This window comes from Chelon labrosus, assembly GCF_963514085.1.
Source record: "Chelon labrosus genome assembly, chromosome: 14".
NCBI classification, from domain to species: domain Eukaryota; kingdom Metazoa; phylum Chordata; class Actinopteri; order Mugiliformes; family Mugilidae; genus Chelon; species Chelon labrosus.
The window spans coordinates 7,554,929-8,072,518 of record NC_140347.1 but is presented as its reverse complement, the minus strand read 5'-3'; the positions used below and the strand labels follow the sequence as shown (position 1 = coordinate 8,072,518).

The window sequence follows — 517,590 nt, the reverse complement described above, 5'->3', positions numbered from 1 at the left end:
AAGACTTTAAGGAGGCTGGCAAAGGTGATCTTCTCTGGATGGAAGACCACTCGCACCACCTCAGTGTGGCCCGTCCTGCCTGCAAATAAAAAACAGGGTAAATACAGGCTACTCCATTTGTTAGCTTATAATAATAATGTTTTTTATTATTTACATTTGAATTTTGGGATATTTTAATGAATGAATCCTTGCAGTAATATGAGGTTTAGGCTTCTGCGTCAATTTGACGCCATAGCTACGACCATACGCAGACCCTGACGCGTGTCCTGACGTGCTTGGCAGTAGCGTGTTTCTGCTTCAGTATTTCCGTTGTTTCGGATCAATAAAGATGGAACACATGGAGGAAAGGTTAACGGAGGATGTTCAGAGATACAAACATTTGTACGGCTCGTCTTCGGCGAAATTTCATTGAAAGTTTCAGACGCCATTGTTGAAGGTGAAGCAGGAAGTAGAAACAAAAATTAACCTGACTGGCAAAAAAGACACAGCGCCGAGTAGTGTTTGGGTGGCGTTGTTACAGAGCGAGCCAGACTGACGAGTGCACAAATATAAATGGCTCATACCGGCGTAGGCTACGTATGTAGGTTACGTCATGTCCCGTAGAGTTAATTTGCAGTTGACCAACCTCTGACCTATATTGTGGCTCTTATCATCAGAAAAAGCTTGTTGGGTTGTCATGGCAGTGCAGATTTCCAAACCTTTATGCGCTAATAGGACTTCTTGTTTATCCTAATGGCTGAAAACTCTATCAACCGGCAAGTAAATGGACCTTGACTTGCCAACTTCCATGGGTATCCAATCAGTTCTTAAGTCCTAATGAGCTTTTATTAGGACAATCAGACTGAGAGAGGTGGTGTAAACCTTTGATAATCTGTTTGGTGGGAAAATACTAGTTCCTCATAACCATCTGCTGTTTTTTCTCTGGTTGGAATAAAGCCATTCTTTCTGCTCATTCTGCTTTCCGAGTTTCAGCTGGAAACATGGAGGTAGCAAAACAACCAGGTGTTCAAACATGTCAGCAGCAACACTGGAAGCGTGGCTTCATCTTGATCATCTTCCTCTACTGAAACAATTCAACGTCGTCAACAAAGTTGGGGAAGAAACCTAAACTTCCTACTTCTGATGTGTCGCTCCACGGTGTACAGAACCACTGAAGTGGCTGATGCTTCCTATCAGAGAATTTTATTTAGCATCCATGTATAAACAGTTAAGATGGAAACTCTTGCTGTCTTTTGTCTTCTCCTGGTAAATTGACAAAATAAAGTTGTTGTCCTTGAAAAGCTCGCACTGGTCCAAAGCCGATTTCAGCGTTCAACCATTACAAATGAATCACTCCTGCAGACAGTCAAACAGCAGCTGGTGCTGATAATGAGCGTGACCCATTACGTGACACCTCATCTTCCTCCCATCTTTCATTCTACCTTCCCTCCTATGTCTCTCTCTCTTTCTCTCTCTCTCTCTCTCTGTATGTGTCTTATTACTTTTTTAATATCAGGAGTTATGGATTCCTACAGCTGATATTGGCGAACAGAGACAGAGCAGCGGTCGATATTAAATTAATGCCCCACCAGGCCGATCTCGCTGGAATAAATTCATCTTGGACGGGATGAGAAATGCAGCGGTGGTCGGAGCCACAAACGAAAGTGAAGCTGCAGCTGTGATTAGCTGCAAAGACGGTCTCATGATCTGACGTCGCTTCAGCAGCAAACAATCAAATGTGTGTCTTTGATGATTCGCCATACGAAACTATGGATCCCGCTAAACTCTGAGATCAATCCACTATGTTCAATTAGCCCAATTAGCACTGGTAACATGAATAACACTATTCTTGACAATGCAGCAGTGTTTCCATCTTTTTAGCACCACGCCCAAGTTCTTGCACAGACTGCAAGGTACTTATTTTGGTCTTTCAGGTTTGGTTTTCGTCACCGTGTTGACAATTCAATTGAATTTTATTAGTGTCAGTATCAATACAAATGTCTCAAGATGTGTTTTTACAAAGCCCGACCGGAACTGAACTGAACTGAATTTAATGTATATTGGAATAAAAGCTGTTAGTCAACTGCCTGTGGGCTAAAGATTTGTCAGGTCAGGTCTGATCAGCTGCATTTGTATAGTTACCCTCTGTGTGTTTGGGTCTTCATTTTAGCTGCCAATTTTTGTAGTTTCCTTTGTCATATTAGAATATCTACTTCATTAAGATTAAATTTATTTGATCGGTTGTCCTCAACCCTTTTCTGGCCCCAGCTGACTTGTAGTGCCCGGGTGATGGCCCGTTCAGATGGAGTGGCGGGATTGTCGCCAAAAAGATAAGAGACGGCGACAGGAGCAAGAAAAGCTAGTTCCGTTCATACACCGGGAACGTCTTTACACTCTGCTTGTTTCACTAAGAAACATTTAAGGTGGAAGGTCTAGCTTTACTCTAATACAACAAGGAAACACCATCCGTGACTTTGGTTCCTACCATCAAAGTCGCCAAGCTAATGGCGGACTTGGAGCGTCTGGTGAACCCAATGGAGGCGGCGGCATCGCTGGTGGTACTATGTGATGGTAAGATGAACCAGCTCCATCCCATTTACTGGCAAAAGTTTCACTAAGAAACATTTGAGGTGGAAGTCACGGTAACGTCAGAGTCTGGAACGTCCACTAGCGACCAACCGTCAGCTACAAGGAGATGAATGAAGAGCAACTTGCAATATGTGTGGACGGAACCGAGATGGCGGCGCACACGGATGCAGCGGCTCTTCAGTCTTGAATCTTGAATCTAACTTTACACTAACACAACAAGGAAACACCATCCATGAATTTGATTCCTACCATCAAAGTCACTATGCTAACGGCGGACTTGGATCGTCTGGTGAACCCAATGGAGGCGGCGGCATCGCTGGCGGTACTTTGTGATGGCAAGAAGCTCTAGCTCCATCCATTCACTAGCCACATTTTTATATTCTGCTAGATTTAGTCTGAAACATCTGAGGTGCAAGTCAGAGTCTGGAACGCCCACTAGCGACCAACCGTCAGCTACAAGCGGCTCTTGAATCTTGAATCTAGCTTTACACTAACACAACAAGGACACCTTCCACCATGACCTTGGTTCCTACCACCAAAGTCACCATGTGTCTGGTGAACCCAAAGGAGCGGCAGCATTGTTGGAGGTATTTTGTGATGGTAAGAAGAACCAGCTCCACCCCATTTACTGGCAAAAGTTTCACAAAGAAACATTTGAGGTGGAAGTCACGGTAACGTCAGAGTCTGGAACTGTCTGCAAATTGCTTTACTGTAAATGTGGACTGAGATTTACAAGCCTACAGGCCTTCTTACAGTATAAAGTACACATAGAAAAGTGTAAACGATAAATGTTCCTTCACATTCCTCCATGACTGTATTTAATGTATAAGCGGTACCAGGGTACTCTTAAGTTGTCTTCCTGCGAGACGAGATTTTCTTTCAACACCGACAAACTAACCGAAAAACAACAAACTAACCCGGTGTGAGCTGCTGCATGTGTTTTCTTAATTAGCTCGGTATCTTGGCAGGCTGTTGAGAAAGAGCACTTGGCTGAATGAAGTGCTCCTCACACCTCCATGTCTTCAGGACCGACACACACACACACAGAAAAACCAGAAATGATTGATGTGAATAGTCACTGTTGTTTAAATATTTACAGTCAGATCGGCGCAAGTTCAAACTGTGGTGATTACATTAGCATAGATTTTTTTACCTGTGTTACTAGATTTAAAAAACACTCCCACACTGTTAATTAAATTCCTCATGTGCAGTCTCTCTCACCCACTGTGTCTGACATTATTTGTTTTCAAATTTCAAAGGCATATTCGGCAGTCAAAGATTTTCAAAATGTAAAAACTACAAAGAACGCTTGAAAAACAACTGAACGATGCTTCGGACAGAAAGATCAAAAACACAAGGATGCAACAAAGTGGATAGTCCTTAAAAAAAAAGGAATAATAAATCAATCGTCAACAAATCCTTAGCCCTGTCCACATGTAAAGCCGTCCAGATGTCGACCATCTCTTTGTAGCTGACAGTCGGTCTCTAGTGGACGTTCCAGACTCTGGTTGCCTCGGTAACACTAACTGTTTTCAAAGGATATGTATTGGAGTGTATTGGACGGAGCTAGCTATTCTTGGTGTCACTGTCGTCAATTTGAAAATATGTCTGTGAAGGTTCTCAGTCATCCAGGTTATGGTATATCCAATAAAGGTTCCAAAAAAGGCAACTGGACTTGTAGTACAACTTGTACTACAACTTGTACGTTTTTGAACCTTTATTGGATATGTCAATTTGAAAAGAAAATATCGTCAACAACAACGTCGCTCCGTTGGGTTCACACGACACTCCAAGCCCGCTATAGCCACCGTGAATTTGTTGGTGGGAACCATAGACAGTACGAAGATGGACGCCGGAACTGTTTCTCAAAAGTGAAGCCAAAGCAAGTAGAGCTCCCCCTGGTGTCTGGCTGCAGTATAGGTCATAAGCTCCACCTCCTCCATGTTAGTGGGCGGGACTTGGACCAAACTAAAACATTAAAATACATGTCAAATAATTTTTTTCAAAGATGGTTTCTGTCGTTTTACGTAGTTAATATAATGTTGATGCATGTTCAAATGTCAATTTTCTGGATATGTTTCGTTTTAGTTGGTTATTTGACGCTTTAGAAACAGGATGTGACGTAATAGCGACCACCAGTTGCCATGCCAACCGCTCCGTAAAGCGTTTCCGCGGGACTGTGAGAGTTGGAAAAAAAATCTAATCCAACATTTCCTTATAGCTGGTGGAGGTAGAGCAGAAGTATTAATTAAATTAAAACGTGAGTGAGTCCGGGGGAAATGTGGGCGGGGCGTCGATATCGTGGCTTCGTGGGACTCCACTCTCGGTACTGTGCGGACTCTGGCCCCAAACTCGCAAGATGGTGCCGCCCGTATCCCTGGGAAAGTAGCGTCAGTTTGGCCAATGCAAGGAAGTGGGGACGCATTGTCCATATTTATATACAGTCTATGGTGGGAACCAAAGTCCTTGTAAAGAACGTTTGGGGAGGTAATTGGTCGTTGCTTCAATCGTGTTCCTCAAATTTGCTTAGGCCATATTTCACAAAGCTCTTCACGAACGTTGAGCTTTTTGATTATTAAGAAAAGCCTCAACAAACTCAAGAGTTGGAGAACCAAGTTGCACATCTGTTAATTTTAGTTGCCAATACCGTGTACCACGATGTGCAAACCACCTGGGATGATCATCAGTGCTAAGTTAACGTTTCCTTGCAACAAAGTGGTATTAGAAGCGTGACTAGCTCAGGGAGAGTGAAGGGTTATCAGTTAATCATGTTAAACTTTTCTGCACCGTACTGATGCGACTGAGAGAGTAAAACTAAGCTTGAGGGTGAAAGAGACAGGTGGCGGTGCAGGTCTAATGATTGGCTGACTGGAGGAATCACTGGGAGGTCTGGATATACATCACACACAAACACAGTGCTCAGAGTGGTCGGGCATCAATAGCGGACTTACCCGTGCCCCGGTATAATAGGACCTTGGGGAAATTACTCACTTCTGTTTATGTGTGTCTTGTTTTCCCCAATTTATTGACTCGCAGTAGAAAATAACAACCGATAAACTGTGTTTGTGTGCGAGTCGGTGCCTGGAATCTACCTGTGCAAACTTCCTGATAGGTGGGGTTAGTCGTGTACCCTCCAGAGTAGCCCACTTGGGTGGAATAAACTCCTTTTTGTGTCCAAAACTTCCTCTCGGCTCCCCAGAAGCAGCCCATGCCTTCAAGAAAAGAGACAAGCACTGTGTTAATCCAACAGAAACAACCTTTAGTATCCAGTCAGCTTTAACAAGACAACGTATAAAGCCTAAAAATCTATTTTACACCCATACACTGATCAGGCATAACATTATGATCACCTTCCTAACATTGTCTAGGTCTCCCTGGTGCCTCCAAAACAGTTTTGACTCATCAGAGAATGAGGGCCTCTGTGGATCATCCTACAGATACTTGATCAGTTTGGGATCTAGTGAATTTGGAGGCCAGGTCAACACCTTGTGCTGTTCTTCATGTTGTTGTTTTTTTAGTTGTTCCTAAAGTGTTTTTGTGGCTGCATCCTGCTGGGGGTGGGGGTGCCTGGTCTGGTCTAGGAGGGTGCTACATGTCTAAGTAACATCCACACCAATGAATGAATGTCAGGTCCAGAAGTTTCCCAGCAGAACACTGGATTGTCACAAGATGGTCAATGTTATTCGCTTCTCCTGTCAGTGGTCATAATGTTGTGGCTGATCAGTGTACATACATTTTTCTGTTGTATTTCATTTTCAAATTTTTGTACTCAAAGTTTTTATTACTTCTTTTAGTGTGCACTGTCTTTAAACTTTATTTATACCCACCTTGGGATAAATAACAGGCTATCTTATATAAGCTAGCTTAGCTTAGCTTAGCCTAGCTTAAATATATCAGTGTAATCGATAATGTTGGATGTTGGTTTCCAGTGCATTTACAATTTACAAGCAGCTTGTTTCTACACATAAAGGACTATAGACCTAAATGACATAGATTTCCATTAATGTTAAGCTCTAAGTGGGTAAAAGAAACCTTTAGCAGATCAATGACAGCTGGATTTCCAGTTATACTCAACACTATGTACGCTAATCAAAGACAGATTATAGTTAACAATTCCATTACTTAACCAGGCCTTTTATGGACGGATAAAGGACATGATCTGATTCAAGTTGCTCGACCAGCGAAGTCAAAAACGACTAATGAAAAGAGACACTGCAGTCTGAATCACTGATTAGTCACCGTATGACACGACACAAAACATGACACAGAGCATAAATGTGAAGCTTTAGACTTCTAATCCATCCAAGCAGATGAAAGAGACGGCTTCAAGACGTAAGATTGTAAGATAATGTAAAAACCACCAATAAGATCAACTCTTCTTAATGTATTCTTAGTGCGGGTACAAGTCGCAGTTTGTCTCTTGATTGTCATGGTGTTGGAGGATTGTAATCGCGTAGTCCATCGTGACGTTGGGTTTGGTAGCATTTCTTTATCTAGTTTCCTTCTATTTCCTGTTTTGCTTTGTATTCTGTTATCGCTTTGCATTGCAGTCGCTTCTACTTCCTGTCTTTTCCCGCAATTGTGATTAAGGATGTCTCGATTGGTATTAGTGTTTTTTGTCATTATTTATTCGAGGTCGGCCAGAAACCAAAACCACATCCCTGTAGTCCCAAAACTTCTTCTTCTTCTTGTTTTAATGGCGTTAGCTAGCGTCAAAGCTAAAGAATCAACAAAACATATCTGCTGTGTGGATGAATCTTACTCTGGAAAACTAATTCAATCAAACGCCAATTTGTAAATCGTGCAATGTTGACGTTTGGTGAGGTGGTAGTAGGTGATTGTCATTCAGTACTACCAACTTGATTCAACATGTCCCTCATCCTGTGTCCAAGGTGAGTCCTAGCTTAATGCTGCTACCCAACACTCAAAATGAACTGCAATGTAAAGTACATTTAAGGTCATACCAGCAGTTTGTCCTAATGTCCTGGTTTGTATGGTGGACACTTACCAAACATGACCATCTCTGTCCCCTCTGGAAAAGGTTGAACTGTCTTGTTTCCATTCACAACATGTTTGGCTGAATGGAGAGAGAGAGAGAGAGATGGGGGGGGGGGTTATGAACACTGAAACATACATGAAGGTAGGACTACGGCTGCAGACAGACTCTCTCTTATCTGCAGAGCAATGTCTCCCCAAACATATTTAACATTTTCAATACCCTAACTGGAACCTTTACACTAAACCGCCCCCCCCAGACGTTAGCGTTTCATGAAAAACCAAACCTCTCACACACACACACACAGTGACCCACTTAAACAGTGGTTCTGCATAATTTCATAGCAGCTGCATTCACTCCAATCAGCACAGAGCCAGGGGTGCACGAGGACCCATTCGAGGCCACCCAGCCACCTGGTTGAGCTAACACGCATTAGCGTTAGCATGCTGGAGGGTGTGTGTGTGTGTTCAGATGCTGTGGGGGAGGGGCGCGGATTAAAATAAATGTGAAGGTGGAGGAGAATGAGAATGAACCAAACATCTGGATCCCACCTCATCATATCCCCCCCCCCCTCCCCATCTTCACACCGTCTCCATAATTGCTATGAGGCCCAGCACAGGCAGCCAGATGGATACCGCCAACCAATCAGCAGCACACACACACACACACACACAACTACAATTATTTGTGATTATCAGTTTGAATAGTTTCAACTTATATAAACACACAGCCGGTGATCCGCTTCTGTTTGTCTGATTAGATGAGCAGGAACTACCACAGATATCTTCGTCTTCAGACCCTTCCTCCTCTTCCTCTGGATGCTGAGGATTCACCTCCTGTTTTTTTGATTGTCTGTTGGGCCTTTTAGCTCCTTGTTAAACTGCCAGATTGTACAAAAGATTTACTCTGGATCAAGTCCACTGCCTATAAAAACTACCAACATTACAACAATGTCATTGCAGAATTGTGCCTTTATAGCAACTATTTTTAGATATTCTTTATAATTTCTTTGATAATCGTGTGTAAAACTATTCGTTTTTTTGGCTTGAAATGGCCGTCGCCATTTTGGTAGTGTTTGACTCCACCTAAAGGCTCATTTAAGGTACTGCAAGACCTAGACGCCATAACCTACGTACGTAGCCTACGCTAGTGCGAGTCATTTATACTTGTGTGCTCGTCAGTCTGTCTCGCTCTGTAACAACTCCACCCAAACACTAGTCGGCGTCTTTTTCTTGCCAGTCGGGTTAATTTTTGTTTCTACTTCCTGCTTCACTTTCAACAATGGCGACTGAAACTTTGGCAGAAATTTCGGCAAAGACGAGTCCTACAAATGTTTGTATCTCTGAACCTCCTCAGTAGGGCTGGTCGATTTTGGAAAAAATGAGAATCACGATTTTTTTTGGTCAAGATTGAAATCACGATTCTTCAAACGATTCTTTTTGAGTTGGAAAATAAAATGCATTTATTCGGCATTTCGGCAAAAAAAAACAAAAACTAAAAAAAAACTCACTGTAACCCCCCAATTTGGGAGAGACCCAGAGGTGAACTGTCCCCCGCGCCCCCCTCCTCTTTCCCTTTCTCACGCACACCTTCTGTGCATGGCACCTTCTCAGAAAGCAGGGGCGCCTGCAGCTGCAGGGGGCGACAATTTGCCAGTTCCCCACACAGATATGACAGATAATAGAAAACCATGTAGTGGCGCAGATGTATTTGTTTATTTATTCATTTTCCAAGTGCTCGTGCCGCCCCCCTTGTGTCATGAAAAAATGCCGCACGGGCGAATGCCCGGTTCGCCCGTGCCTAAAACCGCTACTGGGTGCAGATGTGTTGCCATACAAGAGAACTTGTTTTACCCTTTTTATCGACCAAACGGGACCGCGCTGTTTTCTGAATAAGATGCGTGTTGCAGGTCACCACACATACACACACACACAGAGCTCGTGGGGCCGCGTTGAATGCTCTGGGGGAGCGACTGAATTGCGCATGCGCGTCTCTTTCAGGAAAAACCTCACAGACAACGGAAAATGGCAAAAGAATCGTTCCAACTCGATTTTATTAATTTGGAGATCGTTTGAACTAAGAATCAAAATCGTGATCAAAATTCAATTAATTGCCCAGCCCTACTCCTCAGTTAACCTTTCCTCCATGTGTTCCATCTTTATTTATCCAAAACAATCAATTAGATAATGGCGGAGATGGAGAAGCAGCCGGAAATAGTAAAGAGGAAACACGCTACTACCAAGCAGACCAATCACAGCTCTTGTGGCCTGCTTTGCCGTGACGCGTAGTTACATTTCTCGTGAGGTGCGTCGGCGTCAACTAAACGCAGAAGTCTAAACCGCCTATAAGTCCCAACTAATTCAAAAGATTTGCGTCTGACGTGAACAGCTAGCGACCTGAGACGACCTCCACCTGTCACTTAAAGTGGCCACGCCTTAATTATGCACACCTTTAAGCCTTGACATGACTTGAACAGGTAAATCTAAATCCTAAATCACCCAATAAGCTGTAGAAACCAAAACTGTTTTATTGTACCAGGCTGTAATGTTTTTTTCCGTAGAGGTCTATGGGGATTGACTCATTTTCAGATCCAGGCCTCTAGTGGCCATTCAAGGAACTGCACCTGGCTAATCCAGTGTGCACATACTTGGCTGCCTTTCTTAATTCTCACAGCAGTAAAAAAATAATAAAAAAAAGAAGAACATCTAAGGTTTAGAGAGTCGATTCAACTGAGTTAAATCAATGCTGAATGAACTTGAAGTTTTTTTTGGCTTCCAGTGCAAAAAGCATCAACCTTCAACAACGATGGAGATCTTACATCTTAACACTGGTACAGACTCTCAGCCCCTTCCTCCTCCTCTTCCTCCTCCTCCTCCTCTAATATAATGCTGTGCATGTATGTGTGTGTGTGTCAGTAATGGCTGCCCTCAGGGACCAGCAAAGGTATGTTCATTACTGACTACACACACACATGCACACACACACATAGACTGAGAGATAAACAATTTAAATGTAAATGTCAGAGGGAAAGACAATAAGTCCAGACAGAATACTAATGAGTGTAACAGCTCATTGTATGTGTGTGTGTGGGTAGGTGTGTGTGTGAGAGAGAGCGAGACATTGAGGATAAAGAAGAATAAACTGAGTTTTAGATCATCTGATCACCTGTCATGTAATATATTTCCTACGCTACAGAAAACGCACTGAAACTGTAAACACCTTTTTTCGATAAGGACTGACTGCAAACACACACACACACACACACACACACACACAGCTGAGCAGCTGTTTCTGGATAGACCGGACTACGCGCTGATATTAGTCCACGCCAATAAATTAGCCCTCGTCCTGAGTGGCAGCGCTCATTTAATTCCATTTAATCGAGGAGAAGCTTCAATTATTTGAGGTAGAAACAGGCTCTGCTGCTTTCATGCTCGCCTGCACAAAAGTACTTGTTTGTTTGGTTTTGGATTTGTTCTGTGCTCACAGATTTTCCCGCTTATGTTTGTTGTGTATTAATCTCACCTGGCTTTTATATCAGCGCAACACTACGTAGCCAAGACCAGCTTTAGTCTTAGTCTGTCACGTCCAAAATATGAGCGTAATGATGAATCATAAAGGCAGAAAATTTTACGTCACCACATGAAGCTTAAATGATTTGACTGGCCTGACAGATCTTTGCTGGAGCATGATCAGATTCCAACAGAGAGACTCCAGACCAACTTAACATAAGCTGGTCTATATAAACCCTACGTATAAATGTGCTTGAATTAGCTAGGAGTTAAGGCTCATTTAAGGTACTGCGGGACATAGATGCCGTAACCTACGTACGTAGCCTACGCCGGTGCCATCTATTTATACTTGTGCCCTCGTCAGTGTGTCTCATTCTGTAAAAACTCCAAACACTATTAGTTTTTCGACTTGAAATGGCCGTCACCATTTTAGTGGTGTCTGACTCCACCTAAAGGACACAGACGCCGTAACCTAGAAGCCTACGCTGGTGGGATCCATTTATACCTGTGTGCTCGTCAGTCTGGCTCGCTCTGTAACAACTCCACCCAAACACTAGTCGGCGCTGTGTCTTTTTTGCCAGTCAGGTTAATTTTTGTTTCCACTTCTTGCTTCACTTTCAAAAATGGCGACTGAAGCTTTCGCCCAAATTTCACCAAAGACGAGTCGTACGAATGTTTGTATCTCTGAACCTCCTCAGTTAACCTTTCCTCCATGTGTTCCATCTTTATTTATCCAAAACAATCAATTAGACAATTGTGGAGATGGAGAAGCATCCAGAAATACTAAAGAGGAAACACGCTACTACCAAGCGGACCAATCACAGGTCTTGTGGTTTGCCGTGACGCGTAGTTACTTTTCTGGTGAGGTGCTCGTCAGGCTACGGAGCTAGGGTCTGGGCTGTCGCCGTTGCTATGGCATCAAATTGACGTAGAAGCCTTAACAACCTATTTGGTGAAGTCAGTCACTGTCAAGATGGCGACGATCTGAGCTGCAACACTGAGCTTCAAAACTGTTCTTCAGGAAACCTACGCCACGAAGGGTTTTTCCATCTTTAGACACAGTCAGTGGTGCACAGCCAATCAACAAAAACAAAATAGAGAGGTTTGAATCACGCACGGTTCAAAACCCTGGTTAAAAAATATAAATTGGGTGAATATTTTGCCCAAACCATTTAATTTCTAATGTTCAGGCCCAGTCAGATTCACATTCCCTGCTTCCACATCCAAGCTCTTCTTCCTTACGCTGCTTCTGTAACGTCTCACGTTGGTAAAATTGCAGCAATAAGATAATTAATTAATGTGAACCAAAACATACTAAGCTGAGGATAGGGACAGGAGAAAGAGATGGAAACCATTTCAAAAGCATTCATTAATATTCTGCACTTATCTTTTCAGGGTATATACACGGCGTCATATTTTCTGGTGAGTAATTAGGTCGACTTTATCTCGCTAGAAAAGATAACCGTGCTTCTTGTTGATTAACCCAACTCATATTTTTGTGCGACGACCTTGCATTAGCGTAAGCAGACTCCTTTTTTTTCCCTCCACGTTTTGTTTCGGGGCTTATTTCAAATGTAAAAGACACGTTTTCACCGTTTGCGTCGGCGACTTCGTGTCTTTCATTTGGTGGTCGAGAGCAGCGAAAGAGGACACTTGACATCAAACGGCGAGCCTCTTCATTTTTAGGTGCGCTGTGTGTGTTTTTGTGACTAACCAGCTTGCCTCCTAGTCTCTTCCCCGGCTTCCTAAACCCTGTCACAATAATAAGGCTGATCACGGAGCAGGCCTTTATCCACGGTGACATCTGTGGCACACAAACACACACACACACACCCTCCATTAGTGCTGCTCTATTTCAGCTCGGGTCGACATGTGTGTGAAGGCAGGCAGAATCAGCCAATCAGCACTCGGCGCACTCTTGGTTTATCTCCGTGGCCTTTCATCACGTCCTCCGTGGCGTTTTAATTTTCTGTAGTGAGGCCACGGATGTCTGATAAAAGGTAAAATAAACAGGTCGGTGTTGAGTTTATTGTTGTCTGATGGTTTAAATCATAAATGTGCATCTTAAAGATTCATAGTTTTACACACGCTGCTGTAACATCCTCCTAAACCTCCATCACAAACCTTTTCCAGTGAATTCAGGAAAACGAAGTCAGTCAGACAGGAATTTGTAAATTATTCAGTGTGGATGTTTGGTGAGGTGGTAGTCACCATTCAAACTTCAAACCGACTTCAAGATCTACCGGCAACAAAGGGCGAAAGTGATGTCGCTTCACATCACCTTTGTCTGTACTAAAAATATGCACTTGAACACGCCAAAAAAACTGCAGCCAATAGGAAGCTGCGACACATGTTCTGCACACGCGTGAAAGACTGAGAAACAGGAAAAGCTACAGCTAGCTGGGAGGCTAGGAAGCTAGGAAGAGCTACTATTAACTGGGAGGCTAGGAAGCTAGGAAGAGCTACTCCTAGGTGGGAGGCTAGGAAGCTAGGAAGAGCTATGATTAGCTGGGAAGCTAGGAAGAGCTGCTCCTAGGTGGGAGGCTAGACAACTAGGAAGAGCTGGGAAGCTAGGAAGCTAGGGAGAGCTACTAGTAGCAGAGAGGCTAGACAGATAGAAGAGTTACGATTAGCTGTAGTAGCCAGGAAGCTACGAAGAGCTACTCCTAGGTGGGAGGTTAGACAACTAGGAAAAGTTACGATTAGCTAGGAAGCTAGGGAGAGCTACAACTACAAATGGAGGCTAGGAAGAGCTACTACTTGCTGGGAGGCTAGGAAGCTAGGGAGAGCCACTACTAGGTGGGAGGATAGACAACTAGGAAGAGCTACGATTAGCTGGGAAGCTAGGAAGCTAAGGAGAGCTACTACTAGGTAGGAGGCTGGGAAAGCTAGGGAGAGCTACTCCTAGGTGGCAGGCTAGACAACTAGGAAAAGTTACGATTAGCTGGGAAGCTAGGATGCTAGGGAGAGCTACTACTACAAATGGAGGTTAGGAAGCTAGGAGGAGTTACTATTAGCTGGGAGGCTAGGAAGCTAGGAAGAGGTACTATTAGCTGGGAGGCAAGGAAGAACTACAAACTGTCATACGACCAGTTGGTCTACAGTTTATTCATTCTATAAGATCATGTTGTGAAAATATTTGTGGGCTTGAATGTTAAGATTAGATAAAGATGTAAAACAATAAAAAGTCTTCTGTGTCTCACTGAAAAAAAAAATAAAAATCAGCGGCCGTTGGCTTGGTGGGCCTCACCCTTAAAAATCTAGATTTGATTCACATTACGGCGCCTCCATGAAATGCTGTTGTTGCCTTAAAGACACAATCACAAGACTATCATCTTGTTAATTTTCTACCTCGTCATACGAGCTGAATTATCGGAGTCCAGTGGACTAGACCTGGGCCTCACGGCGCTGTCCTGACCAGGGGAGGAGCTACAACCTGGGCTGAACATCCAGGAGTCCTCCCCTGCTTCTTCTTCTTCCTCCTGCTCCTCCTCTTCCTCCTGGAGCTCCAGACCTGACAGTGATAAATTAAGCACTGCAGCTAATGTCTGGCTGGAGGAGATTGGAGAGTCTACACACACAGAAAAGATTGCTTCAACTGCATTGCAATTAAATCTACAAAGTAACCTCCCACCACCCTCTTCTCCGTCAGTGTCTCTCTCTCTCTCTCTCTCTCTCTCTCTCTGATTGCCTGGTTTCTTCATCTTCCTCCTGCTCCCCCCTTTTCCTTATCATCCTCCCTTTACACCACCCTCTCCCCTCCCCTCCCCTCCACCGCTTCCATTATTTCTCCCTGCTTCAGTATTTCTCTCAATCAGCCGCTCTGATTGCCGTCGTCGTTTTTATTACTGTCCATCATTACAAGCATTATTGTTCTGCTGTTCACGCCTCGGTTCTTATTCTTTTTAAAGTGTAAAAAAAAACACAAGCCGCTTCGACGGCCTTCAGACGCGACACGCGACGTTTGTTAAAGAGATGCTTCCCCGTGTGTGGATAAACATTACATTTCCTCGGGAAGCTGTTTTAGCAGTGGCTTTTAATTGATGTTAACATACAAGTTGTGCTAGTAATTAACATTTATCTGCAACACGGTGCTTCATGTGAGCTCTAATAAGCTCTCCTGAGTCAACAGGGCACGCGTAATTATTATTTTTTCATTATCTACTAATCTGTCGGTAATAGTTTGAAATCAGTTAATTGTTTTTAGTCCATAAACTGTTAGAAAAAACTGACAAAAGTCAAAGTTCCAACCGTGACATCTTTAAAGTTGTAAGACTGTAGGGTCACTGGTACAAATCCCTTCCTCATCCACAGCTGAAGTGCCTGTGAGCAATGCCAGCCCTCACACAACTTGCTTCCTCGATGCTGCTTGCATGGCTCCGAGTGTGCTCACTACTCGTTTAGTGTTTTTATGTTTAGGTTAAATGTAAACAGAACTCCAAAACCAAAACCACGTCCCTGTAGTGTCAACACTTCTTCTTCTTCTTCTGTTTTAATGGCGGTTGGCTAGCATCAAAGCTGACAAAAATACCAGACGAAGAAGAAGAAGAAGTAGAAGAGATTTATTGGAATGAATCCAGTCGCTTGGTTTCGTTTGGTAGCATCCTTGCCTCACAGCTAATAGTAGCTTTTCCTAACCTTCAAGCTAATACTAGCTCTTCCTAGCCTCCAAGCTGATAGTAGCGATTTCTGACCTTCCATTTAATAGTTGTTCATCCTAGCCTCCAACCTAATTGTAGCTCATCCTAGCCTCCCAGTTAATCATAGCCCTTCCTAGCTTCCTAGCTAACGGTAGCGATTCCTAGCCTCCCAGCTAACTGTAGTGATTCCTAGCCTCCCAGCTAATTGTAGCTCTTCCTAGCCTCCAAGCTAATAGTTGTTCATCCTAGCCTCCAACCTAATTGTAGCTCATCCTAGCCTCCCAGTTAATCATAGCCTTTCCTAGCTTCCTAGCTAACGGTAGCGATCCCTAGCCTCCCAGCTAACTGTAGTGATTCCTAGCCTCCCAGCTAATTGTAGCTCTTCCTAGCCTCCAAGCTAATAGTAGTTCATCCTAGCCTCCAACCTAATTGTAGCTCATCCTAGCCTCCCAGTTAATAGCAGCTATTCCTAGATTCTTCGCCCCCCAGCTAATCATAGCTCTTCCTAGCTTCCTAGCTAACAGTAGCGATTCCTAGCCTCCAAGCTAATTGTAGCTCTTCCTAGCCTCCAAGCTAATAGTAGCTCTTCCTTGCCTGCAAGCTAATAGTAGCGATTCCTAGCCTTCCAGCTAATCATAGCTCTTCCGAGCCTCCTAGCTAATAGTAGCTCTTCCTAGCCTCCTAGCTAATAGTAGCTCTGCCTAGCTTCCTAGTTAATAGTAGCTCTTCCTGTTCTCCCAGCTAATCGTAGCTCTTCCTAGACTCCCAGCTAATACTAGCACTTCCTAGCCTATCGGCTAATATTAGCTCTTATTCTATTAGGTCTTCCTTTCAATGGTGAATTCAGATTACTGCCACATGCTGGTTATCTTCTTTCATGCAGGCGCAGAACTTACTACCATCTGGCCATTGGTTGTAGTCTTTGAGTTGTGCTCAAGCGCCACTTTTTTGGTCTAGACCGAGCCGACATGAAGTGACGTCACAGTTTAAGCCAGTTTTGTTGTGTCTGTACACCTATTTGTTACTCCCTTGCCTCGACTTTTAAACCTTCAAAACTCTCGACTGACAGCAGTGAGTGTATTTAGGTTTGAGTGTGCTTCCCTCAGGGCTTGATCCATCGATCGCTACGAGCCATTAGTTATTTGAGGTAGTTAGCTGAGACCGTGTGCGGTGCAGAGAACCGGACTAAATGCACTTTGCACTCAAAACGTGTCAGACTGATTATTAGATCCTCTCCGACATGTGGATCTTATCGTACTCGCTGTAAGTGTATGCTGTGGAAAATGTCGGGTAGAGCTGTAAGGTTTAACCATTTAGCCAGCTGTAAATTATACATGCATGCAAGCTTTCATCGACATCAACATCTGAAGATTCTTCATTGTAGCGTGTTTAATGCTCCATATCTGAACTTTACCATTGCTGAGTTCTGTTTTGCTGTAAAATGGAAAAAAAAGGGTTTGGGGGGGAAAATAATGCGGCACAAACAGAAATATAACATTTAAAAAGAATCACTCATAAACATTAGCTCCAGAGTTAAATCAGTCAATCATTTGGAGAAGAATATTGGTGAGGCGGTTTTTCTCTTATTGAAAGGCTGCAACAAAGCGTTTTGGATTCAAACTGTCGAGTAAATGTCATTTCGTTCAGATTTTAATGTACTGTACGAGGTTAACAAAGCCTTTTCTATGGAAACAGCTGCCTGCCACTGATGGAAACCAGATAATGAGAGCACTGAGACTGAGCGGTACAGTAAATGTGTTGTAAAACCGCAACAATGAGCTGAAAGAGGCTTAAGAGCTCCATTGAGTTGCCGAGTTGGTGGTGATTCTCTGTGGGCACGAGCAGAACCTGTGCACATTACACTTCACCGTCCTTATGAAAAATAAAAAATGAAATACTGAGAGGTGCGGGCTTGAGTTTACGATGATGTGTACGTATATGACCACGACTAAAACTCGGCAGGTAATGCTTGCAAACAGTTGTCAGTTTAAACAATAGCAGGCTACAGATGATGTTGGCGCCTTCTTGTGGTATTCACAACCTCGAAAGTTGATGTTAATGTTTTCAGATATGGTGGAACTGCATGGTAAGCCAATATATTGGTAACAATTAACTCAGCTGACTGCGTTCTTTTCAAATGGACCTTGTGGCTGCGACATGGGAAGTGATGTACACTAAATGCTTGCCGTTCAAGGGCTGTAAGTCATGAGAACGCCGCTGCTAGGCAACTGTCAAAAATTAGACAATCCCCATTGACCTTCATGTAAAAAAAAGTCTTGGTACAAGAAACTGCTTTGGTTTTTATAGCTAACTTCTCTATTCATAACAACTGTATGGGGAAGAATCTTTACATAACTCACTCTCAGGTACCGCCAAGATGGTGACGGCCAGAACCACCTACATTGAGCCTCAAAAGTGTTCTTCCGGAAAACAGGTGTCCTCACAGGCTGTCTCAACTTCATTCAGGCCCCACCTCTTTAATCATTTTCGAATTAGCCGAGAGTTAGGTGAAGTCAGGCACTGGATGGCGACTATCTGGAACACTATATTGAGCTTCAAAAACTTTTCTTCAGGACCAAGAGGGTGTCCTCCCAGGTTCATGACAGTCTACCTTAACTCCACTCATGTTCCAAGTCTTGAACCATTTTCAAGTTAGCTGGAAGTTCAGTGAAGTCGGGCACTGGATGGCGACTATCTGAGACACTATATTGAGCTTCAAAAACTTTCCTTCAGCACCAGTTGGGTGGGTTTCCAGGTTCCTGACAGTCTAGCTCAACTCCACTCATTCTCCACGTCTTAAACCATTTTCGAATTACCTGGAAGTTCGGTGAAGTCGGGCGCCGCCAAGATGGCGACTATCTGAGTCACTACACTGAGCTTCAAAACTTTACTTCGGCAAAAGGTGGGTGTCCTCCCAGGTTCCTAACAGTCTGCCTCCACCTCTTTGACCATTTTTTAAATTAGCTGTGAGTCAGGAGGCCTCAGGTACGGCCAAGATGGCGACGGGCCTAAAAACCACCCACACTGAGCTTCAAACCTGTTCTTCAGGAAACCTATGGGTGACGTCCATCTTTGTAAACAGTCAGTGTGTTTGACTAGTTTGAGATTAGCTAGCAGATACAGTAGAAGTGGCTTTTCTCTGCCATGTTTTGGTTATGTTTTATGAGTACTTTGTTCAAATAAGCTTCAAGTTCAACATTACCGTTCTCTCTCTCTCCCTGCACATGATGCTCAGCTCTCCTCTTTCTCTATAGACCTCCCTCATCTGTTATGCCTCTCACATTCACCCCTAAACATTTTTTCCCGTCAAGGTTATCCATCCACTGTGCACAGCAAAGAGCTCTGCGGCTGAAATCGAACACAAACGCGCTTTCCTTCATTCACTGGTATCCGACTGTGCTGTTGTGGTAATGGCTGTGACAAAGGTAGATGGACAGAGCGGTGCCAGCCGAGGTCTAATAAGGCTGAACTCACTCTATGTGTACTAGAGACGTGACAGAGACACAGATCCGGGTTTACAGCACCCGGCTTCACCTGGATTCACCAGAGCGGGGAGAACCAGAAAAACTGGCTCTTATCTTGGAACTCGATCACTTGGTAAAGTGAGACGACAAACTACGTGGCATCGAGACTGATCTCTTATTTAAAGAAAGCTGCTGTCATCTAATTCATGACTGATACAAAACAGTTTGTTGTAGCAATTAGCTAATTTAATGTGAAAAAAAGAGCACTGCTAACCATGCTATGCCGAGCCTTAACCTCAACTGAATCAGATGCAGTTTGAGCATACCTATCCCATTAGCTTACATTCAGCATAGATGTTAGCTGCTTTTTAATTAGTAATTAGTAACTCCTTTTTAATTAGTAAAGCCCTATTGTGGTAGAACACAATAGGGCTTTTATACAGGTGTTACAGAGCATTTTTCACCTAGTTAGAGGACACCACTCTGATGTGTTACAAAAAGCTAATAGGTGGTTATCTTAACATAAAAACAAAGCCCACAATAATTAAATGTATAAAGATATGAAATGCCTTGTGAAATGGGTTAGCCTGGAAGCCATACAAACTTCCACACACACAACTTTTTTGTGGTGGAAAGTTGGTCTAGAGTCCGACAAAGATCTGTTGGGCCAATCAGAACATTTGGGAGGGGCTTATGGTTTGATGGACAGAAGAGTTTCAAGGACAAAGTCATACAGGCCATCTCAGCGCCCTGGAGTTTAATTTATTCGATGTATAAGATGGCTCTAAATGGTTGGACCAGACTTTTATTCGGATAAGAATTTAGTTTTGCTACGCCCGGCTAAAAACAGCTAGATTGACCTCTGTGGTCTGACCTTCCCAAAAAAGCTACTTAGCTTTAGAGGTAGTGTTGAACATTTGCAATCCCTTTACACAAAACAAAAAGGTTGGCTAAAGGTTCTTGTTGTTTACAATTTTTGTTGTAAGCTAAAAGATTTAGCATACAAACATGAGAGTAGCTTTAATTCTAAAGGATTGAACCATAGACTGTATACAAATATGGACAATGCGTCTCCACTTCCTTACACTGGCCAAACTGACGCTATTTTCCTGGGGATGCGGGCGGTGCCATCTTGCGACTTTGGAGCCAGAGTCGCCACGACATCGATGCCCCACCCACACTTCGTCCAGACTCACTTGGATTTTCATTTAATTACAACTACGCTCTGCTCTACCTCCACCAGTTACAAGGAAATGTTGGATTATACTTATTTTTTTCTACAACTCTCACAGTACTGTCAAAGTACCGGCTGGACCGTCAAGTGAACCCAGATAGAAATGTGGCGCTGGTGACAGTATTTTCTTTTCAAATAAGAGAGAGCGATGGCAGCAAGAAGAACTAGCTCCAGCCATACACTAGCAATATTTATATGTTCTGCCCATTTCACCGATGGGTAAATAATACAAGATCATTACCTAAGCGACCAGGGCCACAAATGTCCACGAGGGACCAACTCAACTTTATATGTAAATATTTCCCAAAATATCAAACAAGTGCATGACATTTTTTTAAAATAATAGGTAGTCTCCTGTCATTGGTTTCATTAATAGAAGACAGTAGCCAAACACAAAATCTGAAATAAAAACTTAACTTTATTTTAAAAGGTCTGTCGTGTTGCAGTACTTTCACCAGCTCAGATTAGCTGCACTGCAGACACAGTTGCTAAAGGCTAAAACAAAACCAATGGCCAAAGTGTTCCAGCTCCAAGAAACAACTTTTTCTTTTTTTTATACAAAAATAACATCTTGAAATCACAGTCCAATTAGCATAATATCACATCAGATATTTATGATCGCCTCAAAACAAATCCTGGAAATGTTCCCTGTCAAAATTACACTTTCCATAACAGCAAGCTGCAATAATAATGATTTACACCCACAAGTACACCGGCTAATTAAAAGACTTTCACACGCCAGCTGCTAGAACACGTCTGCGTTAAGATGCGATGACGATGTCGTTAATTTCTTCATTAGACTTTTGTTTTCCAGCGGTGTGAGTGTGTGGGTGGGTGGTTTACAGGGTGGGGTAAGATATTTGAGATAAGTCAACTGTTAGCAGTAGGTGTTAAGTTTTAAACATCAACATCTTAATGTTACTTGGGGAACACAGCGTGTTTAAACAGTGGGCACGCATGTAAAGCTGAAGGCTAATTAATTGTAAACTAGATTATGGATTCTAATTTGGTTTTCAGATCAGATCTGACCCAACGTTACGCATTAATCATCCCCATAAAGTACCAACTTTAAATAAATCCACAAGTATACGATAAATTTACATTTATTACATTACAGGGGGCAATTAAAACTTGTAAATGGAAGTCTAGACTTTAACTGAATGACTTTACACACAATTCAAATTAGTTTCCTGCTTCGTTGCCTTTTAAAGAAAACACTTCTGTTGAATGTCACTGACGTCAAAGAGGGAAAATTAATTGGAAACTACAACATTTTGATAAAATAATAATGGTTTTAGTTAATTTTCATGCCCACGTGCCAGATATTATTAAGAGCCAGGTTCACAAATGTCAATATTTAATACTTTTCTTTCACTGCTGGTTGAATTACAACAAAACAAGTAAGTCTGTTGAGTCCACCTGAGAATCTAAGTACATGTTTGTACCATTTCCTGGTTGTGGAAAGCTTTTTCTTATAAAGATACTGACCATTGACTTTCATCATTACTTGAGAGTCCAATATATCAGTTTCATATGAGCAACCACTGAGTTCCAGGATCTATGCTTTGAAAACCATTGGTGTCAAAGACGGAAAACTAAAATTTTGATAACAGACCAATGGTTTCGGTCCATTTTCGAGCCAATACGCCAAATATTTATCTGGAACCAGCGTCACAAATGTCCACATTTAACACGTTTCTTTATCATTTATGATAATAAACGAATTACATACGAGTTTGGAACTAAAGTTTTGAGTTTTGGACGAATGTGTGGACCATTCCATTGACAAAAACAAAAGTTGTTAAAAACTTTTTGTGTCTTCTGACTTTTATCACCACTTGTGCGTCCAATATCTCCATTATTTACAATGATACGCGATAACTAAGATGTCTCATAAATGGACAGCACGTTGGAACCCATTAGTCATGATGCTACTACCTATTATTAACAGGTGTTTCTACTGTATATGGATTACCACTGTTTCCAAGGCCAAAAATGAACTTCCTGTCCCAGCCATCAACCCATAAGCATAGTTGTACATATACAAATCAAAGCCTACAATTCAAGACTACACAAGTCAGCTATTTAAACACCTAGCGGAGGTTGTATCGGAAGAAAAACAAAAGAAATGCGGTGTTTTATTGAGGCTTCTGGCCCTGCTCGGCCTGCTTTGCGTCCTCCAGCTCCAATCGGACTAACGCTGACCTGACTTCTCTCTGCGTTTCAACTCGCGAACTTACATTTTTCGCATTTAAGCATTTAACGACGGCTTCGAAACGCAAAGAATAATCCCAGTGACTGGTCAAAGACGCTTCAAAGCGAAACAGCCATGCATACACAAACCTCTTGCTTGGCGCAGAGACGGCCTTCCTTTGGCCAGTGGTGGACTCTCCGAAGTCAAATGTCCATCCTTGTCCAGCACAGAGACGTTATTTGACTACGCGAGAAAATACGATCAATTAAATTAAAGCTAGGCTTTAACTTATCGTACATTGCGCTCACGTTACGCTGCGTTGTTTCCGAAATTTGGTCGCGTCCAACGGCTCCAACGTGGAATTCAGTTATAAAAAGAGAAAAGCGCTTTGTTTTGTTTCCTGGTTTCCAAAGACCTTACAGAAGCTGAGTTTTCAGTCCGCCGTTGGAAATACTTTTTCTCTCTTGTCTTTTCTGAGCCGGGGCAGAGCCTGTCCCCATCCACCACCACCACCAGCTCCACCACCACCACCACCACCAGCACCACCACCACGTCTGGACGTTTCTTGATTTCCTCTGGCGCTGCAGCCCCGAGCCAGACAGACAAAGGAGGGGAAGCCCTGCCAAGTCCCTCCACTGCAGGCATGGCTTTTTCCCTTTCCCTCTCCGCTCCCTCGCTCTTTCTTCGCCTCCCTCTCGATTGTGGCAGCGTTCCCGGGAAGCTTTGGCGAAGCTCCAGGATGTCTGCCGCATCCGTCTGAACCTTTCCCATCCGTCCCTCCATCCCGACCGTCCTCATCGGCGTGGACACCCACCCTCCTAGCCCCCCCCTCCCTCCCCATCCGCTGCCACATCCTCCTTTCCACCGGTCCAACCCCTTCCAGTCCAGCCAAAATATTTAAAAACACACTTTGGGTAAATCGATCGGAACTTAATTTAAAATCCCTCAAACGTCTTATTCTGCACCAATATCTCTTTAACACCGAACCAGAAGACACACAGAGTCAATATTCACCAGACAACCTTTACAGTCCCTACTTATCACTAAAGGGCAGTATAAAGGGCAGCGAGTGTGTGCGTTTTTGAGTGTGTGTGTGTGTGTGCGAATGCATGTGTGTCTGGGGTCTTTTGTTCAGTGCCAGTGTGGATCCATTCATCATGTGCCAGGACCCGGCGCCCTCGCTTGTAGTGAAGAGGGGGCAGGTCGGTGCCAGCTGCCCCGACTGCCAACTTAGTGCTGCTGTCGGCCTGTTTATACACACACAAACCTCTTTATCGCACACACACACACTTCTGTTCGAGGCCGTTTAAATGATAGAGTGACACTTGTGTTTATACAGATATAATAAGTGCATCTGTTGGTGCGGTTATAGCATGGATTTGCTGATATTTATGAACCGAAGCTGCTAATATCTGATGTTTCATACACTGGTGTAGAATAACATATTTGGATTTTATTGTAGCGCGTTTAAAATGATTTATGCATGCATTTTATTATAAATAAGTCAACTCCATGGCGCTCAGATGACGGCTATGACTTGTCCCGGGACATAATCAGCTCCCAACGAAGTGAATCCAGACAAGGAAGGAAGTCAAACTAGCTTCCAGGTTACATATTTCATGCAAAGTTAGGCAAACTGTACATGAAAACACGACCCTGTTATTTGTTGTTTTTAATTCTGAATGTGCTACAGCAGGGGTGTCAAACTCATTGTAGTTCAGGGGCCACATACAGCCCAGTTTGATCTCAAGTGGGCCGGACTGGTAAGACAACAGCATAATAACCCATAAGTAATGACAACTACAGAGTCTAGACTCCAGATAGTGCAAAAAAGAACAAGTAAATTAAGTGAATGTTTACATTTAATAAACTATCCTTGAAAAAAAATTAAATTTCTTAACAAAAGTAAGCAAAATTTGGGTACATTGCTGTCTACTTTTTTAGTCCTGGGTCTCAGTGTTTGTGTTCTGTCCAGGTCTCTTACTAAAACAGTGGACTAATTAGGGATATCAGATATTTTCATTGAAAAATTGCAGTCTATGTGATTTTTGCACTTTGCAAATTCATGCTGCGGGCCAGATTAGACCCTCTGGCGGGTCGGTTTTGGCCCACGGGCCGTATATTTGACACCTGTGTGCCACAGGATCACATTTTACTCGCACATGCAAAAAAAAAAAAAAAAAAAGTACGCTAAAGTTCTCCGGAGGTGTCCCGTAGTACGTTTGGAGTATAAATTTAGATTTGCATGTGCATGAAATGTGTGCAATCATTTTCAGGAAAATTTTCTTATATTTAAGTTTTTGTTTGGAAGGTTTGATCACAACTGTGCAACTTATTATAGTATTTTGATGTTTTTTTTTTAATTAAAATAAATAAATAAAACTTTAAATACAAGCTTTTATGTATAAACTTCTCAGATAACTTAATTTATAATAATAGTAATAATAATAATCTTTATTTCTGTGGCACTTTTCAAAGCAACATTACAAAACGCCGCAAAAAAACTGTAAGACACAGGCGCAAATTTAAAAACAGGCGCATTTAAACAAATATATGGGACCAAAACTACATTTTTTAAACATTTAATTTCACAAATTTTATCCTTTGACCCTCAGGAGGGAGACCAACCCTTAAGACTGGAAACCACTCAACAGTAATAAAAATAGTAGTGGTTATTCGTTTACAATGCAGTTTACACATTGATCTGATCTGATCATGTATTTTCATCTTAATATAAGATCATCTGTCACATGGGGCAATTTATTGATTATTATAAAAACTTATTTAAGTTGGTATTTAATGAAATATTTTAATATTTATGTGTTTGCAATGAATATTTCCAGCTAAAACAGAGCATAAGTGGCTCAGATCTGTCCTGAATATTACCTCTTACATAGTCTAGACTGACATACGCATGCGCAGTTCCGTCTTACGTGAGGAGCAGGTGACAACGGCTAAATTTACAGTTGAATAACTTGATTAAGTCTTTAAAACTGAAGCTGGTTTCAGGGTAAATTAAAAACTAACACCTCAGACTAAGTCCACATACATCCACAACATAAAATAAACCTTCACTTTGTTTCGCTGCATAACGCGGATGTGTCTTAAAAGCTCCTTGACGGAGCTACAGCAGCTAGCATGCGCTAAGCAAGCCGGGTCCAGGTTCAGTCTTACCGGAGACTTTGATGCCGTCAGTCCGGCCGGGCAGCGCTGTCTCCGGGGTTGGCATCTGTGTCTTGGAGGCCATGTCTCCCATTCTACTATTGACAAAATGACGCCAGACCAGACGAAGCCTGGAGGAGGAGACCATTGAGTCCACAACAGCTCCGCCTCACTCACTGCTGTACTGGAGGCTAACGCTGTTAGCTTAGCCTCACGTAACAACAGCGACCTTACACAACAACATGTAGCGCGTGTTACACAATAACAATGAGCACGTGTCTCATAATAAAAATATATTTAAAATACGAGGAATTTTTCACATAAGAATAAATATATACTTCTGCAACTAGATCGACAAACAGCAGTAAATAATAAAAAAAAATCTTTAAATTTTCTTCATTTATTTGTATTTTCCACTAATTAACTGGCATTGCATATAAGCCGAATTCAGCCGAAGATCGTCTTATTTCTTATTTTAGTTGATGAATTCATTGAGAAGATGTGCACCTTCACTAATCTTAAAAATAACACAAAAACGTTAAAATTGTGAATGGAATTCGGCGCCACAGGCATATGACCTTTTAGATAAGGGCACTCCCAGGATGATATGGTTATTACATTGTCATTTTACATTTTATCCTCCTCACTGAGTTATTGGTACATTTCACAAACTTTGCAGTTCATACAAAAACACAATTAAGCTGCAACTGATATTATAACATTTAAGACAATTCTTTTATTTGTATTTTCTCCAAACAAACAAATTTTACTTATACGCCGAATTTAGCAGAAACCCATCTTTTTTCTTCTTTAAGTTGGTGAGCTCACTGAGAATATGTGTACATTCACCAATAAGAAAAATAACATAAAAACGTTCAATTGTGAATGGAGTTTGGTGACACAGACAGAAAGGTTCACCTCATTTGTTTGTATTTTCGCAAAATTACGCAACATGAAATGTATGCCGAATTTAGTAGCCAACCTTCTTATATTTCCACAAAGTCAATGAGTTCACTATGAATACATGTACCTTCACTAATAGGTGAAATAATATAAAACCGTTAAAATTGTGAATGGAGTTTTGCGTCATAGTCATATGACCTTTTCGGATAATGGTGCTACCAGGATTATTATGGTTATTATAAGTCAGTGAACTGAGAGTGTTTTTTTCAATTTTAAATTCTCAATGTTATGAGTTTAAAGCCACAATGTTATGTGTTATTAAAATAGATTTTATTTCACATTTGCAGAAAAGGCCAATCAGAGAGCATTTACAGGGCTTTAACCATAATGGTTTACACCAACCTACTCAGTTGGTTAAACTTATTTTAGGCTGCGAACATTTTAGTTTTGAAGACAAATCAAGAGGAAATTGATCCTTTTCCACATTAAAGTCAAAGGTTTCCTTGGAAAAACATCCAGCTGTGTTGTTTAAACTCTGCTTGAAGCTTGTCAGCGGCTGCTTGAAGAAAATCAGGCTCGCTAGGATGGAGGCTGATGATTATTTCATGCTTGGTGGCTATAATGGTGCAGTCAAATGAGCACCGAACAGCCCCCATCAGTCAACCGATTCCCAGTACACTAAGTGGGGGGTGGGGGTGGTGGGGGTGGAGGGGCACAGATGATGAGCCATATGGAAGAACCCAGGAGGAACGCTGCTCATGTTGGGGGAAATAAATGTTAATTTCAGTGTCTGATTATCCCTGCACGAAGGTGGCAATCATCAATAATTCAGTTTTGCATTCCTCCACACAGAAGGAGAGTGTTGTGGCAGCCATCACAAAAAAAAAAACAACACAAAAATAAATGCTTTTACACAACATCTGTTTCATTTAAAACCGGTTAAACTGCCTCCACCCTCTGTCCCATTTATCGCACACCAGCCAATCTGAAACGGTTAAACTAGGTTTTGATCTTTTTTGCTACACTCCCTTCAGACCTCAGCCACAAAATGGAGTCTCAAAACTTATTTATTTATGTTTCTTTATAAATTTTATAGAGGGCTGAGGAAAAGGGGGAACAAATATCTCAAAAATGTGCTCTAAATATCAGACATAATGCATCTGTTAAGGATTTCTACTACACATGGAGTAATAAATACCTAAAATTTAACAGCCCAGTTACCATAAAACACATGAAATATAAAATTAAAACATAATCCTAAAAACAGCTTTGTGGCATTTACAGTATCATTAGTTTATTATGCTAGCTAGCATGCTAGATATATCTGGCTAGCTAATGGAGAAAACAGAGGACCTTTATTTGTTTTATACGGCAAACATTTAGCTAAACCACATTTAGTAGCTATTTTGAACATGCTAATTACCTCTAATGTTAAAGTTAACAGTTGACTTCACAATAATGTTTGACAAATTTCTAAAAGATGTAACTAGCCTACTATAAAACAGACAAGAGTGATATTAAAATATTATCTTAAAATGCGTTTTGTGGCCTTAATGGGCTCATATGCTAGCTTGGTATATTATGTTAGCAGCATGCTAGCTATAGCCGGCTAGCCAAGGGAGAAAACCTTTATTTGTTTTAAGGCAAACAGTGTTTTGCTAGCAGGCACATTTAGCTAAACCACATTTAGCCACACTTTCTAACAAGCTAATTAGCTCCGATGCTAAAGTTAATGGTTCATTAAACAATAATGTTTGTTTCACAAGAGTGAAATTAAACTATTTTCTTTAAAAACATGTGTTTTGTGGCCTTGATGGGCTCATACGCTAGCTTGGTATATTATTAGCAGCATGCTAGCCATAGGCGGCTAGCTGATGGAGAAGACACAATGTTTTGAATATGTTAATTAGCACAAATGCTAAAGATAACAGTTCATTTGACAACAATGTTTCATACGTCTCTAAAAGACGTAGCCTAACTACTATTAAACAGACAAAATAAATAAATAAAATTAAAATATATTTATGTATTATGTATTTCGTGGCCTTAGTCATCGTACGCTAGCTTGGCGCATTATATTGGCAGTGCGCTAGCTTCAGCAGGCTAATGCAGCGCGATTTAAAACAAACAATCTTTCACTTTGTTTGTTTTAAACGTTAAAACTTAGCTAATTGTTAAGCTAGCCAGCTATTAAATCCAATTCTTGGCTAGACGACTTTTAGACACAATTTTGAACGTGCTAATAATTAGACCCAATGCTAAACTAGCTTAGCCTAGCCTAGAACTAAAATTCAAATAATCTCAGTTTGTGTTCTATATAAGCTTTACACGTCTGTTCTTTGTCATTTTGTTGGCCTATACACTGACCTGCCAGTTCATTAGGTAGGCTACACTAGTAAACAGGGTGGTGGTAAGGTGGAGAATGTAATTAAAAGGGTTTCTGTTATGTAGCTTAGCCCACTGACTAAAACAGGCCTGTCAAAATAATAGGGACACACATGTAGTCAAATGCAGCTTTGTGTGTCCACATACTTTTGCAGTGTTTGATTAAAACATGGTGGCCTATAAAAATAATTATTGTTTTTTTCCCTGTGTATGTTTGGTTGAGGCAGATGCTTCCACCTTTTCCCTTCCCTCCATCCTTAGAGGAGGATGTCAGAGCTGGAAGCTGAGGATGTAAAAAAAATAAATAAAAAAAACAATAATAATAAATAATGAAATAAAAACACCTCCCTCTCTTTCAGAGGACCACCCCCTCCTCCTCCTCCTCTCTCCTCTCTCCATCTGACTGCGCCCAACTTCTCTCCCTCCATCCTGCCATCCATCCGTGCAGCTAGACGCGGACTGCACCCACAGCTCGCACACACCAACCCGGACTTCCTCGGGATATTTGCTCGGCCCGTGCCTCCACCACCACCACCACCTCCACCACTACTGCTACCTTCTGTCTCTCTTTCTCTGGACTATTTGTGCTTTAAGAGCTTCTCCGGAGAAACAAACAGACAAAAAAAAGAAAAAAATCAATTCATCTGCAGAAAGAAGGACGTCGCGACCTCCGCATCCCACCGCAGCATCCTCCTCCTCCTCCTCCTCCTCCTCCTCCTGCTTCCTCCGCATCCTCAGCATCCTCCGCTGCACGGACCTCCACAGAGGGGAGAGGAAGGAGGCAGAAGAAGCCGGTTAACGCGCTCCTCCGGCGGCCACCTTTTCATCGTGTGTTGCATGGAGGTTTGATCCTGATCCCTTTTTTTTTTTTTTTTTTTTAATCATCAATCAAAACCTCAGAATATAACCTCAGATAATATCTAACAAATAAATATCTGCGCCACTAACCGCGCAGCCCCCGCAGCTGAAAGGTATTGTTGTTGGTTTTTACGCACATTTTCATTCTCACTTCTTCAAGCTTTGTGTTTCTTTCTTTCTTTCTTTCCTTCTTTATTTATTTTTAAAGTAAACCCTCCATCACCTCGTTTCATCTGCGCTAAACCCGCTCAGGCAAAAGCCGCAGTGTGCCTCTGCGGAACTTCTTATCTCCGGGTCTTTTATTCCCCTCCTCGGATGCGCGCAAAATCTGCACAGGAGGACAAAATATAAAATAAAAAGAAAAAAGAAAACGCCGCAGCGAAAATGTAATGTTTATTTATTTTTGTATTTTTTTTACATGTTGGCATTGGTGTGACGCATAAAACCTGACCGTTTTGCGCTATTTTTGCATCTAAAAAGACGCGTTTTCTGCTGTAATCTGAGTCATTTGTGTAGGTGTCCGCACTCGAAAATGTTAATATGGGCTCTAACACACACGCCCGTCCCCCACAAAGGCAGCCATCCTCCTCCCCCCCTCCCCCTCCTCCTCTTTTTTTTTTTTTTTAGCCTACATGGGCTATCTGGGTCATTAGCATTTCAGCGGTTAATGAGGCTGCAGATGGGTCCATGTCTTCTCCTCTGCTCTGCTCTGCTGCCGGAGAGCCGTTGAGCAGCACGGATGCAGCCTGAAAGAAAACCAAAAAAAAATTGTCCTGATGCTTTCTTTCTTTTTTTTTTTCCGTGTTGGGATGAGGACTAAAAACTGCAGCAGCAGCAGCAGCAGCAGCAGCTTCCTCCCCCTGCAGCTGTGTCACTAATGCAGTGGTGTATAAGAACGCACCATTATGGCTGCTGCTGCTGCTGCTGCTGGATAATGGAGGATAATGCTTTAATGGTCTACAGTGCAGCTCATAGGACCTTAAAGGACCACACGCTGCTGCGGCTGCTGCTGCTGCTTTCTTTTAGATTAAAAACTACATTACCTTTTTACTGCAGCGTTTCAGATTTTGATTTTTCCACTCGTCTTCCTGTAAAGACCGAGCTCGGTTTCCACTCATCCGTGGGCACCGGAGGAAAAAAAAAAAAAAAAGAAAAAATCAATCTGCGGAGAGATTTTTTTACACTTTGCCTCCGGTCAGACGAAATCAATCCCGGCGAGCGTCAACGTCTGAAGCTGCATTACCGTTGCGGTTCAGAGGCTGAACATCCGAGGTACGGACGGGTAGCTGTGCTTTGACCTTTCCCGGCTCGCAGGCCTTCTTGAAGTCCTTAAGACAAAAAAAACAAAAAAAACAAAAAATAGGCAGCCATCGTGGTTGAGGAGCTCACAAAGACGAGGAGGAAGGGAAGAGGGGGTCTGCGTTTGTAGGACTGGTGGAATATTCAGTCAACTCTGTAGCTTTGTCAGATCTCCTCGTGGAACATGTCCGAGCTTGTAGCCCGTTACGTGAAGGTCATCCTGGACGCTTCATCACAGGGCCGATAAAAACCACATTTATACCTTTATAAAACCTTTAACAGCATCCTCCCGTGCTGGTTTGTCCTCGGCAGGAGGAGACGGAGCGCTGCAGAGGGCCAGGACTGAGCTAAAATATAATGTACTAGTATAATATTTATGGTAGTCAAATGACCACAGCATCCAGAACAGTCAGTGCTACTGTCAGGTGCCTTATATTCATTTATTTTCATTCAGTGGATGTGAAAATACTTAAAAACAGGATTAAAACTATTGCGACGGTGATGCTGGACGGACCAGAGGTGGAAGAGAGTGACGATTTAGTAGAACAAGAAGAAATGAAGGATAAAGCAGCGCAGAGTGATATAACGAGTCAGGTCAGGACGGCGCCGAGGATTATGGGTCGTCTCTCCTCGTGTTCACAGCGGACCTTGATTTAAATGTCCATACAATTAAGGCACGCGGTGAATGCCAAGAGAGTGACCTGAATATCAGCATGTGCAGTACCACCACCGACCACTAGAGGGTGCATTTACGATTAAATAATAAACAATAAAAAAGGTAGTTTTTTAAAAAAAAAATTTACAATAATTGACAGTAAAATAATTGTATTTAATATTGAAAATTTTAGAATACAGTCTATCAGCGTCTCTGTTTTCTTTCAACGTCCTCTCATTTATCGTGACAGCGCCCTCCAGTGGCTGAAATAATGATGACGGGATTAAAGGAGACAGGGGACACTATTAGAGCCAGCGGTTGGAGGAGGTCGGGGTCGATGGATGGGCTGCTTTTTCAAACCAAAAAAAATATTTGCGCCGTATATTTTCCGCCGTAGACCGGAACGATGATTTAACCTACGTATATGTGGTCGTTCATCCCGACGACGGCGAGCTTTTTCCAACATCAGTGACCGTGAGCTCAAACGACATTATTTAGCGAGCGCACCTTAGCAAGACATTTGTTGATCAACGGAGATCGCAAAAGTCACTCCTATAAATGTCAAATTTAAAATACCTGTATCTCAACATCTGGCAGTGATTTGGGAATGGAATTTGTGGTCTGTGTTTGATTGAGGCCAAGTGTTGGAACACTAATGGTGAGATTTGGACCATAATGGAGTCAAACTGGTTACGTGTATAGATTCAGACATCCAAACACCAGGGAGCGCTGCAGGAGAAGGTGAATTAAAACGATCCATAAATAATCTGGCTTTCTTCTGGAGCAAACAACACACAATGAGGCAACTTTAGTCTTCCAATCTAGGTGGAACATTAAACATTAAATTTAAGAGGCTGCAGTTGAAAAAACACAAAAAAGAGGTAATATTATAAAAAAAGCAGAAAATATAAGAGGCTTATGTTTCTGCCGTTGCTCGTCCCGTACATCAGCCTCCGTGTGGTCTGTGTGGAACTGTGTGAGTTAATGTCCAAAGATCTGATGAACTGAGTTTTCAGATGAGCTAGCAGCGAAGACGAGATGAAGCGGCCCGAGGCTCATATCCGCCAGTAGGAGTCAGAACGACAAACACGGAGGCTTTATTAGGATTTATTAGAGCATGTTTCACTGCACATGTATGTACAGGACACGCATCATGAAGGACAAATGGTTCTAGTGTTTCCTGTTAATTTCCGGATAGGATCCACACTGACTGCTTAATAAACATGAGACTCATTCATTATGATTCAAACATGCAGAGAGAGCAAAGAAATACTCTAAATATTCTTATACGTGAAGGATAATGGCAAATAAAGAAGCATATTTTGGATTATAAAGCTCTAAATCGTTAAAAAAAAATGGTATTTTTGATTTTAAAGCGCTAAATCCTTCAAATACTTTAAGTAAAAGGTATAGTTTGGATATTAGATCTCTAAATCCTTCAGATAAAATGAATATTTTGGATTTAAAAGTGCTAAATCCTTCCAACCCTTGAAATACAAGGCTCTATTTTTTATTTTAAAGTTATAAATCGTTCAAAAAAGGGAGATTTTTTATTTTAAAGCACTAAATCCTTCAAATACTTCAAGTAAAAAGTATTTATTTTATTTTAAATCTCTAAATCCTTCAAATAAAATGAATATTTTGGATTTTAAAGCTCTAAATCGTTCAAATTAAAGAGAATGATTGTCTTTGTCACTAATTACCAATAAAATGAACAATTCTGTCTTCCAGTCTTCCAGTATTTCCAGAAGCTGAGCAGGAAACCCCCTGAGTTATCGCTTACTAATGCGTTTTCTCCAAACACAGGGGCCGCCGTATCGATCGTGAACGTATATAACCTCTGCTGGGAAAGGAGGCAACACGTATATACTGGTTTTATCTGTTCTCCGCTCAGATGGAAAGAAACAGATGACATAATGTGAGATGGCTTAACTTTAATTTGAACCTGTAAAATGTAAATGAAATACTTCCTGTTAATTGAGAAACTCTCATAATGGACTGTCACTGTTGTAAAGATGAAACTGATAAAACCAGATTGGTGTGTTGCAGCTTTTGTCCAGTGTGTATCATTCATTTATTACGGTGTGAATGTACAATAAGTGGTAAGTTTTATGTCCTTATATTTAGTATAAACACGTAATTATAACTAAGAAACTGAATTCTTTGATTTTAAAGTGCAGCGTGGAGAAAAAAGTTGTGAATGTCTGTCTGACGAATAAAATGCTGATGAATAAAATAAACTAATCAGACACTTATTTGATGCTTCTTGTCTTTTTTTCTTCTTTTATGTTTATGCAGCTAGCAGTCTGTTAGCTTAGCTTAGCTTAGCTTAGCTTAAGACTGGAAACACTAGGAAGGATTCTGTTAACTCTTCACTTTCACACTTCAGCTTTTGTGTGGATTCAATAAAGGAGAAATGAGTGATTTCTTCCTGATTTTCCTCTCTTTATGCTAAGCTATGCTAAGTCTGTTAGCAAGAAAGCATCTAATTGTATTCCTCAAACTGCCCCATGTCCAGAATAATAAACAATTGTTTTTTGTTTCATGATGTAGAGTGATGCACATTTATTTGATGCTTCTTGTCTTTCTTGTTCTTCTTCTTTTATGCGTTTATGCAGCTAGCAGTTTGTTAGCTTAGCTTAGCTTAGCTTAAGATATTTCTCGGCTTTCTCCAGGTTTTTTAACACAATGAACAACAAAATGAAAAGCAGCTCGCGTTGTTATACAGAGTTGAAAACTATTTTTATTTGAACTCTCTTAGACAAAGTACATCCCATATCAAAGACCCACAATAAAAGGCATCACCGTTACATTACAGAGAAAGACATAAACAGTCCCTCAGACTTAAAGTCGGACAGAAACCTTTGGCTTTTATTCAACGATGCCGTCCTGAGAGAAAGTCCTTCTGACGACTGATGAGAGAATAAAGAGATGGAGGATATGTGTTTCCATGGTGACGGCGGGATAAACTGTCCAGTGGAAGGATTAAAAAAAAATAAAGTGTTTTTATCTCAGATATTCAACACAGATTTTAGATTTATGGTTCTTTTACAGGAATATAAAGTCAAAATGTATGGGTTTTTTTTCATCCTTCTCTAGCATTGCTACGTGTTAGCATAGCTACGTGTTAGCATTGCAAGGTGTTAGCATTGCAGTGACAAATGTTTTGAGGCCTGAACTCTACAAAATATTTCTGATGATTTATTTTTTTTCCCCGTGACTCGACATTTAGACATTTTGTGAAATATTCTTTCTATGTTCTGGTTTGCACAGCTAGCAGTCTGTTAGCTTAGCTTAGCTTCAAAACCATGAGTAAGTACTCTGCTAGCTCTTCCATTTTACACGTCAGCTTTTATGTGGATTAAAAATAAAGGTTTCTTCTTAACAAATGCTAACAATGTGTTAGCAAGAAAGCATCTAATTGTGTATTCCTCAAATTGACACATGTCCGGAGTAATAAACAGTCACGTGGAGATTTTATTACTCTTTTCTGGATGTACAGTTATTGTACACATATTAGACATATTTAGATTTTTAAGGCCGTTTATGTATTTTAAATAGAAAATATATAATTTATTTAAAATGAAATACAAGAATTTAATATTCTCCACCGGGCAATGACAAGAAAAGAGATTTATATCATCATGTAAGGAGGTCAGAAATACAGACAATCTAAATGGAAAGTTGAATAAATAAATAACTTCAGGAAAAAGTAAAGTTGAGGATTAAGAAAAAAACAGGTATTTCAAAGATGGAGGTAATGATGTTAAAATGATGTGTAGCGGAGCCGGAGTGTGTTTCTATCAGTGGAAGGAGAATCCCGACGCCGGCAGACCGCCGCACCACTGACTGATGAACTTCAGGACGTCCTGACACTCTGGACTGTGAGTGGTCTGAAGAGAGAGTCACGACAGGACATTTATTTACCGTCAAACCACTGGACGTGACAGTCAAACACAGACATGATGGTTTATATTCAGATACTGTAGAACATACAAGCCCATCTCTCACCTTTGTGGCCATGAGGAATTTGTTCCAGTCTTCCTTGTTGGCTGCTTTCCCCCCGGACGAGAACTCAACCTTATTCCTCAGGACGGGGTAGCCTGAAGGCAGGAGGGAGCGGCACAGGTTTTATCTCTGTTCACATTCAAATGGCTTGTTCAGACCTCACAACAGCATCCGTCCTGGGTGGTCTGATCACAAAGGTTCAGCTTTAAGTCCAGGTGTGAACACACCCAGGACGGATATGACTGATCCGATCACCAGTCCACATGTGGACGTGGTCTGAGACACATTTGAGCTGAACGTCAAAGCAGAGATCAGTAAATAACTAATAACACGTGTGCTTCCAGTGAGAGAGAGTTTACAGCTTGTTCCAAAATATGAATCATCACCCCAAGTCATGACACACACACACAAAAAACTGCTGTTCATGGTTCTGAAACAGCAGTAGGTAGAGATCCATTAGAGACAGCAGCTGTTGTTATATTCTACTGTGTCCTAAATGATGTTTATTTACATACAGAGCATGAAACTGACGTCAGATGTCAAGTGCTGGCTGGAGACACATGTGGAGACACTTGTGTTCAGATCGCCCAGGTTGGATGTTAAAGGAAGGTCTGAACGGATGAATGATGAACGCCTACTCTGAACCAGTTTTAAGGAAGAATTTTGGTTTTAAAGAAGAAAATAAAGGCAAAAACATACTTCAGAGATGTGAAACAACACGAAAAAGGATAAAATAAACACAAATACACCTTAAACTTCTTCATGTTTTATACGACAACTCTAGAGTTACCTACATTTTATTTATTTATTACACAACCAAGCTCACGTAATGTTGCTTATATGATTAGAAATCACTGTTACTGATTTTAGTGTATTTACTTTTTTGATATATGTATTTATTTTGTTAATTATATTAATGTTTTACAGTGTTTTTATTTGTATAGCTTCTTCTCTGTTTATGGGTTTGCTGTTTTTTGAAGTACATGTGGTGTACTTATGTGTTTCTTTTCTAAATCTATGATGAAAGACTCTTTCTTTGTGTCTTTTGCTGTTGAATCAGATCAGTTCGTCTCCGTTTGCTGCGTTCTCTGATCTGATCTGTTCGGTTTATTATTAAATGAACCAGCTTTCGTGTCCTCGTAGAGTTTATCTCCTGCCTGGGTGTGTTTGTTCGTGTTACCAGTGAGGACACACGGCAGCGAGCGAAGGCCGGTGTTGGCGGCCACCAGCGAGGCCTCGTAGGAGTTCCTCTCGTCGCGGGGCAGGACCTGCTCCAACCGGTGGTCCATGGACACCATCAGCACCCAGTCACGGATCTGCTCCCGCTGGGCGTCCTGTGGACCAAACAGAAGACATTAAACTGAGTAACAATCATTTCTTAGAGGCTTACCTCGATCATAAACCTTATCCTAACCTTAAACCAAGTCTTAAGCTTAACTACTGGACTCCTCTAGACCTCTGAAGGTGGACGTTAGCAGCGGATACTTTAAGTCCTTGTACTTGTTTGTCCAGCACTTTCCACAGATGATGGATTGAGATCTGGGGAATTTGGAGTCAAAGTCGACGCCTTAAACTTGAACCATTGTTGCTTTGTAGCAGGGAGCATTAACCTGCTGAAAGAGGCCTCTGAAATCAAGGAATAACATTTCCGTGAAAGGGCGTACAGTACATGGTCTGCAACAACGCTTAGATAGGTGGTACGTATCAAAGCAGCGTCCACATGAACGCTAAGACCCAAGACCTCTAATCAAAACACTAACGAGAGCATCACACTGCCTCCCACAGCTTCAGATACTTTAAATAAAATGAATATTTTGTATTTTAAAGCTCCAAATAGTTCAAAAAGTTGTGGATTTAATACAGTTTAAAGTGTTAAATCCAATACATACTTTAAATAAAAGGTCCAGTTTTGATATTAGATCTCCAAATCCCTCAAATAAAAAGTATTTTTTATTTTAAATCTCTAAATCCTTCAAATAAAATGAAAATTTTGGATTTTAAAACTCTAAATTGTTCAAATTAAAGAGAATGATTATATTTGTCACTAATTACCAATAAAATGAACATCCAGTCTTATACAATTCTGTCTTCCAGTCTTCCAGTATTTCCAGAAGCTTAGCAGGAAACCCCCTGAGTTATCGCTTGCTAATGCGTTTTCCCCAAACACAGAGGCCGCCGTATCGATCGTGAACGTATACAACCTCTGCTGGGAAAGGAGGCAGCACGTATATACTGGTTTTATCTGTTCTCTGCTCAGATGGAAAGAAAGAAACAGATAAATTAATGTGAGACGGCTTAACTTTAATTTGAACCTGTAAAATGTAAATGAAATTTTAAAAATACTTCCTGTTAATTGAGAAACTCTCATAATTGGTGTGTTGCAGCTTTTGTCCAGTGTGTATCATTCGTTTATTACGGTGTAAATGTACAATAAGTGGTAAGTTTTATGTCCTTATATTAAATATAAGCACGTAGAAATAACATTTCCATGAAAGTCTAATCTGAACACTAACGAGAGCATCACACTGCCTCCCACAGCTTGTGTTCTTCTTCTTTTATGTGTTCCCCAAGATTATAAAGATCCTTTAAGTCCTCTGAGTCGATAGGTGGGGCATCAGTGGATTGAACTTGAATGGTAGGACCTCACACCACCCACGTCCATCAACGAGCCTTGGTCGTCCGTGATCCTGTTGCTGGTTCCTTGGACCACTTTTAACTTTTTGGTCCTGACCACTGCAGGATGGGAACACCCTAAAAGAGCTGCAGTTTTGTAGAAGCTCTGATCAAGCTGTCTTGCCACTGACCTTGTCAAAGTCTCTCAAATCCTTAAACTTTTGTCTAACGTCAACTTTGAGGACAAAATGTTTGATTGCTGCCTGAAACATCCCTCCAACTGACAGATGCTATTAGTAACCAGATAATCAGTGGTCATAATGTTATGGCTAATGGTGTATAATAACCAGACCATAAACAACTGTTAAATTTATGGCTCGCCAAAAGTCGATTTATGCAAATAACATAATTAACGTGAAATCTCCAGCTTCATCAGGACCCAGAAATTTTTGCTGGAGGGCCCCGATTCAAACCACGAGCCACCATTTGCCCCCCGCCTGCTTTATAACTTTGCGCCCGACGACTTCAGGAATGAATCTGCAGCCGAGGCCGGACGGCTAAACGCATCCATCCGTCATGTGACTTCCATTTGTTCTCATTTATAAACAATATTGCGGGGGAATGTGACTCTAACCCGGACCAGATCTGATTTGCCGCGCAACATCGATATTGTCTCCATCCATCAGTGGGATACCTGTGGGACGTCTGCGTGAGTCTGTCGGTCGGCGGGGGGGGGGGTGACTTACGGTGACGCAGAGTTTGGTGGGAACCGGAACCTCGAAGGGGATGTCGGTGTCCAGGAAGTCTGAGTGGTCCAGAGCGTCAAGCGTGCCCTCGTCGATGGCCTGGAGGCGGAAGTCAAGTCAACTGATTAATTAAATACATAAGACAGGTGGTAGTGTGCATTTATAAAGTTTTTTTTCTGTGGTACGTACATCACACAGATCCAGGAAGTGGTTGAGAAAGATGAAGGCCATGTTCTCCCAGCCAACGGCCTGTCAGGAAGAAAAAATATAACATTTATCATTAATATCACACAGATCTATAGTAGGAAGCTTCTCCCACAAACATTCAGTTTTATTTATACAGCATCAATAACAATCTGAGTCTGAAACTCCCAGAGAGCGCTCTAAGTCAACGGTGGCAGACAAGAGGGAACCTTAAGCAGAACCTTAAGCACATATGGGACGGCGACCTATCTGCTTGAGGCCGGTCATGTAGAGACATACAAACTAAAGAGGGAGATCAGGGCAGTTTGCAAGGGGTGTCCCACGCTATCATCTATTTTTAACTTAAATTACCGGGGAAATATTTTATTTTATAGTTCAGCATTAGAAATAATAAGCTCTAGCTACGTTGCGGCCTTTGTGTTAGGCTAATTCAGCCTGAGGCCCGACCACAAACAAAGGACCAGAGCCTCAACACAAACTATTCTTTATGTAACGTACAAGAGCGAACACTAAATCCACGGTGGCAAGGAAGGACTCCCTTTAATATGAAGAAGCCTTGAGCAGAACCTCAAGCTCATATGGGAGGGCCATCTATCTGCTTGAGGCCGGCCGGTAGGGACGCACAAGCAAAAGAGGTAGAATAGAAAAGTACAATATTTCACTAGCAATTTAAGGTAAAAATAGAAGTCATCTCTCGCTAAATTGTATGCTAGCTAACAATAGCACTGCGCTCTGATTACTAACCTAGCCATATTATAGCTCTATGTTAGCATGGCTAATTCAGCATGAGGCCCGACCACAAACAAAGGACCAGAGCCTCAACACAAACTATTCTTTATGTAACATATGAGGGCGAGCAATACGTCCACGGTGGCAAGGACGGACTCCCTTTAATATGAAGAAGCCTTGAGCAGAACCTCAAGCTCATATGGGAGGGCCACCTATCTGCTTGAGGCTGGCCGGGTTTGGACACACAAGCAAAAGAGGTAGAATAGAAAAGTAAAATATTTCACTAGTAATTTAACTCAGCATGGTACACCTCTTGCTAAATTGTATGCTAGCTAGCAATAGCACTGCGCTCTGATTACTAACCTAGGTACATTATAGCTCTATGTTAGCCTGAGGCCCGACCACAAACAAAGAACCAGAGCCTCAACACAAACTATTCTTTATTTAACAAACGAGAGTCTTCTCTGACTGGTGGACCCACCTTGCAGGCCAGGCCAGCCTCGTAGAAAGCCTTGTCTGCAGGAATGAGCTCAGTGTGACGCAGCAGAGACACCGACAGCTTGGCTGCTACGCTAATCTGAAAATACGCAGCAGAAGAAGAGATTATTTTAAAATTAGTAGTAAAACTTAGGACAGAACCAATTATTTATATCTTAGGTTTGTGCCAAAACAGTACAACATATTTCAAGTAAGAACAAATCTTTAATGTGAGCTGAAATGTAAGTAAGGTTTTGTGTTCGTGTACCAGCTGCTCGACTCCTTTAGCGGCGGAGCGCGTGGCGTAGTAGTGAGCGATCAGCAGCATCTGTTCAAAATCTTCGTGAGCCGGAGAGTTGGCCTCGGACGACTTGGACACGTTCTCACACTGAAACAGACAAAAAAGAAGGATTCACAAACTGGAGAAGTTTCTTTCACCACATACGTTCACGGGTCTTTATGTGTGATTTACCAGCTGCAGCAGGAAGTTGCGGAGGTCGGACCACAGGCGGTAGGACTCGGGTCCGTCGCTGTCGGGGATGTTGATCAGGTCCAGGAACAGACGCTTGTAAATGTTGAAGTTCTGATTGGAAACACGGCGTTGGGAGGCAGACGTACACCAAAGTTTAGAAGTGGTTGATCGTTTAAATTTGAAATTATCCAGGGAGCCCTCTAGTAGGAAATTTAATTTCCTCCAGTTTCAGAAAAGACATGATGTTGCCAGAGTTTAAAAGATGGAGGCAGATGAGACGTTCACAGCAGGAGAATCGTTATTATATGAGATGAAAAGATCTGAAACTCAACTGATGAGTAAAGTTTTCTATGATTTCAACTTGGAAAAGAAAATTTAGAAAAATGTTCGTACTGCTTTAAAGCAGTACAAATCAAGAACCTAATATATCAGGTTCTTGATTTGTATATATTTTCTGTCTTCTATCTATCTATCTATCAATCCATCCATCCATCCATCCATCTATCATCCATCCATCTATCATCCATCCATCTATCATCCATCCATCCATCTATCATCCATCTATCATCCATCTATCATCCATCCATCCATCTATCATCCATCTATCATCCATCCATCCATCCATCTATCATCCATCCATCCATCCATCTATCATCCATCCATCCATCCATCCATCCATCTATCATCCATTCATCCATCCATCCATCCATCTATCATCCATCCATCCATCCATCTATCATCCATCCATCCATCCATCCATCCATCTATCATCCATTCATCCATCCATCCATCCATCCATCTATCATCCATCCATCCATCCATCTATCATCCATCCATCCATCCACCCATCTATCATCCATCCATCCATCCATCTATCATCCATCCATCCATCCATCTATCATCCATCCATCCATCCACCCATCTATCATCCATCCATCGGTCCATCTATCATCCATCCATCCATCTATCATCCATCCATCTGTCCATCTATCATCCATCCATCTATCATCCATCCATCCATCCATCTATCATCCATCCATCTATCATCCATCCATCCATCCATCCATCCATCTATCATCCATCCATCTGTCCATCTATCATCCATCCATCCATCTATCATCCATCCATCCATCCATCCATCCATCCATCCATCCATCCATCTATCATCCATCTATCATCCATCCATCCATCCATCCATCCATCTATCATCCATTCATCCATCCATCCATCCATCCATCCATCCATCTATCATCCATCCATCCATCCATCCATCCATCCATCCATCCATCCATCCATCTATCATCCATCCATCCATCCATCTATCATCCATCCATCCATCCACCCATCTATCATCTATCCATCCATCCACCCATCTATCATCCATCCATCGGTCCATCTATCATCCATCCATCCGTCCACCTATCTATCATCCATCCATCCATCTATCATCCATCCATCTGTCCATCTATCATCCATCCATCTATCATCCATCCATCCATCCATCTATCATCCATCCATCCGTCCATCTATCATCCATCCATCCATCTATCATCCATCCATCCGTCCATCTATCATCCGTCCATCCATCTATCATCCATCCATCCGTCCATCTATCATCCGTCCATCCATCTATCATCCATCCATCCATCTATCTATCCATCCATCCATCCATCCATCTATCATCCATCCATCCATCCATCCATCTATCATCCATTCATCCATCCATCCATCCATCCACCCATCTATCATCCATCCATCCATCCACCCATCTATCATCCATCCATCGGTCCAGCTATCATCCATCCATCGGTCCATCTATCATCCATCCATCCGTCCACCTATCTATCATCCATCCATCCATCTATCATCCATCCATCTGTCCATCTATCATCCATCCATCTATCATCCATCCATCCATCCATCTATCATCCATCCATCTGTCCATCTATCATCCATCCATCTATCATCCATCCATCCGTCCATCTATCATCCGTCCATCCATCTATCATCCATCTATCATCCATCCATCTATCATCCATCCATCCATCCATCCATCATCCATCTATCTATCCTCCATTCATCCATCTATCATCCATCCATCCATCTATTCAGGACGTCCCTTTAACAAAGGACCAGTGTAGGGGTGTTACCTGGGGGTTTGGTGGCGCTCCATGTTGTAGGTAGAGCTGAAGAGCCTTGGGAGCTTCCTCCTCCTTGATGAGGTGTGTGGCGTACAGAGCCACGTACTTGTGGAGGATCTTAAAGTTCTGACAGAAGACACAACGAGGAGAAGATGAGACGGGGAACGCTGCCGCCTCAGCTTTCTGATAATCAATACTTAATTAATTAATTATCCCTAATTAATTAGCTCTGTGCTGAAATGCACAAGTGTGATTCATTTTTAATGTGAGCCAGATTCAACGAGTGAAATGAGAGGATTTTGTCCCCGATTTGGGAGACGTGCAACAACTTTAGTTTATTTTTTTTTTGAATGCACTCATTTTTGGTTTAGTCCTTCAAATAACTGCTCTTATTATTATTATTATTGTAGACTTTGCACCTGTTTAGACGCCGTCTCCACACATTTCTCCCACTGGCCTCTTTCTGCGTACATGTCCAGAGCTGCCATGACGTCCACGCCCACCAGCTGAACACACACATAAAAGGAAACTCAGACGATTTTCTTTGTTCACACCGGCTAAGTCATAAACACACGTTTGGACATTTATCAGATGATAAAGAAATACTTTGTTTGCTCACAGATTCAACTCTGCCTTGGTTCTTCAGGTGCTCTTTGTACTTCTGGTCCACGTAGTTCTCATACCTGCCAACAGTCAGATAACAGTTACTCTGTTTGTTTGTTTTTGTAATCCAGGTTATAAACACGTCTATTAAAGTTGCAGCATGTCTCTTTTCTTCCAGCGTCTTTTATGTTTGAGCTCGGTGCCAATTATTTCTCTGTAATACTTGAAACATTTAAAAACCTCGGCTCCATCTCCTTGGCGACTCTCTTGGCTTTGTTCCACTCCTCGGCCTCGATGAAGACGTCGATCGCCTCCTTGATGAGGTCCACGTTCAGGTAGAGCTCGGCAGCCTTGAAGACGCAAACGCAAACCGGGCGTTCAAATCAAAAACAATCACATCAGTGCTGAACATGCTTAGGACTTGTTTTTATTTCCACCCACGGCGTTGAACTTCCTCAGCTGCGCGAGTCTTGGTCCGACCGTCTGGATCACCTCCACCGCTCGGTCTCCGGTCAGGAACTTGATGGACAGCTCTGCGGCCTGGAGACAACCGCGAAAGATGAACACAAGATGAGTGAATGTGGGGAGAAGACAGGAAATGTAGGTGTTACAGCAGCACCACAATGGCACAAAGCAGATACCACCAAGGTTAATTTGAAAAAGTCTGACAAGTGAAGGTTGTCCGTCATCCAGGTCATGGTACATCCCAAAAGCATTTAAAAAAAAAAAGGCAACTGGAGTTTTGAGAAGACGTTTCATCTGAGTAGGTTCTTTAGTTCTAAGGGACTGAGAAGTTGAGGTTTTGATGAGCTACACCCACAGATGTTCATATTTAAAGGGGAACTATTGTTTTTTTACAACCTGGACCTTATTTCTGGCAGAAAATACGATTGTTTACTCACCCATATAACTTTGGTGTCATTTGGAGTCCTTCATTAGATATTTAGCTCCAGCGGAGCACTGCGTATATCCATATAGTGTGAGTGACTGGGGCACCGAAACGCAGCCTCTAAATAACACATTATCTCTAGATTGACCTACAAACCCTGTATGATGATAACAGGTAACTCCAGACTCAACGGGGAATAGCACTAGCGTACGATAACAAAATATTGGTGAAATGAACGAGTTTTGAGGCAGATAATGCGTTATTTAGAGGCTGCGTTTCGGTGCCCCAGTCACTCCCACTATATGGATAAAAGCGGATACAAATATCTCCAGAAGGACTACAAATTACACCAAAGTTATATGGGTGAGTAAACGACTGTATTTTATGCCAGAAATAAGGTCCAGGTTGTAAAAAGCAGTAGTTCCCCTTTAAACCTCAACTCCACCACCGGTCCCTTAGACCTGAAGAAGCTACTCGGATAAAATGTCTTCTCAAAACAATTCAACCAGTCCTTTTTTGCCGAGTTGCCTTTTTTTTTAAACGCTTTTTGTATTAATTTGAACAACATCTTTTAATTACAGGTGAATATCTTCTCGTTACAGACCCTCGTCATGTGAGTTTCAGGTGAACAACACCCACCAGATGTTCCTGATGGAAACCTAAACTGGATGAAACGTCTACAAGAAAACTCAAACGCGTCCAGTTGTCTTTGTTTTGACTTTGATTTTTAGATAAACCAACTCAGATCCTTCACAGACAACATAAAATGTATTATTATCTATCACCTTACAGAGCGAAGATGAGAGCTACTCTGTAGTTCAGTTCCCACCAATAAAAGCATTTGACTTTTTCTGTAGGCCGGTGGTACATATTTTGGAACAAGCTGCAAAGCTTCTTTCTCTCACTGAAAGCAACACTTGTTGAGTTATTATTTATTTATTTATTTATTTATGTCTATTAGTTATTATACAACCTGCAAAACTCAGACTGTAACTGAACCCTGAAGGCTTCTATACACACTAACTTCACGGCTGTGCTGAAAAATCTCCCAAAAATTGCAGCTTATTGTGTCTTCCAATTAAAGATCCTTCTTCTTCTTCTAATTAAAATGCTGGAATTGCGTAACGTAACTCAACGCTTCTCCTCTTAGACATCAACACGATCGCATCAGATAAATATTTTCATTTCTTCATTGTTATTTAAATTAATATTTCTAATAAGGGCTCCAGATAATATTTTCACCTGTCAGTAAAAACATCAAAGAAGCTCTAACTGTCAAAATAAAATCAGCTTTTATTAGTTAATTTGCCTCTTTGAAGACTAATGTGAACGTCTGAGATCGCTACAGGAAGGAAAGAAGCTGCATGGATTCCTGCGACCCTACGATCTTTCCTCAAACGCCACCAGGAGATGAGACGTTCGATGCTCGTACTCCTGAACCCGTCGCTCCCGCTGACGCACCATTTTCCGGGTTAATCAAACTCCGGCGGGGGGGAGGATATAAAGAAACTATCGATCTCTGCAAACCCTGCGGCCTTTCCCTTGGCAACGCTGCGATGCCGACCGTTCAGATTTAAAATGATCTCGTCTCCGTTGCACTCCAGTCAATAAGAGACACGGTGTTGTGCTGTGTATCTCCCAGCGGAGAGGAATCCATCGATGCTGGTGACACGTGACCTTTCCCCTCTTTCCTACGCCATCAGTGAAAGCGTAGGCGACCATTATACATCTCCTCCGTCATCTGCCTGCTACAGTGCTGAATGTGAAAGTAACGGCTAATAGGTGAACTGATGTTTCGGCCATGTTTTATAGTATCATAAAATGTAGCTTTCAAAATTCTAATTGGATCGCTACCGCTGATCGTTTAGCTGATTGTTGAGTGCGTGCGCCATGACGTGGGGAGATGACGCATATTTTGGAACAAGCTGCAGAGTCTCTCTCTTTCCTCACAGCTGTTGAGTGACGCTCACCTTCATCCAGCACTTCTCCATCAGCGCCGCGTTGGAGTCGTCCTTCACCTTCAGGTAACACTCCACGGCCCGGGAGTACTCGCCCGACTGCTCCCACTCCCTGGCCTGCTCCAGCCGTCCCTCCACCCCCCTGAAACAGAGAAAAGGGCCACGGACGAATTCACTCGACTTCAGGGACATCATTTAAGATCCACGTCACGTCAGGAACTAAAAGCAGCCGACAAACGGTCTTTGATTTAAAGTTGTCGGTCTGAATATTTTCGTTATATCGTCATTTTGCAAAGAGGATATATTTAATAAATTCATCTTCTCTGCAGCTATAATCCAAGACTCTAAATTCTACCTTTCACTCCGGTTAGGTTGCAGGAGGGTTTCTCTGTCTGGATTACACCTCACATTTTCAGATTATCGTAGCATACGACTAGCAGTACTCTACTTACATCTCTTACATCTCCGCCGCCTCCTTGTTCATGATCTCTGACATTAGCTTACATTATCAGTTCGATAAAACCGTGTGCATCTTCTGAGCTGAAGGTTTCATCGATCAACAAACTCCAGTTCCAGTGTGGAATCGTTTGCCTAAAGACACAGGAAGCTTCGCACTCATCTGAAACCTCAGCTGTAAACTACGCAGAAATAATTCAGTATTTTCTTTTTCTTCTTGGGGTGATGGGGTTTGCCGGCTAACGAACTGTTTCTCGAGCTTCAGTTTGGGATAACATGCGAGTCCTGTTTTAATAAACCGTTAGACGGAGATGCTGCAGCCTTCAGGTGATCCGTTAAAAATAATCTCCCAGAATTAATATTGGTTGTAAAGCTTTTGACTTCTGCTTTTATAACTCAAGGTCTAGTTTCCTTAAGGCAGGGTGAAGAACAAAAAGGCTGAAATAAAAGTAAAATGAACATCACAGGAAACAAGCTGCATTGATTCTTTTTTTCTTTTTTTTAATTTCATATTTTCGTCGCTGTTAATCTCACCGGGTTCCCTTCTTGGAGGTCTCCCTCTCAAACTCCTCCTGGAGCAAGGCGAGCTTGTTGGGGAGATACTCCTTACAAATACGCATGGCGTCGCTCCACATGTCTGCATCCTGATGACACACACAAACACAAACAACACATGCGGCCATCTCAAGACAAGACCAACAAATTAAGAATATATTTTTTGTTGTTGTATCTCGTCGATACCTTGTAGTATTTCACGGCCAGCTCGGGTCTCTGGGCTCGGAGCAGGAAAGCTTCGGCCTTCTGGAAGTCTTTCTGCTCAAAGCAGAACTTGGCTTGGCCCACCAGAACCTCGGACACGCTCTCTGGATCGTGGCCCTCGGCTACCCGCTGTGCGTTGGCCCAGTCCTGGTTGTGGACGTACCTGGAGCAGTTCACACACAGAAACACAAACTCACACATGGAGGCCCGGAAAACAAAACTTTAAAACGAGTTTTCTCTGGATTCGTTAAAAATTCAGAATTGTTTTGCCAAGAAAAGTCCAAAAACAAGGACGTAAACCTCCATCGGTTGTGTTGTGTAAATTAACTAGCTGTCAAATTAATTACATTTCATTTAAAATGCAGTCTAAATACAACTTGAGTAAACCTTCTAGCAGTGGTGAGCCGTCAGGGCCAGCAAAGCCTTCACTGCTGGACAAAACTTTATCAAAACCATTGACGTGCATTTAATATTTTCCCATTCATCTTATTAAATTATTCCCAATAGCCTATTCTTTTCATTTTATGTCTTGTCTGTCTCTTCTGTCTGTGTAACTGTGTAAGCATTAGAGCTTTTATCCAATCATATTTCAGTCGTCATGTGTTGCCGGAGTCAAACAAATCTGCCTGGACCTTCACTGAAGCTTGAAACACATTGTAATGATGCTGTTCCTTCAACCAATCACATTTCAAGTTGGTATTCTTAGTCCTTCTCTGTGGCCTACAGTAGCGTTGGTGTTTTCACGTCCTCTGATTGGACGGTCAGAGAGCCGCCCTGTTTAAGCCAAGCTAGAGGTTCATGTTCATCTGTTGTGAGCTGCACAAGCAAATCGTCCCTGTTAACGCTTTGATAGCTATAATTTGAACCCAGAGGCTGTCGATTTGGGTGCAGATCTTCTTAGAAAGACATTTTTTCACGGCGGACTTTGAAGGAAAAGCTGGATGTTGTGAGGAAAGGCCGCCCAACCCTGGAGCTAGCTAGCCTGACCCAGCCGGGGAAACTTTCAGGTCAGCAACTATGAGCGCTACCCTTGGCTGACATTCTCTGAGGAGAACTTTAAATAGTTTCTTAAGTTCTGGTGAGTCAATTTAATTATATTTACATCTTTTATGTATATTTTTTGCCATTTTATTGGGTCGACATGGATGTTTCTGATGGATTTGACGTATGTGGTATGAAGTTAGTTTCCTGCTTTAGTAATCTCATTCATGTCGCCATATGAAATACCCGTCTACAATGCAACGTCCTGTTTTATTGAGTGTCCGTATGTTGTTGACGGTTTCTATAGCAGTGGCGTCATCACGACCATATAAAGAGGTGTTTTGAATGAGGTTGGAGGTGATTGAAGGCCTAGATGGAAAATGCACGGTCCGCCACTGCCTTCTAGATATAAATATACTGCTAATTCATACAACTCACATGAGCACGGCTTCTTTGGGTTTTCCTGCTTTGATGAACTCGTGCTCGGCCTCGGGAAACTTTCCCTGGAAGAGAAAACAGTGACAGAGTTCGGGACTAGTCAATGCACTTTGGCATGTAGGTGAAACTTCTCAGGGACAGAAAGTACGAGCAGAAACAACATTAATGACTTTGGTACCACACTGAGAACCAGAGATTTGCGGATTTACCTCGTCTTCCAGGTACATGGCGTGTTTGAGGTGGATCTCAGGGATCTTCTCCTTGCACGCGAGGCGAGCCAAGTCGAAGGCAAAGTCAAATGAGCTGCAGAGGACAGGAAAAGTTCATTTTCAACATTAAACTGTATAACATGTGAGGAAGTGGGTGCGATGGGGCGCCACACTCACAAGTTCTTCGCGGCGGACTCGATGGCGTAATCCAGAAGGCCGAACTTGTTGAGCAGCTTGACGGCGGCCTCTCCTCCCAGACTCCTGGCCCACAGGTAGGCCACCTGCTTCTGGGCACCGGCACCTCCGTGGTTCTTGGCCACCTGACGTACACATGACATTCAGTATGTTTGTATGTTTATATACCACCGTCTGTTGAGTCGTGTGACCAAATACCCTGTATGCGTCCTCCCACATATCACTGGCTCTGTACATGTGGACGGCGGCCTTCCACTCCCCGGCCTCCATGAAGTGGTACTCTGCCTCCGAGAACCTGGATTCGGCCTCCAGCTCCTGAGGGAATTAGGTTTGATTATCAGACTGGTTCAATCGACGCCTCTCCAACGTGCTGTTGCGCGTCGTACCTTGGCCAGGTGGAGGTGGGTCTCAGTCAGCAGGTCGGGGTGGTGTTTGGCCACCAAGCGGATGACGTCATCGAACATGCGGTTCTTCTTGTACATGGTGATGGCGAGGTCGGGCTGCCTCACCGTAGCAAACAGCCTGTAGGAGCACACGCACCCAGACGACCATTAGTGGATAACCGGCAGCGGGACAATCGGATTTGGTGACGTTCCACCAAAGGGACAAAGGAAGGAATTGTTTTTTAAGACATTAAACCACAGTGTTTGGTCTAGCCATCAGTGAGTCTCTGCAAATCAGATCTTTCTCATAGACTCTCATTAAGGTTAAGGTTTTAACCGCAAACACTGCAATGCAATCTGAATGGGCTCCTTCTTTGAGGAATGGGGTTTAGAAAGTGTTGCGTGATTTAACTTATCTTTTAAAAAGCTGCAGTGGTTGAATAGTAAATGCTTTAATACACTGCATATTATCAACCCCAGTGCCCCTTTTCTCTTTATCCTGGATCTGCTGCACCTCAAATTGAATGTGATGAACGGAATCAGATGTTTGTGAGTGAGTAATACAAAAGTAATGGTGGTTGTTGGCATATTCAAATCAGTGTGATTTATTTATTTATTTTTGGATAGGTTTAGTTTTGCTTAGGTATTTGACACAATAGAAACAGGATGTGACATAATGGCGCCTGCCAGTTGCCATGCCAACAGTAAAGCAGTCCTGTGGGACTGTGAGATTTGTAAAAAGAAATAAAAAAAAAAAAAAAAAAAAAAGCAAGTGTACAGTCCAACATTTCTTTGTAACTGGTGGAGGTAGAGCAAAGCAGAGTATTTATTAAACAAAAACGCGAGTGAGTCTGGAGGAAGTGTGGGCGGGGCATCGATATCGTGGCTCCACCCACGGACCGTACTGATCAGACTCTGGCTCCAAAGTCGCAAGATGCCGCCGCCCGTATCCCCGGGAAAATAGCATGAGTTTGGCCAATGAGAGGAAGTGGAGACATGTTGTACATATTTATATACAGCCTATGGTCTAACCTAGCAACAGTAACATAGGAAGTGGGGACAAATGGTAGGAGCCTTCTAGGATCCAACAGGTCAATACAATGTGACGATGACTAGTTAACCTCCTGTTAATTTACCTATTCAATGGATTATTTCGGACGATTTTTTTATGCGAGTGTAAAGAGGAGAACGGTGTCGCTTTGCATTTGAAAAACTGAGTCTTGACACAGTTTGTGTCGTGTTGTGATTACCAGCCAACGATGATGTGACGAATGTCTATTTGCTTTTTACCTCTCAGCCTCCTTGAACTTCCCGTCTCTCTCCAGCTCCTGAGCTCTGCTGATGTACAGAGCCATAACCTCCTCCTCTGTCATACACTCCACCGCCAGCTGGACACAAAACACAGAAAAAAAAGTCTTGTTAATTTCTCTGTATTAGAGATTGACTTCATAATTATCATTTAATCTAATTTAGGATAGGAAAATACAGAAATGTGTGAGTTTATGTGATATAAGCACTAATCTAAGCATTTAATTTAGCTGATTCAGTCTGTCCATACTGACCTTGTGAGCCTCCTCCCAATGTCCTGCCGCCGTGTACATGTCTATGGCATCTTTGATGTGACCCCCTTTCACAAACAGCTGCTCTGCCACCTACAGGACACCAACGAACACAATGCATACGCTGAAACTATAAAAACTTCATGACACACAGTGCCGCTTAAAAATTCTGCATTTGTTTGCATTTGTTTATTCAGGAAAATTAGACAATATTACATATGATATGAGTGATAAGTGCAGAATTAAGTTCATTTCCGCTTGGAATCATTTTTAGAAAATCCTGAAGGGTGCAATCATCATGAATAATTTGTTCATATCGGTAAGTTGCAAAAGTAAAGTGAACCCTTGTTTCCAGTATCTGCTGTGACCTCCCTGTGCAGCAATAACGTCAACTAAATGTTTCCGGTAACTGCTGATCTGTCGTCTACAGCAGCTTGGAGGAAATTTAGCCCATTCTTCAAAACAGAACCGCTTCCGTTCTGAGATGTTGGTGGGTTTCCTCACATGAACATTTCTATTGGATTAAAGGGGAACTACTACTTTTTACAACCTGGACCTTATTTCTGGCATAAAATACGATCGTTTACTCACCCATATAACTTTGGTGTCATTTGGAGTCGTTCAGACGATAATTAGATCAGCGTATATCCATATAGTGGGAGTGAATGGGGCACCGAAACACAGCCTCTAAATAACGCATTATCTGCCGCGAAACTCGTTCATTTCACCAATATTCTGTTATCGTACACTAGTGCTATTCCCCGTTGAGTCCAGAGTTACCTGTTATCATCATCCGGGGTCTGTAGATTGACCTACTAATCTCTGACCTGGATGATGTCATCTCTGAGCGCCACGCGGACCTGTTATGGTCGGCTTGTTTACCTGTAATTTGCTACTGCTAGTTTTTTTGGCTGAATATTTTTCCGATTCTGAGGTTGTGGACGACGACTTTGTTTATGATGATGAAGTCCTTACTGTTTTGAGCCAGAGTATACGGATGAGGAGCTTGTTGAAAGGAGGATGCGGAGGCAGAGAGAGGAACAGCCGGCCAAAGAACAACAAACCGCTGCACGTCCGCGAATAGATAACAGGTAACTCCGGACTCAACGGGAAATAGCACTAGCGTATCATAACAAAATATTGGTGAAATGAACGAGTTTCGTGGCAGATACTGTGTTATTTAGAGGCTGCGTTTCGGTGCCCCATTCACTCCCACTATATGGATATACGCGGCGCTCCGCGAGATCTAAATATCTTCCGAACAACTCCAAATGACACCAAAGTTATATGGGTAAACGATCGTATTTTAAGCCAGAAATAAGGTCCAGGTTGTAAAAAACAGTAGTTCCCCTTTAAGGTCAGGACTTTGACTTGGCCGTTTCTAAACATTCATCTTATTCTTCTCCAACCGTTCTTTTGTAGAACCACTTGTGTTCTTGGGTTCGTTGTCTTGCTGCGTGACCCTCTTCAGATTCCGCTCAAGGACACATTTTCTTTTAGTATTCACTGGTATAAATCCGCTGATGTTTTGTGTTATTTTTATGCAGAAGTGTAGACAGTTCTGACGGGCACATTAATATGGATTTCTGCGACAAAAAAAGCAATTAGAAAACAACTTTGCTAACCGCTGTGAAAATGAGCATAAAGAGTAAAGATTAATGGAAGAATCTAGGAGAGATTTGAGAGAAAAACAAAGAGAGCGTCCGTCACTTTTGCTGTGAATAGATTTTTTTTTGCTGCATGAAGGCAAAAGAAATAACACTGGCCTCAATGGAACAAATGGACGAGCTTGTTGTTCGCCACGCTGATAAAAAAAACAAAAAAAAACGTTTAGTCATTGTTTTCTTTTCCCCCAGATACGTTTTCTATAGATATCACAGGTGCGTGCCTCCGTCATTGTTTATAGTTTGGACTGGATTTCACTTTCCTGCAACTTCCACAAGTTGGAGAGCAAAGAGCTTGTTATCTTAATTACTTTCTGTGAATGTGCCCATAGAGGAGTCTGACTGAAATGGGCTGCTATTTTCAGAGGCTGGCAGTCTGTGGAGGCTGGTTTGGCTCAGCTGAGCTCATCAGAACGAGCACAGCACACTGCGCTTCGCCGCCATCATCTCGCTTCCTTTTTCTTTGTGTTTGCACCAGATTTCTTCTCGTTATCTCTCTCGTTCTCAGCAGTCGTGGGTTTTTGTTTTTGGGCGTCGGGCGGCTATTAAAACTGTTGTCACAACCGCGGAACTTTTCGTTATTGCCAAAGCGTCAACCACAGAGACCGCGCTGAAAGTTCAAGCTTGGTTGTGACCTTGTTTGTGTCGTGAGTGACTGCACACGTCCCTCAGAGAGCCGCTGAAATTAATTGCTAGCGGCAAAATGTCAAAAGCCTACTCCGTCCCTCTGGCTGCCTCCACTTTGCCGTCCTGTGGAGAGTTCAGGGGCAAAAAGCAGCCTCAAGCGCTGACCTAAAAGGACAAAGGATTAAAACTAGTACATACAATGATCAGCAATAACATTATGACCTGTAGGTCTGTTTCTCTTCTTTAGGTCTCCCTTTTGCCGCCAAAACAGCCCTGACCGGTCAAGGCATGGACTCAACTAGACTAGACTAGTGCTTAAAGAGGCCACTGCCATCATCCTGACTACATAGCCCAATAAAAAAAAACTAAAAAACTTCCTCTCACTTTCTGTGCCTGCGTTACAGGAAGTAGTCATGGAGTTCCACAGGGTTCTGTGCTGGGACCAATATTTTTCCACATTAAACATGCTTCCACTGCATAAATTTACATTGCTTTGCAGGTGACACCCAACTATATTTATCTGTGTAGCCAGAAGAAACACATGTCAAACTCCAAACTGCTTTAAGGCACTGACGCATCGAACCTGCATCAAATAACCACCGGTAACGAAGGCCAACTGTGGCGCCATCTCACGTCACCTGCTTCTGGAACAAAAAGCTGCACTTGAACACACCGTAAACACTACAACCAGTGACCTGCTGGTGAAATAACTCAAGGAAATCAGAAGAGCTCCAGTTATCTGGGAAGCTAGGAAGCGAAGAAAGAACTACAAACCATCGACATGTTGCTGTATCAATATTTGTGTATTTGAATGTTCAATTTTGATAAAAATGTGAAATAAGAAGAGCCATTTGAGTGCCCTTTAAACCTGGTGGCGCTGTTTACTTCTGTTATTCCTCTTGTGCGCTGGTTCACTAAGCTAGACAGCCAACGAGAGTGATCTCTCTGACCGACTCGTTCCGCCACTGATTCAATATACAGAATTGACTAAGAAGCCGGCGACAGAGGTCCTCTGTCTCCCTGAAACTCTCCCTTGGTCTCTGCCGACCGTTGGCTTTTTTTTGTGTGTCATGGCCCATAAAGACATAAAGGCCTGGATGACTTCTACTTAGAAACTCAATGACTGAATGACTGAAGTCTTTGTGTTTGGCCTTAAGCACCTCAGAGATTCAATATAGAAGAGTGTTCTGGATGGTATTATCGTGGGCCTCCAGTCCTAGAGTGAGAATCCTTGGAGTTACTTTTGACCAGGATATGTCCTTGAACACATAAAACAAGGGACTACGACAATATATGAATAAAACTTTTAAAATTTAAAATGAAAAGCTCATTTTCAATGTTCCTCATAGCTTCCTTGGAATACGAATATGTTATTCCAGTAAACTGTCTTCCAATTAATTGACTTCCTCCTTCTTGTCTTCTTCTCTTTTTCATTTGTGTTTCGCCCTCCCCCCTTTTAACTCCCTCCTCCTTCCTCACCTCATAATCCTGCATGGAGGCGTAGTGCTGAGCTATCTTCACGTAGTACTTCCGAGCCGACGGGTCCTCCTGTAACTCCAGGATGTGGACCGCTTTCTTCCACTGACGAGCTGCGATGGCCGCCTCGATCGCTTTAACGGTGCAGCTGAGAGGACGACAATAGAGACATTTAATCACGCTTCTGTGATATGGGTTTGTGCATTTATGAGATTTCACTCAGTTAGGCTTTTTTTTCCATCAAGGCCTCTTCGGTTTAGATTAAAGTTGAACAAGATCTGATGTGTAACCTAAAACTTTCCTGGCAGTAGAAAAACTTTTTACCATTTTTCAACTTGGAGAGAATAAAAATCTGGGCACTGATTACCTGTCTCAGTTTATTATTGTTGGGCATCAACATAAAATATTTAAATATACCTCTTCTCATCTCTCTATCTGTCATTGTCCTAGTGATGATTTAAAGAAGTGTTGGCCATCGCTGTTGGACTGTTTTGTTTTTTTGTTTTTTTGAGTCATTTTTCCTCCATCTCTCCATCTGTCCATATCTCTCCCCTTGCTACACTACATACCCTGCTTCAATGAAGTGGTTGATGGCGGCGTCCATCTGTTTCTGCTGGACGAGGTAGTCTCCCCAGGCCTCCTCCAACTTCACCACCTCGGCAGGGAAGGCAACGCGAGCCAGCTCCACCGCTACGGGGAAACGGGATGGAGAAAACTTTAACCTCAGACAAGTTACTGAACACTCGGCGATGTGGTCCAACACACTGTCGCTTGGTTTAACCAAGATCTGTCAAGCCCACGTGTAGAACTGGTGTTTCCATGCTACATAACAGTTTTTACCTTTCCTGAAGGCGCCTCCTTTGCAGTAGCACTCCAGCGCTCTCTGGTTGTTCCTGATCTTATCATACAGATCTCCTGCCTGGTTGGAAAACAAAGACATACTTCCTTTTACCAACATTTTACACATTATGATAATCTAATAATTCAGAATAAGTCATTATATTTTTGTTTTTCAAGGTTTGGTCAAATACTCTCTGGCCCGATGAAGTTAAATCTTCTTCTTCATCTTCTTTACCCGCTTATTCCTGTTAAGGGTTGCGGGGGTATGAAGTTAAATGCTACAATAATATTCTTCTACAAAAGTCGGGTCCATATGATGACCACTGAAAGATGGAAAAAGACCCGAGTGACGTCGCCCATTGGATTTCTAAGGAGAAGGTCTGAAGCTCAAAGCGAGCAGGCAAAGCGGACGCCATCTTGGCTGACTCCAACCCCTCGCGGGTAATCCAAAAATGGGCATAGGTGTGGGGCGTGGGTTGAGTGAAACACGGCCAGCTAACTTGACGCTACCATGCTACTGGCTAAGGCTACCAAGCTAGGCTAACTGCTTTACTGTGCTGCTAGCGGCCAGCTAACCGCATCCAACACCTTCATGATGAAGTGGTTGGCAATATTAAAAGCGACTATAAGGCTTCACTAAAGCTCTTTTGGGTGAACTGGAAGAAAATCCAAGTTCAACTATGGTCACATATAAAAGAAACGTTTACGTGTCCACGTACTTTCGATTCTGTGGCGTGTTTTTAGTCTCTGGTTGTTGGGTTCAGCGTCCATATACTTTTGGGATTGTAGCGGGCCAATACTTCAAGTTGGACTCATAGCTCATAGCTGGCGATTACATAACGTTGGGTGAAACATCTTCGGGAAAACCAGACGTCTTTGTTTAACTTTTGTTTTAGATATACCATAACCTGACTGACTGAGAATCTTCACTGGCTAATTCAGTGCCTTTTCTAGCGAGCCGGCACCAAAAAGCAAGGAAGAACATGGGATCCCTCCAAAATACTGAAATCAGCCTGGAAGTAATTTTAGCTACTTCCAGTTAAATCCCAATTATCGACTTTCAAACACCTAAACTGATGACACCCTACACCACCGGGAGACGGTGACAAATTTCTGCTCTGAAGCTTCAGTCGCTCTTTCCAAACCTCTTTTTCACCTGTTACGCAAACACAGATGGCCAGAGGAAGGGAAAGTGAGTTTTCAGGCTACAAAAACATAAAAAAAATAGACACGGAATAAACCGACAGATGGAGGGAGACAAGAGTGTTAAACTGAAAATAACAAAGAGCACTGTCGCTCATACCTATCTCCTGGTATCTGTGAGGGCTAGAGAGAGAACCCCTCTATTAAAATCAGACAGAGAAGAGAAATCAACTCACTCTCTCATAAAATTCCCCCTTGATGAGGCTGGCGGCGATTCGACCGACGGTCTCGCTGTTGTTGCCGATCTCCGGCCGGCTGATGGCCAGGCGGGCGGCTTTGGCCGGCAGTCCCGCTTTCAGGTAGAGGTTGATGGCGCCCTGGTAGTCTCCCTCGCTCTCCTTCACCTCGCCGGCCTTCTCGTCCTGACCCGTCTCCGTCAACCACTGGTAGTAGTTCCCACGCAGGTTGTTCAGCTCCGGGTGGCCCTGTGGCGATTCGGGGTTGAGGGTTGAGATTGGGGTCGGTTATAATTTATCAGCAGCCGACCGATTAACATTTATTGAGCCGTCTTGTATACTATATCACTGTCAGCTAGACTCAAAAAGAATACTCAACAGATAACTCCATGTTCTACCCTTAGTCATATCAGCTGGGCACGCCTATGAATTAGACACCCAAAAACCTACTTGACAACAGATTCGCCCATGTCGTCACATTCAAGACAGTAATTTACAAAGTAATTTACTTATTCTTGATCAAAATTACACAGAGATCCTCTAAACTCATAGTCTTTTGTTTGTTTGTTTGGAATCAAGTCCATGGGTTTTGGTAGAGTGGTAGATTGAGTCTGTTAGTGACTCCCTTCTGGGCCTCAAAGAAGAATTGCAAGGATATCCATGAAACACTGGCTGAGATGATGCAAACTTGGACTCCAGCAAGTTTAATGTTACCTTGGCTTCAGCCACGGCAATGCAGTCGTCCCACATGTGGAGCTCCTGATACATCTCTATGGCTTCTTCGATGGCGTTCTGCAGCAAATCAGAAACGTGTTTGACTTAATCTTGCAAAAATATGAAGTGAAATATCAGTCTGTTGTGTTAAGACTCCTTGATATCACTTTACACAACATCTAGATTTCATTATGAGGCAGGTTTCAAACAGTACAGATAACTGGACAGTCCAACAACCAGTCAGAGCTATTTAGCAGTAAACAAGTTCAACTCCACAGGGCTCAAATGACGTAAATTTCTATGTTGGTGTTACTCTTCTGTTCATCATGTAACAAACCCCGCCCAAACGACTCGACTGGCCCAGCAGATCCTTGCTGGAGCATAATCAGTTCCCAATAAAGAGACTCCAGATTCCGCCACAAAGAAATGTGGGCAGGGAAAAGTTGGAGTGTCTTCCAGGGTTAGCATTGTTGCTTCACATTAAGAAGGTTCCGGGTCTGGACGTGGTGGACGACTAGTGCTTTTCTGTGCGGGATTTTAATGTTCTCCTTGTGTTTTCTCAGGATGCTCAGCCAAAAGACATGCGTGTTAGGTTAACTGGCGATTCTGTAGGTGCGAAAGGTCGTTCTTTGCTCACTCTGACCACCAGAATCATTCTGTCCCCAACTTTTGGGTCTACACAAGCTTTGTGTGAGGCACCAACCTGCTCCACGTAGTGCATCTCAGCCAGCTTAAAGTTCTTGTCCAGCATGGCCACGTGGGCTTGGACTTGGTAGAATGTCGCCCCGTTGTCTCCCTAAAAATTAAAACACACACAACACACACATCTGTGAAAGTTCTCAGTAATCCGGGTTGTTACGTGTGCAAAACAAAGCAGAGTGGACTTGTTTGAGTTGTCTTGAAGACAGTGGAGGTTTCGGATTTTCATTTGAAACATATCTGGGTGGTGTCCTAGTTCAGTTAACAACTAGATATTCACTCAGACTCAGATGATGCTGTTCAGATTAACCTGGGAGGTACCTTCTTTGTAAGATTAGTGGTTCTCTGACGACTCATTAACGGCCAGAAAGACTCTTTTTTTAGAAGACGGTGTTGTGAGTGGCTAACAAGTGGTGCCTCAGTCCAACTCCCTTGATCAGAAAGGCTTTATGCAGTTGTACTCCTTTTTCAAACCGTACGTTTTCTACGTAAAACGTCAATGTTGTTGTCTTCAAAGAAGACCTGTCCTTTAGGCCTACTGAGATTCTTTTAGGTCAGAACTCAAATTTGAGAACCCCTCTCTAATCGGGGGAGGTGGACTGAATCCGTTCAGACCTTACGTTGAAGCTTAAAGTGCAGGTGTGCATACTTTTCTTTCACTGCTTCAATCAGCTCAGCGGGGAACGTGTTGATTATCTGAGGTTTGTGCATGTAGTAAAATAACTAACGTCGGGGGCAGTGATAGATAAATAAATAATAACAAGAAAGACTTGCAGCTTGCTCGAAAATACATAGCATCTGCCTAAGTCATGCCTGATACAGGAGTAGAAACTGCCATTAGCGACATGTCGCCATTAGAGATTATGTCTGTCCTGGCTTAGGACATGAGACATCCATTTTAATGCCAGGTGGGAACACAGGTACCTAAAGTCGGCCACTTGCGTTTGGGATTGCACAGGTCACATGTTAATGCAAGGTCTGAACAAACACACCTTCAGTCTGGAAAGTTTCTGGCCAACAGTTGCCTTTGTTGCAGATTTGTTGCACCGTTGAGGCACTGTACTACACTATGGGATATTTTAAGCCACTTCAGTAATTGCAATGCTGCATTTTTTACATTGTGTGTAAAAGGAGGAAATCAGTAATATTCGGCTGTAATGAATTTCATTAATATGGACTCCAGCAAAGAGTTTGAGTCTTCTGTGTTTCCGTCGTGAGAAGCATTAATGATTAAAGCAAGCGCTGAATTATTCGGTTTTGCTGCGTGAAAATTGCCAAATGTGTAAAGCTGCTGCACATCAGTGTAGGTCAATGGGAAGAAAACAAACCATTTCTTGTGAGACTTTGTCGGCGATCTGGTTGGTTTGGTGGAGGAATCGAACGGTCGAGACGTCGCCGAGAGCGGCAAAGCACCTGCAAAGAGTGAGGGAAGGAAAACCACAAAGAGGAGGCACGCAATTAAGACAGCAGAGGAGGACGGAAAGAACAAATGAAACTAAAAAAAAAAAAAAGGAAACACATTCAGCTCAGTGAAGGTAAAAACAGAAAACCTGTTCACACAATGAGCTAAGATAAATTAGAGTTTTTGTCTAATTAGCCCGTGGATACTTTGAAGGGCTGAGATATGCAAAAGGCACATCTTAGCATCGGGCCACTTTATTGCCAACTCTCTCTGAACAGTTGCATCAGATTAATGAACAAGTCATGAAAGATAAAAAAAAGTTAAAAAACTCCTTCTGTCTGACTCTTACTCGCTCCCTCATTAACATCGCTCCCCTCCCTCATTAACATTATCCACTCCAGACAAAACCCGTTTCCTTCCCCGATTTCATGATTTATGCAAATCGAGCCGATGCCTAACGAACGCCGTATGCATTATTAATGACAGAGGATTCAAATTTGAAAGGTTTCTCAAAACAGAGAGAAATAAAGATGGAGGGAGAGAGACAGAGAGGGAGAAAATGATAGAAAATTAAAAACTGTCTTTGATGATAAATGAAGTTAGAGGAGGAGGTCAGGCTGGGACACAGCCATCTGCTCTGCGAGTGTACAAGTACACTTGTTTTACTTACGTTGTGGGGACATGAATCTGGTCTCTCAGTCATATTATGGGGACCTGATTCTCTTCTGCGGGACAAAAAATCCAGTCCCCACTACATAAATTATTAAATTCTACATTGAAAATTTAGTTTAAGGTCGGGATAAAGACAAGTAGTAGCTACAGGTAGGGTCTTTGGGGCCATTTTACACTCGTTGGGGACGCCTGAACGTCTGTCGAAGTATTTTTCCTGCCGTGTCCCTCACCGACGGCACTAATTGAACCCCTGTTTAACATGTTGAATCAGCAGCTGACTGAGTTGGTGAGACAGAAGACTTTTCCCGTTTTACATATTTATCTAATCTAAACTTTCAAAGACAGGAATATATTTAGAACAACATGAGCATCTACAATAAATGAACTGCATCGGTACGACAGTTTATAGCTCTTCCTACCTTCCTAGTCTCCAAGCTAATAGTAGCTCTTCCTAGCTTCATAGACTCAAAGCTAATAGTAGCTCTTCCTAGCTTCATAGACTCCAAGCTAATAGTAGCTCTTCCTAGCTTCCGAGCCTCCAAGCTAATAGTAGCGCTTCCTAGCTTCCTAGCCTCCAAGCTAATAGTAGCTCTTCCTAGCTTCGTAGACTCCAAGACAATAATGGCTCTTCTTAGCTTCCTAGCCTCCAAGCTAATAGTAACTCTTCCTAGCTTCGTAGACTCCAAGACAATAATGGCTCTTCTTAGCTTCCTAGCCTCCAAGCTAATAGTAACTCTTCCTAGCTTCGTAGACTCCGAGCTGATAATGGCTCTTTCCTAGCTTCCTAGCCTCCAAGCTAATTGTAGCTCCTCTCCTGTTCTCTATCAGCGTGTTCTTGTTGGTACTTCAGTGTGTTCTTGTGAAACACCATCAGTTGCTGCCTATGTACAGTTCCAATTCAAAGTATGCATCTGACCAAGCACGGCCATAATGCATTTTGAGGGCACCATCAAGTACGCCTGTGCTCCAACTACAGAATGACGGCCCTCCAATCAACCTCGTCAAGTCCAAACTACCAAATACGATTATCTGGAGTTTGCATACTTGGTATTGATAAATGCCCCTAGTTTCCTGGAGTTATTTCCTTTCACATACGCACCAGACATATGCGTAAGATGGTGACTGGCTATAGTCCTTGTGGTGTGTTCAGGTGACGTGATGTGGCGTCACAGTCTGCCTTCGTTGTTGGTAGTTATTTGATGTTTTGGTTTGATGTGTCGCTACCTTTAAGCATGCTTGAATGTTCAACTAACTCATGTGTTTCATCTGGGTGTCATCAGAATGGAAACGTACGCAATGTTTTCCAATAACGTTGCCCAAGGTAAGAATGCATACTGTGAAAAGTCTTGGTTCTAGCACCACAGGGGACAAGAGGTGACATTACGTCAACCTTCATTGCCGGTAGCGTCGCTACCTTGAAGCAAATGAATGTAAGTCAATGTAAAGTGATGGAAACACTGTGTGTGTATGTGTCCTAGAGCGCATTCCTTTATTCCAGGTAACGAAGGTGCCCTCTTCCTCCTCAGCGCCAAAGATCAGTTACAATAAGGACTGATAGTGAATGTAATTAGTTCGGAGACAAGAACATTAGTTTTAAAGGGCTTTGTGAGTGTGTGTGCATCTCGCTGACCTTTCTGCAATGTGCAGCTGGCGAGCCTCTACAGCCAGCTTGCTGAGTGTCTTCCACATGGCTTCAGTCTCTGGTGACATCTCCAGAGTCTCGAGGAATGCTGTGGCTCTGTCAACACACACACACATACAAGTAAAGCAAAGCCAGGTAACAAAGGAGTCTTCAGGGCAAGTATTTCTCTGTTGCAGATAAACTCCTGAAATGCTGAGTTACAATAGTCTGCTGCAGAGTCTGCTTGGTAAAGGGTCAGAGTTGTATTTCAGGGGTCGCAGTCAAGTGTTTTTGTGGCACTGATGTCCTGGATATATCAGGGAGGCTTCTGATTGCTGCAGCTTCATTCTGCAGCAGGACAACCAAATAATCGTCAGCCAGGGTCAAAAAAGTGCTATTACCAACCAGAAAACCTGATCTCCACATCAAGAAGTCAGTTGGGGATTAAATAAGGAGACAGACGACACAGAGACGTAGTTGTATGTTATTGTGTCAGACGCAGAGGCATAAATTTAGGTTTACTTTTTTGTTTGTTTACTGTGTTACGTCAAATGATAAACGAATCAAAGTAGGTACTGGTCGGCGTTTGATTCAGAGATTCATGTGACGATCGGGCAAATTCAGACAGTGACATTGGCTTTATCAAGTCAGTCTTTGTTTTCTAACAGGTTTTTTGCAGAATTTATTGCATCTAAAACATTTTAAAACCCCTTTTAATAACACGTCTCTCATCCATGACTGTTAGCTTAGCTTAGCTTAGCATTATATCTTACTTTAATTCTGTACAAATACAGACTTTTTTAATATGTTGACCAAGGACAAGAGGAAGCAACAGTAACTATGACACTAGTTACATACAATACAACGGTGCACAAAGTTATGGTATGATATGAAACTAGTAACGATACGATTCAATATGAAACGACAGAGCAAAAAGTACAAGTTTGATGTGATACGACGGCAAAAGGTACAAGTTATACGATACAATGCGATACGATACGATACGATACGATGGCAGGAAGTACCAGTTCCATACGATACGATACAATGTGATGCGATGCGATGCGATGCGATACGATATGATACGATACGATACGATGGCAGAAAGTACCAGTTCCATACGATACGATACAACGGCAAAAAGTTCGATGCGATACGACGGCATGAGGTACAAGTTAGATACGATACGATACGATACGATGCGACACGATACGATGGCAAAAAGTACCAGTTCCATACTATAGATATGATACGATACAATGGCAAAAAGTACAAGTTTGATACAACGCGAAACGATACGATGGCAAAAAGTACAAGTTCGATACGATATCATGCGATGCGATATGATACGATACAATATGATGGCAAAAAGAACCAGTTCCATACGATACGATACAGTTCGATGCGATACGACGGCATAAGGTACAAGTTAGATACGACACGATACGATGGCAGAAAGTACCAGTTCCATACGATATGATACACCGGCAAAAAGTTTGATACGATACGACGGCATAAGGTACAAGGTAGATACGATACGATACGATGCGATACGATACGATGCGATGCGATGGCAAAAAGTACCAGTTCCATACGATATGATACGATACAATGCGATGCGATGGCAAAAAGTACCAGTTCCATACGATATGATACGATACGTTGCAGGATTCATTACATCTAAAACATTTTAATACCACAGAAAATACAAATTCTGTACCTCTTTTCATCTATCACGGTTATAACAGCCAAAGTATGCAGACCAGTAGAGACAAAGCCAATAATTACTAGTTATAAACTTAACCTGGAATGGAATAAGTGGCAGGAAATGGATCGATAGATTTATCAGATCAAACAATGCATTTAACGTTGTTATATAGAAGGTTTTGACCTGTGAAAATTCATTGTAAATAGTAAAAGACTTCAGTTGCTGCTCCTCCAAAACAAAAGAGGTCAATTATAATCACACACTCCATCTGATGAGGAGGCTTCGCAATGATTTCTGAGGTGTTCAAGTTATGACACAGTGAAGGGGTGGATTATATGTCCCAGCTGGCCTGGGAGTGCTGAGGAAATACTCGTGAAGAGCTGGAGGAAGCTGCCGGATAAAAGGACATCTGGCCTGTTCTGCTCGCCCTGCTGTCGCCTCGCCTCCGACCCAGAAAGGCAACGAGCGCGAGGAGGGGACGGGACAGATGCTCGGACCAGCGCCGCATTCGTCATTTGGACGGGGGTCTGAGCGTACCTGTCGTAGTCTCCGTCGTCAACGGCGGTGCCGAACTCAATGAGGCCTTCGTCCAGCGTGTACGTCACCGCGTTGACGCCTTCTGTCACGACCACGTCCGTCTTTCCGTCGGCTCTTTCCAGGTCCACGATGTCTCCCTGTGTGGTGCATAAGAATTTTATCCATTTCAGAAATTATTCAACAGATTTTGCATTTAAAAGATAAGATCAGGTTGAGACAATCAGCAGTAAAGTGCTTATAATTAGGTTTACTTTGACCAACTCAAACAGCAAAATGCTACTTTTACATTAATATTTATGCATAAATAATGATAATCAAACACTCACAGGGGTCATTTATGAATATTTTTCCTTTGATATCTTTCCTACTAGAGCCACGATGTCTCCCTGTAGGGTGCATGCGTTTTGCTTTCATGCTCCTTTATACTTCTACTTCACATTTTGTACACTTAGTGAATCTTCTTGACAGATATGGCATTTAAAAGATAAGATTTATAGTTTGAATTACTGTTCTGCAACAGCAAAATGCTACTTGTATATTGGTATTTATGCATCAGTAATAAAACTGGAGCCATTTATGAGTATTCTTCCTTCGATACCTTACATTAATGCTACTTCTTGTCTCTCAAATCCTTCCACTCGTCCATTTTTCCTCCTTCTTACATCAGGTTTGAGGACGAAATGTTGACTTTCTGCCTAATAAATCCCTCCCACTGACAGGTGCCATGACAACCAGATAATCACTTCACCTGTCAGAGGTCATAATGTTATGGCTGATTGTTATACACACTGTTTGTTGCACTGGATGACATGACCTATCATTACCATAAAAATGCTTCCTCAGGTTGTCAGTCAATCATGCGCCACCCTGCTACCAGAAACACTCGCCTATTAATTATTAAATAGCGTTTAGCCCTGATGAGGAAACTTGCTGCAAATATCAAATCAGTTTTGATATTTGTCTGCAAGATCCCGCACTCTGCAAACGCAGAAATCCGTCCAACGGCGTGCACATGGGAGGCTGCTCTGCCTGGCTTTTATTATTAATGAAAATACCAGCAACTGTTACACAAGCAAGTTTCAAAACCTTGTGCATGCCAAGGGCAACTAACTGCTCCAGGACAGCAGCACAAAAAAATAAAAATTATTAAATAAAAAATGGTGCTTCGTTGGTATCACCAGGAGCAAAGAGACGCAGAGCTGGAGGAAAGTAAAAGTAAAAAAAACATGCGGTTTGGGTATAAAAACACGCCAACTATTTAAAAAAATATCACCGCCAAACTTTGACTGGTCTGGAATTTGGAACTTTTCCATCTGAAATGTTTTAAGATTAAATTTAACCAATTTCACTGATTTTGTGGTTATTCTAATGCAGTTGTGAAAGGGAATACCACTGCTTTTGCATTTGCATTTGCATTAAAGCATCAATGCGAAATCCTAAAAGCAGCCTATTGTTTTAGCCTTTCGTTAATATAGACATGTGACCACTCACACATACAAAAAGTCTCACCTTTATTGGGAACATGGTGATGCTCTCTGGGCTGTCGATGCTGTACCAAATGCAGAGGTTCCCCCTGTTTTGGGCCACCACCACATCGCTGCCGGGCACCCACTGGACGTAAGAGCAGAAACTCAGCAGTGTGGTCTTCACGGCGGACTCTATGTCGTACAGATGGAGCTGAGGAGGAGAGAGAAGGACGAGGAGATGGAGAAACGGTTAATTTCACCGCCAACAAACGGTCCGACAGAGTTAAAGAAAAAGCTTGGAGAGTTAGGTGACACGTCTCTCATCTCGCTGTCCATCTTAGCTTAGCTTCGCATTGTATCTTACTTTAATTCTGTACAAATACAGATTTTTTTAATATGTTGACCAAGATTCTATAATCATAGGACAAGAGGAAGTAACAGTAACTATGACACTAGTTACATAAAATACAACGGTGCAAAAAGTTATGGTACGATATGAAACGATAGGAGATGATATGAAAGTGCAAAAAGAACTGGTAATGATATGATATGATACGATTCAATATGAAATGACAGCTCAAAAAGTACATGTTCGATGAGATGCTACATGACTGCAAAAAGCACAGGTTTGATCCGATCCAATCAGATCCGATCCGATCCAATATGATACGATACCATGGCAAAAAGTACAAGTTCGATATGATATGATACGATACGATACGATGGCAAAAAGTACAAGTTCGATATGATACGATACGATACGATACAATGGCAAAAAGTACAAGTTTGATCCGATCCGATCCGATACAATATGATACAATACAACGGCAGAAAGTACAAGTTCGATCCGATCCGATCCGATACAATATGATACGACACAACAGCAAAAAGTACAAGTTCGATCCGATCCGATCCGATACAATATGATCCGATACAACGGCAAAAAGTACAAGTTCGATATGATATGACACGATACAATATGATACAATACGATACAATGGCAAAAAGTACAAGTTCGATATGATACGATACGATACGATACGATGCAACGGCAAAAAGTAGAAGTTTGATACGATACGATACGATACGATACGATACGAAGGCCGTTAAGTGAAAAACCCCACAAGGTAGATGTGGTGAAGGTTGAATTTACAACACAGATTTAATGAATATCATGAATACTGACAACTCCAGTAGAAGTACTGTACTGTTATTGAAAAGAATGAAGTGATAAATAAGTACATTTCTTGAGATACAGACAGATATATTGTCGGCTATAACAAATATTAAGACCATCTTCCACTATGTTTCTTCATGCAGCACTTTACTTTAGGGACCATCTCTTTTCGTTAAACTTATGTTCCTACTTTTGATGACTTTTCTCTTTATAGCCGAATATTTTGCTGCTGTAACATCTCTAAAGATGAATATTATGAATTAACACTCCTCCTTTGAGTATTTTGATGTTTGATATGTGAGCTCCAGTGAAGTTTAGCTTTACATTAGCATAATTAAACCCATTAGATCCGAACAAAGTTGATTAACTTTACGCTGAACACTCACATTGCAATCTATTGATGAGATGAGATTATGGACGGTATAGCCTATAAGCTGCAGAGGCTCCCCCAGAACTCCTTATGTATGTGTGAGTATGACGGGCCGCCTGCTGTTGTAATCAGCTACCTTAATATCTTCCCACCGCCAATTTTAATAACGCTCCGTCTATAGTTTCACCCTGGAGCTCAGCTGTAAAGGCCGAGAGGACGAGCAGACTGTTGATAAGTTCACTTGAAAGAGATTTTCAATTAATGAAACATTTGTTTTACAACTTTTTATTATTTCTCGCTGGAAGGGGAAGCGTTTGAAAGTTCTCCCAGATTGTAAAGTGCATGGAATTATATTAGGTCCAGTTAGGACATTACTGGGAGGCTGCAATTTGTTAAAAGATAGGAATAGAAGTTAAGTCGGTCACTGCTACAGATTGGCTGTGCATGATAAAATATAAGGTAGAGATCTCAGTGTTTACAGAGATCTTTTCTTGTTTTAACCCAATTTATTGATCACAATTAGTTTTTATTCTGGAAAAAAATTAAATAAAAATACTGCTCATTGTATTTGGAAAGTTTCAGAGATATCTGTTGGTTTGGTTGCATTGTTTTACCCAAACAAGATCGTTTTCATTTTATTTAATCTTTCGCTAATAAAACACAGTTTTAGTTCTCTGGACTGAAAAACAAATGTTTGTATACTCTCCATTTCTTCTCTAAATTGGTAAATATATATTATTGTATCTCATATGGGTAATTTAATTGTGTCAGCGTAAAGTGAGGACGACAAAAGACAATACTTACCGAATCACATATAAATATCTAAAAATTCCACTAAAATGGAATAAATTCATGCATACATTTTAAGATTACATTATAATCTTTTAAATAATAATTTAATTTAAATTAGAAAAATTGGCAAAGTAATTAAAAACTGGTAAATTACCACATATACCTGCTGTATCATATTTGATACACAACTTTTAAACGCGATTTTACTCAAACATAATGTATAAAGTATGGAGGAATTGTGGGTAGCTTCGATAAAGTAAATATTTATATCAAAATATCCGTAACCTTTTCAAAATGAATCTTTTCAACGATTTTCCTGCAGAAAACTGAAAAGTAAAAACTTGAAAGCAGCCATATTGGAAATGGCTGCCAAAAGCCTGCTACTGGCTGCAGTGCCTGGATACATCCACCAGGGGGCAGATGACAAGTACCAAGTCTTATACAATAGGTTTTTAGACAGGTCTCAGAAACCTATGCATCAAATATGATCTTTTTGGAGTTATAGGGTTCATTACCGTCACACTTTTCCATTTCTTCTTTCTAAAGTCATAAAATATTTCGCAGTCCGTCAAACCAGAGTTCATTTTACACACAAAAAAAATTGTAAAAATGTTGTTATATGTCTTGGGAAGGCTCACTACGGCAGAAAGTTAGAATCCGCCGAGGAAGGATTCCCAATTACCAGAGTTCTCCTCGTCTTTGCCCCAAGGCACAAACATCAAACTGTTTCATTACCCCGGGGCAACTACTGACAACAGCTTCCTGCCACTCTTATCCAGCACACGAGGCCTCTGCCAGCCCCAGTAGTGGACGGACTTTAAGACTTTTTCTACATGTTTTCTGTTTCTGCAGTAAAGTGTATGACAGTGAAATTGATTTATCCTGTTGTAGACCACAAAAGAAAAACACATTTGATGACAGGATTAGACAAGAAAGGGTCAGTTTCTATAAATATAAAACTAGTGTTCCTTCTAATTTTCTGTAATCAACCTGCAGGATGTTTTCACTTTTTAACCGAGAATCAAGCACAGAAATAATAACTAAAGATGAGAAATTATCTGTACCCGGTTCTCGTTTTAGACTTTTTTTCATGCATTTGAAAAACTAAAAACATAAATGATGGAAAATCGTCACAGAGCAAGGAGCTGCCAGAAGATGAACGCTATAGAAAAGCAGAAAAACATTTATACTTAAGATAATTTTATTTTCCAGGTGCTCATGTTTATTGGGATTTTTTCTATTCTGACGAAAATTATTGTAGAAAATATGGCAAAAAAACATTTATGCTACAAAATAATATGTTTTTCATCTTTTTTTCTAAATGGCATAAGTTTATTCTTCGAAAATGAGGTTTGTTTTAGGTGGTCAGAAGTCAAAAGCACCTGCAAACCACCACTATTAAACATACAAATATAATTTCCTTCCTTCGCTCTGTGCCAAAGGGCATCATCCACCACTGACCATGATGGTTCCACACAGAGCCACGAGGCATACACTCTGGGTGATGGACGTGGCTATAAGTGCAGACTCCGACCGAGGACAGATCTTTGTACTTTACTCCCCACTTTACAAATCATCCTCTTGTCTATCATTTGCCCCCTCTGCCTCAGCACCTCTGGGGTTTTTCCACCTCATTGTTTCCACTACCTCGATCCCTCGGGGTGCTGATGTTTCATTCTCACCCGCAGCTTCTTGTCCCTGAACAGCAGTTTGCGTCCGGTTTCGTTGAGCTCCAGCCAGTCGATCTTGGAGTCGTGGCTGATGGTTCCCAGATTGTAGCCTCCGGCCAAGTCCACTGAGGAGAGGAGAACCGACAGATTAACCGAGCAGCAGTCACACTGTCTGAAGCTGGCCTTTTATTCTACAGCAGCTATACTTATACACATTTCCATAATCCTATCAGCAGAGTGAGCAGTTTCTGCACTTTCAAAAGTTATCCACACTTGGGAAAGAGTTGATATTCTGCTGACACATGGGACCTATACAGTTTTTTTTAATTAAAACAGAGCATCGTCCAATAAATGTGGTCCAGCGGATGAAAATAATGGAGTACGCTGTAGCTGTAATGGCTAAGGAGGTTAATACCGTGCCAATTTATTAATCGGAAAAAGAGAATAAGGGGGGCAACATCAGAGGTTATAGAAAGTTCACACACTTTGTTAAAGCAGCAGGTTTTTGCTCGATTAAAAACACGAAACTAAGATAAATCCTGTGAGAACTTCTGCACGATTATTTTAAAAGATTACAATCTAAGTGAAGTCAATGAAAACCACATAATTTTATTACAGTCTGTCAGATTCAAGACGTTGATGAAGATATTGTCATATGCACAGGTGAGAACAGCAGTTTAGACCATAGACTGTATAAAGATGGACGGAGAAGCAGCTCCTTTAAAAGTGAAGCCAAAGCAAGTAGAGCTCCCCCTGGTGGCTGGCTGCAGTATAGGTGATAAGCTCCACCCCCTCCATGTTAGCGGGCGGGACTTGGGCCAAACTAAAACACTAAAATACACGTCAAATAATATGTTTCAAGGATGGTTTCTGTCATTTTAGGTAGTAAATATAATGTTGATGAATGTCCAAGTGTTTTAGTTAGTTAGCGTCAAGCTATAGAAACAGGATGTGACATAATGCCGACTACCAGTTGCCATGCCAACCACTCCATGAGAGTTGTAAAAAGACCATTAAGATAAGTATAGTGTATAATCCAACATTTCCTTGTAACTGGTGGAGGTAGAGCAGAGCGTAGTGTTAATTAAACGAAAACGCAAGTGAGTCTGGTGGAAGTGTGGGCGGGGCAACGATATCGTGGCGGCTCCACGTGGCTCCACTCTCGGATTGTAATGATCAGACTCTGGCTCCAAAGTCCCGAAATGGCGCCACCCGTGTCCCTGGGAAAATCGTGTCAGTTTGGCCAATGTAAGGAAGTGGCGACACATTGTCCATATTTATATACAGTCTATGCTTTAGACCAGACAATGAAACACTTGGTTTGCAAGTCCCCCTTCGTCGAAACTGACCTGGTCTGCTTTGACTATTTATAAAACTTAAAATATAATGCCTCACCTAAATCTGTGGTACACATTTCTTTTAAACAAACATTGTTTCCATTGAACCAATGGATGGCAAAGGAAGTTAGGAAGCACTATTGGTTTTCTTTGTTTAATGAGATGCGTCGACAACAACAAAGATCCGAGACATCGTGAGGATCGTCTGCGAGATTCTCAGTCCTCCAGGCCACAGTTTATCTTAAACATAAAAGCTAACAGACTGGATCAACTGAACTTGTTTTCAGGAGGTAAAACAAACTCTCCACCAGTCGTTTTGAAGCGAAGAAGCCTCTTGGAACGGCCTTGTTTTAAATACAGAAGTAAAAAAAAAACAGAATACTGACTTGGTGCAGGAGGGTGGGGCCCTGATACTGTACGTCTGGCACACTGGTGGCGAATTAATTGAATTATTCTTTATGTCTGTTTGTTGTCAGTCGCCATTAATTTATCCTTATGTCGTATTTCTGTGAAAACCACCCGACGCTTTGTTGTATTTGTTGCTGGGTTCTCGCTGTACGTTGTAAAAGGTTTTGATAATGTTCAATAAAAATAATTTGGAGTAAAAAATTAAACAACTACAAAACTTAAAAATGTGCTCTGTTCTTATGTTAATAGAAAAGTCAGTGCAAACTATTAGAAATGAGCAGTCTGAGTTTAAAACGTTTGAGTTTAAAAGGGTTGTTAAGGGCCTTCACCATCTGTCTGCATACCCACCAAACCTCACAGATGATAGATACCAAAATAAATAAATAAATAAAAATATTCTGGTGGTTGCTTTTTTTGGCCGAGGAAGAATCGCACTTGGTCAAAACACAAACTGAAGGGAGCAGCGTTTTTCCAGCGCCCACACGTCTCCTTCCTTACCAACAGCGATGGTCTTTATGTCAATCAGGTAGGCAAGCTTCTTGTTGTCGTCAACCCCTCTCTGCTTCCTCTCATTTAGTCGCACACTAGACACACAGACACACAGACACACGGGAGGATGTGATGAGTTCAACGACACTCGGCTGCTGTTGCTCATAATTAAAAATCCCAGGATGCACCGGGCCACGGCGTTGTCGTGCCACGGTGTTACAGTACAGCCAGAGGCGTGCAGCAGCCATTATTCAGTGACTGAGAGCACTGACAGGTCTGAATATATTAAAACCTGGTGGACGTGTTTCTGACTGGAGGTTCAGTCTCAGACCTGCGGATGTAGGCAAAACCCAACAGCGCCATCTACAGGACAGGACTGGAAACACAGGTTTTATCTGGACTGATTAAAAGGTAACGCTTCTAAATTTAATCAGAAATGTGTAAATATTTAAATTACTTATCATCTGGCTGGTATTTTATTTTATTTGACTTGTTTTTTTTTTTTATAAATTATTTAAATTACTCATCTGGTGGGTAGTTTATTTTATTTTATTTTATTTTATTTTATTTCATTTTATCATATTTATTTGTACTTTGTATTTATTTATTTATTACTTCTTCTTTTATTTTTTCAATTTTTTATAATTTATTTAAATTACTTCTAATCTGGTTGGTATTTTTATTTTATTTATTTATTCGAACTTTTTATTTACGTCATTTCTTCTGTTAATTCATCTTGTGTCATCATTTTATTTTTATAAATTTAATTAGAAATGTGTTTTTTAATATAAATTAGTTAAATTACTCATCTGGTGGGTAGTTTATTTTATTTTATTTCATTTTATTTTATTTATTTGTATTATTTCGTGCCGTCACCTACATAGCTGTACATAAAAATGTGTATAATTTTATTTATCAGTTTTATTTATTAGCAGTTTTGTTTTACCCGTCAAATAACAAAACAAGGAGATAAAATGTGTATTTATATTGTTCGTACTGCAGTTCCCCTTATAAAACGGTATTAAAAATATAAATAAAAGAAAAAAGGAATGGTCGAATTAATAGAAAAAACTGTCATTTCTATTTTATTAGAAACAAAGCAAGGGAGAAAAGTTTTATTTTAGAGATACTGTCTTCAGCTGCTCACAAAAACGTAGTTAAAAACTCAAAATTTTAAAACTGTCAGTGTTTACAATTCTGTTAAAACTGTGTTAGCAAATGTTTGAATTAATGTCAAACACCTCTATTTTTGCACTAAAATGTGAACATATCCTGTCCCTCATGTGCCTTTTTTTGTATTTGTATACACATGTCTTATATGGACAATACTTCCAGTGCATTATTTGTACATATTTGTAATTTTCACTAGTTTATTTCCATCGCTCTGAGAGAAGCCCAGTTTCAGTCCTCTCTTTTTACAGTTTTGACGTCCAACAGAACAATAATTAAGGGTGAGCCAGTAACGTCTGGTTGAGTGTGTTTGAGTGCGTCTACCTGATGAGGTGAGGGTTCATGAACTCTGTCCTGACCGATCCCAGAATCTCGTTGTTGCTGTACTCCACCAGGCTCAGCTCCCCGGCGTTAAAAATCATGCACACCTGAAAACATGAAGGGCATCAAAATTAAAAACAAAAACAAAAAAACGCACCACACAGCGGGAACTGTGAAGTCAAACGTAACCCAACTCAACATTTAGCTGTCAGTCTGTCAATCATACTTATGTTAACTTACGGTTTCATTTTCAAAGAAGAACTTTTCATTTCCCCCAGAACCGGGCCAGGGCACCTGAGAGAGGATGGAGGAGGTAGAAACAAATATTAGAAACAAAGGACTATGTTGGATTACAGGACACTCATTTTGGTCCTGTTCAGATCTGATCACAAGAGCAACTCAAGCGCGACCATTTGTGATGTGAGCTGACAGTTCTTCACTTTGCATGTTGCGTATTAAAACTGTGAAAACTCTTTTCTATTGCTGTGAGCACTGTTTATCTCAGGTAATAAAGGTAAATAACAAGTTTTGTTTGTGAATAAATACGTAACTAAACTTCACATATCAACAGTTAACCTTATCCAAGAGGACATGAGATGAGTCACTGGTTCTTAAAAGGACCCAGGAAGTAATTGGTCTAAGTGACTGGTTATCAAGTATATGACGTGTATTTTAGTGTTTTAGTTTGGCCCAAGCCCCGCCCACTAACATGGAGGGGGTGGGGCTTATGACATATACTGCAGCCAGTCACCAGGGGGAGCTCTACTTGATTTGGCTTCACTTTAGAGGAGCTGTTAAAACGTGCATATTTACACAGTTTATGGTCCAAACCAGGTCTGAGAACATCCTTTAGTATTTCCAGTACTACCTCGCTTAATTTGTTCGTGAGCAGGTCTCCCAGCAGCAGAGTGTCTGAGGTGTGAGCCACCAGGAATCGATCTTTGCCCATGATCTTGACTTCCTCTATCTCATAGCCGTAGTAGGACTTCAGCACCACCCGGGTTCCTGTGGAGAGGTTCCTCACGATCACCTGGAAGAACAGACAAAAGTATTTTAGCTTGTATTTAAAGAATACTAAACAAGGAAAACAAAAACATATAAAATTGAGGATTTAACGACCAAGAAAGAAACTTAATTCTTTACTGTAAACTCTATTTAAACCTCACTTGCCGTCTCTTTGGATGGTAGAAGCAGTTTCTGAATCATGTCATCTTGTTTTAATCTTTATCTTATAATGTCAAACCACTGGAAACATGAATCCAGGTTTTAATTAACCTCTGTATCATCAGACAATCCTAAAAATCATACATTATTCTATAGTATTCAGACCTATATCCATGTTTTTACAGAACTATCCTAAAAACAAAAGGGAAAAACAAATGTGATTTTCCTGCAGCTATTTATTCATTTATGTATTTATTTATTTTTTTGTTTTCCATTACTGTAAATGCCATTTTCTGGTCCATTTAACTCATCAATTAATTAGAAAATCAGAATGCAAAGTAGACAAACAAAAGGCCGGATGATTGTTTCCAACGCTTTAATTGCTTAATCATGGAACCGAGATCCTGGGCCGTTTGAATTAATTAAATCTGGTCTCACACAATCAGCCAGGCTATTTTCAGCTTCATCTGTTAATTGGCAAGAGGAGGAGGAGGAGGAGGAGGAGGAGGAGGAGGAAAGGAAAGCAACGACTGGATCTCTGTTCTATATGCGTTGTTGTTTTTCCAATTTATTCAATATTACAGTTACCGCGCCTGTAAAAAAAAAGCAATCATCCTTTTTTATTGCTTTTACAAATGCAATAAAACAAGGTCAATATAATCTGGTCATTTCACTGTCAAAGAGAAAATAGATTTGCACAAATATTTCAATTAATTAAAAACGTGTAACGGAAAATAACTGCAACTGATAAGAAGTCAGATCCGTTAAAGTGACTAATTCAACGGAGGTCCAGCAGATTCGTGTCAGAGTGAAGCAAATATGTCTAAAGACACGTGTTTCTAGAAGATCCAGTCAGTGGTTCATGAGTATTTTAGCTTTTTAGCCATCAGACTAGATGCTATGTTTGACGGACACCATGCCCTCTGTGAAGCACGGAGGTGGCAGCATCATGCTTCACAGCAGCAGCTGCCCTGGACGGCTCGTATGGGTAAAATAAACCCTGGAGGACGATCTGACTTAGTCTGTAGTCTGACAACTACCCGAAACATACAGCTAAACCTACACAGACATAGTTTAAAGACAACAGGATAAACCCTCTGAAGGGACCAGCCCAACGTCCAATGAAGGATTTCTAGCCGGGCTTAAAGAGCGCTCTTCACACCTGATCCCTCTGCAACACAACGGCATTACAAAGAAGTGTACGATATAAAATGCAGCGTCCAGATGTGCAAGCCTGGTTAAGACCTAGCCCCACGGACTCAGTGCAGTGATTACATCTGCTAAATACTGATTAGAAAAGGCGTCAACACTTACAGTATCACTTATTCTACCAGGCCAACGTACAGTAGGTCACCTCAAACTTCTTCGTCATTCAGTTTGCTAGAGAGCATAAAGACTGGACTCTGGAGCAACGGAAGAAGGTCATGTGGTCTGATGAGTCCAGATTAACCCTGTTCCAGAGTGATGGGGGCATCAGGGTAAGAAGAGAGGCAGATGAAGTGATGCACCCATCATGCCTAGTGTCTACTGTACAAGCCTGTGGGGGCAGTGCTATGATCTGGGGTTGCTGCAGTTGCTCAGGTCTAGGTTCAGCAACATTATGTGTCCAAAGAATGAGGTCAGCTGACTACCTGAATATACTGAATGACCAGGTTATTCCATCAATGGATTTTTTTCTTCCCTGATGTTCACGGGCATATTCCAAGATGACAATGTCAGGATTCATGGGGCTCAGATTGTGAAAGAGTGGTTCAGGGAGGATGAGACATCATTTTCACACATGGATTGTCCACCACAGAGTCCAGACCTTAACCCCACTGAGAATCTTTGGGATGTGCTGGAGAAGGCTTTGTGCAGTGGTCAGACTCTCCCATCGTCAATACAAGATCTTGGTGATTTCTCTACCTGGCTCAGGCCGACGTAGGTCATCTCAAACTTGTTCTTGTAGAGGGTTCTTCGCAGGCAGCAGTCAAACAGCTCCACTCCTCCGCACAGAGTTCCCTGTCGAGACACAAACGAGACGAACGAGTTGGCGGACAAGAGTTCCTCGTCCGAGCGCATTGAAGAAAGATTAAAATCGGGAAGCGAGGCCAGTGACGATTTAAGTGTGTCTAGTTCGGCTTTGTAGCTCGCAGCTCATCCATGGTCACAGTCTACTGGCGTCTAGACACCTTTATCTTTCTTTAAAAAACAAGCAGGAGGGTTTTTCAAGCTGCTTCGTGTCGTCTTAATCGCACTTCTTTTTAGCTCTTCCTCCAAACGGCTTCAACTTTACTTGTTCAAGTACTAACAACAGCACATGTAGGTTCATTTATGCGCAACAGTATAACGAGTAAGTCAGTGTAGAATAACGTGGCAGATAAAGTATTTACAGCACAGAGGCGAGATCCGTCTTTCTTCCAGGCCAAGCTGGTGATGGTGTAGAGGTTGACGATCTCTTTGGGTTTGGCCTCGTCCCACACTCCTCTCCTCGGGGCCCAGTTGAACACGCGCAACCTGGACGTGGGGCGAGAAGAATATCTTTTTAACCAACGACGCTGACAAACACCCACGCATCCGACGGGTCGCCGCCGCCGCCGCCGCACACTGACCGGTCGAAGCTGCCGAGCACCACGGACTGCCCGCTGGGGCTGGTGACGGCCACGGTGAACTCCTTCTCGGTCCGGTCGCGGCTGTAGTCGAAGGTCTGCAGGACGTGGCCGTCCCGGCTGTACGCCACCACCTTCTTGTCGCAGCCCCCCACCACCACGCTGTTGGCGGCCCAGGCCAGGGCGTAGGGCGGACACGGGTGCATCAGGAGCTTACCCTGGGGGGGGCAGATTTCAAGAGGTTTTCAGAAGTCAGTTGCTTTTTTTTGTGAGTTAAAACGAGCCGTTAAAAGTCGTTTATCGAGGAAAAATATACATTTTCTTTCCTAAATGTAAAGAAAATCTGCTTTTATTTGCTTAAAATGTTTATAAATTGAATGAAAAATAAAAAAATTTGAAAGGTAATAAGAAATTTGAGATGTTTTATCAGATTATTTTACAGTTTATATATTTTTTTGGGCAATTTCTTTACACTTTCTTTACAAGATGACATGAATAAATAAAGAAATCTAGATCATTTTTTATTTCACACTACTTTTGAAGCTTAAACGTCAAAAAGAGTTTCTTCCGGTCCGTGTACCTGAGACTCTCCGGAGCCCTCGTCGTCAAAGAAGTAACGCACGACCGTCCCGTCAGCGTGACCAGAGAGGATACCTTTACCAGAGACACTGACGCAGAGCAGAGACTTTAATAATTACACAGCACATGATAAACAGCCAGATGAACAGTTTACACTAATCTAGTCACATGTAAATATGTGTTATTTATTTATTTATTTATTTGTTTGTTTACTTGGAGGTCAGTGAGATGACGCAGGACTCTGTGGCGTAGATGGTTGAGGATTTATTGGTCTGAGTGTTGGCGAGGCGAACCTGGAGAACACGTCAGTTAAATACTTTGACTCTTCTACTAATAATGACATGATGTACATATAACAAAGACTTGGGACGAGTGGAGCTGACTTACTTTACCGTCCACTAGCCCGTAAACAATGGCGTGATCTGCCGGCCACAGCAGGCAGGTCACAGAGCTCTGAAACACAGTCAGTGATAAATAATTAATCATGAAGGTTAAACTGATGCCACCAGCTGACACATGATTCCTGCTGTAGTGAGTGATCTCCTCTTAGCTTAACTTGTCCTTTCTGTCCTGTCCTGTCCTATCTTGTCCCCTATTGACTTCTCTTGTCTAGTCTAGTCCTGTCCTGTGCTGTCCTCTCTTGTCCTCCCCTGTCCTGTCCGGTCTTGTCCTCTCTTGACTTGTCTTGCCCTGTCCTGTCTTGCTCTGTCTTGTCCTGACAGGACACAAGAGGTCAGACAGGTCTTGTCCTCTCTTGTCTTCTCATGTCCTCTCTTGTCCTCTCTTGCCCTGTCCTCTTTTGTCCTGTCCTGTCCTGTCTTGTCCTGTCCTGTCCCGTTTTGCTCTGTCCTGTCTTGTTCTCTCCTTCCCTGCCCTGTCCTCTCCTGTCTTGTCCTCTCTTGTCCTGTCCTCTCTTGTCCTGTCCTCTCCTGCCTTGTCCACTCTTGTTCTGTCCTCTCCTGTCCTGTCCTGTCTTGTCCTCTCCTTCCATGTCCTGTCCTCTCCTGTCCTCTCTTGTCCTCTCTTGCTCTGTCCAGTCCTGTCCTCTCCTCTCTTGTCCCCTCTTGTCCTGTCCTGTCATCTCCTGTCTTGTCCTCTCCTCTCTTGTCCCCTCTTGTCCTGTCCTGTCATGTCATCTCCTGTCCAGTCCTGTCCTGTCCTGTCCTCTCCTCTCCTGTCCAGTCCTGTCCAGTCCTGTCCTGTCCTCTCCTGTCCTCTCCTGTCCTCTCCTGTCCTGTATGTCCTTATACTTCATTTCCAAACCAAGCGTCCACTCCTTCTACTCACCGTCTGGACAAACTTGTTGCAGATGGCTTTCTTGTCGCCCCTGGAAGAGGAAAGATAAAACAGATTAGCACGGACGTAGACGAGAAGAATAAAAAGCCGACGAGGAAAACCAAGTTACCAGTCCTCCCCGATCCTGTAGACAAAGATGATGTTGTCCGACTGGCCGATGGCGACTTTGGTGGAGTCCGGCGAGAAGGCCATGTCGTTGACGACGTAGCTCTGTTTTCCATACTGACGAAAAAGAAGATTGATCACAACGTAAATAATAAAAGTTATGTCAGACCAGAGTCTAAAACATTATTTAGATTAGAAGTTAGTTTAGAAAGTCACAACTGAACAAGAATCTGCCTCTAAAGATGTAAGAATGTAATTATATTTAGTGTGAATATTTAAATGAAGTTTCACTGGTGGTGATCTATCCATCTATCTATCTATCTATCTATCGTCCATCCATCTGTCCGTCCAACCATCTAACATCCATCCATCCATCCATCCTCCGTCCATCATCCGTCCATCATCCGTCCATCATCCGTCCATCATTTATCATCTGTCCATCCATCTGTCCATCATCCGTCCATCATTTATCATCTGTCCATCCATCTGTCCATCCATCCATCCATCATCCATCCATCTATCCATCCATCCGTCCATCTGTCCATCATCCGTCCATCATTCCATCATCCATCCATCATCCGTCCATCCATCCATCCATCCATCATCCATCCGTCCATCCATCCGTCCATCATCCATCCATCTATCCATCCGTCCATCTGTCCATCCGTCCATCATTTATCATCCATCCATCTGTCCATCATCTGTCCATCCGTCCATCATCCATCCATCTATCCATCCATCCATCTGTCCATCCGTCCATCATTTATCATCCATCCATCTGTCCATCATCCGTCCATCATCCGTCCATCATTTATCATCCATCCGTCTATCCATCCATCCATCCATCATCCATCCATCCATCCATCCATCCATCCATCCATCCATCCATCATCCATCCATCCATCCATCCATCCATCATCCATCCATCCATCCATCATCCATCCATCCATCCATCCATCTATCATCCATCCATCCATCCATCCATCCATCCATCATCCATCCATCCATCCATCATCCATCCATCCATCCATCCATCATCCATCCATCCATCCATCCATCCATCCATCATCCATCCTTCCATCCATCCATCCATCCATCCATCCATCCATCCATCATCCATCCATCCATCCATCCATCCATCCATCCATCATCCATCCATCCATCCATCCATCCATCATCCATCCATCCATCCATCCATCCATCCATCCATCCATCTATCATCCATCCATCCATCCATCCATCCATCCATCATCCATCCATCCATCCATCCATCCATCCATCATCCATCCATCCATCCATCCATCCATCTATCATCCATCCATCCATCATCCATCCATCCATCATCCATCCATCTATCATCCATCATCCTTCCATCCATCCATCCATCATCCTTCCATCCATCATCCATCCATCCATCCATCATCCATCCATCCATCATCCATCCATCCATCTATCATCCATCCATCCATCATCCATCCATCCATCATCCTTCCATCCATCATCCATCCATCCATCCATCCATCCATCATCCATCCATCCATCATCCATCCATCCATCCATCATCCATCCATCATCCATCCATCCATCCATCCATCCATCCATCCATCATCCATCCATCCATCCATCCATCCATCTATCATCCATCCATCCATCATCCATCCATCCATCATCCATCCATCTATCATCCATCATCCTTCCATCCATCCATCCATCATCCTTCCATCCATCATCCATCCATCCATCCATCATCCATCCATCCATCATCCATCCATCCATCATCCTTCCATCCATCATCCATCCATCCATCCATCCATCCATCATCCATCCATCCATCATCCATCCATCCATCCATCATCCATCCATCCATCATCCATCCATCATCCATCCATCCATCCATCATCCATCCATCCATCATCCATCCATCTATCATCCATCATCCTTCCATCCATCCATCCATCATCCTTCCATCCATCATCCATCCATCCATCCATCCATCCATCCATCCATCCATCATCCGTCCATCCATCCATCTATCTACATCATCCATCCATCCATCCATCTATCTACATCTTCCATCCATCCATCATCCATCCATCCATCATCCATCCATCTATCATCCATCATCCTTCCATCCATCCATCCATCATCCTTCCATCCATCATCCATCCATCCATCCATCATCCATCCATCCATCATCCATCCATCCATCATCCTTCCATCCATCATCCATCCATCCATCCATCCATCCATCATCCATCCATCCATCATCCATCCATCCATCCATCATCCATCCATCCATCATCCATCCATCATCCATCCATCCATCCATCATCCATCCATCCATCATCCATCCATCTATCATCCATCATCCTTCCATCCATCCATCCATCATCCTTCCATCCATCATCCATCCATCCATCCATCCATCCATCCATCCATCCATCATCCGTCCATCCATCCATCTATCTACATCATCCATCCATCCATCCATCCATCTATCTACATCTTCCATCCATCCATCATCCATCCATCCATCCATCAACATCATTTAGATCAGGACAGTTACAGTTCAGTGTTTTCACTCGTGTACCTAATGAACTGGCAAGGTAGTAACCACAGCAACCACTCGTGCATCACACCTGTGTTGTTCTTTAAAGTTGCTTTGAATGTAAATTCTTTGGGCATTTTTCAAATGTGGACATTTCTGTCTTACACAATAATAACTCTGCATTTCTGCAGGAAAAGACAAACAAACAAACAAACTAATGTGTCCAGGCTTCACCTTGGAGTCCAGCGGTTTGGTGGAGAACTTGTCCCTCCTCTCTCCCTGCTCGTCGTAGAGCAGCACCACTCTGTCAACGGTGCAAACGGCGAACTTGGTGTTGTTCGGTGCCCAGGCCATGCATGTCACTTTGGCAGCACCCTCCTAGGAAGACACAAACCAGACACAAGCCATGACTAACCTGTGTCTTAATCCAGGAGACTACAAGAACATGGCTTTTACCAACGCGTAAGACATTAAACGTCGCATTTAGCTCATAATAATTAAGCATATTAGCAATATGTTTTCTTGTTTTACAAACAACTACCGCACCCATGTTGCTAGCAAGAAAACTATAGATATCTGCATTTAATATTACTTAAACGTACATCAGTAAATCAGACCAAATAATGAAAAATAAAACGCATTTACAAGATTATTAGCAGAGATGCTACTCATTTTAACGGGTCTTCAGCATCAGCTAGCATGAGCTAACTTGCCACAGAACTCACCTGGGGGGTTAAAAGTGTCTTAAGGTGCTTCAGTTGCATTTTTCCGACGTTTTTAGAGAGCTTGTACTTTGAATTGTGTTTTTAATGAAGCGGTAATCTTCACAGTTTGGTCATTTTCGCGACCATTTGCGAGCTAGCAGCTAGCGGAGCGGACATCTTTGTAGTAAACATAACTGTGATCTCCTTAGTTACCGTTGGGGGCGGGGTCTCGTGGTGCATTTACGACTGTGGGAAATTTAACAGTCTCGCAGCAGCTCGTCAGTTTGACGAAAATGTTAATTCGTCAAAAATGAAAACATGATTATAGAGTATGAATAAATACGTGTACGTTCAGATGAAGATAAAACCGGTGTGCGTTTCTAATCGGAAATTTAAGTTTATAAACCTAACATTTCCAAATGTATGACTTCCGTCGCAATTACATGCTGATCTGCTGAGCCGTATGACGAAAGAAGTAAAATCTCTCTTTGTGTGAAGTTATGACCCATCAACTGTTGTTAATAGAACAGTTCATTCATTTAGAAATTTATTCGGACATACATTTATTGTCGTGTCACAAATTGAAAATAAAAAGGTACTGGAGATGCCGGGGATTGAACCCGGGGCCTCATACATGCAAAGCATGCGCTCTACCACTGAGCTACATCCCCTTCCATGTTTGATGGCTGGGAAGTTACGGTTTTATTACATCACATTACTCATAATAATAATGATAATATTATTATATGAAATTCCTAATCTACAATTGGCTGATTGTCTTGGAGACTGAATTTTGTTTTATATTATTTCTTAGCAATTATTTTATTCATACACAGTACATATGTAAGATTTAATGTTGTTGTGTACGTGGAAACTTGAAGATTGGACAGTTTTTTTTTTTTTATTATTTTATTTTCATTTTAATGGCACACTTGGTACTTTTCATGGTTCTTTAACCCTCCGCCGGCTCCCGATAGTGTGGTAGATCAATAACACAGATTTAGGTCTTTAGGTCGCATTTATTGCTGCCCTTGAAATATGTAAACAAGTGATAATTCATACAGTCAGGCTGCACATTCACCACATAAGAAGAAGAAGAAAAAGAAGAAAACCTTTATTTGTCCCTTAATGGGGAAACTGCAGTTTGCAACAGCATGCAGACATGACGGAGATAGAACAGATAATAGACATATTGCACAGACTGGTGTTATTACATCATAAGTTGTAACAATATTGCACGTATTAGGAGTGCTCGCCATGGAGCCTGACAGCAGGGTGAAGCAGTCAGAAACATCGAGGGTGAAGCAGTCTGCCACTGAAGCTGCTCCTCAGTCCCGTCAGGTCACCATGGAGGGGGGGGGGGGGGGGGGCGGACTCATCGTCCAGCACGGAGGACAGCTCAGGCAGAACTCCCCCGTCACCCACCGAGTCCAAGGGGCAGCCCAGGACTTCTTCTTCCTCTCCCTCTCTGCTGTGTCACTGCTCCAGCAGACCACTCCACACACAGGATGGCCGACGCCACCGCAGAGCCTGCAGAGTGCGGCGCCAGTTCAAACTCAAAAGATAAACAGACCTAGAAGTGAGAGTTTTTATGTTGAAATGGACCTTTACAAGGCACCAAACAGAGGATAAATCCTGACAAATATCCATATTTACACATATAATGCACAAATCACGGTAATAAGTAAGATTTTGCTGCATTTACTTTTATAAAAGGGCAGATTTTTGTTTGTACGCTGCCTTGATGGTGGATTTAGAGGACGGGTTAGGTGTGACAACGGCACAACACAGTAGGTAACTAAGGACAAACGCTGAACTTTGATACCAAACACAGATATTATTGACATCCGAGCAGCAGTCGCGGTAGAAACGTGGACCACACGTTGACTGTAGTGCGGGACCACATCCTGGTCCATCCTGCTGCTGGCAGCTTACGCCCCACAACGTGGTGACGTGTGTGTGTGCGGGGGGGCGTTCAAAATGCAACAAGTGTAAGGACTATACCGGAAGTGAGCGAGTCCGTCTTCAAAATAAAGCAAGAATAAATAAACATGCGTCACACGCACAAAAATAAAAACTTATTCAAACATACGATGCACGTTCACTGTAATACACATCAAAAATCGCCGTATGCTTTATACATTAAGCGTGCCTCTAAGGAAGAAACACATAATAATAGCAGTAATAATAACACAATTCATTTTACGTCTGATTGTGCTGTATCTTAATGGCTTCGCTTCGTAATGGCGCGCCATTGCATTTTATTTTGAAAAACCCCTAAACGGAAGCCGTGAAAAGTAGCGCGTCAAGTTTACCGGCCCATGCTGAGGGCCGACTTCCACGCTGCTGGCGGCGCGTGTGGAACACATTGCACCCATCGTCCCGTCCGACAAACCGGCAAAGTCTCTAACTAACCTCACTTTTTTCATTTTTTCTGTTCCGGAATCAATCTCCGAGGGATCCAGACTCTGTTGGGCTTCATTTCAGCGGTGAAACATCCTCCTGTGTGTCTTTTTTTTGTTGTTGTCCTTCTTCTCAACTCGTGCATCCTGCTTCCTCGCGCCCAGCGTGCGGTTCACGTGGAGACTTGCCCGCTCTCTCTCTCTCTCTCCCTCTCTCTCTCATCCTCGCGCAGAGCTATCCGCTGTCACCACCTAGCTTTAGCTTTAGCATCCACATTTGACCATGGCAAAGATGGCATCCTTGGTCCTGGAGGACGGGACGGCGTTCAGGGGCCGCCTTTTTGGGGCGAACGTGTCGGTGTCGGGAGAAGTTGGTGAGTCCCTTAAAAGTGTCAGCTAAACTTACAGCTTGCCACAGCTGGTCGGCCAGAGCGCCTGAGCGTTAAACCTCTTACTAATGTGTGTTTTGAAGTTTCGTGTACCGTTGTGGATGCGCGTTATAAAACACCAACCCCCTGGTTATTAGCCTCTCTTCCTTTTTTCTTCCGCCTCCCCGGAAAAAGGCATCACCGGACCTAATTCAAAAACCTGTCAATTAAAGGCTGAGTTTGCGTGCGCGTACGCCGCATGTCATTTCCCGTCTTCCTATGACATCACCGAGATTATTATCAGCACCCTCCTGTGCCGAATTTAAGATTAGTTATTAAAGATACTTGGCAAGGCCAAACTTTTTCGGTTTGAGTCGTGTCCTTGTGTCGGTGAGCAGGGCGCCTTTAAAGTGACGAAATCTTTAAGGGAGCCTGGCGGGAAAAACTGCCTATAAACAAGGTGGGATTTATGTGACGTGCAGGGCGCGTGTAGCTCACTCCCTCACACCTGGTAGCCACAATTTCTGCAGTTTTATTACTGAATTACCTGTAGATTATAAAGATCAATGAACACAATCACAATGAATGTAAACGAATAAAGTTTAATTAACAGTTTATCTGAATTTAATTGCATGTGATGGATTGAATTAGTTGTAACACCAGTATGGACGCAGCGATTCTTTAATAAGCGTCGTCACTGATGAATATTTTGCGTCATCAGTGTTTCAGACAGGCATGGTGGGATACCCCGAGGCTCTCACTGACCCATCGTACCGCTGCCAGCTGCTCACCCTCACCTACCCCCTGGTTGGCAACTATGGCATACCCCCGGATGAAGATGGAGAGTTTGGGCTGAGCAAGGTGAGCAGTTGCCTAAAACTCCTCGTCTGTGTTGCTATCTTTTCTTTTACACGCTTAAAACCGCGACGTGTCGCCTCTCCCAGTGGTTCGAGTCGTCCAAGATCCACGCCGCGGCTCTGATTATCGGAGAGCTGTCGGAGAGTCCGAGTCACTGGAGCTCGGTCAAGTCGCTGGACCAGTGGCTCATAGAGCAAGGCATTCCTGGGCTGCAAGGTAATCTGGAAATCTGACTCGGTCATTTTTTATAGCAAAAATAAATGTTCCAGTTTAAACAATACGCGTTGCTTCCATGTACTTCCAGGTATTGACACCCGCCGTCTCACCAAGAAGATCAGAGAGAAGGGCACCATGTTGGGGAAGCTAGTGGTGGATGGGACTGCTGCGGACAGCGTTCCCTTTGACAACCCGAACCAGAGGAACCTGGTCCAGGAGGTCTCCATGAAGGTAACGCACCCAGACTTTTGTTGCCGTCTCCATGCTGGATTGGTTTAAAATGAACCAAAACAAAGGTTCACCACAGCTTAAGCAAGAAATTAAGCCATAACTGATTTGAAGTAAAGGTTTGATTAGATTGTACTCGTACCTGGCTGCTTATGACTCGAGTCACTTCTCTTCTCATTGTCTACCAGGAGCCCAGAGTCTTCAACCCTACCGGTGACCTGCGTATCACGGTGGTGGACTGTGGTATCAAGTACAACCAGATCCGCTGCTTTGCTGAGAGAGGAGCCAGAGTGACCGTCGTACCCTGGGATCACCCTCTAGACACCAACGGTCAGTAACACACAAACGCACACTTTGGGTTAAGTTTGTGTTTTAAGCTAAGCTAGTGGTCGGCCACCTTTAAGAGTCTCCAGGCTCTAGTTTTTCCGGTGTACCTTTGCCTCTAGTATCTTCACATCAACATACGTCTTTGTCGTCTTTTTTCCAGATTTCGACGGACTGTTCATCAGCAACGGTCCCGGCGATCCCCAGCTCTGCCAGGACACCATCAACAACGTGAGGAAGGTGGTGTGTGTGGATCAACCCAAGCCCGTGTTCGGCATCTGTCTCGGGCACCAGCTGCTGTCCTTGGTCATCGGAGCCAAGACCTACAAGATGAAGTCAGTACCTCGAACGGAAACCAAAGTCCAAATGATTTCCGTTTTAAGATTCCAGGAAACAATAATGCAAAGTCAAAGTTCAATGTGTGCCAAAACAATTTATAGATTAGCCAAGCGACTTATAAAAGGAGGAGAAACTCTAAAAGTAAGTGAATCTGGAGCCAACTGAGGGCATGTACTGGAGTCTGAAAGCTCGACTGGTCTTGTGCCAAGCTTCCACAGGGGCAGAAATGTGCCCCCAGTGACCCGAGCGTCAAGGAAAGCCCTTCAAAACTTTCTTTGGGAAGCGTTGTGATGTGAAATGCAGGTTCTTGCTGTTCTCAGCAGTCTGGCCTCTGCTGTATGAACAGGGAACGAGCGTCGTCAATGTTATGAAAACAGTTGAATAAACAACACTGGCCCAGGCGATCTGCTCCTCATTCCTGGGCTCCACGCCGTCATCTGCGAGATTAGGGAGAAACTCCAAAGATCCGTGTGAAGGTCGGGACAGGCGGCGAAATGTTCCCGTTTTATCTTGGTTTCTTGTAACAAACATTTGCCTCTAGAATATTGTTTTCTCAAGCTCCTTCTAGTGCTGTTGTTGTTGAAATCCTTTCTTTAAATTAAATGTTTTAGTTGCTTCCTGGTTGAAGTCATTGCACAGAAATCTTTTAGAGATGACTTTCCTTCCTTTACGCAGCTAAAATATGTTTTCCCAAGACCTTTCCTGGTTGAATTCAGGACACAAAATACATTTTAATAACATTTTTCATAAAAAATAGATGGAAAAGTTGAATTTTTATCCTGATGATGTGGAATATTATATATACACATCAGAAACATGCTGTTTCAGGCTGATTAAACAGGTACATTAATGCGTTCTAATATAAAAGCCTTGAGCTTTATGGCTGTCCTAATGTTCAGTTTACCGTTGAGCACAATTAGATGGACCTTCAACCAGTTGCAGCCATTCTGGAGCATAATCAGTTCCCAACGGAGAGACCCCACGTCAGAAGTTGGTCTGGAATCAAAGTTAACGGAATAAAATTCAGTAGTTCTACAAACCACATCCTCCAAAATGAAAACGTACTTGACTCAACACCTCTAGTCCTAATGAACTGGCAAGGGAGTGTCTTAGCAGTGTCTTAATTCAAGTGTACCATTATTCCAAAGACGAATATATCATGGTCTCCATTTAAAACCCAAAATGATGAAAGCTGCTCAGGTTAAGTTGAGATTGAAGGTCCCGATAACTCGGTTGGACCCTTTGCGCCAAGGTTGTAGAGCTAGGTTCAAGTATTTCTCTTGATTCTCAGGTACGGCAACCGTGGCCACAACCAGCCGTGCATCCACAACGGAACGGACCGCTGCTTCATCACCAGCCAGAACCACGGGTTCGCCGTCGACTCCGACACCCTGCCCAAAGACTGGGACGTTCTCTTTACCAACGCCAACGACCACACCAACGAGGGCATCGTACACAACACAAAGCCCGTCTTCAGGTAACGATCTCTGAGGCGCATGAGGTCGGTGAATTCCTCTTTAAAATAATAAAAAAATGATGTAATTAAATAATTTGCTGTCTCTTCGTCCAGCGTTCAGTTCCATCCCGAGCACATGGCCGGTCCCACAGATCTGGTCGGCCTGTTTGACGTTTTCCTGGACACGGTGAAAGATCACAAGGAGGGCAACGCCACCAAATCTGGTAACGACAATTTCATGTTTTCAGTCTTTGGTGAAGTTTATGATTTCAAACTTTGTGGACTTTTAAACAAGCTTCATCAAACCACAGCATGTTCTTTTCCTTTGGACGCCTCAAATCTCTCATAGCGTCCAGCTTTGAGCTTCAAAGAGATGGACGGATGGATTAATTATTTATCACTGGAGCTTCCTCATTTATCTTTCCTTTTATTGTTTTCCAGTGAAGCAGCGTCTAATGGACCATCTCACTTACGCTGATTCCCCGAAGCCCGAGGAGGTTTCCCGACCCAGGAAGGTCCTCATCCTGGGCTCTGGAGGACTGTCCATCGGCCAGGCTGGAGAGTTTGACTACTCCGGCTCCCAGGTCTGTCAAAATAGCGCCTATTATGATCTTATGGAGGAATTTTCAACGGGACTTTGAATTTTAATCCATTCTTTGGTGTTACTCTGTTTTGTTTTCAGGCCATCAAGGCTCTGAAGGAAGAGAATATCCAGACTGTGCTCATCAACCCCAACATCGCCACCGTTCAGACCTCCAAAGGCCTGGCGGACAAAGTCTACTTTCTACCGATTACTGCAGAGTACGTTGCTCAGGTATGGATCCTCTCTGTTGTAACTCGTTAACTGACACTACTACATGTTCACTGTGTGACTGGATTCGGTCCAATAAATATTTCTGTCAAAGTTAATATAGCGTAGAGAGGGTAGCTCGAACCTGGGCTCCAGAAATGTTCTGGTCATCCAACTTTTTCTGGCTTCTTCCTTCTTTCTTCTTCTTCTTTTGGCTTCTTCCTTCTTTCTTCTTCTTCTTCTGGCTTCTTTCTCCTTCTTCTTCCTTCTTCTTCTTCTTCTTCCTCTTCTTCTTCTTCTTCCATCTTCTTCTTCTTCTTCTTCCATCTTCTTCTTCTTCCTTCTTCTTCACTCTTCACTCTTCTTCTTCTTCTTCCATCTTCTACTTCATATTCTTCCATCTTCTTCTTCTTCCATCTTCTTCCCCCTTCTGGGTTCTTTCTCTCCTCCTTCTTTTGGCTTCTTTCTTCTTTCTTCTTCTTCCCTCTTCTGACTTCCTTCTTTCATCTTCTGGCTTCTTTCACTTCTCCTTCTTCTGTCTTCACTCACGCCCGGTCTTTTTAAAATTACCTGGAACAGCACACATACTGACATGGACATCTCACTTTATTTGGGCGTGTAAAGGTTCTCAGTCATCTTGGTTATGATATATCCAGAAAACAAAACTGATTCAAGGGCAGTGCTGGTGGACAAGTTGGGCAGCCTCTTCAGATCTGGATCAAACTCAGTATGCATCAGAAGCCACCAAACATTACACTGTGTTGAATTCTCAATGTTGTCCCATCTTGTTCTAACAGGTGATAAAGAATGAGCGTCCGGACGGTGTTCTGCTGACCTTCGGGGGTCAGACCGCTCTGAACTGTGGCGTGGAGCTCACCAAGCGGGGCATCCTGGAGAAATATAATGTTAAGGTTCTGGGAACGCCAGTCGCCTCCATCGAGATGACTGAAGACAGGAAGGTCTTTGTGGAGAAGATGGAGGAGATCAATGAGCATGTTGCTCCCAGTGAAGCAGCACTATCAGTGGAGCAGGTGAGGACTTGGCTACTTGATATTTTTTCCCTTCATGTTTTGATGTCCAGGTTTAAATATATATATTTGTTTTATTCGGTAGGCTGTGGCGGCGGCCGAGCGTCTGGGCTACCCCGTCTTGGTTCGCTCAGCGTTCGCTCTCGGCGGTCTAGGATCCGGCTTTGCGAACAACCGAGAGGAGCTGATCTCTCTGGTAACGTCTGCCTTTGCCCACACCTCTCAAGTGCTCGTGGACAAATCCCTGAAAGGCTGGAAGGAGATCGAGTACGAGGTGGTCCGAGACGCCTACGACAACTGTATCACCGTGAGTACGATGGGACGAATGCAACATTAAACTACTGCTGCTTCTGCTTCCTCTGCTTTAAAACTTTGCCTTCTTGTTTAGGTGTGCAATATGGAGAACATCGACCCCCTCGGCATCCATACCGGGGAATCGATCGTGGTGGCGCCCAGTCAGACACTGAACGACCACGAGTACAACATGCTGAGGAACACGGCCATCAAGGTCATCAGGCACCTTGGCATCGTGGGAGAGTGCAACATCCAGTACGCTCTGAACCCTGAATCTGAACAGGTCGGTTTAGAAAATAATTATTCGTGTTAATCCATTAGGTCGAATCGCAGTTTGTTTTAACGTCGCTGTTCTGTCGTGCTTTTTCAGTACTACATCATCGAGGTGAATGCCCGTCTGTCTCGGAGTTCTGCTCTGGCCAGTAAAGCGACTGGTTATCCTCTGGCATACGTAGCAGCTAAACTTGGTCTGGGGATCCCGCTGCCACATCTCAAGTACGTCTTTTAAAGATTAAGTAACTGTAATTAAATAATTAAATAAAAAAAATAAGGCTCATTTGAGGTACTATGGGAGTAGATGCCGTAACCTACGTACGTAGCCTACGCCAATGAGCCATTTATACTTGTGCACTCGTCAGTCTGGCTCGTTCTGTAACAACTCCACCCAAACACTAGTTGGCGCTGTGTCTTTTTGCCAGTTGGATTAATTTTTGTTTCTACTTTGTTTCTACGACTGAAACCTTCGCAGAAGTCGAGTTGTACGAATGCTTGTTCTCCGAACCTCCTCAATTAACCTTTCCTTGATGTCTTCCATCTTTATTGATCCAAAACAATCAATTCGATAATGAGAAAACAAGCTACTACCAAGCGGACCAATCACAGCTCTTGTGGTCTGCATCGCTGTGACACGTAGTTAAAGTTCTGGGGAGGTGAACGTAGGATCGTAGCTACGCCATCAAATTGACGCAGAAGCCTAAATCACCTATTGGTTTGTCCAAAGAGTTGGTCGGCCGTTTGTCGGAGCCGCTAACTTTTCAGACCATTGATCTTAGAGAATTAATGCACAATACATTAATTCAATGGAATATCCAAAGAACAAAGCTGAAAGTAGGGCAAATGAATGTCTTGAAAATGTTTAATCTTGGTAGCTTCTTCAGTTCTAAGAGCCTGGTTTGGAGTTGGGATTTAAATTGGGTGTAGTCCACCTGGAACTTGCCTGATTTGTGTCTGGTAACGACCAAATACTCACCTGTGATTGGAGGAAGTGCCCTCTCTCAACAGTGGAGGTGGACTGAGATATAATCTGCCATCAGTTTGCAACATTTTGAGTCACGCCTCAAAACTGAAGACTCTGGACGTTAAGGAAGGACAACTGGACCAAAAACAGATTCCGCCAATCATATGTGAGGATCTGGTCACGTGGGTTTGAAGTGGGGGAGAAAAAAAAAAAAAAAAAAAAAAAAAATCCTCACCAGTCTTTTAAATCTGAAGGCGGTTTAAATCCATTTCGCCTCGGCCCGTCTTGTCCCACGTATCTGGATCCGGGTCGCGGGGGCAGCAGCCTCAGCAGGCAAATCCAGACCGCCCTCCCAGCCACCAGCTCCTCCGTAGGAATCCCCAGGTAGTCCCAGTCCAGACGAGGGATATAATCCCTCCATTGTGTGGGACATGCCAGAAACACCTCTCCCGGGAGGCATCCTTACCAGATGCCCAAGCCACCTCGACCTGTGGCTTCATAAATAAATTGACATTGGGGAGGAAAGCTACTTGGATGCGACAACTTCAGGAAACGTAACAAGTTCAGTTGTCTTTGCTTCAGTTGACTGTGACCTGCATGACAGAGAACCATCACAGATACAACAACCAAGTTCTCGTTTTGCATTGGTATCTGAACATTCAAATGAGTCCTGCTCATGTGGGATAAAGGGTGGAGTTGGAGAGATTCCTCTGATTGGCTGAAGTCATGAAAGTAAACAAACGAGCACACAGAGGCCTCCTTTAATTTTTTATTTTTATCTGAATATTCAAACCGGCAAATATTTCCACAACAGCGCAATCATCTAGAATGAAATAACTGTAGACAAACACGATTCAGGAGAGCCCAGCTCTGTACGACAGATTGTTGCTCTTCCTGTTTTTCCCCTTTTTTAAAGTCAAATACAGGCGACTGCTGCCCGCTGTAGTCTTTGTGGTGTGTTCAAGTGCAACGTGAGACGAGCGCCACAGTCGGCCCTCGTTCCCAGTAGTTCTTCATGCTGGTTTTGGTTTTTCTTTAGTGTTGGGATAATATTCATCCCCGGGGATATTTGGTGATCGAATTATGAAAGATAATTTTACTTTTTCTTCTAGGAACTCTGTCACCAACTCAACAACAGCGAACTTCGAGCCTAGTTTGGACTACTGTGTGGTCAAGGTTCCTCGCTGGGATCTCAGCAAGTTCCTCAGGGTTTCCACCAAGATAGGAAGCTCCATGAAGAGTGTCGGTAGGTTTTTAAACGCTGCTCTCTGGCTCGATGAGATCTGGAGGGGTTTTAAGTTAGACCGGGTGCTGATCATGATCTCCTGTTATGTTCGTTTCTTTACAGGGGAGGTGATGGCTATCGGCCGCAGCTTTGAGGAGGCCTTTCAGAAAGCTCTGAGGATGGTGGACGAGAACTGCGTCGGCTTTGATCACACCATCAAGCCCGTCTCTGAGAAGGTTCGAATCCCCTCTCCAATCTCTCAGGGATTGTTATTTACTGTTGAAAATAAATTTTTAAGATGAGACTAGGGCCTATTACATACTCTGCAAGAAGAAAGAAATTTGTTCTTGCTCCTAGGGCTGCGAGAACAAGAACAAAGTTCTTTCTGACCAGGTCATTTATACTTAACGAGAAACTCAAGTGCCGAACTCTGGGGAAGTCCTCATAGGCCCCTCCCACTGCAGCATAATTGCTAAGCATTGTGGGAGATGTGGGAGACGGACAAGGAGTGGCACTTTCTTATTATTTTCGGATGTCGGCCTGTCGCTATGACGACCGTGTCCGTCGGATCACGCCGTTCATTCGGCATGCACCCACGATCTCTACCCAGGACAGATTAGCGATCACACTGCAAATATTAGCATCTGGGAGCTAACACGTTGGCTGCTAGCATTTCCGCTTTTCTGCACTGACCACGCCCACTTCCAATTTCTGACCAATCAGAGAGTAGTAACCAGACACCACACGAGAACAAAATTATGCCCAGTTGACGTATCCAGAACGAGCTGCGAGAACTCCCGAACGAGTCTTTACACATAAACCAATCAGCCATAACATTATGACTAGCTTGCTAATATTGTCTAGGTCTCCCTTGAGCCTCCAAAACAGTTCTGACCCGTCAGAGAACCGACAAGGGTCTTCTGAGTTTTTTTTATCTAAACTAAAATATGTGTCCAGGTGCTCACAGATGATGATAAAGATGCTCTTGCCCCCCTTTTTGTTCGCCAGGAGCTGCAGACTCCGACAGATAAGCGCATCTTCGTGTTGGCGGCGGCGTTCAAAGCCGGCTACACGGTGGACCAGCTGCACGAGCTGACCAAGATCGACCGCTGGTTCCTGCACAAGATGAAGAACATCTCCGACCACGAGCGGCTGATGGAGAACTACAAGCAGGTACGTCTGATATACGAGAGTTTAAATCTCACCTGTTGTTTTTCTTCTCGCTGACGTTTTTAATAAAATGTCCGTGCAGGATGAGAGCACCATGCCTCCGGAGGTGATGCTTAAAGCCAAGCAGCTGGGCTTCTCAGACAAGCAGATAGCGCAGGCTGTGCAGAGGTGGGTCATAACAGTTATAAGAACGCATTAACAGATTAGTTTTTTTTTTTTTTAGGCTGAAACACTAAATCTGATTATTTTCGTCCTCTGCAGCACGGAGTTGGCCGTCAGGAAGCTGCGTCACGATTGGTCCATCCTGCCGGTGGTGAAGCAGATCGACACGGTGGCGGCCGAGTGGCCCGCCCACACCAACTACCTGTACCTCACCTACCACGGCACGGAGAACGACCTGGGCTTCGACGACCAGCACGTCATGGTGATCGGCTCGGGCGTGTACCGCATCGGCAGCAGTGTGGAGTTTGACTGGTGCGCCGTCGGCTGCATCACGGAGCTCCGGAAGGTGAGGCCAGGATTCAGCTGAATATTTTATCATTTTAACTCACCTCTGGCCTAAGGAGTTAAGATCCTCTTGACTCTGCAAACGATGTCTGGACGTTGAAATCTCCTCTTGATGCTCTGTGACCTTAAAAATGAAACACTGCTGCGGCTAAACATCTGTTGTACAACTGAAACATGTTGAACTAAATGTTGTTAAATGCTCTACAGATGGGTTATAAGACCATCATGGTGAACTACAACCCAGAGACGGTCAGCACAGACTACGACATGTGTAACCGCCTCTACTTTGACGAAATCTCCTTCGAGGTAAGTCTTTAACAGTCTCACCAGAACCTACGTCACTGAGCGCATGAATTATACATTTAATTTTGACGTGTATTTACTCAGGTGGTGATGGACATCTACGAGAGGGAGAACCCCGAGGGCGTGATCCTGTCCATGGGCGGCCAGCTGCCCAACAACATCGCCATGTCGCTGCACCGCCAGCAGTGCCGCATCCTGGGGACGTCGCCCGAGTTCATCGACTCCGCCGAAAACAGGTTCAAGTTCTCGAGGATGCTCGACACCATCGGCATCAGCCAGCCGCAGTGGAAGGAGCTCACTGAAACGGAGGTACGATGGGCCGAAGGGAATCCGGCAGAAAATGGGAAGATGTCCCGGTTGGTATCGGACGGTGCGTGACCAAATATTTTGCATTTCCTTGTGTCTCCAGTCGGCTATGAAGTTCTGTGAGATGGTCGGTTATCCCTGCTTGGTCCGTCCCTCGTACGTCCTCAGCGGAGCGGCCATGAACGTCGCCTACAGCGACAGCGACCTCGAGAAATACCTGACTAACGCTGTAGCCGTGTCCAAGGAGCACCCTGTCGTCATTTCCAAATTCATTCAGGAAGCCAAGGTGAGTAAAAAGACAGATTAGACGACGGTTACAGCGGAAGTTCTCGGCGTTTAACCCGGCGTCGTCGACGTTTTTCCCGTCTTACAGGAGATAGACGTGGACGCGGTGGCGTGCGACGGCGCGGTGATAGCCATCGCGGTTTCGGAACATGTGGAGAACGCTGGCATTCACTCTGGGGACGCAACCTTGGTGACGCCGCCTCAGGACCTCAACCAGAAAACCATCGAGAGGATCAAGATGATCGTTCACGCCATCGGCCAGGAGCTGCAGGTCACCGGACCCTTCAACCTGCAGCTGATCGCCAAGGTGGGATTCACTCTAACAGGGCACCCAGCCGCTCACGTTGACACCAATATTGTTGTCCAGAATGTTTTAATACTTGTAGAACAATTAACGTCTTAGGTTTTTAGGTGGAGCATATATCACTCCAGACAGTATAATTAAATCTCTGTATTTTTATTTGTGCAGCTAGCTACAGATGAATTAATTAAAACAGATAACTTAATGTTTATTTAATGTTAGTTAAGATAAGAAAATATGTATTTTGTGCTGTACTATGTCCTCGAGTGAAAATATAGTTAGGTAGTTACAGCAGCAGGGCAAGACAGTGCAAATATACACGTTAGATAAAACATAGTAAATATATTAACTGTATATATAATTTAAAGTTGCTGTACTGAGCATAATTAACTAACCTACTATAGCTTGGTGAGGAACTAACCAAAGTTAAGTAAGATGACTTATGTGGGGAAAAAAGGATTTGAAGAGGTGGAAGCTGAATCCAAACTCTGGAAATAATGAATTTCCTGAGTTATGACACATGAATTATGGAATAAAAATAATAATAATTGTTGCTTTTAAAAAGAAATATTGCACAGAAAATACACGAGTACAAAAAAATATCTGCGATAAATATATTGCACTTGAGAAAAGATCAAAGTTATTGCACAGAATTAAATGATAAAAGGATAAATTAGTACATTACCTGAGATATAGATGGATATATATCTGGTACACGTCATTTTTCCAACAATTATTAACAGATTTACAGGTGATTTCTTTATAATTCACTATATCACAACTCTAGTTTACATGCAGTCTATTGATTGTACCTTTAAACAGTTTGCCGCGGCTTCTGAGTGCATAACTGACATCTTGAGGGGTATCTTTGAATGCATTTAAAGTCCTACAATCAACAACATCTCAAGACATGAGACAGGAAGTTGAAGCTTGGTTTGTCTAAATGGAGAATGATCCCAAGCATACTTCCAAGGTTAAGGGATTAAATGTCAGGAACTGTAAGAAACTTGAGTTTAAATGTATTTGGTTTAGGTTTATGTTAACTTCTGACGTTCACATGGTTTAAAATAGTGATAGAAATACACTGATACTATAACACTCGCTGATGCTTCTGTTTCCTACCAGGACGACCAGCTGAAGGTGATTGAGTGCAACGTCCGAGTTTCCCGCTCTTTCCCCTTCGTGTCCAAGACGCTGGGGGTAGACCTCGTCGCCCTGGCAACTCGAGCCATCATGGGGGAGGATGTGGAGCCCGTGGGCCTGATGAGAGGGAAAGGGATTGTGGGAGTCAAGGTGAGAGAGTCAAACCTCATGGGCAGCCCTGAATGTTGTCACGAGTCCGGCTTCACATTTACCCCGTGTCCCCCCACAGGTCCCTCAGTTCTCATTCTCCCGGCTGGCCGGCGCTGACGTGGTGCTCGGGGTGGAGATGGCCAGCACCGGTGAGGTGGCCTGTTTCGGGGAGAACAGGTACGAGGCGTACCTCAAAGCCATGCTGTCCACGGGCTTCAAGATCCCCAAGAAGAACATCTTGCTCTCCATCGGCACCTATAAGGTACCCGCTGACCTCAGCACGGAATGATCTTAAAACAGAAACACACTCATGAGTTGGTAATTTAGCAGATGTGAACTCTGTGATCAGCTGGCAACTGAAATGATGCATTTTAGTGGAACGTCGCAGCCGTGGCTTGTTAACGTACACGTGCAGATATTTTATGTGTTTCTCGTGGTTGGACAGGGAAATAATCTGCAGATTTTACCCAAACAAAAGAATGCTTTTAACCAGAAAATGCACATTTTCTGCTCAGATGAAGCTCAAAATCATACACAACGCAACCAAGGAACCGAAAGTATTTGACCTCGGCAACAAATAAAACTGCATCTAAATCATATATACGCCAGAGGAGTAGAATGATTAATGATGAAGCATAAAAATGTTGATACATATTCATGAATCTGTACATTTAGATTACAAAGAAAGTCCCTTAATGCCCGTTTTGTGTCATTCTTTGACTGACTCTTTTTATAATTGTCACAATAATATATATTTATACTGTATATAGTAGCTATACTGATCAGAAAGTTGATTTAATGTTCATTAATCTCTGATATTAAAGAAAGAAACCAGAGTAAAACTTTACAGAGAACAAGTTGCTGTCAGTTGGTGGTTGTTTTTAATTTAACAAAAATGTCCACTTCCAAAAAAAAATGCTATAAAAACTTAACTGATTAATATATCTTTGTGATTTTTTCTGCATAAATCTCTTAAACCACTTCAGCGCTTTACAAAACTACCAAATATTCAGTCATTTTGCTGATTTTAACCCTTTAAATGCCAGTTTGATTATTTAAAGTCACTCTTGTTTTTATGGGAAAATAAAATCCCACAAAAAATGTGTTATTTTCCAAAAAACTAATCTTGGGAGGCTGGTGCATTTTAAATTCAAAAATACTGACTTGGATGCATTATTAGTTTTTGTGTAGCATCAGATTTAAAATTTACTGTCCTCTTGTGACCTTAGCGAACAAAAATGTCCCATTGACTCCCATTAAAACGTCATTTTTCAATCTCAGTCATAACACAATATAAACATTAATTGTGCAATATTAGGCTTTAATTTTTCTGAAAAATAGTCAAATTTGTCAAAATCAGCCAACACCTAAAATGTTTACTTCAGAATTAATTTATTTATTTATTTTTTTGAATTTCAAACTTTGTGGAGAGACTTTGTTACAAACAATTGTGCCACATGCACTAACACAGCCAATAACGGCAAGATGAAGAGGAAAATTTTGGCTAAATGTCCGAAATGATGCCTGAGATCTTTTGATTATTTAGAGAGATTGTTTAATTTTGTGTGTTTTCATGTTTGTAGAACAAGAGCGAGCTGCTGCCCACCGTCCAGGCCCTAGAGTCTATGGGATACGACCTGTACGCCAGTATGGGTACCGCCGACTTCTACACAGAGCACGGAGTCAAGGTAATACCCTTAAAATGAGCTGCGCAACTTTATGGCGTCACGTTGAGACGTTACATTCAATAACACGTGATGCCAGCTGAACATCTGTTCATATTTTTAGCCATCTGTAGATGTGAAGAGATCTGCAATGAACAATTCATTACTACACAGGATTAGATGTTACAATCCCTTGTGCCAAGATCCCAGGCAAAACACATTTGGAGTTCTAACCAGCAGGCTAGCAGCCAGCAGGTCAGCTACCAACCAACAAGAAGGCACCAGATACCTGGCCTAGTCAACGGAAGTATGCAGCATGTCACTGGGGTTTTCAAGGGGGCACCTCCCTTCGCCAATGTTTCGTTAAGTTAATCCCAGCGTCATGGAGTTACCCCTCTCCAAACTGCCACTGCACAACCCTGTTTTTCTCACCATTCAGTGACTTTCATCAACCCAGAAATTAACCTAGCCCTTTTTATGCAACAATCAGAGCAAACAATCAAACTTAATTGAAACGTTACGATCTTACGATTCGCCCCGTTGATGCGGAATGAACCACGACCCAAACACAAAATGAATCTAACAAACGGTCTTGTGGTAGTAGTAGTAGATCACAAAGCTTCTAACTCCTCCTCTCCTCCTCTTATTTAGGTGAAGGCAGTAGATTGGCCGTTTGAGGAGGACGCCAGCGACTGCTCGACCAAAGAGAAGCAGCGCAGCATCATGAACTACCTGGAGGAGAACCACTTCGACCTGGTCATCAACCTCTCCATGAGGAACAGCGGCGGCAGGAAGCTCTCCTCCTTCGTCACCAAAGGCTACAGGACCAGGCGCATGGCCATCGACTACTCCGTCCCGCTCATCATCGACATCAAGTGCACCAAGCTCTTCGTGCAGGTGCGTCGCCGTCTACTTCTAATAAAAATTAAATACAAAGACGTTAAGCGACGTTAATAATCTGACTTTTTTGGGGTTTTTTTTCAGGCTCTTCATCAGATTGGTCGGACTCCGCCGGTGAAAACTCACATCGACAGCATGGCGTCCCAGACACTCGTCCGTCTTCCTGGTGAGTCACTGCAGCCGAGCCGGAGCAGCTCTAGGCTGATGGACGGGTTGTTATTTTTTTTGACCGATTCTTCTTCTTTTCAAGTTATCCCACTAACGTAGAGAACAGACTCAGCTTCTCATCTCTGCTCCATAGTAAAGAGAACTACTGTCCGAGTTTCTTGAGAAGACGTTTCATCTAGCTTCTTCAGTTCCAGGAGACTAGTGAAGAGAAGTTTGAGGTTTGAATAGGAAACTCTGTGGATATAACCCATCAGAAACTTGCTTGTTTGTGTAAACAAGTTAGATACTTGCCCGTCGTCGGGGGGGGGGGGGGGGGGTGTTGTTTGTCCCTGTCCTCTTTGCCCTATGAATGGTGCTCTAACAACCCATTATCAGTCAGAGTCTCCAGTCTCGAGGTGTGAATGGGGTTGAAACTTAATCTTTAACAAAAGGTAAAACTGTATTGTAAATTGGTGGCAGATTAAGAGACGTTAGAGCACCATTCATAGGGAAAGAGGATGACGGTTAATAGAAATTGGCCGCACCGCTGTCTGGTTGTTTACACAAACATCAAATTTATGATGGACTACACCCACAGAGTTTCCTATTTAACCCATTCAGACCGGATCACGCATCTGTGCGTGTTTACCTTTAAGACCGGATCGCGCATCTATGCGTAGTTACCATTAAGGCCGGCAAACGCGCCTGTGTCATTTTGAGCGTTGTCGTCTTTTTCGAGGCACATGGCCAATTATATGCACTGTGATTGGCTGAAATATTCTTGGGTGAGTGACAGAGATGCTTAGGGATTTTTTTTTAAACTCATGTGACTAATAAAATGCTTTGTGATTGGTCGAAATAAGCCTACACGTGGAGTATGTTTTGATCGAAAATTTTAAACACCGTGCTAGCGATCCGTCACGGCTGACTCAAGTGAAGGAAGTGATATTGACGAAGTAATTGAAAAAATAGATCTTTACTGATTTTCAAAATTTTCAAAATTTTTGGAGTTTATTGATTTTTTAAAAAAAAAATGCATTTAAAGATTATGCCCTAGCAAGTCAGTCAAGTTGAAAGCCAAAGAAGTAAGCTGTCAAATGCTTTTTATCTCATGTTTTTATCTGCTACAGAGCCTGAGAAATTAAGGTTTAAGTGTTGACATATTCTGAAAAACCTCAGGTTTTGAGAGGGGGTTTACAGAAGAGTATTTAGGCCTGAATGGGTTAAACCTGAAACTTCCCACCAGTTCCCTAGAACTGAAGAAGCTACTTGGATGGTGATGAATACACCTCCTACTTATCCAAACAAACATTTAAGAAAGGTGTCTGGGCTTGTAGAGTTTTATCGAGAAGATGTTTCATCCGAGTACCGTCTTCACTTCCAAGAGACTGGTGGGGGCTTGGGGTTTAAATGGTAAACTCTGAGTGTAGCTCAGTTTCTGGTAGTTAACACAAACAAGTCAAGCACGTTTCTGCTTGACTTGTTTGTGTTAACTACCAGAAACTGGTACAACTCGTGTCCTTTAATGGTTAGACACTTACCTGTCTTTGAGGGTCCTCTTTCCCTATGAATGGTGCTCCATTATTAGTCAGAGTCTCCAGTCTCAAGGTGTGAATGGGGTTGAAACTTCTTGGGGACAGAAGTTAGGACTCTCAGTCCACCTCCTCTGTTCAGAGAAGACATAGATGTCTCCCTTTACTCCTCTTTCAAGTCATCAGTCTTCTCTGGCTAAGATTTGGATGTTTTTTGTCTTCTGTCTAAACAGTAAACATTAAATTAACAGCATGCTTTCATACCCGCTTGAGCAACTCTCATGTTTCTGTTTATATGGATAATAATCGCCATGTCTTGTTTCCTTGTACCTCAGATTACATCGTTGATAACTGTTTATACTCCTGCAATATACTAGAAGTGACTAAAAATTAATCTTAAGACTCACAGATGTGTAAAGGTATATGTACTTTTGAACTGAATCGCAGGTCTCATCGACGTCCACGTTCACCTCCGGGAGCCCGGTGCCACCCACAAGGAGGACTTCTCCTCCGGCACAGCAGCTGCTCTGGCAGGAGGAGTGACCATGGTGTGTGCGATGCCCAACACTTCCCCCGCCGTTACCGACTCCGCTAACCTCACCCTGGTCCAGAAGGTACGACGACACGTTTATCTGACCTGTTAAAATGTATTTGCACGGCTCATGTGCTGAGTAATGTTGTTATCTTGTCTTTCTAAGTGTTTCGTACTATATAAAGTTAAGTGTGATGAAGTGTAAATTTTTTTTCCATCAGCTTGCCAAAGCTGGCTGCCGCTGTGACTACGCCCTGTATGTGGGCGCCGCTTCGGACAACGCCGCCGTCCTGCCGGCCATAGCCAGCCAGGCTGCCGGCCTGAAGATGTACCTGAACGATACGTACTCCACCCTCAAGATGGACAACGTCTCTTTGTGGATGGAGGTAACCAGTCCATTATTTAAAAAGAAAACCATGTTTACAGGAAGTAGATGACGTTTTCCTTCTCTTACGAATTTCTTGGTAGGTTTTTACGTCTTTTGTAGTTGCACATAAGCCCCACTTGTTATGCTGGGTCACTGCTTCCTTTAAAGGGGAACAACAGTTTTTTACAACCTGGACCTTATTTCGCTCATAAAATACGGTTGTTTACTCACCCATATAACTTTGGTATAACTTGTATTCCTTCGGGAGATATTTAGATCTGCGTATATCCATATAGTGGGAGTGAATGGGGCACCGAAACGCAGCCTCTAAATAACGCATTATCTGTCACGAAACTTGTTCATTTCACTAATATTTTGTTATGATACGCTAGTGCTATTCCCAGTTGAGTCTGGAGTTACCTGTTATCATCATCTGGGGTCTGTAGGTCAATCTACAGACCCCAGATGATGTCATCTCTGAGCGCCGCACGCACCTTCAACGGTCGGCCATGTTGCAAAAAAACTAGCAGTAAAATATTGGTGAGTTTCGCAGATGATAATGTGTTATTTAGAGCTGTGTTTCGGTGCCCCATTCACTCCCACTATATGGATATATGCAGATCTAAATATCTCCCGATGGAATGAATTACACAAACGTTATATGGGTGAGTAAACGATCGTATTTTATGCCAGAAATAAGGTCCAGGTTGTAAAAAAAACAATAGTTCCCCTTGAAAGATCAAACGGTGCTCTAAATCGGAACAGGTCGAGAAGCAGTCTGATGATTTGAAGTCTAGTCGTCATCATGGGCGCTACGGTTAAACTGTCTGATTCTGTTTTCAGCATTTTGAGAAGTGGCCCAAGCAGATGCCCATCGTGGCTCACGCCGAGAGGCAGACGGTGGCAGCCATCCTCATGGTGGCGCAGCTCTACCAGCGACCTGTCCACATCTGCCACGTGGCCAAGAAGGAGGAGGTAAAATTAATTAAAACAGTTTTACATCTCAAGCCACAAAGAAGAAGAGCTTTTAACGGTTGCTTCTCTAATATTTTCAGATCCTGATCATCCGAGCTGCGAAGCAGAAGGGCATCCAGGTCACGTGCGAGGTGGCTCCTCATCACCTCTTCCTGTGCGAGGACAACGTTCCCGACATCGGCGATGGGCGAGCTCAGGTCCGCCCCATGCTGGGGACCCGCGAGGACATGGAATCCCTCTGGGAAAACCTGGACATCATCGACTGCTTCGCTACGGACCACGGTCAGTGAGCTCGCGGGTTGAGACGACACTGAAGCCACGAGAAACGTCTTCACACCTTCACCTGTGACGCTGTTCGTTTTGTTTTGTTTTGTTTTATCAGCTCCTCACGCCGTAGAGGAGAAGAGCGGCGACCATCCTCCTCCCGGTTACCCCGGCCTGGAGACGATGCTGCCGCTGCTGCTCACCGCTGTCAGCGACGGACGCCTCACTCTGGACGACATAATCAGACGTCTCTATGACAACCCACGCAAGATCTTCAACCTTCCCGTGCAGGAGAACACCTACGTGGAGGTACGCACAACAAACATCTGTCAAACAATAACGCTCACAGTTCTGTTTTAATTAACTCCCCCTCGTTCTTTTCAGGTGGACCTGGAGCAGGAGTGGGTCATTCCTCAGGCCATGCAGTTCACAAAGTCCAAGTGGACGCCTTTCCAAGGCCTGAAGGTGAAGGGTAAAGTCCTCCGCGTGGTCCTGAGAGGAGAGGTGGCTTACATCGACGGCCAGGTCAGCATCCGTACGAACGTCAGCAGTTGTGGTCTCTTGATGGTTATGAGCCACAAAGCATGTGTTTTAAACGTACCTGTCTTTATTAGTCTGTTCAGTGTGGAAGTGGACGAGTGTGTTTGCTTTAAGGCAGGGGTGTCAAACATGCGGCCCGCGGGCCAAAACTGACCCGCCAGAGGGTCCAGTCTGGGCTGCGGGATGAATTTGTAAAGGAAGAGGAGAAGAAGGAAGGAGGAAGAGAGAGATGAGGAGGAGGAGGAGGAGGAGGGAGATGGAAGTAGGAGAAGGATGAAAAGGAGGTGAAGGAGGAAGATAAAAATGAGAAAGGAGTGGAGAACAAAGAAGATGAAGGAGATGGAGGAAGATTTTTCATCTTCCTCCAGGAGGAGGAAGAAGAAAGTGCACCTTAACTGAAAGTTTTCATACTTATTTGCACTAAAACAAAAGAAGAATCTGGAGTTGTTAATTTTATAGCTTATGTTGCTCTTCTGTTACACCCCCCCCCCCCCCCCCCGAACTAAAATGAGTTTGCCACCCCTACAGGTTGAGCCTGTGGGAGGCAGCAAATAACTACAACTGCACTTCAGGTTCGACTTGTTTCCAACAATCGCTTCCTGATTTCCTACACTGTGAACCAGAATCATGGGACTAAACGTGTTTGCCGCGTGGAAGAACTTTACTCTGGAAAATTAGGACATTTTTTTTAATTGATTGATCGATGAGGATGCTTGGTGAGGTGGTAGCAGGAGATCATCTTCCTTGATTCAACAGCTCCAATTTAAAAATCACAAAACGGAACGACATGGAGTCCAGTCAGGTTCAAAGGCTGCACTAAAACAACAACAAACACTTAACGCTGAGTTTAAAAGAAGATAAAAGTTTCCTGGAGACGGCGTCAAGGAGGAAAAGTCTTCCAGAGAGGGTCAGGGAGTTTATGGCAGCGATGGACAACCAGAACATTTCTGGAGCCAAGGTACAAGCTACCCTCTCCACATTACATTAACTCTGACAGAAATATTTATTGGACTGAATCCAGTCGACTCCAGGAGAAGACAAGGAAAGACTTTAAGAAGCTACAGGAGAAGGAAGTTTTAGTTTATTTAAGATCGGATCAGGACTCAGATTGTCTGATACTGAATATTAGAGGATTGATATTGGATTGTGGGGCAAACAAACTTGATCGGGACATTACTTGTTCAAATACACAGATATTTTATCAACATGATTATCTAGAGCACAGGTGTCAGACTGATCCAACCATGCAGCAGCACACCTGACTTGGCTCAATCAATCAACTGAACTGCCTTCGCGCAGTCATTTCAGGTGTCCTCTTGCTTGATTGGAACAAAAACTTGCCAGCCACACCCACTGCATGGGTGCTGCATGGTTGGAATGAAAACCTGCAACCACAGTGGCCCTTTCACGGATCAGTTTGAGACCCCTGATCTAGAGGGCGGCACAGTGGTGTGGTGGTTCGCACTGATGCCTCACAGCAAGAAGGTTCTGGGTTCTAATCCATCATGATGAGTATGATTCAGGAGGAGCCGTCTCTGTGCGACCCCATACCGCCCCAAACTGTCGCTATTTTCCCAGAGATGCCCGCCCACACTTCCTCCAGACTCTCTGGCGTTTTCGTTAAATTAATACTACGCTCTGCTCTAGGGCTGGTCGATTTTGGAAAAAATGAGAATCACGATTTTTTTTGGTCAAGATTGAAATCACGATTCTTCAAACGATTCTTTTTGAGTTGGAAAATAAAATGCATTTATTCGGCATTTCGGCAAAAAAAAAAAAAAAAAAACTCACTGTAACCCCCCAATTTGGGAGAGACCCAGAGGTGAACTGTCCCCCGCGCCCCCCTCCTCTTTCCCTTTCTCACGCACACCTTCTGTGCACGGCACCTTCTCAGAAAGCAGGGGCGCCTGCAGCTGCAGGGGGCGACAATTTGCCAGTTGCGCAGATGTATTTGTTTATTTATTTATTTTCCAAGTGCTCGTGCCGCCCCCCTTGTGTCATGAAAAAATGCCGCACGGGCGACTGCCCGGTTCGCCCGTGCCTAAAACCGCTACTGGGTGCAGATGTGTTGCCATACAAGAGAACTTGTTTTACCCTTTTTATCGACCAAACGGGACCGCGCTGTTTTCTGAATAAGATGCGTGTTGCAGGTCACCACACATACACACACACACACACACAGAGCTCGTGGGGCCGCGTTGAATGCTCTGGGGGAGCGACTGAATTGCGCATGCGCGTCTCTTTCAGGAAAAACCTCACAGACAACGGAAAATGGCAAAAGAATTGTTCCAACTCGATTTTATTAATTTGGAGATCGTTTGAACCAAGAATCGAAATCGTGATCAAAATTCAATTAATTGCCCAGCCCTACTCTGCTCTACCTCCACGACTTACAAGGAAGCGTTGGATAACTGGTGGTCGCCATGATGTCACATCCTGTTTCTATAGCGTCAAATAACTAAAACCGAGCATATCCAAACAATTGACACTCGAACATGCATCAACATTATATTAGCTACCTAAAATGACAGAAACCATCCTTGAAAAAAAAATAATTGACGTGTGTTTTATAGGGTTGCACCGATAAATTTAGACCGAAAGTGCATTTTCTGGTTTTCGGCCGAAAATTTCCGGTGCATCCCTATAAAATACACGTTAAATTATTGAAAATTGCTGCAGTTGTTGCTTGCATCATCACAACATCCTGTTTCGGTCGTGTTGTTTCGACACTAAATATGGCCCGAAAGTGCATTTTCGGATTTCGGATGAAACCTTTTGGGCTTTTATCGTCGAAACAACACGTGCAAGCAACAACCGCAGCAATTTTCGGCCGTGAAATGGCCCGAAAGTGCATTTTCGTTTTTTGGCCGTTTTTTTGGCATCCCTAGTATTTTAGCGTTTTAGTTTAGCCCCAGTCCCGCCCACTAACATGGAGGGGGTGGAGCTTATGAGCTATACTGCAGTCAGCCACCAGGGGGAGCTCTACTTGCTTTGGCTTCACTTTAAAGGAGCTGTCCATCTTTATACAGTCTGTGGTCTGAACCAGCTGATCGTTGGCTGTTGTCTTTGTGATGTGTTCAAGCTCAACTTTTTCTTCCGGCGCCCATCGTTCTTTGACGTCAGCTTGTTGTTGTTGTGTTCCTCCTCTTACCAATAATCTGTCTCCTCCAGGTGCTGGTTCCTCCCGGTTATGGTGAAGATGTGAAGACTTGGTCCGTTGGTCCCGTCTTTCCCTCTGAACCCGTTAAAGAAAGCCCAGTGGTATTGAAACTCATCAGAGTAACGTTGTCAGCCTCTACAGCTCTATAACCGGTCATACAGTGTTTACATTAACTCTGCTCTGTCAGACTCCAGACCAAACCCGTGCGACCCCTCCCCGTGAAGGACTGGTCCGAACCCGAGCGGCGAGCCCTCGTCGTTTAGGCGCAGAGGCCCGCTTCCTGCTGCCACCTCGCGTCCACCGCGCCTCCGATCCCGGTCTGCCGCCAGGTACTACAACACCCATAATGCTCTTATGTTGTACCTCTTTAACAAGTAGTAACTGTAACCGGTGCGTTGCGACTCCTGATCTTTGCAGAGATGGTGATGCTTCCACCCACCGCTGCTGGTGACGGGTACAGCCACCCCCCTCCTCTGTCCAGGCTGCTTTCCCCACAGTCCGGGCCGGGACAGATGACTCCGGGACAGGTGTCGCACTTCCAGACCTCTCCTCTGCTGCATCCCCTGGTGGGCCAACACATCCTGTCTGTCAGGCAGTTCAGCAAGGAGCAGGTAAATAACGCTCGGCTTCTCTGCAGCTCTCTAGTCCTCTTCTAGGGTCTTGTTTAATTTGACGTACCCGTTTTTGTTTCAGATCTCGCACCTTTTCAATGTGGCTCACACTTTGCGCATGATGGTTCAGAAGGAGCGAAGCCTTGACATCCTGAAGGTATCTTCGAAGAGGTTCTCCCAGTCGCTCTGTTGTTGTTACTTTTCGAAAGGCTGCAGATAACAGTTTTGGATCTCTGTCCCGTTCAGGGTAGAGTGATGGCGTCCATGTTCTACGAGGTCAGCACTCGCACCAGCAGCTCCTTCGCTGCGGCGATGCAGCGCCTGGGCGGCTCGGTCGTCCACTTCAGCGAGTCCACGTCGTCCACGCAGAAAGGGGAATCGCTGTCCGACTCTGTTCAGACCATGAGCTGCTACGCCGACGTCCTGGTGGTCCGTCACCCGATGCCTGGAGCTGTGGAGGTGGGTGTTTGGGTTTTGACATAGCCGGGGTCGTAACGGACGCAACTCTGTATTGAGGGTGAAATAAATAATATGACAGACTTGTCTTATTATTAAAGCTGGGGGTGAAAAAACTTTGGCAGCTGTGTTTTGAGAATTTACTGTAGAGTTTATCTTTAATATTTAATTCAAATTCAATTAATAAAAACAATATTTTGACGCTGTCCTAATCGATCAAAGCTAAAGTCCTGTTGTATGAGGACCTGTGGTAATGAGTAATAATGTTGGAGGTCGTTTGTAAACTTAATCCTGTTCGAATCGGCCATGTCCACAAATTAGCTACCGTATTTCTCTCCTGTGATAAAACTAATCCAGTTTACAACGTACTTTACTTTTTACTTTTCCAAGCCTTTTGTTTGATTAAATAAAGCATTAATGTGTTCATCTGTAAAGGTGGGGCTGATTTAAATACTGCCAGATCAGTGGTCTGATGATACCATGTTTTATTTCTAAAAATATATTTTTTATCATCAATTTAGAGTTTGCAAAGTAACTAAAGCTGTCAGCTGCAGCAGAGACACAACTATGGAGAGTAGATTAGAGTAAAACACGTAGGGGGGTCATTTATGAATCACAGGACGTCCCCTGGTAAATAATAATTCATTTCTGGTTGTCGTTAATATCCACCACTGTCTCAGATTCAGATGTTTTTGGCAACTTTTGTGAAAAACAAACATTTCCCTTTCCCTTGCCTTCCTGTGAGTCTTCCTAGCCTGGACCTGTATGTTTCTGACCTGAACTGCTGCATGTTTCTGATCTGTAGAGTTGCTTGTTTCTCGACTGTTAAGTTGCTTGTTTCTCGACTGTTAAGTTGCTTGTTTCTCGACTGTTAAGTCGCGTGTTTCTCGACTGTTAAGTTGCGTGTTTCTCGACTGTTGAGTTGCGTGTTTCTCAACTGTTTGTTGAGTTGCGTGTTTCTCAACTGTTTGTTGAGTTGCATGTTTCTGATCTGCAGAGCTGCATGTTTCTGATCTGCAGAGCTGGATGTTTCTGATCCGTAGAGTTGCACGTTTCTCAGCTGTTGAGTTGCACGTTTCTCAGCTGTTGAGTTGCACGTTTCTGATCCGTAGAGTTGCATGTTTCTGATCCGTAGAGTTGCGTGTTTCTGCTTTGCAGAGCTGCATGTTTCTGATCCGTAGAGTTGCATGTTTCTGATTTGTAGCGTTTTTCAACTGTAGAGTTGTACCTTTCTGATCTGCAGAGCTGCGCTTTCTTTATTTTTTTTTGTAAAACTTATCCATATAGGGCTAAAGCCAATGTTTTTAAAGCTGATAGCAGCATGAACAGTTTCCGTCTCTCTTTCTCTCCCTGTGGTTGCTCAGACTGCGTCACGTTGCTGCCGTAAGCCGGTGATCAACGCTGGAGACGGCGTCGGGGAGCATCCGACTCAGGCCCTGCTGGACGTCTTCACCATCAGAGAGGAGCTGGGGACGGTGAACGGGATGACGGTGAGGGCTTTTAAGAAGTTCAGATTTTAAGTCGTGATCCTTTTACCGGAACGAAGCCCTTACAGGTTGTGTTTGTTTTTTGTTATTTTCCGACAGATAACGATGGTCGGGGATCTGAAACACGGCCGCACCGTTCACTCCCTCGCCAAACTGCTGACCCAGTACCGCATCACGCTGCGCTACGTGGCCCCCAAAAACCTCCACATGCCGGCGGAGATCATCAGCTACGTGGCCTCAAAGGGAATCAAACAGGTGAGGATGAAAAAGTACCAAAAAAATAAAATAAACTGGAATGGATTCAAATCAGAGGAAGACTAAATACGATTCTTTTTCTTTTGCAGGAGGAGTTTGAGAGCATCGAGGAGGCTCTGCCCGAGACCGACGTCCTCTACATGACGAGGATCCAGAAGGAGAGGTTTGCATCTGAGGAAGAGTACAAGGCCGTGAGTTTTAATACTTTATCTCCTCAGATTAAGTAAAATTAAAAAGTCATAAAGCACTTTTTTTCTGTCCTGATAATAGAGATGGTGCCTCTGTTAGTGTGTCACATTAGATTCTTGAACTCTCTGTGTGTTTGTGTCTCTGTCAGTGTTTCGGTCAGTTCATCCTCACTCCCCACATCATGACCGTCGCCAAGAAGAAGATGGTGGTGATGCATCCGCTGCCCAGAGTCAATGAGATCAGGTAAATATTCATCAACTAATCACCCAGAAGGTCCCAGTGTCGTGTGAGTTTGTTTTATTTTTTAGATCGATTCAATGAATATCAATGGATTCTTGGTAAATCGGGAAAGACTTGATAAAGGTCTAGTTTGTACGACCAACGGTCTGAAATCCAAAAACATTTCATTTCCAGAGATACGTATCAAAGATAAATAGAAAATCCTCACATTTGAGAAACTAGAACTGGAATTTTTACTTTAAATATTACTTAAATCAGAGAGTTTCCCAAAAAATTTCATGAGACCTTAATTATGATGCTATCCCAACTATTTATACAGTATATGGCACATAGAATAAGATCATGAGTTTTGGATCAGTCTGTCTTTGAATTACTGTAATAATGCGGATGTTGGATTTTGTTCATCTACATGAATACTAATCATAATGCTGTTGAGACGATAATTAAATAAAGCAAATCTAATTTATAGTAGACAGTTGACTTCCAATCTAACGTTGCTAGCTAGTTCTTATAAAGTTAAGCTAGTTCACGTTATGTCTGGAGTCGTTTCCTCCGGGTTTTGATCAACTCGTTAAATAACTGTAAATCTCCATGGTCTAAAAAAATCAAGAGAACAAACATCGGGATTTAAAAAAGTGGCGATAACGTAACGCATATAGCTTCTCATGCTACGTGTGTTGACCGAGTCGTTTTCTCTGTCAGGTTAAATTCAAAACAGAGCAGGTCATCGACCGGGAAGGTACAGGGGGAGGGAGAGATGCTTTCAGGAGCAACAGGAAAAACAACGCAAGCACAACGTTGTTTGAGACGTGCAAAAACATTTCCTAACCGCTATAAGACCGTAGCGGAGTAAATTAGACGCTGGCGGGAAGCTGTAGTGTTCACATTGTTTTGGCCGTATGTATTCGAGGTGTTTTGATCCACAATCTGTTTCATTAGCAAAGTTTTACTTATTAATTATTATCCGTTCAAGCTCTCATTCCCTTCTCTCTCTTTTTTTTTTATTTTTTTTTTTATTTTTTTTTAATGTCTGTCTCTCAGTGCGGAGGTGGACACAGACCCCAGGGCGGCGTACTTCCGTCAGGCGGAGAACGGCATGTACATCCGGATGGCCCTGCTGGCCACTGTGCTCGGCAGATAAGTCCAGGTGCCGCTAATGGTGGTAACGTTTAGAGCAAGTGTAAGAGTTAGACGCAGTATCTGCTTGTTCTTTCCCTAAACCTGTGAGGACCAAACTCACAGTCGTAGATGAGGTATGTTTGGAGTTAAATAATGGATTCATCCGGAGTCGTTAACTGTATAAGATGCTACTGTAACATGTAGTAATAATAATAATAATAATAATGATAATAACTTTATGATAAGTGTTTTCCTTCAGTCGCACACACGTTCTTTGTCTTCAAACGCAATTGGCCCACAAAACCATTTCTTCGCCAGCTGTTTTAGAGACCAATGATCACATTTCATTTTTGTTTGAGATAACGGTCAGTAACGTCAGTATTTGTGCATCAACGCACCAACATAACAAGTATTTTATTGACCCGGTTAAAAGTTCAACTCCTACACTTAAAAGGAACCCGTTAGGATGTTTCAAAAGGGACAGAAATAGATTTCACTCCTTAAAATCACCATTCCCTCATACGTATACTTTCTATTCTGTGTTGTTAACAGGAGTTGTATGGAAAAAAAGTTGTTGTTTGCCCCCCCTGTGATGTTTCTTAAATGTGTTGCAGTAACTCGAAATGGATACGCACAAATATTCTCAGAGCATTTGTCTTTGATGGGACACGGATGATTTCTTCTGCTGCAGCTGTTTAGATGCCGACTTTCTTTTTTTTTTTTTTTTTTTTTCTTTTTTTTTTTTTGAACAGTTGATGAAAAACTGACATTAGTAAATTTCTTTGTGTTCCGCAGAAAAATAAATAATAATAAAAAATACGTCAATTTTCACCTTTTTTTCTGGTTGTCGTTAATATCCACCACTGTCACAAATTCAGATGTTTTTAGCAACTTATGTGGAAAAACAAACATTTCCCTTTCCCTTGCCTTTCTGTGAGTCTTTCTGATCTGTTGAGCTGCGTGTTTCTGATCCGTAGAGCTGCGTGTTTCTGATCCGTAGAGCTGCGTGTTTCTGATCCGTTGAGCTGCGTGTTTCTGATCCGTTGAGCTGCGTGTTTCTCAACTGTTGAGCTGCGTGTTTCTCAACTGTTGAGCTGCGTGTTTCTCAACTGTTGAATTGTACATTTCTGATCCATAGAGCTGCATGTTTCTGATCTGTAGAGTTGTTTATTTCTCAACTGTTGAATTGCAGTTTCTGCTCTGTAGAATTGCAAGTTTCTGATCTGTAGAGCTGAGTGTTTCTTCTTATTTTTTTTGTAAATATATTTATGAAATATCTTTTCCGAGTATGTTCCACAGCTGCAGATTTATCAAGAAAGGTAAGTTTAGTGGCAAACAGAAAAATAAAACAGACTTAATTCTCAATCTTGGAAATAGCAGTAAAACAAAGTAAGTGTGGTTTAGAGAGTTGTGAAGGTGAGGTTTCTGAGAGTTGAAACTGGTTAAATTAATTATGGCTTGATGGATCTGCAAGCAGAGAATAATAGAAGATCTTATGGACCCTCAGCGAGAAAAATAAACGCACCTAAAGAGATTAAAAATAAGACTTTAATTTAAGTAAGTGCAATGAAAATGTAGATGTGCGTGAACATACTGAGAAATAAAAATGGTATAAAACCCAGTTTAAATCCTAATTTGTAAAGAAGGTAACAAGGTCAGATAATGGTTAAAAGTTGGGGTAAAAATGCTGCGGAAAAAATAAAAATTGCATCTTATTATATTCTAAGTGTGGGCGAATGACACAGCAAATATTTTATATATTGATTTAATGTGGTTAAATCTAAAAATAAGAAAAAAAAGTGAAATAAATCTGGTCGACAAGATGCTCCTGAGACGTTTATTGGTAATTAATATAAAAATATCAATTAACACCTTCTGAATGCCGCTTTGTTAACTCCGTGTTAAGATGCAACACATCACATTTGTTTTCATTAATCTGTGAGTTAAATTAGGTTAATGATAAATTAATATGAGATGTTTTTTTTCTGGAAGTTGGATTTTTGCCGAAACCTTGAAAGCATCATCCCTCATTTCCAGGAAGGAGGAGCTACGCACACACACATACACACGAAGAAGAAGAAACAGAAGAAGACGAAGAAGAAGTAACCCGGCGGCTACAGCCAGGCTACCGCTTCCCTGCTACCGGGCTAACGCTACCGTGTTTCCGACCCGTTAACTGGGAGTTAAGTCATCAAACCGGATGCCTCTATGATCCAGCTAACCTTACAGCGAGATATACAGTGTTCAGTTTGCACAAGGTAAGAATATTCGGCGGTAATAAATTAGCTAACGAAAGATTAGCTAACCGTTGGTAGCTGTCACGGTCACTTACGCCAAAGCCCATTGAAAAATCTGTCAATTTAAGTTTGATGTGCGCCTCAGTCACTGTAGCGGAACCATATATAACCTTACAACGATTAAACATTTTAAATAATTTTTGGCCCACTTCAGAGTTGTCCAGGCTCATTTTATTTGGTAGCAATAATGCAAATTTGTTGGGCGGTGGCAGTCGGCAAATGCTAAGTTGATGGAGCATTGGTACTTCAGTTGAGGTAAATGCTGCTGAGGTAAAATGTGTGTTTAGTGTGCGCCGAATTGATGAGTTTGCTCACACCGATGTCCTGACATTGTTTTGAAACACGTTGCAAAGCGTAAATTATGTACAAATGCTGAGAATGTGTTAAATTGCTAAAAATATGAACGTACGCTGGTCTATCTTTGTCTTCACGCTGGAGCGGCTGCGTCCGGCTAGGTGGTTGCTTTAATATAACGGGCAGTGCGTAGTTCACGCTACTGTAGCATGTTTATTTTTGAAAGTTTAGACCTAAATAGAATAATTTTAGTGGTTAAAGATGTGTCTAAATGCGAGGTTAGCTACCAGCTAGCTACCCGACAAAGCTGCGGGTAGCTTTGATTATTAAGAGAGAAAGAGAGAATAATAAGAAACAGTTTAATTGCTAAAAAAAAAAATGTATCCTGCTAAAATGTATTTATGAATGGCGGGGTGTGAAACAGAAAGTACTCCTCCATGTGCAGGGAGATTAGCAACGGATTAGAGCTCCCACAAGGACGAACAGACGACAATCACGCGGTATGCCTTCCTCCTTCATGCCCGCATCGTTGTCCCAAAACACCGGCACCCTTTGTCCCGGAGCACCCTGGGGTTTCATCCTAAACTTAATCGGGTCCACCTGTGTGTGTGCTGCTTGTAACAGATGCTAAAATCTGCCATGCCAAAACCTCTTGTTGCACTCGATGTGTTTTAATTGATCTAATGACCCAATTATGGGAGTAGAGACGGGTTTGCCCCGAACTTAACCTCCCAGGAAGCTCCTTCACCCGGGCCCTATCGGTTAGATGGTATTCAGTTTGTTGTTTAAACTTCCATCTTCTCAAATGTGAGGATTTTCATATATTTGTTTTTTCTGCAAGTCTCTGCAAAGTGGCTTGAGCCTAGTAGTTTTACTTACAAATGACTGGTGTCCTTATTTACCTTTGTATATTGTAGATTCATCTGTCAGTGCTGCAAAAAGCACAGCAGTGGCATTACTGTGCATGTGGATGATTCAATAGTGAGCAAGAAAGGCTTCAGAGCTCATCTATGTTCCACAAGTCAGGGATCACAAACTGTTCATGGTTCTGAAACTGCAGTAAATGGCAGTCCATTCTTTTATGAAAACATAAAGTCACACATTGAACATTTCTATACCTGTGTGAGGAGTTACCCTTTGATGAGGACAGAATATGAACATGTCAGGGAGCACAAACTGTTCATGGTTCTGAAACGGCAGTAAATAGTGATCCATTATTTTGAGAGACAAAAAAGTCACACATTGAACATCTCTTAGCCTGTAAGGGGATTTACACTTTGAGGAGGAGAAAAGATGACTTGTATCATGTCCCCATGTGAGGGAGCACAAACTGTTCATGGTTCTGAAACTGCAGTAAATAGTGATCCATTATTTTATGAAACATGTAGTCATTCATAGGAGATTTATACACCTGTATGATGATTTACACTTTGATGAGGAGAGAATATGACTTGTATCATGTCCCTATATCAGGGAGCACAAACTGTTCATGGTTGTGAAACTACAGTAAATAGCAGTCCATTATTTTGAAAGACAAAAAAAGTCATACATTGAACATTTCTACACCTGTATGATGAGTTACACTTTAAGGAGGAGAAAAGAAGACTTGTATCATGTCCCTATGTCAGGGAGCACAAACTGTTCATGGTTCTGAAACTGCAGTAAATAGTGATCCATTATTTTGTGAAACATAGTCATACATTGAACATTTCTAAACCTGTACGAGCATTTACACTTTAATGAGGAGAAAAGATGACTTTATAATTTGAATTAAATAGTAAATATGATGGAAGTAGTCTGATATTTAATCTCGTACAGGTCAACCTAGTCTGTAACCTGTTAAATAATCAGTCCAAAGCTAATTTCTTTCTACTGTTCTCACATTTTAACAGAATTATTGCTAAAACAGTTCTCAGATTAATCAAAGAGAGCAAAAGCTGTAGTTTGCAGCGTTAAATGAATAGGCGTACCTAATTGTTTCATGTCAAGTTTCTGTGTCACAAGAACTTCATGTGGTAGAAGCTTGGGTTCATGTGCTTGACCACATATCAATGCAGCCTCGCATTAGGAGCCCTGGCTGACGTTCAAGGCTGGGTTACCGACTGGGCAAATACCCAGGGGCCCCTAAGGGCTGGGGAGTTGGCGCAGTCCGACATGTCATTACATCTTCTAGAATAAATAAAGTGTAGACCACCTGAAAGAACATGAGTCAGGAGAGGTCAGCTCTGTGCTACGGTTCTTCTTAGCTTCCTAGCCTCCCTGCTAACAATAGCTCTTCCTGTTTCCTAGTCTTTGTGATGTGTTCAAGTGCAACTTTTTGGCCTGCCTTCGTTGGCCGGTACTTCTTTGAGGTTAGTTTATTGTGAGAATTATTAGTTCAAGCACTGTGTTGTACTCAGCAGTGTTTCTATTATTTTTTCCATGCCAGTTATTTCAATGAGGATAAGCTAAACACTTAAATGAGATTATGACCTGCTGATTATAACCAACTGTGTGCATCTACACTACACTAATACATACGGCCATATAGTTGTCCGGTGTTAAATCAGATCATTCTGATGATACTGGACATTTTGAGTTGTATTTCTAATTCTCGACTGAGCTGCTGAGTGTCACAGATTTGATTTAGCTCGGCCTCGGCTCTTACAACGATAAAAAAAAAAAAAAAATGGATCCTGTCGTACACTTCCAAAGCCGGTTATTTTTAACAATAAAGATTTCTGTCTCAAGAGTTGCTGAATGAGATTTTCTTGCCCGCAGCAGTCCTCACATGATTTTCTTCTCATTTGTTGTTTTTCGACAAGTGCTTTTATCTCGAGCGATAGCAAAAGCTTTGTTGCTGTCAGCCGAGCAGTCAGATGCTCTTTAGGTCCTGTACTAATAATAGCTTTCTAAAAAGTATTGGTTTAAGTACCTCTAAATATTAATCTGAGATATTAAATCATAGTTTCTATATCTGTGCTCACTGATTGGTCTTTATGCTGGTAGATGCTGGCTTGGATATGTTCTGCACTGGCTTTAAGTGTCTCCATCTTTAAGCTGTTGTCAAAGAGATAAGTCCACATGTGAGGGAGTAGTAAAACATGACTGAAAGCTGATTGGATTTAAAAAGTGTAACAACAGAGAAGAGATGGGGAAAAGCTCAGACACATGGAAGATGAGACACTAGATTTAAAATATTACACCAGTAGTTTTGTGAAAATCTCTCTCGTAGTTAAATAAAACAGTTTCGAAGCTGAAATGTCTCACATAAATGATACAGTCTCTGTAATATCATGACCACTTGGGATGTCCCGATTGGTCCAGTCATATTTAAAATTGATAATCTGCCTTAAACCAGAGCCACGTCCCTGTAACGTCAAAACAGAGATAGCTAAGAAGACGACAACTACTTCTTCTTCTGTTTTAGTGGCAGTTGGCTAGCTTGACTGAACACACTCCTGCTCCACACTACATTACTTTTTAGAGCCCTGTTTATTGGACTTAATCCAGTCGCACGGTGCACACGTGATCTAGGATAATACAAGTAAGATAAGAAAAGCCTTTATGAATCTCTAGGGGTAGGATATTTTTGTTTATTTAAGATCAGATTGGGACTCGGATTGGTTGCCACTGTATATTAAAAGATTGGTATCAGATCGGGGGACATCCTTAATGGCCACTGACGGGTGAAGTAAATAACGCTGATTATCTGGTTATCGTTGGTGGGATGTGTCAGACAGGAAATGTACAGTTTGTCCCCGAAGTTGAGATTTAAAACCGGAAAAATGGGCACACCAGTAGAGACGGTGTTCTTCTTGGAGATCTTTGATCGGCCTTTGACACATGCCACCTACCTAAGCATTGTTTTTGCAGACCACCCTTTCATGGGGAGGCTATTCTCTGATGACCTTTGTCTTTATTAGCCACCCACAACGTTGGTATGAAGTCTCTCCAATTTTGCTCTGAAAAAGATCTACAAAGAAAAGCAACGGCAACGTAGTCAAAACTGTCATCCAAGCGCCATGGAGTTGAATTTGTTCACAACAAGATGGCTCCGACTGGTTGTAGGACTATCCAGTTTTGTGCAGAGGTACATTTGTTCTCTGTTTCGGTTAAAGCACGTCCCACAGCGAAATCCAAATGGTGAGTTAACAAACTCGTATTCTGACAAGAATCGAGCCTGACTACGTCTTTACAGTCACATTGACACATTTACCCAATCATACAAACCAATGCACACCCATTGAGCCGCTAACCCTCCAGTTTACGGACGGCAGTTTCTTCATTCAGCCGGATAATTCTCCATGCCACAAAGCAAATAAATTAAAAAAAAATGGTTCAGGAATGATTTTAGGATCACGACAACGCGTTCAAGGTGTTATCTTGGCCTCCAGATTCATCGGATCTCCATCCAATCGATCATCTGTAGGTTTGTCCTGGACCAACAAGCCTACGTCTCATCTTGCAACGCTTAGCCTAAACTGTGACTTAAGAAACCTTAACCTTTAATCTTAAGAAATTTGCAAAAACACTTATTCAGAATGTTTAAAACCAACGAGTTTATAAAATCACCGTTTCATCAGTTCAAACCCATCTGTGTTTTTGATATAAATCCCATGAATGTCTCACCTTCTCAGATTGGACCTGACAGCCTTTCAGACAAAAACGCAGATGGATCATGGCTAAAGTTACATAAATAATCCTAGAGTTAAAAAAGGCGGACAATGTAATGTTTGGAAATCTTCGTCTCCAGCTTTAGTACCGAGACTTTTGCGTACGGCCACAGTTTTCATACGTACTGGTCGGTTTTTCGAACGTCTGCTGCAGTCGGCTCATTAACCTAATAGTCTTGAGTCTGTGAGGTCTGATCGATCGCTTCAGTGCGAGCTGCAGGGAGGCAGTTTGATCAGTGGTCACAAAGGTTTATGTCGGGGGGGGAGGGGGGGGTGATGTATCAAAGGCCTGTTTTTATATCCTGGGGAAACGCTGGCTCTTGATTTGTGCACCCTGTTTGCAGGAGTATTTACATCAGCTTGCTTGGCTCCAGCAGGAACGCCATCTGGGCCCGCAGTGTTTCCATCCATCGTTGAGGAGGAGGAGGCGGGGTTGGAGGGGGTGGTGGGGGTGGTGGGGGGGTATGATGATGTCCTTTCTGAACTCCTCTTTGCAGGGTTTGTTCCCGTCAAGAGCCTGAATGGATTTTTTTTGTTGTTGTTTTGTTCCTTGTTTACTCTGCAGAGCTGAGCAAAAGAAGCTGCAGGTTATTTTATTTATTTTCTCTCTTTATCAGGCAACCGTTTGCTCTTTTAAACGTATCGGGCATTTGGATAAACCGAGCTGTGCCCGTGCGGCAAATTATCACATTTGAAAAGCTGGAAAAATTGACTCTGATTAGTTATTGAGACGTCTTTTCAGCTCCAGTTGGCGCATGATTTATGAATGGAAAATTAAGTCCGTGAAAAAGGAGAAAAACATAGTCTAGTGTGCAATCTGCAATGCTCTTTTATCTGCCAAGTCTGCCGCTATTCTTCATCTATTATTGCCGCCAATCAGCCGTAACATTATGACGATTATAAACAAATACAAAAGTAGAAAGAGAGAAGCCAATCAAGCGAACGAAACTGAAAAATTACACTTGTCTATTTGTTTAATCTGGGAAAAATGCACCAATATTACATATCAGTGAATTGCAGAATTAAGTGCACCTCTTGGATTCATCATTAGAGTCCATCTGTTCAGAAGGAGACGCTTTCAGGACTTCAGTGAAAAGACCACAGATGTTTTGAATCGTTTTTCTCCAGAAATGTAGGAGCAGGTTGGTGGTTCTAATGTTGTGGCTGACCATTGCACACTTTGTTTTTGCTTTTTTTTTGGTATTAATAATTTATTATTTTACCCTGAGAAGCCACAGCTTTCTTAATGGGAACTGATTGACGAGCTGTGAAGGCTCTTAGGTTGAACTTGAGTCAAAGAGTGTGTGGTGATATTGATTTTTTTATTTTTATTTTTTTTACCAGTCATCATTAACAATTAAACCCATTTAAGTGATTTTCTCTTTTATAAAAACTCCTTGTGATTGCGTTGGCGTACCATCTGTTACAGCTGCAAATGCGTGTAAGCAGTGTGAAGCTTATTTTTTTTGTTTGTTGTCATAACGGGCGGCTCTTAACTAATTGGATGAGAGACAGCAGAAGCAAAGCGGATTTCTCTTTTGCTGGTGCAACACTAGAGACAGAAATTTGATTTGGAGGATTTTCTCGTTAAATGCAGAAATTGCGTTCGAGGCACAAAGGCGAGGCGGCAATTATCTGACCGGAGTTTGACTCGTCTGACTGAAGAAAACACAAGATGATGTGAATATTTTAACCAAGTTTAAGACTGATAGATTTGAGGCTGCTTCATTTAATTGCTTCATTTAATCCCAGAATGACTTGACCCTTAATGGTCAGTTCTGACCCCTACCAGCTGTTGACTCGGTCTTCTTGGGTTGAAGGTCCTTCTTTTTGACTCTTTATTTTGGAAAAACACTCAACTTAAATAACAGTATTTATTCTGTGGGAAGAAATCTAAACACATTGACCATTACTTTCCTTCTGTGGCCTATTGGACTAAGATTAACCAAAGGACAAGACCATAAGAAGGGAAGTAAATGGCTCCTTGTAGTTCTAGTTCCTTAGAGTCACTCCGTTGAGAAATGATTATGCTCTTGACGTTATGCTGTGAGCGCCGTGAAGTTGATTTTGTTTACAGTAAAATGGCTCTGATTGGTTGTAGGACTATCCAATTACGTGTAGAGGTATTCTTTGTCTCTATATTGGCTGAAACACGCCCCATAATGAAGTTCACATGATGTGTTACCAGACTCGTATTCTACGCCGGGCTGAATCAGAAATTGCAGTAAGAACGGGTTTGCAGCTTGAAGAATCTCGGAGGAACTACGGCGTCCTGTAATCTTCACTACAGAACATCCGAAAAGTGTTTTAAAAAAAAAAAAAATAAAAAGTTTGAATTGTCTCGAAGAGAGCAGCACATTTTGTGAAACTTTATGGTTGCACCAAGCCAACAGTCCTGTTGATTGCCAGCGTTGGGACGTCTGTGACCTTAGGTTTTGGTGCGTCCCGGTTCACTTTGTTCTGACCCCTTTCGATAGCTTTTCGGCCAATTTCGTCATTTTGAATTGTGGCTCAGACATCTCTGATTGGCTGCTCAGCTTAGAGAAACTGACGGGAATATAACAACAAAGTTCAAATGACACACAGAATACCTTTCTCATTTTTCATTTTCATCTGAACATTCAAATCCATTAATATTTTCCCAACAAGATCATCTAGGATTAAGAAACTAGACCAACTGATCAGCATGATCATCCTAGCCTGCCAGCTAATGGTAGCTCTTCCTGTTTCTCCTTTTAATTGACGTATACAGACTACTGCCACCTGCTGGTACGGAGAGTTATTTCCTCTAAATGAAGACCAGACCAGATCTTATGTACCGGCTTGTAGTTGGCTGTAGTCCACTGTGTGATTTCTAATAACCGCAAAGGTTGTCTGGGTTTTAATCCTTTGGCAAATCTGCTTTATTTGTAATATGAAAACAAAATATGGACGGAAGTAGCGTGGAAGTGGGAATAATAATCCTCCGTGTCTCTGTATTCTGTGATTCCTTGGATTTTCTTTATTGAAGTGTTTTCTGAGGGAGTCTTGGTCTCAGTTAAGTGAAGTGTATTTGTCATAGTACACATATTGTTGTACAGGCAGCTGTATATGTGTATATATATAGATATCTGTTGTATGTGTGGAGCCGTTTGGTCAGACTCTGACCAGGACGTTGAACCCTTCTGACATGGACTTGGACTGGTAATCTGTTAGATCAGCAAAATGTAATCTTCTTTAGTCAATGACCCGGTGGCATTATTTGTTGGCTGAGTAAGAGTCTTTGTGTGCGAGTGAGTGTAGAGTAGCCGTAGTTTGACACACTTTCCTTTTGTGGAATTGCGAAACGCTAATTTTGTGGTAAAGAATGTGGCTGCAACGCGTTACGTCTGTGGCGCAGGCCGCTAAAGGGACGACGGATGTCCCGATTGGCTTCAGCCGAACCTGATCTGATTAGTTTTAGGTCTGCCGTGAACTAAAACCACATCCCTGTAGCGTCAAAACTACTTAAAGATGCTTGCACTCCCACTGCAAGGCCAGTGTAGATGAATATGATCGTACCGTGTTGCATCTGGACATTCAAATAGACAAATATTTCCACAACAAAATGATCATCTGAAGCAGTTTGTAGATTGATATTTTTGCAGCTTTTAGTTAAAGCAGGTGATATTACAGACGCCGACAAGTGGGTTTGGTTTGTCCATACCTTTAAGGTCTACAGAAACAAGTTTTTAACTCAATATTTACATATCAGCAACTTGATTTCTGAGACAGTTCCTTTCTTACACCTCCAGCCACGTTCAGGCGACGCTATTATCCATTTAGATTCCAGTGGACATACTGGATGTGGTCTGGTGCTCTCGTTTAGTTGCGTTTGGTGTCCACCGACACCTGAGGGAAACGCTTTGCTCTTAGCCGCTAAATTGTCCGCTCTGTTCACCAGATGGTTGCTAACTGTCGGCCGTTTGGGGCTGAGCAGGAGAGTGTTGTGAGAACGTTATCAGAGCAGAGAGAGTAAATCTACACGTCAGAAAGCTGAACCACAAACTGAAACCTGATATAAAACTCGATAAAAGGTGAAAAGAGCTGGACCGTGTGAGTATTGTAGGAACGTTTCCAACTCTTCTTTTTTGTTTTTGCTTGGCCTTTTTTTCCACAATTGAATGTTATGTGTCTAATAATCTGGTTTGCTTAGGGTTGTCAATATATTAAAATATAAGTGTGATTAATTACTTGATTTCCATAGTTAAACTTGACACAAACTAATCAGGCAAATAGTCTGAAGGGATCTTGTTCAAGTCTGAATTACTGTAATCAAAATCTCAGCCGCTCATGAAGCTGACTTAAACGATCCGAGTCCTAAACTGATCTCAAATAAACCAAATTTCCAAACGAATAAATCTCTCTGTCAGAGTTGATGTAGTGTGGAGAGGGTAGCTGGTACCTTGTGTTCTCTACTCCAGAAATGTTCTGGTCATCCAACGCTGCCATAAACTCCCTAACCCTCTCTGGAAGATGTTTTCTCCTCGTCGCTGTCTCCAGGAAAGTTTTTGCTTCTTTTAAACGTTTGTTGTTGTTGTTTGGCTGCAGCCTTCACCTGAGAGGACTTATGTACTATGACTGCACTTCAGACTCTGCTTGCTTTCCACAGTTTTATTTTACTGAAGTTTTAATCACTTACTGATTTCCCAAACTACGGTTTAAAACGAGGCCATAATAACATAATGTGCATGTGATAACCGGCTGTTAAAGCAGCTGTGGAAAGCAAGCAGAATCGAAGTGCGGTTGTTTTTCCCCCAAAGAACGCAGAAGAAGAAAGAAGCAAAAACAAATGAGATGAAACGGATGAAGACGTGGAAGTTCAGCTTCAAAACTCCACCTGATATTTCCGTTATCTGCATCTACTGTTGACTACGGTCAACTTTTATTTTATTTTTTGCTTTGTCACTGCAGATATTGCCTATTTATGCTGAGCTGCCTCTGGCGCTTCATGTTTTTGAGACATGACGACCAAATCTACATAAACTCGGCTGCTCCTTGGTCAAACAACAGAGGTGTATTTTGGGTTGTCTGCTGCTCGCGCTGCGTTTAGAAATATTTTGCCCTCTAAGCCGCCGCCGTCGTCATTTTGCAAGTAATAATTTCTTATTTCTATTCCTTTTAGAGGTGAGCCATGGCTGACCCGAACTCCTCCCGTCCCCAAAGGAAGATGTCCACCGCTGGGGAGAGCGTTTACAAAGTGCTAGGGCTGGAGAAAGGAGCGTCGGCAGAGGACATCAAGAAAGCGTACAGGTAAACCGTCTGAATGTTATTACTCTGCTTATTAAAACTGGATCAACTTCTTCAGAGGAGGAAGACTCAACACAGAGTATTATTTACTTTAGGCGTTTCCTTAATCTTCAGCTTAAGTTTGTGTAATTGTGCTTCTCGTCATGTTGGTGATGAAGCTGCCAGATGGAAACCCAGACTCAAAGCTGACATATGCTAACAAACAGCTATTTATAGATTTCATGTTAAAATATGTCATAATTATGTTTGTTAGAAGTTAACCAGACAATGTTATGCTTATGCTCTTTGTTTTATTTGCAGTGTATAATATACATATACACCAATCAGCCATAACATTATGACTAGTATCCTAGTATTGTGTAGGTCTCCTTTGTGCCTCCAAAACAGTTGTGACTCATCAGAGAATGGACATGGGCCCTCTGGGGGTGTCCTGTGGTGTCTGACAACACAGTGTTGTTGGGGGGGGGGGTCTTTGAGGGGAGGGGCCTCTGTGGATCATCCCACAGACAGTTTGGGATCTATATGTCTGTGAAGGTTCTCAGTCATCCAGGTCATGGTATATCCAACAAAGGTTCAAAAAAGGCAACTGGACTTGTAGAGTTTTTTGAGAAAACTCAAAGAGAAAACTCATCCGAGTAGCTTCTTCAGTTCTGAAGTTCTGAAGAAGCTACTCAGATAAGTGGTGAAACGTCTTCTCAAAAAACTCTACAAGTCCAGTTGCCTTTTTTGAACCTTTGTTGGAGTTTGGGATCTAGTGAATTTGGAGGCCAGGTCAACACCTTGTGCTGTTCTTCATGTTATTTTAATTTGTTCCTAAAGAGTGTCATTGCTATGGGGTGGGGGTGTCTGGTCTGGTCTAGGTGGGTGCTACATGTCTAAGTAACATCGACACCAATGAATGCCAGGTCCAAGATTTTCCCAGGAGAACTTGAATTGTCCCAAGATGGTCAGTGTTACTTCTCCTGTCAGTGGTCATAATGTTGTGGCTGACTGGAGTATACGTACACATTTACAATGATATTAAAAAAAACGTTTGCATTTTAGAAGCTGGACTCTGCAAATGTTTCCTTGATAAATGACTTCAGTTATTAAGTCATATATTGTTGGTTGTAACTAAAGGCTGTTAACGGTCATAAAATGATGAAACTGGTCACTAGAGTTCACAGTTTAGAAGCTGAAGCCATTATTTTCATAAATAGATTACGCTATCTGTTTATGAAAATGAAATGGACTCGTTGGCGTCTGTTCCACATGTCGACTCTTGATTTCGTTCGTCTCCTTTCCCTCCCGACAGAAAGCTAGCGTTGAAGTACCACCCGGACAAGAACCCAGACAATCCGGAGGCGGCGGAGAAGTTCAAGGAGATCAACAACGCCAACTCGATTTTAAACGATGAGACCAAGAGGAAGATCTACGACGAGTACGGCTCCATGGGCCTCTACGTGTCCGAACAGTTTGGAGAGGAAAGCGTCAAATATTACTTCCTCATGTCCAAATGGTGGTTTAAGGTTCGTGTTTTTAAACTATGTGGATTTTAAGTCACTTTATATGTGCCTTACTATATATGTAGACTGTATTGCATATTAGCAAATGCTGTAAAGTTTGGTTTAAATCTAAGACGATGTGTTTTCATGTGAATCCCTGCAGGGTCTGGTGCTGTGCTGTACAGTTTTCACCTGCTGCTGCTGTTGCTGCTGCTGCTGTTTCTGCTGCGGGAAGTGCAAACCGCCGGACGACGACGAAAACTACCAGTACGTCGACCCCGAGGACCTGGAGGCCCAAATCAAAGCAGAGCAGGACGGAGGTGAGGGTGCCAGCCTGAAGTGTTTCAAGAGCTCGTAGTGACGACTTAGAGGGAGTAGGCTAACGGTTTAGCAAGCTAACAAGCCGGGTAACTTATCGTAGGAAATATCAAGGCATGAAGAAAAGATGAGGCTGATTCCCTCTGACTTGTTTTAGGTTTGTAGGTCTGGAAGCAAGTCTGACAGTTGGTCTGCAGTCTCTGCGTTGGGAACTGATTATGTTAAAACAAAGATATAGTTCTGATATAAATTAAGTCCGGTGATCTTGTCTCTTACAGAAAAAGTCACTGAATAGCTTTCTCATAGATTGAAAGCATAGACTGTATATAAATATGGACTACACGTCTCCACTTCCTCTCATTGGCTAAACTGACGCTATTTTCTCGGGGATACGGACGGCGCCATCTTGCGACTTTGGAGCCAGAGTCTGATCAGTACGGTCCAAGAAGAGTGTAGCTACCGTGATATTGATGCCCCGCCCACATTTCCTCTAGACTCATTTGTGTTTTCGTTTAATTAACACTACGCTCTGCTCTACCTCCAGTAGTTATTATACACTGAACTTGTTTTTAAAAATTGCTTTTACAACTCTGGCATGGCAACTGGTGGTCGCCATTATGTCACATCCTGTTTCTATAGCGTCAAATAACTAAAACGAAACTTATCGAAAAACAAAATTGACACTTGAACATTCATCAACATTATATTAAATACCTAAAATGACTGAAATCATCGTTGAAAAAAATGTATCTGACTTGTATTTTAGTGTTTTAGTTTGGCCCAAGTCCCGCCCACTAACATGGAGGGGGTGGAGCTTATGACCTATACTGCAGCCAGCCACCAGGGGGAGCTCTACTTGATTTGACTTGACTTTAGAGGAGCTGTCCTACTGTCCATCTTTATATACAGTCTATGATTGAGTAAATATATGAGGTGCTCCAGCTGTTAATGACAATTATTTATGTTTTTTTTCTTCTAGTCTCGTATATTTTATTTGGACTAATCTGTTAAATTGTGGACGATGTGTTGCTTTACTCTCCAGGTTGACTGTGTTGGATAAGAGCTCTGATGGTTGATGTTCAGAAGCATAAATGAAACACAAATGAGACAAGAAGTGTTTAAGTATCAGGGCTGACGCTATCACTGCTGATTTCCTGGATCGATTTGATTTCAGTTTGCTAGGTCTGATTTGAAAATCAGTTCATTTAGAGATATTTCTGTTTCAAAAGAATTTTACTTAAAACTAAAACGGATGTCGTCACTGGTTCCAGAGTTTTGTGGTTATCTCCACAATCTTTTACCTCTAGTTTCTCATCTTTCATCCGTCGTCTCACTTTTTAAATTAGATCAGCTCTCAGAGTTGGAGCTTCTGTTTTGGATCCTCCATCCATCACGTGTGAACTGATCTCGTCCATTTGTCTTGTCGTGCCAAACCGGTCTGCAGGAAATGGTAGATATTGGAAAAAAAAAATTTATGAATTGATATTGGATCCGTCATATCAGGATCTGATGGAGTCGGAAAATGAAAAGTAATACTTTCTTTTGAAAATACATAAAAATATATTTCTTTTCTTTTTTTTATTTCTGCTGGACGTTGCTCAGGAGCACGAGTCCTGCCTCTATAATGTTCCTCTTTCATATCACAACTTCTTCCTTCCTTCCTTCAGGCTCCAACGAGTCCAGAGTTAAGTTATGAGTCGTTTATTTACTGGAGACCTTTGTGTTGGTACATAGTTTTTCCTCACATTAAAAAAAAAAAAAAAAAAGGTGCTCTGTTTTGAACTCTGAAAGTAGGACGGGGTTTAAAAAGAATTTCAAAAACCCCAGATGTTTTTAAATCCTCTCCATTTCCTGCATCCCCTGGTTGTAAAAGCGAGACTGGTTTTTGCACGACACAAGAAAGATTCAAAAACTACGACGACAGAGCAGAGCTGCAAAAAAACGTCTCGTCTCTTTCATAACTAAGTATAATTATATAAAAACCTTAATATCTCTAAATAAACTGTTATTATTACTCATCAGGAAGCTGGTAGTGATACTCAGCCCTACGTAGAATCACTGGAAGAAGAAGGAGAATGTGATTTAATCCTGCTTTTAATCCAGTATCTTTGTTTTCTGATCACGTGTGAGAAGGTTTGTATGAATCACGTCACCAGTGGATTTAACGTGCCTCGGGACTCGTGTGTTTTCATGCTCCACTCCAGGTAACACAGTAATCATAGGCCAGCCCACGTCTAGTCTGGGTCCAGAGAGCCCAGAGGGCCAGGGCAAGTCCATCCCCCTGCCCATGCCCATGCCTCCACCTGAGCCCCGGTCGCCCCAGACCTCGGCCGACCCTGCGGGGGAAGAAAACCCCGGGGAGACCTTGCCAGAGTCGAAATGACTCGTAAGAGCCGCCTCGTCCCGTTTCTGTTTCACTTCATGTGCCACGGTGTCCTCCGTCCGCTCTTGTCTTGTCCACGAGGAGCCTTGGTCGTCCTTTGTGTTGCATGTTGTCCCGCTTCGCTCGGCCGCAACAAACTGCTGCTGCTGCTGCTGCTGCTGTCACGCACATTAACCGCAACCGTCATCGTGTCTCGTACTTGCATGTCTCTTCATATTGTCCTCGTCGCTGGTGAAGCTGTGAACGCTGCCTGAGTATGAGCATGGCTACGTGGCATCGATGTCAGATCTGTGTTCACTTGTGTTTGACAGATGCAGGACAGAAGAAGTTATTGTTTGTCATTTATGTTGGTTTTGTTTTTGTTTGTTTTTGTTTAATTCACCTCCATGTCTTAGTTAACGTTTGACTTTTTCCTGACCTGGAAACAAAAGATCCAGCGGGTTAAACTCTTTGTCTGTGTCGTATAATAATAATAATAATAATAATAATAATAATAATCATCTAACGGGGGTCTTTGTCTCCTCCCACAGGAAAGTGACGCTGTGGATGAGCCTCATCTAGCAGAAGCAGGAAGGTAAGAAGCTGTGGAGACAAGTTACTAGAAAGTACTGTATATATATATATATGTACACCGATCAGCCACAACATTATGACCACTGACAGGAGAAGTGAATAACATTTAAACCATCTTGTGACAGTTCAGTGTTCTGCTGGGAAACTTCTGGTCCTGGCATTCATTCATGTGGATGTTACTTAGACATGTAGCACCCACCTAGACCAGACCAGACACCCCCACCCCATAGCAATGACACTCCTTGATGGCAGCAGCCATCCCCAGCAGGATGCAGCCACAAAAACACTTTAGGAACAACTAAAAAAAAACCATAAAGAACATCACAAGGTGTTGACCTGGCCTCCAAATTCACTAGATCCCAAACTGATCAAGTATCTGTGGGATGATCCACAGAGGCCCCTCCCCTCAAATGCCCCCCCACTAACAACATTCTGTTACCAGACACCACAGGACACCCTCAGAAGGCCCATGTCCGTTCTCTGATGAGTCACCACAAGGGAGACCTACACAATATTAGGATATATTGGCTGATCGGTGTATATATAGTATATTTTACACCCCTCTATGTTTTTATTAACACAACGTTTCTCTTCAGCCTTTCCAGTCCCTCTTATGATCCGGCCACTCAGCAAAGCAACCCAGAGAAAAACCAGCCCAGGCCGACGCCTCAACCCGGACCCCCCCACCCACCGCCCACCCCTCCCTCGACCCACCTGACGCTCCCAGCAACACCCGGTGAAAGGTGGGCACTTTAAACGCTCCCCCCATGGAACTATGGCGTTATGGAGGCGGATTAACCGACTTTATTCAGGCTCCTCGTGTCTCTTCTTCCAGCTCTCAACACTCGTCCAGCCCGGGACGGACGTGACCTCGATGAGGAGTCTAGTTATCAAGGCCTGAACTCGTTACTAGTCTGTTTGGGTCGTCTCCATGGCTAAATAAAAACAAAAAAAACAAGAAAAACAAGAAAAAAAGAAACGGCGGGATAAGAGGCGCAAAAAAAATAATAAATAAATAAAAAAGGTGATCTTTATTATTTATCTGCTGTCCAGACCAGGACTGGAATTTCCCAATAACCCTCTTTCTCCTTTCTGGACTCCACCGGTCACCAAGAGGAGCAAATATTATTAGAATTATTTTTATTTTATTATTATTATTTCTCCCACTTTTAACTTGAGTTGCCCGTCTAAAACTAAAACCAGAGATGGTGACAAATCATCAGAAGCCAGCAGCCAAACAGAAGCCAAACGTGGAGTACTTTTACCCCCCTTCTTCTTTTTCTTCTTCTTCTTCCTCGCAGTGACAGCGTTGACCCTTTTGAACTTAAGTGTAGTGGTTATATAAAACAAAAAGAAAACAAAAGAAGAAGAAGAAATCTACTTGGACATTTTCATTGTTTGGATGTTTAAATGTTAAATGTCTCTGAGCCAAATACCCGGAAGCTGAAGATAATTAGGAGGAGGAGGAGTCGAGACTTTCCTTTCCACAGCGTGCATGCGTTTTTGTCCGGCTGCATGTTCATCTACAGATCTACTGTACAGCACCTCTATTAAAAAACAAAAACAATCTTAGCCGAAACCTCTGGTCGAACCCATCCTGTAAGCTAACACACACTCGTACCTGCTGTTACGTCTTCTGCTAAAAAAAACAAACAAAAAAAAAAACAACACAACCCCCCGTCGAATAAAAAGGACAGTAACGGATGCCATACCCCGACCCACTCTAAAGCATAGACTGTATATAAATATGGACTACACGTCTCCACTTCCTCTCGTTGGCCAAACTGACTCCATTTTCTCGTGGATACGGGCGGCGCCATCTTGCGACTTTGGAGCCAGAGTCTGATCAGTACGGTCCGTGGGTGGAGCCACGTGGAGCGGCGACATCGATGCCCCGCCCACTTTTCCTCCAGACTCATTCACGTTTTTTAATTTAATCAACACTACGCTCTACTCTACCTCCACCAGTTACAAGGAAATGTTGGATTATACACTGCACTTATTTTTTTATTATTATTATTATTATTTTTACAACTCTTAACACTATACGGAGCGGTTGGCATGGCAACTGGTAGTCACCATTATGTTGCATCCTGTTTCTATAGCGTCAAATAACTAAAACGAAAAAACTGACACTTGAACATGCATCAACATTATGTTAACTACCTAAAATGACATAAGCAATCCTTGAAAAATAATTATCTGACTTATATTTTAGTGTTTTAGTTTGACCCAAGTCCCGCCCACTAACACAGAGGGGGTGGAGCTTATGACCCTATACTGCAGCCAGCCACCAGGGGGAGCTCTACTTGCTTTAGCTTCACTTTAGAGGAGCTGTTCAGCGTCCATCTTTACATACAGTCTATGGTTTGTAAACTAGACTGTTAATTAATTGTGTGTTTTTACATTGTTACTGTTGTTGTTATTATTGTCTTGTGTTACAGTCAGATCATCGTTGTCGTTCTTAGACCAAAGTCCTCAGCTTCACGTAGCCACGAACCGGCGCCGGTAGTTTTCTGGAGATGCCATTTGCTCTCAGTTTGTCAAATAGTTTGTTGTTACAGTTTATTTTTTTGTAAAATATGCACTCGGGTCTATGCACCTTGTCAAGACGGGTCTGTTGCCATTTCATATATATATATATACATACACATGTATATATATTCAGTTTTCAGGTTGTGAGTCTTTTATTGTACATTCAGAACCACAGGAGCTTGAGAGTTACTTGATAATAATCAGGTCCAGATTCACAACAGGCTTTACTAGAGGGTGTAGGTAACAGCAGATAAACTTAAATCACGTTTAATTCATCATAAATATCCTTTTAACATCTTGAAGAAGTGACTGAACAGAGGAAAACACTGTGCAGGAAAATGAAACGATGACGCTTGACTGATAAAACTTCATCATCCTTCTTCTTTGTCCGTTTATATTTTTTATTTTTTTTTGTTGGTTAGCGTCGCTCTCTGCAAACCTCTTGTGAATCTGGATCGGTGTCGAGTTGCACAACGAACACAGCCACCAGAGATCCACTTCATCAGCGTTTTTTATATATACCTTTGTCTCGTAGCTGTGTCTTTTATTTACTGCTTGGTCTAAAAATGTCCATCACAGGCTCCCAGGTATATGTCTTCAGTCCAAAACTAGCACGCTAACAAATTAATTTACCACTTGTTCCAGCTCTTATCGGTTCTTACACCGGGACGCTAGAGGTCCTGGTCTGAAGGAACCTTTTTAGTTCCTTTTGAAATAAGTTCCTGGAACCAATAATTCAGAGCACTTTGTTTGGAAATGCATCAATTTTGAGAAGCGGTGACGCCTTTCCACTTTGCTTTTTGTACGACTTTAAACAAACAAGATATAACATGAGTCTTTGACAGCTTCATATTTAGCATATTAACATATTTCCCAACTATTTCATTAGTTTTTTCATTATTTAAGGAACATTTCTTTATATTAGATCTCTTTAAATTTCATTTAAACGTTGTTTACATAAACCTCGTGGCAGTTGGGTAGACGTTGGGTGCAGGATGTCCCCTCTCTCTGGCCTTAGTTGTCCTCCAGTGAGGAGTTTGTATAAAAGCAGAGATGTTTAAACCACTAATAATCTTCAATATGTTCTGGTGTACAGCAATAAACTGACAGTCCAGGAACATTTATGCTCACAAACCTGACAAACTTCGTCTCATCTGTTAACAACTTTAAGGTCATTTGGTGTCTTGCTCAAGATATCGGAAGATATATTTATTTCTTTTTAATAAACTCATAAAACGACAAAGTAGTTTCCTTTTTATGATTTTTCTTTCCTTTTTTTTTTTAACTTTAGTTTTTATTCATGTCAAAATAATGGCGGTGTCAACGCGGACAATAAACCGACGATAAAACTCTAAAAACGATTGTTTACTTTTGAATCGCTGTCTTGGAGCGTCCCATGCTAACACGCTAGCATGCTCCGAGTCCAGTGATGCTAACTCCATCCTTAAAGAATAAATAAATAAAGTTAGCATGGAGCTAACGTTCTTCCAGACGACTTTAAGTGTCTGTGTTCAAGGATAAATCCACAATCTGCCACGACTGATGTGTTTCTGAGCCACAAGAGTAGGAGCTGATATCAGTGACGTGATATCGATGTAGATGACGATAACGTTTTTATTTTATAGTTTTGTGGACGACGTGTAAATGAGTTATTATTAAATTCAACCGAATGAAATAAAAAGGGGGATTTCATAACGTCTTGTCTCCTGCTATTTTTTTACATTTAACACAACTTTTTATTCTGTTTACTGCTGAAGATCAGCGTCCCAGGCCTTTCTGTCGCCGTGGTCGAGATAAAAAACAAAATGAATGGATGTAAACGGATGGATTAACACTTGTTGTGGACAAATATGTAATTTTTTGGGACAATAAGGGAATTAACTTTATTCTGAATGACTACAGCAGCCGTCCACTCCTGAGCCTATAAATAGTCCCATGATCTCATTAGTGGCTTAGTCTGGTTAGCTGTTGATTAGCTCGTGTGTTTTCTGTCGCCAGGATCCAACCTCGGTGTCGACTGAAGGCGGGAAAATGTCTATAATATATATATCTATATCTATATCTATATATATATATATAATGGTATCTTTAAGGGTTTAAGTTATTTTTTGAGTTTAATCAAACTTCCTCGTGTGATCATTACATCAGTAAACTAATCATTTCTTTCATTAGCTCTAGATTTTGTCCCGTCTGCAGGAATATAAAAATACATATTTGTTGGTACTTGAAAAACTAAATAATTAATCAGTAGTTCAGTTTTATTTTTATAGCATTGATAACTAATTTGTCACTTTACAGAAATCTATCATGTGTGTTTAAAGTGAGACTTTGCACAAGTTATGGTTTATTGTTTTTTTTATTTGACTTATTTGATTTTTTTATTTAATTTATATTTATTGGAACTAATTTAATTTCTTTTTATTCAAATTTTATTTTATTTATACCATTCATATAATTTAGAATTTTGATTATTATTTTATTTTATTATTATTCAGCCTAAAATACATTATTAATGCTGCAAATATATTTAGAATTTGATTCTATTTTATTCAGTCTAAAAAATACATTAAAGCTGTAAATATAATTTAGAATTTTATTTTATTTTGTTTTATTTTATTATTCAGCCTAAAAGACATTATTAAAGCTGTAAATATAATCCCTATAGATGCACATAAATACAATATTCGGCAAAAATCTGATAAACGGAAACAGGAACTCTTCTCAAATGAAGAACAATAGATTTAAAAGCAATCAAAGTGTAAATATTTTATAAATTTAACCTCTTTTCTCACTTTGAAGAGGTTTTTCTAATAAAAAAAATAATATATAGTACAGAGATTGAGAGATTATAGCATAGGATTTTAGAAATATTGAGCTGAGTGAATAAGGGAAAGTAAATAAGTCTGATGCTAATATATTAATATTTCTCACTCTTTAAATTATATTCTAATATAATCATATAGTTTTCCCCCTCTAATGATTTCAATAGATCATTTAAACCCGTCGGTATGATGCTCAGGTATTTAATGTTGCCGTAGAAACAAAGGAGACGTGTACAGAGGAGCAGCAGTAGGTGGCGCTGTTCAGTCTTTGTAATTAAAATGTTTGTCTGGAGATCAGCAGCAGCTCCGTCAGCGTTTCCATTCAGATCCAGTTTCTGACTTTCTGCTGCTGATGACTCAGTGACACACATTTTTATATTTAGCAGCTCGGATGGAGGAAAGAAAAAAAGGTTGTTAACTTTTATTTAAATTTATTTTAGCTGCAGCTTTAACTCACTCAGTTTCAAACACTAAGATGACGGCATGAAGAAACACTGGAGAACATGTACCATTTTTATATGAAATACTGTTAAAACCCTAATTAAAATATCAATTACATGTAAATTTGGCTGATTTGTTGAAGCTATGGCTCCTAAAACTTTATTAAATGTGACTTTTTGTAGAGTATTACCCAAAAATCCTCCTTGTTTACTTGGTTTTGATGAATCTTTTGACACAATCCAGACAAAACCAGATCAAGTTTATAGAGGATTATAGTAAAACTGCTGCCATTGGCTGATATATATTTATCTGAGATGAGTCAGGACGAAGGATAAATAGAGACCTCGGGAGTAAAAAAAACAAAAAAAACAGTTGAAATGCTTCTCTGTGTTTATGCCGAGGTGTTAACGGCCTCCAAGATGGCGGACGGAGGTTGCATTGAGTCACCAGGATCCCGTCCGAAGTATCAGGCTTCATAAAAACATTATCATTTGACCGTCGCTGTGATCCCATGCCACTCCCCGGACTGTCAACTGGTCCGGTTGTGGAACGCAGTTTAGACAGGCTGAACAAACCCAGGAGCTAAAAATACCACCCCGTCGACAGGCCGGCTGCCGAGGGGCTGAGTGAGGGAGGGTCTTCACAAAGGGCCGGACGGCTAGAGCGCAATAACAAAACAAAAACGAATAAAACCAGAAAATTTTTAGAGCTCGGACCGGCTTCTTTTCCTCAGAGGTCATGAACTTCACTCTCGGGTTCAAGCCTCCGGCGGCGGGCAGCTCTGGGCCCGGGGCCGGAGGCAGCAGCAGCGGCGGCGGAGGAGGAGCCTCCATGGAGAACCTGGAGAAGCAGCTGATCTGCCCCGTCTGCCTGGAGATGTTCTCCAAACCCGTGGTCATCCTGCCCTGCCAGCACAACCTCTGCCGCAAGTGTGCCAACGACGTCTTCCAGGTGAGACGGAGGGAAATAAAAGTGAGGCCTTGTTGTAGTCATGTTACATCCACAGCAGGACAAAAAGGTTCTTCTTTTGTTAATTAACCACAGTACAAGTTTTAGAAACGGACTTTTAGGAAATTATACACTGCTGATTAAAAGTTTTTGCGCATACAAGTCCTCAAGGTAGACCAAGAGAACCCAGTCGAACACCTGAAACAGAAATTTTATAGTTTTTTTTATTTGTTTATTCAAGAAAATCAATAATTTGTACACATCTGTGACTTGTGAAAGTAAGTGAACCCGTGTTTTCAGTAACTGCAGCAATAACGTCAACTAAGCGTTTACGGTAACTGCTGATCTGCCGTCTATAGCAGAACAGAACCACTTCAGACCTGAGATGTTGGTGGGTTTCCTCACATCAACTGCTTGCTTCAGGTCCTTCCACAACATTTCTCTTGGATTAAGGTCAGGACTTTGACTTGGACGTTCCTAAACATTCATCTTGTTCTTCTTTAACCGTTCTTTTGTAGAACCACTTGTGCTCTTGGTTCATGGCCCAGTTTCTCTTCACATTCAGCTCGTGGACAGATGTCCTGACATGTCCTTTTAGAGTTCACTGGTAGAATTCAGAACTCATTGGTCCATCAATGATGCTCAAGACGTCCTGGTCCCGATGCAGCAGAACAGGCCCAAACCAGGACATTAGCACCCCCATGTTTCAAGGACGGGATGAGGTTCTGATGTCTCTCATTTAAACTAAACTATTCTACTTTGGTCTCATCTGTCCACTAAACATTGTCCCAACAGTCTTCTGTCTTGTCCACATGATGTTTAGAAATGTTCTTTTTGTAGATCAGTGTCTTTGTCCATCACACCATGGTTGTTTGGTGGATTCATCAACATTACCATTGGCCTTTAGCTGCTTAGAAGTTCCTCTGGGTTCCTCTGGGACCTCTCAGACTGTCTGTGCCCAGTTTGAGTCTACTGTTATATTTTCATGCACAACATTCACAAAGAAATGTGTCTAGAGTGTCAGAAGTGATTAGAAGCTAGAGGCACAAGTTGAGAAATGTTGAGATGGTCAAAGAAACATCTGACCAGAACAAGTGTTGAGTCTAAAAAGTGAATATTTACCTTGAAACAAACCAACCTTTCTTTGTAACTTGAGTGACCTCCTCCCTCTCTCTTCATTTCTGCATCCAGTCATCAAACCCTCTGTGGCAGCCCCGGGGCTCCTCCAGCGTGGTGGCTGCCACCGGCGGCCGCTTCCGCTGTCCGTCCTGTCGCCACGAGGTGGTGCTGGACCGCCACGGGGTCTACGGCCTCCAGAGGAACCTGCTGGTGGAGAACATCATCGACATCTACCGGCAGCAGGAGTCCTCCAGGTGAGGCAGGTGTGGGGGGGTCAGAGCTGAGGCCCAAGCTTTATTACTTTATCAGTTTTATTTTTCTAAATCTTACACAGGACACAGGACATTTTATTTGATCTAAATGTTTTATCTTTAGTGTTTAATACCATTAATATGTCTAATATTCAGGGTATAATCAACTGCTATTTTAATTCTAATATTGAATATATTACAATTATTACAATTTTAAACTAGAATTGTCAGATAATTAATTTTAAAGTGTCCAGACTAAGACTGTGTTTGTCCTTGTAGTAATGACTGACTACCAGCAGAGGGCAGTGTTATATTCTATTACTGCTGCTTTACAGGCTCTTAGTAGTGGGGAGGTGATGCATCCATACTGAATGGTTTACCTACTTTTTATTCATTGTGGGGAGTTTTAATGAATAAGACTTTATAGTTAAATATATAAGTTTATTTTATTAAGTTTAGGTTTTTACTGTGGTCAAAGGGTTTGTCTTGAATGTAAGGATACCAGAATCTGTTACAAAGGGTTTCCATAAAAAACTTTACATTTTAGCATCTCAGATATTAAAGTATATAAGAAATATATATTTAAATGCCACTGAATATTTTGTGCAGAATATTTCCTGTAAAAAAAACTGGAAGCAAAGGAGGCCTGGAGGAAAAAAAAAAAAACAGTCTGATTCTGATTGGTCAGCTCCGATGGCCTCATCAGGCTCCGCCCACACAAGTTCAAGCTAAGACTGCAAGCTACTGGTGAATAAGATAACTCATAGACGGTAACATCATTTATATGACATAAAACATCTGTTTAATTGTGTATATAAAGTTATTTCATGTAAAAACACAAAGCTAAAGAGGCCACATCCCCTCATTGCCCCAAAAAACAAAAACAAAAAAAAAACTGTTCTCATTGGTCAGCTCTGATGGCCTGAGTAGGCTCCACCCACGCCAGTTCAAGCTGAGTAGAGCGCGCCCCCTAGTGCAGGATGAGTCATCAACATTTTAAATAATTTTCCAGAAAATGACTAAAGAAAAAATGATTACCTTTTAAGAATGACAAAACAAAAAAAAAAAACATTATTTGTCAGCATTGGGGCAGAGTCGGGTCTTAAATATGATATAAGACGTTTCATCTAACGACACTGAAACATAAAATTTTGGTTCATGGGAACTTTAAGAGGATCTTCTGAAGTAGGAAAATGTTTATCCCTTACCTTCTGTTGGCATTTAGTTATGTTGTGATTGCAGCTAGATACTAATATTCAGTCTAACATGTTCTTAGGAGTCTATTTCATAACTAATCACTTCAATTATTCAGCTCAAATTCTCTCTGCATTCGGTCGTATCTTCCTTCTTGAAAGCATTGTTAAGTTATAACAACCAAATCCACCTTTCATTGTCTGAACATTGCCAGAAGGTGAAACGTTCCAAGCGTCCTCCGGTTTTATGAGCGTACACGCTTGCTACGACTGACATTTAAGTCATCCTCAAGTGTACATTTGTCACTTTCACTCACCAAATAGAAGCTGAATGAGTCACTGGTTAAGGAAGAGAGACGTGGGCATTCATTGGAGACAGTAGGACAGGAGTCCCCTCTTTCTCTGTGTGGGCTAAAATAGATGGGAGCTGCACAATTTATTCATTTTTTTATTTATTAACTCAAAGGCGGAAAGAAATTCTTCATTAGTTAATCACAGTTTTGGTCAGAGACGCCTACGTCAGAATGCAGAGGACATCAAATTTGGCTTCTGCTCAACAAAGCTCTGTTGTGCCAGGCCGCGATAAATCTGAGCAGAAATTATGTTAAACCACTAAAAAAAAAAGAAACTTCAAACAGAAATGGATGTTATCCTTTAAATAAACATGTGGTTCTGAGCGAAGCTATAGCTGAGCGGTGACACACTCTGGATTCCCAGGTGGTGAACAAACAACGTTCCTCCGAGCCAAACTCTTGATGTAGTTCTGACGCCAAAATGCGTCAGTGGTAGAGAAAGTAAAATAAGCCTCTTCCACAATACGGCCGGCTTTGCCAAGTCTTAGTGGACGCCATGCCACTCCTGTGTGTGGAAATGAGATTAAAAGTTGGCCGAGTTTCCTTTGAGTCTTAATTTTAGGGCCCTTTAAAAAAATATGTCTGACAGCAAAGAAGACTAAAATAACTTTATTAAATGATCTTATAACTTCGGTTAAAGGTCGTCTAAAAGTTAAAGGTATCTGTACATGTATACACGTTGGTATTCCACTTGTTGCTCCTTAATTATTCCACTTCTCTACACTTGACCCCAGATCACTTCATCTTAATTCACTTAACTTCACATCCTAGCGCTTTATTCCACTTCATTTTACTTCACGCCACTCTTTTCCTCCAGACCACATCACTTCATGACACTTTGTTCCTACAGTTTACTTCATGTCACTTTACTCCACTTCACATCGCGCCGCTGTAATCCACTTCAGTCCACTTCACATCCTTCCAGTTTGTTCGCTCGACTCCTTTACATTTCAGTTTAGTTTGCTTTTCTTCAGCCGTCCACGCTTTTTGCCACTTCATTTCATACCACTTCACTCAAGAGGACTCTCCACTTCACCCACATTAACTCACTGTTCTTCGCTCCATTCATCTCACATCACTCACACCTCTCATCCTTTCACTTTAATTCATGGCACCCCTTTTCATTCCTCCTCGCTTTCCTACAGTTTACTTTATTCCACTTCACTCTTAGTTTTATATGACTACTCATTACTTCCCACCACTTCACTTTTGTCGCTCCACTTCCCCTTATATTGTGACTTCACTTTAGCATTCCGCTTCCACTTCTTACAACACACCTCATTTATTCCTCCTCACTTTTTTATACTTAACATTATTTCACCTTAATCAAGACACTTCACATCCTAGCCTTTTATTACACTTCAATTTACTTCACTCCAGTTCGCGCTGCAGTTATTTCACTAGTTTGAATTAAACCACTTCTTTCCAACTCACTTTATTCCACTTGACTTCACGTCACTTTATTCCCTTCACTTCAGTTTCTTTTAAACCACTTCACATCCTTGTTCACACAGCTCAATTGGAATTTCACTTAATTTTCACTTACTTTCGAAGACACAAATCAATCAGTTTTCGATGTTCACATTCGTATTCCACTTGTTGCTCCTTAATTACTCCACTTTTCTACACTTGATCCCAGATCACTTCCCCTTAATTCACTTAACTTCACATCCTAGCACTGCAATTTACTTCAGTCCACTTCACATCCTTCCAACTTGTTCGCTCGACTCCATTACATTTCAGTTTAATTCGCTATTCTTCAGCCGTCCACACCTTTTGCCACTTAATTTCATCCCACTTCAGTTAATCCACTTCACCTACATCAACTCACTTTTCTTCACTCCTTTCATGTCACATCACTCACGCTTCTCATCCTTTCACTTTAATTCACTCTAACTTCACTTCCCCTTTCATTACGGCACTTCATGGCACTCCTTTTTACTCCTCCTCACTTTCCTACTTTATTCCACTTCACTCTTAGTTTCATATGACTACTCATTACTTCCCACCACTTCACTTTTGTCACTTCCCCTTATTTTATGCTAGGCCACTGTTAGCATCTAGAGGCTAACAGTTTATCAAGCTAATGATGTAGGAAACGTAAAGGCCTAAAGAAAAGGTAGTTTCCTCAGATGTTATTACACCTCCACTGTTTCTGAAGATGTCGTCAAACACGGTTTTACGAACGCCACACGATGTTGACGCTTGGCGCAACTTTTCTCTAGACTCACGTGAGACTTTGTGTCTCTTGCAGACTAGTCAAGATGAAACCAGAGCAGCAGCAACAGCAGCAGCTGATGTGTGACGAACACGAGGAGGAGAAGATCAACATCTACTGTCTGTCCTGCCAGACGCCGACCTGCTCCATGTGCAAAGTGTTCGGGCAACACAAAGATTGTGACGTGGCGCCGCTCAGCAACGTCTACCTGAGGCAGAAGGTGAGGAAGTAATCAGCGGTAATTCATTATTTATTCCAGGTCCTCCTTTTGTCCACTTCACTTTACTTCACCTCACTTTTTTCTTCCACATCACATCATGACACTTCGTTCCTACAGTTCACATCATGTCACTTTACTCCACTTGGCTTCCCATCACTCTGCTGTAATCCACTTTACTTCAAAGTCACCATTCACTTCACTTCAGTTCACTTCAAGCCTCTTCACATCCTTCCATTTTGTTCATGCAACTTGCTTTTCTTTAGCCGTCCACGCTTTTTTGACACTTCATTGCATCCCACTTCACTTAATTGTACTGAACTCCTGAAGCTGAAGCTTCTCCAAAGGTCAAAGGCCGTTACTCACTGAATGATCTAAACTATAAAGTTTGTGGGCGGGGCCTTTCTGATAACGACATGGCGACCTTCATCATTTTTTCATTATGGCGATGGAGGCGACAGCATCATCGTCGTCATCATCATCAGCAACAACAGCAGCAGCGCCCGGCGGCGTTATCGAGCAGTTGGCTTTGTTGACATTTCGAGCGCCGGCCTCTCCATCTTCTCACTCGGCCTCTGAATCACTCCATCTGAAATTCAGATGAGGCTCGGCGAAGTTGTCGGGTTCTCCGCGGAAAAAAACATACAAACAAAAGTTTTGCTGATTTCATTTTCGCCTCCGTCGAGGTGACAACGTTTGTTGCCGCTGCAGCAGAGGACACACCGGTGACTCATTCAGCTCCAAACCCTCCTCTAAGTTTATCTTTTTAATAGGAACGGAGTTCAGAAAAGAGTGGGCTGTTGTTGTCACTGATTCACCTACTGATCACCTGTCTGCCATAACATTATGACCTAATGTCGTCTTGGTTCGCGTTTTGTTGCCAGGGTCTTAGACAATTTTTTTTTTCCTGACACTTCGTGACAGTCAATTCACTTAATTCTTCTCAAGTTTTTTTTTTTTTTTTAAAGGATTTTAAAAGTTTGGTCTTAATTTTTAGAAACTACAACAATCAGCCATAGCATTATGACCACCTGCCTAATATTGTGTTGGTGTCACTTTTGCTTCCAGAGTTTTAGTCAAGGGAGAGTTGTGCAAACTTCCTTCTTTTCAAGTTAAATGCTTTTTAAAGTATGAATTTAAAAACTGCACCAATCAACCATAACATTATGCCTAATATTGGGATTGGTTTTCCTCCAAAGCCTCCCTGACCCGTCAAGGCCTGGACTCCTCTAGACCTCTGAAGGTGTTCTGTGATATCTGGTAGCAAGGCGTTAGCACCTTGCAGAATTTGCAAGGTGGGGCCTCCATGGATTGGAGGCTTGTTTGTCTAGAACATCCCACGGATGCTGGATTAGATTTAGATGTGGGGAATTTGGAGGCCAAGTCAACATCTTGGACTCGTTGTTGTGTTCTTCAAATCATTCCTGAAGCATTTTAGATTTGTAGCAGGGAGTGTTATCCTGCTGAAAGAGGCCATCGGGGAACACTGTCTCCAGGAAAGGATTTACATGATCTGCATTCATGTCTTAGGTAGGTGGTACGTGTCAAAGTAACATCCACATGAATGGTTGGACCCAAGGGGAATTTACAGAACAAATAATGTCATGGCTGATTGGTGTCGTTGGAAGCAACAAATTTGAGAATCTGTAATTTAATTTATTTAAGTGTTTCATCTCTAGTTATAGGACGAATGGTGATTAATGGGTTTTTAAATCAATCATGGTACTGAGTAGAAATGATAATGTATTGAAATGTCATATGTAGGAAATTTGGTAAAGAAGTTGAAGTGTTTATTTTATTTTTAATTATTTTCATTTGTCAATGAATTTATTGAGTCCAAAATTATATTCTCAGAGAAAACAGAGACAGAATTTAGCAGAACTGGAACTGATCAGTTTTTATAATTATTTTAACAAGACAGATGTCTTTAAGGTCTGTTGTTATGTTTACAGACGGAGCTGAGCGACGGCATCGCCATCTTGGTCGCCAGTAACGACCACATCCAGGCTGTCATCTCTCAGATGGAAGAAATCTGCCGCACTGTCGAGGTTAGAAACAAACACACAAACAGACGGCTTTTCCTCGTCCCAGGCAGCGCTTGAATTCGTGCGGCTTTAAATCCCTACGTCAGGTTCAAAGTGGCGTTCACACCAGTCCAGCTGTTGCCAGCGCATCTATAAACTGCTTCTGTGTGAATGTTAGGCTTCATGTTCAAATAACCCTAACCCTAACCCTAGACTGTCAAGATAAAGAATCCCGTTAACTGGCTCTGAAAAGTCCAGAAATATGGCGCAAGTAGCAACCCCAATCTCCATAGACGACCGAGTTAAAATGTCTTTACAGCATAAATAATCATGTTCACAACCTGGTACAAGAAACAGTTTTTGTTCATTTCTCCATTCATGACAACTGTACGAGGAAGAATTTTAAATTATTATATCAAGGCTTAAAGTTATATATAATTAAGGGTGTGGCTAATTTGAGTGACATGCAGTTGCCGTGCCTTTTTTTTTAATTAGCTGGGTGGAGTCAGGCTCAGCTAAGATGGCGGCGGTCATAGACGCCACTGAGCTTCAAAACTACTCTTCAGGAAATCCTGTGGGTGATTACACAAAGGGGTTCATCCAACTTTATATACACTCACTGTGGATAGTTGGACAAACCTGCAGTAAAAACCTTTGGTGAAAATGTACCAAGTCTGGGAAGAAGCAGTTCACATTTAAGCCATTTCCACCACCAACACATATCCTTGAAAATCTCTTCTCACCTCAGGACAGAGGTCAGCGACAGAGGGAGCACCTGGCCGGCCGCTTTGACGGCCTGGTGGCCATCCTGGAGGAGCGCAAGCAGGAGCTGGTCGGCCTCATCACCAAACAACAGGACGAGAAGCTGAAGCACGTTCGATCCCTCGCCCGCCGGCTCAGCGATCACCTGGAGGCGGCGGCCGCGCTGGTCGAGACAGCCATACAGTCGTTGGAGGAGCGACACATGCCTCTGTTCATACAGGTGGGTAAAGCTAAAGGCTGTTTCAGCTACTAGAAGGACAGTTTACGTCATATCATATGTGTTTTGTTTTTTTTTCAACACAAAGTTTGAAATTAAAAAAAAGCCCCTATAATGGGGAAATGGCTGATTTTAGTGTTGAACATTAAAAATGACAAATTTGACCATTTTTCTCATAAATTAACCCCTAATATTGCAGAATTAATGATTATATTGTGTCATCGATTAGAGATTAAAAAATTTAGTTTTAATGGGAGTCAATGGAACATTTTTGTCCGCTAAGGTCACAAGAGGGAAGTAAATTTTGAATCTGATGCTACATAAAAACTAATAATGCAGTCAAGTCAATATTTTAGATAATCTTGGTTATATCCAAGATTGATTTGAAAAAAATAAAAAATAAAAAAATGCCCCAGCCTCCCTAATATTAGTTTTATGGAAAATAACTAATTTTTTTAGTTTTTTTCGTTCAAAAAAAAGTGACTTTAAGCTATCAAACTAGCATTTAAAGGGTTAAAATCCTCAAAATGATTGAATTTTTGGTAGTTTTGTAAAGCGCTGAAGTGGTTTAAGAGATTTATGCAGAAAAATCCAGAAAAAAAAAATATATATATTAATCAGTTCAATTTTTATAGCAGTTTTTTTGGACGTGGACATTTTTGTCCTTAACGACACAAGAGGGTAGTCAATGAAACTGATGCCTGAGGGTTAAGTGGAGGTTACACTAAAAGGTTTTACCTGCCATAGTTTGTACTTTAAAGGTCATTCAGACAAATGTAACTATTCAGTAAATTGTTATCGCTGGTAACGTGCAAAAATAAATTATCAGGATGATCCAGGCTCAGTAGCCACCACTCTACCAATGATGAAGAGTTTTATGTGCACAGGTGCAGGATGGTGAAGACGAGTAAGTCAGTAAGCCCAGAGGGGGACGCCTCCGTGTCGGGCTACCAGCTTCCACAAACCCCCCTGGGGACAGCTGGGTCTCTGGTCCTGCATACCTTAAGACACATAGACGACGGTATCATTGCTCACAGGCTCATGAGTAATTCATACGACGTGTGCACAGATAATGAAGAGCTGCTCGGTCCCTCTAGTGGCGTCCTGTATCGACCCGTCAAATGACGTAGGTTTAACAACTAAAATCCAGCTACGGATCAAATATATCGGTGCAAAGTTTCTCCTTGATTACTAATTATATGTTTGTAACGTTTATAACGTTTCTCTCTCTATTTCCTGATGAAATGTACATTAGCACCTCTTTGGCTCGGCTTAATAACTTAATAAATATACATATAAGAATATAACAAAGGCTCATTCTAAACTAATAAAAAACACAGTTTGTAACGTGATTTTAAATCCTACACACTGCTCCTTTAATGTAGACGTGCTTTAGTTAAGCTCTGAACATTTTATGAGAAGTTTCATGACGGTAAGAAGTTGGTAAAAGTCGTGAGCAGACGGCCTCGCCTCTTTTACTGCGACATGTCGACGTCACTGCGTCTTCTCTTCTGAGGACGACGGCCCGAGCCTCAGGTGTCTCTGTTTTTATGCTCAGCCAGAACAGGTGCTAAAGAAGATAGGGTCAGCGGAAGCAGGTAGTAAACACCATGAGGCCACTCTGGCAGCTGGCAGTATTTCTAAAGACACTGTGTTTTAATTTTACAGTGTCGCGTCTGACAGATACTTCAGACGCATGTTGTTGGCACAGGTGACTGAAGCACAAAGTGATTAACTCTCTTTTCTGTGTCTCTCTCACAGAGCGCCACCGACATCCTGGAAAAGTAAGTGACTTGGAAGCGTTTCTCTTTTTCTGCTGCACGACACGTCTAAATATTATAACGATGCTTAGTTATCAAATATAATTACCTTTCAAGATTTAAGTTTGAACCTGTGATAAATATATAAAACAAGATTCATCATCTACTGTCAATTAAACCAAACTTTATGTGTTTACACCGCTAAAACATTTCTGCACTTCTGCATAGAAATTACTTAAAAATAGACAAAAAACAACCAAATCAAACAATTGAAACTAAAATATTATATTTTTGCATTTATTTTATTCAAGAAAATGAATCATTTGTTCATATCTGTGAGAGTTTTAGAAGCATATTTTCAGTATCTGCAGCAATAAAATCAACTAAACGTTTCCGGTAACTGCTGATCCGTCGTCTGCAGCAGCTTGGAGGAAGCTCAGAACAGAACCACTTCAGTTCTGAGATGTTGGTGGGTTTCCTCACATCAACTGCTTGCTTCAGGTCCTTCCACAACATTTCTATTGGATTAAGGTCAGGACTTTGACTTGGCCATTCCTAAACATTCATCTTGTTCTTTTGTAGAACCACTTTTTTTGTTTTTGGGCTCGTTGTCTTGCTGCATGACCCAGTTTGTCTTCAGATTCAGCTCATGGACAGATGTCCTTGTGCTGTGGCCTTATTTATACAAGAAAATTAATAATTTGTACAAATTTGTGAGTTGCAAAAGTATATGAAACCCTTGTTTTCGGTATTTGTAGCGATAACGGCTACTAAATATTTCCGGTAACCGCTGATCTGCTGCATGGCCAAGCTCCTCTTAAGATTCATTTTCTTGGATAAATAGATAAATGCACAAGTATAATATTTCTGTTTCATTAGGTTCTCTTTGTCTACTTTCAGGACTTGTGTGAAAATGAGCTCATGTTTTTATTTTTTATTTTTTTTATTTTTTCAGAAATATTGAAAATTATGAGAGGTGCAAAAACTTTTAATCGACACTGTACGTTATATTCTTTTATAAACAGACTGAAAACTGATGTTTTTAATTTGGACATGCCGTAACTGCACTGAAAACATTTAACTTATACACAAAATAATTGATAATTGGCTCAAAACGTCTGATTAAAACCTAAATTGTCTTTAAAAACTCAGGAAAGTTATTCAAATATTAACAATTAACTCAATGAACCCCTCAATGCAATCTCCTAAAAGAAAATAATTGTGTGCTGTGATATAACAGGAATATGTAAACCAATCTAAAACGTGTGCAAAATAAAATGTCGATCAGAAAAGTCAGGATTAATAGTGGTGAATAATTAATTTAAAAAGTTAGTTACTCTCCGAGCTAACCTGTCCACACAGTCACCAGCGTCCTCGTCTGTCAGACATTTGGTCATTCTGTATAAATTATGCAGCAGACGATCCTGGAGATCGAAACAACCAAACAAATGTGTCGCGAGCGCTGCCGTCAGCGTCCGGCCACATGGGGATGAGCGGAGACCAGAGAGTGTGTTTGGTTTGCTGATGGATCGAGTCAATATTGGCCTTTCACCCGCAATCAGCAGCGCTGAGCTTTGAACGAGAAGTTTGCCCGATTAAATATTTATCGTGGAGTTTACCAACGCAACACTGGAGGCAATTAACCCAAAAATGAGTCAAGCGAGACAGAGTTTGTGTTTCGCCTTTTTAATTCTAGATGTTGAGGCAGAGGACGCTCGCCTGAAACCTGTCAACGTTCATTAGTGGAGACGGGTTCTGGTCCTCACATGAATTTAAGGTTTTAATTCAGGTTTCCAGAAGGAAAAAGGAACAACTCATAGATAGATGATTGATGGAGGGATGGGTGGATAGATGGGTGGATAGATAGATGTCTATTTTAACGACATCACTGTTTGCTCTCTAACACATTTTTTTTTTTCCAAGGTAAAATCTTGAGTCTTATTTAAAGCCAGTGTGTTTGTGTCATTATCTCCAGGATGGCCGCCACAGCGAGGGCCTCCAACGTTGAGCGTCCAGAGCTGGGATTCGAGAGCATGAGCCACTTTGACATCGACACCGACGACGTCGCTGACATGCTGAGAAACATCGACTTCAGCTCAGGTGAGTAAACAACACAAAACATGACCAGCATCGTATCAGAAGGAGTTTTAAATCTGACAATTAACTTTAAAATTAACAAAAATAATTATTTCAGACGATAACAAGATAAAACTGACCCGATCATTATGTCTTCAGGTGGGGCGGATGACGGAGAAGAGGATCTAGAAGACGAGTCAGAATTTGACCTCGGCTCCAGGATTTAAGACCAAAGCGGATTTTTAACTCTTGAAGGTTGAAGTTTCAGACGTCTCACATTAGTTATTCAGCTTTTGTTTCACAGTCTATTCTGTCACTGTTCGGGTCCAGGGACCAGAATTGGATATCTAGTGCTAGTTGGGGGGGGGGGGGGGGGGGGGGGGGGGGGCACATGTGGAGACGCATTTAAAAAAACATTAACATTTAGGAACGGCCAAGTCAAAGTCCTGACCTTAACCCAGTGGAAATGTTGTGGAAGGACCTGAAGTCAAGCAGTTCATGTGAGGAAACCCACCAACATCTCAGAACTGAGGAACGGGCTAAAACTCCTTCAAGCTGCTGTAGACGACAGATCAGCAGTTACTGGAAACACTTAGTTGACGTTATTGCTGCAATTACATAAAAAAAGCTTCTAAGTTAAACACATTAAGTTTGGTTTAATTGATGGTAAATTATGAATCTTGTTTATATTTATCACAGGTTCAAACCCGAATCTCCAAAGGTAACGATATTTGTTGACTAAGCATCCTTAAGATATAATGTGATATTTCAGACAGATCAGCAGTTACCGGAAACTTTTAGTTGATGTTATTGCTGCAGTTACAGAGAACATGCTTCTAAAACTCTCACAGATATGAACAAATGATTAATTTTCTTTAATAATTAAATGCACAAATGTAATATTTCAGTTTCATTTGTTTGGATTTGGTTATTTTTGTCTACTTTTAAGTAATTTTTTATGCAGAAATTTAGAAAATTTAGAGCGGTAAGTTAAACACAATTAAGTTTGGGTTAATTGACATTAAATTATGAATCTCATTTTATATATTTATCACAGGTTCAAACGTGAATCATGAACGATATTTGTTAACTAACATATAATATATAATATGATATTACAGACAGATCAGCAATTACCAGAAATGTTTAGCTGATGTTGCAGAAATTTAGAAAATGTGTAAACACATTAAGTTTGGTTTTCATGATGCTAAATTATGAATCTCATTTTATATATTTATCACAGGTTCAAAAATGAATCAGCAAAGGTAACGATATTTGTTAACTAACATATAATATAATGTGATATTTCAGACAGAACAGCAGTTACCGGAAACTTTTAGTTGATGTTATTGCTGCAGTTACAGTAAAACTCTCACAGATATGAACAAATGATTAGTTTTGTTTAATAATTTAATGCACAAATATAAAATTTCACTTTCATTAGTTTGGTTTGGTTATCTTTGTCTACTTTTAAGTTATTTTTAAGCATAAATTTTGAAATTTTTGAGCGTTAAGTTAAACACATTAATTTTTGGTTAATTGACAGTAAATTATGAATCTCATTTTGTATATTCATAACAAGTTCAAACATGAATCATGAACGATATTTGTTAACTAACATATAATATATAATATGATATTACAGACAGATCAGCAGTTACCAGAAATGTTTAGCTGATGTTGCAGAAATCTAGAAAATTTGCAAACACATTAAGTTTGGTTTAATTGATGGTAAATTATGAATCTTGTTTTATATATTTATCACAGGTTCAAAAATGAATCAGGTAACGATATTTGTTAACTAACATATAATATAATGTGATATTTCAGACAGATCAGCAGTTACCAGAAACATTTAGTTGATGTTGTTGCTGCAGTTATCGAAACATGCTTCTAAAACTCTCACAGATATGAATAAATGATTAGTTTTCTTTAATAAATAAATGCACAAATATAATATTTCACTTTCACTTGTTTGATTGGGTTGTCTTTGTCTACTTTTAAGTAATTTTTATGCAGAAATTTAGAAAGTTCAGTGTAAACACATTAATTTTGGGTTAATTGACAGTAAATTATGAATCTCATTTTATATATTTATCACAGGTTCAAACATGAATCATGAACGATGTTTGTTAACTAACATATAATATATAATGTGATATTTCAGACAGATCAGCAGTTACCAGAAACATTTAGTTGACGTTATTGCTGCAGTCACTGAAAACAAGGGTTCACTTACTTTGACAACTCTCAGATATGTTGATGATGAATAAATCTCTTGAATATATAACTACAAAAAGTATTTCAGTTTAATTTGTTGTGTTGGCTTCTCTTTGTCTGCACAAATGTCAAATATTCAAAAGGTAGCAAAACTTAAAAGCGACTCTGTAAGCTTGTGGTCCTGTTAAAACTTTATGTGTCGACCGTCCCATCAGGTTTGTGCTCGTTGTTTTTGTTGCCTAACTTCTCTGAGTTTAACACAGCTCCTGTTTAAGTCTTTGTTGAGATCCTAGCGTTCACGGTTCATATAAGGTTTATATGGACGGGATTTAGGTTACAGACGCTCTCTGGACATCCCGTAAAGGTGTGAAAAGAAAAAAGGACAGGACGGACAGCTTCAGTGAACTCAGTGACTGAAGTGGTGCGAGGTGGATGTTCTTGTCGCTCTGCTGATGAGTTAAATAAATCTGAACCTCTAAAGGGAGCACTTACGTAACCGCTGCAGCATGAAGGATTCCCCTCATCCACCCAGGAAGCATCGTCCCGTTTGTGCTGATTCAGTCAAAAGGCAACAACAACGGCAACAACATCCTCCTCCTCTTCCTCCTCCTCCTCCTCTGTGCTGTGTTTGCAGGGACATGAGGCCGAGCAGTTGGAGAGTCACTGGTGATTGTTCAGACGTGGGACGTTGACGCTGATCTCACGATATTCGTCTTTTGTTCTGTTACTGGAGGTTCCTGCAGAAGAAGAACTGACAGATTATTCACCATAATCCTCGGCGTCAGATTAAATCCGTGAACATCTGCATCTCCTCTCTGCTGCAGCCCAGATGCAGGAAGATTGATGAATGATTTCTTATTTTTTATTTTCGTCCTCCCACGTTGTTGTCTTTTGTTTGTTTGCCGTGTTTAAATATATCTGACGGTGGATTTAAGGCTCTGAGCTCTGAGCTGTGGGAGGGAAAGTAAAACCATTCTGTTTTTTGTTTTGTGTGTGTGTGCAGGATTAGAGCTTTCTGCATTTGGTCAGTTTGTTATGTAAAAGAAAAAGACTCTAACGAGGACAATTAGCGTCTTTAATCCTCTGTCCCTTAAACCCTGAGCACACAACAGTAAATAAATGTATTAATAAACGGAGCATGAACGTCTTATTGTTTGTTTTATTTTGAAAATAGAAGATTTGTTCCTTTATTGTTTTATATATAAATATAATTAAATGTACCAGAGAGCAGGATGCAGGCAGATAAACTGTGTCTCTGTGTCTCTTATTGTCAATGGATCTGAAAAGCAACTGATCAGATTGATCAGAGTGACGTTGACGTAAAGATTCACTGGAGAAATAAATTATCCTGGAGAGACGCTCTGAGACAAGACTTTACCGGACAGTCGTCCTGTCTCTTTGTGTTTGTCTTGTTCTCATGCAGCAATTTTGTCTCTTTCTAGTCGTCCTGTCTCTTTGCGTCTTGTCTCTTTCTAGTCGTCATGTCTCTTTCTAGTCCTCTTGTCTCTTTGCATCTTCTCTCTTCCTAGTCATATCTCTTCCTTGTCCTCTTGTCTCTTTGCATCTTCTCTCTTTCTAATCATCTTGTCTCCTTCTAGTCATCTTGTCTCTTTGCGTCTTGTCTCTTTCTAGTCGTCTTGTCTTTTTGCATCTTGTCTCCTTCTAGTTGTCTTGTCTCTTTGCATCTTGTCTCTTTCTAGTCGTCATGTCTCTTTCTAGTCCTCTTGTCTCTTTGTGTCTTGTCTCTTTCTAGTTGTCTTGTCTCTTTGCATCTTGTCTCTTTCTAGTCGTCATATCTCTGCGTCTTGTCTCTTTGCATCTCGTCTCTTTCTAGTTGTCTTGTCTCTTTGCATCTTGTCTCTTTCTAGTTGTCTTCTCTTTGCATCTTGTCTCTTTCTAGTTGTCTTGTCTCTTTGCATTTTGTCTCTTTCTAGTCGTCATGTCTCTTTTTAGTCCTCTTGTCTCTTTCTAGTTGTCTTGTCTCTTTGTATCTTGTCTCTTTGCATCTCGTCTCTTTCTAGTCCTCTCGTCTCTTTGTGTCTTGTCTCTTTCTAGTTGTCTTGTCTCTTTGTATCTTGTCTCTTTGCATCTCGTCTCTTTCTAGTCATCATATCTCTTCCTTGTCCTCTTGTCTCTTTGCGTCTTCTCTCTTTCTAATCGTCTTGTCTCCTTCTAGTCATCTTGTCTCTTTGCGTCTTGTCTCTTTCTAGTCATCTTGTCTCCTTCTAGTCATCTTGTCTCTTTGCGTCTTGTCTCTTTCTAGTCATCTTGTCTTTTTGCAGTCATCTTGTCTCTTTGTGTTTTGTCTCTTTATACTCGTCTTTTCTATTTTTGTCTCTTTGCATCTTGTCTCTTTTTGTCTCGCCTCTTTGCGTCTTACTCGTCTTATTCTATCTGTTCGTCCCCACTAGCGTACCTAATGAACTGGCCGGCCGTTTTTGTTTTTTTTTGGGGTTGAAGGACAATCTGAGACACGAGGGACGGATGAATGTTGACGGACAAAGGGACATTTATGTGTCTCTGTGTTTGACAGCAGCATCAGTCAGAATGAATCAGCAGCAGCAGATTAATGATCAGGTTTCTGTCTCCGTAGTCGATGCATTGATTTTTAGTTTTTCTTAAAAGTACATTTCCAACTTTTTAGACTTTGCACAAAAATCCGTTATTGATCTGTTTTCTCTTCATCGGGTCAAACGTGACTCTGGACATTCTGGCTTTTATGCTCAGGGCCAACAGACTTTACAAAAATCATTTATTTTAGGTTTATTTTAGATTTTTTGTTAACAATAATCATCAATTTTTTATAGCTTTATGTATCAGGTAGGTATAAAAACATTAAATTAAATAAATATGTGTTTTTATTGTGATCTTGACTCTAAGTTGCATGAAAAAAGCAACAGATAAAGCATTAATAAATCTGAAACATTACCCCAGCTGTGATTAAGTTCAGCAAATTTCATTTTTTTTTAATTATAAAACAATTTTTTTTTTAAATATATATGAACACAAATTTAAATATTTAAAATTTGTGATAAATTATAATTTTGCATGGAAGAGTTTTTTTTTATTAACCAGGGTATTTCTTAATAAATAAATAAATTCAACCCTAAACTGGTACATAATTTAGTGTCTCATCATATTGGAGGTAAATTGACTCTTGTTCTTGTTTAAGACTTGTCACAGATTAACTACACATCACAGCTTTAATCCACAAAGTGATGAACATTTGTGAAGTACGACAGAGATGAACACTCACAGACAGACGGCGATAAGGCAGAAGAATCACCAACACGCCCACGGTTTGGACTGAGTCACAGAAACAAAGGAGCCAGAGGCCATTCTAACTTCAGTTTGTTTCTTCTTCTTCTCTCTCTCTCTCTGTCTCTTATCAAGTTTTCTTCAACTTGGAGGAGAAATCTCTCGCTGTCACTCCCATCGAGCCTTCGGAGCTTCAAAAACGCTTCTGTTGCAACGATAAGATTCAGCAGACGATCTGAAAGTAGTGACTCACTGCATTATGTGGCTTGATTTTAATTTAAGTGGGTGAGTTTTGTGGCTTGAATCTAAAACAGTTATTGACTGGAAAGTAGCAGCTGAGAGTGAGAAATGAAGCCCGTGCAAAATTAGACAGAAAATGACCAAAACAACCACAAAGACATGAAGAAGAGATTGAGAATGACAACAACGAGACACAAGACGACCACAAAAAGGAGCTAAATGAGCAAAAATCTAAAGCAAAACAACAGCAAAAAGAAACAAAATCCCAAAACAGCCACAAGTGACACAAAACCAAGTGCAAATTGGCCACAAGTAGAAGCAGAGTGAACCTACCAGTGGTTCAAAGGGTGGTTCCTGCAAAATGACCTCAAAACAACCACAAAGAAATGAAAAGTTCAAACAAAGAGATTGAAAATGACAACAATGAGACACAAGAAAACCCCAAAAAGGAGATAAATGAGCAAAAATCAAATGGAAAAATAAAACAAAACCCCAAAACAAGAGACAAAACAATCACATGACACAAGACGGCCAAAATTAGACACAAAATGACCCCAAAATGCCAAAAAACACCGTAAAGAAATGAAAAAGAGATAACCACAAAACACAAGATAACCACAAAAAGGAGCTAAATTAGCAAAAATCAAATGCAAAAAGAAACAAAACCCCAAAACAACCACAAGTGACACAAAACCTTCGCACAAAGAGAAGAAAATGACCCAAAAGATATAAAACATGATGGCAAACGAGTGTTAATTGGCCATAAGTAGAAGCAGAATGGACCTACCGCTGGTCTCCTCCTGCAAAATATTCTAGAAAATGACCTGAAAATGACCTCAAAATACCAATGACCACAAAGAAATGAGAAGTTCAAACAAAGAGATCAAAAATGACGACAATGAGACACAAGACAACCACAAAAAGAAGCTAAATGAGAAAAATAAAATAACAAAACCCCAAAACAAGCGATAAAACCAGTACAAGTGACACAAGATGGCCAAAATTCGACAGAAAATGACCTAAAAATTCCCAAAACAACCCTAAAGAAATGGAAAATCCACACAAATAGATTCAAAATGTCAACAAAGAGACACAAGATGACCACAAAAAGGAGCTAAATGACTGAAAATGAAATGAAAGAAGAAACAAAACCTCAAAACGTGACACAAAACTACCAAAATTAGACAAAAACAACCCCAAAGAAATTAAAAATCCACCTGAGGAGATTCAACAAAGACGATCACAAAAAGGAGATAAATGAGCAAAAATCTAATGGAAAAAGAAACAAAACCTCAAAACAGCCGCATAAATCAAAAAATCCAACAAAGAGATCAAAAATTACAACAAAGAGAAGCAAAATGACCAAAAATCTAATGGAAAAATTAAACAAAACCCCAAAACAAGAGACAAAACAACCACAGGTGACGCAAAACCAATACACAAAGAGAAGAAAATGACCAAAAAGAGATAAAAAATTGATGGAAAAGGAGCGCAAAACGGCCACAAGTAGACACAAAATGCCAAAAACAACCCTAAAGAAAAGGAAAATCCACACAAATAGATTCAAAATGTCAACAAAGAGACACAAGATGACCACAAAAAGGAGCTAAATGACTGAAAATGAAAAGAAAAAAGAAACAAAACCCCAAAGAAATTAAAAAGCCAACCTAGGAGATTTAAAACGCCAACAAAGACGACCCCAAAAAGGAGATAAATGAGCAAAAATCTAATGGAAAAAGAAACAAAACCTCAAAACAGCCGCATAAATCAAAAAATCCAACAAAGAGATCAAAAATTACAACAAAGAGAAGGTAAATGAGCATAAATCTAATGAAAAAATAAAACAAAACCCCAAAACAAGAGACAAAACAACCACAGGTGATGCAAAACCAATACACAAAGAGAAGAAAATGACCAAAAAGAGAAAACTTTAGCCCAGAAGAGATTTAAATAAAGTGTTTTACCTCTTTCTCTTGTGTACTGGACTCGTGTGAGCCTCTTATTTCCTGTTTTCATCCATGGACCGATGTAACATGTCTGAGTAAATAAAGAAAACACCTCAAAATACTAAAGAACAGACGCAAAGAGAGAGATTGAAACATCCTGAGAAGAGACGACACAAATAAATACGTTTATGATTTTTGTTTTTTTATTAATCTGTTTGGTAAATTTCAGACAATCCAGGCGGTTAAATGTTAGTATTTGAAGAGTTTTCAAAGTTTTTCAGAGTAAAGGTCAGAGTCAGGAGGAGTCATCCTGAGGGAACATCTAAATTTAAACCTCTTTAGTCTCTTCAGATCAACATCTTCAGTATCCGCTGATAAAACAGAAACGAGTTTTTGAGACTCAAATAAAGACACAACGACAACTTCTTCTTTACTTTGAACTTTTTTTTTATTACAAAATATAAATGGCAAAAAAAGCTTATTATTCTTATTTTTTTTTCTTTTTGCTAAAACAAAGATAAACTGATCCGTGTCAGAGATGAGTGGTGACAGTAAAATAAAACTGTTTTTGTTCTTTTTTTTTCTTCTTTTTCTCGTACGTCAGCATGCTACAGGTGATACAGTACAGGTGAGAGTGTCTCCGGCTCAAAGACGTGAATGAAAGGTGGAAGGAGGAGGAGGGAAATGACCTTCTTATACCTTATAACTGTTCCTTCACTTCTAAACTTGAAACACACAAAGAAACCAGGTGAGACTATCAGTGTTGATTCACAGCATCAATCGGTCGTAAACTGACCAAAGAACGGAGCTTCTCTTCAGGGTTTCCACTTCTTTAATGATTATCTTTTCATCTCATAATATTTCTGCTGCTAAATCAGTGGAGAGAACCAGAAAATCTAAATATGAATCTGCCACATTAGAAACATTAGGTTCTGCTTTGAAAGAAGAAATCAAAATCTTGTCAGTAGGGCTGATAAACATTTAACCAACACACAAACAGACCTGTACTTATTTAAGACACAAGTAATAAAGAAGAGATGATGCGCAATAATGTCCGACAGTTTCCTATATGACCTGAGTCCACCAGAGTCCAGAGATGGGGGGGTGGGGGGTTGGTACGGGGTGAGAGGGTCTGAGAAGTGTTTCTCCATAACTTCCAACAAAGTCTTTAAATGACACTTTAAAATAAATAATAAATAAACAACGTTTAGTGGATGTTGCTGTGATGCGTAAAATGGCACCGTCTGTGCGTAAAGTGATGCGGAGAGGGAGGAAAGAAGGAAGGAATGGAGGAAGAAAGGAAGGCGCACGAACCGAAACTAATAAATGTCAGAGGTCTGGAGCATGGGTGCAGCAGGAGGAGACGTTTACTTCCCCACCTCGTCGAGCACTTTGCGGTTGAGCTGAGCCTGCTCCCTCTGGCTCTCCATCTTGGCCATCTGGATCATATTCCTCAGCAGGTGGAAGGTCAGGTCGATGGACAGCGGCGGCTCCTCGCTGCGCTTCAACAGCTGCACCGCCGTCCTCACCGCCTCCTCCTCCTCCTCCTCTTCCTCGCTGTCTCCTCGCGGCGGGAGCAGGCGGAGGTGCTCCGGGTTCCTCCTCTGGAGAAGCCTCAGGACGTTGCCGCCGAGCAGACCCGAGGCGGCGGCTGCAGCTGCGGAGGCTGCGGAGGCGCTGTCCCCGGCGGCGGCCGCTCTCAGGAGCACCTCGTCCAGCCGCTGCGTCTGGAGGCGGCCGCCGCTGCTGCCGTCCATCCAGCCGGGGAAGACGCGCGGTCTGCCGGCGGCGGGGCGGAGGTGCGATGAGAGGAGGACGGAGGAGAGGAGCAGGAGCAGGGGCACCGGCTTCATGTCCTGCAACCGGAACAATTCATTAACAGTCAGAGAAGTTGCTGCAAATTGCTCAATGTTGAACCAGATTCTGATCATCTTCACTTTAAAGTTGAATTTTATCAATTAATGACAACTTAAACCTGAGATTAAAGTTGTGCACAATCAAAAATAATAATAAAATCACATGTTAATCTAAAAAAAGAAAGAAAAGCTAACTTTTCCTACATTCTAACTGCAAAAAAAAGCAAATTCTAATAAATATTTGATTATATTTTCTAATCTAAATATCTCAGTGTGGTCCCTGACTGCGCTGCTTCCATCCACTATGTCCCTCATTCCCATTAAACCGGTCAAAACCAAAGAGGACAGCGGTCTATACTCACTTTATTCTCCCCGGATGCTGCAGCAGAACTTCGGCCGGTGGCACTATGCGGAGTCGGAACCGAGTCCCAGTGAAAAAAAGGTCCCAGTGAGCGGAGACCGGAGAGGACCGGAGGGTTTTATACATCCAGCCCGCCGCTTTGACGTCAACGCAGCCACAGATATCGGGTTTGGAAACGGGACAAGTATCGAGACAGCGCGGTCCCCGGGGGACAGCTGGAGGAGGGGAGGGGAGGGGAGGGGAGGGGAGGGAGGCAGTGATGGACACAGAAGAAAAGAGTGTGTTTTTGTTTTTAATTATTTATTTCCCAACCTCGGTGGGCCATGAAGAGGGGTGGGGTAAAGTCCCAGGGGTAGATGATGATGACGGAGAGGAAGAGGAGGAGGAAGAGGAGAAGGTTTCTGCGCAAACTCTTGAACTACAGTATGAAAACTATTCTTGGATCTATTCTGTGTTAGAGAGAATAAAGTGAACCGGATCTGATCTTATGGATGAATAGATAGACAGACAATGAAAGCTGTAGCTCTCCGTGGTGCTGAACCCGCCTGAAACCAGTCTACTGCACATTCCCTTGACAAATCATTAGGTACACTAGTGAATACAGTCTAATGTAACAGTCCTGCACTAAATCTCATCCTGATTAAGTTCCTGGTGTTCAGCATTAGTTTAAAACAACTCAGAGAGATGAATCACCGCCTTTCTACCTGATAAACGTTCATAAAAATATGAATTATATAAAGTTGGGTGTCAAATACTTCTACATCAGATGAGCTTCACTCCCAGTAAGTCATGTTACAAATGCCAGAAAACTCTTCTACTACGAGTCTGAGGAGGTTCTCGGTCACCCAGGTGATGGTACATATGAAATTACAGATAAAAACAAAGACAACTGGACTTTTTTTAGTTTTCATGGAGACGTTTCATCCAAGTCTGTAGCTCTAAACTAACTGGTGGAGAGTTTAGGTTTTTATCTGGGACATGTGTGGGTGGTGTCCTGGAAAACACCACCATCTGAACATCACCCTCTACCTACAGGTGAGTAACAGACTCTAGTCATGTGAGTTTCAGGTGGACACCACCCAAACATGTCCCAGATAAAAAACCTAAACTCTCCACCAGTTAGTTTAAAGTTCAAGACTTGGATGAAACGTTTTCGAGAAACTCTACAAGTACAGTAAGATGATGTTTCACCCGACTGGTGGGAAGTTGAGGTTTAATCAGGAACATCTGAGGGTGTAGAGCATAGACTGTATATAAATATGGACTACACGTCTCCACTTCCTCTCATCGGCCAAACTGATGCTATTTTTCCGGGGATACGGGCGGCGCCATCTTGTGACTTTGTAGCCAGAGTCTGATCAATACGGTGCAAAAGTGGAGCCACAATATCAAAGCCCCGCCCACATTTCCTCTAGACTCACTTGCGTTTTAGTTTAATTAATACTACGCTCTGCTGTACTTCCACCAGTTACAAGGAAATGTTGGATTATACACATGTACATTTTTTTTTAAAAAAATAATTGTTTTTACAAAATCGACCGCTTTACGGAGCAGTTGGCACGGCAACTGGTTGTCGCCATTATGTCACATCCTGTTTCTATAGCATCAAATAACTAACTGAAACAAGTGTTTTCCAAAACAAAACTTACACATGGAACATGCATCAACATTATATTAACTACTTAAAATGACAGAGACCATCCTTGAAACAAAAAATTATTTGACGTGTATTTCAGTGTTTTAGTTTTAGGCCCAAGTCCCACCCACTAACATGGAGGAGGTGGAGCTTAAGACCTATACTGCAGCCAGCCACCAGGGGGAGCTCTACTTGCTGTGGCCTCACTTTATACAGTCTATGGATATATACAGCCCATCAGAAAACTTGCTTGACTTGTTTCTGTTAACGACCAGAAACTTGGACGACTAGTATCCATAAATGGCTACATACTCAACTGTCTTTGTGGGGGGGGGAACTGTTGGTCCCCGTCCTCTCCCCCCCCCCCCCCCCCCCAAAAAAGAAATAAACAAACAGTACAAGTCCAGTTGCCGTCCTCAAACGCTTTTTGCATTTCTGAGCTTTAGTTTATTTCCTCTCAATGGTTTTAACTTTTAAAGGTTGTCTGCTTCCTCTCAATAACATCAGCTTGTTCCTTGTCAGGACATGTTTAATACGATCTACAGTCCATTAGCAATATGTTAAGTTTGTACTTTAAAGTCACTAAAAGCTGTTTTATTTATTTGAAATCCCATAAAGTTGTTTTAGAAAAATACAGGGTTTAATATTTAACGCAGTGTTTGATTGACAAAGATCAAATTCAGGGATAACCACTTAATAATGGAAGTTAACAACATTAAGTTAACCACAAACTGCACGGCGCACCCTGCCAAATTATATTCACCTGGAAACATCAGATAAATGATGTTAATTTAGATCCACCACAGCTGTGTAAAGTTTTGAATCCTGCATCTTCGTTTCTTGGCTTCACGTTTAAACTAAATCAAAATAAAATTCCTTCCAGCTTTCTTTCTTTCTGTGGAGAGACTCATCTCCCTCCGACGGGGGAGGAGGCTATTTGGCTGAGTTTCAGTGGATTCATCTGATGTTTGCTGCTTCCTTTCCTCCTTTCCCCCCTGATACGGCCTGAGTGTGTTTGTGCGATGCAAAATATAAAAAGATAAAAAAAAAAAATGTGTGCAGTTAGTTTCGTTGCCAGCGACTCAACATCCCTCCACAGCTCCCTCCAAACAAAGATCAGCGAGGTCAAACGAGCCGTTGACTTCGACTCATGTGGAACTTTATCGGCTTCTGCACGAGATATGAACTTTTGTTATTTAAAGAAACGTTGGTGTAAAGATTTAAACTATCCTGAGAAAGACATCCTGATGTTTATTACTGATCAGTGGAGAATCTGCAGCAGCTACAGATTGACTTTTCACTGTTAGAGGAAGAGTTTGAAGCTTGACGTCTCTCCCACAAGCATGAAGCTTAGAATAAAGACGGGAGGTAAACATCAGCTTGGCTCTGAGGAATGGTGACAGAAATCTGACGTGAAGCATCTGTGAAGGTCAACGGTTGCCTGATTACGTCTGCTTTATTACTTCCAGTCACCAACACAAGTCTAAACTCAACCAGGCTGCAGACAGTGGGATCTATTAGAAGATGACTGTTTGAACTGGTAGCTTTGGACAGAGCTAGGCTAACAGTCTCCATCTGTTTCCAGTCCTCATGCTAAGCTAAGCTAAGCCTCTACAGCTTCATATTTAAGGTACTGAGGAACATAGACACTGTAACCTACGTACGTAGCCTACACCCGTGTGAACCATTTATACTTGTGCCTCGTCAGTCTGTCTCGCTCTGTGACAACTCCCCCCAATCACTAGTCTGCGTCTTTTTTGCCAGTTGGGTTCATTTTTGTTTCTACTTCCTGCTTCACTTTCAACAACGGCGACTGAAACTTGCGCAGAAATTTCGCCAAAGACGAGTCGTACAAATGTTTGTATCTCTGAACCTCCTCAGTTAACCTTTCCTCCATGTGTTCCATCTTTATTGATCCAAAACAATCAATTAGAAAATTGCGGAGATGGAGAAGCAGCAGGAAATACTAAAGAGGAAACATGCTACTACCAAGTGGACCAATCACAGCTCTTGTGGTCGGCGTGACGGGCAGTTACATTTCTGGTGAGGTCAGGCTACGGCGTTATTATCTGCGTAGGGTCTGGGCTGTCGTGTGTTAAGGCCACTAGTTCAGATAAATGAAAATAACAAGTTGTTCTTTACAAAGTCATGATGTTATTATAATTTTTTTATGGTAAATTCATGGTACATACTCGTCCCACAGAAGACTCAACAAAGACATAAGACCTGATTGTCTGACAACATTCATGTTACGTGGAACAACTCTTTCCTGAAAACTAAAAAGTGAATAAATCAAACTGTTAAATTAAAATAAAAACAACATCTGAAATTAACTGACTGAAGAATCTTTCTTTCATCATAAAGACAAAAACACACAAACCTGTAAAACAAAACTAAATAATTTCTAAACAGTAGACGCGTTAGAGACGTGTCCTTTGAGACCAGTATGTGCTCAAACATGAGTGCGGCTCCAGCGCCAAGTCTCATCTCCATAAATAACCAACTTTCACAGACGGTTTTCAAACGCTGGTTTGACTTTCAAGTGTGAATGTGTCACTCGGAGTAGACGAGCTCTCTCTCAAGACCTTTACGTGTGACTGAGTCACAGCTTTACACATTGGAAATATCACAAGACTCAAGTAAGTTATGTTCAAGTGCACACTGTACACAAGAGTGTAAAAATCATCATCAGCAACAACAACAACAACAACAACAACAACAACAAGAGGCTGGTCCTGTGATCATCCTTCACATCTTATTGGCCTTCCAGGTCAGGTAGGAGTTCCAAGAGACGGCGACGACCTGGACGACCGCCAGCCTGAAGGAGGAGGGAATGAGTTGATCAGAGCGTCTGACACTTGAATCAAGAAAGCTTTTAAACATAAGTTAAACTAATCATAAAGTAAAAGGTGGAGGTTATATGAGTCTTTAAATTCTCACCTGTGATGCAGTGGAACAAAGTAGAAATTGGCGATCTGGACCGGAGGCCACAGCTGAAACAAACAAACATTTAACACATATGACACATGTTTCATCTCTACAGACAGATCAATAAATACAAGAAGAAACTTACATAGTAGTTTGAGATGAGGGCATCTGTGTAGTCCTGTGAACAAAGTGAGAAATATAATAATAATAATAATAATAATAATAATAATACATTTTTAACAAAGACTGTCCTCATAAAAGAAGCTAAGGCTAAAAATAGCTCTGAACTAGCTGAGTGAGAATAAACAGATAACTGACTATCAAACTACACTGATCAACCATAACATTATGACGAAGAAGAAGGAGGACTATATCAGACAGATAGTGAACGTTTTGTTCTGAGAGTTAGAAGCAGGGAAAAAAAGTTCAACTGGAAGAATTTCAGAGACTTTGACAAGGACCAACCTGTGCCTGCAGTGATCAGTACCTGTAACGCTGCCTGCCCTAAAGCCAAAATGGTTCAGGAATGATTTCAGGAACGCAACAACGAGTTCAAGGTGTTGACTTGGCCTCCAGCTTCCCTAAAATATTAATCAAGTCGAGCATCTGTGGGATGTGCAGGTGAAACAAGTCCGATCCACGGTGGGCCTACGTCTCAACTTGCAGGACAGCACACGGTGCTGAATTACCTGCTGCTAACGTCTCGGTGCCAGATACCACAGCACACATTCAGAAGTCTAGAGGAGTCCAGGCCTTGACGGGTCCAAACGGCTGTTTTGGCGAAACAAAACAGGAGCCCATGTAGTAGTCATAATGTTTTGGCAGATTGGTGTAGTTTCCAAATCTGAGACAAAATTTTTTAATTTTTTAAGTTGGTTAACTCAACTCAACCCGACTATGACTCTGGTGGCAAAAGGGGTAACTGCACAGTATTAGGCAGGTGGACGTAATGTTATGGCGGTAAATCTGAGACTAAACTCTCAAAAATCATATTTTTTTTTTTAACATGAGATTAAATTAAGTTAAATTACACTCAGAGAGAGTTGAGTGCAAATAAAATAAAATAAAATAAACATGTCTATGGCTCCTGTTTATGATTGAATCCTTCATCATTGGGACGTCCAGTGTCTCAGACCTGTGTCCACCAGTCACTGTTGACACACCCAGTAAATTGATCAATGAAACATGAGGTCTGCTCTCTCATCTCCTCTGGAAAAAGTTTTTCATGGCAGCTTTGTGTGGAAAAAAAATAAAATCTTAAAGAGGAAACTTTGAGGGCGAAAATAAAAAAAACTTGAACTAGACTCTCTGGCTCTGGTTTACGTCTTTATGAATGAACTGAATACCTGACCAGATGTGTCAGTAAGAGGTTCTCCCTACACATAAAGCTGCTGGTGGGGGATGAAGTGAGAAATGGTGATGTGTTCAAACCCCAGTTGGTGTCGAGTTTTATTCCAGCAACGTTCCAGGATGAGAGGAAGTTTGAAAGCTTAAAGTCTCAGCAGCTGGCCGAGTATTAGCTGTGTAATCTGTACGAACTAGCGGTTGAATGACTTCGGATTTTTTAAAGTCGATCAAAACGTGGTGAAAGTCGTGCCGACGTCAACTAGTCGATGACATCACACATAAAAACACAGTAGAAAGTAATGCTTTAAAATGTAATCTACATTCTTGACCTGAAAACATATTGTACCGTCTCACTCTAAAGAAGCTACGTAGGTTTTTCGAAGGTAACTGAAGCTTGAACACGAGCTACTGTCGGCCGTAGACCACATCAACACCATAAACATCATAAACACCATCAAACACCATAAACACCGTCAGTCTGACACTTTTAATATGCGGCTCTCGATCGGCAAACTCCCAGCTCTACCATAACTTCAGTCTCTCTTATGGTGCATTCACTGACATCAAGGAGAAAAAAAACACGCTCTACAACCACAGCAACACAACAGAACTGAACATAAACACATGAGCTTATCAATACTGTGCACTGCAGATATGTTTAGCCTATATTAATCAGCACAGTCAGTAGCATTTAGTAGTACTTCACAGTGTGATGTTAGATTAAAGGTCCAGGGGATTAAAGGTCTAATAACTTTATCAAATAGTTGATGTGTAGCCTCCTTTTCTCTGTTACCACAGGACGTTTGGTGAAGTTGTTAACTGACTGCTGTCCAGAGGATTTGGACCGTTCCTCTGCTAGCGTTAGCGTTAGCCTTTTCAGATGCATTGCAGTAGTACATTAGTTGTATTTCAGGACTGACATGTCACGGAAGTATGGGCTTCATCTTTAGTGAAGTATTTCCACACATTTGATGAACTGCTGCTAGTTTGCTGCAACGACCCACTGGGCTCCTCACCTGTCTTCTAGGAGGCGTCCATGTTGTTACTGTCACGTGATCAGAGACTAGTCGACTTCCTGCTTAAAGCGTCATGGTACAGCAGTGAAGACGACTAGTCGGTACAACTATACAGCACTCACCTGCCAGTTCATTAGGTACACTAGTGAAAACAAATCTCCTTCAAACTAAATCTTCTCTTCGTGATGTTTATGGTATTAAGCGTCCATTAAAAATAAGGAGGCTGTGGTTTGTAGAACTACTGAATTATATCGACACATATTTCTATTATTTTGACCATCCTACTGTAATCAGTGGGCTAGCCTAAATAACAGAAACACTTTTAATTCAGTCCAGTTGAACTACCACCAAAAATCTAAGAATGAATTGAATGAAAATGTGAGTAATCGGTTTTAGATTCAAACTTGAAAGGTGTACGTCATTTACACACAACTCGCTCTTCCACACACACACACACACATTACATTACCACAGGAAATATTCCCCGTCGTCTACCTAAAGGTCACCTCAACACATCTTGACGTATAAACCCAACAAGCCAATGTTCCAGCTACGATCTTTTCCGTTTTCTAATTAAGACTAAACAAGCTCCATTTAACACCTGAGGTGAAGTCACGTCAAAATATTTTTCCCTCCCCGCCCCTCAACAGATGAGACAGTTCTTACCTTTTCTAGACGTTTCTAAGCCGCTGTATTAACACATTTAGTCAAGACTGTGGTCTGACTGTAGACTACATTCACATTTAAAGTTTTAAACTGTTGTCTGACGTCGTCTCCGCTAGAAAACCTTCACGTTTATCTGTGTTTGTGCTTCATCTACATATTATTGTCATTTACATTCTCTACATTGTGATTCTACTGATCCTGCAGCTACATCTAATGCACTGGAACACATCACCTTCCTGGACGGTGATTGAGTGACCACAAGTCAAGAAGAACAATAAAGATGAAGAAGAAAGAGGAGGAAATATCTCCAGCTACAAGAGGAACAAGGAAGTCCTGCAGCAGATGTTCTGGTCTCAGCATCATGGTGTCAGTTTCAGATTGTGATTGGTCCACTGACTACCAACCAGAGGGCTCTTACCATTCGTCAAGCACCAACTTCCTATGTTACTGTTGCTAGGTCAGACAAACAACCGCAATAGGAAGTTGGGATGAAGGAATGGAGCCCTCGGAAGTCCAACGAAGGGTTGGACGAAAACACGAAAACGGTGCTTTTTTTCTTCATAGCTTTACTTTTAGTGCCTAAAACATTCACACAACCCTATAGCTCCTCAACATTTGCTATCAAAGAACAATTTGTGTGATGGAATGAGTGAAAATTCGTTGACAGCTGCTCATTTGACTTACGTACGTAGCCTACGCTGGTGCGAGCCATTTATACTTGTGCTCTCGTCAGTCTGGCTCACTCCACTAGTCGGCGCCGTGTCTTTTTTGCCAGTTGGGTTCATTTTTGTTTCTACTTCTTGCTTCACTTTCAACAATGGCGACTGAAACTTTCGCCGAAATTTGGCCGAAGACAAGTCGTACAAATGTTTGTATCTCTGAACCTCCTCAGTTAACCTTTCCTCCATGTGTTCCATCTTTATTGATGAAATGGAGAAGCAGCCGGGAATACTAAAGTGGAAACACGCCACTACCAAGCGGACCAATCACATCTACTGTGGTCTGCGTAGTTACATTTCTGGGGAGGTGCATGTCAGGCTACGGCGTTAGGGCCTTTTTAGGGTCGTAGCTACTTGGTACCATCATCAGATCAAACCTTTAATTTAACCTTTAACCTTTAAACACCTGCAAAATTCTCAGCCTCAGTTGTATATTGTTTGGTGTTTAACAGCAAATTAACAGTGAGATGGAGGATATGTTAAATTGAATTGGAGCAAATTAGCCCATAAACTCCATAATCAATTATATATGCATGTATATTTGAATTCTGCAGCGGTTTCTATGCACGCAGCAGTGAAAGGTAAAATCAAAAACAGGTAAACAAGAAAGTCTCAAACTGGGACAGAGCGTCTGTTCGGTCGCTGGCTGCATTAATTTCCATCTCACATTTCCTCAGTGCCAGGCCTCGTTGTAACGAGCACATTTGTCATTTATTTTCTGTCCTTTCTGACATTTACCAGCTTGGCCTTTCAGGTCCGCGCCTCTCCTTTTGTAAATAATTGATGGTGATCAGCGGCACGTTGGGTAAGCAAGGCGGTGACGGACGTTTGAGCAGCTGGCACCAGATGACGGTTAGCGCTGACCCGGCATACAAATACAGAGGTATGAATCACTCTGGCTGCTTCCACGGTCTCTCCTTCCCTCTCTCTTCCGTCACCACAGGAAATAGTTTCCAATAATAATAAGGAGAGGTGAGCGTTGGAGGTCAGATACTGGACCTTGGAGGCAAATCTAACTTCCTCTGTGTGTGTACTGTCATTTAGCTGAGACGCATGAGCAGAAAAAGTCTACTTTTAATGTTTAAATGCACAAATGCAGAAAAACAAATCTGCAATGTTTTAATTTCCTTTTCCAGCAGTAATCAAACACCTTCTGTATCTAACTCAGAGTCCAGTCCATTGAATAACTACCTCCTGGATGAGAAGACACCGTTGACACAAAGCCGACTCACCCTCTTGAGCTTATTGACGTTCTGCTCCACCGTCAGTCCGTTCAGAGCGCCGGAGAGGCCGAGGAAAGCTCCCAGGAAGCACGGAGCGAAACACAACTGTGGCAACACAAACAGGAAAAGAGGAGGAAAACTAAAACCACCGTAGAACTGACTTTTAATAGAAATAGAAATGGAACAGAGTAAAATTATTATTGACTGAGGTGTGACAGAAGATAAGACACTGCAGGATGGCCGAGATTTGAGACACTAGAAGAGGAGGATGAAGAAGAAGAGGGATGAAAGAAAAAGGAATAAGAAGAGGAGGAGGAGGAGGAGGAGGAGGAGAAAGAAGAAGGACAAAAGTAGAAGAAGAAGAAGAACAAACAGAAGTGGAAGAGGAGGAGGAAGAAGAAGGAGGACGAAAGAAAAATCAGAATCATCAGAATCAGAATACTTTATTAATCCTTCAAGGAAATTGTTTAAGGAAGAAGAGGAAGGATAGGAGGAGGAGGAGGCAGAAAGAGGAGGAGGACGATAGAAGAACGAAAGAAGAAGAAAGAAGGAGAAGAAGAGGTGGAAGAAGAGAAAGAAGGGGAAAAATAAGGACGAAAGAAGAGGAAGACAAAGGAAGAAGGGGGAAAGGGAAGATGAAGAAAAGGAGAAAGAGAAGGAAGAAGAAGAAGACGGAGGGAGAAGAAAGAAGAATATGAAGAAGGAGGAAGAGGAAGAAGAGGAAGAAGAAGAAGATGATGAAAAAGAAGCCAGAAGAAAAAGAAGGAAGAAGGAAGAAGAAGGAAGAGGAGAAGAAGAAAAAGACGAAGAAAAAGGAGGGAGAAGTAAGAGGAAGAAAAAGAAGGGAGAAGAAAGAAGATGAAGAAGAAGAAGAAAAAGAAGAAGGAAGAAGAAGTAAGAGGAAGAAGAAGAAGAAAGAGGAGGGAGAAGGAAGAGGAAGAAGGAAGAGGAAGAAGAAGAAGAAAGAGGAGGGAGAAGGAAGAGGAAGAAGAGGAAGAAGAAGGAAAAAGGAAGAAGAAGAGGATGAAGAAAAGGAGAAAGAAGAAAAAAAGGAGGGAGAAGTAAGAGGAAGAAGAAGAAGAAAGAGGAAGGAGAAGGAAGAGGAAGAAGAAGAGGAAGAAGAAGAGGATGAAGAAGAGGATGAAGAAGGAAGAAGAGGATGAAGAAGGAAAAAGGAAGAAGAGGATGAAGAAGAAGAAAGAAGAAAAAAAAGGAGGGAGAAGTAAGAGGAAGAAGAAGAAGAAAGAGGAAGGAGAAGGAAGAGGAAGAAGAAGAAGAGGATGAAGAAGAAGAAGACGAAGACGAAGAAGAAGAAGAGGAGGAGGCCTCAGGTGCTTCTCTTACCTGGTCAATCAGCATCTTCTTCATGGCAGCACTTTTAGTTCCTCCAACCACCAGTCTGTCCAACACTTTGTACCAGGTACCGATTACTGGACCCTTAGAGACATGAAGTCACAGATCAGATCATCAAACATTAAGCTGAGCTGAAATAAAATAGATGAAACAGAGACGTTATCTACCCGAGGAGGAACAACGACGCTACGTGACTTATGAAACGGAGGAGGTTAAATATAGCCGCCAGTCACCGTGGAGACGTTTAGAGCCCGTGGTCTGAAACAATGAGGAGGCTCACTGCTCTAAGACGATTACAGACACGTAAATAAACTTTGCCTCCGTCACAGCGATTCACGAGGAGAGGCGCCACTTGATGGATGAATTGTGCAGCTGTCACCGGACCGGTGAGAGAAACGGGCGAACATACAAAAGGGACACAAAACGCACACGACGCAACATGGAAGAGGATCGGAGGGAGAACATGAGAACGTTGGAGAAGATCATGAAAAGAAAACGGTCACTTATAGATGAGGACTGATTTAGAAGCTGGTGGAGCTGTCCATGAATGGATTCATTCTGATCTGAGCAAATAATCTGACAGGCACAAGAGGAAACACAATGGATTACACCGATCAGCCACAACATTATGACCACTGACAGGAGAAGTGAATCACATTTAAACCATCTTGTGACAGCTCAGTGTTCTGCTGGGAAACTTTTGGACCTGGCATTCATTGGTGTGGATGTTACTTAGACATGTAGCACCCACCTAGACCAGACCAGACACCCCCACCCCATAGCAATGACACTCCTTGATGGCAGCAGCCATCCCCAGCAGGATGCAGCCACAAAAAAAACATGAAGAACAGCACAAGGTGTTGACCTGGCCTCCAAATTCACTAGATCCCAAACTGATCAAGTATCTGTGGGATGATCCACAGAGGCCCCTCCCCTCAAAGGCCCCCCCACTAACAACATTCTGTTACCAGACACCACAGGACACCCTCAGAAGGCCCATGTCCATTCTCTGATGAGTCACCACAAGGGTAGACCTGCACAATATTTGGAAGGTGGTCATAATGTAATGGCTGAAATCTTATCGTTTATAAATATGTTGTTTTGCATTAATGTGTCAGTTAATCCCCATTAAAGGCTGTATATGCTTCTGACATCAGCTTTTAGGATCAAATGTCCACTTTCTCCGTGACATATCCCACGATAATCCCACAATGGTCATAATGTTATGGCTGATTGGTGCATATAAATATTACGATGAGAGTCGGGGGGGGGGGGGGGGGGGGGGGGGGGGCAGACTTACCACGAAGCAGAAGCCGATGCTCATCATCTTCGCCGTCCGCTGAACGTTGTGGTTAGCCAGCCCTCTCCTCTCGATCAGCTGCTGGGAGATGACATCACCGACACCCACCAGAGACCCTGGGTGACAAACGGGAGACGACACACAGAGAGAGTGTCCACTCAGTCCACTCAGACGTGACACGGTCCCTGTTGTTGTTGTTTCATTACGGTCGGATTATGACACAGCGTTTGAAAGATGGGACAGCTCACACTCGATAAAAGAACTGGTGCTAATTCAGTGATGTCTGCTGCAACAACTTGTGATTTGACTTCACTTCACACCTGTTAACTCTGAACAGAACTAAACGGTGTCGGCCCGTTTGATGGAGCATCAATAACGATCTTTAACTGTGACGCTGCAGAACAGACACCAGCTTCTAAAACCTCAGTTTATTAGTTGACATGTTTTAGTTGATTTAGTTAATCTAAACGATTAAAAACAGCTTTTATAAATGGAATACGTTTTACAAACTATGAGAGGAGGTAAATGGACAATATAAATAACCTATCAGCCACAACATTAAAACCACCAACCTGTGTTACTCTGAGACGTAGCACCACCCGAACATTACTGCAGATCAAGAAGCACAGAAGACTAAACATTCATCTGCTTAAAAGTATTTGCTCCATGTTTCTACTTTTCTAAATAAAAATCACACAAAACATGGACAGATTTTCACTCAAGTCCTGTTTTGAGTCATTAGCTCTGATGCCTCACAGCAAGAAGAAGGTTCTGGGTTCTAGTCCATCGTGGGCCGACTGGGTTCCTTTCTGTGTGGAGTTCGCATGTTCTCCCTGTGTCTGCGTGGGTTCTCTCCAGGTTCTCCAGCTTCCTCCCACCGTCCAAAGACATGCTGGTTAGGTTCTCTGGTGATTCTAAGCTGGTCGTAGGTGTGAGTGTCTCTCTGTGTTAGACCTGTGATAGACTGGAGACCTGTCCAGGGTGGACCCCTCCTCTCACCCCGTGGACAGCTGGGATAGGCTCCAGGACTTGTTGTTTTGAGTCATTTCTATACAGAAAAGTAGAAACCTGGAGCAAACACATTTAAGCAGCACTGAACCTAACGAGGTGAATATTTAGTCTTCTGTGCTTCTTGGTCTGCAGTAATGTTCAGGTGGTGCTACGTCTCAAAGTAACCTCCATATAAATACCAGAACCAAGTTGTTTTTTAACAGAAGCTCATTACATCAGTGGTATTCGCTTACAGGTTGGTGGTTTTAATGCTGTGGCCGATCAGTGTACACCTTATAGACTCAGTGTTGTCCATGCAGATGTACAGTCAGACACGTGTCTCCATCTAGTGGACATTTAACGGTACGACCTCCTGAGAAAACTAAGTTTAAGTGGCAGCACTTTTACATCCTTCAACATCCTTCAGCAAAAAAACAAACATTTATTAATCAGCTCCTCTGGTAATTTGACACAAACAGTTTGATTCTGCCATAAAGAGACAAATGTACAGATACACAACATCTCTACGTAGAAACCTGAGAAGCAAAACTATTTTTGTGCATTTACGATCAAATAAATGTCAAAGGAGATCCTCCCTGAATGTTATTTAGAGGACACAGTCTGCTTGAACTGTAGACTGAACAAATACTCAGCTGTTCCTCATGTACTAGTGAATTATTGTCACGATCGGAGCGTCTTTCCAGATACTTCTGAGAGCAGATACCTTGTTTGGAGAAGAAGAAGAAACCTAACAAGTCAGCAGATCCTAAATGTCCCAAAAGTGTTTACATTTTCACGTCACTTCATATGAAACGAACAGTCTCTTTGCTGTATTATTGATTGTGTTATGTTTGCATTGTTGCGTGCCTTGTGTTTAATCTGGGCCAAAGCTCAAAGGCCTTCCTCTCTTTGTTTATTCTGGCTGTAAACTAAACTAAATTCCATAAAAGTTGAGCTGGAGGTGAATATTTTAAAGCTCCTCTGCATCCGTCACTTATATAAATCACTTCATTGCAACAGAAAAGTGACTTTAAAGTCATAAAAACACACTCTACTGGAGTTAGGGATGTGAAATTAGTCCCTAAAACTAAACCTCCTGTGGAGGGTTGTTGGATATAAACACCGTGTGAGATGCGTTCAGTCCTACCAGCGGTCACTATCTGGACTGTCCAGGGGTATTTGGTCATCAGGGCCTGGTAGGATCTCCACAGGCCTGCCATGCTCCCAACTAGAAAAGAAAAAGAAAACTAAAACACGTTAAAACCGAACACAGTTGCTTTTCCAACTAACAGCCCCGCCCGCCCGGCAGGCAGCGTGACTCAAATCAAGCAGCCCTGCTAATAAGTCCCGTTAAATTGTCCATTAAGACATTTCCAGGTAGTTTAACTGGTGTGCTTCTTTCACACTAAACTCGTAGACAATCCTCCAGTATTTCATGTTTTAATCGAAAACATTTAAATAAAAATAGCCATAACTAATTACGGAGACTAAATGAACCATGAATGACGCAATTTACAACGATATATTAAACCGGCTAGCTAAAACTCCCAAGTGGATGACATTAAATTGTCACGTTTTAAAAAAAGATTTCGTGCTTTTCGGTGAATTTAGTCAAAGCCGAATTAAAGACTGGGTTCAAATACGTTATTCACGAACACAAAATAAGTTCAAACTCATAAGTAGTTTTATAAAAAACCTCAACAAACTTTAAAGTGTCATATTTTGCAATGGCGTTCGGCGTAACTGTCGGTCTCGTGCGCGCTAAGCTAGCAGCTATATGCGCTGCTAAAGTCGTTAAACTACAGCAATAACTAACTTAACTTAGTATGACTGTGACAGAAACACGACTTGAATTAAAATATAAAAAAGTTAAGACGGACGTACGGTGTAGGGGTCTTGTTTTATGACATTTTCTTTTCAAGTTTCCGTTTCATAAAATCTGACCGAACTAAACTAAACTAAGACTCAATTTCGCAATTTCAGATCAACGTGCTGCATTCACTGTCACTTAGTTTATAGGATATTAAGGTTGATGAAAATGAATCGTTAGTACATGCCTGTTAATGAGCCCGCTGCCACTCGGTGGTGAGCAGTCCAAGATGACTTCAGGGCTCCGCAACAGCCCGGACTTTTGGGTTTCGTACTTATGAAATTTAGTCACACTAAATATACTCTAAAATATTTGAGTCAGCATTTTTCCTTCTAACAATATTTCGAGTTATTTCAGTTCTGTATATAAAAGAAAGTCAGCGCTTACCGTGTTTCCTAAATAAAATGCGCCGAATGTGTAAATTCCCTACATTACTTGAAGGCGGCACTGTTACATGAGGTGTACGTCACTTCCGCTGTAAACAACATGATGTAACCTGAGCTGCCACCTAGTGGTCAAAGCCTGGTATAACGCCAAGAGACAGAAAACAACAATTTAAACCGTTTTAAGTTATTTTTTTTTATTTATTCTGTACAAGTGAAATTTAAAATGAATGAAATACAATAAAATACAAAGATATTTACGAAACACTGCTGTAAAAACTAACATCGGAAGAGCTTAACGGAGCAAATAAATGGAATGGAGGCTTTATTACTAGTTAACGTAACCACGTTCCAAAAAAAAGTGACAGTAGTGAACATTTCTTTCAAGTTATTTGTTGCTTTTTTTTCTCCCCCCCTCCACTTCATAAGGAGTCAAAAAACGAGCGTCAGAACGAGGATGAAAGGGGATTTAAGTGACTCTGAATGTGGTGTGGTTGTTTGTTGAGCAGAAACTGATGATCTACTGGGATTTTCACACCCAACCACCACTATGGTTTATAGAAAATGGCGTGAAAAGGAGGAAAATATCCAGAAAGCAAGCCATTCTCTGAGTTAAATAAAGCCTTGTCGATGTCAGAGGAGAATAGTCAGACTAGTAGGGATTGAACCCCTCAAAACTTTCTAAAATTCTGCCATTTTGACGCAGAAAACGTAGAAAATTGGTGCAAACACCGCACCCGATAAGATCGCCAATTAATGCTGAAGTGACCTAAACACACGTGTAACTGATATCATCTACACACTGTCCATTAAATAAGGCCTCCTGCTGTTGAATATGTGAAGAATCCCTGCAAAACTGTACAATAAATAAATAAAAAACATCACAGGAAGCTGCAAGTCGAGGTGTCGGTCAGTATGTGATCAGTTCAAGTGCGGCAGTTATGGTTTAAATAATAATAATAACAATAATAATAACACCAGGAGTTGTTCTCTAGCCGTATGTTAGCGAGCTCGGTTAAATACTGGTTTTAAAAGCTACTTTAAAACACGACGATGCACAAAGAGGAGTCATAGCGGCTCGATGTTACTGCTGCAGGAACCTGGAGGATAAAAACTAAAAATAAAATCAATGGATCCATTCAAGTATAATCCGTCGCCGTCCCTTTTCAAGTGGAAGCTGCCTGAGACGACAACGTTCTGCCGACACGGTGTAACATTAAAACGTGGACGCCGTTATTCACCGACTGATCGGACGACAAATCTTCTCTGGTGATTAACGCCAAAGACTTTCATCTTTAAGGAATAATAACAACTTGTTTGGGAACAGTGGATGAGTGTGTGTTTGAGGTTAAGAAGGACGTTGCTGTAAACTTAAAGAGAGACCGGTGACGGCGGGAGGAAGTTGTTTTTTTTCTTTTCTTTACAAAGTCACCTCTCTCATCAGGAGGAGGTCGATGGAGGCGATTAGATCGGAGCGGGACGTTTTCACGGCTAAGTGCTTTCACAAAACGACGGCCCCCTCCGCCCTCCTCAGAAGTCCATGCCTTCGTCGCTCTCGCACCAGTCTGACGGAGCGTCGGTGCCGAAGTAACGGTCTCCGAAATTACCTGAGAGGAAGGAAGAGCAGGAGAAGTGAGACGGAGGAAGAAGAAGAAGAAGAAGCAGCAGAAGAAGAAGAGGTGGTTCTGTTGAGAATCGTCTCCTCACCGATGCCGGGTATGATGTGGAACTGGTCGTTGACCTCCTTGTCCACGGCGGTGGTGATGATGCGGACCTTGGGGAAGGCGTAGGCCACCGAGTGGACGCCCATCTCCGCCATGAGCAGGGACAGCAGGAAGATCTTGTCCTCGGCCACGTCGTGGTCCTTCACGGGATGAAGACGGAGGAGATGTTCATTAGAGATCAGGAGGAAAGTGTCTGATAATTAGTTAAATGTTAGGAAGAAGACTGAAAGCTACAAGTATGGAAATGTTCATCGTTAGTGAAGAGAACCAAGAAATGTCACCTCATCACTAAACACTAGTTGTTATCCAGTTATTTTTTGCATTAATGTTCTTATATCGTGCTACAGAAGCTCAAACATGTTTGCAGTTCACTGAAGACGTAGCCTGGAAGCCTCTCGAACCGATTACACTCCTGCAAATATCCGCCAGACAAACCCAATCGTTGGTTTACACTCCTTTCCACGGTTAGACGACCTACCAGCAGAACTCTGACGGCCATGAGAGCAGCAGCTCCGGTGGACACGGTGCTGTCCATCAGGATGACGTAGTCCTCGCTGATGTCTTTTGGCAGACGGAGGTAGTGAAGCTGGAGGAAGGAGACAAGTCAGTGAGATACGAGCAAAAACTCACACTGAGATACGAGCTGCTCTGAAAAGATAAATCGGAAATCTTTCTATGGAATTAGCTTCAGTGTAAAGAAAAACATACCAGAACAAAATAAATGGCGTGTGTTCGGGAGGCATTAGACACACTTTTACTGTTTCTGTGAACTACTTTTAAGAAGTGTGAGACACGTTAAATGAGGCTAGTGGCTTCATGTACAACTGAGATGTGACACTGTCTTATTAAAATGTTAATTATCTGCATCGTCTCACTCATTAAACTTCAGTTTGTGCGGCTGGCGGCCTCCCTGTCTGATACTGTTGTCAGTAATGTGATGGAACCACAGGGGACCGTCCCGTCTCCATTTCTATTCACTCTCGACACCTCTGATTTCCAGTCCAGCTCTGCAGAAGTTCTCTGAGGACTCTGCAGTGGTTGGGTGTATTAGAGATGGACAGGAGGTGGAGTACAGGACACTGATCGGAGACTTTGTGGAGTGGTCCCTGGCAAACCGCCTACTCCTGAATATGGACAAGACCAAGGAGCTGGTCATTGACTTCAGGAGGAAGAGGACACCAGCGGAGCCCAACACCATCCAGGGCCTGGAGGTGGAAGAAGTGGAGCACTATAAGAACCTGGGAGTCCACATGAACAGCAGACTGGACTGGAGGGACAACAGTGATGCTGTGGATGAGAAGGGCCTGAGTAGACTCCACTTCCTGAGGAAGACGTTCTACCAGTCTGTACTTTGCTGTGGTTTGATGGAGGAGCAGCACCAGCAGAAAGGACATAAGTGGGATCGACAAGTTGATCGAAAGGCTGGACATGTTATCAGCAGTGAGTTGGAGATGTTTGTCTCAGTGAGAGACAGGAGGACACTGGACAAACTGCTCTCCATTGTGGACAATCCATCTCACCCACTACACCAGACTATAGAGGGACAGTGGAGCTCATTCTCCAACAGACTGATCCAGCTCCACTCCCACAGTGAACACTACAGGACGTCATTCATACCAAACTCTGTCCAGCTGTTCAACGACTAGATAACTCCATGTTATTCATGTTAATGGACACTACTATTAATGTTCCAATAGTGTGTTTTTTAAATGTGTAACTACAGCTACTGTGACCAAGCAATTACCCATGTGGATGATTAAAGTCTAGTCTTTTGTGAAGCTCTACCTCTGGTTCTCCTGTGTCGTGGTTGGTCTGAATCAGGATCTTCCCAAGTCTGATGTCCTTGCACACGGCCATCAGAGCCTGCTCCATGGTCTCCCCCGCTCTCAGGATAGAAACTCCTGTAATCTAGGAAAACAGAATAAAATAACACGTTTAATTATCTCCTTCTTGACATTAATTAGCTCAAGTCTCCAAAGGGTTGTCGATTCGTCTTGGGTGTGATCACTCTTCTGTTTTAAAGTCTATAATAATAATATTAATCGCTTAATTAATAATGGGACTTACTCTTTTGCCGCTCAGCCTCTTCCCCTCGTAGACGCCGCCCTGAGGCGTCTCCACAGACACCGGCTGGAGAGACACAAGTCAGAAAACACAACACTCAATACTGTGGAGCAAAGTCAACAGTAGAGAGGAGACGCTGTAGTTAATTATTACAAAAGTCAGCCTCCAGGTGAAGCAGGAGGTCAGTTAATAATCCTCAAAAAAAAAAAAAAAAAAGAAGAAATAAACTCACCTTGAGAGGCAGGAAGGAGAGGGCATGTTCGATCAGGAGCCTCATTAATCTCTTGGAGTAGAAGATAAACTCGTCTCGGTTAGTCTCCTTGTTCCTACGTTAACACAGAGACGGAGAGAGGAGGAGGAGAAGGAGGAGTGAAACAGGATGAAGAAGACGGTAACAGTCCGACCCCTACGAGGGAGTCAAAGTCAGGATTAAGCCCTCACGTCCTGACCTGATGATGGTGTGCATGCCACGGACCTGAGGCGTGCTCTCCATCACGCTGAGGGTTTTAGGTAAAGGTTGACCCTGGTGAGCCGAGGCCAGAGCTGATCTGAGGAAACAAACACAAAAACATTTAAACAATGTAATATGACATTTATACCTGATAATCCTCACAATGTTGTATCCATCCATCCTGTATCCATCCATCATGTATCCATCCATCCATCATGTATCCATCCATCATGTATCCATCCATCCATCATGTATCCATCCATCATGTATCCATCCATCATGTATCCATCATGTATCCATCATGTATCCATCCATCATGTATCCATCCATCATGTATCCATCATGTATCCATCCATCATGTATCCATCCATCCATCCATCCATCATGTATCCATCATCCATCCATCCATCCATCTATCATGTATCATCCATCCTGTATCCATCCATTATGTATCAATCCATCCATCATGTATGTATCCATCCATCATCCATCCATCATGTATCCATCCATCCATCCATCCATCATGTATCCATCATCCATCCATCCATCCATCTATCATGTATCATCCATCCTGTATCCATCCATTATGTATCAATCCATCCATCATGTATGTATCCATCCATCCATCCATCCATCATGTATCCATCCATCATCCATCCATCATGTATCCATCCATCCATCCATCATGTATCCATCCATCCATCCATCCATCCATCATGTATCCATCCATCCATCATGTATCCATCCATCATGTATCCATCCATCCATCATGTATCCATCCATCATGTATCCATCCATCCATCATGTATCCATCCATCATCCATCAATCATGTATCCATCCATCATCCATCCATCATGTATCCATCCATCCATCCATCCATCATGTATCCATCCATCCATCCATCCATCATGTATCCATCCATCCATCTATCATGTATCCATTCATCCATCCATCCATCATGTATCCATCCATCCATCCATCATGTATCCATCCATCCATCCATCCATCCATCCATCATGTATCCATCCATCCATCCATCATGTATCCATCCATCCATCTATCATGTATCATCCATCCTGTATCCATCCATTATGTATCAATCCATCCATCATGTATGTATCCATCCATCCATCCATCCATCATGTATCCATCCATCATCCATCCATCATGTATCCATCCATCCATCCATCCATCATGTATCCATCCATCCATCCATCATGTATCCATCCATCCATCCATCCATCATGTATCCATCCATCCATCCATCATGTATCCATCCATCCATCCATCCATCATGTATCCATCATGTATCCATCCATTATGTATCCATCCATCCATCATGTATCCATCCATCCTGTATCCATCCATCCATCATGTATCCATCCATCCATCCATCCATCATGTATCCATCATCCATCCATCCATCCATCTATCATGTATCATCCATCCTGTATCCATCCATCCATCATGTATCCATCCATCCATCATGTATCCATCCATCCATCCATCCATTATGTATCCATCCATCCATCATGTATCCATCCATCCTGTATCCATCATGCATCCATCCATCCATCCTGTATCCATCATCTATCATGTATCCATCCATGTACCCATCCATCCATCCATCCATCCATCCATGCTCCACCTATCATCCATCCATGCTCCACCTATCATCTATCATCCATCCAGCCATCCATCCATCAATCATGTATTCATCCATCTGTCAATTAATCATCCATCCACATATCCATCGGTCCTCATCCGTCCATCCATCTGCGATCAATCATCCATCCATCCTCATCCATCCATCCATCCATCCATATATCATCCACCCATATCCATTTTATGAATCATTACTCTCACCTGCCAGTTCATTAGGTACACTAGTGAAGACATTGTCCTGCTCTAAATCTTGTCTTCATGAAGTTTCTGATATTCAGCTTTAGTTTAAAATAACAGAGAGATGTTGATTCAGCTGTGTTTTCATTGTGGCGGCTGTGGTTTGTAGAACTATTGTATTTTATTGTACTGACATGTGTTCCTATTAATTTGACATTGTGGTCCGTGTGCCAGGCTAAATGAACCAGTTTAACAGCACCTGCATCTGACACTTTCAACTCTAACTGAATAATCTTCATGGAGCTAAAGTTGTAGAGCCAGAATGTTACATTAGTATGCATTGGTTTTTCTCTAGTGTACCTAATGTTTTGGCAAGTGAGTGTATTTAGAGGCTTAAAGGCTTTCAGACTGGAGCAGCTATTAACAAATGATTTACACTCAAATTACCACAAACATCAGATGGTGAACTGGTGAATTTTGCCACTTTTCATGAAAACTTTTCATGTTTTCACTGGAGTACCTAATGAATTGGCAAGTTAGTGCATTATCCTTGGTTTGTGTGTGAAACAATCAGTTAAATTGTTCTATATTTGATGTGCTGTTCACCAAAAAATTAAGATTAAAGCATCTGGACTTTATATATTTAAAGAATCTACATATCAACAGGCAGTGGTGCTTTCTTTAGACGATGACAAAACACTAAAACGCCCAATAATCAAAGTGTTTTAAACTCTTAATGAAATATTATCCAAGCCTACGTATACAGAAAGGATTACCAACACCTACAAATAACAAATAAAGAACAGTAAATTATTAATTAAACCATTTATGGCTACTCTGATTTCAAATCATTTAGTCGTACATATAAATCTAACACTTTTGTTCTCACTTGGTTGGCAGTAGTAGCACCTGTAAACTAACAAAACAAGCAACTTGTTTCATCTGTGGACAAAGTGCAGAGGCTGGCATTAACACAACACAAGACAACGCAGAAAAATTAATAAGCTGCAAAATGCTTGTTACGTCCCAAACGCATGCTGGCTACTTGGAATAAAAGCAGATGGTCCGATGATTCTGTATATCTTTGTGTAAATGGAAAGGAAAGGCTCCAACACAAGCAACCCAAAGAGGTGCTACTTCAACTGTGATGTTTCTATACTTTATAAATTACTTCAGATAATGTTTGCTCCTAAATTGGTATCAATATTATCAGTTATGGGTCCAACCTGCTCCGGTACTCATAAGACAACTCAGACAAAATCGCAGGTGCTATACTATACCTATACTCACAGAAACCAGAGTTACAATTAGTAACCAAAAAACGTTTAAGAAAGGCAACTGGACTTGTATAGGTTTTTTTGAGAAGACATTTTGACACTCATTCGAGTAGCTTCTTCTGTTCTAAGGGACTGGTGGGACGCTGGGGTTTAAATAGGAAACTCTGTGGGTGTAGTCCATGAAACTTGCTTGACTTGTTTCTGTTAACGACTGGAAACTGGAACAACTACTGTCCATTAACAGCTTTTTGTCCCTGTCCTCTTTCCCTACGAATGGTGCTCTAACGATCCATTATCAGTCAGAGTCTCCAGTCTCTGGCACACAAGTGATGAAACGTCTTCTCAGAAAAAAGTCCAGCTGACTTTCTTAGATGCTTTTTTGATATACCACGACCTGGATGACTGAGAACCTGCACAGACAACTGGTAAACAATGCTCTGTATGCTAGTAGGTGGCAGTAACGAGTGTCCAACTCAGGTTTATTAGCATTACAGCTAATATTTTAGCTCGTTTAAGTGTTCCCCAAGCCTCCTCCTGCCTGGAAGGCATTAAGGTGCAGCTCTAGCCGCCTACAAACACTCAAGCTGAACGTGTCTTACCGCTGCAGGAGGACATGCTACAAGCTAATAGTAAATATAAGCTCTTACACTCGGTCTGACAGAAAGTAGTGCCGGACAGTTCTTCAAACTTTAGTGGTCGCCACAAAATGCAAAACAAGAAATGCTTAAAAATGAGCAAATGTGGCACGTACACTTAAAGCTGACACATGCTAACAAACCAAACGTCAAAAAAAGAGCAAGGAAAGCATCTGGAAACTTAATTTCTGCTGACGTCTCACAGTCACTTCCTGTTTGTTGCATGCTCTGCTCCACAATAAACAAATCATGCTTTTATTCCAACACACAGAATTAAATGTTAGCTCAATGCTTTCCAGCCAAAACATGTGTCACGTGCCATCGTCAGTTCAAGCAAACGTTGTTGGCTTAGCTGCTGTTAAAATATGCAGAGATTATAAACACACAGGGCATATTTTAGACAGGTTAAATTTAATCGAAAGGAATGTGTGTTTTCAAGCTGCGACAGTGAAAACAGGTGCACGAGAGGAACCTCACATATCCCAGCGGAGCTTCCTCTGAAGAAGGAGAGGGATTTTCATTTGATGCGATACGAGTGTTTAAAGGTTGAGGAGGAAAGAAAATACAGAAAGGACAAGTAGAGGATAAATATAAAGGAGAAAAGAAGAAGGAAAAGAAGTATTAGCAGTGAAACAGCTCCACCACATCACTGAACAAATACGCTTTTAGTTCCGCACCGAGGAGCAGCACGCTTCAGTTTATCTCAATTAATTTGTTTTAGAGGCTGAAAATTTGGATTTTCACGCTGCACAAACTTTCTAAAAGGCAGCACACGGTAATAAAAGTCAAGCTGCTGAGATCCATCACAACAAATCCATCACAGAATTGATCTTAGTGTTTACAGGAAGGAGTTTACAGCCCGGACCGACTCAACGTGATTCAAGTTTGCCTTTTGTTTTTCTCAACCCAGTTCACCCAGAGACTGTGAGCAGCTGAGGTCTAAACATCTCTCTGAGCTTTTCTACCCATCACTGCAGCAAACCGTTAATCTTTCACCTGCTACCTGCATCAAGTGTCAGAAACATCTGCACTGATGACTTCTACAGGCTAAAGGCTGAGACCCAAAGATCTCACTGGAGTTTATAACGGGGTTGATGTTTATGTTATTTTAGAAGAAGAAAGAAAAATCCTTCTGTGTGTTGTAGCGAAGGCTTTTGAATGATTTATGTTTCCCTGTAATGGGTCAATAAAGTGATTTTGAAAAGCAAAAACCTAATGTTTTTCCTTTTTACACACATGTTCTGGCAAATTCTGTGATTTGACCCTCAGCCAGTTCAGGAATCAGGAAATGATGCAGAAGCGGCAGCATCGTGGGTGGCAAGCACAAACAAGTGATTAATTCGCAAATAATTGCGAATTAACTGTGGAAAACACGCCGACTGATGTTCCTAATTTATTACATTCAGAGAGAATCAATCAGATTAAGTGTTTGCATGGTTATTAGGAGCTAATATTCCCCTGATTAACAGATTATTAAAGGTTTACATCACCCCTCTATATCCGAATGAAAACTACTTCCTATTAGGTATCAGGGTCGAGCCAGGCAATTTTAAAATGATTAGATCGAATCGGTATCAGGCTTCAGCCAAGGCCGACCTTTTGTAGTCATTTATTTTAGCTCTGCCAAAAACCAAAACCAAATGCAATTGGCGCCAAAGCTGCCAAAACAAAAATCCTGAGACTAAACATGTCTGATGTGTGGAAGAACTTCAGACAAAAATTAGTAAATTATGCAATGTGAGGAATACAAGTAAGATAATGAAAGCCTTTATGAATCTACAGGTGAGGAAATTTTGTTTATTTAAGATCAGATACAGATGGACGGCAGAACAGCTCCTCTAAAGTAAAGCCAAAGCAAGTAGAGCTCCCCCTGGTGGCGAGCTGGAGTATAGCTCATAAGCTCCACCCCTTTCGTGTTAGTGGGCGGGACTTGGACCAAACTAAAACTCTAAAATACACTCAAATATTTTCTTTTCAAGGATGGTTTCTGTCACTTTAGGTAGTTAATATAATGTTGATAAATGTTCAAGTGTCAATTTTTCTGGAAAAGTTTCATTTTAGTTAGTTATTCGACACAATAGAAACAGGATGTGACATAATGGTGACTACCAGTTGCCATGCCAAGTTGTAAAAAAAGATAAAAATTAATATCAAGTACAGTATATAATCCAACATTTCCTTGTAACTGGTGGAGGTAGAACGGAGCGTAGTATTAATTGAACGAAAAAAACAAGTGAGTCTGGAGGAAGTGTGGGCGGGGCAACGATATCACGGCTCCATGTAGCTCCACTCTCGGACCGTACTGATCAGACTCTGGCTCCAAAATCTCAAGATGACACCGCCCATATCCCCGGGAAAATAGCATCAGTTTGACCAATGAGAGGAAGTGGAGATGTCTTGTCCATATTTATATACAGTCTATGCCCGGGACTCAGATTGGCAGAATATTAAAAGATCAGTCTGATCAGTCTGTTCTGATTAAACTGGTTAAATGAGGTGTTTTTATTCTTTTATACTAGTAACACACAGCTACTGCCAGCACTACCAATAAAGCCAGACCAGGATGAAAGTCTCTGTGGAAACTGATGTACAGCACTCGCAAGAAAACCAACAGTGGTGTGCAGTCAGGTGAGGCAGGGTAGGCAGTGCCTCACCTAGGCTAATGAGAAAAAAGAAAAAGAAATAAAAATAATATTTTTTTTTAAATATTTTTATAATTTTGTTTTGATTGTTGATTTATTGTTTTAAAATTAAAAAATGAAAACGTGAAATGTGTTGTTTTAACGGTATAAGGAATGCCACTACTCAGGAGAGCTTGTTTTCAAAGCTGGCCTATGTGAACACAGGAGGCTGAGGCAGACTCAACCTCTGCCTCTCTGCCGTGTGTGAAATGAACGTTAACAGTTTAGGGGGTTCGCGCATGCGTAGTCTGTTCTCACGCTGTCTTCAATGGGCTTCATTGAGGCACAGCGCTTCTCTGCCTCCACAGTTCGAGTCGGAATCTCGGCGGGAATCCCGAACCCCCCCAAGGTCTCGCGATGCTGTTGTCACCGCTGTGCAGTGTTTTCGGCTAGCGAAGAGGAGATTTCTGAGCTGAGAAAATTTTCAGCCTTGACTTTTGAGGGGGAAAAAAATTAATTTTAACTTGGTGCTGTTCAGCTGTAAATCCTGTAGAAATACAGGTGACGGTACGTCTCTGAAAATTAATTGGCAGTAATTGTTTGCGCGCTATAATCCGCTGATGTCAGCAATTAGCTACATTTCTGACAGCGGCATTTGACTGACTTTGCAGTGGTTTTAATATTGAGTTCTACATAATATATATTTTTGTATGCGATTTAAGCTCTGGCTGATCCTGCCTACCCAGCCATGGACCTCACTGCACGTTACTGAAAACCAAGAAGCCTGAGCCATGACAAATAACAATAGTTATAAAAAAAAAGAAAAAAGACACAAACACAAAACATTTGTTGTTAGTCTTTGGAAGTCTGGAAGAAAATGGTAATTAAGAAGGAGGAGAAGAAGGAGAGGATGTAATAAAAATAAAATACCTCACAGTGATCTCACGCTGGAATGGTTACACAGCGTTCAGCCAGGGAAGGAAGGGAGACACAAACACACACCCAGAGACGTGATTGTAGGTTTGTAGGTTTGTGTGTTTGTGTTTGTGCAAGCAGTGAGAAAAAAAAAATAAAAAATGAGAAAAATACATCCAACAACATAAAACCCAAAGAAAGAAAGTCAAACATTTAAAGCGAAGGAAATGTTTGAAACACTCTGAAGAATGAACGTTATTCATTTCATGTTTGGCTGGACAAGAGTTCAACGGTGTCATGAATCAGGTTTAAAGCGATTACAAGATCATTTCATTTTATTGTACAATCAAATAAGAAGTAAAAACGGTTATTTATTTCAAGGCTCAGTAACTTTTGGGATGTACACTCAGATTGGTACATTAATCTAAATCTAACACAGTCGAATACAACGGTTATGTGTTAAACCTGTATCATTGCGATTATTGTGTCCCATTTATGTTAGAGAGCAGCTCAGTGCAACGAGAACTAAATTAAAGGACTCTTGTTTTAAGACCTGGACACACCAAACTTTAAAGAACTAACGGCAACGAAGGCCGACTGTGTCGTCTCGTCTGTGTCTGGACCACAGACTGCTTAAAGACGGTGAAGCCAAAGCAAGTAGAGCTCCCCCTGGTGTCTGGCTGCAGTATATGCCATAAGCTCCACCCCCTCCATGTTAGTGGGCGGGACTTAGGCCAAACTTAAACACTAAAATACACGTCGAATTTTATTTCAAAGATGGTTTCAGTCATTTTAGGTAGTTAATATTCATATTCCTGGGAAAATAGTGTCAGTTTGGTCAATGCAAGGAAGTGGAGACTCATTGTCCATATTTATATACAGTCTATGCTCTGGACCATCATTATCTGGTACCAGATACTATTAGCCGAGAGACTAGGAGGCGCTACAGACTGTCGTACACAGCTATCCTCTACTGAATCACGCTGATCAGTTGGTTTAGAGTTTATTTATTCTATATGATCACGTTGTTGTTGTTGTGGAGATATTTGTGTATTTGAACGTTCAGATGAAGATGATAAATGAGAAGCCAATCAGATTGATCTCTCTAGCCAACTCTTTCCCAACACTGATTCAGTTTTTTGCTGCTGGTCCGACCAGTTCGACTAGCGCCAACGGCGAGGGACACACCGGAAAAGACTAGGGCCACAGACAACTTGGTGTGTCATAGTCCTTAAGACTGCATTTAGTTTGTTTTAACCCAGTACACCTAATAAATTGACCTCTTATTAAACGTAAATTGACACTGCACAACTGTACTGAATTGGAAGTTTTTAGTTTTTGAAATTGCTTCAAATGTTCATTCACCTTCACTACTTTAGGTTTATCATGTAAAGCAGCTGAACGCACATTTAAACCCAAACCTATGACTAACCTCTGTTTAACAGGACATGACTATGATTTATTGGTAACACATGAACGCAGTCATATCAAGATTATATAACCTGTGATTTAGCGTGTGACGGACGTGTTGTGATCTCTGCCCGTGGCAACGGATGAATACGCTGAAGGTGGAAGCGATCACGGTTAGTCGTCGGTCATAAAGCGAGCGGATGGCGGTAGTATGATGTAGGACAGCGTCCCTTACAGGCTCTTTAATCTCAGCCATCAAACTCTGTCTAGCTCAAGATCGCTGACGGATAAAAGAGAGGGAACTCAAACACCCGTTAGCAGCCGTTTGACTATTGGTTTAGTTTTTAAGCTTAATTTGATAAAGTGAAGCTCAGTGAGTCCTTCTTTCAAACCTTCATCTGCAGAGTAAAAGCTAGAAAGATGCATTTAATCTAGTTTTCTGTTGAGCAACTCTCACAGAAGGGCTAGAATTATAAATCAGCTACTCACTCGTAGAAATATATATTTAAATATGCTGTGGCTACTTTAGTGTTTAAGGATTTCTACCTCAATATCTCTCCCTCTACCTCTGTCTCAAGATTTGTTGATGGATTTTAGAGCTCAGTCTTTGGTGGCGAGTTCCTACATTTAGGTTTGTTCTCTTTAAATAACAGCTGGTTACTGCAAACAAAACTTTATCTCCTTAGATTAGATTAAGGCTGTTACACACTTCGCCAGAAGATTGTTCTCGACACATCAACCAAAGATTACAGAAAATAATCAGTGGTTGTTTTATCTGCAGAGTTAATGCGGCATTTTTCTAACAAATAAACCTTCACAGAATGAACAAAGACTTAAAATAACGGAGATAAACTGAACGTTCAACTGAAACAGTAAAAACCAGAAACACACAAAGGCTCACTAGGACTCCTTACCTTCTCCAGCTGACTGTGGACATGCTGGACGATCAAATCCAACGCTACGAAGTTCTCTCCACCTTAAATAATAAAGACATTTGTCACACTTATTCAACCCAAGACTCACCATGTTCAGTGTTAGAAACAGTGCCGATATCTAAAATCCACTGACCTCTGGGAACCACGATGTCGGCGACCTGCACCGTGGGCTCGATGTACTGCTCGAATGCCGGCTTCACAAACTTGTTGTACTGTTTGATGATGCCGCTGATGTCCCGTCCACGCTGTGAAATGTCCCTCTTCAGCCTCCGTATCAGCCGGATGTCTGAATCTGTATCGACAAACACCTTCATGTCCAGAAGCTGGTAGAGAGGAAGGCGAAGGGGAGACAATGAGTCATCTGTCATACGTATCTGTACAGCTTTTACAATACTACAGTGATTTCCTGATGCCCAGAAAGACTAGTGGAGAAAATGGTGACCGTACAAGGGCTCTATAACAAAAGCAAACCGTGTCCGTGTCTAATTGAATTAAACACCTGACTAGAGACGTGCTTCATCAAATTGCTGCAAAAATCATAAAAGCATCCAATATCGTCATGAAGTTAATTAATTTTCATTGATTTGCAGCAGCATCCGTCCTGATCCGTTCAGATCAGTTTAAAGTAGAGGTGTGAACACACCCAGGACATATTGAGGACGTCCAATCTCAGGCAGCGGTGGTCTGAGACACATTTGTCTTCATTCCTTTGGTAGTGTGAACACACAATGAGACCTGGGTCACATTAAAGACCACATACTCAACAGGGGTGATCTTGCATAAACAGAATTTGCCTAAAAGCACAACCGAAAAGGAAAAAAGTGATGTCTGTTCATTAGTAATTAGAGCCTTTTGGACTAGTGTACCTGTTAACCAACTAAACAATAATCTAAAATAATAATAAGAGACTTTACAGCTTGTTCCAAAATGCGTATCATGTCCCCAAGTCATGACACATACACATAACAACCAGCTCATGTTCATGGTTCTGAAACAGCAGTAGGTAGAGATGCATTAGAGACAGCAGCTGTTATAATATAATGCAGAGTTTAAAACTGAGATCAGATCTCAAGTACTGGGGGGGACGTATCCTCCACGTAACACCAGGTGTGAACAAAGGTACTTAAACCTGGCCCAGGTCGGATGTTAATACCAGGTGTGAACAGGGTCGTTTGAGTTGCTTTCCTCGTTTGACATTTTTACAGCAGACATTTGACGTTGGTGTCCAATCGCGCCGAACAATCCGTCCGTTATCGTCGTCTCTTTTAAGAGTAAGTCAGCCCCTGATTCTTCCACCGAGCTCCATTAAACTGAACCTCAACTCAGCAAAACCAGGACAAAAAAAGAGAAATAAATCAACGAGACGGCACCACAACAGAGGTGTGACGACAATCGGCCAACAGCCTCGCTCACGCTGAAAATTAAAAGGTGTTTGTGTGAGTGATTTAGATGAGGACGGCAGCCGAAGGTGCAGGTATAACTCAGTGGCACAATAAGCCGGTGGATCGTGTCGGCCGTAAATCTGACGAACTGACCGAGCGAAAGCTGGCATTTCGCTGGATAAGCACGACTGTCGGCCCCTGTAGGAGGAGGTGAATGAAGAGTGGGGGTGTTCCCAAAGGTTAGAGAGCAGGGATGTGAGCGTAGATCATTTTATAACTGGCTGGTTTGGTTTTGTCACAATGATGAAACAGATCAGATTTGGCACTTGACGCAGCCACAGTATGTGTCAACCAAAGAAAACATTCATTCTATTTTACAAAATCCTTACAGATGGTTGCATTTACTGACAAAACCTGTGACGTTGAAACAAGGACAATCAGAGTTTCTTGGAGACGTTTTAGCCAAGACTTCAGGTATAACAGGACTGGTGGGGAGTTGGGGTTTAAACAGGAACATTTGTGGGTGTTACCCATCAGAAACTGACATGACTCGTGTCTGTTAATGACCAGATACTTATTTGTTGCTGGAGGAAACTGTTTGATTGGCTCAAACGACCCATTATCACCCTGAGACTCCAGTCTTAACCATACTGTATAAAAAGTGGACGCCATGACAGCTCCTCTAAAGTGAAGCTAAAGCAAGTAGAGCTCCCCCTGGTGTCTGGCTGCAGTATAGGTGTCATAAGCTCCACCCCCTCCATGTTAGTGGGCGGGACTTGGACCGAACTAAAACACTAAAATACACGTCAGATAATTATTTTTCATCGATGGTTTCTGTCATTTTAGGTAGTTAATATAATGTTGATGCATGTTCAAGTGACAGTTTAGTTATTATTTGTTATTTGACTACAAGTTGCCATGCCAACCACTCCGTAAAGCGGTCCCGTGGGACTGTGAGAGTTGTAAAAAACAATTTTTTTAAATTAAGTACAGTGTATAATCCAACATTTCCTTGTAACTGGTGGAGGTAGAGCAGAGAGTAGTATTAATGAAACTAAAACGCCAGCGAGTCTGGAGGAAGTTAGGGCGGGGCAACGATATCGCGGCTCCACTCTCAGACTCTGGCTCCAAAGTTGCAAGATGGCGCCGACAGTGTCTCCGGGAAAACAGCGTCAGTTTGGCCAATGAGAGGAAGTGGAGACGTGTAGTCCATATTTATATACAGTCTATGCTCTTAATGTGTGAATTCCTCTTTCAAATCATCTGTCTTTGGCTTAAATGTGTATGTGTGTTAGCTACTTGGAAGACGAAGTAGAAAAAGAAGCTATTTGGACGAGTGGCAAAAGGTCCATTTGAAAGATTTAGCTGAGAAAACATTAACAGATACAAAGAAAGAAAATAGAATCACTGCTTTTTAGGCTAATACAGCTATTTAACTGTCTGAAAAACAAGCTAATTAATCACAATGGTGCAATAATCCAATTCAACCTCACCACAAAGCCGTTCTAAATAATAATTTACAATACACTTCCCAAAATAGAGAAATAGGAATAGAGGATTTCTCAGCGGCTCAGTTTCCTTAAACCAAAACCTTTTCATTAGCATCATCAGATGTGCAGCCGTGACCGAATTCAATTACAGGAGTGGACACAAAACATAATTAATCACGACGGACAATGGATTTTATTAACTGAATCAAAGGGGATAATCATCTGCACAGCTGGGTCCCAGGAGAGGAGGTGCTGCCTTATCACCACGGTCCAGCTCCCTCACACAAAAACACACACACAACACACACTACAAGAGGTTGGAGGAAACGATGTGTAGCAGCAGACTGCTTCACCATAAAGAACACCCTCATTTTATTCTAATGCGTTTCCTCTGGACCGTTGAGAGCATCGTTGTAAAGACTGAATTATTTATTTTTTCCCCACATGCGAACAGACCAGAGTGTAAATAAAAGCTTCTAGTGACTGAAATTACAGATTTTCCAATAATCTTGATTTGTGAGTCAGTTTTTAATCACACACTGATTTCAGTTTTACCAAATCTAATGTCCTCACATATATAAAAAAATAAATATTAATGATATTGTAGGTGTATAATTAGTGCTAGCTAGCATTCCTCTATGTTTTTCCCAACGGTATTTAAACTGTGACTCTTTTGAACATATGCAAAGCATGTATATTTTTGCTTTTATGATTGTATTTCATTCATTTTATTATTATTTGTACACCTGTTTTTCTTTTAGCTAGTGTTTAAGACAAACCTGATGTCCTAAAATGTAAAAACGACTGAATATTAGCAGCATTAAAGCCACTAAACTGTCATTTAACTTAACAAACAAATGGATAAACATCATCAAACACAAGCCAGGTTACATCTCCATAACTGTGGTGGTTTATCCCACAGATTCATTCATATTTATCTGAACAGAAGAAGCAGAAATTAATAAATTAGTCTATTGGCTGAACGGCTGGTGACACATCTATTAATCTTTTCTGGAAGAATGTGATCGAAGATGTTCCGTTTGTGCAGAGAGCTATTGTGGGGGCGAGGGCTGATTGGAGGAGATGCGTTCAAGGAACTAGAATGTGACTCGTAAATCTCAGACAGCAATCACCAGATCGTGATGCGCTGCACAAAGGGAGAAAGAAGAGAATAGATTCTTGTTACCTTCAGCAGCTCCTTGTTGGCGAACGCCAGGATGCCCTCAAAGATGACAACGTTGGCGCCGTACACCGTTTTCTGTCAAAGTAAAGAAAAAGAAAAATATTTTTACTTCATCGCATCAGAACATTCAAATATCTTCACATCATCATCATCATCATCAACTGATCAGCTGATTGAGGAGAGGACAGCTCTGTACGACTCCCTCACACGTGGACTAATGCTGCTGGGGATCTTTCAAATCGAAGGTCTCCAGACCACGTATCTGATGCTGGAGCCCATTCTGGGTGTGCACAGAGAAATTATCTTGCAATTCTTGCGTCATCCGACCAGGCATAACATTATGACCACCTTCCTAATATTGTGCAGGTCTCCCTTGTGGTGACTCATCAGAGAATGGACATGGGTCTTCTGAGGGTGTCCTGTGGTGTCTGGCTACAGAATGTTGTTAGTGGGGGCCTTTGAGGGGAGGGGCCTCTGTGGATCATCCCACAGATACTTGATCAGTTTGGGATCTAGTTAATTTGGAGGCCAGGTCAACACCTTGTGCTGTTCTGTACCTAAAGTGTTTTTGTGTGCTACATGTCTAAGTAACATCCACATCAGTGAATGCCAGGTCCAGAAGTTTCCCAGCAGAACATTGAATTGTCACAAGATGGTTTAAATGTTATTCACTTCTCCTGTCGGTGGTCATAATGTTGTGGCTGATCGGTACATATCCCGCCACTCAAGCAACCTCCGTGCACGTTTGCATCTTTTCTTTTCTGTCTGATGAACCTTGCATGTGAGCCGCTTCACTACCAAGAGATTAATCACCGACTCAGTCCAAGACAAAATGCTGCCGAGTGTCTCACAATCCTATTACGTTCTCCTGACCAGCTTTATGCTGGAGTCAATGGGCTGGACACGTTGGTATTGATTTAGAGAAAGAGGAAGAGGAGAAACAAAGAGAGAGAGAGAGATAGAGAGAGGAAGCTAAAGAGTTAAAGGCAGAAAGTGAATTTGAAAGAAACAGAAGAGTATTTATTGATTAGTTCATTTCCCTGCTCTTAGCCAAGAGATGATTTACTGGTGTTTAACATTTTCAAGAGGAGGTGACCTTCAGGTTTACCACAGAAGAAGAAGAAGAAAACACACAAATATATATAAACACAGAGCATACACACATCCTGAAGCTTTGTGGCCGCCGTAGCCCCGTCGGCGGCCTCGGGGGCGTGAGGCTTAATTACATTCACTCCGGTCGGTACGAGAGGTGCAGAGAAACGATCCCAGAGCCACAAGTCGTGAATTCCCCCCGCGCTGTTGCGCCTTTCAGCCATGAAATTACACCGCGGAAGAAATAGAGAGCGGTCGTCAGAGCGCTACGGCGGCAGATTGATTCTTCACGACTGGGTTTTGGGGAGGCGGAGGCCGGTGCTTAATGTCCTGTTGACGAAAATCCTAAATAATTAAAGCTGCAAGCAGCATTGAGGTGGCCAAGCAGAACGTTCAGCAGTGCAGATTTGTCACGTAACTCAATGCAGTCGCATCAGATATAAAGCATTAAGCAGTCACAGCAGGTTTCGAGCCAAAAAAGCCAGGATCGGTTGAGATATAAGTTCACTTCCTGTTTGGCGAATGCTTTTGCCAATTGCTCCAGAAAGCAATGCATCGATAAGGCATGGTCCGAAGATGGCCTGTTCCAATTTTGGTGAAGATCAGATGAAATTTGTGACCTGTGAAAACGTTTTGATGTTTCTGATTAAATCCAATATGGCGGCCGAATCAATTACGATGACATCACAAGTTGACCTGGGTCGGCCTGAGGACGTCTAACAGTATTACCAGACACCATTAGTACATTTTAATTCCAAACACATCAACAGCTGCAAGCCAAAATGCATGGTTGCTAATTGCAGCGCCCCCTAGAGGTCAAAATTTCTTGAGCGTCCCCCTGATCGGGTTCTGAGTCCATGCACCGAGTTTGGCTTTGATAAACGGAAGGGCTGCTGAGATATGAGCTCACTTCCTGTTAGGGGCTTCGCCGCAAATTTCGATTGGCTGTTACGGGAGAACGGTTTTAGTTCCGAAGACAAAAAGTAATGCGTTAATGAAGCACGGTCCGTAGATGACGTGTGTGAAGTTTGGTGTCGATCGGACAAAAGTTGTGACCCGTGAAAACTTTGAAGTGTTTTCGATTAAATCCAAAATGGCGGAAATTCCAATGGGGCGAAATTAACATCATAGGTATCGTTGATCTCGGCATGATCCAAGGAGTCCAACAGTACCAAGTTTTTGAATATCAGGCATACGGGTCAAAAGTTATAAGCAAAAACGCAATTTTGCTAATTACATCGCCCCCTAGTGGCCGAGTGACACCAAATTTTTATTGCGCACTTCTGAGGGAGTGTCGAAGCGTGTGACCGAGTTTGGTCTTCGGAAGTCAAAGCGTCGCCAAGATATAAGAAAACTTCCTGTTTGGCGGCGTTGCCGCCGACTGCGATTGGCTAACGCGAAAAGTTGGCATGAACTGTCACTGGGGCAACCCACGGTATGTGCGGATATCACAATTTCATTTCAAATAAAAACGCATCAAGAGATATGAGCAAAAACAATGTTTTGCTAATTATAGCGCCCCCTAGTGGAGAAATGACACCAGATTTGTGCCGTGCACTCGGGACAGAGTCTGGAAGCGTGGTACCAAATTTGGTTTCATTGCACCGAAGCGTTGCCGAGATATGAGCTCAAATGGAAAACGGCGCCTTCGTCGCCGATTTCGATTGGCTGTTACGGGCGACCGCTTATAGTTCCGAAGACAAAAAGTAATGCGTTAAGGAAGCATGGTCGGTAGATGACGTGTGTGAAGTTTGGTGTCGATCGGACAAAATTTGTGACCCGTGAAAACTTTTAAAAGTTTTTGATGAAATCCAAAATGGCGGAAAATCCATCATGGCGGAAATTGACGCCATATGGTGCGTTGATCCCGGGTTGGTCCAAGGATTCCAACGGTACCTTGTTTTCAAAAATCGGACATACGGTTCAAAAGTTACGTGCACAAATGTACTTCAAACTTTGACCCGTTGGTGGCGCTAGAGCGTGGTTAGTGCTTACATGAAACTCAGTCAAAGTAATGTTGAGACTGTCCTTAAGCTGTGTGCAAAATTTCACAACTTTTTACCATACGGTTCTATGGGCTGCCATAGACTCCCATGGCGGAAAAATAATAATAATTAAAGCTGCAAGCAGCATTGAGGTGGCCAAGCAGGAAGTTCAGCAGTGCAGATTTGCCATGTAACTCAATGCAGTCGCATCAGACATAAAGCATTAAGCAGTCACAGCAGGTTTCAAGCCAAAAAACCCAGGATCGGTTGAGATATAAGGTCACTTCCTGTTTGGCGAATGCTTTTGCCAATTGTTCCAGAAAGCAATGCATTGATAAGGCATGGTCCGAAGATGGCCTGTTCCAATTTTGGTGAAGATCAGATGAAATTTGTGACCTGTGAAAATGTTTTGATGTTTCTGATTAAATCCAATATGGCGGCCGAATCAATTACGATGACATCACAAGTTGACGTGGGTCGGCCTAAGGACGTCTAACAGTATTACCAGACACCATTAGTACATTTGAATTCCAAAGACATCAACAGCTACAGGCCAAAATGCATGGTTGCTAATTGCAGCGCCCCCTAGAGGTCATAGGTCGCCAAAATTTATTGAGCGTTCCCCTGATCGGGTCCTGAGTCCATGCACCGAGTTTGGCTTTGATACACGCAAGGGCTGCTGAGATATGAGCTCACTTCCTGTTAGGGGCTTCGCCGCAAATTTCGATTGGCTGTTACGGGAGAACGGTTTTAGTTCCGAAGACAAAAAGTAACGCATTAATGAAGCACGGTCCGTAGATGACGTGTGTGAAGTTTGGTGTCGATCGGACAAAAGTTGTGACCCGTGAAAACTTTGAAGTGTTTTCGATAAAATCCAAAATGGCGGAAATTCCAATGGGGCGAAATTAACATCATAGGTATCGTTGATCTCGGCATGATCCAAGGAGTCCAACAGTACCAAGTTTTTGAATATCAGGCATACGGGTCAAAAGTTATAAGCGAAAACGCAATTTTGCTAATTACATCGCCCCCTAGTGGCCGAATGACACCAAATTTTTATTGCGCACTTCTAGGGGAGTGTCGAAGCGTGTGACCGAGTTTGGTCTTCGGAAGTCAAAGCGTCGCCGAGATATAAGAAAACTTCCTGTTTGGCGGCGTTGCCGCCGACTGCGATTGGCTAACGCGAAAAGTTGGCATGAACTGTCACTGGGGCAACCCACGGTATCTGTGGATATCGCAATTTCATTTCAAATAAAAACGCATCAAGAGATATGAGCAAAAACAATGTTTTGCTAATTATAGCGCCCCCTAGTGGAGAAATGACACCAGATTTTTATCGTGCACTTGGGACAGAGTCTGGAAGCGTGGTACCAAATTTGGTTTCATTGCACCAAAACGTTGCCGAGATATGAGCTCAAATGGAAAACGGCGCCTTCGCCGCCAATTTTGATTGGCTGTTACGGCCAAACGGTTTCGAATCTGAAGATGACTTCTGATAACTTTTGTGCGCATTGGTCAGAAGACGGTGTGTGCCAATTTTCGTGAGAATCGGACAGAATTTGTGACCGCTGAAACTTTTTTCGTGTTTTTGATGAAATCCAAAATGGCGGAAAATCCATCATGGCCGAAATTGACGCCATATGGTGCGTTGAACCCGGCGTGGTCCAAGGATGCCGAGGATACCTTGTTTTCAAAAATCGGACATACGGTTCAAAAGTTACATGCACAAATGTACTTCAAACTTTGACCCGTTGGTGGCGCTAGAGCGTGGTTAGTGCTTACATGAAACTCAGTCAAAGTAAAGTTGAGACTGTCCTTAAGCTGTGTGCAAAATTTGACAACTTTTTACCATACGGTTCTATGGGCTGCCATAGACTCCCATGGCGGAAAAATAATAATAATAATAATAATTAAAGCTGCAAGCAGCATTGAGGTGGCCAAGCAGAACGTTCGGCAGTGCAGATTTGCCACGTAACTCAATGCACTCGCATCAGACATAAAGCATTAAGCAGTCACAGCAGGTTTCGAGCCAAAAAACCCAGGATCGGTTGAGATATAAGGTCACTTCCTGTTTGGCGAATGCTTTTGCCAATTGCTCCAGAAAGCAATGCATCGATAAGGCATGGTCCGAAGATGGCCTGTTCCAATTTTGGTGAAGATCAGATGAAATTTGTGACCTGTGAAAACGTTTTGATGTTTCTGATTAAATCCAATATGGCGGCCGACTCAATTACGATGACATCACAAGTTGACGTGGGTCGGCCTAAGGACGTCTAACAGTATTACCAGACACCATTAGTACATTTGAATTCCAAACACATCAACAGCTGCAGGCCAAAATGCATGGTTGCTAATTGCAGCGCCCCCTAGAGGTCAAAGGTCGCCAAAATTTCTTGAGCGTTCCCCTGATCGGGTCCTGAGTCCATGCACCGAGTTTGGCTTTGATACACGCAAGGGCTGCTGAGATATGAGCTCACTTCCTGTTAGGGGCTTCGCCGCAAATTTCGATTGGCTGTTACGGGAGAACGGTTTTAGTTCCGAAGACAAAAAGTAATGCGTTAATGAAGCACGGTCCGTAGATGACGTGTGTGAAGTTTGGTGTCGATCGGACAAAATTTGTGACCCGTGAAAACTTTGAAGTGTTTTTGATCAAATCCAAAATGGCGGAAATTCCAATGGGGCGAAATTAACATCATAGGTATCGTCGATCTCGGCATGATCCAAGGAGTCCAACAGTACCAAGTTTTTGAATATCAGGCATACGGGTCAAAAGTTATAAGCAAAAACGCAATTTTGCTAATTACATCGCCCCCTAGTGGCCGAATGACACCAAATTTTTATTGCGCACTTCTAACGGAGTGTCGAAGCGCGTGACCGAGTTTGGTCTTCGGAAGTCAAAGCGTCGCCGAGATATAAGAAAACTTCCTGTTTGGCGGCGTTGCCGGCGACTGCGATTGGCTAACGCGAAAAGTTGGCATGAACTGTCACTGGGGCAACCCACGGTATCTGCGGATATCGCAATTTCATTTCAAATAAAAACGCATCAAGAGATATGAGCAAAAACAATGTTTTGCTAATTATAGCGCCCCCTAGTGGAGAATTGACACCAGATTTTTATCGTGCACTTGGGACAGAGTCTGGAAGCGTGGTACCAAATTTGGTTTCATTGCACCAAAACGTTGCCGAGATATGAGCTCAAATGGAAAACGGCGCCTTCGCCGCCAATTTTGATTGGCTGTTACGGCCAAACGGTTTCGAATCTGAAGATTCCTTCTGATAACTTTTGTGCGCATTGGTCAGAAGACGGTCTGTGCCAATTTTCGTGAGAATCGGACAAAATTTGTGACCGCTGAAACTTTTTTCGTGTTTTTGATGAAATCCAAAATGGCGGAAAATCCATCATGACGGAAATTGACGCCATATGGTGCGTTGAACTCGGCTTGGTCCAAGGATGCCGAGGATACCTTGTTTTCAAAAATCGGACATACGGTTCAAAAGTTACATGCACAAATGTACTTCAAACTTTGACCCGTTGGTGGCGCTAGAGCGTGGTTAGTGCTTACATGAAACTCAGTCAAAGTAAAGTTGAGACTGTCCTTAAGCTGTGTGCAAAATTTGACAACTTTTTACCATACGGTTCTATGGGCTGCCATAGACTCCCATGGCGGAATAATAATAATAATAATAGGGAAGAAAACGTACAATCACAATAGGTGTCCTACGCAGCTTCGCTGCTTGGCCACCAATAATTAAAGCTGCAAGCAGCATTGAGGTGGCCAAGCAGAAAGTTCAGCAGTGCAGATTTGCCATGTAACTCCATGCAGTTGCATCAGACATAAAGCATTAAGCAGTCACAGCAGGTTTCAAGCCAAAAAAGCCAGGATTGGTTGAGATATAAGGTCACTTCCTGTTTGGCGAATGCTTTTGCCAATTGCTCCAGAAAGCAATGCATTGATAAGGCATGGTCTGAAGATGGCCTGTTCCAATTTTGGTGAAGATCAGATGAAATTTGTGACCTGCGAAAATGTTTTGATGTTTCTGATTAAATCCAATATGGCGGCCGAATCAATTACGATGACATCACAAGTTGACGTGGGTCGGCCTAAGGACGTCTAACAGTATTACCAGACACCATTAGTACATTTTAATTCCAAACACATCAACAGCTGCAGGCCAAAATGCATGGTTGCTAATTGCAGCGCCCCCTAGAGGTCAAAGGTCGCCAAAATTTCTTGAGCGTTCCCCTGATCGGGTCCTGAGTCCATGCACCGAGTTTGGCTTTGATACACGCAAGGGCTGCTGAGATATGAGCTCACTTCCTGTTAGGGGCTTCGCCGCAAATTTCGATTGGCTGTTACGGGAGAACGGTTTTAGTTCCGAAGACAAAAAGTAACGCGTTAATGAAGCACGGTCCGTAGATGACGTGTGTGAAGTTTGGTGTCGATCGGACAAAAGTTGTGACCCGTGAAAACTTTGAAGTGTTTTCGATTAAATCCAAAATGGCGGAAATTCCAATGGGGCGAAATTAAGATCATAGGTATCGTCGATCTCGGCATGATCCAAGGAGTCCAACAGTACCAAGTTTTTGAATATCAGGCATACGGGTCAAAAGTTATAAGCAAAAACGCAATTTTGCTAATTACATCGCCCCCTAGTGGCCGAATGACACCAAATTGTTATTGCGCACTTCTAACGGAGTGTCGAAGCGCGTGACCGAGTTTGGTCTTCGGAAGTCAAAGCGTCGCCGAGATATAAGAAAACTTCCTGTTTGGCGGCGTTGCCGGCGACTGCGATTGGCTAACGCGAAAAGTTGGCATGAACTGTCACTGGGGCAACCCACGGTATCTGCGGATATCGCAATTTCATTTCAAATAAAAACGCATCAAGAGATATGAGCAAAAACAATGTTTTGCTAATTATAGCGCCCCCTAGTGGAGAAATGACACCAGATTTTTATCGTGCGCTTGGGACAGAGTCTGGAAGCGTGGTACCAAATTTGGTTTCATTGCACCAAAACGTTGCCGAGATATGAGCTCAAATGGAAAACGGCGCCTTCGCCGCCAATTTTGATTGGCTGTTACGGCCAAACGGTTTCGAATCTGAAGATTCCTTCTGATAACTTTTGTGCGCATTGGTCAGAAGACGGTCTGTGCCAATTTTCGTGAGAATCGGACAAAATTTGTGACCGCTGAAACTTTTTTCGTGTTTTTGATGAAATCCAAAATGGCGGAAAATCCATCATGACGGAAATTGACGCCATATGGTGCGTTGAACTCGGCTTGGTCCAAGGATGCCGAGGATACCTTGTTTTCAAAAATCGGACATACGGTTCAAAAGTTACGTGCACAAATGTACTTCAAACTTTGACCCGTTGGTGGCGCTAGAGCGTGGTTAGTGCTTACATGAAACTCAGTCAAAGTAAAGTTGAGACTGTCCTTAAGCTGTGTGCAAAATTTCACAACTTTTTACCATACGGTTCTATGGGCTGCCATAGACTCCCATGGCGGAATAATAATAATAATAATAGGGAAGAAAACGTACAATCACAATAGGTGTCCTACGCAGCTTCGCTGCTTGGCCACCAATAATAATAATAATAATAATAATAGGGAAGAAAACGTAGAAACACAATAGGTGTCCTACGCAGCTTCGCTGCTTGGCCACCAATTAAAGCTGCAAGCAGCATTGAGGTGGCCAAGCAGAAAGTTCGGCAGTGCAGATTTGCCACGTAACTCAATGCAGTCGCATCAGACATAAAGCATTAAGCAGTCACAGCAGGTTTCAAGCCAAAAAACCCAGGATCGGTTGAGATATAAGGTCACTTCCTGTTTGGCGAATGCTTTTGCCAATTGTTCCAGAAAGCAAATACATTGATAAGGCATGGTTTGAAGATGGCCTGTTCCAATTTTGGTGAAGATCAGATGAAATTTGTGACCTGTGAAAACGTTTTGATGTTTCTGATTAAATCCAATATGGCGGCCGAATCAGTTACGATGACATCACAAGTTGACGTGGGTCGGCCTAAGGACGTCTAACAGTATTACCAGACACCATTAGTACATTTTAATTCCAAACACATCAACAGCTGCAGGCCAAAATGCATGGTTGCTAATTGCAGCGCCCCCTAGAGGTCAAAGGTCGCCAAAATTTCTTGAGCGTCCCCCTGATGGGGTCCTGAGTCCATGCACCGAGTTTGGCTTTGATACACGCAAGGGCTGCTGAGATATGAGCTCAGTTCCTGTTAGGGGCTTCGCCGCAAATTTCGATTGGCTGTTACGGGAGAACGGTTTTAGTTCCGAAGACAAAAAGTAATGCGTTAATGAAGCACGGTCCGTAGATGACGTGTGTGAAGTTTGGTGTCGATCGGACAAAAGTTGTGACCTGTGAAAACTTTTAAGTGTTTTCGATTAAATCCAAAATGGCGGAAATTCCAAAGGGGCGAAATTAACATCATAGGTATCGTTGATCTCGGCATGATCCAAGGAGTCCAACAGTACCAAGTTTTTGAATATCAGGCATACGGGTCAAAAGTTATAAGCAAAAACGCAATTTTGCTAATTACATCGCCCCCTAGTGGCCGAGTGACACCAAATTTTTATTGCGCACTTCTGAGGGAGTGTCGAAGCGTGTGACCGAGTTTGGTCTTCGGAAGTCAAAGCGTCGCCGAGATATAAGAAAACTTCCTGTTTGGCGGCGTTGCCACCGACTGCGATTGGCTAACGCGAAAAGTCGGCATGAACTGTCACTGGGGCAACCCACGGTATGTGCGGATATCACAATTTCATTTCAAATAAAAACGCATCAAGAGATATGAGCAAAAACAATGTTTTGCTAATTATAGCGCCCCCTAGTGGCAACAGGACACCAGATTTGTGCCGTGCACTCGGGACAGCATCTGGAAGCGTGGTACCAAATTTGGTTTCATTGCACCGAAGCGTTGCCGAGATACGAGCTGAAATGGAAAACGGCGCCTTCGCCGCAAATTTCGGTTGGCTGTCACGGGCGAACGGTTAAAGTTCCGAAGACAGAAAGTAATGCGTTAATGAAGCATGGTCGGTAAATGTTGTGCGCGAAATTTTGCGTCGATCGGACAAAATTTGTGACCCGTGAAAACTTTGAAAGGTTTTTGATGAAATCCAAAATGGCGGAAAATCCATCATGGCGGAAATTGACGCCATATGGTGCGTTGAACTCGGCTTGGTCCAAGGATGCCGAGGATACCTTGTTTTCAAAAATCGGACATACGGTTCAAAAGTTACATGCACAAATGTACTTCAAACTTTGACCCGTTGGTGGCGCTAGAGCGTGGTTAGTGCTTACATGAAACTCAGTCAAAGTAATGTTGAGACTGTCCTTAAGCTGTGTGCAAAATTTCACAACTTTTTACCATACGGTTCTATGGGCTGCCATAGACTCCCATGGCGGAATAATAATAATAATAGGGAAGAAAACGTAGAAACACAATAGGTGTCCTACGCAGCTTCGCTGCTTGGCCACCAATTAGCAAATTAGCAGCGACCTCATTCGGCTGATACATCCCTGGAGGCGTCTGGTAGATTTGTAACTGCACTGGTAGTTTTACCCTCTGGAGGGTTTTATTTCGACCAAGAGGACGGAGGTAGAACACAGATGTTATTATCAGTTCCTCTGATGTGGGATGATAAGCAGAAAGGTCTTTTTTTTTACCCATTCCTTGCGTCTGCAGTGAGAGGTGAAGTCGTACACCGGCACTTTGATGCTCTTCCCCTTCTTCAGCTTCCGGAGGACGGTGACCAGCAGCTCAAAGTCGAAGGCGTCCGGGTGATCGAAGTTATACTCGTTCTTAGCCGCCAGCTCCTGCTCCTCTTTGTTCAACACCTGAGACGCAAAGAAACACAAACAACATTAAACACGTGACGTCCCGTTGGTCGTCTCAGGGTCCAGAGACGTCCGGGAAAGATTTTAAAAGGTCCGAGTCTTTATGACGAGCAGCTAACCAGGTCTAAGCTAAGTTATTAACACCACCAAACATCTATAGCACATATTCTACACCGATTAGCCACAATATTATGACCACCGACAGGCGAAGTAAATAACATATAAACCATCTTGTGACAGTTCAGTGTTCTGCTGGGAAACTTCTGGACCTGGCATTCATTGGTGTGGATGTTACTTAGACATGTAGCACCACCTAGACCAGACCAGGCACCCCCACCCCATAGACTGTATATAAATATGGACTACACGTCTCCACTTCCTCTCATTGGCAAACAAACTGATGCTATTTTCCCGGGGATACAGGCGGCGCCATTTTGTGACTTTGGAGCCAGAGTTTTTTTTTTTTTTTTTTACCACTCTCATGATGCCACGGACCAGTTTACGGAGTGGTTGGCATGGTTACTGGTGGTCGCCATTATGTCACATCCTTTTTCTATAGCATCAAACTAAAACGGAACCTATCCAAAAAAAAAAAGAAACATTCATCAGTATTATATTAACTACCTAAAATGGCAGAAACCAACCTTGAAAAAATGTTTTACGTGTATTTTAGTGTTTTAGTTTGGCCCAAGTCCCGCCCACTAACATGGAGGGGGTGGGGCTTATGACTTATACTGCAGCCGGACACCAGGGGGAGCTCTACTTGCTTTGGCTTCACTTTAGAGGAGCTGTTCCACCGTCCATCTTTATACAGTCTATGAGGAACAGCTAAAAAAAACATGAAGAACATCACAAGGTGTTGACCTGGCCTCCAAATTCACTAGATCCCAAACTGATCAAGTATCTGTGGGATGATCCACAGAGGCCCCTCCCCTCAAAGGCCCCCCCACTAACAACATCCTGTTACCAGACACCACAGGACACCCTCAGAAGGCCCATGTCCATTCTCTGATGAGTCACCACAAGGGAGACCTACACAATATTAGGAAGGTGGTCATAATGTTACGCTTGGTCGGTGTTAAGCACAAAATATCTGATGTAATGGAAACACTACCAACCATCAAAGCAAAGTTTTCCTTTCAGACTAAACCCTCATTAACTTTACTCACTAGTGTTCAATTAACAACAACAACAACAACGAGACACAAACATGAAGCTCGATCTCAGCGAGAAGAAGAATCTGAGAGATCATCGACTCCTGCTCTGGAATAATTAACATGAACGACTGTGTTTAATCGTTTATTGGCCGGAGGCTCTTTGTGCTGAAATCAGCAACGAGTTAAATCACTTTAATATATTTAAATTACTCTATTGACTATTGTTTTCTAATCAAAAGCTAATTAACTGCTGAGGAGCACTCAGTAGGCCGCTCGTGTACAGTAATGATCCGGGTAAAGCGCTCTTATTTATAATCTTAAATCACTGGACCTTGTAGAAGGAGTCCATGGAGAGCAGAACCACCCACGGGACGTCCAGAGCCTCGATTATCTTGTTGGCCACCGTGGTTTTCCCTGAGGCGCTTCCTCCGCACAGACCTGAAAGAAAAGAGGCGACAGCGGCTGTTAGAAAAACTAAATAAACAAGGTGTTGACTTTTCCTCCAAATTCATCTGATCTCAATTCAATCGATCGTCTGTGGGATGTTATGGTCACAACAAGTTGCAGAAATTTAAGGACCTGCTGCAAACGCCTTGATGCCAGATACCGTGGGACAACTTAAGAGGTCCATGTCCTGACTGGTTCCTTCCTATGTGGAGTTTGCATGTTCTCCCTGTGTCTGGTTCTCTCCAGCTTCCTCCCACCATCCAAAGACATGCTGGTTAGGTTAATTGGTGATTCTAAACTGGCCGTAGGTGTGAGTGTCTCTCTGTGTTAGCCCTGAGACAGACTGGAGACCTGTCCAGGGTCCATTACCAACAGGATTGAGGTGTCCACATGAGGTATTCACTTTTAATTTTCATAATAGGACACATTTTTCATAGAGGAACACAGGATAAAAGTCTTTACGTGCAGTCAGACTGGTCAGTATCTGTTCGTCTCTACTATATTTTCCACCACCTGTCATTTAGTTTCTTTTCCCTTCACAGTTTGACACAAAAAAAAAGAAAAAAAGAAAATGCATTCTCTGCAAAATTTTAGCCCCGACTGTGCAGATTACAACCTGAGCTGGTAAGTTCCTCTAGACATCCACCATCTACCTGCAGCCGTCAGTCTTGTCATCTCTGCTGCAGCTTTTTCCCAGAAGTGGACTCTCATCAAATTACATACATGTAATCTCTCTTACTAACAGAGATATCATCCTCAAGGCTGGTATGCAGCATGTACACCGATCAGGCATAACATTATGACCACCTTCCTAATATTGTGTAGGTCTCCCTTGTGGTGACTCATCAGAGATGGACGTGGGCCTTCTGAGTGTGTCCCGTGGTGTCTGGCAACACAATGGTGTTCGTCGGGGGGCCTTTGAGGGGAGGGGCCTCTGTGGATCGTCCCACAGATACTTGATCAGTTTGGGATCTAGTGAATTTGGAGGCCAGGTCAACACCTTGTGCTGTTCTTCATGTTTTTGATGGCAGCATCCTGCTGGGGATGGCTGCTGCCATCAAGGAGTGTCATTGCTATGGGGTGGGGGTGCCTGGTCTGGTCTAGGTGGGTGCTACATGTCTAAGTAACATCCACACCAATGAACGCCAGGTCCAGAAGTTTCCCAGCAGAACATTGAACTGTCACAAGATGGTTAAAATGTTATTCACTTCTCCTGTCAGTGGTCATAATGTTGTGGCTGATCGGTGTATGTCATGCATGTACATTCATTTTTAACTGATTGTTGAACCTGACAGGAGACTAGTCAATCAATACGTTTTCTTGACAACCAGCGTGTACGTAATGCTGCAACAAAAACAGTTTTCTGTTTGCAGAGAAGTCGTTCATGCGCCATGTTTTTGAGCCGGAGAGACAAACCTATCAGCACCAGTGCAAAGAAAACAAAAAAAACACAAAGCAAGAGTGAAGCCTGGCCTCATCTGACCTCACCAGCACCCCTCTCCTCCCCCCTCCCCCTCCCCCTCCCTCCCCCTCCCTCGGGTTAAAGACCACAACAGCAATCCTTCAGTACAACCATCCTGGGAGCTGGGCCAGAGCTCCACGCTGGCTGGCACCGAGGCTGATTGGTGTGTGTGTGTGTGTGTGTGTGTGTGTGTGTGCACAGAGCAGGAACAGAAATAGCTTCTGGAGCTGCTTCTGTGGCATAAACAACTCTGGGTGAAGTGTTGGAATAGGTTTTTTTTTTTATTATTATTTTGCTCCGATAAGACGCATCAAGGTCAAAACTGCTGACTGGGAGAGAGAAGCTGAAACGCTGCAGCGCTGCTTGTTTCTACGATTAAAGCTCTTACAGTAGAAATAAGAGGCTGTTCACTGACTTCCTATAGATTCAGCACAAACACAGAGTGTGTCACGAGGCCGCTCTGTGACCGCAGATAAAACCAGCTTTTCTATTAGCAGTAAAACCAGAGTGTAGAGATAGCAGCCACGACTCTGTGTCACCACATCCCCTCTCTCTGTTCATCCAGCCATCGGCTCCTGCTACTCCAGCCCTCAGGTTTCTCAATTAACCCTCGCCTTCCTCACCATCTTCTTCGTCGCTCTACTAATGCTCGTTCCCGTTGCAACACACAAACACATCCCGGTCCTTTAAACCTGCAGCCACAGTAGAAGCCGCCGTGGCCCGCTGACAGTAACCAAAGATGTGCACCTCTTCCTCTGCGTGTCCCCCACCGTGCACCACTGGATCGGTGAATGTCAAACACACACACACAGATTCACTTTACTGCTGCTGGGTCTTGTCCTGAGGCAGATATTTTACTGTACTGATTAGAAGGACGCCAGCTGGCTTCTATACACTCCACTGCTACTGAAAACACAGTTCAGTTTGATAATAAAACACTTATCAAGCCGTGCTAGCAGCTGTGGTTCAGGTGGTAGAAGGGGGTCGTCCATTGATCGCCTGGTTGGCTGCTTCAGTTACTAAGGCCTTTACTTGATAAACGGCCTAGAAGCAACAAACGGCAACAAATTTACTGTAGTGGAAAGTTGGTCTGGAGCATAGACTGTATATAAATATGGACTACACGTCTCCACTTCCTTGCATTGGCCAAACAGGCTGTTTTCCCGGGTATACGGGCGACGCCATCTTGTGAGTTTGTAGCCAGAGTCTGATCAGTTCTGTCCCAGAGTGGAGCCACGTGGAGCCGCGATATCGATGCCCCGCCCACACTTCCTCCAGACTCATTCATGTTTTCGTTTAATCAACACTACGCTCTGCTCTACCTCCACCAGTTACAAGGAAATGATGGATTATACACTGGACTTGTTTATTACATTTTTTGTTTGGTTGTTTTACAACTCTCATGGTTTCACGGAGCGGTTGGCATGGCAACTGGTGGTCACCATTATGTCACATCCTGTTTCAAGTAACAAAAACGAAACTTATCCAAAAAAAATGACACTTGAACATTCATCAACATTATACTAACTACCTAAAATGACAGAAACCATCGTTGAAATAAAAATTATTTGACGTGTATTTTAGTGTTTTAGTTTGGCCCAAGTCCCGCCCACTAAAATGGAGGGGGTGGAGCTTATGACCTATACTGCAGCCAGACACCAGGGGGAGCTCTACTTGCTTTGGCTTCACTTTAGAGGAGCTGTTCCTCCGTCCATCTTTATACTGTCTATGACCTGGAGTCTCTCCGATGAGACGTTTAAACACACAAACCAGTATGAACGCTCACAACGCCATCGACCTCAACAGTTTCACAAACATTTGGACAACGATTGTCCCTTTCTCCCCCCGCTAGTGCACAATCTTAATAAAAATGGCAGAATACAAATTAGAAAAAAAGAGGTATCGTCTCACCGATGACGAAGGCCTCTTTGAAGGTGGTCCCGGTGACGTTGTACCACGGCGGCCGCCCCGCGGTGTAGATGGTCCTCTTGTTGGTCCTCAGGAGAGGAGGCTCCGTCTTCGACTGGCTCGTGGTTCGCTTGCGGGGCGACAGCGAGGGGGTCAAAGGACAGCTGCGGGGGACAGCTACGTTGGAGAGGCCGTCCAGGGAATCGTCCCCGCTCCCGCTGAGGTGGAAGACAGGAGGTTTAGTTTCTGCAGCTCTGATTGGATACGGTAGTGGAGGCAGTAAGTCAGTGCACATAGTCATGGATGTTCAGTAATTCTTTGAGTTGCCATCAGAGATGCCTGGTTAGCTCATGGTTGAACCCCTGCAGCTGCTCCAGTGCCGGCATTTTAAATCATTACAGATATACTGCTGTCCTGCAGAAAGAGAAGAGAGAGTCCATTCACTCTAGCGTCCCTCTCTGAGCTCTTCTCTCCACAGTAAGGTCTCTACTGTCGGTGTGGTCGAGGGGGAGGGTGGGGGAACTTGCCAGCCCTCTCCAGGAAATCACACCGATGCCCTGGACGCAGCTTCACATGGAGTGAGGGGGGGTGTCAACATTCACATGAGTAAGGCTGTCATCACTTGGCTTTGTGACTAACCGGCTCACTTTTATCTCTTAGGCTCAGCTCAGACCTGGTTTTAACACCTGACCTGAGCGATCTGAGCACAAGTGAGACACAATTATTATTTATTTAAAGATACTTTACTGGAAATCTGAATGAAGGGGTGTAGGGGCACCCAGCTGCAGCCTGGTTTGCATGGGTATCATAAAGACACCTGCTCTCCCTGCACATCCCCAGAGCTACGTGTCATAACTAAGACAACATCAGCCACAAAGCTGCATTAACTGCATTCCGTTGTGAGGAACACAACATAACACTCATATAATTACTGTAAAACTACTATTCCCAATACAAGCAGCGTTTAATTTAATGTTTAAATATGCCGATTTTCTCAGCTCCCACTGAAACACCGTTTTATCACGTTATAATCATTATGAGAGTTTGCTAAAATCAGAATTACTATAAATTTATCAAATTTTCGCAGAAGTCTGGCGCACTCCACCAAATAGAATGAACTGTTACAGAGGGAACAATGCTAGCTAGCATTGACAAAGCAGGGGCTAACGTTGCAAACAAAACCTCTGGCAAATATTTTATGATTTTAGCACAACCTCTCTGTTGTTGTTTGAGTTTTGATTTATTTTTTTATCTCATATTTTGTCTTGCTTTCTGTTGTCTCTTGTCTCGCTAACGCATCGCATGTGTGTGGGAGCTAGCCAGCTAGCAGAGTTAGCTAGCTAACGTAAGACGTTTTTCAGTGCAGGGCTCCGCTACACCGGCTTGAGCCGCGGCAGACACATCCACCTTTCATTTATTTTTCATTTACTTATTTGTTTTATTTTACCTGTCCGACCTGGACATGGACCTGTCCGCCTCCATCCCTTCATCTGTCGGCTGTTCGCCTGATTTACTGTCGCTGCTGCCTGTTGTTGCCATGTCTGCTGCTGCTGCTGCTGCTGCTCGGCTGTGCGCGGCGCGGAAAACAAACACCGGGAGCGTCATGACGCCAGGAGACGTAAACCGATGGTGTATTTATGGTAATCGGAAGAAAGGGTGGTGGGCCTATTTTGTTTTACATTTTTGCCAAAAAATAAAAAATAAATAAATAATATGAATACATTTCCTGCCATCAAGTCGTTTTGTCAAATGAAATACACAAATTAAGATGTCAGACAAAACAAGCTAAAATATAACAGAAACAATATAATGACATTAGTTTCTTTCAGCACATTAATTGTAGTATTTTTTTTTTTTTTTGGTAAATTAACGTAATGCTAAGACAAGCTAATAAGTTAAGAAGTGCTCTCTGTTTTCAGATTTTTGGTTGGTGCTGACTTTATTTCACACAGAAAAGCTACTGTTTAAGCAGATTGACGAAGATTGTTCAAAGTTCCGTTTTTCCCTACTAGATCTTGAACGCAGCATTGGCGCGGTAATCAGGAACGCTGAGATGAGATGCGATGACCAGAGACGACTCAAACTTAGTTTTTGTGTCACATACTAAAACATATTAACACATTTAGTCAAGAAAATTATAAACTATTAATTATAAAAGACAATCGACAGATAAACTTGTTATTTTTTTTTTTTTTGTCTTTTGCCATTTACGGCCCTAAAACATCCAAAATACATAATTAAGCTGATGAGTTAAAGTTATTATCCATAAAGAAAATAAGATCTATTAATGTCCTTACAGTGTTAAGACATTATTACGAGACTGGCACCAATATGGGCTATTAATCTGTTGATATGACACAGATTTATGGAGTAAATCTTATTAAATCCGGATGCATTTATTGCATTAAACATTGATTTATATTTATGACTCCTGCAGGAAAAGAAAAATATTTTAGGTTTTCATATTTAAAATAATCTTAAATCTGTTCATGCCTCTATGCATGGATTAAATTAGACTGAAATTGAGTCTTTTAATGCAAAATCTTTTTTTAGAAGCCCTTAAATCTGTAGCTGTGTTTTATTTTCTATAAATCTGCACATTTCTTCTGGTCCTTTTGGATGTAATTAGAAATACAGAGGTTCATGCTGATTTTAGACACACATGAAGTATTTTTGTAAATTTAATGCAGGGAATCAAATGCATTGGCTCTTGTTTTGTCCTCCCCCCCAGTATATTTTAAAGAAACTCTTCGCGGCGATGATGAACTACAACATCTGAACGATCCTGCAGATTGATTTCCGTTGCCGTCCCAGGACTCAGGCACCGGAGGCTGGCACCGGTTGATCAGTCAGGCTCTGAGGCGTCCAGGAGCAGCAGCTGCAGAGAGATCAGGGAGCTGCTGCAGCTCCGCGTGTACGAGGCTCCACATATATATATTTATATATATATAAATCTATTCTTTAAAAAGCAACACCTCCCTCAGAAAAAGCCGCATGTGGCTCCGTCCTCCTGCTCCTCTCTCTCTGCGCCGCAATGAAGGAATTTCCTCGTTTGTTCTGAAGTCAGTGACAGAGATGAGGACTTTCCTCCGCGTCCGCTGAGCTCCACGGGATCGACCTCAGCTGCAGCATCCTCCTCATTTTTGGTTCTGTTTTATAATTACTATCGTTTTAAAAAGATCACCTTTATTTTTTGTATATTTTCTGGACTCAGAGCAGGAGGAATAAATGGATAATAACGCCGCAAACTCGGAGAAATCTCACCTGATAGACGAGAAGAACGCCAAGATGTATTCACTTAAACTACAGAGGTGGGACAAATAATCATTTATATAAAAAACTGTAGATGCATGAATAATTATAATGATAATACTAATAATAAGAGTGGATGAAGGATGAGAATATAATATGCAAAGACACATTTTGAGAGGGTGAAACTATTTATCAAGTTTTTTTTGTGAGAACATTTCAAGTGAAAAAGTTTCTATTCTGCAGTGAACGCATCATGAGCCGTGCACCGTGTGTGTGTGTGTGTGTGTGTGTGTGTGTTAATGTGCAGTTGTTACCGTGGTGCATGTTAAGCAGCCTGTCTCTCTTGCAGGGCTGTTTTTTTTTTTTTTATGTGAATGAACAAATTCATTTCCATGCTTGGCTTGTTTCTGGACAGCCTGTGACAAATGGCCCCGGGGCCCCAGCTCAGTGAGCGACGCTAAAAACTCATCAGCTGCCATTAGAGAGAGAGGTGGAGGAGCGGTAGAGAGGTGGAGGAGCTGTAGAGGTGGAGGAGTAGCAGGAGTAGCAGCAGCGGCTCTGGCTGCACGATCAGCCCGCATGGGACGAGGAGGAGGGACGGAGATTACTGAGATTAGGAGCTCCGCAAAAACGAGAGGGGTGGTCTGTAGGTCTGCAGGTGGAGGAAGTGGGCTTAGATTAAAAAAATTAAAATAAAATAAATAAAATAAAATGAACGAATACAATTTAAACTGTCATAATAATAAAAATAATAATAAAATTGCATCGAGAATATTTTTTTTCTAAATTTAATAATATTTATTAAGATGTAAAAAATTATAGAAATGAAATAGAATATTATAACTATTAATATCATAATAAAAATGTAATGAAAAATATTTAAAAATAAAATATTCACTTACTTCAGCAGCTAAAATAAATTTCACGTTTTCAGCTTTTAACAATAAATGAAAAATAAAAATAAAAAATAAAAAACACAAATCTGGAGGAATATTTATTAATGAATCTATTTATTAATTTATTTTATTTTATTTTATTTGTGCAGGTTATTTTATTTTATCCACAGGCCTCGTCTCCAGCCTCCTCATCAATAATCCCAGATCTCAGGCTGTTTGTTGCAGTGAACTGATCGCTTTGATGAACTGGTTCTCAGATTATTATAAAAACCCTTTTCTTTTCTTTTATATTTATTTATTTCAGCCAGATTCTGCAGATTTAAATAGATAAATAGATATTTTAGGCTTTGGAGGCCAAAGAAAGAAAGGATAAATATAAAAATCTGTACGTTAAAAGGAGATTTGCAGATATTACTGATGACATTAAGGCCTCTAAAAGAATAAAACATGAAAAGAAATGACATGAACCACTAGACAGAGAGAGAGAGAGAGAGGTAGAGAGAGAGGTATAGGCTACATGTGGCGCTACATTCAGGATTTCATGCACCATTTGCAGCGTCCTTCTGCGCCTGCGTGTGTCGTTGTGTCATATTCAGCATTTTTTTCCCTCCCCCAGCAGCTGGGTTTTATAAAGAAGGACTCATCTCCACCCAGAAATGTAGACTCACTCACTAGCCAAAACATTAGGAACAGAACACCGGTGAAAATGTTCTAATATTACAGTCCTGCCCTGTGGTGCTGTTAATCTGGACTGAATTAAACACTAAAGTTTTAAAGAAAAGGAGCCAAAATCACCGTCTGATGATTGTACAAAGAAGAAGATAGGCACCTGAAGGCATCTTCTGTTAGTACCTGCTCTAGGTCTATAGAATTTTTTTAATTTAACTTTTATTTCATTCATTTTCTATAACTGCTTGTCGTCTGGGGGAGGCTGCAGCCTATCCCAGCTGTCATTGGGTGAGAGGCGGGGTACACCCTGGACAGGTCTCCAGTCAACATGCACGTCTTTGGACGGTGGGAGGAAGCTGGAGAACCTGGAGAGAACCCACGCAGACACAGAGAGAACATGCAAACTCCACACAGAAAGGAACCAGAAAGTTCTGGGTTCTAATCCATCTGCCGACTGGAGTTTGCATGTTCTCCCTGTGTCTGCGTGGGTTCTCTCCAGGTTCTCCAGCTTCCTCCCACCGTCCAAAGACATGCTTGTTAGGTTAACTGGTGATTCTAAATTGGCCGTAGGTGTGAGTGTCTCTCTGTGTTAGCTCCAGATATAAACCTAAACTCAACTGAAGACACGGAGGAAACGTCTCAGTCGTCCAGGTCACGGTGTATCTAGAACTAAGGTGGGATGAAGACGTTTCCTCCAAGTCTGGAACATGTGTGACTCACTGAAGATTAATTCCATCCTCCTTTCTCATACAGATCCTCGTCAATTTGCTCAAGTTAAGACCCGGTTGCTCACAGTTATCATGTTTACATTTCAGAAGGTGTCAGCTGTGAGTCTACTTCATTTTCTGCCAATCATTTAATTAATGAATCAACTAATCACTTCATGTCTGGTGCAGTAGCTGCTCTCTGATGAAATAATCAAACTGACTGTAGTTTCTGCTCTGTGGGGGGGCCTCCAGTTAATTTAATCCTCTACACTTTAAACACTTCACAGATTAACAGGCTGTAAAAACCCGGTGATTAAATCATCCTGACTGAAAACAAACCGATAGTCGACTGGTGATCAGTCATTCTCTGTTTCCTTCTTCTCCACTCAGAGGATTTATTATTAAACTTTCTCTGGCGTTAACGTCGTTGATCAGACGCAACGAGATTCATTTTCCAGGGGAAGATTAACCAATCAGCCCAGAAAGTATTTGACTGAGTATAATTGTTAGTGGAAGGAGGCCCCAGTCTGTGATTGATGGTCTTTAAATGAAGTGAATCCCTCAGATAACATGAAGTTGTGTAATAAAATCAGTCGTAGTGGTAGATCTTGTTAACAGATAATCTCTGCGATCCACTGCAGCTCTACCTGAACATGAATGAATCAACAGTTAATTGTAGACGAGTTTAAAAAGATCACTGCAACTAACTGAGATGCTGAGGATCCTCTCAGAGAACTCCTAACTGCGCTGAACTCTGACCAAGGAATGGACAGATCTTAGTGAGGAGGTGTGGTTGACCCCGTTGTGATTGGTTGATCCTAAAAGCTAGATAAAAAAAAATACACTGTTGGTGATAATGGGCCTAGAATGGACCATCACATCAATAGACTTAATAATAGAATCTAATCTCTATGAAGACTGTGGAATTATAAATAATACTTTACATAAATTTAAAAGGATCCTCCAAAATGTGTGATTAAACTCAGGCCCACTATCACAGTATTCACTCATTCATTCATTCATTCATTCACCATGCTGGTCATTTTTCATCCATTTGGTATCAACAAGGGTAAAATGGCTCAGCTTTCATCAGTTTCTGTGATTGCTAACCGGCCTAGAAGAAGCAGTGTCGGTTGGCGTTCAAATCTTCCACAAACCGAACAGCAGTGGAGAAGAAAAGAAGTAGGAAACCCAACTGGACAGAGGAACAGTGTTTGCTTCTGGCTCAACTGTGAATAAATGTGTTTAGAGACGTAGATTTAGCTCCAGTGTCACACTGCAAGCCAAGAAGCAGGCATGGGGAAACATAGCACAACAGATAAATGAATCCTTTCTGCTTTAAAAACTCCTCCTCCCTGCTCTGAACAGATCTCACCTTAGGAGCTCTCTGAAGATTCTTTAGGAATACCTTTTATCTTTACCAGGATCTACTCTGAACTTGGAGGGGAAATTCTTAGAAAACATCATGATCCTAAGGATTTTTTTAGAGTTTGGCCGCTAAGAGCAACTCTTTGAATCTTTAGGAAAACGGGCCATGGTCTATAAAGCCGATAACTGATATTTAAACCCGATACTTGATCTATAAATCCGATAACTAATCTATACAGGCAGTAACTGATATTTAAATCTGATAACGCATCTATAAAGCCGATACCTCATCTATAAAGCCAGTATCTGATCCATACAAACGATAATTCATCTATAAAGTCAATAACTCATCTTTAGCCAATAACTCCTTCATAAAGTTGACAACTCTTCTATAAAGCTGATACCTGATCTTTAAACTCGTTACTTGATCTATAAAGCCAATAACTAATCTATAAAGCCAATACCTGATTTTTAAACCTGATAACTAATATATAAATTGATGTATAAACGATAAGTAAATGCTGCCTTACCTACAATCCGTTACTACATCCTATAACGCTGCAGAACTTCTACAGAGACACGTTTTAATCTGGAGGACTGAACTGTTTTCATCATCGATCAATAAACTCATTGGTTACTAAACCTATTCCATCTAGCTTTACCAACGTCTGTTTTCAAAAGGCCAAAAACTAGCAAAATAGACTTAAATGAGATGTTTTAAAATTGACAAGTGAAAAAGTATTAAAAAAAAAAAAAGCTGCTCGTAATTCAAACACATCTTGTTTAGGTTGAAGTTTAAACCTTCAGTTTAGCTCTGGTGTCTCTGCTGGTGTTGATTGATGTGCTCATGTTGTATTTAGTAAAAGTCGGCCGCAGCTCTGCTCACTAATTCATTACAGGGGTTTTATGATATTGCCCATTTACTAAAGTCTATTTGCTGCATCGTTTGCTCTCTGGTAATACTGGTGATATTTCAGGCAGCATAACTGTCACTGGGTTACTGGGAGTCTGGCACAAGATGTTGAGTCTGTCACGGCTCCAGTAATGAGCAGTGGAGTCAGTCCTTTGGTCAACACCACGGACTTTGGTCAACACCAGCTTCAGATTAAAGTTTAATGTCATGTTCCTCAAGTAAAGAACTTAAAGCTTTAAAGTGAAGTGACTGAGGGCATGACCAATGGAAGTTTCTCAAATGTTTACCCCAAGGAAACATGGTCCACGACTTTGGTTCCTACAACCATATTCACCACTCTGATAGTGGGCTTGGAGCGGCATCGCTGACAGTGTTTTCTTTTCAGGTAACATTGACGCATTAAGAGCTATCTCTGTCCACATAACAGTAATGTTTTTATGATCTGATTCTGGTTTCACTCAGAAACATTTGGGGTGGTTTATTGTCAAGAGGATTATCTACATCACTAGAGTCTGGAGCGTCCAACCAACAACCAACAGTTTGCCTCAAAGTGATCGACAAGACCATAATCATCCGACACATGTAGAGACTAGCAGCCATGTGGTGATAAGAGGCTGTTGAATCTTGATCACGTTCAGTGAATTGTAGTGATGACAAGAGGAAAAAACCTTGGGCGACCCAAAGTGGACTGAGTTGGTATAAGTTCAACTTTCTCCAAACGTTTAGATCCACGACTTTGGCTCCTATCACCATATTCACCGCTCCGAAAGAGGGCTTGGAGCGGCATCATTATTAGTATTTCCTTTCCTTAAATAGATGCCAAGAAGAGGTAGGAATTATAAAAGAAGGTTACCTAAGCAACCAGAGGCTTTTATTGGCAATGACGACCAATTGTTCATAACAAAGTGATGAGCGATGAGCGAATTGGGAGCTTTAGGCTATACATAGCTAAAAACTAGCATCATCAAGCTAACATGTTATGGTCACCATCTTGGCGTAGCACATTAACACGCTAACAGATGATAAGAGGTCAAATAAAAGTCAGGAAGCCCTTGAATGTATTACAGTTCACCCTAAAGAGGACACGAATATCTGTGCTAAATTTCATGGAAACTTATCCAGTATTTCACATAAGATTAGTAAGAAAAGTCAGCCAGATTCATCCTCTGGAGACCAGGAAAGTGTAATTTTATAACAATCCATCCAGTAGCTGTTGAGATTTTTTACCAAAGTGCTGGATTTACCAACGAAAAGACGACGCCGACCCTCGAGCTTCGCGACTAATAAGGCGAAAAACACGAACGAGGTTCCGGAAATCTCAGCAACAAACCACATTTTTGGAGACTGTTGAGACTCTTCCTTTAAGAGAAACAAAAGGCAAAAGGAAAAGGATTACATCAGAGCGTATCGGACAGATAAATAGATCATCTGTGATTATCAGGCCACAAAACATGTCCTAAGAAGAGCTGTAATAATCAGATGATCTCCTAAATCTAGCACCGACGTCTCGAAACACAAAACACCGTTGAATCATTTCTCACTGCAGTGATTGCTCTGATACAGCAGACTGCAGTTGTAATTAAATGCTTTTTTTTTTTTTGGTTTTTTTATCCTTCGGTTAACTGCCGAGGACTCATTTCATTTCACAGATCGGTGAATGTTCCCTCAGGTGTCTGAGCTGCTGATGCAGAGTGTCAGTGAAGGGGGCGACCGACGCCGTTCACCTGCCCTCTGGGGTATTGACTCAACAGATGAACTCTATTTCAACGTGAAATCTAATATTCATAACGCTGCGTGCGCCATACTGTCATTTTACCAACCAAGCACTTAAGACGGCAGCAACACTCGATTACTTTGTTGGACTAAGGCAATGACTATTTTACTACTTTATTATTACCTCTTATCAAAGAGATTCATTCAGCAGTTTACAGTGGAATGCATTGTTGCTTGAGTGTTGGTTTTATTTAAATAAGTTCTGATGAACGGCAGCAAATCTGGATAAGAGTCTTGGTTGAATATGTTTTGTACTCATAAGTAAAAATCTGTAAAAATGTAATCGTTGACTTTCCCATCCATAGCCAACCCAAAGAAAGTGTTGCTCAAAGACACACTACAGGTGTGGTTTACCTGCGACCCATAGTAGCAAAAGACAAACAAAAAGGTTTAGGTGTAAGAAATGTTTTTTGTCCCCCCCCCCCAAAGTCTTGGGATGAAATATGAAGCCAGTGACACTAGTGCAATTGCAGTTCCTTTAATGTCCACTAGAGGCTGGCTACAAAAGTGAGTCAATCCCCACTGACCTCATAACATAAGAGAAAATGTCTTTCTTTCAAAATGGCTGCCACTGTTAGCTTTGTAATCACATCACATTGGATTAGCAAGAAGCTACAACAGTTTGAAAACACATACAAGTATATGTATGTAAATTGCCAATGCGTTGATTTGGCGCTACATAATTTGAATTCAGTTAAAGCTAATGTGGGATTTTATTTATTCGTATGTAACATGCTAGCCACTTTTGTAGCTTCTTTCTTCAACTGCAATATTTTGTTGCTGTTAAACAAAGTCAAAAATCACTATTTCAAAATGGCTGCCACTGTTAGCTTTGCAATCACACTACTTATTTCAAACAGCTCGTAGCATTCAGTTAGCAAGAAGCTACCACCACATTAAAACATGTATAAGTCCCACTAAGTGTATTTTCTTGAGATCTTGTTGCTACATAATCTGAATTTAGTTAATGCTAATATTGGATTGTATTTATTGGATGTATCAGGCTAGCTAGCTGTAGCTGCTTTGTAGCGATATCACTAGCTACTTTCTTGTTGATGTTAAAAATAGTCAAAAATCACTATTTCAAAATGGCTGCCACTGTTACTGCTTTAAAATCACACTACTTATTTCATGTACCCTGTAGCATTCAGTTAGCAAGAAGCTACAACTGCATAAAAACTCCTGCTATGTATATTGTCTTGAGATAACAAATGCACTCATTTAGCGCTACGTACGTAGGCTACAGGGTAGTTAGTAACAAGTGCTATAGCCATAACTGCTAGCTCCTTTCTCTAACTGCAAGATTGTGTTGATGTTAATGATATAAAGAAAATAACAAATTGTCCACTAAACTGTTCATAATTAATAGCTGAAGAATTTGTATATTTCCTGGTGGTGTTTAGCCCGTATTCGGCTTAATGCTAATACAAATATAACCTTCTTATCTTTGTTAAAATGACAACAAGGTGGTTGAATTATAAAGTCACTAGCTTAGTTTAGGACTTTAATTTATTTTAGAATATGTCCAGAATCTGTTTCAATTTGCAACACATCAGAAAAAAGCTTCAAGCTACAGAAGCTAGTGGAGCAGATGCTACCTCCCTTGTGTTATTGTTTGCAGCAGAGCAGGTTGGGTAATGTTTTTGTGTTTATTGTCTGAGGATATTTTGCACAAATCCTATTAAAAAAAAAATGAAAGTCTCTGCAAACGTTGGAATATATCCTCCCCTCTAGGTGCCGTTGTGTGTTTCCATGTAGTATAAGCTAGCATGAGTGTGTTTATTTCCCTCGTGTCCCAGAGGTGTAATTGAAGAGAATCTGTTTTCCACTTGGCTGGTCCTTTTGACTCTCGGACGTCCCCTGAGACGAGTGTGTGTGTGATAATGGCTAATCATGCAACGCCCACAATCTCCTGTGTGAAGAGTGTGTGACACGAAGTGTGTGTGCAGTTATCTGAAGCGAGGCTAAATTAGTTTTTTTCCACCTCATTAGCCGCATCATCACCACCTCCTCCATTCACTGGACAAGGTAAAGAAGAGCAGCAGCGTCAGTGTGATTAAAATGGAAAAAGACGCCGTTTTCTTACTTTCCTTCTCCTTCACGATTAAAGTCCAGTTCACTGTAGGACGTGTAGTCAAAGAGGAAGTTTAAGTGTACACGACTAGCTTGACTTTCAATCATATAAACCCGGGGCAGTGATTTTAAAAACAACCCCCAACATTTGCTTGATTTACACAGTGGTTCAGAAATATTACTTATAATTAAGCTTCAGTCAAGGTCAGTCAAACCCTTCTTAAAGGAGCAGGTCAACATTTCTGGAGCTACTCTTGTTCGTTTTCTTGCAGAAAGTCAGAGGAGATGATGTCCCATGTTTGTGTTGTAAATATGAAGCTATAGCACGTAGCTTAGCTTAATATAAAGTCTGGAAACAGTCTTCCTGGTAAACAGATAGGTGACATACCTGATACTGACCCGCCAATCTGTGCTTATTAGGCGCCAACAGATGTACTACAATAAATACGCTGGTTAAATCTTTCAGAAACAAACGTGACACGATGTTCTCTGTTCTACAAAAAAATTGGGAGTCAGTTCCTCCCACCTCGCTGCCAACACTAATCGATTTCATTTCGTTCTTCGCCGGATGACCGGTCTCACCGTTCTTCCACTTAAGTGAACATTGATTGCAGTAGACTTTGTCAGGTTTCCACTTTGTAAACCATTCGGACTCCTCTAAACGACACGGGCAACGGCTGCAACATTTGCACAAAAAAAAAAAAACGCGACACCTAATATACAGCAGATTTGTTGCCATTACAGGATGAACAAACTGCCCGATGCCAGTGAAGCCTGACGCAAGCTGGATCTGAAATGAGACAGCCCAGGTTAACGTTGGCCAAAAGACGTCTAAACTCTATTTTCTACTCCCATAAACAAATTATTCTCAAACAAGCCTTCTTTTAATACACATTTAATGTCATTCAGATACAGGTGTCTTAAAAAGTACCTACCAGATTAGTTTACATGTAAAACTACAAAAGATTTTTCCTTTGGGCAAAACAGAAACTGGTTACTGCTTAGAGTCTGGTGTTTGTGGACCCATCTATCCACCCCAACCTCAACCCTACGCTACTTTCTTCTGTCATTCTTGGTACAACTACTGGATGGTGCTGTCACCCAAACATAAACATGAGTTCTTCTTGGGTCCTTTGGGTTTTCAGGTACGTCATGATCAGCGCTTTCTACTTCGTGACTACAACATACAAATCTTAAACTCAATATATCCACCCCAGTCTCAACCCAAAGGCTTCTTCCTTCTCTCATATTTGGTGCGCCCAGGCTGTTCTTGGCCAAAATGTCTTAAGTTCCCAAAGGTTGCTCTCAAATAAACGAATGATTCTCAAACAGGTCGTCTTTTGAATGCAGACGTCTATAAACAAGTGACTATCAGATTAGTCAACACCTACAAGAGGAAAAGATTTGCCTTTGAGCAAAACAAGAACTGGTCAGAGCCCTACCTTAGAGTCGGATGTTTTCCTGGCCCGTCTATCCACCCCAATCTCAAACATACTTCATACTTGGTATAACTAGTAGATGGCGCTGTCAGCCAAACATAAACATGAGTTCTTCTTGGGTCCTTTGGCTATTCTGGTGTCTAGTAGGACTTTCTATCCCATAACTACATGAACGACAGAAATTAATCTAGGACATTAAGACTGACCTTCTTTCTATTCTTGACATATTTTCTGTTGCCCCTCCCCCCCACCCCCTGCAGCTCCTTTCCAGACTCCAAAGAGCAATATCCGGACATCCCTTTCAAGAATGGAGGTGTGTCCGGTGCCATCGAGCTGAAGCGACCGGTTGGATCCCACTGCCACGGCCCAAAAGCTCCGGTGTGTGACGAGAGCACCGACAAGATGCTGGCCAAGAAGAAGCTCTACATCGCCTCGGCCGTCTGCCTCGTCTTCATGATTGGCGAAGTCATAGGTGAAAGAGCTCACACCTCAGGAGGAAAAGTTAAAAATGAGATTACAAGCACAGCAGGAGTGGTCAATGCAGACATCACACACTGCAAGGCTGAACTCTTGAGCAACTTGAGTTGCTTTTAGTTTAACTTTTTATTTCTTTCTGCATAAAACGGTGGCTGGAATTCACGGTGGCCTCACTTGTCTAAAACGATGTGAAAGAATAAAATCTCTCTTGCACTCGAGGAGACAGAGGGTTTCATTACTATGAACTATCATGATGTGTAGCTGCTTTAAATTCCAGATTTAATCTTCCTCTAAACGGCCGCAACTAAAAGACGCTATTACTCAGAAAGTGTCCTCAGGAGAGAAGTTTTTAAAGTCGGTTTCTTTTTCTAGGATTATGACAAAAGAATATCACGTGACTGTTGATTGACAGACTGTAGATGTAGATGTTTACTGTTATGTGCATTTAACATAGTAATATTAGCTGGACTTAAAATAAAAGCAGCTTTATGGAGATTCATTTAATCTTACTCTTGGTTCCCTGCAGGAGGCTACCTGGCCCACAGCCTGGCCATCATGACCGACGCCGCCCACCTCCTGACAGACTTTGGCAGCATGATGGTGAGCCTGTTCTCCCTGTGGATCTCCTCCAGACCGCCCACCAAAACCATGAACTTTGGCTGGCACAGATCAGGTGAGGACGAGGGCTCAGATCAATGCTTGTTGGGCGATTTAGTGAGAAAATGGCAGCGAAAACAGTCCTTGGGTACAACGTTGGATCAGTTGTCAAAGAGCTTAAGTTTGTCATTTACCACCCATGGACTGGATATAAAATATGGATGGATGTAGCCACCTTGCCTGAGAAGTTTAACTAATCTTTGGCTCCAGTTTCCAAACTCATGAAAGTCATGAAAATTTCACAAATCCCATAATCAAGTTGATATTAAACCTTAAAGTTTGCGTTTGGGAGCACGCCAACTTCCTTCACATGTCTAGTTTAAGGTTTTGAGCCAGGTTGACCCCTCCATCGCCCCCAGCTCTTCCTTCTGGAATCACAAGGAAGGCAACAAAGGGCGCTGAAACAAAGCGTGGAAGGTAATCCAACCAAAAATCCAAAAAGTCAAAACTTAGAAGACAGGGAACAATGGGGAGCTGAACTGAAACACAGAAAAGAGCTGAATGAACAGACAAACAGGACAAAGGACAAAAGTGAAAGGAAAGACTATATCATATGCAGAAAAGATTCTAAAGTCAGTACCATGACTATACGCTGCTAAATCTGTAGCCAACTTCTTGGTGAATCCAACTTGTGGCAGGATTTGTGCATTTCTAAAGCTCATTTTAAATGGTTAATCACTTTAAAAAGTTCAGTCTTCAGAGCAGAAACATCCCAGTTGAAGTTCTGCCTCAGCAGTACCCGGTCACTAACTCAGACCGAGGTGTGCCGCCTTGTCCTGCCGTGAACCGTACGACTACATTAAAGTGATGGCTGCTTCTCTTCTCCCTGCAGAGATCCTCGGGGCATTAGTCTCCGTCATGTCCATCTGGATCGTTACGGGAGCTCTGGTCTATTTAGCCGTCGAGAGGATCGTGCGCAACGACTACGAGATTGATGGCCACGTCATGCTGGTCACCTCTGGGTGCGCCGTCATCGTCAATATTGTGTGAGTGGCCGTCAGCTAAACGGGTGCTCGGGTAGTACCTCGGAGCTCGTAATGGTCTTGTTCCACATCGCTGTAATGAAGACAGAGATTTTAATTTAAAGCTGCACACTCCATGATGCTACAAAAACTGGTTTCACGCTTTCTGCAACTGGCTTTGAAGTGCTTTTACTTCTATTCTAAATGTTTTCAAATTATTTCTTATACCAGAATGGTCAAGCCATAACAAAATAGGTCGTAGATTACTCGTACATCAAGGCCAAAGTGCAGGATCAACGTCTTGCAACTAAAGTTTCTTGAACTTTATGGTAGTTTTATCGTCATCAGTGAAGGTTCTCAATAATCCAGGTCTTGGTTTATACAAGAAAGCTGAAACAAACTGGAGAGTTTTTTGAAGATGCTTTGCCACTTTTCCAAGTAGCTTCTTCAGTTCAGTTTTACGGTTTCATGTTTGTGCCGTCCTCTGATGGACTCATGTCCCAAGGTTAACGTTTGAACAGGAGTCTGATTTTAGGGCAAGAAAGGGTCTTGGTGAGCTACTGATAAGATTTCTAACGTTTATGGAACTGGTTTTCTGGTTATTCAAGACTTCTTAAGTGGAATGTTTCCACAAATCGGAGTTAATGAGTTTTTCACCACTTTGTGTACACGACTTCCTGCGTCGTAACCTAGAATTCCATTTGAAGGCGACATTAGTCGAGTCAGGGTCTGTCAAGACGGTGGCGGCCGGAGACGCCACACTGAGCTCTTTGTCCATCTTGATAAGCAGTCAATGGTTTTTCCCAACAAACTTCAGTTTCATTTTAGTAGGAATACTGCTGCTTCCCGTGTGCCACTAAGCAAGGTTTCTTTCTCTCGTTTCCACAGCATGGCCTACATCCTCCACCACTCCACCACCTTCCACGCTCACGGCAGAGGTTACCACCAGATCGACGAGGACGGCCAGAGCCCCGTCGGCCACGGCCACTCCCACTCACTCCTCAGCGGCCATGGCAACGCCAGCGTCCGCGCCGCCTTCATCCACGTGGTCGGAGACCTGCTGCAGAGCGTCGGGGTCATGGTGGCAGCGATTGTCATCTACTTTCGGGTCAGATATAGCTCACATGTGACCAGCTATGAGATGAGTTCTCAGGACAATTCTTTGTGGCGTTATTGCTTTTAAAAGCATCCCATGAGACTCCAAGAACCAATTAGAGCTATATTTTAATGTGATCAAAGCACGAAGGCTTTCATTTATCTCGAGCCTTGTTTATTACAGATGAAAGGTTTGAACGTTGCCGCCCACATTAAGGATGCTCACTCTTTCTGCCCGGAGCATTTGAAGACCTCACGACTGTGGGGGGAAAACACCATCTGACGTCTGTTTGCTCACCACACAACCTCTCTCTTCTCTCTCTTCCAGCCAGAGTACAAGGTCGCCGATCCCATCTGTACGTTCCTGTTTTCTGTCTTCGTCCTCTGCACCACCATCACCATCCTCAGAGACGTCTTCAGGATACTCATGGAAGGTACCCGACCCCAAGATAGAGTTTCTTCTCTGAAAAGTGTTTAAGATTGCAAGGGCAAGAGTTGTAATACAGAAGGACGCCTAGCTTTAAGACTGGAAGGAGGGCAAACAGCCGGCGTGCCCACTAGATTTTGTGGTCGCAGTATTTTTAAACTAAAGCCTGTGTCCTTTGAACAATGGGGACAGGAACAGAGCTTTTTTTGTTGAAGTTGGAGCTAATAAATGTTAAACTACGTCTACTTGAACAGAAACCACTGCAACAGAGAAGATATCTGAGTAGATATCTGGTGAGTAGGTGGCAGGAGCAGAGAGAATTTTCTGTGCTCGTCCGACTGCCAAAAGACGAGGAAACACATTTCAGACCAATCCTAGCTGTTGCGGTCTGATTGCATTTCCGAGGAGGTGGACATCAGGGTACGACGCAGAACCATAAATCAAACTTTAGACAAGAGCCAGGAAGCTGCTTCTACTGCTTCTTATGCTAAACTTAGAGACAGCAATGGCTCCAGCTCTGTATTTAAATAAAAATATTTCACTGAATGCAACAGCAAAAGTGAAACCATAGGCAGCAGCGGGTTACCTTATCTTAGCATGAACACTGGAATCAAGAGGTAGCTTTATATTCCAGACACTCTGTCCATCATCACATAAATCCCCGCCCAGATGATCTGACTGATCGTTGCAGGAGCGTAATCAGTTCCCAACGGAGAGACCCCAGACAAACGTTCCACCACCAAAATAACTTAGTGGCCAGTGGAACGTCCGTCTCCTGTCCAAGCTATGGACAAGCATCCTTCTCTAAATGTCGGACTACTCCTTTAAGATGAGCAGAATATTTCTGACCAACACACAGATTTTTTATTTTTGAGCCTCGGGCTGCGAACAATCTGTCGAGTTCTGACCTCATCTGACAGGGTTGACATCACACGACGCTAAAGGCCGTCATGTGCATTCATGCGTGAGACATACCAAGGTAACGATGCCTTCACACGGGAAGAGAACATGCTGCACAGCAAGAAGACTGTTGATTAAAGAAAGATTTTACTGCCTTCACACACTTTAAAACTTGTGAGTTTATGTCGACCAAAGCAGAATAGAACAGATGGTCACATCCCGCGGCCATCGGGAGATTTAAAATTCTCTTTACACATCACTAAATGTTTTCTAAGATGACCATCAGAGATGTAGTACCGGGGGCGTCTTTGAACACAGTTCAAAAAGAAACTATCCTGCAGTGTTTTATTATGAAAAGAACAGAAATGAGCCAAAAGAAGATACGAAGCTAAATGAAGCAGACAACACAAGATGCATTGAGTGACCTCTTGTTTTCCAGGGGCTCCTAAAGGAATTGAGTTCAACTCCGTGAAGGACGTGCTGCTGTCCGTGAAGGCCGTGAAGTCCATGCACTCTCTGCACCTCTGGGCTCTGACTCTGGGCCAGACGCTGGTCTCTGTTCACCTGGCCATAGGTAAGGAAACACACCGACCTAGCATCGGTAGAGTTTAATGGAGTAAAGGCAGACTGGGGCGGGTTTACCGTGGACTACATCTCAGTGATTAACGACTGAAAAGAAATAATCCAATATAATGCGGAGTAGAGACAGATTTCCAATGGTAGCAGCGGGGAAATTGAGCATTTTTGATGACTTGTTGCAGAAAATAAGAACATTTCTCATCGTGGTCTGGACTGGACAAATTAATTTACATTTTTCATTCATTCATTGGGTTCGGGTTCTGGTTCTGCTCAAGGTTTCTTCCTGTTAAAAGGGAGTTTTTCCTCGCCACTGTTGCCTTTTTTTAGACTAAAGTGCCAAAATTTCTCTGGTACCAGCTTTAAATTGTGAATATTAGCTAATCTCTCAAATATAAAACTTATATGTAACATCTGGGTATGTTCAGTTGGGTGTCAGGAGTTCATAGTAGTTCATTTTCACGACATGTTTTGGACATTTCAGACTAAAAATCACATAGATGCTATGTTGATCAATGTATTCTCTGTGTTAGACTGTGTAAGACTTTAATGCAAATTTAAGCTACTTGAAAAACCAAACTTTACAACAAATGAGCTCCATGTAAAGTAAAATGAAGGTGCAGACTGAAGGTGGCTGATCTGGATATATTTTGCTGCAGGCTTGAAATAATGTGGAGATAATTTGAAATAACTGTCCTCCAGTCTGACTGATAAACGTGTGGAAAGAGAAATCAGAATGAAATAAACTAGACTCACTCATTTCTACTTTCTCGTCAGAGGAAGGAGCCGACCATCAGTCTGTGCTGCAGGAGGCCACCGACCTGCTCCACACCAAGTTCGGTTTCTACAACGTCACCATCCAGGTGGAGCTCTACTCCGACGACATGAGCCACTGCTCCCACTGCCAGGACCCCAGTGACTGACACCCACACTGGACCCGACCGGACTGGACCCAACAGGACGTGGAACGGCTCAGACGTGTGGTCGTCCTCTCTGGGCCGGCTGGACCAGTGAGGGCTGGGTTCACAACGCAGCCTCTCGCTGGAAGAGTGTTTGGTAGATTGTCGCGTTCACTGTTGCATCCCGAGACGTCAGACGGCGAAGTCATCCATGTGCTGGTAGCCGAGTGCTAGTTCTGGGGCTACATGCTAACGTGGAACGTGCTAGTTAATCCTCAAAATCCCTCTTCAGAATGTGTCGCATGAGATTTTTACCAAACACACAAATAGGACCGGGGTTAAAATGTACAAGGGGTTGATAAGGTGCTGGAAATTTACCAGAAAGTTTTAGCAGGTGCAAACTGGGTATATTGTTAAGTTGAGAAAAAGGGTTGTACTTGCACTTGAGTGTGTCCTCCAGGTTTGTCCATGCATGAAGACATTTGGGCAACGGGCTGCCATAAAGTCTGCATTAATATGACCATGACTGAGGAGCAGCGGAGCCCAGGAGTCAGGAGCTCATTTAGAAATGAAGTAGATTATGTGGTAACGAGAATTACAAATGATATAGGGGCACAGAACGGCCCCATTCAGACCCAGCATTAACATCCGTCCTTAAAGTCCAAGTGTGAACACTGATCTGATGACCTGACCACATGTGGAGGTGGTCTGGAACACGTGACCTCATTTCTTTGGTAGTGTGAACACACAGTGAGTCCTGGGTCACGTTAAAGACCACCCACTCAACAGGGCTGATCTGTGGAAGAGGAGTTTTAACTCATTCATTCAGAAAGTCTATTCATTAGTAATGAGTCTTTTAAAATATTCTGTCCTTGTAGCTGTTAACTAACTAACTAAATAAAAAAAAAATCTAAACAAGAATTAACAAATGATTATTGAATACGGGAACACTGTGTGATTCAGTCAGCTGTTCTTGGTTCTGAAACGACAGTAGGTAGAGATCCTTTAGAGATCAGATGTTAAGTGCTGGCTAGGGACGCATGTGGAGACACATTTAAATATCAGGTGTGAACACAGGTCAGATGTTAATACAGGATCTGGACGAGGCCACTGATGGCAGTAGCCCATTAACAACAGAGTATTATTCATGAGAGTCTGTTTGTATTTATGCAACTACGTCAGGAGAAAACACGTTTTGTTTGTCGTCTGTTTCCGGGTTGAAGCTTCCTGAAAGTAAATCTAAACCACTGCCTGATCTTTCATGTAAGTTACTGAAAACTGCCAGATCCAGGAGCACAATTTATTTTACAGCATTTGGTCGAATACTCGTTTCTGAACTACTTAGAAAGGCTACTTCTGCACAATGGTACAGCAAATCCGTATGTATTAGCATGCTAACCCAAGTTTGTGCCTCTGGTGTAAGGCCTAATATTCGAGTTACAGAGCCAAGCATTGGAGTTTTTAGAAAAATAAAGACGAGATGACCTTTTGAGGCTTAATGTTTTAACCAAGATCTGGATTAAAACCAATCCCAAAATTCTAAGGCAAATTTTTTATGTCATGAATCCAAAAAGATTTACCCGGCGATAAAATGGATTAAAAACAATCTTCTGAGTTCCATATTGGATTGACACTTTCACAATTTGGGTATACGTTCATTCAGGGTCGTTAAATTCTGAAAAACAGCCGCTTGGCTCCGTAACTTGAACAAATAACAAATGTTAGCACGAAGCACCAGATGGACATCTACCAGGACACATGGATGACTTTAACGTCTGTGGTTTCAGCACAAAACGTCAACACAACGTCATCTGCTACGCTCTCGCTCTACACTCCACGGTCATCGCTTTCCAGCTAGCTAGCAAACATAAAAGACATTTTAAAGACGTCGTCTCACGTTGGTTGTTGCCTTAGGACGATCACAGATGGCTGAAGCTCATCTTCAATCATCGACTCTTTGGTTTGGACGAGGAGTCGCTAAGGCTTTCGTTGATGGTCTTTACAGCTGTGGTGTTAGGTAAACTGTCCAACTGAGTGCCTCTGGTTTGTTCAATACTTCCGTTAACTTCCATCCCATCAGACCAAAGATCTAGATTCGCCATTTCAAAAGGGGTTTGGAGGGTCAAATGTGATCATTTTAGATTAGAGAAAAATCCAATGGAAATATAAGGACAGCAATCCTGAAATGTCTACTTTTGGTGGTAGTTCTTTGGGTGATTCTGCCCCACAGTTGCAGAGAATGCACAAAAAACCAGCCTAAAAGTCAGTAATGGTGCTTTCAGATATGTCTCTCATGTCTTTCCCAGAGGTGGACGGTGTTTTGACATGGATTTAAACAGAAGCAAAATGAATTGATAGAAAGTGTCAGACTGAAAGCACATTCAGCTACTTCCAGCGTCAGGTGTGAGAGACAGTCTGGTCTGAGGGCAAATATGATTTAGTTCGGCAGTTGGACGATATTAGTTTCACCTTTGTACCGTCATCCATCTTGTCGGCGTCTCATCCCTCCTGCAAACATCCATCTACTGTACGTCCCTCTGTTCCATGAGCCTTCCTCTATCAGTCATGCAGCAGCACCGACTTTTTTAGTCGGCTGATTCTACACCGACATGTAATCTTACATAAAACTGAGTGTTTGTTCAATCATTTTCTCATCAGACATCAATCCGTTCAATGGTATTATTACCCAAGACTTCACGTAAAAAGACTTAGCTGGTTTCTTAAATGTTAGTGGAGTTGATGCTGGCTTAAGTTTGGACTGAAATGCCAACAACGGTGGCCCTGCAAGTGTGACGACATATCAATAGAACAGGACGGACTTAATAGTCAGTAACATTTTACCCACTTATTTACTGGCAATCACAGTTTGAACCCTTTGGAGACTTCCCATGTAGTAGAGGGACAGTTAAGGAGGTGAATAAGTCCAACTGTCTCTGTACGTTGGCCAAAGTCTGAATATTAATACTATTATAATAACGTTTCAAAAATAGCAACAGGTGACGTAAATTACTTTTATGACTTAACAGTATCAGGCTAAAAATGGTTTATTTATTATGCTCATCAAATCACTCCACTATAATCATAATACTTAAATATATCAAAGTCAATGGCAGTTAGTGGTAGTCAACTTCCGGGAACCATGAAATCTGGCCTTTAGCTTAGAGACTCTGTGTCTTCTAGCAGCTATTGGTGAAGCTCATCTCCTGGGAACCATGAATATCCACAGGAAGTTCTTACCATTGTAAACTAATCCTATGTTTTGGCCAGATGAAGGCACCGGATGGGCACGCTGCAAATGGAAACGAGACGGCATGAAGCATCTTGGTTAAAGTTTCACCTTTGCACCGCCCGCCTACTGTCTGGTCCCCCTAAACATTCATCTCCTGGAGATCAGGAATGTGTACAGAGGACGAAGTTTAGTTTTTGTTGTTGTTTGCACGTGTAAGGTTTCTTTGGTTGATGATGGGATCAGTAGAAAGGGCCCATGTGGTTGTCAAAAGCTTCGTGATAAGATTTCATCACTCATCCTCTGGGGACAATGACTACAACCTTCTGGTGCCTTTCTCTCAAGCCACTAAAGTAAAGGTTGGGTAATGACCATGTTGGGTAAAAAAAAGACTTCATTTAAAGAGTGAAATGTCATTTGGTTTCGACTTTAATGGCATTTTTTGGGGTAATGTTGGTGCAGATTCATCATCTGCTACATGTTCCATCTCCTGGGAACCATGAATATCCACAGGAAGTTCCTACCAAGTAAACAAATTCCACATTGTGGCCAGGACAGAGGCACCAGATGGACATGTTGCAGAGCAAATGCAAATGGGCACGAGACGGACTATTAATGATGTCCCCTACCATCTAGTGTTAAAGTCTCACCTTTACACCACCCGCCTACCGTTTGATCCCCACGCCAGAAAGTGTCCCCCTAAATATTCGTCTCCTGGGGAGCAGGAATGTGTACAGAGGAGGAAATTTAGTTTTTGTTGTCGTTTGCACATGTAGGATTTCTTCGGTTGATGATGGCATCAGTAGAAAGGGCCCATGTGGTTGTCAAAATCTTCATGATTTATAAAAATTCATCCTCTAGGGACAATGACAACGATCAAAGACCCTCAAGCCACTAAAGGAAAGGTTGTGTAATGACTATGATGGGAAAAAACTCCATTTAAATAGTGATATGTCATTTGGGTTTGACTTTAATGCCATTTGTTTGGGTGGTGTTGGTTCAGATTCATCATCCGTGGACGACAAACACCAGCTACATGTTCCATCCCATCAATTCTTTGATTAATTTCATTTTCCGCCCATAAGAAAAGCCAGAGAGCCAGAGCCGCCACGCCTGTATCGTTCCCCCAGCCAACTTGTAAAACTGTTGATGTTGCTTTCAAAGGTGGGACAGCTGTGAATCGTGAAGCCAGTCGACGTCCATTCTGACCCAAATACCTGCATGGTTGTTAGCTGTTACTCAATGTAAAAGTATATAGTGAGAAGTTTCTTGTTCAACTGCCAGCGAAGAAAGAATAAAACGTTCTATATTTTCACCAGTTTTTAAGGAGACCTTTTGAAATAACACAAAAATGAGGATAAAACAAAGTGAATGTAACGACGGCCCCGATGCATTTTACTGTACTGTACAAAAACAAAACGCCGCTCCCGTTTGTTCCCTCATGAAAGTCTAATGTCTGAGAATGCTCCGTTGTTGTGCCGTGACGATTATAACTTGTGTGCAACTGTTGTAAATATGTTAAATATCGTGTATTTTTTTCTGTGCATACATGTGTAAATACGTCTCCTTGTACGATCGGTCCAGTCTGTCTCGGTGTTCTGGTGATTCTGCGAAAATCCACTCGTCACATCGTGTGATGTGTTGATATTTGATATTTGATTTCTATGTGTGTTGGCCGAGAGTTTTTGTAAAGTGAAATAAAAGACTGCAGACGACGGAGAGAGAGAGTGAGAGAGAGAGGGCCTGGATTACTTTGGAGATGTCCCGTTAAAAGTCAGGGGGACCAATGAGGAGTTCAGGTTTCACTAAAATAACAGATTTTTATTACAAACATTTATTATATACATGTCAAAAATAGCAGGGGATGAAGTCATCAGTCAAGAATTATGTCTGAACGGAAAAGTCCATTTTAAAAAACCCCTAATTGAACTTAGAGGAAAAATGTGTTGAAGAAAAACAAGAATTTTCTTCTTTTTTGTTGTTGTTGTTGTTGTAGATACTGGAAAATAAATTAAGCTGCATCACAGAACGGAACAACGGAAGGAATATGGATCTGAAATGTGTGACTTGTGAATTTTTACATCCAGCCGATATACAAAAGAAATTCAAGTATTTTCACCTCATTTATAGCCTGAGTTCTTCGTAAAACAAAAAGCTTAAAGATTAGCGCAACAATAGCAAAACAAGGAAGTGTTTTTTTTTTTTGTTTGTTTTTTTAAAAGTACATTAAAAAAAAGCAGAAGAAGTCAAAACAAGTGCTTTTACTTCACCTAATCTCCCTCGTCCTTGTCGCCTCTGACCGACGTAAATCCAAGAAATCTGATAACAGAAGCTGCGCTGGAATGTTTTAGTGATTCCAAATTAAACATCTGCAGATAAAGTGATAAAGTCTTATTTTTTCATATCTCCCTTCGTTTTTGTGCAAACCATTTCTATAAAAATGAGTTCACGACGTTTAAAGTATATCTTGAAACGGTAGTCAGGTCTGTAGTCTGGGCTCATTCCTTCTTATCACGATGGCTCAGTTTTAGTTTAAGTGATGGGAACAGAATCTGCTTTGTCTCTAAATATATATCTATCTGCCTCTCAACCGCAACTCTGTAAGGAAGCACGGTCCAGAATAGATATTTCAATAGATATTCACTCAGTTTGTTGAAGACTGTTGAAGCCTGATGTTAGTTGTTCAATCATTACAGTAAGATAATATGCACTAATATTTCATGACACACTTTAAAGTTGTGTCCCTGTTCTTTAATTTAAAGGTTTTTCATTCAACATTTTACTAAATAAAATAATTTGCCTTTCACAAGAATAAATATAAACCCTAAACCAATAACTCATTTGGCGTACTCACCGTGGGCAGGTAACAGGTGACACTAGTGATGCATTTTAGCAGCTGACGTCTCTTCGATTTAAAGTTTTTCTGTCTAGTTGAAGAGTAGAGGCCGACAACTTTACGACCAAACTTAGATTAAGAAACGTTTTGGTGCCTGGCCCGATCCAATCAGAACGTTTTCTTCTGTAGTTGCTGTTAGGTTACTTTAGCAGAAAATCTGGATATTCATCTAAAATGTCAAAGAAAACAAAAAGCTTCATCTAAGCTGGATCTATTGTTTGAGATATGGGGAAAAGACGAAAATGATCCATCTGAAAAAGGCACTTAAATGTTTGCTGTAGCTTCTTGGATGTGAAGAAATGAATTGTCACCTTTAACGGAAAATTAAAGGAAGAAGATTTTGGTTGAGCCCTGTGGTAGACTGGAGCCCTGTCCAGGGTGGACCCCGCCTCTCGCCCAATCCACAGCTGGGATAGGCTCCAGTACCTCTGCGACCCTCCAGAGGACAAGCGGCTACAGAAAATGAATGAATGAATGAATGAAAGATACTGGTTGTGTTGAGGTTAGAGAAGTCTCCTCTTGGCAAAAATAGGAGAATATTCAGGACAAGGTTTGGCTGCTGCTCAGGTCTCTACACTATTTAAAAAGAATGTCATTGTTGATGTCTTTACTAGCGTCCAAAGGTTTCTAGAGCCATGAATGAAACCAAATTCACCTGTGTAGGAGGTTAAAGGGAGGCTTAAAGAGATTTTTTTTTTGCAGGTCTGTGTTTTTCAGTCTATAGAGTGTGATCCACCTCCTGCTATAGTTGCTTCGTCTCGGCCCGGTCGCCCTCGCTCGTGTCCTGCGTCGAGTGCAGGCCGTTGAACTGGGCCTGGTTCTCGTCGATCATCGTCTTGACGTGGGGGCTGGTCATGCTCCTCAGGCAGTGAAATCTGACCAGGCCCGACTGGCCCCCGGACGCAACCCAGATGTGGCTGCTCATGTTCGGGTTGAAGCGCACCTGAGACGGGGAGAGGAGGAAGATGAAGGTGAAGAACTTCTAAATAAAAGTTCCTATATTTTTCATCCTGGTTCTTATTCCTACATCGTTGCCATCATGAGGCTACGTTTTCCTTGCAGCAAGTTAAACACTACAGTAGCAGAGCTTACGTTGGCCAACACATGACTGTAGCTGTTCCTTATATTGGTTGGTTGGTCACCATGTTGCCCAGTAATTGCAGCTTTTTCGCAATTAGCCAGAAAACCCAATCAACGCAGAGTTTCCCATATAATGTTAATACTATGGCCGCCCACCAGGGTCTAATTTACTCCGCCATAGTCTCATGGTCCCAAAAGCCGCCTCCTCCCAGACCCTCCTCAACTCACGTAGCATGTGAAGCTATTTGTTTTGTTCACTAATAAAAATTTACGTTTTAAAACCCGATGTTTGTGCTTTTGATTTTTTAGACCATGAAGATTTACAATTATTTAAAGAAAGTTGATCAAAACCCAAAGGAAACGACTCCAGACGTAACGTGAACTTGCTTAACTTTATAAGAGCTAGCAACATTAGATTGAAAGTCAACTGTTTACTTTAAATTAAATTTATTCGCTGATACTTTATTTAATCTTACACACATTTGTCCATATAAAGCCACGTCTCAACAGCCTTTTGTTTCGTATTCATGTAGATGAACTGAAGAACTGCACAGGCTGCTGCTATTTGTCGCTAAATCCGATATTCGCGTCATTACTGTAATTTAAAGATGGACTGATAAAGAAGGCACGATCTTATTCTATGCACCACATACTGTATAAATAGTTTGTAATAGCTGGGATAGCTTAGTTTAAACTGCACCAGAACAAGGTGAACAGGCCGAACAGCAAAGGACCGAGTATTGATCCCTGAGGTACTCCGCGCCTCATATAACCCTGCTTCGCTCTCGTTGCATCATTTATCTGGATGAGTTACTTGAGTTACTGTCATAATAATCTGACAACACTTTTATTTATGAGTGTATTTCTATATTTCTCTCTGAATGACTCAGCTTTTGGTTTTCAGGAAGTCGATACCACTTCGTCCTCTTTTCCTTTCTTGTCCAACACTCATCTGTCCCTCTCATCATCATCACCATAAATCCTCCTGGTGAGAGTCTTCTTTTATTTTTGTTCTCTTTCTAACTTATTTATCCCCTTCAGACAAAGAGCCAGTCAAAAACCCCGTAGCGTTCTTATATATATATATTTTTTAAAGATCCATCATTTCCTCCCAGAGGGCACAGCGACACCCTCCACTCTGTCTCTCTTAGAATTAAACACATCAAATCCTCAAATGGCTGCTTTCCATCTCCCCCCTCCTTCCCTCCTCCTCCCCTCCTCCTCCCACTGACGGTGACATTTTTCTCATTTTACACATCATTACATTCAGCCAGTCTTTATAGCTGCCCATCAGAGGAGGGAGGAGAAGGAGAAGGAGGCTCTTCTTGCACTTCTCACCTCCTTTTTTTTTTTTTTTTTTTTATTCCTCTCTAGTGTTTATCTTCTTCTTCGTCGTCTTCACGTCACGTTGCAGCAGCGGTCTGAAGATAACCGACCCCGTGGCGTGTGTTCATACCTTATGTAGCGCCGCCAACGGCATCTCATCCAGGTTCATCTGCGTCTTCAGTTCGGTTTCTTTCATGCGTTTCCACACGGCCCTTTTCTCACTGCCGATGAAGGATCGCTGGAAATCACACCAGATGATTATTATTATCATCATGTGTCGAAACATACGCAGATCAGCCAGAAGATTATGACCGGTGAAGCACGTGTCTCCCACAAGATTTTGTGGGCGTGTCTTCATAAAGAAAAAGCTAATTATAATTGTATCCCACCCATTAAAAACACTTTATACAATATATGAAATGTCTGCACATAGAATAAGATCACACGTTTTCTTTATCAGTCCATAATGATGCAAATATTGGATTTAGCCACAGATAGCAGCAGCCTGTGCAGTTAATTCATGACACTAGTACATGAGGCTGTTAAGGCGTGGTGTTCTATGGACAAATGTATATAAGATTAGATAAAGCGAATAAAACAAACTTATAGTGAGCAGTTGAAACTGTGCTAGCCAGAGCAGCCAGTTCATGTTATGTCTGGAGTCGTTTCCTCCGGATTTTCATTCCAAGTCATGTGGTCAAAAAAAATCAAAAGCACACACAGTGGATTTTAAACAGTTTGTGTGTGGTGGTGGGGGGGAGGGCGTTCAGGGGAACACCACAAGCAGAACACTGTTTGAACCGTGCAAAAATATTTCTGATTCGTTATGAGTCCATGGTGGAGTACATTAGACCATAGTGTTATCATTGTAGGGGGAACCGTGAGTAAAGGGAATAATACACAACATCTGTTAGACGGTGGGCTGTATCACACAGCAGGTGAACAGTTTGTCCTCAAAGTTGACGTTAAAAGCAGGAAAAATGGACGAGTGGAAGGACTTGAAAGACGAGGGACACGTTTTGTCTTGAGCTCTCTTGGCCACCGTAGATTTGATCTCTGTCCTATTTTCTAATTTTCCACTTCTTTAAAACAAGCGCTGACATTTTTTGTCTCAAATAATCTTTACTTATAATTTTCAGTACTTGCATCTTCACAATAAACTTTGATTTCCACAACTCCTGAAGTCATTTATTACTCATAGTAACTACAGATGTTAATCAACCCACCATGTCGTTGTCCGTGTGTTGGAGGCTGAATTTCTTCACGGCCTCTTTGTACGTCTGGAAGCGCAGAGGAGCAGCGTCCGCTTCTCCCGTCTCTCCTCCTTCCTGCTCCTCGACGGCGCCTCCGTCCTTCTCCACGTCTTCTCCGGCGGCCTCGCAAGGCACCATAGATGTGAGGTAGATGGGCTGGAAAGGAAACAGGTCAATGAAGGAGACTGTTTGGTCCTGGCCTAAATAAAACATCATTTTGACAGTAAAGTTAAAGCTATAAGAGTTTATATATAAGTGGACTGTCTGTGTACGTGTGTTATGACAATGTTCATATTTCAAACTGAAAATAAAGCTGGAAAACCCAAGAACAAGAAAGAAATGTAAGTGAACTTACAAAGCGTCTCTCTATGGTGCGTTTGAGGTAGGGCGTAAAGTAGTTTATCTGAGGTAACACGGAGAAGATCACCTCGCCGAGGCTGTCGGCCGTCACCAGGCTGTTCAGCCAATCACTGTAACATATGGACTGCAGCGACACACAAAGAAGACCAGTCAGGAGAGAGATATTAACTTGTACCATGATGCTGCCGTTGTCTTTCTAAAGACACTTGAAAGTCACAACATTTACTGTCAAGTTAACAAATCTACTTGTTTTTACTCTAAATACACTAATTTGGAGTCATCTGTCTGTGAGGTCTTTTAAGATAGATATACAGTAACTACTTGTTTAAAAAAGGATTTGTATAATAATCATTTTGCTTGTTTTAAGTAATATATCCCTTTATTTTAACCTGTAAATAAGTAGGTCTGGTTTAGATGAGCAGCCATCGGTTTCCTGAGGAGCCAGACTGATCTGTGTCGTGCTCTGTGACTGATTTAGTGGATGCTAATGACTTAAGGCTGGAAGATTTTAAAAGAGTCACACTCACCCACAGTGTGCTCGTCCTAGGAATTGGCAGGAGCGAGTTCATGTAATGGTCAAAGTAATGAACTCCCTGTGAACCTTTCCTGAACGAGAAAATCAAAGAGACCGTGTTAATGTGACAGCGACAGAAACAATGAGACACTTTCCTGAATACTGCACACAAACATCAGATTATTTTATATAGATGTAAACAGTTAAGGGGGAACTAACGTTTTTTTACAACCTGGACCTTATTTCTGGCATAAAATACGATCGTTCACTCACGTTTGTGTAATTTGTATTCCTTCGGGAGATATTTAGATCTGCGTATATCCATATAGTGGGAGTGACTGGGGCACCGAAACGTAGCCTCCAAATAACGCATTATCTGACGCAGAACTCGTTCATTTCACCAATCTGCTATTTTTTTGCAACATGTCTTAATATTTTTCAGATTCTGAGGTTGTGGACGAACCATAGCAGTAGCAAATTACAGGTAAACAAGCTGACTGTCGCAGGTGTGCGCGGCGCTCAGAGATGACATCATGCAGGTCGGAAGACATCATCCCATGTTGATAACAGGTAACTCCGGACTCAACGGGGAATATCACTAGCGTACGATAACAAAATATTGGTGAAATTAACGCGTTTCACGTCAGATAATGTGTTATTTAGAGGCTGTGTTTCGGTGCCCCAGTCACTCCCACTATATGGATATCTAACACAGATCTAAATATCTCCCGAAGGACTACAAATTACACAAAAGTTATATGGGTGAGTAAACGATCGTATTTTATGCCAGAAATAAGGTCCAGGATGTAAAAAAACAGTAGTTCCCCTTTAAATATAAAATCTCATATCAGTATAAGAGAGAAAACCAGAGAAACGTTCTTACGCTACGTAGGCGCTCTCTTGGGCCATCATGAGTCCCGGTGCGTTCAGGGGCCAGTAGATTTCGTTGGTCAGATACCGTTTCTGGATGGTGATGGGTGTGTAGAGCCTCCTCAGGTCCCACGTCTTCACGTAGCGGTCCTCACCTGCAGTCACCAACAGGTGTCTGAGAGGAAGAGACAACGTTTGGACAACTTGACAAATGAACGTCGGATTTCAATTAGTGGAAAACGTAATGAAAAAAAACGTAAATTTATCATTTCTCTTTTCACTCATCAAACAAATCTGAAGAGGAAGAGGAGAAGCCATGACAAGATGTAGAGGAGAAGGACTGGCACAGAGAAAAGGGCCAGTTTTATCTCTTTCTACACGGCGGTGTAATTAAAAAGCAGTGATCCAGACAAGATAAGTGTCCTCAGAGTCTCTCCGCTGCCAACCAGGTGCTTTCTGTCCCCTTGGGATTAATCTTAATCCGCTATCCGCCTTTAAATCTACTTTACTTTTACATCCTGATTTGTGGGAAACCAAAAAGCTGCAGAAGATTATTTAAAAAACTGACGTAGGACCAGAGATGGACGACGCTGCAGTGGCAGTTAATGGAGACATTAATTACCCAGAGACGTTTCTGTGTAGTAGTGTGTGGCCAGAGGCATGCGGTGTGAATACAAAGTTGTGTTTGTGTATGGAAGAGGTCAAAAGAGTGTAATTAGGAGTTTTTAGGGAGTTGGTGAAAGGAGGGATAACAAACATTAGTCTAAAGATGAGTGCTGTAGGATAATGATAATAAATACCGTCCTCTACAAAGAGACGTGTTTTATACGTGGACAGGGCGGTAGGAATAGAAGACTTTTATATACATTTTAAAATGGCCTCTTTCATCAGAATTAAATTTTAAGTTTATCAATTTATCAACACACCATGTTGGATTTTATTATGGAGCGTGTTTCAACTGATACAGAGAAAATAATACCTCTGCATGCAACTGGACAGTCCTCCAACCAGTCAGAGACATTTGTTGTAAACTAATAGGCGAAGCAAACCGGCAACGCAAATCACAAGAGCTGTGATTGGTCCGCTTGGTGGTAGCATGTTTCCTCTTTAGTATTTCCAGCCGCTTCTCCATCTCTGCTATTTTCTAATTGATTGTTTTGGATCAATAAAGATGGAACACATGCAGGGAAGGTTAACTGAGGAGGTTGAGAGATACAAACGTTTGTACAACTTGTTTTTGGTGAAATTTCAGCAAAAGTTTCAGTCACCGTTGTTGAAAGTGAAGCACAAGTATAAATGGCTCACACCGGCGTAGGCTACGTACGTAGGTTACGGCGTCTTTAAACGAGCCTCAAGTCAACTCCACGGCGCTCAGACAACGTGTACGACTGCTATTGTTCAGCTTAGAAGAACCAGGACATAAGAGAAACCAAATTGATGAAAGCAAACAAAACAGCAAAGTTTGAAAGTCACACAGAAAGCTTCTCTCGTTTTACATCTTCACCTGAACATTCAAATCCACAAATATTTCCACAACAACGTGATCATCTAGAATAAATAAACTGTAGACCAGCTGATCAGCGTGATTCAGGAGATGTCAGCTCTGTACGATGCTTTGAGGCTCTTCCCGTTTTCCCTTTTGAATGACGAATACAGGCCACTGTCACCTGCTGGTGTGGAGTGTTATTGCAGGTGCAGAACATACAGCTGTAGTCTTTGTGGTGCGTTCAACTTTTTGGTCAGGACATTATGCGACACAGTCAGCTTTTGTTGCTGATAGTTTTTTTTAAGTTGGTTTGGTGTGTCCAGGCTTTAAAGCACATCTGTTCTCCATACAGATATAATACATCTCCCAGAAAATATAATAAAACTTCATAGATTGTGTATTTACACTACATTTCTTTCAATACCTGCTATTTGTTCATTTTTGGCTGTTTATATGTGAGAAAGAAGAGAATAATTACCTTAAAAAAGAAATAAATACCACTAAAATATTCCTGGAAGGAAGATGGAGCTATTTTTGGGAGGCTGCTGTCTGAAGGTCGCTGTATGTTGACTGGCTGAGAGATAAGCTGCCTCCTCTGAATGGTGATGAGGACGTGGCTGCACGCCCGGCCTTGTACCCTACATCCTGAATTAGTGCTTGAATACACTTGGATGAAGGCCTCTCTGCCAGACTTTAGAGTTTATTGTCTTCAAGGCACTATTTTAAAGCGGCCGTGAATACAAATACAATAAAGAAGGAGGAAAGATGGACATGCACAAGGAAAATTTCGAGAGAATGAATGAAGCTCTCCTCCAACAAACGATGACGGAGAATGCAAAAGACAAAACACTCTAATAAACCAAAGATAGGTCTAAGAATCAGCGATGACAGGCGATAATCTCTTTTCGGTGCAGTATCAGCACAGTTGAGATCTGGGGTTAATCGCTCACCTGGAGGCAGGACAGAAGGCCAGAGCTCGGACTGCGTGGTCGTGAGCCAATAAGCATCGATAGGGCAGCAGACACATGGAGCCGTCCGACTCTCGCAATCGCAGCAGAGCCGATTTCGTCGTCAGATCCCATAAACCTACGACACCTGGAGAGAGACAACGGCGCAAAAGCAGAACGTTTATTTTATTTAGAATAAAGAAGCATTGAGAGGGAGCTGAGGGGATCGCAGACTCTTCATTTGTCTGATCTCTCATACTATTAATCAAGAACGTGTCCAAGAAATCAATCCGTACCGTCGTAGAATCCGATAGCTATTATATTGTGTGGTTTTTCAGGCACCCAATCCATAGACAGGACCTGTCCGCTCATCTGGTTGCGAGGGGCTTTGAAGGAGCCCAGCTTTAGTGTCACCACTCCTTTAGCCTGCAGGAGACAAGAGGGAGGAACGACAATGCAAACAACAGCGTTGAACATTATATTTTATGAGGATTTAATAGGAGAAAGAGTCAGATGCCTACCTGGTATATTGGTGGATTTTTGCTGCCGTTTTCTGAAACACAGATAAAAAACAAACTTAGCAACCGTTTGTTGGTGATAATTAAAGCTAAGGATAAACGTCAGATGTGTTTAAGCTCAGAAACCTTCAAAAGTGGTTGCGTTTCCAAGAGGTGTTCGTATGAAAGATGTTTCATTGAACCTTTACGTGCCCTATATTAAGTTAACTCGTCATTAGCTTGCTAAACCGTTAGCAGTGGCTTCTAGACACCAACAGTTTCTTACAGCTTGAACACTAAACAGAATCTCCATGTCGTAACCGTTTGAAAGCAGCATACCATTTTTGACAAGTTTCTGATTACTATATAACACAACGTTAGCGTATTTTAGCACAAGAGTGTGTAGCAAAGTGCTAGTTAGCAGAGTGCAGCAGAGCATGGAGCAATTGCTGGGTGCTAGTTTGCAGCGCTCAGATTATTAGTGTATTTACTCAATGACACGTACATGTCTATATGGATCCATGCTAACATTTATATAGATCCAGGCAGCTGGATTTGTAGAGCTGCCTTTCTTAAAATTGTGTTGGACAGACCTCTTTGCCAACAACAGTACGGTCCTGGTGTGGTTAACAAATGACTGGTGGGTAGTCATTCTCCCGTACCTGCCTTAACCATCATTGTTGGGTGCTTAATAGATGTAAAATCCAATAACAAAGAAGGTGTCTGGCTGTTCCAGATCATTAGTTCTCTCTCCTCCTACAGTTTAGATTACTCAGGGTTTGGATCGATAGTGTCCTCTTCAGTCTTCCACACTCTCCATCAACTCGATAAAACACTCACTACTACTTTTATCTGAGCCTCTCGAGTCATGACTCAACTCCTTCTCCTGTTGCTCTTCAGATCAAAAAACAGACCAGACATTGACAGAGTGAGAAAACATCAACTCGCTTGGGTTTAACATAAGTCTGACACTTTGTAGTTAAGTAATTTCTTTCTTTTTTCAGACATGTTACAGTATCAATGGTAATAAAATATGAAAATCTCTAATGAAATCAACCCTAAAATTTTACCGATGTACGTACAGTACGCACACAAAATAATAAAATATATATATATATATATAATGTGGAGTACCCCAGGGATCCATTCTGGGGCCTTGCCAATATCCATATGCTTCACTTGCTTTCAAACAAGGGCAATAAATTGGGTGTGTAGAGGTTTCTTCCACTTCAGATTGAAATACAGTTTTGGAGCCAGAGATAAACGGTCCAAAATCAAAGCACAACCAACCTCTTTACCAGAGATGTCCCGGCTGATTGGTATTGGACCCACGGTTTATTTTAATAGCTTAAAATTGAAACCAACGTTAAGATTAAAACAGTAAATCCTGAACTAAAGACTTGAGGAAGACTATCGTTTGCAATGAATAAACATACGATGCACTGCCTTGTGAACCCCCCCACATCCTTCTCCACCTAATCCCAAGCAAGTCCTTGACGACTGACATAGCAGGGATACAAGCGGTGTCAGCTACAACACCAAAAATTCATAGCTTCCAACACTAACAACTGGCTCGGCGATGCATCTTCTTTGTCATTTCAATTATAGATCCTTGTCTGATGGAGAACGGCGCCGTAAATTATATGCGTTCTCTACGCCATCTCACATTCTCCCCTTTTGTCTGTTTTCCCTCCTTCCACACTTCACACCTCCGCCCTCCAATTCTGCGGCTTTAACGGCCTCCTCTTCTCGCTCATTCATTCTGGTGACGGGACGGACAAAAGCCATCTGTAATTATCTGTCGCAAACAGCGCCGGGCTGCTGTGGAAAGACCGGGGTACACAAACACGCACCATGTTTAACCCCGGCCAAGCCAGTTTCACCTTTAACCCTTTCAAGCTGATACTGAAACACTCGGACATTATATCCACACATGGTCAAGTAAGATAGCTAATTAGCATTCAATTAGCACTCGTCATGTCACTGATTGTTTGACACTCGGTTAAATGTTCCTTTACCTTCTCCAGAATGGTGGCAATGGTTTTATAAGATGATACTTCTCACTACCAACTCCTATTCCTCAAATTAGGAGAACATTTAAGGAAATTGAGCTACCATGTTTGGACCAAAACAGAAATCATGCTGTAAAATAAGAGATAAAAACCTACTTGTGAGTTTTTCATTGCCGCAAGGGGGAACTTCGATGTGGAACCTCAGCATTTCTAAAATCCTAAGCCCAGGTCTCTCTCTGTAAGTGTTTTTTGTGCAGATATTTTCAAATGTGAGTGCTCCGCAACCTTTCTATCCAATAACTATAACCTACGGTTGGTAGCAGGGGGCTGATGTTCCTTAGAAAGTGGACCCAATGATCCGTGCCGGCAGAATAAAATGGAAACCAGAGGGCATGAAGCAAAAGAAATACAGAATAGAAATGTCAGGTTTTATATAGCCTTTTTTATGTCCACACCGAAGCACAAAAGATTTTTCTTAATTTCAAAACCAAGTCGTATGTAATACAGTGGAGTCTGATGGTGACCAATCTACTGGATCTCATTTAAATGTTCACACACCTGACTGTACATGACTTCTTCTAGCCTGGCTTTGGATTTCATTATGGGGTGCGTTTCAGTCGATGCAGAGTAAAAAAACAAAACCTCAATTGGACAGTACTACAACCAATCAGAGCAAGTAAGTATGTGGCATTGAGTAATCAAAGCATTATCCACAAATGCTTTTAACTGTTTGTCCTTCAAAGTTATTTCAGTGTCAGTATTTTTTACAACAGATTTGTGAGCGGACTCTAAACAGCTTCCTTCTCCAACAGCACCCATTTTATTGTAAACAAACTATTCTGTGATTGGCCAGAACTTGAACGTGGGCGTGGTTAAGGCGAAAAAGCAGAAATGCTAGCGGCGTGTGTGTGGGGATGCATGCTGAATGAACGGCGAGATCCAAAGGACATGGTCGTCAAAACCATTGGCTGACGCATCTTCCATCTCTCCCATCTTCCATCATCTAAGCTTCTCCCACAATGCTTTGCGCTTGTGACGTATGCTGCAGTGGGAGGGGCCTATGAGGACTTTCCCCGGAGTTCTGCACTTGAGTTTGTCGTTAAGTATAAATAACCTGGCCAAACAACAAAAAAAAGTCTCGCTTCTCGCAGAGTATGTAACAAGCTTTAGATGACAACTTTGACTACATCGCTGTTACTCTTCTGTCCATATAAGTCCCGCCCAAATTATTTGATTGGGCCAGCAGATCTTTGCTGGAGCGTAATCAGCTCCCAACGGAGACAGTTCAGACAAACTTTACACCGCAACTGAATTTGCCGGCAAGGAAGTTGCTCTGGCTTCCAGGAAAGGTTTCTCCTGTTAAAAGGGAGTTTTTCATTGCCAACGTTGCCTTAGGTCTTGCTCTTAGCTTTCTGCGTGGTTAGCACTCATTCATTCATTTTCTGTGACTGCTTGTTCTCTGGACGATCACTGGGGGAGACGCGGGGTATACCCTGGATTCCAACGTCCCAAAATACAGAAAGCCCCCAGTTGATCTTCTTGCTGTGAGGCATCAGTGATAACCACCACACCACCGTGCTGGTTAGCACTCAGCTTTAAGGTATTATTTGTTCAACAAAATGCTGAATAAGCATAAGTATTCTTCGCCAAGAATGTTATTATGAGCCTTCAAACTCAAATCAGCCAGCTGTCACGTTACACCGTGCTACAGAGAAGACATGCGCCATAAGATAAGGCTCAATGGGATGTAAGGAGGTTGTGTTGACTGCGATATAACGTGACCGTGTGAGCGTTTATTTTTGAGAAGGCTATGATTGTAAAGTGGTGTTTCATCAGATTATCCTCGACAGACAAACACACACACACATGCAGACTTAACCGGGTTTCTGTGTGTGATGGATGAGGCCGATAAACCGGCCATTAATCTCATTCATGCAGTCCTCTATCAGCGGAGGCCCGGAGGCGGCTGGCGCAGTGATCTGAATAGACCGGACCACGGGCTCCACCATCCATAATGTCGTCAAGGCGTATACTCCTGCAGAGCGTTTGGTGTGTGTGTTTTCAAGTCTTAACTAGCGCCATTGTTAGAGCTGAAACACTTTAATAGACCCTGAAGCAATAAATAAGAAGTGCAGAGTGAGGGTCTGGTCCATTTAATGAGGTCCATGTCTGATGTGATGGATAAGATGCTGTTTGATTGATTGCACCCTTACTGTTAAGTTCATCAGGTTGTGGATGAACGCCCGTAACAAAAAGTCACTCTAATGAAACGATTTGTCAATTATTTGATCGACAGTACTTTTTTGGCATTTAGTGCTGTGTGTTGAGGATGTGCAGCTTCTACTTTACTAAAGTTTTAACTGACAACATGTACAGATGTGAATTGCAGAACAACATCTACATTTCCACAGATCATTCTACAACGTGGGGGTTATTTTGTGTAAAGTAAGGCTGCTATGAATCATATTATTAATTATTTTTATAATTAGAAGATTAATCCTTTGGCTAATTTATCAAAAATACAAAATAATAACAATAACTTGTTGTTGATATTAAAGAGCCACATGGAGTCATGAACATTTATCTCTGGCAGTCTGTCAAAAAGTGTTCAGCTTTAAGTGCAGGTGTGAACACACCCAGGACGCTTGTCAGTCCACATGTGGAGGTGGTCTGAGACACATTTGACCTCCTTCTTTTGGTAGTGTGAACACCAAAGAGAGTACAAAGACGGATGGCGGAACTACTCCTCATAAGTGAAGCCAAAGCTAGTAGAGCTCCCTCTGGTGACTGGCTGCAGTATACGTCATAAGCCCCACCCCCTCCATGTTAGTGGGCGGGGCTTGGGCCAAACTAAAACACTAAAATACACATTACATTATTTTTTTGGATGGTTTCTGTCATTTTAGGTAGTTAATATAATGTTGATGAATGTTCAAGAGACAATTTTTTGGGTAAGTTTTGTTTTAGTTAGTTATTTGACGCTACTGAAACAGGATGTGACATAATGGTTGCCATGGTTGCCATGCCAAGCGCTCTGTAAAACATCCCGTGGGACCGTGAGAGTTGTAGGTCGAGCAGAGCGTATATTAATTAAACGAAAATGAGAGACTGTCTGGAGGAAGTGTGGACGGGGCATCGATATTAGTTTGGCCAATGAATGGATGCGTAGTCCATATTTATATACAGTCTATGGTGAACACCCAATGAGTTCTGGGTCACATTAAAGACCACCTACTCAACAGGGGTGATCTGTGGAAGAGGAGTTTAACTCATTCATTCAGAAAAAAAACCTGAAGAAAGAAAAAGTGACGTCTGTCCTTGAAGCTATGAACTAACTAAATAATAAATAAATCTAAACAAGAATTAACAAGGGTTCCAGTTATAAGCTGGAGCTCTGAGCTTTGTTTCTAAAATAACTAACGTCAAGGTGAAATGCAGCTGTATTATTTATGAACTAAAGGCTGGTTACACTCACTCAGAGTGTACACACGTTTCTTAGATCTATAAGTGCAGAAACAAACTGTTTACAATTTGCAAAAGTACAAATGTTTGTGCTGCCATGGTAGTGATTAAGAAATCTAATGTGACATAAACCCACATTTATAATCTAGTTGTTAATTTTAACAGTGATCTGAAAACCACTGGTGCTTTACTGCAGTCTAAAGGAACCTTTAACTTCAGGGTTAGAAAGACAACACTGCCCTCTGCTGAACACAGGACACACTCCAGCGAGTGGATGTGGTGATCAAAAGCTGGAAACTCACCTGCCAATTCATTAGGTACACTAGTGGAAACAAATGTGTTCTACTATAACAGTCCTGAACTGAATCTTAGGCACATGAAGGTTATAATGTTGAGTGTATGTCAGTAATTAAGCAGAATGACTAGTTTGGAGGCTGTAGTTTGTGGTGCTGTTAAACTGGACTGAACTAAAAGTGTTTCTCTTATTTAGTCTTGACCACAGCCTAAAATGTGGGGGGGTCAAAATATTAGGAACATGTGTACTAACCACATTTACGCACACAATAAAACACGATTTGTAGAGATTTTCTAAACACAAAATTTAATATTTTTGGTACAAATTATAACCCAGATTGTGTCTAGTGTACCCAATGAAGTGGCTAGTGAGTGTCTAATCACTGTAAACAAATCTAAGGGTGAAACCGTCTTACCAGAGTTAGCAATCTGTTTGCTGGAGTTCAGAGCTTCAGGGTGGGGCAGGCTGTAAATGGTGACCACGCCGTTGGAGGTGGCCACTGCCAGAAGACCCAGTCTGGGCAAGAAGGGAGCCTTCAGGGTGGGGAGGAGAGGAAGAGGAGGAGGGTGTACAGCGCGATGGTGATCAGAATTCATTCTAGAGTACTACTGCAGTTTCATTGTTAGCTTCTTGCAGCTAAACTCTAAAACACGTCCTACCTTTCTGCCACTGCTGGGAAGCTCCCAGCCTCCTGCAGGACACCACCTCAACTGCCAGATGAAGCCGTTATCCTGGGCTAGCCCGTAGGACAGGGCTGGCTGGGAGTCGGGTCTGAAAAAAGAGAAAAATAGAAAAAGAAGAACATGAATACCTTTAAAATTTTTAAATTTGAATAATGGCAGCATGTTGTTACAAAACCAGATGAGTGTCTTAAATGTTTGTTTTTGACAACTCATCTGACAAAACAAGATCTGTACCTGCTGTCGTACTCCAGCTTGCCCACGTCCCACAGCTGAACGAGTCCCGGTCCCGTGCAGGTCTTGTTGACGCAGTGTAGGTCGTCCATCCCTCGATGGCAGGCCATGGCTACGTACTGGGTGGCGGTGGCGCCATCGGGTGTCGGACACCACTCCAGCGCCCAGACCGGTCCCCCTGCAAACAGCATCATGTCCCAGCGCTCCGGGTGAGCAGGCACCGATTTGAACCTGTCAGATACATCATGAATAAATCATCATTATAAAGACTAATACCAAATATGATTTTAAGGCTGCAAAAACATCTTTACTTTATGTTCCCACAAAACAACCCAACAAAAACAATACTCAAGCAGAAAAACCTGAACTGAAACCACAAACAAAACCAGAACAAGGAACAACAGTTTCATGTCCAACTAAAACGTTGGAGTTATAAAGGATGAAATGAAACCTACAAGTACAGTAAATGCAAACATCTGTAAAAGACTTGAATACAGCAGAGAGTTCATTGACCAGTCTGACCTGCTGAGTCTCTGCAGAGGCGTCTCCTCCTTCTTCATTCCTTCTCTGGACACTCTGAAAGCAGCCGACTGAGGCTCCTGGGGCAGGTACTTCTCCAAATCACTGAACAACACAGGCAAACATTTTCTAATCAACTTTAATAGTCACTGCACATACAGTATTTGCACCCCTCAGAGTCTTTTGACATTTCTGCATTATAAGAAATTACCTCTGTGGAACGAGCTCCCAGTCACTGGTGGAGGAAAGCCACTCTGGGAACACCCAGTTGGTGAAGTGCTCTTCCCGGCTGAAAACACACACACACGTCTAAAAATAACACCAGCTCAGTCACCTAGTACTCGTTTGCCAGCGGCGCGTTCTTGTGTAATAATATCAAGACTGGAGCAGTTTAATTTACCTTGTGTTAGAAAGAAGAACATTTCTAATTAAATTAAAACTGATTTTTCTTTAAAATATCTACATGACATATATAGTGGATCAAAAAGGTTGTTGTCAGAAGTGGGATTCGAACCCACGCCTCCAGAGGAGACTGCGACCTGAACGCAGCGCCTTAGACCGCTCGGCCATCCTGACACTGGAGACACAGTGGGAGGACAGCGCGTCCTAGAGGTTAAACGATTAACTGACTGGTCTGCTTCATTGCTGTGCTGTGACACTTTAAGCAGGACGTCAACTAGTTGCCGATCACGTGACAATAACAACATGGACACCTCCTACAAGACACGTGAGGAGTCCAGTGGGTCATTGCAGCAAACTAGCTGCAGTTTATCAAGTGTGTCGAAATACTTCACTAAAGATGCAGCCTATACTACCACCGTGACATGTCAGTCCTGAAATACAACTAAAGTACAACAGCAATGCATCTGACAAGGCTAACGCTAACAGAGGAAGGGTTCAAATCCTCTGGACAGCAGTCAGTTAACAACTTCACCAAACGTCCTGTGGTAAACGAGAGAAGGAGGCTGCACATCAACTATTTGATAAAGTTATTCGACCTTTAGCTTCAGTACATGGACATTTTTTACCCGGCTATTAAACACTATTGACAGTGCCAATTTATATAATCTAAAAACATCTGTGGCATAGTATTGATAAGCTCCTGTGTTTACGTTCAGTTCTGTTGTGTTCTATTAGTCGACACTGTTGCTGTGGTTGTAGAGCGTGTGTCTTTTCCTTGATATCAGTGAATGCCCCACATCACTGTGGAAGTTATGGTAGGGAAATCCTATTAGAATTCCTTTAAAGAACATCTTAATTCAGTGTGTCCAACATTTACTGCGTTAAAACTGTTCAATCTACACAAAGACTGGGACTGATTATACAGTAGGCAGAACAAACCCAAATGAGAGAGGCTTTGGTTCATTATAAAGCGCCTTTATGGGAAGTTTAAGGAAGTTTAAAGTCAAAAAATCAAATAGCTGTTGTTTTTCTAGCTTTAAAACCAAACTTGAAACACCAAAAAATAAAAATAAATGCACAGTCTATGACGCTACTTACAACTTCATGGTGGTCTCCGTGGCGTCCCAAACATTCTTCATGATGTTGATGGAGAGTCCATTGATGGGTTTGGCGTACAAAGACGTCTGCACGAGAGAAAAGACGACTGGATGAGTGTTTGCCATTAAATGTTAATGCGACTTCAAATCTGTAGAAGTTGTGATTCGTAGTTGGGTTCAGATCATTTACAGTCACAGTTGTGAAGCTTCTTAAGAGGCGTAAACACAGGAAGTGACTAGAGTGGCAACAAGAGACCATGAAATATTAAGTCAACAAGTTTTAACGATGAGAAAGAAAACGTAGAGGTGACGTCCAGTGGGACAAACCGACTCATGCTGGGCCACCACATTTAAAATATTCACAGTAACGATGAGACAGTAACTCACGTTGATCTTGCTGATGTTATAAACAGCTGGAGCTCTTCCAGTCGACCGGAAGTCTGACTCCAAGTCCGAGTCCGCTGCCTCTTCCTCTATCCCTTCATCCTCCTCGTCCTCTTCTTCTTCTTCTACAATGTCTGGCACAAAGTCTTCATCTTCTGCAGCATCACTGTCGAGACGTTTCCTCTTCCGTCCTCTGCGTCCTATAGGGACATTACACTCAGGAGATGACTGGCCTGACAAGACTCACAGTTAAAAACAGACGTACACATAGAACTAGCTGCTGCCCCCTAGCTAATCTTCTCTAACCTCCACTATCATCACTATGACGACGCACTTTGAGCCAAGAATGAGGAGTTTAAAACAAGAAATATCTTGCTTAGCTACGGAAATTACGTTGTCATCGTTGTAGTTGTTGCCATCTTTGTTTTGTTGTCGTCATTGTTGCTATTTTAGCTGTTGTCGTCGTTGCCATTATCGTTGTTGTCATCCTTGTTTTCTTGTTGGCGTCATTATCATCATAGTTGCTACTTTTATTGTCTTGTAATTGTTGCCATTGTCGTTGTAGTTGTCGTTGTCATTGGCGTCATTATCATTGTAGTTGCCATTGTTACCATTGTCGTTGCCGTCATTGTCATTTTAGTTGCCCCTGTAGTTGTCGTCATCATTGTCAACGTCCACTGTCATTGCTGTTGTCATCATTGTTCTCATGTTAGTTGCTTTTGTCGTTTATGTAGATGTTGCTCATGTCCTTTTAGTTGTTCTTATCGTTGTTGTTATTAAATAAGTATTTTTATCATGTGACCAAGTAGCCGATCATAAAAAAAAAAAAACATGACCTAAGGGTGAAGACACATCAAGGCGATGGTCGGCCGTTGTCTGTTGATCCTTTAATGTTGCCTCTGAACAGGTGTAGTATCTTAGTAAAGCTAAACGTTCCATCCTCCACATTATTCGTACTGTCCCGACTACATTTAGCACATAAATATCTTTTAAGGTGTAGTTGTACCTTTTACTCCTTTGGGAGTTTTCTGTCCTGAGTCGGCTCCTTCGTTGTTGGGACGTGGCCCAGAGTCGGACTGGTCGCTGGGATCACCAAACACCTCTTTTGCCAAATTACGGAGGTACTTCAACGCCCTGGAAGACATTTCATTCACGTTAATCTAAACAGTGAATGTCTAGGCTGCATTTTTATCACAGAAAAATCAGACCCGACATCAAGCTATATATGATCTGTCTTCAGATTATAAACAACAGAGAAGAGGATAAACTTACGCTTTGGCAGCTCCTCTCCGGCGACGGCCGCCCGGTTCGATGTCATCCTCGGGTTCTATCTGAGGTTCTCCTGCCTCCTTCGCATGTGTTGGAGCCGGTTCCACTTCCTGTACACGCTGCTTCCTAACGTACTTTCTCTTTGGCTTTGGCGTCCCGTTTTCCTGCTTCACGGCATCTTCACCTCCACCCTCTGCATCTGCACCGGCGGCAGGAGTTTTTTTAGCAGGAGTCTTTTTAGCTGGTATGTTTTTAGACGGTGTCTTTTTAGCCGGTGTCTTTTTAGCCGGTGTCTTTTTTGATGGCGTCTTCCTGCCTCTCCCTGTTTTCTTGGGCTTCTCTTCAGCGGTTTCCTCCACTGACTCTGAAGGGGTTTTGTTCGTTGCTTCGTTCTCCTCATCTGCGGTCCGTTTTGAGGCTCCCTTAGGTCTTCCTCTCCTTGCCGGAGACTTCTTAGTGGCTGCTTTTTCTCCTTCTGAGTCCTTCTTGGTCGGCTTTTCCTCAAAACTTTGTACAATCGTGGAGTCTTCAGTTTCATAATCTAGATATTTGGGATTTTTCCTGCGCTGCCGTCCCCTTGAGGTGGGCGTTAAATCCTTACATTGCTCTGACGGCTTCTCTGGACCTGCAAGGAAGGTTACAGTTAAATAAATAAATATTTAAGCGTGCAGAACTATCTTCTCATCTGAAACATGGTTACAGCCCATTAGCACATACATACGCCAATCAGCCACAACATTAAACCTACCGACATCTGATCTCATTATGATGTAATGTTCTTCTAGGAAAACCTGGGTCCTGGTATTTATTTGGATGAACCTTTAATATGTACAGTACCTCCACCTGAACTGAACTCTGTTGCAGACCGGGAACACACCCATGGCAACGTCAAGGGTGGTGTGCTTGCTTCCTTGCATCCTGGTGCCATACGTTGCCCTGACTAAATGACACATAGGAACCCGACTGTCCACGTAATGTGAAAGAAAACATGATTCATCAGTCCAGAACCACCTTCCTCCATGTCTCCGTGGTCCATTTTAGGAGCTGTCATCAGTGGACAGGGGTCGGCATGCGTGGACACCCTGACTGGTCTGCAGCTACACAACCCCAAACAAAGCAAACCACTGCGTGTTCTGAAATATTTCTATCAGAACCAACTGATTCAGCAGTTTGAGCTACGGTAACCCGTCTAATGAATCAACCATCACTCCTTCCCCTTCCTTACACGACTTCTGATTGAGACTTGCAGACCAGGAATGCCCCACAACAAGAGCTGCAGTTGTGGAGATGTTCTGACCCAGACGTCTAGCCATCACAGTTTTACCCTTTGTCCAAGTCTCTCGCCATTCTTTTTCTGCTTCTGACATCGAATTAGAAGTTTGTGGTCATAATGTTATGGCTGCTGGTGCACGCTTAAGGGATGTCAGAGATTGTGCAATTGCCTGCTACATCACCTCCTATTTGTCTACGGTATCTCCGTAACAAACCTTGTCCAGAGTCGATGGGATCCATAGGATCTCTGGGTGTCTGCTGCTGTGGTGGTCTCCTTCAGACGCCTCCTCATGTGTGGAGAAAGTTCCTCTTCAACCAGACTCTGCTGATGCACACAGGAACAAAAATGTATCTTTATGTGACACAGAAAAAAAAACAACAACTCAGAAACAAGACTGACTCACACATACTGTAATATTTCATCATAACACCAGTCAGAGTTTCCCCTTTAGCTTGGAGTGACATAGTAAAACAGACCAATGACAATAAATAACACCCAGTCAAATGAAATATATTTTCTTTTTAAGACACCAATATCTTTGCGAGTAGATTAAAATAATTACTATATCACTGGGAGTCACACACCCATGCCTATCATGCCGATATCACGTCGATATCGCGTTGTCAGCGCCCTCCCCAACCAAACCCCATTCAGTAAAGTGTCATTTTTAGCCGCATTCTCTACGGACAAACACACAATTGTGACAAATACTCAAACATATTTAACGTGCAACACAATTTAAAGTCGCTCGTCAATTCGGCGTCAATTTTAAAACGTAAAATGCGCGAAGCGGCAAGTTCCTTATGTGATAAACTTCTGCAACTCGGGTTTGTTTATCCGGGTGTGAGTCTTTTAGCTCCTAAGCTAACACACACACACGGCTAAAGCTAACTAGCTAAACATGTATCGGAGCGCGGTGTTCAGTTAACTCTTACTTCTGTCAAAAATGAGCCTGGAAGCGACCGTTAGCGCCGATAAAAACTCACTCTGTGTGCGGGGACCAGTTCCTGCCCGGTGGCGAAGGGTGAAATTCCTCGCACCCAACGCGGGGAAGCTAAACTCCGGCCACTCGGGATCGAGTCCCGGGCTCTGCTGCCGGTGCCGGCACCGTTGAAGACCACCGGAGCGTCCGGGCTCACAGCGGATACATAAACCCCGGTGCCTTACTCTTTCACCGGCTCCAAACTACAGTCGTCTCCCGCCTTGTTTCCACCGATTCACAAAGCTGCAACCCACATTTCTGCTCACATCATGCCGCCATGTTACTGTACACGCGTGGAGGTCAGCACCGCCCCCTGTCAGCACACAGCGGAATTACACTTCTTTAAAGTGTTGCAGAGGAGACATCAAACCCTGACAGTCAACAAATATCACATTTAAGCAAATAAGTACATTTAGAAATAATATATTATTTTACATTCATTTTTTCATATAGTTGCAAAACCCCTTTTTATCCAACTTACATCCAATTCTGCTGTCTCGCCCCAATCCTGCGCTCATGCCTGTCCCGTATTAACTTCACCAACAGAAAATACAATACACACCAATCAGCCATAACATCATGACTATTATAACAGGTCACAATGTGATTATCAGAGATGATCTTGTCAATGGGTGGGATTTATCAGACAGCATATCTTGTCCTTCAAAGCCGACGTTAGAGGCAGGACTAGTGGACAAGAGGTGGGGTCTGTAGCTCTTGTGGGGTGTTCCTGGTCTCAAAACTAAGGTCCAAGGAAGCAGAAGACGTGAACCAGAGACGGGGTCATGGACGATGAGCTACTGGAGCTCAGATTACTGCAAAAAGTTGATGATGGTTCTGATATAAAGTTTGTTTAGTTTGGAGCTGTGGACTGTGCTGTCCACTCAGGGAAGCTCCTACAAATGGACACATCAGGCCTGGACCACGGAGACATGGAAGATGATGATGGATTTTCTTTTACATGAACGGTCAGGCGCCTATGTGTTCCTTAGCTGGGGCAAGCATGGATACGAGAACACGCCTCCCTTGCTGCTGCCGTGGGGATGTGGTCGGTCTTCAACAACGTTCAGGTGGTGGTACATACACATAAACGCCAGGACTGCACAATATTACGGCCGATCGGTGCAATCAATACACTGACTTCAAACAATGACACGTTTAATTGCGTTCCACATCAGGGGAGTCATGCTAGGACACTAACAGGCAGTTTATACCTCTCCAGAAATGTAACTACGCATCAAGAGCTGTGATTGGTCCTCTTGGTAGTAGCATGTTTATGCTTATTCTCCGTCTCCGCAATTTTTGAATTGCTTGTTTTGGATCAATAAAGAATTGGTAAGGTTAACTGAGGAGGTTTGGAGACACAAATATTTGTACGACTCGTGGTCGGCGAAATTTCAGCCAAAGTTTCAGACGCCATTGTTGAAAGTGAAGCAGGAAGTAGAAACAAAAATTAACCCGACTGGCAAAAAAGACAAGCACCGACTAGTGTTTAGGTGGAGTTGTTACAGAGCGAGACAGACTGATGAGCGCACAAGTATAAATGGCTAGCACCGGCGTTGACTACGTACGCAGTACCATATAAGGGCCTTAAATGGATCTGAGCCTTCCTTAGTACGACCTGAAGTCCCACCTGTGACACAAACTAAGTGAAATAAAAACCTCCCATGTGGCGAGAGCTCTTCTATTTCAAACGACTTAAACGACTTTTGGGAAATTACGCCCAAATCACTTTAAACAATCAGATACAGTAAATATAACGGACAGTATGTTTTTTTTTATACATAGGTTCACAGATTAAAGGGTACTTCTTGATATTTACAGAAGTATTAAAAGAAGTGCACAAGAGGGGGAAACGGTAACTAAATACATTCATCAATGGAACATGTAGTTTAAAAAAAAAACCAAAGAAACAAAAATCTAAAACATCACAAATAAATGGCCGACATATAATCATATCTCACTAGATTAGATACAAAATGCAGAGTACATAAACATCAGGCTACATGCTATCAGCTAAATATGCTGTCAGACTGGTCTTTGACGAGAGAGAACTGAAAACAACTTCATGGTAAATGTTCCTTCATCAGAGGTAAAAGTAAGGATCAATAAACCACCTCTACATTCCTAAATACACTCACCTGACAAAACATTAGGTACACCCGTGAAAACATATTCATTCAAATACAGCAGTCCTGCACCAAACCCCCTGGACCGGATTGAAACTGACAGTGTTTCTGTTATTCAGCCAAGCTCACTAGCTACAATGGGTTTGCCAAAATAATAGGAACAACACGATTCAATAGCACCACAAACCTTCACGAAGGTAAGGATCTAGTGCAGGACATTACATGGACATGAGAATGCATTGACTAGTGTACCTAATGAACTGGCAAGTGAGTATGAGTATGATCTCAGAGTATATTTCTGCTCTGGGTTCATTATATATAGTGGACCAAATGACTGCCAGAATAAGAGTTGTGTGTCATCATGCCCTTATTTTGAAGGGACAGGAAGCGTAGCTGGTTGGACGGCACAGAGACGATTACGTCTTTGTGTTTACTGTGTTGAAACCTTCCTGACCTGGAATGTTTAAAATAATTATAAATATAACAAGATATCTGAACCAAAGCTACACTTACTGACTTCTTCTGCGGCTTTCAACCACGTCCACAGTTTTTTTTCTTGGCAGATCAAGTTCTCCGTCGACTGAAGGAAGGCCGTAGGGTGTGGTTAAAAGCCCGTAGACCTGCTGAAGCTGGAACTGATCATTAGAAATGTTAAGATTCTCGCATCTCTGTGACTTTCAAGAAAGCTACAAGAAGACTTTCCTCAAAGGTCCCTTGAGAGATGGATGAAGGTTCTCAGTCATCCAGGTCATAGTGTAACCCAGCTTGCCCACTAACACCTTTTACGGGTGAGTTGAAGACGTCCACCACCTACAGATGTTCCAGATAAAAACCTCAACTCTCCAAGACTCAGACAAAACGTCTCCACAGACACTCAAACAAGTTCACTCTCCTTTAGAGAAGGACCTCCTCTGATGTTGAGGTAAATGTGTAGCTCTACATTTCTGGAATCCACCATCACTTCCTTCATAACATGTTGGATCTCGACACACAGTCCTACACCCTCGAATCACATCATATCTGTTTACAGAGGCTAGTCACATGAGTTTCAGGTGGACACCACCCACAGACGATCCAGATAAAAACCTCAACTCTCCAAAAGTCCTTTAGAACCGGAGACTCGGACGAAACGTCTCCACAGACACTCAAACTAGTCCAATTTCCTTTAGAGATGGACCTCCTCTGATGTTGAGGTAAATGTGAAGCTCTACATCTCTGGAAACCTCCATCACTTCCTTCATAACAGGCTAGATCTCGACCCACAGTCCTACACCCTCGAATCACATAATATCTGGCAGTTAACAGAGGCTAGTCACATGAGTTTCAGGTGGACACCACCCACAGACGATCCAGATAAAAACCTCAACTCTCAACTAAGAACTAAAGACTTGGATGAAACGTCTTCCCTCAAACAGTTTCCTTTAGAAAAGAAGAGACATTTCCAAAATTATTCAGCCAACAAAGGCCTTTGACATTTGTAAGTAAAAGTGATAATGAGTAGTATGAAGTTATCTAGATCATACTCGAGAGGCACAGGACGTTTTTCAGAGAGAGAGCGACTAGACGAGCCTAGACGAAATTACAACACTGTGGCGGCCTCTCTCTCTGAGTTAACGTAACGTTTCCCTTTAACACGAAGACGAGAAGAGTTTATCAAACATTTTTAAAAGAATAAGACATTTAACACACAGATAAACGGTTTGACTACATTTCTCTGGGCTAAACACCGACAACCACTCCATGACGGAAACAGCCTCTAACCCGGACCATCCACGCCGACAGCTTGAGGTCGTCTTCACGATATCCGTCGTCGTCCAGAAGTGTCCTCAGCTTGCTTCTTACCGGTTTGATGTCTTTTTTCTACGTCACAACACCTGCCATATCTCTTTCTTCCTCTATTAAAATGTGCTAAAACGGTTGAAGTGTGAGTTTTTGGGGCCTTTTAAGTGTTTCTCTGTCGTTTTCCAGCCTCCAGGTGGGACTCCATGATGCCCGGTCGTTTCAGGTTCCACTGGTCGATCTGTCTCTGCCTCTCCTGCTCCTCTGATTCATTCGACGAGCTGCCACCTCCGCCTCCGCCTCCGCCTCCCCCACTGAAAGCAAAGCAATTCTTCTGCTTCCCGTCAGCCTTTCCCCTCTCCCCCTTCTCTCTCCTTTTGACCTCCACCATCTCGCCGATGTCCTCCGGTTTTTCGTCATCGGCCATCTCCATTTCGATCGGGGCCTGCTCTGGCCCCGGCACGGCCCCTCTGCCGTCCATGTCCATCCACATCGAGCCCGGTGGAGGCTCCAGAGGGGTGTAGTGGAGGATCGGCTGCTGGAGCTGGGGGTCTGCTTGAGGAGGGAGGTTCTGCCGCTCTGGATGGAGGAACTGGGTTTGGTGTTGGAGGTGATGCAGCGGCTGCAGTGGGTGCTGCATGGGCGGGTGCTGGAGCTGATGCTGCTGCTGATGGAGGTGGTGTTGTTGCTGCTGCTGCTGCTGATGGTGATGGTGGTGATGATGATGCTGGTGCTGGTGATGGTGGTGATGGTACTGATCAACAACCTGCTTGTCCACATTATGGACAAACTCTTTGGGCTGGTTTTTGAGGAACTTCTCAAACTTCTTGGAGGCCTTCTTGTTGGTCACAAACCAGTCCTGTAGAGACAAATATGAGACAAGGTGAAGAGTTTAATGGATTTATCATAGACTGTATATAAATATGGACAACATGTCCCCACTTCCTTCAATCGGCCAAATTGACTCTATTTTCCCGGAGATATGGGCGGCGTCATCTTGGAGCCAGGTTCTGATCAGTACAGTCCGAGAGTGGAGCCAAGAGTCTCACAGGACCGCTTTACGGAGCGGTTGGCATGGCAACTGGTGGTCACCATTGTGTCACTTCCTGTTTCTATAGCGTGAAATAACCAAAACGAAACCTATCCACACAATATGTACTACCTAAAACAAGTGAAACGATCTTTGGAAATCTTTGTCGATATTTTAGTTTTATCGTTTGGCCCAAGTCCCGCCCACTAACATGGAGGAGGTGGAGCTTATGACCTAAACTGCAGCCAGCCACCAGGGGGAGCTCTACTTGCTTTGGATTCACTTTAGAGGAGTTCTCATGGCGTCCACCTTTATACAGTCAATGGGATTTATGTTGATGCCATCTGCATACAGTACCATAGTAAAGGAACTAGGGATGACCCCATCGGTATCGGGGCTGATCCAGGCATTTTTAAAATGACTGGGTTGGTATCGGGCTTCAGCCATTCTCACTCTTTTGTTGTTCTTTATTTGAAGTCTGCTACGTCCTTGTGGCATCAAAACTTCCTTCTCCTCGTCTGTTTTAGTGGCGGTTAGCTAGGGTCAAAGCTGCCAAAAAAAATAAACAAAGAGTAGTACCTGAGAATGGACCGAGTTGATGTGGTACTTCACTCCGCTCTCAGAGTTAAACTCTTTATTGCAGATCAGACATCTGTATTTTCCAGCCTCAAAGTCGCCCTGAAACAAAGGTTAAAGTTCATTGAACACACTGTGTGGTCACTTTTAAAATGCTTATGCTAAATAATTCTCCATATTTTATTTTGGAATTCAGGAACACATTATTTATTATTTGTATTTTCCTAAGCAGAAGGTTGGTTTGAAGCCTCTCCGTAGGGAGATGATTATCTACTTTGTGTGTACTCCATGTTTTATCCCTGAGACAAATAAATGTACCCTTGTGCAGAGTCCCAGATGAGCTTTCAGTCCGGACACACTGGTGTAGGTGCAGCCACAACCCTGAGGACGACAAACATAACATTACATTCTTTGTTCTAGTTTTTTTAAATTATAAATAAACTTAAACAAAACGAGAAACATCCAAATTTTACGAGGGGCCCAAACACGACTTAAAAGCTTAAACCAGACTTAAATAAAAGAATCAATCAAATATAAAATGTTCCCTTGATGTTCCTTATGGTTGTGCTTAAGTTACATCTTATGATCTTGTCACCCCCGTTACATGAACCAGAAAGGACACTGTATAATATAATAATCATGCTGTAAATGTGTGTCCTCTACCTGGTTGGGACACTGGACCTTCCTCTGCAGCTTCACCTCGTTCTTCCACTTCCTCAGGACCTCTTGGCTGAAGGCGGGCAGGCCGGGTCGGGCGTATTTCAGCTGGGAAGAGCAGCAAAAGAAAGTTAATCAAAGTGTAGACACAATTTGTTTCTATGACTAAATCTACCGTCACAAATTATTCAGCTTTATATATAATTTTAAGACAAACTGGATCTTGTCTTGCCTTCTTGTCATCCGGCACCAGGTCTGACTGAAACTTCCTCTTGGGCCAGTCTTTGGGGAGGTCGTTGTTGGCGATCTCAGCCAGGTGGAAGTTGGCCACCTGAGCCGAGGCTCGCTGCACCCTGCCGCTGGCCGTCCTCTCAGGGTTGGCCTCCCTCTGGGCCTTCAGGGCCTCGTCTTCCTCGGTCTTCTGGGGCGTCTGGGTGATGGGAGGGCAGAGAGGATGGACTTTTTGATTCACACAACGCTGCATGGATATTTTAAAGCTGTGAAATCAGCTTAAAATACGACGTGTGACTCACAGGAGCGTGCTCTGATTTCAGGTGGTACTCCAGACCAGCCTTGGATTTGTATGTTTTCCCACAGTGAGAGCAGCTCAGCAGCATCTTCTCCAGCTCCGACTCCTCCTTCCCGCACTTCTTCATGTGGTACACGTAGCCCATGATGCTGGTGAAGGCAGCGGTGCAGCCCTGGAAAGTGAGAAAGGAAGTCAGTTCATCGCACCACAAATTACAGTCGCCACGTAAAGTATGACTGTTTACAGGTTACCTCTTTAGAGCATTTTAGTTTGCCCAGCCTCTTCAGGATTTTACGCAGTTTGTCTTTGATGGCGCGATCATCCAGGTCCTTGGCGTCTTCTGCCGACGGCTAGGAAGTAGAGAAAAGACTAACCTTAACCCTTTAATTATTGTATTGTGTGTAAATGTGTAACAGCAGAACCAGAACTGAAACAAAAACATCCTCATGAATCATCAGTTCATGGAGCTTGAGGAAATAAACAATGAATGAATGAATGGCTGGAGTAATAATTACCAGGTGGCTGTGATCAGCCATGATGTGATACTTCATCCCAGTTGAAGACTTGAGCTGTTTCCCACAGTGTTGACAGGTAAAAGGTTGCTGCAGACAACAGATTCACATCACAACTATTTTCATTTTTAATTTGCTAAATGTTTAAGGAGCGTTCACACCTGTATTATTGTTATAATGCTGCATTTAACCTTGGTTTGGTTTGTGTTAACAGGGCAATTAAGACCAGTGCAGACCATAGACTGTATATAAATATAGACAACGCATCCCCGGGAAGGAAGTGTCAAACTGATGCTATTTTCCCGGAGGTAATGGGCGGCGCCATCTTGCAACTTTGGAGCAAGACTAAAACAAAACTCATCCAAACAGTTCAACATTCATCAACATTATATTAACGACCTAAAATGACTGAAACCATCCTTGAAAAAATGTATTTGACGTGTATTTTAGTTTTTTAGTTTGGCCCAAGTCCCACCCACTAACATGGAGGGGGTGGAGCTTATGACCTATACTGCAGCCAGACACCAGGGGGAGCTCTACTTGATTTGGCTTCACCTTTGAGGAGCAGTTCCTGTCGTCCATATTTATATACAGTCTATGGTCCAGACATACTCCCTCAGCAGTATGTTCTTGTTTTGGGGGAACGACACAAACAAACCAAGCTGAAGGGAAATCGTCCTCAGTTTCAGGACAACAACCCAAAACGTTTACACTACAGATAAACTCTAGTATCCATTCATTCATTCATTCATCTCACTAACACACAGGTAATGTATATGAGCTGATGGGACTTAATGACTCTGTCCATATCATCAATTCACTGACTCCTAGTGTCATATAATCACCAATAGACATGCAAAGTAGTAGTCTCAGGTTCAGGACAGCGAGTTCTCACCAGTCGACAGTTCTCCATGTGTTTCTTCAGTCCCTCCACGGTCTTCCTGCTCACGCTTTTACATTTCGGACACGTCACTCTCCCTTTGGCCACGATCTGGAGCTGCCAACGCTCCTCTTGACTTCCTGATTCATGGCAACAAGTAAATGAGCAACATCACTGAACCTTTATACCTTCTGTACCACCACAGACTATTATCGGGGTTTGATTTAGCGATGACTGAGAGATACATATTTATTCTTATATCACAAAAGAGTTTCAGCCAAGTTAAGACAAAATATACCACACCCCAAATTTTAATGTACATCTCTCTTTGGAAACATTTTAATCAGGGGAACACAACCAAACTAAACTACTAAACTTTCTGACATTTGTTACTTGGGGCGAGTCAGTTTTAGCAATTTGTTTTTCAAGTTATGACACTTGTGAAACTTAAGTGTTCACACAGGTGCTGTTCTCACCCGGGGTGTAGGTAGGAGGCTCCTTCTTGGTCGGGAGGATGGGAGGTTTCTGGTCTTCGTTTAACGGAGCCGTCGACGCCTCACCAACACTGGCTGCATCTGGACCTGGTGGATTTACACTGAATGTATTACTGCACAGCTGTATTTTCAAATTGCTGACTGAACAAGAGAAATTTCAGTTAGTTATCAGCAAAAATTCCCCGGCCACAAATGTTTAGATGGAGCGAAGTTGGTCTGGAGTCTCTCCGTTGGGAACTGGTTACGCTCCAGCAAAGATCTGTCGGGCCAGTTCAGTTCTTTGAGCGGGTTTTACGTCATTTATGTTTTAAAATATCTGAGCATCGATGCTTTTAGAGGCATTTTTTTTTTTTTTCTGCATCGACTGAAACACGCCCCAAATCTGACATATTCTGATTAGAAATGCCAGGCTATGACATCTCTGCAGGCAGATGAACCTCTTCATGGACTCTAATCAGACACATTTCTTCTGTTATTACTCATACTGGGTTAAAAGAACTGAATTATACTCAACAACTTTAATTATTCTTCTTCTAAATCCATGAAAGGTTGTGGTTCAGGGGTTTCCTGCAAAACGGAGCTTGACTCTCAAAGAAACTTCCCTAAATAAATAATAAATACAGTACACTGACAGAAGATATGTGGTTTTATTGTATTTATAAAAAGTGCTTTCTGCTCAAAGGATCATCAAAGGAGCATCAGAAAGAAATGTAAATATGTAAAGACTGTAGACAGGGGCTTACAGGAGTCTCTGGTGCCCTCTGGTGGTTGTGGGAAGTTACTGACCGGAGGACTTCGCTCCATCTCTGCTCTTTGGACTTTCTTCATGTTCAAGTCTATAAAATGACATAAAATCAAGAACAAAAACATGTTTAGGAGCTGTCTGCTCTGTACAGGACGCATGCACACTCTTTATCTCACATGAGGAGACTCACTCGCATGCAGCAAATTCATGAATATATCACTAAAAAAAGATTCTTTTACCATCAGAATATTTAGGCATCTCTACACAATCAAATGTCAATTTTACATTCATGAAATAAAATATTATGTGAAACATGTGAGCTCTTACCGGGTCTCCAGACGTTTCCTCTGTCACTGCTCGTGTCGCTCCAGGCTTCATCCCGGCCACTGCCCCACCCCTGCTCCGGGCCAGAGGGGGGCTGCTCTCTTCCCGGATCTCTGCCTCCGTTCCAGGCCCGATCCTGGCCTCGATCTCTGCCGGCTGCCCAGCCCTGCTCGGGGCCTCGCTCCCGGCCCGTCATCCAGGCCTGGTCCGGCCCGGCGTGGGCTCTGTCCCTGCCCGGGACCCACGTCTGGTCTTGACTGGAGTGTCCCGCTCTGTCTCTGCTCCAGACCTGCTCCTGGGGTCGGTCTCTGCTCGGAGCCCAGGCGTCGGGGCCTCGGTCCCTGCCGGAGTCCCAGCTCTGGTCCTGGGGCTGCTCCCGGCTGGCTTCTGGGCCCTGAGGCCACACGTCCTTCGCCAGTCTCGGGGGGAGCCTTGCAGTGGGCGGAGCCATGGAGCCCGGGTCCGACCCATTGGCCAGACCGCCTGGTGACATCACAGAGCAGCTGGTGGTCGGGTAATCTACTGTTCCTATGGAAACGCTCTGCAGGTCCTCGTACCTGATTAAGAAAATATCGAGCTGCGATTAATTTAATCATTTCATTTGGTCCTACATGAAAGTTAAAAGATGTTTTCTCATCAGACCTCAGTCTGCTACATGCCACCTCCAAATATTCAGAGTTCAGTTTCCTTTAACATTAATTACAAAGATGAGTCAAGTGATAAAAGCAGCTTGTAAACAGGTCCTACATCAGAGCCTCCTTGTTTAACAGTAGTTAAAACCTGTTTAACAGAGACACAGTAGGAGGTGGTTTTATCATGAAACCAATCAATCTTTAAATCAACAGGTGGATGACTCTCTTACCTTTTTCTGCCGTAGGTGCGTTTCATTTTTACAGCCTCCTGAGCTTGAGACTCCTCATTCTGAAAGAGTCAAGAACGGAAGTGTGAAGATCCAACCGTGTGCATAAAGGCTTCCTTAGGCCTCATTCAGACCTTCTGACCTCACATTAACATCCGTCCTGGGCAATCAGATCACATGTATCCAGCTTTGAGCACCTGTGTTCACACCAGGAATAAAAATGTGTTTCCACATGCGTCCATAAACACAAACATCACTTGGGGCGCAGCAGAAAATTATGACAGTTTCTGTCTCCGATGAATTGTGGCCAGTCTTTCCGAAGCATGAACGGCTGTTTGTTGTGTGTGAGTCATGATTTGGGAAGATGATGCACATTTTGGAACAAGCTGTGAAGTCTCTCACTCTAAATGAAATCATCACATAGGTAAAGATTTATTACATTAGTTATTTTAGAGACAAAGCTCAGATTAGAACTAAACTCTGGAAGCTTCCATACACACTGTAAGTTCAACGCTGTGGATGTCATAGTTTAACTCCCCATGGCTCCTTTAACATGAACATGATCATGTCGATCATGAAGTTTTTTAATGACAGATTAAACTGTTTATTCATATTAAATAATTTCCTTTGTTAATTCTTGTTTAGATTTCTGTATTATTTAGTAAACAGCTACAAGGACAGAATATTTTAAAAGGCTCTTATTATTAATGAATCATTTGTTTTTTTCTTCTGAATGAATGAGTTAAACTCCTCTTCCACAGATCAGCCCTGTTGAGTAGGTGGTCTTCAATGTCTTTCAGCTGCAAACTAGCGTTCAGATTGCCCAGGACGGATGTTGATGTGAGGTCTGAACGGGGCCTTCGATTTGACAATAAAGCAATAAAAGCAGTTTGCTCTGCGCACGGTGTTCATTCTCACCTCTGGATATCCAACTTCATTCAGTTCACACGCTCTCTCTGGGATTCGCTGCACAACTGTTTGGAGATGAAATGTGCTCGTTTAAAAAAACTCAAGAGAAACACACATAGCAAACAGTGCTGAGGTAAAGATTCCTATACCTGGACACGGTACTCCACTTTTGGGTTGCGACTGGACAGCCTTCCTCTTTCTCGGCACGTACAAAGGTGACATATCCCCTGCAATGTGGGCGGGCTCCATACCAGGAGCGCCAACGCACCCCCCTGTAGAAATCACCACTGGAAACACATGGAAGACGGAGGACGTCAAATATTCTGCAGCAGCGGAACAACATTCAGTCACTCATCTATAATGCTTTCACATGGCTGCTTCATTCATAAATATTGCTACTGGGAAAACATTAAGGACAGTTGTTTGTAATGGAACCAGCAGAGTGCATTTCTGCAAAAAATGACTCCAAACATCAGCTGATTCAGTCTTTTCACAAGTCTTGAAAGTAGACAAAGTAAACTCAAACTTCATATATTCTCTAAACCACCTATGATACATAGCTCTAGTAGTTATAAAAACATATTTTCTAATTTTAAATCGGAACATCAAAGGTGGATATAAAAGTTTTTTCAGAGGTTGTGTGTTTACGTTAAAGCCTCCACATTATTTAAAGTGATAAATACGCACTCACTTGCCAGTTCATTAGGTACGCTCTGCTCTAATTCCTCCTTCAGGACGTTATAATGTTCAGTTTATACTGAATCAGAATTAAAAGTTTCTGCTATTTAGCCTAGCCCACTGATTACAATGGGGTTGTCAAAATAACAGAAACACGACAAAATTAATTAGCGTACAAAATGAAAACACAACTGAAGCAACGTCTCTCTCTCGGTTGAATACACAATAATCTTCACTAAATGAGATTTAGTGCAGGACTGTTACATCAGAATGTGTTCAGTAGTGTACCTAATGAAGTGGCAAGTGGGTGTAAATACTGTGGACTTTCATTAAGAGTCATTAAGTAGGGACTTTTAAGGAGTTTAACACTCACTATGTTAAAACCTTATTAATTAAGAGTTTAGAAAACAAATTTAATTGTTTTATTACGTTATTTACTTTAGTATAGAATATATAAACAGCATTGGAGGATTATTTACTACAGGAGTGACCCCATGGATTATTGTAATCAGCATTATTAATAATGAATCTAAAGTGTTTACTCTGTTTAGATGTTAAATGTGACATTTCATATACACTGCAGACGTGCACGAAAGCGGAAAAGTAAACAGCATGAACGCGGTGTTGACGAATCTGGAGTCAGACCTGTTGTGTTTACATGTATTTCCATCATTTGTTTGCATGCATGTGTCACATTAGAGGCCGTTAGCTGCAGGTTTAAAGGTCTGAAAACTGAGCCCAGCGATGGACCAGAGCTGAGAAGTCATCAAATGTGCACTGTTTGTCCTGAGGAGACCTAAAAGCAGCCATTCCTGGACTGAGGCGTTAAGACTTCCAGCCACAACCACCACCACCATCATCATCATCATCTTCACCGTCGACGACGACGCTAAGAAAAAGGTCTGAGATCTGAAGCAGACCTGGTGGTAGCTGGCTGTCGGGTCGCTTTTCTCCAGGCGGAGACTCCGCAGGATGAAAGGCGGACACTTTTATTGTTTCTGTAACGGAGGAAGAAACGCAAAGGAGAGAGGGAGCCTACCGTCCTACAGCTCACTCCCTCTGCAAGGACGCACGGCTAGCCTCCATGTCTTCCGAGCCCGGCCTCCTCGGTCGCCTTTCCCCCGGCGGTGATACCCGCCAGGAGGGCTAACATCCAGGGAGGCCTGATCCGGGGAGTCGGGGTTGCTCCGGGGAATCAAACCGGAGCCGCGGCGGCGGCGGCGGCGGCATCCAAATATGAATCGGTGCACGCCGGCATAATTGACCACAGTGTGTTGTTTTAAAGCGTGTGGTTGTTCAGCGGAACGCCCTCCTGCTGGAGAGAACAAATAAGACCCGCATCTGCTGCTGCCTTCACGGACCGTCGGAAAATACCGCGACTCAAACGGTGGTTGCTGAGTTTGGACACTTTAATTCAGTTCAATTAAAATCTTACTTACATAGCATCAATACCAATACTTTTAACACAGCTAATAACGTGCGTGAGTAAGAGAGAAGAAATTAGATCAGTAAATAGAGGACAGGTGCCAGAGAGAAGTAAATAGAGGACAGGTGCCAGAGAGAAGTAAATAGAGGACAGGTGCTTCCTATGGGTTAAAGGTCCTGTTTGTGGTCCTCTAGAAACTATTGCCACTGGGAAAACACAAAGGAAAAGAAGAAGAAGAACAAGAAGAGCACTTTAAGTGATCTGAACACACACAACACTTCATGTTTCTGGTGTAACTGAAAAGTATTTCTGCTAGTGTACCGCTAACACTCTTCACAGTTCTAAGTCAAGATATATATACCCCCCCCCCCCCCCCCCCATGTACAGTGACACTTTACTTTTTATACATCTCTGCAAAAAAATAAATAAAAAAAACACTCTAGACAAATAGAGCCATTTACAGGAATTAAAATCCAGAGAAGGCCTAACCAGCATGTCTTTGGACGGTGGGAGGAAGCCGGAGTACCCGGAGAGAACCCACGCAGACACAGGGAGAACATGCAAACTCCACACAGAAAGGCCCAGTCGGCCCATGGATTCAAACCCAGGACCCTCGTGCTGTGAGGTATCAGTGTTAGCCACCACACCACTGTGCCGCCTGTTTTTAAGCATTCCTAAGCAATTTTATTAAAAGTAAAAAACAGCAAACACTAACCAGACGAATGTCAACGGAGACTCAAATGATGGTTGCTGAGTTTGGACACTTTAATTCAATTCAATTTAAAATCGTATTTATATAGCAGGAAGAAAGGGAGGGAAACAGGGACACACAGCTAATAACATGCATGACCAAGAGAGAAGAAACAAGATAAGTAATTAGAAGATGTGTGCTCAGTGTATCGACCCCCAGCAGCCTAGACCAAAAACAGCAGTAGTAGCAGTATTTTATTGAAGTAATCGTTTGGTTACCGACATAGAAAAAGGCCGCTACGAAAAATGTTATAAAAAATAAAATAAAATAAGAATAACATAAAATAGAGGTATATACAAGAGGCAATAAGGGGTGAACGGTATCAGGCATGATGTGCATAACTTGTGAATAATAACAACAACAACAACTGAATGTGCACACACACACACACACACACATATATATATATAAAATCTATTTCTGCCGCTAAAATAATTTATTAACGCTGTTTCTCTTGTGTAGGTGTCCATTTGTTAGGGATGGGCAGAACGAGGCTTTGTGAAACAACGAAACGTTCGAAGCAATTGCGCCGGAATTGTGTCGAGGCTTCGAAACAATCCGACACACGTACCTCCATGGTGACATCTAGGGACCTGTTTTGCTAACATCACATTTTGACCATGAAGCACAACTGCTTCAGACAAAGAATATAAATAGCCGACATGGAACGCGATGTTTCGTCAACCGCCAGGTGGTTCAGTGGTTAACTCACACAGGTTCGATTCCCCTGCTGATGCTTAAAATGTCTGAACTAGTTTATCCCTAGAGTAAATTGAGCATTTTAAACATATCTGCCAGTTACAGATGTTTTGTTATTTCAGTTTCATAGTATATTATCCTTTGGGATATACTCAAGAAAAATGTTACAATGGTTTTAAAATGTACGCTTATGGCCCAGGCTTTTTTTTTTTTTTGGGAACATGTTGTATTGAAAAAAAGGATAAATGAATGAAGCAGGTTAGACTAATCAGGTTCAACATGGGAAAAATAAACAACCACACATTTGTATGTCAACAAACATTTTTATTTAAGAATAACAGTTGTTCTGCCGTCTTGGCATTTATTCTGTTTCTTGTTTTGGAGTCTCTATATGTCGTTATCTCTCAAAATCTCTCTCCTCACAAAAAACCCACGAAGATAGGATGTGTTCGAATGACTTTTAAGCGTTGTGGGACTTGGCTAATTACTCGGCTGGGCAAGTGTGCCACCAGGTGAAACCAGTTTGAAACACCACGAAGCCTCACTTAGCCAAGGTCACGTGACATGGGCGTTTTGAACCACACTTCGAAACACTTTTCGAAACACTTGCGTTTCGGAAGCTCGACCCTGTTTCGAAACGTCAGCTTCCAGCGTCACACCCCTACCATTTGTTTCATCACATTGATATGTTTCATTACCTTTTCTCAGGAGACAGTACAAGCGTATGGACTGCCGAGATCAGCTTTCAGTCTTGTATTGTAGTGTATGTTAACACTGTGTTCGCTATGACAATGTGACATTTTTAATTTGTTGAGGTGTAGGCTCCAACTAAACCCATCAGGGGGTTTTCGTTGCCTTTTGTGAGCTTCTTGAAGACGTTTCATCAAGTGTCTTCTGACAGTTTTAAGTTACTGGTGGGAAGTTGGGGTTTTATAGGAACATCCGTGGGTGGTGTCCACCTGAAACTCATCCATTACTGGAGGAATCCACCTTAAGTCCTCATCAGTTCACAGTCAGGATTCCCCCTTAAGAGCAAACAACAATAACACTTTCACTTCATCACCCCACATTTGCTTTTTATTTCATTTTGAGACCTACTGTACACAACCTACTGTACATTCTTACTGTGTCAAAATACCAAAAGAAAGACTTTCCTCTGTGAAGCCTTGAGCTCAAGCAAATGAGCCCTAACAATGTGGTACATTACAGTGGGGAAACTATGATGTTTGTCTCTGGTCTCTCTCTGGTGAGTCATTGTGAGCTGCATTTGATTCCCACCAGACACAGAATGAGCTCACTGACTAATAACGATACTCAAATAGACTGGAAGGAGGAATCAGGTTATGTATTTGAAACATTAACCACAAGTTGCATTCAAAGGTCAGAGCATGTGGAAGCTATAAACACAAGTAGCATGCTGTTTTAAGTATATCCTTTCGTAAATACAATTAAGATTGCTGAAGGCAAATGAATGTTGTAGTTTTTGTTCCTGTTATACCCGGTTATTCCTGTTAAGGGTCGCGGGGGTCTGCTGGAGCCTATCCCAGCTGTCATCGGGCGAGAGGCGGGGCGTTGTAGTTTTTGTAAAAACAGAAATCACTCTACGATATAAACACCACATCCGTGATATGCATTTACTTCTCTTCATGCTGCTGATTTAGTTGCTGAATTCCGCACCAGATAAAAGTTCTGTTTCCTACCAAAAATGTTGTGAACGCAGTGTTACGAGCAGACCCTGAAGGCAGCAGCAGTCAGAAGGACTGGGACCAGGGAGGGGGGGCGTGTCTCTGGCAGGAGTGTATCTGTTAGAAGAAACTGGGGACATTTAGGGGAACAGAAGCAGCACAAACAGTCTGCAGCCACTTTATTAGGGACACCTCCTCAGTCTATTTAAGCTCGGCTCTGCTGTGGTTTTGCCGCAGAATAATAGAGCTGAAACACAACTAAATCATCATTATATCATTAAATAAAAGTTTATGGAAGAACAGCTGTAGAGATCTGGAGTAACTTCATAACAAAAAGACACACCGTATGAATCTGGGGATAAAACTAGAAATGTGAAGCCAATGAAGAGAAGGAGCACGCCGACAAACGACACGAGGCAGATGGGCAGAAAAAAACAACAGAAGTAAGAAGTGAAAGTAACTGAAAGTTCACTGTGTTACAGATTGTGTCAAAACTAAACAGAAAACACAAGAAATTAAACTGAATAACAGAGAAATGTTAATGTCCAAGCTTACTGTGACTCCTGAGGAGGTCGTTTAGACAAGTAAAGTAATCCAGATCAGCAAAGACAGGCAGCAGACCAAAAGAGAGGATAACCTGGAGTTAAAGACATCACTAGAAAGTTTACATCATCAACAATCTGACAGGAAGGAGAGTGATTGAGGAGGAACATGTGAGCTAGTGTATGTGGAAGAGCTGCGAACAGACTAATGGATAAGATGTTGAATAACAGAGACTGGAAAGAAGAAGTGAAGCTGGAAGCAGAAAGAGCCTGCTGGGGGAATAAAAACTTGCCTGATTAACAAAAATACAATGTTTACTCCCACTACACAGTCTCTTATCTCTTTCTGCACTCAGCTAATATGTCTGCACCTCCCCTGCAGGGGCTGGCTGCAACAAAACAAAAGTGAAAGTATTTCACTGACAGGGAGGAGCTGCAGTTCTTAGTCCGAGCAAGAAGGACATGCCAGCGAGACGAAGAAGTTATCAATCTATTCCGTAAGTAAATGCTTCAGAATATTTGAAATAATCCCTGTGAGGCTGTCAACTGCTGAACCGCTACCATACTTTGCTCATATTCAGGTTATACGTCTCTAAGATATTTATTTATTTCTGTTTTCCGGTCCAGACATTTTTAGAGAAAGCAGCTGCAGTGAGAGCGTTTACAATGCTCTAACTCCTACTTGATTTGTTTAATTCTGTTTCTTCATCCTTCCTCAGAGCCATGGACAGTGAACATGTACCAGGTGAGAATAATAAGTTTACTGTTTTTTTTTGTTATAAACTGACAACATATGTTGTTTTTTTTTTTAAAGATGGAAGCTAGCTGCATGTAGAGATGAGCCTACAGTCATGTAGTGACAGCACTTCCTTTCAGCTCCACAGGGCTGACAGCTGACGTGGAGCTTTTAGCAGCTACAGAGCAAAACAGACCTAAGAGGAGATGAATGTTGCACTGACAGTATATTATCTGGACAAGAATGTGTTAAAAAAACAAACAAACAAACAAAGACATTTATGTAAACACATTTAAATTACCTTCGCCACTAACAGTTCAGTAGACAATAAAAATAAAAGAAAAAGAAAACAGCCAAAACATTAATTTGCACACAAACATAGGCCGACATGAACATGGTTTATTTGGCTGCTTGATGAGTATCTTATGAAGTAATAATTAATTATAAGCAACTATAACTATGATATACACTTATAGGTGGAGGTTAGGATTTAAAAATAAAAATAAGACAGACACACGGGGCAGTGTTGTTTTCGTCAACGATGACGATGACGAATATTATTTCGTTGACGCCCCTTTTTTTCATGACAATATGTTGTGGGTGATCTGTCAGATGTTCAAAATCCATGACATGTCTGCCTATTGTCTGTCCAAAACTAAAAGCAATGGTGCTGCATCCTATCCTTGGTCACGCCCACCACATGGCATCACGCCAGCACCTGTGCGCATTCTGCACAACACGCCTGCCGTCACAGTCACACTAAATGATGGACCTTAGGGGCAGCGGCAAGGGCCTTGGTGGTCAGAAACGACGAGATGATCTATGGCAGGGGTGCTCATTACGTCGATCTTGATCGACCAGTAGATCGCGAAGGTGCGGGTAGATCGCGTGCCGCTGATTTTTTTTTTTTAGATGTTAGTCTATAACATTTATGTGTTGCATCTCCAAAACAAACAGCAAGACAAACGTTCATCTTTATTTTTAATTTATATTTGAAACATACCCTCAGTTCAGCGGCACACATCCACAGCCACGCACAACTTCAACAACAACTCAAGACTAGCGTCTTTCTTAAAGAGACAGCGCTATTTTTCTAAAGGTGCAGTGCACCAGTTTTTCTTGATAAAAATAAAAACAAAGATGGATAGAGCTTTTAACACTGTAGCACCAATTAATATGACTATTAATATGACTGTGTGTGTGTGTATGTATATATATATATATATATATATATATATATATATTATGCCGCTGGTCAGGAAATTAATCTTTGAATATATTGAATGAAACTCTGAATATATTGAATGAAACTTTGAATATATGGAATGAAACTTGAATATATTGAATGACACTCAGAATATATGAAATGAACCTTTGAATATATGGAGTGATTTGTTTGCAATTCTGCTCCTGCAAAGCTGGATTTCTTGCAGTGGCACAAAAATGTAAACATTCAATTTCATGCAATCAATTTTAAGTTGAACTGCATCAACAAGTTCATACCATCTCCTTTACTCATGCTGAATCTTAGTTAGTGGTGGGCAGATCGATCCAAATATAGATCGATACCACTGTAATGAGGTCGATCCTTCAGTTTCAGTGTCTCTCTTGTTCCATTAAAGAGGTGTCCTGACTGTGTTTGTCTTAATACTGCTGCTGTCACAGAGCAAAACAGGTTCACTTTGCTCCTCCTCCAACTATGTGTGTTTGTTGTACCATCTCGTGAATCAGCAGCGCAAGGCAACCAAGCACCGCCCACCACTACCTGCCAGGAGAATGGCAGGGAGAAACAGCAGCACTGTTTGGTTAAATTTTCAGGCCGAAAAATTAAACAACAGCAGGTTGATCTATTAGTAAAAAAAAAAGGCTGTAAGATACAGTGGTAACACAACAAACTTGTGTAAGCATATGGAAAAGAAAATGCAGAGCTACAGGAACGGCCCCCTGAACCTGACAGACATCAGAAAGAAAGTGCGCTAAAGGGGAGAAATGTTGTCTTATTTTCGTATTATATTATAATTCCTAAACACACATGCTGCTTGGAAAAAAATAATTTATTTTACATTTTTTTTACAATATTTATTGTGGAGTGATACTTTTGTACACACACAAATCACAAAAACCTAAATTAAATTATTAAAAAGTATTGGTATCGGTATCGACGATACAGACGCTGTATTTACTTGGTATCGGATCAATACCAAATCTAGCAGCTCAATAACACCTCAAATATTCTTTTTCATTCATCTTCAGTGTTGAGGAAATTCTTTGTCTACTGCACGGGGAGAACAAATGGAGCTCATCAGTCCACTGTTCAGAAGCTTCAACGTCTTGGACAGATTGAGACAATGTCTTCTGAAGATTGCGACTACCTTCTGGTTTTCTGTCCCATCACTTCACGAGTTGGAACGGACGTCGGTGAGGCATTGGACCAAGTCAATCAACGTTTTGGTAAGAAGTACCTTTAGTCAGTGTCTGGATTTCTACTGCCCCCTTCATTAATGCGTTTATATGGTACTGTGGGACATCATGGCCTACGCCTGCAGCCTATGCTGGTGTGAGTCATTTATACTTGTGTGATCATCAGTCTGGCTCGCTTTGTAACAATTCCACCCAAACACTAGATGGCGCTGTGGCTTTTTTGCCAGTCGGGTTAATTTTTGTTTCTACTTCCTGCTACACTTTCAACAATGGTGACTGAAACTTTCACGAGTCACACATATGTCTGTGTCTCCAAACCTCCTCAGTAATGCCACAGATTCTTTATTGATCCAAAACAATCAATTCGGGAATTGTGCAGATAGAGGAGCAGCTGGAAATATTAAAGCGGAAACACGCTTCTACCAAGCGGACCAATCACAGCTCTTGTGCTATGCGTCGCCGCGACAAGTAGTTACATTTCTGGGGAGGTGCACGTCAGCTAGGGTGTTAGGATCTGCGTTATTGCCGTAGCCTCTGCGTCAACTTAATGCAGAAGCCTAAACCACCTATTATGATGTAATATTTATTTACAATATAGCTGTACTGGTCTTACATTAACTGTCCACTTCAGTATGAGGTTGTAAATAAAGCAGTGGTTCTTATGTAACGATCAATACAAAATCAGGAGTCATGACAATTCAGGGTAAAGCATAAACCTGGAGGTGATCAGAAGCCCTGCAGGATGCGCTACAGATGGGATAACCTAACTCATCTGCTCTCTGAAGTTTCATCTTGTTTCTATTCTTACAGGAAATAAACCAATCATCCTGGTGGTGATGCATCACACCTTCGATCCTGAACGTGTTGTAGCTGACAGCGGTCGCCACGTGGAGAGCCCAAATGTCCTCTGCACTGTGGACACTCTGTTTCATGAGGACAAACTCCTCAACTGTAACCGCAATGACATTGCAGTGGATGAAATCAGGAGATCTCTTCATGTTTCAGAGGTAATCACTGGATTTACTGATGTAATGTCAGATTTACACACAATCACTCACTGTTTTTACATGGACACTAGTGTTTCACTAATAATCTGAATAAAACTACCTCACATAACATCCTCAATCAGGACAGACTGATCAGATCAGAAGGTGTTTTTATTTAGACAGATAGAGGTGGTGTAAACCTTTGATAAACTGTTCAACAGGCAAATATTAGCTCCTAATAACTATGGAAACACTTGATCTGATTGTTTCTCTCTGGTTTTAATAAATCCATTTTCTCTGAGCGTGTCTGCCCATAAACATCATGACAAGTTTTACTAGGGGGGACCGAAACATAGAGGATTGTCATTCAGAAACACATTAGCACATCTGATCAGATCATTTTATTTAATTTCCTTTAAAACTAATAAGATAGAAAATTAAGATGCACATGTTGTAGTTTCACTGTTATGAATGATTATAACTCATCTTCTCTGTGTTTCTTTTCTTTCTTTTAGCCTTACTGGGGTCAAACTCCCTTCAACAGTAAGTGTGACGATAATCATGAATTTAAGATTACAGATTTTTTTCAAACTGATCTTCATTTATCACTCACAGTTATTAGTTATTGGTTTGTGTAATCTTCCCGTCTGCGCTTGCTGAGAAATGAATTCAAAATTATTCTTGGGGCGCCCTCATAGCTCACCCATGAACTGAGGCTACAGTCCTCACTGCACTGGTGCAAGTTCAGTTCCAGAGTTGTCTCCTCTTTCTCACCCCATTATCTCTTCTCCACAACCAGTCATGAAAAGGCCAAAGAAAAAAAAAGACAAATGAAAGAATCACTACTTACTACTTACAATACTATGTTAGGATTGATGACCAAAACTATGAAAATAGAACTGTGAATGTTCTTTCAGTTCAGCGACAGTAATGCATAATAATGCTGGTGTTGATGTTATCATGTTGTTTTTGTACAGTTTAAGTGGTAAATTACCTTAAATCACTAATTTATCTTTTCTTCTCTATTTTAGGGCTGACACAAAACAAGTATGTGCTTCCAGTGATCTGTGTAGTTGTTGGAATTCTCATCATCGTGTTGGCTATAGTGTTTCTCGTGCCTGGTAAAGTGCATAACGAAACCGTATCATCATCCCAGTGCATTCATTATAACATGCACGTATGTATGGTTGTACTTACTGTTACTGCAAAATTCTTACTTACTTAGTACAATACTCATAGCTTGTTCCATGTTAGCGGGTTAATTGTGCACCTCTGCTATGTACGCTTCTGTTTAGATGCTCTGTTTCGTCATGTATGTACCCGTACCATAAGCAATGACAGTAAAGTTGAATCTAATCTAATAGATGATTTGAAGGCACAAAATAAATTTGCTGTATCGTGCATATGTAATCGTCTGCAAAAACGTAATAACACATCATTGGTAGCAGTCAGTGTATTGTAGTGGTGAAGGTTGCTTATGTTTTTGAAATCTCTGTTTTGATCAATCTGCAAAACAATAGAGGAGATCAGTATTTAAATGTGCCAGATCTGTAGATATAAACTGGATGTTTATATCTATATGTATGCTCTGAGAGAAGACATTCACTTAAAGTCTGAAGTAAATTAGGGGATAAATTCCAATATTACAGTGTGCTTTCTTGAGGAATGGTTATGGGAAGTTATTGACCAGAGGACTTCGCTCCATCTCTGCTCTTTGGACTTTCTTCATGTTCAAGTCTATAAAATGACATAAAACCAAGAACAAAAACATATTTAGGAGCTGTCTGCTCTGTACAGGACGCATGCACACTCTTTATCTCACATGAGGAGACTCACTCACATGCAGCAAATACATAAGATTATGAATATATCACTAAAAAAGGCATCTCTACACAATCAAATGTCAATTTTACAGTCATGAAATAAAATATTATGTGAAACATGTGAGCTCTTACCGGGTCTCCAGACGTTTCCTCTGTCAGTGCTCGTGTCGCTCCAGGCTTCATCCCGGCCACTGCCCCACCCCTGCTCCGGGCCAGAGGGGGGCCGCTCTCTTCCCGGATCTCTGCCTCCGTTCCAGGCCCGATCTTGGCCTCGATCTCTGCCGGCTGCCCAGCCCTGCTCGGGGCCTCGCTCCCGGCCCGTCATCCAGGCCTGGTCCGGCCCGGCGTGAGCTCAGTCCCTGCCCGGGACCCACGTCTGGTCTTGACTGGAGTGTCCCGCTCTGTCTCTGCTCCAGATCTGCTCCTGGGGTCGGTCTCTGCTCGGAGCCCAGGCGTCGGGGCCTCGGTCCCTGCCGGAGTCCCAGCTCTGGTCCTGGGGCTGCTCCCTGCTGGCTTCTGGGCCCTGAGGCCACACGTCCTTCGCCAGTCTCGGGGGGAGCCTTGCAGTGGGCGGGGCCATGGAGCCCGGGTCCGACCCATTGGCCAGACCGCCTGATGACATCACAGAGCAGCTGGTGGTCGGGTAATCTACTGTTCCTATGGAAACGCTCTGCAGGTCCTCGTACCTGATTAAGAAAATATCGAGCTGTGATTAATTTAATCATTTCATTTGGTCCTACATGAAGGTTAAAAGATGTTTTCTCATCAGACCTCAGTCTGCTACATGCCACGTCCAAATATTCAGAGTTCAGTTTCCTTAAACATTAATTACAAAGATGAGTCAAGTGATAGAAGCAGCTTGTAAACAGGTCCTACATCAGAGCCTCCTTGTTTAACAGTCGTGACGTATTTTAAAACCTGTTAGTGTAACAGAGACACAGTAGGAGGTGGTTTTATCATGAAACCATTCAATCTTTAAATCAACAGGTGGATGACTCCCTTACCTTTTTCTGCTGTAGGTGCGTTTCATTTTTACAGCCTCCTGAGCTTGAGACTCCTCATTCTGAAAGAGTCAAGAACAGAAGTGTGAAGTCAAGATCAAACCGTGTGCATAAAGTTAACGGAACTTTTATATTTATTTATTTATGTTTATTAGAACATGTGAATTAAAATTATTGTTTCCTGCTCGGCTTCCTTAGGCCTCATTCAGACCTTCAGACCTCACATTAACATCCGTCCTGGCCAATCAGATTGCATGTATCCAGCTTTAAGCACCTGTGTTCACGCCAGGAATCAAAATGTGTCTCCACATGCGTCCATAAACACAAACATCAGCAGGTGCAGCAGAACATTATGGTGGTTTCTGTCTCCGATGAATTGTGGCCAGTCTTTCCGAAGCATGAACGGCTGTTTGTTGTGTGTGAGTCATGATTTGGGAAGATGATGCATATTTTGGAACAAAGCTGTGAAGTCTCTCGCTCTCAGTGAAATCATCACATAGGTAAAGTGAATATTTATTACATTAGTTATTTTAGAGGCAAAGCTCAGATTAGTACTGAACCCTGGAAGCTTCCATACGCACTGTAAGATCAACGCTGTGGATGTCATAGTTTAACTCTCCATGGCTCCTTAAACATGAACATGATCATGTCGATCATGATGATTTTTAATGACAGATTAAACTGTTTATTCGTATTAAATAATTTCATTTGTTAATTCTTGTTTAGATTTCTGTATTATTTAGTAAACAGCTACAAGGACAGAATATTTTAAAAGGCTCTTATTACTAATGAATCATTTGTTTTTTTTCTGAATGAATGAGTTAAACTCCTCTTCCACAGATCAGCCCTGTTGAGTAGGTGGTCTTCAACGTGACCCAGGACTGAGGTCACATGTGTCCCAGACCACCTCCACATGGTGTTAGAGATCAGATCAGTCAGTCGTGTCCAGTGTTCATGTTCACGTTCACGTCTGTGCTTTCAGCTGCACACTTGCGTTCAGATTGCCCAGGACGGATGTTGATGCGAGGTCTGAACAGGGCCTTAGGTTTGACAATAAAGCAATAAAAGCAGTTTGTTCTGCACACGGTGTTCATTCTCACCTCTGGATATCCAACTTCATTCAGTTCACACACTCTCTCTGGGATTCGCTGCACAACTGTTTGGAGATGAAATGTACTTGTTTAAAAAAACTCAAGAGAAACACACACATTAAACAGTGTTGGCTGCTGAGGTAAAGATTCCTATACCTGGACACGGTACTCCACTTTTGGGTTGCGACTGGACAGCCTTCCTCTTTCTCGGCACGTACAAAGGTGACATATCCCCTGCAATGTGGGCGGGCTCCATACCAGGAGCGCCAACGCACCCCCCTGTAGAAATCACCACTGGAAACACATGGAAGACGGAGGACGTCAAATATTCTGCAGCAGCGGAACAACATTCACTCACTCATCTATAATGCTTTCACATGGCTGCTTCATTCATAAATATTGCTACTGGGAAAACATTAAGGACAGTTGTTTGTAATGGAACCAGAAGAGTGCATTTCTGCAAAAAATGACTCCAAACATCAGCTGATTCAGTCTTTTCACAAGTCTTGAAAGTAGACAAAGTAAACTCAAACTTCATATATTCTCTAAACCACCTATGATACATAGCTCTAGCAGTTATAAAAACATATTTTCTAATTTCAAATCGGAACATCAAAGGTGGATATTACAGTTTCTTCAGTGGTTGTGTGTTTACGTTAAAGCTTCCACATTATTTAAAGTGATAAATATGCCCTCACTTGCCAGTTCATTAGGTACACTAGTGAATTCATTCTAACATAACAGTCCTGCTCTAATTCCTCCTTCAGGACGTTATAATGTTCAGTTTATATTGAATCAGAATTAAAAGTTTCTGCTATTTAGCCTAGCCCACTGATTACAATGGGGTTGCCAAAATAACAGAAACACGACAAAATTAATTAGCGTACAAAATGAAAACACAGCTGAAGCAACGTCTCTCTCGGTTGAATACACAATAATATTCACTAAATGAGATTTAGTGCAGGACTGTTACATTAGAATGTGTTCAGTAGTGTACCTAATGAAGTGGCAAGTGGGTGCAAATACTGTGGACTTTCATTAAGAGTCATTCTAATAGAAGTTTATAATTTAAGTAGAGAGTCATTAAGTAGGGACTTTTAAGGAGTTTAACACTCACTATGTTAAAACCTTATTAATTAAGCGACGACGACGCTAAGAAAAAGGTCTGAGGTCTGAAGCAGACCTGGTGGTAGCTGGCTGTCGGGTCGCTTTTCTCCAGGCGGAGACTCCGCAGCATGAAAGGCGGACACTTTTATTGTTTCTGAACGGACGAAGAAACGCAAAGGAGAGAGGGAGCCTACCGTCCTACAGCTCACTCCCTCTGCAAGGACGCACGGCTAGCCTCCATGTCTTCCGAGCCCGGCCTCCTCGGTCGCCTTTCCCCCGGCGGTGATACCCGCCAGGAGGGCTAACATCCAGGGAGGCCTGATCCGGGGAGTCGGGGCTGCTCCGGGGAATCAAACCGGAGCCGCGGCGGCGGCATCCGAATATGAATCGGTGCACGCCGGCATAATTGACCACAGTGTGCTGTTATAAAGCGTGTGGTTGTTCAGCGGAACGCCTATGGGGAGAATTTTGTTCCTTTATTATGCAATCAAATAGAATAGATTCGAAACCAAAAAAGGGATTTGAGAGCAAAAAAGAGTAAGTTGCAATCAAAAATATTTTATTTGAGATCAAAAGTAATTTTTTTAAGTAAAAACATACGACCATTTTGCTTATAAATCAGTCCTCTGTGCTTTCAAGTTAAAAACCTTTGCTTGCAAATCAGTCCTCTTTGTTTGCGAGTTATACTTTTTTTTTTGCAAATCAGTCCTTTTCGATTGCAAATTCTAAAGTTTTGCTTGCGAATTCAAGTGCACTTGATGGGCGGGGCCTACGCTGGTGGATGAGAGAAGAGTTTCTATTGGTTGGTTTGACCGGGCTCCAGCGCCAGCTACTTCCGCCTTACACCCATATCACCCTTGTGCTGTACTGCTTGGAGGTAAGCCTGTTGCTCTTCAAACGTTTCCCATATTTAATGAATTGCGCTATTTATCGTTGGCTACAGTCTGCCGTACATTCACAACAACAACAACAACAACAACACAAGTAATGAATTATAATGCCCTGCTGCTGCACGCACACTGATTAGCAGCAACATGGTTGTCTCTGCTAGTCACGGCCTGAGCAGAGTATAGCATATAATCGTATAGTTTTTAAACACTGATAATATTGCTCAGCTTAATGACAGTGATTTAAGCCGAATCGTAACACATCCGGCACAGCTCCGGTAGGCGGATTATATGCTATACTCTGCTCAGGCCGTGACTAGCAGAGACAACCATGTTGCTGCTAATCAGTGTGCGTGCAGCAGCAGGGCATTATAATTCATTACTTGTGTTGTTGTTGTTGTTGTGAATGTACGGCAGGCTGTAGCCAACGATAAATAGCGCAATTCATTAAATATGGGAAACGTTTGAAGAGCAACAGGCTTACCTCCAAGCAGTACAGCACAAGGGTGATATGGGTGTAAGGCGGAAGTAGCTGGCGCTGGAGCCCGGTCAAAACAACCAATAGAAACTCTTCTCTCATCCACCAGCGTAGGCCCCGCCCATCAAGTGCACTTGAATTCGCAAGCAAAACTTTAGAATTTGCAATCGAAAAGGACTGATTTGCCAAAAAAAAAGTATAACTCGCAAACAAAGAGGACTGATTTGCAAGCAAAGGTTTTTAACTTGAAAGCACAGAGGACTGATTTATAAGCAAAATGGTCGTATGTTTTTACTTAAAAAAATTACTTTTGATCTCAAATAAAATATTTTTGACTGCAACTTACTCTTTTTTGCTCTCAAATCCCTTTTTTGGTTTCGAATCTATTCTATTTGATTGCATAATAAAGGAACAAAATTCTCTCCATAAACGCCCTCCTGCTGGAGAGAACAAATAAGACCCGCATCTGCTGCTGCCTTCATGGACCGTCGGAAAATACCGCGACTCAAACGGTGGTTGCTGAGTTTGGACACTTTAATTCAGTTCAATTAAAATCTTACTTATATAGCATCAATACCAATACTTTTAACACAGCTAATAACGTGCATGAGTAAGAGAGAAGAAATTAGATCAGTAATTAGAGGACAGGTGCCAGAGAGAAGTAAATAGAGGACAGGTGCTTTGTTGGTGCTTCCTATGGGTTAGGTCCTGTTTGTGGTCCTCTAGAAACTATTGCCAGTGGGAAAACACGAAGGAAAATGTCCTAACCAGCATGTCTTTGGACGGTGGGAGGAAGCCGGAGTACCCGGAGAGACCCAACGCAGACACAGGGAGAACATCAAACTCCACACAGAAAGGAACCAGTCGGTCCATGGATTCGAACCCGGGACCTTCTTGCTGTGAGGCATCAGTGCTAACCACCTCGCCACTGTGCCACCTGTTTTTAAGCATTTCTAAGCAATTTTATTAAAAGTAAAAAAAACAGCAAACACTAACCAGACGAATGTCAACGGAGACTCAAATGATGGTTGCTGAGTTTGGACACTTCAATTCAATTCAGTTTAAAATGGTATTTATATAGCATCAATACCAATACTTTTAACAGGAAGAAAGGGAGGGAGGGAAAGGGAGGTGGAGACAGGGACACACAGCTAATAACATGCACGAGTAAGAGAGAAGAAATTAGGTCAGTAATAATTGAATGTGCATATATATTTATACACAGTATATATTATACCATTATCGGTCAGAGAGTCCATTCTCAATGTGTGACTAGATGGCAGATCATGTCTCGGTCCACCGTTTACCTCAATTTGACAAAGGTGGCTTCCTTTGCTTCTCTTTCAAACCATCTGTCTTCTCCGGATGAAAATGCTGACAATGTTGAGTGTCCTTTGTCCCTCAGGTGTAGGTGGACAGCTGCATCCATGGCCTGAATGACTGAGAGCCTTCACAGACGGACTGGGAACCAATCGCCCAATTAATCTGTTTCTGCCGGTAAAATAATGTATTAACGCTGTTTCTCTTGTGTAGGTGTCCATTTGTTTCATCACATTGATATGTTTCATTACCTTTTCTCAGGAGACAGTACAAGCGTATGGACTGCCGAGATCAGCTTTCAGTCTTGTATTGTAGTGTATGTTAACACTGTGTTCGCTATGACATTGTGACATTTTTAATTTGTTGAGGTGTAGGCTCCAACTAAACCCATTAGGAGGTTTTCGTTGCCTTTTGTGAGTTTCTTGAAGACATTTCATATAAGTTTCTTCTGACAGTTTTAAATGACTAGTGGGAAGTTGATGTTTTACAGGAACATCCGTGGGTGGTGTCCACCTGAAACTCATCCATTACTGGAGGAATCCACCTTAAGTCCTCATCAGTTCACAGTCAGGATTCCCCCTTAAGAGCAAACAACAATAACACTTTCACTTCATCACCCCACATTTGCTTTTTATTTCATTTTGAGATTTCATCCGTCTACACAACCTACTGTACATTCTTACTGTGTCAAAATACCAACAGAAAGACTTTCCTCCGTGAAGCCTTGAGCTCAAACAAATGAGCCCTAACAATGTGGTACACTACAGTGGGGAAACTATGATGTCTGTCTCTATGGTAGTGTTGCTTTCGTCAACGAAAACTATGACTAAATATTGTCGTCAACGAACCTTTATCACGTGACTAAAACGAGACGAGACGTAACGTAAATGCTGGTCATGCGACGATGACTATAATTAAATGTATAATGCAATATTGTTGACGAATAAAAACGAGACTAAATGTGGTTTACAAAATAAAAACTATGCTAAAATGTCTCTCCATTTTCGTTGACCAAAACGAGACGAGACGAAATGTTACAACGTCATTTTGTCTTGTTTAGTCGCGTTATTATTATTATTTTGTAGTTTTTCTGTTTCCTGTGTCCAGAGAGCCCGTTTCTCTCGCAGGCGACGTCACTTCCTCAAGCTCCACTCGCGGTATTATTTAGTAGATGCAGCTGCTCCAGTGAGTCTGCGACTCTGCGTGAGTACTGAGTAGCGAGAGAACTGTGAGTAGGCTACTGAGTAGGCTACTGAGTAGCGTGACAGAGAAAGGGAACGATGGCGGGCCAGCCGGGGGTCTTTGGTAGAAGAAGAAGAGAAGACATTTGGAAAAACTTTAAATACACCGAAGTGGAAAATAAAACCGAATGTCTTGTGGTGAAAGATACGGAGAAGTGCGGCAAATAGTAAATAAATAGTAAAATAAATATGTTGTAAATTCAAATCAGCGTCTTCCGTGTCTGGAATGGATGTATTCTTGAGTCTATAAGGTAACAATAATATAATAAGAACCTTGTTTGAAATAGGTTTGGCTAAAAGAAAATTTTGGTTTTGTCTATACTACAAGGTAGACTACTTATACTGTATTGACTGGGTTAAATAGAATTGCATTACTAAAAAGAGACTAAAATACAATTTTCATTGACTAAAACTAGACTAAATGTCATCAGTTTTCGTTGACTAAGACTAGACTAAATGTCATCAGTTTTCGTTGACTAAAACTAGACTAAATGTCATCAGTTTTCGTTGACTAAAACTAGACGAAAATAGTCATGGATAATTCTGACTAAAATAAGACTAAAATGCTCAGACTTTTAGTTGACTGAAACTTGACTAGACTAAAAAGAGTATGAACATGACTAAAACTAATAAAAACTAAAATGACAGCTTGACACAAAGACTAGACTAAAACTAAAATTAAAACAGGCCGCCAAAAACAACACTACTGTTAAGGGTCGCGGGGGTCTGCTGGAGCCTATCCCAGCTGTCATCGGGCGAGAGGCAGGGGGTTGTAGTTTTTGTAAAAATAGAAATCACTCTACGATATAAACACTAAATCCCTGATATGCATTTACTTCTCTTCATGCTGCTGATTTAGTTCCTGAATTCCGCACCAGATAAAAGTTCTGTTTCCTACCAAAAATGTTGTGAACGCAGTGTTACGAGCAGACCCTGAAGGCAGCAGCAGTCAGAAGCACTGGGACCAGGGAGGGGGGGCGTGTCTCTGGCAGGAGTGTGTCTGTTGGAAAATAACTGGGGACATTTACAGGAACAGAAGCAGCACAAACAGTCTGCAGCCACTTTATTAGGGACACCTCCTCAGTCTATTTAAGCTCGGCTCTGCTGTGGTTTTGCCGCAGAATAATAGAGTTTAATGTTGCATACTTAACTACAACCTCAAAGCTGAATTAAATAAAAGTTTATGGAAGAACAGCTGTAGAGATCTGGAGTAACTTCATAACAAAAAGACACACCGTATGAATCTGGGGATAAAACTAGAAATGTGAAGCCAATGAAGAGAAGGAGCACGCCGACAAAAGACACGAGGCCGATGGGCAGAAAAAAACAACAAAAGTAAGAAGTGAAAGTAACTGAAAGTTCACTGTGTTACAGATTGTGTCAAAACTAAACAGAAAACACAAGAAATTAAACTGAATAACAGAGAAATGTTAATGTCCAAGCTTGCTGTGACTCCTGAGGAGGTCGTTTAGACAAGTAAAGTAATCCAGATCAGCAAAGACAGGCAGCAGACCAAAAGAGAGGATAACCTGGAGTTAAAGACATCACTAGAAAGTTTACATCATCAACAATCTGACAGGAAGGAGAGTGATTGAGGAGGAACATGTGAGCTAGTGTATGTGGAAGAGCTGTGAACAGACTAATGGATAAGATGTTGAATAACAGAGACTGGAAAGAAGAAGTGAAGCTGGAGGCAGAAAGAGCCTACAGGGGGAATAAAAACTTGCCTGATTAACAAAAATACAATGTTTACTCCCACTACACAGTCTCTTATCTCTTTCTGCACTCAGCTAATATGTCTGCACCTCCCCTGCAGGGGCTGGCTGCAACAAAACAAAAGTGAAAGTATTTCACTGACAGGGAGGAGCTGCCGTTCTTTTTTATGGGGCGTTCTATTTGTCCACCGAACTCGGTTTCCGAGTCGGTTTCCGGAGTTACGAACCGGAAGTTGCAAATAGAACGCCCCCGAGGTCGTATAGGTCGTCAACTCGTCGAGGCTCAGAGGACCCCGAGTTCAGTTTCCAAGATGGCTACCACGAGCATCACACGTAGTGAACATTGTGGTTTTCTACTATTTTAAGCACTTTTGTCTTTGTTGTAACCAAATGTAGAAAAATGTTACGCTTATGGTGCGTTCTATTTGCGCGACTTGCAACTCGGGAGTGACGTCACATCCGTGTAGGAAAATTAGAGAGTTAGAGAGGACCCCGAGTTCAGTTTCCAAGATGGCTACCACGAGCGTCACACGTAGTAAACATTGTGGTTTTCTACTATTTTAAGCACTTTTGTCTTTGCTGTAACCAAATGTAGAAGTCGTACACATAGCAGTGTATACGGTTACCTAATAGGCATGTCGCTACAGCTAAATACCGCTTAATAAGTTATTTTGTAGCTTGTGCAGTTTAAATTGGCTAGACACGCTCCATGTTGCTATGACAACAATGCCGAGCCTTGAGCAGAAAGCGGAGCAGTAGCCTATCGTTAACGTTAATCAAAACGGAATATTCAGATATCAAACTGTGAAATATGTTTGTGTAATATGTAGTGAACATGTGAAATCCGCCGTGGTTGCACTGTAAACGAGATAAACACTATAAATGTTACGAACCGTCCAAACTGCCGAGTGCAACCAAGCACATTGAACCACATTGATGAACCACAAACTTTGATTGTAGCTGTACTCTTTCAGAGCTAGCGCAACAGCGACTTTCCTGGAGGCGTCCATCTTTTCTCCGACCTGCCGTAAACACAACCCGCAAAAACCCGCTGTTATAAGCTTGTCCCTGTAAGGTCCATTTTCTTTCGCCTTAACTTTCTCCATTGCTTTACTTTTCTTGTATTCGTAGATCTGTCCCGCCGAAATAATAAACGCGCAGAAATTAAAGAGCTCTGGAATGTTTAGTCGGCCTCTGTTAAGTTCTGAAGGCGTTGCCCCTGGCAACCGATAGCGTCTCCTACCATCATGGCCGACCGGCTCAGACCCCGCCCAAATCAACCCAAATCGGCACGTGACTCCTCACTCTCAATATATAATATATATACTAATTATTTGCAACATCCGGTTCGTAACTCCGGAAACCGAGTTCGGGGAACAAATAGAACGCCCCATTAGTCTGAGCAAGAAGGACATGCCAGAGAGTCTTAGAAGTTATCAATCTATTCCGTAAGTAAATGCTTCAGAATATTTGAAATAATCCCTGTGAGGCTGTCAACTGCTGAACCGCTACCATACTTCGGTCTGATTCATGTTGTACGTTTCTAAGATATTTATTTATTTCTGTTTTCCGGTCCAGACATTTTTAGAGAAAGCAGCTGCAGTGAGAGCGTTTACAATGCTCTAACTCCTACTTGATTTGTTTAATTCTGTTTCTTCATCCTTCTTCAGAGCCATGGACAGTGAACATGTACCAGGTGAGAATAATAAGTTTACTGTTTTTTTTGTTATAAACAACATATGTTGTTGTTTTTTTTTAAAGATGGAAGCTAACTGCATGTAGAGATGAGCCTACAGTCATGAAGTGACAGCACCTCCTCTCAGCTCCACGGGGCTGACAGCTGACGTGGAGCTTTTGGCAGCTACAGAGCAAAACAGACCTAAGAGGAGATGAATGTTGCACTCACAGTATCTGGACAAGAATGTGTTAAAAAACAAACAAACAAACAAAGACATTTATGTAAACACATTAAATTTCCTTCACCGCTAAGAGTTCAGTAGACAATAAAAATAAAAGAAAAAGAAAACAGTGAAAACATTAATTTGCACACAAACACAGGCCGACATGAACATGGTTTATTTGGCTGCTTGATGAGTATCTTACGAAGTAATTAATTATAAGCAGTGTTGGGAGTAACGCGTTACAAAAGTAATTTAATTACTGTAATGTATTGCTTTTTGCTGTAATGTGGTAATGTAAGGCATTCCAAAAAAAAACTGGGTAATATTTTACTCGGTACAAAGGTCAGTAACGCGCGTTACAATGCATTTTCACCCGAAATTAATTGGTGTTTTGTTTTTATACTATCGCCAATAACACCGCGAGATCAGCAGAGGAGAAAAATGCACCGCAAATTGTAAAACATTTCTTCCTGTACGGCTGAAGCAGGCTCGACGTCGGACAGTAACCCGTTCTCAAGCACCCCTAAACCTTGTCCCAGCACCCCTAAAAATAAGAGTTAAAAAAATGGTTGTTTTATTTTAAAAGGGGTTGTCTATGATAAGATGACAAAAATAGCACAATCGAAGAAAGTATGTTGTTTAAAAATAATATTTTAACGAGGAAATGTAGTATTACCCCCTCCACCCCCCCCACTGGTGTGATCCATCTCTCTCGTTTACCCCTCCCTCCCCCACGCACGCAGCGCGCACGCAGCGCGCACACACCTTCAACGCGGAAGGTTGAAGGTGTGTGCGGAACGCGGAAGCATAAAGGTTAGATTATGCTTCCGCGTAGTGATCACGCAATGGTCACGCAATGGCCACGCAGTTGCTCGGACGCAGTCGTGAGACCGTGATGGTTCTGCGTGGGGTTTACGTGTCGAAATGCATGCCACACCGGTAGAGGGCGCTATGGTTTTTTGTGACCGACCGACCGACACTCTTGTGACTATCTCGCCTCGTTATTTACCTTCCGGCTTTTGCCGTAGTCACAGTGAACGATGGACACCGAGACAGAGAGACTGGCGTTGGAGCTCCAAATTATTCAAGCAGAGGAAGAAATACTTCTATTGCAAATTAGGGCACGACAAAGGAGACAATTATGTTTATGAGTGGAGACCGGAAAAGCGGTCTCCAGCGGATGTAGTTAGCGGACCAATCACAGCCAATGCCGCTGCGTTGCTGCTGCGTTGCTGTTGCGTCGCCTCGACGCGCGTCGAGGATTTTTGGGAGGTGCGCGTCTGGCCCTTGCGTAGGACGCACGGGGGTCCGCAAGGACGCAATAGGTCCGCAATAGGTCCGTACGCACGGACGCGCTGTGTCAACGCGGAAGCATAAATTAGGCTTAATTTGGGCTTTAATACGGACCTATTGCGTCCTTGCGGACCCCCGTGCGTCCTACGCAAGGGCCAGACGTGCACCTCCCAAAAATCCTCGACGCGCGTCGAGGCGACGCAACAGCAACGCAGCAGCAACGCAGCAGCAACGCAGCGGCATTGGCTGTGATTGGTCCGCTAACTACATCCGCTGGAGACCGCTTTTCCGGTTTCCACTCATAAACATCATTGTCTCCGTTGTCGTGCCCTAATTTGCAATAGAAGTATTTCTTCCTCTGCTTGAATAATTTGGAGCTCCAACGCCAGTCTCTCTGTCTCGGTGTCCATCGTACACTGTGACTACGACAAAAGCCGGAAGGTAAATAACGAGGCGAGATACGTCACAAGAGTCTCGGTCGGTCGGTCACAAAAAATCATAGCGCCCTCTACCGGTGTGGCATGCATTTCGACACGTAAACCCCACGCAGAACCATCACGGTCTCACGACTGCGTCCGAGCAACTGCGTGGCCATTGCGTGACCATTGCGTGATCACTACGCGGAAGCATAAAGGCTAGATTATGCTTCCGCGTAGTGATCACGCAATGGTCACGCGGAAGCATAAAGGCTAGATTATGCTTCCGCGTAGTGATCACGCAATGGTCACGCAATGGCCACGCAGTTGCTCGGACGCAGTCGTGAGACCGTGATGGTTCTGCGTGGGGTTTACGTGTCGAAATGCATGCCACACCGGTAGAGGGCGCTATGATTTTTTGTGACCGACCGACCGAGACTCTTGTGACGTATCTCGCCTCGTATAGTTATTTACCTTCCGGCTTTTGTCGTAGTCACAGTGAACATGGACACCGAGACAGAGAGACTGGCGTTGGAGCTCCAAATTATTAAAGCAGAGGAAGAAATACTTCTATTGCAAATTAGGGCACGACAAAGGAGACAATGATGTTTATGAGTGGAAACCGGAAAAGCGGTCTCCAGCGGATGTAGTTAGCGGACCAATCACAGCCAATGCCCCTGCGTTGCTGCTGCGTTGCTGTTGCGTCGCCTCGACGCGCGTCGAGGATTTTTGGGAGGTGCACGTCTGGCCCTTGCGTAGGACGCACGGGGGTCCGCAAGGACGCAATAGGTCCGCAATAGGTCCGTACGCACGGATGCGCTGTGTCAACGCGGAAGCATAACTTGGGCTTAATAGGTCCGTACGCACGGACGCGCTGTGTCAACGCGGAAGCATAATTTGGGCTTAAGATACTGCCTATCTACAGAGGACATTTGCAGCTTTTGCAGTGATAACAAATGTAAAGGGGTGGGGCCTTGGTACCTTTCTCTTTCTCATTAAGGACAATGTCGTCCATCAGTTTTATGAAATCTTAAAAAACGTATTTAATTTGTTTTTTCCAGCATTCTGATTACCTTACAAAGATTGGGGAATTTAAACTTTTAATTTTTTTTCCTGGTAGTCCGGAGGTTAGCTTGCTAGGGGTTGCTTTTTTGATGTTTATTGACCTTAAGTTTGTTTTGCACTTATTGTTCCTACCTCATCTTCTCATTTAAATGCAATTTCTTTTCTTTATTTTTTAAACTGCGCCTATTACATTCTTCTGTTGTTAGCCTTAAGCCTAGGAGTATAATAAGATACATTTAGAATAAGTATATATATTTGCAGTTATTTTGGTGAAAGTAACTTAAAAGTAATGCAGTAGTAGTGTAATGCCTTACAATTCAGAGACAGTAATATTATAATGTAACGAATTACTTTGAAATGACAGTAACAAGTAATACATAATGCATTACGTTTTTGAAGTAACTTGCCCAACACTGATTATAAGCAACTATAAATATGATGTACACTTATAGGTGGAGGTTAGGATTTAAAAATAAAAATAAGACAGACACACGGGGCAGTGTTGTTTTCGTCAACGATGACGATGACGAAATTATTTCGTTTACGCCCCTTTTTTCATGACGATAACAAGACAGTGACGAGCTAAACATGGCTCTTTGATGACCAAAACACGACGAGACGTTTGTAAGCTGTCATTGACGAGACAGGGATATATATATATGAGACTGGGTGGATGGATAGAGCTTTTAACACTGTAGCACCAATTAATATGACAATTAATATGACTATATATATATATATATATATATAGAGAGAGAGAGAGAGAGAGAGAGAGAGAGAGTTATGTGTTACAGTGACCCGTATATATACGGGTAGATCACTTTGACTTGGTCACTGTAACACATAACTCCTGGCGCAAAATGCGCTAACTTCAGGCTAAAACTAGTAGCTTCAATTCTGCTCCTGTGAAGCTGGGTTTCTTGCAGTGGCACAAAAATGTAAACATTCAATTTCATGCAATCAATTTTAATTTGAACTGCATCAACAAGTTCATACCATCTCCTTTACTCATGCTGAATCTTACTTAGTGGTGGGCAGATCGATCCAAATATAGATCGATTCCACTGTAATGAGGTCGATCCTTCAGTTTCAGTGTCTCTCTTGTTCCATTAAAGAGGTGTCCTGACTGTGTTTGTCTAAATACTGCTGCTGTCACAGAGTAAAACAGGTTCACTCCTCCAACTCTCGTGTGTTTGTTGTACCATCCCGTGAATCAGCAGCGCAAGGCAACCAAGCACCGCCCACCACTACCTGCCAGGAGAATGGCAGGGAGAAACAGCAGCACTGTTTGGTTAAATTCTCAGGCCGAAAAATTAAACAACAGCAGGTTGATCTATTAGTAAAAAAAAAGGCTGTAAGATACAGTGGTAACACAACAAACTTGTGTAAGCATATGGAAAAGAAAATGCAGAGCTACAGGAACGGCCCCCTGAACCTGACAGACATCAGAAAGAAAGTGCGCTAAAGGGGAGAAATGTTGTGTTATTTTTGTAGTATATTATACTTCCTAAACACACATGCTGCTTGGAAAAAAATAATTTATTTTACATTTTTTACAATATTTATTGTGGAGTGATAATTTTGTACACACGCAAATCACAAAAACACCTAAATTAAATTATTAAAAAGTATTGGTATCGGTATCGACGATACAGACGCTGTATTTACTTGGTATCGGATCAATACCAAATCTAGCAGCTCAATAATGACTCAAATATTCTTTTTCATTCATCTTCAGTGTTGAGGAAATTCTTTGTCTACTGCACGGGGAGAACAAATGGAGCTCATCAGTCCACTGTTCAGAAGCTTCAACGTCTTGGACAGATTGAGACAAAGTCTTTTGAAGAATGCAACTACCTTCTGGTTTTCTGTCCCATCACTTCACGAGTTGGAACGGACGTCGGTGAGGCATTGGACCAAGTCAATCAACATTTTGGTAAGAAGTACCTTTAGTCAGCGTCTGGATTTCTACTGCCCCCTTCATTAATGCGTTTATATGGTACTGTGGGACCTAATGGCAAAGACCTACGCCTGCAGGCTGTCCTGGTGTGAGTCATTTATACTTGTGTGCTCATCAGAGAGAGAAGCAGCTGGAAATATTAAAGCGTAAACACGCTTCTACCAAGCGGACCAATAACAGCTCTTGCGCTATGTGTCCCCGCGACGAGTAGTTACATTTTTGGGGAGTTGCACGTCAGCTAGGGTGTTAGGATCTGCGTTATTGCCGTAGCCTCTGTGTCAACTTAACGCAGAAGCCTAAACCGCCTGTTATAGAGATGTAATATTTATTTACAATATAGCTGTACTGTTCTTACATTAACTGTCCACGTCAGTATGAGGTTGTGAACAAAGCAGTGGTTTTTATGTAATGACAAATATAAAATGAGGAGTCATGACAATTCAGGGAAAAGTATAAAACTGGAGGTGATCAGAAGCCCTGCAGGATGCGCTACAGATGGGGTAACCTAACTCATCTGCTCTCTGAAGTTTCAACTTGTTTCTATTCTTACAGGAAATAAACCAATCATCCTGGTGGTGATGCATCACACCTTCGATCCTGAACGTGTTGTAGCTAAAAGCAGTCAACACGTGGAGAACCCAAATGTCCTCATCACTGTGGACACTCTGTTTCATGAGGACAAATTCCTCAACTGTAACCGCAATGACATTGCATTGGATGAAATCAGGAGATCTTTTCATGTTTCAGAGGTAATCACTGGATTTACTGGTCTAATGTCAGATTTACACACAATCACTCACCGTTTTTACATGGACACTAGTGTTTCACTAATAATCAGAACTAGAAAATTCCTGCGGAAATTTTGACTGTGCCGATGATGCTGCCGTCCAGTTTCAAGTGTGCGTGGTAAATCATCATACTATATCACATTACTCGGCAACAAAGTGACTGGATGGGTGTGAGTTTGATGTCGTGCATGTTGGGGGGGGGAGAGGAGGGAGGGAGGGAGGGAGAGAGAGGGGGGAGGGGGGAAGGGAGGGGGGAGGAGGGGGAGAGAGAGGAGGGAGGCAGGGAGAGGAGGGAGGGAGAGGGAGAGGGAGAGGGGGAGGGAGGGGGGAGGGGGGAAGGGAGGGGGGAGGAGGGGGAGAGAGAGGAGGGAGGCAGGGAGAGGAGGGAGGGAGAGGGAGAGGGGGAGGGGGAGGGAGGGGGGGAGAGAGGGAGAGGGAGGGAGATGGAGGGAGAAGGGGAGAGAGGAAGAGAGGGAGGGGGAGATGGAGAGAGGGGGAGAGAGAGAGGGAGAGGGGGAGGGGGAGAGGGAGAGGGGGGGGGAGAGAGGGAGAGGGAGGGAGATGGAGGGAGAGGGGGAGAGAGAGAGAGAGGGAGGGAGAGAGGAAGAGAGGGAGGGAGAGAGGGGGAGAGAGAGAGGGAGAGAGGGGGAGGGGGGGTCATGGAGTGTTCTGCCTCCCTACTGTAATAGTCTGAGAGTCTCTAATGTTTTGTCAGCCTGTGTCTGTAATGCTATAGTGGGAGGGGAGGTGGAGGGGTTGGAGTGGGGGGGTCATAGTGTCAGGTTCTGGCCCCCTACAGTATTGCAGGGGGTAGTTTTAATGTTTTGGCAGATCCTGTTATCCACTGAGAACCCTTTTCCCTCCACTTTCTGTGTGCACCTGTGCTGAGTCTGCTCGTCAGGGGCCGTTGCCACGACTACACGCCGCACATGATATTCTATGTGTTATACTCCCTTCTCTTCTGTACCCTAGGATTTGCCCTCCGAACAAATGCTCATAAATCAAAAACTACAAGTCCTATCGAGAAAACGAACACATTGAGAGCGTCAGCCGAGGGTTCTCTACAATTTAGTGTTGTTCACACGCTCGTACTGCGAAAATTGTGGCCGTAGTCATTTTAGGAAAAAAAAGTATGCGACACGAAAAATCGACGAAAAATCGCTCTCGCTTTCCACATACACACACGGAGAAAAATTCGAAAACTGGTCGGCGCAGTTCTCGCTCGGAGGAGCCTGCAGCCCAAACCGTACGTCCCACACAAATAAAACCCACACCATCTGAAAGCCAACAAAAATCCCTACGTTTTTATGTATTTTTTATCTCTGTACCTCAAAAACTGTGGCCACCCCGTAAGATTGAACCTTTTTTTTTTCAGAATTTCGCCGAAACTCTGAAGTTAGAGTGCGAGTTAGAGTGCGGCCATTGAGAGCCGAAGTCCCGCCCCTCTACTTCCGGGTCATGGGACCTATCTTTCCAAAAAATATGAACAGCAGTCTATGGAGAGATCATAATTATTATTTTTTATTTTTATTATTTTTTGGTCCCGTTCGAATTGTGGCATGAATTTCACATATGATGTGTGTGAATTTAAAAGATAATTTTTCACGTCAAGAGATATTTGACGTAAATAAGCTGAACAACATTAGGTTTTGTATGAGAGATCTCTCGTCTCGAACAATGTACGTCACTTGAGAACTATGGCTGTCTCCTTGTTGAGCTTTACCGTCTTCTTCCAGGACGAAGGCAGAAGCATCAAACCAGGGGAAAATCATTATAAATCGGGTCATGTCGAGAGCTGTAGTTACACGAAGGGAGTTTTGGTCGGTTCTGTACGCGCCAGCATGCGGGACTTGTAGTTCGTTTAATTACGTATTTTCCATAGCGTTTTACTTAACTATCTTGCAACAAACTGTGACATTCTTGACATGTAAAATCATTTTTTATTCTCAAAAACAACATATGTATAATCCAAGGCACAAGTCGATCGGGACCAGAAAATAATTTATCTTTCGCCATAGACTGCCGTTCATATTTTTTCGAAAGATAGGTCCCATAACCTGGAAGTAGAGGGGGCGGTACTTCGGCTCTCTATAGGGATCCATTATAAACGATGATTTTTTTATTTTTTTCCAAAATTTCCCCAAAACGTAAACTGCGACCCTGACCAAACCGTAAAAGGTATCGAAACGCCGTTTTCAGGACAAAAAAGCTACACTTCCCGTGCCTCGTACAAACTTTCAAGCAATTTTCTACTCCGAATCACGGCCGAGTAATCGCTGGACAAAGCGAAGGAGGGCATTTTGGAATGTTGGCGATTTTTTCTCTCTCCATTCTTGTAGAGTTTGATGTCATGCATGTTGGAGGGTACAACAAACCAAACAGGATGACGAGGATGCAGTAGGCCTGGCTGAGAGAGAGAGAGACACTGAGAAGGGTCGTCCTTTATGCCCTTCTACAAACCGAGGCCACAAGGGCAGGTACATGCAGCAGACCCCTCCCAGCTCCACCTGAAAGCCAACATCAAATAAGGAAGAGAGCGGGAGGGATCGTCACACCCCCACCTTTAAGATGGGTGTCCTCACTAGGATCCCCAGACAAAGAATGAGCAAATCGTAATAATTGATCGTTAATCATAATCATTTTAATAATAATACTCATTACTGCTATCTGAGCAATAGTTTAACAGTTTACGGCACAGTCTTACATTTAGAAAAACATCAATATTAAACTTAACACATCCAGGCTGTAACAAGGAATCAGCGATGAAGTGAAGACCTTCAAATTGTCCTGTTAGTCCAGCTCTTCGTCTCATGTTGGACGTCACTGCAGTCTGTCTAGATCAGCTGGAGGAAAACTATACACAGACAAATAGACATGTCAAATAATGTTATGTAACATACTTAATATAACTCTTATGAGTGTTCAACAGCTCATTATTTATTTAATTTAAAACATCATATTATATTAAATTACTCCAATTATATATATACTGTCATTAATGTTGTTACAAGCCATAAATGTTTCCTACTTTATGTGGTGGAATAATATTTTTGACACAGATGGACTTTATTTAAAAATATCTTCCCTTTAAATTGTAAAACTTCAACATTATGTTTTAACTTCAGTGCCGGTTTGATGACTGTGATAAGCTCCCGCTAGAAATGCGGCGAATTAGCCGGCGGCTAACCCCACTAGCCTCCGCGTTAGCTGCCGCGGGTCCGCGGTTAACTGCCGGTTAGCTCGCGGTTAACTGCCGGTTAGCACGCGGTTAATTGCCGGTTAGCTCCCGGTTAACTCGCGGTCAACTCGCGGTTAATGGTGCGTTCTATTTGTCTTGTAAGTGCGACTTGCAACTCGGGAGTGACGTCACATCCGTGTCGGAAAACAAGTTACAGCGGGTTTTTGCGTTCTGTTTACGACAGGTCGGAGAAAAGATGGACGCCTCCAGGAAAGTCGCTGTTGCGCTAGCTCTGAAAGAGTACAGCTACAATCAAAGTTTGTGGTTCATCAATGTGGTTCAATGTGCTTGGTTGCACTAGGCAGTTTGGATGGTTCGTAACATTTATAGTGTTTATCTCTTTTACAGTGCAACCACGGCGGATTTCACATGTTCACTACATATTACACAAACATATTTCACAGTTTGATATCTGAATATTCCGTTTTGATTAATGTTAACGATAGGCTACTGCTCCGCTTTCTGCTCAAGACTCGGCATTGTTGTCATAGCAGCATGGAGCGTCTCTAGCCAATTTAAACTGCACAAGCTACAAAATAACTTATTAAGCGGTATTTAGCTGTAGCGACATGCCTATTAGGTAACCGTATACACTGCTATGTGTACGACTTCTACATTTGGTTACAACAAAGACAAAAGTGCTTAAAGTAGTAGAAAACCACAATGTTTACTACGTGATGCTCGTGGTAGCCATCTTGGAAACTGAACTCGGGGTCCTCTGAGCCTCGACGAGTTGACGACCTGTATATACGACCTCGGGGGTGTTCTATTTGCAACTTCCGGTTCGTAACTCCGGAAACCAAGTTCAGTGGACAAATAGAACGCCCCATAACTCCCGGTTACCTAGTGGCTAGCTCCGCTAGCTCGCTAACATACATGAGCTATTCTGGAAGGCTAGCCATCGGCTAAGTCACTGCTCGGCTAATAGTTAACTTCTATTAACAGTTCAGCTATGTTGGGCACAAACACTTAAAGGTGCAGTAGGCAAGTTTTATAAAACTAACTTTCTGTCATATTTGCTGAAACTGACCCTATGTTCAAGTATAATTGCATGATTTGCAAGACATCCAACGCTCCACATTCAGATGCACCAATCACGTCCAGGGGTGTATCTAACAGAGTGTCAATCACTGCTCATGGACACGCATTTCATAGCGCCCTCCCCTCCCTCCACCACCTCGCACCACTTGTCCGTGGGCGTGTAGAAGGAGCCGGGATGTAATCCTCGTCTGAGGCCTGTGCCTCAGCTTCACTCTCAAACGTCTAACCACATCAACAGGTAGCGGTCATATATCTACCACATAGCAAATTGATAAATCCAAACTGTGGAATAAAACGCCACGATGAATGCTTCTAACTGTTATTGATAGCAAACATCACCGATGAAGGCTACTTTCAGAAACATCCTAACCTTGGTTTTGTCCTAAAGTTGACTATTGCTAAATATTTTGACCTAAAATTATTTAGCAATAACGAAGGGTATTATAAAAACTATTTTGTTGTTGTTACGTCGGTGTGTTCCATGCTAGTTTGTTTACTCGCTCTCTCTCGGTTCTCTGCTCGTGCACAGTATTCCAGGGCCAATATGCATGCGCTCTATCGTGCACAGCTCTCCCTTGTGGGGGGAGGGGCTTGGGAGACCGTTTTGGGCTTTAGCGGAAAGGGGGGAGGGACTGAGAAGTTGTCGATGTTCAAATTTTTTGGCTAAGTCCTGGATCTTCGCAATCCTGCCTACTGCACCTTTAACAGATAAATAATTCTAGAAATGCACTTACCTAATAAAGTGAAGGAAACATGTCAGGGATGTTCTGTAAGGAGTTACAGCAACGCAGCCAGATATAATTTGTATTTAAAATGGAGGAAAATATGAAAAATGGCTGACAAGTTGTCATTCACTCAATGAGAGGAGCTATGACTAGCAGGCCTAGCAGCTGTGTGACAGCACCAATATAGGAGGGAGGAAGGGAGGGAGAGAGGGGGGGGGGGGAGGAGGGAAGGGAGCGAGGAAGGGGGGGGAGAGGGGAGGGAGGGGAGAGGAGGGAGAGGAGGGAGAGAGGGGAGGGAGAGAAGGGGGGGGGATCGTGGGGTGCTCAGCCTCCCTACTGTAGTGAATGTAATAGTCTGAGAGTCCCTAATGTTTTGTCAGTCTGTGTCTGTAATGCTATAGTGGGAGGGGAGGTGGGGGGTTGGAGTGGGGGGGGTCATAGTGTCAGGTTCAGGGGGCAGTTTTAATGTTTTGGCAGATCCTGTTATCCCCTCCACTTTCTGTGTGCACCTATGCTGAGTCTGCTTGTCAGGGCCGTTGCCACGCCGACGACAACGTGCGCATATACTCCTCCTGCACCCTAGGATTAGGGGTCCGAACAAATGCTTATTTCTCAAAAACTACAAGTCCTATCGAGAAAACGAACACATTGAGAGCGTCAGCCAAGGGTTCTCTACAATTTAGTGTTGTTCCCACGCGCGTACTGCGAAAATTGTGGCCGTAGTCATTTTAGGAAAAAAAAGTATGCGACACGAAAAATCGTCAAAAAAATCGCTCTCGCTTTTCACATACACACACATGGAGAACCATTCGAAAACTAGTCGGCGCACTCCTCGCTCGGAGGAGCTTGTAGTCCAAACCGTACGTCCCACACAAATAAAACCCACACCATCTGAAAGCCAACAAAAATCCCTATGTTTTTATGTATTTTTTATCTCTGTACCTCAAAAACTGTGGCCCCCTGGTGAGATTGAACCTTTTTTTTTTCAGAATTTCGACAAAACTCTGAAGTTAGAGTGCGAGTTAGAGTGTGGCCATAGGGATCCATTATAAACGATGATTTTTTCAGATTTTTCCAAAATTTCACCAAAACGTAAACTGCGACCCTGACCAAACCGTAAAAGGTATCGAAACGCCGTTTTCAGGACTAAAAAGCCACACTTCCCGTGCCTCGTACAAACTTCCAATCATTTTTCTACTGCAAAGCACGGCCGAGAAATCGCTTGACAAAGCGAAGCAGGACATTTCGGAATGTTACCGCTTTTTTCGGGCTTCTCCATTCATTTCAATGGGCCAAAACGCCCGGTTTTCGCCCGATTATTCTCGCCCCGTTGGAAGAATCGCTTAGTCCCAATTAAGGCGCACGTCTGGATATACAATTTGTCTATTTTTTTTAAGAATTCTGGGAGGAGTAGCGAACCGAAAAACTACGGAAGAAGCTATAAGAATAAGAAACGCGAGCAATAGTAATATATGTGCCATGCACAGGCAGGCGGAGCACTAGCACTAGCTCCCATTGCAATGCATTGCAATGGGAGCTAGTGCATCAGCACAGATAATTAAAATACCTCATATAACATTCTCAATCAGGACAGACTGATCAGATCAGAAGGTGTTTTTATTTAGACTGATAGAGGTAAATAAAAACTGTTCAATAGGCAAATATTAGCTCCTAATAACTATGGAAACACTTGATCTGATTGTTTCTCTCTGGTTTTAATAAATCCATTCTCTCTGAGCATGTCTGCCCATAAACATCATGACAAGTTTTACTAGGGGGGACCGAAACATAGAGGATTGTTGTTCAAAAAAACATTAACCCATCTGATCACACTGTTTTATTTAACGTCCTTTAAAACTAATCAGATTGAATCTTTAATCTCATCAGACTGAACAAACTTCTGTTCATGTAAAAACAGGAGAGGACTTTTACTATGTTACTGTCATTGACGTCCTCTTCTGAAAGATACACATTTCAGTTTCACTGCTATAAATGATTATAACTCATCTTCTGTGTGTTTCTTTTCTTTCTTTTAGCCTTACCGGGGTCAAACTCTCACCAACTGTAAGTGTGACGATAATCACGAATTTACGATTAGAGATGTTTTTCAAGCTGATCTTCATTTATCGCCAACAGTTAGTGAGTTAGTGAGGTATCTTCCTGTCTGCACTTGCTGAAAAAGAATAAATTATTATTGGGGCGCCCTTATAGCTCACCCATGAAATGACAGTCCTCACTGCACTGGTGCAGGTTCAGCTCCAGAGTTGTCTCCTCTTTCTCACCCCATTATCTCTTCTCCACAACCACTTATGAAAAGGCCAAAGAAAAAAAAAAAGACAAATGAAAGAATCACTACTTATACTATGTGAAGACCGATGACCAAAACTATGAAAACAAAAGTGTGAATGTTCTTTCAGTTCAATGACATTAATGAATAATGATGTTGGTGTTGATGTTATCATGTTGTTTTTGTATTATTTAAGTGGTAAATTACCTTAAATCACTAATTTCTCCTTTCTTCTCTATTTTAGGGGTGAAACAAAATCTAAAGGGTGTTTTGACAGGGGTCTTCGTACTGACTCTGGTAATTCTTGTATTGGTAATTGTAATTCCTATATTTGTAATTCGCCAATAGTCTCAGGACAGTAACGTGCATAATGAAACCGGATGGAAGCAGGATAAATCATCATCCCAGCGCATTCACTATAACATGCATATAAATGAATTTATGGTTGTATCTACCGTTACTGCAAAATATTTACTTAATACAATAGTCATAGCTTGTTCCTTGTTAGCGGGTTAACTTTGCACTTCTGCTATTTATGCTTCTGGTTAGATGACTAACTGCATTTTGTTGTGTATGTATCTCTACTATAAGTAATGACAGTATAGTTGAATGTAATCTAATAGATGATTTGCATATGTAATCATCTTTGACAAGGTTTGTGACATGTACATGTTTAAATGTGTGTATTTTGAGATTAGTACATTAGTGTGTAGTTGAGCATTATGAAGCTTAAACAGCTCTGTAGGATACTTTTCATTGCTTTATGCTAATTATAATATTGATCTTATTGGTAATGAATAAACAGAAATGAATCAGTGTAACTGTGCTTAATCTGTCCTGCTTGTCTCAAAAATAAAGAATAAAGACTAAAGCATCAGTCTGGCTCACTGCTCTTGATTTGAATGTAGAAAAGCTGAAGTTCAGAGACACCTCCTCAGTTTACTGAAGCTCGACTCTGCCATGATTTTGCTGCAGAATATAATGCTGCTATAAATGTTACAGCTGACCACCATGGCCAATTTGTGACAGACTCAGGCTGCCTTAACACTGTATCTGTTGTTCTTATTAATCTCTATGCACTCAATTGGGATGATGAGGCATCTACTTTTACCAGATCTAAGTTCCCATCATTTATTCTTTGGGGTCATTTACCATTTACCAAAACACAAAGAAAACGGAAGGACCTAATTGAAAGGAAAAACACATGGAGTAACACCTAACAGGAAATCAAGAACTTAACAAAATAAAACAGGAAACAGAAAACAGAAAGACTAAACACTAAACCATGACTGTAAAAATCCAAGAAGTTAACAAAATACAATAAACAGAAACCCAAGAAACTAATCAAACCATGACAGGTATTATTGGTGTGAAACGATTCAAATGTTTAATCAGATTAATCACAGGGCTGCTGTGGATTAATTTCGATTAATCACAATAAAATATCATTCATTTTTAATCTATATTAATCGCGTTTCATTTTGCATGAGCAAACAGACTCAAGAAAGGGAAAATATATGCACTTAACGTGTTTATTAAACACCTTCAACAGTCTCAATAAAACAACTTGAAACAACAACTTTTTGACTTTTTCAAGCAAACATTTATCCACATTTATGTGGCTGTTACTCCTCTTTCAGCCAGCTACTAAGACAAACTAAGTTGATGATATTGTCCGAGAGGAGAGCTGACTGCTTATTTACAATGTTGCCGGCAACTTAGAATAGTCTCTCACACAGAACAGTGGTGGCAAGGAGTGGCGAGGTATTTGCAAGGCAGCATTTTCAGCTTGTCATGAGCTCCTGAATGAGCTGATCACCACTCCTTGGGACAGTCCTGTACGTAGGACAATGCCTGTCTCAAGACATTGCGTCTTGAGAGGCAACTTGCAAAACCCTTGTGAAGCCAGTGTCCTCGACAATATTAATGGGTCTGCAGTTTGCTGAAATCTACTTGGCAATTGTGTCAGTCAATTTGTCCGAGGTAGACTTTGCTAGGCCCCAATGTTCCGTGAGGGTGGTTTGTCGCAAGCTGGAAAAGGTGTTAGTCGAAGTGCTAGCAGAATCACAGACTAACGTATGCTTTGCATTAATGTGGTATTTTAAGATGGAAGTGCTTCAGTGGAAAGAAAACTCCTCCCTGTAGTGTGTGCAAAATACTTTATATATATATAGCCTCTTATCTCTTTCTGCACTCACCTGATATGCCTGCAGTTCACCTGCAGGGACTGGCTGCAACTGACATCATTGCTCAAAACCAAAGTGAAAGTATTTCCCTGACAGGGAGGAGCTGCAGTTCGTAGTCTGAGCAAGGGCATGTCAGGGACACCAAGAAGCTATCAATCTATTCCGTAAGTAAATGCATCAGGATATCTGAAATAATTACAGTGAGGCTGTCAACTGCTGAACCTCTACCGTCGGTCATATTCAGGTTACAAGTCTCTAAGATATTTATTTATTTATTTATGGTCCAGATTTTTTCTAGACAAAGCAGCTGTAGTGAGAGGATTAACAATGTCCTTCCTGACTTGTTTAATTCTGTTTCTTTATCCTTCCTCAGAGCCATGGCCGATGAACCAGTATTACCAGGTGAGAATAATTGCTGTTTTATATAAACCGACAACGATCAAATGTTTAAAGAGAATAGGCTCCATTAACCACAGTTGATCTGTTAAAGCTGCTTATGTCGATCTTCATATGTCATCAATGACTTATTAGTGAAGTAAGTTGCCTGTAGAGATGAGCCTACAGACAATCATAAAGTGACTCTGCACTTCCTCTCAGCTCCATGGGGTTAAAGGCTGACAGGCAAAGTTAGCAACTAGCTAGCTAGCATTTAGCAGCTAAAGAGCTGGTGGAGATCAAAACAACACACTTATGTTGATTATTTTTCCACTGCACACAATTCAGCAAATGCAAACTTCAACCCAGAAAGAGAGTGTGTTACTTTCTGTTAAAGTGTGTTACTACCAGTGTTGGGCACGTTACTTTTGAAAAGTAATTAGTTGTAGTTATTAGTTACGTCTCACAAAAAGTAACTGAGTTAGTAACTCAGTTACTTTTACTAACTAGTTACCAGGGAAAGTAACCATTGCATTACTTTTTAAAAAAATGTTTAACTATGTCTAAGTATTTTATTTATTTATTTTTTTCTGAGCGGGTTTCACAAGCCAGTGTACTCGGCAAATATGTATTTAGAAAATATCTTTCTGCATGGCGACCGGCACCAGCTCTCCCTGGTATTTTGTCAGCTGTTGATAAGCAGCATTCTCAACAACATTCCTGCCATACATCCCATTCAGTTGAGAGATGCTTCATTAGATCTGAGGTGCTTACAACAGAAGTGGACCGGCACTTTGCTCCGGGACATAGTGTACACTTCACGTGTACGTTCTTGCCTTTTACCTCAATGAGGTTAAAGTAGTGCCAATACTACCACCTTGAAAACGCCAACATTACCCCTGAATGCTCCGGACTCACCATTGCTGCAGGCTATCTCTGATTGTTTGTGAGAGACTGCTATGCGGTTACCACTCCACCAAAGGAAAAAAAAAAAAAAAAAAAAAGCCTTGGCAGCTCTTATGACTGGCTGTCTGAACAAAGTCAGATGACCGCTTCAATGAGTTGCTTCACTTCACACTTCATAACGCAACACATTTAACCCTTATGTACCTACTCTTTCATAGTGTTGGTGGCTGAAAACAGCCACTAACTTTGACTGCTGTAAAAATATATCAGATACATATTTTTTTAAACTCTTTTTGTTTAAATCTGTTAATCAACTTCAGTCCTGATCAAAACTACTAAATATTATAAAAAAAAATATTCAAAATTTTAACCCTTTAAATACCATTTTTAAAAAAATAAAAAAATAATAATTCACTGATAATGGGGGAAAATACACACATAATGACCTATATTCAATATAAAAAATGATCGGAGACAGGAGATTTATTTATTTATTTATTTTTTTTACCTGTTATTGCAGTCTTGTCAAAGATTAGTAACGTCATTGATTTTTATGCATATTTAGTTTTTGTGCAGCATCAGATTTTCATTAAAACTCCCTTTCATACTGTTAGTGGCTGTTTTTGCCCCATTTACTTCCATTATAAACACATTATTTGAATGCACAGACATAACACTATATAACAGTGCATTTTACAAGCCTGGTGATTTCACCAGTTTAGAAGGGCTCAGATTTTACTGTTGACCACCAAATCGCACCATTTACTCATTACATAGGCATGCTGTATAAAAATATTAGTTTCTGTATTTGATATATGGAGTTTATGAGAATATTAGTGTGTGTGTGTGTGTGTGTGTGTGCGTGTGCATGTTTAAAAAAAGTATTTGTCTGATATATTTTTGCAGCAGTCAAAGTTAGTGGCTGTTTTCAGCCACCAATGCTATGAAAGGGTAGTAAATTTGCCCACAGTGTATTAATGACCTACTGAAAATTTTGAGATCATATTTTCAAAATTGATGTAAAATTAAGGTAGTCACATCACTGGTTACTACACACAAGCAGAAGTCACAGAAACAGAACAAACTGAAATAATCACAAGTGATTGTCCTGCTGAAACCAGTTTGCCATGCTGAATCTTGACAAGTTGTGTTACGTTACTATTGAGGCGCATAGCTGTTACACCAGAAAAAGAAATAGGTCACATTTACAGCTGATGAAGATGATGGTGGATTAGGTAACTTTAGTGACATTATGGTGAATATAAATTAAGTTATTGAGTGATATTCACAATAATAATGCAGGACAATGAGGAAAAAGCTATATTTTCTAAACACCATGCTTCAGTATGAGCAGCAAGAGTTTCTTGGCGTCCGTGGTCATTTTTGTCACGCTACAATGAATATTAGTGAAATAACTGACTATTTCTGTAGACTGTCCCTGGGCACTAGTCTCAAAGAGATCAGACCAATGTTGTTTGTTGGCTGGTTTTGATTAAAACTTGGTTCATTGTACACTTAACTACAAGTGGAAACAATCTGTTTTTCTTTTTCTGGCATGGCAACATTGAGTATATTACAGCTCAATAATGACTCAAATGTTTTTTTTCATTCGTCTTTAGTGTTGAGGAAGTTTCATGTCTACTGCACGGGAAGAACAAATGGAGCTCATCTGTCCATTGTTCAGAAGCTTAAAGATGTTGGACAGACTGATGTAAAGTCTTTTGAAGCTTGCGACTACCTTCTGGTTTTCTGTCCCATCACTTCACGAGTTGGAACGGACATCAGTGAGGCCATGGACCAAGTCAATCAGCGTTTTGGTAAGAAGTACCTTTAGTCAGCGTCTGGCTTTCTACTGCCCCCTTTATTATAGGGAAGTAATATTTATTTACAATATAGCTGTACTAGTCTTACATTAACTGTCCACTTCAGTATGAGGTTGTGCACAAAGCAGTGGCTCTCATGTAATGATAAATTTAAAATGAGGAGTCATGACAATTCAGGAAAAAGCATAAAACTGGAGGTGATCAGAAGCCCTGCAGGATGAGCTAAAGATGGGGTAACCTAACTCATCTGCTCTTACAGGAAATAAACCAATCATGCTGGTGGTGATGCATCACACCTTCAATCCAGAACATGTTGTAGCTAACAGCAGCCGACAAGTGGCGAACCCAAATGTCCTCCTCACTGTGGACACTCTGTTTCGTGAAGACAAATTCCTCAACTGTAACCGCAATGACACTGCATTGGATAAAATCAAGGCATCTCTTCCTGTTTCAAAGGTAATGACTAGATTTACTGATCTAATGTCTGATTTACAAACAATCACTCACTGTTTTTACATGGACACTAGTGTTTCACTAATAATCAGAAATAAAATACCTCATATAACATCCTCAGTCATGACAGACTGATCAGATCAGAAGGTGTTTTTATTTAGACTGAGAGAGGTGGTGTAAACCTTTGATAAACTGTCCAATAGGAAAATATTAGCTCCTAATAACCATGGAAACTCTTGATCTGATTGTTTCTCTCTGGTCTGAATTCAGTATTACACAGGATAAGATGTTATAATCCCTTGTGCCAAAATCCCAGGCAAAACACATTTAGAGGCCCTGTTCAACTAAGAGACCCTACCAAACCTACGGTCATGTGATATGACAATTAAGCTATGCTCCACATAAACTAAGTAAAAGCTGCTGGCTTGTAAGCCCATTGAGCAGCACAGTTCAGACATTGTAAAACATAAACTAACTAAACGCTGCTGGCTTGTATGGCCCGCTCAGCAGCTAACCATAGCTACCACGTAACAAGAAGACAACAGCAGTATGCAGCATACCATTGGGGTTTTCAAGTGGGCACCTCCTTTCACCGATGTTTCGTTAAGTTAGGCCCACGACACCTCGAGAAGGCTTAACAGTGAATTCCAGCGTCCTGGAGTCACCCCCCTCCACACCGCCACTGCATAACCCTGTTTCCCTCACCATTCGATGTCTATCAACAACTAATATAGCAACTAATAACCACGAGCCAAACAAACAAAACTACCGTGATTCGCCCCGTTGATGCAGGCCAACACACGTAGCAAACAAACAAATCACGTAACAAACAAACAAATCTACCGTGAATCGCCCCGTTGATGCGGGCTGAAACTCATACCAAACAAACAAATACAGACAAATCTACCATGATTCACTCCGTTGATGCAGGCCGAAACACATAGCAAACAAACAAATCATGTACTAAACAAACACATCGACCGTGGCCTACATGCGGCCTTCCTTACCTTTAGCTAGCTCCCCAGCTAGCATGCTTCCTACGGACCCATAACCAATCGCTCGCTCTCTCCGCTGCTCGGGACATATTGCTAACCGCAGTCCTCTGGCTTCTCCCTCGTATGCCCAGCTCACTCAGAAGAGCAATCGCCGACTTTGCCACAAACCCACGGCAGCCCACTTCTACCGGGCGGACATAAGCCTTGTAGCCATTCTGCTCTGCATCTGCTGCTAGCTCTGCATACTTAGCTCTCTTGCGCTCGTTAGCCTCCTCAATTCTATCTTCCCACGGGACAGTCAGCTCTATGAAATAGACTACTTTCTGTGGCTCAGACCACAACAGCAGATCTGGCCGTAGTCGGGTGCTAACTATCTCAGCTGGGATAACCAGCTGTCCATTTAAATCTGCCCTCATCTCCCAGGCTCCTCCTACTCTTAGCTGTCCCGTGTTATGCCTGATGCCTGCTGGTCTAGCCTTTTCTCCCTCCCGCACAAACTTAATACATCTATTCTCTCTGTTAACGGCCATGGAATTTACATTCACCCGTTTTTCCTCAATTGCAGCTGCTAAACATTTCAGTACCTGATTGTGACGCCAGGTATAACGTCCTTGGGAAAGACTAACCTTACAACCTGTCAGAATATGGCTAAGCGTGCAGACACAAGTGCACAGTGGACAGGCATTATCCTCACCTACCCACTGGTTTAGGTTCTGGGGAGTTGGCAGCACATCATAAGTAGCCCCTAACATAAATCTAATCCTGCTAGCCTCCATGCTCCAAAGCTCTCTCCACTTCACCTTCCTTTTCTCCACACTCTTCCAGTTCACCCACTGACCCTGCTTAGCCTGCGACACTGCCTTCGAGCATCTAACTGCTTCCTCTTGCTTCCGTACTTCTTCCACTACCATCTTTCTCCTTTCTATTGCTGATGCCTTGCTCCACAGAGGTTTCCCTGCACACAGCCCTAGGCCTCCACGCCCTTGCTGTACATTGCCTATAATATCTCTATGCTTAAGAGCTGCCTGTGCTTGCTGTACTGCCTCTTTTGCCTTCCACTTCCTCCCTGACTTAACAGTGGGCGCTACACTCCTAACCACTGGATCCTTTGACTGAGTAAGAGTCATTTCCAGTCTAACTTTAGCACACTTAAACTCCTCTGTTAGGCTGGTAACTGGGAGCTCCAGAATGCCTTTCCCATACAACGCTGTGTCACTTAAACAGCGTGGGACACCAAGCCACTTTCTGATAAATGAATGAATCATTCTTTCTAACTTTTCTACCTTTGAAAGGGCAACCTCATACACCGTCAGCGGCCACATTAGCCGAGGCAGTAAACCAAATTGCCAACACCACAATTTTAACTTCCCTGGTAGCCCTGACCGGTCTATGCTTGAAATGCCTTGAATCATTTCCTGCCTCAACCCTTCAAACTGCGCCTTATCACTAAGACTTGCATCATACCATCTTCCTAAGCTCTTCACTGGCTTCTCCAGCACCGTAGGAACTACCTCATCATTTATAACAAACTTCTTATCTACTACCTTTCCTTTAACAATTGAAATACTCCTAGATTTAATAGGCTTCACTTTCATCCTAGCCCACTGCAGGTTGCTATTTAGCTTATCCAGCAACCTTCTGGTACAAGGAGCGGTTGACGTTGCTGTCGTCATGTCGTCCATGTAGGCCCTGATTGGGGGGAGGCGAAGCCCTCCCTGCAGCCTTTCTCCACCTACCTAATAATTCTATCATGAAAAGTTTTACTAGGGGGGACCAAAACATAGAGGATTTTGGTTAAAAAAAAAACATTAACCTATCTGATCACATCGTTTTATTTAATGTCCTTTAAAACTAAATCTTTAATCTCATCAGATTGAACAAATTTCTGTTCATGTAAAAACAGGAGTGGACTTACATTATATTACTAACGTCCTCTTCTGAAAGATGCACATGTTGCAGTTTCACTGTTATAAATGATTATAACTCATCTTCTCTGTGTTTCTTTTCTTTCTTTTAGCGTCAAACTCGCACCAACTGTAAGTGTGACGATAATCATGAATTTAAGATTACAGATTTTTTTCAAACTGATCTTCATTTATCACTCACAGTTATTAGTTATTGGTTTGTCCTCATCTACTGCCTTGCTCCACAGCCACTTTTCAAAAGGACAAAAAAAAAGAAAACATAAAGAAAAGCAAGAATCACTATTTAGTCGTCTCCTCTTTCTCACCCAATTGTCTCTTCTCCACAACCACTTATGAAAAGGCCAAAGAAAAAAAAAGACAAATAAAAGAATCACTACTTACACTATGTGAGGACTGACGACCAAAACTATGAAAATAAAACTGTGAATGTTCTCTCAGTTCAGCAACATTAATGAATAATGATGTTGGTGTTGATGTTGTCATGTTGTTTTTGTATTGTTTAAGTGGTAAATTATCTTAAATCACTAATTTCTCTTTTCTTCTCTATTTTAGGGGCGACACCAAATAAGAAGCCTGTCGTTATTGGAGTGTTGTGTGCACTTTTTATAATGATAATAATCGTCATCGTGTTGGCTTCAGTATTACTCAGAAAGTCTCACAGCTATCCTGGTAACATACCTGAAGAAATCGGATGGAAGCAGGATACATCATCATCCCAGTGCATTCACTATAACATGCAAATGCGAGTATTTATTATATCTACTGTTAATACAGTACTCATAGCCTGTTCCTTGTTAGCGGGTTAATTTTGCACTTCTATGTACGCTTCTGGTTAGATGCCTAACTGCATTTCGTCGTGTATGTACCCGTACTATAAGCAATGACAGTAAAGTTGAATCTAATCTAATAGATGATTTGAAGGAACAAAATAAATTTGCTGTATCATGCATATGTAATCGTCTGCAAAAATGTTGGTAGCAGTGTATTATAGTGGTGAAGGTCGCTTATGCTTTAGAAATCTCTCTTTTGATCAGTCTGCAGAACAATAGAGGAGGATCAATATTTAAATGTGGCAGATCGCAGATATAAACTTTAGGCCAGTGGCTGGATGTTAGTTCACAAAGACAAAACTGCTGCAAGTTGAAAAACAAACACATATGTTTGTTCAGTATGCCCTGAGAGAAGACATTCACTTAAAGTCTGAATTAAATCAGTGGATAAATTAAAATATGTGTTTTTATGTTTTCTTGAAGATTGGTGAACAATTTCTTTGAAGGATTAATAAAATATTCTGATTCTGATAACCAATATATAATACTATCATTCCGACGACTGCTACCTGTAGATTTGGTCCTTCATGCTGCTTGTGTTTACAGGACCTAAATGTGGACCTTTCACTTAATGAGAAGCCAGGGTTACAACCAAGGTCATGTGACATGTACATGTTTAAATGTGTGTATTTTGAGATTAGTACATTAGTTTGTAGTTGAGCATTACGAAGCTTAAACAGCTCTGTAGGATACTTTTCATTGCTTTGTGCCAATTATAATATTGATCTTATTTGTAATGAATAAACAGAAATGAATCAGTGTAACTGTGTTTGATCTCTCCTGCTTTTATCAAAAATAAAGAATAAAGCATCAGTCTGGCCCACTGCTCTTGATTTGAATGTAGAAAAGCTGAAGTTCAGAGACACCTCCTCAGTTTATTGAAGATCGGCTATGTCACGATTTTGCTGCAGAATATAATGCTGCATTATTAACTACAACCTCAAAGCTGAAACACAACTAAATCATCATTATATCATCAAAGGAAACTTTATGAAAGAACAGCTATAGAGCTCTGGAATCACTTAAGAATGAAGACATGTCTGATATAATTGCTAAGTGAAGTTTTAGCATATAAGTATCTCCAAAAATATTCAGCAACCTTTAAGACTAGAACACATTTAGAGTCATGTTCTTCACGGTGCAGCAAAGGGATGACCCAGATGTAAGACACAGGAGGAATGAGACTGAGGGAGGAAGACTGTCCAACAACTGAAAACCAGAAAATACTAAGAACAGAGACATGAGGAAAACGGGCGAGGCAGAAAGAGCCTGCAGGGGGAATAAAAACTAAACATGTCTGATTAACAAACGTGACAAAAATACAATGTTTACTCCCACTACACAGTCTCTGATCTCTTTCTGCACTCAGCTAATATATCTGCACCTCCCCTGCAGGGGCTGGCTGCAACTGACGTCATTGCTCAAAAATAAAAGTGAAAGTATTTCACTGACAGGGAGGAGCTGCAGTTGTTAGTCTGAGCAAGAAGGACATGCCAGAGACGAAGAAGTTATCAATCTATTCCGTAAGTAAATGCCTCAGAACATTTGAAATAATCCGGTCCAGACATTTTTTTGACAAAGCAGCTGCAGCAAGAGGGTTAGCAATGCTCTAACTCCTACTTGATGTGTTTAATTCTGTTTCTTTATCCTTCCTCAGAGCCATGGTCTATAAACAAGTATCAGGTGAGAATACTAACATATGTTGTTTTTTTCCAAGATGGAAATGATCAAATGTTTAAAGAGAATAGGCTCCATTGATCATAGTAGATCTGTTAACGCTGCTTATGTCGATCTTCATATGTCATCAATGACTTATTAGTGAAGTGAGTCGCCTGTAGAGATGAGCCTACAGATAATCATGAAGTGACTCTGCACGTCCTCTCAGCTCCATGGGGCTAACGGCTGTCAGGCAAAGTTAGCAACTAGCTAGCTAGCATTTAGCAGCTAAAGAGCTGGTGGGTATCAAAACAACACACTTATGTTGATTATTTTGCCACTACACACAATTCAGGAAATGCAAACTTCAACCCAAAAGAGAGTGTTACTTTCTGTTAAAGTGTGTTACTACACATGAGCAGAAGTCACAGAAACAGAACAAACTGAAATAATCACAAGTGACTGTCCTGCTGAAACTAGTTTGCCAAGCTGAATCTTGACAAGTTGTGTTACGTTACTATGGAGACGCATTGCTGCTACACTAGAAAAAGAAATAGGTCACATTTACAGCTGATGAAGGCAATGGTGGATTAGGTGACTTTAGTGACATTATGGTGAATATGAATGAAGTTATTGAGTGACATTCACAATAATAATGCAGGACAATGAGGAAAAAGCTATATTTTCTAAACACCATGCTGCAGTATGAGCAGCAAGAGCTTCTTGTTGTCTGTGGTCATTTTTGTCTACAATGAATATTAGTAAAATAACTGAATATTTCTCTAGACCAGGAGTCGCCAACACGGTGCCTGGCTGGTGCTCAACATCACGCGCAAGACAAACCGCCATCTTTGTTTTTACCTATGTATGGAAGCAGCCGCGGAAGTATGTTGAGGAGCTAGATGAGGGTTATAACAACAGAAAAACATGGAAGAAAAGCGAAAGAAAACATACCATTTTGTGGTACGTCCCAGTGAGTGGGAAGAAGTGTTATTTTTTACCACAGTAAAAGAAACATGCGTATATCTCATTTATGGGGTATGTTACTGTGGCAACGGCAAAGCGGCACAATGAGGAGAGACACTTCAGTTCAGTACGTGTTACAATATCTTACATGCTAACTGCTAACTCCCCGCCTGGCAGCGCACTACGGGCGGAAAAAGGCCATGAGTTAAAGGCAGTGTTTTTACATGAGGCCGGCGAAAAAGTCAAAAGACGTAAGGGAAGCACCATTTAGCAAAACGGATGTTTTTAGTTAAACACCATGGTGACGTTAAACTAAAATATTGAACTAAAATGTGAAAAATTATTTGTTCTAAAAGTCTAACAGATGTATGTTTTTTGTTAAAATGCTACATATTTGTACAAATGTGATATGATTCATTTAAATATGTGAAAGAATGTGTCTTTAATATTACATTACTGGTAGTTTGTACAGACATGGGTACAGACAAGTGCTGCAAATGTGCTCATTCATACAGAACAGTCAAGAAAGATAGATGAGTCAGAGAGACGTGATAGCTCAAATGTTGAAATTGAATTATAGGAACAAAAATAATGAAAAATGTTGCATGTTTAAATAATTAGGTTTCTACCATGTAAATCATTACTATTATTTATTGTGAGGATTCATTAACAACAATATGATACAACAGCAACCACTAACTTGAGCAGACAGCCTTATTATTATTATTATCTTTTTTCTGGCATGGCAGCATTGAGTATATTACAGCTCAATAATGACTCAAATATTCTTTTTCATTCATCTTTAGTGTTGAAGAAGTTCTTTGTCTACTACACGGGGAAAACAAATGGAGCTCATCTGTCCACTGTTCAGAAGCTTCAATGTCTTGGACAGATTGAGACAATGTCTTTTGAAGATTGCGACTACCTTCTGGTTTTCTGTCCCATCACTTCACGAGTTGGAACGGACATCAGTGAGGCCATGGACCAAGTCAATCAACGTTTTGGTAAGAAGTACCTTTAGTCAGTGTCTGGATATCTACTGTCCCCTTCATTACAGGGAAGTAATATTTATTTACAATATAGCTGTACTGGTCTTACATCAACTGTCCACTTCAGTACGAGGTTGTGCACAAAGCAGTGGTTCTTATATTATGATAAATATAAAATGAGGAGTCATGACAATTCAGGAAAAAGCATAAAACTGGAGGTGATCAGAAGCCCTGCAGGATGAGCTACAGATGGGGTACCCTAACTCATCTGCTCTCTGAGGTTTCAACTTGTTTCTGTGCTTACAGGAAATAAACCAATCATCCTGGTGGTGATGCATCACACCTTCAATCCAGAACATGTTGTAGCTAAAAGCGGTCGCCACGTGGAGAGCCCAAATGTCTTCCTCACTGTGGACACTCTGTTTTATGAGGACAGACTCCTCAACTGTAACTGCAATGACATTGCATTGGATCAAATCAGGACATATCTTCCCGTTTCAAAGGTAATGACAGGATTTACTGATCTAATGTCAGATTTACACACAATCTCTCACTGTTTTGACATGGACACTAGTAATTAAAATACCTCGTATAACATCCTCAATCAGGACAGACTAATCAGATCAGAAGGTGTTTTTATTTAGACTGAGGCCACGTCCACACGTACGAAAACGATCTTTTCCCTCTCCGTTTTCGAGGGCATCGTTTCAAGAAATATCCGCGTCCACACAGATCCGTTTCAGCACGACCGAAAACGCTACTTCATATTCCAGGCCTATAGGTGGCGCTGTTTCAGTTTCAGAAATTCACCAAAAACGGAGAGGAAGAGGCGGAGCATGCGCACAAATCTTGAGCGCTGTTTACAAATCGCCTTTTTTGGTCAGCATGGTGGCACAGGAGCATGATATTTTGCCCTAGTAACCCTAATAGGCTCAATATCTTCTCCAGCAGGAAAACTAGCATGTAGTCCGCCATTGTTGTTGATGTTGTTATGAGACGTCTCGCGGGAGTTGGAAGGCTGCTCGGGAGTGTGGCGATGACGTCATCGTTTTCTCCGTTTTTGTCTGTCCATACAGAAATGCAAGAGCCGCGTTTGCGAATTTCTCCACCCTGGGACCCGTTTTCAGAAAAGTGCGTTTTAGGGCTATGCGTTTACAGGATACGTGTGGACGATTGGCCAAAACGATGCAAAACTTCTGCGTTTCTGCGTTTTTGCGTTTCCGTGTGGACGGCCCCTGAGAAAGGTGGTGTAAACCTTTGATAATCTGTTCAGTGGGAAAATATTAGCTCCTAATAACCATGGAAACACTTGACCTATTCGTTCTGAGCATGTTTGCTCATGAACATTATAACACATTTTTAAAGAGGACAGAAACATGGAGGTAACTAAACAACAAACCATTCAAACAAGATCATTTTATTAAGTGTCCATTTAAACGGTCAAGTTAGAATCTTTAATCAGAATGACTCATCATGTCTGTCCGTGTAAACGTAGGAGTAGACTTGTGTTACTGTCACTGAGCTCCTCTTCTGAAAGATGCACCTGTTGCAGTTTTGCTGTTATAAATGATTATAACTCATCTTTTGTGTGTTTGTTTTCTTTCTTTTAGCCTTACTGGTTTCTACCCATCTTCAGCTGTAAGTGTGATGATAATCATAAACTTCAGATTACAGATTTGTTTCCAGTTGATCTTCATTCATCACTCACAGTTATTAGATATTGGTTTGTGTAATCTTCCTGTCTGCACTTGCTGCGAAATAAATTATAGATTATTCTTGGGGTGACCTCATAGCTCACCCCTGAACTGAGGCAACAGTCCTCACTACACTGGTGCAGGTTCAATTCCAGAGCTACCTCCTCATCTACTGCCTTGCTCCACAGCCAATTTTCAAAAGGACAAAAAAAAAAAGAAAAGCAAGAATCACTATTTAATCTATGGCAGGACTGACGACCAAATCTATGAATATAAAACTGTGAAATTTGTTGATGAATAATGATGCTGGTGTTGTTATCATATTGTTCTCGTATTGTTTAAATGGTGAATTACATCAAATTAATTCTCTATTATTTTCTATTTTAGGGCGGAAACGAAGGGTAATGTGGATTGTTCTAGGAGGGATTTTCACCGGGGTTCTCACCATCTGGGTTGTTAATAAAATGAAAAAAAAAAATCCTCTAACATTGACTTGTGTTACTGTCACTGAGCTCCTCTTCTGAAAGATGCATCTGTTGCAGTTTTACTGTTATAAATTATTATAACTTATCTTTTGTGTGTTTGTTTTCTTTCTTATAGCCTTTCTGGTTTCCAACCATCTTCAATTGTAAGTGTGATGATAATCATAAACTTCAGATTACAGATTTGTTTCCAGTTGATCTTCATTCATCACTCACAGTTATTAGATATTGGTTTGTGTAATCTTCCTGTCTGCACGTGCTGCAAAATGAATTATAAATTATTCTTGGGGTGACCTCATAGCTCACCCATGAACTGAGGCAACAGTCCTCACTGCACTGGTGCAGGTTCAATTCCAGAGCTACCTCCTCATCTACTGCCTTGCTCCACAGCCACTTTTCAAAAAGACACAAAGAAAAAAACCAAAGAATCACTATTTAATCTATGGCAGGACTGGACTGACGAGCAAAATTACGAATATAAAACTGTGAATTTAGCTGATGAATAATGATGCTGGTGTTGTTATCATATTGTTCTCATATTGTTTAAACGGTAAATTACTTTGAATGATTGGTTTCTCTATTATTTTCTATTTTAGGGCCGACACGATACTGGATTTATATCGCTCTTGTGGCTGCCACCTTCTGGTTTGTTTATGAAATGAAAAAAAAACCTTCTTTAACAGAGTAACTGCTGCCTTATATTATCCTGTACATTTTATCTGTCATCACTTCTTTAAGAGAGCAAAGACCCGAACAAATGTGGACCTCTCATTTAATGAGAAGCCAGGGTTATAACCAAGGTCATGTGACAAGGTTTGTGACATGTACATGATTAAATGTGTGTATTTTAAATTAGTACATTGGTGTGTAGTTGAGCATTATGAAGCTTAAAAAGCTCTGTAGGATACTTTTTGTTGCTTTGTGCTAATTATAATACTGATCTTATTTGTAATGAATAAACAGAAATGAATCAGTGTAACTGTGTTTGATCTCTCCTGCTAGTCTCAAAAATAAAGAAAAAGAATAAAGCATCAGTCTGGCTCACTGCTCTTTATTCAAATGTAGAAAAGCTGAAGTTCAGGGACACCTCCTCAGTCTACTGAAGATCGGCTATGTCATGATTTTGCTGCAGAATATAATGCTGCATAATTAACTATAACCTCAGTGTTGAAACACAACTAAATCATCATCACATCATCAAAGGAAACTTTATAAAAGAACAGCAATAGAGATCTGGACTTACTTAAGAAAGAAGACATGTCTGATGTAATTGCCATGTGAAGATCTAGCATCAAAGTAGCTCCAAAAACATTCAGTAACCTTTAAGACTACAACACATTTAGAGTCATGTTCTTCACGGTGCAGCAGGGATAGAGAGGACCCAGATGTAAGACATAGGAGGAATGAGACTGTGGGAGGAAGACTGTCCAACAACTGAAAACCAGAAAACACTAAGAACACAGAGACATGAGGAAAACAGGTGAGGAAAGAACACAGGTACATCAGGTAAAAGTGAAAGTTCACTGGGTTAGAGATAGTGTCAGAACTAAAGGGAAAGCACAAGGGAAACTAAATTGATTAACAGAGAAATGTTAATGTCCAAGCTTGCTGTGACTCCCGAGGAGGTCATTCAAACAAGTAAAGTAATCCAGATCAGCAAAGAGAGGCAGCAGACCAGAAGAAAGGATAACCTGGAGTTAAAGACATCAGTAGAAAGTTTGCTTAATGTGAGGGAAATTCTTAAATGTGTGGATCAATGTCTTAAATGTCTACAGATAAGAACATTGTTTAGGATAGTATAAACGCTGAGGAGAGACTGCCTCTCTTCAGTCATCATCCGTCGCTGATGAGTGGCTCTTGCTTGCAAGCAATAAAGGTTTCTGGAAACTAAATATTGTGTCATAACTTGGTATTTTGACCAACTCTCATCTGCACTAGACAAGCGACTGATTTTCAGTTGCCACGACATTCATCAAAAAGCTGGCAGGAAGCAGAGTGATTGAGGAGAAACAGGTGAGATAGTGTATGTGGAAGAGCTGTAAACAGACTAATGGATAAGATGCTGAATAACAGAGACTGGGAAGAAGAAGTGAATGTGGAGGCAGAAAGAGCCTACAGGGGGAATAAAAACTAAACATGTCTGATTAACAAGCGTGACAAAAATACAATGTTTTCTCCCACTACACAGTCTCTGATCTCGTTCTGCACTCAGCTAATATGTCTGCACTTCCCCTGCAGGGGTTGGCTGCACCTGACGTCACTGCTCAAAAACAAAAGTGAAAGTATTTCACTGACAGGGAGGAGCTGCAGTTGTTAGTCTGAGCAAGAAGGACATGCCAGAGAGACGAAGAAGTTATCAATCTATTCCGTAAGTAAATGCTTCAGAATGTTTGAAATAATCCCTGTGAGGCCGTCAACTGCTGAACCTCTACCATACTTCAGTCATATTCAGGTTATATGCCTCTAAGGTATTTATTTATATATTTCTATTGTCTGGTCCAGACATTTCTTAGACAAAGCAGCTGCAGCAAGAGGGTTAGCAATGCTCTAAGTCCTGCTTGATTTGTTTAATTTTGTTTCTTTATTCTTCCTTAGAGCCATGGCCCATGAACCAGTATTACCAGGTGAAAATAATAAGTTTACTGTGTTTTATAAACTGACAATGATGAAATGTTTAAAGAGAATATGCTCCATTAATCACAACTGATCTTTTAAAGCTGCTTATGTCGATCCTGGTCATCAATATATGTCATCAATGACTTAGTGAAGTGAGTTGCATGTAGAGATGAGCCTACAGATAATCATGAAGTGACTCTGCACTTCCTCTCTGCGCCATGTGGCTAACTGCTGACAGACAAAGTTAGCAACAAGCTAGTGAATGGAGCATTTAGCAGCTAAAGAGCTGGTGGAGATTCTGAGCACAGACCTGCCTCTTAAGGAGTCTCCTCTCCTGGACGAGCCTATCGTTCTCTTGCTGACGCCTAGATCTAATCCCTCTTGTTTCTTCCATTTCTCAACCACACCAAATCTTTCCTTACCATAATCATAAATGAGATTTTCTCCAACTTACTCTCCGCTGTCCCTTTAAGCCTAACTAGCGCACTAACCAAATTGCTACTGATGTCCTCCCACTGCCTACTATCTGCTGCACCTGGCCATTTGATCGTTGGTTTCTGACTGCTAATTTTCTCCCTCTTTAGCTGGCTGTCCTCTCTGTCTGACTCAGTGCTTGCACCTGCCTCAATGTTAGGGGATCCTGTGAACTGTGGGTTACTTCCTGTCACTGGACTTCAACCGACTGACTTAATGCACTTCTTTAGAAGTAACTATCAATGTGGGGTCCCTGAGTTCCCTCTGCCAAGCACTTTTTTCTCCCTTGATGGATTCTGAGGCCCTTTACTGTTGTCACCTTTTGCCAGCCACACACACAAACCTGCTGCTTCTTCTCACCTGCATCTGAACTAGTGGCTTCCAATAACATGCTTTGCCTACTCAGTGTCAAATTAGTGTCAGACAAAGGTGAGTCATCTTCCGCCCCTGCTTTCACTGACTCTAGGGGTATTTCAACAATATTCAGACTTGTAGCAAGGTAGGGTGTAGCCCACGGCTTATTAAAGCCTGGGCTACTGCTATAATGAGCTGCTAACCCATTGTAGCCCCAGCGGGGACTGTTTCCTCCTGTCAGCTGTCTTTCCATGCTGTCACTAGTTCTTTCCCTAGTTGTCAGCTGCACTATTCGCAACAGTCACTAGCCTAGGCTGGATATAACATTCATTAATACACAGGATTAGATGTTAGAATCCACTGTGCCAAGATCCCAGGCAAAACACATTTAGAGGCCCTGTCCAACTAACAAACCCACAGTCATATGATATGACGATTAACCTACAATCTAAATGAACAAAGTAAATGCTGCTGGCTTGTAAGTCCACGGAGCAGCAGCGGATAATTCAAATCTTGTGAAATATTAGCTAACCAAATGCTTCTGGCTTTTCCATTCATCTTTAGTGTTGTGGAAGTTTCTTGTCTACTGCACAGGAATAACAAATGGAGCTCATCAGTCCATTGTTCAGAAGCTGAAAGATCTTGGACAGAGTACGGTGAAGTCTTTTGAAGCTTGTGACTACCTTCTGGTTTTCTGCCCCATCACTTCACGAGTTGGTACGGACATCAGTGAGGCCATGGACCAAGTCAATCAGCGTTATGGTAAGAAGGACCTTTAGTCAGTGTCTGGATTTCTGCTGCCCCCTTCATTAAGGCGCTTATGTGATACTGCGGGACCTTTTTGCCAGTTGAGTTAATTTTTGTTTCTACTTCCTGCTTCACTTTCCACTTCCTGCTACACTTTCAACAATGGTGACTGAAACTTTGGTCGAAATTTTGGCCGAATTTCGCCACACACAAATCATACAAATGTCAGTATCTCCAAACATCCTCTGTTAACCCTGCCAATTCTATATTGATACAAAACAATCAATTCGAAAATTGCAGAGATGGAGACACATCTGGAATTATTAAAGCAGGAACATGCTACTACTAAGCGGACGAATCACTGCTCTTACGCTCTGTGTCGCCATGACGCATAGTTACATTTCTGGGGCGGTGCACATCAGGCTATGGCGCTAGTCTCTGCGTAGGTTCTGCATTATCGCGCTAGCCTCTGCGTCAACTTAAATCGAAAGCCTAAACCACCTATATTTCGGAAGTTACATTTATTTACAATATAGCTGTACTGTTCTTACATTAACTGTCCACTTCAGTATGAGGTTGCACACAAAGCAGTGGTTCTTATGTAATGACAAATATAAAATGAAGAGCCATGACAATTCAGGAAGAAGGATAAAACTGGAGGTGATCAGAAGCCCTGCAGGATGAGCTACAGATGGGGTAACTCAACTCATCTGCTCTCTAAAGTTTCAACTTGTTTCTGTTCTTAAAGGAAATAAACCAATCATCCTGGTGGTGATGCATCACACCTTCAACCCTGAACATGTTGTAGCTAAAAGCAGTCGCCACGTGGAGAACACAAATGTCCTCCTCACTGTGGACACTCTGTTTTATGAGGACAGACTCCTCAACTGCAACTGCAATGACATTGCATTGGATCAAATCAGGACATATCTTCCTGTTTCAAAGGTAATAACTAGATTTACTGATCTAATGTCAGATTTACACACAATCACTCACTGTGCTAACATGGAGACTAGTGTTTCGCTAATAATCGGAATTAAAATACCTCATATAACATCCCCAATCAGGACAGACTGATCAGATCAGAAGGTGTTTTTACTGAGATTGTGAGAGCTGGTGTAAACCTTTGATAATCTGTTCAATAGGAAAATATCAGCTTCTAATAACCATGGAAACACTTGATCTATTCGTTCTGAGCATGTTTTCTCATGAACATTATTTTTATTTTTAAGAAGTACAGGAACACATAGGTAACTAAACAACAAACCATTCAAACAAGATCATTTTATGTAGTGTCCATTCAAACTGTTAATCTGTAATCAGAAGGATTCATCAGATCACTCATGAGTCATTAAAATATCTATCCATGTAAACGTAGGAGTAGACTTGTGTTATGTTACTGTCACTGAGCTCCTCTTCTGAAAGATACACATGTTGCAGTTTTACTGTTATAAATGATAATAACTCATATTTTTTTCTTCTCTGTGCTTGTTTTCTTTCTTTTGGCCTTCGTGGTTTCTAACCATCATCAATCGTAAGTGTGACAATAATCATGAATTTAAGATATTTTTTCAAACTGATCTTCATTTTGTCACTCACAGTCATTAGATAGATAGATAGATAGATCAGAAGGTAGTTTGTGCTTGCTGTGAAATTAATTAAAAATTGGGGTGCCCTGATGGCCCACCCATGAACAGTCCTCACTGCACTGGTGCAGGTTTGATTTCAGAGTTGTCCCCTCATCAACTGCCTTGCTCTACAACCACTTATCAACAGGACTCTAAATGATAAATTATCTCACATGATTGATATCTCTATTATTTTCTGTTTTAGGTGGGAAACGAATCACAAAGCGGTATTCATTCGGAGTGTTTTCCATCATCCCGTTTGCCCTTGTTGCTATGTTCTGGAAGCTGCTACTATCCATGTTAAAATATTTCTTTAACATGGTAACTGCTCCCTTATATTATCTTGTACATTTCATCCGTCATCACGTCTTTAAGAGAGCACAGACCTGAATAAATTTGGACCTCTCACTTAATGAGAAACCAGGGTTACAACCAAGGTTATGTGACAAGTTCTGTGACATCTTCATGTTTAAGTGTGTGTATTATAGATTAGTATGTTAGTGTGTAGTGCCCTGATAAGGACAAAAGTGTCACTTTCAAATTTTATTTTTTGAATACTTAGCATTGGTTATGCTTGTAGCTATGATATTTGGCAAAGGTGTGTATTTTTCAACAAATTTTGATATTTTAAAAACAAATCCCATAATACTCTATTTTTACACTGTGTAATCTAATTTTGTTAACATTGTTGTTAACATTATGGGACAAAAGTGTCCTCCTCAAAAATGTCATAGAAATTGCATATGTTAATATTTCTGCTTTTTTTTTTTTTCCATAAATCTTTTAATAAACTTTAGTCCTAATCATAGATAGGAAATATTTCATTAAGTTTGCAATTTTTACCCTTTATATGCCAGTGTTTGTGATGGCATCAAAAATTTCTCTTAAAACACAAGAAATGAAATATATTCCATACTCTGAACGCAAAGTGGATTTTTCTTGGAGGGATTATTAGACCCTTGGATATGTCAATGATTAGTAGCAACGCTGATTTTGATGGATTTTTTTCAGTCAGATTAGCAAAAATATTTATGTTGTTACTATTAAGGGACAAAAGTGTCCTCCTCAAAAATGCCATAGAAATAGCACATTAATATTTCTTTTCAACTTTTTTTTTTACATAAATCTTTTAATCAACTTCAGTCCTGTTCATGAATATATTTGATTAATGTCTGAATTTTTACCCTTTATCATCCATTTATATTCTAATGTTTGTGACGTGCATTTTTCTTGGGGCGATTATTAGAACTCTGGATATGTCAGTGATTAGTGTCAGAAAAACAACTCCCGGACCCGGTGTTAACGGGAACGGGAGGTAACAGACTGTTTAACGCAAGGGGAGAGTCTCGTTTGAGAGCCTTAAAAAAAAAGAAAAAAAAAAGTGAGTGACACTGGGGTCGCGGAACGGAGGAATAATTAATGTTGACGGGAGCAAAAACTATATATTACCTGTGGTTGTTTTGTAATTGATTCCTCCTCCGCCCTAATAAGACTGAACCTCCTCTGTTTCTGTTTCTATATATCTATCATTTATTAATATACAGCTAACAGCTCATAATTTCAGTTTTTGATTTATCGCTGTGTGGGATTGTCTTTAACCCATATAATGATTATGATTGACCGACATGTACGGGAAAGAGATCGGTGTCGAAGAATTTAGTGCACAAATACACCCTTGGAGCAGGGGGTTTACAAGTTGCACTGAAGAGGGGGCTCTGGTGGTTAACTAGACTACTCCCCCCACCTTAAGAAGTGTTATATTACTTCAAAATGGAGGTCTACCTGAGTTTTTTCTTGCTCAGTGTTTTAAGTTTGCGTTACTGTTCAAAAACAGTTCAAGTTTGGTCACCAAAAGCATGTCATTCACTTATCTGTGTTAACTGTGAGATTAAATGCAATGTCAGGAATATAGGGTAGTTACCCTCAATGTAAACGGCCTGCACAGTCCAACCAAAAGAGGCAAGGTTATTGCAAAGATGAATAGGGAGAAACTACATGTGATATTCTGGCAGGAGACCCATCTTAATCAGATTGAACATGAAAAGCTAAAAAAACATGGTTTTAAAAATACATTTTATTCATGCTATAAGAACGGGAAAAAAAGGGGGGTAGCAATCTTGATTCCTAATAGAGTGAACTTCCAAGTGATTTCTGAACTCCGAGATAAAGAGGGTCGGTATGTAATTGTAAAGGGGTATCTTGAACAGAAAGAAGTTACATTAGTAAATGTGTACATACCACCTGGCCAGGAAACTTCCTGTATTAGAGAAGTTTTTAATTTGATTGCCACTGAAGCCACTGGAGTTTTAATATGTGGGGGAGACTGGAATACCCAGTTACAATGTAAACTTGACTCTTCTAACACATCAAAGAGAACTGCTCCCAACGCTAGAGTAATCAAGAGTCTGTTGACAGAGCTTGGGATGGTCGATGTATGGAGGGAGCTCAATCCATCAGCTAGACAGTATACATTTTACTCAGCAAGTCACAGAGTGCACTCAAGAATTGACTATTTTTTTACCAATAACTCGGACAGGCACAGAATCCGGGAATGTAGTATAGGGATTCGTGATGTCTCTGACCACTCGCCTGTTTATCTAACCCTGCACCTAGACAACAAAAAGAAAAACACATTTTGGCGACTTAATACAAGTACCTTAAATGATATTACGTGCAAGACCTATATACAGAAGGAATTTAAAGACTACATGGATAATAATAATAATGGGGAAGTATCGCCAAGTGTTTTGTGGGATGCAGCTAAATCAGTGATCAGAGGAAAGCTTATCGCCTACACGTCACATAAGAAAAAGGAAAGAAGTAAAAAACTGTCTGATTTACAAGAAAAACTTAAAGTGTTAGAGAGTGATCTTGTTGAAGGGAAAGACCCCCATACCCTAAATAAAATTAATACCCTCAAAAAGGAATTAAATGGACTCTATGAAGGGGAATTAGAGAAAAAAGCTAAATTTGTTAAGCAGAGGTATTATGAGAACGGCCCTAGGGCCTTGAAACTCCTGTCATGGAGGTTAAGGAAGCAACAGGCAGAGAGCTCCATATTTGAAATTAGAGACCCTAGAACTAAAAAAACATGCCACAAGTTAGAGGACATACAACACATTTTTGAAAATTATTACAGAGAACTATACAGGGAACCAAATACAACTAGCCCTCAGGAAATAAATACATTTCTGGAATCACTAGATTTACCCTCCATAGGTGAAGAACAGAATAAAGCCCTAATGGCAGATATCACAAAGGAAGAAATAGAAAAGGCAATCTCTAAGTTGAAGGCCAACAAGGCACCAGGAACAGACGGCTTTCCGGCCGAATGGTACAAGACCTTTAAAGAGCAAATAGTACCAATACTTTTGGATTGCTTTAACCACACACTTAGAGAAGCTGATCCACCAAGAACATGGAGTGAAGCAATCATTTCAGTTATTCATAAGGAGGGTAAGGATAAAAAAGAGTGCAGTGCATATAGACCAATCTCTGTACTTAATATTGATTACAAGTTATATGCGTCAATACTGTCTAAAAGATTAGAACACATTATACCAGAACTAGTGGACTCAGATCAAACAGGCTTTGTGTGCGAGAGACAGACGCAAGACAATATCAGACGGGTGCTGCATATACTTGATCATGTGTCTAAAGGGAAAAAACAAGCTGTAGTACTCAGTCTAGATGCCGAAAAGGCGTTTGATTCGGTCCGCTGGGGGTACCTGTATTTGACGCTGAGAAGATTTGGATTTAAAGACGACTCTATTAGATGTTTTAAAACCCTATATTTTTCCCCAAACGCCAGAATAAAAATCAACGGACATCACTCACAGCCTATTGAGCTGGAGCGAGGATGCCGTCAAGGTTGTCCTCTCAGCCCGGCCCTTTTCTCCCTATTTATCGAACCCCTAGCACAGTCAATCAGGGATGACCCGGTAATAAAAGGAATAATGGTCAGGGGCCTGGAGCAAAAGATTTGTCTATATGCGGACGACGTTTTATTGCTTATAACAGAGCCAGAGACTAGCATCCCTAGGCTGATGTCTATACTAAAGGAATTTGGAACCTATTCCGGATATAAATTAAATGTACAAAAAACTCAAATTTTAAGCTATAATTATTCCCCTCAAAAAGAATTACTGAATAGATTTGATTTTAAATGGAACTCAAAGGACATTAAATATTTGGGGATTCGAATACCTAAAGATCTATCCAAGATATACGAAAGCAATTTTGGCCCCGTAAGTAAAAACATCAAGTCAGATATCGACAGATGGTCTCAACTGCCCTTAGACATGCATAATAGGATAGAAACAATAAAGATGAACCTACTCCCCCGACTTTTATATCTCTTTCAATCCCTCCCAGTAATGATTACGCAAGTGCAATTTAACGAATGGGATAAGTGGATCTCAAGATTCATATGGGCAGGTAGAAGGCCAAGGATCCAATTCAAAACGCTGCAACTGGCTAAAGAGAAAGGGGGCAGATCACTACCATGCCTAGCAGACTATTATAAGGCAGCGCAATTAAGACCACTGGCATGCTGCTGCAACCCAAATTATACAGCAAAATGGAAGGACTTGGAAACTTCACAATTAGATATACCATTACAATCTATATTGGGTAGTAAAACACTGTATGAGCAGCATTCTAATGATCTGAACCAATGGTCTAAAGTCTGCCTTCGTATTTGGTTTAAGGAATGTAAGTCACCAACATTTGAAAGACAGTCTAGGTTACTGAGATGGGTTGCTTTTGACCCTGACTTTAAGCCCGCAAGGATTGACGGGAGGTTTAAACATTGGTATAGAAGAGGAATTACCTCTTACTGTTCAATTACATCCAGGGGAGAATTTGATAGTTTTCAGAAAATTTCGGATACATATGGGCTAGACAAAACGGATTTCTTTAGGTATCTCCAAACCAGGTCTTATTATAACGATCAAATAAAACCACTAGAGGAAAGTGAGACCAACTTAATCGACATATTTATTGACATGTACAAAAAAAAGGATAATAGGAAACTTGTTTCAAAACTGTACTCCCGTATTCAGTCTATTAAGAAACACTCAACAGATAAGATTAGATTAAAATGGGAGAAAGAATCTCAAATTGTCATCACAGAAGAAGAGTGGCTGAATATATGCTCCGTACAGTCAACTTCTACTAGTTCTGGTCTCTGGAGAGATTTCTGCTGGCGGAATCTGGTTAGATATTTCATAACCCCTAAGCTAAAATATGTGCAAACAGGGGAGACGGCCAGTGGACTGTGTTGGAGGGGGTGTGGTGAACAGCTAGCGGACCATTTTCATATATTCTGGAGCTGCCCAGCTATTCAGCCATATTGGCTAAAGATCACGCAAGTAGTACAAAACATTTTTGGTGATGAAATTAATAGCTCTTTTTCCACAATCTACCTGGGTAATATTGCACCCCATATATTGGGGCGAGACAAATATCTTTTAAAAATACTATTAGCAGCTAGTAAGAAAACCATAACTCGAAGCTGGCTGCGGGCCACACCTCCGACGGAGTCAGACTGGATCAGTGTTGTGTCTGATATCCAAAATATGGAAAGGATGACCTTTTCGTTAAATCTACAGACTGATAAATATTTGCACTATTGGGAAAAATGGATTGTGTACATGTCCGAAAGCGACGCTCATTGAACCATCATTGTATTTGTAACTTCACCAGTATAACGTCTGAATGAATGTATTGTATAGGTGACCAACTGTTTGTTCTATGTTATGTTCTTTTTATAAAAATAAAGTACAAAAAAAAAAAGAAAAACAACTCCCATTTAAACCCATTGAAAGTGCAATTGCAAGCTGCGCTTTGGCTTTTTTCACATTCACTCTGATTCATGTGTCTTTGAAGAAACATAATAATAGGCATTGTTGAAAAACCCTCAAGTACACACACAGAGACACACACACACACAATACAGAGATAACTATGAACACTGTAACATCACCTCTGCATCCTTACAAACTTGGGAGCTTCTCAGCATTAGTGATGAGGCCCACCAGAAGCCCAAAATAATCCTGCAAAGATGATGTGGACAACCTGGATAAGGTAAGTGCAATTGTGCAATTACACACATGCTTCATTATTACTGCATTTATGTTTTTGTCCAAGATGTATTTAGTGCATTTATTATTCAGTTTTTCTTTTATCTATTAAGTGGGTACCCAGGGACTTCCAAATTCCACAAACGTTGACTGTGCATGCACTGCACTGGTCAATGGAGGAAGGCTAACAATACCTGCTGCAAGTGTGGAAAGTATATTTCCGTTCACACACACTTTGTTTGCTAAAAATAAAATTGTTACGTTGCCCTGCTGTGATTCGCAGCTCCACATTTTGTTATAGTGCAGAGATGACGTTATTAGGTCATGGGGACAAGTGGGTTCATAGTGATCTCTGCACTGACCTGTGTGTGTGTGTGTTTTTCAACTATACCTTTTACTCTGTTACACATGAATCAGAGTGAATGTGAAAAAGTGCAGCTTGCAATTGTAGTTGTAATGGGTTTTAATGGGAGTTGTTTTTTAAACCTGACACTACAAAAAAATAAAATCCATCAATATCAGTGTTGCTACTAATCACTGACATATACAAGGCTCTAATAGTCCCCCCACGAAAAATGCACTTTGCATTCAAATTATTGAAAATATTTGAATTTTTGTGTGTTTTTATGATTTTTTTGATGCCATCACAAACACTGGGAAGGGTACAAATTCAGAAATTAATCAAACATTTGATATTTATGAATAGGACTGAAGTTGATTAAAAGATATATGTAAAAAAAAAAAAACAAGTAGAAAAAAATATTAACATATGCCATTTTTATGGCATTCATGAAGAGAACACTTTTGCCCCTTAATGGTAACAACGTAACAATTTTAAAATCAGATATGAGTTAAACAGCTCTGTAGGATACTTTAATTTTATTATATTGATCTTATTTGTAATGAATAGACCGAAATTAATGAATGTAACTGTATTTGATCTGTACTGTTTGTCTCAAAAATGAATAATAAAGATAAAAGTGTCAGATTTGGTCTCTCTGCAGCCAGATAGTACTACTAGCTGGATGTTTTAGACATCGAACAAATCAAACATCAGCTACATAGCTACATTTCTCACCTCTAGAGGTCAACGCACACAATCCAACAATCATGACCACTGAGGAAGCCAAGAGTCAGGTGTAGACAGAAAGTTCTTGGAGAAAGATTAGGGAGGAAGTGTCAGCATGTGATGGCAGGTTTTAAATGTGCCCATTCAGTTCAATAAATACAGCCTGGTTTACGTACTTCACCCCTGTCCAGCTACTACCACCACTTCATACAAGATTACTGATATTACATGTGCATCTTCAAACAAACATGACCAGAAAGTAAATATCATTTAATTGAATGTAAACTCTATCAGGCTATTCTGATCTTTGTTATTTCTTTCCCTTTCCGCTTGACAGCTCTGCACTGAGCAGTGGAGGTCTGGAGGAGCGGGATTAGTTGACATGGGGAGAGGGGAATGGGAGGGGAGGGGGGTGTTAAGGTCACGCCTCTGGCCTAAAAAGGCGAAGCAGAATACCAGCAGCAGTGAGCTGCTCTAAGAATAACTCCAGGGCTCAGAAACATGGCGTGAATGCAACAGTGCCTAATTAGATTCAAACTTTGAAACGTGTTTGAAACAAACAAATAGAAAGATTTAGAGGTTTCAGATAAAATAATTAGTTTTTTTGTATGAAATCAGTGTCTACGCTGTGGTCACATGATTACAGCTGTAACATTGGCTGCAGGGATAAAGTTACCTTGAAGCTCTCATGCCCAATCTCTCGTCTCTTTTTCCTTTCCATCGTCCGTCAGTGCCTGTGGTCGGTCTAATTCTGTCTGAGCCAGTGGAGGTGATGAGAGGGGGGTGGAGGGGGGCAAGTTGTTCTATCCACAATCCCAGCCCCAACTGGGCAAACAGGAAAGACACTGACCACCTCAACTTGGTCTCTGTCTGTCAGCCTCGTCCACTGGGTCCGAATTCAGCTCCCTGGACCACCTTCCAAATCATTCGGAACCATCAAGAGTTTTTCCTTCTGGAATGAGAAAAGACGGTTCACTTTTAAGTCCTGGAAAAGAGGTGTAGTGTTTCTGCTGGTGGTCAACAGGTTCAGACTGTACACATATCGTCAGCACCAGGCATTCGCAGGTTGTTGCTGGACTGGAATTAAACACCGGGATTAAATCGTGTTTGAGGAGCTGAGGATATACCACAAATAAATATTTTCATGGCAACATAATCTACGCAAAGGATTAGCTGTTGGACGAGAGCGTTTATTGTGAAATTATGACCGAGGCAGTTGAAGGTAAAGTATTAATTGCACTTTTCAACAACTTATTTAAAAAAATAATATGTGTATTAGGTTCTTTCAGGGCTCTGTGTGTTTTGTTTTGCACCCAGACCTTCTGGTGTTGTGCTGTCTGGTGTGTAGAGGGAACTTCATGATTGGAAGTATCTAAAAATATGCTGGCTGCTATCATGTATCTGCTATTTGTAATGCAGCTTTAAGATCCCATTAACAGCGACAGTACCGTATAGGATCAGCCAGCATCCACACTGTACCTTCTTTTACATTTGACCATAACAGCTGATGTTTTAACAGTTTTCTTGTCCGTAGATAATGAAGACAAGGTCTGTAAGAAGAGAGAAGTTTTGATTCCAATAAATATTCATTATCTTGAGATTGTGTGATCACAAATCAACACTAAGGATGCATCGACATCTGGGTTTTGTCCTTATTTTTATTTTTTTTTTAACCACTGTGAATTGCCTTTCCACACTTTTCTTTTGGTCTAAAACTGCAATACCCACAATCCTTTCACACCAATGCCAGGTCAGTCACAAATCAGAACAGGAGTGAATACGAAACACTTTTTTTTTTCACAGATTCCAAAACTGACAGAATTCAAAAGTGATCTGAACTTTATAATCATTAGCTGTCAAATGCCAGCCTCTGTGGTTGGCTGTTTCTCGCTGACGTGCAACTTGGGAGTTGTGGTTAACTTCTCCTCTAAAACCTTTCAAACATTTTCACCAAATATCAAGCTATTTTGTAAGACTTAATGATTTGTACTGATAATTCTATCTGGATTGGGGTACACCGTGGACAGGTCGCCAGTCTATCATAGGGCAACCCGTAACCTTCTTGCTGTAAGGCACCAGTGATAACCACCAAATGACTGTGCCGCCCGTGGAAAGCATATGTTTTCTTAAAAATATATCAGCTTTCAACCTAACAAGGAAGCTAATCAGGTAAAGAAACTCAAAAAAGAAGCTTTTAGTGAGAACACGACATGAATAACATACTATCCCCAAATTAAAAACAAAGATTTTGATCCACGGCTTCTCTGGAGTCATCAGTCACATCTCATGATCTTAATTACTGGATGGAATTGACCATGACAACAGCTAATGCAGAGTGTGATATTTGGACAAAAGTATTTGAGAAACTTTTGCAAACCTTGTGTTAAGATTTCTTTGTCATGAATAAAAAAAACAAAAAACATTAATACTAATGTTTTTGTATTTACAATAATGCAGATTCTCTGGGATTGCCTGACTGCCAAATGTGGAATCTCATAATCCTGTTCAAGACAACATTTTCATATTATTGAACAATACATTTTAGATATGAGTTGTGATAATCATGGTTGTAGCTGTTCTGAGACAGCAACTTCCACTTCCACTCCTGCCCAAGAAAGATCAGAACACTGAAGCAACTGTGGAAACCATAATATAATGCCTATGCGGTAAAGCTAAAATGTTTCTGCCATTTTAATTTTAAAGAGTGTTTACAGTAGGAAAGGGTGGCTAAACTCAGCTTTGGCAGAAATGGTGTTTAAGAGTCATCCTAGGAGTTATGACAACTCAGTGAATAAAAATGTGTTTACAAAGCATTTTGTATGGTGGTGGTCCATGGATGGGGAAGTGGAAGAACATCAAGTAGAAAAAGTGGACTGGCAATTTGTTATTTACCAAATATATGAGTAATAGTGTCTGGATTTGGGATGGAGTCTATTTTCCATATCCTCAGGCTGATTCTAGCATCTTAAACTGTGCAAATTTACGGTCTGCGGTCTCAACACTAACACTACAGCAGATGCATCACTCATACTAGTTGGAGCCATGGAAACATCATCTTGAATCAAGCTGCTAACCTGATTAATAACACCACCATGCTCAACCACCTAGAACACAAAGGTCTCTTCTGTGCTTAGTTCAGCTCCATGCACTCATTAAGGAAATGTTATGACTACACCTCCCTGTATTCTGACTCAATACCACTAGCTCCCAATGACTGCTCTGAGCTAAGCTGTCATGGATACACAGTGATAGCATCTGCAGAAATGTCATCCACAGTGCAGAGACTGCCATAAAAGGAGGAATCATGCGTGGATGGGTGATCAGATCATTTAGAGATGGTCAGAGGTATCAAATTAAGGATAAAAGGGATGATTTACAAGTCATTAATGTTTCGAGCAATAATATCCCCAAAGCTATGGCTAGATATCTTGTGTGTGATTCAGATGTTTTGCTGGCCTCAGAGGTTCTTGAAATTGTAACAAATTCTATGCCAATCTGAGCATTACTTTGTAAGAAATGTTACTCTAAACATAAGTGTCGAATGGCCTAACCAACTTGTCAGTAGACGCTGTCAGAGGAGTGCTATACCAATCTATCCATAAAAGCCTACACAGTAGAAGGCATTAGTAGTACATGGAAGATCCAAGAGCAGATTTATGGATCTGTAACACAGTAAATGTTTTGACTTTGGCAATTCATAAGACATCACTATAACAAAATTAGTTTGAACTATGGACTAGTGTATGTTTAACTGCAAATGTCTCCATGATTCTCTTTTAGCACAGTTCTACGTGTACGTGAAAGTTCAGTTACTTATATTATTTACCTTTAGATATATCTAAATCTAATAAAACATATATTCCATGACTAATTAAGCCAGATTGTTGATGATAATGGTCCAACTTCTTGGCCTTTTTGTTAGCATTAGCTTCCTAGCATGATAGATGACAAGCCCATGCAAAGACAGATGTCGCAGCACAGAAATTTTCTAACAAACTGGACTCATTAACTTTTATCTTGATATTAATCCATTTTTCATACAGTATTCACTTTTTTATTTGTCACAATGAAATCTGACGATAATGGTGACACTAGATAAATGTTTAACGGTCACTGAACTCCTCAGGATTGATCCTCTGGAGACCAACAACACTCATGTCTTATATCACTGCAGTTTGATCAGTAGACAAACTATCTGGACATACAATAAGACTGATACACCCTTAGGCCAAAGTTTAGTTTTTAGTTTACTTACATTAATCTCTAGCGACCATGCAGTGCCATCACAGTCGTAACATAGTGTCTTCTGGGAGATTTCACTTGTACATTGACCTGTTTGAATCACAGTAACAAGGTTAGATTGTGTGTGTGTATGTGTGTGTGTATCTGTGTGTGTTTAGAGTGCTGCTAAGCTGTTTGAGTCAGCAGTAACAGAGTAAGCTACAGTAGCTGCCAGCAGTGAGCTGAAGAGAGTCAACAGGTGGTCAGAGCTCTTCCAATGCACCCACAGTGACATTAACGACTATACTGTGACTGATTTTATGAGACAAAACAAATGCTTTACCTTGACAATCTTTATGGAAGGCACACAAAACAAACGGATGTCATGTTGTCTTGTTTTAAAGTACATTACAACACAATTTTCAGGCTACCCAGGGTACTCTGTCAGTAGAGTCTCCTGTAAAAACATATTTGTCTTCTGGCTATAAATGCTGCTTGAACCACTTCCTTTTGAGTTCAGTTAAAGTCAGATTAATTTAATGTAGCCTGTGTGGATGGTGACAATGTGTTTACAGTACACTTCATACAGTGTGCATTTACTGTATTCTGTATATCCAAAGTGAACCACCAGAAGATTCAGATTCAGATTCAGAAAAAGAAGCTAAGGCTAGCTAGTTTAGTAGCAAGTAGACCAAATATATAAACCTTGGCCTCAATTGACCTTTGGCTAAGCCCCGCCCTAGAATGTAGATTGACCAATCACAGCCAAGAGAGCTCCCACAGTGGTCCGACACTTTTTCCACAGCGCTCCATTGACTTTAACGCAGGCGTCTCATATTTTCGGTCTCAGCAGGCTATACTGTCGGTATATATCCAGCATCCAGGGTATGGATAAGCCCAATGATGTGTGTGCAAAACCCCGTGGAGCTAACCAAAACATCACCGTTACAGCTTAAGTTGCATAGTTGTTGATACGCTAGCACACGCTGAAGAAATACAACGTTATACGTGCGTAACGTTAGTCCGTTTGCTTCGTAATAACGATTATAGAAGTGAATAGAGACGTACCCAGCTTTGCATGAACAGTGTTGCTCCTTGATATTGATACCAGAGGCTTATAGATAACCAGAAAACCACAGCCCAGAAGAGAATGTCGGACGTAGCAACAGTAACTAAGGGGGGCGGGGCTTAGCCAAAGGTCAATTGTATTGATTTAAACATAAATTAGCAGATGAAGTAGTACATTAGTAGAGTAATACATTAGTACATTGCAGTGCAGATAGGCATTAGCAGAGAAACATAGGCTCAGAGAAACCGTTAAACCATTAACAAATAACCACAAAAACAACAACACAGTAACAGCCCACATAGCAGAGACATGTGGCCCAGATCTGGCTTGAAGCCAGCACAGGTGGCATTCACTCGGCACTGGCATATGGCATGTGCACTGGACATGGCCCAAATCCGGCAAAGGCGGCACTGACTTGACTCCGGCAGACAGATGTGGGCCACTTGTGGAGTGTAGTATTCGGCCCACATATCAAATTAGACCTCTGGCCCACGTTTAAAGTAATTTTTTGATATTTTTGATCGAAAAATAACTTTAAGGTTGTTTAACATCACAGATTTAATAAAACTAAATATTATGATATATTATCGATGTCAATCAAAATCAACTATCACCCTTAACAATAGCGTTCTTGTCGAAACAGGACAGATATCAGTTGATCTGAAAAGTTAAAGTTAAATCTTGCAACAGCGGACTTTCAACGGTCAACCAGCTATCCACTTTTTTAAATTCATCAGCCACTCAATGTAGGCCACGTAAGTAACGGTCCAGGTGACCGATGCGACCGACGTCAGTGTGGCCAGAGCTGATGGCTGCCCATGCACTCCAGTGAGATGGACAACAAAGACAAGGTGAGGGAAATGCATCAGTTTTATGTTTACGATAATGTTTGTTTTTGAGACAATGCGTTAGCAGTTGGCATACAAAGACAATTTCTGTCTAGAGTCTAGCCTGAATGTTAACAAGGGGCGCTAAAGTTTAGCTATGTGACTAATGCGTGGTTAGCGTTAGCTAACGATTAGCGTTAGCCTAAAATGTGTCACAGGAAAGGATGGACTGCACTGTTTTGCTGTTAAACTTCCTTATTCGTTTTGAATAAATGATATAGATGAACCTAACACAGCGGACGTTTTGCTGAAGGGGTCATTTTCTTTTTCCACGTTTTTTTCCCCGGCAAGTTAAACATTAGGGCTACTGCCATAGCTTCTGCTAGCTGACCGTTGCCATTTTTTTCCTGCTGGCCTGGCAATGGCAGCTATATCGTGCTTCAATGCAAAAATATCATTTAAAAAGGCAACTCTGGACTTGTAGAGTTTTATTCAGTTGATTATTTATTTTTGAGAAGACGTTTCACAACTCATCCGAGTAGCTTCTTCAGTTCTAGGGGACTGGTGGGAAGTTTGAGGTTTAGGAACTTATACTGAAACTATTGTTTGTGTAAACAACCATAAACCGGGCCAGTTTTAATGCTGTATTTACAAACCTACAGACTCTATTTTTAAAAATCTTAAGTTATTTTTATTGATTACATTATGATACTGACTACTCACAGTTTGTGTAACAGTGTAAGTCCTTGTTCTGAACATAAATTAAACCAAGCAGTAGATGTAAGGAAAACACTGATCTGACACCAAGATATTGTCATCGGGATCAGTTTTAATAGACTTACAGTAGCCATATTACCTATACAATGATACAAAAATGTAAATTTCCAATCATTTGTGCTTTGTGCGTATGTATGTTTCAGCTGCTGTTTGGCGTAACTGACTAACATCTGGGGCCACAGACCAGGAAATAGACTCGACCATCAAAATATGGTTACATTTCTCTCCATTTAGAGATGGTGGCAGACTGGAGAGGATGAAGAGAAAGCAGGAAATGGACAGCACCATATCTTAAACTCGTGCTGAGAGTGGGGAGAATCCAATTTATCCAGTTTATGGATATGTGTATAATCATAAATGTACAGTTATAAAATTGTTAAATGTTTGTTAAATGTGCAGATGTGTGTACTGTTCTGACGTTACTAAAAAAAGTTGCTTATAATACTGTACTTATTTTTTTAAATATGAACAAATATGGCACATAAATTAAGTGAAAATAAATTAAGGCTGACATCAGGAACCACTTCTGAAAATGGTTTGGCCCACATTAGGGCCGGATTAGGGCCAGCTCTGGTTGCAGTTTGGCTGAGACGTGGACCTTATGTGGCACACATGTTGGATGCCGGATGTGGGCAAAACGGGTGTGGCCCACCTCTGGACCACACCAGTTTTGCTATAGGGGAGTAGTAAACAAATAATCTGTAAAAAGTAGACCAACAGTCATGCTAATGAGAGTTAATGTTAGGCGACGCATCAGCCGACAGCAAATTAATGTTATCAGAATCCTAGCATGGTTAGCAGTTAACTGGTCATAAAAAGGAAAAAAAAAAGACATATTGATTAACTAGTCAATAATTACAAAACAACACGAATAAAACACCTACAAATCTGTGATATTTCAGGAATGGCAACTGCTGTACAGTTTCTAGTAAAAAAAACAAAAACGAAGCTAAAGATAAAATGTATGTTAACACAAACTAGCCTACCAGCTAGCTTGTGAAAAAAAATTAACCTGTTAGCACATCTAGCAGCTAAAGAGATACATGTCTGAAAGGGGACGATAAACTAATAAATGTTCCTAAAACAACTTAAATAAAATAATACTTACAAATCTGTCTGCAGTATTTCAGGAGCCTGGTGAAAGATTTGACAAAGTGGTGGACGTCATGTCACTTAAAAGACTGTTGCAAGGGAAATGGAATCTTCAGCTGTCCCATCACCAGTAGCACAATATGTAAACGTTAATGTTTGCACCAACAATGTTAGCAGCTACGTAGCTTGTGAGGATAGTGAACACATTAGAGCAGCTAGCAGCTAAAGAGGTGTATTTTTGAAAGGGAGGTGTGAACTAATACATTATCCTAAACCAATTTAAATACAATAATACTTACGAATTTGTCTGCAGTATTTTAAGAGCTTGGTGACAAAGTGGTGAACGTCATGTCCCTTAAAATACAGTTGGTAAGGAAATGGAATATTCAGCTGTTCTGTTACCAGTAGCACAATATGTAAAAGTTAGCTAAACGGCAGGAAGACATAAGACAGTTAGGAACCATGTTTGTCCATTTTAAATAAAATTAACCTAGTTTATTTTTTCGCAAATGTTGTATTAAGTTATACATCATTGTACAACACTTGTAGAGTCTCTAAAAGGGCAATAGAACAAATGTAAGCTAGCACCAACAATATTAGCAGCTAGCTTCTGAAGATAGCGAAAACGTTAGCGCAGCTAGCAGCTAAACATATATTTTTGAAGGGGGCTATGAACTAATACATTATCCTTTACTTAAATAAAATAATACTTACAAATCTGTCTGCAGTATTTCTGGAGCTTGGTGGAAGATTTGACAAAATGGTGGACGTCATGTCTCTTAAAATACAATTGCTAAGTAAATGGTATATTCAGATGTCCTGTCACTAGTAGCACAATATGTAAACATTAGCTAAACATTGTGAAAATAAAAAGACGTTTAAGAATCACGTTTGGCCTTTTTAAATGAAATAAACCCCTGCATCGAGTCTCTAAAAAACAACGTTAGCACCTAGCTTCTGAAAAGAGTGAACCCGTTAAAACAGCTTGCAGCTAAATGTTTGCAACTACCTTCTGAAGACAGTGAACATGTTAGCACAGCTAGCAGCTAGATATAAATATTTTGAAAGGGAGCTATGAACTAATACGTTGTCCTTTACTTAAATAAAATAATACTTACAAATGGTAAATGGCCTTGCTTTTATATAGCGCTTTTCTACCTATTGGTACTCAAAGCGCTTAACAGTCAGAGACACATCTACCCATTCGCTCACACAAGCACACACACATTCACACACCAGTGCCACGCACTGGGAGCAACTGGGGGTTCAGTGTCTTGCTCAAGGACACTTCGGCATGTGGCACATTTCGGGGATCGAACCGCTAACCTTCTGGTTCGTGGACAACCCGCTCTACCTACTGAGCCACAGCCGCCAAATCTGTCTGGAGTATTTCTAGAGCTTGGTGGAAGATTTGAAAATATGGAGGACGTCATGTCACTTAAAATACAGTTGCAAAGCAAATGGTATATTCAGATGTCCTGTCACCAGTAGCACAATATGTAAAAGTTAGCTAAACGTTGTGAAAATAAAAAGATGTTTAAGAATCACATTTGGCCTTTTTAAATGAAATAAACTCCTGCATTGAATCTCAAAAAACAAGAAATACAAGAAACATAAGCTAGCACCAAAAATGTTAGCAGCTAGCGTATGACAAGAGTGAACCCCTTAGCGCAGCTAGCAGCTAAAGATATATATTTTTGAAAGGGGGCTATGAACTAATACGTTATCCTTTACTTAAATAAAGTAATATTTACAAATCTGTCTGGAGTATTTCTGGAGCTTGGTGGAAGATTTGACAAAAAGGTGGACGTCATGTCACTTAAAATACAGTTGCTAAGGAAATGGATTATTCAGATGTCCTGTCACCAGTAGCAAAATATGTAAACGTTTGCTAAACGTTGTGAGAATAAAAAGACATCTAAGAATCACGTTTGGCCTTTTTAAATGAAATAAACACCTGCATCGAGTGTCAAAAAACAAGAAATACAACAAACGTAAGCTAGCACCGAAAATGTTAGCAGCTAGCGTGTGACAAGAGTGAACCCCTTAGCGCAGCTAGCAGCTAAATGTTAGCAGCTAGCTTGTGAAAATAGTGAACACGTTAACGCAGCTAGCAGTTAAAGAGATATATTTTTGAAAGGGGGCTATGAACTAATACATTGTCCTGAAACAACTTAAATAAGATAATACTTACGAATCTGTCTGCAGTATTACAGGAACTTGGTGGAAGATTTGACAAAATGGTCGAAGTCATGTCACTTAAAATACAGTTGCAAAGGAAATGATATTTTCAGATGTCCTGTCACCAGTAGCACAATATGTAAAAGTTAGCTAAACGTTGTGAAAATAAAAAGATGTTTAAGAATCACGTTTGGCTTTTTTTAAATGAAATAAACCCCTGCATTGAGTCTCTAAAAAACAAGCAACACAACAAAGGTAAGCTAGCACCAAAAATGTTAGCACCTAGCTTGTGACAAGAGTGAACCTGTTAGCGCAGCTAGCAGCTAAATGTTAGCAGCTACCTTCTGAAGACAGTGAAGATCTTAGCGCAGCTAGCGGCTAGAGAGATATATTTTTGAAAGCGGGCTATGAACTAATACATTGTCCTGAAACAACTTAAATAAAATAATACTTACGAATCTGTCTGCAGTATTTCAGGAGCTTGGTGGAAGAGTTGACAAAATGGTGGACGTCATGTCACTTAAAATACAGTAGCAAAGGAAATGGTATATTCAGATGTCCTGTCACTAGTAGCACAATATGTAAACGTTTGCTAAACGTTGTGAGAATAAACAGATGTTTAAGAACCACGTTTGGCTTTTTTAAATGAAATAAACCCCTGCATCGAGTCTCTAAAAAACAAGCAATACAACAAAGGTAAGCTAGCACCGAAAATGTTAGCAGCTAGCTTGGCGACGAGCGTGACCCCGTTAGCGCAGCTAGCGGCTAAAGAGACATATCTTGCAAGGTGCAGATCGTAATAATAATTCCAATACAACTTGAATAAAATGATACTTACGAATATGTCTGTTGTATGGAGAAAATGAAAACGTTTGGTGAAAACTGACAAAAAGTGGACGTCATGTCTGTTAAAACCAGGTTAAAACACCATAGCTGGGAAACGGAGTCTTCTATAGAGTCACCAACAGCAGACTATGTAACCGTTATCGCTAAAATTAAGCCGCTTAATAATGATTTCGCCCTTTTAAATAAAAAACAAGCAAACAAATTATTATTATTATCATTATCATTATCATTATTATTATCATTATTATTATTATTATTACTATTATCTTTTAATTCCTGTGTTCTCTGGAAGAAAGCAATACAACAAATACAAGCTAGCACCAACAATGTTAGCAGCTAGTCTGTGACTAAAGCAACTCGCAGCTAAAGAGCCCATGAAAACTAAAACAAAACTAAAATGAGTTAAATGGCACTCACATTAGGGGCACAAGGAGCAACATAACTCTAAATATGTTGAAAAGGTTCATTTTGCCTACTTTAATACTTATATTTTTCACTGTTTCTTTTTTAAAAGGCCAAAAAAAAGTTTTTACTTTTACCTTACAAGTTTCGGCTACTCTGTCTCTGTAGCCTTCATCAGAGGTGTCACGTGATGTTAGTGTGACGTCGTCTGTGCTGATTTTGTCACAAGATAACAAGCCAGGGCGAGAAAGCCGGTTTACGCAACGAGATAGCGGGGATACTGAAGTCTGCCAAAATAACACACAAAAACACAAGCAGGGAAGAATGGAAGGCTATACAGTCAATAGCCAAAGACAAAACTATCAAAGTGCTACCCGCGGATAAAGGCAGAACAACAGTGATCATGGACACAGAACAATACGAAAATAAAATGATAGCCATGCTGGAGGATAAAGACACATACGAAGTTTTAAAGAGGGACCCCACAGAGGAGAAAAAGAAGAAGCTGAAGACTCTACTAAAACCATTAGTAGATGAGGGAAAAATAGACAAGGACAATTACAAGCACTTAGTACCAATAGCCAGTATCACCCCCAGAATATATGGCACTCCTAAAATACACAAAAAAGACGTTCCACTCCGCCCAATTGTTGACAGTATAGGCTCAGTGACATACAACCTTTCGAAAGCCCTAGTTGAGATTATAAAACCTCTCCTGGGCCGGACAAAGCAACACTGTAAAAACTCAAAGCAACTGGCACAAGAAATAAGCACTTTAAAAGTAGAGGCAGACGAGATACTCATATCCCACGATGTAGTTTCTCTATTCACAAAAACTCCAGTGGACGTCACAATAAACATAGTGAAAAATCGGCTACAAGCAGACTCAACACTCCGCCAACGAACAAACCTAACAGCGGAAGACACAGTCCAGTTGCTAACATTTGTAGCCAAGTCCACATATTTCCTGTTCAGAGGGACCATCTACAGACAAAAGGAGGGATTTGCCATGGGGGACCCCCTCTCAGCCATCATGAGTGGATTCTTCATGGAGGACCTGGAAACCAAAGCCATCGCCACCGCTCCCAAAGACTGCAGATTGTCCCTCTGGAAACGCTATGTGGACGACATCCTGGAGAAAATTAAGACCGGACACACACAAAGACTCACAGACCATTTAAGCACTATAGACAAAACTGGAAACATAAAATTCACTCATGAGGAGGAAGAACACAGATCCATCGCCTTCTTGGACATGAAAATACACCACATTGAGGATGGGAGCATCAAGATAAAAATATACAGAAAACCCACACACACAGACCAGTATTTACTATGGACATCGGAGCACCCCACAGCACACAAGCTATCAGTGGTCCGCACCCTATATGACCGTACCAAGGTCATCACGGACAACCATGACAGAGAAGAGGAAGAAAAACACATAAAACAGGCACTCAAAACCTGCGATTACCCAAACTGGGCTATTAACAAAGGCAAGAGAGAGGTCCAGAAAATTAACAACAAGGAGGAGAAGAAGAAGAAAGGTTCTAAGCCTGAAAACCTGGGCATGGTCACCCTCCCATACGTCAGGGGGGTCACAGAGCGCATACAGCAAGCGATGAAGAAACACCACATCATCACACCAGTGAAGCCACACATCAAGCTTCGCCAAATCCTTGTACATCCTAAGGATCAGATTCCCCCTGAGAAAAAGTGTGACGTGATATATGAGATCCCTTGCCGAACATGCAATAAAACATACATAGGAGAGACGGGCAGACAATTCAGCACACGAAAAAAGGAACATCAGAAAGAATGTGAAAAGGAAACATCTGGAACGCTCACCCGTGCAACAAGAAAGAAAGCAACACAGGAAAATCTGAAATCTGCTATTTCAGACCACTGTAAGAGGGAAAACCACCTAATGAACTGGGATGCAGCCAAGGTCATTGGAACGGAAAGCAACAAACTCCACCGATGGATCAGAGAGGCGGTGGAAATCAGGAAGCGGGCCCCGGGGACTATCAACCGGGATGAAGGAGCCTACCAACTATCCCACACCTGGGACACAGTCCTACAGGGTCGCCCCCGGTTGTATGGAAAACCACCAGACGGCAGAGGGCGCCCCCCCCCCCGCGGGGCACTCCGGGGGGACACGGCCATCCCACCGCATCAGGTGGGATGGAAAACTCCACATAAATCAGCACAGACGACGTCACACTAACATCACGTGACACCTCTGATGAAGGCTACAGAGACAGAGTAGCCGAAACTTGTAAGGTAAAAGTAAAAACTTTTTTTTGGCCTTTTAAAAAAGAAACAGTGAAAAATATAACTCTAAATAAATGCTAATGTTTCCTCATGGTTGGATATTTAAGCACTTGAGGCAGGTATGCAAACATGTTAGCATAGCAACATGTCAAGCTATGTTTCTGAAAGCTATATAAATGCTATTAAAAGCAACAAACAAAGGGCCAGAGATACATATCAACATATTTAAGTAATAAATTAATAACACTTTGCAAGTTAGGTTGTGTGTTGCACTATATTCAATCCTTTTTTTTTTTTTTTTTTTTTTTTTTCTTTGGCCCAAATTTAAAAGCTCTCACATATCCTGAAAAAAATTAATAAGGTGATTAGTGCACGAAAGTAATTTTGCATAACAATAGCTAAGGTATTTTTAAAGCTAAACTACACAAACTTTCCCTCATGGCTTTGTAATTTTCCAAAAATGTACGATACTTTTGGATATTGCTGTTTGTTTTGCTGTTGAATTGTGTTGCATTAGAGAGGTGCTTCTTCTATTTAGTCCAAGTGCCTTCACAATCAAAGTCCTCTCTCTAAAGCAGATTTACCAAAAACTGAACATTATTATTACCTTCATGCTACAGCTCCAAGGAACACAAGAGGAAATGTATAAACGGTGTGTTTAAATTTCAGATTTCACAGATTATCTGGCGGGATATAAGGGATAACATTTAAAAAGGTGACGTTCATATTTCATGCAGGTTATCTGACCAGGGTCTCTCATGTTTAATCCCTTCAGCGCGGTCGTCGATCACCACCACCATGGTCATCGACAGTAAGAACGGAGACGCCGGGTCGCCACCTGTTCGGCTGTCCAAGAAAACATTTACAGAGGACCTCTACTCCACCTTTAGCTCCCCGCTGGCCTGGATCTTGGTCCTGGCTCTCGTCATTACATGGTCTTGTGTTTTCGTCATTATGTTTGATCTGATGGACTACAAGACCATTTCAGGTAAAGCAAGAACTTTCACAAGTTGAACGTCAAGTGTAAGTTTCAGGTGGAATTTATATTTATGTGCGTAGTGGCAACAATCAGAGTTTAGCCAGGTCAAACCCAAATTTGACTGACAGATGTGGCTCCACCTTGATTTGGGAACATGAAAAACAACAGCATGGTCCAGAATATACTGCAATACAACACAGGTGTAGGATGAGTCGAAAATATCTGGATGCCATATGAAGTGCAATTCATCAAAGTTAGCCGTATTTTTCTCAGCGTAGGGCATCTTTCTGCTTTAAGTCGCTGATCAGTCATGTTTCCCTAAAAATCTTCTTAGATAAACCAAAGGATTATGTGTGCACTCTGAATTATTTGGAAAATGCATCAGGAGAACCACATTTTTCTTATGCTGCATTCGCACTACAAGCGACAAGAGATGTAAAAAAAACAGTGAAGCGTGGTGACGGCGGAGTGTGGCAAGCTACAACGTCGCCGTTGAAGTTTTGCCCTAGCAAAGTTTTTGTAAAAACATAAATGTCAGGTGTACAATGAAGTTTTGGATATGAAAAGTTTCCGCACCTTCAAACTGAAAATAACTTTGTACATTGTTGCTCTGTCACCACAAGTGTGAACACAGCTTTAGAAGATGTTGTTGTTTTGCAGTTGCATTTCTACTCACAGAGGTTTTTAGTTCAAATCAATCAACTTCCAGTTGTGTTATGTTTATTCTTTTATTATCTGTAACCACTTATTTTCACTTATTCCCAGTTATCATTGGGGCGAGAGGCGGGCAACCTTGGGCAGGTTGCCAACAGCTACCTATAACAGGCGTAGTGCAGAAAGACAATGAACTATTCACACTCACATTCACTTCTACCGCCAATTAATCAATGATTAACCTAATAGGCTTATCTTTGGACTGTGGGAAGAAACAGGAGCTCCCAGAGAAAACCCACACAAAGTCCACACAGAAACCCAGAACCTTCTTGCTAACCCCTACACGAACGTACCGCCCAAGTGATGTCACGTGTCCTTGCTTAATTATTACCTACATAATGACCATAGACAAAAGGTTTTTATGATCTAAAGCAATGGGTTTATAGGAATAGTAAAGTTAAAAAGTGCCTAGTAAGTTAAGACAAACATGCAGAACCGCGTGATCATTGCTTGCAGTTACACTTTGACAGGAACATACCTCGAGATAAGGTATCTTAGTTTTAAATTCAACAAAACACGAATACAAACTAAAAATGTGCTTGGTTAAAATAGCTGAGATTAAACGAGTTTGTTCCTTCTTTATTGCTCCCAGCAAACAGTTTAGTTCTGCAGACCTGAAATAAATAAACAGCTGATTTAAGTGCATCTGGAACAAGCTCTTTTCCCCCCTCTTCTCTCTTGTTCCCTTTTGACATTATTGTTTTATATACTGTGTTTTCTATGTCTTTCTTCTCTCGCTTTTCCTGCGATTTCACTTCTTAATATGAGATGATTGAAGAATCTCATATTCTAGTGTAAAACCCGACTAATTTAACCATGCCATGTGTTTTTTGTGTAACAGTAACACCACCAGGTTGCAGGTTAAAAAAAAAACACTATAATACTATAATACTTTAATTTGTACAGCTTAATATTCTAACCCTGTCATGAGCATCTTATACCACTTTATTAAACACTATATGATTGCCATCCTAAAGTACCAGGAAAGACTGCACAAGAAACCGGAGTAGAATAGAAAAACTGAAATGTTGTATGTTGCAGATTAATTACACTGCCTGGCCAAAAAAATGTCTCTACCTGGATTGAACTAAGAAATAGGAGCCTTCTATTGGATATTTACTGCATGGGTGATTATCTTTCAGCTGGCAACAAGTTATTTAACCCCAACTGATGCAATGAGTAGCTTCTCATTTCTTAAACAACCATGTCTAAAGACGCGTCCTGTTGTCGTGGAAAAGATGTTAGTCTGTTTGAGAAGGGTCAAATCATTGGCATGCATCAAGCAGAAAAAACATCTAAGGAGATTGGAGAAACTATTAAAACTGGGTTAAGAACTGTCCAGCACATTATTAAAAACTGGAAGGATAGTGGAGAACCATCGCATCAGGGTAAGAAGATAGGCAGATGAAGTGATGCATCCATCATGCCTAGTGTCTACTGTACAAGCCTGTGGGGGCAGTGCTAATAACTGGGGTTGCTGCAGTTGCTCAGGTCTAGGTTCAGCAACATTATGTTGCCCAAAGAATGAGGTCAGCTGACTACCTGAATATACTGAATGACCAGGTTATTCCATCAATGGATTTTTTCTTCCCTGATGTCATTGGGTATATTCAGAGATGACAATGTCAGGATTCATGGGGCTCAGATTGTGAAAGAGTGGTTCAGGGAGCATGAGACATCATTCTCACACATGGATTGGCCACCACAGAGTCCAGACCTTAACCCCATTGAGAATCTTTGGGATGTGCTGGAGAAGGCTTTGTACAGTGGTCAGACTCTCCCATCATCAATACAAGATCTTGGTGAAAAATGAATGCAACACTGGATGGAAATAAATCTGGTGACATTGGAGAAGTTTATCAGAACAATGCCACAGAGAATGAGTGCTGTAATCAAAGCCCAGGGCGGTCCAACGAAATATTAGTGTGAGACTTTTTTTGTTTGGTGGCGACTTTTTTTTGGCCAGGCAGTGTATCTTCCATATTCATGATTTCATTTTTAAACTGAAGGACACACCATTGTGCGTTGACTTTAAGGAGAAAATACAACTTCTCTCATGTGTTATCAAATAAAAAGCATATCCTGTTACCATACCACAAACTCCAAACACCCCACCATTGTGACACCGCTTCATTTTACACCTCCCTTCCTTCTCTCGCTCTTTTTCTTTTTTGCTTCACCACTGTGCTTCAGGTCTTTTGCTTATCGCCACTCTCACTGTTTCTCATCCAACCAGGTCGCCCACCTCCTGTCGTCAGGAAGGTTTTAAAGGATTCAGGGCGTAGAGGCAAGGCACCTTATCTGCTACTAACTCCCTCAGGGCTTTTTGCTAAAGATGTTAATAAGAGTTACTAACTGCCTGACAGTGACTGCTAATGTTAGCCCTCAATGTCAGAGAGTCCTTCACAGAAAGTCTGTAGATCTGAAGAAGGACGCTAAAGCTGCTTTCTGTCTGGTTCTTCTGTCTTCATGCTTTTATATTTGAAGTATTCTAAGTGTTAGGATATAGTCATGAGCTGTATGTAAGGATAAATTGTATGTGATATGTATTGATTTTCTTCATATTTGTTCATGCATATATACCTGCATTTTTCCATGTAAAGAAACTGTAAACTCAGGTGAGCTTGATTTAGCTCAGCCCAAGCATCTTTATTTAATTAAAATTATTTAAAATAAGATAAATCAAGCTCGTCTGAAATCTCCGTCTTGAACGTTGCATTTCCTTTTTTCCTGTGTTTTAGATCTGCTTGTACTTTCTATAGGCCTTGTTGCATTCAACCCTATAGCGTCGCTGTGTCATAAACATGTCTCGGGCAGCTCAGTGCAGGCTGTGAATTGTTGAGGAGGATGAAATTGAAATTTTTTACTCCGTTTGCTCTGAGAACGTCAGCCCTCTTTCATCAAATCATCTCTTTCAAGGTCTAAATCTGCAGAGGTTTGACATCGGTTTAGATTCGGCTGATCAAACAAGCAGTTTTCATGTTATTTACATACAAATCTGCTGAATTCTTTAAAAGAAAAACCAAAATTTTATTAAAAAACATGAGTAGCAACTTGATGACTGAGGGTCGGTTTTACTTTTCAAAGTGCTTTTTGCTCTTTGTGCTGGTTAAACTGGAATGTGGGTAACTCCTGCTCACAAACAGTTCCTGAAAATACAGATATTAGCTATTCTGCTCCTGTTCCAGTTCAACCCTTCACTATACATTTCCTCAATCTAGAGGAGCGAGAGCTTCGTCTGCATTGAGGAAACGTAAGAGCTGAGAATCTCTTACCGGAGCTGAATTTGTTCGGCTTGGTTGAGAACCATCAAGAACACAACACTGATTGAACCAAATTAAGAGCCTTAACCTTTTTGTTTTGTGGCTGTTTCCACGTCCAAACTCCACCAGGAGGCCTCAGCAAGATCGGCTCGGACCCGGTGAAGGCCGTGAACGACGCCGTGCAGGAGTCCGCCAACGTCTTCAGCATGGTGTTGAACTTCGCTTCCAACTTGATCGCCCCCGACGAAGAGGAAGGTACGACTGAAGTGTCTATGCACACAGAATAATAATAATTAAAAAGACGTTCACAGTACATTAAGATTCACACAAATAGGCCAAGTCTGCATCTGGAAGTATATCAGAATACCTGATTGATAAGTTCTACAAAATGCAGAGTACCGCACCATAGGACACATGAATTCAACATATTAAATCTGGTCTGTGCTTGAAAAAAGGAAATATGAACGATTTAGAAAAAGAGAATTACTATGCTTTTGATTGTCACTGATTCATTTCCCCGTTGTCTTCTTCTTTAGGGAATCTATATGCCGTGAGGAAAAAAGGTATGTACCAGTGGAGCTTTTGGTTGCATTTCTCGTTTTTCTGATCATATGGCTGCAGAATAAATGATTGCTGCTTTCAGGACTTGTCCTGCATTCGGCTGCGTTACACGTGCTGTCATTCATTACGCTTTTGAATCTAAACTTGGACGTGTTTTTACCACCGTTGACTCGTACACAGCACATGTACTGCAGCTTCTCTTGATGCGACTCCATGAAGCTCCATGAAAATCTGTTTGTTTGTTTTTTTCTCCAAAGCTTTTTGTGACTTGTGCATAGACGCAGACAGAAAAAGTCAGTGGTTGAGGAAGTATTGAAAGACAAACGTGGATCTAGATGACTACAGAGCCAGAGATTTGATTGTTATTATTGTGGTGATGGTGGCGGTGGTAGATTGAAGTTGACTTTATCTATGAACCATCTCCAAGTGTCGAGGTGGTTGGAGGAGGAGGAGGAGGAGGTGGAGGAGGGAAATGACGTGGAGGTGAAGCGTAAGAAAGCAAAAGGTATTCAGTTACTGTATTTGTGTGTAACTCACCACCTCCCTGTTAACAGTCGACTAATGGAGGTGACATCTGGAGACTACACACCTGACTGAAGTGAAACCAAACAGTTTCTCTAACCGTCTTCCCGTCCTAACTGCTTCTGCTAATCTTTTAAACCTCCACTCCAAACTGTAGCATGCTCGATCCAGTACGATCTTTTCAATTTCTGTGTCATTCCTGTGCTCATTTATTCTGTCTTTCCTTGTTTTAGGAGAATTTCTGCCGTCACGAACTAAAGGTTTGCACCTCTGCCACTTTTCCTCCAATCCACATTTCATGACCCACGTGTCCTCATATTCTTGACCTTCAATTATGAGCTTTTACCCGTTTTTATCGTGACCTGAAAATCTAGTTTCTGTTGAACATGTGGTGTTGATTGAATATTAATATGTATTGTATTTACTGTGGCTATGTTTCTTTTTTCCAGTGATAGGAATGCAAGCGCAAAAGAAACTACCGGCCATTGAAGTTGTGGAGGAGGAGGAAGAGGAGGAAGAGGGGGGAGAAGAAGGAGATGAAGTGGAGGCTGCTGTTGAGGAGAAGGAAGAGGAGGAGGAGGAGGAAGCAGAAGAGGAGGAAACACCAGAGGAGATGGAGGAGGAGGAGGCGGAGGAAGAGGAAGAGGAAGAGGAGTATGAAGAAGATTACTATGAGGATTACTATGAGGAGTATGAGGATGAGGGATATGAAGAGGAGGAGGCAGAATATGAGGAAGAAGGGGAGGAAGAGGAGGAAGGAGAAGTTGAAGGAGAGGAAGAAGAGGAGGAGGAGGAAGAAGGAGTGGAGGAAGAGGAAGGAGAAGCTGAAGAAGAAGAGGAGGAGGAGGAGGAGGCTGAAGGGGCCGAAGGGGTGGAGGAAGAGGAGGAAGAAGAAGAGGAGGAGGAAGAGGGCAAGGAGGATGAGAAGATAGATGAAACAGCTGCTGGCGATGAGCAAGATGAAGACGAGGAAGAACCTCTGTCAGCTACACTGGAGACTGACGAAGATGATGAGGAAGATGAGCTGAGAGAGAAGGCAGCAGAAGGCAAAGATGATGATGAAGATGAGGAGGAGGAAGAAGAGAAGGCAGACGCTGCTGCTGCTGCTGAAGAAGATGATGATGATGAGGAAGAAGAGCCTGCGGCCTCTGAGGATGATGAGGATGATGAAGAAGATGAAGAGGTTTCTCCCAAACCTATCTCCACGTCTGAGGACGAAGAGTCGGCCGTGTCTCCTGATTCTGACTCCGACGTGCCCGTCGACGTCGGAGACAGTGACGAATACGAGACCATCGACGAAGACGAGGAGAAGGACGAAGACGAGCGAGAGGAAAGCAGTGAGGTCAGCGAATCTGCGCTGCTCTCCAGCGATGAGGAGGAAGGGGAGGACGACGACGAAGACGACGACGAAGACGACAGATTAGCAGAAGGCGTCGTGACGTCGGACACCGACGATGACTTGGATCTTGATTTTCCTCCCATTGCAGTCGCTAGTGAAGAAGATGACGATCATAAACTCGCGGAAGAAGAAGAAGATGTCAAAGCTGCTGAAGACGCAGAGGGTGAGGATGATGAAGATGAAGTCGTCTCCGTTGCGTCCTCTGAACACTTCTTTGCAGACGACGAAGATGATGACGAAGACCTTAAGGATGACGACCTTGACAGCGACCTTGACAAAGACGTCCTCGCTGACCTTGAGGACCTCAACGAAGACATCCATGACGATGATGATGATGATGATGATAAAGAGGCAGAGGAAGCTGAGGTTAGCTTGAGCACAGACAGCGGAGTCTTGGGTGACGAAGACGACGATGATGATGACATTACTCTGAAAACAGATGAAGAATCAGCTGAAGAGTCCGCCCTCAGTGACGATGATGATGATGATGATGATGATGATGATGATGATGAGGAGGAGGAGGAGGAAGATTCAGACTCATTAGAGTTCACTTTTGATCAGGAAGAACGAAAAGAAAAAGTTCCTGATGTTGATGAAGACGAAGATGAAGTTAAAGATGAAATCACTTTGGAGTCCTTAGCTAGAGAGGATGAAGATGATGATGATGATGATGATGATGATGATGAAGATGATGAAGAGGAGGATGAGGAAGGTGATAAAAGTGTTGAGGACGTCTTGCTGGCAGGTACAGTCCAGCAGCATCTGTACATTTTATCTGAAGTCGAATTAAAGCCATAATAATAATACAAATAACAAATAAACTAAACTAAACTAATAAAAAATGAAACAAAATAAAATAATAAAAAATGAAACATAAAAAAAGCAATAGATTTGCGTATTTATAATCTACAAGAAATAGAAGTAAATATAGACCACTGACTGGAGAACTGAATAACATTGACCATCTTGTGACATTCCAATGTTCGGCCGGGAAACTTTTGGACCTGGCATTCATTCATTGGTGTGGATGTTACTTAGACAAGTAGCCACCTAGACCAGACCAGACACCCCCACCCCATAGCAATGACACTCCTTGATGGCAGCAGCCATCCCCAGCAGGATGCAGCCACAAAAACACTTTAGGAACAACTTAAAAAAAACATGAAGAACAGCACAAGGTGTCGACCTGGCCTCCAAATTCACTAAATCCCAAACTGATCAAGTATCTATGGGTTGATCCACAGAGGCCCCTCCCCTCAAAGCCCCCCACTAACAACATTGTGTTGCCAGACACCACAGGACACCCTCAGAAGGTCCATGTCCATTCTCTGATTAGTCACCACAAGGGAGACCTACACAATATTAGGAAGGTGGCCATAATGTTATGCCTGATCGGTGTACATTGGAAGGATAATTTATAAGATTCAATAATATGGACAGAAAAGCACTGACATGATCAACAAGGAGTTGTCTGTTACAGGAAGGTTGTATTTACTGTGTAGTGTTTGTTTTCAGCTGCCACTGCAGCAGCGTTCACTGTCCAGGAGGAGGCAGCAAAGACTGAGGTAGACGACGACGATGAGGAGGGAGAGGAGCGCCAACAGGCTGATGATGAAGACAAGACTGAGGAGGCGGAACCAGAGCAAACTGGTGGGTGGCACATGGTCATCACGTTTGCAAATGTGGTTTACAAGGTGTTAAAAATCACTTTTTATTGGTTTTATAACAAATACAGACATAGTTTTGAGGTGTGATAGGAAATCCTGTCAATACGCTAAGTGGGCCTTTGAGCTGGAGGTTATATTTTATATATTGTTTGTATGGAATTATAGTTCCTGCTCATATCCAAGCTAGGAAACCCTGTCAATTAATTTGTCAGTGACTGTACCACAATATGAATCTGTGCTAGAGTCACTGGCTGCTCCTGAGGAGGAGGAGGATGGAGAAGAGCCAACCACCAAGCCCCAGAAATCTGTGGACGAACCTGAAGATAAGAAAGAGGAGTATGATGAAGACGACGACGACGAGGAGAAGGCCACGGTGGATGTGATCAAACCTGTGCCTAAACCGGAGGAGGAGGCGCCCAAGACTGAACCCACAGGTGAGAGTCTGAGAGCAGTTTTCGTCTGTCATTTTTATGGAGCTTTAACTTTCTGATCTGTGATTTCAGTGTGTCCCTGTATGCACTCTGCAAAGACCAAAGAGACCAAGACTGCAGAAACAAAAGGTTTGTGTTAGTCTGTATTTATAGAGTATAAAACAAAAACAAAACAAAAAAAATGTCATAATAATGTCATCTGTTTGGTGTTTTTATCATTTTCATGTCTACCAAAATATGGTATAGTATTGTTGTTCTGTATCGTATTGTATCGTATCGTGATGTATCGTATCGTATCGTATCGTATCATATCGTGATATATCGTATCGTGATGTATCATATCGTGTCAGTTTGTCTTGTTTTGTTGCAGTTTACAGTGAAAATTGATAATTATTATTCAAATAAACAAAAAAAACCAAACGTATGGTAAAGAGATAATACAGCAAAAAATAATTACTTTGCCATAGTAATGTGTTTGGTGACAGACTTTACACCATCATCATGTCTACTTCTACTTATTGTATCGTGTTGAATAGCATTTTATTCAACATACTCAGTTATATTCATTGATCCCTACTTACATTAAAATAACCCATAAAGCAACAAGGGCCTTTTCGTTGGCGGGGTAGATACTGGGATCTTTTTTAGGTTAAAACAAACCTGTTGTTAATATATGTTATGTGCCAGTAATACTGTTAAAAAATCTGGATGTTTTCTTCTATTTTGTTGATTTGATGTTTGTGTTTTCAGTTCCAAGAAGGGTTTCAGCTGTCAGAAGGAAAAAAGGTAATGGTAAAAAAGTTTTAGCAATTAAAAATTAAAAAATTGTCAATTATTGTCATAATAAAAAATAACTAATTGTTGTAGAATAATCCCATTTCTAAACTAAAACTAAATGAAGCAGATTAGAGGATGGATTGTGGATGAGTAGCCAAAGAATTCAGGGAAAGAAAGTCTCCGGCCATCCAAGATTTTTGTTTGACAACGATATAAAAAAAACTTCAAGCCCGTTTAAACCGTTGATATTTTTTGTTTTCAGATGGGGAAGCTGTAAAGACGGAAGACAAGTCCAAAAGGAAAGGTAACGTTCATCATTTTGTTCGTGCCATTTTCAAATTAAAAGCTGCTGATGTTTGTCCGTCACTGTGGCCGTAATAAATCCAACCATGCGTCTTACATCTTATTCAGGTCTTCCTAGAATTGCAACGTTCGAGCACAAAATCCGGAGCATCAAGAGATTCCCTCAGTTTCCCAAAGGTATTAAGATTTATTCCAGGAATACAAAGGTCTTACTGTGAATCAGGAGAGAGTAGTAAACGTTCCCACAGTGTTTTTAATTCCTTTTTATAAACGGCATGTTTTCACTTCTTAAAAAGCCAAGAAAGAGGAAAAGACCAAGACTCCCAAACCAGGTGAGAAATGAATTCTGCCTCTAATAAGTCACTGGTTAGTTATACGTCATAGGACTGAAAACCAATTTTAGTTTTTTTTTTTTTCATCTGAATATCTTGACTGACAGTGAAAGAGACCAAAAAGCGAGAACCGGTCACAGAATCTGAACAAGAAGGTATAAAATCTGAACATTTCTATTTTAATGCACTTATTATTTATGATAAAACATGATATTAAAATGCTAATAAATGTACTCTAACATATATTGTGTTTTCATTAAAGTTGGTCCTTGCAGACCTGCACCAGTCTACTGTCCGTCTCCACCTGGCTGGTATGGTAAGTGATAAATAAGATCATGCATATCAAATCTGCAAATGAGCCTTTGCTTCAGATATCATGATCTATCCTGTTTATCTTCCAGTTCACCACATAGTCACAGACAATCCGTACCCTCCTCCTACCATGTCAGGTATCTACACCGTTGTCAAAGCCACTGTATTGTTCATGTGTTCTGAACAGCGTTTTGAATCATCTGGTTTTCTGTCTTCCCAGCTCCGTCTGCTCCTGTCCTGACCGCCCACCCGCCCGTCCATCCCGGAGCTCCACCGGCACAGCCTCTTTACCAACAGCAACCCCCTCCACCGCCAATGCATCCAATGTACGCGCATTACCAACCGTACCAACCACCGATGCAGCCAGTGATGCCTCCTCCACCGGAGCCAGCTCAACCCATCCAACCCGTCCAGCAGCCTGAAGCCCCAGAACAAGAGGCTCCCGTTGAGCCTGAAGTCCCGACTCCAGCTGCCGAAGCCCAGCCTGCTGCAGCTCCAGCTCAGGGTGAGGAGTTCAGACTCGTATCAAAGTCAGTAACAAGCACATTTCTGAAATTACACCATCTCAGTTGAATTTTATAATAATATTTCAAACAGATTCCAACCGGTTTGTAAACTGAGTAGACAAAAGTGACAAAAACGTAAAATTTTTAATATTTCATGGTCTAGATTGCAAATGTTTTACCAAGTGAGGAAGCAGAGCTGCACACAGACGAAAACACAGATTTTATAGTGAGAATATACTGCCATGTTTAAACCAGTATACTGCAGAGTGAAGAAAGTACCTTGCTGTGACCATGGTTACTACACTTGCCCTGAATTTGACTCCTTCTCAATCCAGATAATAAAATATTCTAACTTTTATTTTCCTCACTGCGTTTGGATGGATGTCATTTTCTGTTTATCATGACCTATTATGTATTTGTTTCTCAGTTTGTATCTATTTTCTTTAAAAGTGGTTTCTTTTGCACTGCTAGACAAGTATTTTAGTGCATTCTGATTTAGGAATAAAACCTAAAAGCTTTGAGCAGTACCTGAAACCATTTTTACCTCTGCGGTCTTCCTTCAGGTATCTTGATATATCTCGAATATCTTGCTACAATCTCACACAAGTAGATTATTATTTAAAATTTAAATAAATAAATAGACTTATCCTTTTTCCTTTAAGAACCAGAGACTGTGGAGGAAAAGGTGAAAGCCGTACCCGCCAAGAAAGGTACAAACTGTTATTATTTCTGATTGTAATTATTGTTTTCTTTTAATTGTGGCACTGAGCATTAATCGACATTTCGTCATTTGCAGCTGAAAAGAAGAAGACCAAGGTTGCTGACTCAGGTAAGGGTACTGAACTCTTCTCAAGACTCACACAATATTTCTGCAACAGTGATGGACAATAACACATAGTGCTATTATCCCCTCAGAGCCAGCAGCAGCCAAAAAGAAGACAAAGAAAGGTAATTCATGTTTGTAGATGGGGGGCAGTTTGATGTTTTCGCTACCAGGGGGCTGTTGCAAATGAACCAAACGTGAGCTGTGATTCACACGACCAACACAGTTCATTTATGTTCAATCGTAGAGGTTGCCGCTGCTTTGAAGGAGAAAAAGCATTCTGCAAAAGAAGGTAAGTCACCTGTTAATGATGGAGCTACTGTTTAAGTCCTGGTGAACATTAAAGTACTTTTTATGTCTTTGTCGCTACAGTGCCGGCTGCAAAAAGAGAGAAAACCAAAGCTCCTGCAACTGCAAAGAAAGGTGAAGAACATTTTGGTCGTCATTTGGTGTAAAATGAATAAATTGCAATTCTATATTTGCTTATCATATTTATCTTCTATAGAGGCACCGGTAAAACAGAAAACCAAAACTGACGCAGCTCCTAAGAAAGGTAAAATGACGGAAAGTTGAAGTGGAATCTGTAATATTTAAAATAAAACATGTAATGAGATGTTCAGTCACAGTCCGGAAAGCTAATTATCCAGGCAGCTAATCATGACTCGTTCCCCATCACGTTAGAGCCTGCAGCTGTAAGACAGAAGAGGAAACCGACCTCTGAGCAGACAGGTAACACCCTGACGTCCATTCACTCCGACACGAGAAAAGATTAGAAACTAATTGTTTCTTCTCCCATCAGCAGCACGGCCCGTCAGGAGCAAAGCCAAGGCATCCACGGCTAAAAAAGGTAACGATCTGATCAGATTTTATCTCGTTTCTCCTGCTGTTCTCTTCTCTCCCTTTTCTGTCTCCACCCGGCCGGCCTTCGGCAGATGGGTCCCTCCATATGAGCTTCAGGTTCTGCTCAAGGTTTCTTCCTGCTAAAAGGGAGTTTTTCCTTGCCACCGTTGCCTTCAGGCTTGCTCTAGGGGTTTCAGAGCGGATGTTATAAAGCATCTTGAGACAATTTGTATTGTTATTGACGCTATATAAATAAAATTGAATTGAATTCACTATAATTAGATTTTATACTTGATTCCAGTTTCAGATCCAGAACCACGTCCACTCAGGCCAAGGCCGAAGCTAGAAACAGCCAAGAGAGCGAACGTCACGTCTCAGGCTAAAGCTTCTCAGCCAGGTTAACTCCTCAGTTTTCCTTTCTTGCTGTTTATATTAAATCCAAATGATCTGTCTAACCTGCAACCGTTATCCTTCGTTCATTTTTAGCCAAAACAAGATTGAAGCTATTGGCAGAGAAGAAAAGTAAGTAGTTCATAATCTGATTTATATACACCGGTCCACTGTTGGTCTCAGTTCCTGCAGTGTGCACACACAAAAAAGGTTCCTCCCTCCAACAGTTGTAGGAACTAGGAAAAAGTTCATGTGCTACTAAGAGTATAGAGAGCATTTTTACAACAAGATTTTTCCTTCCATTTCAGACTTCATTGATATTCTCAAGGTTTCTCCACTTTCAAAGCATCAGACTCTGTTTTTTATTGCTGGCTTGCATGTGAAACAACATGTTTTATAGCTCTGGATTTTCTAACAAACAGAACACAACAGTTCACGTCACATAAAACACAGTTAGCTAAGCACACGTTCAGGCATTGTTCAGGACAAATCACACATCCCGGACGCAGATTAAATTAGCTGTTTTATGCACGATAAAGCTCTAATTAGGGACGTGTCAAGCTGTATTACGCCGAGAGGGGGAACGGTATTGCAGGAATATTGAATGTACACGATAATTACGGAGCGTTGCTTGGCAGGCTGTAATAGGGCTGTCCGTTCTCACGCAGGCAAAGCTGAGAAGGCCGAAAAGAAATCCGTCAAAGAGGCTGAAGGTATGGGTTTGGAATAAAAATAGATCTAATGTGTGTTGTGTGCATTTCACAGCTGATCATCATCTCTTTTCTTCCCTTGAAAATTTTGTTTTTAGATAAAGAGAACCAGCCACCACCAGCTCGTAAGTATGACAGCATGTATATGTGCACCATCGTGACTCCCTATACAGTTGCAATCAAAATTATTCAACCCCCACTGCAAATAAGGTTTATTGGCAAAATGTACAAATTAGCAAAGGTTTGCAATAAACAAATCAAGCAAGAGCAACTTAGATAGCTCAACACAACTAATATTACAAGTGGTTTCTCCAAATTCAACACAAAAATATCATTTTTAATGACCACTGCATTGTCAAAATTATTCAACCCCTTAATGATAAGCAACTTTAATACTTAGTAGAGCACCCTTTTGCTGTTATGACCTGCTGCAAACGTGATGCATAGCCAGACACCAGCTTCTGGCAGCGTTCCTGGGGAATCTTAGCCCATTCCTCATGGGCAAAGGCCTCCAGTTCACTAATGTTCTTGGGTTTGCGTGCTGCAACCGCCTTTTTCAAATCCCACCACAGATTTCCAATGGGGTTCAAGTCAGGCGACTGTGATGGCCACTCTAATATCTTCCAGGACTTCTTCTGAAACCAAGCCTTGGTGGACTTTGAGGTATGCTTGGGATCATTGTCCTGTTGGAAGGTCCAATGACGTCCAAGCTTCAGCTTCCTCACAGACAGCATGACATTTTCTCCCAGGATTTCCTGATACTTGATTGAATCCATCTTGCCCTCTACACGCTGCAGGTTTCCAGTGCCAGAGGAAGCAAAACAGCCCCAGAGCATCACTGAGCCACCACCATGCTTCACTGTAGGCAGGGTGTTCTTTTCTGCATATGCTTCATTCTTCCTCCTCCAGACATACCGCTGATCCATAGGCCCGAAAAGCTCCAGTTTTGTTTCATCGCTCCACAGAACAGAATCCCAAAACCTTTTTGGGTTTTCAATATAGTGTTGAGCAAATTGGAGCCGATTTTTTTTGTGCCTTTGGGTCAGTAGTGGTGTACGTCTTGGAATTCGGGCATGGAGCCCTTCAACATTTAGTGTGCGCCTTACTGTGGACACTGAAACCTCAGTCCCTGCTGCCACCAAGTCTTGCTGCAGGTCTTTCGCAGTCAGTCGAGGATTTTTAACCACCTGCCTCCTCAGGACTCTGGTAGCAGCCATTGATAACTTCTTCTTTCTGCCACGTCCAGGTAGTGTAGCCACTGTTCCTTTCACTTTAAACTTGCGAACTATGCTTCCAACTGTATCTCTAGGAACATTCAGTGCCCTTGCTATCTTTTTATAACCTTTTCCTTGTTTAGTCAATAATCTCTTCTCTGAATTTTTTGGACAATTCTCTTGACTTAGCCATATTTCCAACATGCAATACAACATCACCATCAACAGTCTAGGTATTTGAGGTGTTCTAGCTCAAGCACACCTGATGCAAATAATAAAGACCTTGATTGGTTGCATCAGGGGAGCTTCAAATCACACCTGATTTCCAAATATGTACTCTCATGAGGAATTCTATTCAGGGGGTTGAATAATTCTGACACTGCAGTGGTCATTAAAAGTGGCATTTTGTGTTGAATTTGGAGAAACCACTTGTAATGTTAGTTGTGTTGAGCTATCTAAGTTGCTCTTGCTTGATTTGTTTATTGCAAACCTTTGCTAATTTGTACATTTTGCAAATAAACCTTATTTGCAGTGGGGGTTGAATAATTTTGATTGCAACTGTAGGTTGTGATGTGGATGGAGTGGTTTATCCAGAAGTCAAAGTTTTAAGTGGAAGATGTTTCACTCAAGAGGCTTCATCAGTTCTGATGACTGCTGGTTGAGACATTAATTTCATCTAAGTGGTTAGGGTTAAGGCTCATTTAAGGTCCCATGGGACGTTGATGCATGTAACCTAAGCCGGTGCGAGCCATTTATACTTGTGCTCTCATCGGTCTGGCTCGCTCTGTAACAACTCCACCCAAACACTAGTTGTCACTTTTTTGCCAGTCAGTTAATTTGTGTTTCTACTTCCTGCTTCACTTTCAGCAATGGTGACTAAAACCTTTGCCAAAATTTTACTAGACAAGTCGTACAAATGTTGTATGCATCTCTGAACCTCCTCCGTTAACCTTTCCTCCATGTGTTCCATCTTTATTGATCCAAAACAATCAATTCAAAAACTGTGGAGATGAAGTAGCAGCCGGAAATACTAAAGAGGTAACACGCTACTACCAAGCGGACCAATCACAGCAGCGTTAGGGTCTGGGCTGTCGCTGTAGCTACGCCGTCAAATTGACACAGAAGCCTAAACCGCCTGTTAGGGTTAGAAAACAGGTCCTGCAGAGATTTAACCGTCGATCCACATTTAATAACTTTAACCCCAACATGACTCACTTACTTCCACTCACCACTGTGTGAAGTACAGAGTGAAAGTCAGCCTAGCAGACCAGCTGCTGCCTAGAGTTTCAATGGTGTGATTACAAAACAATGCCGACAAACCAGCACACAGGTGTAAATGCTTTCACCCGAGCAGCCCCCCTGCGACGCAGGCTCCATGTAGACCGGTTGCATGTGCATAAATCAAGCTTTAGTCACTTTCAAGGGCTTTGAAGGTATGTAGGAATGTAGGAGTAACATAATAGTCGGATAGTAGTTGGTATAGCATGTACAGTATGTCACAACATTGCATATGAAGCCTGGACTTCACTGTTGGTCAGTTTCTAAGTTATTTAAATCTAAAAATAAAAGATGTTGTTGCATGATTTACATTGTTGCGTATATACACCAATCAGGCATAACATTATGACCACCTTCCTAATATTGTGTAGGTCTCCCTTGTTGTGACTCATCAGAAAATGGACATGGGCCTTCTGAGGGTGTCCTGTGGTGTCTGGAAACAGAATGTTGTTAGTTGGGGGGTCTTTGAGGGGAGGGTCTGGTCTAGGTGGATGCTACATGTCTAAGTAACATCCACACCAATTAATGCCAGGTCCAAAAGTTTCAAAGCAGAAAACTGATTTGTCACAAGATGGTCAATGTTATTAACTTATCCTGTCAGTGGTCATAAAGTTGTGGCTGTTTGGTGTATTACCAAATGTTTACTCTTTCTCTTTGTCTTGAATTGAATTGCTGGTCATGTATTATATGTTTGACCCATAGACAGTGTAAAGAAGGACGGCAGAACTGCTCCTCAAAAGTGAAGCCAAAGCAAGTAGAGTTCCCCCTGGTGGCAGGCTGCAGTATATGTCATAAGCTCCGCCCCCTCCATGTTAGTGGGTGGGACTTGGGCCAAACTAAAACACTAAAATACACATTACATTTTTTTTTTTCAAGGATGTTTTCTGTCACTTTAGGTAGTTAATATAAAGTTGATGCATGTTCAAGAGTCATTGTCCATATTTATATACAGTCTATGCTTTGACCCAACAACGTATAACAAGCACCTCTCAAGGTTTATCTTGAGCTGAGAACCTTAAAACTGCTGTTCTCAGTTCCTGCAGTGTGCATGCACAAAACAACAGTTATAATAGGAACTAGGAAAAAGTCCATGCGGTACGAAAGCGCCAAAAATTCCGTCTAGCATTGACAGTAAAGACTTTTTAAACTAGCCTGTGTCAGTAAGTTGAATTTTGGAGTAATAATGATATATTTTGGTGACTGACACCAAACAGGTGCAAGGAAAATAACACGAGGCCTAATGAGACAAGATAAGTGGGTTAACTTTAGAGACTTGCCTGGAATACAGAGTTATGTAACACTAGAGGGACTGGAGGGTGAAATAAAAGTTTAAAGTCTATTTAAAGGAACCGACAAAGCCTCTTGGGTGAATGGAGAAACATATTCGCATGTATTACTTCTACTCCATCAGCCGACGCTACGAGGCCACACAGAAGAGCTGGTAATCATTTGATTTTCTGACTTTATGCTTGTTGTTAATAGGAGGCAGAGCTCCCTGTAAGGCCTGAGGTACTCACTTCATTTCCACCATCTTTCCTGGTTTATTCAACATGAAGAGACGCTCCCCTCTCTAACGACATTAGGAACATAAGTGATTAGAATTTAATGAGATGAACTGATTGAGACGAGATTAGCGGCCCTCTGAGCCTCCGCCCTGAATTACTGGGATAGATTTTAGCCTTTGATGAATTTAGCAACAATAATACTCAGCTGGATTGATTTAATCTATGGAGCGAGACACATTAAATTGGGGGTATTAGCGTTCTTTTCTTATTGAGTCACCCAGTGGATTACCAACACTCCCCCCACCCACGAATGACTCCCCACTTTCCTAATGTCTGACACAGCAGCTCCTGTTTCTTCTTCTTCTTCTTCTTCTTCTTCTTCAGCTCAAAACCAAAGTCTAACGTTTTTTTTGTTTTGTTTTTTTTTTAGATTTTGGTGGTTAAAGCTGCAACATCAGCTGTAGTTATGTTTTTTATTTCATCACACTAACAAACTGTATTTACATGTTGGTTTTATGCATGATAAAATTCCTGGAGAAGACAACCACATCTCTCTTGAAGGATGGAGACCAGAAAAGATGTGATGTTGAACTTCTCTCCCTTCTCTTCTCACATTATGTGCATGTAGTCACTCTTATTCTGTTTTCTTTCTGGCTTAACCAAACACAATGCCCTATGTCGACCTTTGTTTAATTTGTGTTATTTTTTTTGCAGAGGAGCCCCCAAAAGAAGACAACGTTACAGAGAAGAAGAAATCAGGTACGATCTTCTGAGACTCATGTTCTCTGGTTGGTTAAAAAAGTAATTCCAGGCAGAAATATCTCAACATGGAAAGTATTTGAACAGATGGGTCCATGTACAGCAATCAGCCACAACATTACAACCACTGACAGGTGCAGTTAATGACATCAACCATCTTGTGACAATTCAGTGCTCTGCTGCGAAACTTTTGGATGTGACATTCATTGGTATGGATGTTACTTAGAGCACCACCTAGACCAGACCAGGCACCCCCACCCCATAGCAATGACACTCCTTGATGGCAGCAGCCATCCCCAGCAGGATGCAGCCACAAAAACACTTTAGGAACAACTAAAAAAAAACATGAAGAACAGCACAAGGTGTTGACCTGGCCTCCAAATTCACTAGATCCCAAACTGATCAAGTATCTGTGGGATGATCCACAGAGGCCCCTCCCCTCAAAGGCCCCCACTAACAACATTCTGTTGACCAGACACCACAGGACACCCTCAGAAGGCCCATGTCCATTCTCTGATGAGTCACCACAAGGGAGACCTACACAATATTAGGAAGGTGGTCATAATGTTATGCCTGATTGGTGTAAATAACTTACTTATAATCGGCTGTTCATCACCTGCACATATTGGTTCTCTTATTGTGTCTCAAACTATCCCATCATCTCTTCTTTGTGTGTCCTCAGGACAGAGATACTTCCAGTGCATTTACGTCCCGGGCAAAAATGCACAGTACCCTTTGCGGCCGTTCACCCCGGCCATGTCCCCCACCATGCTGTCCCCTGCGGTCCGGTCCATGCTGGAGCAGCAGAGAGCGGCCAGGGCGTCGGGACAGTAGGGACAAACCCGATCCCTCGCCTCATATCTTCTAGCACTGCGCCTCCCAGTCCAGCAGGGGAGGAGACGTTTGAATCTGCGGCAGTCCTCAAAGTCCTCTGGAGGACGGCCGCAGAACAGAGAGGACACAACTATTTTGTCTTTAATTTATTGATGTATTTATTTAGTGGTCGAGCTCCTGGGGTGTTTCCTACTTTCCCTTCAGCTAAAGCTTCTCTGTTCCTCAGTTCCTAACCCGTTACAACTGAACATGGGTCAGAATTTAATTTCAGTTTTTGTTATTTTTCTCCATGATACCCTTCCAGAAACAATTAATATACTCAATAAGAGAAAATTTTAAAGATTTTAAAGGAAGAGATGATGGAAAAAAAAATTCACGTTGTATATTAGTGGCATTAAACGAGGCTGTGTTGCTTTGCTTTTAGCACACAAACCCTTACAGTAAGGATTAAATATATCCTAAATTCAACTATTATATATATTTATGTCCAGTTTCGACGATCCTTAATCCATGAATTCCCCGGCCCGTGTTTTTGTTTTTGCCGCTGAGCTGCAACAGATTAGCATGCAGATGTTAGAGGGTCAAATCCCAGGAGCTCCCACATCGATCCCAGCGGTATCCCTGTCTCTGAACATCCGTCAGGCTCTTCAACGTGCAGGTGCATGCTGATGAGTGTTTCTTTTTACATTTTATTAGTTTAAAGAAATGATTTCAAGTCAAATTTAATACAGTATATGCCATATTTTTTGTGTGACTCCAGTCAATCTTGGCATATGTTGGTTGACTACATTTACCAATAAAACGTTTACTTACATCTTTAGGAGCTGCAAAAATAAAATAAATTTGGATCCAATCATTCAAACGAGACAGATTTTGCCTAAAATTATCTTTTGTTTTTAATCTTAACGTCAGCGGTAGATTATCCTGGTTCTTGTTTGCTGATCAGACTTAGTGTCTAAAAGACCCTAATATGGGTCACTGATCAGCGATGAAGTCGGTATCAACTGTATCAGGAACAAAATGCATGCCTGACATTTAACGTCTACAAATTACTCACTCGTTCAGAGTCAGGGAATCTGTGCAGGACGACCTTGACGTGACCAACCAGCGAAAGACGCCGTGATGTCCGCTTATTTACTAAGCCTGAAACGTTGTCGTGTTTTACCTCAATCGTACAGTAGCTCTGGTGTTACATATTCCTCAGCGACAAGGTAAACCTGTTGCTGGAGCTGAATTAACAGCAGTTTGCTATTGTCGTCTTACTGAACGGAAACCTGATTTTAAAAGAACCAAAAGAGGGGTTTGATACCAGGTTTAATCCTGGTCTATGACCCACGTTTCCCTAGAGTCTGCTTCAGTGTCGCCTTAGTTAGTTCACTTAGGTCCAAGCAGATGATTATCCACTTGTTTCTTCTATATATTTTTAACGCCTGTGTTCGTTTAGTGACGACTCAGATCAGTTACTAACTTGTAGACGGATGTTTGAGGTAGATTTGAACTACCTTTAGTCCTGCGCTAAACCTTGTGGTGCTGCAGGTTCACACGAAACTTTAAATGTCCTCAGACTGAAACTGAGCTTCCCCCACCAACATTTTTGTGGAGTCTCTCCTTTGGGAACTGATTATGCTCCTGCTAAGATCTGCCGGACTAATCAGATCATTTGGAGCAGGGGAAGACTTGAATTAGTTTATAACAAAATGCCTCTGACTGGTTGCAGGACTATCCAAATGCATGCAGAGGTGTTTTGTTTTATGCATCGATTGAAAGACGCTCCATAATGAAATACAGATGGCGCGTTACGTGTCTCATATTCCGATAAGAGATGCGTCTTCCTACGTTTCTTGAGGCGATGTCGTGCAAACTTTGCTTCATACAGCATCTGATTGCACATTTTAAACCGACGCTGTGAGTCCGACACATATATGAACTAATCGTGATGTTTAAACGCGCTGCGAACATTAAATCTGGGCTCTGATTTTTGAGTGGGAACACTTTGAACCTGGACTCTGGGTTAATGAGTCTGAGACGGTGTTGAAGGGGCCCCGAGCTTTTTCTGTTACTCTGCAGGGTTTAGGTCGGCCGGCCTGAGAAGAAGCGTGAGGAGTCCTCATGTTTCACGGCCAAACGAGATCTGACAACGCAGCCGCCGCAGCAGCATACTGAATATAAGTCGGTGTTATGTTTCTTTAAGTGAATCATATTCCAGCCAGGATCCAGTCGTGGTCTTTATGAAATAAACAGAGAGTAATTACAGCAGTTATAGGCTGTAATCATGTTTTTAAGTCATTACCAGTGATTTAACGTCAGTTCATGTAAAAACTATAATTTAATGCAAGGAAAACAAACCAAAGGGATTGTTTGCAGCAGATTTCAAAGAGGGAACCTAAACCTTGACTGCTCTTCATCCCTGATAGACAATTAGCGGATGTTGCCGTTGAGAAGGAGTGACCAGCTTTTTATTTTGCGTGTTCTTCTGAAAATCGACACTATGAGACGTGTTACCTGCACTTGTGTTTTGCTTTTCTTTAATTCTTTTTTTGTTTTGGTCAGTAGTAATCTGAAAATCACCGTTGTGTAGAAAGACCACGTCATTTTTTAATTCATCTGTTTCCTGCAGATGGGACGACAGTTCAGTGTAAAGTTGTGAAATCTCTACAAATTCAGAGTTAACAGCATAAATTTCATGTTAAACACTTGAAGAACCAAACTCATTATTAAAGGTTCCCTGATGAGTTTTTGACCAGCAGTGGCGCTGTAGAGCTGTATTTGGGAGGAAAAGCCACGAGTTTGGGGTTACCTCTAAAGATAACTAATTAAGCTGTTTATGCACAGTTCCAGTCTCTATGCTATGCTAAGCTAAGCTAAGCTAAGAACTTCACAGAGTATACAGCTTATCAAGAACACAATGCTCATTTAGCGTGCACTCAAAAATGCACATGCCAACCATGAGCACGAGGTCAAACAGATTAATAGCCTGCTGCAGAAAACAACACTGGAAAGTGGATGTAAGTTGCCATGAAATGCAAAAACCATTTAGCGTTGATCTCAACAGGAAACCTTGTTTGGTTTAAACCTCTATATTTTATCTCATTTATTTAAAATACAAGGAAAAAGTCCAAGTTTAAAATGAAACATAGAGTCAGGCTAAGATATGCTAAGAGCCTGCCAAGTCTGTCGTGGCCCCGAGCTGGACACACTCCTTTGCTAGCTAAGTTAGCAGAGTGCTGGCTAAGTGCTAACTAATGTTAACCGTCACAGAAAGAACAAACTATGTGATGCTGCCTTCTTTTCTCCTCTTACCTTTTTCTTTTCTTCACTTCCAGAGAGATAACTTTGTTTCTTTTTTGAATCATTGTACTTTAAAGAGTCACACACACAAACATGCAACTAGACTGACTGTGCAGTTGTGTCAGGTGGACCCTTCGGGAGGTCTCCTACTGCTGTTACAAACTTTGCCTCTGCTGTAGTTTAAAGTTTGTCAACCTTTAGGTGGGTCCCCTACTGGCCTGGAGGCCTCAAGCAGTTGATAAGATGCTAAACAGACATGATAGTAAGAAAGGGGATATTTCCCCAACGTTGTCCACATTCACATGAGCATTAGCAATCCTTTGAATGTGGAACTGAACTGTTCAGACTGTCAAACATTGAGAACGCTACCTTTCTATCTGAGCATGATGGTTTGCAGGGATTTATAGACACAGCTCAGGTTTTATGCTGCATTAAACAAAGTAAAAAATAAATGGAGGGGAAACCTGCAGTAAACATGGTATTCCTTCATTTTTAGCTCTTTTTATAAAATGCTGGATGCTCTTCTAATGTCTGAGGAGATTTTAGAGGAAACCAGGTTAATGCAATGTGTTGAAAAAGAATGAAACCAACTGCATTGGCCTGTTTTTAATATTTTAAGTCGTTATGGCGGCTGAGTCGTAATTACAGCAATAAGAGTGAAATCACTGCTGCAGGAGGAAGTTGTATTAATTTAAGGGACGTTTGATTTCTGTTAATGATTTCTTATGCACGAAGATGCACCAAAGGCACGTTTCTGAGTCGTTTTAGCGTGTTTCAGCTCCACACAGGATGCTGCACTGAGACTGTAGATAATAGTTTGTTGTGCTCGTTGCACCCTGAAGACTCGTTGAGGTCTTTGGAAAAAAATAATTAATTAATGTAATTTATTTCAGTGAGAGAGGATTTTGTTTCGTTGTAGTTTAGAGCCATGAGGCGGGAATTCTGTTTTCATGGAGAGGTTTAAAACGTTTACTTGTTGCATGTATCATAAAGCAGAGGTCGCAGAACGTCACATTTCAGACTCGGTCACGTTTCAGGAGCCAGTTTAACGTCTGCTGAAATGTCACTCTGAGGGAAACTGCCGTGTGATGTGAAGGATGCATTCACCACGGTGTCGTGTTTGTGTCATAATCTGAATAAATATTTGCAGATATTTCTGAAAGCGTCACTGTGTCTCCATTTATATGCTCTGAAATAATTCATATAGAGCCAGAGAATGATTTGCTGTTGGGGATTCACAAGAATATTTTCTAGGCTTCAGATTTATACTAGAATAAAAATGTTTATTGAATATACTTGATTATTTTCTGTGTTTTTAATATGATCTGTCTACATTAAGTTTTAAAAAAGATCATTATATCATGAGAAACATTCTCAAAATCATTTGTTGATAAAGTTTCTTATTTAAGAACTTTTCTAATTCTGTTCTATAGAATAATTTACCAACATTAAGTTAAAAAAAGATGAGAAACGTTCTCAAAACAATCACTTAGTGTCTCCAGATGATGAGAAATCTGAGATAGCAGCTCACTACTTTGAGAAAGTCTCTCATTCTAGTAGAAATGTTTTGATTGTCTTAATATGTTAAAAAAGTTTCTCATGATTCTGAAAGACCTTATCATTACTTTAATTTCATTACTTGAGAAAGTTTCTCATTGCTTTGAGTTGAGTGTCAGGTTCTGGTGAAGTTGGACCCAAATGGAAAACACAAAGGAGGAGGCAGGAGGAGGAAACAAAACCACCTTAATAATAAAAAAAAAAAAAAAATCACAAACTTGGGAACCAAAGGTGCTGCAGGAAAGGCAGGGTATCAAAAAAAACAAAAACAAAAAACAGACAAAAACAGAGACAAGAACTAAGGAACAGAAGGAAATGAACAGCAGGATAAACAGCTGCGACATCACAGACAACCTGACAATGGGAGGGTTTTATATACACTGATGGAATAATGAGAAACAGGTGAGACCAATGAGACACGAGGCCGGACAGGTGAGGGGAATCACAGACAAAGACAGGAAGTAAAACTTAAATCCAACAAGAAAACATATGACAAAATAAAACAGGAAACACAAGAACAAAACACAAGTTTATAATATTTCTCAGTATCTTGAAAAGGATTCTCAGTAATTTAGTAGTTTGAGTTGAGATTCTAATTTATTTTGAGAGATTTGCTAAACCTAACCCTAACCCCCAAGACAGCTTCTCATTGCACAGTAATATTAAATCCTTTCTCATTAATATGAGAAAGTTTCTCATCATGTTGAAAAACTTGCTCATTTTGCAAAAAGCGTCTCATTACTTTGAGAATGTTTCTCATTATTTAAGAAACGTTCCCATTACTCTGAGTTGAGATTCTGCTAAATTACTTTGAGTTTGTCATTACATTGAGATATTCTCATTGAGTTTTTTTTTTTTTCCCACAAAAGTTTCTCGTTATATTTAAAAACATTTCTCAAAGATGTGAGAAAGTTTCTCATCATCTTGGAAAAACATCTCCCTACATTATTTTGAGTAAGTTTCCTAATTTTAGAAAAAAAAAAAAACTCATTATTTTGAGAATGTTTCTCATTATTCCAAGAAATGTTCCCATTACTTTGAGTTGAGATTCTGCTTCATTACTTTGAGACAGTTTCTCGTTCTAATAAATCACAGGTTCTATTTTAATCATGCTGCAACTTAAACTCAGAATGTCTTTCTAAAATGTTCCGTCTGTGTCTCCGGCCTCGTCTCTTTCCAGGAAGCAGATGCTTCTGATTGATTCTCTGCAGCTGCTGCTCAGATCGTCACATCTCCAGCTCAGCTCACATCCTCCGTTCGTTATTATCATTAAAAGACAAAACAGCACAAACACGAGGCCAAAGAGTGAGGAGATCTGCGTGTGTCCATATTTATTTTGATCATTTTACATAATGCATTTCAGCAAACTGTCATCGAGGACATTTATACATTTAAACACCTGCTAACTGAACACTTTATGCTCCTATAATGAACCGGCTTTCTGTAATAACTTCACAACTCAGGTTTGGCTGGGCCTCCCTATAACCGCTCCTATGGCGACTATACAATCAAAGAAGAACAGTGAGAAGAAAACGAAATAAATAAACTGCATTCACATCCAGGAAATCGGTTTAAAAAAACAAACAAAAAAACATCATTCAGAGTCCGATTCTACGAAGCACAGATAATGATCAGAAACAATACATTGGGTTCTTAATGGAAGAGGCGGCTTTGGCTAAGATGATGAACATTGCTGGTCCAAAGAAATAAACTCATCACAAAGCTGGTGACGGAGAGTTCAACTCCAAAACGAGGCCTGATTAATGAGAAGATCAATTTTGTGTTTTTAATCTCCTCATTTTGAAGCTAAACTCTTCATTTAATAGAACTAATCTGTGTCCTGCTGACCGTTCTCTTGGCTTTAATGCAAATCAGTGGAGCTCCCGTTGCTCGGAGGCATGGAGAGAAGACGTTTATTATACACGACTCAAACCAGACGGTTCCTTCGATTTATGGACATTTAGCGGCAAATGTTTGAAGCAGATGAAGGCAAACAGTCTGTGCGTGTATTTATGGTAACGTCCTCTCCTCTTCTACAATCTGCCAGACACCGGTTACGCCTTCATCGTATCTGTTTCCGACACCTAACTTGGAGAATGAGGCTCCAAGTTTGGAAGCTTTGTGTTTAACCACGTTGTTAGCCATCATGGAGGCCCCTGCCCCCCGTTATGAAAGTAATTAAAAAAATCACCAGGTCCTTGATTAAATGTAACGTCTGCTTGTCATTTTTCTCCCATACAGAGTCATTTAGTGTCATAAACAGGATGTGATGCCTTGAGCTAAAGAACAAAACAGAGAAAATAGAGCATGTTTCAGTCAGAGAGCTGCATTTCTATGTATCTGACTAGGATTCTGTGCAAGAGCGTAAATGTTTAAAACGTGCAGGAATTCCTTAAAAATCTGAGGAAGACATAAACATTAGATCTGGGTGGAGGAATAAAGCTAATACAGAAGCTATATTTTCATTTTTGTGCACCCTTTTCTTCTTCTTCTGCAATTATTTAATGGCCCTCGCCTTCATAGCCTAGCGTAGCAGTCAATTGGGTCGTGTTTCTACCAATAGGCAGATCTTCGCAGGAGCATAATCAGTTCCCAACGGAGAGAGACTCCAGACCAACTTTCCTTCATAAAATATATGCGGGTCTCAATGTGCTCATCTTCTGGTGGAAACACATTGAAAATGTAATGAATTTGGAAACAACAGAGGCTAAATCATCAACGGATGTCAGTAGAGTGGACACTTGTATTTCTGCCAGAAGACAAACGTCACTCCAAGCACCAACTTCACATCCTTTAACGGCTCCTGGATGCTGAAACCAGGTTACGTTTGGAGCTTTAACAGTTTGACGCCGACGTTCTTCCTCTTTATTCTAACTTCTCCAGCTCCAGACAGCTCATCAAGGTCAGCTGCACAAAAAAGCAATTCCCCTGCTCGTCATGACCTACTTGCACGTACGCACCGTCACTTGTAGACTAAAGGTACATTCGCAAGTCCTAAGGAGCTCTTTCATGCCGAATCACAGTTTGCAAGTGTCGCTGCTCAGAGCTAACGGAAGAGGAAAATGATTTTGTGGCGCAGCTGCAGAAAAAAACTGAGACGATGCTTCATTTGTGTCTTTATATATGTGGGTTATAATGAAATCTTAGTTTGCATGGGAGAATAAGATAAACTGCAGAGGAATAGAGGTATTAAGACAAACTGCTGAGGAGGCCTCCACAATGACTTGACTTGACTGTGAAATGACTCCGGAAACACTTTAGAGGCAAGAATCAGCAGGACAGACGTGAGAGCCGCACAGAAATAACATTCAAAATGCTGAAATCTCAAACAAGAACAGTTCATTTTACACCTCATAAAACATAGATCAACCTGACATCTGTTCAATAAGCAACTTTAATAAAATACTGACAAGAAGAAGAAGAAGAAGAAGGAGAAGGAAATAAAGTCTTGCATGGGTGGCAAAGCAGAAAAGCATCACCCGATAAAGTATATCTGTAATAAAATTAGAAATCTTTTTCCTCTACGGACCCTGTACAACAGAACAGACGCTAATACTTTAAAACAATCGGAGCTTCAGTTTTAGCTATATTCAGGCAGTATACAGAGTTTAGTTCATGTAAACTTCGTATCCTAACAACTGGAAGCATCTACAGTGTTTGTGTAAATGTGTGTGTGTGTGTCCCTGTTTGTCTTTACACGTCCTCCTCAATGTCCCGTGGACTCCGTCAGACTCCAACACATCGAAGATAAAAACTAATGCAGGAAATCAAGGTACAACAAAGGAGTGACTATTTGTCATAAATGTGAGACTGATTTGATTAAAGTTGAGTTTGTGGTTCTGAATACTGACGTCTGGACTAACGCTGACATGGTTCCTCCTCATCAACAAGAAGAAAACCTTTTATTAGAGCAACTGGACATGTTGGGTTTCCTTAAAGACGTTTCATCCAAGTTCCTTCTTGTAGTCATGGAAAAATGGCGTGGAGTTTTTATTTTTGGTGAACGTGGACAGTTTGGAGTGCGCCATCTAGTGAATACAACATAAACGCATGGTTTTGCTGGATAAACACGAAATGAATGCCATCATTGAGATTTTTGGCAATTTTCTAAATGCTAGGTGGTCCATATTAAACAGCCCAAAGGGCCGTATGTGGCCTGCGGGTCATAGTTTGCCCACCTCCGAATTAACAGCTTGTTAGAGACCTAGTAATTGTCAAAAAAAAAAGAAAGAAGATACCAACCAGTTTAACTCAAACAGCATCCTCCCTTTGCAAGTTACTATTGGGTAGTTAATAAAACTTAGTCATTTGAGCACTCTCCACCAGTCACTTAGACATGGAGAAGCTATTTGAATGTGTCCGTGAACCAGGTGATGGTACATCTAAAAATGAAGCTCAAACAACGACAATGGCAAAGTAGCTTCAGCAGGTTTTTTTGTCAGAGAAGACGGATGGTTCAAAGGAGTGGAGGAAGCCATCTATTTTTAGTCATCCCCTGCAAACTCCTCTTCCACAGATCAGCCCTGTTGAGTGACTGAGACCGGATCTCTCAAATGCCAATCTTTCTCAAGGCCTTTCTAAAAGCAGGACTGCAGAGGTGGACACCATTAATCTATCAGCTCTACTTACAACTCAGTCTTAAAGTCCTCCCCAAAAAAGTGTCACCCCCGATTCACACCTCGAGTCCGGAGTTTATGGTATAAGCTTCCATCCAGGTTAGTCTGAGCAACTACAGGTGAGTATTTGGTCGTTAACAGGTCACAGTCACATGAGTTTGAGGGTGACCCCAAACACAGATGTTCCTAATAATAGCCTGTGAGTCCGTTCACACCTTAACACTGGGGTCTCTGGCCATTAATGGGTTATTAGAGTACTGATCACTGAGAAAGGAGAGTAGGATCAAGTTCCATGTCCATGTTCCTCTGAATACCCCAACTTCCAACGTTTTGAGGGGGTGATCTTCGGACTGTGTTGTAAGAGGTTGGTAAGTGTCATCTAAACCCACCTCCACCACTTAGAGACAGGTTTTAAAGCATCTGACTTCTCCGGCTAAAGAACTGAAGAAGACACTTGGATGAAACAACTTCATGAAAACTCCAACAAGTGCAGCTGCTTTGCAACTTTCAGATATTCAGTACCACAACCTGGAGGAATAAGAATCTTCACAAACGACTGGTTCAAAAATAATTTTGTTCTTGCACTTTTTTGCAAAGATTAGGCAACTGCAGTGACCTAGTGTCATGTCTGGCTGTTTTTGATCAACAGTTCCAGGAGTGATGTTGAACATTAGAGGTAAATAATTGTCAAATATAAATGTATTTTAATAATTTATAAGTTAAGTAGGCTGGATAACCACAAGGATTCATTTATAGCGAGGTGGGAGTCTGTGTTTGTGTTGAACAAATCCAGGATCATGCAACAACGAACTGTGTCGACAGTGAGGACTTCAGAATCAAATTAAATTACTTGCATGAAACGGTGCGAGGACTGGATCTTATGTGGCTACAACTAAACATTAACCAACTAATCACAAACGTGGAAAGGTCTTCTTAGTTTCTAATAACGGTGGCGTCTTAAAATAAGGATTCATTTGAAGATTAAAGAAGCAGGAAGCAGGTAACCCTCCCCTGTGACTCAACACTCTGCATGGCAACGTATTGCTTTGAGGCTGATGACGAATTTCCACCAAACCGACAAATGAAAAACTACAAAGAGTTCTGTAGCTTTGCAGCAAAGTAGATCTTAAAGTAGTAAAAGTCACTTTTTGAGCAAAGCAATAAAGTAAACTAAAAAACAGTTGCTGTCGCCAGGATCTGTCTAACTTTCTGACAAGAGGTTTGAGTTTTCTCGATTCAATGAAAAATATTATCTCTCCATGAAAAGCTGAACTGAGCTCAATCAGCTTTTTGTGATTTAGAACTGTGCAGGTTCACAGGATAATTCCAGAGTAATTCTCCATAATTTTCAACCTCTTAAGCATCGAGGACCCAAATCTCTTTCAAATCTCCTGTAAAGAAAGACTTCAGGTTTCATCGTAATTGAGCTGAAAGTGAGGAGACGATTGTTCTCCGTGTTTTCCACTTTCCTCTGTAAAGTGCTGCTATCATGGACGTCGGAGGTGAAATTGAATTTACTGAAGGAAATGTTCTTACTTTAGAAAATAAAAGCAGCAGAAACAGGAGGCTGAAAGCGTTGACGCTTGTCATTTTGCTGAACACATCGATCGTCCAATTACAGCTTAACAAGCTTAGCCGGGTATGGACCGGCATGTCAAGCTTTAGATACCTCCACCTGATGAACGTGGGTCTGCAGTAAGATACAGAAACTGTTTGGATCTTTATCTCTATTGTTCTGGTATCAGCACTAAAACAATCAGACGATTGTCTTTGTGTGCTTTCACTTGGCAACAGCTTCAAATATGTAACTCAGCCTGTTTGTCTGGTGAGACTAGGAGGGCAGAGAGCACAGATCCAGAGACTCCAAATGATCGAGAGCAGCTATCAAATATTCAAAATCCAGACTGAAAAGTGACCTTTTAACGTCTGAGCTGCAGCGAGTAGTTAAAATCATGTGCAGTGCAGCCTCACGTGAACATGTCGGCTGCAATTAGACACTTTACAAGAGTCTGTGACTAGAAATGTGACAGGATTATTAAAAACTGATTCCTGTAATAACGGATGCAGCCTGGATGCAGGCTCGAAGACAAGTCTTCTCTTATGGGAGAAATCCCATGTTTAGTTCTGTTAGCCTCTTTCTGAAATTAAGCACTGTTAACGACTGAAAACTACATTATGTATTACGTTAAAAAGAAATCTTGACATTTGGAGGCCATCTGTGAAAGTTTCCAGTCATCCAGGTCATGCTTTATTCAAACAAAATCCACAGAAACAACTGGACTTGTTGGGTTTCAAGAAGAAAATCATCCAAGTCTTCAGTTGTAAATCACAGGTGGAGAGTTAGGGGTTTGAACTGGAACATCTGTAGGTAGCACCTACCTAAACTCACATGACTAGGATCAGTTAACAACCACTCACCGTTAATTGGAAGAAACGGTTTTGATCTTGTTTTCTTTCCTCAATGAATGGTGCTGTAAAGACCATAGACTGTATATAAATATGGACTACACGTCTCCACTTCCTCTCATTGGCCAAAATGACACTATTTTCCCGGGGATACGGGCGGAGCCATCTTACCACTTACCAGTCCAAGAGTGGAGCCATACATTTCCCGCCCACATTTCCTCTAGACTAATTTGCGTTTTCGTTCAGTTAATACTACGCTCTGCTCTACCTCCACCAGTTACAAGAAAACCTTGGATTATACACTATACTTATTTATTTAGTTTTTCCAATGCTCACGGCCTTATGGGACCGCTTCACAGCCAGTTGGCTTGGCAACTTGCAGTGATCATGATGTCACATCCTGTTTCTATAGCTAAAATGAAACTTCTCAGACACTTAAACATGCATTAGCATTATATTAAGTACCTAAAATCATAGACATGTGTAATTTAGTGTTTAATTTGACCCATCCACTAACATGGAGGGGGAGGAGCTGCAGCCAGCCACCAGGGGGAGCTCTACTTGCTTTTGCTTCACCCTTGAGGATCAGTTCCATCATCCATTTTTATACTGTCTGTGGTAATGACCCATTAATGTCCAGAGACAGTCCAGAGTTCCCTCTGATGTTCTTATTAAAACCCTGAACCCGCCACACGTCTTTAAGAAACCAAACAAGCCCAGTTGTCCTAGTTTCAGATCGTTTTCATGGGTATCTTGGCAGGTGGAGCAACACTCTATGAGTTTAATATTAAAAATTTAATGAGACACCACCAGACTGGAAGAAGTGGCCATCTCAGATTTGTATCTCTCTAACTCCGATTTAAACTCCAGTTGAGATAACACTGCCTGAGCCGAGGGGGGAACCGCTCAGAACTCGACTCTCTGAGCCTCTGAGCTGCAGTAAGTGGGGTTGACACATCATGTACGCTGGTGTGATAGTTTAACATTCCAGCTGTCTGCTCTCGTTGCAGCCGGCCACCTCACGCCCGCCCGCCGGCCCTTCCGCGATCCGCTCGGCTGCCTGTTCGTCTGCCAGCCCGACAAAGTCGCTGTTCTCCTGCCTGCTGTCGTCTCTTAGCATTCTGCTGTCATACCTTTGCACTTCTCATGCCTCTGGTGCCAGTTTCACACTAATACGTATTTATGGGAAGTCAGAGTCATATTGTAGCTACACTGAAGCAGCAGCAGCTTTTCTAATTACAATTTTACTGCAGCCTCAACAAAATACTGAATTTGAAATCAAATAACACAAGGTTTATGACTTTTGACATCTCTACAGGGAAAGTAATAGACGCATAAACACTTAAAGACAATACTTCATCTACTGCCGTCGTGGATAAAGAGATGACTTTGTGTAGCAGCTGTTAACAAAAAAGCTAGCTTGGAACGTCGGTAGCTGTAGTGTGTTCAGGTGCTCTCCGGAATAGCTGGCATTTTAAACGGGCCTTACAAAGTTTGATTATGATTTAAATAGCTTGTTATTCATTTTTGTCCATGTTTTCTTGATGTCACTAGAAGAAACAGTGAGGAACTAATGACAGGAATGTGAATCGCATTTCCTGATGCAAATGTGTATAAACACTGGCACGCAGTGATACAAAAGTGCACCGGGTAACCTTTGAAGGTTCTGGAGCTCCAGAGAAAACACTGAACACACCATAACCATAGTTTTTTTGAAAATGAATTGGCCTCATGATGGAGAACCCCACAGAACGAGACTAGTAGCAATGAGTCGACCAGAGATCATCATTGGCGACGACCAATGGGAGCGACAAAAACACCGTCCCTAACTTTACGTCCTACCCCATCGCGAGCGTCGTATCTCTGGCTGGATTTTCTTTTCAAACTTTTCAAGTTCCGTCCATAAGCTAGCAGTAATTTCATCTTCTCGCATTTGGCCTGTTACCGAAGAGGGTTACCGAGGCAACCGGAGCCTGGAACACCCGCTAGTGAAGCAACTGTTGAGGCTACAAAGCAACGGGCGACGAGCGAACGGCTTTGTGTTTTTTGGACAGGGCTGAACATTGGTGCATGGATGCAGCTAAAAGCTAAGCTACAGATACTTGATGTTAAGCTGGCTCATATAAAAAAACAAAACAAAGAATGAGCTTAAATGAATGCAAAGAAGTTAAACTGCAGCCTAGATCGAGCTAACAAGATAAGTCAATAATACTTCCTAATGATTTGTACATGCAAAACAGCGTTTAAAGCCTAAATCTTTGACTATTGTAACATCTTCATGTTGACTGGGATGAAATCCTTATTGCCAAAAATACAGCAGCCGTGTCTCAGAGTCACAGGAGAGGAGGGCAACGCTCGCCTTTTCTCTGCTTTTATAAAATCACGTCCTGCTTTATTTATTCGCCTGGCGACAAATTGGATTCTGAAAAATATATCTTTTGGTCGTCTTCCGCCGGACAAACATACACACGACGATGTGAGTCGCTGCAGACGAAAAAAAAAAAAAGCCTGCAGCATTTCCTAATGGCAGGAGAAAGCATTCGCTGACATGTGGGTCAGGAAACGAGAAGAGAGAAGATGGCCGAAAGGAAAAAGCAGATGATTTATAAGAGGCTCTTACCGTAAAGGGGGGTTTGCTTTTTCCAGGAGATAACTGGAGCGAGACCGATAGTTCAGACATTGTTTTCACAGGAAAGACACCAAAATCCCCCCGCCCCGCCCTGCCCCCCACAAATAAACTCCCAGTAATCTCCCAGTAAACCCAGGGCCTCGTTGCCAGTTCGGGTCCAGGAGGTTGAATGAGCTCATTATCGTCACTTCTGCTATTCCTGAGCCGTGCTTCTCGCCCGTTTTCCTCGAGTTACTGTACAAAGGAGAAAGAAATTTGCAGCAGAAACCCTTCATTTGAAATACGACGTCCAGATCTTTCCCATCCCCCGTCATCTACGTACTATACAACTCCAGGAAATACTGTTTTCGCTTGTACGTGGCACCTTAATGGTTCATTCTCCTCCCTGCTCTGCGCTGGATTGTTTAAAGACGTTAATTTACAGCTTCTGGAATTGGCACTTGACAAATACCTAAATAAATAAATATATAGATCAGTAGCTCGTTGGGATACCCTCCGGTCTGCGCTAGCGTCCTTTTCTCGCCCCTGTCTGAGTTCAAGAGAATCCGACGTCCTCGTCATCAGCGGCAGAAGAAGTCGTCGTTCGTGGCGCGTTTTGTTGCTGCCTCCATTGTGTCTACAGGTAAGTCAGTCAGGTGTGTTGGCGCGTGTTAAGATGTTGGTTTGCTTCATAGCTGTGGACGTGTGGTCTAGTCCAGCGAGAGCAGCGGCTGCAGGTTGTCCTCTTCGCTCTTGACTTTGTCCGGTCGCTTCAGGACGCCGGGCTCCACCACAGACTGGGACCTGAAGGGGAACAGAAGGCGGCAAGATCAGACCTTTGACCTCAGAGGAGAGGTTCCTAGTGTTCATCCTGACCGGGTGCAGCTTTACTGATGCTTTTATATGGTCTCGTTGGATCGAAGCTGTGGCTCATGAGCAGAAAACCCTTCTGTAGCAGGGACAAATCAACTGTATCAGGTTGAGATCTTTACCATCTCATCTAACTACCATGGATGAAGATATTTTTGTCCTTGCGGTGTTAAACGATCCTGAAAAAAAAATCTGATTGCTCTGTCCTATTGTAAAATCAAAAACACTGCATGTAACTGTCCTAGAATCATTTTATGCAAAGAAAGATGAGGCTAGAGAACTAAATATGTGGCCAGCCACAGCTCTGTGCTGCAGTATGTAGAATGTAGTGTATATTAAGTGAAGATCAGTGGATCCTTGTGAATTACTTGGATGACTTTTGACCATGAAAACTGAATGAAAATTAATCCACTTTGCAAAGATTTCCCAGGTGTATGATTTAATTGGATATAAAACTCTTATGTTTCTGTGAATCAGAAATGAATGCGTGTTTGCAAACCATTTGAAGATAAAACGCTTGTTTTGCAAGGTTGCTTACTGTGCTTCATTGCTTTGTTAATTTATTTCACCCTGACTGGGTCCAGTTTTGTTTCTGCAGACTGTCTCGTACCTGAATGAATTCAAACTCATTGTTCATAAGCAGAAAACCACACAGGAACAAATGTTCTGTGTAATTCACTATTAATTCTCTTTATTTAATGTCTTCAGGTGGAGACCTTTTTTTTGTTGGGTCTCTCCAATATTGATGCAGGCATTCGTCCAACGCTTGTCTTCACAGCCTCAGTCAGTGCTGTCCTAGTTTAAGAATCTGCGTGCAACTGCCCTAGAATTGTTTTATGCAAACTAAGATGAGGCCAGAGAACTAAATATGTGACCAGCCATGGTTCTGTGCACGCTGTAGGAAAGAGAAGTAACACTGGAAGATCAGTGGATTCTCGTAAATTATTTTTGATGACTTATGACTGTATGAAAACTCCTTCTGAACGGGGCTCATTTTCTTTTTGTCCAGGTGTATGTTCTCAATTGGACATAAAACTCTTTGTTTCTGTCCATCTGTACCGGAAATTAACGTGTGTTTGAAAAGTATTTGAAGATAAAACTGTAAGACGTAGCTTTTTTGCAAGTATTTTTTTAAATATAAACTGTATGCTATGCTTCATTCCTCTGTTAATTTATTTCATCCTGAATGCGTCCAGTTTTATTTCTGCAGATTGTCTTGTTCATAAGCATACTGTTGTAAAGACAAATTACCTGTGTAATTAACCACTAATTCTCCTTTTCCTTAATGTCTCCAGGTTGAGCTCTTTTTTTTTTTTATTGAGTCTAACTAATATTGATACAGGCATTCATCCAACTTTTGTCTTCACAGCCTCAGTCGATGCTGTCCTATTTTAGTATAACTGCCCAAGAATCATTTTATGCAAACTAAGATGGGGCCGGAGAACCACACTGGCGGCTGCCAGTAGCTCTGAGCATGTAGTAGGAAAGAGGAACAATGTTTTTTTTATGATATTGACAAAGCCAGCACTCACATAAAGTGCTCGCATCAAAGGTCACGACATCCCTGCTCATTATTTTGGACGCTTGAATATTCTGTCTGATTGGGGCTTGTCTTCATTCATGAATCAACTTTGCGGAGATTTTTTTGAGTGTATGTTTTAGGTTTGATGTCTAACCCTCCGTGTTACTGTGCTTCTGCCCCAGAATCAAATCTGTGTCTGCACAATATCTGGCGATAAAGCTGTGCAAAGCCAGCTGTAACGCAAGTTTTAAAAAGATGCACGGAAAGCTATCTTTCATTCTTCTGTTAGTTGATATTCAGCCTGACTGGGTCCAATTTTAGTTGTGCATATCGTCTTAAACCTGAATGAATCAGGTATTCCATGAAATTTTACTCATATCCACTCAAACATCCATCTGTATTGTGTGAGTTACATTTTTCAGAACATAAAAAACTCAATGTACATTTATCCGAAAGCTGCATTTATGACATCTAATAATTAATCAACACTATAATTAATGTAACAAACTGTGTAATTGTCTGGTAATTTAGGAGAATCCACACTGGCAGGGCTGGTGGCCCTGCAGTGACAGCCCGCCGTCTTCACTCTCTGTTGTTCATCTTCCATAGTATAAATGTCTCAGAGTCAATGAGTCAGTTGACGTCCCACAGCGGTGAGATGATTTACTGCCACAATGGATTAAAATGTGTGGCGGCCTATAGGGGGAGGATGAGGCTGCAAGAAACGTCAAACTCACTGACGGCCAATACTATATGATGACAAAGATGTTTAAGTATTTTTGTTTTTCAGTCGCTAACGTGACTCGTCTCCTGTATATTAATCAAGTATTTGATAAGCAAATCAAGTATTTGATTAATATACAGTCAGATGGAACTAATTAGAGCATCCTCATCCTCATCAGCTGAACCAAAGAGGACGAGATGTCAGACACAGGCAGATACAATCTAAACATTTGCTCTATTATGATCTGGTCTGTTGACTCTAATTAAGCAAAGATAACCCAATCAGATTTACAAAATATTGCTGCTCTGATGAACACTGACACGACTGAGGCTGTTAAATATGTGCATTAGTTAAACTCACTTTATTTATATTGAGACTATGGCTGTTAATCAATTAAATTATTTAATCGCGATTAATCGCATGATTACCACAGTTAATGTGCATTAACACAAATTAATTTCTATTAAATGAACCTGGGAGGGATGTTTTTCCAGTTTGTATTACTCCTCAGAGAGCTCCCTGCTCATTTCATAACTCATTAGTTCATATCGATAGTAAATGCAAATAACTTGCGCAACTTAGTGTCAAGGGAAGCGTGTAGCAGGGCGTTGAAGCTGAATCTGCCAGTCTAAGACATGTTTCTTTAAGCATTTCTTTCTTTCTTTCATTTCTTCTTGCTTTCTTCTTTGGGGATTTTTGTCGCTACAGGGCCTATTACTGCCCCCTTCAAGGTAAAAGTAATGAAACTATGAGTGCACTTCAGATTCTTGCTTTCCAAGTGCTTTCCAAGTGTTGCTTTAATCACTTCCTGATTTCCCATAACTACGTATGGGCCAAGGTCATAATACCAGAATGTGCATATTTAATTGCGCATGAAACAAATTAATAATGTGAAAAAGTAATATTCAGCCCTGTATTAGTTTTATTTTTTACTAAACTATTCACATTTTAAACCTGTCTGGTTCCCGTATACAGTTTGGAAAGACAGGTTACCAAAAAGTTGGTAGCTTAGATCTCCACATCTCCATTAATTTTCCTTCAATCGTATGTCGGTTACTTAATTTGAAGTACAAAGAACAGAGGCAACAGTACAACAGTATTTACAATAGATGTGGAAAAGGATAAGCTGACCTCTTCATTGTTTTCGGGGAGAGGTTTTTCTCCAGGTCTCTCTCCAGGTCTTGCACTGACAGGGTGTAGGACTCCGGACAGTAGTCGGTCTCCTCGTCGTAGGCGTGGTCCAACAGCGTTCGAGCCCACGTGCCCATGTCGTACGGCGGCATCATCCCTCCGAGCTCTGACGGCAAGATCTCAGGGTGGATGAGCTGGTGGAGGCTGTTCAGGTTGTTGCCGTGCATGAAGATCTGCGGAGGGAACGGACAGGTTGGATTTAGGCCTATGGCAGCCGTCAATAATGAAGCTTTCACAGAGAGAAAACTGTAAATTTATACGTCAAGACAAAGAGGATGCCCTCTTGTTCCCTAATCAGTCTTGATAGCATAATTATACAAATTATGCTATAAAGCCAATAATTAGCATAAAGAATGAATGCATCAGTCTACATGTTACAAAGTGTGACATTATGAGCAAAAAACCCAACCACAATTGGTCTTGCATTTCAAAGAAAACGACAATAATACATCAGACTTAATTTATACAAACATAATTTACTTCCACAGCAATTTAACACATGATAGGAAAGTTTTCTTTTCTTGATTAATGATGCATCTCTTGGCTCACCCTCTTCCTGGTCTTGTCTTTGAGGAAGGGTCGAATGACGGTGTAGAGGGCGTGGATGTACCAGGGCTGGTTCACGAAGTGGATTCCCCCAAATCTGGCAGGAAAACTGTCCTGTTGGAAACACAAATTACAAAAAACAAAAACAAATGTTTATCCGTGACTTTTTTTCAAATTTGTAGAGGTCAATGGTGTACATTTTTTCAGTGTCATTTTCAACATCGCTAATATTGTCCGAGGATCCGTTTTCCTGCATTCTCAGAATAAATCAATCCCCCCCAAAAAAACCTGCCCTTTAAAATTCATTGCATTCCTGTCAGACTGTCTGTCCTGCAGCCCTCCTCATCTTGGTTTTACAAGGTCGTCTCAACCGAAGTCTCAATCTGCTCAACCGCCACCAGCATCTGTTCTTATCTGCAACCTCCATCTGGGCCTCATCTGAGTCTAACCAGAAAAATATTTAATCTCACAAGCTCTTGTATATTTTGCTCTTTACTTCTAAAAGACCTCTCCTTGTTGGACTTATTTTACAATCTATACTGGTGCCTGTTTGCGGCATAAAGTTTGCAGCTCCAGGTTGTATTTTAACTTCACTTTTACTGTAATAAAAATATTTGCTATGTGAATGTAATAGGTATGACATTCTTCAGAAAGTAGTCACAATCAGTGCTTCTAATGAAGATTTAGGCATACCTGCTATTTATTTTTGCTGACTTCTGACTACGCTTGAAACATTTCTGATCAGGGCTCATTTTTCTTAAAAATCGTTTAACTTTGCAGACATTTTCCACGTGTATGTTCTAGACTTTATGCAACCCTCTCCTTATTGGACTAATTCTACCGTCTAAAACCGTGCTTGTTTGATGCATGAAGTCCACAGCTGCAGGTTGTATAATATCTTCATTTCTACTGTAATAAAAAGTAGAGTATCATTGGCATAATATGTAATCCAGCTTCAAACACTGCTGGAAAAAAAAGCCTGTGCAAAATGTCTTCCTTTAAAAAAACTCTACATAGTTTGAAAAGTAATTTGAGCCATTGCAAGAAGAATGTCAAAATTGTCTGTTTATGATGCAAATTAAGTTCTTACCGGTGCTGTTATAATTTCCTTAAGTTCCCACAAGATAAGATTTTATAATTTGCTTTTGAAACATGAAATTTGGGACAGGCCATTAGGGGAAATGAGGGAATAAAGTGTAAACAAACAGTTACTTCCTAAGAGACACTGTTGACTTAATATGATAGAGAGACAGGAAGCTGAAGTTTTATAAAAATGCCTGGGAAGATCCTCAACGTGGTTATAATTCACTAATACAAGAAGATTCACAGTCACCTATCACGACAGAGAGCATAGTCCCACTGAAAAGGATTCTTTCGCAGTGTTGTTTAAGTTCCAGCCAAAGAAAAATTACCTCTGTGAGTTTCCTGTCCCCTCTCATTAGATTAGTTTTGCAAATGGGCTCTAATCTCATAGTCAATAGGAAATGGTCTGGTCTATTTTGGAGTCACGGCGGCACACGGCAGCAGCCTCAGGGAAATGAGTCCTCGTTCATACAGGCTAGTGTGTGAAGTCTAGACCCAACGCGGTGTTTCCTAGAACCATGGCCACAATTATTATAATTACACTCCACTGTGTGTGAGTGAGTGTGTGTGTTGTAATCTGGCTGAGGTCCAGCAGGATGGTGAGATTATATTCTGACATAACTGAGCTGCTGATGAGAAAGGCTCCAGGCAGACATTTATATATATATATATATATATATACACACACACAGAAAAACATCCACAGTGTCTGGGGTCAGCCCAGGTTTGTAAATTAGGATTTGGCTGATATGAATCATCATGGTGGAAGTCGCCGCCAGCATTTTTGTTCTGTTAGTAGGGATGTCTGCTATTGGTCCAGACTAAGATAAAGTATCTAGACATGGGCATATGTGAATCTAGATATATGTATACATGCATCTAGACATGGGCACATGTGCATCTAGACATATGCATTTAGACATATCTATAAGTGCAACTAGACATTGTCATATGTGCATCTGTGGATATAGGTATATATACATCTGGACACGGGCATATGTGCATCTAGATATAGGTATATGTGCATCTAGACACACACATATGCACATCTGGATATTTGTATATGTGCAACTAGACAAAGGTATATGTGCAACAAGACATATGTATATATGCATCTGGCCATAGGTATATGCGCATCTAGACATAAGTATATGTGCATCTAGACATAGGTATATGTGCAACTAGACATAGGTATATGTGCAACTAGACATAGGTATATGTGCATCTCAACATGGGCATATGTGCATCTAGGCATATATCAAGACATGAGCATACGGATGCATAAACAGAGCACATTCAGTGTGCTTGAGGATGCTCGCACAAGCATAGCAGATTTTGTAAGATCCTACCGTTGCAGGACAGGCTATGCTGTCTGCAGCATTCTGAGTGACTTAGGAAGGAGTAAATGTTCTTTGGTTTCAGCATTTGATTAATGACCAAACTTGCCCAAATTTTGTTCACATGCCCAACTCTATTCTTAACCATAAAATAGGACTTAACATTCCTTTTCTAGATCTGTCCTTGCAACAGAGACGTATTTAATGGATTGGTCTCACTGCAGCCAAAGCAATGTTGGCTCTGAGATGGCTACCACCACATTCGCTGACCTGGCAGCAGTGGGCCAGGTCTAATAGTTTTGATAGAGTGGTCCGTAGCCCGAATGCATGGAAGCTCTCCAAGCATTGTGTAGTGTAGGCTTTATCAAAAGTACAGATAGGCGCATTTTTCCCTCTGAAAGACTTCCAGACACTTGAGTCAGTTTAAAATGATTTCCATTCTCAGTTTCCGTTTGAGTGCATTCAAATACACTCTTCCCGAATTACTGACTCAGACGTTCAGCGATGTCAGCACTAGTAATAATGAACGGTAGTTTGGCTATATGGTGGTCAGACAGAGCTCCCTCCCCTCAGATGTCAGATCCTGTTGGGCCCCTGAACCTCTGGCCTGGCCTCTGCTCTGACAGACGCTTTTCACTTTGATGAAGGGGCCTGGTGTATTATACATGAAAGACCGCAAATGGAAGACGAGCTGTGGGGCCTCCGCTGCACTGGCGCGAGGGGGGAGAGGAGAAGAAACGGGAGGATTGATCTGGCTTCACCTGAGTGATGTCTGAGGGAAAGGAGGAGGACAGAGGTGGAGAATAAATGAAGGTACAGGAGATCCAAGAGGGAATGAGAGATGTAAGGGGATCTGGAGGTGGGAGGAAAGCTTCATGACATTTTTCAGATATATTTCCCTCCCCCACATAGTAAAAATCTAAATCTCACACATTTCGTGGTCCCAGAACTCCACCAAATGAGATGGGAACGCTCGATGCTACGTCACTGCTTCCTGGGTGTGTTCACACCTGTGCTTGAAACTGGCCACTTGTGATCTGAACCGGACCCAAGTAACATCCACATGAAGGCCATGGAGCAAAGGTTTCCCAGCAGAACATCGCAGTGCAACAAGATGATCAATGATATTCACTTCACTGGTCAGTGGTTTTAAATCTGTGGCTGATTGGTGTATTTCTTGAGATAAAACCTCTTTTCTGGACAACGATCAGTAACCAGTCAACCTCAGCTAAAATCAAGTGACTCCAGCAGCAAAATGACTCATCCGACTGAGTCTAAACAGCAGGAGCTTCGGCAAAAATCAAAGCTTTGTCAAAACATTGCTCAAAGCCAAAGTCCCAGAAAAGATCTTCCCGCTGCGCTGGCAGCTTCCGGCGAACTTCATTTAAAAACGTTTCGGTCTCGCAGAGCTCCTTGTCAGCCTCTGTCAACGTGAAGAGCAGAACAGGCGACTGTATAGACGCCGAGGATCCTCTCCCAGGTTCCCGTGATGTGCTTGATTCAGAGTCGATCTAACCAATCAGAGCGGGGCTCCAAGAAAAAGGGGGTGAAAATATTGCTCGAAAGCCACAAATGTCAACCTCACAGAGGCCAGGGCTTCGTTAAAATCATCAGGTCTCATCCTCAAACGCTCTGACAGTCGAGGAGCCTTCGTCACATCATCCATCACATCTAACGGACGTGGAGAGGTCGGTTTATTTTCTGCAGAATCATCTTCGCTTTCACGGCCGCAGGGTGAAAGGAGGCAAACGTTTCGTAGGAAACAACAAAACGCAACAACCAACAGTGCCTCAAGATGTCTTTTAAAGGCTTAAATTAATATTTCATCATTAGGTTTTTAATTTATTTGGCCAGAACTCCTTGTCTTTGCTACTTGTCTCAGCCAGGAGACTGAATCTGCAGGAGAATCAGTTTAAAAATGACAAATTAATGTCATGAAACCTTTCGTTAGACGACAGTTTCCATGCGTATTCTCGTTCGTTTCCTGACAAGAGTTGAAAAATACCACAGATTTAACGGCGCCAGTTGGAAAACAACCAGCTCAAATAATAAGCTAATTCAAACCAGATGGTCAAAAACACTTCAGCGTTCGTCTTTGCTCTTCGGCCACCACGAGGCCAAACGTCGATCCTAAACAAATGAGCAGGGATTTTTATTTTTGGCTTCTCCCTGCAGGTCACCGCTGGCTGTGTTGAGTTACAGTGAAAGGTTGAAGGGAATTAAAGGCGACAGAAGATGGAGACAAGTCAGGTCAAGCCGACGGGACAAGAAGTTAAAGCGAGGAGACTTCAGCAGATTTAGTAACACTACATCCTCCCTCTACCCCCAACCCCAGCCCCCATCCCTGGCTCCACTGAGGAGGATAAACACATTAGGAAAGATTTTCTCTCCGGAGCTCGGTTTGCTGTAGAAAACGACGCCCACCTCCTCCTTTGTGACATTAAGCACTGCAGCAGATTTCCCTTTAAATCTAACCTGGGGCCACGGCTCGCAAAATGCAGCACACAGGCTGCCAATCTTGTTGGTGATGGTCTTTTTTTTTTTCTTCTACACTAATTATAGTCATGGCTCACAACTAATGACAGCACTCTGAAAGGAAATAGCCCCGGATCTTTGTCTTGGAATTGACACTTTTACTGCAGCAGCTTTGATGTAGTTTCACTTTTTACAACGTGTTTCTTGGTGATACATTGATCTGATGAGAGTTTCCAACTTAACAGCCTACGTGGATACTAAATAAAATGATCCAGAAAAGATATACGTGTCTACACGCCCCAAAACATCAATCAGAGTTGGCCTTTATGTTCTGCCCTGTTTGGATCTTGAAATCTGCAGGAAATATAGTAGAAGAAGAATAAGAAGATTTTCCCAGTTTCCCCAACTAATTGACAACACTCAACAAGAAGGAGACATGAGGATTTTGGCTTTGTGTGTCTTCCCTTGTTTAAATAACAGATGTTCATTAGGATTTAAATCAGGGCTCATGGAGGGCCACTTTAGAGTAGTCTAATGTTTTGTTCTCAGCCATCCTTGGATGTTTTCAGCTGTCATACGTGGAAACAGACAATAAATACATGTATAAATTGAATATTTTTGCACAAATATAAACTGCACTCTTGTCATAAAGTCATAAAATGGTCACTTTCTATCTTTTTACACTAAAATCCAAGTGATCAATCCAACTGGGAATTTTTCTGAAAACGTTTTTGCTGAATATCCAGACAAACGGGATCTTTCTCCTCTGCAATCAGCAGATTTGATGCATTTAGTTGTTTGTGCAATACTTTCTGCTAACTGGAGTAATTTCAGGGCTCATTAGAATAAAACATCTGTTTCTCTGAACTGGAGTGATTTTACAGGAACTTGGAAGAAACAAGCGAGCAATGGTTTGATGGATGGAGACATTAAATTAGGTTTAAACTGATTCAAAAACTAATAACACTCATCTAATATACAGGTATAATGATTTTGTTTTAGTCTGCAGCTCATCTAATGTGTCATTTCAGCCTGTTAATAATAACCCTGACAGGTGCCATCTTGCTCTGTCTGAAAGCTTTTTAACTCGTAACCATGACATCCGTCACCACCTCCCGTCCCACGTGACTCTGAATGCAGCATCAGAGATGGTTCTCCTGATCACAGATGCACTCAACAGTGACGACATGTGACACGTTGACTTCCCCTCAACGGCCCAACCAGAAAAAAACAAAACAAAAAACAGATCAAGTCAACCAATCGTCAGCGTCTTCACCGAAGCGTCTGTCCAGAGAGATTAGAAGCTGCACCGTGACGACTCAAGAAACCGGACGTGTCCTTTAAAACACACACACTACACACTACTGTAGATCTGGATCAACAGGCTGCACAGGATGAATTAAAATCTGCTATGAAATAAAATGTTTGCTTCAGTTTTTTGGTTGAGTTTTTCAAATCTCACTCTAGGCCTCTATGAAAAGGATAGAAATGCTTTAAGTTAAGTTTAAAACTGACAGTCTCTTCTCTTCTCTTCATTCTGTTGTTAAATGTTTTGCAGCTGGGGAAGTTTATCCAGGTAGAAATAAAGAAAATAAAGAGACAACGGCTTAAGGGCTTAAATACTAAAGGCAAGAAGCAAACTCTAGTTTTAGAGAGGTGTAAGGGAGAATCTGTTTCAAATATATCCTTAACTTTACTACACTGACATTTCTGGTAACTTGTTTTGTCGACGTCAGGCATCGGGCTGCCACTGAGAATACTTGGCGTTGGAGGAGTGCATTTGTGAGAAGCTGTGTGCAAATCAGCTAAAGCAATCAGAGCAAGAGAAGAAAACCACAAGTGGACGTATATTTTCAAAACAATGTGATCATTGAGAATTTGTACGATGGTTTGTGGCTCTTCCTGTTTCCCTTTTTTAATTGTGAATACTGAAAACTGGTCAGGACAAAACTGGACTCCTGCCAGATCCTGATTTTGTTACTATTACGTATTTTATTGAGAATTGATATATCTAATATATCTATCTATCCATCCATCCATCCATCCAACTAACATTGATCCATCCATCCAACTATTCCTTTATAAGTCTGTCCATTCATCCATCCATCCCACTATCTATCATCTATCCATACATTATCTATCTATCATCCATCCATCCAACGACCCATCATCCATCCATCCATCATCTATCTACCCATCCATCCATCCATCCATCCACCCATCCACCCATCCATCTAATACTTTCTGTAAAACACAGATCAATAAATTTAATTAAATCCTTCATAAAACACATTTGATGAGTTGGATTTTGGGTCATTCTCAAACCGCTACCTGCAGAGAAACACTCCAGAGAGCTACAGCCTGACTGAAAGGCCTGTTCAGGTTCATTATGTAACTGTCAGCGTAGGTGAATATTTAATAACTGTAGAGATGTACCTTTCACAAACAGTCAGTTTGAGAGAAGGAACCAGGAAGTGACAGCAGCAGGTACAGGACAGCGCTCTGAGATTTACTCAGATTCATCGCGCAAACATCGCGTGACGAAGTCCTCTTTGTGGATCTACTCCGTCATAACGTTTTCCGATTCCTCCACTTATAATCTGATGCATCAGCCGCTCCTTGTGATATATAAACAGTTGCAGAGTGAATCACTCTAAAAGTCACAGCACTGATGAGAGGCTTGTGAAATATTAAGCGCCGCTTTATTGTCATGTTTGTTCGAGGACCGCTGAGAGCTCAGCGGTCGGGAGCAGCTCTGATTGGATATAATTATAGCTGGATTGTGTCCCAGCAGGTTGGCAAACTCCTGAGAGTGCAGAAAGATAAATACTCACTGATTGGGAAAGTCTTGTTTGCGTAAGTGGTGCAGACGACAATGGATTGTTGAGTGTATTTTGTAGAATTTTGTGATTTGCCACGTCGGTCGTTTCAGCAAGAGCACAAATTATGTTTACACTGACAAACATAATGACAACTTATCCCTCAACACCAAAAACAACAAGGAAGTGGTCACTGATTTCAGGAGGGATGAAACTGACCCTCTCCACATCAGTGGTGACTAAGTGGAGAGGGGTCCAACTTCTAAATTACTCAGGATTTCCATCTCCAAGGACTTATCCTGGTCCACCAACAGCACAGCAGCAATTCCACTTTCTCACAATACTCTGAAGGAACAAAATGGAGGAGATGCTGCTGTTATCCTTCTACTCTTCCACCACTGAGAGTATGTTGGCATAAAAAAAACTGCAGAGGGTCAATAAGGTCAGCTACTGGCTGTCCTCTACCCTCCATTGATGACATTTCCATCTCTCGTTGCCTCTCCAGGACCAAGGAAATCCTCGGTGACCACCTCTATCCTGGACCCCACATGCTCAGCCTGCTGCCCTCTAAGCAGAGGCATCAAAACCTGAATGAACAGACTCACAAACTATTTTTATCCACAGATATGAGAACACTGAATTGTCACAAGATGGTCAATGTTTTTTACTTCTCCTGTCAGTGGTCATAATGTAAGTATATTTCTTTCCTCTAACAGCTGTATTTTTATCAAGCATCGCTCAGATGGGAGGAAGCGGTGCATTTGTTGGGACTATTTTCATCAGTGGAGTTATACATATTTGGTTCCCTAGTGAGTATTCACAGCGTGAGGAGAAGTCAAAATAAACTGGGTTGATTGTAACTGTAAAAGGATCGTGTCACTGATTGGTTTTCAACCTTTCTGGACAATGTTCTGTGACGCTGAGGAAATTATTTACCAAAAATGCCAAAGAAATAAAGACGGTGTAGAGTCTGCTCGGCACCAAACCGCAGACAGACACAGCTGGAGGTGTTGCTTTGTATCGTCTGGACGTGTAAACAGGAAACTGTTTGTCTGTTTGAGTTTGTCAGGGTCGCGTTCGCGGCTCGTTTCCGCTGCGCGTGAGAATCCGAGGAAACCGATACGTCAGGTTCAACCAGAAGACTTGAATATATATTTCCACCATTCTGCTTGTTGGAAGAACATGAACTCAGCCTCATATATATTCATTAATTCATTCATTTTTTGTAACCGCTTGTCCTGTGAAGGGTCATAGGGTCGCTGGAGCCTATCCCAGCTGTCATTGGGTGAGAGGTGGGGTACACCCTGGACAGGTCTCCAGTCTATCACAGGACTACCTTATATATTGATTAATTAAATTATTATGTTGTCACGCTGAGTTGAGTTGAGTACTGTTTAGTCACATGGGGTCACTTTGGACTGTGTTTGTGTCCACCACATAATTTTAAATTGAGTTTACTTTCTTTTTTTGCTCCGTTTTGGTCTCCTCCACAACTCCAAAAAACACACTGGTGCTTGAGGGTTGATTTATCCTGTTTTGTGCATCCACAGAGTGCCCTTTAATAAATCATTAGAGCATGACTAATAAATGTGGCTGCTTTTAGCTGATGGTATCTTTTCATACACTGTATACAGCTATAGATAGAGATCATGTGTTATTTGTGGGCTTGTACTTTTCCACGAGTACAGGTCTTTTTTCTTAGTCATAAATACTGAAAACCTAATTTTAGGGACTTTTTTTTAAGCTGAATGATTGATTATTATTTTTTCTGTTAAAAACGAAAATTTGCACATTTTATTTGTCTCATGTCTAAATTAACCCATGATCCATCAGCTACTACAAAACTGTGGATATAAACTGGAACTGGAAAAGGATGGGAGCTCAGATTTCAGCTCATTAGAAGGAGGTGAGTCAGCATCAGATGCCAAAAACAACAACAATAACAACAAAAAAGAAAAAAAACGACACCGTTAATTTACACAAAAGCAACCTGACGCTGGCAGAGAAACCCTACCACTGCAATGACTCATGCAAAAGAGTACCTAGTGTTTGCTCCTAGTAAAACACAAGTAACAAATCGATTAGAAGTCGAAATCTATCACGGAATAACGAAAAGACAGTAAGAGGAAGAGGAGGACGGATCCGTTAAGAGTAAAAGCCTGTGTTTTACGGTCGAAGCTGCTGAAGCTGTAACAGTAAGTCTCACGGAGCTGCAACCTGTGACTCACGGGCTGCTCATTTATTATTTAGTTGATCAAATGGGAGCCGTGACAGCAGGATGGAACCAGATGATTCAACCAGAGCTACAGCATCCCTGAGTTCGCTTTTATCATCCACCCAGCCGGAGCTGTAGAGTGCAGCAGCAGCTGCAGCAGCAGCAGCAGCAAGCCGGTGAAATCGATAGAGAATTTGTGTATTCGACTCCCTCATTAGCGATGCTAACATATGCAGTAAGACGGACGGACATGACATTTCAGCTGATCCTGGACAACTTCAGCCTTGATTTATCAATCTGCGAGTCCACCTCATATACTGACGAAGCATAAGTAAAGAGCATCATGTTGGGTTGGGGATGAATTTATTTTGCAAGTTCCGAATTAGTGAAAGCTGCATTTAGCTCTTTAGCACTTTGTTCTGAGTTAAAACGACTCCAAAATAGGCTGAAAGACAAGATAAACTTTCAGCTGTTATGGCATGTTAGCAAAAATGGGGCTGACAAAAACGGTCCCTATTAGCTAATGCTGTCATTGGTTCCAGAGATACCGTACGTGTCACTTCCACCATGTTTTACCTCTAGTTTCACGTCTTACATGGGCCTTTGCCTTCATGCAGCTCTCCTCTGTCGCCATAACCTTTTTTACAAATCCAATCAGCTTTCAGGTCTGACGGCCTTCTCAGAGTTGGAGCGTGGACTAATCTTGTTATACAGTCTCACGAGACAAGTGATGCACGACCAGTCTAGCAAAGACTGCATTAGGATTTCTAACGAGAGCATGCAAGAAATGGCGCATATTTAAAATAAATCTGAGGACCTTATGAGCCAGTATCTGGAAAATTTCTTTTCTTAAACCCGGCCCTAAAATAAACCACAATGAATGTGCCCTAAAACCAAAGCAGTGAGCAAATAAAGAGCTGAATGTTAAATTGCGGTGATTCAAAATGTAATAACTCAATTTGTCTCATTGCCTTGTGTGCCCATATCAGCGTCAATGTTGACATGTGCACGTATCTTTTGCACATTTGAACAACCTAAACAGTATTTGCACATTCTGTGTCCTACCGCTGTGACAGTTGCACCTAATGTTTAGTTGTGTGAAGGGAACTTCACTTTGCTTAAACCTTTGCTTTATCTTGAATTGATGGAGACAGCAGCAGATGGACCAGCCTCTGCACAAGAAGTCACTTTCATTTTCACTACAAACAACTAAGCCACACCACCAGATATCCATGAAACCTGCTGTAATCACACAAGTAATTCACTCCTAGCGGCTTTTAAAGAAATCGTTTTTGTCACAAAAAACAATTAGCAAAGGGAATCAAAAACTCCATCAAATGTTCCTTGATAAAGATTTGGTTGGAAGAATGTCAGCGTGCATTAGGTTTTATTTTTGTTCCACAGTGCCAATCTTAGATTCAGTTTTCTGGCAAGTGGTAGCGTCTCCATGATTAGTCAGTTCATCAGTATTCAAGTTTAAGCCTCTTATGCAGTACGGCTCTTAATTCATTTTGCTAGAAAAATACATTCAGAGGCCAAAAAACATCACTGATCATTTTTTATTTGATAAGTGATAAGTTAATTTCACAGTTTTTTTGTATGTTAGAGACAAATAATAAATGAACTAATGAAGAACTGATTGACCTGTTCTGTATCGTCACGTTTTGTGTAGAGTCTGTGGATCATTTAAATGTAAAATAAGCTGCTTAAACACTGACATTATGGTTTAAAAAAGTTATTTATTGTTTAGTTTCTAGTCTTACTACGAATTTTATCTCATTGCAACAGGAAAATAAAATCAGTTTTCTTTTCTCTGAATCTAAAGGCTCTTTTAGGGTACTGCGGGACATAGATGCTGTACGTAACCTAAGCTGGTACAAGCCATTTATACTCGTGAACTTTTACATTAAATCACTTTTTTCCCCGCATTTTACGGTAACGATACAAGTCTTTAGGCTCATTTAAGGTACTGCGGGACATAGACGCCGTAACCTACGTACGTAGCCTACACTGGCATGAGCCATTTATACTTGTACACTCGTCAGTCTGGCTCGCTCTGTAACAACTCCACCCAAACACTAGTTGACGCTGTGTCCTTTTTGCCAGTCAGGTTCATTTTTGTTTCCACTTCCTGCTTCACTTTCAACAATGGCGACTGAAACTTTTGTCCAAATTTCGCCGAAGTCGAGTCGTACAAATGTTTGTATCTCTGAACCTCCTCAGTTAACCTTTCCTCCATGTGTTCCATCTTTACTGATCCAAAACAATCAATCAGAAGATGCGGAGATGGAGAAGCAGCCGAAAATACTAAAGAGGAAACACGCTACTACCAAGCAGACCAGTCACAGCTCTTGTGGTCTGCGTCTCCGTGATGCATAGTTATATTTCGGGGGAGGTGCACGTCAGCCTACGGTGTTAGGGTCTACGTGGGGTCTGGGCTGTTGCTGTAGCTGGGACGTCAAATTGACGTAGAAGCCTAAACCACCAGCCAATAGAATATTTTCAGCTTCCAGGAAGAAGAAAAACAAAAAGATAAAGAGATGAATTAATCGATGCTTTCACAGCACATTTAATAGTTCAAGAGCGCGTTTCGATTTTAGCCATTATGACAAATACATATTGTTGTTTAATATTGAATAGAGACTTGTTAAATCAGTATGTAGGCCTAAAGCAGCTGCTGCAGAAATGCGACGTGATGAAAATACATGTCTCTTGTAGATGTAGATTATATATTATGTGTTTTAAACAGGTAAAAAGTCCACAACAAGTCAGTCTAAGCTTATTTTTACATTCATATCCTACTGATAGTTGAATAAAGAGTTTCAACGCTGCAAACTGGCACCCCAGTCTTTGAGGAAAAAGATGCTATAACATCATTTTATCATTTTGAGCACTGTTTTTCTGGCAGAGCGTGAGTCCATCATCTCTCTGCCGCCGCCGCCGACTTTAGCACATGTGACACGTGTCGTCTAGGCCTCTCTAGACGTGTCTGAGCTGCGATCATACATCCTCCTCCCCTCCGTCATCTCTTTCAGTCTCTCCACAACACATCAGGTTGATGAGCTCTCTCTATCCTGCTCTGCTTCTGTCACTTCCCATCTGCACAAGGATGAGCAAACGTGTCCTCCGGTTAAAAAAAAAATAAACGGTGAAAGGAGAGAGAGCTCGTGGAAAGAAAAAAAAAAAAGACGGCATACTTTGGCTCTTTTTTTTATTTTTTATTTATTCTCTCTCTCGGGGATTAAAGTGTAGCCTGGAGTGATGCTATTGTTTTTGCTGCCGGCTTGTTCTTTTACAAAACCTGCTTTTATGGAGGACGTCTGAGTGGAGTCAACGTTGAGGGAGGGAGTAAATCGTGGATCTTTCTGCAGGAGACAGAACGATCTCAGTTTACAGTTTTCACTCAATAAAAGAATCCACTTCTTCTTCTCCAGAGGACAAAAGCAGCAGCAGCGGTTCAACCTCGGCCACCCCGTCCTTCATCCAACCCTGTTTACTCCTCTCCTCTTTCTCTCTCTCTCCCTCTCTAACCACTCAACACATTTTTTCGTGTCCGTCTTTTTACTCCCAAAGCTTTTACTCAATCAGAGCGGGTCACTTGTTCTCTGCGGCGGTGCACTAATCATTCAGCCCACTTGTTCCTTTTCATGTTTTACATTGCACCTCTTCCAATTCTGATCACAGCTTTAATTAATTTGGATTTTTTTTTTTTATTATTATTTGGCAAGGGATGTGACTAGAATAACGTACTTTTAAAACAAGGTAAAAGGTAAAAGGAACACAGTCCGGGTTTAGCTCAGTACTCCAACATATCACTGTATTTATCAGGAATCCTACACGGCTCTTAATGAATTTTGTAGTAAATTTTTACTCTGCCACTGCTTAAACGTTGTAAGGAGACAGGTGTCGTTTCAGGTGTTCATAAATCGATCACCGATCAGCCACAACATTAAAACCACTGCCAGGAGAAGTGAATAACATTTAAACCATCTTGTGACAATTCAATGTTCTGCTGGGAAACTATTGGACCTGGCATTCATTGGTGTGGATGTTACTTAGACATGTAGCACCCACCTAGACCAGACCAGACACCCCCACACCATAGACTGTATATAAATATGGACTACACGTCACCACTTCCTTGCATTGGCCAAACTGACGCTATATTCCCAGGGATACGGGCAGCACCATCTTGCGATTTTGAAGCCAGAGTTTTTTTTACAGCTCTCATGATCCCACGGACCACTTTGTGGAGCAGCTGGCATGGCAACTGCTGGTTGCTATTATGTCACGTCCTTTTTCTAAAGCATCAAATAACTAAAACGAAACCTATCCAAAAAAATTTAACGTGCATCAACATTATATTAACTACCTAAAATGTCAATAACCATCCTTGAAAAAATAAATATTTTATGTGTATTTTAGTGTTTTAGTTTGGCCTAAGTTCCGCCCACTAACCTGGAGGAGGTGGAGCTTATGACCCATACTCCAGCCAGTCACCAGGGGGAGCTCTACTACTCAACTAAAAAAAAAACAAAAAAAAATGAAGAACAGCACAAGGTGTTGACCTGACCTCCAAATTCACTAGATCCCAAACTGATCAAGTATCTGTGGGATGATCCACAGAGGCCCCTCCCCTCAACCCATAGGACCCAAAGGTCCCCCACTAAAAACATTCTGCTGTCAGACACCACAGGACACCCTCAGAAGGCCCATGTCCATTCTCTGATGAGTCACCACAAGTGAGACCTACACAATATTGGGAATGTGGTCATAATGTTACGTCTGATCGGTGTATACTGTAAATACAACTGATTCCAGTTCAGAACTTATTCCTGATGCCTGGCCACATTAATTCCCATAAACATCAGGGTTAGGCCTGCACAGTGTACTCTCATCTGCATTTTAAGATCTCTTTCTAACTGCAGTTTTATCCTTCTCGTTAGAAACCGATCTCACAAAGTTCATGCCTCTTTTCATTTTGGCTTCAGTGACGAAATGAGGACAAATGTTTCCATCTCATTCCTCAGTGTGAAGCCTCGACAATCTCCACTTGCAGAGAGAGGGGAAAAAAATAAGTAAAACCAGAGCATCACGTGAAGCCGTCATGTAAAGTTTTATCAATACATTAAACGTAACTCACAGGCAGCAGGTTTGACTGGTGTGAAGAGATACTTTCTAAAGAGTAACCAGACTTTCTTTCACACTGAGAGGGAAGCTCATGCCAATTAATGCCGCCCGTCTCCGCAGGATATTAAAATACTGCCGACTCCACTCAGGAGCTCTGAGGGGGGAAAGGAAGGAGGGAAATTAAGTTCTCCCCCGACTGAGAGATCACAGATGTACATGTATATTAATTCAGCTTCCTGTGGAGTCCGGGCCTGATCCGGTCTTTACTCAGAATTGGTGAACCTCAGCATTCAAATGTCATTCAAGGATTATACGACGGATCTATGATGTGATAAGCTTTTATTTGAAATCATTGCAGTTTGTCTTATTATTGCCAGATTGCTTCCTCTCATCTGTCTGCTCACCCTATGTGTTTGTATGTGCCGTGCAGTTGACCTGAGCGTCCAGATTGTGATCCGAAGCTCAACAGATCTTGTCCCGCTGCCAAACAGGCAGAAGGGAGGAAAAGAGACGCAGGGACAGAGGACGGATTCAGTCACCTGACGCTTCAGAGCAGCAAAAATAAACTCCCTGGATGTCAGGGGCGTAACCCCCGATGTGACAGTCTGTATCAGCAGATCTTTATAATATTAAAATAATATATATCGTATATATACGATTGTATACAAGAAACTGCAGTTCCACTAATGTCCACAAGGTGCTTGCTCCAAAAATGAGTCATTCCCCATAGGCCTCCATGTCAATGTGTCTAACACATAGACAGTTTATAGATAGACGGCGGACCTACTCCTCAAAAGTGAAGCCAAAGCAAGTAGAGCTCCCCCTGGTGACTGGCTGCAGTATAGGTCATAAGCTCCACCCCCTCCATGTTAGTGGGCGGGGCTTGGGCCAAACTAAAACACTAAAATACATGTGAAATACATTTTCTTCAAGTAAGATTTCTGTCATTTTAGGTAGTGGATATAATGCTGGTGCATGTTCAAGTGTGATTTTTATGGATACATTTCGTTTTAGTTATTTGACGCTGTAGAAACAGGATGTGACATCATGATCACTTGATCACAAGTTGCCATGCCAACCGTAGGACCATAATAGTTGGAAAAAATAAATAGATAAAACCAGTGTATAAGTCAACATTTCCTTGCAACTGGTGGAGGTAGAGCAGAATGTAGTATTAATTAAATAAAAAAGCAAGTGAGTCTGGAGGAAGTGTGGGCGGGGCATCGATATCACAGCTCCTCGTGGCTCCACTCTTGGACCGAACTGATCAGACTCTGGCTCCAAAGTCACAAGATGACAGCGCTCCTGGGAAAATACTGTCAGTTTGGCCAATGTAAGGAAGTGGAGACGCATTGTCCATATTTATATACAGCCTATGGTCTAACATCTAACGTTACAGCAGAAATAAACATGTTTGGAGCCTGGTGCAACAAACAGTTTAGGTCTTTGTAGACAACTGTACGGAGGAGAATTTTTTTTGTGACTCATTGTTTCCCTCAAAACAGACTTGGATCATGACCCAAGACAAGGCTAAAACAGTCACTGAATCCGAACACGTTACGAGTTACCTGTGAATCATCCCTGCCGTCAAACTGAATAAAATAAATAATTACAATTTCGATTGAATAAATGAGCTGTTCACATCTGATAATGCAGTAGACTGCAAATATAGGAATAAGACTTTTTAGGTATCAGAATTTTTGGTAAAGGGGCAAAAACACGCACTTTCTTCACACCTGAGCTGAAAACAACACAAATATATTGATCACTCTTATTTGTATTGGATTTTGAGACCCGATTGAAGCTTTTGCAGCACTTTCTGCTGCAAATATGTTGTGGTCGGGGCTCCGGGTTGGTTCTGAGGTATATTCTCCTCTGTTTTGGCTGAGGCGTGTGGATGCATTAAGAAAAAAATGAATACTGACTTATAGGGACAGCATTATGGAAGATTAGTCGGGCTACCAACACCTCTAAGTCTAACAACCACCACACTGCACACTGGTTTGTTTAATGCATGCGGAAATATACACCAAAAAAAACAGCCATGGTGTATCTGCATATTTATCAAAATTAAATATTTATCATCTCACGGTGAGATATTGCAGCGTATTCATCTTAAACAAACTCTTTCCAAAGGTCTAACCTGCTGTTTACTCGTATGATCTTGACTACGCTGGCTGAGAATATCAGCTACTGGCAGCTTCTCTTCGAATCATCTTCAAACCTCGTATCAGCCAAACGGTGAGGCTTTTGCTTTTTTCTTTTTTTCTTTTTTTTACTGGAGGTGGGGAGCATGTGGTCAGATAGCGATTGCCTTCCTCCATCTGCAGTTAAGAGATAACAGGCTGGAAGGACACAATGAATCGGCAAGATGAACCTGGTCAACAGCGTCTTTGTTCACAATAAACCCGCTCGATTTCCTGTTTACACACTCCCAACAATACATTATTGACATTTACAAGTGGCACTGCGACGGAAAATGATCTCCCGGTCGACTCGCGTTATCGAGTGTAGCCTACCTGCAAGTGTCGGTTAATCCCAATAAAATGAAACACTTCACTTGCCGTTAACCACGTTTAAAAAGCGAATTCATTTGCCGTATGTGTCCCGATTATACTGCTTCACATAAAAAAAAGCTAAATTACAGGGTGCTTGAAAACCTTTTATCATTTAATATACATGAGGATGATGAAAAGGAGGAGAGTTTTAATTCAGCAGAGTGGATTAATGTTCCAGTAGACGTCTTCCTTTTATCAGTGGAGTGATATTTTACAAGCGATTAAAGAATAAACAATATCAGTATTCAGCTCTGTGCAGCCATTGTTGGCACAGTTTCCTCAGGAGTCCCGGTTATTCTGGAGGGGTGTGCACGTTACACAACAATGCAAATGCAAAGTAAATCCTCCGGGAGCTCGCTAACTGGAACTGTACACTACTGTATATGTTAATGTGGTCTAAATATCTGCAGCTGTCCAGGCTCCACACGGAGGGGGGCAAACACACGGCTACTGAAGGAAAAATGAATAATGGATAATGGATGAAGGCAAATAACAACAACAAAAAAAAAAACTAACATGGACGAGTCTATACATAATGTAAATGGGACAAACATTTAACTAATTTATGACAAATTATTATGCTACATTTTTTTCTGATCAAATGATGAACCATTCATTGTGTGAAATGCTAGAAAACTGTGGAAAAATGAAACAAAACTGAGAAAAACGTTTGATAATTTCACACCATAAATCACTAAAATAATAAACTATCGCTCAGAAACTAGCAGAATAATTTTGTGTCCAAAAAATGGACTTATCATACATTCATTGATCAAAAGCAGATTTGACCGTTCATTAAAGCTGCATTAAATATGTTTTACGCCACTAGGGGGCAACAGAACGAGCTACGCCTGTGGAAGAATAACCAAGGATGCTTCAAAACCTTGATAAATAAGAAAGACCAATCTATTTAGTTGATGTCGAGATATTGCACTGAATATGACGTGATTACAACATCAAAAATGGCGGACTCTATAAAAGAGAGTAACAATACACACACTTACAAGATTAAGGTAAATTGGATCAAATTGTCAAACACAACCAACCCTTAAAGCTACGTCTGGGGGCTAACATGCTGACTCTTGGGAATGTCGTTAGTTTAATTGGATTTAGTATGAAATATACCAAAATAAACATTTGACTTGAAGATGACAAAGGTTCAGAGCTTTACTAGGATCATTATTTCGGGAACCATGAACATGTGCACCAAACTTTGTGCTAATCTATTTAGTTGATGTTGATGAAATATTTCACTGAATAGATAGATATGTAGATACTACAACAACACAAACAAAACAATTCAATTTAATGAAAATTGAACTGTTTATTTCAGCACCCGCTGACGTTCAACCAGCTGCCTCTGAGCGTTTTGGTATAAAAAAAAAAAAGAAAAGCCAACAAAAAAAAAAAATAAATGGACGGGGAGACGGGGAAGTGTGCGTTTCTGTCTCGACACTCTGCGAACACTCGCAACAAAAGGCGAACCCATCTGGAGGAGAGGGCAGAGGAGCTAGCGCGGCAGGCCCGGCATGTTGCCGTGGCAACGTGGCGAGGGTGGGATGAAAGCAGGAGGGAGGCGGGGAGGGCGGAGGAAGGAAAAAGAGGAGGAGGACGAGGAGGAGGAGGAGGGTGAGACGAAGCTCAGCGTGGCATGTAACAGGAGAAGATGAAGACGCTTCTTTAAAGGTTCAAAGACAGAAGACACAACATGAAGACGTCAGGAACAAACTGATCATTGTTTGGAGTTGATCATTCTGTGAATACTGGTGATGAATTATCTTCAGGCTCGTGGTTTATGTTTTTAAATAAAATTATTATTTCCTCTCTGAATGCTCTGACTGCCGACACGTCCCAGAAACTGCCCCGCCACTATTGTCTATTGTGAACAATGATGGAGTGGCTCTGGATTGAGAGAGGGGAGGAAGATAAGGGGGAAGGGGAGGATGATGATGATGATGATGATGTGCTCAAAGAGAAGGGGGAGGGTAAAGACAAACAAAAGTAAAAAGGGTTGGGAAGGCCAAAGGGTGCAGGGGGACGAGGAGGAGGAGGAGGAGGACAGAGGAAGACGGCTCTACTTCTTTCTATGAAGTATTTTATCTCATTACAGGTTCTGAGAACATCCAGTCCTAATTTAATTTTCTCATTTAACACATGCACAGTGAAGAGGAGCAGGAGGTTTAGGAAAAAGTCAAGATGTCCTGACATGGACAGTTTAAGATCAGAATGATCTCAGATTCTTAGATGAATTTACACTTGGCTTTTTGGAGATCAAATTTATGCAATTTCTTTGTGGTGGAAAGTTGGTCTGGAACCCCTTCGTTGGGAACTCATTATGTCGGGCCAGTCTAATCGTGAGCAGACTAGATGCCCCTATAGTGTCTGTTTTAAATGATACTGAGAATGAAATAACTTTAAAGGACAACCCGTTATCAACAGTTTTCATTGCTCTGATTGGTTGGAGGACAATCCAGTTGCAGGCAGAGGTAGTTTTTGCTCTGTATCAGTTGAAACACGCCCCATAACATAAAATCCAAAATGGTGTGTTACCAGACTCGTGTTCTGCTAAGAATTGAGAACATAGACTGTATATAAATATGGACAACACGTCTCCACTTACTCTCATTGGCCAAACTGACGCTGTTTTCCTGGGAATACGTGCAGCACCATATTGTGAGTTTGGAGCCAGAGTCTGATCAGTACGGTCCGAGAGTGAAGCCGCGATATCAATGCCCCGCCCACACTTCCTCCAGACGCTCTGCCCTACCTCCACCAGTTAGAAGGAAATGTTGGATTATACACTGGCTTTATCTGTTTATTTTTTCCAACTATCACGGCTCTACGGTTGACTGACAACTTGATGTCACATCCTGTTTCTATAGCGTCAAATAACTAATAAAAAGAAACCTATCCTAAAGACTGACACTTGAACGTGCATCAACATCATACTAACTACCTAAAATGACTGAAACCATCCTTGAAAAAAAAAAAATGTACTTGACGTGTATTTTGTGTTTTAGTTTGGCTCAAGTTCCGTCCACTAACATGGAGTGCAGCCAGCCACCAGGGGGAGCTCTACTTGCTTTTGCTTCACTTTCAGGAGCAGCTCTGCCTTATTGTGACGTACTCTAAACTATAAAAACTAAGCTAGTTGGTTTAGGTTTAAAGTCCTTTTTTTTTTGCTAAATGCTACAAAAAGGTATATTGTTGGACTTCTCCACTAGCATTTGAATGCAACACAAAAGGTCTGACCACGACCAAAAAAAAAACAGATGGATGAACAAAATCAAAACAACGGCTTCCTGTAAAAAAATTAGAACCACATCCTGCTAAAAAGACGGGGGGATTTTAGGAATTTAACTCATTTGCCCCATTAAGGTGACAGCGAATGATAAACGCGGTGGCTTTAAATGACTGTTGGCAGCTACTCACGCACACACAGACCGTTAACCCTCAGAGATTCAGGAGGGCTCATTCATTACCGTGAGTGGCAGGTAGTTGATCTGAGGTCAGGCTGTGACGGATCACCTTAATGAGGTGATTCACGTCTATGACCACAGCAATAACACGAGAGGCTGCCTTTGTCCACAGCCAGTCTGCTGTAAAGTACCACTACTCTAATAATAAAACAGAGAAAAACATTGTCTGATTTAATTTAGGACGTGAAATTCAATAGTTTTATTCAGTCTCAGGGCATTAATTGGTCTCTTTCGTAGGAAATGTGCAATAAAAAATAAACAATCCATCAGCTTAAAATATTTTTCCTTTAAAATATTAATTTTTCTTCCTGTCACGTTATCCCAAATTAACTTATTGGTGCATTTTATCTTAATAACCTGTAAAGTTGTTCGTTTAAACTCCCGAACCGTTGACAACTTGCAAATACGTCTTCCATGTGGTCCAATACTGAAAGTGGTACTTTATCTTCTTTAACTTTCTTATGTATTGCTTCCTATTTAAAAGCATTTTTCAGAATTGTTGAAGAACAACGCAAAATAAAAGGAGGTTGTGCAGACTTGAAGCTTTAATCCCTGCGTAACGCTGTAATCCTGCAGGATTACGACTTGATGGGTTTGAATCTTGCTCACTCTCACCTCCTGTGTTTTCCCCGCAACTCTTTTTCTAAGAGCGTGAAAAATGTGCAGGTAGAACGGGGATTTTTCTTCTTCCTTCAAACAACTGGGGAAAATCAGTCAATCAAAACTGAAGCGTTTGCTGCGCTGTGTGCGCCGCGAGACCCAGAAAAACTTCAGTTTGTCTGCAGCGGAAACAAACAGCAGGAACGCGAGGTAAGAACTAGGCTGAGCAACGGTTCAAGTAAAGGACACGGCGCTCTGTTGTGCCAGCTACCAGTTCTGAATTCATCCCTCAGTGACTATTACATTTTTATTGAGTTTCACATAAATCAGCGAGCACACAGAGACGTTCCTACTTAGCAGTGGAGGTAGAGGATAAGAAAGCACTGAAACCGCACCCTCTGGATACACGTTCAAAAAAGATGTTCATATTGTCAAGAGGATATTTCATTACGTCTTGATGCAGCCCTGCAACTCTACATTTAAAAATCTAAAAGACATTCGGCATATTTTCTAATAAATTTGTGGATATTCATGATCACAAGAGGGTGAACCCTTCAATATAGAGAGTCCCATCAACATTCAGTTGATTAAGCGACTCTTCACTTTACCAACTTTGTGTTCCTGTCATTATGTTTATTTTAACATAATGTATTCTAAACTTGCCATTTATGAATATTCTTTAAAAGGTTTTTAGTTGAAATTTGCCAACCGTGAATATTCATAGTTCCCTGAGGTTGAATCTTTTATTCCTCTATCTTCACAATCAAATCAAGATTTCCAAGTTCTCCCCAAGGTTAGGTGGAACCCCCAGAGGATAAATCCCTTCTATTTCAAGATTTACAGCACACTATATGGACACTATATAGACAAACTGCCATAAACATCACACATTTATCTTTGAGAAACCTGTTGTTGCTATTCATCTGAGGATGAACCTCAATGACTTAAGCCTTTTCTTTACTCTATATCTGCAACCAAATCAAGATCTCCAGGTTTCTCCAAAGTCAAAAGCTTTGTCGCCTAAACTTGCTAGCTGTGAATGTTCATAGTTCCCTGAGGTTGAATCCCAATGTTTTAAGCCAATAACATTTTATTCCTTCACAATTAGGATTTGTAAGTTCTCCCCAAGTGAAAACTGTCAAGAATATTCATAATCCCCAGAGGATAAACCCTTTCTATTTCACGATTTCCAGCACACCATACGGACACTATATAGACAAACTACCATAACTGCCAACAACTTTTTATTCCTCTGTCTTCACAATCAATTTAAGATTTCCAAGTTCTCCCAAAGGTTAAGCGGAATCCTCAGAGGATAAACCCCTTCTATTTAAAGATTTACAGCACACTATACGTTCACCAAATAGACAAACTGCTATAAATATCACACCTTAGTCTTTCACATATTATCTGTTTTTGCTCTTCATTAACAATCACAGTCCCCTGAGGATGAACCCCAATGTTTTAAGCCCGTGATCTTTCCTCTATATCTAAACTCTAATATATCTCTAATCTAAGTTTCTCCAAAGTCAAGCTGATATAAAAAAAGAAATGCCAAGTACATTTGCAATCCTCTGAGGATAAACCCTTTCCATTTCAAGCTTTATTGTAGTGCCACACTAAATGGACAAAGTGACACTGGATTGACTTATTCCAATTAGATTTAACAGCCAGCAAGACCCTAAGGACAAACTGTTGATGCTTATCCCATAGCCATGTCTCCCTCTGCCCACACTTCCTGTCTCCCTCTTTATTTTATTCTAAAAGCCCCCAAAAAATAATCCTAAGATTAAAAACAGTTGAGTATTCGGGGACGTGAAAAACACTGAAGCCTCGATGGGCGAACCAGCAGGGATCCAGACTCTTTTTCTGCTGTGATCGGCACATCACACTGTGCTACAAATCTCTATCCCAAGGCATGCGGCCTACATGCTATTTGCATTCCCGCAAAATTGTCAGGGTTGCCATGACAAACCTTGAATCACCACCGAGGCACTTTGAGCAGCAATTTCACGTCTTTAAAGGCTGTTTTTTCCCCCCCTTTTGGAGGATAAATAATATCGTCAATTTGAATTCGATTACTGAACTAATTTCAAGGTACCAAGTGTTGATTTGTCACAGCTACACATTCAGTCTCCCTTTGTGCTGATAAGAAAACAGTGTGAGAAGTACACACTGAACTACGCAAGACAAAAAACACTGTGAAAACTGCGATTTAAATTAGAAAAGTAGCCGAACTAAAAGCGAACTGCTGTGGCTGAATAAACCCACGGCCACTCCTTTTAGGTTTTGAGATTGTTATTAACAACTTTCTCTGGATAATTGAATATTCTGCACGCTTGTGATCGCTTTTGTTGTCCATCTCACTCTCGTCAGCTCGTACTGAAAGAGAAAAAACGGCGGTGGCAGATATGAGGTCGCCCGTGCATGCAGAAGTCAACCGCGTGATGCATTTCGGGGTAAATCAGCTTCGGACTGCATCAAAACTGAAACTCTGGCTTTGTGACTCAGCTGCTTTTAAACACTTAGACTTAACTCAGATCGACTCACTGTGGCTGTTCAGTGTTATTCAGATGCCTCTCTCACCTGACACTCTTTAAAGAGGCTGAAACACAAATTATGAACAATAAAAATTGATGTTTGGGGATGAATAATTCAATAAATGTAATTTATACACCTAATTTTCTGCCTGGTTGTTGCAGTGACTGTATATAAATATAGACAAATCTTCGGTGATGTCGGCCATAAGATTCCTAGAGTGATTTTGAAGCCGTGTGTGACGTCTGAGGCCGCCGCCATCTTGCCTGAGGCTGACTCCGCCTACTTGTTTCAAAAATGGGCAAAGGGGTGGAGCTGAGGCAGAAAGCTAGCACTTAATTATGCATAACTTTAAGCCTAGATATAATTTAAAGAAAAGAGTGCAGTTGTCATGAATTTTATCTACAGCCCTTTATCACAAATGTCCTTGCTTGGGCTTTTTTCGCCAAACAATAGCGCACAATCGCGACGTCTCAATGACAACTGTCTACACAACAGAGGAAAGCATGGTAAGAGCAAGTGTGGCACTCAGCAAATAGTTATGAGCAATGTTATTCTTTACATCAAATTAAAGCAAACAAATAAAGTAAAACCAAGAAAATCACAACACTGAAATACTCGCTTTAGGTTAATGGGAGACGTTGCATTTCCACTCTGAAGCCTCCACTTCCTCTCATGCGTTTTTATAGAGTTTATTTTTGAGAACGCAGATTTACAGGTGTATGTTGATCTGAACACAGTGAGCATACATATGGCCGATGTCTTCAGTGTGTCATACTCTTGAGGACAAGCCAAAAAAATTCGACGTTGCTCGTTGCTTCATGAATATGAAGCCTAAAATATCGCAATCGCCCCCTAGTGGCAGTACAAGGTAATACGAGTCTGTTAACACTGACAAAAGCTAAAAAAATAACACTAATTTGGAAGGAAAATCAATGTATCAATTAATAATATATTATTTAAGATACAATTATTTTATTTTATTTTACGAGAGCATCTGGCCCTCACAATGTGTTCTGAGAAAAATTCTGGCCTAAGGACAAATGTATTTGATGATCCCTGCTCTACATCTTCCAGCCCCAAACCCACTGGATTCTACTTATGACACAAATAAATTATAATTCACGTATTAAAAAGCCTAAATAATTATTTTTTTAGGGACTACTTGCAGCGGTGAAATAATACACTTAGGACGCACAGCAAAAAAAAAAGTTAGATGTGTTACTGACCGTAAAATAAACTACGGCGCACGCAAAATACTTTAGCAGTCTCCACGGGGACCAACCAGTTTGTTTCCTCTTTCATGACCATGTACCTGATGATTTTATTGCTTTGTGCAATTTATCAAATCCAATCAAATCAACTTATTACTTTTATTTCCCCGGTTTTCCGTCGAGCCTCTTTTGGGTGAGCGGTTGAGAAGAACTCGGGGCCCGGCTAATAGCTGCCATCAATAATTCAGGCTCTAATCTGTGTCTGGAGAGCCGTCCCAAATGTGTTATATATGAACGGGTCACAGTGATGCACTGGCTTCAGTCTACAGTTATTCCCTCAGTCTTATTTGTTTTCCTCCCTTGTCGACATAACTCATCAACTCTTGGGCTGACACAGCAAATCTAATGTTTACAGAAAGTGGAGGAGGTGGAGAACGGGTCCTGCTGTGCTAGTGGTACAATATTTATTTTAATAGGTTTCGGTTATAAAATGAGGAGCTGACGAAGCCTGGAGGCCAGACCTGACCTGCCAACAAAATGTGACAGAAACTTAGTCTGGTCAAAAAATAAACCAGGTGAGTACGACTTTTTTTGTCCTAAATGAAGTAATTCCCTTTCTATAAAGTTTCCTTCCTTAAAATGCATTCACTCACTGTTGGTGTCAACAATGATATCTTACTAAATCTAAACAGCGACTGAAAATTTAAATAATCATCTTACAAGGGAACGGTCTGACAGGAGACACACACCTCAATGTCCTGGCGCAAAGTCCAGCAGAAGGTTGTCCTGTGGTGTCTGGTAACAAAATGTTATCAATGTGGGGGCCTTTGAGGGGAGGTAACCTCTGTGGATCATCCCACAAACACTTTGTGCTGTTCTTCATGTTTTCTTTTTTTTGTTGTTGTTCCTAAAATGTTTTTGTGGCTGCATCCTGCTGGGGATGGCTGCTGCCATCAATGAGTGATATTGCTATGGGGTGGGGGTGCCTGGTCTGGTCTAGGTGGGTGCTACATGTCTAAGTAACACCCACACCAATGAATACCAGGTCCAAAAGTTTCCCAGCAGAACATTGAATTGTCACAAGATGGTCAATGTCATTTACTTCTCCTGTCACTGGTCATAATATTGTGGCTGACTGATGTGTGGCTTTTATGTTAATAAAACAGCATCTGAGACAGTTTTCCTTTAAATACTGAACCAAAACTCTCAGTACAATAATGACCAGATGGATCAGACGCTGCAGTTTCCAGTGGAGGTTATATGATCTGATTAAACCTTCCTTCACAACCATAATAAGAAGTTGGACTCAGGTCACTTTTGGTTCAGATTTACAAGAAATAACTCTAGGATGCAGACTCGGAGCAAGTTTGAGAGGAGGATGCCTCAGAGTCTGCTTGATATCCATCACAAACACACATCAGATAATCTGTCAGACCTCGCTGAGTCTTACTCAACACTCCCCTCCAGGAACACTTCCCCTCTAGCTCTCAGTTTGACTAATGGAGCCCAACACAAATTGGCAGATGATTCACAGGGTGGCTGAGAGAGCAATAACACTGCCCCATCTAAACACACATACACACTCGTGTTTCTATCTATGAAAGGACTTTCCACTGACGTGTTGCCTTACCCCAATGATCTCAACTAACCCTAACCGTTACCCTAAAACCAAGTGTTAACAGGTTGTAGGTGTCAAAAAAATTGAGGTTTTCAATCAATAATGAGAAAAAAACTGCCCTGCAAGCACAACTTTGAGCCACAATGTCATTATTTGGGCCCCACAACTTAATAAAAACAAGACCACACACAAAAAATAACTGGCGGGACATTTCCTCCTGGGTTTGGCTGCTCACCAGAGGACAGCTGTAACACTCTGCTGCAGCCCGCCGTGAGCCTTCGCTCCAGTAACTCATTTCAGTAATGACGTTAAAGGTGTCCCAATGACAGGGGAGACTAATGCCGTTGTCATGCCATGAAAAATCCTGCAGACAAGAACGCAAATCTCTTCACGTCTCTGTTTACATGAGAACAGCTGGAACGCTTCGCATTGTAAAAGGCCGGAACTAAAACTGACAACCAGCGAAAACCAGCTTGAGAAACCGAACCACCCCGCAGAGTGTAATCCAGATGGAAGTGTCGTTATTCCACTTTTTTTCTTTCTTTTTTTTACTCTTTAAACAAGCTTTAACGCAGCGCTTGACTTGTTCTTAAGAGGAGCCGAAAGGGAGAGGGATGGAAGGAGAGCTGGAGGTTTGTTCGGTTGTAAAGATTTTTCCTTCAGCTCTGAATGGACACAAAAGAACACACAAAAGAGCTTTGCTGAAGGACGAGACTGCAAGTTTCTTAGATGTTTAGATAAGGATGCAACAGCTAACAATTACCCTGTTATAGTGACGAACCTGTCAGCTCTATTTCAATTCATTGACAGATCAGCAGTTTGAGGCCCTCAAACTTTCCACCACCAGTCCCCTAGAACTGAAGAAGCTACTCGGATGAGTGGCGAAACGTCTTCTCAAAAAAAAAAAAAAAAACTCTACAAGTGCAGTTGCCTTTTTGAAACCTTTTTGGATCGCTATTAATTGTATTATTTTCTTATATTTAAAGGGCGTAAACATAACTTAACTGCAGAAAATCTGTTCTAAATGTACCAAGAATCTCAGCTGAGAGCTTGAACTGGTAACTCCCTTCACATCGACAGTAACTGCTTTCCTTATCCATTTTCTGCTTGCCTACTTCTTCATAAGCCTGGAAGCCAGACCAACTTCCCCGGGTACAAATGTTTTGTGACGAAAAACTGACCCGGAGTCTCTTCGTTTCGCAAACTGATTATCCTCCAACAAAGATCTCCTGAGCCGTTTGAATCGATCGGGGCTTTCACGCGGTCATGGACAGAAGAGTAACAGTAGTCATAGACATCATCTGAGCGCCGTGGAGTTGAATTAGTTAACAATAAAATGGCTGCGAGCTGTTTAGAGTCCAGTATTGCATCTGATGTGAAAGATATTGACAGCGAAAATAACTTTAAAGGACAAACAATTCGCAGCGGTTAAGGCATTCATAAAGAAAGCCTTAATTGTTTAGCATCACATATTTCTTTCTGATTATCAGCTGAAACACGCCCCATAATGAAATCCAAATGTAGTGCTAGTGTAGTGGGTATGCCAGGGTATTCTTCTTCTGCTTCTTTTTGGAATTTTCAGCAGTTTTTACAGGGCGTACCGCTGCCCTCTGCAGGGTAAGATTATTTACCACGTTCGCACTTTAGAGTCCGCTTGCTTTCCACAGTGTTTAAATAAAGTACGACATTAACAGAATTTAAAAAAACATTGCGGCTTCAAAAAGAATTTTGACAGAACTATCAAAAACGTACATTTTAGAGGCTACAGAGAGCAATAGTTTTACAATTTTGTCAATTTTCTTGTTAACATTGTTGATCGTCCAATCAGTTACTGTCATTGAAGCTTTAATAAATTAATCTCTTTTAAACTCTTAACACATTCAGCGGTAATGCACTGTGTGTGAAATGTAAATGAATGGAGCTCAATAAGCCCTCCAAATGACAGAATGGAAATCCTCACTGAAGCAGACAAGACAACTTTGCATGGCCAACACGTGACCAGCCGCCGCAACACCAGCAAGCCTCCTTACCTGCAGGCCCTCGATGGCCAGCCGCAGCATGCTGGGAGTCAGCTTGGATGCCTGCTTGAAGGTGAAGTTACTCCAGTCGATGATGAGGATGAAGCCGTTGACCTGCAGCTCGGGGTCTTCTATCATGGACTCCAGCGAGAGCAAGATGGCCCTCAGTATGTCCACAAACGTGTATCTGAGAGAAAACAGAACAGGATTTTTGTTATATATACATGAATCAACAGCTGTGGAGGAGCACAAATAATCAGTTTAGGTCAGTTTTTAAGCAAATGGGTCAAACATTCGAGACGATTCGATGCATTATGTCAATATGTTTAGGGTTTCCTTTGATTTTAAAGAGGACACACCAGACTTCTTGAAGACATAATTCATGTTTTGAGAAACTTTTATAGACTAAACAATTATAAAAAAAAATCAAAAAGACTCCCTGAAGGGAACAATCAGCAGCATCAGCCCAAGATAAAGATCATAAACTGCATTCATTTCATAAATCTCACAGCTAAAAATTATATATTTTAGCTAATCCTATAGTAGAATTTAACATTTAATAAGAATTTCTGAATTAATTTGGAGGTTTTTGGTGTCATAAATGTTATAAAACAGCTGTGGGGAACCTAAAAATGCTTCTTCCTTGATGTATTTGGCATGGTTAAGGTTAAAATCAGTGGTGGCCATGAGCTCCCTGGTGCTACCAGTCATATGGTTTACTGCCTCAGCGGCTCCACGTGGGTTCACACCCAGCTGATGCCCTGGATACATCACTGTCCCACTGAAAGGTCATGGATTTTTAAATGTTTTCAAATAATAAATACCCTTTTTTTCCTCTTATTTCTAAGAAGATGTTATGCTCGTAGAAAAACGAGCATAACGTGAAACCGCTGGACATATTTCACAGATTCATTGGTGTTCAAAAAGGAGAAATCATACGCACAATACATTTTAAAACCCGAAGCAGATCAGAGTTATTATACATCTATCAGCTTCACAGTATCTGAATTAAACTCATTGTTAAACAGTTAAAGAGCTTCTCCAACGTATTCAGCTGCAGCAAATTCACTTGCTGGTGCGAGAATGTTCAACAACTAATCTGAATTTGACATTTATTCCTTTTTTGGGGGATTTAAACTGATACAAAACAGAATATATACACCTCCTTCCTATCATGTGTTAAGATAAACCGATTGTATTAATCCACATTATCAGGAGACAATGATACATCTAGATATCTCCATTAAGGTTTCTCTCATCTCCGCGGTTTACTCAGACTCTGTGACGTTTCTTCAAACTCTCGGTTAAACAAACTAAAGCCAAACAGAATCATGTCCCAGCTCTGTTCATTCGGCCTCAGCTTTAACCATGACCCAGACACCGAGCAGTCTGCAGACATTTATCAGATCCCAGAGCTCGCGAGTATTTGAAGAAAGAGCGACCCGACGGTTGATCTCCAGTCAGACGATAAGGAAGAAGACCGTCTGCAGAATGATCCCTCATAAATGACTGATGCGGTGTTTAAAAGGATAAACGTTAGGAAGATAATTATGAACATAATAAGTAACCAGGATTCTCTTCATTTTAGACACTGAATCTATCACGTATGGCAGCAATGGGGAGGGAGGACCGAGAATGCAAGACGCTAAGGAGGAGGCAACAAAATGAGTTTAATAAAAACTCAACAACCAGAACGTAAGGCGCAGTGGGGACAGCAGGGACACCCCAAACACTCAAAACCAGAAGAAACGGGTGAAGACCAAAAACCGAGGACGAACCGCATGGAAAAATCCAAAGAGGGAACAGCACAGACGACTTGACCAAGAGCAAAGAGAAAGGCGGGTTAATATATAGACTCACACACATCGGCTGATGGAATAACAGGAGACAGGTGAGACCAATGAGGGGCGGAGCATACAAGGAGAAACCAATCCAGAAATCAAAAGAGGGGAAAAAAACTGGAAGTAAAAAAAAAAAAACAGGAAACCCAAGGAAAACCAAACAGGCTCACACAAAACCTGTATTTTAAAACTCAATGAGCAACAGTTTCTAGTTATAACCTGTAGTTTATAGTCTGGTGGACGTAAGATTTACTGAATAAGGAAAGTAGGAAGAGGAGAGAAAAGCCTTTGATTATGTCTTTTTATGTTTTTATTTTATTTAATCTCAGATTTGTACATTTTAGGTTTAAGTTGTTGCACCGTGGGCCTTTGAGGAAAGAAGGAAGGTTGATGGTGCATTTTACAGACTCATAGGAAGTTTCTACTTTAGTTCTGCAAGACTGGTGGTGAGTTGGGTTTTTTTTGGGAACATCTGTGGGTGGTGTCCACCTGAAACTCCCACGACTAAGGTCTATAACGGCCACATACTCACCTGTAATTGGAGGAATTTGTTTGTGACCCTGTTCTCCTCCCCCAATGAATGGTACTCTAATGAGGCAAGTATTTTTAAGAGACTGCAGTTAAGAGTCATGTGAGCTTCAGGCGGCTAACACCCACATATGTTCCTAACTGTACGCCAACTCCAGACCAGTCTCTTACAGCGGAAAAACGCCACTTGGATGAAACATCTTCAGTTTCAGCAAATACAATCGGAGACTAAAGGTCTGCAGCCAGTATCTTTGAGCACGCTAACATGCTAATGTTTAGCATAATTCACGTTTATCACAGCAGGATGCAAACATTTAATTAGGACTCAACTCTACTCGTAACCAAAGCTGAGTGGAGTCCGATTTCAGTCAACGGCGTTGAAATTAAAGCGCTGATCACAAACCGTGAGAATGTTGGAGTTCTGCAGGAATTTAACAGGACCCTACTAACCAACCCATCACTGTATAGAGGCATACGGCTGACATGCAGATAAAGTGAAATATGTCAGCTATCAGGTCAAAACCCGTTGGACAATTCACCCAGTGTTTCTTTGCACATTTAAACTGAAGTGAAAATCAACTGTAAATGAAGTAAAACTGCTGACTTTTGACAATCATCCATGCAAAGTCTGGAGGATTCATCTTCTGGTTAAAAAACAAGTATTAAAACAAACTGCCTGCCTATCATAAATTTCACAAACAAGCTTAAAACTGCATATTTCAGCAGTAAAATCCAACAGTAAAATTTACCATTTAATAACGACTTCTGAATGAATTGGGAGTTTTTTAGTGTCATAAATGTTATAAAATGACTCTGAGGGAACCTAAAAATGGGTCCCATGAACACCTGCACAAATTTCCAGTATCTTAATTCTTGTGGAGCTGTTTCAGTCTGGACTAAAGTGTTGGCCCGAGAGCCGTTACAGCCTGAACAGGAAGTGCACTGAACACTTTACGTTCAAAAGTATGAGGAGAAATTGTCTCCTGTACTCCTGTTGGCTCGCTTCAGGTCTGGGTTTTTTAGTGATTTGGGATATTCCTCTTAACGGGGAACTACTATTTTTTACAACCTGGACCTTATTTCTGCCATAAAATATGATCATTTACTCACCCCCATAACTTTTGTGTAATTTGCAGTCGTTCGGGACATATTTAGATCCGCGTATATCCATATAATGGGAGTGACTGGGGCACCGAATCGCAGCCTCTAAATAACATATTAGCTGCCTCGAAGCTCGTTCATTTCACCAATATTTTGTTTAGGTCAATCTACAGACGCCAGATGATGATAACAGGTAACTCCGGACTCAACAGGGAATAGCACCAGCGTACAATAACAAAATATTGATGAAATGAACAAGTTTCGCGGCAGATAATGCGTTATTTAGAGGCTGCATTTTGGTGCCCCAGTCACTCCCACTATATGGATATATGTGGATCTAAATATCTCCCGAATGACTGCAAATTACACAAAAGTTATATGGGTGAGTAAACGATTGTATTTTATGCCAGAAATAAGGTCCAGGTTGTAAGAAACAGTAGTTCCCCTTTAACACTACGTCACACGCTGAAAACCCTTTGGCATAAAGGTCTGTCTTAGAACTTAGTTGAGGACATTTTGAGGACGACTCTTTCTTGTATCTACACGATGGCAGTTTGATGGCTGGCTCACTAATGTTGGTTTAATAGGATCAAATCCCTGGAGCCAGGAGATCATCAGTCACATGTAGGTAACAGGTTTAGACGTCCACATACATTTGGACATGTTGTGTTTGTGGTTACGTTATTAACACCTCCATATTAGCTGTTAAAGATGAAAGATGAGGTGGTTTACTGATATTTCTAGTAGTTTTCTGATGAGCATGTGGTGCTGAACGGACAGCTCCATAAACCAGAGTCCATTTAGTTTATAAGGAATTTAAAACACCCTTTATTCTCTGTATACACAGACCATGCATACCCACCCACCTCCTCCAGCCCTCTGCCTCTGTATTACCTGCTCTGGTCCCAGTTGGCCGCGAACAGAACCAGTATTTTCCTGCCATATCTGTCTAGGTTGGAGAGCACGCCGGGGAACCCATCCTTCAGGGCCTGCTTGATGCCCGGGTCGGTGGCCTTCAGGTTCTTGAACATGTCCAGGTTCTGCTGCCTGTACTCAAAGTACTGGGCCAGCAGCCGGAACGCCTCGAAGTGGTTGAACTTCCTCGCCCGGAGGAATCTGAGGATGAACGCGTCGTCTGTCCTGAGGAAACCGATGTCCGGCCGGGTGATGATCATGTCCCGCACCTCCTGGATGTCCTGGTGCAAAGTCTCGGGGTTCTCCTTCAGCTCCACCTTGGCCTTCTCCAGGGTCTCTGGAGAGAGGCCAGCCTGTAAGTGAGTCATCTTTTGCAAACAGCTTTCCCTCCACACAGGTGGTGGGTAGCAGGGGGAGAACAGAGGGGCTCACCAGCCTTTCAGTGAAACAACGGAGTAGATTGTTGCCTCTGGCGGCAGCAACAGGGTGAAGAGAACTGGACTGTTGGTTTTTATCAGATCAGCAGCTGACTTCAGATGGAGGCCTGCTGCTCTGTAGACGTAATCCACCCTGAACTGGCACAGACGCTGCTGCTGCTGCTGCTATGATGCTCCTGTTGTGCATTATCAACATATGGGCCATTCACTTTTACGCACGGAAACATCTCAATTCCGCCTCCAAAGAATTCAACTTTATCCGATTCTATTTTAAATTATTTCCCCACCACGTATATCAGGAATCAGATCCCCTTCGGGCTTCAGGCGACACATCCAACCTGCTGATCCGGGCGGCCCGAGCTCAGAGCCGACAGACAGCCGCTTGTTCCCTCCATGTCAGAGCCTCTCCTCTCTTTCTCTCGCACTCCGTGGCACAATGACGACGACAGCAGCATCACCGTCTCCCCGGCGTCGCTGGCGGCGGCCAGGCAATGCGGCACGACCCCTGCAGCACCTGCTATATCATCATCGGCATCATCAGCATCCCTCCGTCTTCGCAACGCGTCTCCATCCGCCGACTGACTCCTGCTGCTGCTGCTGCTGCTGGTGGTGGTGGTGGTGCTGCTGCTACTGGTGGCGCCGCCGTCGGCTCCGTCAATCGAGGCTCAGATTCAGCCGCTTGTCTCCGCCTCAGTCATCCCTCAGCTTCAGCACCATAACACAAATTCTAGGGCGCGGAGTCTTGAATGATGCGTTTCACAAAGCCCAGGGTGGATGGAAGGATGGATGGATGGGGGCAGCAGCACAGGTGTCCCGCGAGGTTTTGTTCCTCCTCCCTCCTTGCCTCCTTGGTTTCTGGGTTTTGGAAAGGGGTGGGGTGAGTCGGTTGAGGGCTGCTGGGTTGGATGTTGGGTGGGGAGGGAACGGTGGGAGGGTGGGGGTGGGGGGGGATTACCGTCCTCCGCTCCTCCCGCTGCTGCTGTTGACTGACAACAAGAGCTCTGGTCGGTGCACGGACACCACAGCACCGACAGTATTGGGTAGAGATGGGGAGGGAGGAGTGGGTGGAGATGAAAAGGCAACAGATTAAATAATAATAATTGAAAAAAAAGGGTTTGGAGGTGCAAGGTGGTTAAAAAGAAACAAGATGGAAAAGTGAAAGGGAGTCTGGGTGGAGAAAGGATGGAGGGGGGAGGAGAGAGAGGAGAGTTCAGGGGACAAAAGGGTGAGAACCTGTAGATGGGGGTGGACTCTGGGCTTTAAAGCCCTGAGGCAACATCAGGGGGCTCTGCATCAACCCTTTCTTCCCACATTTTGCCTTGAAGATCTGTATGTCTGCAGGTTTTCTGCTCCTAAATTATGCTGTCAACATTTTAGAGGACCTACTGATTAGATGATAAGACGCTAGGAAATAGAAAACAGTTTTTCCTTTTTTGTTCACGGTATTTCAATCTGTAGTTAAAGGAATACTGACTAAGCATCACAATGATCCTTCGCTCCAGACTCTACACGTTTATCATTTCTGTTGCACATTTTCTTGAGACGCTAGGGGTTAAAGGAATCCAAAGGTCGGAAGATGCAACTTGGGCAAAAAGAAAACTGCTGCCAGAATCTCCTCCCGTCAGCGATGTTTTCTGTTCATTCAGCTCGATCCACGTTGTCTCGAGACGCTTTCCGGGGAAATAACCTTTATCCTTGAGGCCGGGCCGGGTAGAGACGGAAACATGTGAGAGGAGAGACGAGGAGGAGACAGAGGAGGTGATGCATGATACATGAGAGAAAAGCAGAAAAGATGATCAGGTGTGTTATTGTTAATGGGATAAAGACGAGCACTGAACATGAGCAGGGATTTCATTATGAGGCGTCTTCCTACCCAGACAGAAACAGTATAGTAACAAAGTATGCAATATTAAGCAGTTTGCTGTGAATGATCCTTTAAAGTTGTTTTTTCCCCCCGTCAATATCTCTAACAACAGCTCGCTTCTCTGAAGGGCAGCTATTTCAACGATCCGACTGACCCTGCACATCTTTGCTGGGGCGTAATCAGTTCCCAACGGAGAGACTCCAGACCAACTTTCCACCACTGAAAACATTTGTAGGTGGTTGAAGTTGGTCTGGGTTCTGGTCCAGGCAGAAATAATTAACGATTAGAAGTCAATACTGGGCAGACACACTTAGAATGAGATGGTATGTTAGAAAACCATTTCATCATATTTCAGTATTATTTCACAAGTTTGACCCGAAAACAAGACACTTTTAACTCCTCCTCATCTCTCATGTCTGTAGAACTGTTGAGTGCAAACTCATCTTAAAATTCCCCAAATTTGCAGAAAAGTAAATGAGTCTAAACCATAGACTGTATGAAGATGGGCGGCGAAACAGCTCCTCTAAAGTGAAGCCAAAGCAAGTAGAGCTCCCCCTGGTGGCTGGCTGCAGTATAGGTCATAAGCTCCACCCCTTAAATGTTAGTGGGCGGAACTTGGGCCAAACTTGTAGTCCATATTTATATAGAGTCTATGCTTAAAACACGTCCAATATAAAATTATATAAAAGTATATTGACTTAAAAATCTTCAAATACTGACGTTGTTAAGAGTTGTGCTTCTGGGCTTGTCATGAGCTTGAGGAAAAGAATAACTCTTGGTTAAGAGTAAAAACATTAGACATGAGTTGTCAATACTGGAATCAGAGCACAAAGCAGCAGCGTGAGCTCTGAGAGCAGAAAAAAATCAATCTCTGCTGGTCTGGGTCTCTCTTTCCTGATTGTTTTTCTTGTTTTCTATTTTCCACCATCTCAGGTAAAAATGTGCAGATTTATTTGTTGCAGAAATGTTTATAAGAAGGCCTCCATTAAATCTCAAGAGCATTTATTTAAATTAACATCTGGCGTGTGACGTGATGCCTGAGTCTGGATGAATATTTCTTTTCATATTTCGCTTCACGATGCAATTCTACCACTGAGATGCTGAGCAACAGCTTCTGAATGAACGGGCGAATATGGAGAGGGGAAGGGGTGGAGGAAGGGGGGGAGGAGGCGACACCTGCTCAGTGGTGACCAGGCAGCTGCTCTTTAACACGCTGAATTAATTTCTATTGTGTCTGCCCGCTTAGCTCTCTGCTGCTTGACTGTGTCACCGAGCGCTCGCCTCTGCTGCTGCCAGAGAAATCTGCACAAGGACTCCTTGACGTCCATCCATCCATCTATTATCTACAACCTCTTCTTCTCCTCTAGAGGATCAGGTCTGCGGCCTATCCCAGCCTGCAGAGGACCAGAGGTGGGGTGCACCCTGGACCGGTTCTCCAAGTCTACAGCAGAGACAAACAACTGTGCACACACATTTAAGATGATTTACAATCACATATGAACCCCATTGGAGCTGGTTGGCGGTGGGAGAACATGCAAACACCACTTCAGTCAGCACGTTTTAGTCCAAAACCTGCCAACCGCTGCAGAAACCACTCTGTTTCATAGCAGCTGAAGACCAGGAAAGTAATTTATGCTCAGAGAATAGTTGTTACGCTGTCAGTAAACCTTGATATTAACACCTTGTGTTAAAGAGCATTAAAAATAACCGTGTTAATTTAGGCATGCTGTCTCGTTTCAGTTTAGGAGCAACAGTTGCAAAAGTGTGAGGTCCGGTCACATGATCAAATGCACCAGGAAGCACCAGTAAACAAAAACGAGGGAGTCCTCGTAAACATGTATTTACAGGATGATGACACTGGCCTCTGCAACTGCAGTGATTATTCCTTTGTGTGTCCGACTCTCCACGTACAGATCTAATACAATCCATCGTCTGTGTTATTCACTTGAAACAAAAGAAGGATGCAAAGCTCAGAAGTTCGTATTTTAACTGGAAAAAAAGGACTGAAAAGATAAACTAAGGATCGTACGAAACGGTGCAGCAGGATATGAGGTCAAAGATCGTTCTGATCTGGCAACGCCCTCCAGGTAGCGTCGCCTGTATTCATGTCCGATCACAGACACCAGATGGGGGTCAAATCAAACCAAGAAGCAGTAGCAGACATGTCCAGGACACATGAAACAAATAAAAAGCTTTCTGCCACCAGTTTAACCGGACACAAGTTCATTCGGGGATATCTGTAGAGCAGGGGTCATGTCCTGAAAGCTGGGTGGACAATTTTGTAAAGCGACGTACTGTGAACATCAACGTGCTGTAGAACCTTTAAACGGTTGAAGCTGAAGCTGGGGTCATTGTCTTATTTTACACGTCTCATACATTGGTTCAGTTCTGGAGCCACTTAGCAATGCAAATGTTTTCTAAGCCATTAAATGAGCACATTCTCAACTTTGAGTGAAATTAAACGACCTCCCACTCGACAACAGAAACAGATCACGCCTCTAAATTTGATCACATTTTCTCAATAAATTAAACTATGAGCTTTTCTCTGGAACATATCTCCTCTTTGTAGTGCTGACAGTGCCGGTGGTTATGGGTTAAAGGGGCTAACGGTGGGGGTGAGCGGCGGGAAAGTACCAGACTCCTGGGGGAGGCAGGTGGGCTGCAGTAATTGCCCTCAGGTCTGGTGTGCTGGTGTAGGGGCAAATGAAAGGAACCGTGGACACGCATTAGAAATTACCTCTGGTTTTCAGGAGGCACAGCTGTCATCTGCTGACACGCTCTCCTGATTTGGCCTTTAGTCTCAGAGGGCCGAGCGTTGCATTAAGAAATTAAAGCGGGGGAGTTGAAAAAAAAAAAGTTAAAGTGGGAAGTGTCCGGTTTGATTCAGGGTCTCTGGGACTCTGTTGACTCTGCAGCTAAAGAGATTCAGACAGTTAATCAACAGATACCTGCATGAAAATTCCTCTGTACATTATTTGCATGGTTTGTATTAGAACAATATGTTTATATATTACACATTTTTGTGGTTATATAAAGTTGGGTTTAAAATACTAGTTTCATTCTGTTGACATATTAAAATTAAAGTTTATCACTACATTAATTTGAAAATACATTTAAACACCAGAAGAAGAAAAAACAAAATTTCTCCGTGTTTTTAAGAATACGATGTTAAATAAATAAGGCTGTAAAAAGCCTTAAAACGTCAAAGATGCTTTATTTCTGTATTACAAGTATTCTGAAATGTTTACTTCAAATATGCAAAACAGATGTAGTCTCATTAAGCATTCATCAGTTTCTTTGAAAGGCAAATAGACAAATTGCCGTAAACTCAAAACCTGTTTTTAGTTTGGACGTTCTCTCAAAAGTTTTGGTCTGTAGCGTCTTTCCTTAAAAATAAAACTACTCTCATCATGTCCAGTCTTCTGTGTCGATAACTAATACAAAAAAACATTTTGCTCGTACATTTATGGTCACCGGCAACACTACAACTCGTCTGTTCCTGTTTTAAAGCAAGTGGCACAAATACAGCAATTTAGTCAATTTATAAGAAGTGCAAAATTATTTAAAGAAAGAACTATGAAATAATTATGAACTATAATCTAAAGACTTAGTTAATATTCTTTAATAACGGTGAAAAAGAATAAATAAAATACCCGTGGATCACCAGCAGGTGGCAGTGTTGACGCACTTTAGAAACCTGCTTGCACATCTTCCTCCAAATGTTAGTGATTTCATTTTCTATCAAGCTTCCGTAACTCTTTATTTATTTATTAGTTTATCTAGAGCGTTGTATGTGGAGCAAATAAATGAGTTTTGAAGCAAATAGCCTAAAATAAGGCAATCATTTTTAACAAAACCTTGTTGTGACCTTTTGTTAATTCTCAAGTTATATTTTTTTAAATAATGTTTGCTCATTTCTACTTTGTTTTGTTTAACATTATTAATCATCCTGTGATGGACTGGCGACCTGTCCAGGGTGTACCAATGCCTCTAGCCCGATGACAGCTGGGATAGGCTCCAGCAGACCCCCTTAACAGGAATAAGCGGGTATAGAAGATGAATGAATGAATGAATTATTAATCATGCAATGATAACGTTTCACTGGATTATTCAGTGCTTTGTTCTGGCTAGTCTTGTCTTCAGTACTAGATAATGAAAACCCAGAAGGGAATGAAGGATTTTAATCTGAAACCCTGACTGGAAAACAAACGCAGAGGAACAGAGACGTGAAGTAAACTGGTTTCTCCAGTCGAACCCCAGACACAGCTTTCTCTCTGCCCGGGGGTTCGGACCACAAGGTCAGTACAGTGCTGATCAGGTGGAATAAAATGGATTGTGACCCCCATAGTGATCAAAGACACTGGTGGGACATGCCACACCCCTCCACCCCTCTCCTCCTGTACAGTCCTCTCTGAGGGCAAACCCACTGACCCTGCAACAGAGCAGACAGGGGTGGAGGGGGAGGAGGAGTCTTGGAAAGAGGGAACCAGGGATAGATGGATGGATGGATGGATGGATGGGGCGGATTGGGAAAAGAAGAGAGAGATTAAGCATTAACAGGCAGCTTAACCTCTTGTCTTTGCAGAATTATCGCTTGCTGCATGTCTTCGCAATGTGCCACGTCTGTTTAAAGGAACGCAGGAAGAATTTAAGAAATGATTTGTTGAGTGTAATTGACAACAGAGCTAAAATAAACGGCTGTTTTTCTTACTCTTTAACCAGAATAAAATTTAAATTGAAAAGAATTAAATTTCAGAACACACTCCACACAAGAACCCAGCTACTACTCATTCAAGGTGAAATGTCATACGACGGGTGCAGGATCTGTGCAAAGTCAGGCTGTACTAGTTATAGTATAAAATATCGACACGGACTCTTTTACAGATCCCTGTCTATCTGTTTGAAAGTCTGTGCACCTCAGGGCTTCAGTCATGACACAAGACGAGGAAGCCGTTTGTCGCTTAGTTATGTGTGAATTACAAAAATGTCAAGAGCCATACCACACGAGTGTTACATAGCTAACCGGTTTAGCAGCAAGCACGACTACAGACCCATTTACAGCTGAAAAGACATGAAATCATCTGCTCCAATTTCAAAAAGGAAGAGGCGATCCGATACAAGACACCTGGGAGAGCAACGGTGGAGGTGTTTGCCCCAGTTACACCTTACATGTTGATATAGAAAAAATAAAAAATGAGTTGTCGTTCTGCATTCACTTTTACAAACTACGGGGCTTTTAGGAAGGAGTCCTGCAGCGACAGGTGAAATCAAACCTGTTCCTCCAGACTAGGAAAGATGAGCACATTCACGAGGGACGAACATACCTCGTGATGCACAAGTTGTTTTTAGGTTGCAGCTGTGTTTGTACTCAGGTGTGTATCAGCAGCTCCATTCATGAAAAAAGTCACATAGGGATGTTGCAAAGACATAAAAAGAACATTTACTACTTCTTTCTCTATCACTGCAAAATGTGACATACTCTTTGTTAATCATATTTTGTGCACTAATTTTAGCCTGTAGATGGAAACTCACTCAGTGTCACAAAGTAAAGAAGGGTTCTTCCTCTGTGGTGCATGAACACAGTTTGAAAATCTGGCTATTATCATTTACACAATTGTTTTTTGCCAAATGGATCAGCCCCCCCAAAAAACCTTAAATATTGCTGCATCCTCTGGGGACAATGAATATTCACAGCAATCTTTTTTGAAAATTAAAAAATCAGAGCGAGACAGACTGATGAGGCACAAGTATATGGCTCGCACCAACGTAGGCTATGTACGTAGGTTACGGCATCTATGTCCCGCAGTACCTTAAAAGAGCCTTAACACATACATTGTTAGTGTAAAATGCGACAAAAAAGGGTGATTCAAAGTTCAAAGTTCATTCAAAGAACATATAAACATAAATACGCTAACAGCTAAAACTATCAAGGCAAGATAAATTACTTTTACAGTGCTTGTGGACATAGATAGCAGAAGATTTACCCATGCAATGCTTTTATATATGTTCAACTTCCATATACTGGATACCATATATACAATGACCAAATAAACTTATGATAAGTTAATAAAGAAATCCCAAAAATTAAAAGACTCAAGAAATGTGACTGAAAACTGCAGTGAAAGAACACGAGTGACTAACCCTAACCCAAACCTTCACACTAAACTTTTTATGCTCTGAAACACAATGCAGAATACTTTGAGATATTTCTTATCACCAGTAAGTTTCCTTCAGTCCTTCTTTGTCATTTAATTCATCTCAAGAAAGTACGAAAATAAACACTCAATTAAAAAAACATGTTCTTCTATTTATCATTCATTTCCTGAACTGTGCCACACACAAGCAGAGACAAATTCCACGGTACTCCACTACAATGACACACTTTTTCTTTTTTTTCTTTTTTTTCTCCTTCAATGGCCGCCACCTTTTGTGCCCATTCATAAATTCATCAGCGCCCACAATAATCAGAGCTTTGTGTTCGGATACAATAGCTTTACTCCAGTGGGAAATGTGCAGCTCGCGTTACTAGGTGAACTTTTTAATTGGAAGCCGAGACTCGGCCGTGCAGTCGGGATGTCAATAGCTGGCCGGATTCCAACTTGCTCATACTGAAAGTCTGCACACATACACACACTAACATATGCACATAAAGAAAGAGAAAGGCTGCTTAGATTAGGTTGTTGTAGATGTGAATGTTTTACTGTTTAGAATTTGAGGATATTTTCGTCTTAAATCAAACTATCTGGTCCTAAAAGACCGAGCTAGCAGGCTTTCAGTAAAACATTTCATCTGTGATGCTGCAAACACCTTAATTTACATATTTATTACCAGCAACATTCAGTGATTAGGCAATGCATGCACCTAGGTAGTGTTCAAACATGCAGAGGAACTGAAGAAGTCCAGGGAACGGCCAGTATACCTGAAGAGTTCACTGCTTAATGTTCATGTGAAGCGTTTAATAACATGAGCAACACATTAATGATTCAGCTAAATATCTGGGTCATTGAAATCAAAAGGATGGTCCACTTAGGTGCATAACACTCCGCAGCAATGGAAGCGTTCCTCCATGAACGCGCTTTGAAAATTAGATTATTACCGAACTTAATTTGGGCTTAATGGGCGGGCTTTTGGAAAGATTAGTAAGACACATACCTAAAAGACCCTTTGTGTTAGATTTTATTGAAAGAAATCTCTCCATTGGTTTTAAGTTACACTAAATGAAGTGGAAGTTTTGTCCCAGTGGTGACACTAGAGGACAGAGCATTGAATACACCAGAAAAAACACTGATCATCCTCAGGGAACTATGAATACAGAAACAAAATCTCCTCTGACAGTCACACACTCACTCATTTGTCAAAGTGGCAATGCGACAAGGGACTGCAATTGTTTAATGTGTCAAAACTGTTGGGAACAGTCTCCTTTGATAGGAACAGTAGCATTAGTTTCCAATTAGCACTACAGGGAAGGTCAGGTAGTCGTCATAATAGCTTAAGCTCATGCTAAGGGCACCATAAATAAGTATATATGTGAAGGTTCTCAGGCATCCAGGTCATCGCAGATCTAAAGAATGCTGAAAACAAGGAAAACTGGACTTATAGTTTCTTGAATACGTTTCATCCAAGTCTTCAGATCTAAAGGACTGGTGGAGATGGGATGAAGTGGAAGTTAATGACCAGATACTCACCTGTAGTCTCCAGTGAGTAGTACTCTAATGACCCGTTGTCAGTCAGAGGTTCCAAACTCAAGAGGTTAATGGGATTGAAACTTCTTGGGGACTGTGTTGCAGATTATATCTCAGTCCAGCCCGTCTGTTCAGGGAAGGGTTTTGTCTTAGACAAGTCAGATGGTTTGAAAGATGAGTCAAGGGAGTCGTCTTTGTCAAATTGGAAAATCCTCAAGTAATGACTTTTTGACGGGTAACACCCTCAGATTTAAACTACAACTCTTCCACAAGAAACGTCTTCAAGAAACTCTACAAGTCCAGTTTTCCTTGTTTTCAGCATTCTTTAGATCTACGATGACCTGGATGCCTGAGAACCTTCACATATATACTTAGTCATGGTCCCGGTAGCATTTTTAGTTATAAATAAATAAATGACCATTAAACTACTGGTATACTTGTTAGATAAATGTGCATTAAAGTTTCTACAACTCAAAGGATTGTTTCCCATTTGCAAAGTACACATCTTCATGGATTCAGTTTCTACTGTACTAACAGGAGACAGCATCTAATTATGTATTATTTGTATACTTTTAACACAACATAAGCAGAATTAGAAAGTATGTGTTCAGTTTGAAAGCAACAGAAGAACACAAGAATTGTCCAACACTGACACAAGTTCAGAGCTAAACCTTTCTTTCTTTTTTCTTTTTTTTTTTTTCTTTACAGAACAGCCCCTTTTCTTCTACCGTCCTGCTTCCCTGCTCTCTCTTCAAATTAGCATTTTATTTGGGCGGACCCTGGTCCAAGTTGGCACGGCCGCCGTCGGAGTGAAGTAATGGCTTCTGCGGAGTCTGATTGGCTGCCGTTGAACTGCCTATGGTGGGCCCATACAAAGAGATCTGGGCTACGAGAGGCTTAGAGAAAACTCCAAATCTGAGGCCGGACCCCCACTAGTGTACACACACACAAACACACTAGCCTCAGATTGCTCGTTGCCGTCGCCATCGCTGATGAAGGAGCCCATTCATGCCCGCTGACAAATTACTACTGAAGCATGAGACTAAAGAGACCCCCCATCCCTCTGTCTCTGTCTCCCTCTCTCCATTATAGACTGTGTGAGACTTGGGTGCGAGAGAATATCACACGGGGAGACCAGCGCTATGAAAGGGCCATTATGTTTAGCTGTTCCCAAACAACAACAGAGCACGGATAGTCGGGTTTTTCCAAGGAAGATGTTTGGTTATTGTAGCGCTTAACCTGAAGGTGAGAGCTCAAGTTTCACCAGAAGTAGTAATAATGTCTGTGAAAGGTTCACAGTTATCCAGGTCATGGTATATCCAAAATGCATTAAAGAAAGTCAACTGGACTTGTAGAGTTTTTCTGAGAAGATGTTTCATCTGAGATTCTTCAGTTCTAAGGGATCGGTGGGACATTGGTGTTTAAATTGGAAACTCTGTGGGTGTAGCCCATCAGAAACTTGCTTGACTTGTTGCTATTAACGACCAGAAACTGACTAGTGTCCGTTAACAGCTAGATAGTTACCTGTCATTGGGGGGGGGGGGCTGTTGGTCCCTGTCCTCTTTTTCTTTGAAGGGTCTAACGATCCATTATCAGTCAGAGTCTCCAATTCTCAAGGTGAGATGGGGGATAAAACTTCTTGGGGACAAAAGTTAGGACTGTGTTGTAAATTGATGGCAGATTATATCTCAGTCCACCTCCTCTGTTTAGAGAAGTTTTTTTTTTCCATCTGACACAGATGGCTTCCTTTACTCCACTTTCAAACCATCTGTCTTCTCTGGCTAAGATTCGTTTTATTTATAAGATGTTGTTATCTTTCTTGCTGGAACATGCATTTGTGGATTGGTTGTTTGGTTTCTCCGATGTACTGTTTCTGCCTGGGTCAAGGAAGTTTCTGATGGGCTACATCCACAGAGTTTCCTATATAAACCTCAACTTCCCACCAGTCCCTTAGAACTGAAGAAGCTACTCGGATGAGTGGCGACACATCTTCTCAAAAAAAGTTGTAAAAGACAGGTTAAAAGTGCTTTAAAAGGTGAATTATACTGAGCAGGGTGAAATTAAAAGATTTTTGGTGCTGTGGTAAAAAAAATTAAAAAAAAATAAATTCAGGTTTACGAGTATTTAAAAATTAATGGCCTACTTCTTTTTAATACTCCTTTACAATATACAAGTGCAGATTATGAGTTTTCTTAGTCTCACTAGATCTTTTAATAAGATCAGCACCACAGCGCTTAGCCAGTTATGCTCGCCCACATGACGCAGCGTAGCCAGGGCAGTCTGAAGAGGGCATTTTGTTTTACATGCAAGAAAGCAACTGTTTAAATGTGGCACTCAGAGCGGATTGACAAAATCATTGTGTCAACATGAACTCGAAGAAATATCGTGACTGACGGTGTTGCATAACATCTGCAGGCGGACCCAAGCAGAACGGCAACTCAGCAACAAGCGCTAATCACTTTTAGCCCAGACAAGAGGTGTTTTACACAAAAGGATTAGCCGAGGCCCAGGAGGAGGAGGAGGAGGAGGAGGAGGAGGAGGAGGAGGAGGTAACCTGCAGTCACTGGCCACTGCTGACCGTGCACATGAGCAGCAAAGATGATGAAAACTTGTTGGCGTCGGCATTAACGCAACAAAAAACCCCCAGGCTATATGGATTAACCATAAGGAAATCCAGGTTTTCAGGTGGTGGGTGAGATTAAAATGTTGTGGCCCCTCTTTTCAATAAACCACGCATTACCTACAGTACATTTGGGATAAATACAGAAATATTCCAAAAGTTGAAAACATCTCCAGTTCTTGCTGCGTTTAAAGTAAACTCAGATTTCACAGAAAATCAAAGATGCCTACTTTAAAACCGTGGAAAATGTCTTTAAAACAAGACATGGCTGTGTTTTTTGTGGCTGGACAACATTTCTTTAATCTGAATTAATCCTTGTCATGGGCGCTAAAAAAAATTATTTGATTAAATATATGTGTTCACAGTCCCTAAATCATCAATCACAATGACCTGACGGTGCGTCAAATCTGCTGGGAATATAATAAAAGAAGAAGAATTTTTTAAACAAGTTTTTTTTAATTCATTCAATAGAAGACGACGACGACCTAGATGTTCCAAAGTTTTATATGTATCTGCCCGCCTGGATTCTGGCTTTGTTCATCTTTTTGTTTCAACAACTCGTCGCCTGGTGTGTACTCTACATGGAGCAAACATGCTCAGAAAGAATAGATTTATTCCAATAACCAGAGAGAAACCAGCAGAACAAGAGTTTACAGGGATATTGGGAGCTAATATCATATCTCAATCTGAATGAAAGCTCCTTCTGATCAGGCCAGTTCGTTCTGATCATGGCGGAAATTAGGCATTTCTATTATGATTATTTCTAGTGTAGGACTAGTGTACTAGTGTAGCACTTATTTTATAGTCCAGCAGGTCTTAACTAGATGCTGCAACCCAAACGAATCAACACTTATTGGTTTTTCACATTCATTAAACAAATGACCAGTACTGTGCAAGTTCACACTAAACAAGAACTATGTCAAAGTATAGTTCACATGGATAAAAGTGAACTAGTTCAAGTTCATAGTTCACATTTTTTAATTTTTTAATTTTTTAAAATTTTATTTTTAATTTTGAACCTGAGCGAAACTCACATCTACGCTCACAGTTGGAAAAATGATGCGTTCAGTTCACAGTTCACAAAAATATGATGCACAAACCTGCAAATGACACACTGCACCACGACCGGAAAAGATCCATCAACACGACGGACACTAAGAAAGACTTTAGTACTTTGATTCATTGATTTATGACTCAATAGACGCCAAGCGTAGTCTTAAATAAGTATTAAACATCCACGCTTCTGTTTAGGAATTGTGAGGTTGACAATTTTGTATACGTCCAGTCCACATTAACTGGTTCAATGTGGTGAATCGTCAATGTGAATAACTAAAGAAAAACAAAAGTAGGTGTGTGTGTGTGTGTGTGCGCGCGTGTGTGTGTGGCACTGACCCACAGTGATTTAACTACTGTTGTAAAGACAAATGTTTTGACTGGACTGGGTCCCTTGACCAGAAGGATTTAAAACGATTTAATGTGTCGCCAACTAATTAACAAAGGTCCATGAGAGGTCAAAATCAGCTAACTGGAAAATGTTATTTAGATCTCTACTGTTGTAAGAGACCTTAAAGATAATCAATTTCAGTTACACAGGAACAAGACACCCTTTGACCGTGTTTAATTATTTTATAAAGACTTAATTCAACCACAAATGGTGGCATCAACCTTAACAGCAGTAGTTAAGAGCTAAAGTGGTAGTGTTTAAAATGGCGGAGATGTAAAATGCAGCTAGGTGAGTTGAAAACACACACTACACACAAACTCATATTTCTTTATTTGAAGAGAGGATTCTCTAAGCCATCATCCTGACCCTAACCATGTCAAGTATGTGCCTAAATCCTAACCCCAACCTAGTTGTAAATTTTACACCAAAACCAAGTCTTAACCAACAAAAAGTTGCAGGAGCCAAAAACATGGCCCTTCAAAGTTAGCATTACGCAAAAGTTTGGGCCCTAAAACTTAATTAAAACAAGAGCACACGCACACAGATTCCTGCACCCCAGGAGAGGGCAGTTGGATGGCTATACTGTCCTGACAGTAATCCTCAGATTAACTGGTTGTGGGCCTCCACCAGCCAGCCAACAGTCGGCCAGCAGTCAGACAGCCGGCCAAGTGGAACAAAAGCAGAAACGTATGCAAACCTGAACATATGGGTCAGTCAGCCAAACAGAGAGCCAGCCAGTCAGACATCATTCATCAGGACAGACAGTCGACCAACCAGCCAACCAGCCAGCCAGCCAATGATTGAGTTTCTAAAGGTATTCAGCTACTGGATTGTCTTCTCCTTCACTCTTAGTGCTGTGACATTTTTTTGGGTGGAACTGATTTATGTTCTTTGTAATGCGCGCTTTTTTTTTTTACATTTATTGTATATTTTTTCTGGCCAAGTCAAGTCAAGGTACATAAATGTTTCTCTCAGACCCATGGAGAAAGCCACAACAAGGAAGACAAGACATAAAATACAAATATGAAGTACAAAAACTACAAGTATGTACAAATCACAATGGTGATTCGTTTACTTCTGCAGGTTTGTGAAAGTTCGTGAAAACAAAGCATTGGAAACTTTGACCTGATAATGGCACAAAAATATCAGATTGTAGTTCAATTAATCCTAATAGCAAGAAGACAAGTTTAAACACATTTTTTTAAGACAATTGTTAACTTCATTGTGGCATTAGAGGAAAAGTCAGGGGATGACGTAAGTATGGCTTGAAATAATAGTTTATTATTAAACTCTACTTTTGAAAAATTGTCTATGCATTTGATTGCAACCTTTCAAAACTTGAAATAAATGGACGTCAGAGACCCACTGCTTCACAAACACAACACGCCTCTGTTCGCCTCATCTAAGTGGCCGGCCAGTGGTTAAATAATTGCCAATAATGGTGACCTAAGACATGAATTCAAACCCAGTTGCCGCGGCAATGGAGTCCTCTCCATCGCCACGCTCGCCACTGTCTCCGTCTCCACGGTTACGTTCTGTCAGGCATCGAGCGGAGGGAGGGAATAATAATGGCAGACGGGGGGGCACATGAGGCGAAAGAGTTTAGCAAACACATACGGCTCAAGGACTTTTTCTAAACTCCGGATCTTCGAGAATCTTTGCAGTTGTAGGAATCGGGGCTATTGTGAAGATTTTAAACACGTTTAGATCTTTAAAAATGAGGTAGTAGTTTTTGGCAGATGCTCCAACTTTAGCCAAAGTCTAGTTTATCAGTCTCTACAAGTTTAGACTTTTTGTGGACACATGTCTTAACCTTAAGGTTCATAAATCCAACAGACTACATATATATATATATATATATATATATATATATATATAAAAAAGGTTTATATCAAATCTATCTTTCGGGAGAGGTGGGTCTCTGTTGTAGCCCTGCTTTTTGTGAATTTGATGCATTATTATCTTAGAGGGGGAAAAAAAGCTGCTAGAGAAGCTTTGAAAGAGGTGCAATCAACATTTGCAGGGAGGGAGGCGAAGGGACAAAAGAGGGTAGAGGGAGAGAGGAGAGGGGCAAATGCTTGACATGGTGGCTGAGAAACGAGAGGAGATTCGGGAAAGTTTGAACAGGAGAAGAATAAGATCGGGAGGCTGTTGGGGGTGGGGGTGGGGGTGGAGGCGGGGCTGGAGGTGAAATAGAAATGAGGTCATATGAGGTAAGCCGCTGAAAAAAAAAAAAAAGACGTTTTACTGCGACAGACCTGCAGTTAGGCTTCCACAAAGACAACAACATCCAGCTCGGGGAAAAGAAAATGTGGCTTCAACTCATTTTATAATTAAGATCTTTAATAGAAAAATAAACAAGAAGGTTCAAATCGACTCTCTGTGTGATACGTAACACATGGTCCAATTTATGCAGCAGCTTGTCACATTGATGTTCATTCACATTTTACACATTTATTTATTAATTTATTTCTGGTACTGTGCAAGTTTCATACTTCCTGATTTCTATATTTCTATATGCCTACAAAACTTTTTGCGGCATGGAATTGGTCTGGAGTCTCTCCACTGGAAACTCATTATGCTTCGGCAAAGTTCTGGGGGGCCAATCAGCTCGTTTTAGGGGCGGGGCTCTATGTAGCGATGGAAGGAAGAGTAACAGTACATATACACGTCAAATCTCATTGGAGTATTATTACAATCATGTTTTTTTTGAGAATTATTGACGATTAATCAAGTTGTTATTTGGCAGCACTCTTAATCTGCGAGATTTCTAACAAGAGGATCCAGCAAATGGAATTAACTAAAATATTATTTTTTTTTTAAAAAAAACCCAGCCCAACTCTTCAACCTAAAAACCAGAGGGAAGATTTACTGTTGGCACGTCCCTTTTTTTACTTTAAGAATATCAAGTGACATATAGAAATATATTAGATGCATATATGTGAGCAGCAGAAACAGTGCAACGTCTTCCCTTTTTATGACTTAAGCAAAGTATAAAAAATACGTCGCACTCCTGAGACAAATCCCTTGGTTTTGATCTCCACTCATTCTACCATTTTCCCTTTTGCGACACATTTAGAGTAGGACAGGTGGTCCAGGTAGAGCACCGCACACACCTGGCTGACCTTACAGTATCCGTCACAGATGATACTGCTGTTGTAGTTGACCATGAAGTGACTGAAATACCGGTCAAAGGCTTTGGTCTGCGGCAGCCTGAAGCTCAGGCCCAGCTCAAGCAGGCTTTGTGGCTGCAGGTCAGTCAGTCCAAAAGCCTCAGTCATGATATATTCAAGCCTCCAGTCAGATCTTTGTTTCTCATTGGCTTCCGTCAGATTCAAATAGTACTGCCAGATATCCTTCAGAGGAGGAGAAAGGCACCAAAGGGAGGGAGGAGGGGGGGGAGAGAGAGGAGAAAGAAAAAAGTCTTTGAGTCTATTCTGAATGCCAGAAACAGTTTTTGTGTTCTGATTGACGGCGTGATTAATCATCAACAAGGACTTCTTGCTTCTGTCTTCAAGCAGTGAGATAAAAGTGTTGAAGTGGCCTTTTTTAGCCGTCTGTTCTGTACCTTTTCAGTTCATTTTTCTATGTCGTGGCGTTTTTTTAGTGAAACAAAAACCACAGAAACCTCCTCACTGGTCCCTTTACCAAAATAGCAGGTCGGTACCAATTATAAACCAACAGATCTGTCAAAACTTGTCGGTCTAAATGCACTAATCCTACAAAGTTTATCTTGCCATGTGTCTGTAGTGAGTACAAGCACAGCTGCAATGTTGACAGAATGGTTTCCTGCATGTAAGATAGCGATTTTGTCTGCTTCAAAGACATGAAGACGTAAGGAAATGTCAATGCTGCAAAGAGTTATTCGGGACACGTTATATCGAAAACTAAGCTCAACTGGAGAGTTAATGGGTCACTACAGTGCCACTAATTGTGCAAAAAAGCTGCCACCCAGGTATATCTGAGAACATCCTCGAATTACGGGTGAGTATTGGGTTTATCAGACTCTAGTCATGTGAGTTTTCAAATAAAAACCTGAACTCCACACCAGTCTTTTTAGAGCTGAAGAAGTCACTTGGACGAAAGGTCTTCAAGAAATCTCAAACAAGTCCAGTCGCCTTTGTTTTAGCTTTGCATTACTTATCACCTTCGTTGCAGAGATGTGAGGAAGGTCTTTTTACTTTCTTAAAATGAAAGAAAGACTTTGACTGTTGTGCCCCGAGCCCCAAATTCAATCCCCTTATTCAAACCTTTGTTAAGAACACTGACCGTGAGCCAGAGTTTTCTAACTCACGAAACCTCTTGTGGCTAAATGGTAATGGATCAAACCTGGAGGAAAGTCTTTCCAAAAGAGCAGACAATGTTCTATAGGCAGATTGATGGCCGTAATTAGAGTAAGAGTGAGCATAGCTTTGTTAAAAACCGGGCCATTCTCTCTTCGCGAATGGGATGTGATCAGAGCTTCTCACCAACAGAGCGTAGTCCTTGGAGCTGTACAGGTACATGCGGAAACCCGGGTTGTTGGAGAAGGACTCCAGGACGTTTTTGATCGGCGTAACAGCCGGTGACACGAAAAGAGAATTCACCGGTTTACCTGTAGAATGAGAAAGACATTTGTGGATCAACATGTGGAAGAGCCCAGGCCAGGATGGTCAAGTCGACAGAAGTCAACTGGATTGCTCTGGATTTCCTGAATCTATTCGACTCAGTTCGACATTGATTAACTGAGAGATAATCCAGCTCTTCTCTGTCATCACACTTTTTAAATCCAAGACCATTCCACAACTTTACAGTGTTTTAGGCTTGTTGAGTGGTCTCGAAAGACTAGGGCTACTACCGCAAGAGATCTTTCAAATAAAGATCAATTTGAATCAGAAAATAGTTTTTCTTTGAACCCAGACCTACTAACAGACTGCTGTATTGTACCTTGTTGGTCCAGGAGCACCATGATGCTGTCTCGATGGGTGTGGCCATAGAAGTGTCCCGCAATGACATGACTGTACTGCCTGAAGATGGACACCAGCCTCTCGTTGTGCCTCTCTCTTATAGCAGTAATCCCTCTGGCAAAGGGCAAGTAACCCACTGGTACATGGGCTATGATGAACACCTAGAGACGGAAGAAAGGCCTCAGTGAAGATGCTAGGATTACTGGAAACGACGTCCTATTGTACACAATGTTTTGATTAATTCTGAGTCTTAACGATTTAATAAAAAACAATCAACATGCAGAACAGTAACGAAATGTACAAGTTTGGGGTTATAGGTGTAGAAATAGAAGATTTTATACCTTTTCCGAGCTCCGAGCAGCTTTCTCCAGAGTTTTCTCCAACCACTCGAACTGTCCAGCAGGGTCCGTCATGTTGGTTGTGACTTTATTTGGACCGTAGTAGAGGATAGTGTTGAGACTAATCAGCCGCAAACCAGGCTTGACAAGCTGGGAGTAGAAACCACCTGCGGGGTCAAAATGAAGCACAAAATAAAGATGGGATGATTGCTGGATGGTCACTGTTGACCTTTGGAGTGGTCAGTTAATCATTTATCAAACAGAAATACAAAAAGAGACACTAACATTTCAACATAGCTCCTCCAATGTGAGGCATCAACGCGGATTAATCCATCAGGCCGGGTTTTTGTAAAGCGTATTGAGACGATTTGTATTGTTATTGACACTATATGAATCATCACGATGAATCTGATTAAAAATTTTAACACAATTAACCTATCTGCAGCGCAGAATGAACGTCTCTGGCAACACATTTCGGGCAGTTTGTCCAAGTAGAGTTACCGTAGCGCATGTGCAAATAGGCAGATGATCCGGTAGATACAGGCAGCACAACCAACCAAAAAAGATGGAAGACGCTAAACAGGACGTTATCTTTATCGGTTTGTCTACTTGGACAAACTGCCCGAAATGCGTTGTCAGAGACGCTTCTGTGCTGCACATGGGTTAATTGCGTTAAAATTTTAATCATATTAATCATGATGATGGATTATCTGCGTTAATTTTGAGCCCTACTATCAATATAAACTGAGTATTTCTAGATTACTTTATTTACTTTCACAAAACAAGCAATGTGCCCTATGCTCCACAGGGTTCCAGGAATATTCACTATATGCTGCCTTTTTATCGACTAAGAAATTAACTGAAGAACAAATGAACTGACTTATCAACAATGAGACATAGTTACAAGGTGCTGAACAGATCACGATACAGGGGCTTTTGTGGGTGTTTATATTTAGCAAAAGACAGACAGTACAGCAGGAAATGATACTTCCTGCTTACTTCTTGCTAACACATATGAAAGCACACACAAATCACGAGGAAACCACTTGATAACTAATGCACAGTTTAGCCCAGACCCTAATGTAACTACGCATCACTGCGACGTAGACCACAAGAGCTGTGTGGTCTGCTTGATAGTAGTGTGTCTCCGCTTTAGTATTTCCGGTTGCTTCTCCATCTCCAGACTGATAAGCACACGAGTATAAATGGCTCGCACAGGGGTAGCCTACGTACGCAGGTTACGCCGTCTATATCCTGCAGATGCATAAACCAAGCTTAAGGCGCCGGATATTAACATTTGGAGGTGTTCTGAGCCACTTTTGACCACATTCATTTAGTAATGAGAACATAAAATGTGTCCGGGCCACATTGACGGACTGCCTACACAACTGAGGACTTGAACTCTGCCTCATTTCTTCAGAGAAAACACTATAAAGTAGGATTTTCTTAAAAGACGCTAGTTCACATTAGTAAGGAGAACATTTCAGTTTCACTTGTCGCTTAAATCACATTTGTAGGAGGTCTGAGCCACTTGTTACCAGATTCGTATAGTAGAGTGAACACACAATGTGTCCCGGCCACATTGATGGACCACAAGTGGCGTTTCGGCTCATTCATTTAGAAAAAGCAGACGACCGCTAAGTAATAAACTATGAGAAGGTTGTAAACATTATGCGTTCACTTCTTTCACTTCCTAAACACATTAACTTTGCACATGAAAGGTCATTTATGAGCGTGTGACAAATGACTGCGCCTTTCTCACTTCCTTATTTCTTCATGCAGGAAGTTTGCAGTTTGATATGTGACCTGTCCGTCATCTTTGTGAAGGCATCGGTCAGTTTTCATTAGTTGCACACCAGTATGTTTAAAACAGTCAGAAGGCAGAGGGAATGTAGAGCAGGCATGTATGGTTTTGCAAGTATATTATTTCCACAAAGTTCCACAAGGAATTCAAAAGGTTGATAAAATTAATAAAACCGGGATTTAAACAAAGTTGAAAATAAAAGAAGCCAAATTTTCTGTAGGTGTGGGAGCAAGTAGCTAATGTACCTTGTGAGAGTGTGAGCAGAGCGTCAGCCTGTAACCAGGGTTTCCACAGTTGGGCAGCAGCTTTGTAGATGGCATTAGTGGACTCTGGCATCTGGTCCTGAGAACAACGATGAACACACCAGCAGCACGTTACATGCAACGTGTCAACTTTCTAAAAGGAAATCGTTTAAACATTCAGACAATCTTGTACCTAGGTTTTGACATCGGTTTGCAAATACCATCATGATGCCACTTTGTCGTGCTGTGTGTTTTGACGCGGTCAAAGCATGAGAAACGCCTTTCTGTTCTGTTACCTGCGGCCAGTAGTCGTGGTTCCCCAGAGCAGGATAGACCGTCAGGTTGGGGAAGTGCTGTCTGATGGTCTGGGTCATGTTATCGATCACCTGGATCACCGTGTCCGTAGAGAGCTCGCCTGCAGGGACGTGAGGCGGACTGTCACTGTGGAGGGTGGGGGGGATATAATCCAGCATTATTAGATGAACAAGACAGTAAATTGCGTTTAGTTTATTGGTTCAATACCCATCCATTGCATGGGAAAGTGCAGCTGCAGCAATGAACAGGATCCACAGATCATTGCCAAAGTTTCAAGTGTTATTTGTAGCTGTTTACTTCTTCTCATCTAAGATAAAATATCAGTTGATGGTCAGTTGTTTTGGGGTTTTTCCTAAATTTATTTGAATATATGTCTGCAGGCTTCAACCAGAAAAAAGGTTGATTTGACAACAAAAATGTGTCAGTAAAGATGGCTGCAACGTGAACTTCACCATTTCTAAAACCTAATGACTCTGCATTCAGATCTAAAGGTCTAAAAACTCAAATGTCACACCGGGTCTCAGTGGGTTGAAGGTGTATTTAAGCTATAGAGAACTCGTAATGACATCAACTAAGCAGCCAACTAAGTGGAGAAGTTGGAAGAATAAACCATATTGGTCTCGGGTCCATTTTAGTTCTAACCTTCCAGACTTATTTTAATCCGTGTGCACAAGTTTGTTTGGTTTTTTTTCCTGTGCACATTTCTTTTTTGGTGCAGTAACTTTTGGTTTTGCCTTAAAATGAAACTGTCTAGATAACCAAGCTAAGCCGTTGTCAGCGATGTCTGACCTGCTGACTGCTTACATATGTTTGCTCAACATGCTTTTGAAACTAAGTCGTAATAAACCAAGTTTGTGCAATAAGAACTAGGAAGTAAGGAGGATTGAGCAACTTTCTGCAGTATCTGCGTGCTATTGCAACATATTAGACTTGTCCCGTAGCCGCTTTTTTGTTTTCAGATGACCAAACCTTTAAATGTCTAGTGCTCGGTCATGAGTCTACCGGCCAACCGTACCAGCAGACATCAGAGAAATACCCTGATTTCCAAACAGTCCTGTTTTCAGTCTCCAACAAGTTCAACTTGTACGATACCGGCGGACACAGCGTGAATTCCAGAGTGCAGTGGAAGAGTGAAAAGGCAAACTCATGCTACAAAGCCCAGTAACAAAAAAAAATAAATAAAAATCTGCTTGTAACTTAATCCTCCACCGCAGGGAGTCGTTTCAAGTTTCTAGTGGAAAGCCGTTCTCTTAATAAGCCTATGAATTCCTGGTTTAGCTGATTAGCTGCAGATTAATAAGAGAGCCGATTGGGACGTGCTTCTGCCGAGACTTGTCGCTTACTTATCGTGCGTCGGTGTCACCATAGAGAACTCTGACTCATCTTTAAAAAGGTCTTGAATGGGGGGATATCGAATTTTAAGCACCGTGCACCGTCGATCGTGTGTCTTTTCCACCTCTATCAACTCTGAAACAAGCTAAAAACTGAAAGAGCATAGCAGGAATAAGACTGAACTTACTATTGATATTGTTGTGAACATTTTGTGCAGTCACCCGGAAAACCACAACAGAGATCACAAAGCTGTCTGTGGGTTTTCACATTCGGCATGAGTCAGTAAATACAGGAGGAAGTGAAACTGCCGCACACGCACGGTGAGTTATTTATTCCAGGAAAGCTAACGACAATGAAAGTGAAAACACATCTTTAACTACGTTCGGACAAGGTTTTAAGATGCAATAAAAAAAAAAAAAAGAAGCGGCCAGCTTTAAGTACAGGCGTGAACGCGACCGAGACGCATTCAACATTATAAGATTGCGGGTTTTCATGATCAGCGTGAGACAGATGATACAGCAAGAAGTGATGCTTCTGATGCAGACAGAGATGAACACACACACACACACACACATCCACCACTATTTCACACAGGAAACCACCACCCTGAACATTACAACAACTGTCACACCTTTATCTAAGGCCCCGGATATTAACGCTCGGAAGTGGTCTGAGCCACTTGTGACCACATTCCTTTTACCTTGTTTATTCAGACCAGGCCAGAAATGACAAAGGCACTGTAAGTTTTGTGTGCACGTAGAACAGAGAGCCTTTAACTGATCTCTCTGGATAGCATTCAGAGGCGTTCTTGCCGAACTGTAACCTAGTTCCTTTAGAAGTGTCAATGCACATACTTTCACATGTGTTGTGCAACAAACTAGTTAAGGAAGTCTCGAGCTGCTAGCTTCAAGCAGAGATGTGGGGTTTCACATGGAGGTTTGTTTACTTCTTTCTGACATATCAGCAGATTATTTTTTTCTTTCCAAATCTTACAGTCTTCAGCTTAGAAAACCGCAGACTCACGTGACTTGATGTTAGTTCCTTTAAATAAGTGCAAAAACTCCTCAGAGTTCAAATGTGTGCTGTAACCGATTGGCAAAAGTCTGCCTTATGCTCAGACTGAAGCCATTTAGACAGTGTTGTGCAACTGTATTTCTACACTGGTAAGGCATAAAATTATGACCACCTTCCTAATATTGGGTTAAGGTTAGGGTTAAGGTTAGAAGCTTTACAACATCTGGTCTGAAACCCGGCCTGAAACCTGGAGGCGACGGTGGCAAGGAAAAACTCCCTTTTAACAGGAAGAAACCTTGAGCAGAACCTTAAACTCATATGGAAGGACCCTACTGCCTAAGGCCGGCCGACATGGGCCTTCTGAGGGTGTCCTGGAGTGTCTGGCAACAGAATGTTATTAGTGGGGGGGCCCTTTGAGGGGAGGGGCCTCTGTGGATCACCCCACAGATACTTGATCAGTTTGGGATCTAGTGAATTTGGAGGCCAGGCCATCCCTAGTTGTTCCTAAAGGGTTTTTGTGGCTGCATCCTGCTGGGGATGGCTGCTGCCATCAAGGAGTGTCATTGCTATGGGGTGGGGGTGCCTGGTCTGGTCTTGGTGGGTGCTACATGTAACATCCACACCACTGAATGCCAGGTCCAGAAGTTTCCCAGCAGAACACAAAGTATAGCTGAAGGATTCTCGTTCCTGTGAGGAATATCTGAGTGCTTTTTAAAATGCTTTTTTTAACATCAAATAACTGTAAACCATTCCCTTGAGGAAGTTCATCCAGAGTGACTTCACTTCACAGAAACTAAAAAAGTACAGAATACTTCACTTCCCCACTGATGTACAAAAGACACTCTCCACTACCACAGGAACAGGATGTGAAACCAATACAAAACCGCCGCCGTTGTTTCTATGAACTCAACATTCGGGGTTCGGCCCTGGAGAAAATCACCGAAGCATTTTTTTGTACCGACCCGGTCCAGATGATGAAGTCCTGCGGCTGTGTGAGCGGCGCCATGTGAGCGAAGGCCGACTGGATGAGGCGGTAGGGAGAGTCACACAGGAAGTCCCCGAACGGGCCGGCGTTGGCGGCGGGGGCCCCTTTGGAGGAGAAGCACACCTTGGTGGGGTCCGGGGCCAGGTGGTAGGAGGGGTCCAGGTGGAGGTCAGTGATGTGCCAGAACCGGCCTGGAAAGGACAAAGTCAGATGAAGAAACCTTTAATTTTAATGTAGTTTGTAACCGACAGATAAAAATAAGCTTTGAAAACTTTGAAAATCATGGAAAATACATAAAAATACAACTGATAATATAATAACCGATACATTCCCATCACAGTAATCTTGTATGTTTTTATTTTATTTTGCATTTTATTATTTTTTGATCATTGTATCACGAAAAAAAAGACGGAAGTGCTTTTATGTTTCTCATAGCTCAGTCTCAGTCTCTTATTTCCTAAATATTTAAATGTCTTATTTAATGCAACGTAATAAATATAACTATAAAAGTGTTTAGTAATTCAAATATTACACGTAAACAACCAATAAAACTCTCATTAGACACTTTAAATCGCAATCAACAGTGCGGTTCGTTGAGGGAGACGTTCCTGGCAGAACTCCATTTAAAAATGTCAAATTTACAAACTTTTTAGCAATCAGCAAATAAAATACAACGCCCAGAGTACATTTTATCACTTAATATAAACCCTTAAAGTGTTAGCATTAATTCGGCCTGCATGACACCAACAAAGCGGCAATAAATCTAAGGAAATATCAACTTTTATTGCTGAATCGCGAAACTCGCAGCTACAAAAGAAAGTAAACATTTCGAATCGTGCAAGTAGAAACGAATCAGATAAACTTCTGGATGTTAATTCTGCATATTTTTTTACATGTGCACGTATTTGGATAGTAACAAAGTGCAGAAATAAGCTGGTAGTTCGTCCTGATCGGTGAGTTTCGGGGTTTGCACTCACCTGTCCCCGGCAGGTAGCTGCTGCTGCTTCTTCCAGGCGGTGCCGCTGATAGCGGAGCAACGAAGCACGACAAGAGCAGAAAACATAGAAGGTGCAACATGTTGACAGCGTTAACGCAGACAGCACGATGTATCACATAGCCTAAATATAAAGTAAAGCAACTTCCCGCAGCGGGTCACACTTGTCAGAAGTAAACAGGAAGTAGAGCGACTAGCTGGTCACGTGATGGAGCTGGGAGTGGGGGAGGCGGAAGTGATGAAAATGAAAGCGCGCAGGATTTTGATTCTTGTTTTCTTTCTCACATGAGATGTTTGAGCTGGACATTTATGCTAGGATGTGACTCTGTGCTTTTGCTGCTTTAAGTTTCTTAAATGCAAACTATTTGAGCATTTATATTTCATGCCACTTTTGTGCAGTTAAACAGTCACATCTAAAATATCATTTTTAAGCATTAGTTAGGCGTTAGCAGTGCTTTCCACAAACAAACTTTGTTCATGTTTGTTGTAAATTTGGTGATTAAAGTATACTTTCGCTTTGCTGACATTTCCATTGCATGTATTTTATTTTCCTTAGCCCATCTAACCTGTATATGGGGCAAAATAGAGCCACCTGCATGCCCCCTGTGTTCCAAGTCACTAAAACGCATCTTGAGCAGCTGCTAGGCAAGTCACTAGGCGAGGGCCGGTGTCGATGGACGCACGATCAGGTCCTCAAATCCATTGCAGAGGTAATCAGCAAGGGGATCAAGGACCGCCAAACCACAGCCAAGGCCACTCACTTTGTCAAAGAAGGACAAAAGCCAAAGAGAACACCGAAAAGCTGCTCTGTTGGTTTGCTCTCCACGGCCCGAGACTGGGTGATGACCATTGACCCGGAGAGGCAACTGAAGATTCCACCACACACCACTCAGTCCACACATCATCTGACATCATCTTGGTCTCTGAGGCCACAAGACAACTGATCTTGCTGGAGCTGACAGTGCCCTGGAAGGAGAGGATGGAGGAGACTCAAGAGAGAAAGAGGGAGAAATACCAGTAGCTGGTGGAGCAGTGTCGGATGAATGGGTGGAGGACCAGGTGTATGCCAGTGGAAGTGGGCAATAGGGGATTTGCCAGCCACAACCTGAGCAAAGCCTACGGTACACTGGGCATACCAGGTGCCAACCGAAGAAGAGCCATAAGAAACAAGATGGAGGCAGCAGAGGAAGCATCCACTTGGACATCAGCCTCAGTCAGGTCGCCTGGAAGAGGGTGTCTGTTGCAAGACCCGAAATACCACATGAAACAACGCTGATGATGCGTCCAAGGTTGTGCATCAGAAGATGTATCTGCAAATATGCTGTGACACTGCTACTTCTGGATGACTCAAAATCACATTGTTCTGATATTGTTGGTCCAAGTAGTGTTACCAGATTACATTTCTAAGGATCAGCTGTGCTAGAAATCCAGACTTCATTTCTAAAGTATTCAAATATTAATTTACTCTTGTAAAATGCCGGCAGGCAGGCGTCAACAGGCAAGGAAGGCGATGGTTTGGTGCTCCCGGCCAGTAGAGGGCCCCAGAGAGCTGACAAACTTTAAACTACTGCAGCGGCAACGTGATCCACCTCTCCACTCCCCAACTCAATCCCGGTGGTGCGTGTCATGTGCAAATTATTCATCTGGGAGTGAAAAGAGAATGAAAGTGAATGAAAGAAGCAACTCTAAAGCTAAGTGAATTAGCCTTAACCATGGACAAGAGACATTTGGATAAAATAACCTCCACTAGCATGAAATCATTTTGTTTGTTCTTGGTCAGTTAACAGCAGGAGTTGAGACACGGCGACCTGTCGACCTGTAGGCTAAGAGTTAAGAAGCTGAAAGAACGTGAATGAGCTACGAACTCTGGAATGGCCTCCTCTGGCAGGAACACATGTATTAATGTTTAATAATGACCTGAATACATCACAAGTGTCTAACTATGATATTCAGTAAACGCGGTGATGTAAACATTTAATGTCACAAACCAGACCAGATTTTAACAAACCAAAACAAATTGTCCCTATCGCAACTTTTCCCATTTAAAGGACAAATATTATATACCCTCTTTGTCATTTCCTGTTCCCTCCTGATGAGAGTGAATACATTTCTTTTGTGTGTCTTCACAGCTTGAAAAACCTGAACACTGACCTTTTAAGTTGTGAGTAGCAGTTGCTCATTCACTCATCCAGCAGCCTTTTGGAATGTTTCTCGTCACCTGTTGGCCATAGGTCAGCTAAGGACACTGTTGTAGCTCAGGTTTTGGTCTCTACCATCTCCTTAGGGAAATACCGGACACTTTATTTAGTCTCTAGCTGTTTCAGGCTTGTTCTGCTGAGGAGGTTAGGATACACTGCTCACCATGGGTGTTTTTCCAGTGATGCAAATGAACCAAAACAGCTAAACAATGAGATTCAGGTGACAACTCTCTAATGATCAACCTCTACAAACAACCCGTTTCATATTATTATTTAGTCCCTATTTAACTCTGGGCAATCCAGAGCTGTGAGTTGATTTCACTGAGAATATTTCAAGTATTTCGCTGAGATGTATGGATTAACCAGAGTAACAGGATCACCGTTCCTGGAAAGAAGGCAGCTGAAACCTCAAATGCTTTGCACATCGAGATTCCACAAGAGCCAAGCGAAAACATTTGAATGAACGCAGCCTCAAAGCGAGGGCTGAAGTCATCTGAGGGTTTAAACCAGATAGAAGCCACATGAAGGGAGTGATCGAAGGGGATAATTTGCAATGAAGCCCCTTCATTATGTCGCCAGGTTTTAAAGCTGAGGTGGAAACCAACCAGAGTGATTCTGCACAGTCTACCTTTGTCTATGTGTTACATTAGCACACTTAGTTGGCTAATGCACAATCTGCACAGTAGCTTTTCTATTTAAAACAGCTTCTTTATTATTGAAAACCAGACTTCAGACTTATTTACTGCACCAAACATTGAGAGAAATTCCTTGTGTGTGTGAGAGAATGCAATTCTGATTCTCAAAGTAATGCATTTTAGTCACAATAGTGTCACTTTATGGCCTCATGCAGAAAAAAAAGCTTCCCACGTTCCCCTCCTGTGCAGAAAGGTCAGAGGTCAAGGTTTGACCCACCAAGAAAGAGAGAGAAGAAGATTTATTCTCTGTGTTATTTTTTTATTTATTCATCTGATGTTTCACACAGGGTTGCAAAGACGATCCATATCCACCACGACAGAAATGTATTCATATAAAAAAAAAAAATTCTTACAAAACATGTGCAGCTTGCAGGCCTCGTACATGTGGAGCAGGATGAAGTGCAAAGAGAAGCATACAGTCAAACAATAATTATAAAATCAACACTTCTTGGCCGGTTTGGGACGCTTTCGGTCGGGGCGCTCATGCCTTCTCGTAGGTGCGCACTGCATGGATATCTTCAAAGGTCAAATTCTGCAAGGCGGTGAAGGGGGGGGAGAGAAGACGGTTACCATGGTTTCCAAACTCCTTCAGCTTGACCAACAAATCATCGAGCTAATCTGAACAAACGTGTGAAAAAAGGCCTTCAAGAGGCAGTCAGTTTAACTGTTTAAAAAGTGTTTTGTCACTTTTTGGTGCTTATTGCTTGCTCCTTTTTCTTTTCTTTTTTTTTGCAAGAAGCAGAAAAAGACTCATTGCACCTGTTTCCTGTTTGAATAATGTCTAACAAGACGTATCCTCACGAATAAACCAACATTTTCTGAATTCAGGGATTTATTTTTAAAGAAACTGATGTGAAAATCTTTTCCGTGGTGACAAACCGAACATCTTCTGCTACACCAAACCTTTTACGCTCCTTTATTAAATATAGACACTATTTAAGTCATGCACGGTCATAAAGTCATTGAGGCAGGTGTAATAATGGAGTTGGGTCTTCGTCCGTCTTACCATGATCATCTTGCCGTCCTTGATTTCTCTGACGAACTTGGTCTCTTTGCCGTCCCACTTCTGGACGTGGACCAGCTTGTCCCCATCCAGACTCACCGTGGACTGAAAGGAGGGGGAGAAACAGAAAATGAGTTTTCACAAAGGAAGTGGAACATTTCTGCACCAAAGAAGCAAAGGAGCAAACCCAACCCTTTGTACTGTAGGAAAAAACAAAAAAAAAACACTTTCTAATATCTACTTTACACATGGAGAGAAAAAAAAAAAAACAGTATTTGACTCAAAGCCTAGTTAAACTCTTAAAAAGTGTCTTACTTTGCAGGTCCTGTCGTCGGCGGTGGTTTCATCAAACTCCTCTCCCAGCTTGAAGGAGATCTCCGTGTTTTTGAAGGTGCTCTGGGTGCGGATCACCACCTTGTCACCCTCCTGGCTGATGATCAGAGTCGGTTTGGTCACATTGCCGACCTGCCTGGTGGCAAAGCCCACACCTGAGCCGAGGCGCGGAGGCAGAACAATGTCATTGTTGATTTATTTTTCTTAGCATTTGAGAACAAATAAAACAAAGGAGAAATCAGAGATGCTGCCACTCACCCAGTGCTTTCATGTACTCATCGAAATTCTCACTGTCAACCAGTTTCCAAGTGGCACAGAAGGCGTCGACCATGGTGAAGGCTTTTGGGTGAGGTGAAGTTATCTCCAGAGAACACTGAGCAAGCTGCAGCTTCTGCAAGTTTACCCCCTCGTGTTATTTTTCTGCCTCTTATTATTATGCACGCCGGTGGGCGGCACCGAGGCCCCCATTGGCTCAGGAGATTTTCACTGATTTGCTATTGGGCGTCTGAACTGGGTCATGCTTTCAGAGAGGGAGGCAAAAAATAAAAAAAAGAGCCAAATTAGCCCATTTGTATGCCTAATGATGTAATTACTCTCCTTCATGGGTGTCAGTTGGCGAGGTGGTGGAGGGCCGTATCCCAACCATGGGAAAGTCACATTTAGGAGTAGATGATGATAAAGAACAAAAATCTAGATTCTCACTTGCACCTCATGAAAATAAAACACCTGATGAAACTGTAAGAGTGACAAAACATTCATTATGTGTGTTTGTGTTGACTGCCAGAGAAGCTTTAGACGCCAGATTTGCTCAGTTAGTGAATCTTAGTTGCGAATCCATATTTATCTTTCAGTTGATTTCCTCATCTTAATCGTCCCGTGGTGCAGAGAGACCTTCGTGGGTCTGGAATGTGTCCTGTAGGGGGGTGAGGGGGTGAGGGGGTGAGGGGGCTTTCGCCAGTGAAGCAGAATCAGTTTGTTTGACAGCCCTTTGTCCTTAACTGCATTAACAACCCCCCAACTGCAATTTCTTCATGCTCAACACACACACTAATTACTCTGACTAAATGCCTGTATGTGTGTGTTAATGTGTGTGTGTGTTAATGTGTGTCTTTCTCACACTAAGTAAACGTATGTTAGTGTCATATCTGCTTCAAAATGTGAAGTTTCTGGATTAAAGGTGCAAACTTTGGGTAATTTCTGACGAGTAGGTGCAGCTGACACGGCCCTTCATTCTCTGAAGTCTACACTGTGGCTCTTAAATACTGACGACTAGCTATGTTACACTATGAACTCTTGTACGGGACAATGCATGGACTTCTGGCAGATGGGTTTTGATGGGGAAAATGGGAAATGTGGAAAATGACGGGTAATCTGTTGGCTACGAATTCAGATAAATGTGTGTGTGTGTTATCGTATCACAGAGAGAAATGTTGTACATGTATTCTCTTTATCTGGTAGGTTTTAGTTTAGATACCTCTTTATCTATATCTGTATGTCCTATTTTCATTTCTTCTTCGATCTCCTCTCCTTCGTCCTTAAACATGCAAAGGGAACATTCTGCACAAGTGATTACTTTTTCTTGGACACCCGAGTATACCGTTGCAGTGCTGTTGCACTAAAACAAGCTTGCTGAAATTGACACAGATCTGCCGTTTTCACGGAAAGTAAATCATGCAATTCATGCAACTGAGCGCTCATTGCTTTATTTTGAAGGGCTCTGTAGCTTACTCTGCTAAATCATGACCCCCCATATGTTCTTTGAGCACTTTAGAGCAAACAAATGGGTGATACTGTAAGGAGAGGGACAACAATTACATATGGGGGTATAAATGGGTGTGTGCATACTTGCAGCCATGCAGTGTGGGGTTTGAGGTACAGGCTTGACCCCCCCTCCCAAACGTTGAAGGATCTCTGGCGCCACTCTCTGGTAAGAAATGGAATGACAGAAGCCGCAAGACAAGTCTCCAACCCTTTGCTTTCTGAAGTTTATTTAATTAACATATACAGTGTCATACACAGAAGCTAATCTAAGTACATTATGTGCACAAGATAAGAAAAATAAAACACGTATAAAATTAAACAATACAGAGACTGTAAGCAAATCTCACTGCAGTGGAGCGAGGTTGATTCCAGGCTCCGCCCTTCGCTTTATGTCGTCCCATTACTTCCTGTCTCTATCAACAAATGACTATCAAATAAAATCACAAAAAAATAATAGCAAAGTGAAACTAATAAAAATACAGAAAAGTTTAAAATTTTAAAATCGGTGCATTGCATAAACTCACAATCAACCACATTCATCACTTTTAAAGAGACGGCCTGAAGACAGAGTGAGTCTTACCCAGACGTCCGACGCGTCTTTGGTTGACTGCCTTTTTGTTTTTAGACATTCCACTTTAAACATTACCACAGACAGACGCCACAGACCAGCCTGCAAAGCCCTGTAGCTTTGAGCATTGAAGTCTTGTGATTGTAAACAACATGAACCACCTTAAATGACCACTAAGAATCCAGAGAGCACCATCACATTCATCTCAGTCATCCGTCAAATTATCACAGGACAAATTTACTTAGAAACATCTGTAAAACAAGCTAAGGTGCACTCTGCTCTCTCTCTGCCAGTGTCTCATTAACAAATGTACATTCTAAAGATAGTGCAGGCTGATGTTCTTTTGGAAAGCCCCTTTTGTGTAAAGTCCCTCACGTCTTTGTTTAAATGATTATTTGTCCGGATATAATAAAATATGAAAACCAGTTTCCTTTTGATCGAATGTGATTTAATGGAAAACATGACAGAACAACTAAAATGATGTCATTCTAAACGTCAGGGCGGTGCATCAGTGGTCAGAGAGGTGTTAGCTTCTATTTGCAGCTCAACTTGTGTGAACGTGGGAACAGCAGCAGAGGTCTGGTGGTTTGTTCTCCTCGTCATTAAAGCTTCAACATGTTCAATACTGGCAATAACAGTCAATAAATTAAGTCAGAAGATAAACAGATACACTAATCAGCCACAACATTATGACCATCGTGTGGCCCCCACCCCATAGCAATGACACTCCTTGATGGCAGCAGCCATCCCCAGCAGGATGCAGCCTGACACAGACACACACACAAAAACACTTCAGGAACAACAAAAAAACATGAAGAACATCACAAGGTGTTGACCTGGCCTCCAAATTCACTAGATCCCAAACTGATCAAGTATCTGTGGGATGATCCACAGAGGCCCCTCCCCTCAAAGACCCCCCACTAACAACATTCTGTTGCCAGACACCACAGGACACTCTCAGAAGGCCCATGTCCATTCTCTGATGAGTCACCACAAGATAGACCTACACAATATTAGGAAGGTGGTCATAATGTTATGCCTGATCAGTGTATTTGAGGTGAGATGTCTGAACATGAAAAGGTTAATGAGAATATGATGTGTCCCAGACATCTTAACTTGTTAAAAATGTCTGACATGCAGGTAATTCGGTCTCTTTATCTTCAGTTGTTTTCTGTGGTCACATGATCCTGTGCGTTTAACTGAAATATCTTACTCAAATATTAATAATATTTTACTCAATATCTTTACTCAAAATCATACAAGGAATAAAACTCACAATTTACAATTAATCACAGAAAGCAGCAGACATGCGTAATGAAATCTAATAAAAACAGTCATATTCAGTGAAAGGAAGGTCACACAAAAGGTCATTTCACACATTTTCTCTCTCTGTATGTCTACTGTATGTACAGTTTGGGCCTTTAAGCCAATTACAGGCTCTCATTTCTCTCCCTCTGGTCTATGTCAGCCTTAAACCCATCACAGGTTCTCATGTCTGCCGCTCTGGCCTTTGGTGGCCTCAAGCCAGTCACAGGAGATTAATTTCTTTTTCTCTGGCCCATGGCGGCCTCAAGCCAGTCACAAACTCTTATTTCTCTCATTCTGGCTTTCAACACCCTCAAGACAGTCACAAGCTCTTATGTCCCTCTCTCTGGCCTTCAATGGCATCAAGCCAATTACAGGCTGTCATTTCTCTCCCTCTGGTCTATGTCAGCCTTAAGCCAGTCACAGGTTCTTATGTCTGCCGCTCTAGCCTTCAACAGCTTTGAACTAACCTCACGTTTTCATTTTCCACCCTCTGTCCTTTCATAGCCTCAGGCCAATCAAAGGAACTAATTTCTTTCTCTCTGGCCTTTGACAACCTCCAGCCAATCACAGGCCCTCATTTCAGCCTCCTTGGCGTTAAACGGCCTCAAGCCAATCACAGGCTCTCTTTTATTTCTATCTGGCCCATGTCAATCTTAAGCATGCTTTCATTTTTCCTCCTCCAGTCGGCAATGGCCTCAAGACAATCACAGGTTCTCATTTCTTTCCTTATGGTCTATGGTCGGCCTTAAGCCCATCAAGTTATCATGTCTGCTGCTATGGCCTTTGATGGCCTATAGCCATCAAACGGCCTCAAACTAATCACAGAAAATAATGTTATCTCCCTGGCTCCCGATGGCCTCAAGCCAATCACAGGTTCTCATTTCCCTCCTTCCGGCCATCAACTGCCTCAAGTTTATTAGAGACTCTTATACCTTGACCTTGAACAGTTTCAAGCCAGTTACAGGCTCTAAATTCTCTACGTCAGCCTTAAGCCAATTACAGTTTCTCATTCTCATCTCTTTGGCCCTTTTGCAGCCTCAAACCAACCTCGGGCTTTCGTTTCTTGTTTTGGGGCTCCTGTGCCACCTTTCCACCTCATCATGGTTTTCCTGGGCATCACGACAAAGTCTCCATCAGCATATATATTCCACCACCACTAATGTCTAGAAGTCCATGGCCCTATCTACTACCTTCATATGGGACCCCCACCATATTTAATCTAGCACATTCTCTTTAGCTCAGTAACTGTTAGTTTTTACACTGAAATGATCTCTCCTCAATGAAATAACTGTACAAAAACATAAAGTATTATATACACAGTCCGTCTGCCATCTGTTTTGCACACACTCTAAATAAAGATAAGATACTGTAAATGAGATAAGATACAAACAGATTTTTCAGCATCGTCTGCAGAACGCCATTTAAAAAGCAAAGCCTTAATATTTAGTATTGCTCAGCTTGCTCTAATAAGTACTACTCTAATAAGTAACCTGCAATTTCGTTGGTTTGTTGATGGTGGCATAGAGGTCTCTGGGACGATTGGGATATCCAGCAGAGGAGGAGGAGGAAGCTTTCACATTGCTGTAGATCACAGGAGCACCTTCATCACCATCATGACCATCACTGCCCTAGAGGGAAAGATGATAATAAATACATTTCATGTACAGGAGCCCTGATTGTTCTGCATATCCACTATAATCCATGAGAAAGCTTACCTGGCCTTTAGCTTTACTCTTGGTCTTCTTGCTGAATCTGATGGCGGCGTAGGAAACATCATCCTCAGGTTCAGCCTACACAGTGAACACAACATAATGACATTCACCTCTACTTCAATTCATCATCATCATCATCATCAGCATCATCATCACCATCATTACTACAATTCGGAATTAGGTTCTACAGTTGTGTTTCACAGAGACACATTTCAGGCTCAAAGTGAGTGTAACTATGAACTGGGTGTCCTGACTGGTTTTCTGGACAATTCTGAGTTTAATGTCACTTGTCAGTACAAGTGTTTATATAATTCATTGAATCTGTCAAGTGTTAAACCACAGTTAATTAATTATAGCAAAAAAAAAACAACCTCAGTGTTTTCTTCAATCTGTGTCTTGTTCCCTGAAAAGACAGAAACAAAAATGAGAGAGTCAACTTCAGCTTCAACAGCCAAACTCCAGCTTCATCAATACTTTAATTTCACCTTAAGTTTTCTTCCATCTGATGATCGCTACAACAATTATTAAGACCACAGCTAAACTGACAGGAATGAAAATGTAGCACCACCATGCCCAACCTGGGGATAGAAGTTTAAATGATTAAACAGTCTCTGGTTCTGTGACGATGAGCTGGATGTTGTGAAGAACAACAAGACTGAGACTGAATCAGAGAAACCCAGAGCATCAGTCTGAGGTGATTTTAAACAGTTCATCATATTCTCACCTGTTTCCTCACCTGAGGACTGAGGGCTGAAGGTAAACACTTTATCAGTGTAAACATTTGTCACTTTACACTTCAATAACTCATAAATCCTCTGATTAAGGTGAGATGTTGTAAATGTCACAGTGGCAGAGCAGGAAGGTGGTGACATCTCTATGTCTGATATTTCCTCTTCACCCTCATACAGCCACTCCACTCTGTGTCTACATGGATCATACTCCAACACAGAGCAGGACAAGACGACTTTATCATTGTTCTCATGTTGAGTCACTGGAGAAGATGGAGATATTGAGAGAGAAAGACAACAAGAGTAAAATGAACTTCATCACTGTGATCATAATTATTGTAATGTTTCACTATGTTGTTCTAACAAGACAGTTTGACCTGGAAACATTATGATGGAAACACTCACTGGTAAGAACAGACAGATCAACATGAAAGTCTGCTCTTTGTTGCCGTCCTGATATGAACTGTCTGCAGATGTAAAGACCAACATCCTCATCTGTGACCTTCTTTATAACCAGAGAACAGTTTGTTGTAACACTCACTCTGTCTGGTTTAGATCTGATCTGTCCATTAGTAACGATCTCTCCACTTCTATATTCAGAATCATGTATCCAGGTAGTACTGTCACAGTTCTTCTGTCCATCTATCACATTTCCACAAGACAAGACAAAGTGACGTCATGTCCAACTCTGACAGTGACAGATGAATAGTGTCCAGTTGCTGCTGTTGAGACAAAGAGACAGAAATGTGAAAAATAAAGTGTAACATTAAAATGACAGTTATGTTCATAGTTAGTGTGAGGATCATTTTAGAGTCAACACAAGTTTGTGTCTCATCTTTGGTTTCCAAGAGTCAACTAAAGTCACCAAGTTCCAACCAAATCATGTCTGTCTCAGTTAAAGGAAGAACACTGACTGAAGTAACATTAGTAATATTAATGCAGTGATGGAACTGAATGTGTGTTCTATGTATCCTTACCTGGAAACTGAAGCATCAGGATCAGGAATAAAGACATTTGAATCCATCTGAACTCAACCATTGTGCTTCTCTGTCTCTCTCGTCCTCTTCTCTTGTCCTCACGTTGACCAATGACAGTCTCTGAAGAGGTTTCTTCTTAAAGATGAATATAACATGTGACTCATGTGGTTAGTGAGGTCACTTCCTCATGGAGACTTCAGTCTATGTTGTCTCACCTCTGTCCCTCACTGAAGTTGTTGACATCAACTCTCTACATTTGTCTTTTCTCGACATAGACAAAGAATGAACACTGTTTTAAACTTTATGTTTTAACTTTTATGTTTGATGCATTTTGCTGACTCTCTTTACTACAGTGTTTTAGAGGGAGGTCAAGTATAGAACATTTCTTGATCGTCAACAGAACAGAGGAAGTTGGACGTGTGAAGATGGTTAGTTGAGATAAATGCATCTATGCTTCTTTGTTCACTCTGTTTTATTATTAGATAAAACCAACCAGGTTTCATTGTGACGTTTGTCAGCTCTCATTGGACCTCTGAAGTCATTTTTATTTTTATGAGAACTGAGAGGGAAGCGTGTTGATCTTCACATGCTCATCTTCCTCTGTTCTATTACTGATCAAGAAACTCAGTTGGTCTATTTGTAAATCTGTGTAGATAGGAGAGTCAAAAACAAATAAAATATATAAAGCATTAAATGTTTGTATATTCTAACATCTGCAGAATTTTGTTCAGAATTTAAACTCTAACAGGTGCCAGAGGTGTGAAAACAGAGACTGAAGTCACTTTGAGGAAGTGTCGCCCTAAATACCACATTACTAATGTTCCTTTATTAAGTCTCCTTCTTTTAACTCAGACAAACATGTTTGTTTTTAACTTTGTGACATTAGTTGACTTCTGGAGATGGAGTGGTGGGATGAAAGTTTAATAAAATTCTCTGTATTCTTTTAGTTTTCTGTTTAATGAGAAGCATTCGTTGTTACTGTTACTGTTTACATGGACCAGATCAAACCACCAGACCTCTGCTGCTGCTGCTGTTCCCACATTCACACAGGTTAAACTTTAAATAGAAACTAACACCTCTCTGACCACTGAATCAACACCACCATGTTCCACGTGACTTCATATTTTAAAGATAGTTGATCAGTCGTATGCATGACTTTAATGACATTACTTTGAATGAATATACAAGAGAAACATGGTTTTCATCACCATGCTGAGACCAAACACAAAGTGACACGGATAAAGACAATGATAAACCTTCTACACCTGGAAAACCAAATGAAGAATGTACACATATTCAAAGCTAAAAGAAGTTTAAAGATGTCCCACCCTGACAAAGTCTCTATGAGGAAGTGACCTCACTGACCACATGAGTCACATGTTATATTCATCTTTAAGAAGAAACCTCTTTACAGACTGTGTCATTTGTCAATGTGAGGACAAGAGAAGAGGACGAGAGAGACAGAGAAGCACAATGGTTGAGTTCAGATGGATTCAAATGTCTTTATTCCTGATCCTGATGCTTCAGTTTCCAGGTAAGGATACATAGAACACACATTCAGTTCCATCACTGCATTAATATTACTAATGTTACTTCATTCAGTGTTCTTCCTTTAACTGAGACAGACATGTTTTGGTTGGAACTTGGTGACTTTAGTTGACTCTTGGAAACCAAAGATGAGACACAAACTTGTGTTGACTCTAAAATGATCCTCACACTAACTATGAACATAACAGTCATTTTAATGTTACACTTTATTTTTCACATTTCTGTCTCTTTGTCTCAACAGCAGCAACTGGACAACATTCAAATGTCACTGTCAGAGTTTGACATGACGTCACTTTGTCTTGTGGGAATGTGATGGATGGACAGAAGAGCTGTGACAGTACTACCTGGATGAACAGTTCAAGAACTCCATCAGTAGAGCTGGTTAATCTTGGACAGATCAGATCTAAACCAGACAGACTGAGTGTTACAACAAACTGTTCTCTGGTTATAAAGAAGGTCACTGATGAGGATGTTGGTCGTTACACCTGCAGACAGTTCATATCAGGACAACAACAAGGAGTAGACTTCGATGTTTATCTCTCTGTTGTTACCAGTGAGTATTTCCATCATAATGTTTCCAGGTCAAACTGTCTTGTTAGAACAACATAGTGAAACATTACAATAATTATGATCACAGTGATGAAGTTCATTTTACTCTTGTTGTCTTTCTCTCTCAATATCTCCATCTTCTCCAGTGACTGAACATGAGAACAATGATAAAGTCGTCTTGTTCTGCTCTGTGTTGGATTATTATCAATGTACACACACATTGGAGTGGCTGTATGAGGGTGAAGAGGAAATATCAGACATGGAGATATCACCACGTTCCTGCTCTGACAATGTGACATTTACAACATCTCACCTTAATCAGAGGATTTATGAGTTATTGAAGTGTAAAGTGATAAATGTTTACACTGATAAAGTTCAGCTGTTTACCTTCAGCCCTCAGTCCTCAGGTGAGAAAACAGGTGAGAATATGATGAACTGTTTAAAATCACCTCAGACTGATGAAAGTTTAAATATCAAACCAGTTTCTATCATCTATAAAGTAAAGGTAACATGGAGGATTTTCTCACTGTGCTGATGGTTTCATGTCATTATTCTACATTTTAGGTGATGATACAACAACAAGTACCACAACTACAACAACAATAACACTTCAACCAGCAACAACTAGAAAATCAACCACAGCAGAAAATCACTTGACAACATCTAAACTAACCTCAACAGAACAGACAATCAGAGCAACATCTCCAACCAACAACAATCCACCAAATCATCAAGGTAGTGACTGAATCTCTCTCATCTTTTAAAGTCTAAAGTCTGAATGTCAGACTGACTCTTGGCTCTGGGTGGAGATTTTCTCTGATTCAGTCTCAGTAACTTTGATCAGTTAAAGGTTGAACGTATTAAATGCTTATCTCAGTTTTATCAGTGTTATGTGTCTTTCTAAGCATCATTGTACATTCATTAAAGTTGTGTAATTAATATTATTTTTAATAGGGATCTTCTACTCAGAACAAAAAGCATTAATGTTTTTCTTGTTTCCAGATTCTTCCCATTTGTTGAGATCCATCATTGTGTCTGTGGGTTTAGCAGCACTCTTAATATCTGCTGTTACAGTCAACATGTGGATGAAAACTAAAGGTGAGAACATTCACAGATGAAACTTTTAGACAGAAAAAGCTTTTGATGAACCTGGAGTTTGGCTGTTGGAGCTAAAGTCCACTCTCTCATTTGTCTTTTCAGGGAACAAGACACAGACGGAAGAAAACACTGTGAGTTTAAACTCTGAACATTCAAACATTTCTACAGTTCCAACTTCACAGAGTCAAACCAGTGTTTGTGATGTTTGTTTGTCGTGTGGTTTTCCACAGGTGCAGAATGATGAAGATGAAGGTGAAGGTACAGTGATCTATGAAAACTCTGGAGACCCTTCTGCTTCAGTCAGACTCCACTGATCAACACCTTCAACATCAACTCACCACAGAGATGAGTCCACTGCTGTTAAACATCATCTCATCACATTTAACATGAGCAGAAAACAACAGAACCACAAGATCATTTTAATACTGTGGATCAACAATATGACAACACATTTAGAGTGACACGTTGTTTTGTGTTTTACTGGAAAATTCAAGTCTTTATTTCACATTTTAGATCTTAGCTTCAACAACAACGAATATTTCTTAGAATTTTTACTATTTAAAGATTTACTGTTTTTACTATTTTTAATCTTGACTGTTTGACTTTACTGATCTTCAAATCTTAATGTTATCTGGAACCGTTTCTTCTTTGCCGCTGCTCACGTTAATATGACTAATAGAAAATAAAGCATTTATTGATGATGAATTTTCAGTGTGTGCTGTAGTTCTCTCTCTCAGACACTTCACTCAAACCACAACTCTTCCCCTCAGACCACAACACAAACTTTCCTCTGTTAATCTCTCCACTTCTACTTCCTGTTCTCTCAGCTCCAGTATTTAACCTTCCCTCTGCTGGTTTGAACAGTTCTGTTTGTACTGAGCTCTGACATTTGTCTAAATAACACATAAATGCATCTCCTCTTACTGTATTTATTATATGATAATCAGAGCATGTTGCTCTCTCTATAACGTGGAACTGGTTAGAGGGGGACTCAAATGCAGGACTCAGAACTCGGGTGGTGGATAGAAAGTCTTTATGTCCAAAAGTGGGCAAAAATAAAGAGGAAAAAAAGTTACAAAGCACATAAGAAAAACACTCAAACAATACTGACGTGGAGTACAATGCAGACGAGGAAAAGACTAGAATGACATTGACACAAAGTACAATGACGAACTAGCGAAGAAGGAAGGAACCATGGAGACTAAATAAAAAGGAAATAATGAGGCACAGGTGAGACACATGAGGGCGGGGGAAACAATCAGGGACAGCAACCACACGGGGAAGTGAAGACATGTGAAATTATAGAGAGTTAGTGACTTACAAAATAAAACAGGAAATGAACAAACCCAGAAACAGTTAAACATGATCAGGTTCCTCAGAGCTGGATCTGACGGTACCCCTCCCTCTCAGCCAGCACCTGAAGGCCCAGGTAGGTCAGGATGATCGTGTTGGAAGTCACATATGAGACGATCATCTAAGATGTCCAGGTCCGTGTAAAATAAAACATACTTGAAGATTTTTCTCCTGCCTTCTTGTTGGGACAACTGGAGTTAGATAACGAAGGACCCTTCTCTCTGCATTTGCAGTTTTCTCCATCCCCACCACAAGAGTGAAAACTGGAACTTTCTTTCCACAGCTGTCTGGTAGCAATATGTCCATCATTAAGGCTCTTTTTCAGGATGTGCTGGGCATCATCTAAAAGGCAGCTGATCTGAGAAGCATTCAGATCCCCACATCACCGTCCCCCTGAGACCATGTCCATGCTTACCTCACTGACCACCAGTGTGCTGTGGATGTAGTTCAAAACAGCACTGTCTTAACCAGCAGCCCTCATGCTAGGGTCTCTTTCCTGTATCTGACAACCAATAATGTGCTAAATGTCACCACACAATCATGTTGCAGACAACAATGCAGCATCTGCTTCTGGCTTCACATGTCTCAGCTTCTCCCTCAGATCACCCTGAATCTACTGGATGGTCCCATATCCCCTCATGTGCTATTTGGACAACTCCTCCAGAGAGTCAAAGACGTCAAAAAGAAGAAGAAGAAGAAAGTGTGAGAAGGCTCACCCACTGGAGGAAAGCTGCATCTACATGTTTACACTGAAAGGAAGTGTCCTTCACCTTCTTCTGTCACTTTCTTCTCCTCCACAGCAACAGCGTCCTCTGGTGGCTAAACACAAGCAAGTTCCACATTAAAGCATGAGCCATCAACCAATGTCATTTTGTCTCAACCCACCAACCGAGCCTGATCTCAGTCAGTCAGAGCAGTTAGATGAACGTTGGGGGAACCATTGACTGTAGAAGGATTTATAAACACCTTTATGTGACCCATTTATTTGTTAAAGAGCAGTTTTGAAGTTTAATCCAGTGGCTCTGCCTGACTCTTCCTAACACCACTGGATAAATTAGCACTTTGCTTGTCTTCTAATGACACAATCCAGGAAACATTTATCTCAGCTACAGTCTTCACTCATTAAAAAACAAAACAGGTAAAGGAGTCATGTGTCACAGTTGTTCTCACTGGGAGACTTTTTAATTTAAATGTATTAGATCATTATTTACATCAGAATATGTGACAGGTCTGAAAACACAAAATACTGTAAAATAATGTTACATAAAATGTGTTAAACCACAAAAGGAAATACATTTGCAGTATTTATGGATAATTAGTATAAAAAGCATAGGAAACAATAAACATGTGTAATTAAATATATAAATCCAGTCAAACAGCAGATAAACAAAGTCTAACAAAGAATATTTAATCATCTATTTTATAAAACCTTCATTGTGTCCATGTGAGGACACAGTCTAAAGAGGACAGCATACAGTCTACATGACCTCCTTATGAACCAGCTTGTTGGGCAATCCATGCAACGGATCACTCTTTGCTTTAATTTGAAGGGCTCTGTAGCTTACTCTGCTGAATCACGGCCCCAGAGCTAGTTCTTTGAGCACTTTAGAGCAAAGAAACGGGTGATATTGTAAGGAGAGGGACAACAACTACATATAGGGGTATAAATGGGCATGTGCATACTTGCAGCCATGCAGTGTGGGGTTTGGGGAAAAGGCTTGACCGCCCAAATGTTGAAGGATCTCTGGCGCCACTCTCTGGTAAGAAATGGAATGATAGAAGCTGCAAGACAAGTCTCCAACCCTTTGCTTTCTGAAGTTTATTTAATCAGCATATACAGTGTCATACACAGAAGCTAATCTAAGTACATTATATGCACAAGATAAGAAAAATAAAACACGTATAAAATAAAACAATACAGAGACTATAAGCTTTCTTCATTGCAGCTCCACCCTTCGCTTCATGTCGTCCCATTACTTCCTGTGTCTATCCACAAATGACTATCAAGTAAAAGCACAAAAAATAATAGCAAAGTAGAACTAATAAAAATACAGAAAAGTTCAAAAGTTTAAAATCGGTGCATTGCATAAACTCGACGGCCTGAAGACAGAGTGCGTCTTACCCAGACGTCCGACGTGTCTTTGGTTGACTGCCTTTTTCATTTTTCGACATTTCACTTTAAACATTACCTCAAACAGATGCCACAGACCAGCCTGCAAAGCCCTGCAGCTTTGAGCATTGAAGTCGTACGCTGTAAACAACATGAACCACCTTAAACGACCACTAAGAATCCAGAGAGCACTGTCACATTCATCTCAATCACCTGTCAAATTATCACAGGACAAGGTGATGTAATCTCCGCCGTTAAATCGACAAACCGAGAAGGAAACAATGTGGAGATCATTTGACATTTACTTAGAAACACCTGTAAAACAAGCTGAGGTGCACACTGCTCTCTATCTGCCAGTAAGTGTCTAATTAACAAATGTATATTCTAAAGATAGTGCAGGCTGCTGTTCTTTCTGTCACAGAAACAGGAAGTGATTTGTGGTGAAGAACAACTGACTCACAAGATTTAATTGAGAGCACAAAGTGGTGTTTTTTGTGTGAAGTCCCTCACTTCTTTGTTTAATTGCTTAAATGTCCAGATATAATAAAATATGAAAACCAGTTTCCACTTGTACTCCATTTGATCGAATGTGATTTAATGGAAAACATGACTGAACAACTAAAATGATGTCATTCTAAACATCAGGGCGGTGCATCAGTGGTCAGAGAGGTGTTAGCTTCTATTTGCAGCTCAACTTGTGTGAACGTGGGAACAGCAGCAGAGGTCTGGTGGTTTGTTCTCCTCGTCATTAAAACTTCAACATGTTCAATACTGGCAGAAACAGTCAATAAAGTAAATCAGAAGATAAACAGACACACTAATCAGCCACAACATTATGACCACTATCATGTGGCCCCCACCACAACAATGACACTCCTTGATGGCAGCAGCCATCCCCAGCGGGATGCAGCCTGACACAGACACACACACAAAAACAGTTTAGGAACAACTAAACTGATCCACAGAGGCCCCTCCCCTCCAAGACCCCCCTCACTAACAACATTCTGTTGCCAGACACAACAGGACACCCTCAGAGGGTCCATGTCCATTCTCTGATGAGTCACCACAAGATAGACCTATACAATATTAGGAAGGTGGGCATAATGTTATGCCTGATCAGTGTATTTGAGGTGAGATGTCTGAACATGAAAAGGTTAATGTCCCAGACATCTTAACTTGTTAAAAATGTCTGACATGCAGGTAATTCGGTCTCTTTATCTTCAGTTGTTTTCTGTGGTCACATGATCCTGTGCGTTTAACTGAAATATCTTATTCAAATATTAATAATATTTTACTCAATATCTTTACTCAAAGTCATACAAGGAATAAAACTCACAATTTACAATTAATTACAGAAAGCAGCAGACATGCGTAATGAAATCTAATAAAAACATATTAAGTGAAAGGAAGGTCACACAAAAGGTCATTTCACACATTTTCTCTCTCTGTATGTCTACTGAATGTACAGTTTGGGCCTCACAGGCTGTCATTTCTCTACCTCTGGTCTATGTCAGCCTTAAACCCATCACAGGTTCTCATGTCTGCCGCTCTGGCCTTTGGTGGCCTCAAGCCAATCACAGGAGATTAATTTCTTTCTCTCTGGCCCATGGCGGCCTCAAGCCAATCACAAGCTCTTATTTCTCCCACTCTGGCTTTCAACACCCTCAAGACAGTCACAGGCTCTTATGTCCCTCTCTCTGGCCTTTGATGGCCTCAAGCCAATCACAGAAAACAATTTTATCTCCCTGGTCTTCGATGGCCTCAAGGCAGTCACAGGTTTTCTTTCTTCCCTCCGGCTATCAACGGCCTCAAGTCAATTAGAGACTCTCATACCTTGACCGTGAACGGTCTCAAACCAGTTACAGGCTCTAAATTCTCTACGTCAGCCTTAAGCCAATTACAGATTCTCATTCCAAAGACCTCAGGCTTTCATTTCTTGTTTTGGGGCTCCTGTGCCATCTTTCAGATGAATACAACATGTGAATCATGTGGTTAGTGAGGTCACTTCCTCATAGAGACTTCAGTCTATGTTGTCTCACCTCTGTCCCTCATTGAAGTTGTTGACATCAACTCTCTACATTTGTCTTTTCTCTACATAGACAAAGAATGAACATTGTTTTAAACTTTATGTTTTAACTTTTGTGTTTGATGCATTTTGCTGACTCTCTTTACTACAGTGTTTTAGAGGGAGGTCAAGTATAGAACATTTCTTGATCGTCAACAGAACAGAGGAAGTTGGACGTGTGAAGATGGTTAGTTGAGATAAATGCATCTATGCTTCTATGTTCACTCTGTTTTATTGTTAGAGAAAACCAACCAGGTTTCATGGTGACGTTTGTCAGCTCTCATCGCACCTCTGAAGTCATTTTTATTTTTATGAGAACAATCACATGAACTAATTTCTTTCTCTGTGGCCCATTGCGGCCTCAAGCCAATCACAAGCTCTTATTTCTCCCACTCTGACCTTCAACACCCTCAAGACAGTCTCAAGCTCTTATGTCCCTCTCTTTGGCCTTCGATGGCCTCAACCCAATCACAGGTTCTCATATCCCTCCCTCCGGCCTTTAATGGCCTCAAGTCAATTAGAGACTCTCATACCTTGAGCTTGAATGGTCTCAAGCCAGTTACAGGTTCTAAATTCTCTATGTCAGCCTTAAGCCAATTACAGTTTCTCATTCTCATCTCTTTGGCCCTTTGGTAGCCTCAAACCAACCTCTGGCTTTCATTTCTTGTTTTGGGGCTCCTGCACCTTTCCACCTCATCATGGGTTTTCTGGGCATCACAACAAAGTCTCCATCGGCATATATACTCCACCACCACTAATGTCTAGAAGTCCGTGGCCCTATCTACTACCTTCATATGGGACCCCCACCATATTTAATCTAGCATGTTTTTTTTACCTCAGTAAATGTTAGTCTTTACACTGAAATGATCTCTCCTCAATGAAATAACTGTACAAAAACATAAAGTATTATATACAGTCTGTCTGCCATCTGTTTTGCACACACCTCCTCTAAATAAAGATAAGATACTGTAAATCAGCATCGTCTGCAGAACTTATAGATAATTAAAAGCAATTTAAAAAGCAAAGCCTTAATATTTAGTATTGCTCAGCTTGCTCTAATAAGTACTACTCTAATAAGTAACCTGCAATTTCTTTGGTTTGTTGATGGTGGCATAGAGGTCTCTGGGACGATTGGGATATCCAGCAGAGGAGGAGGAAGAAGCTTTCACTTTGCTGTAGATCACAGGAGCACCTTCATCACCATCATGACCATCACTGCCCTAGAGGGAAAGATGACAACAAATACATTTCATGCACAGGAGTCCTGATTGTTCTGCATCTTCACTGTAATCCATTAGAAAGCTTACCTGGCCTTTAGCTTTACTCTTGGTCTTGGTGAATCTGATGGCGGCGTAGGAAACACCATCCTCAGGTTCAGCCTTCAAAGTGAACACAACATAATGACATTCACCTCCACTTAATTCAATTCATCATCATGGTGCACCATCATCATCATCACTACAGTTCGAAATTAGATTCTACAGTCGTGTTTCACAGAGAAACGTTTCATGCTCAAAGTGAGTGTAACTATAAACTGGGTGTCCCGACTGGTTTTCTGGACAACGAGTCTATAAAGAGTGTAATGTCACTTGTCAGTGCAAGTGTTCATATAATTCATTGACTCTTTCAAGTGTTGAACCACAGGAAATGAATTATACCAAAAAAAAAAAAAAACTCACAATGTTTTCTTCAATTTGTGTCTTGTTCCCTGAAAAGACAAAAACAAAAATGAGACAGTCAATTTTAGCTTCAACAGCCAAAGTCCAGCTTCATCAAAAGTTTAATTTCACCTTTAGTTTTCTTCCATCTGATGATCGCCACAACAATTATCAAGACTGCTGCTAAACCCACAGGAACAATAATGTACCACCACCATGACCAACCTGGAGAGAGAAGTTTAAATGATTAAACAGTCTCTGGTTCTGTGACGATGAGCTGGATGTTGAGAAGAACAACAAGGATGAAGACTGAGACTGAATCAGAGAAAATCTCCACCCAGAGCCAAGAGTCAGTCTGACATTCAGACTTTAGACTTTAAAAGATGAGAGAGATTCAGTCACTACCTTGATGATTTGGTGGATTGTTGTTGGTTGGAGATGTTGTTCTGATTGTCTGTTCTGTTGAGGTTAGTTTCACTGATGTTGTCAAGTGATTTTCTGCTGTTGTTGATGATGATTTTGTAGTAGTTGTAATTGTTGATTTTATTGTACTAGTAGTTGTGGTCGATTTTTTAGCAGGTTTAACTGTTGTTGTTGTTGTAGTTGTTGCTGTTGTTGTGGTTGTTGTTGGAGTAGTTGTTGTTGTGGTTGGTGTTCTTCTTGTTGCATCATCACCTATAACGTAGAATAAAGACATGAAACCATCAGCACAGTGAGAATATCCTCCATGTTGCCTTTATAACAACACGAGACAAAACTGGTGATATTTAAACTTCAAATCCTTAAAATTAAGAAACTATCTGGGTAATTATACACATAAACATGTTGTGTTGTTAAAGGGAAAGACAACAAGAGTAAAATGAACTTCATCACTGTGATCATAATTATTGTAATGTTTCACTATGTTGTTCTAACAAGACAATTTGACCTGGAAACATTATGATGGAAATACTCACTGGTAATAACAGACAGATCAACCAGAAAGTCTGCTCCTTGTTGTCGTCCTGATCTGAACTGTCTGCAGATGTAAAGACCAACATCCTCAACTGTGACCTTCTTTATAACCAGAGAACAGTTTGTTGTAACACTCAGTCTGTCTGGTTTCGATATGATCTGTCCAAGAGTAACCAGCTCTACTGATGATGTTCTTGAACTGTAGATCCAGGTAGTACTGTCACAGTTCTTCTGTCCATCTATCACATTTTCACAAGACAAAGTGACGTCATGTCCAACTCTGACAGTGACATATGAACGTTGTACAGTTGCTGCTGTTGAGTCAAAGAAATAGGTACACATGAAGAAAATAAAAACACAAGACAGTTTGACCTGGAAACATTATGATGGAAATACTCACTGGTAATAACAGACAGATCAACCCCAGAGTCTGCTCCTTGTCGTCCTGATATGAACTGTCTGCAGGTGTAAAGACCAACATCCTCAACTGTGACCTTCTTTATAACCAGAGAACATTTTGTTGTAACACTCAGTCTGTCTGGTTTAGATATGATCTGTCCAAGATTAACCAGCTCTACTGTTGATGTTCTTGAACTGTAGATCCAAGTGGTACTGTAACAGTTCTGTCCATCTATCACATTTCCACAAGGCAAAGTGACGTCATGTCCAACTCTGACAGTGACAGATGAATGTTGTCCAATTGCTGCTGTTGAGACAAAGAGACAGAAATGTGAAAAATAAAGTGTAACATTAACATGACTGTTATGTTCATAGTTAGTGTGAGGATAATTTTCAAGTCAACACAAGTTTGTGTCTCTATTCTCTCTCTATTTTTTGTACATGTGTCCATATGTTAATATGTTGTACATTTTAGATTATCCTTTTTTTTTTATTTTACTTGGTTTTATTTACTTATTTTTATTTTATTTTATTTAATCTTTTTTTTTTTATCTGTGGTTCTTAAGAGTGTTTATTTTTTTATGTGTAACTCAGCTACTGTGACCAAGCAATTTCCCTTGTGGATGAATAAAGTTTATCTAAGTCTGAGATTAAGTCTAAGTAATATTAATGCAGTGATGGAACTGAATGTGTGTTCTATGTATCCTTACCTGGAAACTGAAGCATCAGGATCAGGAATAAAGACATTTGAATCCATCTGAACTCAACCATTGTGCTTCTCTGTCTCTCTCGTCCTCTTCTCTTGTCTTCACGTTGATGAATGACACAGTCTCTAAAGAGGTTTCTTCTTAAAGATGAATATAACATGTGACTCATGTGGTTAGTGAGGTCACTTCCTCATAGAGACTTCAGTCTATGTTGTCTCACCTCTGTCCCTCATTGAAGTTGTTGACATCAACTCTCTACATGTCTTTTCTCTACATAGACAAAGAATGAACACTGTTTTAAACTTTATGTTTTAACTTTTGTGTTTGATGCATTTTGCTGACTCTCTTTACTACAGTGTTTTAGAGGGAGGTCAAGTATAGAACATTTCTTGATCGTCAACAGAACAGAGGAAGTTGGACGTGTGAAGATGGTTAGTTGAGATAAATGCATCTATGCTTCTTTGTTCACAGTGTTTTATTATTAGAGAAAACCAACCAGGTTTCATGGTGACGTTTGCCAGCTCTCATTAAACCTCTGAAGTCATTTTTATTTTTATGAGAACTGAGGGGGAAGTGTGTTGATCTTCACATGCTCATCGTCCTCTGTTCTATTACTGATCAAGAAACTTGGTTGGTCTCGTTGTAAAACTCTGTAGATAGGAGAGTCAGAAAAATAAATAAAACATATAAAGCATTAAATGTTTATATATTTTAAAATCTGTACAATTTTGTTCAGAATTTAAAATCTAACAGGTGCCAGAGGTGTGAAAACAGAGACTGAAGTCACTTTGAGGAAGTGTCGCCCTAAATACCACATTACTAATGTTCCTTTATTAAGTCTCCTTCTTTTAACTGAGACAAACATGTTTGTTTTTAACTCTTTGACATTAGTTGACTTGGGGTGTCTTCTGGAGACGGAGTGGTGGGATGAAGGTTTAATAAAACTATCTGTATTCTTTTAGTTTTCTGTTTAATGAGAAGCATTTGTTGTTACTGTTACTGTTTATATGGACCAGATCAAACCACCAGACCTCTGCTGCTGCTGCTGTTCCCACATTCACACAGGTTAAACTGTGAATAGAAACTAACACCTCTCTGACCACTGAATCAACACCACCATGTTCCACGTGACTTCATATTTTAAAGATAGTTGATCAGTCGTATTCATGAACTTAAATGACATTACTTTGAATGAATATGCAAGAGGAAGATGATTTTCATCACCATGCTGAGACCAAACACAAAATGACACGGATAAAGAAAATGATAAACCTTCTACACCTGGAAAACCAAATGAAGAATGTACACATATTCAAAGCTAAAAGAAGTTTAAAGATGTCCCACCCTGACAAAGTCTCTATGAGGAAGTGACCTCACTAACCACATGAGTCACATGTTATATTCATCTTTAAGAAGAAACCTCTTTTAGAGACTGTCATTGGTCAACGTGAGGACAAGAGAAGAGGACAAGAGAGACAGAGAAGCACAATGGTTGAGTTCAGATGGATTCAAATGTCTTTATTCCTGATCCTGATGCTTCAGTTTCCAGGTAAGGATACATAGAACACACATTCAGTTCCATCACTGCATTAATATTACTAATGTTACTTCATTCAGTGTTCTTCCTTTAACTGAGACAGACATGTTTTGGTTGGAACTTGGTGACTTTAGTTGACTCTTGGAAACCAAAGATGAGACACAAACTTGTGTTGACTCTAAAATAATCCTCACACTAAATGTCATAGATTGTAAGAAAAGTAGACGCCATGACAGCTCCTTTGAAGTGAAGCCTAATCATGTGGAGCTCCCCCTCGTGGCTGGCCGCAGTATAGGTCATATACTCCGCCCATTTATGTTCGTGGATGGGATTTAATCCAAACTAAAACAGTAAAGTACACAATTAATACTTTTTTTAATGGATGGTTTCTGTCATTTTAGGTCGTTAATTTGATGCTGATGTATGTTCAAGTGTCCATTTTTCAGAGAAGTTTTGTTTTAGTTATTTGATGCTGTAAAAAGATGATATAATGACTAACAGTTGCCATGACAACCATTCTGTGAAGTGTACAATCCAACATTTCTTATACACCTACATTTTGGCACAGGGATCAATAAAGTCTCATCTTAACTGATGGAGGTAGAGTATTAATTCTGGAGTAAGTGTGGGCAGGTCATTGTTAACGTGGCTCCACTCTCAGATACTGACCAGACTCTGGCTCCAAACTCAAGAAACGGTGACTGTTGTAAATATTTTTCTCTGACAATAGATTAATAATAATAGTAGCAGGTTACAATACCAAATGCTTTTATTTTGAAATAGAAATGTGTTGCGTTGTCTTCCAACGGTATAGTATTTAGACGTTAAGTTGCTACAAAAGAATCTTCTGGTTGCTAGGTAACGGATCTATGCTTTTTCCTCTTTGTCTGTTCATGTCGCCGTTGTTGTTTTCGTGCTTGTAACCGTGTTTATATGTTAAATCAGTAAATATGATTGAATGAGAAGCAGTCGTACTCGTCGTTTCTTTAGAAGCTCCAACACATTTTGAAACAACATTTTTTTGGTGCCGAAACCCAGGATTTCAAGACTGAAAGACTGTGAACGCTGTGGAAGTTGGAAGCTAACGTTAACTATCGTTAGCAGCGGAGATGGCTGACCACTATGAAAGGATGAAACTGAAACGAAAGACGATCTGCACCTCCACAACGAAACTGTTGAAAAGGAGTTGAGGAACGATGGACAAGACTGTGACAAACTCTGTGAAATGCTGTCAGTTGTGGTGATCAAGGAGGAAACCTTAACAGACTTGGACAACGGCATCGAGGCAAAACACATTTTGAGACAACAGTGACGCTCATATCCCCAGGAGACTAGCGTCAGTTTGACCTTGGAAGGAGGTGGAGACATCTCGTCCATTTTTTTGAGAGTCTATGCTAATGATGAACATAAGTCATTTTAATGTTACACTTTATTTTTCACATTTCTGTCTCTTTGTCTCAACAGCAGCAACTGGACAATATTCATCAGCCACTGTCAGAGTTGGACATGACGTCACTTTGTCTTGTGGAAATGTGACAGGTGGACAGAAGAACTGTGACAGTACTACCTGGATCTACGGTTCAAGAACATCATCGGTAGAGCTGGTTACTCTTGGACAGATCAGATCTGAACCAGACAGACTGAGTGTTACAACAAACTGTTCCCTGGTTATAAAGAAGGTCACAGATGAGGATGTTGGTCGTTACACCTGCAGACAGTTCATATCAGGACGACAACAATACACAGACTTTTACGTTGATCTGTCTGTTATTACCAGTGAGTATTTCCATCATAATGTTTCCAGGTCAAACTGTCTTGTTAGAACAACATAGTGAAACATTACAATAATTATGATCACAGTGATGAAGTTCATTTTACTCTTGTTGTCCTTCTCTCTCAATATCTCCATCTTCTCCAGTGACTGAACATGAGAACAATGATAAAGTCGTCTTGTCCTGCTCTGTGTTGGAATATGATCAATGTAGACACAGAGTGGAGTGGCTCTATGAGGGTGAAGAGGAAATATCAGACATGGAGATATCACCACGTTCCTGCTCTGCCAATGTGACATTTACAACATCTCACCTTAATCAGAGGATTTATGAGTTATTGAAGTGTAAAGTGACAGATGTTTACACTAATAAAGTTCAGCTGTTTACCTTCAGCCCTCAGTCCTCTGGTGAGAAAACAGGTGAGAATATAATGAACTGTTTAAAATCACCTCAGACTGATGAAAGTTTAAATATCAAACCAGTTTCTATCATCTACAAGGTAAAGCTAACATGGAGGATATTCTCACTGTGCTGATGCTTTCATGTCATTATTCTGCGTTTTAGGTGATGATGCAACAACAAGTACGACAGCAGCAGCTACTACGACAACAAGAACAGTTAAACCAGCAACAACTGGAAAATCAACGACAGCAAGTAATCTATTGACAACATCAGTGAAACTAACCTCAACAGAACAGACGATCAGAACAACATCTCCAACCAACAACAATCCACCAAATCATCAAGGTAGTGACTGAATCTCTCTCATCTTTTAAAGTGTAAAGTCTGAATGTCAGACTGACTCTTGGCTCTGGGTGGAGATTTTCTCTGATTCAGTCTCAGTAACTTTGGTCAGTTAAAGGTTGAACCTATTAAATGCTTATCTCAGTTTCATGTGTCTTCATAAGCATCACTGTACATTTACTAAAGTTATATAATTAATATTATTTTTAATAGGGATCTTCTGCTCAGAATAAAAAGTATTAATGTTTTTCTTGTTTCCAGATTCTTCCCATTTGTTGAGATCCATCATTGTGTCTGTGGGTTTAGCAGCACTCTTAATATCTGCTGTTACAGTCAACATGTGGATGAAAACTAAAGGTGAGAACATTCACAGATGAAACTTTTAGACAGAAAAAGCTTTTGATGAACCTGGAGTTTGGCTGTTGGAGCTAAAGTGGACTCTCTCATTTGTCTTTTCAGGGAACAAGACACAGACGGAAGAAAACAATGTGAGTTTAAACTCTGAACATTCAAACATTTCTACAGTTCCAACTTCACAGAGTCAAACCAGTGTTTGTGATGTTTGTTTGTCGTGTGGTTTTCCACAGGTGCAGAATGATGAAGATGAAGGTGAAGGTACAGTGATCTATGAAAACTCTGGAGACCCTTCTGCTTCAGTCAGACTCCACTGATCAACAACTTCAACATCAACTCACCACAGAGATGAGTCCACTGCTGTTAAACATCATCTCATCACATTTAACATGAGCAGAAAACAACAGAAGCACAAGATCATTTTAATACTGTGGATCAACAATATGACAACACATTTAGAGTGACACGTTGTTTTGTGTTTTAGTGGAAAATTCAAGTCTTGATTTTATTTCACATTAAATAGCAAATTGTCTTTTTAAAGTCATTTTCTGCAGCTGTGAAATGTTTTATTTTTTTTATCTGCAACAACAAGGAGATGACACTGCTTGATCTTAGCTTCAACCAATCACAAATATTTCTTGGAATTTTTACTATTTAAAGATTTACTGTTTTTGACTTTACTGATCTTCAAATCTCAATGTTATCTGGAACCGTTTCTTCTTTGCCGCTGCTCACGTTAATATGACTAATAGAAAATAAAGCATTTATTGATGATGAATTTTCAGTGTGTGCTGTAGTTCTCTCTCTCAGACACTTCACTCAAACCACAACTCTTCACCTCAGACCACAACACAAACTTTCCTCTGTTAATCTCTCCACTTCTACTTCCTGTTCTCTCAGCTCCAGTATTAAACCTTCCCTCTGCTGGTTTGAACAGTTCTGTTTGTACTGAGCTCTGACATTTGTCTAAATAACACATAAATGCATCTCCTCTTACTGTATTTATCATATGATAATCAGAGCATGTTGCTCTCTCTATAACGTGGAACTGGTTAGAGGGAGACTCAAATGCAGGACTCAGACCTCAGCTGGTGGATAGAAAGTCTTTATTTCTAAAAGTAGGCAAATAGAAAGCACACAAGAAAAATACTCAAACAATACTGAAGTGGAGTACAATGATGAACTGGCAAAGGAGGAAGGAACCACAGAGTCTAAATACAAAGGAAATAATGAGGCACAGGTGAGACACATGAGGGCGGGGCAAACAATCAGTGACAGCAACCACACGGGGAAGTGAAGACATGTGAAATGATAGAGAGTTAGTGACTTAGAAAATAAAACAGGAAATGAACAAACCAGACATGTGGACTCGAGTCACATGACTTGGACTCGAGTCAGACTCGAGTCATGATTTTAATGACTTCAGACTCGACTTGATAAAATTCGCCATAACTTGCGACTCGACTTGGACTTGAATGCTATTCACTCGAGACTTGAATCGGACTTGGCCTCTTTGACTTGTAATGACTTGACATGTCTCGAGTCAAAAACTACATTTCCTGATCGTGGACCAAGACACCCCAGAGACTCATTCACTTCCGCGAGGAAAAAACAAAAACAAAAACATGCGAGACGAACGGGCAGAGCCTGCTGGCCGATACAAAGACATGCAGCCGAGCGTCCGGTCTGCGTGACAACCAAAATACCGTAAATCCTCTAATAGAGGCCCGGGCCTTTATTCAATTCAATTCAATTTTATTTATATAGCGTCAATAACAATACAAATCGTCTCAAGACGCTTTAAAAAAACCCGGCCTGAAACCCCCAGAGCAAGCCTGAAGGCAACGGTGGCAAGGAAAAACTCCCTTTTAACAGGAAGAAACCTCGAGCAGAACCCAGCTCATATGGAGGGACCCATCTGCCTAAGGCCAGCCGGGTACAGACAGAAGAAAGAGAGAAGAGAACAGCAAAGAGAGAAGAGAAGAGAACAGCAAGATAAACATACATCTGTCATAGATACACATATCTGACTAAAGTGTACATGTGGAATCTTATGATACAAACTGATGATGTTACATGACAGTTTGAAAATGTAAGAGGAATCATAGGCAGGTTGGAGAATTGTTCATTCAGGTAGGAGTGGATAACTGCAGGATTCCATGAAGACTGGGCAGGCTGATGAGACCACGACAACAGATGTAGTATAGAGCTCCACGGGAAACACACCACTCCAGGCCAGAGATACTCACAAGAAGAGGGGGGGAAGAGGGGGGAAGGGGGGGAAGGGGGGTGGGACACACACAGCAGTAAACATTCTACATAGTAATAGCACAGAATTGTATGACTAGTAGTATATAGGAAATTAGAGGGCAAGAGCTCTGTGCCAGAGAAAAGAAAGTGGAGGATGCGAGAGAGGAGAGAGAAGAAAGAAGGAGGACATGTGTTTGGTGCATCGTCCCCCAGCAGCCTAGGCCTATAGCAGCATAACTAAGGGATGGTTTAGTCCAGCCCTAACTATAAGCCTGATCAAAAAGGAAAGTCTTAAGCCTGACCTTAAAAATAGAGAGAGTGTCTGCCTCCCGAACCCAAACTGGGAGCTGGTTCCACAGGAGAGGAGCCTGATAGCTGAAAGCTCTACCTCCCATTCTACTTTTTGAAATTCTAGGAACCACAAGTAGGCCTGCACTTTCAGACCGAAGTGATCTGCTGGGATGATATGGTACAATAAGGTCTTTAAGATACGATGGAGCTAGGCCTTTAAGGGCCTTGTATGTAAGGAGGAGGTTTTTAAATTCTATTCTAGACTTTAAAGGGAGCCAGTGAAGAGAAGCTAAAACTGGAGTAATATGATCTCTCTTGCTAATTCCTGTCAATGCTCTTGCTGCGGCATTTTGAATCAACTGGAGGCTTTTTAAAGAGCTATTTGGACAGCCAGACAGTAATGAATTACAATAATCCAGTCTGGACGACACAAATGCATGAACTAGTTTTTCAGCATCACTCTGAGACAGGATGTTCCTAATTTTGACGATATTACGCAGGTGAAAGAAGGCAGTCCTGGTCACTTGCTTTATGTGACATTTAAAGGACATATCCTCATCAAATATAACACCAAGGTTTTTTACAGTAGTACTGGAGGCCAAGGTAATGCCATCCAAAGACACCATGTGATTAAATAATGAATCTCTGAGATGCTTAGGACCAAATACAATAACTTCTGTTTTGTCTGAGTTTAAGAGTAGGAAATTACAGGTCATCCAAGCCTTTATGTCTTTAAGGCATGCTTGGAGTTTAACCAACTGATTAGTTTCATCTGGTTTCATAGATAAATATAGCTGGGTGTCGTCTGCATAGCAATGAAAGTTTATGCCATGTTTTCTAATAATCTTGCCTAATGGCAACATGTATAACGTGAAGAGTATTGGTCCTAGCACAGAACCCTGAGGAACTCCATAACTTACTTTTGTATAAGTAGAGGAATCATTATTGACATGAACAAACTGGAATCTGTCAGATAGATAGGATTCAAACCAGTCTAATGCAGTTCCTTTAATCTTGACCTCACTTTCAAGTCTCTGTAGTAAAATATTATGATCAATAGTGTCAAATGCAGCACTAAGATCTAGCAGAACAAGTATAGAGACAAGTCCACTGTCTGAAGCCATGAGGAGATCATTGGTAACTTTAACCAGAGCTGTTTCTGTACTATGATGAACTCTAAAACCTGACTGAAACTCTTCAAACAGACCATTCCTGTTTAAATGGTCACACAACTGATTAGCAACAACTTTTTCTAGAATTTTGGAAATAAAAGGAAGGTTGGAGATTGGTCTATAGTTGGCTAAAACATCTGGATCTAGAGTGGCTTTCTTGAGTAAGGGCTTAATTACAGCAACCTTAAAAGACTGAGGCACATATCCTGTTAATAAAGATAAATTTATCTGGTTCAATATGGAGGTGTTAATTAATGGAAAAACTTCTTTGAGCAATTTAGTTGGGATTGGATCTAGAAGACAGGTTGATGGTTTAGATGCTGTAATTGTTGAAGAGAGCTCAAGAAGATCTACTGGGGAGAAGGATTCCAGATATTGATAAGGTCTTACAAAAGTTTCTAATGTCGCTGTACTTGCATCTTTAACAGCTGTTGGAAGGATGCCTTGAATATTTTCTCTAATGCCGACAATTTTATTAGTAAAGAAGCTCATGAAGTCATTACTACTGAGGGCTAAAGGAATAGATGGCTCAACAGAGCTGTGGCTCTTTGTCAGCCTGGCTACAGTGCTGAAAAGAAATCTGGGGTTGTTCTTGTTTTCTTCTATTAATGATGAATAATATGCTGTTCTAATACTACTGAGAGCTTTTTTATAAGTTGTTAAACTATCTTTCCAGGCTATGCGAGCTTCTTCAGAATTAGTGGAATGCCAAATTCTTTCTAGCTTTCGGGCTGCCTGTTTTAAACAGCGCAACTGTGAATTATACTTGTTATTTGACTCAAGCGCATCGCGGCCCCGGCCTTTATTGGAAGGAGGCCAGAATTAGAGGCAGGCCTCTATTTCTATTTGAGCAAAACGAACTACCAGTAGAATGAATAAAAACAAGATTTTGTGTCTATTTGAACCTATAAAATACCATGGAACCTGCAGGTTCATTTATTGAAAACGTACAGTTACCATAACATGGTATGCTTACAGAACATTAACAACAAATACCGGTAATTCAGGCTAAATTCCAGTGTAGAAATATGGTAACAAAAACGTAGCAAACATACCGGTAGTGCATTGTAAACACTTAACCATACACGGTGATAATTACCGGTATATGTTTATCGTAACAGAAAGCAACAGACACCTTACCACTCCAAAGTTTAACCATTCCTGTCTCGTTTGGTTTGAAGCAAAAAAATAAAAAATAAAAAAATCCTCCAATTCAATTTAATCCTCGTCCTCCTCAGTTTCCTCCTCCTCTTCATCTCTCCCTGTAATCTCTTCATCACTTGCGCCAGCCTCTACAACAAGTTCATTATTGTATCCCGTGGCGAGCGGAACGCTCGTCATGACTACGCTGTGTGTGGACTGAACGTGCGCACAATTTTTTTTTTTTTATAAATCAATCCGCGGATCACGTGTGTTCCGAACCGAAGACATTGATCCGAACGGATCACGGATCAATGATCGTTTTTCAGTCACGGGTAAAAAATACACGTAGGCTACACAGTCAACATAGTAAATGATCTAAATGTACAAACAATTTAGACCTTAATCGTTTTAGGGCTTTATGGTTTTATTTATTTTCATTGATAACCAGTGCCTTTGGTTGCAGCTTATTTTTACTATTTCTCTCTCTCTCTCTCTCTCTCTCTCTCAAGTCTGCTGTTTTTGTTATGCAGATTAAACATTGTTTTATTGAAATATTAAGTTTCATTGTGATTTAAGGAAAATGTTGACCTACTATAACTGGCATCCACTGAAGCATCCAGTAGATGCCAGTTACATGCATCCACACAGTTCATGCCTCACTAGTCAAGGCGCTTTACCAACTTTAGGATGACAGTGGGGCCTTCCGTGCTAATACATTTCCAACCCACCATTCACACACAATACTTTGAAGGTCTTTGGGCGCATGTGTATATACAGATAAATAAAATATATGCATATTTTAATTTGTGTTTATAATAAAAATAAAATACTGTAGATTAGGTTGATATGTTGAAATTATGATAGTTAGTCTAATAATGGCATTATTAAGTGAAGAGTACATGATGACTTGTACAGGACTCGAAGAAGCTTGGGACTTGGACTTGGATTCGACTTGGCTTTGGTGTTACTTGGACTTGGACTCTCTGTCTTTACTTGGGACTCGACTTGGACTTGACTGCTAAGGCTTGGGACTTACTTGGGACTTGCCAAACAGTGACTTGGTCCCACCTCTGGAACAAACCCAGAAACAGTTAAACATGATCAGGTTCCTCAGAGCTGGATGTGACAGTACCCCTCCCTCAAGAATGACACAAGAATGCAATGCATTGACCTGAATGAATATCAATAAATATTACATGAAAAAAGTGCAATACCTTGTTTGCCAGTTTACATTTTGAAATCAAGTTACAAAGCAGATGATCATGTGGGGAGTCACATATGAGACGATCATCTAAGATGTCCAGGTCCGTGCAAAATAAAACATACTTGAAGATTTTTCTCCTGCCTTCTTGTTGGGACAACTGGAGTTACATAACGAAGGACCCTTCTCTCCGCATTTGCAGTTTTCTCCATCCCCACCACAAGAGTGAAAACTGGAACTTTCTTTCCACAGCTGTCTGGTAGCAATATGTCCATCATTAAGGCTCTTTTTCAGGATGTGCTGGGCATCATCTAAAAGGCAGCTGATCTGAGAAGCATTCAGATCCCCACATCACCGTCCCCCTGAGACCATGTCCATGCTTACCTCACTGACCACCAGTGTGCTGTGGCTGTAGTTCAAAACAGCACTGTCTTAACCAGCAGCCCTCATGCTAGGGTCTCTTTCCTGTATCTGACAACCAATAATGTGCTAAATGTCACCACACAATCATGTTGCAGACAACAATGCAGCATCTGCTTCTGGCTTCACATGTCTCAGCTTCACCCTCAGATCACCCTGAATCTACTGGATGGTCCCATATCCCCTCATGTTCTATTTGGACAACTCCTCCAGAGAGTCAAAGACGTCAAAAAGAAGAAGAAGAAAGTGTGAGGAGGCTCACCCACTGGAGGAAAGCTGCATCTACATGTTTACACTGAAAGGAAGTGTCCTTCACCTTCTTCTGTCACTTCCTCCTCCTCCACAGCAACAGCGTCCTCTGGTGGCTAAAGGCAAGCAAGTTCCACATTAAAGCAAGAGCCATCAACCAATGTCATTTTGGCTCAACCCACCAACCGAGCCTGATCTCAATCAGTCAGAGCAGTTAGATGAACGTTGGGGGAACCATTGACTGTAGAAGGATTTATAAACACCTTTATGTGACCCATTTATTTCTGGTAGAGCAGAAAAGAAGGTCATCAAGTTAAAATGTTAGACCTGTAGTTGTTAATGTCACCAGTTTCACCTCCTGTACGTAATAAAAGCACCTGAGTATTCTTCTAAATTTAGTGGATTTGTGACTGAGGTGAAAGCTGCATGAAAAAAAACAAAACAGGTAAAGGAGTCATGTGTCAGTTGTTCTCACTGGGAGACTTTTTAATTTTAATGTATTAGATCATTATTTACATGAGAATATGTGACAGGTCTGAAAACACAAAATACTGTCAAATTATGTTATATAAAATGTGTTAAACCACAGAAGGAAATAAATTTGCAGTATTTTGAGACAATTAGTATAAAAAAAAGCATAGGAAACAATAAACATGTGTAATTAAATGTATAAATCCAGTCAAACAGCAGATAAACAAAGTCTAACAAAGAATATTTAATCATCTATTTTATAAAACCTTCATTGTGTCCATGTGAGGACACAGTCTAAAGAGGACAGTATACAGTCTGTCTGACCTCCTTATGAACACTCTCCACCTCTAGAGGGAGTCTCTACTCTGTCAGTGAATTCATGTCTCACAGAGCTGATGCTGTAGAAATGTGTCACGACTGAACAAGGTTTGAACCCAAATGCACGACTCAGAGAAGACGTTCCAATTCACTCAGTCTTTATTTCTGAGGAAAAACTAAAAATCACTCTTCATGAGGCAAAAACACAATCCTGAAAAACCTGATCCAAGGGAAAATAACAAAATACTAAATAAACAAGGAAAACTATAACCTGGTCAGAAAAAAAGCTGAGACAGAGCTGGTTCCACTGAACAGGACAGGACGACCTGGCAAAGGATTAAGGGAGACACAGGCAATATATACACACTGGGGAAATTAGACACAGGTGGAAACAATCAGGGCGGGGAAGATAATCACAATGGAGGGAACATACAGGAAGGAGAAGCTAACTATAACACAAAAGGAAACGGTTAACAAAATAAAAACAGAAATAAGAGAAAAATAAAGCTTCTCATGCAAAACATGAGAAGCTTTACTTCCTCAGTATGACAATGTGATCTGATGATGGTTTGTCTGTATGTAAGATAGAGATAAGACAAGACACGATACGATATGTTACAATACGATACCATTAAACATGTGATTACTCTTCATGTTTTCTCTTCAGATGTTTCAATCTACGTTGCAGTTAATTCCAATTCATTAACGTGTTACATTTAACAGATAATCTCTTCTTTGTTTAGTTTGTTGACGGTAGAATAGAGGTCTCTGGGATCAGCAGAAGAGGAGGAAGCTTTCACAGTGCTGTAGATCACAGCGCCACCTTCATCATCATCATCATCATCACGGTCCTAACAGGAAACATTGCAGCACATTTCATACACTTCATCTTAACACAACATAACCTGACATGACTTCTTAAAGTCCTGATTGTTCTGCTAACATCTCCACTATAATCCATTAGAAAGCTTACCTGGCCTTTAGCTTTACTCTTGGTCTTCTTGGTGTAGCTGATGGAGGCGTAGCAAACACCATCCTCAGGTCCAGCCTACACAGTGAACACAACATAATGACTGCTCAGTTCATGTGGATCTACACTCACTCTCTGTCATTTCAGTTCTAGTTGTATCATTGCTTTGTCATTTTCTCTCTTGCAGCAAAGATCTTGATTGTAGTGTCACTGTGGATCTCAGACTGAATCAGAACAAATTCAATCATATCAGTGAGTGTAACTCTGTACTGGGTGTAGTTTGTGATCTCACCGTGTCCTGATTGGTTCCTGGACCAGACTGAGTCTCTGTAGAGTTTAAGTTCAGTTCCTGTACAAATACAGTTGAGGGACATTCAGTCAGTGTTCATGCAATTATTTCTATCATTACACAGTTGCCATTGTACAAGCATTTCATTATTCAGTGTTTAAACTCACAGTGTTTTCTTTCATCTGTGTTTTCTTTCCTGAAAAGACAAAAGAGTTGAGTTTAACTTCTATAGTGAAAATTCAAGTTTCACAAGAATGTTGGTCTGTGAATGTTCTCACCTTTAGTTTTCCTCCATCTGATGATGATCACAACAATTATCAAGACTGCTGCTAAACCCACAGGAACAATAATATACCACCACCATGACCAACCTGGAGAGAGAAGTTTAAATGATTAAACAGTCTCTGGTTCTGTGACGATGAGCTGGATGTTGAGAAGAACAACAAGGATGAAGACTGAGACTGAATCAGAGAAAATCTCCACCCAGAGCCAAGAGTCAGTCTGACATTCAGACTTTAGACTTTAAAAGATGAGAGAGATTCAGTCACTACCTTGATGATTTGGTGGATTGTTGTTGGTTGGAGATGTTGTTCTGATTGTCTGTTCTGTTGAGGTTAGTTTCACTGATGTTGTCATTTTTTCCCTTGTTGTTGGTTCAATAGTTGTTGATTTTGTTTTCTGCTTTGTCACATCTTTTCCTGTTTGAATAAAACATCAACAGACAACAATCTGAACAGTGAGAACATCCTCCATGTTAGCTTTACTGTATAGATGATAGAAACTGGTTTGATATTTAAACTTTCATCAGTCTGAGGTGATTTTAAACAGTTCATCATATTCTCACCTGTTTTCTCACCTGAGGACTGAGGGCTGAAGATAAACAGCTGAACTTTATTAGTGTAAACATTTGTCACTTTACACTTCAATAACTCATAAATCCTCTGATTAAGGTGAGATGTTGTAAATGTCACAGGGTCAGAGCAAGAACGTTGTGATATCTCCATGTCTGATATTTCCTCTTTACCCTCATACAGCCACTCCACTCTGTGTCTACATGGATCAGATTCCAACACAGAGCAGGACAAGACGACTTTATCATTGTTCTCATGTTGAGTCACTGGAGAAGATGGAGATATTGAGAGAGAAAGACAACAAGAGTAAAATGAACTTCATCACTGTGATCATAATTATTGTAATGTTTTACTATGTTGTTCTAACAAGACAGTTTGACCTGGAAACATTATGATGGAAATACTCACTGTTAATAATTGACAGATGAACCTGAAAGTCTGCTCCTTGTTGTCGTCCTGATCTGAACTGTCTGCAGGTGTAAAGACCAGCATCCTCAACTGTGACCTTCTTTATAACCAGAGAACAGTTTGTTGTAACACTCAGTCTGTCTGGTTTAGATCTGATCTGTCCAAGACTAACCAGCTCTACTTTTGTTACGTCTCTTAAACCATCATAGACCCAGGTAGTACTGTTACAGTTCTTCTGTCCATCTATCACATCTTCACAAGACAAAGTGACGTCATGTCCAACTCTGACAGCGACAGATGAATGTTTTCCAGTTGCAGCTGAAAAATAAAGTGTAACATGAAAATGACTGTTATGTTCATAGTTAGTATGAGGTGTCATGACACTTTAAGCAGGAAGTCGACTCGTCGCTGATCACGTGACAATAACAACATGGATGCCTCGTACAAGACAGGTGAGGAGCCCAGTGGGTCGTTGCAGCAAACTAGCAGCAGTTCATCAGGTGTTTGGAAATACTTCACTGAAGATGAAGCCTATACCACCTTGACATACAAGTCCTGAAATACAACTAAAGTACTACTGCAATGCTTCTGAGAAGACATCCGCTAACGCTAGCAGAGGAACGGTCCAAATCCTCTGGACAACAGTCAGTTAACAACTTCACCAAACGTCCTGTGGTAACAGAGAGAAGGAGGCTGAATATCAACTATTTGATAAAGTTATTAGACTTTTAGCTGCAGTACACGGTGAAGGCGTCAGAGATATACCTAGATATGTATTTTTTTTATAACCCAGCTACATTATCCTATCTCACAACACGCTGTGAAGTACTATTAAATGCTGCTGATGGTGCTGATTTATATAGACTAAACATATCTGTAACGCACAATATTTATAAGCTCATGTGTTTATGTTCAGTTCTGTTGTGTTCTATTAGTTGACATTGTTGCTGTGGTTGTAGAGCGTGTCTTTGCACCATTAGAGAGACGGAAGTTATGGCAGAGCAGAGAGTTTGCAGAGCACCAGCCGCATGTTAGAAGTGTTAGACTGACGGTGTTAATGGTGTTGATGTGGTCTTTGGCCGTCAGTAGCCTGTGTTCAAGCTTCAGTAAGAAAAGCCTCTGTAGCTTCTTTTGTGTGAGACACTACAATATGTATTCAGGTCAAGAATATAGATTTAATTGCTGCAAAGCATTACTTTCTACTGTGTTTTTTATGTGTGACGTCGACTCAACTTTCACCTGGAAACTGAAGCATCAGGATCAGGACTAAAGACATTTGAATCCATCTGAATTCAACCATTGTGCTTCTCTGTCTCTCTCGTCCTCTTCTCTCGTCCTCACGCTGATGAATGACAAATGCTTTGTGTGGTTGTGCTTTTGTTTCCAGGTAAGGATAATATAACACACATTCAGTTCCATCACTATATTATGTCTTACTGCCTAATAAGCCTGTCTTGTCTATTTATTTGGAGTAGTGAGTTCCAAAAGTCATTTGACTCTGTGAGAGCAGTTTTGTTGCTGTGCTCCAGTGCTGTCATCGATTTCACACATCCGTATCAGCTTGAAGTTGACGCTAGTACGTATGGTGTAGACGCTGTGTTGTTACAGGAAGATGGTAAAATGTTAAATAATCCTGTGGGCTATTTCTCTAAGAGGTTCAATTAGCAACAGGTTCTTTACAGAACCAATGAAAAGAGAAAAAAATCATCACTAGAGTTAAAATGAATCTTAAAGTGCTGCCGAGACATAAACAGTCCATTAGTGTGTATGTACGTGTATCCTTACCTGGAAACTGAAGCATCAGGATCAGGAATAAAGACATTTGAATCCATCTGAACTCAACCATTGTGCTTCTCTGTCTCTCTCGTCCTCTTCTCTTGTCCTCACGTTGACCAATGACACGGTCTCTAAAGAGTTTTCTTCTTAAAGATGAATATAACATGTGACTCGTGGTTAGTGAGGTGTCATTTTCTCTTTTTGCATTCAGCCTGTTTTCTCACTTCTTTGACTATATTATTGTGAAAGAATACTTAAATAATTGTGTGTGTATATATATGTATAAAGATTGTGAGTAAATATTTTTTAACATTTTAACTTTTATGTTTGGTGCATTTCAGTGACTCTCTTGTCTACAATGTTTTACTGTTAGGCCAACAGTAGACGATTTCTTGATCATCAGAATGCAAGAGGAAGTTGTGTGTGTGATGTGTGAATGTGTGAAGATATTCACCAGAGATAAATGTTTGCATTAATGCAGTTCTTCTTTTCTGTAAATAGTGTTTCTTATAATAAACAGCGTTCATGGAGATGTTTGACAGCACACATGAACAGACAGGTGAAGAGATAAACTCCTCACATCCAGAATTTAACTCTTGACGTCCATGATGATACTGTAGCAGCTGAGAAAGAACACAGATAAGATGTCTTAGTGGACTGAGAGCTGCTGGTTCCTCATTGTAACTCTGAGGTCAGTGTTTGCTGAGAAGTGAAGGGGAAGTGTTTTGGTGAGAATGTGGGTACAACAGCAGCAGAGCTCTGGAGGTTTGAGCCTCTAATGATGAAACACACATAGTTAACACTGATGATTTCTACAAAATGCTCTTCTGTATAATTTGAGGCGTTTTCTCTATCAGTCAATATCAATATTCCAGTCGATCTAAGGTTTGATACTGAAGGTGGATTGTACACTCTGCTAGAGGAGACGCAACAGAATTTTAACACCTCTACTTCCTTAAAGCAAGGAGGGAGGAGGGGATTTTTTCTGTGGTGACTGTGATGATGACTGCTGATGTGTTCTCACTCTGTTCTCACACTGAACATGTCTTAAACAACAACATACTGAAGCTAACATGTTCATGACAGTGTGTTCACTGCTCTTTATCCCGAGCTAGAACACAAAAGAAAAGAGGCTTCATGTTGGATGCGTCTGTGGGGTTCTGTGTGGACTACCACAAGCTGAATGACGTGTCACTGTTTGATGCCAACCCTGGACCAGTTCACCACTGCTCTTTTTCCCCCCGACATTGGATTTGACCATGGCTACCTGACAGATTCCTCCTTTCCACAGTTGGCACTGTACTAATTTGTGACACCTCCTTTTAGGTGTTTCGGTGCCCCAGTGACTTTCCAATGACTGCTGGACCTCACACTGCATATGCTGCTGTCTACCAGGATGTCATTATTATTCATAGTGAAAGCAGTGAAGAGCATATGTTGTGGGTGGCAGAGGTGCTAGATTTGTTTAGGCAGGCTGGGCTCACCACCGACTATAAGTCCTTAAGTTGCACAGAGGTAGGAAAAGTATGTTGACTACTACTTGGGCAGTGGACGGGTAGACAGCAATCCAGCTATTGCAGCCTGTCCATGGATTAAGGCCAGAAAAGAAGTGAGACACTGGAAAATTGATTCATACTACATTGATTTTAGGACATGACCAACCAAACGGACCCTGGAAGGTGACTCAGAGCTTTCAACAAATGGCCTGGCCCTGCTCTGTTCTTGCAGATATGAGGGATAAACTCCCTGGTGCTGCAGATCAGCAGAAAAATGTCTGAATAAGAGTCTCAATGCACCAAGCTGGAGAATGAGGGAGGGGTGATCCAGTGCACAGCCAGTATCTTGCAATATTACATCATGACAACTCCGATTCACCCCATGTTCAAAACCATGGCCCACTGCAGTGGCTCCAACGCAGGAAAGACATTAACGCCTGGATTACTCAGTGATATCTGGATTTACGTTCTGTCAGAGTAATCAATAGAAGGTAAACTGTCGTCACTTGCATAAGGAGAGGATTCAGCTGTTGTTTCATGTTTTAATAACGTTCTCTTTCTTCCATGGAGTAGTGGCCTGGACCAACTGACACCAGACGAGGACACTGCATCTTCAGGATGAAGACACTCTGAGGTGCAGATATCTTGATGTTGTGTCTCTGAAGTGTTTAGGCCCAAATACAATAACTGCAGATTATATTTTTCTAAATACAGAAATATGAAATTAGAAGTCATCCATGGCTTGTCGGAAAGACGTGCTTAAAGTTTAACTAACCTTTAACTAAGTTTTGTTTTATTTGGCTTCACAGATTCAGTAATACACAGGATAAGATGTTATAATCCCTTGTGCCAAAATCCCAGGCAAAACACATTTAGAGGCCCTGTTCAGCTAAGAGACCCTACCAAACCTATGGTCATATAATATGACAATTAACCTATAATCTACATAAACTAAGTAAAAGCTGCTGGCTTGTAAGCCCATTGAGCAGCATAGTTCAGACATTGTAAAACATAAACTAACTAAACGCTGCTGGCTTGTATGGCCCGCTCAGCAGCTAACCATAGCTACCACGTAACAAGAAGACAACAGCAGTATGCAGCATGTCATTGGGGTTTTCAAGTGGGCACCTCCCTTCACCGATGTTTCGTTAAGTTAGGCCCACAACACCTCGAGAAGGCTTAACAGTGACTTCCAGCGTCCTGGAGTCACCCCCCTCCACACCGCCACTGCACAACCCTGTTTCCCTCACCATTCGATGTCTATCAACAGCTAATATAGTAACTAATAACAACAAATCAAACAAACAAATCTACCATGATTCGTCCCGTTGATGCAGACTGAACCACGTAACAAACAAGTAAATCTACCGCGATTCGCCCCGTTGCTGCGGGCCGAAAACACGTAACAAACAAATCGCGTAACAAACAAATCGCGTAACAAACAAATCGAGGCCTACATGCGGCCTTCCTTACCTTAGCTAGTTCCCCAGCTTAGCATGCTTCCTGCGCACCCATAACCAGTCGCTCGCTCTCTCTGCTGCCCGGGACATGTTGCTAACCGCAGTCCTCTGGCTCCTTCCTCGTATGCCCAGCTCGCTCAGCAGAGCAATCACCGACTTTGCCACAAATCCACGGCAACCCACTTCTACCGGGCGGACATAAGCCTTCCATCCATTCTGCTCTGCATCTACTGCTAACTCTGCATACTTAGCTCTTTTTCGCTCATTAGCCTCCTCAACTCTATCTTCCCACGGGACGGTCAGCTCTATGAAATAAACTACTTTCTCTGGCTCAGACCACAACAGCAGATCTGGCCGTAGTCGAGTGCTAACTATCTCAGCTGGAATAACCAGTTGTCCATTTAAATCCGCTCTCATCTGCCAGGCTCCTCCTACCCTTAGCTGTCCCGTGTTATGCCTGATGCCTGATAGTCTAGCCTTTTCTCCCTCCCGTACAAACTTAATACATCTATTCTCTCTGTTAACGGCCATGGAATTTAAATTCACCCGTTTTTCCTCAATTGCAGCTGCTAAACATTTCAGTACCTGATTGTGACGGCAGGTATAACGTCCTTGGGAAAGACTAACCTTACAACCTGTCAGAATATGTCTAAGCGTGCAGACACAAGTGCACAGTGGACAGGCATTATCCTCACCTACCCACTGGTTTAGGTTCTGGGGAGTTGGCAGCACATCATAAGTAGCCCCTATCATAAATCTAATCCTGCTGGCCTCCATGCTCCAAAGCTCTCTCCACTTCAACTTCCTTTTCTCCACACTCTCCCAGTTCACCCACTGACCCTGCTTAGCCTGCGACACTGCCTTCGAGCATCTAACTGCTTCCTCTTGCTTCTGTACTTCTTCCACTACCACCTTTCTCCTTTCTACTGCTGATGCCTTGCTCCACAGAGGTTTCCCTGCACACAGCCCTAGGCCTCCACGCCCTTGCTGTACATGACCTATGATATCCCTATGTTTAAGAGCTGCCTGTGCTTGCTGCACTGCCTCTTTTGCCTTCCACTTCCTCCCTGTCTTAACAGTAGGCGCTACACTCCTAACCACTGGATCCTTTGACTGAGTAAGAGTCATTTCCAGTCTAACTTTAGCACACTTATACTCCTCTGTTAAGCTGGTAACTGGGAGCTCCAGAATGCCTTTCCCATACAAGGCTGTGTCACTTAAGCAGCGTGGGACACCAAGCCACTTTCTGATAAATGAATTAATCATTCTTTCTAACTTTTCTACCTTTGAAAGGGCAACCTCATACACCGTCAGCGGCCACATTAGCCGAGGCAGTAAACCAAATTGCCAGCACCACAATTTTAACTTCCCTGGTAGCCCTGACCGGTCTATGCTTGAAATGCCTTGAATCATTTCCTGCCTCAACCCTTCAAACTGCGCCTTATCACTAAGACTTGCATCATACCATCTTCCCAAGCTCTTCACTGGCTTTTCCAGCACTGTGGGAACTACCTCATCATTTATAACAAACTTCTTATCTACTACCTTTCCTTTAACAATAGAAATACTCCTAGATTTAATAGGCTTCACCTTCATCCTAGCCCACTGCAGGTTGCTATTTAGCTTATCCAGCAATCTTCTGGTACAAGGAGCGGTTGACGTTGCTGTCGTCATGTCGTCCATGTAGGCCCTGATTGGGGGGAGGCGAAGCCCTCCTTGCAGCCTTTCTCCACCTACCACCCATTTGGAAGCCCTAATAATAACCTCCATTGCCATTGTAAAGGCTAGTGGAGAGATTGTACACCCTGCCATGATGCCTACCTCCAGCTGCTGCCATGCTGTAGAATACTCTGCTGTGGTAAAGCAGAGTTGAATGTCTAAAAAGTAGGCTTTGACTAAGTTTTTTATACTACCTGGAACTCTAACGAAGTCAAATGCTTCCCATAACAAACTATGTGGCACTGACAGACGACTTTATCATTGTTCTCATGTTGAGTCACTGGAGAAGATGGAGATATTGAGAGAGAAAGACAACAAGAGTAAAATGAACTTCCTCACTGTGATCATAATTATTGTAATGTTTCACTATGTTGTTCTAACAAGACAGTTTGACCTGGAAACATTATGATGGAAATACTCACTGGTAAGAACAGACAGATAAACCAGAAAGTCTGCTCCTTGTTGTCGTCCTGATATGAACTGTCTGCAGAAGTAACGACCAACATCCTCATCTGTGACCTTCTTTATAACCAGAGAACAGTTTGTTGTAACACTCAGTCTGTCTGGTTTAGATCTGATCTGTCCAAGATTAACCAGCTCTACTGATGATGTTCCTAAACTGTACATCCAGGTAGTACTGTCACAGTTCTTCTGTCCATCTATTAAATTTCCACAAGACAAAGTGACGTCATGTCCAACTCTGATAGTGACAGATGAATGTTGTCCAGTTGCTGCTGTTGAGACAAAGAGACAGAAATGTGAAAAATAAAGTGTAACATTAAAATGACTGTTATGTTCATAGTTAGTGTGAGGATCATTCTAGAGTCAACACAAGTTTGTACCTCATTTGTGGTTTCCAAGAGTCAGCATTAAAATGACAAAACTTAAAGCTCAACTTAAGCTCAACTTGGAATAGTATCTTTAAAATGACTCATTCACAACAGCCAATCATGTAATTTCTTTTAAATTTAAATAGATTACTCCTCATCAGTGTTGGGCACGTTACATTTAAAAAGTAATTAGTTATAGTTATTAGTAACTTCTCCCAAAAAGTATCTGAGTTAGTAACTGAATTACTCCACTATAAAAAGTAACTATTGCGTTACTTTTTGTCTAAGAATTAAAAAAAATTTCTGAGCGTAATGTAAACTTCACCTGTACGTTCTTGCCTTTTACCTCAATGAGGTTAAAGTAGTGCCTATACTTCCACCTTGAAAACGGCAACTTTACCTCTGAATGCTCTGATCTCTCCATTGCTGCTGACTATCTCTGATCACTTGTGTGATACTGCTATGCTCGTGTTTGTGTGTAAACAACACCCGCCCAACTGAACACTGCCCTGCTGCTGATTGGCTTACCATGAAATCTTACCCTGCTTTACCCAATCATCATCACTTATGTGGCTACCGCCCCCCTCATTTTAGTTCAGGGGCCACATACATCTCAATCTGATTTAAAGAGGGCCGGACCAGAAATATTATTAGCTACTATTTAGTGTTATGATATTACTAGAAATAACGACAACTCCAAATGTTTCTCTTTGTTTTTTGCAAAGTTCAAGTACATGATGAAAATGTCTACATTTACTGAGCTATCCTTTTACAATACATTTATGAACTACCTGGAATTTCTTTAAAAAAGTGCAGTTTTATTGCCATCTACCCTTTAGTTCTGGATGTGGTGTGCTGTTCACTACTCTGACTAAAACAGTGGACAACTTAGGAACAGCAGTTATTTTTGTAGCGCTCTGTTCTCTTATTTCACAGGAGGGTGGAGGGTAAACCGCCTGAAAACTATTCTGAGTAATCACTCTTTGCATGAGAAGTGAGCGGAAGCATAACCCATACCATTTAATTTTGACCACAATTGAATTTAATATCTATTAAGTAAATTAGTCTACCAAACCGTTGGTGACGCGCATGTCGGAGCTTGTTTGAATCCAGTTCAGTGTCTTAACAGTTCCTGGGATGCAGAGTGCTGTTAGACATAATTTGGCAAACCCCTCCTTCAGCAGTATCCCATCAAGAAACACGTCCTTGGGTCCTCTCCATGTTCATAAGCATCCAGTAGGTTTTCAGCAGCTTGGTGTAATAAGGGTTTCCCAAGAACAAGTCTCTTATACTGCTAGCACGAGGAGCTAACTAGCAACAGTCCGCAGTGTGGTCATGGTTTAGCATCAATTAAGCAGAATCACCATGGAAAAGGCTCCCACTGAGCGTCCAGTCTCTCCAGCAAACAAATACACTAAGTCGTGCAGGCAGGCACGTAACTAAATCACACTAACTGAAAACACCATAGCTTATTGAACTAAGTTTTAGCCGAAGCAAGAAATGTCTTTCTCGCTCCATCTCTTTCCTCTCTGCCCCACCTGGGGCCTCATGTGCGAAGGGTGTGTGTGCACAAAAAACGTTCCGTATGTTCTTGTCAGCTATCGACTGCACACACGTTGATATAAAAGCGCTATCACATGATGAATTTGTAAATGTCAACAGGAAACATTTTCATTCGATCGATGTGTGATGCGCAAATGCAATTAACCAACATTGTGGCGAGGTGGCCTCATGTTTTTATTTTCAGATCGTGCAGAGAGGGGAATCTCAAGTGCAGGGTCAATTTAAATATTTGCATATTGAAATGGGGGTGTGGACAGGGAGGGTTCGGGTTCAACATGTTCTCTTAATTCCATGTTGATTGGGATGAACAAAGGAAATGTGCTTCTGGATCTGAGCGTACGCCACGTTTCAGTAGGAAATCTACACAAGTCTTTGTACATGAGGCCCCTGGTGACCCGGTAGGTTAACTTGAACATCACTAATTGGCTAAACAAACAGACTGACACCTGTCCATACCATTAACGCCACAAGACTATGGTGTGTTGAGGAACCATGTTGAACATAGGACATTCCATATACTTAATGAACATCCCACATACATTTTGCACTTTGCAAATTTATGCCTCGGGCCAGATTAGATCCTCTGGCGGGCCGTATGTTTGACACCCCTGGTCTAGACCCATGAAGCATTTCCTCCAGCAGAGCCTTACCTTCTCCCAGTCAAAATATATTACCTCTCTACGAGGTGAAATCTCATATTTTATTATGAACTTCATTACATAAAATCTTCATTGTTCACTCAGAACAAAGCCTGTCCTGTTAGACATGTCTGTCTCAGTTAAAGGAAGAACACTGAATGAAGTAACATTAGTAATATTAATGCAGTGATGGAACTGAATGTGTGTTCTATGTATCCTTACCTGGAAACTGAAGCATCAGGATCAGGAATAAAGACATTTGAATCCATCTGAACTCAACCATTGTGCTTCTCTGTCTCTCTCGTCCTCTTCTCTTGTCCTCACGTTGACGAATGACACAGTCTCTAAAGAGGTTTCTCCTTAAAGATGAATATAACATGTGACTCATGTGGTTAGTGAGGTCACTTCCTCATAGAGACTTTGTCAGGGTGGGACATCTTTAAACGTATTTTAGCTTTGAATATGTGTACATTCTTCATTTGGTTTTCCAGGTGCAGAAGGTTTATCATTTTCTTTATCCGTGTCACTTTGTGTCTCAGCATGGTGATGAAAACCATCTTTCTCTTGCATATTCATTCAAAGGAATGTCATTTAAGTTCATGAATACGACTGATCAACTATCTTTAAAATATGAAGTCACCTGGAACATGGTGGTGTTGATTCAGTGGTCTGAGAGGTGTTAGTTTCTATTTGAAGTTTAACCTGTGTGAATGTGGGAACAGCAGCAGCAGCAGAGGTCTGGTGGTTTGATCTGGTCCATATAAACAGTAACAGTAACAACGAATGCTTTTCATTAAACATAAAAATAAAAGAATACAGAGAATTTGATTAAACTTTCATCCCACCACTCCGTCTCCAGAAGACACCCCAAGTCAACTAATGTCAAAAAGTTAAAAACAAACATGTTTGTCTGAGTTAAAAGAAGGAGACTTAATAAAGGAACATTAGTAATGTGGTTTTTAGGGCGACACTTCCTCAGAGTGACTTCAGTCTCTGTTTTCACACCTCTGGCACCTGTTAGAGTTTAAATTCTGAACAAAATTGTGCAGATGTTAAAATATACAAATATTTAATGCTTTATATATTTATTTTTTTCTGACTCTCCTATCTACAGAGTTTTACAACAAGACCAACCAAGTTTCTTGATCAGTAATAGAACAGAGGAAGATGAACATGTGAAGATCAACACACTTCCCCCTCAGTTCTCATGAAAATAAAAATGACTTCAGAGGTTCAATGAGAGCTGACAAACGTCACCATGAAACCTGGTTGGTTTTCTCTAATAATAAAACAGAGTCAACAAAGAAGCATAGATGCATTTATCTCAACTAACCATCTTCACACGTCCAACTTCCTCTGTTCTGTTGACGATCAAGAAATGTTCTATACTTGACCTCCCTCTAAAACACTGTAGTAAAGAGAGTCAGCAAAATGCATCAAACACAAAAGTTAAAACATAAAGTTTAAAACAGTGTTCATTCTTTGTCTATGTAGAGAAAAGACAAATGGAGAGAGTTGATGTCAACAACTTCAATGAGGGACAGAAGTGAGACAACATAGACTGAAGTCTCTATGAGGAAGTGACCTCACTAACCACATGAGTCACATGTTATATTCATCTTTAAGAAGAAACCTCTTTAGAGACTGTGTCATTTGTCAACGTGAGGACAAGAGAAGAGGACAAGAGAGACAGAGAAGCACAATGGTTGAGTTCAGATGGATTCAAATGTCTTTATTCCTGATCCTGATGCTTCAGTTTCCAGGTAAGGATACATAGAACACACATTCAGTTCCATCACTGCATTAATATTACTAATGTTACTTCATTCAGTGTTCTTCCTTTAACTGAGACAGACATGTTTTGGTTGGAACTTGGTGACTTTAGTTGACTCTTGGAAACCAAAGATGAGACACAAACTTGTGTTGACTCTAAAATGATCCTCACACTAACTATGAACATAACAGTCATTTTAATGTTACACTTTATTTTTCACATTTCTGTCTCTTTGTCTCAACAGCAGCAACTGGACAATATTCATTTGTCACTGTCAGAGTTGGACATGACGTCACTTTGTCTTGTGGAAATGTAATAGATGGACAGAAGAACTGTAACAGTAGTACCTGGCTGTTCAATGGTTTTAGAGACACAACAACAGTGATGTTACTTGATCATGGACAGATCAGATCTAAACCAGACAGACTGAGTGTTACAACAAACTGTTCTCTGGTTATAAAGAAGGTCACAGATGAGGATGTTGGTCTTTACGTCTGCAGACAGTTCATATCAGGACGACAACAAGGAGCAGACTTTCAGGTTCATCTGTCTGTTATTACCAGTGAGTATTTCCTTCATAATGTTTTCCAGGTCAAACTGTCTTGTTAGAACAACATAGTGAAACATTACAATAATTATGATCACAGTGATGAAGTTCATTTTACTCTTGTTGTCTTTCTCTCTCAATATCTCCATCTTCTCCAGTGACTCAACATGAGAACAATGATAAAGTCGTCTTGTCCTTCTCTGTGTTGGATTATGATCAATGCAGACACAGAGTGGAGTGGCTGTATGAGGGTGAAGAGGAAATATCAGACATGGCGATATCACCACGTTCCTGCTCTGCCACTGTGACATTTACAACATCTGACCTTAATCAGAGGATTTATGAGTTATTGAAGTGTAAAGTGACAAATGATTACACTAACAAAGTTCAGCTGTTTACCTTCAGCCCTCAGTCCTCAGGTGAGAAAACAGGTGAGAATATGATGAACTGTTTAAAATCACCTCAGACTGATGAAAGTTTAAATATCAAACCAGTTTCTATCATCTATAAAGTAAAGCTAACATGGAGTCTGTTTCAGTGTTGACATTGTTGTCTGTTGTTTTTTTAATTCAATCAGAAAAAGATGCGACAAAGAAGGAAGCAAAATCAACAACAATAAAACCAACAACATGGAAAAAAATGACAACATCAGTGAAACTAATCTCAACAGAACAGACAATCAGAACAATATCTCCAACCAACAACAATCCACCAAATCATCAAGGTAGTGACTGAATCTCTCTCATCTTTTAAAGTCTAAAGTCTGAATGTCAGACTGACTCTTGGCTCTGGGTGGAGATTTTCTCTGATTCAGTCTCAGTAACTTTGATCAGTTAAAGGTTGAATGTATTAAATGTTTATCTCAGCTTTATCAGTGTTATGTGTCTTTCTAAGCATCATTGTACATTTATTTAAGTTATGTAATTAATATTATTTTGAATAGGGATCTTCTGCACAGAACAAAAAGCTGAAGAATTAATGTTTTTTCTTGTTTTCAGATTCTTCCCATTTGTTGAGATCCATCATTGTGTCTGTGGGTTTAGCAGCACTCTTAATATCTGCTGTTACAGTCAACATGTGGATGAAAACTAAAGGTGAGAACATTCACAGATGAAACTTTTAGACAGAAAAAGCTTTTGATGAACCTGGAGTTTGGCTGTTGGAGCTACAGTCGACTCTCTCATTTGTCTTTTCAGGGAACAAGACACAGACGGAAGAAAACACTGTGAGTTTAAACTCTGAACATTCAAACATTTCTACAGTTCCAACTTCACAGAGTCAAACCAGTGTTTGTGATGTTTGTTTGTCGTGTGGTTTTCCACAGGTGCAGAATGATGAAGGTGAAGGTGAAGGTACAGTGATCTATGAAAACTCTGGAGACCCTTCTGCTTCAGTCAGACTCCACTGATCAACAACTTCAACATCAACTCACCACAGAGATGAGTCCACTGCTGTTAAACATCATCTCATCACATTTAACATGAGCAGAAAACAACAGAACCACAAGATCATTTTAATACTGTGGATCAACAATATGACAACACATTTAGAGTGACACGTTGTTTTGTGTTTTAGTGGAAAATTCAAGTCTTGATTTTATTTCACATTAAGAAGCAAACTGTGTTTTTAAAGTCTTTTTTATCTGCAGCTATCACATCAACACTGCTTGATCTTAGTTTCAACCAACAAGAAATATTTCTTAGAATTTTTACTATTTAAAGATTTACTGTTTTTAATATTTTTAATCTTGACTGTTTGACTTTACTGATCTTCAAATCCTAATGTTATCTGGAACCGTTTCTTCTTTGCCGCTGCTCACGTTAATATGACTCATAGAAAATAAAGCATTTATTGATGATGAATTTTCAGTGTGTGCTGTAGTTCTCTCTCTCAGACACTTCACTCAAACCACAACTCTTCACCTCAGACCACAACACAAACTTTCCTCTGTTAATCTCTCCACTTCTACTTCCTGTTCTCTCAGCTCCAGTATTAAACCTTCCCTCTGCTGGTTTGAACAGTTCTGTTTGTACTGAGCTCTGACATTTGTCTAAATAACACATAAATGCATCTCCTCTTACTGTATTTATCATATGATAATCAGAGCATGTTGCTCTCTCTATAACGTGGAACTGGTTAGAGGGGGACTCAAATGCAGGACTCAGAACTCAGGTGGTGGATAGAAAGACTTTATGTCCAAAAGTAGGCAAAAATAATGAGGGAAAAAGTTACAAAGAACACAAGAAAAATACTCAAACAATACTGACGTGGAGTACAATGCAGACTAGGAAAAGACTAGAACGACACTGACATGAAGTACATTGACGAACTAGCAAAGGAGGAAGGAACCACGAAGACCAAATACAAAGGAAATTTTGAAATCAAGTTCCAAAGCACATGATCGTGTTGGAAGTCACATATGAGACGATCATCTAAGATGTCCAGGTCCGTGTAAAATAAAACATACTTGAAGATTTTTCTCCTGCCTTCTTGTTTCTTGGACAACTGGAGTTAGATAACGAAGGACCCTTCTCTCTGCATTTACAGTTTTCTCCATCCCCACCACAAGAGTGAAAACTGGAACTTTCTTTCCACAGCTGTCTGGTAGCAATATGTCCATCATTAAGGCTCTTTTTCAGGATGTGCTGGGCATCATCTAAAAGGCAGCTGATCTGAGAAGCATTCAGATCCCCACATCACCGTCCCCCTGAGACCATGTCCATGCTTACCTCACTGACCACCAGTGTGCTGTGGCTGTAGTTCAAAACAGCACTGTCTTAACCAGCAGCCCTCATGCTAGGGTCTCTTTCCTGTATCTGACAACCAATAATGTGCTAAATGTCACCACACAATCATGTTGCAGACAACAATGCAGCATCTGCTTCTGGCTTCACATGTCTCAGCTTCTCCCTCAGATCACCCTGAATCTACTGGATGGTCCCATGTCCCCTCATGTACTATTTGGACAACTCCTCCAGAGAGTCAAAGACGTCACAAAGAAGAAGAAGAAGAAAGTGTGAGAAGGCTCACCCACTGGAGGAAAGCTGCATCTACATGTTTACACTGAAAGGAAGTGTCCTTCACCTTCTTCTGTCACTTCCTCCTCCTCCACAGCAACAGCGTCCTCTGGTGGCTAAACACAAGCAAGTTCCACATTAAAGCAAGAGCCATCAACCAATGTCATTTTGGCTCAACCCACCAACCGAGCCTGATCTCAATCAGTCAGAGCAGTTAGATGAACGTTGGGGGAACCATTGACTGTAGAAGGATTTATAAACACCTTTATGTGACGCATTTATTTCTGGTAGAGCAGTTTTGAAGTTTAATCCAGTGGCTCTGCCTGACTCTTCCTAACCTAACACTTGTGGATAAATTAGCTATAAGCACTTTGCTTGTCTTCTAATGACACAATCCAGGAAACATTTATTTCAGCTACAGTCTTCACTCATTAAAAAACAAAACGTCACAGTTGTTCTCACTTGGAGACTTTTTAATTTAAATGTATTAGATCATTATTTACATCAGAATATGTGACAGGTCTGAAAACAAAAAATACTGTCAAATAATGTTACATAAAATGTGTTAAACCACAGAAGGGAATACATTTGCAGTATTTTGGGACAATTAGTATAAAAAAAGCATAAGAAACAATAAATGTGTAATTAAATGTATAAATCCAGTCAAACAGCAGATAAACAAAGTCTAACAAAGAATATTTAATCATCTATTTTATAAAACCTTCATTGTGTCCATGTGAGGACACAGTCTAAAGAGGACAGTATACAGTCTGTCTGACCTCCTTATGAACACTCTCCACCTCTAGAGGGAGTCTCTACTCTGTCAGTGAATTCAGAGCACTCTTTGCTTTATTATGAAGGGCTCTGTAGCTTACTCTGCTGAATCACGGCCCCAGAGCTAGTTCTTTGAGCACTTTACAGCAAAGAAATGGGTGATATTGTAAGGAGAGGGACAACAACTACATATAGGGGTATAAATGGGCATGTGCATACTTGCAGCCATGCAGTGTGGGGTTTGGGGAAAAGGCTTGACCGCCCAAATGTTGAAGGATCTCTGGCGCCACTCTCTGGTAAGAAATGGAATGATAGAAGCTGCAAAACAAGTCTCCAACCCTTTGCTGTCTGAAGTTTATTTATTCAGCATATACAGTGTCATACACAGAAGCTAATCTAAGTACATTATATGCACGAGATAAGAAAAATAAAACACGTATAAAATAAAACAATACAGAGGCTATAAGCTATTCTCACTGCAGTGGAGCGAGGTTGATTATTGAACTAATAAAAATACAGAAAAGTTTAAAAGTTTGAAATTGGTGCATTGCATAAACTCACAATCAACCACATGCACCACTTTTAAAGAGACGGCCTGAAGACAGTGTGTCTTACCCAGACGTCCGACGCGTCTTTGGTTGACTGCCTTTTCATTTTTCGACATTTCATTTTAAACATTACCGCAGACAGATGCCACAGACCAGCCTGCAAAGCCCTGCAGCTTTGAGCATTGAAGTCGTATGCTGTAAACAACATGAACCACCTTAAATGACCTCTAAGAGAGGGCACCATCACATTCATCTCAATCATCCATCAAATTGTCACAGGACAAGGTGATAATAATCTCCACTGTTAAATCGACAAACCGAGAAGGAAACACTGTGGAGATCATTCGAAATTTACTTAGAAACACCTGTAAAACAAGCTAAGGTGCACTCTGCTCTCTCTCTCTGCCGGTGTCTTATTAACAAATGTATATTCTAAAGATAGTGCAGGCTGATGTTCTTTCTGTCACAGAAACCGGAAGTGATTTGTGGTGAACAACAACTGACTCACAAGATTTAATTGAGAGCACAAAGTGGTGTTTTTGTGTGTGAAGTCCATCACTTCTTTGTTTAATTGCTTAATTGGCCAGATATAATAATATATGAAAACTAGTTTCCACTTGTACTCCATTTGATCGAATGTGATTTAATGGAAAACATGACTGAACAACTAAAATGATGTCATTCTAAACATCAGTGCGGTGCATCAGTGGTCAGAGAGGTGTTAGCTTCTATTTGCAGCTCAACTTGTGTGAACGTGGGAACAGCAGCAGAGGTCTGGTGGTTTGTTCTCCTCGTCATTAAAACTTCAACATGTTCAATACTGGTAGAAACAGTCAATAAAGTAAATCAGAAGATAAACAGACACAGTAATCAGCCACAACATTATGACCACTATCGTGTGGCCCCCACCCCATAGCAATGACACTCCTTGATGGCAGCAGCCATCCCTAGCAGGATGCAGCCTGACACAGACACACGCACAAAAACTCTTTAGGAACAACTAAAAAAAACAGCACAAGGTGTTGACCTGGCCTCCAAATTCACTAGATCCCAAACTGATCAAGTATCTGTGGGATGATCCACAGAGGCCCCTCCCCTCAACATTCTGTTGCCAGACACCACAGGACACCATCAGAAGGCCCATGTCCATTATCTGATGAGTCACCACAAGATAGACCTATAGAATATTAGGAAGGTGGTCATAATGATCAGTGTATTTGAGGTGAGATGTCTGAACATTCATTCATTCATTCATCTTCTATACCCGTTTAGTCCTGTTAAGGGTCACGGGGGTCTGCTGGAGCCTATCCCAGCTGTCATCGGGCGAGAGGCAGGGGTACACCCCGGACAGGTCGCCAGTCCATCGCAGGGCCACACACAGAGACAGACAACCATTCACACTCACACTCACACCTATGGGCAATTTAGAATCACCAATTAACCTAATGAGCATGTCTTTGGATGGTGGGAGGAAGCCAGAGTACCCGGAGAGAACCCACGCAGACACAGGGAGAACATGCAAACTCCACACAGAAAGGCCAGCCGGCCCATGGATTCGAACCGGTGACCTTCTTGCTGTGAGGCATCTGTGCCGCCCCCCCGTTTAGTCCTGTTAAGGGTCACAGGGTTCTGCTGGAGCCTATCCCAGCTGTCATCGGGCGAGAGGCAGGGGTGTTGTCTGAACATGAAAAGGTTAATGAGAATATGATGTGTCCCAGACATCTTAACTTGTTAAAAATGTCTGACATGCAGGTAATTCGGTCTCTTTATCTTCAGTTGTTTTCTGTGGTCACATGATCCTGTGCGTTTAACTGAAATATCTCACTCAAATATTAATAATATTTTACTCAATATCTTTACTCAAAATCATACAAGGAATAAAACTCACAATTTACAATTAATCACAGAAAGCAGCAGACATGCCTAATGAAATCTAATAAAAACAGTCATATTCAGTGAAAGGAAGGTCACACAAAAGGTCATTTCACACATTTTCTCTCTCTGTATGTCTACTGTATGTACAGTTTGGGCCTCACAGGCTGTCATTTCTCTCCCTCTGGTCTATGTCAGCCTTAAACCCATCACAGGTTCTCATGTCTGCCGCTCTTGCCTTTGGTGGCCTCAAGCCAATCACAGGAGATTAATTTCTTTTTCTCTGGCCCATGGCGGCCTCAAGCCAGTCACAAACTCTTATTTCTCCCACTCTGGCTTTCAACACCCTCAAGACAGTCATAGGCTTATGTCCCTCTCCCTGGTCTTCAATGGCCTCCAGCCATCAAACGGCCTCAAGCCATCAAACGGCCTCAAACTAATTGCAGAAAATAAAGTTATCTCCCTGGCCCCGATGGCCTCAAGCCAGTCACAGGTTTTCTTTCTTCCCTCCAGTCATCAACGGCCCCAAGTCAATTAGAGACTCTCATACCTTGACCTTGAACAGTTTCAAGCCAGTTACAGGCTCTAAATTCTCTACGTCAGCCTTAAGCCAATTACAGGTTCTCATTCCAAAGACCTCAGGCTTTCATTTCTTGTTTTGGGGCTCCTGTGCCACCTTTCAGATGAATATAACATGTGACTCATGTGGTTAGTGAGGTCACTTCCCCATAGAGACTTCAGTCTATGTTTTCTGACCTCTGTCCCTCATTGAAGTTGTTGACATCAACTCTCTACATTTGTCTTTTCTCTACATAGACAAAGAATGAACCCTGTTTTAAACTTTATGTTTTAACTTTTGTGTTTGATGCATTTTGCTGACTCTCTTTACTACAGTGTTTTAGAGGGAGGTCAAGTATAGAACATTTCTTGATCGTCAACAGAACAGAGGAAGTTGAATGTGTGAAGATGGTTAGTTGAGATAAATGCATCTATGCTTCTTTGTTCACTGTTTTATTATTGGAGAAAACCAACCAGGTTTCATGGTGACCTTTGTCAGCTCTCATTGCACCTCTGAAGTCATTTTTATTTTTATGAGAACAATCACATGAACTAATTTCTTTCTCTCTGGCCCATTGCGGCCTCAAGACAGTCACAAGCTCTTATTTCTCCCACTCTGGCTTTCAACCCCCTCAAGACAGGCACAGGCTCTTATGTCCCTCTCTCTGGCCTTTGATGGCTTCAAGTCAATTAGAGGCTGTCATTTATCTCCCTCTGGTCTATGTAAGCCTTAGGCCAATCACAGGTTCTCGTTTTCCTCCCTTTGGCCTTCAACGGCCTCAAGTCATTTAGAGACTCTCATACCTTGACCTTGAACAGTCTCAAGCCAGTTACAGGCTCTAAATTCTCTAAGTCAGCCTTAAGCCAATTACAGGTTGTCATTCTCATCTCTTCGGCCCTTTGGCAGCCTCAAACCAATCTCAGGCTTTCGTTTCTTGTTTTGGGGCTCCTGTGCCACCTTTCCACCTCATCATGGTTTTCCTGGGCATCACAACCAATTCCCCAACGGCCTATATACTCCACCACCACTAATGTCTAGACTCTGGAAGTCCGTGGCCCAATCTACTACCTTCATATGGGACCCCCAACATATATAGCACGTCCTTTTTAGCTCAGTAAATATTAGTCTTTACACTGAAATGATCTCTCCTCAGTGAATTAACTGTACAAAAACGTAAAGCATTATATACAGTCTGTCTGCCATCTGTTTTGCACACACCTCCTCTAAATAAAGACAAGATACTGTAAATGAGATAAGATACAAAAAGATTCTTCAGCATTGTCTCCAGAACTTATAGACATTTAAAAGCCATTTGAAAAGATAAGCTTTAACATTTTGTACTGCTAAGCTTGCTCTAATAAGTACTACTCTAATAAGTAACCTGCAATTTCTTTTGTTTGTTGATAGTGGCATAGAGGTCTCTGGGACGATTGGGATATCCAGCAGAGGAGGAGGAGGAAGCTTTCACATTGCTGTAGATCCCAGGAGCACCTTCATCACCATCATGACCATCACTGTCCTAGAGGGAAAGATGGTAACAAATACATTTCATGCACAGGAGCCCTGATTGTTCTGCATCTCCACTATAATCCATTAGAGCCACCATTGAAAGCATCCTGTGCCTCAGTGTGACAGTGTGGTACGGCAGCTGCACAGCACAGAACAGGAAGGACTTAGCTCGGGTGGTGAGGACAGCACAGTGGATTTTGGGCTGTCGTCTACCAGATCTGGACTCTGTGTATGCTGCACGAGTCCAGAAGAGGGCCAGATGCATTGCAACAAACCCCACCCACCTGGGCCATGGACTGTTTGTACCGCTTCCTTCACGGAAAAGGTACAGAAACATCAAAACCACAACCAATAGACTGAGAGACAGCTTCTTCCCCAGAGCTGTGAAGTCAATCACCCCCCCCCCACCCTGCACACACACACACACACTCAACCCTCCCCCCCTGACCCCGCCCACCCCGTACCATAGACACTTTACAATCATTCCAGTGTTTGCACTGTATGTTTACAAGGTTTGCTGCTAACTATTCATTCCTATGTATATATTTGTACAGCTGCATTATTATGGTTAAAAAAATTGTCTATTCCATGGATTTTAACCACATCACCTTGGACACTGTTTTACCCACTTTCCACCAGTTTGTTCATTGTGCAACCCGGGAAAATAGAACTCTGGACCTACTGTATGCTAATTCAAAGGATGCATACAGTGCCACTGCCCTGCCCCCACTGGGACCGTCTGATCACAACTTGGTGGTGTTAACACCTGAGTATGTCCCTGCAGCGAAGAGACAGCCTGTCTCCACGAGGACAGTTAGGAGGTGGAGTGAGGAGGATGGCGACGCTCTGCAGGACTGCTTTGATACCACCAACTGGGACGTTCTCTGCCAGCCCCATGGGAATGACATTGACAGCATGACAGACTGCATCACGGACTATATAAACTTCTGTGAGGATACAGTAATCCCTACAAGGACTGTCCTCTGTTATCCTAACAACAAGCCCTGGATCACCAGCCAGCTGAAGAATCTGCTGAACAAGAAGAAGCAGGCCTTCAGATCTGGAGATAAGGACGAGTTGAAGAGGATACCGTGGCAACTCAAGGTCCAGCTGAAGGAGTGTAAGGACGCCTACAGGAGGAAGTTGGAGGCCAAGCTCCAAAAGAATAACACCCGGGACGTGTGGAGGGGCATGAAGCTGATCACTGGCTTCAACATCAAAGCCAAACAACAGGACGGTGGCCCAGACAGAGCCAACGAGCTTAATGTCTTCTTCAATAGATTCACCACTGGACCCCCTGCTGGCCCTCCACCCCCCACCACTCCAGTCTTTACACCCCCGAGACGGCCAATCAACAACTCACCACTGATCCCTTCCTGCCTATCACCTCTGCTCTCCCCCCTACTCCCACCCCCACTGAGAAGACCAGCCCTATGACTGTGGCGCCTGGCCAGGTGAGAAGACAGCTGGAGAGAGTCAAACAAGGCAAGACAGCAGGCCCCGATCGTGTCAACCCCCAGGTCCTGAGGACTTGTGCTTCACAGCTGTCTAGCATCCTGCACTTCATCTTCAACCTGAGTCTGAAGCTGGAAAGGATACCGGTGCTATGGAAAACATCCTGTGTAGTGCCGGTGCCCAAGAAGCCCATCCCATCTGGCCTCAACGAGTTCAGACCGGTTGCACTGACGTCACATGTCATGAAGGTCCTGGAGAGACTCGTCCTGGCTCAGCTGAGACCCCTGGTGACCCCTGTCTTGGACCCTCTTCAGTTTGCGTATCAGCCTCATGTTGGTGTGGATGATGCTGTCATCTACCTGCTGCACCGTGCTCACTCTCACCTGGATGGTGGAAAGGGCTCTGTGAGGATCATGTTCTTTGATTTCTCCAGTGCTTTTAACACCATTCAGCTCTTTCTGATGAGTGAGAAGCTGCTCAGGATGGGTGTCAGCTCTTCCATTGTTTCCTGGATTACTGATTACTTGTCTGACAGGCCCCAGTTTGTGCGGCTGGGGGGCTCCCTGTCTGATACTGTTGTCAGTAATGTGGGGGCACCACAGGGGACTGTCCTGTCTCCATTTCTGTTCACTCTCTACACCTCTGATTTCCAGTACAGCTCTGGGTCCTGCCACCTGCAGAAGTTCTCTGATGACTCTGCAGTGGTTGGGTGTATTAGAGATGGACAGGAGGTGGAGTACAGGACACTGATCGCGGACTTTGTGGAGTGGTCCCAGACAAACCACCTACTCCTGAATGTGGACAAGACCAAGGAGCTGGTCATTGACTTAGGGAAGAAGAGGACACCAGTGGAGCCCATCACCATCCAGGGTCTGGAGGTGGAAGTTGTGGACCATTATAAGTACCTGGGAGTCCACATGAGCAGCAGACTGGACTGGAGGGACAACAGTGATGCTGTGTACAAGAAGGGACTGAGTAGACTCTACTTCCTGAGGAAGCTCAGGTCTTTTAACGTATGCAGCAAGTTGCTGGAGATGTTCTACCAGTCTGTTGTTGCGAGTGCCCTGTACTTTGCTGTGGTTTGTTGGGGGAGCAGCACCAGCAAAAAGGACATAAGTAGGATCGACAAATTGATCCGAAAGGCTGGTCATGTGATTGGTAGTAAGTTGGAGACGTTTGTCTCAGTGAGGGACAGGAGGACACTGGACAAACTGCTCTCCATCATGGACAATCCGTCACATCCACTACACCAGACTATAGAGGGGCAGCAGAGCTCATTCTCCAACAGGCTGATCCAGCTCCGCTCCCACACTGAACGCTACAGGACTACTTTCATACCATTCTCTGTCCAGCTGTACAACAACTCACCTTTCTGTGACAGACAACTCAATGTTATTAATGTTAATGGACACTACTGCACCTTACCCTGTATATATAATTTATATTCTTCCTTCTCTGTTTCTTGTACATTTGTTCATATGCTAATATGATAATTTGTACATTTTGGCTTATACTATTTCTATTTTATCTTACTAGATTTTATTCTACTTATTTTTTATTTCTATTTAATTTAATTTAATCTTTTCTTTTTATCTGTACAACTAAGCTACTGTAACCAAGCAATTTCCCTTGTGGATCAATAAAGTTTATCTAAGTCTACGTCTAAGTCTAAGTCTAAGTCTTGTATTGCACTATTTAAGCCAGGAGCTACTGCACACAATTTCGTTATGTCCTCACATAATGACAATAAAGGATTCTTGATTCTTTTTTTTTTTTTTTTTTTAACAATATTTTTATTGAATTCCACAAAGCAGAGACAGACAGCAAAGACACAAAAACAGGATATGATCAATAAGATACAAAATACAAGATATGCAGACAGGAAAAGGAAAAATAATAATAGTAAAAAATAAAAAATAAAAAAAAAAAAATAAAAAAAAAAGGGGGGGGAGAGAGAGAGAGGGAGAGAGAGAGAGAGAGAGAGAGAGCGCATCTGAGGGTATTCTGTCATCTGTTTACCACTAAGTTGATGATAACGGGCTAGTGTCTCGTACCCAGGCCAGGTCAGTGAGTCCAGATCTCATCCTTTGGCGGGCATTAAAGCCCAAGTAATCAAAATATGGATCCCAAGTACGGAAAAAAAGAAAGGGTCTGTCCTTTAATGCTGTAGAGAAAGCTTCATATGGAATAGTATTGGACACAATTTTTAACCACTGATTAAGGGATGGGGCTTTATCAGAGATCCAGAGGACCAGGATAGATTTCTTGGCACAGTGCAGCAGAATGTGAAGGAGGTCTCTATTATGTAGATCAGCAGGAAGTTCATCATTGAGTCCCAACAAACAAGTCCTTGGACCAAGAAGCAAATGGCGTTTAAAGATGAGGGTGAGCTGCTGTATGATCGTATTCCAGAACTGCAGGATGAGTGGACAGCCCCACAAGCAGTGAAAAAAAGAGCCTGCAGCAGTTTGACATTTAAGACACATATCAGACAAGGCTGGATACATTCTGTGCCGGGCTTCAGGGCTAATAAATAATCTATGCAAAATTTTAAATTGTCTCTCCCAGATAGAGTTAGATACTAAAACCCTAGTGGGCCGGCCAATCAGCTCATTCCATGCCTCAACATCAATAGCACCCAGATCAGCCTCCCATTTACTTCTGACTTTGTCTGAGTTGTCTACATTAAGGGAGGAGAGGATTTTATAAACCTTTTTGGTAAAGAATTTAAGGTCAGTGTTTTTTATCAATAAAGATTCTATAGGAGAGATGGCCAGCCCACCGGGGAATCTCCTCAGATTAGACAAAACAAAACTTCTTACTTGTAAGTATTTAAAGAAATCAGCATTGGTCAGACCATACTTAATTTTCACCTGCTGGAATGTGGAGAGAGAGCCCTCATAGATCAGATCCCCAACCACTTTAATACCTTTATCGTGCCACTCTGCAAGGCCAGCGTGAAGGCCTGGAGGAAAGTCGAGGTTATTATGGATTGGGGTTAACAAAGAAAAACAGTTATTGTGTCCTTCTAATTTCCTGATTTTATTCCAAAAATGAACCATATTTTGTAAAATCATATTATCTTTTAACAGAGTTGCAGCCTTCCCAGGCGAGGTATAAAGTATATTCCGCAAGGGAATCCCACCTAAAGAAGCTGACTCGCAACTGAGCCAGGCCGAATTATCAGTATTTAGAAACCATTCAAAAATGAATTTAAACTGTGCAGCCCACAGATATGATGAGAAGGAAGGTGCCGCCAAGCCGCCCATTTTAACAGGGAGACAGAGAAAGCTATATCTTAATCTAGACCTTTTTTTATGCCAAATAAACGATATAATCGAACTATTCAGCTGTGCAAAAAAATTTCTTGACAGCACAATGGGCAGCATCTGGAAAAGGTATAATAAACGTGGGAGAATCTTCATTTTGACCAGATATATGCGACCAAGAAGGGATAAGGGGAGACCACACCAGCGTTCAAGGTCATGCTTCACTACCAGTAAGAGGGGAGCAAAGTTCTGCTTGTACAGCTCTTTTAAACATGGTGAGATTCTTATCCCTAAATAGGTGAAGCCACCTGGGGACCAACGGAAGGGTCGTGAGAGGCCAGGTTCTACCCTAGATGCACTACGGAGGGGCATAGCCTCACTTTTGGAGAAATTAATTTTATATCCAGAGAAAAGGCCGTAGTCAGTGATTAATTGTATTAGTTTGGGAATAGAGTGGATTGGCGAATTTAAAAAAATTAAAACATCGTCAGCGTACAACGAAATTTTATGCTCCCAATTATTTAGGATAATGCCTTCAATGTTGGTATCCTGTCTGATAGCTGCAGCCAGCGGTTCCATAGCAAGAGCAAATAAAAGTGGGCTCAAAGGGCAGCCTTGTCTGCTCCCCCGCTCGATGCTGAAATTTTTAGACCTAAACCCGTTAGTAATTACCGCAGAGAGTGGGGATGTGTACAATATCTGAATCCACTTAATGAATATTTCCCCAAAATTAAATTTTTGCAGGGTATAGAGCAAGTAGGGCCATTCCAACCGGTCGAAAGCCTTCTCTGCGTCTAGAGAAATGACCATTGCATCAGAACTAAACAGAGAGGAATGCTGGATAAGATTCAGGAGGCGTCGAATATTATGAGCAGAATATCGGCCTTTAATAAAGCCAGATTGGTCAATAGCAATGACAGAGGGAAGGACTTTCTCAACACGGGAGGCTAGGACCTTTGCAATGATCTTAAAGTCGAGGTTTAAAACGGATATAGGTCTATATGAGGAGCATTCCTCAGGTGGCTTCCCCTTTTTCAAAACCAAAGAGATGTTAGCTTCCATCAAGGAGGGAGGGAGAGTCCCAGCCTCAAAAGACGCCTGCAACATTTCACGTAAGGGAGTAATTAAAATTAAGCTAAATTTCTTATAAAATTCGCCGCTAAATCCATCAGGGCCAGGGGTTTTATTGTTTGGGAGTAGCTGAATGCCTTTCATAATTTCGCTTGCAGATAATGGTTTAGATAAATCAGTTCTTTGGGTATCTGAAATATTCGGTAAATCCAACCTTGAGAAGAAATCTGCCATATCTAGCCCAAGTGAAGAATTAAATTGTGAGGTATAGAGCTGCTTGTAAAATGCTCTAAATGTATCATTAATCACTTTATTATCATATTGGAGAAGGCCGACTGAATCTCTGACACATGGAATACTCTGGGATGGGGCCTTATTACGTAGAAGATTAGCTAAGTATCGGTTAGGTTTGTTAGCAAATTCATAGAGTCTTTGCCTCATAAAAAACATAGAATTCTCTGCTTTCTTCGTCAATAAGCCTTCTAGAGCAGATTTAACCACAAGCATCTCCTTCCTAAGCTCTTCAGATGGGGATGAGTTATGTTTAGTCTGGAGTTCATGTAGTTCAAGCTCCAGTCTCCTTTGTTCTTCTTGATTTCGTTTTTTTAACCCAGCGGAATAGGATATAATTAAACCACGAGTGTAGGCTTTCATTGTATCCCAAAGAAGGCTAGGGGAAACATCAGGCGTTTTGTTGATTTCGAAAAAGGCATCGAGCTGATCTTTTAGAAATGTTTCAAAATTAGGGTCGTGGTGGAGGAAAGCGCTATATCTCCAGGGCCGGGTTTGAGAGAGCGGATTCAAATAATTTAACCCTATGTAAACAGGCGCGTGGTCAGATATAATAATATTCCCAATCTCGCAACTCTTAATATTTCCCAACGAATTTTTGGGTGTAAAAACAAGATCAATTCTACTACTTGTTTTATGCACTGCGGAATAAAATGTAAATTCCCTATCATTGGGGTGTAGAAGACGCCAGGTGTCAACTAGGTCAAGTTCGCAGCAGGTTTCAGAGAGAGCTATAGCTCTTTTAGACACTATGTTTTGTATTGGAGGCGATTTATCCATCGTAGATGAAAAATAACAATTGAAATCACCACCAATCACTGTGTTTTCACAAATCCAATCAGCAAATAAAGTACAAGCGTGGGAGATGAAATCATGTGGATGTACAGGTGGGTAGTAGATATTCAAGAATGAAAAACGCTGGCCATGGAGGCAGCCCTTCAACATTATATATCTACCAAATTTGTCAGAGATGGATTCTATATCTACCAGGGGAAAATGCTTGTTTATTAAGATGGTAACGCCTCTGCTTTTACTGGTGAAGGAGGAATGAAACACCTGACCGACCCAGTCACGCCTCAGCTTCATATGCTCGTCAGGGGAAAGGTGTGTCTCCTGCAGGAGGGCGACGTGCACATTTTCTTTTTTTAAGAAACTCAAGATTTTCTTCCGCTTAATAGGGCTATGTATACCCCCCACATTCCAGCTGCAAACCTTCAATGTAGAGCTATCAATAGCCATTATAAATTAGAAAAACAAATACAACCTGGCTCCATGTAGACAGAAATGTTAATAAAAGATAAAGCTCTCTAAGAGTCAAAGACAGAAAACAGAAAAAAAACAAAAAGAAAAAGGGGAGGGAGGGGGGGGGAATTGCTTTGCGGACAGAAAACACACAACTATGTACATGTAGTATTGAGAAAAGTAAACAGAAGAACAACAAAGGGGGTAGACTAAGGTCTAACACACCCATCTAGGGGTGCAAGCTAACTTCCCTATGAGGACAGTGGAAGATGCTGGACCAGAAGATTGGAAACACCATTCAACTGCTGGCCCGCAGCTCCATAACGAAACCGTTATTAAACAAGCTCAGGGGGAAGGACGCAGCCAAAGTGAGCATAAGTCTATGTCAACAAACATGTAGGCCCAGAAGACGGTGCACAACCACAAAACGAGGGAACTTATACAGTCATATAACAAAGACAGAAAGAGGTAGTCTTACTTTCCCAAACAAGCGTGGTGAGCAGTCAGTGTCCCGGGGCAAAATATAATTATTACGAGGAAGTCCCTCAGCAAACAGGAGGGTCTGAAGATGAGCCCGGAGGATGTGACAGACTATCCAGAAACGTGACGACCTCCTTTGGATTCTTAAGGAATTTCACCTGCCCATCATGCTGGATCCTGAGGGTAGCCGGGTACGTCATGGCAAAGGGGATCCCCCTCTCTTTGAGCCGCTGTTTCACCTGGTAGAATTCCTGTCGCTTCTTTATGACTGCTGCAGAAAAATCCTCAAATATCAGCATCTGAGCGCCGTTATGTAGCAGGGGGTGTGATTTCCTCGCCGCTTGCATTATCCAGACTTTGTCTTGAAAGTTGTGAAACTTAATAATGACAGCCCGGGGCCGCTGGTCGGGAGGAGGGCGACGGGTCAGGGCGCGGTGGCAGCGGTCAAGTTTCACCGACCCACCTTTAAAACTGACATTGAGAAGTTCTGGTAACCAGGTTTCAAAGAAAGCGACAGGATTGGTACCTTCAGAGCCTTCCGGGAGCCCAATGAGCCTAATATTACAGCGCCGGCTTCTGTTCTCTAGGTCGTCGATCTTGTCCAGAGCCGCTGCTAGCTTACTCTCGACGTCCGATAGCTTAGCTCCGTAGCTAGCCGTAGCATCCTCCTGGCTCGAAATGCGGCCTTCAGCCTCGGTGACGCGTGTATCCAGCGTTGCAATTTTGTTCGCGCAGACTTCAAGCCGTTTCAGCACCGGGTCAATCTTTCTGTCAAAAGAGGCTTCTACCCCCTTGAGCACTTCTGCTGAGATTCGTTCCACCAAACTGTCAGCGTCCAGTTGGCCCGGTGTTGGCAGCGTGTTATCGGCCATGCTAGTGGAGCTGCCCGAAGACGATGGATTCTCTCCTAGTCTGGCAGATTTTGCGATGAGGCTGAGTTTTCTCTGGGTGCCAGGCATGTTCTTAAACCACTGCAGGATATCTGCTCACCCTAGCAACATGAACCCCACAAATAAACATTAATATAGATGCCGAGCTGCGGGAGCACAGACCGAAAGCTGCTACTCCGCCATCAGCGTCACGTGACCCCCGATTCTTGATTCTTGATTAGAAAGCTTACCTTGGCTTTAGCTTTACTCTTGGTCTTCTTGGTGAATCTGATGGCGGCGTAGGAAACACCATTCTCAGGTTCAGCCTACACAGTGAACACAACATAATGACATTTACCTCTATTTAATGCAATTCACAGCTCATCGTCGTCATCATCATCATCATCATCATCATCATCATCATCATCATCATTATCATCATCACTGCAGTTCGGAATTAGATTCAACAGTTGCTGTGTTTCGCAGACACGTTTCAGATTCAAAGTGAGTGTAACTATAAACTGGGTGTCCCAACTGGTTTTCCGGACAATTCTGAGCCTCTAAAGAGTTTAATGTTACTTGTCAGTACAAGTGTTTATATAATTCATGGACTCTTTCAAGTGTTGAAACACAGTTAATTGATTATACCAAAAAAAAACTCACAGTGTTTTCTTCAATCTGTGTCTTGTTCCCTGAAAAGACAGAAAACAAAAATTTAGAGAGTCAATTTTAGCTTCAACAGTCAAACTCCAGTTTCATCAAAACTTTAATTTCACCTTTAGTTTTCCTCCATTTGATGATCGCCACAATAATTATGAAGACTGCTGCTAAACTGACAGGAATGAAAATGTACCACCACCATGGCCAACCTGGAAAGAGAACTTTAAATGATTGAACAGTCTCTGGTTCTGTGACGATGAGCTTGATGTTGTGAAGAACAACAAGGATGAAGACTGAGACTGAATCAGAGAAAATCTCCACCCAGAGCCAAGAGTCAGTCTGACATTCAGACTTTAGACTTTAAAAGATGAGAGAGATTCAGTCACTACCTTGATGATTTGGTGGATTGTTGTTGGTTGGAGATGTTGTTCTGATTGTCTGTTCTGTTGAGGTTAGTTTCACTGATGTTGTCAAGTGATTTTCTGCTGTTGCTGATGATTTTGGAGTAGTTGTCGTTGGTGATTTTGTTGTACTAGTAGTTGTTGCAGTCGATTTTGTAACTGGTTTAACTGTTGTTGTTGTAGTTGTTTTGGTTGGTGTTTGTGTTGGTGCATCACCACCTGAAACATAGAATAATGACATGAAACCATCAGCACAGTGAGAACATCCTCCATGTTACCTTTACAACAATATGAGATAAAACTGGTGATATTTAAACTTCAAATCCTTAAAATAAAGAAATTATCTGGGTAATTATACACATAGACATGTATCATTTAAGGGAAAGACAACAAGAGTAAAATGAACTTCATCACTGTGATCATAATTATTGTAATGTTTCACTATGTTGTTCTAACAAGACAGTTTGACAGAAATACTCACTGGTAATAACAGACAGATTAACCAGAAAGTCTGCTCCTTGTTGTCGTCCTGACATGAACTGTCTACAGATGTAACAACCAACATCGTCATCTGTGACCTTCTTTATAACCAGAGAACAGTTTGTTGTAACACTCAGTCTGTCTGGTTTAGATCTGATCTGTCCAAGATTAACCAGCTCTACTGTTGATGTTGTTGAACTGTAGATCCAGGTAGTACTGTCACAGTTCTTCTGTCCATCTATCACATTTTCACAAGACAAAGTGACGTCATGTCCAACTCTGACAGTGACAGATGAATGTTGTACAGTTGCTGCTGTTGAGACAAAGAAATAGGTACACATGTGAAGAAAATAAAAAGACAAAAGACTTTGACCTGAAATCATTATGATGGAAATACTCACTGTTAATAACAGACAGATCAACATTGAAGTCTGCTACTTGTTGTTTTCCTGATATGAACTGTCTGCAGATGTAAAGACCAACGTCCTCAACTGTGACCTTCTTTATAACCAGAGAACAGTTTGTTGTAACACTCAATCTGTCTGGTTTAGATCTGATCTGTCCAAGAGTAACCAGCTCTACTACTGATGTTCTTGAACTGTACATCCAGGTAGTACTGTCACAGTTCTTCTGTCCATCTATCACATTTTCACAAGACAAAGTGACGTCATGTCCAACTCTGACAGTGACAGATGAATGTTGTACAGTTGCTGCTGTTGAGACAAAGAAATAGGTACACATGTGAAGAAAATAAAAAGAAAAAAGACTTTGACCTGAAATCATTATGATGGAAATACTCACTGTTAATAACAGACAGATCAACATTGAAGTCTGCTACTTGTTGTTGTCCTGATATGAACTGTCTGCAGATGTAAAGACCAACATCCTCATCTGTGACCTTCTTTATAACCAGAGAACAGTTTGTTGTAACACTCAATCTGTCTGGTTTAGATCTGATCTGTCCAAGAGTAACCAGCTCTACTGCTGATGTTCCTGAACTATACATCCAGGTAGTACTGTCACAGTTCTTCTGTCCATCTATCACATTTCCACAAGACAAAGTGACGTCATGTTCAACTCTGACAGTGACAGAGGACTGTTGTCCAGTTGCTGCTGTTGAGACAAAGAGACAGAAATGTGAAAAATAAAGTGTATAAAGTAAACATTAAAATGACTGTTATGTTCATAGTGTGAGGATCATTCTAGAGTCAACACAAGTTTGTGTCTCATCTTTGGTTTCCAAGAGTCAACTAAAGTCACCAAGTTCCAACCAAAACATGTCTGTCTCAGTTAAAGGAAGAACACTGAATGAAGTAACATTAGTAATATTAATGCAGTGATGGAACTGAATGTGTGTTCTATGTATCCTTACCTGGAAACTGAAGCATCAGGATCAGGAATAAAGACATTTGAATCCATCTGAACTCAACCATTGTGCTTCTCTGTCTCTCTTGTCCTCTTCTCTTGTCCTCACATTGATGAATGACACAGTCTCTAAAGAGGTTTCTTCTTAAAGATGAATATAACATGTGACTCATGTGGTTAGTGAGGTCACTTCCTCATAGAGATTTTGTCAGGGTGAGACATCTTTAAACTTCTTTTAGCTTTGAATATGTGTACATTCTTCATTTGGTTTTCCAGGTGTAGAAGGTTTTTCATTTTCTTTATCCGTGTCACTTTGTGTTTGGTCTCACCATGGTGAAGAAAACCGTCTTTCTCTTGCATATTCATTCAAAGTAATGTCATTTAAGTTCATGAATACGACTGATCAACTATCTTTAAAATATGAAGTCATGTGGAACATGGTGGTGTTGATTCAGTGGTCAGAGAGGTGTTAGTTTCTATTCACAGTTTAACCTGTGTGAATGTGGGAACAGCAGCAGCAGCAGAGGTCTGGTGGTTTGATCTGGTCCATATAAACAGTAACAACGAATGCTTCTCATTAAACAGAAAACGAACAGAATACAGAGAATTTTATTAAACTTTCATCCTACCACTCCGTCTCCAGAAGACACCCCAAGTCAACTGATGTCAAAGAGTTAAAAACAAACATGTTTGTCTCAGTTAAAAGAAGGAGACTTAATAAAGGAACATTAGTAATGTGGTTTTTAGAGCGACACTTCCTCAAAGTGACTTCAGTCTCTGTTTTCACACCTCTGGCACCTGTTAGAGTTTAAAATCTGAACAAAGTTGTGCAGATGTTAAGATTAAGATTAGGGTCTCTCGGCCAAGTATACTTGTATATACAAGGAATTTGGTCTCTGCATTTATCCCATCCGTGAATTAGTGAACACACAAAGCACACAGTGAGGTGAAGCACACACTAACCCGGAGCAGTGAGCTGCCTTGCTCAAGGGCACTTCAGCCGCTTTCTACCAGTCGGGGATTCGAACCGGCAACCCTCCGGTCACAAGCCCAAAGCGCTAACCAGTAGGCCACGGCTGCCCCATGTTAGAATATACAAACATTTAATGCTTTATATATTTTATTTGTTTCTGACTATCCTATCTACAGAGCTTTACACAGAGACTGAAGTTCTTGATCAGTAATAGAACAGAGATCAACACACTTCCCCCTCAGTTCTCATAAAAAAAAAAAAAATGACTTCAGAGGTGGAATGAGAGCTGACAAACGTCACCATGAAACCTGGTTGGTTTTCTCTAATAATAAAACAGAGTGAACAAAGAAGCATAGATGCATTTATCTCAACTCACCATCTTCACACGTCCAACTTCCTCTGTTCTGTTGACGATCAAGAAATGTTCTATACTTGACCTCCCTCTAAAACACTGTAGTAAAGAGAGTCAGCAAAATGCATCAAACACAAAAGTTAGAAAAGAAAGTTTCAAACAGTGTTCATTCTTTGTCTATGTAGAGAAAAGACAAATGTAGAGAGTTGATGTCAACAACTTCAATGAGGGACAGAGGTGAGACAACATAGACTGAAGTCTCTATGAGGAAGTGACCTCACTAACCACATGAGTCACATGTTATATTCATCTTTAAGAAGAAACCTCTTTAGAGACTGTGTCATTCATCAACGTGAGGACAAGAGAAGAGGACGAGAGAGACAGAGAAGCACAATGGTTGAGTTCAGATGGATTCAAATGTCTTTATTCCTGATCCTGATGCTTCAGTTTCCAGGTAAGGATACATAGAACCACGCCCGCCGATGGGGGGGGGGGGGGGGGACAAACGGGTCTGCTGTGCCAGGCCCAGGGTGGGGGGGGGGGGGGGGGGCAGAACTGGGCCCTCATTAAATTATGGAATAATTAAAAAAATACGCCTATTTGTGGAAAAAACATGTAATATCTGAGTTACATAAAGGCTTTTTTATTTGTTTTCTTCCTACTTGTCCTTGAAATAGTGGTCAAGAACCCCCCCACCCCCAACACAAAAATGCTTTGGCCACTGATCAAAATTTGATGTTGCCGTTTGATTTGAAGTTCAGTCCGCTCAAAATGTCCGGTCAGCACAAGTCCGGTGCTCAGAAAAGGAAAGAAAAGAGAAGAAGTGAAGAAGAAAATAGAGGCCTGAAAGATTTTCTTAACAAATATTTAAAAAAAAGTTGGTGACGGTGAAGCTGGGACGAGTAAAGTGAACGTAGAGCCTTATGGTTAGAAACAGCGCAGCCAACGTTTACCAGCCTTGTAACGTAACCTAACAGGCTAGCTCTGATGTTAACGTCCATTAGTTTGTATAAAACCCTGACACAACACGTTATCTTTGACAGAAACAGTTGAGTTTGGTAGCTCCGTCAGAGAGGATGAGACAGAGAGGAGAGAGACCCAGCTGCAGTCAGGTGACAGAGAGAGTGAGAGAGAGAGTCACAGTGATGCGGGGGGGGGGGGGGGGGCTTGGTGACTCTAGTTGACTCTTGGAAACCAAACATGAGACACAAACTTGTGTTGACTCTAAAATGATTCTCTCCCTAAATATCATAGACTGTAGGAAAAGTAGACGCCATGACAGCTCCTCTAAAGTGAAGCCTAATCATGTGGCGCTCCCTCTGGTGGCTGGCTGCAGTTTAGGTCATCAGCTCCACCCCTCAGTTTTAGTGAATGGGATTTAAGTGAAGCTAAAACATTAAAGTACACAGGTAATCATTATTTTAATCGATGGTTTCTATCATTTTAGGTAGGTAATTTAATGCTGATGTGTGTATCCATGTTTCAGAGAAGTTTTGTTTTAGTTATTTGATGCTATAAAACAAAGATGTGATTTCATATTGACTAACAGTTGCTATGACAACCATTCTGTGAAGTGTTCCCATAAAATTGTGAAAGTAGGAAAGAAAAAGTACAGTTTATGATATAACATTTCTTAGACTCCTGAATTTCAGCACTTGGATTATTAAAGTCTTATCTTAACTGATGGAGGTAGAGTATTAATTGTAGAGGAAGTGTGGGCAGGTCATCGTTAATGTTTCTCCACTCTCAGATAATAATGATCAGACTCTGGCTCCAAACTCAACAGATAGCGCTGCTCGTATTAACAGGAGACTAGCGTCAGTTTGACCTTGGAAGGAGGTGGAGACCTTTCGTCCATTTTTCTGAGAATCTATGCTAATGATGAACATAACAGTCATTTTAATGTTACACTTTATTTTTCACATTTCTGTCTCTTTGTCTCAACAGCAGCAACTGGACAACATTCATCTGTCACTGTCAGAGTTGGACATGACGTCATTTTGTCTTGTGGAAATGTGATAGATGGACAGAAGAACTGTGACAGTACTACCTGGCTGTACAGTTTAAGAACATCAGCAGTACGGCTGGTTACTCTTGGACAGATCAGATCTAAACCAGACAGACTGAGTGTTACAACAAACTGTTCTCTGGTTATAAAGAAGGTCACAGATGAGGATGCTGGTCTTTACACCTGCAGACAGTTCAGATCAGGACAACAACAAGGAGCAGACTTTGTGGTTGATCTGTCTGTTCTTACCAGTGAGTATTTCCATCATAATGTTTCCAGGTCAAACTGTCTTGTTAGAACAACATAGTGAAACATTACAATAATTATGATCACAGTGATGAAGTTCATTTTACTCTTGTTGTCTTTCTCTCTCAATATCTCCATCTTCTCCAGTGACTCAACATGAAAACAATGATAAAGTCGTCTTGTCCTGCTCTGTGTTGGATCGATATGATCGATGTAGTCACAGAGTGGAGTGGCTGTATGAGGGTGAAGAGGAAATATCAGACATGGAGATATCACCAGGCTCCTGCTCTGCCAATGTGACATTTACAACATCTCACCTTAATCAGAGGATTTATGAGTTATTGAAGTGTAAAGTGACAAATGATTTCACTAATAAAGTTCAGCTGTTTACCTTCAGCCCTCAGTCCTCAGGTGAGAAAACAGGTGAGAATATGATGAACTGTTTAAAATCACCTCAGACTGATGAAAGTTTAAATATCAAACCTATGAAGTAAAGCTAACATGGAGGATGTTCTCACTGTGCTGATGGTTTCATGTCATTATTCTACGTTTTAGGTGATGATGCAACAAGAACACCAACCACAACAACAACTACTCCAACAACCACCACAACAACAGCAGCTACTACGACAACAACAGTTAAACCAGCAACGACTAGAAAATCAACGACAGCAAGAAATCTATTGACAACATCTAAACTAACCTCAACAGAACAGACAATCAGAACAACATCTCCAACCAACAACAATCCACCAAATCATCAAGGTAGTGACTGAATCTCTCTCATCTTTTAAAGTTTGAAGTCTGAATGTCAGACTGACTCTTGGCTCTGGGTGGAGATTTTCTCTGATTCAGTCTCAGTAACTTTGATCAGTTAAAGGTTGAATGCAGAGGTGGGACCAAGTCACTGTTTGGCAAGTCCCAAGTAAGTCCCAAGTCTTAGCAGTCAAGTCCAAGTCGAGTCCCAAGTAAAGACAGAGAAGGGCAAGTCGAGTTCAAGTCCAAGTAACACCAAAGCCAAGTCGAGTCCAAGTCCAAGTCCCAAGCTTCTTCGAGTCCTGAACAAGTCATCATGTACTCTTCACTTAATAATGCCATTATTAGACTAACTATCATAATTTCAACATATCAACCTAATCTACAGTATTTTATTTTTATTATAAACACAAATTAAAATATGCATATATTTTATTTATCTGTATATACACATGCGCCCAAAGACCTTCAAAGTATTGTGTGTGAATGGTGGGTTGGAAATGTATTAGCACGGAAGGCCCCACTGTCATCCTAAAGTTGGTAAAGCGCCTTGACTAGTGAGGCATGAACTGTGTGGATGCATGTAACTGGCATCTACTGGATGCTTCAGTGGATGCCAGTTATAGTAGGTCAACATTTTCCTTAAATCACAATGAAACTTAATATTTCAATAAAACAATGTTTAATCTGCATAACAAAAACAGCAGACTTGAGAGAGAGAGAGAGAGAAATAGTAAAAATAAGCTGCAACCAAAGGCACTGGTTATCAATGAAAATAAATAAAACCATAAAGCCCTAAAACAATTAAGGTCTAAATTGTTTGTACATTGTACATTTAGATAATTTACTATGTTGACTGTGTAGCCTACGTGTATTTTTTACCCGTGACTGAAAAACGATCATTGATCCGTGATCCGTTCGGATCAATGTCTTCGGTTCGGAACGTGAAAAAAAAAAATAAAAAATTGTGCGCACGTTCAGTCCACACACAGCGTAGTCATGGGATACAATAATGAACTTGTTGTAGAGGCTGGCGCAAGTGATGAGGAGATTACAGGGAGAGATGAAGAGGAGGAGGAAACTGAGGAGGACGAGGATTAAATTGAATTGGAGGATTTTTTTTTTTTTTTTTTGCTTCAAACCAAACCTCGTTTAAACGAGACAGGAATGGTTAATCTTTGGAGTGGTAAGGTGTCTGTTGCTTTCTGTTACGATAAACATATACCGGTAATTATCACCGTGTATGGTTAAGTGTTTACAATGCACTACCGGTATGTTTGCTACGTTTTTGTTACCATATTTCTACACGGAATTTAGCCTGAATTACCGGTATTTGTTGTTAATGTTCTGTAAGCATACCATGGTAACTGTACGTTTTCAATAAATGAACCTGGTATTTTATAGGTTCAAATAGACACAAAATCTTGTTTTTATTCATTCTACTGGTAGTTCGTTTTGCTCAAATAGAAATAGAGGCCTGCCTCTAATTCTGGCCTCCTTCCAATAAAGGCCGGGCCCGCGATGCGCTTGAGTCAAATAAAGGCCCGGGCCTCTATTAGAGGATTTACGGTATTTTGTTTGTCACGCAGACCGGACGCTCGGCTGCATGTCTTTGTATCGGCCAGCAGGCTCTGCCCGTTCGTCTCGCATGTTTTTGTTTTTTTTTTCCTCGCGGAAGTGAATGAGTCTCTGGGGTGTCTTGGTCCACGATCAGGAAATGTAGTTTTTGACTCGAGACATGTC

General features: G+C 41.6%; 18 protein-coding genes across 29 annotated transcripts in view; 8 read left to right on the top strand and 10 right to left on the bottom strand.

Moving 5' to 3' along the window:
• msraa (methionine sulfoxide reductase Aa) overlaps window positions 1–25,966 on the bottom strand; it is a 38,666-nt gene extending 12,700 nt beyond the window's left edge. The window contains exons 1-4 of the mRNA XM_084559918.1: window positions 25,783–25,966; window positions 7,577–7,645; window positions 5,661–5,780; window positions 1–79 (exon numbers count right to left, since the gene is read on the bottom strand). The exon at window positions 1–79 is cut by the window's left edge and continues 26 nt beyond it. Of these exons, the coding sequence (XP_084416044.1) occupies window positions 1–79; window positions 5,661–5,780; window positions 7,577–7,645; window positions 25,783–25,918 (404 nt within the window). The 5' untranslated portion in view covers window positions 25,919–25,966. The remainder of the gene's footprint in view (window positions 80–5,660; window positions 5,781–7,576; window positions 7,646–25,782) is intronic.
• An 8,497-nt stretch (window positions 25,967–34,463) lies between these two features.
• On the bottom strand, window positions 34,464–85,642 carry ift172 (intraflagellar transport 172; the record flags this gene model as incomplete). Of its 2 annotated transcripts, none has more annotated exons than XM_084559917.1 (48): window positions 34,464–35,763; window positions 35,882–35,973; window positions 37,059–37,212; window positions 39,238–39,336; window positions 39,427–39,486; window positions 40,652–40,747; window positions 40,916–41,035; window positions 41,120–41,230; window positions 43,270–43,386; window positions 43,680–43,766; window positions 43,880–43,943; window positions 44,104–44,213; window positions 44,305–44,403; window positions 46,723–46,852; window positions 47,701–47,810; window positions 47,908–48,088; window positions 49,345–49,409; window positions 49,554–49,647; window positions 49,731–49,873; window positions 49,947–50,063; window positions 50,135–50,270; window positions 51,422–51,519; window positions 51,694–51,783; window positions 55,461–55,605; window positions 56,027–56,147; window positions 56,298–56,376; window positions 57,677–57,925; window positions 58,391–58,468; window positions 59,094–59,186; window positions 60,418–60,502; window positions 62,794–62,901; window positions 65,030–65,166; window positions 66,539–66,706; window positions 70,517–70,629; window positions 72,748–72,833; window positions 74,233–74,336; window positions 74,470–74,523; window positions 75,098–75,259; window positions 77,299–77,394; window positions 77,766–77,889; window positions 77,985–78,199; window positions 78,562–78,649; window positions 78,774–78,853; window positions 78,948–79,013; window positions 79,848–79,887; window positions 79,966–80,078; window positions 82,744–82,887; window positions 85,529–85,642. In XM_084559917.1, the coding sequence occupies 48 exons, from the start codon at window positions 85,640–85,642 to the stop codon at window positions 35,674–35,676; spliced, it is 5,325 nt and encodes a 1,774-aa protein (XP_084416043.1). In that variant the 3' UTR covers window positions 34,464–35,673. The 2 variants fall into 2 exon arrangements, with proteins under 2 accessions (XP_084416043.1, XP_084416042.1); XM_084559916.1 differs by lacking the exon at window positions 85,529–85,642 and adding an exon at window positions 83,235–83,400.
• cad (carbamoyl-phosphate synthetase 2, aspartate transcarbamylase, and dihydroorotase) lies at window positions 85,551–113,406 on the top strand. The gene is made up of 44 exons (XM_084559915.1): window positions 85,551–85,989; window positions 86,705–86,844; window positions 86,928–87,057; window positions 87,146–87,288; window positions 87,474–87,615; window positions 87,773–87,944; window positions 89,240–89,425; window positions 89,519–89,628; window positions 89,846–89,988; window positions 90,087–90,218; window positions 90,992–91,225; window positions 91,308–91,529; window positions 91,611–91,799; window positions 91,887–92,011; window positions 93,866–93,999; window positions 94,102–94,214; window positions 94,987–95,151; window positions 95,231–95,316; window positions 95,410–95,656; window positions 95,863–95,961; window positions 96,043–96,267; window positions 96,368–96,550; window positions 96,638–96,856; window positions 97,976–98,143; window positions 98,223–98,405; window positions 99,727–99,831; window positions 100,459–100,704; window positions 100,792–100,873; window positions 102,834–103,000; window positions 103,140–103,304; window positions 104,129–104,260; window positions 104,341–104,542; window positions 104,643–104,833; window positions 104,909–105,049; window positions 108,236–108,325; window positions 108,412–108,553; window positions 108,642–108,835; window positions 108,918–108,992; window positions 109,082–109,294; window positions 110,656–110,781; window positions 110,878–111,033; window positions 111,123–111,224; window positions 111,371–111,465; window positions 112,504–113,406. Exons 1-44 carry the CDS (start codon window positions 85,899–85,901, stop codon window positions 112,601–112,603), a joined length of 6,705 nt encoding a protein of 2,234 aa, XP_084416041.1. The 5' UTR covers window positions 85,551–85,898; the 3' UTR covers window positions 112,604–113,406.
• A 1,211-nt stretch (window positions 113,407–114,617) lies between these two features.
• Window positions 114,618–134,075, top strand: dnajc5ga (DnaJ (Hsp40) homolog, subfamily C, member 5 gamma a). Of its 3 annotated transcripts, XR_014699443.1 has the most exons (8): window positions 114,619–114,839; window positions 124,971–125,098; window positions 126,390–126,603; window positions 126,743–126,899; window positions 129,102–129,283; window positions 129,811–129,854; window positions 130,450–130,596; window positions 130,689–134,075. XR_014699443.1 is itself a non-coding variant. In XM_084560057.1 (7 exons), the coding sequence occupies exons 2-5, from the start codon at window positions 124,980–124,982 to the stop codon at window positions 129,278–129,280; spliced, it is 669 nt and encodes a 222-aa protein (XP_084416183.1). In that variant the 5' UTR covers window positions 114,619–114,839; window positions 124,971–124,979; the 3' UTR covers window positions 129,281–129,283; window positions 129,811–129,854; window positions 130,450–134,075. The 3 variants fall into 3 exon arrangements, 2 of the variants coding, with proteins under 2 accessions (XP_084416184.1, XP_084416183.1); XM_084560057.1 differs by having other exon boundaries at window positions 130,450–134,075; XM_084560058.1 differs by lacking the exons at window positions 129,811–129,854; window positions 130,450–130,596; window positions 130,689–134,075 and having other exon boundaries at window positions 114,618–114,839; window positions 129,102–129,602.
• Window positions 134,076–136,033: 1,958 nt separating this feature from the next.
• Window positions 136,034–148,821, top strand: trim54 (tripartite motif containing 54; the record flags this gene model as incomplete). Its single annotated transcript, XM_084560360.1, has 6 exons — window positions 136,034–136,602; window positions 137,791–137,972; window positions 141,770–141,953; window positions 143,903–143,998; window positions 144,723–144,956; window positions 148,666–148,821. The coding sequence occupies exons 1-6, from the start codon at window positions 136,390–136,392 to the stop codon at window positions 148,819–148,821; spliced, it is 1,065 nt and encodes a 354-aa protein (XP_084416486.1). The 5' UTR covers window positions 136,034–136,389.
• An 8,999-nt stretch (window positions 148,822–157,820) lies between these two features.
• On the bottom strand, window positions 157,821–158,831 carry uts1 (urotensin 1; the record flags this gene model as incomplete). Its single annotated transcript, XM_084559914.1, has 2 exons — window positions 158,672–158,831; window positions 157,821–158,309 (listed from the first exon to the last, which is right to left on the bottom strand). Exon 2 carries the CDS (start codon window positions 158,304–158,306, stop codon window positions 157,821–157,823), a length of 486 nt encoding a protein of 161 aa, XP_084416040.1. The 5' UTR covers window positions 158,307–158,309; window positions 158,672–158,831.
• A 2,997-nt stretch (window positions 158,832–161,828) lies between these two features.
• Window positions 161,829–173,860, bottom strand: mpv17 (mitochondrial inner membrane protein MPV17). Its single transcript, XM_084559912.1, has 8 exons — window positions 173,733–173,860; window positions 172,996–173,076; window positions 170,859–170,974; window positions 169,550–169,642; window positions 168,215–168,310; window positions 163,380–163,412; window positions 163,247–163,299; window positions 161,829–163,124 (listed from the first exon to the last, which is right to left on the bottom strand). The coding sequence occupies exons 2-8, from the start codon at window positions 173,066–173,068 to the stop codon at window positions 163,055–163,057; spliced, it is 534 nt and encodes a 177-aa protein (XP_084416038.1). The 5' UTR covers window positions 173,069–173,076; window positions 173,733–173,860; the 3' UTR covers window positions 161,829–163,054.
• Window positions 173,861–174,081: 221 nt separating this feature from the next.
• LOC311499065 (uridine-cytidine kinase-like 1) lies at window positions 174,082–209,507 on the bottom strand. Of its 2 annotated transcripts, none has more exons than XM_084559899.1 (15): window positions 209,387–209,507; window positions 207,943–208,157; window positions 204,454–204,560; window positions 202,795–202,965; window positions 192,035–192,106; window positions 188,110–188,299; window positions 187,956–188,017; window positions 182,573–182,592; window positions 178,339–178,437; window positions 178,122–178,215; window positions 177,893–177,955; window positions 177,611–177,733; window positions 176,304–176,411; window positions 175,809–175,965; window positions 174,082–175,708 (listed from the first exon to the last, which is right to left on the bottom strand). In XM_084559899.1, the coding sequence occupies exons 1-15, from the start codon at window positions 209,476–209,478 to the stop codon at window positions 175,632–175,634; spliced, it is 1,650 nt and encodes a 549-aa protein (XP_084416025.1). In that variant the 5' UTR covers window positions 209,479–209,507; the 3' UTR covers window positions 174,082–175,631. The 2 variants fall into 2 exon arrangements, with proteins under 2 accessions (XP_084416025.1, XP_084416026.1); XM_084559900.1 differs by lacking the exon at window positions 182,573–182,592 and adding an exon at window positions 185,647–185,663 and having other exon boundaries at window positions 174,281–175,708.
• Window positions 209,508–211,167: 1,660 nt separating this feature from the next.
• Window positions 211,168–227,055, top strand: slc30a2 (solute carrier family 30 member 2; the record flags this gene model as incomplete). Its single annotated transcript, XM_084559902.1, has 8 exons — window positions 211,168–211,250; window positions 221,290–221,501; window positions 222,033–222,179; window positions 222,996–223,149; window positions 224,014–224,233; window positions 224,549–224,654; window positions 225,987–226,121; window positions 226,901–227,055. The coding sequence occupies 8 exons, from the start codon at window positions 211,168–211,170 to the stop codon at window positions 227,044–227,046; spliced, it is 1,203 nt and encodes a 400-aa protein (XP_084416028.1). The 3' UTR covers window positions 227,047–227,055.
• Window positions 227,056–231,426: 4,371 nt separating this feature from the next.
• gtf3c2 (general transcription factor IIIC, polypeptide 2, beta) lies at window positions 231,427–254,387 on the bottom strand. 2 transcript variants are annotated; one of them, XM_084559897.1, is made up of 20 exons: window positions 254,091–254,387; window positions 253,319–253,428; window positions 251,835–252,456; window positions 251,569–251,696; window positions 250,566–250,762; window positions 250,180–250,265; window positions 248,891–248,968; window positions 248,683–248,784; window positions 248,164–248,391; window positions 247,906–248,017; window positions 247,662–247,779; window positions 241,502–241,533; window positions 241,277–241,406; window positions 240,984–241,128; window positions 238,561–238,722; window positions 237,691–237,769; window positions 237,159–237,287; window positions 236,777–236,959; window positions 235,681–235,788; window positions 231,427–234,087 (listed from the first exon to the last, which is right to left on the bottom strand). In XM_084559897.1, the coding sequence occupies exons 2-20, from the start codon at window positions 253,341–253,343 to the stop codon at window positions 233,887–233,889; spliced, it is 2,865 nt and encodes a 954-aa protein (XP_084416023.1). In that variant the 5' UTR covers window positions 253,344–253,428; window positions 254,091–254,387; the 3' UTR covers window positions 231,427–233,886. The 2 variants fall into 2 exon arrangements, with proteins under 2 accessions (XP_084416023.1, XP_084416024.1); XM_084559898.1 differs by having other exon boundaries at window positions 253,319–253,425.
• A 3,770-nt stretch (window positions 254,388–258,157) lies between these two features.
• On the bottom strand, window positions 258,158–264,111 carry znf512 (zinc finger protein 512; the record flags this gene model as incomplete). Its single annotated transcript, XM_084560359.1, has 12 exons — window positions 263,745–264,111; window positions 263,416–263,508; window positions 262,655–262,759; window positions 262,194–262,318; window positions 261,302–261,388; window positions 261,038–261,136; window positions 260,791–260,958; window positions 260,490–260,687; window positions 260,264–260,365; window positions 259,919–259,981; window positions 259,604–259,702; window positions 258,158–258,853 (listed from the first exon to the last, which is right to left on the bottom strand). The coding sequence occupies exons 1-12, from the start codon at window positions 263,935–263,937 to the stop codon at window positions 258,158–258,160; spliced, it is 2,028 nt and encodes a 675-aa protein (XP_084416485.1). The 5' UTR covers window positions 263,938–264,111.
• A 6,797-nt stretch (window positions 264,112–270,908) lies between these two features.
• LOC311499069 (uncharacterized protein) lies at window positions 270,909–277,434 on the top strand. Of its 3 annotated transcripts, none has more exons than XM_084559906.1 (7): window positions 270,909–271,191; window positions 271,673–271,787; window positions 272,010–272,035; window positions 274,280–274,477; window positions 275,258–275,454; window positions 275,949–275,976; window positions 276,465–277,434. In XM_084559906.1, exons 2-7 carry the CDS (start codon window positions 271,753–271,755, stop codon window positions 276,656–276,658), a joined length of 678 nt encoding a protein of 225 aa, XP_084416032.1. In that variant the 5' UTR covers window positions 270,909–271,191; window positions 271,673–271,752; the 3' UTR covers window positions 276,659–277,434. The 3 variants fall into 3 exon arrangements, with proteins under 3 accessions (XP_084416032.1, XP_084416031.1, XP_084416033.1); XM_084559905.1 differs by having other exon boundaries at window positions 271,647–271,787; XM_084559907.1 differs by lacking the exon at window positions 270,909–271,191 and having other exon boundaries at window positions 271,442–271,787.
• A 7,985-nt stretch (window positions 277,435–285,419) lies between these two features.
• On the top strand, window positions 285,420–301,787 carry LOC311499071 (uncharacterized protein). Of its 3 annotated transcripts, XM_084559910.1 has the most exons (6): window positions 285,420–285,716; window positions 287,767–287,792; window positions 292,510–292,707; window positions 293,284–293,480; window positions 300,560–300,587; window positions 301,055–301,787. In XM_084559910.1, exons 1-6 carry the CDS (start codon window positions 285,655–285,657, stop codon window positions 301,156–301,158), a joined length of 615 nt encoding a protein of 204 aa, XP_084416036.1. In that variant the 5' UTR covers window positions 285,420–285,654; the 3' UTR covers window positions 301,159–301,787. The 3 variants fall into 3 exon arrangements, with proteins under 3 accessions (XP_084416036.1, XP_084416035.1, XP_084416037.1); XM_084559909.1 differs by lacking the exon at window positions 301,055–301,787 and having other exon boundaries at window positions 300,560–300,781; XM_084559911.1 differs by lacking the exons at window positions 285,420–285,716; window positions 301,055–301,787 and adding an exon at window positions 287,404–287,544 and having other exon boundaries at window positions 300,560–300,781.
• Window positions 301,788–302,991: 1,204 nt separating this feature from the next.
• Window positions 302,992–311,106, top strand: LOC311499068 (uncharacterized protein). 2 transcript variants are annotated; one of them, XM_084559904.1, is made up of 6 exons: window positions 302,992–303,160; window positions 303,370–303,398; window positions 305,897–306,094; window positions 306,360–306,556; window positions 309,566–309,584; window positions 310,026–311,106. In XM_084559904.1, exons 1-6 carry the CDS (start codon window positions 303,126–303,128, stop codon window positions 310,277–310,279), a joined length of 732 nt encoding a protein of 243 aa, XP_084416030.1. In that variant the 5' UTR covers window positions 302,992–303,125; the 3' UTR covers window positions 310,280–311,106. The 2 variants fall into 2 exon arrangements, with proteins under 2 accessions (XP_084416030.1, XP_084416029.1); XM_084559903.1 differs by lacking the exon at window positions 302,992–303,160 and having other exon boundaries at window positions 303,208–303,398.
• Window positions 311,107–311,695: 589 nt separating this feature from the next.
• Window positions 311,696–317,112, top strand: LOC311499070 (uncharacterized protein). The gene is made up of 8 exons (XM_084559908.1): window positions 311,696–311,826; window positions 311,961–311,986; window positions 313,732–313,929; window positions 314,221–314,417; window positions 315,525–315,552; window positions 315,996–316,060; window positions 316,209–316,236; window positions 316,687–317,112. The coding sequence occupies exons 2-8, from the start codon at window positions 311,965–311,967 to the stop codon at window positions 316,776–316,778; spliced, it is 630 nt and encodes a 209-aa protein (XP_084416034.1). The 5' UTR covers window positions 311,696–311,826; window positions 311,961–311,964; the 3' UTR covers window positions 316,779–317,112.
• A 60,294-nt stretch (window positions 317,113–377,406) lies between these two features.
• Window positions 377,407–416,103, bottom strand: clvs2 (clavesin 2). Of its 2 annotated transcripts, XR_014699458.1 has the most exons (6): window positions 415,646–416,103; window positions 411,294–411,468; window positions 382,201–382,311; window positions 381,592–381,824; window positions 377,688–378,148; window positions 377,407–377,599 (listed from the first exon to the last, which is right to left on the bottom strand). XR_014699458.1 is itself a non-coding variant. In XM_084560730.1 (5 exons), exons 1-5 carry the CDS (start codon window positions 416,032–416,034, stop codon window positions 378,055–378,057), a joined length of 1,002 nt encoding a protein of 333 aa, XP_084416856.1. In that variant the 5' UTR covers window positions 416,035–416,103; the 3' UTR covers window positions 377,407–378,054. The 2 variants fall into 2 exon arrangements, 1 of the variants encoding a protein (XP_084416856.1); XM_084560730.1 differs by having other exon boundaries at window positions 377,407–378,148.
• A 15,891-nt stretch (window positions 416,104–431,994) lies between these two features.
• Window positions 431,995–442,118, bottom strand: smpdl3a (sphingomyelin phosphodiesterase acid like 3A). The gene is made up of 8 exons (XM_084559765.1): window positions 441,667–442,118; window positions 440,667–440,880; window positions 437,340–437,484; window positions 437,047–437,143; window positions 435,001–435,164; window positions 434,640–434,820; window positions 434,183–434,307; window positions 431,995–433,069 (listed from the first exon to the last, which is right to left on the bottom strand). The coding sequence occupies exons 1-8, from the start codon at window positions 441,764–441,766 to the stop codon at window positions 432,758–432,760; spliced, it is 1,338 nt and encodes a 445-aa protein (XP_084415891.1). The 5' UTR covers window positions 441,767–442,118; the 3' UTR covers window positions 431,995–432,757.
• A 2,899-nt stretch (window positions 442,119–445,017) lies between these two features.
• Window positions 445,018–446,243, bottom strand: LOC311499050 (fatty acid-binding protein, brain; the record flags this gene model as incomplete). Its single annotated transcript, XM_084559881.1, has 4 exons — window positions 445,018–445,108; window positions 445,583–445,684; window positions 445,895–446,067; window positions 446,171–446,243. 4 exons carry the CDS (start codon window positions 446,241–446,243, stop codon window positions 445,058–445,060), a joined length of 399 nt encoding a protein of 132 aa, XP_084416007.1. The 3' UTR covers window positions 445,018–445,057.
• Window positions 446,244–517,590: the final 71,347 nt, after the last annotated feature.

Bases quoted from the DNA above. Each gene is read 5' to 3' on its own strand.
- cad (XM_084559915.1), top strand. From the start codon at position 85,899: ATGGCAAAGATGGCATCCTTGGTCCTGGAGGACGGGACGGCGTTCAGG. The intron at 91,800-91,886 runs GTCGGTTTAGAA...GTGCTTTTTCAG, and splicing joins TGAACCCTGAATCTGAACAG to TACTACATCATCGAGGTGAA. The intron at 109,295-110,655 runs GTGGGTGTTTGG...GTGGTTGCTCAG, and splicing joins CGATGCCTGGAGCTGTGGAG to ACTGCGTCACGTTGCTGCCG.
- dnajc5ga (XM_084560057.1), top strand. From the start codon at position 124,980: ATGGCTGACCCGAACTCCTCCCGTCCCCAAAGGAAGATGTCCACCGCT. The intron at 125,099-126,389 runs GTAAACCGTCTG...CCCTCCCGACAG, and splicing joins GACATCAAGAAAGCGTACAG to AAAGCTAGCGTTGAAGTACC. The intron at 126,900-129,101 runs GTGAGGGTGCCA...GCTCCACTCCAG, and splicing joins CAAAGCAGAGCAGGACGGAG to GTAACACAGTAATCATAGGC.
- mpv17 (XM_084559912.1), bottom strand. From the start codon at position 173,068: ATGGCAGGCCTGTGGAGATCCTACCAGGCCCTGATGACCAAATACCCC. The intron at 169,643-170,858 runs GTAAGTCTGCCC...CATGTCTCTAAG, and splicing joins GCATCGGCTTCTGCTTCGTG to GGTCCAGTAATCGGTACCTG. The intron at 163,413-168,214 runs GTGAGTCGGCTT...CTTTGTTCACAG, and splicing joins ACGTCAATAAGCTCAAGAGG to GACTACACAGATGCCCTCAT.
- LOC311499065 (XM_084559899.1), bottom strand. From the start codon at position 209,478: ATGGCAACAACAGGCAGCAGCGACAGTAAATCAGGCGAACAGCCGACA. The intron at 204,561-207,942 runs GTGAGACGATAC...CTTTTCTTTCAG, and splicing joins CAAAGAGGCCTTCGTCATCG to GTCTGTGCGGAGGAAGCGCC. The intron at 188,300-192,034 runs GTAACAAGAATC...CCTCTCTACCAG, and splicing joins CCAACAAGGAGCTGCTGAAG to CTTCTGGACATGAAGGTGTT.
- gtf3c2 (XM_084559897.1), bottom strand. From the start codon at position 253,343: ATGGATCCCATCGACTCTGGACAAG. The intron at 251,697-251,834 runs GTAAGTTTATCC...AATGTCTTCCAG, and splicing joins CGGAGAGGAGCTGCCAAAGC to GGCGTTGAAGTACCTCCGTA. The intron at 237,288-237,690 runs GTGAGTGTGACT...GTGTCGCTGCAG, and splicing joins CTAGGACGAGCACACTGTGG to TCCATATGTTACAGTGATTG.
- LOC311499069 (XM_084559906.1), top strand. From the start codon at position 271,753: ATGCCAGCGAGACGAAGAAGTTATCAATCTATTCC. The intron at 271,788-272,009 runs GTAAGTAAATGC...ATCCTTCCTCAG, and splicing joins AGAAGTTATCAATCTATTCC to AGCCATGGACAGTGAACATG. The intron at 275,977-276,464 runs GTAAGTGTGACG...TCTCTATTTTAG, and splicing joins GGGTCAAACTCCCTTCAACA to GGCTGACACAAAACAAGTAT.
- LOC311499071 (XM_084559909.1), top strand. From the start codon at position 285,655: ATGAAGAGAAGGAGCACGCCGACAAAAGACACGAGGCCGATGGGCAGA. The intron at 292,708-293,283 runs GTAAGAAGTACC...CTATTCTTACAG, and splicing joins CCAAGTCAATCAACATTTTG to GAAATAAACCAATCATCCTG. The intron at 293,481-300,559 runs GTAATCACTGGA...TCTTTCTTTTAG, and splicing joins GATCTTTTCATGTTTCAGAG to CCTTACCGGGGTCAAACTCT.
- LOC311499068 (XM_084559903.1), top strand. From the start codon at position 303,275: ATGGTCCAGATTTTTTCTAGACAAAGCAGCTGTAGTGAGAGGATTAAC. The intron at 303,399-305,896 runs GTGAGAATAATT...ATTCGTCTTTAG, and splicing joins CGATGAACCAGTATTACCAG to TGTTGAGGAAGTTTCATGTC. The intron at 306,095-306,359 runs GTAAGAAGTACC...CTGCTCTTACAG, and splicing joins CCAAGTCAATCAGCGTTTTG to GAAATAAACCAATCATGCTG.
- LOC311499070 (XM_084559908.1), top strand. From the start codon at position 311,965: ATGGTCTATAAACAAGTATCAG. The intron at 313,930-314,220 runs GTAAGAAGTACC...CTGTGCTTACAG, and splicing joins CCAAGTCAATCAACGTTTTG to GAAATAAACCAATCATCCTG. The intron at 316,237-316,686 runs GTAAGTGTGATG...TTTCTATTTTAG, and splicing joins GTTTCCAACCATCTTCAATT to GGCCGACACGATACTGGATT.
- clvs2 (XM_084560730.1), bottom strand. From the start codon at position 416,034: ATGACTCACTTACAGGCTGGCCTCTCTCCAGAGACCCTGGAGAAGGCC. The intron at 411,469-415,645 runs GTAATACAGAGG...GTTTTCTCTCAG, and splicing joins GCCAACTGGGACCAGAGCAG to ATACACGTTTGTGGACATAC. The intron at 378,149-381,591 runs GTCAGCTTATCC...GTTCCCCTTCAG, and splicing joins TCCCCGAAAACAATGAAGAG to GTCCCAGTCTGTGGTGGAGC.
- smpdl3a (XM_084559765.1), bottom strand. From the start codon at position 441,766: ATGTTGCACCTTCTATGTTTTCTGCTCTTGTCGTGCTTCGTTGCTCCG. The intron at 440,881-441,666 runs GTGAGTGCAAAC...TGTCCTTTCCAG, and splicing joins CAGCTACCTGCCGGGGACAG to GCCGGTTCTGGCACATCACT. The intron at 435,165-437,046 runs GTACATTAGCTA...TTGACCCCGCAG, and splicing joins TCTGCTCACACTCTCACAAG to GTGGTTTCTACTCCCAGCTT.